General features: G+C 45.0%; 3 protein-coding genes and 1 pseudogene across 8 annotated transcripts; 1 reads left to right on the top strand and 3 right to left on the bottom strand.

The window, feature by feature from the left end:
- LOC114910420 (pecanex-like protein 3) overlaps positions 1-19,760 on the bottom strand; it is a 46,576-nt pseudogene extending 26,816 nt beyond the window's left edge.
- A 2,709-nt stretch (positions 19,761-22,469) lies between these two features.
- On the top strand, positions 22,470-41,231 carry LOC108934141 (mitogen-activated protein kinase kinase kinase 11-like). The gene is made up of 10 exons (XM_029250931.1): positions 22,470-24,397; positions 31,114-31,294; positions 31,791-31,939; positions 32,364-32,539; positions 34,140-34,380; positions 35,393-35,506; positions 36,863-37,034; positions 37,210-37,316; positions 37,777-38,346; positions 39,701-41,231. Exons 1-10 carry the CDS (start codon positions 23,650-23,652, stop codon positions 40,330-40,332), a joined length of 3,090 nt encoding a protein of 1,029 aa, XP_029106764.1. The 5' UTR covers positions 22,470-23,649; the 3' UTR covers positions 40,333-41,231.
- A 22,764-nt stretch (positions 41,232-63,995) lies between these two features.
- Positions 63,996-364,590, bottom strand: LOC108934388 (neurexin-2-like). 6 transcript variants are annotated; one of them, XM_029251051.1, is made up of 19 exons: positions 364,569-364,590; positions 364,257-364,300; positions 352,905-353,206; positions 326,036-326,197; positions 321,726-322,164; positions 320,056-320,439; positions 317,403-317,606; positions 314,813-314,839; positions 302,918-303,037; positions 302,079-302,460; positions 300,813-301,003; positions 290,830-291,003; positions 289,335-289,454; positions 137,602-137,783; positions 99,504-99,675; positions 88,776-88,865; positions 78,561-78,883; positions 73,053-73,131; positions 63,996-64,952 (listed from the first exon to the last, which is right to left on the bottom strand). In XM_029251051.1, exons 3-19 carry the CDS (start codon positions 353,076-353,078, stop codon positions 64,060-64,062), a joined length of 4,116 nt encoding a protein of 1,371 aa, XP_029106884.1. In that variant the 5' UTR covers positions 353,079-353,206; positions 364,257-364,300; positions 364,569-364,590; the 3' UTR covers positions 63,996-64,059. The 6 variants fall into 6 exon arrangements, with proteins under 6 accessions (XP_029106884.1, XP_029106889.1, XP_029106885.1 ...); XM_029251056.1 differs by lacking the exons at positions 88,776-88,865; positions 364,257-364,300; positions 364,569-364,590 and having other exon boundaries at positions 63,996-64,367; positions 352,905-353,145; XM_029251052.1 differs by lacking the exons at positions 289,335-289,454; positions 290,830-291,003; positions 300,813-301,003; ... (8 more) ...; positions 364,257-364,300; positions 364,569-364,590 and adding an exon at positions 220,944-222,095.
- Positions 364,591-432,625: 68,035 nt separating this feature from the next.
- Positions 432,626-524,318, bottom strand: LOC108934142 (neurexin-2-like). Its single transcript, XM_029251120.1, has 6 exons — positions 524,247-524,318; positions 506,394-507,711; positions 465,629-465,649; positions 433,616-433,645; positions 433,318-433,359; positions 432,626-432,654 (listed from the first exon to the last, which is right to left on the bottom strand). Exons 2-6 carry the CDS (start codon positions 507,106-507,108, stop codon positions 432,626-432,628), a joined length of 837 nt encoding a protein of 278 aa, XP_029106953.1. The 5' UTR covers positions 507,109-507,711; positions 524,247-524,318.
- Between the last annotated feature and the right edge of the window lie 22,948 nt (positions 524,319-547,266).

Genomic DNA, 547,266 nt, shown 5'->3' with positions numbered 1-547,266 from the left:
GCGATGTGAAGTGATCCTGCAAGAGGCAGTGGTTTGATATTCTCAGTGAATTACTCACCCACATTGCTGTTGGACTTCCAGAGCCCCTCTATATTGCTAACTTAACAGAAATGTCACTGTCTATTGAGGTTTTAAAAAAAAAAAAACCACTGGGTGGGGGAGGGACTAGACAGTCACTTAGCACAGATAAACACACTATTTCACTTCACACTTAACTCTGCTTTCAAGTTGAGGGCTCAGCAGATGAAACATGACTGATGTTTTCCCCAAACTTACCTGGTGCAGCTTTAGAGACATACGGACACCAGGGCCACAACCCTGTTGAGGAGCTCCATGTCTGCAAACACCCACTCGTCTCTCGGCGACGTGATGCGGAAGTCACCCTTGAACAGAGCGTGCAAGCCATAGAGAAAGGGCTCCAGGCTTGACAGACAGACAGAGCGAGGATCCATCAGATACTCCAGCTTAACATTCTTCACGTGGTTCAGTATTCAATTTATCAGTAAATACACAAACTCATACAGTGACAGCACTGCTCGCATTTTATCCCTTTAATGAACACTGTGGTAACTGAGGATGTACAGTAGCTTTCTGGTCCTCACCTTGCTGACATACTGTGGGAGGCTGTCCCCAGAGCCCTGCGTCCCAGAATGCACAACCCAAAACACAGGCTCACAAGCGAAGAATCTCTCTCACAGTCCACAGGCTGGAAGATACACACACTGGTCAGCAGAAACCCTACATTCCACTATTCTGACACACATCCCTTATGGTCTTTCAGTATAGAACCCTCATACACTACTGAAGCCTTTACCCCCCCAACAGTAAGGCTCCAATTCATATTCAAAGAAGAATTTTACCCTTTCTATATAACACATCCAAACAGATTTCATACCTTTAACTAGTTAATGAACTCCACCCCAATGGGAACTTTAACCACTTCTGTTCAAATGCATGATGTACTGTATGTCCACTGAATTTCCACTGAACATTGTGTCTGGAGGGCAGTTTCCAGGATTTTTCTCAGCTCTCATTACAACATTAATACCTTTGAAAGTGTGTTAGATGGGTTCCATCAAGAAAGTAAAGGAAATCTGGTCTTTTTCTACCTCTTAATAAAGTTTACATTCATTTATCAGACACTTCTCCAATGAACACTATTTAGTGTTATCACCAAGCACCTTATTCACCAAGGTGACTTACAATGGTGGATACACTACTTGCAACGAGTCACTCATCCATACACCAGTGAAACACACTATCATTCACACTCAGTATGAGTGATTCTATAGTTACACTGATGTGGAGCAGCGGAAACTGACCGCTTGCCGACGACTGTTGCAGTACTGGATCCAGTCCAGATAAACTGAGCAAAAGGCAGTGGGGGTGATGCCAGCTGCCCGATGGTCATAGTCCTCATCAATGTTGAGGTTGAAGGTGGGGTCACTATCCACATAGGTTGGGGCTTGGCAGGGACGGAGCGCATCCTGCACTGTTTCATTAGCCAGCCACTCCTCCAGCTTTGGTGAGCGACTCACATAGTAGATTATGCTCTGCAGCAAACGGTTAAGGGGAGGATGTAAACATGATAAAACAACAGTTTACATGCCAGCGCATACTTGGTGTTAATCTGAAGGAGTACACTGCTGCTCTCCTGTACCTTTACATAATAGGTGATGAGGATCTTTCGCAGGTCAAAGACCTGAAGCATAGAGGCAGCGTTGTTGTCACTGATGCTGTAGCCCTCCAGCACATACTTGGTTGCAGCCACCTCCCAGGCCAACCAGCGCTGTCCAAAGGCAGCATTGAAGGATAGCATATGAGGCAGATGCCCCGGCTCACAGCAGCAGCAACCCTCATCTTCCTCCACACCCTCCGTGATAGCTTCCACCTCCCGCTGCTGGCAGTATGTTCCTAAGGGGAGGTAGGAGAGGGAAAGTAAATTAACATGCTGCAGGCTTTTAATTCATTTAAACCTTGATTCCCTAATAAGTGGAACTGCCTGTAAAAACACAGATTCAAAAGTTCAAACATGAAAATCTGAAATAACTGCATCCCTCTGCAGTGCCTGTCCCAGAGGCCTTACCCCTGAATTCTAGGCCCCGCAGCTGAAAGGTGACCAAGCCGTTGCCAATCTCAATGATGTGCACCAGAGCATTGAGGTAGTCAGAGGCCAGGATGAAGCAGTCGCCTGTGCTGTAGTTACCCCAGCGGCCGAGGAGCAGGTCCCCACACAGGCTGTGTTGAAGGGACCGGGTGAGATGTTCATAAAAAATGGAGTTCAAGTTGTTGTCATCCGCACCTGGTAAACACAGAAAGAAATTATGTACTCGCCAGGAGGTATGCAGTAAAGGGCAAGGGGCACAGTTAAGACATCAGTAAATTAATAAAATTAATACATTTAGAGAAATTGCTTAACAGTTGGGACAGGTAAAAACTAATATTTGTTTGTGCTTGCCCAGTGGGGATCTGGTGTTCTAGGCGGGTTTGAGTAGGGATGCCGTGTCTGCTGAAGACTGAATGTGAATGACTTTCCAACATACGAGCAGAAGGACATTTCCAGCAGTGCATTGCTAGGAGAAGTGGAAAGTGTACTGTGCTTGTGTACACCAGGTGGTGTTAAGTCCAGACACACTGCCGGGGAGCAGATCTGCAGCCCAAACAGTGAGTTTACTACAGCTGGAGTACATTTATGTTTTATGCCTTGTAGCTACCACCAGCCACACTACAGCTGCAAGATTTCAGACAAGGCACCCCTGTGCACACACTGATCTCTGGAGACTTTTCAGCAGTGGACTTATTCAGCTGAGCTGTCAGTGTTGCTTTTTGCTTACTTGCATGCTGTTTATACACATTTACCTGTTCCAGGCTTTTCTATCACTACTTGTATGTGAGCTACTATAACCTTGTGCAAATTCCTTCAGTGTCAAAGTTTTTATTAATTTATTTGAACCTTCCTGTCGTATCTCACAAATCTTAACACCACCATATTCTTTAAATCTGCTACCTGCTTTAGAACTGGACCCCCACACTATGTCCCCAGCGCACTAATTAATATCTTAAGAGTTTTTAATGGAATTATGTTACATTACAGTGGGAAGGTTGTATCTGTGAAGTCTGACCTGGATTGCGATCCAGCTGCGTAGCCAGTCGAGTGTTTGAGTGATCCACTCGTTTAGTGCTGCAAAGGTTAAAAGATGCTTCAGTTATCAGTGCACCTCTGCTTGGTGTAGACAATTACTGGTGTAGACACTTAACAGGGGGTGTTTTTTAATATATATTAAAAAAAAAAAATAAATAAATGAGCACCGGTCCAGGCTTTCACCGTCTTCAAACACAAGCTTGAAATTTGACAGCCCGGATTCTAAGAGGGCTGCTTTCTCTGCCTGACAATAGTGGTGAAACTTACTTGTAGTCACGCTCCCAGAACTTGACAGGTCGTGTGTAGGAGGTTACAAACACTGCGCTGCCCAGCACGGGGTTGAGGGGTGTGGAGAAGAGGGCAGAGAATAAAGCCTGAATAAAGAGCATAGCAGAGTCTGAAGTGACACATGGAGTTAAGGAACCATGAGGCAAATCTGAGACTGACCGCACCTGCATATGAACTGTGTGATGTGATGACACAAACAGGCTGGTTTAAGGTTGATATAAGCAGGAAGAGAAGGGCATTGTTAACAGTTAAATAAAAGTTAATTACAACTCTCCTCAGCAGTTCATTGCAAATGTATGGGACAGCTGTAAGACAAGGATACGAGGCACGGCGAACGGTTGTGCGAAGGCATGAAATGCCGATCCCCAGGTGATCTGCCAAGGTGCAATGTAGGTCAGCACAAAGCGCAATTTGTACAGGAGGTCCCACAGCTGAAAACACATCACAAACAGAAGTCAGTACACCCACAAAAGAAAAGGTTCATCCTCATGCTTCAAGGAAATCTGTAAACCTTCCATAATACTGAAGGTTTTCTTGCCCCATGACAATAACCTCATGGAAGATATTTGTTCCATTTAATCTGATACCAAACCCCATGAAGACCAGAACTGAAAGTAAATCCCCAGGAAGCCAAAGTGACAGCTGAAAAAAAGAAAGTGTCACTAATAGACTCTCTACCGCTGCACTGAAATCCAAGAAGAACATCAGTTATCATGCCCTCAGAGGGGAGGTTTTTACTCCTGGTGCTAACAGGCTATAGCATGTGCAGGTTTACAGTTGACCTGAACACTTTTACTCAAATTATTTGAACTTTTCTGCTCTAGTAATCATCATCAGTGTGCACAAAGGCCTGTATTATAGTGACTGTGGTAACTGTTTGGATGACTTGAGGGTGTCAGACCTTGCTGAAGAGGATGGACATGAAGTAGTAGTCCAGCAAGAAGGTCTCGGAGAAAGCCGGGTAGTCAAAGTGGAAGAAGAGTACGGTGAAACACAGTGTGACGTACTGCTGGGATGGTGTGCAGAAAGATGAGCGAAGTAGCTTCATCCCTGCCAGTGATATGAACAGAGCATGGCAGCTGCAAAGAGGGCAAGAAGCACAAAAAAAGTCAAGGCCTAAGACTCAGGTGCAACACTGGTTTCCTTCTGCTTCGAGAGAAGGCTAAGACTCCATTGACTAATACAAGTTTTACTAGTTTTACTCCATTTTCATATGTCAGCACAAATCTTTAAATACAGGATTTTACATTTGACCTGTCACATCAACGCCTCAGGCTGAGGTACCAGGACAACTAGACTGTCCACATTCCTTGGCGTGACAAATGGTAACTGCCTTTTTGGTGCTTACTATACGCCAAGCTTGTCGGGTTTGGAGCTGACTGCCTGGGCCTCCGTGGTCAGGGAGTTGAGCACAACTGCAGGATAGATGAAATACTTCTCCACGCATTGTAGCCAGGCATACAGTTTCTCAAACCACATCAGCTGGGCTGCATCTGCCAACAGAAGAAAAAGTACACACTTAAGCATTTAGCTTACGCTTCTATCCAAACCAGCTTCCAGTTTTAGCCATTTGTTACCAATGCCCCACAAACTCCTCTCGGGCCACCTGTGTTCACACTGTCATCCAGATTTATGTCTTTTGACCCAAATGTCAACCTGGAAGAGGAAGTACTCACCACGGACCTCAAACTGGCTATACTCGCGTGATCGCAGAATGGGATGGGCCAAGCAAAACCAAGGCAGTTGCTTGCGGAGCTGAGGAAGCAGGTAGTGGGTGAGGAAGCCGATAACTCCAGCTACCACGTAGAGGACAAAACTGAGAGCAGGCTGGAGGGGAGGGGGGCAGGACCAAAAAGCACCAGAACATCACTTGTGTGGTAAAACAAAAGTCAAGAATTCAATCTCACTGCTATGTCTGGGTCAGAAACATATGCTGCAAAGAAAGAAGAGTGAATTTTCAATCATGCTAAATAAAATGTTACTGTTAACTGTTAAAACCATAATGCATTGAAAAGAAAATGGTAAAATATTGATTATGGGAAAGTACTAGAACAGTGCTTGAATACACCATTTTTGTGACCCCCCCCCCCCATTTAATTAAAAACTGACTTTTGCAGCTGTGATTCTCTGGGCACACTAAACTCAAAATGCAGTTTCAAACCAAGGTTATAGAATATGCCTCAAAAGTTCACTTTTACAATTTTGAAGTTCTACAGAAAAAATTAAATTTGTAGTTTTAAAATTTTATAAAGTGTCAGAAGTGATACAGGATTCTGGATGCTCTCCTCCATACCTGCAGTGCTATGAACACTGTGCTGGCACTAAATGGCAAATGTGATGATGGCCATGAGAGGAACATGACCAGATCCGAATGAAGGGTTTCCTTCTGCCAGTGTGGAAAGAGAAGAGAAATGACTAACAGAACTCCACATGGGTTATAGTTCAATTAGAGGTTTGAGAACAGCTGAAGCAATACCACAGAGTTTCGTAGTTTTTCAGGCAGCGGGTCCTTTATCTTCCAGTGGGGGCTCCTCTGGGTTTCGACTTTCTAGCTCTGGGAAGAATCTCGAGCGAACAAGCGACCTGCAAAGATTCAAAATTCAACAGTGAATACGAATAATCACAGCTTTCTTAAACAATCTTAGTTTACGAAATCGTGCTCTGCCTTTACTTGCAATAAACAGCAATACACTTCTGAGATGCAAGGCAGACTGACCAAAGGACAGTGGGGTCGCTGCTCTGGCGACTCAGGTGGTTAGGACAAGGCAAGGAGCAGTCCGCAGAACACAGAGAACAGAACTGGCACGTGGAGCTCGTCCCAGGGGGCCTAAGTTCAGTCAGCAACGTGAGGTGTGACATGTGGGGTGAGGGATGGAGAGGAGGTGAACAGAGGAAGGGAGGAAAAGGAACCCACAATGGACAAAAAAGAAAAAGGTAAAAGAGGAGGAAGAGGTAGTTGTCGTAGAAAAAGAGAAAACAATATCCAATGAAAAAATGACTTTAAAAACAGCAACATGCAAACCAACCCAATGAGAATAACCAAACTACTCCCACACTGAGGAAAAACCCTTCCCACTACTCACACTGATAGCACCCAGACAGAATCCATAGAGCAGTGCAGCCAGAAAGACACTGCGTGTCAGGCTGTAGACGGATGACAGAGGACTGGTGGTGGCTGTAGACAGAGAAATGCACTCAGTGTTGAATATTGACAAATGAATTATATTCATCACTGTCCTCCTGGTCATGTTGACATGCATTACAAGCTTTTTACCTGTTCCTCCAAGATATGCATGTCCACTGCTCCAGCAGACACATCAGAAAAGTGTTCACCTGAGGTAGGAGCCCAAAGAGGAATATGACAGGGAAGCAGAGGATGAACACTGCAACACAGGACAAAGTGGAATGAGAAAAGGTGAGACAATCCCACTGTAACACACCGACACATTAACTTAGCCATCTACAGTACTTTGCACAGAAATTAAATCAAATTTGGAGGGGGATGATGCATTAATTCAATTCTGGAATCAAATCTCAGAGGCTAACCTATGAGAACATCCCTTGCGCAGAGAAGAAAGGGTGCCGAGAAGAAGGTTATGCTGTATAGGGTGAAGGGCTGCAGGCGAATGGATTTGCCCCCCAGGTCAAAGAGCCAGATGAGCACACAGCAGAAACAGAAGTAAACTGGACGGCTGTAAACAATAATCCAGTTGTGCCCCTGATTGAACAGCAAAAAAACAAGCGGTCACAAAGTGATCACAAATGAGTCCACAATGCCTCCTGACACACCAATACTTGCACAGTCAACGCCGTCAATTAAGGTGTGCAGTTTTTACTGTCTGGGACTTTACGCACAAGATCGAACATGAGCAAAATCAAATTAATGCTCCAGCTGACTAGCCTTCTGTGCAACACACACTGCTTGTTTCCAACAACAGGATTAGCAAACATAATAGCCAGTGGCCTGCAATCAGCTGTGTTCAAAAGACTCCAGATCAGTCTGTTACACACTCTATAAAATGATGTGTGATTAGATGCTACTTTCCCCAGAGGTGCTCAGACTCACTCTAGCAGAAAACATACTTTTGGAACAATTTTGCTTTGCTTTTTTTTTCCAACTTACATGCATAGGGGAGGCAGCATCAGGCTGTACACTCTGTAAGAGAGCACAAAACAGGTCAACTTACAGATGACGACAGGTTTCAAAACAAAAGCAAACACTTTGAAGTCATGCTACAGCCACATTTTTTTTTTTTAAGTAAAGAATCTTTGGCAACTCAAAACTGGACAAACTATCACTGCCTTCTGTGCACATTAGCTCACAACCCACCTTCAGTAAGGAATACTGGCAGCTGGCGATGACCAAACAGAACTGGAAGACCCAAATGTCCCTGAAGAAACCCTGAAGCAGTAGCAGAAAACCCAAGAAAGCTACCAGGCTGGCCAGCAGCACTGCAAACACATTCTCCACCACGCGTCGGTTTCTGAGGGACAGGCAAAACAGTAGATTCTTTAATGAGTCACTCATGATTATTAACCACCTGCAGTTGCTCTGCTGCTCCCCCCTTGGTTGGTATGGCCCTAATTCACAGTTACATATGACTGTGAATGGATGGAATTTGTCTAAGGTTCACTTCATGTTAAAGTACACTTAGCAGGTGTTACAGAAAGGAGACTGAACCAGCCAGATACAGGTAACATCACTGAGATAGAGGACTATTGTGTCCGTATAGATGCTTCAATAAAATGCTAAATGCATCACTTTGTAAACTGTGCCACTGCACAACATAACTAATCATCTTTTCCACAGGACAACTGAACTTCATAGCAAGTCACCTCTGCAGCCTTTTAATATATTCGGGATCCTTTTAGAGAAGTAATAATGGAATTTGCACAAAGCTAAAGAAAAGTGCACTGAAGGTTCTAAAGGGCAAGTAAATAAAACCAATAAAAATACACAGTGGGATATTTAATAGAACTTGTAAATAACTTTTTCTGGTGTTCATGTCCCATGAGCCACAGCAGGCTCTCTCCAATCCCCTAGGCTCACCTGTCTAATAAGGCAAGGAGGGCCAGGCGGTCATAGCGCACGCGAAGCCATTTTCCTGGCAGCACCCAGAAACGGTAGTACTGCTTGGGCTTTGCCTTCTCCTCAATCATCAGTGTGTTCTCCTGAGACTCGTGAAGGGATTCGTGGTCCAGGTCAAACTAGAGGAAGAAACATATCATCCAGGATGAGATACATAGTGGGGAGAAGCACTGTTTTTCCCTTGCACAAATGATGATTGCCATACACACTGGAGATCCAGCAGTGCAATCAAAAATTAAGCTTCTTCACCTCTGGTATCTCCAGCGGTACCCTGCGCACCTGCATCCCCTGCAGGACAACAGGTCTGGGCTGCAGCATGGACAGTACTGGCGCCCCTTCCTGGACCTCTGTGGAGGTGAAGCTGGAGGACTGGGACTGTCTCTCCCGCTCTCTATGGGACACACAAGCAGATGAGGTAAGGAAAGTGAATGCTTAATGCTGGAAAGATACTGAAGATGTCCATTACACAAAACAGCTCTTCAGCAAGACTACAAGAAAACAAGTTCTGGGAAGAGAACTCTAAACTTACTGTACAGGATCTTCATAGCCTCCTCCTGCTGGTCCAAAAGTGTAAGATCTCTTCACTCCTACAACACATGCCCATAACACTGCTGGCAGGATGATCATGACCATACAGCTGAATTTTTTTGCAATTCTTTCTAAAATTTCAAACAATTATTACAAGAGCTGGGAAATAAAAACAATATGGAGGGCTTAGCTTTGATCAATGAACCCTGGCCATAGTCTTGATTACTGACTATCCTTCACACTTACCACTCTCATCATAAAAGTAGTGCACTGCCCCCTCTGAGGTGTCATCAAAAGTGGATGCTTCATGCACACCTCCCCGGGGCAGGAGGAGGGATGAGGCAAACTGCAGGGCTGAGGGCAGGGTGAGAGCACGTGAGTGGGAGGAGGTCCGCACGCGCTGGAGATCCTGTAGGCTGAAGAGATTGGAGAAGCACAGTCCATTAAAAAAAAAAAAAAAAAGGGGGGGGGGGCAGCAGAGCAACATTTGTTACAACTGACAGCGAAATGAGCACCAGACTGACTGTAAAGGTGAGAGCATTCAGTTCAGACACGAGACCCACCTAGGGGGAGATCCCATGGCAGAGGGAGGCGGTGTGGGGTTACTCCCTGCATTGTGCCTCCGGCGGATGGCTTGTGTCCTCTTCACGCTGCTCACAGAGTCCCTCTTACTACCCTCCTCAGAGGCCAAGGCTGGGATGAAAGGCAAAAGCAGACTGAGATAGGGCCCGTGTATATACTGGTTTTTGTCTTTACTAGTCTAATTTGTCCATCATTAGGTTATCCATAGCAAACGTCTACATAAATTGTTTCCAAAAACATATCTGCTATGGACTGTGATTGTTATTTATAAAGATAAGAACAAAAAGATAGTTGTTGACTTTAAGAGAGCACGGAACAACCACTCTCCACTGAACATCGACGGCTCCTCCACGGAGATCATCAAGAGCACCAAATTCACCCGGCGGAGAACCTCTTCTGGTCTTTCAACACCAGCTCCATAGCCAAGAAAGCCCAGCAGCATCTCTACCTTCTGTGAAGGTTGAGGAAAGCCCATCTCCCACCCCCCAACCTCACCACATTCTACAAAGGGACTATTGAAAGCATCCTGAGCAGCTGCATCACTGCCTGGTTTGGAAATTGAACCACTTTGGATTGCAAGACCCTGCAGTGGATAGTGAGGACAGCTGAGAAGATCATCAGGGTCTCTCTTCCCTCCATCACAGACATTTACATCACACGCTACATCTGTAAAGCCACCAGCATTACGGATGACCCCATACACCCCCTCATACAAACTCTTCACCCTCCTGCCGTCTGGCAAAAGGAACCAAAGCATTTGGGCCCTCGTTGCCAGACTGCGTAACAGTTTCTTCCCCCAAGTCATCAGACTTGTCAATACCCAGGGACTGGAGTGACACCAACCCACACAAACCTATGCTCAACTGAACACCATTCCACTATACTGTACTGACCAACTGTATTTTTGCCAATTAGTATATTTATAGTACTTATTATACTGTAATATCTTTTTATATAGGATTGTTTTGTTAATTACTGTACTGTCTTGTGCTGTTTGCACAAGTCTTGCACATGTGCACTTTATGTAAACCTATGTAGGTAGCTTTATGTTTTATGTAGCATCGTGGTCCTGGAGGAACGTCGTTTCATTTCACTGTATACTGTACCAGCTGTATATGGTTGAAATGACAATAAAGCCACTTGACTTGAAAAAAAGAATAGAATAAACTGAGAACTAGCCCTCTATGGACAGAGTCTGACACCAGTGATGCAAATAAAAAAATGTAGATGATCTTGCTCCAATCATTAACGCAACACCATCGGCCCCCCCCCCAAAAAAAAAAAAAAAAAAAAAGACCCAGAAATAAGTTCACCTTGCATAGACAAGATTTTTACACTAAAAAATTAACACGAGTAGAGGAGATATACACTTCACCCCCTTTTGTGCATCCACTTCAATCTGTCAATGTCACTAAAATTCCCGCAAAAACAAATCCACTTTTGCTTTGTTTGACAAGTCTAAAAGTTTAAAATTTTAGCTATACAGTCCTTAAGTAAGCAATAAACAACTTCACATCACATATAAAAGGACTGTTTAAGGCACCAGCTCTTGGCCTTGGTCCAATCCCTGATATTGGTAGTTTTTTGTCAGACCTGACTTTGTAATTTTCATGTTTGACTGAGCTCTTCACTGAATTAATGGAATGATTCATTATACGCTATAAGCATTTGTTAAGGAATTCCTTCAGTTTGTATAAACTCTACATCTTTTCTGTCCAATATTGAAAAGCAAATAAGTGTATATATTTATGTTGCATAAAAGATAGGTACTATTTGAGATTTCCGTTAAGGAATTACTACAATTCTTACACTTCTTTTTAGCAGTTACATTTGGAAAAAACAATACTTCAAGCCTAATGCTAATTTATTCTGTTTGAAGTTTCACAAATTAAGATTTTAAGACAAAGGAACCTGCAGCAGTGTTCTAATAATATTGTAATTGTTTAGGAAAAAACCTAAGTTCAGGCTTAAAGTTTAACATAATTGAAAAGTTAGCAAATCTTCATCTAACATATTCAGCCTCACTGTATTTTAATCATGCCATTTTTTTCAACAAAGTTTAAAGAAAAACACTGAGCACACTGGGTACCACCATGACCAGGGCTGAGAAATACAGGAGCAAAAAAATCCATGAAATTAAGATTCCAAGAGAAGCACATTAAAATAAAAAAAAAGAAAAATTTTAACATTTTAAAATCCTGAAGTGGACTCTCACCTCCTCCTACAGCTCCCTCCTCCACCAACTCTCCCGCCCGCCAGCCCGTCTGATTACCAGCCCAGGAGCCTCCCAGAGACTCGAGATGATGATGATGATGATGGGTACCAGGCAAATTTTCTGCATGTATTGTCCTTGCTTCCAGGTCTGACTTGGAGACAGTAAGAGGACGCGGAGCAGGGATGGCAGATGGTGGCAGAGGCAGGGGAACAGAAGACAGTTCTCCGGGACTGGTGTGATTCCCCCCAGCCCCATCCATACTGAGGACTCTGGCGTGTGTCTTAGCGCTTGCTGTGCTTGCTGACCTCTGGGCCCCTCTGCAGTGGGAGGGACCTGCAGTATCAGGCTCTCCCCCTTCCTTTGGACTGGGCAACTGACTGCACAAAGGAGGCAAGGGTTGAATGCCAGCATTGGTTGAGTCAGGGGAGTAACAGGAGGTGGAAGAGCTCGAGTCGTCATCATCTGAGCTGTAGTGGTGCTGGGAACCTAGGCTGGAGCCAGCACTCATGTCACTGCCTTCGCTACCTTCATCCTCATCGCTGGAGTCCTCAAACAGGCTCTCGCTGTATGCCTTGGCACCTAGTCGGCTACGGACTGGGATGTAGTCTCTATGCTGCCCGTGATTGTGGTGACGCCGGTATGAGCCGGAGTCGAAGCTGCTACTGCCAGCACCCCCTCGCTTCCGGGGGGTTTTCCGCCGGCTGGGCCTGTTTCCAATGCTGCCCCCAACACCTGCCCGCAGTAGCTTCAGGTCTTTGGGCCGCACCACTTGCTGTGACTGTAGCGATGGCTGGTCGGACAGCAGGAAGGGTCGGGGGGTAACAGGCAAAGCAGGCTCTGAACAACCAAGGCCAAGTGCTAGCCCTGTCGGCACAGAGCTAGCTTGCCGGGGTGGGGGCAGGGGGGGGAGAGAGACCCCACGGTCCAGGTCACAGGCTTCAGAATGCCCACTGCTTGAGGGGGAGGAGTCCTGGAGGGCCAGGGGCTGTGCCATTTCTGTGTCCTGGGGTAGGCAGGGTAAGTCCTCCCCTTCCACGAGTGTCCGGTCGAGGCCCTGCCCCAGCGATGGCTCTTTGGAGGGGGATCGCAGCAGCTCACTGTCAGAGAGGTCATCTGTGTCACTGCCTTCTGGCAGCCCCAAGCATTCTGAGGTTCCTGCAGTACCTGAACCTGGATTGGGGGCTGAGCTGGCCACCGTGGAGGCCACTCCTAATGGGGCAGAGCGGCTCAAGCTCAATGAGGGGCTTTCCAACTGAGTGGAGTCTGTCTTCTCACTGCGGTAGCTGCTCACTGTGCTCAGGGTCTCCCTGTCAGTGGTAGCACCCCCACCACTGAAGCAACTGTCCGTAGAGCCGGCAGCAATAGCCCGTGGTGGGTGATCTGTGCCAGGTGCAAAGGCGCCAGGGTCAAGGCCAAGCCCCAAGAGGTTCTCACTTAGTTCCTCACTCAAGCTGCTCTTGATGAGGGGGCTGAGAGGTGCATCACCCAGGCTCTCTGACTCCCCTGAAGGAGCAAGAGGTGAATAGTCCCCCATCACTTCTTCCTCAGGGCTCCTCTTGGACAGTTGGTTGGTTGTTTCCTGTTCAACATCCTCCACTGCATGCTCCTTGTCTTCTCCTTCACCCTGGCTAGAAGGTGATGGGGGGATGGACGGGCATACCCCTGGTCCTGTGGCCCCAAACCCTCCTGTCATCATGGTGCCAGCCCCCATCAGGCTAGGGAAGTCCCCAGCCAGAGCAGCAGCCAAGCAGGACTGGACCACACTGCTGCCCCCTGTGGACAAGAAGAGAATGTCAATTAAAAATGTGTTGAAAATAATGTCAGCGGGGGCACTTTTTTTGGGACACTGCCTCTCCAGCGCCTGGTCTTGAATTTGTTGCCACAGCAACACTTACGGATGGTGTCTTGGGAGCAGTGCCGGAGAATGTCTCTGTCTGCTGATGTCAAAATCACATTGTGGCTGCCCTGCTCTCTCATCACCTCCTTGATGTCTGAAAAAAATGCAATCATCTTTCTGAGTTGGAAGCTGCTTTTGTGTAAAAATAGCCCGTGGCAAATAAAGCTACACTGAAGCACATACAAGACATGCCAGGTGATTTATCCGATATCAATTCAAAATCATACCTCTTGTGTTATTACTTTAATAAGGTTGGCAGTAACAGAACATAGTTGACCTATATTTTGCAATTTAATCTCAAAAACAGTGACGACAATGTAAGAGTGTAGCACAGGACACACCAGAATAGAAAAGGCAGGCTAAATATTTACCTTTGGAGCCTCCTGTGTCATCAAGTTGAGGCAAAAACTCCTAAAAACAAAATGAAAAACCAATATAACTCTTTAAAATGTTACCTAGAGTAAAAGTGAGTGAGTAGGATGCCATGCAGAAAGATCTGAAAATAAAGTCAGTTCTGAAACATCCTCTAGCATTTGCATTACAGTACTTATGTAACCAACTGTACTCATATCTATAAAAACAATTTATAGTGTTAGAAGTGCACTACTGGTGAGAGGACCACTATTACAAAGATGAAGTCACTAAAGCCATGCCTCAAATGTGTGCAGGCAATAGATGTGCCTCCAACTGTGGCACAGCTAAAGTGGACATTAAAAAGCCTGCTTTTGGGTATAGCTCATTCATAAAGGCTGAGTTAACTGGCTCAGGGAGCAATTCATACCAAGTATATGGAATGTCAATTCAACTGATTTTTTTATAGAGCGCTCTTCTAACACAGTGACACATAGCGCTTGAACACAGGCATAAGGCAAAGAAATAAATACATTAGAACAAAGAAACAAAAAAGAGACAGCTGAATACAGACTAGCATAACAGAAATGCTTTTATGAAGCTATCCATACTGGCCACGGAGGAAAGGAACAAAAAACTCCCAACTGAAAGTCAAGGGAGGAGGAAAAAAAAAAAAAAAAAAAAAAAGACCTCCGCAGGTCCAATTGCCAGAGGCTGCCCACCCATCCTGGGCATTCTAGATTAAATAAGAATTCTAAGCCAGTTTACAAGTAATAATGACATTGTTGCTGTATGGTAGCTTGATCTCCCAGTTCAGCAACGGAAATCACCGAAGCTTTATTCCAAACATTTCATTCAGACATGGACAGCAAAAAGGTAGAGAATATCATGATCGACTGACTTTCACCAGCACATTGTGATTAATTTCATTTTCATTACATTTAGCAGTCGCTCCTACCCAAACTGACATACAAGTCGGGGGGGCGGGGTGTCACTTCAGAACTGATGATTAGATCATGTGGCCCAGCACAAAGCATATGTCCCACAGAGAACAAAGTACTACAGGACCATTTGATGCATTTGTTTTGGAGACGGTGGTCGACCCTTACAGACACTTGGTTCAGACCAAACAGGGAGTGCTGGGAACTGCAGCGGACAGGGGGGGTCGAGTTGACTTTCCGGAAAACCGTCATCTCCACACCTCCACTGCTGTCCCTGAAAGATGAGCATTAATACTACAACCTGTACTTGTCTGATTGACAGGTGATGCTGTACTGATAAGGAAAGCAAAGGATGGTTGAAAAACTTAGATCCTGACCTACTGGCTCCAGTGTTTAAGTACAGAAAAGAAGCATTAATATCATTCATTCTTAACTTTCCATACTTCTGATTTTTATTAAACCAGTGCAACCAAAACAACTGTATGATAACAAAATGTAACTGCAAGCAGTGGATATTAACCATGCAAAGAAGATAAAAGCTGGGAAAGAGGGGTTGCAGAGGTCCAAAATGATGCTTTGGTGTTTGTTACCAATGTCAGTGAGACAACTGTATATGAGTGCCTGGTAGCATGCTTTACCTGTGCTGGTTTCGCTCATGTGCCCCAGAGCCATCGTCCACCTCTTCCACCCTCAGAGCATCAGTGGTGAAGGAGGCCTGCCTCTTCTCCACTATTTCCCCCAAGTCAAACATGGCATGCAGCCGGAAGTTCACCACTTTGATGGCTGTGAAGAAGGCAGCCACAACTATGCAATAGACCACTGCCACAACTATACTGGATGGCAGTGCCTGTTTTTTTTGGGGAGAAAGAGGTAGGAAAAGAATTTTAGTTGAAGGTACACACTCTTCAGGAATGTTAAACAATGGCTGTTCATACCTGGAGACCCTACCTAATTCACTGCATAGAAAATATGCCCAATGGTTAAGCAAAAGGACTAATGAAGACCACAGTTAAGAACTGCTATATGAATAAGTTTGATAACTCTCAAACTACTATCTTAGCATAAACTCTCAGATTTACTGTGAGACAATGGCAAAGTTAAAACAAGGAGACTATACAACTACTATATCAGAAAAACAAGTACAGGTGAAAGAATCGAAGCCTAATGAATAACAACCTGAAACAAGGATGTCTTAGATTTAGCCATCTATTTTGTGCTGTCCAATAATGTCTGTACTAAATTAAACCCTCTTTAAAAACAAAAATAAACTTTCATTGGCACTGAACTTAAACTTGAAATCCACTCATTCAGTTGAATCAATTCACAGCACATAAGATAGTGTTGTAAATTACAGAGCATGTCCATCAAATATACAGGCAAAATCCAATTCCTCTACTGCATGTTACCAAAACATGGATAAGCTGTATAGAAAATATATGGAAAGGTTATATGATTCTACTGACTGAACACCACACTTATCAAAAACATATCAAGAATTTCAGCCACTATGGTAATACCACACTAAAACAGGAGAAAATAATTAAATCACTTTCACATTTCACAGTACTGTACTGCAATTTTCACAAAAATATCAAAGAAAAAGATGCCATCACAATGAAATTTGAAACACTGCATTATTTTTGAAAAGTAAGTAAAAGCACGTGCCACACTATTGCTGGCACACATTTAGAAATATTTCAAATGATGTATTTACTTCACAGCAGGGAAAAATACACCACTACTTAACCTGGAGAAATAAAAGGCAATTAGAGTCTTGGAGTGTGATGTGGAAATCAAAAAATAAAGTTACAAGATGTATATTTCCATACCCTTGTTTGGCGTTGGTTTACGCTTAAGACAGATGCAAAATCTATAAAATTAAAAGTAATTACAGTCACATGTGCCTCTAAATGTAGGTACAGTTAGTGATTCTGGGATAACATTTAAGTGCTACTGTTCCAACTAGCTTCAAGATTGCTTGATAGTCCTTTTTCTTCCCAATTTACACACACACACACACACACACACACACAACTAGGAAAAAGGTGTATTTGGCACTTTTCTGTGCATACCTTGCTCAAAAATGTTTACATTTCTAACTTTTTAAATGGTAAAGCTGATATATTTGCATTGTTATGAAGAGCCTTATTTCAGGAACTTATCGTTTACCACCTATTATTAAACTGCAAAACTAACACAAACATCAAAACATAAGATCACTCAGTGAGTCACTGTTTCAGAAAGGGGGGAGAAAAAAAAAAAAAAAAAGGCTATTTGAAAGTGTTTTGCCAAACTCACCATGTACAGGAGGAACGGGAACACCAGCAGGAATATCCAGAGGTAGAGGTGAAAGCAGTTCGAAAAGGTGCTCTGATGGGGGTCTACGTACCACCCCCCAGTGAGCGAAGCCCACACACCCTGCCGCAGTATCTGAAGTGCCTGAGAGCCCATGATCTTTCTGACTCTGTCCGGAGGGTTGCGGCAGCTCACCAGTGGATGCAGGCAGCGGGCCGGTCGCGGGTGCAGAGTTCAGGGCCCCCCGTGCCCCCCGTAGCCCGTGCGCCCTATGGCTTCTGGGGCTCCATTCAGTGGGCGACAGCAGCCTCTGCCAAGGACAACAACGAACGACGCTCTACCACTTGGGCCTCGTTAAGCTCCTACTAGGAGGAGAAAGCTTGCAGCATGTCCCTTTCCGGAAATATGACGCTTTGCCTGCCAATTCTTGCAAAAAAAAAAAAAATATATATATATATATATATATTTCGAGCAATAATAATTTGGCACACTGGTGGTGACTAAATGAGAAAACAAAAACATTCATCGGGAGGAGGAGGACAGTCACAAACTGTTAGATTTCTTCAGCTTCCCAGCACTTCAAGTTAACAAATGTCAATGAAGTAGAGAGAAGAAAGAAAGAAAGAAAGAAAAAGCGAGCGCTGAGTGAGAAAATCCTTCCCCGAGAAGCGGCTACTCTGACTCTGGCTCGCGCCGCTGTCTGCCATGATGATGTTGACGAGGACCGAACGGCGGACAAACAAACAAGCTAAGCAGCTGAATTCTTTAACGTTTGGATCACAATATATAAAATAAATAAAAAGCAAGGCTTCGATGATGGCTTTTAAAAAATATAGTTTATTGCTTGCGATGTTGTCGTTTAACCATTGCACGTCCTAACGGAAAATAATGAGTAAAACACTAAGTAAGCGCTGTCGCTATCGGACTCTCCAGTTCTGGCCGCCAGTGAGTGTGTGAACCGTTACCGTTCGGCGTTCACTCTTTTTTGTGTCCCCCTTGCGACCGGTTTCACTCTAATCCAGTTTCGATGAGTTTGCGTCTTTTTGCCCTGAGAAAATCCGAGAAATACAAACTGCCGTATGTCTAACGGGACAAAAGGTAAACCTTGCTGCTCTCGTTCTTCGAAACCAGGCAGGCTTGTTAGCTACGACACTCGTCCGGTTTAGCAGGTAAGTGTGACAAGAAGACGTCGCCGAACGACATTTTTTTCACCTGACTGACGAACTTCGTCAAGCAACAACACACTTTGCGACTATTTTCGTCGTGTTTCCTTCGTTACCCCGACCGGGAAATTCTCGTCAGAAGCGTTTCCTGGCTGTCAGCTCGGAATCAATCGGATTAGATCCACAAGACTCGTCGTTCGCTTCTTCTTGGCCCCCGCCGGGCTTTCTGGTTAAACAGATCAGATATACTCGACATCGATCAATTATACCAGCCGCACTGGCCAGTTCTAGTGGGAACGACTGATACTCACTTCTTGAGTATGCGGGAAGTCGGGAAGGACAAGGAGGAGCCCCCGTCGCTGAGGGGATCATTCATTGAGCCGGCCGGGGGCTACATGGACCTGTGTCTCGCGCGTGTAGTAGAAAACTACCTGCGGCTCGCGCGGCTAACACGCGCTAACAGGACGCGGGCTGGGGGTTCGAGCCATCGACCGCGCAGCAGCCCCGCTATATTCCGGTCCCGTCCCGGATACACGCCTGTCGACGCTTGGCAAAAGCGACCCGCTAACAGTAACCAGCTACTAACTAACGGGGGGAGAACACAGCGCAGCCCGGGAGCTTCGACAGACCAGCGGCGCCAGCCCAGAATCCGGTTTTACGCTGCTGGCTTCCTCCAGCACGCCGACTAGCTACTACTAGTATCTACTAGGCCACAGGCAGACATACCCTACATCGGCCGGCTAGTAGTTGGAGCTCACTTTTGCTTGGCTGCGCTGCTCTTCTAGCGCCGACCATAGCCACTTCTTCCCCTTCCGTCGCTGGGCTCACAAGACCCGTTTTCCCCCCAGTCTCTCCGGATCCACGAGCGACAGCTACTAGCTCTTAATCATTGTGCTCTCTCTCTCTCTCGTCTTCTTCCAGGCTGAAAGCGGAGATGGGGACGTCCGTGTTTTCGGCTCCGTTCGGCGAGAGACGTGGAAGAGAAATAATTCAAAATCGTCATTGCCCTTTAGCCAACGAACTCTACTGAAAACATGTTTGTTTTAACTCCTGTTAAAAAAAAAAATACAGTTTCCCTTCACCCTGCAAACTCCCCCTGTCGAATTCGCCCATTCACACAGGTAGCAAACGCCTACCTACAGGAAGAGGGCTCCGTTCCACACTGTGATTGGACGGAGCACCCGTCAGTCAACGCGTTGACCCACATGATTGGGTCCAATAAGAACAAACTGTGAGCTGACCCTAAATTTTGTTTCACAAAATATTGGAACGTCATGACGTTCCCAGTCGGCACTAATGGTAAAAAGCGCCTATTGCTTAACTCTAATACCGGATTTATCGCGTGTTTTTCCATCATCCGACTAGCAAGTGAACGAAATACAAGCGATGATTTTTTTTTTTCCTGTACTGTGCTGCTCTTATGTGTTACAAATTATCAATATTGGCTTTGGTTAAGTTACACGATCGTACTTCACTCAACAAACTTTACCAGTGAATCATGACATTTGTATTATTTTCCCTAATTTTAATGGGTAAAAAACGTGGCATACACACAGTTACATAAATTTTGTAGGCTACAACACGTGTATTTTACACTAATTTCATCGTATATTTATAACATTGACGATTTAATAATTACCGCGTATTCAAAGTAAAATTCAGTATCGAATAAACCAGTCGGAAAAAAGTAAATCTTCAATGCCAAACGTATAATTAAGATTTAAAGTACGTGTTATGGATTTAAAACTTAAACGCAAGCTTGTTTTTCTCAAGATTGTAGAATTATCATCAAATCAATATATCTAATTGTTAAGCCACATGCATTTTAATAACATTAACTGCCATTTTTGTGCAGAATAATATCCTAAGAGACATCAGCAGAGTGATTAAGGAAAGTATTCCACTTTTCGACAGTATATAACATGCTTCATGTATGCAAATAGGTAACCAAATTTATTTTTACGTATTAAAATGTGGGGGCGCGGGGGATGCAGTGGCGCAGTGGGTTGTACCACAGTCCTGCTCTCCGGTGGGTCTGGGGTTCGAGTCCCGCTTGGGGTGCCTTGCGACGGACTGGCGTCCCGTCCCGGGTGTGTCCCCTCCCCCTCCGGCCTTACGCCCTGAGTTGCCGGGTTAGGCTCCGGTTCCCCGTGACCCCGTATGGGACAAGCGGTTCTGAAAATGTGTGTGTGTGTGTGTGTGTATTAAAAATGTATTAAGGGCTACGATACATAATACTTTAAGATTTTTCAAGTTACTGATGCTGACACATCTGTTCAAAAATGCATGCATACTTTATGCTATTTCACAGCAGTACCCCTCCAAGCCATTTTTCTAAAATGTGTTTACATTGAAAATGATTCCATACTCCTTGATTTCCTCAGGAACCATATAGTCTGAGGAAAAATGCTTGACTGGTTCACATTGCCCCAGTCTGATGGCTCTGTCCATGTGTTGACAGGATACCCGGTGCCCCAGTGGTGCCCATCAAGGATCGATGGGTCCTCTTCGCAGTATACAGCTGCTCCATAGGGCCTCTGATGTCCTTTGACTTATATGAAGATCACATTACAAATCTAATATTCTTTTCCGTCATATAACTCTGATGTTCCTAATGGAATATTTGAGCTTTTTGTACCTGTCAGTGTCTGGCTAGATGCTCTCATAAGTTCATAAGCTGAAACTAAACATTTCAAAGACCTGTTCTTTCACCTGCTGTCAACCTTCCCCCTGTCTGCAGCTGTTGTCAATGTCACCACCACCCTCTCCCAAACTATTGAAAAGTGTGGTTTTACTCCTGACCTCTCTGCCAATATCGTTTGTGGGGCTCTCCTGTCACTACCATTTATGTAACATTCCTTCACAGTACCAGACCATTCGGTGCCACCGCTGGCACTGAACGAATAGTCCTGGCTCTGGCCATTGCCAGTGTGGAAACTGCATCTCCCTGGTGGTTGGGATTGCTGCGTCAGCTAAAGGATCACTCCTCTTCAAGCAGTGCTTGGGATTCTCTGCCATCGATTCTACGGGAATCACACCTCTGCATCGGATCATGCATTAGCACCTGCCCAGCTTAATTCTGCGGGTGCCCGTTGTTTCCAGTGTGCAGCCTCCTGTGCTACTTTTCATGTTGCGATGCCCCATTCCATTCCCTTGTTACACACCAATACTTCTTCTGTTCTCAACACCTCAAGTGGTAGAATGTGGTGCCACTGAACTGTCTTGTCACTGGTGCTCCTTGCTGTCAAGATCCACCTTTAAGAGACCAATTGATATAACCTTCTAAAATGACCCTTATTGGCTATACTTGAAATTATTCATTTAGTGTTAATCATTGTGAACTTGTTTGAATACTGTTTATGCACTATAATCTTTATAATGCTTTTTGAACCAATGTAGACACTTTTTTGCTGATGACCACAGTTCTGAGATGACAGTAATAGAGTGCTTGTGTAACTTCTTTACTGTAACACAAAAACTGTAAGTTGCCTTAAACAAAAGCATCAGATCGAAAAGTACCAATGAAATCACTGTACTTAAATTAGCCATGTCACTAATATGCCTCAAATGTCTTAGGACATGTTCAGTGTTGGAAAGTATCACATAAAATGTGCGAGATGGACATTGATATTTTAAGACAAAAGGACAGTTAAAATACACAGCAAGAACAGACGACTACTGAAAGTGAAAGAAAGAGGACAAACTGAACGGAAAAAATAAGCAAAAATAACATTCCGATCATGTAAAAAAAAAACGAAAACTACTAAAATGTAGTGAGGGCAGAATGAGAACAACACAGCCACTTCTAATTCAAAGCGTCTACATTAAATGTTTCATTAATTACACGGAGAAAATGATCGAACAGAAAGCGAGAGAGAGAGAGAGAGTGAGTGAGTGAGTGAGTGAGGGAGAGAGAGAGAGAGAGAGCGAGAGAGAGGGTGGTGTCATCTGATTCTTTTCCTGTTGGGGGAAAAAAAAGCTACGAAACGCCACCCTCGGTGACTGTAAACGGATACGTGGAGTGCCTGGACATGCCGAAGGAGGGAAGAGAGGAGAGAGACGTGAATTAACAGGCAATTTGCATGTTTGTAAAAACAAGAGGACAAATCAAAAGCCTCCCGAGGAAGAAGAAGAGCTCGTCACATCAAAGGGAAAGTAACTTTTGGAAAGTCTGTTTTGCGGCTGCTGGAGGAACCACTTGACTGAGAAACTTTGCGTGGCTCTTCCTGTCTGAGATTCGGCCGCAATAAAGTTGTGTGGCCCGAGCGGCGCCGGAGCGAATCGGAGCGGAGCGGAGCCGAGCCGAGCCGAGCCGAACCCGGCTATGGCCCGTGGGACGCGCCGTGGCCGCGCGGGACTCTGCGACGTTCGTCGCGCGAGCGTCGCCCGCTTGTTCGTGGCGCCGAATGACCGATTTGCGAGCTAAAAGTGTTCCTACACGGAGGCTGAATGCCTCTTTCCTGCCATTCTTCTCCACCTCTCTTGCGTTTCCTGCTCTGGTCACCAGCCACGGCTTCGAAAGGAACCGAGCAAACCGCATAATAACGTGATCGTGAGCCTGAGCGGCTGTAACGCGTACACAACACATGATCATGATGATTTTTAAACGGGAATCGCTGTACTCGGGACACCTTAACTTAACTTAAGTTAACCTTTACTTGGAGCGGGACTGCAAGCCGCCTCGTCTACTGACCGACCTGTGATACTTGACTGTGAAATGTTAGTTCGCTCGTTTGTTTGTTTTTCTTCTTGTGCCCCCCTGACCCTCCGTTCCGCGCTTTTGTCGCTTAATGCGAAATGCTTCGCGTCATTATTTCCACATGGACTAGTCGTTCTCGCTCGCGGACTTCGCGGGAGCGTCGCGCGCTCACAGTGACCGCTGTCGCATCGCACGAAGACGAGCGGGCGCGTGCCGCCGCGGCGCGAATGTAACGAAGGGAACGCGCGCGCGCGCGCTCTCAGGTTGGACGCGCGACACGCGTTTGCTCGGCGTTTTGCGGCGCCGGCGGTGGCTCGACGCGTCCCGGCGGGAGCCTTTTCCGAGTTTCACGGATTGACCCCATGAGCGCGACGCACGCGAGCGAAAGGGAAATATGCGCTTCCGAGTCCTCCGTCTTCTCACGCGTACACGTCGATCCGCATGAATTGAAGGCCGAGAATGGAGCCGCTCAAGAATATCTTCTCTCTGTCCAGCTGGAAAGGTGTGGAACAGTCACGCACGGGGAACTTCACGAACCCCCTGTGGACCGCTTTGTTCGACTACGAAGCGGCCGGGAAGGACGAGCTGACCCTGCGGAAGGGCGACCTGGTGGAGGTGCTGTCCCTGGACTCGGAGGTGTCCGGGGACGAGGGGTGGTGGGCCGGCAAGGTCAATAACAAAGTGGGCATCTTCCCTTCGAACTACGTCTCCTTGAAACCGAGCCGCTACGGGACCCTGCAGGACCGCGCCGTGGTCGGGCAGCTCGGTCCGGCGGCGGCGAAAGACCACGAGCCGCAGGAGGTGGACTTCGCCGAGCTGAGCTTGGAGGAGGTCATAGGAGTGGGTGGCTTCGGCAAGGTCTACCGTGGCAACTGGAGGGGGGAGCTGGTGGCCGTGAAGGCGGCCCGCCGGGACCCGGACGAGGACATCAGCGTGACGGGCCAAAACGTGCGCCAGGAGGCCCGGCTCTTCGCCATGCTCACCCATCCCAACATCATCACCCTCAAAGGGGTGTGCTTGCAGGAGCCCAACATGTGTCTCATTATGGAGTACGCTTCAGGCGGGCCCCTGAGCCGGGCCCTGGCCGGGCGGCGCATCCCTCCGCACGTTCTGGTGAACTGGGCGGTGCAGATCGCCCGGGGGATGCTGTACCTCCACAGCGGGGCCATAGTGCCTGTGATCCACCGGGACCTCAAGTCCAACAACAGTAAGGCCCCTCGCGTCACATATCATCTCGCCTCGTTCGTGCGTGCTCCGCTATCGTCCTTCGTGTGGCCGGCACATGCGTCGAGGGTAGCTTGTTGTGTCATATCGAGTAGTCAACTTTACCGCGCTTTATGCATTTTGCACAGCGGGGTGTTCTTACCATGTAAGTTCAGGGTAAGTGCCTCCGTCAAGGATATTATGGCAGGATTGTCATGTGGGCCCAGGGCCTTCAGGTTACAAGGCGGCGTTCCTATCCAGGACTGGGACGCTAGCTGCTCTCCCAGAAGAATTAATTCATTCTCCCTAGGGCCTAGACAACTTATTCTCAGACATATTTCAGAAAAGTCACATTGTGAAAGTACTCTTACTACACGCTACTCAGGTTCATCAAAGTGTACAAACCGTGAAACTCAAGTGTTCATAATCCACTGCTTAATGCTAGAGGTACCTTATAACTGAACTTCCACAATTCTATAATAAACCAAAATAAAAGAAACACACACACATTTTCGGAAGAAACAGTACCTGTTAATTATTAATGTCATGATCAGTGAACATCATATGAAGTGGAGCGATGAACTTAGAAATCATTATATGAATAAGTGTCTGAAAATTTTGGAGCTCTTAAGCAGCATCGTGCTGACATTTATCGGTTATGGTGGTTGGTTCATGTTAAGTCTTGCTAATAATAGATGCCGTCGAATGAAATGAAGAGAATTTGCAGCTTTCGTACATCAAATTGTCACGAATCGTCCTTTTCCCAAAGATACATCGTGAACTGGATGCATTAGGTCTCGAGTTCTCTGTGACCGTCGGCGCTGGCGTTTCAGTAACATGCAAAGGAAAAGCGAAACATTTGGCTATATCTCTGTAGTACACTTTAACATTGAAAGCCCTCTTTACGCATATCTGTGGTAACTGATATAATGTCAGTGGTTGGAGATGCTCACCAGGAGCCAGCATGAGAAAAGTTACTCTGGTCAAAAAGGTCTGTGTCAGTAAACAGCAGTGGGTAAAGAAGTTAAGATTAGAAACTGTGGTTTTGACTAGAGATCAAGAGCATGCTCTTCATATAATTAACCTTCAATCTATTTTAAATTGTACTTGGACTCTGGAAATACTAAATACAACCCAGAAGGTCAAAATTAAATGATACACTAAATAATCTTAGGAATGTTTAGATAAAATTATGGGTCTGGTCAGTAATGTTACGGGGGATAAAATGCCCCAAATTTGCGCCTGTGCCAGTTTTTCGGGCTTGTATCCAGCACTATCACTGAAACAAAGGGTGATTGTTGTGCTCTTTTGGTTGGGTCTGAACAGGATAGATTCTCAGGGACCAAATATACATTCTCAGGGAGGTCAGATGTCTTGTTCCTTAGTATATTGGAAGTCATGTTTCAGGGTGACCTTTTATTCCGCAAGGCCACCTCAAAATTTGATGATTTTTTTTTTCTGGAAAACACTGGGTTTACCTCTGGAAAAGTTGAAGAACATAGTTCTTTTCTGCTCAGCTAGATGGTATCGCTCTTTCTTCATCTTGTTTTTGAGCAGTATCCTTCTTTGTAGACCTGTTGCAACTTGCCCCCGTTCAGCTGCTATTTCAGCGATAACCTGTTTTTTAAAATGCGTCTTTGTTTGTAACGTGGTATACTTCATAAGAAAACATATGGAGGCTTCCGGAATGTCCCTCCATAACGAGGTCTTACTGAAAGGTTGCGAAGTAGACTAAGCCACTAACCTTTTTCATCGCAAAGAGGCCGCCATTAATTGAATGTGACAAACAGCTCCAACATTTCAGACTTGAAAGCAACTGCATTTGTATTATTTCAAGCATAACTGTAATGGCAAATGTAAGTAAACACATTTGTTTAGTCTTTTGCCACAAAGATTGAAGAGCTACAGCATTGTAATTTATATTTGTTATATTTTACTTAACCTTCGGTCAGGTAATACGATCAGTATTTTTAGATTAATATCTCAGAAATGCTCATGTGAAAGGGAACGTATTCCGTTTGGCAAAACGTGCTCCAGCAACATCTCGATGAGTACGTCTCGTCGGATCTTTAGTTTGACACGACTGAAAAGTTGAGTCCTCGCACAGCGTGATTTCAGATGTGATTGATTAAATGAACAGCTCAATCAAGGCTTGAGCTTCGTTCATACAAAACCCAATATATGTGATTGGGAACCTCAGCTTTTAAATATCCCTGTATCCAGGTAATGAATGTGTTTAGCGTGTTTACCTGAGCACAATGAACGATTTTCAAAAGAAAAGTAGTCATATAATTAAGGTGTCAGGGAAGGATTCAACTCTTGTTCGTGCTTAATGATGGAAAGAAGGTCGACTTTGTTGATTAAGACTGCCAATACAGTGATGGCAACGTGTTATAAAAGCTTCTGTTCAAAAAGCCCAGTCAGTTGGCTTCCCAGTTCCCAAAGAACACTTAATAGAAATGAACATTAAAATTCTGCCTCAAGCTTCTTTATGTAAATTGCAGCAGCAGAACATGACTGATGTTAAAGGAAATAAAAGTGTGGCTTTTTTGTGGCAGTACAGATTCAGTAGATTCTTATTTGCATGTTAAGTTATGGAGAAATGGTTTCCAAATAAAGACGATCCTCAAGACGTTGAAATACGTATTTTGGCATGTCGTCCGGGTCAATATAAATGGGTTGAACGATGCTTCCTGCTACTGGAAGCCCTTATGCAATTATTTGCCTCTCATCGCATGTTTCCAGGTAACACGATCATTGTTTGTGGCCTTTTCGCTTTAGGTGTCGGTCATCACAGGGAAGCCTGTCGTGATGCTCGCTGCAGCCCTTCGGCCGTCAGACGGTACCGGCTTCCTGTCCGATTTGCTAGTCGGGTCACAAATAGCCGATCGATTTAGGTAGCGGCACCGAGACGGAATAGTGTCCCGTGCTCGCCCTCCGAACTGCTGCTGCAGCACTTTCTGTTGTAGTTATGTAAATAACTGTATTTGCAATTCCGAAGAGGGATTAAATGCCGACTTACGCAGAATACGAAACGGAGAACCTTGTTAGGTCACGATCGATTGGATACTCTGTTTGAGAACGTCTGAGTTTTGCCCTGGTAAAAACATCAACGAATGAAGCGCTGCTCTTATGGGACGACGGCGGTCTGTTAGCTTTATTAATAGTTATGCGTTTGTCTCCCGACGTCGTGAGCGTTCGTGTATGTTGAGAGCGCGGCTCGCCGCCGTTATCGCGACGCCTGCGAAGTGTGTAGTTTTTCCGGGTTCTTTTGGAAAAGTCTGTAGGACTTGTGCGCTTCTGGCGGTTTGGCCGACATGGCGATGACTAAATGTATTTGCTGATTACGAGCATAAACCGCGCGTGCTATATTTTGGTTGCTGCCTTTGCTTTCCATTTCTTTCGTATTCTGTAGAAAGGATTCAATTATTTGTACTTTGCCCCTTGACGAAAGATTGAAATTACATTGACTTTTTTCTTTGTGACAAATGTCTGTTTTTTTGTCGTCAACGGTGTACGGCGGTCTCGCCGGGATTTGTTGCAGCAGAAGACATGATATCGTATTCTAAGATGACATCCTTGCTCTTGAACCCAAGTGTCGTGTCAGTTCTCACCGAATTGGGTTTCCTTGCTCTATTTGGTGTTCGCCGCAGCGCACTCCTTACCGCTGTGAAGCCGTAGCTGCTTACGAGTGCGGTAGACTTGAAGTGACCTGTATCGGGCGGTTGTTACGGTACCGTTACGGTAGCGAGAAGGTTTGCAAAGCACGAGTTTGCGTATAACGTTGAGCTCGAGCTCTGATATCTGGGCTGTCTGACCCCGTCGCTTCCCCTCCGACTGCAGACGGCCATCCCTCTCTGTTCCTCTTCGTCGGTCTCCTGCTCTTTGTGTCAGCGGAGAGTTTGCCAGACTGCCTGTCGGCTAGCGGTCGGGCCCTCCCGGGACAAAGCTTCCCTTCTTCCCGGGAAAGCCCCCGCCCCGCCGGAATGCTCCCCTCGCCTACGGGCAGAACTAGAGCGATGCGGACAGGAGCGGAGGGAGGGCACGGGAAGAGCAGAAAGACCGCCACGGGTGTAGCGCGCTCCTGAAAGTGTCCCCTTGCGTTGAGGCGCCTCGCGGTTCGGGAGAATCGACCTTTTCGCGCAAATGAAGGCGGCGCCGCCCTCGGTGTCGACAGACTTTGTTTAAGGAAAGCCCTGAATCCCGAGCTTCACGCCGAAACCGAAGAGTAGTTGCGGCCGCTGCTAGCGAAGTCGAGGATGTCTGTGTCGCTTCTGCGTCGTGAAGCCGTGCGTGCGTGCGTGCGTGGGTGCGTGCGTGCGTGCGTGCGTTTTTCTAATGCGTTTCTGTCGTGCTTTAATGTCGCGTGTTCCTCCCAACAAGGAGAGTCGTCCTGTTTGGGAAGAACGGAGGTTTTACCTCCGGCACTCGCTCAATTTCATAACGTACGTGTGCTTTTTGGAACAATGCGATCCGTAGGCTGTTAATGTGCAGCGTCAGTTGTGCGATTGCTGCCTTGGGTCGGCGTGGAATGAAGGCCGATGAGTTCCTTCATAGGTTTGCTGCTCCGGTTGCTTAGTTGAACCTTTGACTCTCCTTTAATTGTTATTTACTGTTGCTTTAGCAATGGAAGAGCACAGCTCGAGAACACCAGAAAGAAGCTGCAGGACACCCTTTCTGTGATTGTGATAGCCCTTCTCTGTCTTTATTCGTGGATTAATTGCTTTGAATTTTATGTGTATTCACAGATTTATAAATGTAGCGGTGTTCATTTTTCCCGCTCTCTTCGTTTGTCTCTGCCTCCCCTCCTTTTTTTAAAAAACAAAAAGTGCATGCAGCGAGTTTTTTTTAAATTTAAGTCTTTCTCACTTCCCCATGTAGCCCTGTAATTAACGTAGACTTTATGGCACTGTAGCATTGCGAGTTCCCTAATATAGAGTTTATAAACGTAAAGATCCTTTGTTCTTAATTTTTGCTTCGGTTTAAAAAAAAAAACAAAAAAAAAAGAAAAACCCCACCTAAGGCCCTGCAACGAAATGGCCGTCATTTAGTTTCCTACTGATTCAGTCTGTTTCCTGCTGTTACCGTTACAGAGTGATTTGCTATTGTTTCACCAGTCGCCCTTTCAAAATCTCCGTTTTTTGCACTGTCTTCAGCATTAGCCCCTTTTATTTGGGACTTCCTGTATTATCGAGGTGTAGCTGATGTTTAAAAAGAGTGAACCGATACCAATCTGTGAAAGACCGAGCTGAAGAGACGCAGTTGCGAGGGTAAGAATCGGACGGGCACGATAAAGACTTTGCTTGCCGGTTTGCAGAAGTGACAGTGCTCGTTTCCTGCCGTTTTTAATTTGTATAGTTAGTTGGCTCTTGGAACCGCCGCAACGCGCCCCGCTCACGCGTCCGCCGCCTCGCCGGTATGCCTACATGGGACGGAGGAGCGCGCGGTGTGGTTTCGCGGGCACCGCTTGCCCTCGTGACGTCGGGTCTCGTGTTGGCTTCGAGCGCTCGGTCACCGCACGGGATGTGAGAAGAGAAGGGGAGGCACGGAGCGAGGAGGAGGGAGAAATCCAAAATTGTGCCCACGAGTCACTTCTCGGGCCGCGTTCGGCGTTTGGCCTCCGGGGTCTCGTTCTTAGACGCTGTTGTTTCAAGGCTTCGTTACCCCAAGTAGGAGACGCCGCTGCACAATTACCGTTTTCTCGTGCGTTCGTTGGTCGTTTAACCTTTAAAGAAAAGCACCCGCTCCTAGGTTTTTGGTTGCCGAGATGGAACCAGATCTGGATGTTCGAGGTCTCCTGAGCCGAGCGACCCGACTAGGCGGAAGGAGGAAAAGTGACAGCCCAAGATTATATTTGACGTGTCTACTTTTGTTTATGGCGCACGCGCAGTACAAAAATGAATCGCGTGATATTGCCATATAAATTATTAGTGTTGTCCTGTTTATTGGTCCACGCAGCTGATACACACAGCAACAACAATAATAATAATAAAAACAACATTGCTAAAGTCCTTTTAAGATCGATACACACACACACACACACACACACACACACACATTTCCCGAACCGCTTGTCACATACGGGGTCGCGGGGAACCGGAGCCTATCCGGCAACGCAGGGCGTAAGGCCGGAGGGGGAGGGGACACACCCGGGACGGGACGCCGGTCCGTCGCAAGGCACCCCAAGCGGGACTCGAACCCCAGACCCACCGGAGAGCAGGACCCGGTCCAACCCGCTGCACCACCGCACCCCTTTAATATCAATAAACCAATGGAATAACGTAACAATTAGGAAATGACAGTAGCGTCCTTGGACAAATACTTTGTAGAAGGACAATTATCATTGTGTTAGAAGAATGTTGAAATGTTCTGTTCCTGGTAAACATGGACGTTTTATTAGCAGTTCAGTTTTTTTATGTATTAATTTTATTTTCGGGAAGTAAAGTGTCTCTTACTTCCCTTCCTTGCACAATTTATGACGATATGGAGCCTTTTTTTCTTCTTTTTCAAATGATGGAGGAAGATTGCGGCCTCAAGGCCGGCCCAGATTGTATTAATTTTTAACAGGATCACTTTTATCTTTTTTTAAAATAATTTTATCCAGCGCAGAATGTCTTTCCAGAGACGTCTTTGTGGTAGAAGCGGTACCCCATGTGCAGAAATGCTCCGTTTCCTCTTTAAGGTCTTGCAAAGTGCTGTTTACTCTCCTTCATTCTTCAGTTCTCCTCGCCCAGCCTATAGAGAATGAGGACATGGAGGGGAAGACCCTCAAAATCACAGACTTTGGACTGGCACGTGAGTGGCATAAGACAACCAAGATGAGCACCGCGGGCACTTATGCCTGGATGGCGCCTGAGGTGATCAAGTCGTCCACCTTCTCCAAGGGCAGTGACGTGTGGAGGTGAGTGGTGAGGGAACATCGATATTGTTGATGACTGGATGATGCCATGAAGCAATAGGAATATATGTTTTGTTTGCTCAGCTCCTCTGGTAAAATTACATTTCTTACACGGCTATTTTGTACAATGCGGGGCAAGAACAGGCACTTGCAGAAGAACCGATTTCTTTCTGCCGAGTTCATGCGCAGAGGTGACGTTTGCCAAATTGACGGCAAATTTAGAAACGTAATACGTCTGCGTAACAATTTAAGCTTGCTTTCTTAGCGAAAATGTGATTACAATCACGCAGCTGCGTTCAACAAAGAAAACAAATAAAACAGTTATTGCAGAGACAGTCTTTCGCCAGAGGCAGAAAAAGTTGGAATAAACTTTTGTGCGTTTTTAAGTCTTGTGTTCTCTGCGCGCATGCCGGAGTTATCCCTGACGTGCAAAGGAACGCGCGCCCTGTCTCGGAGGGCTCCCCGACGCGTGTGTGTGTGTCTGTATACTGTCCTGCAGCTATGGCGTGCTGCTGTGGGAGCTGCTGACTGGGGAGGTTCCCTACAAGGGCATTGATGGTCTGGCTGTGGCCTATGGAGTGGCTGTCAACAAACTCACGCTCCCCATCCCTTCCACCTGCCCCGAGCCTTTTGCACAGCTGATGACAGGTGAGATATAGAGGCACAAGGAGCTGTACGATCGGAAGGATTTATGTGCGTGCGTGCGTGCGTGCGTGCGTGCGCGTTTACCTGATGCCTTCGTTTAAGGAGACGTTCAACGTTAGGATTGTACAGTGGGTATTAACAGGATCTCAGGATGGTGTGCTGGCAGTCCAAGATGAAATAGTGTGCTGCGGCTGACCTAGGATCGGTCCAGGACTGCACGCAATTGTCAGAGTTAAACGGAATGAAACCATTGCAAACTGAGGGCAGTTTAAATGTAATTTAAAAGTTGAACCAAGGCTAAGAGCACAAGGAGATGTGACCAGAAATTTGTGTGCGTAAAGATGGAAACTGGCACGAACGATGCGAGGTGTGTGTGGACGGTCCCCTGGTAAGAGAAGTGCACCGATGGGATGTTTTGGTTGCGCAGAGTGCTGGGACCAGGACCCCCACCACCGGCCCAGCTTCGCCTCCATCCTGTCTCAGCTCACTGCCCTGGAGCAACAGGTCCTGGATGAGATGCCCCAGGAATCCTTCCACTCGCTGCAGGAGGACTGGAAGCTGGAGATCCAGAGCATGTTCGATGAGCTGCGGGCAAAGGAGAAGGTAGGATGGGCAAGGAATGGAACGCGGAAGTACCAGGTGCAGCTGCTGTCTTCGGACTCTAAGGTTGCGGGTTCGAATCTCGTCTCGAGCTGTAGTACCTTTGAGCAGGGAGCTTACTCTAAATCAGAGGTCTTGTGAAAGGGCTGGTGAGTCTGAGTCTGCAGTGAAGCACATTGTCACTTTGCTGACTGGGATGCGTTCACGTTACACGCACCTTTATTCTCATTTTTGAACGTGACAAGCGGTTATTATTAACAGCTATTATTTAGCTAACACCTTTTGTCTAAGGTGTCCTACACAGCCAGATACTGAACTTCCTGCAGTCCTTTACCTGTCAGTACAGCAGCGCAGTGAAACAGTGGCACAGTCATCCATACCCTATGTACCCTCTGGGCGATTTGCACGTGGTTCTTGACTTACGGCAGAGTTACGTTCCCGCATCCCCGTCGTAAGTTGACGTTGTTGAAAGTTGAAAAGCCCCTCGGGAACCATAAGGACGTATAAACAGTGAAAATTCACAAATTTTCTATTGTATAACGGGGTTTTGTCATATTTTTCACTACTTTCACACATTATTCATGCTATGCCGATACGTACGGCAAGGTATTATAATTGTTCGTGCGGCACTATCGTTTTCACTTTCGCTGCTAAATCTACTATCTTTCGCCTTTTCAGCACCACCAGAACACTCACTTTTTGTGTGCTGGCCATTTTAAATCAAAAGTATCTTGAAGGGAACTGCAAACAAAATGTTTTGTAGACAAACTCAGTCAGTGCTACATACCCAAACGCTGGCAGAGACAGAGTCAGTAACAAATATTGATACTATTTATATTTATTTATTTAGCTGATGCTTTTCACCAAAATGAATTATAATGGGCGGGGCGCGGTGGCGCAGTGGGTTGGACCGGGTCCTGCTCTCCAGTGGGTCTGGGGTTCAAGTCCCGCTTGGGGTGCCTCGCGACGGACTGGCGTCCCGTCCCGGGTGTGTCCCCTCCCCCTCCGGCCTTACGCCCTGAGTTGCCGGGTTAGGCTCCGGCTCCCCGCGACCCCGTATGGGATAAGCGGTTCAGAAAATGTGTGTGTGTGTGTGTGTATGTGAATTATAATGTTAAGCTACTTATTCATCCATTTGTACAGCTTGGTAATTTCTTTTTTTTTTTTACTTGAGCATTTCAGGGTAAGTACCTTGCTCAAGGGCACTACAGCAGGAGATAGGATTCGAACCCATGACCACTAAGTTCAGATGTGGCTGCTCTAGCCACAGTGCTACCTGTTCTTACTTAACAGCAGATGCAGTCTTTTTTATTAGATGTTGGGACTCAAAAATAATATAATAAAGTAACTGGATGGCCGTTGTAAGTGCAGGTGGTCATAAGCTGTGTGTGTCGTAACTCAGGCTGCCAGCAGTCACCAGTCTACCTGAAACACGTATCTGCGGAGTATCGGAGTGTATCTGTGAAGATCTTTTTTAAACAATTGGCTTTACAATGACAGTTTTATTTTTTGATCAGTTTTTGGCGGGGCAGAATCCGTCGAAGTCCATCGTTCGCTCTTAAATCTCCAGAAAGGTCAAACCTGCGTGTGTCTGCGTCTCCAGGAGCTGCGGTGCCGCGAGGAGGAGCTCCAGCGGGCCGCTCTGGAGCAGAAGTCCCACGAGGAGTTCCTGCGGCAGCGCGAACAGCAGCTCGCTCAGTGGGAGCAGGATGTGTTTGAGCGTGAGCTCAGCCTACTGATCCTGCACATGAACCAGGAGAAGCCTAACGTGAAGAAGCGCAAGGGCACCTTCAAAAAGCACAAGCTGAAGGGCAAGAACGGCGAGAAGATCAGCATGCCGCAGGGTAGGAGCCGCACCTTTTCGCACGGGAGAAGCTCGTGCTCTTCTCCGAAGCGACTTACACCGCTAAGGTACCTACGATTATTTACCCGTTTATACGGCTGGGTAGTTTTACTGGAGCAATTTAGGGTAAGTACCTCGCTCAAGGGTACTGCGGTTCGAGGTGGGACTCGAACCTGCACCCTTTGGGTCCGAAGGTAACGGCTGTAACCACTGCAATACCAGCTGTCCCCAGCTTACCTGCAACCAAGTGTGTGTTTTATGTCTCTTTGAGAGAGGGAGACTAGAGCCATCTGTGTCATCTTGTGCCGCTGCACGCGAAGCCTGCCGTGTTTGGGACGCCTGCGCCGTGCTGGCTCGGTGCCAGCAGCAGCGTGGCGAGTTTCGGGTGGTTAATGAAAGGGAGATGCAGGCTGCCACGGCAGCAGGCTTCCTGTCCGCAGGCCAGGCTGAGCCGCACTTAGAATAGCTGCCCTTTTTGCGTCACTGCCCTTAACCTTCCCGGGAAAGCTTATGGCCAGGGGCAGCCGTTTGAGGCCTTCTGGAGAATTCCGCAGGCTTAGGAAAACGAGCAGTTTGCTCAATTTACTCGGCTCCCTTTGGCGACGGGGGCCGTTCTCGTTGGCGGAATTTGCCGACGGTAACTGAAGACGTGACGTGTTGTTAGAAAGCATCACCTCTCTTGTCTGCCTGTCCATCTCACTTAAATTCTCCGTTTCGTTGTGCTCTCGGCTTCCATTTCCCTCTTCATATGTCTCATATTTTCTCACTTTCTATTTACTTTCAGTTTTCTTATTTCCCAGCTGAATCTTTATATTGGTTTGATTTTATTTAATCTTGACTTTTTTCTTGATCTCTCTCTCGCGCTCTCTCTCTTTGTATCTCCGTCTTACTTCAATTTCCTTCGACGTCCCGTAACCCCAGCCGTCATCCTACTCTTTTCATTGTTTTCATGTATCGAAAAATATCTGCTCTCTTCTAACAAACGTATATATTTTTTTATTATTGTTCCTCAGATTTCATCCATAAAATCACAGTGCAGGCTTCCCCAGGGCCGGAGAAAAGGAATTTTCCAGACGTGGGCTCGGGATCCTCTCCTTCTTTTGGCCCCCGCTTTCGGGCCATCCAGCGTGAGTCCCTCCCTCCTTATCTTGCATTTCTTATCATGCATGTGTTTTCTGTTTTCTGTGTGTGTGTGTGTTTGTTTTCTCCATTCTTCAGCATTTGTTTATTGTTCTTGCTTAACACACATATTTCAGCAAACTTCGTATTATTAGCCACTAGAGCAGTACTGCTGGATCCTCACTGAGTTCACTTTGACCCCCTTTTTTTGGGTTTCAGGAGCAGGACTCCAGCTGTGAAGAAAGTTTTAAGATTGAAAGTTCATATAATTTGACCTTTACTCTCCGCCCGTTTTCCTTCCCTCCATACAATCCCTACCGCTGCTGATTGCGCTTCGGCACTTCAGTTCACAATGTCTGCGCTGCAGTTTTGAACGTTGGAGAACTTAAAGAAGCTTCCAAATGGGCTTCCTCTTCTAAGTGGGAGGGGGCAGTTGGTAGTGTAGTGTAGTGTAGTGTAGTGTAGTGTAGTGTTTAGAGCTGCTGCCTTTGGACCCAAAGGTTGCAGGTTCGAATCCCCCTCCAACTGCAGTATCCTTGAGCAAGGTACTTACAGTAAGTTGCTCCAGTAAAATTACCCTGCTGTAAAAATGGGTAAGTAATTGTAAGCAGCTTAACTTTGTAAGCCGCTTTGGATAAAAGCGTCGGCTAAGCGAATAAATGTAAGTAGCGGTCACAGATTATTGCGGCATTTTAATTCTACACTTCAGTTTTCCTCCAAATGGGGGCGCTCTTGCTTACGTTATCAAACGCGCCACTGAAAATACTCCTCACTGCTACTACGTGCCCTCAATACATACATTAGTACCGAATTTGAATGAGTTTTCTCTCTTACTCTGCTAAGTGTTTGTGAGATAAATATGTAGATAATCAAAATCAATTAGATTTCTCTTGTAGTAAAGTGATAAAATGTAACACAAAAGTAATTGGATGATTATTAAGGAAAAGTTATTTGTTCGTATCTGTACCGGTGTTGATCAGCTGAGCGGTGCAGAAATGATTACTGCTCCCATTTTAACGGTTAACCTCGGCGGTGAGACGGGGGTAACTGACCTCCTTAAAAAAAAGCGATCAGCAATTTTCACGGGACTCAATTTTTCAGACATTATCGCCTAACTTTCTGGGTTTTGTGAGTTTGGGTTTTTCCCTGGATGGTTACTGTAGTTTACATGTCGCTGCGAACCGGGAGCAATAAATGCTGGCAGAGAAGTGCTGTTTTCACAGGGCGGCCCCTCCCCCGCTAAAAGACATTACCGAATGCGTTTTGAATGCGCGCACGGTGCGCGTTCTTGCTTAGGAGTGTAAAATACAGCGCTAGAAGGACGGCTCGCGTCCCCTTGGTCCGTGACCCGTGTCTCTCCGCAGTGAGTCCCAGCGAGAGCAGCAGGCCTTGGGGTCCGCCCTCCGTGTGGCCGCCGGAACCCGCGGCCCACAAGCAGCCCGGCGAGGAGCACCGTTTGGGGCTGCACTGGAACCAGCAGAGTCCCAAGAGCCCACGCAGACCCAAAGTGCTGCGCCTCAACTCTCAGGACTGCGGGTAACTGCGCGCGCTTCCCTCCTCGGTCTTTAGTGACCCTTCCGTGGGCCGCGCTCTCCGAAGTGCGACCGTAGCGCAGCTGAGAGAGGAAAATAAATTCTTTCCTTTTATGTTCAGGTATGTTTCGCATCGGTTGACTTCTCGTTGCGTTTCTCTCCGTTTTGTCGCGTTTCAGCCTTTCTATGAGGGCGAAGCTCTTGGAGCTGGACAGCAATCAGAATGGAAACTCGAAGAGCGATTTGGAGGAGTACAGACCTCCGACCCCGGAGTCCCATCTAAACGGTAACAGCAGTCACGCGTGCTCTTCTCGACGCCGAACGTTCACTCCTACCGCATTGTTGCCCCTGAGATGCAGATCAGCCGCAAGACGCTTGGAATAAAAATATACCGACTTCGTATCGAGAGGAATGTATTTAGCACTAATCTGCGTTCACGTACAGAGGAGCCACTTTAAGATTCCTGTCATATTAAACCCGAAGCCGTATTCAACAGATTTGGATGTGAGCTGAGCCTCTTGTTTTCCCTGGAAGTTCGAGAGGGGAGATGTTCTCCCGCTCCCCTCTGTTGGTGTCAGTGATGGTAACGGGGTAACAGTTAGTAGTTGTGACTGTGATTCTTTGCATCATTTTACATTTCACATTTATTCATTTAGCAGATGCTCTTCTCCAGGAAGCATCAAAGCTGTAAAATTTAGCTCCTTTCTGAACGCGTGGCTGCCTTCTTTTCGGTGTCTCTCTTGCAGGGTTCTCTCTGAAGGAGACCCCTCGGACTAGTCTACCTCACGGGGACTCGGGAAGCGAGGAGGGGTCCCCGCGCTGGCCCCACCACTCCCCGGCAGGCTCACCTAGACCAGAGCGCAGCTCCCCCGGGGGTCTTCCGAGGAGCACTCACAAGGCCCTGCTGGACGGGGGCGCTTTGCTGGCCTCGGTAGCCCTCGGACGATGCTTGGAAGCACCCCCCAAAGTGCCGCCTCGACCGAGCCTCCATCCTCCGGAGGCTGAGCAGCCGCTCCCAACGGTGTCTTTATTCCGGGACCCGCCCACTGTGGACGACCTCATCACCTTTAGCCAGACAGAGGTTCTCCCCACACCTGCCTGTAACTTGGCCTTGCAACCCGCTATTCCACCTCTGCAGGCCTGGGGCACGCAGGGTCAGGGAGGTCCTGAACCTCAGCAAGAGCAAGCGAAGTTCTCCCCAAAGGACTGGGTTGCTGTGGAGCCCCAGGCCAACGGGGAACATGTGTCCAACCCCTGGAGTCCAGGCGCAGACAGGAGGAGGAAACCGAGTCAGGATCTCCTTTCCGCTCATTTAGGTGAGATCTTCTCCTCAACCTCTCTCGTCAGGTGCAGGTCTGCACTGTTCCTTCCCAAAGCGGGAAGGGATCATTTTTACATGTGGCACTTGTCATCAGTGCCGCGCTAAGGAAACTTCATGATAAACGGAGGCAACCCGCTTACGTTTATCTGGCACTTTTCTCTAAACCGACTTTCTTTTAGTTACGCGTTTGTACAGCTGGGTAATTTTACTGGAGCCATACCTGGTGCCTGGTACATACCTGGCACTTACCTGGTAAGTACCTTCAAGGGTACTACAACCAGAGGTGGGATATTCAAACCTGCAACCTTTGGGTCCAAAGGCAGCAGCTGTAACTACTACACTACCAGCTGCCCCTTCCCAGTTGCAGGTATTCAGCAGTCCGGCGTATTTATTGAACTCAGATACAGGTATAGTGAAAAGTACAGAATGAGCAGATATTCTGTATACAAATCAAAGTATTAGATTTCTGTAGTCTAACAGGATCCCAGGAGCAGGTATGTGACCCTTTTTTTTTTTTTTTTTTTTTTTTTTTTTTTTTTTAAAGCACATGCAAAAAAAAGGATAGGAAATACGGCCGAGAATTTCTTGTTCTTTTAACGACACACGTCTTGAAAATGGTGTAACTGTTCACGCATCGTAACTCCATAAGCATCCCCAGATACAACCTTTATTCAGCCATTACTCTGGCATTGTACTTGCTCATTTGTGTATCTTGTAATATTTAATAAAAAAAAGTAGAGAATAAAAAAAAGAGAAAAATTGGTGTGGGTATCAGGATTTGTTTATTCTGTGTCTTATGCACCTACTCCAACGGTGAACCTCGGTGCAGCAAGCGGTAGGTAACAAACTAGGTTTGCTCGAGACTTTCATGTCTGCAGCTATGTCTCCTTCTCTCAATGTAATGCATAACTTGTACTTTTGCTGAGATGTACGTCGCTTTGGACAAAAGCGTCTGCTAAATGAATTAATGTAAATGAAAAGTAAATGTTTTTGAAAAGCAGAGGGAGGCTTTTCTCTAATTATTCACAAGTCCTTTCGGTGGTCCTGGAAAAATCACTTTAACGTGATTGCAACATCTTCTCACTGTACCGATTGTGTGATTAAATGGCCGGGAAATTTGATTAAATAGATCTGCCGTGTGTAGTAAAAACCAAATTCAGAGCTCTTCACGCTGCTGTTTCTGGGCTCGGGCAGAGCGACGGAACACGACCGCTTTTTCCGTTCTGAAATTTGCTTATTGTCTCGGTGTCTTTTCGAGCACATGAGCTACATCTATCCATGGGAGGTGGTCGTCGTGGCCCAGATTCACATTCGCTTGTGTTTTGCTCTCTCCCCCCATCCTGTCAAAGGTGGCGACCTGCCCATGTGCTCGCAAGACATCCCAGAGAGAGACGGCCGCACATCCCCTGCGCCCCCTCTGCTCCCAAATCCTCGACTCTGGAGCCCCAAGGCACGGCGCCTGGATGTGAACGTTGTTCCGCGTCCGCGCCCGTCCCCCGTCAGGCCTCGCATTGACCCCTGGAGCTTCATCTCAGCTGGCGGTGCGGGACGGGCAAGCGGGCGCGCCGCCGCCGCCGCCACCGCCGAACCGGACGGGCCCTTCCGCAATGCCCCGGGGCGCCAGCCGTCCCCCACGAACCCGTTTGCGAACTGCGAGCCGTTCCCTCCCTCGGACTGCGACCCCTTCGCCCGCCTGGTGGACCCCAGCGGGACCGCGGACCGTGCCTCTGACGACCCCTTCTCCGTCCCCTTCGGCACGTCCCGCTCGGCCCCCGCCTCCGCCAACGCGAGTCCCTCCTTGTCTGCCCTCAGGGTGGCCCCCTTCTCGCCAGCCCTCGACTCCCCTTTCCTTGACCTCGGCTGGACGGGCAGAGGTCCGCTCTTGGACGCCGCCAAAGAGAAGGAGCGTCAGAGGCGGCAGCTGGCTGTAGGCCTGGAGCCCTGGAAGTCTCCGGCGCACCTCAGAAACGAGCGCTTCTGACAACGCCCCACAGCCCCGTCGAGTGCAAAGTGTTCGAGGAAGCGGCAAAGTGGAACGTGGCGCCGATTGTTCGATCCCCAAAACTGGAATGCGTGCACGTTCAGGTCCGCCGCCGTCACGGGCTCTTTGGCCGGAGGCGTCGGGTGCCGGATGCCGGGCGGCAGGGGAATTGGAGTCGGAGAAGGAAATTCGGTTGGAGCCGAGCCCGGCGAAACGGCCGCTTGTAAGAATTGACCCTTACCGTGACGCACGGAGATGGCGGATGTCGGCGTCCGCGCTCCTGCGTGGTTCGGTCCCGACGAGACGGAGCCGGGACTCCGCATCCCTCGGCGTCTTCGAACGCCTTTCTTATTCCGCATTATGAGCTCAAGTGGCTCCCTTCCTTGCGCGAGCAAAAGGACGGCTGGTTAAGCCGATAGTTGACGTTTTACCTGACAAAACACAACTGAAATGTGCAGTGCTGTCAGACTGTGCGAATAGCAGAACTTGGACTAACGATTCGCTGAATATTTTGGGGACACGGAATAAAACACTGGAATCATATTTTGCAGTGGGACCAAGAACGCAATATTAGAGGCCAAATGTTTGCACTTTGAGGGAGTGACACAATTTGCAGAGAGAAGCAATAAGACAAATTGGTGACGGAATACGCGGAAGATCCCGGCAAATAAAATACACATTCCTTTTTAAATTAAGCTGTTTTTAAAGATTATTACTGTTGTTATCCACAGTTTTAGCTCAGGGATGGGCGGTTCTACTCGTATGAAAAAGCAGTACATTTGTTTGTGATACACGCATTTCTGTAGCTTTTATCCCATTTACTTGAACCTGGAGTAAAATACACTTAAAATACACTTGGAGTAAAGTACACTTGCCTGTTTTTTTTCTTTTTTATTTTATTTTATTTTAAATTAATAAACCATACTAACGAACACCCTTCGGAGGAATACATTCAAAGTATATGTGTGGTTAATGATCATCGTCGCCCGAGTGATATTGGTGTGTACTGCTTTTTTGTGAGAGTAGCCTGGGTGGCTCCCGATGTCAGTATTTGGCTTGGAAGTGAAATCACGTTTGCTATGTGAGGTTGTAAAATTAGCTGCTCGTTGCTATAAGGGTGTCGAGCGTCACCTCGGACTCCCGGGATTCCCGGAGCGTTGGGCGCGCCGCGTGTGTGTTGGGGGCCGCCGCGGGCGCACGGCGGTGTCGGTTCCGGCTGAGCTCTGAACTACCGAGCGGAACCTGCGCGCTCGGGTTCGAGCCACTCTGTTAGTGAGCGGTGCTGCTCAAATCGTACGGATCCCCAAGCATTAGTTGCACACGAGTAAATAGTACTTGTGGTGTACAAGTGTAGATTATTACTGAACTCTTACCGGTGCTGCAGTCTTAGTCTGTGCGTCTGGTGCCTTTTCCAACTTTGCAAACTGCACTGGGTTCGATGCTCAGATTAATCCATTAACTGCTGGAGGGGTAAAGAGGAGTAATTACTGATTAGTCAAAACGACCAACTCTACGACTCGTAAGATACGCAAATATTTCTTGAAACTCCCAAGTGCTTAAAGGCTGTTTGACACAACTGAGAACGACAGCAATTCTTCCCTTGTTTTAATGCCTATGTGTATTTTTTTCCAGCTAATTCGACGGTTCGATCAGAGCGAATGGGTCAGTTAAGAGCTCAGCTGAAACAAAAGCCGACGCGCATCGCCAGGAGCAGCCTTCCCAGAATCGAGTGTGACACCCCGGGCGTGCAGTAGCATTCAGAGTGTGACTTTCACCTTGTGCGTAATGAAACGAAAGGATGTGTGTAAAACTGTGAATGGGTGGAGTAAACGGTAAGCTGTGCCGGGTCTCCTCCTCCTCGGGCGTATACAGGGGGAGTCCGTCGATTCATTGATTCCCAAAGTGCGAGTGTGGGACCCCCCCCCCCCCCAGCCATTCCATACGTTTGTTCTCCGTCACCTCCAGACCTTTCGATTGAACCGGTCGCCTGATCGACAGTGTATTGATGATGTGAATACGGGGTGCTGGTTATGAAAAGAAACAAATGTACACGGTGCCTCAGGGTCCCTGGACCACACCATTAACCCATCGTTGGGCTGTACATTTAGCCCCCCCCCCCTCGTGCACCTGTCTCTCCTGGATCAGATCCTCTCGCTTTGTACCAAAGAAATTGTCTGTTCCATTTGACACTGCTGGTTAATGTACTACTGACTGACCACACCTTCCATACAATGGTGCTCTGTATGTCGCCCCCTGGTGTTGTGCAGATGTACTGCAGCCTTGGTATTTATTTATTTATTTATATTGTTTTTTTTTTTTTTTTTTTTTTGCTCTTCTTAATTCCCCCCCCTTCTTCTTGAGAAAGGCCAGCCCAGCCTGGGAGAACTTCCCTCAAAGCTGTTGACCATTAGCGGCTTGAGCGGGTCATGAGTTTTCCCCACATCCGCCGGCCCTCCCAGAGATCGCAGCGAGACTCGTGCCGCAAGGCTATTTCAAACGCTTGGGCGGATGGCGCGGACGTGCCATCATTTCGCTGGCGGCATCTCAGTTTTGCGCTCTTCCGTTTGTGCTGTCAACGCTCACGTGAATTTCGACCCAGAGAAGCGGCTTGCTATGCAGTATTTAGGTTAAAACTTGAATTTCTCACGTGCCACTTGATTTGGGTGCAGGGCTGGGTGCCTAATTTAAATCCCTAATGTTTGCTTGTGCTGCAGTTGTTTTTGGAAAAACATTTTATAAACTAAAGTCTAAATGCAGGGGGAAAAAACTGGATAGTAAAAAAATGTCTTTATTCTCATAGAACAGACCTTCGTGTAATTCTAGAAGCCCACTGGTCTCAGTATAAACAGTCTTGTTTATAAAGTCTTGTTGATCCTGTCTATTCCCAACCAAAGCTGGATTTCTTTTTTTAAATTTGGCACTAGTACAGGATTTATCTTTCTACTCCAGCACAGCAAAGCTTAGATTCAAGGACTCCACAGTGTTGTAACTAAAGAAAAACACGATTGTTTCCTGTATTGTTCTCGCTGGAGAAAATTCAGAGCCGTTTCCCCTTCAGGCCTACAGTATGTACCTGCGATACAGTTCCAGAGTTCCTCGCGGTCGAGTCGCGAAGGCGCTATTTTGGCCCTCGCTACGTGCCTTTTGAATCCGTCTTCGGAACGCTTCGCCTTCCCCTCCTGTACGCTGTTGTGTAACGATGGTCACGAGACCGAAGTGAAACCGAGACCTCCTGAAATAACACAGAGGAACCGAGCGGCGCTCATCTGGTTCTCCGCCACGCTCGCTGGCGTCCCAGCCCCGTTTAACTAGTTGTTGCCCCGGCTTCCGGAGCCATCGGGCGGCCGTAGAGCTTTACGTTAAAGCTCAGAGTAACTTTACCAGCCGCCGCTAGTGCCGCTGCACAGTCGTTCCCGGGTGCTCTGCGCCACATCGCAGCCCCGTTAGTCCTGCGAAGCGGCTTTACGTGTCCGTGGCGTCGCTCCTGACTTCTAGTTCTCTTTGGTCACCGACCAAAAAAAATGCTTTGTCGACAATCGATATGAAAAGCTGCAGCAAAAAAAAAGACATCCCCCCTCCGCCCCCCACTTCTTGAGCTTTTCCTTCTGTAACAGGATACTAACACTGACCCCAGGCATTTTTATGTGTACCTAGTTGTGGATTAATATTTGTGTTTTACACTGGACAGCAGTTTCGAAACCATCAGAAAATAAGTTGTTTGGGACTTGTGATTCTCGCGGCCACAAATCACAGTAAAGCCAGGCTAAATTACCGCTTGCCAACTTTGCACTGACTGTAAAAATGTAAATGAAGGTAACTGAACTAAAGTGATTCATTGTCCTCCATGTAATGCTGAGCTGTGGATGGTATGACTTGTAATGCAATTACATGATTAACTATTAAATAACTGCAGCCTGTACATTTTCTTTGACTGTGACACAAAAGCAGAACAGGTGTAGGCCAGCTCTCAATCAAATCTCATTTTACCGCTGCAGTATTTGTCCAGTTTTTTTTTCTCTCTCTTTAAATTAATGTCCAAGAACACTTTATTCACCATATATCCAACTAATTGGTTGTCAGTTTTCACCCTGAGTGGATTAAATTCATAAATATCCTATAAACCAAGCTGGGCTTCCGGGTCTTTCTTTACGCACATGAACACAAAGCAAAGAGCTCTGCTGGGGGTCTGGAGCGCCGTCACCCTCCAGCAGGTGGCGATGTGGAGCTGCACGTCCTTTGAGTTTCTACAAATCTTCGTTTTGCTCCAAAGCTACGTGCGCGTGGGACTAATGACAAAAACAGCGTGATTGGATTTCTGTTTAAAGAGTTGCGCCAATTCATAGATGCCAGTTAAAGAAGTGAATGTGGCACTTTTGTAGTGCACGCCACATGAGAGCCCTTTAATGGTTTTACTTCACTGCGGAATTTCAAAACCGCACTCGGAGCGTCCTTGTTGTACAATATTAACAAGCAAAATTATCAAAATTATGTGTCTGTACACATGTGCTGTACGGTACCACGGTGGTCATAGTGATGCGGGGCGTAAAGATGTGAAAAGGTACATGTGGGCCGGGGCACCAGCCCCTCTCAGAAGTGCTGTGGTACGAGGAATTGGGAGTTCTGGATTGACACGAACACGGGACAAACCACAAAAACGCGAGCAGAGACACAGCTGGAGTGGCACTAAACCGCAGAACCTTGGAGCAAAGCGCCACTGTGCCGCCCGCGATGAAACAGTCGCTAAACCCGTCGTATTCCTGATAGAATCTCGAAAAAATGTCAAGAGACGCTCTAAACAGACGCTCTTTTGAGATTTTTGTGTTTGGCTTTTTTGCTCTTCCTTTAGACTTCTTTTTTCCTTTTTTTTCTTTTCCCCTAACCCTGCGGTACGACCCAGGTCCGATTGATTGCCGCAGAAACGAGGTTCCGTATCCTCGGCGGCCCTGGATAAGCGCCTCGTCTTTAAACGGCTCAAACAGTAGAACGCGATGCCTGAGAGCCGCCTGGGCAGGAGCAGCGTTCAAGCGTCACCGTGCAGCATAGCAGCAACCTGCTGACAGGTGTGTCACCCCCGCCCCCCCTCCCTCCCCACACCATCAACTCCACGTTGAGACCCCATCAGATCTGGCGGAGCGCTCTGTTCCGGGCAGCTGTCAGAAAAATTGCCTGCGCTGATGCCGGTACTTGAGGCCAGCTTTTAGGAATGAAGAATGGGCCCTTAATGGCTTTAATGAGTCCATTTGTTTCACCTAAGTTCACCCAACTTTGCATTTTTTTTAAATCCTAAATTGCCAAGAGAGAGAACTGCAAGCGCAAAGGGTCCAGTTCTTCAGGAGACATTTCCTTTCACAGCCTGAGGTCTAAAGAGGGGGGAAAACAGGCATCTCTGTATATCAGTACATGACAGCATATGTGCATTATGTAGACGATACAAGTGTGTGTCTGTGTCATGCTGGGGGTGACGAGAACTGAGACGTTGTCCGCGACCCCCCACTCAGCAATTTCGTGAAAGTATTTGCGGTTAGCGGGGGGCGTGGTGGCACGGCGGGTTTGGCCGGGTTCTGCTCTCCGGTGGGTCTGGGGTTCGAGTCCCGCTCGGGGTGCCTTGCGACGGACTGGCGGCCCGTCCCGGACGTGTCCCCGCGCCCCGCTTTGCCGGGTCGCGCTCCGGCTCCCCGCGACCCTGCATGGGACAAGTGGTTTCAGACGGCGTGTGTATTTGTGGTTATTTTAAACATGTAAATAAAACATTTATCAAAACACAGCGAATGAGACTTTTCCAGTTTCCTCCTTCTAGCCTTGTGTTAGTTGTGTAGGTAGCGCCTGTTTTCTGCGAGCGCAGGTCGCCTTAACATCGTCCCCAAGAGAATAATGGAGAAAGAGGAAAACCTCTGAGCCGGTTGCGAAGCTGGCCGTCGACGGGTGACCTCCGGGTGCTCGGCGTGGTGCTGGTCGGGGCAGCGGAGAACCAACGGGTCCGAGGTCGGTCGGGGTTCCTAATACCCGAGCCGTCCTTCCGAAAATCTCGCATGCGAGATGAGACGTTCCGATTTTCCCTCCATCGCGGTCCAAGCGCATTCCTGACCGCAGCGTGCTTTTAAGGCAAAATCGCCGCCGTACCTAGAGCTGCGGTGATGAGAGATGACAGGCCGTTACCGCACTGTCAGCCCCGGTAGCAAACGGGCCCCCTCGCAGAAATCCCTGCTATTAACCGCTGTAGTCATTTGGAGCCGGGGGGGTCGGACGCGGCGCGAAGAAGACGGCCGAACGTTCGCGTGCTGTGACTGGCCACGCCAGAGCCACTTTGGCGCAAGAGGTAAGTGGAAGAAAGAGAAAAGCGGGGGGCTGCTAATAAAACAGCGCGGCTAAAAATACCGCAGCTTTTCTCATAATTATTCATGATTTTCTGTCTGGTGGAAATGCAAAAAGAGACGTTTCTGTATGCGAACGCGCGATGCGCCGCCACCCCGGACGGGCCCTATTCCGTTTTCTTTCTCTGATTACGGATCGTCGGCCGCCGCGCGTTTACAGCCGTTTACCTGCCGCGCGTGTTGCGTGCACTCGCACGCACGCCAAACGAAGGCAGGATCCGTGGCTCCGAGCGGCCGAAACGAGCCGCGACATATTGCGTTCCGCCGACGTCGCGCTTCCGTTGGCCTTCGGGGCCGCGCGTCCCCGTGCCGCCGGTTCACGTTAGACGTCTTTACCGCGTACGCGGAGCCGCGTGGGCTTCGCGGCCTCCTTTCCCGGCCTCCCACCGATGCGTTGCGAGGGCTGCGTTCGCTCGAATTGAAATCCGCAAGCCCCGACGGAGCCGGCGGAGCTCCCGGCCCGAAGGCGACGTGCGAACGCCTCTACCCCCGGCGTTACCCTTCTCCTGCACGGGAGCCAGAGGAGTTGGCCCTGGGCCCCTGCTGCTCGGCTTCCGTCTGCTCCCCCGCTAACGGCGCGGCCTGTTTTTGCCGGAGAGAAGAGGATTCGGGACACGCTCTTCTGGAAAGAGCGTCTCTCTCACCTATTTGTACATGGGAGCCTTGCTTCTTCGTCCTCCATGTTGTCGGTGGAATGTTCACAACATTTACACGCACGCACACACTTGCTGAAGCCACTTCTCCCAGGAGGAGTGGGGGAGAGCCAGAGTCTAACCCAGCAACACAGGGCATGAAGATGGTAGGGGATACACCCAGGAGGGAATGCCAGTCCATCACAAGGCACCCTAAGCAGGACTCAAACCCCAGACCCATCATGCCACCACACCTCCTCTTTGCAACATTCACTGTATGTCTATTCATCTATCTGACACTTTTCTCCCAATCAGCTTACACTGCTAAGCTACTTGCTTATCTATACAGCTGCATAATTTTACTGGAACAGCTTAGGATGAATATCTTGATCAAGGGTACAACAGGGATTTGAACCTATAACCTCCAGAGCCAAAGACAGCAGCACCAACCATTACACTACCAGCTGCCTGGTGGGGCCAGATGACAGTATTATATACATGGAAAAGCCAGTGTGATTTGTGTGCTTTGAAAACAAAAATTCACATCTCAAATGTGTGTTTTCTCTATTAAAATGTGCTTTGTAAAAAAGATGAGCAAATGTCCTTTTACAAACCATTCAAAAGCTTCAGTGATCAAATCCTAAGCTTATAATAACCATAAATTTCATACATCTGATAAGATAAATGTCTTTAGAGAAATACTTTTATTTTTTTAACATCAATTTATATATTTATGCCTTGCTTAAAAAAAGACTAAGAATTATCCAAGGAAAATATAAATGATTAAATGAAACTGCTATAAAAATAAAATTTTCATGGCGACTGGGTCAATGATCTCTTTTATAGAAAAGTACATTTTACAGTTGTTTGCTGTACAACAGACTTTAACCAGATAAAATATCATAGCGGCTTCCCTTCGTTACTGGTTTGTTCATAATGAAAATGTTCATAAAAAGACCTTAATCCAGTTTTTAACTGTTCTCTTGAAGAGGGTCACGGTGATCTGGCACTTATCCTGGAAGCGTTGCGTGCAAGGCTGAGGGGAGGACGCCCTGGACGAGAGACCAGTCCATTGCAGGGCAGTGACACACACACACACACACACAGACGCATGCGCACACACAGGGCAATTTGGAGTCACCAGTTCACCTGAACTGTATGTCTTCAGACTGTGGTGGGAAACCAGAGCACCCAGAGGTAAAGTTCATTGAGAAGCTGCATTTAAATATGCTGTACAAAATAATCAAAAGACTACCCATCCAAGAAGTTCTCATAATTACTGAAATCACTCATAACGCTTCTTTTCTGAGCTGTTTGTAAAGTATCATCTGACATAAAAGTAAATGAAGCGACACAAAATCATTCATAGTGATTTTGCCTTTCAAGAGAATTTAATTTGTTTTATTAATTCAGGAATTCCTTGGCATTTTCAAATTTTCGCGGTTTCTTTACAACTTTTTTTGCCTTAGGGATCATTATTATTTGTATGTTATAGAGAGAACTGAGATTTGTGAGAGATGCTTACGAGCTGTAATGATACGCGACAGCTGAAGAACATGCGCTGTGCGGGAGGGAGTCGACTCACCTTGTGGGTTTTCCACGTCATCGAGGCAATTTTTTTCATTGAAATTTCTCTCGTTCTCAAATACGAGCGGACCGATTACGCGAGTCGTGGGGTTTGAGCTGCATCTGCTCATAATGCAGACTTCTCAAACCGGGAGAACCCCCTTCGTTACATGAAGGAGGCCGTACATCGTGACACGCTCACGCTTTGCCGGTCGTTACCTGCAGCTGCCGGAACACGTTCAGGTTAGCTGGGCTTCCGCTAAAAATCCTTCAAACTCTGTTTCGCGGAATGGTGTTCACATCATAGGCAAAGGATGCGGCGCGTGATGACATATCGGACGAGGATTTTGCGGTGCACCGTAGCTTGTCGGAAACGGTCGAGCGTGAAAAACAAGCCTCGCGTACTTTTTCCGGAAATGCGCCGTAGTTCCGAAGCCGGCGGCCCTTCGATCGGCGGGACCGGGAGCTCCAGCCGGGCTGCTTCAGACGCACGTTTGGAGCGATGGATGATGGAAGTTCTTGGCCGTAATGCGAACCACTGGCAAAATATGGGGAGGGTCCAACCTTTTTTAAACAACAGCTGTGGTGGAAAAGATATAATACGGTATGACGCTCACGTTTCTGGAGGGGAGCCAAACTACCACATTAATTTGTTTGCAGATTAAATAATGGAGATAAACAAAAATGCGCACCCCCCCACTTCCCTTAACATGACAAGGTCACGCTCCTCGGAAAAGCACTTGCCAGAGGCCTCCTTTCGCGTTAATATTGCGGCGCAGACATTCGCTCAGCCGTGCGGCCGAGTTTGGACCAACTCGTGGAACGGAAGAGCAGGTTCGCTAAATTCGGTGCCGCGAAGCAGGCTGCTGATCCCTCTCAAGGGAGGTCAAGGAATAACTTTGTTTTTCCCCTCTCACTGACACAGTGCTTTTTATTTTCCATCCCTTCTGGTAATGCAACTGTAGGACATTTCGAAGGGCCTCTTGATGAAAATGCTGTATGAATAAAATCTGGCATCTGGTGGACAAATCTTCATTGTGTTAGAAACGTCCAAATTTTGCATCTATTGAGGAAATTTCTGAATTTTTACAGACTAGTTACATCTCAACACCAAGGGTAAGGTCACCGCTGCGTTTTCCATCACTGTTACGAACTCGTCCCCAACGGCATTTAATCTTCACTATAACGGCACGGAGAATAGGCTCTTGAGCATTTATTTAACTAGCTTATCTTTCAAATGGATCAAGTACAAATTATTAGCTGAAAATTTCACATGACACTTTGATTGCTTCATCTGCGTTTTACAACAGTTGCGTGAAAAAAACGGACCGTCTTCATTTACCGCGTGTACATAGTTCATCGTTACTGAGCTAAACTACACGATTGTCTGCTAACGGTAAGACGACAGCGATAGAAAATCCAAATGAAAGTCCACTTTGACGGATTAATTTGCTCACCGACAGGAGTATTTTATACAGGATGAGGTACGTGGGCGCGTGTTCCCTAACACTTTTTTCAATCTATGCATTTAGCTTTTATTCTCTGTTTTTTCATTTAAATGCCATGGTTTATTGTATCAAAACAAATCGCTATGTTTTGATTGCGTTGTGAATCAGGTTTATTTGGCTGAATTCCGCAGCAGTTCCACAGGCTCCTGCAAAGAATTAAAATAGTTCAAAAAACATGCAGTGAGCAGTATGAAAAAGTATTAAAGGTTCTCAATGAAAGTGCAAGTAAAGTCATAGCCTGTTTTTTTTTTTTTTTAAATTAAATAAATCTTTACCTCGCTCTTCTGTGTCAAGTAGCTGACTCACTTACACACCCAGACAATTTTTTACCAGAGTAACTTCGAGGGAAGAAGCTTGCTGAAACTCAAGGCTTCTAGAGCAGGAGCTGAGATTTGAACCGACATCCTTCCGGCAGCTCTGACCACTATGCTGCTCGTGAACTCCGAGGGCTTTGCGTCCTCTCTTTCTTAGGGTTTACATCTTCCACAGTCCCGGGATGAGTCGAGTCAGTCCTTGTGAAGCTGGGAGCTCCGGCGGAATGGAAAGATACTGCATGGAAATGTCCCTTTTGACATTGCCTGGCTTCAAAAAACCCCGTACATTGAATTTTTGTTTCTATGCCCAGTTACGTGACTGCATTTGAATGTTTTATTTTGTGCAAAGCACTCAACCCCGTCCGTCCCCTCGTCGGAACTCTGCGTGGATGAGACGCGGCGCCGATACGGTCGACCGTGTTCCCGGTTTGTGGTCCCTCTTCGGGTTTCTGCTTTGCTGAGATACAGCACTGATACAGCTGAGTGGGCCCTGGGAATGGCCTCCCCCCCCCGTCGCCTTGGCACTGCCCACGTCCCGCAGCACGGCTCGTGTGGATCCACCGGGTTGCCAAGCCATTGTTGTCCGTGATACAGGGAGGAGGCGACAGAGGAGGAGGAGAAGTAGGACGAGCTTTTGAGAAGTGGGCATGACCTTTGGTGCAGCACAGGTGGCCCTCGTAGATAATCTGGGAGGGGGGCACATTTATGCAGATTTATGTTCACGGTCGGCTCACTCGCGGAGCGGCCTGCCAAATTCCCAGGCGAGAGCGAAGAGCGTCGCCGCCTTTGAGGTGCTGCCGCTTGGCTCTTCCAGGCGCGGCAGGGCGGCCGGATTACAACCCTCCGCTTTCATTCCTGCCTCTGCCGTTTCCCCTTCCGCACACCTGCGCCGCTCGAGGGAATCGGCCACGTACGCGGGAGCGAAAGTGAACGTAAAACCGTTTCTCAGGACGCAACTCGAGGCGGGAGAGCGAGGAGCGATAAAGGGGGTACAGGTACGGCAACGAAATCCTGATTTGCGCAAAAAAGAGGACAATTGGAAACAGTGACGAAGGATTCAAGTCCGAAACGTTCTTGTAGGACTCCGTCTAGTTCACGTGCGTCTGCACATAAGGCGCCGATAGAACGTTCCACAACGAGAGCAGTTGTGCAGCTTAAGCACGATCTTCTCTTTCCGGCCTCCCCGACTCCCCCGCGTGACCAAAGCCATATGAGGAGAGGCGACGGCTGTGAATACTCTTAATACGTGAATGAGCGCTAATAAATACTGCTAATACTGGTCACCAGTGGCAGCTGAGGCCCCGAGCCACGTATGCACCCGATGAGCGGTACGTCGGGCCCACGGCTCGGGTGCTCCGGTTTGGTCGGAGACGCAATGCGAAGCGGGATACCGGCGTTCCGACCCACCCCTCCGCTCCCCGGGGCTTCCCAGCCAGTGAGCGTATTTGTATTTGCGTCTGCAGGAATACCTGAGGTGTCTCACGGAAGCTCTAATGATACATCTCATAGCAAACATCTTGAGCTGGAGGAGATGTAAACCCACAGCGCCCGGCTCTTTGGCTGTTGACATGTTTACCGTGTTCAGTTTGGGAATAAAGTTCTCTTGAAAAATATCAATCCATCTGGTTTTCTTCATTTTTGTTTTCCTTTCTTCATTTTTTGAAAAAACGATATAGAGGAAATCGTGATCTAAGGCCCGTTTCCGTCACAATGCCAGCTGGACGTGATGCGTCGAATGTATTAACAACATGATTGCAAGAATCGAGAAATTACAGCATTTCCTTTTCTCCCCTCCATCTCTTATCTCTCCCCCCAATGGGATTTGAACAATTTGTCATTTTAGAAAAAAGAAAAGGAAACGGCTCTAAAGCTGCGTGTATGAAATTCATGAATAAAGATCCTCTCTTCATGAATAGACCTCATTCTGCTTCCCTCTCAGCATTAATTTGTCTCAAGAAAAGCTGCCCTTGCACGTCACTGGTGCCATATTTTGTTTGGCCTCCTTCACACACCCTGGTTAACATGCAGGAGTGTTTTTCTGCTCTCATATCAGCCCATTGAACACCGTCGTCATTCATTTTGCTCCCGGAGTGCAAAATCGTGATGCTGCTCACCAAATGGCGCTTTCCGAGCGCCTCCAAAATGCTTATCTGCATCGCGGAGCCACGTTGACCGAAAACGCTTCTCTTATTTCTCAATCCGGGACGTGTTTTCCTGCAGATTTTCTCTCTTTCGCTGTCACATTCTTTAGAGTGAAACGTATTTTTAAATTTATTCATCTGACACTTTCCTCCAAAGTGACTTACAACGAATACTATGTAGTGTTACTATCAGCCCACACACCTTATTCACCGCGGTGACTTACACTGCTAGATACACTACTTACACTGGGTCACTCATCCGTACATCAGCGGAACACACACACACTCTCTCTGTCACTCATATACTATGGGTGAACCTGAACAGCATGTCTTTGGAGTGTGGGAGGAAACCAGAGCACCCGGAGGAAACCCACACAGATACGGGGAGAACCTGCAAACTCCGCACAGACTGAGCGGGGATCGAACCCACGCCCTCCCACACCACTCAGGGGCTAGGAGACAGCGGCGCTACTCGCCGTGCCACCGCTGAGTTTAAAAATGGAGTGAAAAAATATTGCAGGGCAAAAAGGTCTTTTCACAATTTCAGGATTCTTGGGTTAACGTTCCTTAAGAAGCTCTTTGGAACTGATCATGAGGGTTAACGGTACCCATTTTTCATGCCTCTGGTGGTGGGAGCTCCTCATTTTGGCTTTGCCGCGTTGTGCTGTTGCGTCGGGACTCGGTGGAGCCAAGTGTCCGGAAGGCCCCCCGCACGTGCGTGACAGCAGCGGGCAGCCCTGGCCCTCACGGGCCGCAGGCTTCGCCACTTTGCATTCCGGCTGAGCCTCTAATCGCCCCCCCAATGGGGTTTTAATTGACTTCGGGCCCAATTCAAACAATGTTCAACAGAATGCGTTCGCCGAGAACTCGAATGTTTTTCACTCAAATTAAGCCAAATTAGTGTTAATAGGAGAATAACTGTAATCTAAATGTGAAAGATAAATAAAGACATTTCTAAATGTTTTTTACTTTCACCTCCAAAATGAATAATGACGTTAATCATTTCAGTTACCCGACTATTATGTTTCATAGCCGTGGCGCAATTAAGTATTAATGGGCTGATAAAGCCAAATAAAATGAAATATTATTTTTACAATGTTCTCTGTAAATTTCTCAGAAAGGTCATATTTTGTTTCCAGCGATGCACCCGCGCCTTTTGTTTAAAAAAATTCATTGTCGTTTAGCCTAAGTGCAAAATGCCGGCATCCATTCGGACACGATCCGAAGCGTTAAAATGGTGTTGGATCGCAGCTCCAATCAAGCCAGGGCGAGTAATGAAGAACTTACGGCCGCTGCCCGCCCACGTTACACAAGCACGGCGCTCTGTAGGACTGTCCATTTGGCTCCAGCGCAGGGAAAGAGTCTGAACGCCGGTTGCCATGACAACAAGAGGAGGAGGAGGAGGAGAGGAGGAGGAATTTTGGTGCAAGACGAAACAATGTATATTGTCCTGGGCTTGTAGAGATTCTTCCCTCGCCTCCCCCCGTTTCCCCGTCATCTCGATATCGTTTCTCCTCTGGGGCTATTCCCCTTCGAACCCCCTCCCCCCCCCCGCAGCCCACGCACCTGCACAGCCATTACTCTCACGAAACCCCTGACAAGTCGAGTGACTGCAGCGCGGGAGATGCGCTATTAAAATGTTCTATTTAAATGAAGATGCGCGCCCGTCCTTCTCCTTCAGCAGCCTCATACTCGGGTTCACATTGTGAAGGATTTGGGGGGGGGGGGGGGGGGGGTGGGCGAACGACGGCGGGGACGAGACGAGAGAGCTTTCCTCGATTTTGCAGACTCGCCCGTACCGCGGTCACGGCTGCTTCCTGGAACAACGGTACCCGGTGCCCGGTGCCCACGCTGCGAGGGGAATGAAGGCGGCATCGGCCCGGGCGAAAGGCGCGCGGCTCAAAATGGCTGTTTATGTCTAATTAAGATGTCCGCTGACGTGGTGACGAGGGGCGGGATGGGGGTGGGGGGGGTCTTGTGTAGCGACAAGCGACGCGCACACACCTACAGGCCGACGCCAGGGCTGGGGAAGGAGGCGGGCCGCTGCAGCCCGGCTTTGATTTACGCTTCCGCTGCAGCAGGCGGGGAGGGATGTCAGTCTCTTGTTGCAGAAACACCAGGCGCGTCGGCCAATTAGTGCAGCGAGCGGTCGCCTCGCACCGCAGGAACGCGCACGCGCGCACGCGCGCCCGCACACACGCACCTGCTTACGCCCTTTACAGAGTCGGCTCCTTCAAAAACATTTTTACATAATTCTGTAAGATGTACATCCCTTCAGAGAGGAAAAGAAAAGAGAAAAGGCGTCAGTACATGAATTAATTATTACTGCCTGGTGGAAATGAAACGGGGGCGTTTGTGATGAATGGAGATGTAAGTCGGGTGTAACAATGGTAACCGAGGCCTTATCTCTTGCTGAGCGGGAATCTCGCGCAAATTTTACTGGAATATTTTGCTCACGCTTTGACGTACGAAAAGTCGTCTGCGACCGTGCGTCACGTAAACCTCACGTGTGACTTTTTCAGATGCCGTAGCTCTCGGGACGACCATCTGGAGTGACTACCTGGAGGGGAACCCTCACGGCGCAACGGCTGCTTGGGTCCTCAGCGACACATTGTGAAACTCATCGTTTTTTTCCATAAATTCTGAAGACTCATCTCCTGATTAGCACTAAAACAACTAGAAAAAGGATTAAACGCAGAAGTTACCAGGAAGCGCTTTATAACTGTAATAATATGTAAAAACTGAACTTATGACTCCGTTTAAGCTGCCGTAGCTGTGGGGCGCGGAGCCTCACGTCGGGCTGTTGGGTCGGGTCTATCAGCAGCACGCGCTAAAACCTTGTCAAAGTGGCATCAGATGGCGAAACCTCCATCGGAGGCAATTAAATATCTAGTGAGAGCAGTCGGGAAAAGTGGATTTAAAGGAGAGTTTTCCCACCATTGGTGTGGCCAAGGAATTCTTTCACATATTTCTACTTTCCCCGGGAGAGGATGATATGATTCAAACCTTATTTCTTTCCGACTGTGCACTTTAACTCATACGTTTTTGCGCCACTTTTCCTTCCTTGCGTCTCACCTGAAACCACGCGCGCGAAAGCGTCCTCTTCCATCCCCAAGATGATCTCCAGCCAAAGACACCGGTACTGGAGGTGCAGATTCTCCCTGGAACGGAGGACAAAAGGAGAGGCGTCTCGTTCCAGAATTTGAATTTCACTCCGCTCGAAGCATTGCGTTGTGGGAGCCGGTGCTCCGGTGTCTGCTGAAGCGCTCAGATGCGTACAAGGAGTGTGCGAGCAGGTGATGCTGTGGGATGTGGAAGTAATGAAGTGACGTTCGCAGCGCTGGAGCTCTTTTGGAGAGGGTCGCTGCAGGGACCCTCTGGGTGGCTCTGTGCTCTTTGAGGTCTGAAGCCAGAACGCCACCTCCTCCCGCTGCGGGGACATTCCTGGCGCTCCCCGCCCGCGAAGACTCATGTTTTTCTCGGGCAACGCTGAGGAGGGTCCCTGATAGGAAGAGCAAACTCGGCCGGGATGAACACAAGGCTACTTTGCGAGAGGCTGCGCATCTATTTTCAATAAGTGTCAACGTTTGATTGCGAGTCACACGCAAACCAACATGTAGTGAAACCACGGGAGGGCTTACCATATACAAAGCACAGATGATGAAACCGGCGTGTAATAAGGGAAAGAGGCCGGGCTGTCCGGAGAACGAGTACTCGTGGATTCGTTGAAGGAAAGCAGATAACGTGTCTCTCACACGCAGGTCAGATCACAGCTCATAAAAACAGTGTATCATCACCAAAGCAACACGAATAAAAGCTCTAAGAGGTGTTTACTCTGCACCGCATCGTCTCTCATCCACCGGATGGCAAAGGAGCCAGTGGAGGTGAAGAATTATTGTGAAGCATCATGAAGTCGCAAGCAGGATTGAGCCAAAATTACAAATGACATCAGCACTCGGAAAACCAAGAGAGAGCTCATATAAGGCAAACCACACAAACAAATCTGTTTCGGCTATTTCGGCATGTCCAGGATATTGATATTTTTAAACGGAAAGCCGAGTTTGCTCTTGTAACCGCTGGTAGTATTTTTTCAATTTCATGCCGTGCAAAAACCGAGTGTAAAGCTCCTGACGTGGAAGGCAGCATCAATAAACGCGAACGATAAATGTGTTCGCTGGCGTTTGAATGAAACACACTTTGAGATCAACTAGGAATGATAATTTTATGCTCTCAGAGTTATTGTTAATGATAAGTCATAGCAAGGGTGGTGTAGAGGTTCGAGTTGCTACCTTGGAGTGGAAAAAACTGAGCTTGGATCCCTCCTCCTGCCGGTACACCTCTCAGGCAAGGTACTCAAACTGAAGCGATACAGTAAAAATTACCCAGCTGTGTAATGGGTAAATAATTGTAGGCACCTCAGTGCTCAACCCTAATATCATTGGGTGCCTTTGAGAGAAATATGAGCAAAATAATAACAAATATTATTGAAATGGCAGCGTTCTGAACGAAGTTAAAAAGTTTAAGAAAAGTGAAAGTAAATTCAATGATAAATCGCTCATTATACAGTATATTTGTAGATTTCAAATGCTGTCGGTACCTGACAAATACTGTCGCAACTATCAAGCAATCCGCTTTTCACCAACACGAACTTTTCTGAGTACAATTTACAAACTGGTTTGCCAATCCAAATTTCCTGCCAAAGCGTTGCATAGTGCTCTGACACATCATGAATTGTAAGTGCTGCCTTAAATTTTTCAGAAGAGTGGAGGCTGCATGAAAGACACGAAGAGGACGTGAACAAGCTCTAAGTGTTCCTGTGCTCCTAAATCTACCAGCTTTGCACCCTCGGTGAAGTGCTGCCTCTCCGACACCATAAAATACCGCTGGCTCCAAGTTGACAAGTACAGTCATCCTTAATTCACAAGCTCTCTTTATCCAAAATTTTGGTATAAGGGCTTGTGGTACCCAGGCTTCAATTTACAAAACAAAAAGAAAAAAATCAGTAAAACAGCATTTTTCCAAAGCAGGTCTTGGGTGAGTAAAGGCAAAATGCTGTCATGTGCAGTAGCTGGTGTGTCTGCATCCAGATCTCTCCATCTGTCGGTGTGTTGGGAATGTGAGGATGTTGAGAGGGGGCATAGCGGAGAGTGCATGAAACTCCGCAAGCGTGTCTGTCAGCCATATCGAGCGCGTTGTTTAATCGAACTATTGCGAAGCCAGCGGAGCAATTTGCAGGAACAGTTTACCCGAGAGATTTCTGGGTATATATGCACTGATATGCACTGATATGCACTGGTGACAGTGTGCAGTTTTAGAAGGTTGTTCGCAATACATGTGATGTGCTCAGTGGATCCCTACCGGGATTATTGCTCCTTTTGTGCAGAACTGATCAATGAAAAAGAGAAGTGGGAATTACCCTGAAGCACACCCACACTGTCTGAAACCACTTGTCCTAAGTGGGGTTGCGGTGAGTCGGAGCCTAACCCGGCAACACAGGGCGCAAGGCTGGAGGGGGAAGGGATGCACCCAGGAGAGGATGTCGGTCCATCGCAAGGCACCCCAAGTGGGACTCGAACCAAAGACCCACCAGAGAGTGGACCGGGCTGGGCCAAACCCCCCGTGCCACCGTGCCACCATGCCCGCTACCCTGGAGCAAGAACTCAGAAAACTACTCTGGTTTTTCCAAGCACAGTCTGGAAGCAGAACAGCCAAGGTGAGAAGTGTGATGAGTTTGTGTTGTTTTCTGAGGTGTACGTCATTTTGGAGAAAAGTTTGCACCAAATAAACAAATGTAAATAGAAATGTAAGTTTTCTATTGCGCTCATATCATGGATTGATAGTTATATGGGTATTTTACAATGTTCTAGTGATACACACACACACATTTTCAGAACCGCTTGTCCCATACGGGGTCACGGGGAACCGGAGCCTACCCGGCAACACAGGGCGTAAGGCCGGAGGGGGAGGGGACACACCCAGGACGGGACGCCAGTCCGTCGCAAGGCACCCCAAGCGGGACTCGAACCCCAGACCCACCGGACAGCAGGACCGTGGTCCAACCCACTGCGCCACCGCACCCCGTACTGTTCTAGTGATATTTGGGAAATTTTTTTGTGATTTTTTATTTTTTTTTTTTTAAAATGTGCCAGGAAGACATTATCATTTCTCCCATTTAAAATAGTCGTGAAGAGTAGCTTTGGGTGTCCAAACTGATACATTTCTTAAATCAAGGAAAGCAATAAAACTTATTTTGTTCTTGAAATTTCTTTGCATTTCTTACAACTATGCTTTCATTTCTTATTATTATGTTTGTATCGTGAATTAGTGAGTTTTTTGTGACGTGAAAGAAGGGACCGAGGAACCGCAGGTGAGCACCAGCACCCTAGTGTCACTTTGGACACGGTCCTTTATTAGGCTTTCCTGTCTACTGCATGTCGTAAATACTCCCGCCTGGGGACTCAAGTGCGTGCGCTACGCTTCCCGGCTCGTCAGAGGGAGAGGCCGTCAGCTCCCTTGGTCTCCTCAAGGTGCTAAGTGAGAGGGAGAGAGGGACAGTCCATGTGCTGAAAGACCCCTGCTGTTGCCTCCCATCCCGCTGAGCTCTCCAGCGTGTTGACATTTTCATTTATTAATCTCGCAGATGCTTTCATCCAAAGCAGCGGACAACACAGAGCGAACAAAAAGTAAACTCCAGCAACACACGGAGAGTTATAGACGCAGATGCAATTGCTGAAGCACGCTCGCTGAGCGCGGCACCATCGTTCCTGCATCGTTTTTGCACAAGTGGCTCCATACAGAATTGATGAAGAGCCCCAAGCCTGCTTTTGTGTCACTTCCAAATCAACAAAGCAACTCTTAGTCTCAATTAAATTTGTAAGCTGGGACCCACGGTAAATTAACGTGCACTTCATATTATTACGGTCTATTATCCGTCCAAAAATGCATAACTGGTATTTAATTTGTTTGAAAATAATCATCCAATCAATGATGTTCCATAATAGCTGCAGAAACGGGTTCTGTTTGCAGAATCTGGAAAGGTAATGTGTTCAGTGTTTTTGTAACTGAATAAAGGGATCCGGAGGACACCCTTGTGCCTTACACATTCGCGCGCACGCACGCACGCACGCGCGCACACACACACACACACACACACACACACACACACAAATAAAACACATCTGGAACTTGATTAGATGGAACCAAAAGTACCCCAGAGGGGTAACTGCGCAAAACATGGTGTTTTTTCCAACTTGCTCGAGAAGACATGCCTCAACCAGGTGCTCCGTCGACACCTGCGGGACCCCCCCCGGTGCTCGGAAACCTTCATTTATCCCCGGCTCCAAGTTCCAAGGTCCGAGAAGCGTCTCTGCTGTATTCATTAACCTGCCGCTCCAGCGTTGTCGCACCTGAGGGCAGAAAGAACGGCGCGACCTGGGGACCGGGGCTGCGACGCAGAGCGGAGATTATTTTTCCCTGAGGTGGGACGACGGAGTCGCAAGAGGGAAAACTAAGAGTCACGCGCAAGAAAAACAAAAAGCGAAAAACAAGAGGAGACCGGGAGAGTTCGGAGACAGCGCCCCAGAAAAACACGTCAAGCTTTTTCGACTTGACTTGTAGGGTGGGAATCGGGAAGGCGGCGTGAGCAGAACGCCCTGGGCCCACCGGGCTCCCCCGTCACCCACCGCGCACATGACAACCTGTGCCGGAAGCTCCCTGATTTCCTGTCGATGGTTTTAGAAGATGATTGTCGCCTTTTTCCAAACGCTCCCGAAACAAACTTCTCGGCCGCTGCGGGCAGCATCGCTCCAAACGACGCTCACATTTCCTTTCCCTGCTTTACCTGGATGTGTTTTGCTGGACTTAAGGACAGGAGAAGTGAGCCACACACATTCCCCACCGGTCGCTCTCAGTCGCTCTCAGTCGGCTCACAGTCAGATCTCCACGTCCGGTCAAAACCGCGGTTAATCTCAGGATCGCTGCGGAACTCCAGGTAGCGACGTCACGGAGGACTAACACTGACAGTCAGGCAAACTGAAACCTTCCCTTCATTCCTCATGTTATAGCTGTTGTCTCCTTGTTCATTCGCACGCTTTATTTTTTATGTTTCTCCAGCTGTCAGTATCATAAATCCAATAAATCTTGAACTGAGCTGCTCTAAAGGCTCTAAATTAATTTCATGACAGTTAGATATAAAAATAAATAAAAAAAGAACGATAAAGCCTGAACTCTGGACTGACATGCAGATTAGAACTTCGTTCGTTCCCTCGGACGAAAACGGCGAAACCCTTATTAGATTTTCTGTGTGATAGATTATTAGATTTTTAAAAGCAAATTACTTCTGCACCTCACACCAGGTGGAACCGCCCATTGCGTTTAGGCGAATTTTCAACTAATTTTCATCTTCACGTTGCCAAAGTTTGATATTATAAGACAAAATACATACAGATAAAAAGCATAAGCAAACATATGACTTATCATTTATTTTGCTCGCAGATGTTGATGAATTTTCAGTCAAGACTTATAAGTACTTCAATGAATGAAGTCATCAACTAAAGGAGATTAATATTTCATATCACAGTGTGTCTACAAAGCAGATTAACATCCCGTGTGTAAAAATTTAACAGCGAGGCCCTTTTCCTTATTCCCATCGCTTTCATCTAAACTATCAAAAATCAGTCCCAGCATCGTACAATGAAAATGTAAAAACGACCTTAAATAAAATAAAAAGCGTCACGAGTCAGTTAGAGCTATTCTCTAAAGTTTTGCCGAGAACGAGCCTGAACCGAAGGAAAAGACGGATACAGCGAAAGACACACAATATAATTGCTTATAGACAAATCACACAACACGGGTATAAGAAGTATATAACCAATTGTATTTTCCCTCTGTTAATGTACACATAATTAGATTAATCGCACTGTAACACTTTACAATAACATTTAGTAAGAACAGGGGGTATACTGAGAGCAGCCTATCTTTGCACAGTCTGTTAAAATATATAAAAATAAATTAAATAATAAAATGTAAGGATAATCGTTTAACAAAGTGAATGAGTGCAGCTACCCTCTTGATATAGAGCCATGTTTGCTTTGTGTACAAATGAAATAATTATAAAACCTGACGGAACCAAAAAGGAACAGAACGTGAAACCGTCCCTGCCTGCTGGGGTGGACTGTTGCTCGAACAATCGGTTACGTCCCCCGTGGAAATGTATCGTAAATAATGTGGCACATCATGATGGAGATGGTTGTGGGAGCTCAGGTCTCGCAGGGAGAGTTCTTTCTCACGCTGTCATGGACAAAACCACTGAATATGTTTTCAACCCATACCACGTCGTTTAATTAAGAAAAAGAAAATAGAAATCGCAGCTTGCCAGACTTTCTTTTTTTCTCAAACAGGAATGATAACAGGGAAAACACGTTATTCTCAGTAATGGTAAGATTCAAATATCTAGACATTTCACAAACTTTTTCCACGTTTTTTTTTTTTTCTTCTCATGGAACAGTTTTTTTTCTTCTTTTTATGGAATCAAGAAAATTTAGAATACTAGAGTTTTGTTTGATCTCAACAGAAACATGGTCAATTCTTCTCTTCAGCAAAAGTTTTCAGCGTTTTTTTTCTTTTCTCCTTTGCTTTTCGACTCTGGAGAAGGAAGAGGGAAGCAGGTTTCCTCGCACAACGCTCGAACGTCTCCCCCACGTCGAGACGCGAAGAGCGGAATTCTCCAGACGTGACTTTCACCTTGCGGAAAAAAAAAAATCCTTTGTTTTCAGTTCCCGTGCTTTAATCTCAGTCCGCAGGCTAAGCCATAAACGGCTGCTCGGCCCTCGCCGCACGCGCGGGGAGAAGAACGTCCGTCCTCATACGTGTTTCCCGGTGTGCTTGCGCTCAAGCATTTCTCAGTTCTGCTTCTGGTAGCTCTCAGTAAAGTTCATTGGTATGTCGATATATATGTATACAGAGCAAAGTTTTTTGCAACGGTACATTTTCTTTTTTGTGTTCTGTAATTTCTGAAGTACAGGATTTTTCAACATCCGTCCCCTCCAGGACTCGGTGGCAGGTTGATATCGTGGAGCCCCAACACATATTACACAAATTGGCCCAGAACAGAAATCCTCCCGGGTTTTGGCCCCAGGGTTTGGCGGCTGAATGAAGCTCTTCGATTTGTTGACACAATGTAAGTTATTTATCACACTTTTCGCTTAGCACTGAAACGGCCTTTTGTTTTTAGTAAATGAATACGACATGCTCGAAAGACAGCTGAATAATGTTGCAATAGCACCTTAGCACCATGGATGAGGAGAGACAGAGAGAGGAGGGCTGTGAGAGATGAGGAGAGATGCGGACGGGCGAGGGAGGGTGGGGGTGGGGGGGGCGCGGGCGGCGCGGGAAGCGGGGGGCAGCGGACCACCGGAATGTCAGGACGTGCCCTGCAAACCTTCCTCGGAACGTCGCTTTGCGCCCGCCCTCCTGCGGGGGCAGCTTGGCCTGCGGCGATGCCCCCGCCGCCGTTGCCCAGCCGAGCCGTCTCGTCGTCGTCGTCCCCGGCGAACTTCCACGCCGTCCCTACTCGCTAGCGCCTGTACAAAAAGTCATACTTCTCGATCGGTGGCGGTTACCGGTCCTGGCTCAGCTGAGCTCAGCCCCTAACTCCTGCTGCCGTCCCTTCAAAGATTAAGCAGTACAGTATTTACAGAAAACAAGGATGACTCGTCGGCCATCTTCGCTATGTTACAACAGTAATGGGCTGCATTACTGAGTCAGTGATGAAAAAACCGTAACTTAAAGAAAAACCCACTGAAGAATATGAAAAAAGAAGATCGGATGAAATGACTTTTCTTGACCCAAACGGAAGAAACGATGAAAGCATTTACTTTTACGTTGTGGACTCCTCGCGCTCTTATCCCAGCAATATCAACCTTGGGGAGAAGAGGAAGGCCGAGAGGAGCGTTTGGCCAAAGTGCAGAGTTTAGACTGATGGTGTGTGTGGAATACTGAGGGAGGATGCGTTGGGAGTAGATCCAGTCTAAAACCCTGGTACATGCTCCTCTCCTCTCCTCTCCTCTCCTCTCCTCTCTCCCTCCTCTCCTCCTCCTCCTCCTCCTCCCCCTCTCTCTCTCTCTCTCTCTTTCTCTCCCTCTCTCTCTCTCTGTGTCTTTCTCTCTCTGTCTCTCTCTCTCTCCCTGGGGCCGCTCTCAGACGTAGTACTCCTTGTCTTTGTTCTTCTTGTTCTTGGTGGCAGTCTTGGCGGCCCCTGGTTGCTTCTCCTTGACCACGGCACCGTTGCTTTGTGCGGCTGAGTTGCTGATGTAGTTGCGGCTCTGGTCCACCTGGTAGGAGCCCTCGTCACGGTTGCGGTACTTGTACATGGCGTAGAGGAGGATGAGGATGCAGAGGGCGGCGGCTGCCACGATGCCCACCACCATGCCCGTGGTGCTGCTGGACTCCCGAATGACCTCCACGGCGCCGGGCGGGCCTCTCTCTCCCGAGGCTGTGGGGTTGGCTGTGGGCACATTGCGAAAATTGGGAGGGTGGGTTATTCCCGGGCCGTGCCGGTGCCGCCCGCCGTGGTCCGGCTCGTAGGACGGGGGTGCCGGGGGTAGCAGGACCTGGTCCCGGGTGTTCATTTTGCCTGCGGGTATGTGGCTGCCGCCACCGGGTTTGGGGCGGGGCAGCTGGGCAGGATTTGCGGTAGGGGTGGTGGAGGAGGAGGGCGGGGGGCGGTTTGAGTTTGGGGGCCTGGAGAAGTGGCGGTCGCGGGGATTTTGGACGCCGCCCTCCGCCGCTGGGGGAGGCGGCAGGACCGTCCTGTCGGTGACGAGGGGGGAGTTTTTATAATAATCCTCGTCATCGGACTCGGTCATCTCCCCCGAGCCGTAGGCCGACACCTCAATAGGGTCCTCACAGTCCTCCTGGTCCATGGGGCAGGGGGTGCGGGCATTGGCCAGGGTCAGGGACTCTTTGGTGGTATCGAGCAGGGTGAGGAAGGGGCGGTAGGTGGGGGGCGGGGGGATGACGGGGTAACGGGTGGCGATAGACGGGTGGTCTAGAGAGTCCACTGTAATTATGGGCAACACTAATTCTCCTCCTAGGATAAGAAAGAGAGAAGGCAGGAGAAAAAGCATCAGTACGGATCTGAAAGGCTCCTGCCGCACAGTCAGATGATCAACATTCAAAGTAAAACAACAACAACAGCACAAGAATAACCTTCATTAGAACAGCACTAAGACTTAGCAAGAGGTTAGTTATATAGTTAGATTTTATTTAGTTGTTAGTCCTCTATTTAAAAAGTTCAACTGACTGCTCTCAATTCATAAATATACACAAATCTTTCTAAGTATATGAATATAGAAAAAAGATACAAAAAATCAGTAGCTGCTAACTGCTCTCAACATCTTTCTTGAGCTCATCTAGCTGAATAGCTAAAATCACTAAAGTACATCAGTATTACACTAAAAATGTCACAAGAAAACTAAACAACAGTTAAAATACCTAAGCAAGAACTGCTCTCTCTGATTCTGCCCTTGCTCCCTGTCTCAATGCTTTGGCTTCTTTGTTGTCTCTTGTTTAAATAAGATAGCAAACCACAGAGTTCAGGTCACTTACATCAACAAATTGGCCGCATGATTTTAGCATGAAAAAAAAAATTACAAAAAGAAAGCTGTGTAAGATTGTTCTGGTAGAAACACAACTTTTCCCCCTTTCCACTCTTTCACTGACTCCTGAGATGTGCGTTTTAAAATGATGTTTTAAAAAGAGGCGCATGGTGTCATGGCGTACAGCCCTTTGCAAATCAGACCATCTCGTGTCCGTGACCATAGATAGAGCAGGTCACCAAAGAGGAGAGCTGTTCCTCATGTCTACTTTTGCCTTCTAGTCCTGCTCCCAGCCCTCCCCACCGCCCCGCCCCTAATTTTTACAATATTTACAGTGCAAAGGAAGGTACCTTACATAGTTTTGCTTTTCGCTGACGTCACCCTCTGCAGTGAGAGCCCTGTGATTTAGACCTGGTTACGCAGTGAAATGGTACCAATAATAAAGGAGGTTTAACTTGTCAACATTACCCTGATTGTGCGATTTTGACGTACCGCAGTGCTTCAGTTATTGGGGTAGACAATAGCACAAGAATATCAACATTGTTGTTTAAAATACATAGAAACATATGCAGCAGCACTTTGCTTCAATGCACATAATGATAAATATGGTTAGATGCAGGTTACAGGCAGATAGATGCATTAAAACTGAACAAGTCTAAGAAAATAACGTATTTCTGTGAATCACCTTTGAAAAGTACAGTAATGGATGCAACGGTACACACATGACACGCCCCACAGACTAAATGCACAACAATTTACGAGTGAACTGAGGTTACACGGGGCAATTTAAGCTCATAAAAACTTTTACTGGATCTATAATTAAGGTATCAGCAATGAAACAACCCCTTTATGCACTAAGAAAATATTAGTCTTATTCTAAAGAGTGTTATTTCGCTAATCTCAGGTTTTCCCGTACAGCGCTTCACTAAAAACATTTCAGTTTATCTGAGAGAAATGGAGGATTAATTTTTAATTAAAGCTTTTTCCCTTGTTTTGACAAAATAACTGACAAATTCATCCTGTAGGAGCAAAGAATGAATTTGTGCTGATTTCAAGACCTGGAAACATTTTGTAGGGGAGAGGAGGATTTAAAAGAGAGGCCCTGTGTGGGATTCAGAGGTTTAGTGAAGTAACACTACGGTTGGGGTCTGAAAGGGGTTATGGGGGGGTCGGGGGGTGGGGGGGGGGGGTGACTGACACTTTGACTAGGGATTGGCATACAGGCTTCCTCCCTTCCCAACCTAGAGCCCCCACTGTGAGTGTTTAACACTTGAATATGGTGTCAGCGTTGGCCAGCGACTTTTTTTTTTTTTTTTTGGGGGGGGGGTGGTTATCATAAGCTTGCATTTCTTACAAGCTTTAACAAGAAATCCCAGACACAAAGCAAAAGAAACATTGAAAAACTCCATTATTTACAAAACAGTGTTACTGCAGCCATAGAAAAAGCAGAAGTCATAGACAAGAAACGGAAAAAGGAAGAAACGGTGTCGTCATAGAAACGTTGCGTTTACGGTCAAAACCCCCTGTCGTTCAGAGCGTCAACAGCGTTTGTGTGTGAAGGAAGAGTACCGTACTTCCTTAGGGCAGAGGGGACAAATGCGGTGCGTGCAGCGAAACAAGACGTTAAACATCAACAGGTGGAGAGGCACAGCGCACACACACACAGCGCACACACACACAGTGCACACACACACAGCACACACACACACAGCACACACACACAGCGCACACACACACACTGCCTTGTTATACACTGCTTTGTTATAAGTCAACTTTTTCTGTGCTATTAAGGCTGATATTTCCCTTTTCTCCTTTAATAAGCTGTTCATTTAAATAAATGAATGCTTCAGTAAGTGTATGTGAATGCATAAACAGACAAATGACAGGACAAACAAATAAATAAATGACTGATCAAGTGACTGAACGAGCGAGACACTGACTGCAAACAAGTCGAGTTGCTTCTAAATAAATTCACAGTGATGAATTTATGAACCATCTCCTGCCAGCCAGTTTACTTTTTCCCCCGCTGGCCAAATTGTCACGAAATAAACAGACAGGCACAGACATTACGGTGACAGGTTGTGGCCTTTCCCAATGGGCATGCGCACGCGCACACGCACGCACACACACACACGCACACACACACACACACACACACACACACACACACACACACACACACACACACACTCACGCACTCACACGCGCACAAACACACCCATAACGGACACACATACACACAGATGGAGAACGAAACTGACAGCCAGCACCGGCTGCTTCAGCACTTGCGAAACGCAGCGTGGGTTCGAGCGCTGAGTAGGTACAATGTCACCTGAGTGAGAAGCAGGGATATGGACAAGTAGGCCTTAGGAAAGCTTGTCCCTCAAGCGTACTCAACCTTCACACACAACACACAGGTAGCCGCACGGCTGCGCTTGCAGCGCCAGAGGAGCAACCCCATCCCCAGGGCGTCGCGTCAGTGCGGACCATTTCTGACTCGTGTGGAACTTGCATTTAGTGAGAAAAGATCACATGTATGAATGAGTAACCATTTTCTTTGAAACCTTTTGGGTTGTCTTTAATTTTCATCTCAGACCTTTCCTTCATGCAGCTGTGATTGATAACAACGCTCAAGACTCAATAACAACACTCATTTGTCCCCATAGCGAGAAGTATTCGACCGACACTTTTGCTTTATGAGCACTTTGGATATAATATCTCAAATGGGAGAAGCACGGTAAGAGCTGCCAAGAACTGTGCACATGAAGGATTCGACAATACAGGACTATTAGTCAGGCAAAATCTATTTGCTCCTCCACGGTCCTCGTGACAAAGCTGCATTACCCAACGGAAACCGAGAACCCTACTTCCTGTTAAGGCACCATCGCTCTGAATTCAACTGTCAACCCCGTACTCTTCAGTCTTGGAGAAAAGCATTGAATTTATTCAATTTCAGCACAAGTTGGTAGACACCAGGAAACTGGACTGTTGACTGGATGGTTGCAGCCGTGATCCCCTTAGGGTTGGGTTAGGGTTACGGTTAGGGTTACGGTTGGGTTAGGGTTGGGTTACGGTTACAGAACTTGTTCTTGTACCACTGAAGGGGAAACAGGGACCTTCCACCGGAACTGTAGCTCAGGAAGAAAACCCTCGTGGGTTTATATTTAGAGCACAGACCGTTACAAATTAGAAATGCAGAGAGTTTTCCGCAGATTTTATACTTCCACAATAGAGGTAAATTGTAGACTCTTGTCTTTGCACAGTATTGATGATCAGAAGCAGATATGTGAGAACAAAAAAAACTTTGATGGAACAGAAATATAATTAAGTTGCAGATACTCCTGAGAAAATAACTTCATAGATATTGAGGAATAATGAATATTGCGTTATGTTTTTTTGAATTAATGACCAGTAACAACAGAGAACACCTCAGCGGTGGTTATTGTTTTGTTTGTTGTTAAATGACTTATTCAGAACTAATCATAAACACACACACACACACACAGAGCAGCTACAGCCAATCCTGCCTTAGGTACCACGTAAAACCCATTCAATGAACATAAATCATTTAACAACTCTGCCAAAGGAACGAGATTAACTTTTCTGTTCCACATCTGCGGCACAGAATCGTGTGGTTCACAGCCTGGGCTTCAGTGTCGTTTAACAACTGCTCTGCGACTGATCTCCATGACAGCGGACACCTCACATCTCACGTGCCGCTAGACATCCTGACAGACCTGTTGTGACAAACTTTTTGCCGGAATCCGTGAATCTTGGACAATCGAGTGTCTCTACCTACAGCTCTCCGAAATGCTGCTTTGTTTACTCTGAGCTGTACGTCGTTTTGGAGAAAACCATCTGCCGAACGAATAAACGTAAATGTAAACAAATTAAATGTAACACTTCAGCCTGCACTAATATTTCATGCGGTATCTAAAGTTAGGAGGGGTCGGATTTAACGAAAATTGCCGGGTGGTTTGTTGTTGGCTCTGCAACTCCATGCGAAGGGTATTTGCTCAGTAAATAAGGGTAATTCGGAATGCATTAAAAATGCAAGGGGTTAGAATCTCACGGAGTGTTGCCCTAAGGCATGTGCAGTTTTGCATCAGATGTGTATAATTTTCATATGATTCTGCTGAATTATTGGGTGTGACTTTCCAGATGAGATTCTTGGCTAATTCTCCAATGGACCTTAACAGATACGGATACACAGTTGAAGTAAATGGGATCTTAAGTTTCCTGCCGCATTTGGACTCGAAAATGTCCGGTAAGAGAAAAGCTCATCGTCATGAACCCCCCAATCTCAACTTTCCCGAATCCTTGTTGTCAGCGTTAGTTAATTGCTACCACCTGATTGTGGTTTTCCAGGCAAGCCTGTGCCAGGTGTGTGGGTGCGGAGGCTGTGGGCGCTGCGGAGGTAGGAGGGGTTGCGGCAATGGCTGTGTGTATGGCACTGTTCTTTAATGCTTCCTAAAAGGTCAAAAACAACCAAAAAAAAAAAAAAAAAACCATTCTGATCCATTTCAACAATTACCTTTGTGTTCTGTCTTTGACTGGCTAGGAATTAAGTGCAAAAAATCTCCCAAAACCCTAACCCTAAATTTCAATAATAAACAAACTTGATTTGCATTCATTTCAACAGAAAGGGAGTTTACTCCACTTCTGCAACGCTCAAAACACCTGTCAGATGTATCCAAGCAAAAACAAAACACATTAGTTGATTACAGGCTACCATAGAGAGACAAGAAAACAGTGACGCTAAAAAGTAATTTGAGCCAGAAAATTGATTTATAAAAAAAAGGTACAGTAAGAGTGAGATGTGTGATTTTTGTGTCATTGCCTCCTTCTCCTGTCTTTGCCGTGAACAGATGTTTCCTGCTCAGCTAATATAGGGGAAAAGAGTGTATGCTTGACAAAGTATACACAATTAATGTTCGCACCATAAGCAGCTCAAAGACGATGTAAAGGTTTTTAAATATTTGGACTTTTCAGCTGACACGGTGCACTTCACTTAAGTGCAATCGTTTTTCGCCCTTCAAACGCCTTGCAGACATATTACATTCTGGATGACGGCAGAATCTGTAATCCGGGCCATATAAACAGCACTTGAAATATACAAATTTAATCCCTTTTTTCCTGACTGCAATTTTACCTTGCACTGATGGATGCTTTATTCCAAGGATGGGAAATAGGTGTATGCGTTTAATTTGTAATCGCTTTCGGTGTGGAGAAAGGAACGCTTTTTATTCAACACAATTGTCTTAGCCGGTGTGCATTCAAACACATATATAATAGTTCGTATCACAGTTCTCTCAGAAAACTCATTTCATTGGCCAGAAACAATGAGTGTGCAAAGGGCACTTCTCATACATTCATGATGAAATCTTTTGCAAGTGGAGATAGCCTTGTTCTGTTCAGAAGGTTTTCTTTTCATCTAAAAAGCTGTACGTCGGAGCCTCGCGCTCCTGATAGGGTCCACTTAATTTCCCTTTACTGTTCTAATCAAATTACAGCTGAAAGGAGAAAAAGATATAAGGAGATATTATTTCATATTGCAGTAGATTTTTAACAATAACAACAGGCTGCTGCGGCATAATGCATGGAGTTTTATGACCTACGTTTGGAGTTTACGTTTCTTCGGAAGATGGAAGAAGGCCTTTGGCGCTGAAGGCAATTTGGGTTCTCTTGGCTTTAGATTTTATTGAACTGCTTAATCACTGCCTGTTCAACTGTAAATACATTTGTACGCTGCTAGACATTTAAACGCAGGGCGTTTCGCTGCATCAGTCGCGACCCAACTGGGACTTGACACAACAACCATCCTGTCACGAGGCCAGTTTCCCTCTCAGTATGAGTTCAGTCCTGATGTATCACCTTTTTCATTTGGCTGGAATAACTGTTTACTCCTCGGTATAAAAGGGTTCAGAGGGGCTCATTGGTCCAAACACATAAAAAAGATATGTGTTAAAACAAACCTTCTGTATTTTCATCTCTTTTTAAAACATTTTATTTATTTATTGAACTATACTTCACAACATTAAGGTTTCGGGCTCCTATCCACGATGCCAGCAATGTGCAGGAGCAGGTTATGGCTCCCCAGCAAAATTCAGTAGCGATATGTCACGTGGTTTTGGGGTCTGCAGGGTAAACGTCGACTCCTCCGACTGTCGGTGGAAGGGGAAGATAATGATAATTCTGTGATTTGGCCAGGGAACATAAATAAAGTTGGCTCAGGGTTATGGGACTAATGTTTGATGGTATCTTTGGCACTCTAGTAAAGGCAGCTCATTAAAAAGCTGCAGGGTGTGTCTAATGATGTAATCTGGGCAACCTGGCAGGGTCAAGGATTAATTGGCCTCAAGGCAGTCGTGAAACGCTCCATATTCATGAACTTTTAGAGGGATCTCAGAAATTCCGCACGTTCACTTAGGTGTCTGCCCCGGTCCCTGGAAGAGACGCCATATCCACTGTGAGATGATGAGGCCTCAGAGCTGCAATGCTGCTGTTTGGGACCATCTCGCTTCATGAATCATTGTCTGCAAAATAATCTTATTTGCAAGTCAGATGCAGCAGTGATAGATGTGCTGCAGGGTTTTAAAAAACCCCTATGAATAGAGGTTTGCAACCAGAGCGTGACACACCTGTTTGACCATTCAGCAACAGTCACTTCGATGACATAGACATGGAATCTGGACCAGAAGGTTGCTAGTTTGAAACCCCCGTAGGGAAAGCTGTTCTGTTCCTGACAAAGAAACTTACGCACTTCATTAAACGTTACACTATTAAAAATGTACGTCATTTGCTCTCATTAAGCGTGCGGTCCTAGACGTGCTGCACTTACATATTCAGCGTGCGACAGAAAACACAGTCGTTCTGCTGCTGATTGCCGCTGCGTCCCGTTTCGCTGCACGTGTGTTCATTGCCTCATATTACCTTTTCAATACGAGAAAACCGACTGCACTCGGACCGATACAGGATCGCATTGTAACGTAACTGCAGCGTCGCACCGTTGCACCGTTGGCACTTTTCGTTTTTTAATGACTAATTACCAGGTTGTTAGAACAACGTACACGCTGTCAGTTCGAGACCCCTTCTTGTTGTTAGACACATACGACGCGCTCTGTATGGCTATACCTTTTGAATTTAATTCTTTATTTGTCAGGTCCTCTTTTGTGCTCATTCTTGGCAGCTCTTCAACAGAAAGGGACTTTAACGTTTAACGAAATGTGGAGGGAAAGAGCGGAGCCCATTTCGCCTTTCGGGAAGTGACGTCAGCTGTGAGCCATATGCGGCTCCAGTCTCGCAAGGCCACTTCTGTCGAGCTGGAGGCTGTGGAGAAAATGTCTTCCTCACACAACGCCAAGCCAGATCTAGCAAGGCAGCACAGGCCAGCGGAAAGCGCCAACCAGTTTGTTCACTGCTGGGTGTGCGGGATGCGGACCATTCGAGCTACGCTGCGTCTGTGCGTCAGGGGATGTTGTCACCAATCACAGCGGCGTGTGGGACGGGTCAGGGTACAGGGGGGGACGAATTGTTGTTGTTGTTGTTTGTCGCCGTGGAAACGCTGCACAGAACCGCCAGAATGGACTCACCGGTTCCTGGCTCACACTCCTCTAGGTCTTCATCATCGCTGGGGCATTCTGCCGATGCCACGAGAATGTCATCTGTATTCTGAAAGCGGAACATGGATAGAGTGAGAAAGAGATGCGCAATTAAACATCAGCGATGTGCCAAGAACAACGGCAGGGCAAGGTGAGAAGAACCCAGCGACTTCATGGAAATGTTGACGCGCAAATAGTCGCCGCGGCTTCAAACCGCAGTTTCACGTCAATCTGATCGACGGCTCTGCAGGCACCCAAACCAAGGGCAGGGGTTTACAGCCCCTTTACCCCTTGTCAACACCCAAGTCCCATTGCGCTGCTTAGCAGGTCACCACGTCACCACCGGAAGGAGGTTCGTCGCGAAAAACCGGAGTCTGGTTCCACTTGTTTGCTCTGTAGAATTGTCAGACTTGCAGAGAGAATTTCACTTGGTTTGTTCCACAAAAGTTTGAGCTGATAAAAGGACTCCACTTCATCTGCATGCGCTCCATTAAGCACCATTCTGCTGATTTTTGCTGAACTCTGCTCCCTGGCCTAAAGTTAATATTCTGGACTCATAAGGCAGACTCATAGAAAATTCAGCTTGATCATGACAGGCAATTGATTTGAGCGCATCGGTTTGTACCCTGCATCTACATATGCTGTTTCAAATTACATTAATTTAACCAAAAAGCAGCAAGGAAGGATTTACTTATTTATCAAGAAGCACAAAAAAAAAAAAAAAAAAAATCCTGTGCCGCACAGAGAAAAAAATCTGATCAAATAAACGGTGCATCTTTCTGTTTATGCGAAAATATATTAATTGATGTCAAACATAATAAAAATTCTGCGAGTAAATACTAAGAGTGAAGAAAAATTAACAGTTTCTCTTAATTGGTGTTAAACGTAGCACTTTATCCTTGCAGACAGTGATTTTGAAAATGTAGTGCAAAATCATTCATCAGATCAAGAGAAATATAATCCTCAATTTAAGAGGCAGACGCAGCCCATAGATCTTTGTTGTAAACGTGTGGGTTTTATCTCAGACGCCATGCCCTCCGCAAAAGGTTTACAGCCAGGTGGAAAAGCATCCAATAAAGTGTATTGCCGAAACGTCGATGTCCTTTTCGGAAGGGCTGTGATTAATCGCCAGTAATCTCTGTCCAGGGATGACTGTCGACCGGTTTTCCGGAAAATAACTTCAGTCTTGTAAGAGTGCGCAAAAACGTAAGGGAAGCGTTATAAAATGCCAATACAGTAAGGTCAGCCCATTTATAAGTTTGCCAGGGAAGGGTTTGCAGAGATGAAAAAACGATCTCTTGTGCGTGCCATAGAAACAGGCGGAGTGTGTCATCTGTATAAACTTCTTAATGTGTTCGGATGAAAGATGCTACAATAGGTTGTCATAGAAACGTGCTTCGGAGGTGGTATAAGCACACATAAGCATGCCTTCACATACTGCAGCCTATCCTCCTGGCAGAGGCCAGACTGTTTGTAGGGGAACATCACCGATCAGTCCATGTAATTACCGTAGTTTGATTATGGCGTTCTGATTAAACAGAGAATAAAAGACTGAGCTATAATGAAAACTTCATCAGCGCATTACTCAATTACTGAGTCGTCTCCTTCTGCAGGATTGGGAGACTAAAAATACGTTTTCATCCATGACCTATTTCTTCGTGGCTCTGACATGATTCATCACTGAAACACAGTACACTACCACGCTGCACCGTTTACTCGCTCGGCTCGACTGCATCCGTAACGCAATTACTGCGTTTACTTTCAAACATAATTTTAGAGTAGTTTTCGCACACAGTCGGTTAACGTCCTGGGAATAATGGCTTGCGTTGCTTAACTCAACTTGGGCAAGTATATTTAAAGTACATTTTAAATACACCGTGACTAATGCATGCATAATGTGAAGGGCTGTCAGACACAAATAACGCCTTTCATGAAAGGCACCGAGAACGCTGCCATCTTACATAAAAAATGCTATCAATATCCCGGTCTCCGCGGAGGGCTCTCCGTCGATCAAGTACCATCCTGTGACATCTACGGCGGTTTAGACGCAGTTTGTGCCGCCACAAGACAACAGCGAGTTGAAATGCGCCTTGTCTGCCGTGCGTCTGAGTGCAGCAAAAGGCCACGGTGTGTGTTTTGTTCTCAGTATTTCAGTGTTCCAGGAAGGCTCATAATGAAGCTCTGCTTCGAAAAAAAAAAAAAAAAAAAAAGAAATACAAGTGTCACGAGGAAAGATAAAGGTTGCTGTGTTTCTCACTGCTTGCGACACCGTAGATCCAACACCTCCAACGCAGTGTTTCCTCCACATCGTTCCCATATGAGTTGTTGCTGAACTTTCAAGTAAAGACCTGAAATTACACTGTTGTCATGCATAAGGGAGACATGTTGATGGCAAAAAGGATATTAAAGTCATCAGTTAATATTTTTCCTCTCCCCTTCACCACATTTTTCCTTTACTCTATTTTTGCAACGAGTCCACGGCTTTAGAAAGCATCCGATTCCCTGGCGGTTTTAATTATATGGATCTTTTCACCATATAATTAAAAGTTTTATTGAGCATACTCATAATTTTAATTACTGGATTAAATTGTAAGAGAACAAGAAAACAAATGATGAGTTCTGAGTACTTTTTCTGTTCGAAATACCGTGCAGAGGTTTTTGATTTGAACTGAAGCCCGGGACCCAATTTAGGTGACTTGTCAGGGCACCTCTGCAGTCTATGTGTGTGAGGTTACCTGGATGTCAAGTGAGATTTGTTCGAGTGTCACTGCCTGATTGGCTCCGGCACCCTCCCCCCAACCCCAGCCCCAGCCCCAGCCCCATTCCCGTGCCATCGCTGTCCTGCCGCTGACCCCCGGGACCGATCACAACTCCAAGCTTGGATCAAATCTGCACACACAGTCCATCAGTGTAATGCAGGCAGGCTCACCCACCCGTGAAAATTGTACTCAGTCAATCCGAGGAAGATGGAAAACAAACACGGAGCTCGAGGGAACTGAAAAAGCAGACATTTCTTAGCATGGATGGAAGGGATGGACAGAGGCCGATTCTGCAGCTTCCGTCACAAGGTGGGCGGATTCCAAAGGGCGTATGAGCCAGGGTTTGGGTTCAACCTCATTACTGAAACGCTCACGTAATTGCCTCCTTAACAGTGCATCTCGATCACATTTGCTGTGGATTCCCGCCAAATTTTATTGTACGGAAACATTTACTTTTACATTTACGTATTTAGCAGACACTTTTCTCCAAAGCGACTTCCAACGAACTCTACGTAGCGTTATCAAAACGACGTTACGGCAACGGTAGAGCGATGACGTCGATCGGTTTTCGGCGTTTCACGTGAGCCTGGCAGGTGAGAATGGGACGCAAAGCAACCCTCCCACTGGGTCGATTCCTAAGTCATTGCTGCACCCCGGGACTGCGGCTCAGAGCACACCTGTCACACTCGTCCATCTTTCCTCTTTCAAAGACATTGCGTGACAGTGTTTGCCGCTGCTGATGTTGAAACGCCGACAGACGTCCCGGCTGCAGGATGAGAAGTAAGCCCTTGTTAACCCCCGCCGGTCACCGCTCTCGCGTCTTTCCACAGCACCGTGTGACACGCCGGACCGGACGACACCCTCTCGTGACCCTTACTCGCTTTCCCACGTAACGAGATGCAACATCTCTCCCCACTTCTCCGCGCTCGGCGCTAAAAGCGCGCTGACGGTGCTCGGTGCAGTGCCTGGAACACACTCGGGGACTGATGCTTTCCTCATAGAATTCAATTTCCTGAGATGCCTTATCGGATCCGTTCCTTTTTTTTTTCTTTTTGGCCGTAATACTGTCTTCCCGGCGTCGTTATCGTTTGTATTGCTTCCAGAGCGGCTCAGCGCCACGAGCGCGTACAGCGACACGCGGACAGGGCCCGTCCAGATAACTGCGGTGCAGACTCCGAGCGGCGGGGCCGTGCGCATATCAGGCCTGTAAAACGTCTCATCCCACAGCCGTGCTCGCAGGGCATCAGAGGGGCTCTGACCGCCGAGAACGCCTGGGCGACTTCTTCGCCACCGAGACCGCCGTGTCATATTGTACAGGGCAGATAAGGTGCGGCTCCGCGAAAGGATTCCGATGGCCGGAGAAGCCTGTCGCTTGCTGAGTTGAAACACGGTGCCCTGAGATTTTGCCTCTTTGGTCTTGACATGGTATAAACAACAAAGCGCAGACATTTAATTAGTCAGGTTTAATTTGTATTTAGAGACTGTTCACAGCTGAGTTGCCCCAGCTCTTTATCTATGTGTTCCTATTGCAGAGCATTTAGTTTAAAAGACTAATTAGCCCTTGTTATTGAGTGAAAGACACGGTTTTAAAATGTGGCGAGAAAGAAGGGACGAGAAAGCTCCTGTCGGACGGCTGCCGCCTGCCTTGGACCGAGCGGTCCTCGCGATTCCTGCCGCGTTCGAGAGGTCAATTAACCGCGGTGGAGGCGCCACGTAGCTCCCCTTCCCGTCGCCGCACGCGCTCATTTTTCCACGGGCTGCTCTTTCAAACGATAACATAGCCGGCGGTGCCGTCCGCATCGCATTCTATTTTACGCTCGTGTCCCGCCGGCTCCGGCATATTGCACCGAACTCGCTTCTGCTCCTCGGTTGCATCACTCTCGCTTTCCTACGTGCGATTCGCGGGTTAGGACTCTCCACCTTGCCTAACGCGACATTACTTCCGTGCGCTCGACTCCAAATATTCCCACATTCGTTTAAAGTGTGACTCGCAAAAATAAGTTTGCTGCGGGGAAACGCGTGCCGGCGTGTCACGGAACGAGTGTCCGCAGAAAACGAACGCAGACCTTCCTGGTGATGTCTCCTAATAGGCTGTTTTCATGGAGAACCCAAAGCCTTTCATTAGCAGCGACTATGAACCTGAATGCAATTACGTGACATCAGCAGCTTTGATTATGAGCAGCTGCTCAGTATGACAATCCTTTGCACACACTCATTAATTGTTCTAATTGCATTCCTTCAAGGGCCGTGTGCGACAAAGTGGTATCCAGGGCTGGCCAATAAATCACGTTTTCTCAGTGCTAAGCGCAGCAGCACACAGACAGTGGCGAGACCTATGGCAATAACGACGCTCACAAAGAATCCTTGCCAGAGTAAAAGCTGCAGTTTAGCTCTAACCCATTTGCCTGTCAAACCCTTCCGCCATCAGAGCGAAAACTTGATCTAAACCCTCCATCTCCCGGCCCGTGAGTCGCCTGGCCTGCCGTGCCTGCCGTGCCTGCCAGCCATGTAATAATCTAACGCCGTCATTCCCGCTCTCGGTCTGTCCTCCCCTCTCGCTGTCGTTCTCGCCAGCTACACTCCTCTTATTAAACTTTCGCTCTTCCGCGGGTTCCGCGAAATTCTCCTTCCGCGTCGGTCTGCCGTCCGCCGCCCAGCGGTCCTCGTCGCGGTCACGGCTGTAGGAGAAGTTCACAGCACTTGAGTGATTCCTGTCGTGACACAAAGTGTCCCCTCTCACCTGAGTAACACTGTCTCTCATGGTGGGTGAGCGCTGTTTGCGGGTGGTGGTCGTGGCCATGGTAGTGGTGGTCTCCATGATGGTGGTGGACATATCTGCCAGAGGGGTGGCGGAGGTGGTTTCGGTAGTCAGCACAGATGGCGCATCCCCCACCAACCGCAGGTTCCCCTCTGACTGCACATTGGGGTCTCCCTCGGCTGCGAGCTTCAGCACTTGCAGGCCATTATAGTAGAGGCCCGAGATCTGGCCTTGGAAAGGCCGACCTCTGTCTTTGCCCCCAATCTTTATTGAAGCCTGGCTGTTGAAGATGGTTAACTGTCGCCCTGTGATGGAAGAAGGGGTAGGGAGAAAAGTACAGGGTAAGAAAAACAGGAATGGGAAGAGAGAAAGTGAAAGACAGAGTGACGTCAAATGCGTCAATCCGTGTATGCCTTTTTTTTTTTTTTTTTTTTTTTTTTTGAACGCATTGCACAGAAAATAACAAAAAGGGCACTTTTTATGTTTATTTACAGTTCCTGGTAACACCCAAGCAGCTCGACTCTAACGTTATATGAACAGCCCCTACAAAACGTCTCCCGCTGCCTTGACAAACCAGCGTCCAAAGTCTCGCACTGATTTGAGCAGTTGTACATTTTCTGGGTTGGAGAATTCACCTAACTTTCTAGATGACAAAACAGATCACGAGCACCCAGCAAGACAGGCTGAGAGACTAGACCGGTGGAAATGGTAAACCAAGCTGAAAGAGTAAATCGAAATGGCTGTCAAGTGCATGGAACGTGCTCATGGGAAATGTCTCATTCACAGCGGCTCCTCTGATTTTTCCTCTTCACAGAGGACTTTAAAAGACCCATACATAGCTAATGTGATACCAGGATCTGTAAGACTCTCCACCCACTGATGTCAGTCCTCCTCCATGGTATCCCATTCGTGACCCTCTCTGTTAGCTTTCAGGTTGTGTGCCAGGGACAGCCAGACTGAGACATTCCTTGCGGTTCACCTTGCCGACCCCTTCCTGTTCAATGCCTTTCATACAGAGATGAAGAGCTAAGGCAGAACGTCACTGTGGAGTACTCGGTATTGTCTGCATGAAGCGATGAGTTAATTACACGAGACCTCCAGAGATCTGTCTGTGGATTGCGAATTAAGATGTGGAAAGATGTTAAAGACAGTACTGGACAGGTGTCATGAAACCACATTTGGTTTCGTAAGAAGTCAGTTTGTTTGTTTCCCACTTAACATGAAATGCTGCTCCGGATAAATGTTTTCGGTCCTCGGTTTTTTTTCTCAGCCGAGAAATCACTTACGTGGATCTATTATTCTCTTAATCAGGCAGCGTACGTTTTCCCAAGATCTCAAGGTTACTATATTGGAAAAACGCATAGCTGGACTAAGATTGCCTAATTATGCAAATCATTACTTTCATTTAAGGTTGAGAGGTTATAATTACAAACCCAGACGGAACGAAGACTGGAAAATGCTCACTGGTCCATACTGTAGGTTCAGGGGGGATATTTGGGGTTCGTTTTTCTTCAAGTCCCTGGCACAGGCCCTGTGGCAGCTCTGAAGTCCTACTTGGACCACAGAGGACCTGCAACAACCTCAAGCTCCAGAGAGGGGCGCTGCGGGACGGAACCAGGGGGACGTGATGGACATCAGCCGGCAGGCGTGGCTCATCAAAAGTGTCCCTTTCTCGGGTCCTCACGTTGCCACCACACGCAAACACAAACACACCCACATAGGGTGCACGCAAACAGCGTGCCGCCATTGTCAGTCTTCGCTCATGTGGTCTCGAGTTCCATCAAAAGTGGCAGTCCAATTGCCTGAGGTTCTCCCCCATATTTAATCTAAGCCGGCATTACTGCGAGAAGCTGTCTGAAGTGTCAGCAACTGCGGAGCCTCACATTTTCTCACTAGTGTCCCTTAAGAGCAGACGGTGCTGAAACTCAGTCGCGGTGGTGGCGCGGTCCTCTCGGAGGAATTTACCGACTCCCGCGGTCTACCTGCGCTAGGCGTTCCGGCTAGACGACAAGCCTCAGCCGAGCGTGAACATGGAGGAATTTTCTGGATTCGGCTGAGATTGATGAGGCTGCTGGTGGGTGGGTCAAGTAAACTGAAGTGGCAAGAAGAAAACTCCTATCAGAGCTCATGTCGGTAATTAACTTCGTCTCGGCCACACAAGCCCCTGTGAAAGGAATTATCTTTCGGCGCGTGTTCGCTCCCCCCCAGTGTGTACACGCCTCAGTAAAATACTGCAGTCAGTGGCACCATAATGTAAGTCCTAAAATCTCATCCTCTAAGCTCTGGAAAAGCATGACACTTGGGTGTAAGGACCTGCCAAGGAGACTGAAGACAAAAGAATTACAACTGGATGGGGACGGGAGCCGCGGAGACGTTGTAAAGGCGAACAAGTGAGTGAGGGAGGGGGAGAGACGAGCGAGGGACCGAATGGGGGGGCGGGTAGGCTACGTCTGGTGCTGTAAGGAGGACATTGTGGAGGGACGTCGCTGCATCGGGAGTCTGATGGACTAACAGCAGCGAATGCTTCGGGGGCCCCCTCTTTTGCGATGCCTGCCTTGCTTTGACATGAGAGCAACTCCTCCGACGCCCTGCTGGGACGAGGCTTGTCGCACAGGAAGGATGTGGGAGTGACAGTAAGACGTCCCTGTGCTGTGGGGCTCAGGGTTTCTTTTCCCTGCCTGCATTTACAGGGCCTTGGCACACCGGGCCAGGCTTTGTGTGTGGGGGTGGGGGTTCCACAGCCCACCACCACGTGGAGCCCTGCTTAGGCGTGACCCTTCGTTCTCGTTGCCGCCAGAAGTAAGACGGAAGAAGAAAAGATATAAGAAACAAAGTGATCCTGACTGAGAGTTAATGCCTTTGTCTCTCGTACAGTAATGGAGCAAAGGGACCAATGTTTCAAGCGCTAATGTCCAGCGAACACTGAAGTGCTGTTGTTTCCCAAGAGGTAATCGATGCCTTTGGGCAGAAGAAGAGGACTCCCCTTTACTTTGGCACCAACGGGACGAGCCCGTTGGTTCAGTGTTTCAGGAGCAGGAGAACGGTGAGCTGTGGAGGCCAAACGCTTTGAAATAAAGCAAAAGCTTCTCGAACGCTTCTCTCCTCCTGAGGTTCGGAGATGGAGCAAAACTCACAGCTCAGTCGGTACTATCAGCGTTCCCCGCTTTTTTGCGGCACTAATATAACGGCAGCCGCTGCGAGGAACCATTCGGAGAAACGGAACATCCTTGGGAAAGAAAGGGCTCCCTGGTGGACGAAGAGCTTTGATCTCGAAAGCACTAGGAGATTGCATTTGGATGCGTTTGTGTGCGGGCGACCCGCGGTCCTGGTTGGCGCGAACAAGAAGCGCGACCGAGGAGAGCCGCCTCCGCCACGATGGGTGCAGGTGCGAGAGAGGAGGCGGCAGGGACAGAGCGCTGAGAGGGCGTCGAGGGAGGAAGCAGGCGAGAAGCGTGGATGGTCGAGGAAGAGACCAGAGGGAGGACTGCATTTACTAGAGCGTGTAGGGAAAGTTTCGCGTCATCGAAACGGAGAGCGATGCGCAAAAACAAAAACGAAAAACAACAACAACAACAAAAAAACATAATTCCTGCACTCACTCTCAAAACTAATTTGTTTGTTTAGTTTTAAATGTGGCTCTGCTGTCATACTTCTAAACGGTTAACACACCAAAATCATTTTTCTGACCTAACACGTGCGTTATTGCTTTAAATTTTATTTTTAAAGCGGTAATGCAGTGCTGTACCTGTTGTTCTCTAAGCAATTTCTGAGCTGTCAAGCTTTGTTAAGATTATTATGTGAACACATCGTTTATGCTGATAAAGCAATGTGATTTTGTATTCACCGAAGAGAAATAGCCCCTGGCACAAAGACAGCTCCCCCCCCCCCCCCCAAATGATCAGCTAGCATTTATTTTGTTCATTACAATTGGTCCTGGTACTATTAGTCAACACCCGCTTAAATAACATGCAATTACATTATTTTCTACCACTTATATCATTAATGGTATATAATTACACCAGTGTTTGTTGGTGGTAATGCAATACATTGAGATTAAAATATCGAGTCAGAGATGAAGAGAGGCAGATAAAATAAATAATAGCAGCAGTGAAGCACCGAAGATGAAGTGGCAAGGATAAGGTCGACTTTGTGATACCGCAGAGGACACACTGGACTCATTATGAGCCAAGTTACTGCTCCTCAAGGACTAACACACGTGTCTTGGCGGCAGCTTAAGCTCAAGGACCAGTGTAGACATTCTTTTGTGACTGGAGGAGATGCTTTATTTCTAAGGGTCTTTGAGAGGCCCTCTTGAAAACACCCCAAAAAGCCAGTGAGACTCAGCAGAACAAAGTGTTATCTTGTGCTTTATAATGACGAGACAATGTTGGGACAAAAAACGGGCGCGTTCCAGGCACCCGGCTTTGCACCCCAGAGTTTTACAGAGTTCACCACTGCCGTAAAGGGGGCTTTTCGTGAAAGGCAGCGCTCTGATCCCAGAGCACAATCACAGTGATTTATTTCTTTTAGACAATGATCTGTGTATAGAGTGAAATGTGGGAAAAACATGGTGGTAAACACTCAAAACAGCTGATCCACTCAAACTGCTGTCGGACAGCAAGCAGATTCTGCTGCTCAACGCCTTAGTGAACGTGCAAAAGCCAGAAACGGTTGGATTTCAGCCCCTATTTTTGTCCTGACGAGCAAGTAGACTGGCAAAAGTGATTAGCCAAGTGGTTCACTGTTATCGCCATTGTGCAAAGTACTTTTTGGTAATTATGTAAGTGTTCTCCTTTGCACAGAAGTAGGTCTTCCCTTCCTTTGCGTTTTTTTTTTTTTCCCCTTTCTTCAAATTTAGGAACGGCTTCGCTATTGATGGTCTCTCTCTCTCTCTCTCTCGCTCGTCTTGGACTTATCTTCCTTCACAGAACAGAAATGTATATTTGCTTCGACGAGATGGAAGCAGTCAGACAAACGCGGCGTGATTTAACTTGAGGAGATGAAGTTTGGAAGCCAGGCAACCGCGGGGCCTTTGACAAAAGGACACAATGGAATCCGACACACACGTGCCGCCTCCTGGAGCTGCGGGGAGCAGGAAGAGGCAGGAGAGCAGAATGCGTGGTACAAACCAGGAAGACTTCGCTGCCCTTGATTCGGGGAAAAGACCGGACCATTAAAACACCAGGCCGTTCTGCACCTCCCTCCGTCCCCAGCCCTCGTGCCCTCGCACCCACGCCGTCGGCGCGTCGACGGCTCTGCAGTGTGTTCCGCTTCCTCCTGTGCATTAATGCTCATTTCTTTCACTTGACGACATGGCTCATTCTTCAGAGACACTATAATGTACGAGGGAGTGTGGCAAATAAATCTCATTGGCTCAGCACTAAACGACTAGCGGTAAAAAAGGCTGGAGTAGGGGAAACAAAAACTCGAAAGAAGGAAATCAATTTTAGCTGCTTATTTGTAATCAACCAGGTGTTTTTTTTTCTGGGAGAATTGTGAATATTGAGTTTTTAAGGCCTGCTTCTGCTTAAAAAGGATTTAAGAAGTGTAGCTGGTGAAGACGTAAGGAGAACAAAAGGATGAGAACTTTAGACAGGTGTGTGTGGCAAAAGCCAAGAACAGAGGAGAGGGAAGAAGAAGAGAGAGGGGCGTTGTGTGGACCGACGGCGAGCTCTTTGAGGCTTTGTCTTGGATTCTGCTGGTGGTCTGAGTTTGCGTTTCGCCCATTTTTAAACACGTATCGTACTAAGTCTTATTTATCGTTTCCGTGTGGACGACACGCTCTGAAACTAAGCCTGTGAAGTGGCTTCTAAAGAAGCTTTAGTGATGTAAATGACTGAGGCTGTAAGCTTTGGTTTAAGCTTTTCATAGAGCAACGAAATGTTGCGCCAACAACAAAGGGAGTATTTCTCTGTCTAGTAAATCGGCCAGGGACCGTTTCCTCAATTACTCACCCTGGCCCATTTGGGACAGTTGGCGTTTAGGGGAAGGACCCAGGAAAGTGCAAACACATCCATCCACGTAGGTTCATTCACACAGACATTCAGAGTTTCATTTAAACCCGAAATACGAACCAAGAAACCACTGTTGAAACAGTAAACGTTAAAGGGACCATGTGCTCTTAATTTATTTCTTTCCCAATTTGCATCATTACATAGAAAGATTATGTCGAATGAGAAGGGACCATATTAAGGTGCAATTTAGATGCAATAACTGTATTTAAAATGAGTGCGTAGCTTATTTTTCAGTCAAGAAAACTTTTTAACCCTCTGAGTTTTTATATTTGCTTGGTGAACTGGTGGGGGGGGAGGTGGGAGGTTCTTCTCACTCCGCTTTTCGCAAAAGGTTAAAATTCATTTACAGCTAACTATTTATTGATGTATTTATTCAATCTAATTATCATCACGTCTTCACAAAGTAGGCAGCATTTGGAGTTTTATCCCAATTGGCGTTATGCCTGTTGAGGATTTTTAAAATCAGTGTGAGGTTAGAGGGCTCTTTCTCTGAGCTGATTGAGGGCAGAAGCTGAGGTTCTTTCTGAGAACATGCCAGAATTAACCTAAAATACTACATCACAGCAAGAAAACCTTTGGGAGAAGCAGGCGCTTAAGGCCGGGGAAGCAACAGCCTGGAACCTGGAACCTGGAACCCAACCTAACCTAACGTGTCCTGGTTCAAGTCCCAGGGAGGTTGCTGCTGTAGTACCCTTGAGCAAAGTGACTGGATTAAAGCGCTGCTTCGACAGCTAATTAACATTCAGCTACTGAAAATGTAGAGGGCTGTGAAAAGAGAATATTTGTGGGGCAACGTGACCTGAAGTGATGAGTTTTTACATTTATCCAGTTAGCTGACATGTTTCTCCAGCGCAGCAGACAAAGTTACGTTCAGTGTACGTACTCTGTTAAAGAGTGGTACAGGAGTGGGTGGGATTTCAACCTACAACCTTCTGAGCTGAAGGCGATGGCTGAAACCACAACAGTACCAGCTGCCCCTTTTAACGGCTTGCAGAAGCACTGAAGTGGCACAGCTGTCCTTCGACTTAGTCACGCGTGTTGCTAGAAATGAAGCTTAATATTGGCTGTTTGTTCCCTATGGTTTACGCGGAAACACAGGTTTCCTTATGAGTTCGAACATGTGCCAGAAACACTAGGACTAGAATTTCGTGGCTATGACTGGAATTTGGGAGATCCTTCTCAAAACGAAGAAATTTTCCAAAAAGCAACTTATGATATGAGCTGTCAATCTGCTTACAATGATTTACCCACTTATACAGCTGGGTAATTTTTATCGTATCAATTAGGAGCAAATACTTCGCTCAAGGGCACGACAGCAGGAGGTGGGAGTACGTGTAAGGAGGCAGCTGTAAACACCACGGTGCCTGCTGTCCGTTTTTGCACCGTGGTGCAGAAATAAACAGCTGACTCCGCTTCCCTGGGCCGTGATGTGCGTGAGGAACAAGTGTGCCGCTAAATGAACTACCAGCACTGAATAGGACCAGGCGTGAACTCTACTCAGCCCAGATCCCTCAGCCTTTAGACGCTCAGCAGTGTGCAAACACAGAGCGAGGCTTTCAGCGCGAGGAACACAAGGTTATCAGCCCGACCGGCACACGTGACCGACTCGTTGAAAAGGCATTTTACGGTGCTATTGTCAGGGTTTCCACAATTATGCGATTCCAGCGCATGCTCCGTAGGTCCAGGCCGGGTTTCCGCAGCACTGCCGAAAGGTTATTGGAGCAGCGCACAATGGGGTTGTACGATCTAGGTGTCAGTGAGTCACCTCAGCTGTACCGCAAGGTGCCGGAACACGGAGGGGTCGCCCACATGTGTGCTGTGTGCTCACGATGAATCCTAATTACTTCGCGCTTCTCCCGGGGCGTGCGAAACGCACGATCTTCAGTTAGGCGCTGAAGGCGGAGGACCGGCCTTTGTTATCGACAGCTCGGCCTTCCGTTAAAAAAGGGCCGCGTACGGAAGAACCCCAGCTCCGCCCCCTGTCTGCACACCTGAACTCGTACGAATGGCTTTATGATTTCCAAGGCCTCCAGAATACAGGTTTGGTTTTGCTGTTAGGTGGTTAAATTCTGATGGCTAAATCACTGATTTCTCCCTGTTTATACATGTTTAGCTTTAACCCTTTGAGTAGAAAAAAGTCCACTCCCCTTCCAACATGATTTACTTCCTTTGCCCCTTCAGTTTTACAAGTCTTTACGAGTCGCTTGCTTAATTTGCCCCGCATATAATTTGGGTATCGCTTTCAAAACACGATGTACCGTCTGAATTATAATACGTGCGTATCAATCATAAGAGTTCCAGTTTGTACACCATGATTGATTACACTCCACAAAAGCTGTCATCTTTGAATATAACTATGAACAGTTTGCATTCTGCCATAATCTCCTTTTCTCTCCCATGGTAGTGTTATGTATGACCAATATTGTTACGAGTCCCCCTCACGCCCATCAGCCGCGTCTTGAGTGATAGGCACACTTTCCCCAAGGCTTTCAACGCAGCAAGGATACATGGCGCACGGTATATTTTTTATTTATGTTCTACATGAGAGACCACTTCATGGCTGGAGGAAAAAGGGTCTGGTCTTGCTGTATCCCATTTATGTTTACTTTTAAAGGAAAAACAGTCTGCGGAGAAGCATTCTTGTTCACCCATCAGTGAATGCCGAAAATTAAATTGGCATCAATGCCATATATACGCGCTGTTGTATTTTATATATTTTCCCAGGTTTCCGAAATGCATTCTGACTAGTTCAAAAAAATTTGCATTCATTAAAATATTCCTTCATGGGGTTTTTTGCCTCTTAGGGTTTGTATTTGAATTACAAGCAAAATACTTACTCCGAAAGGGAAAACCGGTTGACATTTCTAAGATTTTTTTTTTTCTTTTTGAACGGAGCTGAACTGAGGAAAAGGAGAAACAGGAGGAAGGGAGGCGTTAAACTGGAAAATGAGAATCCCGCTAAATTGAGAATCAACCACCTTCAGCAGCCCAAACACACACGGAGACAAGTGGCCTATATGTTTAATACTCAAAGGGTTAAAGAAGATGAGTTGTTATCTGTCTTACTCATGTTTTAAAAGACCTTGACTGACGGCGCCAATATAATGGGTAAGCTTACGTCCTCAAACACAAGAGGATCAGTCCCTTTAACTTTTAAAGGTTGTCCATACGTCATAATTATTTTGTTGTCATAATAATCATTGGTTCAGCCATTTTATTTCTCTTTTTTAATAAATTAAGTATATTTATAGGGATCCACAAGAGGAAAGTACAAAGGACACAGTGAGGAAAGCAGGATGAACCCAATCAGTGTGGTACAGTTGTTCAGATGGAGGTGGTTAACAGGTTACACGGGGGGTTATGTTTGGGTTATTTGAGGTTTAAGCTCTGAAGAGGCGCAGCACCTGTGTTAGGTATGTCAAAGGCTGTCTCCCATCTTTCTGCCACGCGGCGAGACCTCCAGAAAAGAGGCACTTCCACGAGACCGGAGCCGGTCCGTACGTTGCGCTCCCTGAAGCCAGCTGTTAAAAAGAGGCCGCAGCTGGTGGAGCTGGTGGAGCTGGCGCTAATGCGAAGGGACGCCACCATCTGTTTGTGTTTCCCGTGGCCAATTTCACTGCCCTGCTTCTCATGTACAGCATGTGTTTCGTCTAATATCACACGTCCCAATACCACCGTCAAATAGGTTGTAAATAGCTGATTATCCCGCTGTATGATCGAAAAAATGTTGCGCAACACAGTCGGGTGTAGGAGTCCCTCAACGCGTGGGAACGAGGTGGACACTGAGTCTCCTCCGTGTTGGGAGGCGTGTCCACGATGGACTCGTTTCAAAGTGCGGCACGCGAGTCCTCCTCCGTATCTTCGTCGAGCTAAATTTGAACATGTCATGTGAGCCACAGATCAGGGATCAGACCTCTTGCCAAGGCAAAAGGCACGTAACCCTGCGCTTTTGACAATGTTCCTTAATCACGCTTGACTTTCGGAGTGCAGCGGAGGCCTGGGCTCGGCAAATTTAGGAAACACACACACAACAGTTCGGCTAGGCAGATGAACTCATGGGAACGGCTAAGGGCCACAAGGTTTGCTTATCGCTTTCCTGCAGGGCACTGCACCTCTTACAGAGACTTGGTAACTTAATTAACTGGTTAAATAACTGATTAATTAATTAATTGATTTTAATTACCTTTGTCGAGTAGCCACTCGTCAACTACCCGACCAAGTCTGTATGGGATTCTTTGTCTAGCAATAGCCAGGCGTTCATTATCAAAGCTCCCTTTAAAGAATTTGGAAAAACAGATTCAAGAGGTTAATATCTGGAAGTTCAAAGGTTACAAGGTTAAAGAAACTGCAACATGTCAAAGTTTAGCAGGTTAGGAACTTTAAATCAGCTTTAGTTTAAAAGAGAATTCTATTTTTTTCATTTATTGCCTTTATGCTGAAATGGATTTAAATGGTTAGAAAGTTAACAGCAGACTAGTTACCATATTATTTAGATGTTTTTTTATAAGGCGAGTTAAAATATTTAGAAGAATTTAAAAATGGCATGTTTACTACATAAAACGATGGTTTGTTGTAATTAAAAATGCAAATTATTTCAGAGAAGCTGACAAAACAGTAACAGTAATACAATACATAGCATTTAAATCCAAAGAAAACATTTTCCATGAAAACCAATAAACAGCATTATTAAGAAATATTACAGTAGAAAACCAGGGCACTGATTTGTAAAGCCTATATCTGAGAAGTGTAATTCTTGCACAAAATACATATTTTCACAATGAAAAAGTCAGGAAGACATTTTCTTGTTTCAAAGCCGCGAAACCTGCACGTTTCAAGGAAAACGTCGATGACCTTCAAGAATAACGGAGAAAAGAGCTCTGTTTTCCCACACCAAACCTGACAATGTTTGTTTATCCATCACCCGGACGAAAGGGACAAAAGGCCAGTTGACAACAGACGCGCCCTGTGAACGCCAGCCCAAGAGCGCAGTGTTCAGCAGCACCGCTGTCGGATGCTCAGCTGACAGTTTCCACACAATAGAGCCAACAGGGATCCCGTCGATGTCATGAAGGTGCCCTGTGACACGGCCCATTACTACGGTCCCTTATTTACCGGTGCGCACGGAGGGCGAAAATAACACGAGGCCATTGTGCCGCCCATGACAGATACTCTCCGCTCATTGTCATTCTTGCCGCGGCAGCCCGCACTGCCGAATCTGTCCAGGTTTATGCTGTAATAGATATCCCTTGAGGGTGCAGGGCATGTCTGCGCTGTTCAACAGCTCCAATGTGCCCCAGTCGCTGCTTTGAGGGAGGCGAACTGTGGATAAAAGCTTACCCAGGAATGCACCTGGTCACTATGAAAAACAGGTGGAGTCCCCATGGCTGCAAGTGGTTGCTGGGGTGGGAGGGATTTTGTGGGCGTGCGTGCGTGCGTGTGTGTGTGTGCGTGTGCGTGTGCGTGTGGCGCATTTGTGAGAGAAATGAGGAAAGAGGAAGACAGGGAGAGGGATGCGCTTGCGCTGTGCTGCTCAAATAAAGCACGCTGAAGGGAGCTGAACTGAACTGGGAGAACAAGACACTGAGAGCGAGAGTTTGGCATCTCCCGATCCACAATTAGGGAGGCTGAAGAGCTACACTTTGCGTGATCGATGTCCACTCGCGTAGCCACAACCGTGGTGGTGCTGCGGAGGAGGGAGGAGCATGTGCTCCCAGTCCCACAGGACCAATCCTGCGAGCAAAAAGCAAGAACCTTTGCAGTCTCACACAGCACAACAAGATTTTGTCCTGAAATACTACAGTTTCCATAAAATCAATTAATGTACTCGTCTGAAATAAAAATTCCAAATATAACCTGTATCTCAAAACACACTCGGAGAATTTCATACCTCCAAATGCTTCCTTCATCTGTAAAGATTGGAATATCAACATCTACCCTCTAGGGTACAGAAGGAAGTCTTGAAATATCATAACAGAAGGCAATATACTGTGGAGTAAACACCTTAACCGAATCATATTCAGAGCATTAAATCTATCTCCGCAGATAATTATGCCTTAATTTTTCTTGCCTGGCACCCAAGAAAGTGATGATTGGGCATAAATTTGTGCATCATTTCCCCCGGGGGGCCCACAGGTGTGCACCTCTTTGGGAGGGAGGTGCGGACGTGGCCAGCGACAGGCTGCTGGAGGATGATGCTGTGACATGCGCTCATTGCATTAGAGGTAAAAGCACAAACACAGCAGCATTACAGCTAAAACACACACACGCACACAGACAGACCCCTAGGTCCAAACCCTATTAATGCAACAAGATCAAAAAATATAGCTGCACTTAACTAATATGGGTGACTCACTGCTTCCGCGTCCGGTGCGACACAACGGCGGCAGTAACCTCGCTGTCTATCGCAAGGGAAAAGATCTGCAGGAATACAGGAGCAGCCAGTCCATCCTGGACCTCTGCTTTTACAGCCTCCTCAGCACGGGCACCTGAACACGCACGACCGCATGCCGATAGCGACGGGAAGAGCTGGACGATCATCTAAGGCGACTCGGAGAGACGACTTCTATAGATGTGTCACAAACGGGGTCCGGCTAGAGGGTTCGGGGTGTCCACTTCTTAACACAAGACTCGTGAGTCACACAGGAACCCGGAGGCACCGAGGTGGTGCGGCACGGAGCTGCTAACGCTCTGATCCAGCTGACCGGAGGTGTCGGTCCGGCAGGATTATTATAAGAATTACACAAGAATAACCGTTGCGGCGGACGGAGCTTGGGAGGAGGGCGAGGAGGAGGAGGGAGGGGCTGGGGCACCCCCCCACCCCCATCCTTCTCCAAAGGCTCAGGAAAAACAATTTTCTAGGCTGTGCCACAGCTCCCGCGCAGCAGTACGTCCTCTTCGCTTTTTTTTTTCTTCGCGTTTTTGTGGCAAGAAAGACTCCTCGATAGCCTATTTCCTCTCCAGAGGCCCTCCTTTGTGAGACTCCTTCCCGCATGAGTGGGATTTACTTTGCTACATAACACCCCCGCAGAAAAATCCCTGTTAAGGCACTTATGTAGATGCGAGGAGCAGATGTTTTGAGCTTCGTACTGTGAATCATGTAATCCAGACAGAGCCCGCTGCCAAACTAAAGGACAGTCCCCTCGTATTGTCAGACAAAAAGCGACGCATTATGTGACAATAATCAGATGCACCGGAAAAATCTAAAATCGCAACAATGCAAGCAATTTTTCAACAAATTACTGCTGGCAGCTCATTAAAAGATTTCAAATGCATCAATCCATTAGCCATACTGAAAGAAAGTGAAATGTAGCACATATGCTGGTTAGCGTCAACTACACTAGCAGTCTGGAAACACGATATGAAGAACGAGAAAAACGTGCTCGATACAGCTGAATAATTGAACAATAACCGAACAATATATTCCAATATATTCCGTTTGACTAGAAACATAAAGAATTTCCACTTAGAAACTCCATTAAAGCCCTCATATTTTTAATTAGTCCAAGCTTTTCCAAACACCATCTGGAACTGAGCTGCGACTTTCCTTCAACTCTACGGTTTATTAAAAGTGGAACCCACCACGAAAACTTCCTAATGTAATAAAAAAATGATGACATAAGGCAAAAAGCCCAAACCGAAAAACAAACAAACAAACAAACAAAAAGCGCAAAGCGGCGAGATAATTTATCCCTGCTGTTGTTCTACATTCTCCGAGGGAACAACTCCGTAGCTCTTCGTGCACGAGACACGAAGTTGCGCATCCTTGGCGACTTTCTTCGTCCCGATGAGCTCGGCGCTCCGGTGAGGACTCTGCTCCAGCGGAAGTGACCAACCTCCTGGGGCCATTCGTTGCTCTCATGGGCTCGTATCAGAATAATAAGCTGTAACCAAGCAACAACCTGTGGGTGCTTACCAGAGCGTCAAAGTCACTTTATGCATTTCCCTTGCTTTCCTTTGCGCAAGGACAGAGCCGTGTATAAATTTCTCCCTAAGGGAGTGCTTTTCTCCCCATCTACACATCCGATCGGGTCTCCGTCCAGCCAGAAAGCAGCACACCTATTCAAACGAGGGGGCTGGCAGTGCAGGTGTTACACGCTGTCTAGTTCGTATGTGTGCATGAGTGTGCTTGCATGTGGAGGGGGCCAGGTGGGAGAAGCCTGACGGTACTTCGGCGCAGGGAACATTTCCGGTTGGGGGAAATAATGCCATGATTAATTTTCGGTTGGCTCCCTGCACTGTGCATTTTCCCCTGTGACCCATTTGAGGAGACAAACAGATGTTCACAGTGGAACCAAACTCGGCCTAAACAAGTGGGCGCTTTCACTGCAGCTAAAGAGCTTTGTGGGGGGAACCATCACGTGTGCGAAGGCTAGATTTCCCAGCGCGCTCGGCACTCTCTCGCCCAGCGTCTGTCTCCAGTTCACATATCTTCCTCCATTGTGTCACGCGCTTGTGTCCATTTCCTCCCCCTCTTCAGACAAAGGCAAACGAAGAACAGCGCAGGGAAAATTTTCATCACGACACACCTGAAACAGTGCGCCAAGCCAGGTGCTCTGGAATACTAAGCTGGAACTGTTTATTCTCAATATAATGCCACACACACACGCTGGCTGAAGCCGCTCGTCCCGAGTTGGGTCGTGGCGAGCCGGAGCCTAACCTGGCAGCGCAGGGCGCGGGGCTGGGGGGGAGGGAACGCGCCTAGGACGGGACGCCGGTCCGTCACAAGGCACCCCAAGTGGGACTCGAACCCCAGACCCACCGGAGAGCGGGACCCGGCCAAACCCGCTGCGCCACCGTACCCCCCCCCTTCCATATAATGCTCTTTATATAAAATTTATCAAAACAGATATTCTATCTATTTATCTATCGGTCTAAATGGACTTTGAATTTTAATACTTTGGAAGTTGAGATTATGCAGGTTAGAAAACCTGCACATGTGATGCTGTGTGCAAAACTACCCGCCTGCCTGTCCTATGCTGCCTGACCGTTGCTGTGTGTAGTAGCCGTACAGATCTGATATAGATCCAATCGGTGCAAAAACTACGTGTGAAATGCTCGGTTTTTCTTTATTGGTAACACTAGCTGGTTTAGGAGCGGTGGAGGGGCGACACGGTGGTGCAGCAGGTAGCAGTGCTGCCCCATCGCTGATAAGGTCTGGGTTCGAATGTGGATTTAAATCTGTCTCAGTCAGTGTGGAGATTTTTCTCCCTGTTTGTGCAAAGACGTGTTTCAGGCAAACTGTGACTCTGAATTGTCCATAATGTAAATATATGTATATATACGGAATGTACAGTATCTCCAGCTCATGTATCATGCACCGTAACTTCATGAACATCCCCAGATAAGCCTTTATACAGTCGCTACTCTGGCATTGTGTGTGAATGTTTGTGTATCTTATTATAAAAAAAAAAAAAAATTGATAGGAGGTTATCAGGATTCATCTGTCCTGCGTTTTATGCACCTACTGGAGCGATGAGCATCGGTGCATCAAGTGGAAGGTAACAAACTAGGTTTACTTAGATTCACATGTCTGCAGCCATGTCTCTTTCTCTCAATGTAATGCATAAATTGTACTTTTGCTGAGATGTATGTCGCTTTGGACAAAAGCGTCTGCTAAATGAATAACTGTAAATGTAATGTAAATGTAATATATGTGTGTGTGAGAAAGAGGGATTGCTAGAGTCAGCTGGCCATTTATTTCTTTCCTACTGGTCTTAGAAGGTTTGTTTCCTCTCCTTCCTCACCTTCCATCTCATACTTGTTTTTAACCGTGTGCCGTTGTTGATATTACTCGTGCTACGTGTCGCACGCCTCTCGGTGCTTTTTCCATTACTCTTGTGTAACGCGCACTATGGCAACCTGTTTGTGTACAAAAATAAACCGAACTGAAATGAATTGAAATAAATATGCCGAAGAACCACCGCAGCCACCTCAAAGTTCTTCAGATCTACGAAACCCTGGAAATCAATTCTCTTTCCATATAGAAAACTTTCTTTCTTTCTTTTAGCACAGAAATGAAGGACACTGGAAATTCTGGTGTCTGGGAATAGAAAAGAACGAGAAAGTGAGGGAGGCTACAGTACGGCGTGTGCGGGAATGAAGCCGAGAGCCAAACATAAACAGAAATGACTCGGGTCGGAGCTCTCCGAGGTCCTGAACGGTGCAAATACCGCAGCGTATGCCGACCGCGCACATTTTGCAATGGACAATGAGAGGCTCTGTTTAAATGGAGCCCAGTATCAGGCCTGCTCTCAAATCTACCATGAGGAAGGAACAGAAGAGGAGGGGAGCCTGCAAATACCGGGGGAGTGGGGGGGGGGGGGGGGGGGTGCGTGGAACGTTTCTGACTACCTACAGCATTAAAAAAATGGGACAGTCAGACAGTCAGAAATATTCTAAAGACAATGAACGAGTGATGACATTACAAATGTCAACGCACACAGTAAGAGCTGTCTGAATTGTGCCGGTCTCCCAGCTAACCACGTGCCGAAAGGTTTTGAGCGCCTTGCAGACAGCAACCTTAGGCATTTGTTTTTTTAGCACTGTAGAAAGAAGAGAATACTAATGAGACTGTGTGTGTTTGTATGTGCGAGATGTGTGTGTGTGAGATGTGCGGTAGAGAGAGAGGCAAGAGGGAGGAGGAGTGGAAGCCGCTGCAGGGGAAAAGAGAAAGATAAGCTGAAAGAAGGATTGTTTACTTCCGGAACCCGTGGAGTACAACAGAGGGAATGCAATGCTGTCTTGCGCTGTGTCCAATATATGACATTTTTCTTAAGGTCTCAGAGCAGGAAAAAAGCACAGCTTTAATTAAATTATAGCTGCTGTAGGAGAACTCCTGGTTAAGGTTTATATACACACACACACACACACACACACACATTTTCAGAACCGCTCGTCCCATACGGGATCGCGGGGAACCGGAGCCTACCCGGCAACGCAGGGCGTAAGGCCGGAGGAGGAGGGGACGCACCCGGGACGGGACGCCAGTCCGTCGCAAGGCACCCCGAGCGGGACTCGAATCCCAGACCCACTGGAGAGCAGGACCCGGTCCAACCCACCGCGCCACCACACCCCCCTGGTTAAGGTTTACAATTAGCACAAAAAGGCAACATGCGTATTTCACTCAACAAGGACATCCAGCAGTACATTCCCATATGGGTGCACCTTCCTTATTCCCCAACATTTAAACCAGTTAAACGGCCTGTGTTTCTATTAGCGAGGGCATAAAGGACCACGGAGGACCAAACCTGGTCCTAACACTCTTAAGTGCTCAGTGTGGTTCCATTCTAGCGCTTAATTTCCTTCTTGTGAGTGTGGAAGAGCTCAGAGGTCTTCAGCAGGACAAAAATACACTGTGAGATAGTAATCCCCATCTGAGAAAGGCCTCTATGAAATCTCCTGCCACAGCAATACGGGTTCTATAAAAATTTTAATCTCTGACAGTCTTGAGCCAAACTGTCCTGCGCTCCAAATCCTTTCCACTTCTCCTGTCCTCTGCTATCTCCACCATCACATGCTGAGAGCTTCTGACACAAACAGGTGCCATGGGGATATATGTGACCTCATAAGGACAGTTACGTTTGACTTTAAATGTTGTTTTTTCCTCTCGTTTTCCACATTTTTGTTGAAATTCCCATGATTTTTCATTTGCACAGCACATAAATTTTAGCTGGCACACTCTTTATCCACCGCAATGCACCTTTCCAGTGCACCAGTTGTAGTCCATCTCCAAGACTGAACATTTTTTGCTTTAGGAGGAACCTTCTCAAGCATGCAACATTTCTGACCCTCCTGGCTCTTGAACCAGGGTCCTCTTGGTAGCACGTAGGTCCAGCACCACCGCATACTTTGTGCTTGGACTCAGCAGCCATTTGAAAGGTCTCCTGCAGCGTGTGTTTGAATCCATCAGCAGAGCTGGATACTGAAGTGACCCCCTGCTTGCTTTAGCATCTCATCTGGGCCTCCCCTGTCCGTCCCTGGTGCTGTCACCCTCCCTTTCACGTCACCTGCTGGATGTCGATAAGGGACCCCATTAGTCTGCTCTGGGAGCCCGACTCTGAGGTGCTTGTTATTGATCATGGGCTGGAACAATTCCCCCTCGCTCCCGCTCCGCTGAGACTGCTGCAAGCTTTACCTCATCGTATCTGAGGGCAAATATTTCAATTTTAAGGGAGGTGTCTGAGTCTGAGGCTACCGCTGTGGCTTCGTAACTGTTCTCCGTCACGGGCCGTTAAGCAAGTGGAGTTGGGGAGCAGTGGAAATGTGGGTACGGGGGAGGGGGAGTATGCTGCGTCAGCCACAGCCTGCTATGGTGCTGGAAAGCCTTTGGCTGCTTCCCTGGGTGGTGCAGCTCCAAGCTTCACAAGTGCATCTCCTTCCTTGTTTTTCAAACTGTCATAACAAGCACACAAGCTACTAAATCAGAGTCTCTGTCATGACAAGCCATTGCAGGGAAATGTAGTTTTTTCCACCTGGAGCATTGCCCAAGTGTTTTCTGCTCTCTTTTCCATCGCCTTCCTTTCCCTTAAAAGCACCCTCCATAGCCTCTGCAAACAGGAATCGTTGCCAAACGCCCACCTCCGAGATCCCATTAGAGCGCTTCTGTCATCATCTCAGACAAAGGCACCTCTAAAAGGAACCTACCAGAAATATCAGCTATGCACCATACATACAGATGAACAATTCCATCCGAAAATTCAAGTGACTCCCCACACGTTAGCAGCCACACAGCACCGTTTTTAAAAAAAATTTCGACGACTGCCATATTAGAGATTTAATATTTCGAGTTGCAGCTGCAGTCTTTTGTGGCCACTGACCACACATTAAGCACTACTCTATACCTCCATTTCTGTGGTTTTGACAAACACTTCCCAGCCGGACCCTTCCTATTCCGATGGAAGTCGGTAAATTGGCACAGCGCAGAGGGATGTTTCCGTAATGCAACAAAGAGCCCAAGGTGTGGGAGGCACAGCTTGACAAATAGCATTAAAAAGAGCTGCGGCGATGACTGTGACAAGTCCTGCAGCAGAGAGTAAGTGTATCTGGATGCTAGTAATGAGTTACACAGTGGTGTCACACTCATATGATGCAGAGTGTGGGAAGGACGAGGGAGGGGGATACTGGAGGTGAGCAATGTGGCTTCCAACATGTGATTACTTCCAGTAGGAAGATTAACACCACAGCGGATATAAACCGTGATCCCGCTGCCATTTTGAGACCGAATCCACGGCGCACGCTCCCGGAGGAGAGCGAGGGAGGGGGCTCCTGCTCCTCAGCAAACAGAGCGGGATGCAAATAACCATGACAGGGTTTCCTTCGCATTTCCTCCCAGCCACCGCTTGCAAAACACTTTTAAAAAATCAAATTCACAAGTCAGCCTGTAACTGGATGAGTCCCAAACAAGCCAGCTCTGGAGCGAATGATCAAATACTACTAATACAATTAAATTCAGACACGTTTGGTGTGATAAAACAGAAAGGAAAACAGAGAGAAATAAAAGGTTGTGGTGTAGGCATTAGAAACAGAGAAAATGTCTTCCTCTAAGCAGCAAAGGTGGGAGTACATACAGTCCCCAGGTACATGGTGGAGAACGAGAGTTTTCTCTGATTTCATCAGCAAAACTTGAGGTTGCAAAGTCGTGGACCGTCAACGGAGAAGTCAGCAGTGCAAAAATAGCACACGAAGGTGTTGGAGCAAAGTGAGCAAACTGGGGATCGACCCATCGTCTCCGAGATCCAACGTGACTGTTTCTCAGTCGCCGTTTATAGGAAATTTGAGTCACGAAATGACATTACGGATGAAGTGCCTTTGAACCGAGTCCTAATGAAAAGATGGGCTTCATCAGCTGAGCAGTAAATCGGGGATATAGAAAGTTGCCGCGTATAAGGGGTTGAGGAGTTGGGTGGCGTGCAAAGGGCAAGGTAAGAGTGAACCATAGCTAATGTGTAGGCAAGAGGTGAGCGGCACCGAAAATTACCGTTGACAAAAGACCCCTGTACACCCCTGTGGAAATGACGGTATGCGCTGAGGTTTGTGCTCGAGACTTTTCCCTTGGGATTTGCAAAGGTTTATTCGCGCTTGTGGGGGATGGACTCCTGCGGGTACGTACCGAGGTGGGGGTGTCGCCAGGTACCGGCGGCTCACGACGTACCCCCCGCTAGCCACAGCCGCAATCTTCCCACACTGCGCTGGATGCTGGGCCCGCTCTCCCCGCTTAAACGTTGAGTCATGGGGGCTTGCAAGCAGCGGGAGCTATTTTTTACCAGCGAGCAGGAAGCGAGAGCAAACGTTGTCTGGTCTGCAGACTCCTACATGGCAGTGCGATTCTGGGAAGATCTCATTCTGAGCTCCATCAAACACCCCCCACCAGCTAGCAGCCCCCCCCACCCCTCCTGCCTCCAGACAAGCCGCCTGGCCCGATTAGCGGAGAAATTCAAATCCATCTACTGCAAGATTTATTCGCCGACGTGGCTGGGGGAAATGTGTCAATTTAAGATATTAGATTGTTTATGCAAAGTTTATCAGGGTCCTCCATGTGCAAACTCTCAAAATGCTCGAATGCTTTGGAAGTAAACATGGGGCTGGCTGCACGGAAACGTAAATCAATTTTCTCCGTGGCATGCAGCAAGTGCTCGACTCGGGACTGACTTGCATGCCAATACATCCCGAAACCGGACATAAGTTTGTGGTTCTTTGATGATTCATAAACCAGCCGGATTCTCTCAGATATTGGTCTCCTCATGTTTCGGTGATGTTCCTGCTTGACTGCTGATAGGGATCCAGAGCTATTTATTCTCTCTCTCTCCACATGTACAGTCTGGGAACTGATAATGTCTCAATGCCCCCCCCCGCCCCCCCGCCCCGTCCCGACACCTTTCACCGCATCTCCCAGCGGGTGCCCTTCTGCTCCTACCTGATGGGTATCGCTCGATGACGGGCTGGTTGTCCACCTGGAGGGTGGCGTTGCCACCGCTTCGTGTGAAGCGCACCACGTGGTACTTGCCATCGCTCACCGTGACGGCGTGCTCGTCGATGGTAATGTCGTCCGTCCCCACGTTGAAGATCACGCCGATCTTCCCCCGCTCCTGCGACGCAAAGAGGGAGGGAGAGAGGATGGGGCTGAGACAAAAGGATGGAGAAGGAGGCAGAACGAGACACAGGGTGGTGGGGGAATGATGCCAGCTGTGGGCGGAAGAGGCATCGGTATGCAATATCAGCGGCGCGTTCAATTAGAGGCCAAAAAGCAGCACCCATGTTCCACTACAAATAAGGCTATAAATGGAGCACTTTGCCCCATTTTGCATTCGTCTCCCTACTTCTTCGACCCCCCCCCACTAAGCCATAACGTGAATTAGTGTTGACAGAATCCTGCTGGCTCTGGTTTATTACGTACTCCCCCCCCATCCTCTCCCTTGTCCTTTTTCTTTGGAAAGGTCGAAGCCATTTGCAGAGGCTGCCTCTTGGTGGAAACGTGCGGAAACGCGGGGAGAGAGAAGGCGAGGCGAGGGCCGGCGGGTCACGGCCCTCCGCTCCCCAGCATCTGTGAATGGCAGGGTCGCGAGCAGCGTTAATCTGGTGGCCCGCGGCAGGCCGCCAGGGCACGCGGTCGCATGGCTCACATCCGCCCGCCACCACCTCCGGCCCTCCCTGTTCCACCCAGACGGATAACATGCCTGCAGGACCACACTTTAAACTTAAACCCCCGAAAGCCAGCCGTCGTCAAACAAGGACCTTTGCTCCGTTACTTCATGACACAAACAGGTTAGCTGTAAGATTTAAAATCCTTGTTGTTAAAAGCAAAAAGCCGGTAGTGTAATGGTCAAGGAAACCGATTTACAACCAAAGGGACACAAGGCACTTGAGCTAAATTGCTTCCATAAAAGCTCCTGTTGTAGAAATGGCCAAACTGTAAACCTGTAAGCAATGTAAGGTGCCTAGAACAAAAGTGTCTGCTAAGCAGTATTCCAACATAAGCCAGGCTTAAAATAGAGCCCTCACTTCAGCATTTCTGATGGAAAAAGGAAAGTTGCAAATAGGCACAGCGCTGGAGATGCCCTTCCTGTTTCCTTTATGACCTGTCAACCTGCTGATAACTCTGCTGCACGGGATTCCTTGTGCAACGCAGGCATTTTCCCCCCTCTGAACTTCATTTAATTTTCTATCACAATAATTTCCTTTGTAACATAGATACACACGCCATTACGGTAATACGTGCAGGCAATTTGGAGATATTTACAGAAAGATTAGCATTAGTGTTCCACAACATTAGGGCTCTTTCTCTGTGCAGGGGAAATGTATTGACCCCATTAAACAAAGGAGCCTTCGGGATCTCTGCTTTTTAAAGATGATTCCTATGCGGCAGTAATGACATTTTAATGGCTGTACCCTTGGGCTGAATCTCCCTGAGAAACGAAGGCCTTTATCTCTATGGGGCGATCGGGAGAGGGGTGGCCACCGAAGGGAGAAACAATGCCATCCCATAAGATGACTTTGGATCACAATAACCCAGACAGGGTGCTCAAAAAAGAACCCAGAGTGTCAATACCTAACTCTAAAGTTGTAAGTTTGGCGCCATTCATTTGAAATAACTCAGATTGGACCCTTGGTCTCAGAAAGTCTTCATTGTTGGGTAAAGGTGCAGCAAGACATCTGGGTGCGCGTACATCTGTGAAGCCCTTGTGTCCCTTAGTTTTACCACGAAATCATTACTTAATGAGAAGCAGTATTTCCCATGTGACACAATAGGTGTGTGACGACGACCAGTTCCAAATGTTGCTTCGGAGGAAATCGTGTGTGTGGTAGAAACAAGGAAATAGTGCAGGTGCAAAAATAAGTGAAGTGAATAAGTTTAAACATTCTATGCAAGAATAATGACCATCCCTATAAACTTCACATACCTTGCAGCAGCACTGTACAAGGTGCAAGATTTTATGAAACTTGTGTTGTCGTAATGATACGAAAACGGTTGCAGAACAAGATCTCGGGTGGCGTGACAAGAAAGTCAAGGGAGTTCAGACTTTGACATGAGGTTCTGATATGTTTCGAGATCCACATTTAAAGCGATACTCCACCATAAGATATAGATGTATCATGTTGTAAAGATTCTTAATCTTCTCTGTCTCTGTGGTGTAACTAAATCCCAACATGAAAAAGTACAAATGTTTCTGAACGGCTTTTTCTCAGCGTTCCTGAAAAGCAGCAGGGAGACTGGACAGTTCCGTCGATAATGCCGTCCGACCGGCTGCCCAGCCACCTCCGCGCGCTGCGGCGCGCCTGTCGTCAGTCCGGTGCTGGCAACGGTAAGAGCGCGCCGTTGACGGCCAAACCGTTGTCAGCATTAATGAAGACCATAAGAAGGCGGACAGTGCCTCTGGAAGGACAATAACTTAGTGAGGTGTAAAGACAAGATGCTGAAAACAAGGGAAAACATTCTCCTAAAAGAGAGCTTCAGACTTGTCCTTTCAGTGCGAATGCGCTGTCATTTTGTTGTGTGTGTGTGTGTGTGTGTGTGCGTGTGTGTGCGACCGCGCACCCTAAACGTGGACACATTTTGGCCTCTGCCAAGACATTGTGAACGAACGTCCAGCTGTTTCACAGACGTTTCGGCAAACGGCAATCTCAGACGGAATGGACACCCGGTTATTTTCGGAATGTCTTGTCTTTGGCAACGGAAGACGGAGCGTGCGAATGCACCTGGACCACTGCGGCGGGGCCCGTTATTCCACCCGTGACCGACAAAGCTCTCGCTCCGACTGCAAGTCTTGCCTTCCTGCTCTTTGGTCCCACCCGTTCTTCCCTCATCAGATTGGGTGGAAGGGCAGTGATAATATTTACCGCCCACTCTCCGCTCTCCATGCTCCATTGCTTTGCCAATGGACCGTACTGTCTATGTGCTTTACCTTTTAAAAATATAATAATTGTCAGCCGGCAACTTACTGGCAAGACTTTAACAAGCTTATCCGGCAGAGGCTGGAGGAGGCTGGGGAAGGGGTGGAGGACAGCGGCGGTAATTTCTTATTTCTTTTCTTTTTTATGACACGCTGTCTATAGGGAGGGGCTATAAATCCTATATCCTTTTCATGCTGACACACGAACACATAATGCCTTCCCCTCACGGTGGCTTTTAAAAGATAGTGATGGTTCTGTTTGTGCGCCTTCCCATGGACTCATAGCCGCACTGAAGTAACGCATTTATTTATTTGACACCGCATTTATTTCATGACAAAAGCCTTTGTTGAACTCCTCGGGGGGGAAGGGGGAGGAGGGGCAGGGGTGGAAATACGTGTGGTGGGTTTTAGGGACTGACTTGTGTTAATGCTTTTGCCTGAATTTTTTATGTTTGGTTATATTTTCATGACCAAGTGGTACGAAAGTATAATCCAGGGTAGCGTGTCAGAATTTAAAGACACCGATGTGACGTTCAGAGGCAGGCAATATCGTCGAAGTAAAGAAAAAATAACACGCAAATGGAAAAACAAACAAAGGAACGCAGTCGGATTTGGAAAGTTTCCGTAACACCCTGGACTTTGTGTGTCATGCAGTCCCTGTGGTTCCCAACACCAGTCTTTGGCACTCTGCGGCGAGGAGCCTACGGCGAACACTTGAAGAGTCCTGGTAGTCAGGAGGATTTGCATGTGACTTGGAGAGCGCTTGTCAGAAGCATTTCCGCTTGGAGAAATGATTTATACTTTTGCGCTTTGCCACAATCTCCTCGAGTCACCTTGAAAAGTCGTCCCTGGCTTGAAACAATTCCGTTACGCCGTGATCTCTTCACCAGTACCCGTGCCTCTACGGCGCAGAAATCCAATTAATTAGCAGTTTTGGGTTAGATTACGTTTACATTTACATTTATTCGTTTGGCGGACGCTTTTCTCCAAAGCGACGTACACCTCGTAGAAAATACAATTTGTGCATTACTGCAGGAATTTAGATTACAGGAATTTAGGAATTTAGATGATAACTGACAACTGCAATTTTGTTCATTATCATGAGCCGCTGGGTTATTATCGACTCCGACTGATGTTTCTACACGTTGGGGCCACACCTTCGTTGTTTTCGCTCATGTTTGCCCTCTTACTGGTTTCCATGGCCAGCGATGCTGTGTCTACCCTCCTTTCCCTGCAGTGCCAATGTTGGCTGCATATGATAATTTGTGTGTGAACCTGAACAGACCTTTAAACTCTGTGGACCTCTTAATTGTGCGCCGGACAGCCGAGAGCAAGACGGCCGAATGTGTGCTGGCGCGTATCGCCGAAACCCGGCTGAACACGAGGGAAGCCGTTGAGAGGAATCAAATGACTCATCTCACCACGTGCCTAACGGCCGCTCTTCGGGGCAAAGGGAACCGCCTGACTGGCGACTGTCTCTGCTGCCGATATGAAGAAGGGAGCATTGCTGCGCGGAAGTGAGCAAGGCACTCCGCTCGCGAAATGAGGAGCACAGGTTCAAAGTGCAAGCGAGATGCAGCTTTTCATACCCTTTTGCAGAGCACTTCACCTGTATTTCCATTTTATGCAAGGGCAGGAATTTGAAGTGTTAGTGCAAAAAAGCCAAGCTCCGTAAATATATACTTGGTCCATGAAAGCTCTGTGCTGCAGAAGACTGATGCATTATGTAGAGTGGCTCCAGCGGAGGTTTCCGGCAGCGATATTTGGGGACAGATGAAGACCTGTTTGGTTCTAGCTATAAAGGAGCTTATATTTAGTTAGGCTGACGGTGGGAGGTGGAGGGTCAGAGGAGATCGTGGGGAGGAGACGATAGGGAGCACACATTAAAGAAGGGGGAAGAAGGTCGCGAACACGCTCAGCTAAGCACATCACTGTTGAGTTCAACCGCCCAGAACGAGAAGGAGCTCCACTCCCAAGCTGTGGACACACTCTCCTACGTAGTCGGAACGGAATCGGAACACTGTGGCCGTCTCACCAGAACACGCGAGAGAGGGGAGCGGGCAGCGGGGGCGGTCCTGTAGCCTCACGTACCCCCATGCACCCATCGGCACTTGAGGCTGGAGCTTAGAGACTTTGAGAGGGATCACAGAATGGTGCGGAAAGGTCCCGATCTCAGTCTCACTGGTATCTCACGGCTCAAGTGATAATTGTACACTGATCTCCTGCGTCCCCAAGAGGCTTCTTTGCCGGTACCAAGGCTGGTGTGAGATGCCAGAGGCCCGGCGCAGATCCCCAGCGAAGACCTGTGGGCTATCGCTCTAATTCTTCCTGACCTTCCCATCACACGAGGGACCAAAGTCCTCTGAACGCTGACGCACTCTGCTGCTGTCCAAAGCGATTAATCGGCAGTAATCTGAAAGCAGAAGATGCTTTTCCACATGCATGTGTTCTGCTTCACGATATTCTGATGTGCGACTTATTTTACTTAACGGCAACGTATAGGAAATTGGTAAAGCTTAAAATGTATGAAGTATTCAATTTTCAGCGAATGCTTCAGGCATTTCTAGCAAGATTCCATTATTCTGTTTGGCACGTCGACGGATTTAGTCTGATTGGATGTTGTCCGATTGATACTACAAGGCCATTAATCTTTTTATCTAATAATCTTTTTTGTCTAATGTGTGGAAAATACTCTACAAAGTGGGAAAAGCTACGCGCTATGATTAATATGCTTATTCCACCAGCCTTTATTCATTCATTTAATTTCTTCAATTCCACTTCCATCTCCTCTCTTCGCTGATTCGACAGCTTCCGACGCCACCTGCCCCTTCATCTGTGTTTAATCATCTGGAGCGTGGAGATGTTACTGTAAAGTTTGCCTGCGTGCAGGACACACCATCGCATTTTAAAAACGTTCAGCAGCTGATGTGAGGGCTGCATGCAGCGCAACATTTGCTCCGCGTTGATGGTACAAATGTATCCGAATGGCGAGGGATCTTTCCCTGAACCTCTCTGCGGCGTTAGAGCTCCGCCGCTGCAGTGGGAGATCACCTGATCGCATCTGAACTTGGGATGCGAAAGCACGTTCGAGTGCGCGTCAGACTGCGACTGGAGATGCGTGCAGCGGTTCGAACGCAACCTTGCTCACACAGAGCGTGCGCGCACACAAACGCATACCTCGCGCACACTGTACACGCACCCGCTACTCAGAAAGGGACAGAAAAGCCTCCCCATCTCCAGTAATTCCACCCTCGTAGACTACTAATGGTAGAATACACTGCTTTACACCACCACACACCGCAAATGTCTTCCTCCTTGTCTTACCTCCTCACTAAATTATGACACCGATTCACGCATAGTACTTTTTGACCCTCGCTCCTTCCGTGCGCAACTCAGCCTCTTGCCTTCTGTGCTGCTTCCTCTTTGCACCTTCTACTTCTCCGCTGCCGCCCACATCAGCCTTGCTTTGCCCAAAGTGCTCAGGCTGTCTTGCCAGATTGTCTGGAAAAATGGGAGATTGTCATTCCAGCGGCTGAGTGGCGCCATTCACCGGGACGTCTTCCCCCCGCGTTTCCGAAACAGCCGACGTCTCAAACGGTGCCTTTCAGAAACCGGCCTCCCTTCGCCGCCCTTTGCACGTCACGCATCATCCCGTCGTGCCCTCAAGTTCAGGCCGGGGTCAAGTGCAACACCCCTCTCCAAAACATTTCTGACTTCCCCGCCATGGCAGCACGTGAAGGATGTGCGAAGAAAGATGTTTATACTTTTAAAACAAAGTAGACTCTGGAGATGAGTATAATGCATGCTTAAGGGTCAAACCGATGATGGAAATGCAGTAAAGAGGTATTTCTGTTGCTACCGCAGTGCACGGACTCTTCAAAAAACTCACAAATGATGATCTGTACCAAAACCGGACAGAGATGCGCCACCCAACAGCTGTCCCTGCTGGCAGGTGAACGGCGGGTGTCACGCCGCAAGCTGCAGCACGGTCACGCAGACTTGTGGGGTTGAGAGCTGACAACGCAGCTCCAGCTGCTCCACACAACCCCTCTCCAGCCACCGCTGCTCCGCCCTGCCTGAACGAGCCACATTTGCAAAATCACCAGCATCCCTAACGGAGCAGAAATCCTTGAAGCGTTCCCCCAACGCCAAGGAGTGCAGACGGGTCCCTAGCTGCTTGTCCCTTGTCCTTTGCTCGGGTGTCAATGACCCCCTCCTTGCTTTGCAAACAGGGAGCGTTGCTGGGGCAGCTGTGCTTTCTGCCCACCGCTGGCTTGCGAGAGCAGCTGGCGTCCTGGACTGGTGTTATGTGCAGGGGCAATGTCAAACGCGGGGGGGATGCGATCTCCCGGCCTGACTAGTCTCCTCCACCCTAGAGCTTGGCCTGCAGTGGCTTAAAATAGCACAGCCTCTCAACCGTGATGCCATGAAAAGGAATTTAATGCCCTGAGTACTGGAGTCCCAGGGTCTAGAGAATGTCCGTACGGTAAACCTTCACGGCCCCGTAGGCTCCGGATGATCTCACCAAAGCCTTGCCCTTCAAACCACACAGCTCTTACACGGAAACGTCTGAAGGATACATTAAATGGCTCCCTGTTAAACGGAATCGCCTTATAATCGGCAGAGCGGTAACACGCGAGACCGCACACGCTAGGCAGTGTCATCGAATGGCGTTGTCACACGTTACGGAAAGTGACGCTTCTCGCTCGTGGTGATCTATCCGTCAACATGGCTGACAGCACAATGACACAGCACTCATGCTACTCTGCAGCAGGAGCACGCGAGGAGTGGGTGGGGAGCTCTGGGTATGGAAAGGCTCTTTGGAGCTCAGTAATTTTGTTCTTAAGTTCAGTAAACATATCCCACGGAGCCTGCTCTGGGCACCACTCGTACCTGGCTGCGGTAACGGCTTTCTCGGGAAAACACGCCTGCAGACGGAGCCTCCGTCATTGGCAGCGCCTGTAATTTATCACTTGGTGCCTCCTGTTATTTACGTGAGCGACCGAGTGTTATCATGCTCTATTTTCCGCACGGTGAAAAGAGTATTTGCCTTGTGTGTGCGGGCGGGCGTGCGGCGAGAGTCGAGCTTTGGGCTGCACCGCTGTAGTGGCCCGTGTCGGTGTCTTCTGGACCTCTACATCCAACGGCGAGTGGGGGGGGAGGGCAGATTGCTGAGCGACAGACCTGCTGCGATCCGCGTTCAGCCACCGGTCTCTCGACCGGCTCATTCATAAGGACCTTTTCACTTTCGCTCGCGGGCTCTTTATTCTCCAGCTCCTCGCTGCGGAGGACGTCTCCAGCTTTCAGCCCAAAGGTGAAGACAACACATTGCCGGACCCGCACTCACACAAACACACACGCACACACGCCGGGACTCATATACTGAGCTCCTCCGTTTGCTCCATTATGCTCTTTACTCGAACTCCTCCGACTATGAAAGAACCGCAGAGGCAGATAATGAAAACTCAAATGGGCCATCTTTATTTAAATTAGAAAAGAGAGGGAAAATAATGCCAGAAGTGAGAGCCACACATTTTAATTCCATCAAAAGTTGATATCTGTGAGGCTGTGTGCAGATAATTTGAGATGCATTTGGCCCTGAATCAGAATGAAGAAAGCAGACTTTTAGAAGAACCTCAGCCATGGAAGGCACAGCAGATCCCACTGCTGGTTCATCTTCCTGGTTATTTCTAAACACTGTCACCCTATCACCTCACCACACCATCCCTCAAACTTGTGTACACACCAGGGAACTCCCACATATCTCACCCTGCCCTCTGCTTCTGCATACAGCCGAGTGCGTAGGTGGTAAACTTCCTGTGTGTGCGCGTTACTCCGGCTTTACAACGTGTGTGTCTCCACGGGTGCACAGCTCAATTATAAAAAAAAAAAAAAAGCGTGACAGTAGGTGAGGTGAACTTTCTGGGAAATGCGTGTGTGCGTGATTAAATCTCTCGGAATGTGTGTTCAGGCCTGTTCGCGTGTGTGTTTTATAGATGAGGCTGCCCCTATGAAAACAAATCAGACAGGTTATCAGGCAATCAGGTGGAGAGGACGGCCTCAGAGACAGAACTCATCACTTCGGCCAAATTACCGTCTTCGGCAGAGATACGAAGGGAGGGAAGGAGGGAGGAGGGCTGGTTGGAAGGGCAGAGGAGCGGCATTGTTAACCCGAGAATATACCCGTTATTCTCCCGTCCCTGCCAAACCTCTGACATAGATCAATACATCATCCTCAGGATTTACAGTGCAATCGTATTCAAACGCCACCTGTCTAAGAGACCGATCTCAATGTACGGGGTTAGAAAAAGGCTCTGCGCCTCGCTGACATTGGCTAATGACCCACTGGAGAGGCGGGGCGGGCTTTCGGACACGCTGCGACCAGGACCGCCGGCTCTCATGATCTCAGACGTAAACCCGGAGGAACGCTTAGGGTCCACCGCCGAACGCACTGAGAAACGAGCCACTCCTACATCCGGCACACAGAGAGCTGCTGCCTCCATCAGGTCACCGAAGCCTTTCCCTCCTACATCTCCAGTCACCTCCAACACAATGCGAGAGGCTTCCGCAACATCGCTGCTTTGCTCTTGGCCTGAGGACTAAGCGGCGGCGAGTTCTTACCGTTCGACAGGGTTGCGATCAACCAGCCGTCCTCTGTATCGACCGAAACCCAGCAGGTTCCTAATAACCTCCAAGCACAAGATACTCGGCTTCTTTCGCTCATGCTTGTACCCAAACCGACTGACATGACGTATCCTTAAAAAGACAACAATCATAGCGGGTTGCTCAAGCACGGTGCTGCCTGGTGCTCCTCAGCAGTTTGTCTCTTGCCTTCGTCCCACAAGAGGACTAAGCGACTGGTATTGCTGCTGCTCTTGCACTTTCACACTCTCTCTGAGTCAGGTATGCATAATGGATAAAATGGGAAACAACGGAGAGTTTGAGAGTCGCAGAGATGCCGCTCGCGACGGACGGGTATGGGTAACGGATGGGTCCGCGCTCTCACGGCTTCGCCTCCCGCGTCGGTCCAGGGCGAGGGCGGCAGGGTGGCACCCCGATCGGCGACATGCCTTTCAAACGAAGAAAGCATTAGCTGGGGTCTCCGTCCCTCTCTCCCCATACACGCTAAACGCTCTGTACTTTCAAATAACAGAGATGCAATTTTTCACGTTTCCCTGTGCGGTTCTGGGCAATCGTGCCACGGCTAATCGGCTTCTGTCGCCAGCGCGGGAAACATAAAAGTAAAAGCGCTCTTGAGATATTCCTAGAGAAGGGTTTCAGTGGGCATTCACGCCACAGGACATAAAGGAGGTGCTGGACGACAGCCACTCCAGCGCCTCTGTGATGAGCAACCATCTCAAAGTGCCAACTGGCAGTCTCAGTCCCGAAAACAAAGAGCTCACGCTGTTCAAGTGGTAGGAGACGGACCGCGCTGTGGGTGAAATACAGACAGAACAGAAGCATTTTCATTAGCGCAAACAATTATGGAAAAAAGAAAAAGTAGTCATTTACGAGCGATGTGTAGAAGTGCTCCTGCTTTTCCTTAATAAGGAAAATTCTGTTATTTTGGCCTAGATCTCACACTTTCACAAAAACAAAGTTTAATTGAGAACATTTTCTCTTCTTTAATGGCCTAGATGTAAATGTGCACATTTGCAAAAAGTACCGAGGCTGTGAAGTTGTGCACTGTAGCAAGTGGCAAAGCGGTGAAGGAAACAGACCTTGCTGTAGTAGCCTTGAGCAAAGCACATAACCTGAGCTGCTTCAGCGAAATCCAGCGGTACACATGGGCATAGCTTCAGGTCGCTTTGAATAACTGCATCGATCGAACAACAGAATAGTAACAAAATAATGACTGCAGCGTACAATTTTATCAACGCACAACGGTCTGCGTACCGGGAGCAGACAGATCTACTCGACGAAAGACTGATCCCGCACCAGAAGCTGAGTCCTGTAGCTGATCCAAGCTTGTACACGTCATGAATAACAAACTATGGCCTATAAATATTGTGTATACAGCTAAAGTAGACTTTCCATTGAAGAGAATATAGTAAATTATACAAGCAGCATAGTACTACCATTTTTTTTTAAATCATTTTTTACTATATGGATCCTCACTGTCCCATATTTTGTGAATGCTTCGTGAAATATATGCCTCTTGGCGATGATAAAAGTGCTGTTGTATTCCGCTCTATGAAATTTGTGTACAGAGCTACGTCTCTCCATATGCTGTATACAGCGGGACTTTGAGAGGTTTGTTTCTCAAGTCTGATGGGAAACATGAGATTTGGGTCTGTTTTTTCTGCACAAAAAATTACGTTGGTGGAGGTGTTGTGTGGCCTGTGAGATACCATAACTTCACTTCGGTAAAAATGAGATTAAGACTTGAAGAAATGCGATGGGGAAAACGACATGCGGACAGCAGCCCAGTCCGTGTTCTTGAAATGGAGACCGTCTCCTGCCTGCAACGGATCTGAATGGAATGAAAGCAGCAGCCCAAAACGGGCGGCTCTCGCAGCACGTGGGAGGGCCCGACTGTCTCCGAGGCCTTCGTCGAGGGTACACTCACCATCAGGAGGAGCACAAGAGTTTTCAATTGGGTAATATCTGTTCACTTAATACACCATAATTACTGCTGGAGAACACTTTCTCGTATAAAGTGGATTTTCCCGGCCCGTTTCTATTGCCATGCGTTGAAGTGCTTCTTTCAACAAATATCTCCTCTACTGCTATACCTTCTCCAGACAAGTGCTCCATAGTGGTGTCAGACATCCGCTGGAAATTATAACATGCGCTGAGCTCCTTCCTATTTACAAGTATGACCCTTAAACATCACACCAACTACAATCGAGGGAGTGAAGCCACCCTGAAGGAACACAAGAACCTGGTCTACCAGAGAATATCTTATGGAATTTAGGCACAAATTTTGATAGATGCTTAATGACCACAGACTAGCGCTTAGGCCTTCTTTTTATCGATCCTTTAAAGAGCAGTCTGAGTGTTCATTTTAAATGTAAATGTGGTTTAAAGGACAAATGATGCAGGTGTCCCACAAGTGGTAAGCTTGCCGCCAATACAGACTACTTGAGCAAAATCGCAAACGCTGAGGGGCATAAAAAATGCAACAGCAGCCATTAGCTGGACTTTTCACAGTACTTTACCCAGATATATGTTGTCAGCCAACACCCCTGATGATAAACAACGGTGTTGGGAAGGGCAGAAAAGACCTTGATTAGAGAACAAGGCAGCAGCTGACTACAACTACAGCTCACACTCTTTGAGAGTGTGGTCAGATGGGACATAGCTCCTGACTTTACATTTAGCTGACACTTTCCGCCGAAGCAGCTTACAGTGTTAGGCTACTTACCTGTTTACACAGCTGGGTAAAGTTACCAAAGCAATGTAGGGTAAGTACTTTGATAAAGGGTACTACAGCTAGAGGTAGGATTTCAACCTGGGCTCTTGGGGGTCCAATGGCAGCTGCTCTACCCACTACACTACATCTGCCCTTTGCTAGACAGCCCACTTGTTGGCTAAGGGTAAAAAAAAATACGACTGTTGAGTGACTTGGATTGTGCAGAATTTGCACACACCTCATAATGAAACCCCGTCACAGCAGAAAGCAAGCTTTCTATTTTGAAAGATAATTCTCTTTGAACAATCTTCCAAGAAATCAATCTCAATCTGTGAAAGAGATTGTGTTTTTAAAATGGAACAGGGCATAGTTTAAAAGGAAACATTTAGGCTGGAGCCCTCTTCCTTGCTGGTCACCTGGCAGAGGCAAAAGATTGGCGATACGCCTGAATTATGCAGCATCGTGATCAAAAGTAACATCTTGAACCTTGCGAAGATAGAGACTTGTACTTTTTTCCAGTGGGTGGGACTCTTAGAGTAGACATGACTGCATAGCAAAGCCGAATCCTCGATGGGCTGAGAAAGACCAGGATGATTACAACCCTACAGTGAACATTGTCTTCCGTACGTCTAAATAATTACGATAAATCATACCTCCTTGTGCTGCACTATTAAGGCGTTCTCAGCTGCAACTTGTCTTCATTGCATCACTGTCCCAATACAAGAAACCTCTTCCACAAAATCTTTAAGCAGATATCAAAAAATTTGAGTCTGAGTAACTATTACGGGGTACGTCTAATGCGAAGCTGAACCATTTCCACCTCCAGGCAAAGATTAATCAAATATGTTTTTTCTTAAGTAAATAAGACATCTCAACTTGAGGAGACGTGTGGTACAGGATGTTACTGCTGAGCTATACATAGACCAGCTGTGGTTCAAAAGGTACATTAATAAAAAATAAAATAAAATATAAAAAAAAAACAGCAAGAAAACGAAATCCCAGTGGAGCCCAAATCTTTGGCACAGTCTGCATGAGCACAAGAGGAAGCTGAGGAATGAATAAATCGACCTGGTATAATAACCACAAATCCGGGACAGACAACGATCTGCTGCACTGGGATTAATATTTCATTGCAGACTCTCCTCCTCTGTAAATGCAGCAGACCTGTAAATGCAGTGCACCACACTTCTACGGTACCGAATGGGAACAAAATAAATCATATAACGACAACTATGGTTTTAGGAAAAAAAAACAAGAGGAATGTGTTTATAAAGTTTTATAGTGCCTCTGAGAGATTTTCTGTCATTTACTGCTGGGTTCGTTTTCTCGAAAGGCCAGCCAGAGCGGCGTGGTTTGGTCCTTCAACCCAGCGGATTATGGGCTGTGATTCTTTCTGCAGAGGTCACTCCCATGAGACATGGACAGCGCATCAAGGACTCTGTCAACATTTTGTCATTTTCCCATCCTTCCAGTGGAAGAAAACCTCTCGCCGCGTTCGATGTGAGGGAACTGGAGGAATTGAACAAACCATGACAGGCGAACTGACGAGGTTAGCTGGGTTATCTCAGAGCTCGCAGCAGCTCAGCCACACGGCGTTCGGCACCTATAGTTTCCGTTCTCCCCCAACCAAACTGAGCCTCACAATTTTTGGCTGTTCGTCCTGTGACTGGACATTACATTTATGGCCTGTGGCGTTGTGTCCCTGCTCTGTACACCTTGGCACTGACAGCCCATACAGGACCTTTGCTGGCCCCTCATCGGAAGTACAGCTTCCACGTTGCAGAAAGGAAACCCCCGTCAAGCTGCCTAACGGCCACATTCTCTCTCTCTTTCTCTCCTCTTTGGTCTTACATATAGAAGACGCGAACCATCCCACACATGGGAACATCTGAGAACGACCTCTTCCCCCACAAACCTACCTCCCTCCTCCCTGCTGCCCATTACTGAAGCAGGGGAAGTGAATGGCAGCTGCAGAGGTCACCGCATGCGCCTCAAAGAGAAAACTGGAGAAAATCCAGCTAATGAGAGGAAAAAGGTGGCCTGCGCTTTTATCATGAAGTGATCCCATCCCGCTGCCCTAAATCTGGCAAGTTTCATCACAGTATCAGTAAAACATGTGTTCAATCAGAAAGAAAAAAGACGGCTTTCTAAACAGCAAAATTGTGAAAAAGTTTTGTGGTCTAAATATGAAAAGCCTTTGAAGACTTGTTCACACATCCACAGAATGATACAGAGATGAAGTGTTAATACGATGGCAGGACATCATCAACACTTGATTAAAAAAAAAAGAAAAACAATAACAATAATTTGTGAAGATGCACATGTAAGCGCTGCATGATACTAAGACAAATATATCTTGCTGCCAATTCCCCTTGGTGTTTTCAGTTTGTGTAGGAGCACTTTTGGAATATGCAGCCTATACTTCAAGCCCAACATTTTGCACATAATCAAAGATCTTGGAAGAAGCGAAAAGCATATGATTCAGAACGTATGAGTAACAAGAAATCGTCTGTAAATGGAAAAATACACTGATGAACTTCAAGACTGTTGGTTATCATCCAGAAGGTCCAAGAGAGACAGCTGGTCATGTAGTGGGTACAACTGTTGCTTTTAAATCCAAAAGTTGCGGGTTTAAGTCTCACCTCCAAATGCAGTACCCTTGAGTAAGGTAGTTACCATGAAGTGCTCCAGGAAAACTACTTGCTGTATAAATGAGTAAATAACCGTTCATAGCTTGACACTACTAGTCACCCTGGAGAAAAGTATCAGCTAAATGAACAAACTCAAGAAAAAAACGAGACTTCCTTATAAATTCAGAAGCATAGAATCTGTCTAACAAGTATTTTGGGCAAGATAAGCATTACTGACGTGCAACAAAAAGACTAAATCAGTAATTAAAACATAAAGGGATGAGGACCCAGCCTGAGCTGGCAGGAGATCCAGCGGGTGGGTGGCTTTTGGAGGATTTCACACAATCAGCTGGGCTGAATCTGAAGGAAGAACAGCTGAGCTGTGCGTCAGGGTTCACGTGACACACAACACCCACCTACCGTGGTGTACGGCAAACGACTCTCAGGGATATCAAAATGAGTCCAAGTATTTCAGCGTTCGATGGAGCATGTTTCAGAGAAAAGCGGTTCACCTTGAACACAAAGCACCTCATTTCACAAACGTAGCCATGTAGTTTGGTGTAACTCAGGGGAGTATGTTGTGCCATTAGATGCACACACCTTTCCTACTCAGGATACCTGATTTTACAGCTCCATTCTTGAATGTTCTAACTTTTTAAATGAATTAAAAAAGATTCTGGGCTGTTTAATACATTTTCACTGACACTCAGTATCCAGTTTAGCTCTTGGTCAAAGTAGCTGTTTATAACTGTGAGGGATTTGAGATTGGAGCTGAGTGTTGCCCTAGTTTTTGGGAGTACAAAAGGAAGGGAAAAGCGTGGGTCTGCGAAAATGTGATAATGAAGAGAGCTAATTTCGAAATGACGAACGAGCCGATGACCCTGCCTCTGAAGCGATTCTGTCCAGAGATTCTCCCCGCCGTGTTTTTAAGTGGACATGTCAAAATTTGTTGCTGAAGGCTCCGGAAGACCTGCTGCTGCGAACCTAGAAGAACGATCATTTTAATTAAGAGCCAGGGTGTGGGCAAACATGCTTTGAGGAAGACACCAAAGGCAGTGAGTGGCTGCCCTTCTCCTTCAGTGCCATCAGGTCCAGGAACCCAGGCAGTCACGTTGCCTCACATGTGCGAGTTGCTCTCAACAGCACAGTGCAGAAGCACACGAGGGAAATCGAGTGTCCTTTTTCTGAACAAGAAAGCCGTTAGCTCCCAGCGGAGGTCCCATGACACATGATCTTGAAAAGCATGCAAATCCACTCATTGTCAGGTGTGTAAGCCTTAAACACAGCACTCCATCCTATCCATACACCCTGTTACATTGACCCACTAGCTGATGCAGTTGTCTGCAGCAACTTATAAGTATTCATCCATTTGTACAGCTGGGCAATTTTTAAGGCAGTGATTTAGAGTACATACTTCACTCAGGGGTACTACAACTGCAGGGAGGAATCAAACCTGTGATCTTAGGGTCCAAAGGCAGCAGCTCTAACCACTACACCATCAGCTGTCTCAGATGGACTTGCTTTCCTTGTTGTCCTCAGTTTGGGACGCTGCTTGTCTAGAGACCCCTGCTGCTGCTGCCGTGACTCACCAGCTGTGGCTAGCTCTGAACTCTGTGATGAACCGCCCTTAGCCCAGGCCTCCTTCTTCACTACCACTTCATTTTCTTTCCTTGGTGAAGTTCCCTCTTTTGTACTGCAGGATCGTCGGGCGCGGTCTCCCCATCGTGCGCTGATTGTGTGGACCCCAGTTGCCGTCTGCTATAGATCTGTGGCCTGATTCTGGGGGAGCGATGGCCGGTTGCCATGGCTGCGACCTTCTGCCGCGTCTCTTTTGACGACCATGTGCAATATTGTTCCTATAAAAGGAACTGCAGAAGCTGCTCACTGCAGGCATTGCCTGAAAATGCCCAGGTACACATTTCTAGGGTTTGTCGCTTTCGAAATTTCCATGTTTTTGCATGTTTGACTACATGGGTTTTAGAAGAGGCATGAGCATGGCCTAATTTTAGACAACTTTCGGCTTGGATGTGGAAAGCAAAGGATTGCTGTCCATTCTAAAGGCACGTGTTCCAGACACACTCTCTGGAACAACTGAGGAATAGTTCAAGTGCTGCGGAGCAAAATACCTCTTCCAACCTGGGGAAGGAACCCAGAGGCATCTTTTTGAAAGACATAATCACATGCGGGTGCTTGCAGGAGGGGGACTCGTCATCCGAGAGCCTTCCCTAGCTACTCATAAGTGCTTCCTGTCTCCCTGAAGACACAGATGTGTGTACGAGTCAGAAAGTCTGCAGGAAGTGGAGAAAAAAATTGAACATGACAATTGGCAATGGAAGAAGAGAAGAGGGAAGAATGGATTTTAAGGATCTAGCTGAAAGCAAGGAGATTACAGAGGAGGGGGAAATGGGTTGGAGAGGTGAAATAGGGTGACCAGAAGGATATGGGTCCCTTGTGTATGCAGAGGAGAATGACATGAGGCTTCAGTAAACGGGCTGGATAGGGTAACGCTGATTTAATTTCCAAAAAGCGATTATGGAGAAAATGGTTGAAATATTAGGTTGCAGAAGGCTATGGATGAAAATACTAATACAAAATGGATTTTTCCCCTATTTGCTAATAACGCTTTCTATTTTTTTTTTCTTTTTTTGCTACGGCATAATACAATTGACATCCACCTTGAAAATGAGAGGCAGAAGACGTGGGTTGCATCTGAAACGAGACGCAAAGCTGAGCTCTGGTCCATTAAAATGAAAACAGGACTAATGCACTTCCACGGAGGGTAATTTGCTGTAAAAACAGACAGTCATGACAGCACAGCATATCCATATCAGTGCTCCACCGGTGTTCGCCATATAAATTCCTCCCGGATTCCTGTATTTTCATTTTAGCATCATGTAAATGTTTCACAAACGAGGACTGCAGCATGCGTGGGGGTGCGGTTGGCTCAAGATTGTGATCCTCACATTATTATTATTATTATTATTATTATTAATAATAATAATTTTAAAAAATATATTATTATTGTTAACTTGCTTATCAACCTCAACTTGCTTATTACCTCTTTACAGCCCTGTTTACAACAGGATATTTCATAAAGCAATGCAGTTAAGCACCATGTTTCACAGAAGGTCTCAGCTGAGCTGCAGAAGTTTTGCATTGCAAAAGAGAAGGCAGACAAGAAGAAAAGCAGCTTCGAGCAGCTTCGATCGAGTCTCGAGTTGTTTCCACCCATCACTGTGACAAAAGGCTGCATCTGTACCGGACGTGTGATCTGCGTCTTACTGTGGGACCTCGGATTGTCTGCTTTGCACCAGGTGACGGGCTGGGACAGTCCCACTACGTGCCCCACCTCCTGTCCCCTGTAGAAGAGCAATGCAAAACAGCCTCCAGATACACTTCAACCTTTCTCACAGGAGGGCAGTGGCCGCCCAGGCTGCCCTGAGGAGAACCCTCGGCAGTTAAAGAACCCCATTTATCTGTTTATAATCCCGAAAGGTGAGATGGAAAGAGCGTGGATGGCTGCCATGAAAGCAAATCAGTAAAAATGAGCAGGGCCCTCGGTGCTGGGGAGGGGAAGCTGCATTGGAGCTGCTTGATAGTCTGGATGGGAGCGTCTAATCGGGCCCCAGGCACATCCCAGGCCCCGCGGTGGAGCATGCCGCAGGAGAGCCGCAGGGAGCCTGGGAGAAGATGCAGTCTGTACTGCCCTATACTGCAGCAAGGGCGCGAATGCCATACCCTTCCTCCAACTCCCCCCACTTGAGAAAATGGCTAAGGGCTGGTAGTTAAAAACATATAGTAATAAAAAAAAGAACCTCTCTGCTGATGCCAATCTCACAATCGCTGTAGATGGGACAATCTGACCTGGTGAACGACCCCTAAAGAGAACATCCTCGATGCCCTTCTCTTTAAAGTCACACACACACGCACGCACAGGCACATACACAGACCCATGTGCTCGTCCACACACACTCACACAGAGAGGAGACAGCGTGAGATTTAGTCACAACACAGAAGAGTGTCAGTGAGGAAAGAAAGGCCTTTTATGCGCTGTGTTGTTCTGCACCCAACAGCCCCCCGATGATTGAGATTGCAATCACGCAACCCATTCCTGCTCTGTGCTCCCTCACACACAAATGGAGATAGATGGAAAATGTATCTCGCAAAATATCTCTCCTGTTGAATTAATTCGCTTTGCTCTCTGCAGGTGACCTAGGTATAATTTGGAGCCAAGAATAAAACCTCACACTTACCCCAGCACCCGAAACAGCACCACCTTTGAAAATATGCAGAGTACGGAGAAAAATGGATAATTCACTTCACACATACTAATACTAATATATAACGCTACAAAAATAACCATCTGCTGTTAATCTTTCTGTCCCTCACAACTCTCACTAGGAGTCTACAAATCTGCGCTGCGCAGAGCTGCAACGGCCAGTGCTACTGTAGTCTTGGTGAATTATGACAGTTGTACTCAACACAAAAGTGTGTTTTTTTTTTGGAAAATAAATGAAAATCACGTAAAAAGACAATTAGCCCCAAGACTGTTGTTTGCATAACTGTTAAAGCCATATTACATGGCCTATTTATGCAGCATATTTATACATGACCTACCTCATCTTCCATTAATAAGCTGTTCCATGCTTTCAGGTTTCCATGCGACAGGTCTATATTTATTTGGTGTCGCATTATGCAACAAACCCCAAATCCTAGAAACTAGTAAGAAATTAAATATCCACAGAAATACAACTGCATTTTTCCCCAAAAGCCAAATCCATTTACAGAGAAAAGCTGTTGAACATTGTAAACTATGCTCGCCGTCCTGCATTGGGCGATACCAAAAACCAAGGCACTAACTCAGCTAAGTGGGACCCTTTTTATGTCTGATTGACATAAACATAAAAGAGAAAAGTTAATAAATAATAAGAAATTTAGTTTAGCAAATGTCTGCTGCACTGGAGGTCAGAATCCCTGAAGACTTGTTCGGAGGGAACATATTCACTCTATTTCAGTATCAGTAACGCACAGGTCTAAAACCAGATTTTATTGGAAAAAAAGAAGATATGGATTATACAAAGCCCCTAGTGTCACATGAATTGATAGGAGAATGTTTTAATGTCTGCCATTATTTGTCTCTTTTTGGCAGATGTGACTATCAGTACGTTCCTTTCATTTTTACCCCTGTTACGCACAACATTTCAAAGAAACGAATATCATATCCCCAGTGGCAGGTCATGCCATGGTGATAAAAAGAGCAACAGGCCATGCTGATCTTCAGGCACGGTGCAAATATTACACCTTGGTGCACTCAGGACTGGACATACTTGCAGGAAATCAAAGGAGCCAAAACTACACGTCCACATTTGACTTCTAAGTCTGACCGTTTGTTGGCAGAACTGCTGTAGTATGAGGACCTTCTAGGCAGCTGGAAGCTGTCAGTAGCACTTCACTGCTGTTCCCTTGCTGGCACTGGGAAATAAAAACTTGCACATTTCCCACGGACAAAGGACAGTGGTTTTTCACTGCATTCTGATGGAATCGTGTTCGGTGTCACTCTGCTTCGGCGTGGGTAAGCAGCTCCAAAAGGCGGCATTGGGAGATGCCGGCTACAACACATCACACTATTCTCCGGGGAGCAACCTGAACATTTCTGTACGCTCGCCTTGTCAGTTTTTCAAAGTTGGAAATGTGGAGCTCTACAGCAGCAGAGCAGCGTTTGCCAACACTCATATTATGTCTGGAACTGCATTTTTAGAGAGGGGAAAAAGGTCAAATGCAAGAATAAAGACGAGTGGTTTTGCCATTTACTTTAGGAACATGGGCATAAACAATGTAGCTCAATGACTCAATTTGAAGAAAACAGTGAAAAGGTCAAGGTCAGTATCCCAAGAAGCACTACATTTACTCTTTTGGCCAACGCGTTTCACGGAAACAACTTACCTGTTCTAAAGCTACCTACAGATATAGTTACCTGTTCATACAGGTGGGTAGTTGAGTCCCTTACTCATGGGTCCTACACTAGCAGGCAGGATTTAAATCTATACGTTTACTTTCAATGAGCATTTTCTTATCCAAACACAGCAACCGCAGCCACTACAGCACCAACTGCCCTAAACTCGTACCGGACCCTTAGACTCAGCAGAGCAAATGTGAAGAGATATTAATTTCTTTGTTTCATGAGAGTATGGCATCAGCAAATCGTTGAGCCTCCATGCTGAAAGTAAGGCATCAGATGTGCAAAGCACTGCAGGCTTTATGAGACCAATACGGATGATGCAGTGGGCTAAAAACCTCTCACTATGTCAAAATCTCATGTGACTCCCAGAAGCCTGGTTCTTACTGAGCACTGTCCCTGGAGGCCTGCTATCAGAATCAGAGCAGGGCCCTGTGACGTGAGAAATAGACTGGGGAGAACCCAATTAACTCAGTAGATAGTGAGTTATCCCCTTTAATCTTGCATTCTGAGTGCTTCTCTGTGTTAAGTCCATATAGCGCACTCTTCATGACCAGCCTCTCAAAGGTGCCCACGCGTGCCTGCGGCTCCTGAAAGAGCAGCAATTGTTCCAGGTCTTTAAAGTCATTTAAAACTTGCAATTTGCAAGGTGCACTGCGACACCCTTCCCTCCGTTCCTTCCCTAATTCTTCTCCTTCCAGCTGCCTCCCAGAACCATCCGCTCGGGGAAAGTAAACCAACACTGGGTATAGGGTGCCACATTCAACATAAACCATAACCGCACAAACCACAACGCATGCGGCTTAATTTCCACTGGGAAAGAAGCTCTCAATCACTGGATAAGGAGATGTGATGAAATGGAAGCATTAGGCACAGCTGGAGAGCTTGTGGTTTGAAACGTCTAGCGATGCTATGTAAACTTCTAGCTTTGTTTCTCGAAAGAATGAACATGTTGTACTAACACATTCTACTACAAGCCACAACAGCTCAACAAGTAGAGAATGAGAAGACACAGAAGAAGTGATGCCGTCTACTAGCAGAATCTGCAATTAAATCAGGGTCAGTATCAGCGTATTAATGTTGTCATTCTAAACCGAATGTTCACAGTGTTCCGACATTGAAACTGTTATAGTTATAGTTGGAATCGTGGCAGCGCCTGTCACAGCTGTTTCATTGCGCTGTGTTTCAGCTCTTGGCGAATATGATGACGTAGTTTAATAACAAAAGGTGGCCAGAAGCATTCCAGGCATTTCCATCACTCAGGCTAAACACATATCCCAGCTCCTGTGGCTGTATTGGCGTATTTCACAAGGCCCCCCAGGACCCAGGGCTGCTTTTTTGCATGCTGCTTATTATGCTTCTGAGGAGAAGTGTGTTAGTTTGCGTGGGTCAAATCGTCAGCAGACAGGCCCAGGGGCGTGCAACCGGAGTGTGGAGATCGGAAGCCTGATCCAGCACGGGGAGCCCATTTCATGCACGCAAGTGCTTAAAAGGTGAGACACCTGCTGAGGGACGAGGAGCGGCATGGTAGTCGTGGTCTCCATGGGGTGACCTGGACTGGGATGACAGGTGGCAATTTGGATGCATTTCTTTAACGCTCAATTAAAGTGTTCAAGTGCACTGCTTGCAAAACAAGGGTAGATCAAGAAGTGGTTTGACTTTCTCTCGCTCTCTGCAAAGGGATGTTCAGAAGTAGATGGTAGGGCGTCGGGTAGTCAGTCGGCTTAATGGCATATTGCAGAGTGCATCTAATTGCAGAGTGAAATGGCACAGCTAAATGAACTCTCAGAGCAAATTTTTTCAAGGTAAGTTCTCAAAAAGCTGTAAAATCTCAGAGCAAGGTTTTTCATGTGGACATTCTGGCAACGGAAGTGGGAGTAATGAAATGAGCGGTGGCCTTCGAGGATATGTCTTTCAGTTGAGAGAGTTGACTTTAAGTAATCCAAGCATGCAGCATCTCATTGAGCCACCAGTACATGAGGTACTTTTCTGAGACCAGTCAACTGCAATAGAATGTAATATAAGTGCTACATCAAATTTGGACTACAGGGGACTGTATTATGGACTGACATCTTTAGAGCTTGTGCCTGGTCTATAACTCTCACACACTGGTTCTCCCGTTGCTGAGCATTTGGGAGTACACTCTGTATATTGGGTTAGGATCGGTAGAAAGCACAGATAAAGCGATAATAAACAGAAACTGCTCTGTAGCAGCTGGTAGTGTAGTGGTTAGAGCTGCTGCCTTTGGACTCACAGGTTCAAATCCCACGCAGGTATTAGTACCCCTGAGCAAGGTACTTACCCTAAATTACTCCACTAAAATTACCCAGCTGTATAAATGGGCAAGTAGCTCAACATTGTTAGCTGTTATGGAGAAAAGCATCAGCCCAATAAATAGAACACTTCCATTCATCAGATATCAAAAACTGCTGGTCCACCTTATAGTTGAGGAGGCCCCTCAATCTATCCTGCAAGTGTGAGGCAGGGTACAACTTGGATGAGATGCAAGTTAATTGCAGTGTAACACTTCTATCATTTTATATTAACCCTTGAACTATATTAATATTAAAACTTATTTAAAATACTTGAACATAACATGTCATCTCTACAATCTCATATTCGGTCCTGATTACCGATGGAGTCGTCCCATAATCACTAGCAATGATCTTCATCTTCAAGCCATTTTCAAATTTCTTTACCATGCACACCATCAATAAAACCTAATAATATGGATTCATCTTAATTGATCTATGGGTAAGGCTCTATAAAAATCATGAATTTAGCAATGATAAATAATTATTTGTGAGACTTTTTAATTTTAATTTTTAAGATACATTAAAATGAAACAAAATAAAGTCACTGAAGATAGGAATACCCCCAACACCTATTCAATAGCGAAAGTTAACCGATTCATGTCATAACCATGTAACATTTGTCACCAGCACTCAGGAACAGCAAACATGACTTGTGAGTCGAATCAAAGAGGTACCACACTCTTATTCAGAGTGTGTTTAACTGCAAACTAATGGCTAGCTGCAGAAATGCAGGCTGATTTTAGTTAGCAACACACATTTCTAGAACAAAGATCTGTGAAGGTCGAAACTAAATCAATAAACTGGAAAGTGTTCATATCTTCAAATATTTGTAACTTGAATCTTTGGAGCACAAATAGCCAGTGTACAAGAAAACTTTCCCTAGTAGTCAGGAAAGGATAGCAGCACTTGTAGGACTGGAAGCACTAGAAACAGAGTCAAGATGGACCTCTTCAGAGAGAGGTCTACTGATGTGTCCTGCAGAGTCAAAGCTGGTTTTATTAAACCCACATTAGATAGCGTTTATTTCTAATCCGGACCCTTTCAGCAGATTTACAAGATGACGTAAGTCGTTGAGATTTTGGTCACGTTCAGAAGCTGAACCCAGACATAATGATTCCATCGAGGTTGCTTTGGCCTGCAGGAAAGTCAAGGAGAATTATGGGAAAAAAATTCTGAAAGGCAGAGCGTAATCCTTGGGGGACAAAAGGACACCTGAAGAGTCTCTGTGTAATGGAGGCAGCGGGAGCAGGGCTGTCTTTTTCGGCCGGCAGCCGAGGTCAAGTGCTCGCTAGGCCAGCTGTGGAGAACACATCTGTAGCTTTCAGAGCAGAGAGCGACCCTCCGGTGTGCAGAAGATGATAGCCGTGGACGAGCATGTCTTTTCTAGGGTTGCAAAGCACTGCTTGGACGGTCCAGAGAGACCGGGAGACGCCCGTGATGGTATATCGGCAGCTTTCCGCGATAACTCATGCCGGGACGGGCGCCTGCCGCAGACAGAGACACGAGGCAAAATTTCCATCATTACGGAAGTTTCTGTCCTCGCAATCACGGCTCTCGAGTGCGAAGCCTTTGACACATGCTACGAGCGGAGAGGAACCGCGAGCAGACATGGAGAAGTGGAGCATGAGAGCAGGGGGAGCTGGAGCGAATGACACAGCTATGTCTGCCCCAGCAGGAAAGATTAAAGCAGCAACGACACCCGAGGTTGTTTCGCTCTACAGTGCTGAAAAGACAGCAGGTGAAATAGATGACATCATCAACAGATACTTATCTGGAGATGCAACCCAACCAAAAGAAATGAGTCTCGCAATGGTTTAAAGGCCAAACTGCGACACAATGCTACTGAAGTATTCATGTTAGAAGCAGCGATACAGATACTGATGTCCTCGGGTTAACAATAAAGTCAATAGAGTAAGTAGGAGTGGCTGTTGCCTGAATCAAGAGCAAGTTATCGGGTAGACTTGGGTACTTCTTTCTGATCTCGTTGGCTACCGAGCAGTTCGGAGCCTGTGGTGCGTGCTTAGCAGACCCAGAATGGAAAGAAAATTGGGATGATGTATTAGGTCTTTGGCGAGAAAGATGTTTTGCAGGCCTCTTGAAAAACTTTCAGTACGAAATGTGTCTTCAAGGCCACGATGCCAGGACTGTATCTGGTGCGCTTTCTTCTGTGTTTTTTGCGTGCGTTAGCAATTCACTGAAGCGCAGCGACACGATCGGCAATGTGACACGGTAGGAATTGTGAAATGGCAGTACGTAGTCTGAGAAAACCCGATACCGTCGATTGCCAAAATGTCGAGCGTTTCATTTGTGCTTCCGTCTGGAGGAAATTTTCAATCGAACTGCCGAAAAAACTTATTTGACGTTCTCCCAGTGCGTAAACCCCAAATCACATGTCGAAATTCTGTCACATGTAAATCAAAGCACAGAGATGCAGGGCAAGAGGGTGCCGTCGTCAGAAAGGCAGTCCAGCGAGGACGTGTTATACTTCATAGGTTCTTGATCACATGCTGATGTATCAGCCTGTGCTTGATGTACAAGTTATTAAAGCAAATTTATGGATTAATTAAATCTACCTTCAACCCCCTTGCATGAAGAGGGATTATGCTTCACCCCAAACACTTGCCAATGGGGAAATAAAAGGGATAGCCTGCCCAAACATAAGTTGTAGAAGTTATAAGCGGGGTGCTTTGTGAATATTACAGCAATGTTTATAAATCCAATTTGTGGCATGTCGGGGAAAATCAATTCCCTTTATCACTTTGAAATTAGCGGATTCCAACAACAGATGGCTCTAAATGACGGCCTCAGGCCTCTCACCTCCAGCTTGGCATCTCTGTTGTTCTAGACTCTCCAACTTTGCATCCACGTGGGTAGATACATTCAGCACTCGGGGGCTGATTTATGCAGGCTGTGGAAAGAAGTCTAGCAAACTGTCATGATTCCATTTTCAGCCTTTCCAGGGATGCCACCGACATGTAAAACGCGGCAGAAATGACAGGTTTAGACGAATAACATTCTACTCGAGGCCCTTCGTAGACCACAGTGCACAAGATCCCTGAACCATGATCTTACCTGAACACCAGTAGCTTGCCAACCTTCTGAATTCACCCCAGCAAACAGTTAGCCTTTGTATTCACCACGAAGATATTGTGAACATGGTCAAAACATTCAACACTGAAAGAAAGCAATAGGAATGTAGAGACCCAATGAACCTAAGCTGCCACTAGTCATAAACCTTTTCTGCTGCAACCGTTACTTCTGCTGAAGCTATTTTTTTCACCCCAAAGAAATCCATGTTAAAGCCTGTAACCTTTGCCTTAAAACTTTTCTCTGCTTTCTTCTCCACGCTAATTCTCCAGCAGTTTTTCTGCCCCCAATGTCTGACTGCAGATGGCTTAGCACAGAGCTCAGAGAAGAAGGCAGCCAACACCTGATCCATCCTCAGCTCCTTGTCTGAAGCACTCTCAAACACTAACAGTGTCCAGAACCTTCAGATTATTTGTCTGACCCTCCAGCAGAATCTATAGGACACCTACATAGCACTTCTCTTAGACCCAGTCACCCTCCTTGTCATCTTACACACGGATTACTGGAATGCCCTGCTGGCTGGCTCCCCATGTGTGCTACACAACCACTCCAATTTATTGGGAATGCAGCTGCTTGGCTGGTCTTCAGCATCTTGATATATAGGCATGTTATTTCACAACTCACATCCCTCCATTGGGAATCAACTGCCCTGGTGCCTGCCTCACATTTAATGGAACAGCCATTTGACATCTGCAGATCCATTATTGGACCTGACGTTCCTTGTCATCCCCCTTGCCTTTCAGCTCTGTGGTTGCATCTTCTGTTAAATCTCTCAGTTTTGTCTCCATCATGACAGAGGAGACAGACTTGTAAGTCACAGGTTACAGAGTCTATTCATGCTGTGTCTCATCAACTGCAACTTTCTCGTCTATTATGACATACACGCATGCTACTTACTTCGTTATGACACATGCAAGAACATTTTTTGTTATTTTAGTGGTGTTTCCTTGCGCTGTAATGGTTTACATGGCTTTGTACTATGTCGTAATTCTGAAATGAATTTTGCACACAGGAACCACAGAAAAGACTACTTTGCACCTCACAAAGAAAAATATCTGTTTACTCTCGACAGTCTATCGCTAATCATTCAGTTATTACAACACCGGGCCATATTAATCCGACAGTTGCATAAATTATTACTTTGTCTTAAAAATGCAAATAAAAACAAAAATGTAATTACATTTTTGGAATTGTCTATTTCTTCTGTTTTTCCCTCTCTTTCTAAACCTTTCTATTTCTTCAGGCAGTGTAGAGGAATAGATAAATCTAGGAACCACCTACAATTATTTCTAATTTTATGTGCACGTTTATGCCTAATTTGTATTTTCCTAAAAGAACAAAACTGTCATTAAAGGCCTTTTTAATATGCATTCTTCAAGAGCAGCATGATTTGACCTGGAGATGTTAACAGTATGGGAATTTAATTTAAACCTACAGAGAAAGGTTAATTATTCAATAGGAGAAATTGCTGGCTCTGTCTCACACGCTGAATTTGCCATTGTGCAGCAGCTACAACTGAGCTTTGTGTCCCCCTCTACAACAATGGTTCTCAAATGGTTGGATCCTGCTAGTTTAGAAACAGGTGTGGCATTAATTACCATGAGAACGATGCAGAGTGCTGCATTTCGACAGTTTCCGTCTCCTTTTAATTATCTCTGATCTATCCTGGGGAAATACATCGCAACAATAACTGATTTCCCTTAGGAGAGATGCTTCAACTGCCATCTGCAAACAGACATCCGGCCCACAACTCGAACGACAAGATGGGACAATGTCCTCAAAGGAGAGCGCTACGTTCACACGCAGCAATGAGACCTGGAAAGCTGTCTGAAAATGTTGGAAGTAGCAGGCCATTGGGTCAACCCAATCTTCCACCCAATCTGCAACCCCATCCTTGACAGATTCCTTCGTTCATGCATTCCTCTCACTCTTCGATCCTGGGCTCAGCTGAAGAGCTTTAGGCTGAGCTGAACTGATGGATTGATCGGGATACAGTCTTCAGATGCAGTTGGAGGTAACAGATTGGACTGAGTTATAAACCTTCAAATTGAGGTCCCATGAGAGAGACTGTTGCTGTTGCTACAGTTGCTTCCATCAAAATAAAGACTGGGTAGCAGGCATTTTTTTCTCCCTAGTTAGCACCTCTCCCAACACAAGCCTTGATCGGCGAAATTGACTACGCAGTGCTAAACAGCTGTGGCTATGGAACGTGAACTGATAAACATGTATCTACAAAGAAAGCAAAAATGCCAGATTTGATGCTTACGATAACATTACGGCTCAGTGGGGTACACAGCGATCAGGCAGGCGCCACTTGTGCAGTTTGATTTTATCACGGCCGTCTCACGTGGGTACCGATGTCTTAAAAGCTACTAATTTTACATTAGATTAGCAAATAGCAAAAAAAGGGCAACTGTTCTCCTGGACACCACAGGACCTTGTCTTGCATGTAATTCTGTGTTTTTATGATGTACAAAGGGTTACTCATCACCAAAGGTTGGTAACGGGAAAAAAAACGTGCAGAATCCAAAAGGAAAAGGCTTATTGGAGGACATGGCCGCGGAGACTAATTTAATCCAAGTATGCATCAAATGGACGTGTGAGCACAGCTAATGGCTTTGGGAAGCACAATAGCTGTTTAATTTGTCATCAGTGTGGTTCTCTTTCTTTCGGCTTGGTGCTCTTACCCTCCTCGTCCTCTTTCTGTGCCGGTTCTCTCCGCACAAGACCCTGGATGTAGCTCTCTTACGCAGCGGCTTGATGTAATACAAAGCTCAAGTGTGTAGCCTAATGTACACAACCTATATGTACACAGCCTCGGGCCAAAGCAAGGATGGAGACTTAGAAACAGCTGGCAGAAGCAAGCCCCCGGTGTTCCGGGAAAGTAAGTTTCTCAAAGTCAAAGGTAGAGTTAGACTGCGAGAAAGGGAGACAATTCTCTCTTTTTCTTCCAGGTTGCAAGTACGTTCGTATACTTCTGGGAAAAAAACATCACTCCCTGAATACCAAACAACATTGCAGTAGACCAGGGAACAAGAAAAAAGCATAATAGCATTTCAACCCATTTAAGGTCTTAAGTTTTATGGTCAGTAAATTACAGCTTAATGAGGATGGCATTGAGGTAGGTGATTAGTTGGGCTCACATCCCGAAAAGTAACCTCGAAGGATTGCGTTTTATTTCCCGCAGTTTCCGTCCTTGGCAATTTTGTCTCTGGCAGACTTTTCTTTACTGCTCTGCCTCTGCTTAATTTTCACTTAACTGGTTAAAAACAGTGCAGGAAAAAAAAGACAAGTTCTCAGCTGCCAGGTAGTGAATTATAGTGTAATGACTGAGCAGCCAATGATAAAGTTTCCGGTAAAGCCAACGACTAGTGGTCCTCTCTGTGGTGCCCTGCACTATTCATCACTGCTCAACTTACAGTACATAAAAACAAACACATTCGCCCTTCATTACTTTTACAGTTCATTGGGCTAAGCAGGTCCTAGCCTTCAGTTAAAATATATTAAATATTTTAAATATATCAATCACGAAGAGTAGTAATTACAGGGCATTTTCAATTTTCAGTGCTTTAATTTGGTTTTCTCTTGTCAAGTGTCGTTCTTTTCCCGTGTCATTATTCTAGACACACTGCTCCTGTAGCTATTTTTTCTTTTCTTCTATGACATAAAATGGAACAAAAAATTTTAATACCTTGATTTAATTATTTCGAATGGGCGTTCATGAGTTGACTACTTATCTATTGTGTCTACATTTAGATTTACTCATTTAGCTGACACTTTTGTCCAAAGTGATTTACAATGTTAAGCTACTTACAAGTATTTACCCATTTATACAGCTGGGTAATTTTACTGGCAAGTATCTCGCTCAAGGCCACTACAGCTGGAGGTGGGATTCAAAGCTGCAACCTTTGGGTCCAAAGGCAGCAGCACTAACCATTACGCTAAAAGCTATCCCATAAATATTACATAAATATTCCTATTTCATTAGCAGGGCTGCTCCTTAATGAAGACCAGTAGAGTTGACAGGCTCTTTCTTGGTTCCAATGTCTGCTTTAAATATTCCCTTTGGTCAATATACTGTCACAGTAGACCACTTTTAATCTGTCATAAAATCAGAAATGTCTTCATTTTGACTAGATTTTCTTGCACTGAGCATTTTCCCTCATTTATTTTCTTGACTGTCCATGTGTCTGTGGTTTGGTACAGCTGTCCACTTTATTTAAGGAAAAAATGTACCTTAAAGAGTACTAGGGATCTTTTCATTCTTTTTCAAGTGTGTTCTTGTTGCTTAATGTCTTGCAAATTAAAATAACTGTAAAATTCCTGCTGAGACAGTGACACAGAAAATATGATGCAAGCTGCGGTCTTTGGCATCGCATTTTTGGAACTCTCGAGTGCTGAGTTTTTGAAAAGATCTGCCAGCAGTCCTTGTTTGATGCCTTCAACTGCATGCATTGGCACAAAAGTCATCTTCGAGTAAAACGGAGGCACAAATGAGTTCTGCTTTCATTTTCTTGCAGAATTAAATAAATATTATATTGCTAAGGACCAGATGGAGTCTTTTCTGGGGGCTAATGGTTTGCCTTACGTACAACACTATGTTATGTGTTTCTGTGTAAATGGCAGTCGTGTTGCACGTACACCCTGCTAATGAATGAAGATAGCTGGGAAATGAGCCTGGCCTCAGAAAGACAAAAACATTAAGTGTGTATACGTTTTTAAAGCCAAAACTCTTTATGTTTCCAAATATGAAATAAAACACTTGAAAGTACTATATAATTAACCCCTTATAGGGTATATCCCGTGAAAGCTTACGTGAGCCGAGGTTTATTCGACAGAACAAAAGTTCTGTGTGCCGTCGGTACGTGTTGCACGAAAAAATGAATGATTTATGTTTTCCAGTACAAAGTGCTTATAGCTCGGCCATGACATTCAGGTGGATGAAGCACGGTATGAAGAGATGCAATGACCACTCCCAGTGCCTGTGGCCTCGGAGACTCTCTACGTGCCACAGGGTGCACCATGTTCTCCCAGCTCTGGGAAGCTCCACAGACCTGTTGTCTCTACGCACTGTACACACTTGTACACACTGCACTACATAAACGCATCAGCCACAGCTGCCTCCCTGGGCCAGCCTTCCCAGTATTCCTCTGTGTTCGTGCAGTGTTTGCACAGGGAACCCCATGATCCTTAATGGACTGGCGAAACGCAGTGCACCATTTAGTCACTGGAAATAAGGCAGAAGAATTTGTAAAACATGCAATAAATGCAAAAATATATCTCAGTCTCCTCTAGATGTTTTCCAGCATACAATATTTGCAGCTAAGACAAGGTGGTCACGTCACTGCATGTGATTGTTGGTGCAGCGCCACCTCCCATCTTGTATTTTACTGCTGTGTGCTGTGTGTTGTGTGTGTGTATTCTGTACAGTGTGATGGATTTGTTTTTGGAATTATTTGTCTAAACCTGTGATTGAGCAAACGCCAGTGGATTTTCGGTAAGATGGTCCCCCACACGCATGTGCTGAAAACTGCCTTTGAGCAGCATGACGTTGTAGAGCCTCCCACCGATGGCGCCGAAAGTCCACGAGTGAATGATTAAAAACGGCCTTCTCCCTCCAAAATAAAACTTGCATGATATCAGGTACAGATCTATATGACATCTCCATAACAGACGCTCAGCAGGTCTTTCAGGGACAGTCTCTGGAGCATCGCCCCTTCAGATAGAGCCGACAAAGGAAGCAGTTCGCACAAGAAAAAGGCTGCTGCTCACTGAGCTATAACCTCAAAACCTCACATCACAGGGTCCTGGCGGATAGCGCTGCCACCTTTCCTTGACTCTAGAGAGAGCTTCTATCGCCATCTAATCTATACGACACAGTGTGAGGGTAACCTTGATCTGTGAGTCCTATTGTTCGGTGATGAGAATGCTCGCCGCCATACCCCTCTCATCCCTGCACCTCCTCCCACTCTTCCCCAGCTCAAATTAATTGCCCAGTCACTGATGACTCATAATAAGGGAAAACAATGAATGCGGAGAGAACCCAAAAGACGAGCCTAGCATCAGTGATTTAGGGTGGCCGCTTGGGTGACGTGGTGGAACAGGGAGTAGTGTTGCTGTTTCACAGCGCTTGGGTGGTGCAAGAGGATGTGGGTTTGATCGCTGCTCAATTGGTGTGGCGTTTGCATGTTCTCCTTGTATGTGTCTGTGTTACTTAGTGTATCCTGTGTTGTAAATCATCTTGGGTGAACAAGGTGTGGGATGGTAACACTACATAGTTTCCATAGGAAGTTGTTTTGGAGAAAAGCATCTGCTTAATGAATAGGGGCAGCTGGGGGCAGCTGGTAGTGGTTAGGGCTGTTAACTTCGGAACCAAAGGTCTGGGGGTCAAGTCTCACCTCCAGCTGTAGTACTCTTGAGCAAGGTGCTTACTCTAAATTGCTCCAGTAAAACTACCCAGCTGTGTAAATTGGCGGATAATTGTAAGTCGGTTTGGAGAAAGCGTCAAATAAATGTAAATAGGTGTAAACGGCCCTGCTGCCAATGGACTCGACACAACAGACATTATATTTCTTGCAGAAGTACCACTGATATGCGTGCTCTCCGCCTCTGTTTGACCTTGCTCTCAGTCCATTTAACACATGGTGGTGGTGGTGTTCCCTCTGTGCTCTTGATGACAGAGGTGCCAATTGCTATTCGGCACAAGGAATGCTGCACAGGAGCCCAAATGTGAGCCTTGGTCAGAATACCTTAACAGAATACTGAAATGTGGTCAATCATTATAAATTCTATTATTAAAATGTATATCTTTCATTGATTACTAGCACTATTTAAGTGGAGTTCCTCTTTAAAAATTGAAATATATAATATATAATACCATCGATCCATTATTTATAACTGCTTGTCCAACGGAAGTTGTGGTGGTTCAGGGCTCATCCTGAAAGCATAGGGCATGGGGCAGGTGTGTATATTTTGATTAATTTCCACAGTACATTTTATTATGAACAAGCTATAATTGCAGTTTATATTGTGGCTGTAAATCTGTAAAGAGACAGAAGTATATTTCAGAGATTTACCAAGGGTATACAGTATACATAAGTCAGTGCAAGGATATTTTTTAAATGCTGCAATAAAAAAATTTGTTATATACACTTATGTTTCTTGTACTGCTATCAAAGTTACCTCCAGAATTTAAAGCATTAACATAAAATATTGAAGTTATGTTTTTCGTTGAAATTAATGCTATTAACTCCCATTTTCCTCAGCACTGTGACACTGAGTCAGCCAATCATTCAGATATGAGCTGTGATCACAGAAAATTATCCCAGAGGTCCACCACTGTCCCCATTCTTTTCAGCAGAATCAGCCCAGTGGTTTAAACCAACTCTGTCATATTTGAGACCCTGTTAGCTACCATTTTTGTGCAAAAGCCAATTTGATTCCATCAACTCCCAGATTATTGCACTGTGGAGCAAAAGTACTCATGTCTATGGTGGGAATGGTGGTTAGTGGTGTTTTAGGGCAAACAAAAAACAGGTACACAAGTCACCTACTAAAACACATCATGAAATCAAAATCCCAGTTTTGTTAAGTGCAGGATGTATCAATCCCAGCTGCAGGATGCATCAATCCCAATTACAGGATGTATCGATCCCAATTACAGGATATATAAATCCCATCCTGTATCACACACACACACACACATTTTCAGAACCGCTTGTCCCATACGGGGTCACGGGGAGCCGGAGCCTACCCGGTAACACAGGGCGTAAGGCCGGAGGGGGAGGGGACACACCCAGGACGGGACGCCAGTCCATCGCAAGGCACCCCAAGCGGGACTCGAACCCCAGACCCACCGGAGAGTAGGACTGCGGCCCAACCCACTGCGCCACCGCACCCCCTCATCCTGTATCAATCGATGCATCAATCCCATTTCACCGAAAGATTCTATTGGAATAATGTTATTGTGTTTTCTTCTACTTTTAAATGTGCATTTCCTGTTTCTATGAACTGAAACCCATTTAATTGGGGCTGCACTGGATAAAGGCGGTGTATTGCAAGGCCTTGGGGTTTAAACCCAGTCAGATCAGAGTGCTAGTTTGACTTCTTGGCAGCTTTCTGTAACTGCTGCTACTAGAATACAATTGTTTGAGAGCTTTTTGCCATACCATAGGATCGTTGAACTTGCATAACCGTTATGTAGTTATTCAAAATATGACCTCTTTATTTTAATTGAGTTCGTTCTATGGTGACCAATTTTGCCTTTTCACTATGAAATTTCCATTTGCCTTTTCAAATCTATATCTCAACAATTATGAGGTAAAATGATTATTTGGCAGGCGGTTTTCTCCAAAGCACCTTGATATTTTGGGTTTGTGTGCTAAACTACTTATGATCATTTACCTATTTTTACACTTGTGCTCAAGTCTATTAGAGCAGGCAGTCAAACCTGGGTCCTTTGACTGCAAGGTGAATGTTTTCCCCAGTATGGCACCTGCTATCAGTACACAACAGAAATAGACTCTGGATGCTTTTAAAGCAGTGTACTGTAACAAGATTAGTAGTTACAGGCTAAAGTAAAAGCATCCAAACCAAATATTGTTAAATAAAACTGAAAATCGATAAGTGACATGGCTCCTTATCCTGTAGAAAGACGGCTGTTGTGCAGTATTGAGAGTAAGAACAATCTGTTAACACTAATCTGGCAATATCCAATGATTATCATCTGTCCAAATGCAGCCTTCCCCCTTCATCCTCACACATTTCAAACATTCCTACATCTCTACAGCCGTCGCTGCGTTGCAGGATGTTTGCACATACCAATTTGAGTATCGGTTGGAGAAGAACACGGACCAACGCTGGACTGGGGAACGGAATGCAGGAAGAGAACGAACACGAGTCGACGTGGCTGGGAGGTTAAACCACGTCGCTGTCCGAGGAAGGTTACTCTTGATCCACAGCACTGCACTGGTAAGAATGCAGAGTGGGAGCAGTTTGATCACATCCCCATCTGTTCATTAGGGCTTATTCTTTCTGTCTATTTTCCGTTTTTACAAAGGAGATGAGACACTGCTTATTCATAATACTCTGCCCTACCCCTCCCCCTCACGTACAGAACTGGCGAGTGTCTGGAGAATAAATTTTGGCTTCTTCTGTATCATTTCTGATGAACCAGGGCCTTTCGACTGGCTGTATGACTCTTTTGTCCATGTTTTCCATGCTTTTTTCCGGAATTTGATTTCAGGATTCGGTGTCTCCTCCTTCTGCGGAGCACCTCGATCGATGGACACTGGGGGTCTACAGCTGGTTCTCCACACTCAGCAGTACTATAACTGTAACACGCTGGAGTGGGGTGAGCTTTCAAAAACATTGATTTTTTTTCTGAAGTCAGCCTGAGGCTTTTTTTCAGGGAAGGAATAAATTTGACTATTAGCGAAGAAGCACGGACTTCTAGTGGAAGAAAATGCTCATGAAGTTATTATTTATGTCTTCATCTTTTTTTAATTACACAGAACAAACAGAATACTGGCAATGTTATTATATAATAATGATATTATACAATATCAATTTATTTTATAAATCAATTTTCCTGGGATAATAGTTGTTTATATACGCGACACACAACTTGAATTATGAATATTTTGTCGGTATTTGTACTCTCCGTTTGAAAGGTTAGTACATCTATGCTCCATGATGGATGCCAGTTTAAAGGAGACGCTTACCAGTCTGTAATGAAAGGCTCGCGGCACAGTCTGCTGTCGTTTGCTTCAATCGATGTGGTGCACAGCAACCCATAAAACAAAAGCCAAAGCAGGCAGTTCTGTCTGGACGAATAAGCACACACAGGCTGTGCAACAGCTGGTAATGACCGCTGGGTTTTGTAAAAGGCACGGCACTGTGCAGGTAATTGGTACGGAAAGGCTTCTGGACAGGTGGCACATAAGACCACTATGCGCCCCCTTGCTTCTTGGGCTGTGAGCAGCTTATCGATCCGTGTGCAAATCCACAAGATCTCACCAAGGCTGCAGGAGCCTGTGTTTCCCCAGCATGTGCAGAGAATGTGGGCAGCCTCTCCCAGAGGCTCTCCTGTCTTGCAGAATCTGCAGCACTGCCCAGTCTCTACGCCTTCCACAAAATGCCTTTTTTTGTCATTGATTTGTTTCAGGATCACCTGCATAAGATCCGTCGCCGGTTCAGCGTGACTCTTGCCTCGTCCCGTGTTGCGTGTGTGCCCACCCAGCCATGTCAGCAGTTGTCCTTCAACTGAGCCCTGCGTAACGCAAGGATGCGTTTGCGCTCTGCCAGCTCCGCGTGATGCTTCACTGCGTGTTTACCCTGTAGAGTTCACTGCCCAAGCCTGGCAGACGTCAGATATCGCTAATCCATCACGGTGCCCCTAACCAGAGGGGCAAAGACCCCTAAGCTCTCAGTGGAGAGGAGCAGAGCTCTGGCACAGAGGAGACCAGGTGGCGACGCCCAGCGCTTCTCACACAAGCGACGGCCTGCAAACCCAAATTAATTACCAGAAAGCCCAGGGAATAATCGACGTGCCGCTGGCTCAGCGTCCGGAGGAGGAAGGCCAAACCCATGGGCAGAATGTGTGCCAGAGACCGTCAGCCACCTGATTGCAGACCATTCATCACCTTCTGTAGCAGATCACCTTCCATCTCATGCTGGGCAGCTGATGGAAGTGGGTTTGGGAGTGATACTTAGCTACCCACTGGGCAAATTCTAAATGAAGTTCAAGGCTACGGAGGGAAGTTAGAGAAGCTTTGGCGATGGAGCCTGACTCGCAGGGCACTCCATGCTCCCACAACCTGATCGTAACTTTACACCTTTCCAGGATAAACATTAGGGAAGCTGTAGTCAAATGTCCACGCGACCTCCACCGCTTGGGTCGGGCAAAGGCTCGGACTGGTGCCAGGTGGACCACTCGACCCCTTACACTTCCTACTCATCTGGCGGCTCATCTTCTGTGCTGTTTTGAAAGGAAGTGGAACCCATTCTTGGAGGCAAGCCTCTGCTAAGGTAATTGAGGAGAGCAACTGCGGCTTTCCCACCAACGGAGAGAGGGAGGTTACGAGGATGGCGGGAAATGAGGGTGATCAATGACCGAACAGGACATAAAACCTGCAAACCCCTACAGAAGCGAGAAGTGTGAGTGGCGGACAGGATGGCAAAGAGGGAATGATGCCAAAGCACATGGGTGCGCTGTGATTGAGTTCCACCTCCAGCAGGGAGGGTAATTACACCTGGCTCAGCTTAATGAGGAAGTGGAGAAAAAAATTCAGGAAATAAAAAAAGAAGCCAGCAGCAGTTTGGCTAAGCAGCTGCTATAAGCCTGTTTTATGGCAGGTGTAGCTCCACGAGCACATAAGGTAAAGAGAGATGTCACCAGTTCAAGACAAATTAATAATTCATTGAAATAATGCCATTAAAATGAATTTGTGCTCGAAGTCTAATTGCAAGTTAAGAGCCAGAGGTCAACAAGTCGTTTGGTGGCCAGATTTAATTTATTTTCTTCCCTGTAGTGTTTTAATTGGCTGAATTACAGCAAAGTGTTATAGTGCTTATTTCTCCGCCTACAATTGTGAAGTTTAATATGCTCAGGTTTACGCGATAATGCACTAAGTGGCTTTTTAATTCATGTTATCTGTCTCGAAACTGCCTCTTCCTTGTGTACCTCTTCCCATCTATAGGCACCCATTTGCTTCCCTCGCACCCCACCCTGTGATGTCCACTCGCGCTGCCGCCCACCCCACCCCGACACCCAGTTCTTACTATGTGCAGTTCTAGGTAGTCTCCCAGTCCAGAGGCACTCTCAACCCGCACCAGGACGGCCTCCCTCAGCTGCGTACTGAAGCCCAGCGCCAGCCGGTCTGCCCGTGTGCTTGGCCGGTCGTTGGGCGGCCAGGTGTAGGTGATGAGGGCTCCTCCCCTGCCGAAGATATACGTGGTCCCAGCTGCCAAGCAGAGAAAAGAGATGGAGAACAGAGACAGGGTGGTGAGTGCACAAAATTCCAGCCCTTTTCCTGCAGAACAACACGAGGTGCACAGAAGCTGATCTCTTGCCTCTCGAGGCCCCTCAGTTGCGAAGGCCTCTCCAGCTGAGCCTGGCTCCGGCTACATGGATTGTTTGCCAGTGCACCACATTGATCCCTGCAAACCTTGCAAGAGCCTCCTATCGAGACACACATGCTGCTTGTTTACCCACTTTGCGCAGCGTGGAGCCGGCACGTCCAAGGGCAGATTCACGCCGGACTGCACGGCTGCACATCGCACCGCGCCGTGCCAGTGCAAACGCATATAAACGATTTAGTTACTGAAACAACATGACACGGGAAGAGCCTGTCATTTTTACCGGGGCCTTCAGGGGCTTCAGCATGCTCTTAGGGCCTCAACCTGCTCAAAAGGCACTGCTGACTGTCGGACCAGGGAAAGGCCTCGCTCAGCTACCTCCTTGTTCCAGCACGCTGCACCAGCCAGCAGTGGAGGCTACACCCTCTCTGAGCAGCTTCGTCCAAGAGGCTGCCTGTAGAGCAGGTGTCTAGGAGACCAGGGCTCTTGGCTTGGTCTTAGTGCCAGGGTAGCAATGACGAAACAGGCAAGATAGACTTTGACTGCAGACAGAGGATCTGAGACCAGGCTGGGACTCCAGAAGCTCTCAACTCGGACAGAAAAACAACGAATCCCCGAGTGCCCCATCATTCCACGATGCTAAAACTCCTTCACACTAAGAACACCGTAAAACAATCTAAAATGTCAGTAACCATCAAATGAGCCCCAGGATGCCCAATGGTACCCATAGATTACATGTTCAGTCTCTTTTGTTGCTTATAGTTCTGTGACACGTGTCTCTAGACATTAGAACCTCGTGCTAGCTTTATTAATGTAGGCAAGGCCCAAAATAATTAAACCAGCATTGAGTAAGAGGGTAATAAGAGTTTCATATGAAGTCTTTCCATCTCCATACAATACCGCAGCTCTACATTGTCCATAAAATAGTCCCGCAAGAAACGCAAGAGGTGCCCGTTGTGTGGGGTCACATGCAAAGGGACTGTTCTGAGCGACTGTGATTATTCCATTTGATTGTTATGCTTTTCCACAGGATCAATCGGGTTTAACTTGTAATATAAAAAAACGCACACCAGGCACGTAATTGCAGCTCTCCCACGTGAATTCCATTGAAGTTTTTGACAATGGCAGAGCTGCAGAGGTCCGAGGCCACGGTAGACCTTCATGGTCAAAACACTGGCAGGAATTGTAATGCACGTCCACCGGGAGCGGAGTCTTAATGAGCGAAGCTGCATTCTGCTCTGCTACCAGCTACCAGCTACCAGCTTCGCCTTCCCACTCAGCATCTCGGAAAATTAATGCATATGTATTTGTCATGGTTTCTCCTGGACCTCCTCATTATCTTCATTCCGAGCATATTTTTTATTCATTTCCCCTTTCTCTAATGAAGGAATTTCCGACCCCCTTATTTTTCATAATAAGAATAAACAACCAAAGGAACATGGACTCTCAGATTGCAATTATTGAAATGAATAGAATTAAACATGGAAGAAAACCGAAAATGGTGCCATGAATCAAAACTTTTAAATTTGATCTTTTCCCAGATGTGGCCTGACCCTTGAACCAGGCACATTAACGTTAGTTGATCTTAATATATTTATAATTGTTAAACGTTGAAAATTTTTTTTCTGCAAATGAATATATGTTCCCAAAAACCAGAGTTGGCGCCCGAGGTTCGGGTCGGCCGGGCACTCGGCCCCGACCACCGCCCAAATCACAACGCACCGGCCCCTTATGGTTTCTCCGGCAGGTGGTGAGCCCACCGAAGAGCGGCTCCACGTTGTGGCTTCGGGCTGAGCCCGGCCAGGCCCCGTGGGCATAGACCTGGCCACCAGGCGCTCGCATGCGAGCCCCCCCCCCAGGCCTGGCTCCAGGGTGGGGCCCCGGTGACCCCATACCGGGCGGGGTAAACGGACGCCTTGATTTTTTTGTCATAAGGGGTTTTTGAACCGCGCTTTGTCTCGTCTGTCATCCAGGACCTGTCTGCCATGGGAGACCCTACCAGGGGCATGTAGCCCCAGACAACATAGCTCCTGGACTCATTCAGGCACTCAAACCCCTCCACCACGATAAGGTGTGGATGAGATCCGCCCCGAGTTTCTCAAGTCTCTGGATGTTGTGGGGCTGTCTTGGCTGACACGCCTCTGCAGCATCGCGTGGAGTTCGGGAACGGTGCCTCTGGACTGGCAGACCGGGGTGGTGGTCCCTCTTTTTAAGAAGGGGGACCGGAGATTGTGTTCCAACTACAGGGGGATCACACTCCTTAGCCTCCCTGGGAAAGTCTATGCCAGGGTACTGGAAAGGAGAATCCGACCGATAGTCGAACCTCGGATTCAGGAGGAGCAATGCGGTTTTCGCCCTGGCCGTGGAACACTGGACCAGCTCTATACCCTCACTAGGGTGTTGGAGGGTTCGTGGGAGTTTGCCCAACCAGTCCAGATGTGTTTTGTGGACCTGGAGAAGGCATTCGACCGTGTCCCTCGTGGCATCCTGTGGGGGGTGCTTCGGGATTATGGGGTTCGGGGCTCGTTGCTACGGGCTGTTCGTTCCCTGTATGACCGGAGCAGGAGCTTGGTTCGCATTGCCGGCAGTAAGTCAGACCTGTTCCCGGTGCATGTTGGACTCCGCCAGGGCTGCCCTTTGTCACCGATTCTGTTCATTATTTTTATGGACAGAATTTCTAGGCGCAGTCAGGGAACGGAGGGTGTCTGTTTTGGTGGCCGCGAGATCTCGTCTCTGCTTTTTGCGGACGATGCGGTCCTGTTGGCTTCATCAAGTCAAGACTTGCAGCGTGCACTGGGGAGGTTTGCAGCCGAGTGCGAAGCGGCGGGGATGAGAATCAGCACCTCCAAATCCGAGGCCATGGTTCTCAGTCGGAAAAAGGTGGATTGCTCCCTCCGGGTTAGGGGGGAGTTGCTCCCTCAAGTGGAGGAGTTTAAGTATCTTGGGGTCTTGTTCACGAGTGAGGGAAAAATGGAGCGGCAGGTCGACAGACGGATCGGTGCGGCGTCTGCAGTAATGCGGTCATTGTACCGGTCTGTTGTGGTGAAGAGGGAGCTGAGTCGTAAGGCGAAGCTCTCAATTTACCGGTCGATCTACGTTCCTACCCTCACCTATGGTCATGAACTCTGGATCATGACCGAAAGAATGAGATCGCGGATACAAGCGGCAGAAATGAGTTTCCTCCGCAGAGTGGCTGGGCGCACCCTTAGGGATAGGGTGAGGAGCTCAGTCACCCGGGAGGAGCTCGGAGTAGAGCCGCTGCTCCTCCGCATCGAGAGGAGCCAGTTGAGGTGGCTCGGGCATCTGTTCCGGATGCCTCCTGGACGCCTCCCTGGGGAGGTGCTCCAGGCTTGTCCCACTGGGAGGAGGCCTCGGGGCAGACCCAGGACACGTTGGAGAGACTATGTCTCCCGGCTGGCCTGGGAACGCCTTGGGGTTCCCCCAGAGGAACTGGAGGAGGTGTGCGGGGAGAGGGAGGTCTGGAGTACTCTGCTCGGACTGCTGCCCCCGCGACCCGGCCCCGGATAAAAGCGGAGGAAGATGGATGGATGGATGGATGAATATATGTTTCTGAAGACATATTCAGGGGGAATAGCCAGGCTTAGGAGACAACACTGAACACAAATAGCAGCCAAAATTATAAACATAGGCCACAGGCAGCTCATCATCAAATGCATTATTTGCCACATTGACAGAAACATATACATGATATATTTAGCCTACACTCAATATTGCAAAAATGGTTTCATGTTATTGTACAGTAAAGTACAGTATTATGCAACATATCTATAGCTCTATAGCAAATACTGTATGAACTGCTGTGTGTGTATACCTGCATATATAAGCAACATATACAGCAAAAATAGTGCTCCCTACATATTCTGTATGTGATAAATATAGTTTTCTGTATAATCTGATATAAATAAGCATTTGATGCAGAAAAAGTGCCTTCCTCTCACTGGCAAAATGATTAATGAACACAGAAATACTATACTGAGCACCTTTTTCAAGAAACAACATGATAAGTTTGGCGCTTTGTATCACAGGCCACTATAGAGACTCAACTATGTTCAGCTCTTGGAACTTAGTGTTCAAATGTTAAGAGTCATGAACCGAGTCGCAATAAGACAGGCAACCATGTAAATATCCAGTAGCGGTGTCCACTACTAGCCACTTGTCTTCCTTGAGGAGAAATATCTAAGAATTACCCGATCAAGCAGCTTTTTGGTTTGTTTAAAAAGCATCATTTGCAAAGGGGGGGGGGGGGGGGGGGGGGGGGGGGGGGGGTTAAGGGTTCCATAGTGATCCTTCAAAATTCTATTCTGCAGTTTCCTTCACTGCGGGTGTGAGGTCGCAGTGGGTTTGGCTGGGTTCTGCTCTCTGGTGGGTTTGGGGTTCGAGTCCCGCTTGGGGTGCCCTGTGACAGACTGGTGTCCTGTCCTGGGTGTGTCCCCTCCCTCTCGAGCCTTGCGCCCTGTATTGCCGGGTTAGGCTCCAGCTTGCCTTGGGACCAGCAGCTTCAGCCTCTGTGTGTGTGTGACTTTCCTTCACAGGTATGAATATTTAGCTGTTTGAAGTACTCCTGTGACATGCAGCACAGAAGGTTTTCGGTGTTTGTCATGGCTTGGATTTGCCTTTGCCAGGCTTCTCAGGTCGACGGTGGCAGGCAATTCCGCTTCAAATCACAAACAGGAGCGCTATATACACCTTTAAACAAAGTGGCTGTCAGGAGATTGCTGAGGAAGAAAAACAGCTTCTGAGCTCAACCATCAAGAGCAGAATATGTCTTGTAACTTCATGATTTCACAACTGTTTTGTTTTGTTTTTCATTTGTCCTGAAAAGAGATCATTTTCTCTGTTACGGTTCTTTTTTCCTTTTCCCTGCGATCCCCAGAACAGGAACGTGAGATCGACTCCAGGTGCTTCACGGCACCTGAAGCCTACAACACGGAAAGACAAAAGAGGTGGTAGGGATCCAATTAGATTATCTGGCAAGCCATTCCTCGGAGGTGCTTTAGGTGACAGAACAGTGAGCACCTGCCACCGAAACCTGTTAACCTGTTGCTAACGCGGGCGCCTGCCAAGCCGCGCTCTGCAACGTCATGCCACCTGTTCGCACCTCCCCTCCCGGTCCTGTCGGAGTGACGGCGGGGTGGGCTGGTGGGCCTGGGGAGGCACCCTGCCGTGGAGCTGAGACACATAAGTAGGATAGAACAGGATAGGAGAACACTTTATTAACCCCTGCAGGAGGGAAATTGATGCGTGCAGCAGCTCAACACGACACATAGCAAGGTGCACAGTTATACCAGCAAAACAATCAATAAGAAATAGTAAGGAGAAAAATTACAAAGTAAACAGCAAGTCAACGGTTGTACTAGATGAAGTAAATTAAAACAGTGAAACGATTCATGGTGCTCAATGCGCGACCCTGCTCCATCGCGTTGAGGAGCCAACAGGCCCTTGAGTGGCATTACGGAGGCCGATGCTGGTTGGTAAGCAGGACCCCAAAAGCGACTCTCTGTGCAGCGTAACCGAACTGGCGATCGCTTCATTGAGGGCACGTGAGCCCTTGTCCCTAATGGACTCTAACGTCCGCCTCACTGTGGCCTCTGTCACTGTCTCCGCTGAGTCGGGGGTCAGACCCGTGACAGAACCTGCTTTCTTCATGAGCTCCTTCACTCCGTGGGTCTCCTCGGAAAAAGCTGGTTGTTGATGTGGACCCTCAGGTACTTGTAGGACCGAGGAACATGGGGACGAACCGAGACGGTTCGGCGAGGCAGGGGGAGCTGTAGAGACACTGCTGGCCGGCAGTAACAAAGGCAGAGTGGTGCACGCAAGGTGACGATAGACCATGGTGCCAGCAGCTTCAACAGAAGCACAGGTTTTATATAAATTACCAAGTGTATTGAGCTCAGGCTTTGCAAGCAACAAACTCAGGTTTCTAATCAAGCCAATTGTTCTCTGCATTGCAAACTCTGTGGGGAGGATGGATCAATAATTTAAACCTGCTTTGTTAAAAAAAAAAAAAAAAAAAATCGATATCAAGTTTAAAAAATTAGGGCATTTTTTTGTTTTTAATAAGACAATCAACTCCACCGGGCATAATAAAAACAGTTGATGAGTTTAACTTGATTGTTTTGCATTTTTTGCGACTATGTTGTGTATTTATTTTTATTCATTAACTGGAAATGGAAAAAACTACTACTGAATATATATTTTTTCTTTTTAATTCATTAAACAAGCAACTGAGCTGAGAAAACACAATGAATGGTTCTTTAGAGCCACAGATGTAAAGCACACTTTTGTTTGTAGATGCACCGTATTTTTCACAAGTTGTTAAATGAAAAATATCTGCCTACTGAACTTATTTCAAATGGTGAGAAGCCAATGATACAACAATATAAAGATTTTTTCCTTTTAGGAAGAATCCCGATTTTTCCACTTTACACTAAATGAATGAATAAAGCATAATCTAACTGCAGTTCACGTCATTCATCATTAAAGGTAAATACACAGTGAAGTATGTCACAGCAAGATCCACAATCTTGAAAGAAAAATATCCGTCTCATTTTTTTTGCAGTTACTGAGAAAAAGCTGAACATTAAATGAACTAAAGCGAAGCTCTCGACAAAGGAATTTTCTTCCTGCAAGTCAACAGTGCTGTGAAAGAGGCTGGTTTGGCAGCGAAAGGGGTACTGTACCGTAGTACGCTCACGCAGTAATGCGATGGGTAGCTTATTTAACAATGTCTCACTCAGACTTAACCCTAACAAGCAGATCACTTAGCCCTGTGCTTTATGGGGGGGGGGGTCATTGAGATTCCTTTCATAACCCTAACAGTAACATGGATTCATGTCATCATCATTTCTGCTGCACATAATTCTGTTTGGGGGGGGTGCGGTGGCGCAGTGGGTTGGACCGGGTCCTGCTCTTCAGTGGGTATGCGGTTCGAGTCCCGCTTGGGGTGCCTTGCGACGGACTGGCGTCCCGTCCTGGGTGTGTCCCCTCCCCCTCCAGCCTTACGCCCTGTGTTACCGGGTAGGCTCCGGTTCCCCGCGACCCCGTATGGGACAAGCGGTTCTGAAAATGATTGATTTATTGATTGATGATAATTCTGTTTGACGTTTCAGTGCTACTGAAATTACAATTACATTTATCTATGACGTCAACTGAAGATGGAGCACCTTACAGAGCACTTTTACCTGCCAGTTGTAAATTCTTAAAATGCTGTATTATGCACATTTTGAATAGATTTTCAAATCTTTTCATTAAAAAGGTGGCACGGTGGCACAGCGCCTGGGTGGTGTGAGAGAACGAGGGTTCAATCCCCGCTCAGTCTGTGTAGATAGGAGAACACTCAGTTTCCCCGTGTCTGCGTGGGTTTCCTCTGGGTGCTCTGGTTTCCTCCCACAGTCCAAAGACATGCTGTTCAGGTTCCCCCATGGTGTGTGAGTGACAGAGAGAGTGTGTGTGTGTTCCACTGATGTATGGATGAGTGACCCAGTGTAAGTAGTGTATCTAGCAGTGTAAGTCACCGCGGTGAATAAGGTGTGTGGGCTGATAACACTACATAGTATCCATGATTGTGTCGCTTGGGAGAAAAGCGTCTGCTAAGTGAATAAATGTAAATGTAAAAAATGCACAGGTTTAACAGAGCTGATGTTGACACACAAAAATACTGTTTTGTATCATAAATTTCTATTTTTGCTCTGTGGTAGTAGAGGCAAAAGAATAACTAATAAACTAAAAAAAAGAATAAACTAAAAAGGTAACACGACAACATGACCCACGATCTGGGAAATGATTTGGAAGATGCAATGAAAAAGTTTGAAAGTGTTTTTTCTACTTTTTAATTACATACAGTATGAAACTGAGGAGAGCAATTGTTTGCACTACAAACCACAATTTACAGCGAGAGAGACGTGAGACAAAATTGTGGGTTTTTCGGTGAAAATAAGGAGGCGGCAAGAAAAATCGCAGTATAATCCTAACAGCACACAGAGTAACTATGAAGATAGAGGACACAGAAATAACATGTCTAAAAAAGATGAAAACCACTGAAATGGCAAAAGAGATGAAAAACATATTCTGAGCAGTTTTGTCACATTTGGCACAATGCTTCCAACTAAATGCTATATTATTTTTGTTTATTTACTGCAGAATCTCACAAGGATGTTGCAAGCACGTATGATTACAACATATCGACACACAAAAAAATTAACAAGGTGTCATGTGTTATGAATAAATTTGCATTTCATTTCATGCAATCTTTGGAGAAAACTCTATCTTTCAAAAATATGTTTTGGTAGAACGAATTATTAAAATTTCTCATATCAGCATTGAAACCTCTTGCAATGTCTCCATTTGGCCAAAAAGCAGAGATTCCAGTTCAGTGGCGGGGCAGATAAATCACCAGACCTAAGTATAAAACGGTAAGTACTCCAAAAAGTATTCTTATTCCAGCGCACTGTTCGAAAGGTACTCTCCTAAACCCGTCTGACATTCACTGATATGGCAGGGAGAATATGTTTTTATTCTTCCAGATTTCAACACGCTTGATAACTCTTTATTATTACAGACGATGGAAAAAATGGAACTGTTGCTGGACATGGCTGGAGGATTGGAAAGACAGACTTAATCGCATATGAAAAAGGTGCAGGGAACTGTCTGGCTGCTGTGGATAAAAGAGACCATTGAGCAGGAAGGACTGAATTTTTTGTCATCATGGAGTCTTGTGTGTTACTGTGTTACATGTTTACACAGCCACAGTAATGTGACAAAACTATATAAATGCAGAAACGAAGCCGTCAAAAAGATGACAACTTTGAAATGTTGCAGCATTTCGGTGAGATAACCAGCAGGGCGAAATGAAAATTCTCAAGGCAGGGTTGGGTGATGGTGTCCAAAAGTAAAGTTAGTTTATTTCCTATAATCCACCTGCCTGTCGGAATAAAAGGGACCACAGTTGGGGAACGATGAGAAAACTCAAAAAGGGGCTCTTTGGACATTCTAGTCTGCAGATTTATTCCTGAATGGGTTGGTGAAATAGGCTTTGTGTAAGCTGTTCTTGAGGCTGTTGGTGTTTCCAAGAACCCGTCCACTTTCTCACACACACGCTCACACACATTGACTGAAACAGTTTGTCCCAAGCAGGGCCGCGGCAAGCCGGAGCCTAACTTGGCAACACAGGGCGTAAGGCTGGAGGGGGAGGGGACACACCCGGGAGGGGACGCCAGTCCATCACAAGGCACCCCAAGTGGGACTCGAACCCCAGACTCACCAGAGAACAGGACCCAGCCAAACCCGCTGCACCGCCACACCCCTTCTGTTCAGTTTTACACAGTCTGTCATTCAGGGCTCAGGAAGTTCTGAATGTTACCTCCTGCTATAGTGTGTTTAAGGCTGTTTAAGCCCCACTGGACCTGCCAAACTCATGGAGAACATTGTTTTAATTGTTTAACTCACATAACATGGTACGTCCGCAATGAATTTCCATTTTACATGTAGCGCACCGAACGTTTTGTGCTTCCAATTTGGGAATTTACGTTTATTTATTCTGCAGACACTTTTCTCCAAAGCAACTTCCAATGAACTCTATGTAGTGTTATGAGCCCACACACCTTATTCACCGCGGTGACTTACACTGCTAGATACACTACTTCTACTGGGTCACTCATCCATACATCAGTGGAACACACACTCACTCTCTCCGTCACTCACACACTATGGGGGAATCTGAACAGCATGTCTTTGGAGTGTGGGAGGAAACCAGAGCACCCGGAGGAAACCCACACGGATACAGGGAGAACCTGCAAACTCCGCACAGACTGAGCGGGGATCGAACCCACATCCTCTCGCACCACCCAGCTGCTGTGAGGCAGCAGCGCTACTCGCTGTGCCTCCACCACGATTTTTGAGCGAAAAGCTTCAACTGGAAAAACTGTGCTAGCGTTTCTATTTCCTATTAATTACAAGAGAAGTTGGGCTCAACCCTTGACATCCGCTGTCCTCAGCTGAGCTACTTCGATAAAGCGTACACAATGCCCATTATTATGTGCAGGTGTGTGTGTGTGTGTTTAATGTGACCGTTTGCCAAGAACTGAGAGAAAACAGCGATCCCTGCATGTTAACATCCACGAACGCACATCCCCAGGACCGGATGCATTAAAGTCACGGAAGGAGGGGAGGGCCTCGCTGCGCACGGACGAAACAAAAGCGTGACAGGCAAATCTGCAGGCGCGTCGATGGTAAGAGCAGCCTGCGATACCGTCGCCACTTACTCTGTCACGTCACTCTGAACAAGAATGCTGGGAAATAATGACTGTTCCCCACAGGCATGTGAATCCTTGTCAAACCATGAAATCTCATGAAATACAGTATTGTCTGCATTATTGTCACTGGCAAAACAAATGATCTGACCAGAGAAAATGAAACAAAAAAGGATACAACACAAAAGGAGAACACACTGTTCTTTACCACACTAGAGAACCATTGTATAGAGGCATCACTAATTCCATGAGACTGTGTTGTCAAAGCTGTATCCTTTTAACCTTGGTCCATTATCCTCCGTACTTACCCTGTGCATCTGTCCAGAACTGCAACCCGCCCCCCCCCCCCCCAACCCCAGCATGTACTTAAATATGATACCGGTTATGTAATGCTCCCTTAATGTTGGCGACATGGCTAATAAGGTCTCAGGTAGCAGAGCCAGAAAATCCAGAGCGACTGTCACAGCAGGAATGTGAGAAACACAAACAAAGACACACAAAGATGTGAGCGTGAAAGGGATGAGTCCTCCCCTTCTGGGCAGCACCCTCGTGCCATTGTGAGTACCCCACCGGTAGGGCAGAGGCTCGGTGCAGCTAATGTGATTCAATATATTACACTTTGTGTGCCTTACGAGAGCTCGCAGCTGCAAAAAAGCCCTAAAGAATATTACACAGCTACCTAGAGAGTCTACGATTAACGTTTTCCAACACAGTGCCGTGTGTGATGTACTGCTGCTACCTCCTTGTCACGAAATTTCTCATTGCTCTTCGAGAGGAATGGTATTAGCGCGATGGGGAATTACAATTGCTTAGTAGCGTCTCACGTTGGATGAGAACCAATGGCATTTGCATGCTGCGTCTGAAGGAAAAAATGAGGGAAGGCAGGAAGAGAAAGGATGGACAGGCAGTAAACACTGGCTTCCCAGAGCACAAACTGTGGAAATTGATCGTAATTCAGCGGAAAAAATCATTGTCAGTCTATGTCATCGCACGCGTTGCAGAATATTTCGGAGACTGTATGTCGCATCGGATGTTGCAGAATATTCCAGGGACCGTTTCTGTCACCGGTTCTGAATCCATCCGTAACAAAACATCTGCGCATGTGCTGCTACAGCGCAATGTGAAAATTCACACCCGGAAACAGAAGCCTTGTGGCCATGCTGAACGTCTCTCCGCACGCTCCCGTGGAACCGAGCACCGCTTGGTATCTGGCGCGGCTTCTTGGGTTCTTGCTTCTCGCAAGACCTGCAGCGATACATGGGTTCTTACCACGCCGCTCTTCCCGCCGCTCTTCCCATTCTTTACACAGATGGGTTAGGGTTAGGTACCTAACCCAAAGTTTACACTACCTGCTGGTGCTCAAAGTCCCATCAACCGGTTAACCTATACTTTAGCACTTCAAACTGCGACAGAGTAACAAAAAGCCGGAAATGTTCGGCTTATAGTACAGTCGGTGAACCAGCTTTTTATGTTGGCAGCATAAAGCTTTACGGAGTGGTAAAGTAAGGCCTAGATAGCACTAAAATAAAAGTTACTGCTAGCTATGTGTTGCTCCGACACAGTCGAGCAAGCAGTGAAACGTTTTACTGGAATTGATTCTGTATAAGAAAAATGGATACACTTGTACCTCCTGTTGCAAACAGCTGACTTATGAATTTTCCGCTACTGATACTTACAAGTTCATTTATCTAATTTTAGGAGCATTTTCTTCACAGTTTTATTTTCTTTATTTTTTTCTGTCGCATTGAAGAAACTGCCATCATTTGGTGCTGTGGGGGGTGGGGCGGCGAGCTTCGTCAACCGATTTCGCTCGGTCTATCTGTTATTTATTATTGCTTTATCCGAGACTTTTAAAGAAACTTCCGAGTGAATAAACAGATGCGCATGTCTACTATTACATGTTTTTACTGCAAAATGAGCGCAAAAATGTTGAAGTGTTTAATCATTTTATTGCGTCCTCAATAGCAAATGAGACGTGCAGCGGAAACAAGACACTGTCTTGTGTGTGTAAAGCAGAACACACTGATCAGGAGGCTGTGGAGATGATGTGTTTTAATTTTCTGCCACTTTAAAGTAGTCAACTTTAACGTTACTTCATGTTAATAAAAGTTAGTCAGATAAATTGGTGCCCTTTCTGCAGCGTTCCCTGCATCATACCGGTTTTCTTCCAGGATACAGGAACACTGAGTTCCTGTTTTTTTGAGGTGTCCATGAAAACTGAAAATGTAAATGAAAATCTTACAGCTTCTAAAACGCTTCAAGGCATTTGAACTTTATGTGATATCTTTACGAAAACTAACCTATGAATAAATTGTGGGATTAAACTGCATTATTAATATTTTATGAATTTTGACCTAGCGGGTGAATTTATGAACAATCTGAGTTACGAACAGACCTACCTGTGTTCCTAAGTTGATTCGTAAATGCAAGCGTGCTGGATTTTGGAAATACTTTAATCTGTATATATGCATAATGTTTTGTTGGAAAATTATTTTAGCACATGCGTGTATTAGTGCACATGCACGTGAATGCACGCGCTCATAAGTCGTTGATATGTTTATATGTACTGTACATACACGCACGTGTGTAATTTTACACACTTTTCAAAAAAAATTCCCACTTTGTTGTCTCAAGTCATATTCCAGGCACATTCTGGGAGGCTCATAATTCTCATACCTTTGACAGGAAATTACTCGTCCGTTTCACACTATCACTCAGGCTAATTACGAACACAGCCAAACAGACGTTATCAAAGGACAGAGTTACGGTTTAACAAAACGAGACAGACACAGGCCTGTGTATACAGGGTAAGATTGTGAGCAAACAACACCATTCATTTCCTGAATGTGTCCTGTGCTCAGAGAGACGCTGTTTAATGTGCAGGACAATTGCGGTGTTAATGAGGCTGTTTGTCACAGAATTCTTTCGAAAATCACGTCAAATATGGCGCGCAAGAAAAGCCGCCGACCGTGACAAATCGCTGAGGTGAAAACAGTCCGCTGGTACAAAGGTGCAAAGGAAAAGGACAAAAACGTGCCTAGTAGGATAATGCTTACATTTAACTGAAATCTTTTGCACATGTATTCAAAGAAACTTTTCATCTCTTCATCTCCATCTTCATCTATACGTCAAAATGATAACATGTTCTATTTGGTTCTGTGTAATTTTTCAAGCTTTCCTCCCGTTTCTCATATTGTAATTACCACTGTTGAACTGATGTCTGTGTCCAAGGCGACTTGTCAGGATTCTTCCAATACATGAATGTTTTCGGAGTACAGAGTAACCACTGCATGATAAAAGTCTGGGAGGAAGTACAATATTACAGTTATTACAGTATGAACCTATGAACCAGACACCATTTTATTTTTATTGTTTGCAAGCAATATTGACTTAATTTTATGTTTCTGTTTCTTACTAGTCATGTATAAACGCAATAATAACAATAATGTACCACGTATATTAACTACAATGAGCAATAATAATGGGAACAAAAAACATAAACAAAAATTTTGTCAGCTACAGTTAATCGTAGCTGCACGTGATATATGAAACGTAGCCTCCCCGTGTGTCCCATAAAATACAGTTGCCTCTTCTGGTAATAACATATAATTGAAAACACTTTTCAAAACGGCCTGCCTCAGGATGGCAAAAGGCTGTAGCTTAGCAACATGGGGGGGCTGAGTATTCATCAAAGGCAGCCTTTTAACTCGAAGTGGCATGGTGGCACAGCGAGTAGCGCTGCTGTCTCACAGCGCCTGGGTGCTGTGAGAGAACATGGGTTTCATCCCCGCTCAGTCTGTGTGGAGTTTGCATGTTCTCCCCGTGTTTGCGTCGGTTTCCTCCAGGTGCTCTGGTTTCCTCCCACAATCCAAAGACATGCCGTTCAGATTCCCCCATAGCGTGTGAGTGACAGAGAGAGTGTGTGTGTGTTCCACTGGTGTGTGGATGAGTGACCCATTGTAAGTAGGGTATCTAGCAGTGTAAGTCACCGCGGTGAATAAAATGTGTGGACTCATAACACTACGTAGAGTTCACTGGAAGTCGCCTTGGAGAAAAGCGTCTGCTAAATAAACGAATGTAAATGAAGCAGTTGATGAGATTTTCTTTGAGTGCCTTGGAGGGTGATCATGAAATACCTACCGGATAAAGAGATCGTAACTAACGGACCCGAGATAAAATAGTGCCATGCAAGAAACGGATATCTTAAAAACAATTACTTGACCCATTTTTACACAATGCATGACGCAATATGTGCAGGATGATAGACTCTAAGACTCTTGCTGGATGTTTCTCACTGCTGGCATGAAGGTGGTGGAGACATAATGATCATCATCCTCCCTGTGGATATTACTCGATGGTCACAAGAGGACGAATGCTTCATTTCAAGTGTAAAGCTTGACTTTAATTGCGTTGATGCCAAAGCACAGAACCAAACCCAGTTTGCGAACACTTTGCGTCTCCCCACCGTGTGGATGCTTCCGACTAATATCTCGCCTGCGTGTGCGTTTCATCAGGTTCGGTACCTGCACCGGGGCGTGCATCGGCATGTGGATTAGCACTGGAAATCTAACTGGCATTGTTCCATAGGCTTTGTGAAGCAGCTCAGGCCTACTAATGAGCTAATGAGGGCCACGGCGGAAAGGGATCTTCCCTTTTCTCGCTCTCTCACCCTCTCCCTATCGCTCATGCTCATGGGATTCCAGCTGCAACAGAAGGGATGGCGCAGTGCCGGCAGGAATGTCTCGGGCTAGCAGGGATCTGCGTTCTGCCTAATGAGACGCCCACGCGATCAGATTTCTACTCCCTCCAAAACTCCCCCGTAAGCCAGAGAGACACAGCATAAAGAGAAGATATTCCAGAAGGGAGATAACACCGAGAGCCGCGTGAAACAGCCAGCAGCTCTGCTCTGCTGCTCTTCCAAGTTGCACACTATATTTCCCATTTATTACAGTAATAGCACAGCGGTGCTGGAGGTGAGTCCCTGCGCATCTCAGGTAGAAGGGGCTCCTATGGTACAGCAGCTGCTAAACACACAAGTGGCGGACCACCTCCCGTGATGCGTACGAGAACATGTGAACACGCAAAAAAGGAATCAGAAAGTCTCCACTGCCTGTTTTAGCTACATGACGGAAAATGTTAAGTGCTTGGATACATTATGAAGACGAATAATATTATAAATCACAAAAAAAAAAAAAAAAAGAATGCATCAATGCACATAGATAGGAAGATTATTTATGCTAAAAGATCTTCATTCCAGTGAATGGAGAAAGTAGTTTGGAAAGTTAACCGTGAGTGGAAAGTTTTGTAAAGCGGCCTCTTACATGGGGGTCAAGAACATTCTCGGAATTGCAGTCATCTACCCTATGAATGGCTCACGCTGAGATGCTGGTTCTTTTACCCATGAGAAATGTCACGGAACTGTTGATTGTGTAGATGATGCGGTGATAATCACATGGATAAAGCATAAACGCTTTGCTATGCGGGCTGCAACGAGGATGTGCCAACAACAGCTATCGCTTAAAGAAAAAATACCTCCGGTATTGAATAATGGCTTTCATTATCACACGATTTTTTGCACCACGTTTGCTTTAGTACATGCACAATTCTGTAACTGTAGCTGCTCCAGCTTGAATAACTGGCTATCAAAATATTTTTCTTTTTCTGAAAAATGAAATGCACGCTTCTATTTGGAAGAACGAGAACGATACACACATATTTGCCGAAGCGGAAAAATTGCGGTGACTTACTGAGTTCCTTAAGACGACACTGCAAATGACTTAAACGTTAACTACCGCTCAACCTCTGAAAGTCCAGTGCCGAAACACGCAACGTCCAAATGTCAAAGCCGGGAAAATGGCTCTTTTTTCATATGCAAACTGCCACGATTCTGTCCTTGTTTGTTTAGAGAGGCTGCTTTCAGTGGGCAACAGAGTGTCACGCAGGGCTTGACATACAGGCTCGGAAAATAGCATTTATTTCGGTATGTCACCACGTAACAAACTCAGAAAGATGTCTGGTAAAAATATGCATTACAGAGGCATCGACGAAAGACAAATTATTTCGGTTACCAGTCTTATTTGTAAAAAATACAAAAATATGATAAAATGACTAGCTATTTAATTTTCTTGTCTTTCATGTCTTTGGAAAGATTTGGGCCAATTGCTTCAAGGACAGAAAGTACTTAAAATTGCCCCCTAAATTTATTAAAGTCTTTAAAACAAAAGGCCTTTAAAATCAGGGCTACCAGCCATTCCAGTGAAGAGAATATTTATAATCTTATGCATAATTCCCAGATAGTACCGCATTCGCCGCACAAGCGTATTGTACGCATGTATCGGTTTGCAAAGAATAAAAAAAAACTAATCAACTGAAAGATTAATTGCTTCACTCATTAGCTCAAGAGCTGCCTGCATGAAGAAAAGGCGACATAAAATATTAGTGCATTATACACAGCAATGCATCCAAGGATAAATGATAGTGTTGGAATTGTAAAAAGTTCGAGAGCGCAGTTATAACTCAACTTTACAGAGGGTTTAGCCTCAAGTTGCAGGGTGACCTAGTTTTGTTGGCGGAATGACAGGCAGCTTTGATAAACATATTGGAAGTGCGCTTCGCTCTCAAACGGCGCACTCTGAGAAGGAGCCCGAATGGCGCCACGAAGATCAGCGCTGCACGCAGATCCTCCTGCTCGGGACTCCACGCAACGTGCGTCTCTCTGCTCTTACTCGTTAGCGTCCTTCAATTAAGAGCTTCAACACGTGCGACGAGCGCCGTCCTTTTGCCCGAGAAGAACAAGGGAAGGAAGAAACGAAATGTCCACGTGGACACCGTCGTCGTGCCTGCTCGCGTCGACGTACCTGTGCTCCCCGCGCGTTGCGCACGAGACGAACGTTTAGGACACGGCTCTGACACGTTGCAATGAGCAATAAGGAATTTGGCCTGCAAATGATCACAGGCATTACTTTTAAGGGGACAAAATGCACAAAACGACATTAAGCTAAGCCAACAAAATCATCATATCTGCAGTCTCCACCACAGAAGGTGATTTTCCATAAAAATCTCATTATGTGCCTGATGAACAGGAAATGCTTTAACTTCACACAAAGCATTTGTTTGTTTTACACATTTGGCTGAAGGGTTTTAAATGTTTAAACACATTTGGTGTGAGTGAGAGATGCTGATGACCGGGGCCACACACACACACACACACACACACACACGCACGGAGCAGAGGGCCACGCTTCTCTGAGATGCTCCTGGGTGCGAGTTGAGATCAGTGTTGCTTCTGCTGCCCTATTTTCCGTCTGCAGGAAGAGCAGCAGCCATTTTGGGATCGACGCTGAGAGCCTCACTGCTCAGCGCTCCTTCCAGAAAACTGTACTCGAGACCCGAGGTGGGAACGTAAACACGTGCGGGCAGAAGACAGAGCGTGTGTGTGTGTGTGTGTGTGTGTGTGTGTGTGTGTGAAATACATTGCAGCTCATCACTTCATTTTGCAGGGTGCAGAAAAATTCATTTTTATATTTTCTCAGAAAAATCTAACTCAAATTAAATATAAGACATAAAAATATATATAAGGAATTATATATTTCTCTGTTTTACATTTTTAATACTTTAGACCAGGGGCTCTTAACCTGGAGCCTGTGAACCCCTTGAAGGTACATGTGTGGGCTTTATTTGGTGCCTGATGTATGGCCATACTTTGAAAATAATGTTCAAAAAATAAAGCATTTGAATAGAAAATTTGAAGACAAAATACAGTGTAACAGATTCAATGTTACTAGTGGATTTTATTGTAATCAATAACTTTAAACATTTGTTTCATAATAAACCAGAAATAATTATTTCTTGCAATATTGTTACTATATGCTATGTTAAATTTAGTAGATGCTTTTCTCCAAAGCAACTTAGAAGGTTAGGCTCCTTACAATGATCCGTCCATTAAAATAGCTGAGTAATTTTTGCTGGAGCAATTCAGGGTAAGTACCTTGCTCAAGGCTGCTGCAACAGCAGGTGGGATTGAAACCAACAACCTTACAATCCAAAGGCAGCAGCTCTAACCACTATTTGAGCTGCTTACACATTGTTACAACTACTTACTGTTATTGCAGTGACGAAATGTTATGTTGTTGTAATCAATTTTCAGCAATATTTTCACAAAATTCATTGTGTTTATTTTACTGTCTGGGGTCATAATGGGCTCTGTGACCTACGAAGTTAAGATTTTTTTAATGGGCAATTTTTTGAACTCATAAGCTCAGATCATTGGCCAATGAAGTTCACGGTAATTCTGTGAATTTGGCATGATCGCAAACTTCATTAGGCAACGACTTTCAACAAATGTTTGTTTCCTGAAATATGAATAATGTTTTTTATCATATCTGCTAGAACACGCAACAATCGAGCAGCGAGATCATTGTGAAGAGGTGAGGACAATCGAGCGGAAATCCACAAAACTGAGGAAAGAACCGGAACATTAAACCGTCGCAACCGCATAGCGGCAAAGAAGCTTACGTTTATGGCAAAGCAAAACTAAGGTCACCTCCATGTAAAGAGAGAAGTTATAATACTGTGAAAGTACATTCTCGTATAACTGTACTGCCAGTGAGACAAGATAAAATTATCAATTAAGGGCTTCATTCCAATGCAGGTACCATAACTTGGATGTAAATCTTCCAGAGCAAGGAGGCAAGAACAACGCCATTAACACTAAAGGTTCATTTAGCGGCTCGTACTGCCCTCCGAAGAACGGGGAACATGACCGTGCCTAACCGCAGAAATTATCGCTGCGTGACGGAATACCTGTAACTGGATTCCACAGATGCCAACCTAATGTTCCATCCCTTATGGATGTTCCATTAGGAGCTACAAGGAACCTGTCTCAGCCTCCCACGTCAGGCACGTCCACGGAAAATGGGATCAGTGGGAGGGAGGATGAGAGGAGAGAGACAGAGGTTTGGAGAGAATGCCAGGTGTCGGCTGGATAACCTTCTACTTACAATAACTATCAGCTGCCTGTCAAAACAAAATTACCCCCCTTCAGAAGCACGGGGGCGTTCAGTACTGGTCAGCTTCACTGCTAATAGACAGTAATGATTTGAGGAAAGGGAGAATATAGCTTGGGGCATACAGAAGATGAAGGGTGTTTAGCAGAGGGTATTTAATGCAATAAAAAATATATAAGAAAGACAAGACCAGGGCTGCAAGCAAGAGATTCCGTGTTTCGTGCAATTGATTTTTTTTTTTTCTTCTCTTCTTCAGACTGGCTGTTCTTTATCTGTCTAGAGGATGTGCTGTGATGTTGTGTTTCTTTATTGCTTTTTTTTTAAGCGAGAACCAGACAGGAGAGATGATCAGAGGAGACATAATTTGAATTCATTTCAGTGATCGTATCGCTGTGTGTCTATATTTGTTTCTGGACCGGAGCAGAAAGTGGGGATGAAATACTATATTTCAGTAATGTAAAAAAGAAAAAATTCAATGGGTATCATTGCATTTTATGTGTTTCCATTCGCTGTAGTTTGGAAAACACTAGCTATACAATTTCCATGCTCTTACTTTGAAGGACAAAGGCCAGTGTTTTGTTTTCTCGAAGTTCACTGGCTTTGGAAAAACGTGTTCGGATTTGTTTCGCAGACAAGCCTCAGTCTCCCAGTATACGTTGGAGGGAGGCAGACACGCTGAAATACGTGTCACTAGTAGCGTTCCCAACAATTAACAAATGGAAAAGCAGAATAATGACACTAAAAGCAAAAATGCATATGATCTCTGTTGAGAGTGTTACAAGAAACCGGAGAAAGTGTTTCTGTCAAATTCCATGCAGCTACAGCGTGTGCTTTATTACTGTAGTGACCTTGCAGTATTAGTGCTACATATGGGTCAATAATGTCGTGCCAAGTACACTAATTACTTTGCGAAAAACATTAATATTCTACATCTTTTCTTCATTAGGAATATTACAGTTATCTGCTCAGAATAAAAAAAAAAAAAACTATAAAAATGTGTTGAACAAAAATAGTTGGTAATGCCACCGAAGCAGTCTCACATCTTCTGAAATCACGTATCAGTGCATGTTTTCTTGAACAGGCAGAGGCATTGAAAGCACGCAAAATAACAGCTTTCTAACAAGGAGACAAAGGAACAAAAAGGGGGAAAAAATCAAAGGAATAATGTCTGGCTTTTGTGATCCTTCACAGGGAGCGAGAGCGAGAGAGATAGAGAGAAACGGGTGGAATAAATGGTGGGTATCAAAGAGGTGATGAACACAACGGTGACAGCTGTGTGTCCTGGGAAGGTGGTGATGGGGTAAATGGGGGGCTGCTTAGAGGATGCCGGTACACAAGACGCCCCGACCACTGTGCAGCACCGGTGACAATAATGCAAGTGGGTCACAGTGCCTTGGAACCCCGGCACCTTGTGCTGGCCCACCTGGGGAACGGCGGCACTTGGCGGGGCTCTCATTTGAGCACGACGTCGAGGATGACGGCGACGGTTGACAGACAGCAGCTATAGCAAGCTGAGTTTATTCACCGGAGAAGTGCGTGAGAGTAAGAGGCAGACACAGAGCAGGAGAGAGGGGCGTCGAGAACAGAAAGAGCACGTGAAAGGTGTCGATCCATGGAAAGAACGCCGTTTCTGACAACCGTGTTGCTAGGGCTGCCATTTTATCAACGGGAGGGCTTGTGCGATCACATTAGAGCTTTTTTTCAGTAAATTTAAACAGCTCTATAATGAAGGCGAAGGTTGCTTGGTCACTGTATGCATGACAATGACTGAGAAAGGCAGGACACCTGAGCTTTGCTGGGTTTCATTCATCCCCAATGTTGTTTTAAACGTCAGCCCATTTATCTTTATGGCACAGTTCTTTTAAATTGCCCATCCATCGTTCTACGTGTCGTAACACTTACCACCTCCGTGAATCTAACTAAACAGTTAGTAGTGATGAGAACTAAAAGCACACTTAGTAAGTGTTTAGTCACACGAGCAGAAATGGGTTTTTAGTTCATGGTGAACATAAACACAATTTAAATAAACCAAGCAGAGGGATTAATTCCAGCATTGTCATAACATGTCATAACAACCGTTCAAAACAGTCAAATTGTCAGAGAGTGTGTTTGTTGAGTATGCTGCAGCAGCCAGGATTATGATTTGAAGAGCTTTTAAGTCAACATTTTAGTGTAGACGCACATCATCTTGACATTAAGTCCATTGTTATGCACCCAACCCCAAATCTGGAAGAGCACTAAAAAAGTATATTCCCTAATTTTAAAAATGCTGTCATTTAGAATGTGCAATTGTGTTTGCTTGTGTGTGTGCACGTCCAACGAGACCATTCGCTTAGTGGGCTTTCAAGTTTAGCTAATGGCTAATACTGCTCAAGGCCCCGGTTTAAACTGCAGCTTAAGCGACGCTCTTTCGAAAGCCCTTATTTTGCTGCAGGCCTGTTAACAGCTCAGACTGAGAGACAGAGCCAAGCTTCCCCAAAGAGGGCGCAGATTCGGACCGACGCCACAGAGTGGAGATGTTTGAGCTGGCAGCCCTCAATCCTCGACACCCTTTAACAGGCTCGCAAAGCCACCTCTCTCTGTCTGCTCAGAAAAATAAAAAAAAAAAAAGACGCGGGGCCTCGCATTTCCTAACGTCAGCTAACAACGTGCCGATGAATACCGTACGGGGAAGGTCAGCGACGAGGCGGCAGCAGCGGCGACGATCGGGATCACGGAACGGCCCTTTGGAAACGACGGCCGCCATCTTACTCCGTTCCAAGCCCTGCTCTGCAAGACTCATCTCATGCGATCAACTCCACCCAGCGTTGATTCACACGTTAGGCCTCAATGAGCATGTTCTGAACCCGAATCAGAAGCGGAGTGTGTGAGCACTTCCAATTATGGTGTACATGTGCATGCCTTTATTTAAGACCGCATGCTGTCTCGGTAATGACAGGGGCACAAGTGCAGTGACTCCGTCTGAGTCTTTCTTCCCGTGAGCTACGTGCGGATGCGCTGGCATTGAGGAACGAGCTGAACAAGTGCACCATCTGGAACCTGCCATTCAGCACCGCTGCTACCTGTCTTAGCACTGAGAGGCCAAGTGTTCTAAACGAAAAGGTTTCTGAAGTCGTCCTGGAAATTATGGACGTTAAGTACTGAAAAAAGGCACACGACCTCCCGTATGAGTCAACCTTTCAGGCAGCGGGACAAAAAAAAAATTGTTCCAAGGAGGAACCCGAGTGAAGGAACATTATTTCAGCCGTTACATGACTACAAGGACTATATGGACAAAGGAGGACTGTATTATTGAGTGTTACATGCCAACTTGTGTTAGATGAAGAGGGAAAAAAGTTCTTACCTTTGTGTGTGAATTCAAGTCATCAGTTTGCATGGCATTGGAAAAGAAATAAAGAAAAAAGGACACTGATCAGGTTTAGCTCAGCTCACAAAACAACGGGTAGGCTACTTCATGAATGTAAACATTTTCTGTTCATTGATGGAATTTTCTACATCATTTTCTGTTCTCTAAAAATTCCTTAATAACAAAACTTCAGAAAATTTTTTAAGTGAAAATTCAATTTAAAAATAATTATAACATGTAACCAGCTTCCTGTAAGTGCTGACATTTAGGATATTGTTTCTCAACTCACTGCAAGGCAAAAGAGTCAGAATGGCGGCCATTTTGGCCTTTTTAGAGCTCTTACTTGGAACCAAAACAGTTCTCTGCGTGTATTAGTCAGTTGAAAGTATGCTATTTATTCATTTTGCCACGAGCACAGGGCAACTTCGAACACAAAGTGCTCTACTTTAGCTGCGCAGATGAGTCAGTCCTGCCGCTACGTAATGCTAATGGAGTGAAGCTAAAATCAGCTGCAGCTGATGAAGCACCACGTCAGGTGAAGAGCTTCTCTGTATCCTGTCGAGACCCTGACTGTGCTGGAGAAGATCTGGAACATGAAGAAGACCGAGACGCTCCTGACAGATAAATAAATGGGCCGAGTCCAGCGCTACACTACCGCCTCGCTGCGTACAAACCCCGTTACGGGTCAACGGAAAACGTGTGACACAACAACACAGTGACACGTGTTCTTAACAAAACTCATTTGCCATTGCTTTCGGCAGAATAAAAAGTGTGTAAAATATAGAATACAACGTCACATCATAGATGCATCAACTTCAACATTACAAGGGAAATGGAGCAGGTCTTTCGTGCGATATGGAATGTGTTGTTGTATTAATTAACTGATTAATTAATGAACTAATTTACTTACTTATATAAATTGTCTGAATTAGAATCAGGCTAAATGGTCCGTCCGTAAGTCAGATCTCATTTTCTTAGATGGACCTTTTTACTAAACTGCTTTGCTTATTGCTCATTTTTACATTTGTCTGAAGCAATATCCCTCCTACATTTAGATTTGAACCTTCATCTTTTAGGTCACAAGTACATGTCTGTAACTGCACGAAGATCACACAGAGCTCGAAGGGAGCGAAAGAGGTTGATGCGAAGTAATGAACGGAGGAACCGCGTACGGCGCTGCACGGACACGTCGGACGAACCCGTGAGGGTGGCTGCAGGGCGCCTACAGTGAGTTCAATGTCGGTGAAATGAGTGTGGAAGAGGAAACACTTTGGCAAATCAAACCTGTGAGGAAGAGACTCGAGGGATGCAAGAAGCCAGACACACAGACAGAACACGAGTTTTGACAGCAGGGGGGGGGGAAAAAAACTTCACAGCGATGACATATCTGATACTCATTTCTTGGAACAACAAGAAGAAAGAAGAAACAAATAAAAGGTCAAATAGTATATAGCTGCAGCTGACAAAAGACTGATGCAATAATAGGATGAAAAATAGAAACCTTGAACGTACATTAGTAGAGTTTCATTTTGCATTTGCATTTCTCAATTGCGACTGCGCTGCTTATGTGCTAATGCAGAGCGCCATATATAGACATGTACCCAAGCCAGAACATTTCAATATAAAGCTTGCCAAGTAGTTGAAAATGTTGTGTCTTTTCTGCTGAAGTCATGGTTTGCAATTTTTCTTCTGTTCTTAAATGGGTCAGCCAATGGGTGCGAGAGCGAGAGAAGCCAGCAGAGAAGGAGAACTGCAGCCCCCCCCCCCCCGCCAAAATCTCAGTGCACAGTGTCTCACAAAAACAGGAATCCACCCAAACTTATCCCAGATCACTTTGTGTTTTTTTCAGACACTTTAATTTCCTCTATGAATTTGCTGAGATGTCTGGTCTAAAAAAGTGGTTGAGGTGTGTCGAGTTCAGCTCCAATGCACGACTTTGACTTGGACTTAAATGCCCCTCCTGCACCCTCCCTGTCCAGCACACTGCCCATCCATGTGGAAATTCACTCTGAAATTCACTGAAAATCCGCTATAGGGCACCAGGTGGCTTAGTACTTAGAGTCACTGTCTGACACTCAAAGGACTTCGATCCAATCGCACTGAATGTTGCAGTACTGCCATGTTGAACACAAGGAACGGAGTCGTCGGACCCAGCTGCTGGTGTTGACTGAGGCACTGAGACCAAAAGGGGCAGGCAGAGGAGAAGTCAGAAACAGGCAGCGGTCACCAATGTGCCGATGTAGTACCAGGGGAAATCCGGAGTCGAGGTCCGAGAAACAAAGCCGAAGGTCAAAAGGCCAGGAAAGCAGGTCTGAAAGGTACAGGGGAGGAACAGGGAGATGAGGAACAAGGAGGCGAAGAGCGGGAGCAACCGGGAAACAAGGAGACGAGAAACAAGGTGAGTAATCACTAAGGGTGCCGTGGCTCAAATGAGGTTCGGCGAACCGGTGTGTCCGAGCAGCTCTTTTATGCCTCGTCTCGCTCGCCCCGTCCGAGGTCATGGGTGTGACAAGTACCTGTACTTACCCTGAACTGTTCCAGTAGAAATGACCTCCTTAAGAAAGCATACGTACATGGCCCCATGTATGAAGTAGCTTAATATTGTGAGTAGCTTTGGAGAAAAGCATAAGGTAAATAAATAAATGTAAATGTGAGTCCTTGAACTCCTCCCCTCAGAAATGCTGTCCGTCTCTTTACTCAAAGCTCAGATGGACAATGGCACTGAAGAAAAGGAAATTTTCTGGCAGTCGGGGGCTCTGCAGGTTGCTTGGTGCCAATGTTAGTCACCCAACGAGGTGGGATGACCGCAGGGTGTCCAGCGTGTAGGAGGGCGGTGAATGAACTGGTGTGGTTGGCGCCCATAGCCCTTCGTTGTGTCACCTAGCCTGGCAGCCGAGGCCGGCCTGTGCACTCACTCAGCTGTGTTTAAGTACTAATAAGCACCCCCCAGCTCACCACCCCCCACCAGTTAAAGGTGACTCAACAGCAGCACGGTGTCTGGGTCACTGCAGACCAAGCTTACCACCCGATGAAATAATGCCTTTGGACGCCCTTATTTTCCTCTGGGAGATGAACTCACCCGTGGGTGTCAGGGGGCTTTAGCTTTAAATTAAACTTCCCAGTAATTTCCTGCCTTTTTTTCCTATAATTTCCGCTGGGTGCAAAGGCAGCTGCGGCCGGCGAGAGAAGACAGCCACAGCCACAGCAGGCTGCCAGAGGCCAGTCCTTTGGCACTTTACTCATGTAAACAGTGACACCTCTCCAACAGGTGAGCTAAAGGAGTTGTCCCTTTCACCTGTATTTGTACTCTTTGGGCTCTTCGTCCAATGTCTTGACCTCAGACACATAGTGCCATGTCCTGCCAGGCCCAAAAACTGGTTCGGAAATGGTGCTGCCAGTCCCGTCTCATTTGTCAACTATGCATCTCACAGCAGAGGCAGCATGACACCGTAGGACAGTCCGATAATTTGAAATGAAAAAAAAAGAAAAAAGCCGTTGAGCAGCGGCAAACCCAAACCCGATTATAGTCCCTGAACGGGTCACTAAGCCATCCTAACGTTCCCATCACATGCTGCTCATGCTTGACAGTCCTCATGACAGTCCCCATCTATTGTCTCTTTCTTTGCTCTATTATTCATCCTTTCCCATCCATGCCTTTCCTTTCCTTTCCAAAGAGCAGAAATTGCTGGAATTATCCATCCTTCCTATGTCTTGGATGGCTTGCACCAGGCCCATAGGCTGCGGTGCTTCAACTTACACTTCCACACCCACAGTGCACTGCGATAATCACCCATGTGGAGGAACATGGTAAAGTGCTGTGGGCCTCTGGGTGAAAAAGACAATTTGCAGCAGCCAGATTAATTTTGTTGTTCTTACCCATTGTGTTGGACAAGTCAGGCCAGCGATAACAATGATAATGAGATGCTCATTCTCATTGTTTTCAGCTGACAATTTTCTGTGTATTTAGAAGGCTGTAGATATATTTGCCCCTTTCATATGAGTTTCGAAAAGCCATTGAAGACCAAAAGATCAAAGACCAAAATATATATTATATATGTTATATATAGTATATAACAATCGATCTATATAGAAATAACAATGCCTGAACATGTTCATATATCACCTTAAAGCACATGGCTTTTGTTCATTTCACCTCAAAGCGCCAAGAACTACTGAATAATTGTTTTGAAGACTTTCAGCTGCTCATCAAAAGCCAAAAGCAAAAGTTTTTTTACAGAAAAGTATGTGGAGGTCTTTTACTTTATAAGTTTAGATAGGTAGATAGATAGATACTTTATTGATCCCCAGGGGGAAATTCAGTATTTACAGATACAGTAAACAGATACTGAATTAACAGATACTGGTTAAACAAACATTAAACAGTTGAACAGAAACATTCACTGAGATGAAGAGCATAAGCACAGCCATACCATAGCCCCCAAAAAATCCAAAATATAAACTTTGGTGACACAATTGGTTACATACAACTGCTGAAGTATAGACACTGTGCGGTACTCTACACCTGCCTATACAGCACTACCCGACAAGCACGGTTACCACTCTTCCATCAGCACTCGTCTGCTGTTTTCCAGCAACATTTGTCAGTAAGGCTTCATGCAGAAGGTAGTGCCTCTCTCCCTACTCGATTGCTCCTCGGGGGGGTTTTCTTCCAAACAAAATTATAAAATGTTGGTGACAACAAGGAATTATTTCCAACCATTATAACACTTTTTTTCCCCTGCTTTGCTTCTAACAACATCAGGGTGACATATCGTTCCTGCACTATTTCTGGAGAGCCTCCGAAGGCGAAGTCACAGAAAGGTACAACAGCAGCACGGCCCCAGGGACTGTGAATGCAGTCCTGCAGCCACCATTCAGCACCTCCACGCTGCACATAATTTAATAATGAGGTTGTGCACGTGCTTCTTTGTCAGAGATCCCCAGCAGGCCTGCAAACATTCCCATGTTCCTCTGGACTAGGGGCAGACAAAATAAGCAGTAGAATGAAAGTAAATACCTTCTCCCCCACCATTCTATTTTCTTTCACCTCACTGACTTTTGATTGCAGAACAACTATACTAAAGTTCACACACCTTGGAAATGACATCAACTTGCTCGCGTCCTACAGTTTCTCTGGGGTTCATTTCAAATTTGCTCCAGAAAACTCTTGAGAACTGTTCCGATAGCTCAACCTTTCTTCATTTTCAAAGATCACTGGTAATAGGTTTTCTGTTCTCAAAAAACAAGGCAGCCTTCCGCTGACATACTGGGCACTGCATTGCCCCCCCACCACAATATGAGAGAAATCAATGGCTTTGTGAGGAATCTGATGAATATTATTTGCATAAGCTGTATCTTGGCCTTCGTACTGCATCATTGGCATTGTCACAAGGGCTTTAATAGCAGTTTTCTGCTAATATTCCTCATACATTGAAACACAGCTGAACTTGGTCTCTGATGGGGTTATGATGGGGTGATGTAACATGACATATATATATATATATATATATATATATATATATATATATATATACACACACAATGTATACATACTGTATTTAGCTAAGGTTCCTGTCTGCTGTAGTCAAATATTGTCCGTAACTCCCTCTACTCTTCATGCTGGGTTGTTTATAGCTGCACAGCCGCAAGGGGGGCTGCTAATTGGCTTTTTCTCTCCTCTAACATTGCACCCCACCAAACTAATCACACGTATCCAGCCTAATTGGCCTCATATGGGCACGAGGGTATACATACTAGGATCCTGATGTGCCACCATAATCAATCACACGTAGTTAAGTTCCCGCCAAAGGACAGTTGGAACTCTTGAAGGAAGACATCACAAACAGACATTAGGCTACTTTTATTTCAAATAAGGGTAAACGTTGTTGTGAGTCTGATGGGGGGTGTAACACAGTGGCTGCAGTACTCTCTTGTACCAGGTTGCTCCAGAGAACAAGAATGCTGACATCTCCAGCTGTTTCATAATAATTCATCAGGAGATGAATTATTTTGGAACCCTATCTGGACAGTTGATTTTTCAGCACATGACAAATACACACACACACACACACACACACACACACACACACACACACACACACACATTTTCAGAACCACTTGTCCCATACGGGGTCACGGGGAACCGGAGCCTAACCCGGCAACTCAGGTTGTAAGGCTGGAGGGGGAGGGGACACACCCAGGTCGGGACGGCAGTCCGTCACAAGGCACCCCAAGCGGGACTCGAACCCCAGACCCACCGGAGAGTAGGACTGCGGCCCAACCCACTGCGCCACCGCACTCCCCCACATGACAAATAGCTATTGTGATTTTCCTTAAGGTCTAAAAATAATGAAAGGGGCACAATCATTGGAGGAAGTGATGAACTTTCAGGGAGGCAGTGACTAAAAGTTACTGGTTTACACTTGAAGGACCTAGGTTCAAATCCCACTAGCCGCTTTAGTTCCCTTTGAGCAATATATTTGCACTAAAAACTGCTCAGCTGCATGGAAGATGCTTTGGTGAACAGTGTCAGATAATAAATGTAATGTAGCCACTTTTTCAATTTGATGACACTGAGAACTTTGTAACGATTGCAGCTAATTTATGAAAGCGGTAGCTGGTTGCAGGCTGATTTACATAGTTTTCGTCTCAGCTGGAGCCTTCACTCTCAAGTCTCCTGACGTTTTTCTCCCCGTCGCTCTCTCAGAATGCAGCTTCCCTCTTTGATTTTCTCCATGCTGAGGGTGAAGGTGATGGCAAGCGCTTGTGGTTGCCTGTTAAATAATCACCATGAGTAACATAGAAGACAAGTGACCTAAAGACTTGCTGTCAATACCTTGTGTGGACACCACGCAGAGCAAGGAAAACAACATGAGTAACACTGGAGGAAGGAGGGCAAAAAGACAAGATGAGGGGTTTGGGATAGGATACAATTCACCTCGACACCAAGCAAGAAACATACACTGTAAGGGCACTGAAAGATGCTAAGCAGAATCTTGTTACAGCTACCATCCTTCTTTTATTGAGCGGTTCATGCAGAGAAACCCCAAGGCCAATCTTGATACACGTGGCTACAAAATTGTAGTCTTCCAGTTATACTAAGAAACATTTACGAGCACGATAAAAATGTTACCTCTTATAGACTCATGTATGGACTTTGTGTAAAAATCAATAAGACAAGCAGTGGCAGCAGAGATTAACCAGAACATCAAACTATAAACGTAATGTCAGCTTGTGATTGGGTTTTAAGGTACCTTTGGGACAAGTGTGCTTTCCTAAAAGATGAGTTTTACTCAATCAGCTATATACAATATGATTTATGTAACCTTTTAGCAAAACGATCTTACTAAGTAATTTAGGGAAATAGCCACTTTCGACTACATCAGAGTAGAAATTCATACACATAATTAACAGCTACATTTTCATTTATTCATTTAGCTGACACTTTTCTCTAAAGTGACTTATAATGTTAACAATATAAACCCCGAAGTTATTCAGCCTTTTAACAAGATAATTGTAATTTCAAAATAACTTGTGGTTTCATATGCATGTCTCCAAACTGCAATTTTACCCTATATCCTATATATGTGTTAAGAAGAGACTACTTTCTATTACTGCAATTATGTTAACAGAAATTACTGTAGGTAGTTTCACAGTTTTGTTACATTATTGCAGGGCTTCCCGTTGACAGGTTTTAATTAGAATAATTAGCTGTGTATAAACTTTCTACATTTTAATTTTTATTGACGTTTTAGAACGTCAACTTTAATACTTTTAATAATCCATCATTTTTCAATTTTTTACTTTTCACGTCAATCTCAGTGCACTAGAAAACAAGTGCAGATAATTTGTTCCATGAATATCCTTGTGACTGCTTGTGCCCTCTGCATTGTTATTCCACCCCTGTTCATAGCCTGCAGTCCTGTGTTAGAACACCCTCCCTTAAGTGCCATTTGGTTTTGTTTGCCAATCATCAGATATGAGGCAGATAGAGTTTAAGAGCTGCGCTATTGTCATGTGTGGCTGTCATGGAATTAGGCTGCTCTATGTATGGATGGAGGTTTTGCACATACAGCGCTCCCTGCTGTCAAACTCAGCTGAGCACCATTCAGTCCTCCAACGTTTGCTGATGCAGTTTCCCCCTCTGGAGCATCCCAAACCATGTCTCCGGCCTTCATGAAGACCATCCCAGAGAGCCCTGAGATACAGTGGCTTTTTACATCGCTCCTTTACTCGGTTTGGGAAGTAGCTCAGCTGCACCACAGCCGTGACTTACTGTAAAGCTCATTTGGTCACGTGATGCAATCAGTGAAGCAATTTCATTAAGATGTCATCCTTTTTCTGTCTCTTCCATCTGGCATGACATTCAGAAAAGTTACAGAAAAAAACCAGTTTGTGACAGTTGTTGTGATCTTGCTCTAAATCATCGACAAGTGTTCTGGAAGTCTTTGGGGCATATAACTTGCTTTCATTAGTATATATTTCATCCATCTGTCTTGTTACTGCTGCCAGTGGTGTGACATGCATATCGGCACAAATTCTCGAGACAAAATCAATGAGTACCACCTGTTCCCTTATTGATGGACCAATAATTTTTTTCTTATCAAAGAAAAGCCCCATTCTTCCTAAATTACCAGACTCATGAAATTGATGAGTAGTACCTACATCATCCTATAAACATGCTATTAGGGCTTTGTCTTCTAAATGACATTACATTTAAAACAGGTCATGCATCGATCCAAGGCATGATAAACCCAAGCTGCAATATAAACCTCTGTGGTGATTTTGCTAGGCAACGGATTTGCTTTGCCTGACTATCTGAAGGAAGTCGTTTCTGAGGAGCATGACAACGCGAAACAAAAGGCAGAAGAAAAGATGGAAAGCATAGCGATCGAGACAAGATTTTCCATCTGATCAGCAGCACTGCTACACAGACCAGGTAATGTGTGAAACAGGTCGCCAATCATCTAATGATGGCCCTTCATTGTTGTCTGATACTTTCGTGAATTTTGGGGTGGAGCTGTACAGGTCCTTTGAGCAATTCTGCACGAAAGTCACACTGATGCCCAATAACAAAGTGAAAGCTTGATCATAAGCGTACCACTGCTATCACTGGAATATACATTTACATGTACATGTATTCATTTAGGAGACACTTTTCTCCAGAGTGACGTACATCTCATAGAAAATACAATGAGTTCATTACATAAGCAGGAAGAGACACTTAGATGCAGACGTGTGATTCTTAAGTGAAGTTCATTTCTTTCCACCATGTGAACCAACGTTCATCACACGAGTAGCTGCATAAAACTTTCAGAGTATCAACAATTTCTTATCATCTTCCTATTCTTTTTTTTTGAGATACATATAAACATTTATGTTACATTACAGTATATAGACTCAGAATACAACTGAAAAGCACATCATCATCATCATCATCTCAACTGCAGAATGGAGTAAGTACTCAAAAAGTGTTTAATTTCATCGGATCAAAACACATAAGTAAGGAAGTACTATACATATACAAATATACAGTATATATACGTATTTAGCTATTGGGACAGCGGGTGGCATAATAGTTAGAGCTACTGCCTTTGGACGTAAAAGTCGCCGCTTTAATCCCCACCTCCGGTTGTAGTAGCCCTGAGCAAGGTATTTACCCTAAAATTGCTCTAGTAAAAATTACCCAGCTGTGTAAATGGGTAAATAACTGCAAGTAGCTTAACATTGTAAGTCACTCTGGAGAGAAGCATCAGCTAAATGAATAAATGTAAGTATGCAGCATGTTTGCTGCTGAACACGGTCATTGCCATTTAGTGATAAGACACAGAGCCAAAATCAAGATCATATATGCAAATTAAGCAGAGCAAAAAATTACTCAGGACAGGATTCTCTGGTTTTCCCATAAGTGACAGCTTTCAACCCCTCTGACAAAACAATCATACGAGGTGGTGTTGTCAAGCAATGAATTTAAATGAGCTACGAAAGCATGGAGAGACCCAGGCTGCCCCCCCCCAAACCCCCGAGAATTTCTGGATTCCACACGATATGCTAATTTAGACACAGCTGGGAAGGTGTGAAGACGCCACAGGACAAAGTTGCTCCACAGCTGGTGGTTCGAAGAACAAAGGTGGTTTCTTTCAGCGAAACGGTGGTGCGCTTTGTAGCCGAACGAAGAGTTTGTAGCCGCTGTTTGGGCACAAGAGCCAGAGTGCGTCGAGTGCGAACGCGGGATGATAAAGGACACGGCCCTCCTGTGCAAAGCTGGGTGCCCCCCACCCCCCGTGCTCTTTAGTTGCAGGCCAAATGGGGAGATGCTCATCGATAATGAACCTGAATCGAAGCCACAAGCTCACTCAGCTGTGCACTTCATTCACGTTAACCACACGCTGCCCATGGGCCGAGCACCGCAGGGAGGAGCCCAGGGGCTGATGGGAATGTGCGGCTCTGTTTATAATGAGACACAGTGAGAGATGAGGGTACGATGCGCTGGTGAGGAGCCGCTGAGCAATGGCGGGGGGGGGGGGGGCTAGCTTTATCCTGCTCCTCCCAGGACCTGCAGTGTGGTGTGGGGTTACAGAGGTGTCGTATCTCTTGTCAGACGCTGTGGCCTTCCGTAAACTAGCCTTGTTTACAGGTGCGAAAAGAAAAAGTTCCCGGGTGTTACGACCCCAAGGTGTCTGTCTACGGCTGTACGGTACAGGGGTGTAACTCAAAGCGGGATGTAATGCTGGGCTCGTGCCTCGTGCGAGGTGTATTTACGAATATTAAGGAATATTGGATTTAAGGAATATTGTAATCAGTTACACTAATTGCTGTCACAGTAAATGTCGCACGTGGAAACCCTGTTTAGGCTCCCCTGTCATTCGCGCTGACTGACTGTCTTTCTTTTTTCAGTCAAGAAATGTTACTGCAGCACTTGCTGGATTAAGAGTGCACAAAATTGCATAGGAAAGAAAAAGAGAACGTGCGTTTTATTACACACACGCGCACTTGTAAGTGTGTCATCCTGCGAAATGATTAAGGCACCAGGAAACTTGCTAATTAAGTGCAGTTATTGGTGGATAATGAGCTTCTAAAGTTCACAGTATCAGTGGATTCCTCGCTCTTATCACACATGTGTGGAGGACGGTAATGAAGTTGCTATTTGCAATTAGCGTCTCTCATTTAGCATTATGATGAAGTACATCCTTTAAAAAAAATGGAGGCTCTGGCAGCTTCCCCTAGTGAAGTGGCCTCCTGTATCCACTGGAGTACAAATGGCACGGTCACAGAAAAACTGACACTTGGCCGACATGGCACAGGGACTGGGACATTTGCCTGGGGGGTGCGACAGGATGTGGGTTTGATCCCCGCTCAGTCTGTGTGGAGTTTGCATGTTCTCCCTGTGTCTGAGTGGGTTTCCTCTGGGTGCTCTTGTTTCCTCCCACACTTCAAAGACATGCTGCTCAGGTTCCCCCATAGTGTGTGAGTGACAGAGAGAGTGTGTGTGTTCCACTGATGTATGGATGAGTGACCCAGTGTAAGTAGTGTATCTAGCAGTGTAAGTTACCCTGGTGAATAAGGTGTGTGGGCTGATAACACTACATAGAGTTCGCTGGAAGTCGCTTTGGAGAAAAGGGTCCGATAAATAAATAAATGTAAAATGCTGAACCGTTGTTGGTTGGCTTAATGAGCAATGGTCTGAAATGAACAGTCATGTCGATGGCCCCCCGTCCTATTTTGATTGGTCCACGCTTGTCCAATCACTGAGCAATGAGGTACTTTGGATGCATATCCCCTTAACATGAGGGTATTTATCAAGTGAAGACACTGATAAAAATGCCATTTAAAGTGGTGCCTTGCAAATCCTCATGCATATAAGCATGCATAAGAAGAGACTAATTAACTAAATATGTCGTGCCAGTGCCCTCAGATGCACTGAAAATTGAACAGGCTTATACTAGATGTTTCTGCACTCATCTGCTTTTTTTTGGCAAGCAAATCCCAAATGTACATGTGCAGTATATGGGTGTGTGTGCGTGTGTTTTTGTGTGAACATGCTTAAGTTGTGTCTCATTTTCCTGCCTGGTCCCCTGCCGGTCACTCCGTAAGCACGTTAATCCCTTAACATCTTTGATCACTGGAATTTATAATGAACCTTTTGTGTGTTAATGTTGCATTTGATGTAATTTGCTCGACTGCAGGGGAGCGTTGTCTTTAAAGAAATCTATAATGTTAATTTTCTAACCCTCTCACTCGGTTGCATTACATTTCCTTTGGTAGTCTTTATACGACTTCGTCATCTCTACTGGTAACTCAGAAACGAGAAAAGAGAAGTTAAAGTAGAAGACGACACGTCCATCATAAAACCGGAAGACCAAAGTACATACGTTGTGTTGGTGAGAAAGCAACTGCAGTTGTCTGGATAATAAACTGCATCAAAATTAATCAAAATATTGGGTTAACTGGCACGTGTGACACTGTGACACAGTCAGATTAGAAAGATTTTACTGCAATTAACCATAATTGCATCGAACATAGAAACACCCGTAATTATAGAATATAGTTACAGGGAATAAAGAATTCACAAAATAATCTGTTCAACCTTCCAGGAGGTATTTTATATAGAAATTGTGTGTGTGTGTGTGTGTGTGTGTATAATGACCTGCTTCTGTTCCTGGCAAAGCTGCAATCTCTTTTTTCCACCAAAGGTTTCCTATTTCAGAGATCTGGCATTACAAGCCTCACTTTGCACCAAGCTGAAGATGAAATAGGGTCTCAAAAAGGTGGGCGTCTCAATGGAGCTGCGGAGGCGGTCTCCAGGAGCTAAATGTCAATAAATCCCAGTCTGTCAGCAGCAGCACTTGGTTAATTTCTTCACCTCTTAATTATGTCGCCCCATCTAGCAGGCGGGTCGGTGTTCTCCATACTTGCTGACTTTTCATTTTTTTTCTCAGCTATTGGCACTTGGATTGATGTTGCTGAGTGATGTGACAGAAAATATTCTGCTGTTTTCCCATCATCTATCCCTGCTGCCATCTCACACACACACACACACGACACCATCATCATCCTGCTGGTGTCCCTGCGTCATGCACACACTTCAACAAAATCATGCGTCGCATTCTAGGTGGTTCTACCGCCTCGGTGCTCGTCCATCTCTGCATGAGAGCGCCGCTCTGACACATTCTCAGGGCAAACACCTCCCCTCATTGTCCCTTTAAAGATACCCTCGCTACTATACACACTGCAGACACTTCATTACCACACACTGATGCATGAGCAGTGACAAGAGTTGCTTGAGAAAATTAAATAAATAAATTAATTAGAACTTGGATGCAATTTGAAACGATCTCCACGGATAAAAGCAGCGCCGAGACCTCTGACTCCCGAATGCCGTGCGTCTCCGCAGAACACATTTGTTTACTGCGTGACTTTGCACGTTGGGAATATGTGAGGCTTTCGCAGTTTTTAAGCATGAATCACGCGTGCGTCATGTCCCTCTATTTCTATGAAACATACCTTCTTGTTTTTTGGTGAAACAGACGCCAAGGCACGACAGAATCGCCTTTCACAACGTGTTACCGCTCCTCTGTGGATTTTTTTTGGACACAAAGACATTTCTTGATCCCTGAAGGATCTTTGTCAGAGACTCAGAATTAACCTCGCACCCCTAAATCATCTCATTCCTCCTGTCCTTTGTGTCCGTTTTAGCAGGGCACACAACACTCGTCCTGAAAACTAGATCTTCTGTTCCTCCATTTTAAAATGTCTTCCAAAATGTCTGCTCCCCCCCCCCCCCACCATAGTATTTTGACTGGAAATCTTGGAGGCTTTTCTGGAAATAGGTCAGCTTTAACAGGCACTACTCCACAAGCTCTGCAAAAGCTCAGACATGGGGTGGGCCAGAGGAAAAAAGATAAAGGAAAGATTCCTTCCGCAGTGTGTGTGTGTGTGTGTGTGTGTGTGTGTGTGTGTGTGTATATGTATTTTATTCTCCATCTGCCTCAATTCCTGTTCTTTCTATTCCTAGCTACCGTTTGCGTGTGGTACCCAAAAACATCTGTGCACATTAAAGCCTTGCAACGGTAATGCTGCCCCTTCTGTTCGATGCCTAGCGCTCCACTCTAGGGATCTAACGGGAGGGCTGTGGCCAGTGCTAACAGACGTGGCGATGCGTGTCCTGCCACTGCCAGCAGAAATTAATTACCAAGCATGTCCGTCTGGCCGGAACAAAACGCTCCCAGTCCTTCATGGTCATAAGGAGACGGAGCGAGTGGTTGTACATTCTCCTCGAAGGGTCAATTGCTGCTCATTGCTGATAAATCATGGGGGTGGATTAGAATACGGGGAGTGAGAGACTCTCTGAGGCAAGAAATGTTCTTCCAGCTCAGTAGCTCTTCAGGAAAGGGACAGTCGTTGGAAGGTTGACGGCTGGGGGACTAGTACTTGCAGCGCATATTTCCGCCATTCATGCTGATGTCAATCTCGGAATCATAACCCTTGTGAACTGGTCCTTCACCTCAACAAGTGACTCTCTTGCTGCTGAACTCTTAACTCTCCATTTTGAGTCCTTTACAACGAGGAAAGTCAGGTGAGTTGGATAAGGAAGAAAACGTGTCGTTCGTTGACCTAGAACAAGACTAAACTGGGATGTGTCCTTATGACTCGAGCCTATGCCACTCAAGGCTTGTGGTGAAGACCTTTCATCTCTAACTGAAATCGGCCCTCTCTCCACGTAGTTAAGGCTCAAGACACATCTGATGGCATATCCTACACCGAAGGCTACTCAACAGTGAGCCAGTGTGTTGAACGCCCTCCGGTTACAGCCGTCTTACTGAGGTCTGTAACAATGACAGCTTAATATTGGGCATCAGATGTCAGCCGTGAGACTTGAATTTGCTTTTGTGTGACATTTTACTGGTGCGACATTTCGGAAGCATCTGTTTAGCGGTGCAAATGTGGTCAACTGCTGCTCTCGACAACGTGCTGTGGTGAGCGTCAACCTGAGAGAAGAACAGAACAGAAGCTACCGACAGAACAGAAGCTGCCGACTGTGGCCGATCATTTTAAATTGTAACGCTACTGTATGTAAGTAGGGTACTGTATGTGTTTGCAAAGAGAATGTTTGAATTCTAAACAACATTTTGGGAAATTTATAATGCGTGGGTTTCAGGTTGCAGCATTTACTGTTTTCTGAAAAAAAAATATGGGGCTTTTATGCTGGTTGTTCATGCACTTGCGCGTGTTCGTGTGTGAGAGAGACTTCAAGAGGCACGAGTTAATGCATCTTGCCAGAAAAAAATCTTAAAAAGAAAACAGCTTTGACCTTCATTATAGACTGAGGTCAAGCAGAGCAGTTTTTCACATTACTGACTTTTTCAGCTTGACATGTCGAGAATGGCCAGATGCCTTACATTTCCCCTTCATGAACATTTATGTTTCTTTGTAGAACCAAACAGCACAAACAGTCTTCCATATGGCACTCTTAGGTTCATCTCTCTAAGTATCGTACAATATTGTCAGACAACAGAATTGGATTAAAGGGGACAAAAATTAACTGGCATTTAAGTGATATTTTTTACCATCATATCCTCTCCTCAGATGCTATGTGTTACAAATACCTCAGTGCTGTTTCACTGTATCAGAATCAGGGCTGCTTTAAATCTGAGACTATACTCCTTCTTTAGAGGGATGCCGAGGCCAAGAGGGGAAGGACTGACAGCAGATGCAACTAGCTGTTAATGCCTGGTGACTGCCCTTCAGTAATTGCTGATTTTAAATAGACTGGATTTCCATATGTCCCAGTCCTGCCACAGGTAAACTGACATCGGAGCAAAGAAAGAAAAAAAAACACAAATACAGAGAGTGACTGAGAGAGAGAGGGAGACAGAGACAGACAGTGACAGAAGCAAATCTGTAAGCTGTCATTTGATGGAAATACACAGTGAGGGAGTGAATGAGGACGAGCCTCCCAGTGGATGGAGATGCCATTCAACAGTATGAGGCCACGAATATTTACGAGTCCTTTTATTATGTGATTTTCGCTGATCAGAATAAACTGCTCGAATTTCTGGCTCAATTATTACAATGTTTATTCATGAAATATCACATATTGCTGAGTTACAGGGCTTGTTAAATTACTGGCAGGACTCCTGGGTTCTACCGCCGTTGTGGCATTCGGAAGTTGCGCTGCACATAAACTTATACAGTGGGCCACTGGTGTGTCAATTAAAAAATGTGAATATAGCTTCTGCATTTGTTTTACATTTCTTCTAAGTTTATGATAAAATTGCATACCTTCATCAAATTGTTTTTTTTTAACAGTTTTATTGCTGGATAAGAGTTGCATTTGGGAGAAACAATATTAACAGTTATTACAGAACCACTTATATTGCCCGTACAAGTGTTTGCAGAACATAGTCCACAGCTGTGCTGACATTTCGACGTTGAACGTCTCTGCATGTAACAGCATACATTGTTTCATCAGTCTATGTATTTATTAACAAAAGAAACCTGATTGCAGTCAATATGAGGAAAACTTAAGCTGTATTATTTATGTATCATCCATTGTATGGTACTTGTGCTACTGTACTGAAATCGTGCCATTTAGCTGATCCATTGCATTCGTCTAGCAAACATTCAGAAAACCCTCCTACAGAGTAACTGATACCTCCCTTACCTTTATTCAATTAATAAAGATAAGATCCTTGAGGCATTTTAATTAAAATACAAAGGAACTTCTTAATTAAAAGAACACTAATACACCGGAGCTTAACGCTTTTAAATTCATACCGAGGTACAGTGAACAGCCCTGGGGCTTCACAACTTCCACCTGGAATTCATATACAGAAAAAAAAAAAAAAAAATCACTGAAGGAGTTCTGAGACATTCTGATCTCTGAAGCTCAAAGATTTTGAGTCCACTGCCCTCCAGAAATTATGGTATCAGCAATGCATATATTTGCACATTCTGCTTCTTGTGTTTGTAAACTGTTAGAAAGTGTCTTCAAGCGGTGGTGGAAACTGAGCTTCAATAGTGCCAGTTGGTGTTTGAAAACACACAAAGAAAAATATGTTAACGACATCATTTTGGAAAGTGTTTTCCTATACATTCTGAAAACTATAAATACAAACAGAAATTGCTCTTTAAAACACTGAAAAATCACAAATGTTCCATCTTTGTGAGCTTTTTTCTACCAAAGATCTTACTTTGCCAAATACCATGTGCTGCCGAGCACCCATGTTCTTTTACAGTGTATAGTACATGCAAAGACTGCAGTGAGGACTGTTTCTCCCTCATTTGCCTGCATTGCTTCAGAGATATTTCACAATCTGGTCTGTTTACTTCACTTGTGTGTGTGACTATTGTCAGTCCTTCACTAAGAAAGTCTATAGACATTCTACAGCAAAGACTCTTGCTATAATGACCTCTTTTGCTGCAATTGCCAACACCTCTGATGCTGGTGAGAGTGAACTCTAAACACTTAACACTGTGGCTTGGGATGCTTTGCACTCCTCCACTCCCCTAATTAATCTTGATGGATATCCACTAATCTCTAAGCAAATTGAAAATTTGATCAGACAGCAGTAGCTTGCTGTGAGAAACACACAATGAGAGATTTCAATGAATGGATGACAATGAATTTGGGATGATATCTTGAACGCAAAGAATCATTCATAATGAGTGCTGGAAGCACTCAGTCAGATGCCAGTATTGTTTGTCAAAGTGAACTAAGAGGAGAAGCACCTGCCTAGAGAAAACTCTGGCAAAGGGCGGGATTGGTCCTCTGCTCAACCAAAAGGTCTTCCCAACGGCTCAAATGTGCAAAAGTGCGATTACTGACAAGGTCGTGAGTTTAAGTCAATTCAAGCCCGAAATGATGGCAAATTACAAAGTCTTCGTGATGGCGATAAGGTTATATCCGAGAGCCCTGTTGGTTTAAGTCAATTCCAGCCTTAACCAACTGCAAATTACAAACTTCTGCACTAGTGGTGTGTTATATCTGAGAACCCCAAGAGGCAGAAAAATAAAACAAATCAATAAGAGTCCAGAAGGCAGAGGCTTTAATTTAGGGCCAGCCAGTGTCTAGAAGTAAGGTCTGATCCAATGGTCTCTGACGGCCAAGCTTCTCTCTAGATCATTATCCTTTTGTGCTCCAAGTCAACATGGAGAGGAGTCGCTATGTTTAAGCGCAAGGTAGTGGGCTGAGGGTATTAGGGGCTAGGAGAGGCTACCTCTGGAACTTTAATTGAAAATAAGCTTAACGGGCCGCTAGTGCCCTTGGATATTATTGATGGCAACGAGGTGGCAAGTTTCACACTTCAAAGGCAGCTCACGGAGCGCAGTTTTGTGCTCTGCCGATTAATGACTTCCACTTCATCTGGTCCGAGCGTAACCAAGGAGACTCCGGGACAGTCCAAAGTGGACCCTAAACTCACATCTCACACCGCCTTGCTCAGTATCAACCTTCTAATTGAGATGAGCTTATTTACTGTCAAGGCAAACACAGGGGGTAAAGTGTGCCAGCTGTTGGGGAGGAACGAAAGGAGCCACACCTGCTGTTTTCTTAGCTCTACGGTTCTCTGAACAATTCCACAGCACTCTGTAGCAGGCAAATCCCTGCAAGGTCGATGCGAGACAGCAACGTGTCTCAAAACAGACATTATTTGACTCTTTGCTCAGCTCGGAGGTGTTTTGTAAGAGTCAGCATCCACCATTTTGTGGTAATTTTTTAAACGGAAAACCTTGCACACACCTACAGCAAGAATTTCTCCTGGAGCCTCCAGCGAAATCACTGTACAGTGAGGAACACAGATCCTCGGAAATCCTTGACTCACAGCAGCCGCTTCATTTTCTCCTTTTGCCATTCTAAAAATCAAGTCAAATGCATTTCAAAACTCCACAAGTTTTGAACGACACAAGTTTTTAGTGTATCTGTCTAGTCTTTCAGCTTGAATGGAGATTGTTATGAAACAGTAAAAATACTTTTGCCTCGGGGCAACGAACGTAGTTCCATTATAGCGGGACTGGAAACGGTAGAATGCACACAGCTGTACCATTAAACACTGGAACACTTTGAGTTGTAACAAGGTAGGCACAAACAACCAGGTCACTGAAACTGTTTTAGGAGTATTTCTTTTCAATAAATACCTCTTTCTGTAGGGAGAAAAAATACTGCCTTCAGGTGGACTTGTGACTATAGACACAGTTATTAATGAAATGTCATCTGAAGAGCGAAAAACTACTAAAATGTGAACCCTATTCCAGTGAGGTTAAACAGAACATAAACAATTGCTCATCCCCTGATTAAGTAAAAATAAATATAGGCTGTTTAATCAGAAGTGTGTTTTTATAAAAGTGCATTAACACTGAATTCGGCCAACTATGTGTGCGGAATGAGAGAAACGTTGCCTTGATGCAGCTAGAACTTGAACTGACCACGGTAACAATGGATGCACAATATTTCCAGTCAAAGCATCGTTTCTTTCCCTGTTGTTCATACTGCGCTCAATATGTTTAATGATGTATCTCCCAGCTGTGGCTGCGACTAAATCACAAGACAACAGAGGTCACCATGCGAACGGCAATTAATTCCTATCCCAACGGCACACCACAACGAGAAGTAATGACCGGAGCTGAGCCTTTATTCCCATGAAGACACTTTCAAAACTGACCAGGTATCTCGGAGGGAAAGAGGCCAGATTTGTCAATGGAAAACCATCCCGAACAGCTAGCACTTTGATGTGTGTTGTTACTGGATGGTGTCAGGTTGACAATACCTGTTTCCCTCTCCTACTCCAGGCACCTTTAGCCCTGGAGGAGCTAATTAAATGCAGGGTTCAATCACCATGCAGAAAGATGGATATAATACGGCTTTACGAATTCTGAAAAGAATCAGACAATGAATCTCACAGCAAAAATTGCAGGATGCCACTCAAATTTGAACTCTTTCAAGAAGTTCTCCTGAGCATCAAAGGAAGGAATAGACCAAAAATATAAATTTTATTTGACTAACCAGGGCCCTTACTACCACGCATGAAATCTGAGTAGGACCAGCTGTTGATTTAGTGTACCTACTGAACTTGAAGTGAGAGACGTGCTGAAGGCAGAATGAGAACAACAAGGCTGGAAAACTTAATTTTCATTGCTGACAATTATTTTCCTGGTCATCAGCTGGGCAAGGCAAATCATGAGGTGTCCTAGATTCAAGATGAACACAAATTAAAGCAAGAAATCCTCTTAATGCAGATACTCAGGTAAAGAAAGTACTGCCAGAGGCAGGAGTGAAACGTGTAAAAAAAAAAAAAAAAGGTGGTGTTCCTCCTCCCAGTTCCCTCCCCTCCGAAACAAGAGATCCCCTGTCAAGTCCTATAACACCATGAATAAGGTTCACTTTTCACTCAATCATTTCATTGAAGGTGTGACACAGCTAGAAGAGTTCATAAAAAAGGTAAGAACTCATATTTTCCCATCGACCTATGGACCACAACTAAACAAATGCGAATTATTTAAAAAGACAGCTGGATGTGAGAGCATTTGAAGTCCAAGGACATCTGTGATAATTATAAATATGGCTGCCCTTCAGCAGTAACCATGCAAAGTCATAATCATAGTCATCATAATTCGTTCTGTATATCATTTTACACTGAAAAGGTCTAAAATTACAAACATGCCAAGCAACGAAAAAAATTACTGAGCAAAAATGTACTGCTCTGTCAATAAGGAGAAATGTACGATAGATTTGAAAATCCAGACGTATTTCATGCTTTGTTTTCCGTGACAAGTCATGGTCATTAGCTAAGGAGATATATGTTTTCATATCAGAATGAATGTCCTCAACATTAACAGAAATGATCATTTGATTTAGAGGAAGAACAATACTTTGTAGGACAAAATAATCAGAAAATTTGTTTCTCAGAGGCTTAGAAGACAAGACTTCATGGTAAATGCTTGTGTTGGATTTATTTAGATCAGAACCTTTGCATGGTTAGCTGTCCATTGCCTAATACAAAATCCATTTCTGTTTTTAATATTTGAAAACCTACTTCAGATATATTTTATCACTTCCTTGGTTTCTGTCTGCTGCACTCACTGGAAGCACTCCTTGTTGGGGGAAACACACTTCGGAACGATGGCAGGTAAAACAATGTAGACTAGGGGTAAGTACCTTCAAGTCAAAGTCAGTTCCTGGCGACTGCTTTCAGGGTAAGTAGGGGTGCAGATGAATTACCATTGCACTCTTCTACATCACTGGGACTGGAAACACTGGGAGAACATGCAAACTCCGCAGGATTTGAACCTTCTGAAATGTTCAGCACAGCCACTGAAAGGTACTAGTGTCAACTGCTGTTCCACCATGCTACCACCTGTATACAGCACAATGTGGCAGAAGTTAAACTTAAATGTCTCCAACCACAGCAAGAAACATCTACAGGAGAAAAAAATCTGAACTTCATCTAAAGCGTACAATATTTCCTGCCTAATACTCTGTCAGACCCCGAAGCCCAGTGCAATCAACACTTGGTTTCTCCTGTGTTTTATTGAAATTAAATGTATAATTTATAAAACACTGATTACGTTTTGGGAGGCCTGTGGGAAAATCAATTGCAATTTCTAAGGCTAACATTTATCTTTCCCTCTGCCTGGACACAGTAATTACATGTGAAACTCAAGTATTACATGCATGGGGGTCAGATGTCAATAACCCTTCCTCATCAACATCTGACACCCGGGGGGGAGGGGGGGCAGGAGGGGAAGAGTAGGTAGTCAATATTGCATGACGAAAATTAATGAGTTAAAAGAACGATCAATTAGCTTATTTTGCTATTTGTGTGCAAAGCAATTTAGCCATTAGCATCACGGAGCAAGGCAATATATCCCCAGGCATTCTCTGAAATGACTAACGGATAACTCATTTCTCTGTTCAGCCTCAGCCATGAGTCTTGCTCCAGCTACCTAAAATCTCAGCGGTAAAAAATGTTGGGTTTAGCTAAATGTCAGTTAAAAGTGTTTGACCGAGCTGATCGGTGTCCAAGAGGGTGGTCAGTAACGATCAACCTGTTTAAGATGTATGCAATTCCCTTCTCAGTTTAATGCTGAGCAGTTTCAAAGCTGCCTTCCCAGTTTTCCCACCATTTTTCAGCTCAAGAAAGTAGCAGCACAAAATGGCAGAATACGAATGTGGCTGCATTATATCAGCAGGAAAAACCAGACATGGGGGCCCATTTGCTGATAAAAATAAAAACAAAATAGCATCAGAAATGATCGTGTGGGGTTTTCTCTCTTTCGTATCGTCCGTGAAGCGCCCCGGAAATCTCGCGTCTTAAAAAAACACGCAAACTGCAAAAAACGGTTGTGAGAATTTTGACGAAGGGCAAATTAGCTGTCGAGTTTCTCACACAGGGCACATGCATTTTTAAGCAGTGTCATGACGCAAATCCATTGCTAAAGTAAGACACACAGTAAGCTTCGTATGGCAGGCACATAATTTAGTGACAAAGAAACAGATTTCCGACTCCTGGCATGGCTGAAAGGAGTGCATCAATTTAGTGCCACTGCAATATTCATTTTTAAAACACTTTTTGAATATTTGATAAGGGAACGGTGGTGCGTCTGCTGTTGCTGCCATGCTGGGCTCCTGTCTTGGCTTCGGGTTCCAGCCTCAGCTTACTTGCTCATGTTGAACTTTACTTTGGAGCTTCTGTGCTGAGTTTACAAGCTTAAGCGCCACCATCGTGTGCAAGTCAGGCGATGAAGCTTTACCACGTCCCCATCCTTCGTTCTGCTCACCCCATCATGCACTCCAGTTGGAGAACCAGTTGAGGACTATGGCTCTGCAACACAGCAGCTTTGGTGAACATTGCAACACACTGGGAGCTGGTGGGTAATTATTGCTCCATTGTTTTTGTTTATTTAATTATTTACCGGTGGGGTTGCTATGTTTCCTTTTGGCTTCAGGGATTAAACTTGGAAAAGTCACATATAATGGAAGCAACATGAGGACACGCACTCAGAACTGGAAGATTATTGTGTAGAAAGACAATGGTTGCGCACTTATTGAGATAAATGAGGAATAACTTGAAGTTCTGTCCACATGCAGTTCTTGGAATGAACTTTTTTCAAGCATATTTTCTATGGGTCTCACATTTGCTTATGGGGAACTACAATTTAAATATTCACCTTGTTCAGATTTTGGGGGGAAAGAAACTGCAATCAGTGTTAATCAGGAACAGACAGAACTAAGAATATAACAACAACAAAAAAAAGCCTGAAAATATGAGTTATAATCTCCGGAACGTGCTTAAGATCTCCACGTCGGGATTTTTGTGACTCATGCAGGGTAAGACTGTGCAAACAGCAGAACTGGAATAAAATAACTGCACTGAGGCTTGGCGGAATCGTGCCAAAGCTTCTCGTCATGTCTCTGCATAATTACCAATGGCGACAACCGACGTGCTACTGCAAAGTGAAAATGCATTGAAAACACATGAGACCGATCTTGTGTGATACAGAGACAAAACATACAAATTCTGGGGATCAGAGAATCAGAATCCAGACACTGTTTCAACTGATGTGTGTCTACCCTGCGATGGACTGACATCCCAGCCGGGTTGTGCTAATGCCACCTTAGTGCCCAAATGATTCCAGCACAGGACAGGTAGTTAACAAAAGATTTTTTGGACTAAATTATCGAATGACGTTAACTTCCCAAATGGGGGCGCGGTGGTGCAGTGGGTTGGACCGGGTCCTGCTCTCTGGTGGGTCTGGGGTTCGAGTCCCGCTTGGGGTGCCTTGCGACGGACTGGCATCCCGTCCTGGGTGTGTCCCCTCCCCCTCCGGCCTTACGCCCTGAGTTGCCGGGTAGGCTCTGGTTCCCCGCAACCCCGTATGGGACAGGCGGTTCAGAAAATGTGTGTGTGTGTGTGTGTGTGTGTGTGTGTGTGTTAACTTCCCAAACATGGTTGCCCTTGTTACGTAATTTTTGCTACTTACAAAACGTGGAGCATTTATTAACTCCAGTTTTTACTTACAAACAGAAAACATTCTAGCATCACGCCTCTGTCTTTATAATGAGGACCAACGCACAGATTAAAAGGTTGTGCACACACACACACGCACACACACACACACAAAGGCTATTGTGCTCGGCAGTGGGACTAAGATGCAGACCAGTGCACAGCATGCACCCTGATTTCCTACGTACTAATAGCTGTATGTAACTTCTAAAAACTAAACCTGCAAACCACAGCCTCATGTCCCTGCTGATGCATACGATAAAATATGCGTCACCCTCCTGGTTGCATTCGCTCATTCCAAGCTGAACCTTTCCTGACCTGTCTCCATGCAGCGGCGCTGCAGAAACACAGGCCTGATTAATGGCTTCGGAAGGGAACGTTTTTCAATAGTATTTATCTGCTCCGCCGATGGCCCCATCCAGAGTGACACAGAGTGTGCATAATGTTTCTCCGGGCCCATCCATATCAGCTTGAGTGTTGATTTCCCATTGCCTCGCTGCTTCTGTAGATGAGGGGCTTGTCTGGGAAATTGACCAAGGGTGCGAGGGAGGCAGTGCATCATAGATGCCGGCTACACCTGCAGACCTGATGCGTGCTGGCACCTTCTAAACTTAACGCCGCAGACTTGTCTCTGACTGGAATGATTATTTTTGGAGAAGGAGGTAACAGAAATGCAGCAAGTCTTCTGTCTGATCTGTAGACCCTTGTTTGACCACACTATCAACTGTATCGATTTCTAATCTGATGTAAATTGTTGGATTAACTGCAATACACACTTGCGTGAACATCTACTGTCAACCAGAGAAGATTAAGTCAGACTAAGGATCCAATTTAGTAAGTGACAGGTCTACAAAAAGTTTCACTTGTCTGAACAAAAGGTCTAGGTTTACATTTATTTGACACTTGGCTTCAAAGCAATTTATAAGGTTAAGGTATGTACAATATTTCACACCTGGGTAACTATTACTGGTGTAATTGAGGATATTTATCTTACTCAAGGCTTCTACAGCAAGAACTGGAATTCAGACCTGCAACCTCTGAGTCTAAAGGCAACAGCTTTATCCAGTACACTACCTGCAGGCCTCTGACTGGAGCCTACAAAGATGATCTTGACAAACACCTGAAAGACGCTCAGGTGACCCTCACACCTCACAGAGCATCACGGTGTCTTGGTGAGATCTACTGCACCAAAAAGTCAGAAACGTCACCTTTTCTACAGGTGGTCCTTGGTTTACGACGGGATTCCATTCAGACCACTCTGTCATAAGTCAAAAATCCCCTGCAGTTACACAAACTATAAGGATATATGAGCAAATACTATGCATGGATGTTATGTTGTAAAATGGGCTTTGTTACATTTTTACACTAATTTTGCACATCTCTTCACGTTAAAATAATACTAATGTAAAATAATTAATAATATAAATAAGCTCTCCTGCTCTAGTAGAACCCCTGAGAAAGGTGCTTACTGTAATGTGCTCCAGTAAAAATTACTCCACCGTATAAAAGAGTAAATCATTTTAAGTAGCTCAAAACTGTAAGTTGCTCCGGAGAAAAGCGACAGCTGCAGGAACAAATGTAAATTCACACATATATAAACATTTATTATAGCATGTATAAATGATATTTTCTTACTATATCATTTCTAAATATACGTGTTTCGCTTTTTCTTCTCGGCACGACCAACGCTCGCTTTTTCACTTGCTATTAATTTTAAAAAAAAAAAAAAAGTAACTTGAAGGGAATCACAGACAAAAGATTCTGTAAAAATACAACTCCTGCTAGACACCCAAAGACTGAGCGAGACCAAGCAATAACAAATATGGGCGTCTTGCGGCAGCATGGCGAGCCGATGTTATCGTACGGCACACAGAGAGGTTGTTGTTAGATGCTACAACCAAATGTCAGGATTAGGAAAAATATAAGAAAGATTATACTGTTATCGGGATGCTGTCATAAGTCCGGGTGGCCGTGAGTCCCATATGCTGTAACTGAGGGAGCACCGGTACTGGAGGCAGTGCTTCCTGACTGTTCGAGCCTTGCCAAGTAGACCACATGAAGCAATCTGTGAGCAATAATGGAAGTAACAGCGGTCGGCTCTTTCCGCTGCATTTCCGCCCTATTCTAAATGCGTTAGCTTGCAGCTAGACGCACACGTGCACACCCTTCCAACTCTTTCCATCACCACATGGGCCTAATGAGCACATCTGCTGTTTTGTCACTTTTGACAGACAATGTGAAGACATTCAGCCAAACCCACACTGTCCACAGGTTCTACGCAAGGGTTCAGGTGCTCCCGGATAAATGAAACATTAGAACCCCCACACTCCTCAACAAGCCCACAGCTCCGCTCTGCTTTGTCTTTGCAGTGATCGAGGGAAAGAGATGAGTGATCCGCTGTCGCCTCCCGCCAAAGCCCCTCCGGTCCCAAGGCTCTCCCTCCATGAAGCTCCAACGTGATTGGTTGCTCTGTGGGCTCCGAGACGGCACACACCTCCGTCTCCCTCCAATTGCCGCGCAAGCTCGCTGCCGGCCCTGCGTCCCGGTAAGGGCTTGGCACCGCCCCCCAGCCGCCCCCCGCTCGCCCCTCGCTCGCCCCTTCCCCGTGTGCGCACTGCGAAACTGCGCTTCAGTATTCCGCTCAGCTCCTCTCCTCCTCGCAGCTCACCACACGCCTCAAGCAAAGCAGGGAAGCAGCCGAGAGGGGGGCTTCATATTAAATGAGCAAAGGAAAAAAAAATTCTACAACAATTTATTGTATAACCTTGATTAGGGAAATAATTAAACGAATTAGCTTCATTTCAAGGTAGCAACTGGACCGGTCACTAATGTGTCACACTTGTCAGCTAATGGTAAAAAATGAGTAAACGGTACATCTCCTTGGAGGTGGCAGTGATGTCAACAAACAGAGAATGCCAAACTGCACCAATAAAGCCTGTCTTGTTTAGACACCGCTGTCCGAATTTAAGGGCACAGGTGAAGAAACACACGCCGTCTTCGGAACACTTGTCAACGTCAGTATGAAGCACAGTAACTGTTGCCGATGGTGAAGGTGCTGAAGCCTGTGAAAGAGATGAGCGATGAGCAATTCCATATAATGGCTATTTGACTGTGGTTAGTGAGCGAATGAAAATGATGACCATAAGGAGAAGGTGATGAACATGATGGTGGTGATGACCACAAGAGTGAAGATAATGACCATGGGGGAGAAGGTAATGACCAGAAACGTGAGGGCACTGATCAAGAGAGGAGATGATGAGCACGAAGGCTAGAGTCAGAATGACTGGACGACCATTTGCGGAGTCATCCTCATGTGAGCATTCGAGCTAATGGGGAGACTGCGGGGGGGGGGCTGATAACAATAACGATGAAGGAAGACAATACACAGGTGATCACGAAGATAACACTCTGATAACATTGCCTTATCTTGACAGGAGCTGTCCACCGATGCGGCTCTGAAACAAAGTGGGCTGTCACTGCTACAAATATAAATCTTATTTTGCTGGATGCCAGAGGGCTGGAGGTACATGGGAATTTTAATACTGTTCATGTAACGATGGCTTCTTTGGCTCCTGCTCTTGTCAGGACTTCTATCCACTGCAAGATGACTTTAAATATTATGAATTATATACGTGCATAATATTAATGTTGGGGCGGCATCCCGGCCCAGAGGCTCCTGCTGCCACCTTCACTGCTCCAGCACTGTGGAATTTGTATGTTCTCCTGTGTTCAAAAGGCTTTCCTCCCACATTCAAAAGTCATGTAGAGCAGCTGAAATGCTGTCTTCAAATTTTCATTTGTGGTTATAATAACAATTAATTCACTCACTTATTCATCTTCTCTCCAACTGACAAAGTCAAACTATCCGCAACTATTTACCCATTGATACGGCTGGGTAATTTTATTGCGGTAATTTAGGGTAAGTACCTTGCTCAAGGATGCTACAGCTGGAGGTGGGATTTGAACTGAGAACCTTTGGATCCCAAGGCAACAGCGCTAACCACTACGGTACCAATATAATGCAATACAATAACGATTACACTATCAAAAAGAAAAAAAAAAAAAAATAATAAATGCCGTTTCAGTATAAGAAGTTGGGAAGTTCACGCCAAGTCATCATCTCACTAGGTTAAAAGGATTCCTCTGAAGGAAATGTAAGGGCCTTAATCCACAGTTCAAGTTTTTTCAAAAACATATTCAAGACGTTTTGCTCTTGTCCCGGATTTCAAAATCCACTGAATACTCTGCTCTGTAGTTTCCATTGTCCCTCACAGATTGTACTTTGCTTCCTTAAAATGGAGGTTTGCTCTTGTTACGGCAGCTGGTGGAAGATATATCTTCTCCCCTGGCGTTTTCTCCCAGTTTCTTCATCCAGACCCCTTATATTAGCTATGCTTTTGCGGTATCTGTTCTCAGATCAAATGCATTTTAAACGCCTTTGAACAGCTATCTAAGATTTATGCAGGATAAAGTTCCCAGTAAATAAAATGGGAAAAAATGATTTATGACTGCAAACCTGAAAGTGTGGCGAGAATATAACCCCTGGGCAGATTGTGTTACTTCAATACCTTTTGATCACTTTGACATGCTGTTTTTTCATCATTGTTCTTCCCTCTTCTGAATCACCAAACTCATAAATAAACATGCCCCACTCCCCTACAGCAGGAAAATACATTAAGCTATGTTTATGAAACGAATACTCGCACGCTTGGCCGTGTACGAAATGCCGCGTTTGACGGCGATGGGGAGCGCCTGCCGGACCGTTGCGATGGGCTCGGACCGAAGCCTTGGGGTCGCTCTCCGAAGCGCTGGGAACGCCGTTGCGTTTGCGCGGCGTACGGGGGCGCCTTGAGAGCAATTACGGAGAACTCCGAGAACCACAATCAAGTAACGGGACCAAATCCAACCCCGAAGACAGGCTTTGCGGGGAATGAAAAGTCAGCCGAAACGGGAGCAGATAAAACATGAAAGAAAGGGGAGTTGCGGAAACGCGGTGGAAGTGGCCTCCTCGCTCTCATTAAGACATCCAGCTGCAGTTTGGCTTCCCATACATCTCATTTCCTCCAAAGTGTGCTTCCACAGCTCACGCTGGTGCTAATTGGGGAGAGTTCCTGCGATCAGCGTTGCTGAAGCCCTGCGCTTTATTAAATTAAAAGCATAGCTGTTGAAAAAGAAAAAGAAAGCCACCTGAGTCTCACTTCTGAGGATGTCACAGGGTAAAAAAAGGAACTGCAAACAACTGGCTGGGAAAACCATAAGGGAATAAGTAAGGAAATATGATACAAAATATTGATACTGGCTGCACAAACCCTTCAGCATTTTCTAAACATAACCCTTTTCTCTTATTCCGTCGGAAGGGCCTTAACTACTTCCCCATTAAAATTATTCCCCCCACTGTTGCATTAGATACTGCTCCCTATAATTACAATGAAGCACCAAAAATCAAGTCCATGTTTATCAGCATCTGCCAAGAAAACAACCTGCGGATCCAGTATTGTAAGGCATGTTTTTCTACCCTTATGAATGTGTTTCTGGGTCTATATTTTAATACCACCATATTCTAAATTCCAAATTCAACCCCTCAGCATTGTCATCGGGCCATTACCAGATCCTTAGAAAAAAAGTGCGTCAAGGCTGGATTTCCTCAGCTACTATAAACCCCTTCAGCAGCCCGACCAATTTAACTGACCACCTCCTCGATGACCCCTGTCTGCCAGGCAGGCGTTTTCACTCTGTGACTAACGGGTGCAGGTGGGAGATTAATACATAGCTACACTTTGCAATATATATTTCCATAATTCAGCTGAGAAACCTTTCACTCATACTGTCGGTGAAAGCAAAGCGATTACTTGTTTAGTCTGTATGCATGGGACAAAGAAGGACTTTAGAATCACACAATTTCGGAGACAATAAACAGCTGCAGAGAGCAGCCAGACAGTGCAGAGCTCCTCATTAAATCACAATGATCTGGGCCAGCGAGCAGGCTGCGGGACTCGACGCCACAGAACCAGAAAGGCAGCCTTGGTGGCATGAAAACAAGTGAGTGTTCCACATATTTTATTAATGCATGTGATGACCTGGGAAATAGGTGTGGGCGGGATTCATTACACTGAATTACATTATGCTGTTGCTCAGCAGACGCAATTGAGTTGTTTCCAATTCTGTACTGGACCTCCGCAACGACGCACTGCACGCAAAGCAAATTGCCTTATTTACACCAAACAGGTCAGTCCAGGCCCCACTGGAGAGCTAAAACCGAGCGAAAGGCCGGCAAATTTCTCACTGCCGGCGAGCGGCCGGAACCTGGTGGGTCTTTACGTGGCGGCTGCGTGGTTGCCATGTAAGCCACTTCGACCTGGGTCGGTCTTATATCTTATTTATTTATACAGCTTGCTGCTTCACTAAGCAAGTCAGGCTAAGTGCTTTGTTCCGGAGTTCAATGGCAGGGTATTTCACGGTGCCCAGTGCTTTAACCATCTGTTCATAGATGGCGTGCTACCAGCTTTCTTTTTTGGGGGTTTAAAAGTTTAATGGTCAGATGGTCAGAATGAAGGAGACACGGGTTGATGAAGCAAGCCTTCTGATCATAACGACCACTTTTAGGTCAACGTGCTCTCAGTTTACTTCCTCCCGTTGCCTGATCTCGCCGACTACGTGTATGACCAACACGTCAAGATGACGGTTGAATTGAAAGCCTCTTCCGCAGCCAAAACACTTAGATTTCAAACCTGTCTGTTCTATCGGGATATACTGTATCACCATTGCAAATGTGTTAGAAAGTTAAGCAAAAGCTGGAACTTAAAGCACCTGGAATCTTCTTACATTATTTATTTAGCAGACGCTTTTCACCAAAGAGACTTCCAATGAACTCTGCTAGTGTTATCAGCCCACACACCTTATTCACCGCGGTGACATACACTGCTAGATACACTACTTACACTGGGTCACTCATCCATACATTAGTGGAACACACACACTCTCTCTGTCACTCACACGCTATGGGTGAACCTGAACAGCATGTCTTTGGACTGTGGGGGGAAACCACACAGACATGGGGAGAACATGTAAACTCCACACAGACTGAGGGGGGATGAAACCGATGTCCTCTTACACTACCTAGGTGCCGTGAGACAGCAGTGCCACCGTGCCGCCCCTTCTTGAAAGATTCAAGAATTCACTATAATGCATTTACAGCCTGTGACGATAATATAGGGTAGGAGACACAGAATGGGGTCTACAAGTTGTCTATAGGGCGGTGGGAGAAATGAAAAACCTACAGAGCCAACTGAGAACAAGGGGGATGAGACATATTCTGAGAACATGCATGAAGAAGTTGCAGGGGGTGGGGTGAGGGAACATATGAAATAATAATAAGAGTCATGAAATATGCAGCGTTAATGTACAGAGAGCAGGCGAGCGAAAGCATTTCTGCAACAGTGATTGCAGGAGCGGCTGCATTAGCGATGGGTCTTTTGTGCTATTGCTCAACATTCGTCTGCCACTCTTTCCTTTCCCTTGAGTTCTTCTTTTCAGTCAGCAATTTATTTGCATTGCACGACAGTGCTTTAAACCCAGATTACTGTTTTGAAGTAAATATGCTAATGTACAACTGTAGGGGGAAACATATATACACACACATTTTCAGAACCGCCTGTCCCATACGGGGTCGCGGGGAACCGGAGCCTACCCGGTAACACAGGGCGTAAGGCCGGAGGGGGAGGGGACACACCCAGGACGGGACGCCAGTCCGTCGCAAGGCACCCCAAGCAGGACTCGAACCCCAGACCGGAAACATATATAATGCATACATAAATACCATGCTCACATTGCAAGATGTTCCATGTGTCTGGCAGGATCACTGATGTGAACGGTAACTAAATCCTTGTGGTAAAGGTGGATAATTGAATAAGCAAATTTACACAACTCTCCTCTTCATGACACTTTCATGAAGTACAAAACAGGGGATGTGTTGAAGCAGCATGATGTGTTGAAATGATACAACTTTTTTTTTTTTTTTTTACAGGAAAGAGCATCTAAAAGCTGTCGCTATTCATTTCCAAAACTACTCTAAATTAGCAATGCACTCAATTTGGCCCATGAACTTTGGCTTTTGTTCCTCTATAAATCTCTCAGTATCCTCACTCTTACTGTGATTTGCAGGAGTAACAGCTGCTGTGCGGGACTTAGAATAATGATATTTAGGGGTATGGGATGTCCTCCAAACAGGATAACTAAGAAACTGAGAGGTAGGGGAAGAGAGAAGCCTTCTGAGACAACTCAAGACTTGTCATGATGCTTGTAAGAGTCTCACTTGAGGAAATGCAAAAAAATCCAAATACATTCTGATTCTGACTCCAGCCAGGTGCAGATAGGTAGGTCTCCATTTATCCAAGGGAGATACTGTAAACAAGATCTACTGCATCTGTCAACCGCTGCTATCAGAGGAAAGTCGAAGGGATTTTATGTCGCTGTTTTCTTCTGAACCTAAACTCGAGAGACTAAAGCGTGAACAATCGGAAATAAAAGAATCATTCATGGCGGAAATGCTTTCAGATCTGATAGCCGGGGCTATTAACTGATGGGTTTTTTCACAAACTCGTCAATAAAGTGAACGAATTAATGAAACCATAAAACTGGTTAGCGACAATGTGCTCTATCAGTTCTGTTATGAACAAATGTGAGCGACTGTTTCCTTGTCTTCCATTTCCTAGATCAGCTATGAAATTGTTTACAAAAACCCAGAAAGCGAAAAACAGACATTCATACCTGCGACTCAAACTGCGGTGAAAAGTGGTGATGCATAAAATTTATTCAACATAATGAAAGAAATATATTTCTGGTATTTTTTAATTACGGCAATATACCGAAGAAGGAAATGATTTCATTGCACAAAGCAGGTATGGCGTAGACATCGTGATCAGAGTCATTATGCTGACAGTAGTAATTTAGTCCGACCCATTCAAATCACCTTGAGATTAATGTGCTTCAAATTTTTACACGCCCGATTTTCAGCGAACAACACAATAAGTCTTAGTGCTTCATGGTCACCGAGTAACAACCTCCCAGCGTTCAAAATTAGAGCCGCAACATGACGAACTGGAAGGACTGTGTCAATGGCTGGGTATTCATCAGACGCCTTTGTTACAGAGAAGTGGGTTCCATATTTCATAGTTGCCTTTTCATACCTTATTATATTCTCACCAATATAAGATGGAAAGCACATGCACAAGTGGGCAAATTTTTTTTAAACCTGCTTTTTATAACATTTCATTTAAGCAGAAAAAAACTTTTAAGTGTCTCTTGTTCCATGTGCAGTAATACTTGTGCAACAACATTTGTGCTTTGGTTACGAAGTCCAAAAACAAAGACTGTGATTTTAGCCAGAAAAGACACCTTAGCTATTGAAGTGGAGGACATCTCTGGAATTCTCTCTCACGTTCGCAACTCCTGAAGGTGACCACTTGTCCGATTTAAATGCGTTAGCCCATCGCCTCATCCAACAAATCCCCTCAGAGTTGCGGCTCTGCTTTGTGGTCTTAAGCGACTGATGAGTTCTTTTAAAGTCAGTAGATTAGTCTCTTGGAGGAGCACAAACATTGAGACACTGACTTCAAACAATCGCAGCTTCGAAAAGGTCGCAACCCCCTCTTTTTCCAGCGTGACCTTTTCTAGATGGTTAAGCAGGACCACGGAGCACTCGCATCCATGCTGGAGACACGTGTCCTGGAAAGCTGACCCCACATGACTGCTGCATTTTACCTGCTTCCTCTCGCAGTCCTGAGGGGCGTTGCATGGCCATTAGGCTCAGCCATCCGTTCCGATGTCGGTACTTCCGCCCCACAGGAAGCTGCCCGTCGTGCATCACAAACTAACTTCCACCTCAGCAGGGCCGTGTAGAGTGCTCAAAGGATTCAGTAATAAAAATGCACATGGCAATAACGGTCTTTTCTTGATAAGGACTATCGGAAAAATGCACACAAAATACTGACGATCTCACGCAGACATCGGTATGATGAAAAGATCCAGGTTCTGGGGCATGGAGACAGGAAGATGGACACCTGGCAGAAGGAATGAAGCAAGTCCCGAAAGTAGAGCACGCTTTCGGTCCACGTTCGCGGGAGGAAATGATAATATTGGTCGAGGATGCAGGCAGGTGCTGCCTCAGATACAAAACAAAAGTCCAAACATTTGTTGGCTTTCCTTAAAATGCAAAAATAAACCCACCAAGATGACTCAGAGTGGCACATGGATTAAAAATAGGCCGTGTGAGAGATCGAAAATAAAAAAGGGCTGATTTAACTCAATAGGAATATGTGTCTTCCTTACTCACATGCTCCGGGATAAGATTATATCCCCATATGGGATTAAAATATATCCCTCCACCCCGTCCACGAATCCCTATCAAGACTCAGTGAAGCTAATGACAGCAGCTCTTTCACTCCATGACAGTTCCACAAAAAAGTCTCCTGGAAATCTGCGTACCACAGACATCCAGCTTCATCCTTGCAGATTGAGAGCATGGGCCGTCACGCCTACTGCCTGAGCGCCTGGACGCATTTTACTTCTTATACCAATCCAAGCTCATAATCACTTAACTGGATCAATTAATAGATCCTATTAATGCTCATAGCCACGTGTGCAAGGTGTGTGCTGTTTCACTGTTTATGAAAACACCTGGAAAACCTGCGGCAATGTGGCGCTTCAGGAAGAGGGCTGGCTACCGAAACACCTACTGAAGTTATTAAATGTACCAACAGTGTGAGCTAATGATGAGCCGGCCTCCTCTGGTTAGTAATGTTTTTGTTTCCACAACCGAGAGCACCATTAAGAAAACTCATTAAAGATGGCAGATTACTGCTATCCATAATTAGGAAATCGAGCGATTTTGCTGGTAAAGAAAAATCAAGCGCTGATTTGGTTACGTCCTCCGGAGCAGCAACGAGAACTTTCGGGGCGTCAAACAGAGCACGGTTGCTTGGCCTGGCATTTACAACAGACGTGAGTGAGATGTTAAGCAGCCAGGATTGTGAACTGCAGGGAAAACAACAAAATCTATTGCAGACATTATAAGTGCAGTGGACATTTTCACACTGAAGCGAGCCTTTGCCACTCCAAAACGGCAGAAAGACCGAAGCGCTTTTGTTGCTTGCAAAAACACAGATGAAATTCTGCCAACTTCGGCAGCGCAAATTGTTGATCTGCCGAAATACGATGTAACTGACATCCAAAGTCTGGTCATTTTTTTCTTTAAATCCCTCGTGGTTCATGGTTTTGCTCAATTACTAATTAATTAAAATGCTGAATTACAGGCCATTCTTCACATATATTAATCAAATCTATCATAAATCTTATTATATAGCTTGCCACTATTTGTAAATAGTAGCAAGTTATACATATAATAAATGTATGCAGTACCCATTGATAATGTGGCTGTATTTCTGAAGACAGATAATTATCAATTCTATGTCAACAGACTCCGCGTCGCATCCCTCCTTTGTTTCTGGCACCGTGCTGCAGCCAATCGAGCTCCATCATTCCCTCATCACTTTCCCCGTCTTCTTCTCATCACTCTTCTTTGTCACTTTCCATCTGCTCCGTCTCTCTTCTCCAAAGCGCGATCCGACGACCGAGCTAGCTCCAGCCGCACTCCTCGCTTCCCTGTTTTTTCTCCTCATTTCCATTTTGTGTTTGGTCCTGACTGTTGCGACTCAAGTGAATCTCGTTCATTAACGCGATTCCACGTTGACAAGGACACGGGAATCGCAGGCCAACCGCTGACATGAGACCAGCAGCCTGCAAGCTGCTCAGAGAGCTGGCCGTCCGCATCAGACTGGGACTAATCACCTACAAACGGACAATCCAGAATGATTACAGGCATCCCAACCGCCTGTCGAGTTTTTGCCGTCTGTTCAGTGGAAGCGCGGTCAAGGTTATTGCTACCACTCCTACCAGGTGGAGCACCTGTCATGCAGAAACATGTCCGCTTTCTTACGTATTTCTCTCTGATGTATCTTAATTCTGCTCCTGCTGGCACTGGCATTGTCTGAAATGCACCGGTATAGAAGACAAGAGCACAGTCAGCCCACAGCACCTCCGAAGACTCCCAAGCGCTCGACTTCTTACTGGTTAAAAGTCCATCGTTGAACTAAGCAAAAGTGTACCAACAAAACCAAAATAAGAAAACAAAAGCCAAGAGAAAGATGCAATTCCAGGTGTCGTTTAGACCTGTGTTACTTGCTAAAATCTAATCTGTGCTCTGTTTTCCTTCTTTCTTAAATAGAACACAAAGTGGTTAAAAGTCACAAGTGATTCGAGGCTCACCGAATGCTATGAGCACAGCAGGGCTGCTAGTATGTAATTTCTATTATTGTTGTCATCGCAACACTGACGTTGCTAAAACAGCAAGAGAAGTTGATGGGCGATGGCGGAATAGATGCTAAAAATATTTCTTTTTTACATAGAAAAGTGCAGAAATTCAATTAATAAGGGATACAGCTGCCTGGGGAATAAGAGATAAAACTCATTCAGTGAAACTCCCATAATCAGGCTTCCTTGGGTAGAACTAGTAATAGTCTGAAACAATATTAGTTTGTTACGCAGAAGCAATGCCATTGTTATTAATACAGATATGATGAGCACGGTCCACACACCATAGCCCTCACAGGCAAAGCGAAGGAGATTGAAAAGAAAAAGACGAACAGGAGACGGAATGGCCATTTCACTGCAGTATTTTGTCCTCCGTTGCCAAATGGCACAGAAGACACAGCTACATATCTCTGTTGCACATAATATGAATAAATGAACTGTGGCTCAGATATAAGTATGTGGTACAGATGATATAGCAGTTCATAATATGGAGCAATTATTTGGTTTATTTATAGCTGAAGTTCTGGGCACTTGTAAGACATGCGGGTTAATAATAAATTCAGATGTTGTTCGAACATGTTATTTCTAATCATACTTGTGCAACAACGCTGGTGCTTTGTATTCTACATTGTTCCCACGTTGTTAAATGGTTATATTGTGCCACTGGAATAAAAGGGTTTTAGGGTTCTCCACTGAAAATAAGATTAAATATGATTACACTTAAACGCAATTTGCTATTCTGAACTCTGAACTCATCAAAACAATATGTTGTCTAACCAGTCAATGTCATGACTTACTGTTAAATACTAAACATATGTTGCCATATTTAGTTCTAATATAAATAATAGACACTGATACTGTTGTTTTTATGCATTACCATAATTAGATCTCTTTAAAGTTCCCCTTAGACTTGAAGGTTAATAAGTAGACACTTCAGGTAGTCAGGACTTCAATAAAATGTTCTTTTAAGTGGGAATGTGAACCATTTGCTACTTAATTAATTTAACCACTGAGTAATTGCTTAATTTAATTTAAGTGCAGTGACTTAAATGATAGACATTTAATTATTTTATGTCTTTAACTTTCCTCTCATACATATATAGTCTGTTTTTAATGTTCTGAAAATGTAGCAGTAATTAAAGTATTTAACTACTTTAACTTTCTGTTTCCATTTCTCATTTTGCGGTATGAGTGAGTGACTGACTTGACTGAACACTATTGTGCAAAGCACTGTAATAAAACAACTTCTAAATAAATAATCAAAACTAATTAAATGACGCAGCAGTGTTTTGAAGTACCTACATGACAAGGAATTTTATATCTCACCATAGCTAAATAAAATATTGCAACAAATTTACAACAATGCAAAATTAATATATCATGCAGCTGCCGTGTCACACTGAGGTTATAATAATGCAGTTCAAAACATTCCAGGAACGAATTTTACGAATCAACAAAAAATTTCAATATAATCTCAGTTATGCACTAAGCTCTGATATTGTTAAAATTTCATTCTTGAATCAATGCTTTATATTTTGTTATTTTACGACACGTTACATCTGGCATACAAAAGCAAAGAAGAAAACTGTTTTTATTTTAAAGATTTTTTTGAAGCAAGCGACTAATACCCACTTCAAGGTCACCCCGCACATTTATCTCTAAGAGCTGTTAGGTTTGCGGCAGTTCCAATCTAGTCCCTTCAAGCTACTTTGTTAACTATATTACATTATGGATACTCAAAAAGTACAGAAAACACAGAAAACTGAAAATTATGGAATTGTGTCAGAGTCTGATTTATGTGAAATACACGCCTTGCTTTATGAGCAGCTGCTGAGTTTTGATTTTAATAACAGCTTTATATTGTATTTTCAACCAAATATAGGAAAAATTACAGAGCTTTTGGGTAATGATGTTAAAAATGATTTTGCAAAGCGCACACGACAAATCGCAATTTTAACTCTTGTAGCACATCAACATTTTTTCGCGTGATTTTCCCCAGACAAACGAGTTACACCTTTAAATATGTCTTTATACAGTATATGAACACTTATAGAAGGTCATGCACACGTAACCATCCCCGGCAGGTTTATTCAGTTTTTTTTTTCTGCTTCCTGAAAGCTCACGTTTTAGTGCGGTAGCGATATATTGCTTCCTGACAGTATTAAATTAGTGCTCACACTGGCATTTGTCTTTTTTCTCCTTTGTAGATACATATGCTGTACACACCTAAGGAGAAGAAATGCAACAGAAACAAATATTTGGGCCCCTGGAATCTACCTAAGAAAGTCGGTTAGTCTCATGCTTGTTCAGGCTTATTAAAACAAAACGGAACTAACTGTGCAGCTATAATGATGGCGTTTATTCAGACCCCCTCTTCGTGAGCTCTCGGTAAATACCTGGGGAGGTGATTCTGCACACAGACGGGAGTGTTGGCACAGCGCTGACACCAGCGGCACAGCGGAGACCCTCCACCGGCCCCGATCCGGAGTCGCCAGCCAGCTCAACGGAGGTGGAAACACGGATACGGAGACGGTTTGCAGCCGTTGCCAAACAGGTGGTCATTTTACAGATGTTCTTGGATTAGAAGAGCACAAAAGGAAGCCAAGTGCGCTTGGGAAAAAAATCCCCCGGCAATAAAAGGAAAGACACATAAAGTAAGGTTTATGGGTTTATCTACGTCACAGATGGTTTGTGTCTCCGTGCCGAGTTTTTTGTCAGATTCCACAAACGCCGTGCCGCCTCCTTTCAATATCCCCTGCAATTTTTTTTTTTTTCCTGCGACGCATCCGGCAAGCAGAGCGGTTCACTGTTTCGTTCTGACCCCCAGTTAAAAAAAGAGGTTGCTTTGCATAACAGAAACACAGAGGCACTGCAAAGCACTGCCAAGCTGGGAGAGCTTTAATTTGTGGTGTGACAGTCCAGATACATCTTGCCCAGGATACTTAAAAAAAAAAAAAAAAAAAAAAACAATTTATAGAGGATCATCTGCATTCTTCTGGTGGTCTCCTTGATGAATATCTCGCTCAGTCCCCCCACTTTTTGTCAAGCTCTGCCTCGGGTTGCCACTGACGGCAGGATTCCATTGATCCTGGAAGAGTACGTGCCGTGTGCGCTTCTCAACGTGTTTGCTACGGCAGGACAAAGAGACTCAAGGGCCATGAGAACGAGGACAGAAAGGCTCATTTGCACAGCGCGATGTGTCGCGATCTAACGGCACTAGTCCTGCCCAGGGTGACCGCTGGGAAGGAGGTAGAGCAGGTCATGTAGAGCACATGCATCCATGAGACTTAGCGCAGGTGTAGCCGTTACTAAAGCACTGTTTTGTTTCCATGGCAGCGCAACGGAGAGTCGAGAGCAGGACGCGCACATGCACGCACACACACAGGGGTCTGCAGATCGCAAAGCCATTTCTCCTGTCTCCATCACTTCCATACGGCTGTGAATTACACTTTTCTCTCCCTTTTAAAAATCCTGAACCTTAACATCTTGAGTACAGTGCATCATCTAAATTGTCTTTTTATCACTTGGAAACTGCTCGATTTATCCAGTGGCCGTGACAAGCAGTCGAAAAAGCAGCCTTGTTTTGACTGTGCTTTCGTAAATAATGCCGACCGTTGCTCTTAATGCTTCCTTTTGCAACCTTGCTGGCACGAGGCCAATAGCGCACACCCACAGATCTAAGTGAAAAATATTCAGTTAGCATTTTGGTTCCGGCTAAGTGGCCGGCGCACGGACCGTTCGTACTTTTAGTAGCCTTGGCGTAAGTAGAAAGCCTTCGGAAAATAGGGATGAAGGCCTAGGTGGCTAATGCTAGGAACTCGGGGCTATTTTCCTGGACATCCTTGTTGACTCTGCTCCCAGCGATCCATCTCTCAGACAGAATGGTTCCGCTGCGCCAGTGATAAATGGAAAAAGTCCGGATGGGGCCTTGAAAGATGGGCGCAGTGTGCTGACAGCAACAATGGTGTAACATAAAGTGGTCCCACACCTCTGACACGCTGCAGTCAAGTTAACACGCCCATTGCAGAGGGACTCCTCAAAAATGAGCTATATCCTGCATAATATGGATATTCATCCCGTGTACTACATATATTCCAAGAGCCATTTCACTGAGCAATTTTATTTACATAAATGGGAAACTTTGGTTTCAATGGCGAATGAGACGCATGCGCCGGTATCCCAAACGGGAGCGGCGGTGGTGTTTGGTGTCACGGCCGGTAGAGTGCCGGGAGGGCCGGCGGGCCGTTCCCCGGGCGGTGTGCTGGAGGTCTGGGTCGGCGAAGCCCACGGGCATCATGGGTACACATTAAGAAGCTCTAAAGAGCAATGCGGACAAGCGCCGGAGCGCTGTGACTCCCCACTTGCCGAGCTGCGCCCCTTAATGAGCGGAGAGGTTCGGCGCTCGGAACGTCGCTCCGCCAAATCCATCGCGTCGCTCCGCCAAATCCACTCCAGATGGAGTGTCACACCACGGATCTTTCAGAAGTGGGAGCGCGAGAGCGACAGGACGTGGAGGTTCACTTCTTGTATCACGCCCCTGCGTTCCTCTGCACCGGAGCTTACTTGGTACGGACAGAGTGCGGCGAAAATCTTCAAAAGTCCTTCAGCTACAAACTGGATCTGTCCCCCTCTACTTTCTTGTCAAACCACAACTTAAATTGACTTTTTTGATAAAGTTATGGAACGTGTGCTGGTCACTCTTACATACATGGCAAAGAAATACATTTCGTTATTATGTTCTAAGGGGGGCGTGGTGGCACAGCGGGTTTGGCCGGGTCCTGCTGTCCGGTGGATCTGGGGTTCGAGTCCTGCTTGGGGTACCTTGCGATGGACTGGTATCCCGTGCTGGGTGTGTCCCCTCCCCCTCCGGCCTTGCGCCCCGTGTTGCCGGGTTAGGCTCCGGTTTGCCGCAACCCCAGTCGGGACAAGCAGTTTCAGCCTCTGTGCGTGTGTGTTATGTTCTAGAGTTGAAGATCCCTCTGCAAATATGAGGATGAACAAAATGTTCTTTTTTCAGAAAAATGAACATTTAGTCTGCATGAGAATTTAAAGGAAGTCTGGAACGTGTGGACACCCTTTTGGAACTAATTAGATAGTGTCACATGATCATACCTTTGAAATACTGGAACCTTCTGACCTTCTGCCCTCGTTTTATGTATGTGGCAATAACTGAAACTTTGTGCTCTACTGTCTCTGTCTTTCTGTTGCTGTGACTCAGTGCTGTTCAAAAAAACTAGAAAAAACATGACATGAAAAATGTCCACCTCACTGAAAACTGATCGTTTCATTATGTTGCGTTCTCATCCCTGAGGATAACCGTCTCGAATGACACAAAACCAATAAAGTAAAAAAAGTAAGACAGATGCCGGTAACTCTTTCAGTAACTATGTATGCATTATGTATGCATCTGTTCCCTCTCTCACTCACTCGCTCATCAGCAACCGCTTGCCAAGTTAGATTTCGGGGTGGTCCGCAGCCTATCCCTAGGATGCAGGGCTGAGGGAGGATACACCCCGGAAGGTGCGGCAGCCCAATGCAGTAAGAATCCATTGAAATAATGACATGTTTTTTTAGCGAAGTGATCACTTTTGGTTCCACAGAACACTCTGATGAAACTGGGGCAGAAAGACTCCAGACGTAGAAAGATTTTATCTCATCGTTTCGATTTCTCAAACTTCTTACTGTCTCCGGGAGAGATTACGTAAGAGTCGATACGGAGGAAGCTGGCAGAACACGGTCATTTCTCATGCGCTGCATCTGACTTTGGCAACGCTCTTTTTAAGGGTCACACATCTTCATGAAACTCAGCCCATTTCGGTCATACCGAGTGGCAGGAAACGATCTTGGAAGTGTTGCACGTCTTCACAAAGTGTGCCGAGGCCGGCACGGTGCACCGCTTCCTACCGGTTACAATCTTTTGCATCGCCGAAGGCTCCGACGCCACTTTCAGCCCTCAAAGTCACCTTTCCAGATATACCCTGCTATACCGCAGCCCCCCGTCCCACACCCATCCTTCACGTTGCATAACATGATCAATTTCCCCTGTTTCGCTTCCCAAATGCCATGCAAATTGCACTTTGGAGAGGAGGCTTGAACAAAATCAGACAATTTAAGCTGTTCTACACAGATCCTTAATGTGCATGGCAACACCCCCCTCTTCATCTCCCCCACAGTCGCCCCACTCCTGCTTGCCTTTGTCTCTCCTGCTTCCTGTCTTTCTTGCAGCCTGGACTGGCCTTCCCTTCCTGCAGCCACTCATGCAAAGGTAAGGAGTACTGGTGTTGGTACGGTCTTTTCACCCGCCTCCATTTCTGACTGACCAGCGAATGCTGTGAGGACCAAAAGTGTGCATGCGCACACGCACACTTTCAGAACCGCTTGTCCTATACGGGGTCGCAGGGAACCGGAGCCTACCCGGCAACACAGGGCGTAAGGGACACACCCAGGACAGGACACCAGTCCATCACAAGGCATCCCAAGCAGGACTCGAACCCCAGACCCACCAGAGAGCAGGACTGTGGTCCAACCCAATGCGCCACCGCACCCCCAACCAAAAGTGCACTACACCCCAATCTAACAAAGAGAACAGGCAGCTCCGTCTGTGTGTTTGTTCACGTTGTGGGAGGGAGGTATGCCACAAAAAGGAGCTCATCTCTGGACAAAGCCTACTGACTGTAATAAGCTAAGCGCTGCCACAAGCTCATCTCTATGTAAACCATGACCTCATGATAGGTCATCAACAATTAATGCTCATAATTAGAAGAAAACCTCAATTGGAGTAATTCGTCTGCTCTATAATTGTGACCTTACCCCATTTCTTTGGTAATTATTAAAATTTTCGCTTTGTGTAGAACATCTTCCCAGGAGGTGAATATGTCTATGAATATTATCATGTAGTAGAGACTCCACGAAAAAACACAGGTCCACCCAGATGGTACCACAGTGGTTAGCACTTGTTGCCTTGGGATCTGAAGGTAGCGATTTGAATCTCATCTACTACTTTAGTGTCCTTAAGCAAGGTATTTGCCCTCAGTTTCTCCAGTAATATTACCTAGCTATATAAAGAGGTAGATAGTTGCAAGTTGCTCAATGTTGCAAGTCCTTTTGGAGAAAAGCGTCAGGTAAACGAATGAAAGATACACTAATTATGTGTGTTGGTTAACTAGGTGCTGCATCCATCGGTAAAATAAAATTTCAGTGGTCCTTTTGTACGTTGCTTTCTCTACAGATATTAAAAAATGTTCTACATATGCATAGTTTGATCATTTCACGTAGCTACATTATGAGGAAAGGCAGTGGCACGCAGTGCAGTCAGTGATGTTCGATGATGAACGGCGAACTGTCAGAGCGATCACTGTGCTATGAGAAGCCAACATGCAGCTCCCTGTAAAGTCATTCATGCCAAATGAAGGCCCTCGGTTCACACGCTACCATGGCGACGTGATCGCAATCCAGTCATCAATAGAGTGCCTGTTGATTAACGTTCAGGAGAGAAGAGTTTCACCTCCACTCCTCCCCAACGGTAGATCAAAATAACGGCATCTTGAAAGTCGGGTGGGGGGGGGGGGCAGTAGTTTTCCATCCTCGGTGTATCTCAAAAAAAAAAAAAAAACCCGTCTGTGGCATGAAGGATAGAGGGAGATGGGGTGATGGCGATGGCGGGGTGGCGGGGGGCGACTAATGTTGCGTGACATTCTCTTCATTCCGCCGAGGTAAAGGTCACCCTTCTTCTGGCCAAGGAGCCGGCGGAGAGAAGGAAGACACCATTATTGTCTCGCTGCCTCTTTCCTGTGCCGGCTGCAGATCTATGAAAAGCCCTGGTGAGATCGCCCTACGTCTCCCCGCTTTCATCCTCATAAGAGTCTATTTAGGCCACACATGGACACTGGTACGCAGCAGGATGAGCTACGGCTGCCCGCACATACACCTGCCCCGACAACTCGCCCACCACCAAACTACCCCATCGGAGATGTCCGCAGAGCGAAGGCCTTGCAACGGTTTCCCCGCAGAATGAGATCGAAGATGAGAGTCAACCAGGAAACGTGCCCTGAGTGCCTAATTTCTCATTCACTTCTCGTGACTGTTTAATCATAATTGCTGCCTGGCTATCGCATGTTGCAATACGATTGCAAGCAAAATTAAACAGCGTAATGAATTGGACAGTTGGAGAGCAGTGAAATCAGAGCTTTATTTGCGACGTGTATAATTGGGAGGGAAAAATTATAAGCACACATCACATTTTAATAGAGCATTTGAATGACAAAGGGTGGCCACAATAAAATGAAACTGTAAACTGCACTTAAGAAACAATTTGAATACGGCAAATGACTCAGCGTCTCCATCTCCTCTTGAGGAGCCTTGCCGACCTACGGATAATTATGGAAACACTCAACATAATTTTACAATAATTACGAAAAACCAGGCTCAAAGCAACAAACTTGGGAAGGCGAGATGAAATGGGAAGTGCCATGGAGAACAATGGGTTGCTGTAGAGGCAATAGCACCGAGAGGCTCGCAGTAAGGCTGCACCCTGCAGTACTTATCACCATTAAATCTAATAGGAGAATGCCGAAAAAAAAAAAAAGAGTACGATTTTGGAAAAAGCAATGGCTTGATTGCACCTCGAGTGTCTCTTAAATCACTCCTGGAACATCGGATGATCTGATCACATTGTATTAGGGAGAAATCTAAATGAGCTCCAGTACTATTTTGGAAGAGCGGATATGGAAAATGCGGTACGCACCCCTTGGAAGGACGATGGTTCCGAGTATCGCTTAGATGTATTCGCTGACGTCTGACTTAGAGCGGAGCGAGCGGAACATGGGCGGCACAGCCTGCTCGTCGAGCGCTCGGGCAGCTGTGACCTTTGCTACCCTGGTACAGCACCTAGACTTTACTGGCAAATTAACTAGGCGACCCTGACAACTCATGCATATTCATGTCCATTAACATTTATGTAGTACACATTTACGAGATGCATCTTCTCCGCGGTAACTGCAAGTACAATGCAAGAGCCAAAGATTTCTCAAAAACATCACGTATTCCGAACGATTCGGGAAGATAGATTTTTGTGCGCTTTCGAGCCTGTGAAAAGGCACTAGAAATTGTAGAAAAATAATAATAAATGGATAAATCAAAAAAGAACGAGCTACGTGCTGCAGGGGCAATAAAAAAATACGCTCCGCCCTCCCTGGGAGATGTAAAAAGCAATGCAGCGACAACGGGTCATAAATAAGGTGGCACCGCGGTAAAGGCGACGTGAAGTAGGATAAGGGGTCCGCCGCTGAGGCCCGGCGCTCAAGACGGACGGCTCTGTGTCACACGTGTCACACGTCACCCTTTTCAAGGAAGAACCTGTTGTGCCACAAGATGCCGGAAATATCTTCACGTAGACTGGAACCTCGCTATTCGTTACTGCCGTCAGGTATTTTTATTTCATCTTGAATTACAAAAGCGCTGCTCTCTGACTCAAAATTCCCATCTGACTCATGTAATACACCTGCGCTACGGTTTGGGTCTAAGGAACGAGGCCAGATATGCACGCAAACATGTCTCTCAGACGCCAGTGAAACACTGGACTGTATAAAACACACACACACACAGGCTACATATACGTGTTAGATATGCCCGTTATGTGCGTGCTATTAAATGTAAATATAAGTTAAATAAGTGATTTGCGTGTGTTACATACGTGTGTGTTCTGCTGTCCCACTTCCCACATTGTTTCCTTCACGTTTTTTCCGCACCGAAATCAATATGTCGTTATCGGTCCTCGTCGCTAATTAGAAAGGCGGATGTCAAAGGTGCTTCACTACACCGTGTTACGAAATTCATGAGAACCAAGTGTCTGGTGCATTTCATACAGAGACAGAGGCAGAGAGAGGGCATTTTATAAAGAGGCCTGGCTGCAGACGTGTGACTCTTAAGTAAACCTAGTTTGCTACCTTCCACCTGAAGCGGAAGCAAACTAGGTTTACTTAAGAGTCACACGTCTGCAGCCGTGTCTCTTTCTCTTAATTTAATGCATGCATTGTATTTTCGCTGAGATGTACGTCGCTCTGGAGAAAAGCGTCTCCTAAATGAATAAATGTAAATGTAATGTACGGGTGTGCAGGGATGGAGAAAACCATGCAAGGCCATATGTTTCAAAAGTGAGACACGCTGCGATGGGAATCCGACACAACCCGAATGGAGAAGGAAAAGGGAGAAAGGAAAAAAAAAAATGAAAAAACGAGTGCCGTACGCAGCTGAAGTGTTTGCCATATGCACAAGGGAGAGATAAGTGCCATTGTCTCAGTGCTTCACAGGTCCAGCCCTTGTGCTGTTATCATAAAGGGAAAATGACAAACCTGCACCCAAAACACCGGAGTGGTAGAGGCACTAGATTTCTACCGCGGTACTTCTTAGTGTGACGAGTCGCTCCTCCTTTACCACTGCTGTGATTATTGCTTGTACTGCTTGTGTACATATTTATCCGCCACTGCGGTTACACCTCAGAGGCGACGGCTTAGAAACAGCTTTATTACCAGCCTAAACAGAATGTGAATTAGAATATTTTATTGTCCATAAAATTTACATTACATGGAAATTTGTCTTTAGTCCACTGGCTTTAAGATAAAAACCACACAAGACAAACACATAAAAATTGTCAAATGAACGGTCTTGCCTGTCATAATTAATGCCCTGGAGAAGTGTTTTAAAAGGGGTAAAACAGTGCTTTGTGGCGACATTATGGGATAAATTTAAATGAAATCAAAGACACACGGAGCATAACTGCAATCTGATGAGAGTGTTAGTTATAAGAACGAAAGAAAAGGCAGAACTTTCAAATGTCAGAAATATTTGTTAGAGCAAAATATGCTCTTCTTTTTACTAATAAAAATTTTTCTTCTACTAATAACCATAAAAACAGGATCATTACACTTATCTTTAACTGCACAATAAATAAATGACGAGGCTGAAACCTTAGTTTCTATTCAAATTAGTGTTCAGAAGGAATGACCCCTCTTGCATTTCATTTTCCAGCATGTTCAAAATCACAATTTTGAAGACACCCTTCAGTGAGTACGGGACATACGACGTTATGATAATGTTACATTTTATTTTCCGGGACGGGATTTTTGGCCATTTTAACCTTCTTCGACGACGCTGAAAAACACGTCCGGCCTGAAAAATAAAACGTCTTTCGGTGAACTTCCAAGTGCTCCCCCACCATTGCTCCAAAATGGTACATACAAGAGGGGTGTGAACACCCAAGCCCTTCGCTCCTTATTCTACCGCAAGTTGAGCGCATCTTTTGTTTTTTTTTCCGACAAGACGCTTAACGTTAGCCGTTGAACAAAGCAAGTCGCGCAAACGGTCAAGTGGAAGTAACAAGGCAGCAGCGTTTGCGGTTGAGTAACCATGGTGGATATGTGTTCGGACACTGCGCCGTGACCGCGCCGCGCTGGATGGTACTGGCTGCTCCTCTCTCTGCGCGGGTCTCCAGGTCCCTTCGCTTCGCTTCTCTTTTTCCACCTGAAGGTTTGACATGCTGAGCGCCGATGACAGAGCAGGCAGCCCAGTTCGGTCCGTTCCCCGGTCCTACCTCTGTTTACTGAATGATGCATTGCAGGGCTTGTTTGCACTCCCAGTATGAGGGGACGAGCACTGACTCAAAATAAGCTAAAAGGCCACATCTCTCTCTCTCTCTCTCTCTCGCTCTCTCTCTCTCTCTCTCCCTCTCTCTCCCCCTTTGTCGCTCTTTCTCTCTGTCTCACTCAACTTGGATCAGATCTCAGGCCGGATTTTTATCTTTCCCTTCCGCTCGCCTCCTCTCCTCAGCCATCTCCATCAGTACCGCTGTCTTCCTCTTGTTATCTGCATCCATTGCTTCTCCAGCCTCGCATTGAAGACAGATTTTTAAAAAAATAAAAAAAGCCACCCCACTGTGGGACTGCGCTTGCAAGAGCCTGAGAGCCAAGCAGAAAGACTTGCTTTATTTATTCATCCGCTGATATATTTACCTCCTGCTCCTAAGCACTTACGGGCACTGTTCCAGCTGTGTTTATAAGGCAACTAGGACCCTTTGATGTATCTTTCACACGCACATCATGAGGAGATATGGAAGCATGTGCATCTGTCTGTGTGTGTGTGTGTGTGTGTGTGTGTGTGTGTGTGTGTATGTGTGTGTGTGTGCGTGTGTGAGAGAGAGAGAGAGAGAGAGAGAGAGAGAGAGGAACTGCGAGAGGTGAGTTTTCTCCGACTCGAGAGGATATTCTGTGAGCCGGGCTATTCTTAACTCCATTAAAGCGAGATATAAGAGAAAAAAGGCAGTAATATGTAATAGTTGCTGATGTAGTGCAACTTCTTCCCCTAGAGGAGACTCAGTTCTTGTTCTACTCCAGACTTTACTTGGCCTTTTCTTCTTTGAGGGGAGGTAAACGTGAAACACAGTGCGAAAGCACCTGCCTCGTCTGCAGAATCTAAATCAATAAATTATGGAAATGAACAATAAGCAGCCATAGATCTTACCGAGAGACCTGGAGGAACTCAAAGCAACCGTGCCAAGAATAAATCACTGTCCCTCAAAAAAGCAGCTGGTTTAGCTGCTGACAGAATCATTTTATACCTTCCACCGAATCTTCCCCGGAAATAAAAATGACTAGAAATGGTAAAAACGCATTTCCAGCTCCGCAATAAAGTGCTAAACTACACCAGTTACTAATTAAAAAAGAGATGTTACATTTCAGACTTTTTGCTTATGCTCACTTTTTCACTGACAACAATCCATTTGCAGCTCACATGGGTAGAACTGGGTGCAATGTTGATGTAGCTCCTCTACAGTTCCCTGTGCTCCCATTTTAAGGTCAATAAAGCATCCGACTTGGCACAGCGGTATGTTTTATATTTCCACAAAGGGCGTTAACTGTCTGATTAGTTGACAAAAACGGTAAACAGACATCAACCGCCGTTAAACGGTATCTGTGTTTGTAATTATTGTACTAATTATTATTACATATAAAAAGACCATTGTCCAATATGAAAAATATCCAAAAAAACTTGGAATTGATTGCGAAAAATTCTGAACAGTATTGATACAGATGCCAAGAGTCTTAATTATTGAGTCACACTGAGAATAAATAAAATCATTTTCATTGGATTGTATTTCAGGGGGCGCGGTGGTGCAGTGGGTTGGACTGGGTCCTGCTCTCCGGTGGGTCTAGGGTTCGAGTCCCGCTTGGGGTCCCTTGCGACGGACTGGCGTCCCGTCCTGGGTGTGTCCCCTCCCCCTCCAGCCTTACGCCCTGTGTTGCCAGGTTAGGCTCTGGCTCCCCACGACCCCATATGGGACAAGTGGTTCAGAAAATGTGTGTGTGTGTGTGTGTGTGTGTGTGTGTGTGTGTGTGTGTGTGTGTGTGTGTGTGTGTGTGTGTTGTATTTCCACACTGGGGGGTGTGGTGGTGCAGCAGGTTTGGCAGGGTCCTGCTCTCTGGTGGGTTTGGGGTTTGAGTCCTGCTTGGGGTTCCCTGTGATGGACTGGTGTCCTGTCCTGGGTGTGTCCCCTCCCCCTCCAGCCTTATGCCCTGTGTTGCCAGGTTAGGCTCCGGTTCACTGCAACGCCACTTGTCCCAAGTGGTGTGTGTGTGTGTTTCCACACTGCTACCCTCGACGCGTGTCCAGGAAGACCGGAGTGCAGTGGGACGTAGCGAATTTCATACAGTCACTTCCACTCACCGCAAGAGGCAGGGAATGTTCAGCGGCCACCGCTATGTTGGCATGAGTTTCCTCTCTGTGGCTTCGATGGAGACGGCTCCCATGCATCTCCTGCTATGGCGTTACACCTCTTGCTTCTGGGAGAGGTTCCCCTACCTTCTCCACAACCTCAAGTGCTCATGGAAAAACACTGTGATAGCAAAAGGGGTGGGGAACAATCTGCTCTGTTTCCAAGCTTAGTCGCCTGGAGAGGACCATTCTTTTCAAAGTTTCAAGCATGCCTAATAAAAGCCATTTGGTTTATTAATGGCAAGAGGTCCCGACAGACCCTGAGCTGCAGTGCTTCTAATATCTTCTGAACGAGTAAATTAAGGCGCTTACATCACAGGGCTCTCTGAAGATTCAGACTTGATTGTTCATGCATCTACAGAGTCAGGTGGGGATCAAGAAGCCCCCACAACATCCCTCCCCTCACTGATCGAGTGGATGACAGTTTCTCCATCCCTAAGATATTGTACTCCCCATTCCCTGGAGCTCGCTGTTGCCGACAAAGCTTTTATACCGACATGTTGGTCAAATAAACGTCCAATGAGCTTATGGATCGTTGGTTGTGGTATTAAACACCGGTTTGATCTGGAAAGGCAACTTGTTGGGCTCTCTTTTTTAAACTCTACGTCAGTGGTTGGTTTACTCCGATGGACACCAAATTTTTAAGCTTGTGATTGTTTTTCCACTTTTGCTTGGTTAGTTACATGTCACATCACATTACAGGAGTATGTTTGTTTGCAGTCTCACAAATCCACTTCTACCCTGTGGTGTCCAGCACACAGATGTGATTTAATTTCCCTTCACACACCACACCCAGAAACCCCCTCCCACTGCTTTGTTTCCATGACGCGAACATCTCAGCAGTGGCTTGAAACGTTGAAATATTGCCATGAGACCAATCCCTTCCTCAAACACTGCGACGCTCTTTGGGGTACATTTACACACAGATACACTGCTGTTTTGCCGCACAAAAATGTAAATATTGAAAAAAATTCCGATTTTCCTACCTCTAAACTCGGCTAAAAACACATCGCCTACAATACCCATAAAACTAACTTCACGTTAGGTATTATCATATATCACCATATTTTCAGGAACTCAAAGTCAATAAAAACGGAGCCTTTGATTTAAACTGGTACATTTTTACACTGCACTGTGAATCACTGAGCAGCTGCCCTTATCGGGAGTGACTTAGAGAGCCATTAAAGCACATTAAGTCCATTCTAGTCCCCGAATTGTTATCAGCAATTGCCTTATAACATTACACACTGAGAGCTATGCTACTTCAGGAGCATAATGAAAAACAAAAAAAAAAAAAAGCAGTGAGTCATTTCAGTGATCCTCAGTACGCTGTGACATGATACATGGCGTTTTTTGTGTCTCTACAAGTAGATTTATTTATACGTCATTAGATGCGACGTAATAACAAAATATAGAGCATTTCTGGCAAAAGTGAGGATCGGAAAAAGTGCTTGAGAGGAATTCAAACTGAACTTTCCATGCCATATGTCAATAATGAAAAATTTTGTTCTTTTCACATTCACTTAACTTTATCAGATAATGACTGAAACATTCAAACAAACTTCTTGCATTAACTGAATATTTTATTTCTATATATATATAGAAAATAAACTATGCTTCTCAGAATAAATATATACATACATTATTTAAATATATGTGTGTGTGTGTGTGTGTGTGTGTGTGTGTGCGTGCGTGTGCGTGTGCGTGTGCGTGTATATGTGCTGTCAACCTCCTGTTCTTTGGTTCGTGAAGTTCACTCAGTTGTCCTATGATGTCATAACTGAGTGGCACTTTGCCACTTCACTCTCAGCTCCGACACGTTTGTGAATTTTGTTGCACATATTCATCAGTGGTTTATCACTTCAGGGAAAGAAGCCTCTCTGCAGAATGACTTTCTGAACCTCGGATGAGTCTTGTGGTAGAAACAAATCACTCTTAAGAGGATGACAAATTATGTGTGTATATATAGAGGGAGAGCTATACGTACACCATCAGCGTGCTGTGTGTGGCTGGACACAATGGGCTGACTCATTGCTTCAGTCTTGACAAAACACTGCGCAAAGTCCCAGCACTCTGGCCCTGAATGCCAATCAAAATCGTCTGGGCAGCGCATTTCTCCGCGTTTCGCTGTAACCCTTGCGTTCGGTCTTTAAGCATGTCTTTCTCATATATCATATTGAAAATGTTAATGCTAATCCAATAGGCCTCATGGAGATCACACTACAATCTCTATATCTGTGTTGTTTGCACCCAGGACTCCAGATTGCAGAAACTGACTACTGACTTCACCGAAAGGGCATTTAATTGCATAAATGTCTCTTTTTCATTAAGAACCCTAAATGATAAGTACAGAGACAGAATCGCACCCTGGACCTCACATATCTGAATGGGTGCTTTGTGACTGCATCTCAAAGCCACGACAGCGAAGATATCTGTGTTAAATCAGCGATCTCTATCGGTCTGATCTCAAGTAGGATCTTCGATGAAACTGGAATTAACTTATGCTGTAATAAAGTAGGGATGCTACATTAAACATCACATCTCTAAAAGTCTCCGAACCAAAATCTAATAAAAAATATTAGCTAATCAATGAAATAAAATCAATGAAATATATTTCCATCTCAACTTGAACACTTAACCTTAAAACTTAAATGGCTACTTTAATAAAATGTGCAGCAGCATAGAGGAACAAACGCCGTCTGAAAGTAACAGACCAGAAAGGAGATAAGCGTTAAAATCCTGAACAATGGCTACCTAAATGCAGGCACATATGACACGACACTTTGTTGAACCAGATAAGGCACATTTTAGTCACAGCTCCAGAAGTATCAGACTCTTTGTGAAATTGGTAGTGTGAGCACACAAACAGCTCTTAAACATTCTTGGGGGTTCTTTTAAAAAATCGATTCCCTTTAAGCAGGATAGAGCGTACAACTGATTATTGCAAGGCCATCTGATTAAAAAAAAAAAAGTGTTTGTGCAAGTTTTAACGTTATAAACAGCAGCAAAGGATCCGGAGAGAGAACTTTACTATGACACTACCCTGTCTGTACTGGTAATCCTTCGGAATTTGAAGTTTTTCATAGAAGTACCATGGTATCGGTCTGGAAAAATACACTGCCCTCTAGGTTTTTGTCAGGGTCTCTGACTCTCAACACAGAGCGAAGTCCTTACATGGTCCCAACCTCCCTAACTACCCCAGGGAACACGTCCCCAGAGCACACGAGGTGTAAGTGGAGGTGTCTGCTCTGCCGAACAACAAGGGAGTATAATAAGGCAGTCGGATGAGAAAACAGTTAAGAAGCGAGAAAGACGGCTTTCCACTGCTAGCGGAGGGGCAACTGCATCATGAACAGAAGCACTCTCACCGATTATGTGGCGCTCGAAAGCCTGTAAGCGCCCAAAAAAGTGAAACGTCTAATTTGATTAGCCACATACAACATAAAAATGAGTCAAAACCCTGTTCCCGTGAACCCCACAATTTTCTTTTCTTTTTTTTTTTGCAGAGTGCCTTGTCACCAAGTCCTGTGGACAGCCTCCTGTTCCAGAGAACCTCTGCGAGGACCAGAGTGGAGAGACGGCGATGCCCGCGGCATGCCGCCTCTGGGGCCGCGGTACCGCAGGACTCCGGCAGTCTCCACACACTTGAGCTCCCCGCTCTCCATCAGGCAGCCCACAGGCATTCAACCCCCCAGTCTCAAAACCAATGCAGTTCCTTAGGATTCTGAGAGACAGCTAGTCCTACAAGGGTTGCCTTGTACCTGCTAAATATTCCAAGTTAATGCTTAACCCAATTTTTCAGTCATACGTCAATCCTTTAAGAGAAGGAACAGAATGACGTGTTGAGCAATGAAAGCTTTAAAGAAAAAATTAGAAGATGGAAATTTAAAGGATTACGTCACGGTATGTTTAAGAGAAGGTAACTTCATGCACATGAGACAGTATGACAAAGGACACGCTTTGGAGGTTTTCAGCCGCAGGGTTGACCCAACAAATTTCCAAACTAGAAACATAATGAAAGCCCCTCAACATCAGTATCTATCGCCGTCAACTGGTGTCGAGTGAATAAGAACTAGAGCTAAACAATTGTGACTGTGGTCCTGGGAGTCTCCAAGGCGCCAAAGGTACCGTCTCTTTTGGGTCCTGCACGTAGCAGCCGTAGCCTATGAGTCACTAGCTGGGCCAGACGGCTGGGTGCCGCGTAAGACTCTCAGCTGTGTTTGCGCTCGACGGATGCATAAACCCGTTAATCGCTCGCCTCACACCACACTGAGCCTGTAATGCACAGATAATTTCCCTGGACTGAGTCACAAAGTCATTGTTGATTCTATTGATTGGCTGTTGCCACTGTCATAAAGAGTATGAGAACCCCACCAAAAAGGAACCGATTTATAGTACGTTTTGCCCACGTCTAACCCGTAATTTTATAAGCTCGCCTGTAAAGCCGAATAATGCCGTTCACATGACTGGAGCAGCTCATCGGTTCATTACGGAGTATCAGTGACTGTGTGAGCTATGTTCATTTCTGCTGGGAAGGACATGTCCTGTAGATCAGGTAGCGCAAATGTGCTGCGAGCTTGGGAGAAGTAGCCCTGTCGTGGCTACAAGGCTGGCTTCTTTAATACCCCAAAGAATGTTGTCATAACAACAAAATGAGCTGGAGGCAAAAAGGTCTAGGGCTGGTAATTGACATGCACAGGGTATGCTTGGATAAACAAACATGACCATCCATGCACTAATAGGGCAGTCGGACAACATCATCCCAATTGTGCCTACAAGGCAGGGACCGCCGGTCGCCGAGCTAGCAGAGGCCGCACCGCGGGACCATTAGGAGACGGAAAAGGGACACCCTGAAAAGCCAGGGGACGATGTATTTCACCAGAGACCTTTCAGATGTGGCAGGGCTCACAGGCCAACAGACCAAGGCAGGTTCGTTAAGAGACCACCGTTTGACTTGGTTCAAGGACACCTGGTGGATGGTTGCCATGGGTACAGCTTATAGAGAGACAAGCAGAGGGATGTGCTGCATCTTGATCACTGTGGCGGTATCAGGTTACAGCCAGGCCAGTTCTTCACAGATATGAAAGGGCAGAAGACAGTAACCAGCATCAATGAGCTCAAAATGTTGCCTTGTGTTTGAAAATGTTTCTGTGTCCGGTATCCACTGCATGTTGTTACTTCTTTTGCTTCTGCCACCTGTGCAGCAATAGTTCCTATGACCACATAAATAATCAATAAGGATCCTGTATGGTCAGAATAGGTGGCCAAAGAACGATTTTTCTACGCACTTTTAACAGAAAAAAAATGAATAGCTGGATTGTGATATGGAATTAGCTGGACTGGCATTTTTTCCCTTCAATATGGAAAAAGGCTGAATTACCAACCTAAGCAAACGTGGGATCGTTAGCAGCAGCGAAGCCTTCATGCCCCGCACACACTGTGTGTTATCACACCATCGGTGTCAGACACATCTGGGACATAGACCATCCGGAGCGGGTCGAACTGTGATCCTGGCTGAGAGTGAGGTGTTGACCTGGCATTGCTGCCCCCAGGGAGGCCTCCTTGGGGAGCCTGATGATCAGATCGCAGCGCTGACAGCCCTCGGCCCCCAGATCCCGTCTAATGGAGAGGGCAAGCGCGGCTTCGCGATTGGAAAATGGGTCCCGATGAGACATCGAGGCACTGCGGCAAAATGGCTTCTGAACATGGGCTCCCTGCATTAAATCGGCAGGACAGGAACTGTGGCGTGGGGAAGGCTGCTTGCGTCGGACCTAGGCATATGCATTAAATATCCATCTTCCCCGTGCAGATCTCAGCTTCCTTGCTTCACTACGTCACGCACGCGAACTCAGCTCTGCAAACGTCTCACTCCGTGCGCACGTGTGCCATACTACACGTATGGTTGCCTGGATGGACGATCAAATTTAGTTTGGGTTTCTAGATCGGTTCACACATCCTGCCCGTCAAATGTTTTATCTCACAGCTGCAGCTTCTCCCACCCTGTATCTCTGGAGAATATCCTGCTTGGTGGCTGTGCAGTAAAAGGACCATCGCCTGCAGTGGTCGTGAGCTAATGGCAGTATTACATTACTTGTGCCGTAGTCATGTTGCATGTAAAAACATAATCTTGAAAAAAAAACACATCACGGATCTCTTCTCTGCCAATCACAGCTAAAGACCCAGTTATTCTAACGAAGTATTAACGTTATGATCGGAAAGTTATGGAATTTCTTGGAGGTTAGACAGAATGGTGACAAAACACACCTAATTTGTACATTTTCACGATGTCATACATTAAAAAGATTTTGTTTTTTTTTTTTTTTTTTTAAAAAAAGACTTTTATTGTGACGGGAAGTTTTTCGAGGGCAACCGAAAACAGCTGTTCAAGAGCCCCAAGCAGAGAGCGTATTTACGAAAATGAACTGTGTGAAAAATCAAAGAACTGCCGTCCTGCTCCTAGTGTGTCTGGTGCTGAAAAGCTCTTTAGAAATGAATAAAGTGAAATCCCTTTAACCACATTGAGCAGCCTCTGTAGATGAGGATTATACCGTAAAGCAAACACTCCTTGTTGCCTTCAATATTTATGTGGTGGCAGAACAGTACCATAGGCGACTGCAGTGATTTCTCACCATGTGGGTGTGGGCGGACGAACACATGTAAACAAGGAAACCATACTTATGCTTTATACCGAAGGCCTACGTATAAATGATTTATCGGTTTTCATCCGCAGAAAATGGAGTCTTATCAAATGATCCTCTTCTCTATCGAGAGGCATTAATTAGCGGCAGGAAGTTGCAAGATGAAGCGGACCATCCCAAAGTACACCCTCAACTGCAAAAACGCACCTGTATGAGATCACCTGACTGCCCTTCTCCGTTTGTTTTAATAGTTCTCGCCAAAGTTACATCGTCCTCTTCCATTTATTTTAATGACTCTCAACAGCCTAATTTTCCAATCACTTATAATCTTGTATCAAGGTTCACGGAACCAGTGAAATGAATCAGAGACAATTTTACACCTGAAATAAGAAGGATAATTGGTTTGTGGAAATGCCATTTTATGAACAATCTATGCTGTGGACAATTGTTTATCGGAACTGGTACTGGAAACCCACGAGCGTGCTTTCTTCTGGACCATGTTTAATTAGGACTAACTGAGGCGATAACCGAAAACCGTCGTCGTTCGCTCACGATTTGACAGTTATCTAAGACGAGCATCTTGTAGATGAAATATATTTCTGGTTTATTGCGAGAGCTACGTCCGCAAGTTACACTTTTACATGCAGTCCCTTTAAACAAACTACTTAGTGCTCCAGTTAATTAAGATTCATTTGCTGTTAAATTAATAGATTGTGCGTCTGCAAGAGTTAAGCAACCAAGGAAGCAATTCATCTCTGTTTTTCCTTTTTTTCAAAGTCGAAGGAACAATTACCTTTATCTTGTCATTTGCACAAAAGCATTTTCAATATGATATTTTTCACAGAGGGCTTGTTTCAGATTAGTTGTGTCAGATACAAGTCACTGTGTAATAAACACTTTAACCAAACATAATAAATGAGTAGCTCAGAAAAAAGACCTGAGACAGTATGAATGGAGATATGACATTTAGAATGTATGTTTCGCCTCCAAATGGTTAAATACGTGTATTTGCATTTGTGAGAAACTCAACGGTAGATTAAGGCTTTTCGTTTCGGCTTTCAGCTGGTGTCAACAACAGGTATCTGGACAGGCAAACAAAGAGCAATACTCCTGATTTGTGTGGAACCACATATAACTGAGCTAAAGAGACAATCAGTGCGAATTCCACTGTTTTATTTTCAGGCACCGTATCCAATTACACTGACTGACAATAAAGGGTGAGGCAATTAAGTACATATATTGCAACAGAAAAACATGAAGCCATTGCTAAGAACTCAAAGTAGAGTATTTCTACACAACTTTTACAGTAGTGCTCTACTAATATCCCAAAAGACAGCTCCAAGATTTGTTTACCCAGGAAATTTTTTAATTACAAGGCCCTTGCAGTCATGCTCATGGCAGACTAGGTAGCGTGTCACTGCTCATTGTCAAAGACTGTACCTCTCAGAACTCCTTTCGCTTGCACTGAGGTGGTTTGAAAGTCAAACGCTTGATGTTCAAAGCAGTTCCTTTTCTGGAAGAGACCGTGACATGTAAAAATAATTTCACTAACAACTGGAGACTGTGTCCACGCCCGAGTTTTATGTCAGTAAAAAATGTATAATGTAGGTACATGCAGTAACAAGCCGTCCGACAGTGTAACAGGTAGTGAGTAATCCAATAGTAATCCAAGAGTAATCCCTTTTTCACTGCCTAACAACGCCCGGAGCCAGAGAGCTGTAATTCCCAATCACGCTCTTATCCCTGGCCTGCTTTATCAAGGTGCTGCCCCAGGCCCGTCACCAGGAGCTGGGCATGGCCCCGTCTCATCGCTCCATTCATCTTCCCTCCACGGACATCCCATATTCCACGCCTGCTCCAAAGGAACACCAAGACTGCCATCGTTCCAAAGCTGTCCAGGCAGTCAGCTCTCACACTTAATTCGTCCTGTCTGAGGTAAAAAACAGTGTTGTCCTGATGGTGCCTTCATGCCGAGAACAACGGCTTCGCATTGACATCAGAATGGATTATTATTATAGGGATGATGCTGCAATCTTCCAGTTCCAACAACTTCTTTTTTCAGATTGCTTTTAGTAACAAACACAACTTCCACCACAGCTACATATATTTGTATACGACAAGGTCCAATGTATGTAGAGTCCATAGAGTTTTGAGAGTGTAAAGAAGAAGGGCAGCAGGGGCAAGCAAAAGATCAATAAGATAGCTACCAGGTTGCATCAATAATACACTCCTGTACACTCCAGCAGAAATGCAGTCTCAAGAGGAAAACAAAATGTCTCAGTGCCACTTTATTCGTGCATTATTGCCATTTTTATGTGAAAAAAAGAGCGCAGCTTTAATTAATAGAAATCTTCTAAGATGCTGAAAACTTGCTAACCATGTTACTGTGTAAGTCGGTGCAGCATCATGGGGGTGAAAAAAAAACTAAATGTCAGGCTCTTACAAGAGCTTGATATTTTGGAGTTTCTAGACCAAGGTACTGGTGCACAGCGTAATTAAACAATGACTCAATTACATATCGAAAGTCTATAGTTAATTATACACACGCTTGTAGTCAAAGGGAGCGGACGGGGAATGGGCTCTGCCACCAGAAGGTTGGGAGGGACACTCGCTGAGGAGCAGAAGGCACCAGAGCTCCACTGCTTTAGTAAACACCAGGCGGTTTAAATGGGTCACGCTTGGAAATGAGAGCCGTGTGCAGTGTGTCGACCTGCGCATCAAACAGGAGAGCAACACGGTGCGCAACGCCCAAATGTACAGGGGCCCCTTCAGTACGAGACCGGGACCCGAGTGCTAGGTGACGGGAGTGAGTGTGTGGTCAATGCAGCGCCGAACAATGGGGAGGTGCAAGAAGATGAGAATAACATTGATGCAGCGATCCCAAGACAGTTGGGTGCAAGGACGTCAGTGTGTACAGGCATTCTGATGTAAAACACAGGACACTGCTGCTCCTTCCTACACTGAAACAGAAACAACATTTGAACGAAAACATGAACCTTGAGGATAAGCAGATGCCGGCAGGGGTCAGACGCTGTCCAACGAAAGGGGTTTTGCCTGATGCAGCAACGAACACGCGAGCGAGCAGGTAGAGGGGGAGGTGAAGGGGAGCTGTTCCTGACAAATACATCAAAGGGCTCAACGTGAACCACGGCTCTCGTGCTGCGGGTGACATGTAACACACGGGCGATGCCAGGGGTGAAGAAAGAATGGGGGACCCCAACGATCAGCGAAAGCCGTGGGCCTCGGAGGCAATGGGAACCATCGCCGCACCAAGAAAAGGAACAGGCAGCTAGCTTGTTTCAGCAGCAGTATCAACCCCCCTCCCCCTGGTCTTGGTTGCAGTAAATTATCTTCAACGAATTAATAAACCAGCAGAAAGGCAACGTGAACAAAAAAAAAAAAAAAAAAAATCCAAATTGCACTGATGGAAATAAAGCCAGAAACCACACAGCCTTGCCTGTAGTCCTTGTGATGCCAGGTATCAAGTATCAATAAATAAAACATCACCGCTCGTGGCAGCCAAGCTGGAGTGACCGCAATAGCTTTAGAAGGCAAAGGTAACGGGACTGAGAACAGGTCCAGTGACAGGGCCGCGAGCTTTTTGTAAGGTGAGAAAAGACAGGGAGAACAGGGAAGGACAAAAGGTGGGATGTACCTACCGTGACCGCCACGTGTAAGAAAGGGCATCCTGTTGATGGCAATGGGCACAGTGCCATGCTTATTGTGGAAGTGGTGGACATGGTGCGTGGTGCTGAGGCTGGAGGAGACACGAGCGGCACTAGCCACGCCGGGCAGAGCCAGCAGGGCCATCGACAGGGCCAGCCGCCACCAGCAGGCCAGGCCTGCCCGGTTGACAAGGCAAGGGGGCAGGACGGCAGAGCGCGCGCCGGCCGGAGGCCCACCAGCCACCATCATGGCCGGTGGGGAGCAAGAGGGCCGATGGGGAAGCCCTTGTTTCACATGGCAGGAAGACGACATTTCAGCAAGTCTCTGTACCCATAATCCTCAGATTCCTTTGGATTGGTGATGATATTCTTTTAAGCTCAAGTTTTAAATAAATAAATTTTAAAAAATCCTCCTTTGAAGATGACAACCACAAAAATCCCAAACAGGCAGACCAAATAAAAATCCTTAAAAAAGGGAGGGAAAAAGAAAAAGAAAAAAAGAAAAAAAAAAAACACAAAATCCTCAGTATTTGGGTGCCCTATGGAGAAATCCTGAAGGGAGTTTGATGTGGACACGCTATTATTTCGGGAAGTTTTGAGCTGGAATTCTGCAGATGAAATGCTCGAGAGTTCCTCCCGGGAAAAGGAAAGGAAAGAATCTAGAGGGTCGGAAGACAAAAACGGGCAGACATCGGTTTGTCCGCCAAATGGCAGAAAAAAAGGAGAAATGAATAATTAATAAGAAGATATGACGGTGGAAAAATGAACGCAAGTTGATGAACAGGAGAGAAGGCGGACGAAGCGCAACGCGGGAACTGTCCCAGGTCCTGACGGCGGCGGAGGCTCGCGGCGGAGGCTCGCGGCGGAGGGCGTCTAAAGGCTGCCGCTCGCTACACGGACTCTCTCTCCGAAGGCAATGGCACCGCAGGCTGCGGGGGGACAGATGAGGAGCATCTCAGCGGGGGGACGGAGCAATGAGCCCCGGACGGCGAGCAGACGGCCTCGACGAAGGTCTCGTAGAGGCGCTTCTGCGGGCTGCTCTTTATCCGAGACGAGAGCAGCGTGAAGAGCGACGTCTGCAGCAGCTCAGCCGGAGGAGGAAGAAACCCAGAAAATAAAAAATAAAAAAAAATAAAAAAAAAATTAAAAAAAAGCCCCAAAAAAAAAAAAAAAAAAAAGAAAAAGATCCAGCGGCTCGGCTCTCGCAGACAGGTGCACTGATTTCCTCTCCTCGGCTGGAGATCCGGAGAAGCGCGAAGGAAAAGGGAGGAAACGGCGGCGGCGGCGGCGGCGGCGGACTGTGGCGGCGGACTGTGTCTCCCCCAGCCGGGCTTCTCACTTGTTCGCGATGCTTGTTAGCATCCTGTTCCCGGTGCTGCTCTCCTTCTTCTCCTCTTCCTCCTTCGCCTCCTCCTCCTCCTCCTCCTCCTCCTTTAAACAGGTTGGCTCCCTGAGCCGCTCAGCTCGTGCGGAGAGGCGGTGACACGTCGCCCGGAGCCGCCGCGCGGATCGCTGACCTGTTTGTCCGCGCGACCGTCACTAAATTCATGCTAATTTCACGAGAAGAAGCCGAACAGCGAGGCGTTCCTCCTTAAATCCTCGACGCGCTTTTGTGAAACACGACCACGCACTGAGAACGGAGAGCGGTGTGTGTGTGTGTGTGTGTGTGTGTGTGTGTGTGTGTGCTGGGGGGGGGGGGCGGGGGGTGCGGAAAAAAAAAAAAACAACAACACGGGCAAAAGGAACGAGCTCAGTCTCGTGCACGTATTTCTGCTCTTTTGAACGAACAACCAGACACTGTGATAGATGGCGGGGGGGAGGGGGGGCAGGGAAGAGGGCGGGCATTTGAGCGGTTGCTTGTGTGAACACACACACACACACACACGAGAGGGTGAACCGGAAAGGAAGGCATAGGGAACGAGTACGCGTCGAAAGACGCGGGGGCGTCGTGTGTGTGTGTGTGTGTGTGTGTGTGTTGGGGGGGTGGTGGGGCTGGCGCTCCGTGTCACTCGCTGCGTGTGTGTGAGTGTGTGTGAAAGGTGGCGCTGCTCGGAGGCGCAGGTACTCGGTGTGCGCCGTCCCTCCTGGGAGCTCCTCCGCCCGGCAGCGCAGCCCGTCCTGCTACGAGCGCACGCGCACGCACACACACACACACACACACACACACACACACACACACACACACACACACACACACACACACACACACACACCCGTGCGCGACGCCGCAATGGTTGGTCCCTGATTGCGCTGAATAATTTACTCGCAGCCAGATTAATGACGGACCTTTTCTCTCTCTCATTTGTATAGTTACACATTTGCTTTAGCCTGTTCCATCATTCGCTCCCTGCTTCCCTGCTTCTTCCTCCTTTACCTCCTTCTCCTGTGCAGCCGCACATTGTGCTGCACCCCCATCCATCCCCACCCCCGTCTCATCTGAAATGTGCCGCTCAATTTGGTGAGCCTGCTATTTATAGTCACTTCTGCTATTTAATTTCTTGTCTATTTATTTGTGTGTTTCCTGTGAGGTCTGCGGGTGTGAGGAGGAAACCGAGCGGAGCTGACAGGGCAGAAGCGTCCCGCTAGCATGGAGGGCGAGAGAACGGGAGGGGGGCGGTGAGAACGAAGGAAAAGGGGTGCCGGTAAAAAGGGAGGGTGAGATAGAGAGGGGGAGCGCGAGGGAGAGACGGAGAGAGATGACGCAAGATATCAGATAAATCACGCCTGATAGAGATCTCAGTGGGGACCGGCTCGCCGGTCGGGAGAATGGGCTTGAAAAATGGGCGAGGAGAAAAAGCCAGCACTACCTTTCATAGTGACAGGAGGAGAGACCCGGGCCATTTCTCAGATGAGGAGAGAGGGCGAGCGAGAGCCCCAACGCGGTGGGCTTAGCGAGCGTTGCTGAGTCACAGGACCGCGGCTTCTGCAGGCGATGCCACGAATTCGATGTGAGGACCGCCCGAAGGCGAGATCCCGAAACGGCAGGTGGCACAACGTGGACACGACATTGACTGGGAACCCCTGTTGGGCTGCTGGAAAGATGACCCGCGGTTGTACGGAAACAACCGAAAACCTCCAGCCGGAGCGGACAATTAGGCCCGAACCGGACTTCCTGGGGGCCACCGGGGGCCCCGGGCCCGAACCAAGGTACTTGCAAAGAGCACGGCTCAGGCAAACAGCCGCGCAGCCGGAGGCTTCAGACGCAGCCGCCTGGAGGGGCTGGGAAAGATCTTCACACATTTCGGAAACGTAAAGCAAACAACGCGGAAAAGGGTCCGCCTCAAGTCAAGCAGAACAGAGCCCTGACTGACAAAATAACAAAACATATAGAGAACTTGTGGAATTTGGGAGGAATAACACTTAACGCACGGGGAAAGTACAGAGTGCGTAAAGCAAAAAGAAAGAAAATAGTCCTGCTGGTTCTCCTCGACGTAGTGCGTGTCTGTGATTAATCGCAAAACAGCATAAAATTTAAACTGTGCCGATATCAGCGCCCGGTGCACATGTCCCTGAGGTGGAAGCAAGGACCAAGTTGACATTAATGTATTCCTCCCTCCCGGTGTTTTTTTGTAAGCGCTGTTATGGAGAATGGGAGAGGGATTACTCCTCGCTATTCAGGATCAAGGCTTCTTTTTGCATTAATGCTAGTTTTCGCCCGCTAATCTGCGCTTGTATTGCCGAAACATCTTAGGAGCAAATCAAGAGAGTTACTTCAACAGAGAGAAAAAAGGAAATTTTAATATCAGCGATGCCCGAAATGGACTCAGAGAATGGAGCTCAGTATCATATGTTTAGATTTGAAAATTCTCCTGGGAGGGAAGGCAATGAAGGAGGCGGAAAGGCGGCGGGTGGGGGGAGGGCGATCTAGGTTCGGAACCATAGAGGAACTGCAGAATTTTCTTATCCACTGATCCGCTGGCTATTATCTATGTGTAAAAACTCTATCGCTCTCTAATCGCACCCTTCAATTGATGAGCAAAACGCAATTTTTTACAAAGTGGCAACTTGGTTTTAGAATCGTCTGCAGGCCCCAGAGATGCTGGCTTTTTCAACTGAGGACTGTTTGATGAACAAATCGGGTATAATCTACACGCTTGCTGGCTATAAGAAACTATCGTAATTCGCGTCCATCGGAGATAGCTTAAATAAACAAGGAATTAACATATCTGAAAGTAATCAAAACCTTTAGAAATATCCAGAGATCTAACAATATAATGACAGCTGTTTCTTTAATTTGTTCAACATATGTCGTGAAAATCCAGTGTAAAAGATGGGTTAGCGGTTCCAAGCATCCTTTTTTCTTTGGACACTATATTAAACTGAGTACATTCATAAAAGACATGAAGCGGTGACTGTGACACATACGAATTTGCGCCGAACACACTGATGGCACCCGAAAGAAATTTCACATTGATTTCGATAAAAGCAAATGTGTAGTTAGGAGACATCCCTCACAGGAGTTCTCTTAAAAGAAAATCTTTTTTTCCCCCTTTTCTCTCTGGGAAAGAAACTGAAAGGAGAGAGCAGTGAAATGGGGAGGAAACGAGGATGTGCTGCGGCCCATATTGTACCCTGTCACACCGGTGTTGTGTCAGGAAAGCTGTTTAATTCTCATGGTCATGCGACAGCCTCCTCTAAGGAAAAGTCTTACTCAACCACACCACTCGCTCTGCTCCCATCCTCAGCTGTGGACTGAACTCTCTCACGTTCACATCCGCAGAAAATATTGAAAAAATTTGTTTGGTTTTCCAACTGGCCACAACACGGTTACTGCTGTAATTATTTGATAACTACACAGTATTATTCTTGGACACACAGAGTAGTACTTATTCTTGCCGACCATAGCGCTCCTACTCTTACATGGGCTGGAATCTTATACTAACCCGTTCGGCCCGGGCTTCAGAGGTTTACCTCTGTGAGAAGGTATAAGACAACTGCGCCAAAAAAAAAAAAAAACACTAAGAAAGATTGTCAGCCTTTCTTCCATTCAGGCTGTTGGGAATGCATGAAACCAACTGTTTTACTATGATCCTTGACAAGAAATGGCTCACCGAAAGATGGTAATATGGTCTGTCTCATCAAAATTTGGCTTCACTCCTATACGTCCAGTACTCTTTTTTATTATTTATTCATTTGTTTGACACTTTTCTCTCAAGTGACTTGCAGTGTAAACCCACTTCATTCATTTAGATATCTGGATAATTTTAAGCACAGTAATTCAGTGTAAGCACCTTAGTCAAACAAGCTACAGTGTGTGGGAGGATATTTTACCTTGCTTGTATTCTCCTATTTGCATTTATTTATTTAGCTGACACTTTTCTCCAAACAATGTCTGTCTGAAAGCATCTATCTCAAGAGGGGATTGCAGTGAAGCAGTGCCTAATCTGGCAGCAGAGGGCACAAGGCTGGAGGGGGAGGGGAAACACCCAGGATGGGATGCCAGTCCATTCACAATGCACCCCAAGCAGGACTTAAACCACACACACACACACACACACACACACACACACACACACACACACACACACACACACACACACACACACACAGCAGGCCCAAGCCAAACCCACTGTGCCACTGCACCCCCCTTGATTTATAATGTTAAGGTTACAATTATTTACCCATTAAGAGTACAGACAACAATGCTACTGGAGCAATTTCAGGATAAGCCCCTTGATCAAAGGTACTACAACCAGAGGTGGGGATCAAACTTGCAACCTTGGATCCAAAGGCAGCAGCACTAACCACGATGCTACCACCTCTGCGTACACCAACAGATACTAATCTTTTATGTAAGGTCACACTCAGTGTTCACAGTCACATTTGCATGGTAACCAAACAAAGCAGTTGTGAACCAAGTCTCCGTCTACGTGGTCCTCACCTCCAAAGACCGAGGACACATTAACACAAATAAGAGAATATAACAAGGCAGATCGGGGATTCTAACGTGGGTTGATTGCAAGGCGACGGCATAAACCACCGTGCTACATGCTGCCCCAGTCATTTTCATGTTTGCCAAAAGAGACGTTAGCATTTGTGACAGTCTGTTGTGGTCTATCAGCTGTACAGTTCCGCTGAGACGTTCGAAATAAGCTCTCAACCCAGTGCCCCTCTTGGATCGGGAGTGACAGTGTCTGTCCGTGAGTCTGGCTTGCTTTCCATCCACCTTTGGATCCAGCTGTCTGCAAAACGCCCCCCCCCCCCCCCTGTCCTTCCCCCAGCAGACTGTGCAGACGGAGGCCTTTATTTGTATGTAGATTTCAATCATTTGCAATTGTCATTAGCCATTAAATCCGGGCCACTAGTGAATGAAACACGCTGGGTATGGATGCTCTGCTTGTTTTAGTTTTGAAACAGGGCTGTGGGCAGTACTGGGTGTTGAGTCCATTCACTTAAGAAAGGAACCGAGCAACACGTAACGGCCCATTGTTTCTCCCCCTGTGTTAAACAGCTGAAGGACCCAATGAAAGATCAAAGCGCTCAAATATTCGCTGCAACACAGGGTATGAGCATTTTTTCCAACAGCTTAGGTAAGAGTAAGCAGCACGAAAGGTGTGACAGAGCTTACTGGGAAAATCACCCGGGAAGTGCGGTGGCTGATGGTTATTCATTAAATCCAAATTGATTCACTAACCGTAACACTGGAAGACTAAACGGCCATAATACAAAAAAATAAAAATAAATGAAAACTGAACCACAGCCAGTGGAACAAATCTGAAAAAAAAAGATCCTGAAAAGTGTAAGTGCATTGATGAGTGTCGGAAAGACTGGCCTTTTAGAGATGCAGCACAGTACTGTAAGTCTCACACTCGCACACACACACACACACAGTGGCTGAAAGCGTTTAGTACTGTAAGTCCCCCTCTTTAAATTGCAACGCACAGCCTTACGAAACACAGAGTCACGTGCCGGACACCCACTGAAACGTTACATAATGAGAATGTTCCCACGGAACACATATCCACCCTGTGTGTCTTATTTACGCAGATGATTTACACAGTCTTATTATAGGAAAGTGGTGGTGCGCAGGAACCCGCATACACAAGGATTTAGGAACTAAAATTAGAGCGAGACTTGCAAGTTGAAATCTCTCACAAGACTGAGCCTTTAAGCAACACGGCATCCCAGCGATGCCTTGCTGGTTCACACCAGAGACCACAACGCAAACTACGGGCAACCAGTACGATTAGCACACAGATGACTACAGAAGAGTACAAGCAGTTACTGTATGTTATGAATATAATTTATTCATTGTTCTCACCCCAACCTCCTTATTCACATTTGTCAGGTATTTGCAATTTGTGAAATTCACAAGAACATCACGTTATTTTCATTAAAATGTGGCAAAGTATCAAAATACAGATCCTGCGTTGTTTCCCTGTCTCTCGGTACGTAAAAAATAACGTACATTTTCGAGAAAGGCCTTTGCCAAAAATCAGGACTAAATGGTGCATGGGCTACACCACGAAACTTTCGCTCTCTATTTTGCCGTTTATCGTTAATTACGAGGCTGACGTACTACTTTAGCCAGAATGTTGCGGATAGCCTGCAGTTTTACATCCGTGCCCACGTACTGTACACTTTCTGTCCTTGGATTAATTTCCTATTCAGTGGCCCTGCTTTCTGTGCTACACATGTAATTAACCTTGTGCAATGTGCTGCGCTGTTTAATGTTAAGGGAAAGGAAGACTATGATGGCTGTGCTGTACACTAAGATAGATAATACCGGTGGATCAAATGTGCTGGAGAGGAGAGGGACAGATTTTTATTTTTGGACTGTGAATGAGTCACAGATTTGGCACCAATGCGAGAAAATGTCTAAGGATATTTAGTTAGAGCACAAAAGTATGTCAATATTGACATTCAACAAAATCACCGCAGATTCTGTTGCTTCTTTTTTAAATCAACACAGTGATTTGGCGTTGATACGCACGTATTTCCTGTTAGATAATGATACGGAGTAGACAAAATAAAGTGCGTATTATTATAAGCTATGCAATAATGAAGCTTTCCTCCATGCAGGAAAGAAATATCGCAATAAAAATAAGCACGCTGACAATCACGTGCCATCATGTGTGAATGTGTGTGCTGATCATGTAAAAAACGCACATTTTAGACGTTGCATCTACGCAGCTGTGGTTTACCTTACAGTTGAGTGCTGGCGGTTCAGTGTTACATTAAGACCACAGCAGAGCAGCAAAATGAGAAGGAGAAAGCATGTATAACGGCCATAATGCTGTGACTTACAGTGACAACAGGCAGTGCTGTTGCTTGGCTTAGGGAGTCTGTCCTTGTGTATAATGGTTTCATATTTCAACAAACGCCCTGCGAAAAACCAGTGAAAATTGTAAAGCTTCGAAAAGCTTTCAAACACTGTTTAAAGATAAACATTTTATCTTGCACTCCTTCTGGATTTCATTTTGCTCATAATCCTCTTTTCTCTTACTTTTAGTGCAGCATTGAAGAACTGGACACTACTTGGGTATTTATTTATTAACCCTCAACATGCTTCGCCCTCTATTTTCAGCTTGATGCACCGCGACGGCGAGGAAAAAAAAAAGAAAAAACAAGTTCACAGTGTCAGTCTGCAATGAATATACATAGGGCATCTCCAGGAAACAATCGTGATCCGAAAGCGCCGACTTAAATGTGAAATGTCAAGTTAACAGAGTGCAGTTTCTCCCGCAGATGTGTCAGCCTTTGTTACATGAACACGCAAAGGCATATTGAATGAGAAAGCATTTCTGCGGTTACGACCGGGCTGCTCTGAAGTATAGAAGGAGGTGAACGTGTGTGTTCGCTGCCGCCAGCGGAAGTTTTCCGCCAGTCCGGACTGTTCCGAGGTTCTCCAAACAGGCTGTACACAAGCGGCGCAGGGAATTCACACGGCGCACGCCGGTTTTGTCGGAGGTTCAAACAAACACGTTGTTTTTATCTCAAAAAGGTTCTTGCGCCGTTTCACAGGCGGACCTGCGAGATGATTTCGTCTCCGTGCGGATTGGCCTTTTCCTCGCCGAGTGGCCTTGCGTTCAAAGAGGAGATGACGGCGTGTGCTTAAGCGAAAGCTTTAAAGAGGGCGCTACTGAAAACACCATTGACTTTCGGTGCTGGGGATATACATACACACACACACACACACGCACGGGGGTGACCTTGGACAGGTTTGGCTAAGACGTTCCTCGTCCCCCACCACCCCCTTCCTTCCGCCTGACGGGATTTCTGAGAAATGTCGCTGCAGGTCAGGTGAGACTTAACAATGACAAAAGATATCGTTGGATAAGAAAGGGGCTCCCCAGGAACCCTCTTCAAAGTATTGTACCGTGTTTCTCTGCACACGGAGCTGCAAGGCTGCAGTTACACAACATCCAAGAGGCCGGAACGGGCTTCAGCGAGGCTTTCAGACTCTCCGCATCTCGGAGCTTTTCATACGCTTATACCCTTAGAGTGAACAAAGCACAAAAAGCAGTCTCTCACCTAGGAAATTACAGTGTCTCCAGCAAGTACATTTTGTTTATGACTCGTGTTTTGTAAACTAACCATAAGAGTAAGCACTGTATTTGAAAAAGCCATCGGAAAGGATTTTCTGATTGCTCGTTTGCAAGCTAATGCAAAAAATCTCTCTTCCTAAAGGCTCCCCGTGTAGTCGTTTCCGCTAGACTTGCGCTGGAGACACCGGTGGAGTGAGGGATGACCGTTAGGGCACAATTACCGGCGATGCCCATTTCTTCCCCACCTAATGGCCTATAGCAGAAATATCAGTTTGATTTAATTAAGCCGACGGCTTCATCAAGGACAGCGGCACCTCGCGGACCTGTCAGCGAGAGGGAGGATGGGAACGGGGAGGTGGGAAAGGGCACGCACGCCTTCCATTTCCATCAGCGATTTTCGCTGCCCTTTTCATCATCGCGCCGGCGTGGTGCGAAGCCCGGTGCCTGGGAGCCGGGAGGAGGCAAAGCAGAGGACAAGAAAAGCCATGCTGCGTTCCAGAAGGCCCACCGGGGAGGCCCGGGGAGGAAAAAGCTGATTCGACCAGACACGGCCGACGGCGTGGCTTCAACGCGGAAGGAGGGCTGAGCTCCGCATTGTCCACGTGCAGAAGCACCACCACTCGTCTCCGTGCGTCACAGGCTCCGCAAAGAGGCAATGCCGAGCACTGAAGTCTTGAGCTTTGCTTCGAGACCATAAGCGCCGTCTTATGAAAGGCCCTGCAGCGTCACATTTGCCAAAATATGTCCCATATATTTCACGCATGCAGCACTTTGAAATGCTCACTGGTGATAGTGCAGTAGAGTTATTACCGGTATCAGGACATCGAGACACTTCCTTTTAAGCGTATGCCAAAAACACAGTGCGCAGCCAGTGCTGAATAATAACTAAAACCTGTTCTACATGAATCCGACTGCAGACGACCTGAGCTACGCTCCCTGCAAGGATTAGTGGCGGGAGGCGTCTTTTACGAGAAAGCTTTCTCAACGCGAGTGTAACCGATGGATGATGTACCTCCTTAATTAAGTTTCTGGAGCGCAGTGTCGATTGACATAGCCAGTAGACCTGGCACTGTCTTTAGTTTCAACATTTGCTTAACATTTTTAATATAAGGAGAGAAATTGCATGCTTTTCACTTAACGGGAGGGAAGGGCGAGGGGGGAGTCTGGCTTGTAGAAATAAGAATTACATTGATTTTCCTGCTACTTTCTTTCTGATGAAAAGTGCAGTTTTGACAGAAATTAAAACAAAGAAGAAATGTGACATATCTCCCAACACAGACGGGAAATTGAACGATCTGACATTTGCAGGGCTTTTAAGCGGGTTCAAAATATCATGTTAAAACTCATTATGCTGTAAGGCCCCTAAACGTGTGGATCGATTTCCCTACATGCACTTTGGCTGATCTCTGTCACTCTTGCGACTCGGCTCTTGTCCCCTCCTTATTGCTCGGAGCACACGCTTGGTGCGCACAGACACATGGCGAGATTCCGCTGCGTGCTCAAGCAGCGATGCCCAGGGCTCGTGCTACTGACATCGGGCCAGACCAAGAAAGAGACCAGCAAGCTCTGCAGCATGGCAGCGCTTACTCAAGCATCCACCGGTGCCCGCATTTTACTGGGCACCGTGCGGCACTGCGGCATTCCGGGTTGCCAAGCGCTCCAACGGAAGCCTGTTTAATGAAACAGTTGTTGCGCTGGCACATGGTTTGTGTTTCACCTTCTGTGGAGGTGTAGTACTTTGCGTCTGTAAAGGATGGGAAAAAGGAGCGTAGAGGCAAGGCTTAAGGAAGGGCCTACTTTCAGTGCGGAGAATGAATGCACTGGAAAGGAAGGAGAAGAAGGAGAAGAAGAGGAAGGAAGAGGAGCAAATGTAAGGTCAACTTGACCCAGCACTGCAGCCCACAGAGCCAGCATGTTGTGGAACCCTGGTGGGTGGTCAGTGTCACAACGGGAACATCGTCGTCACGCTCGGATTACCCGGCTCCTTGATCAAATCACTGGTTAATGCACCACGGCTTATTCACGCACCCGCTAGGACCTGCATGAGTTTAATTATTCATGAGATGGAGGAGGGTAATTGACCCAAGTTAACGTCATATGATTTAGTGATTATGCATCAGGAGGTGATTTCGCACAACTTCCTGTTTCTTGGTGCAAAAGCATAAAAATCGATCGCGCCAAAGGATTCCGATAGCAAAGAGCAGCGTGTCTACACAAGGGGAACATGGAAATCAGCACCGCCGAGCCATGCGGCAGAACGGGGCGGGAGATAGCTGATGACCAAGTGGACTGTGTTAATACTTTTTCTAAATGGCTTGATGACACATGGCCAACATATTGGGCGTGGGCAGCCATTAGTGCTTCCTGCCACCGACTGATGTGAAACCATAAACGTTGAGCTCCACAATGCCCGAGTTCTGTTTCACACTATTTAACACCGCCAACATGGTGGCGAGACACTTCGTTGAAGCAGGAGTGTGGCTGATGCTGGCTGGGGAATCAGCCAACCTGCTTCCATGTGGCAGCTTTCATGTGGAGCTAAAAATACGGCTTAACTGGGAATAACTCACATGACCCTCGTGTGACCAAAGATAGGTTCCGACGTGGAACGGCCAGAATTAGATTTTTTTTTAATTAAGATGCTCCTGCACCAAACTGTTGTGGGGATTCCAAATAGCTGAGCATACAGAGCCTGAGATATGCGGTCTACTTTTCAGCGGGAGACGAGCGACGGTCCGTCGGGGGATGCGAAGTGGCATGGATTGCCCCGACTAGCCGATGACAACATCCGGGATTAAGTTTAATATCTATTACGGTTGTATTTGAACGCTTCCGCATAGCATTGCAATGCATCGGTGGCTCAGCAATATTATGTATTAAATTAAAGCCATGGGTGTCCTCGTCTCCACCTTGCTAAATCCCTTGCTGGATTGTAAGAAGACTGTTACATGACCTGCCTTCTGATCACTCACCACTGAGAAATATTCCCACGGAAAGGTGAAGAAGAAACAATCACAAAGAATAACCTTTTTGTCGCAGTAATTTATTTGCATAGAGTAAATTTTTCACCCAATGCCTCCATCCTTCAGACACGTGTAATACGACCCTCATATTGCCTGTGAATACGAGCAGGTTTCACGTATCTCACCTTTTGTGTGCAGTTTTTTTTTTTTTAGATTCAGCAGGTTGGAATTCGTACTTGAAACTGGTGTTGCGTGGTGACAGCAAAGCGCTGGGAACTTTCATAGAAATGACGTACAACTCCCGCGGGAGGGTGGAACAGTCTTACTGAGCTCACTGTAATATAGTTTTTTTCATCCTTTCAGTCTATTATTTTCTTTCATTTTTATGTTCATGGTGCATAAGTTTGAATAATTTCATTCTGTATGCCTGGCTGGTTTCTCATATTTTTTTCCCTATGCATTGGTTCCCTACGGTGATTTTGCTTCTACATTCGAAAGACCAGTGTTTAAGACCACATACCTTCTCTCCACAATCCTCCCATTCTGTCCTCCTCCTTTTTCATGTTTTCTGTAAAAGTGCTCTAAAGCTGCACCCTGTACGTTCTGCAAGCAAGCAAGCGAATAAACACACAAACACTGTTGTGTGCATCATTACTGTCGGAAAGGTAACAGGTAATTCTTGGTTTAGAAAAGAAACTCCACACTTAAATGCCATCGGTAGAAGCCAGCTGGCCGCAGGCTAATAATGGGCACTTTTGTATTGTCATGCATATGGAAGATGGCACAATAAAGAATATTAAAAAGCTTGAAAAATGTTATCTCTGTATATGTTGCAATAATAAGAATAATAATAATCTGGATGTGAGGAATCTTGATTGTGATCATACATCAGTCACAATATAGTTACCCCTGGTTTCCATCCAGTGCCTTTACTTATTTAGTCCATCACACATAATACCTTAGTCAAAGGTCCACTTGTCACCAGTAACTCATCAAGCCACCAGGATCTTCCCTCTTCACGTGATCTCATTTTTAATTGCGGGAACAATGGTCGCAAAACATCTGAAGGAGCGTTATATTAGCCCTTTACTTCAAGATACCATAAACTGAAGGGCCTGCTCACGCATCGCAGGTAACATCTTTGAATCCATGGCCTCGATTCAGTTGAGGAAATCCCTGAGGAAAAGTCAAGGGGTCGTGCTGAAGGCAATCCTATGGTGCTGAACGACCTTGCACCAGGAAGCAGAATCTCTGCTCAAAAGGTAGCCCGAGCTCTCCTATCAAATGTAAATCCTAGAAATCCGTAGCGTTAGAACACCACGTTCCGTTCTCTTCGTCATTATCATGAGGGACACACAATTCAGGGAGCGGCGCTTTGGTTTATTGTCCGACAGCACAAGAGAAAGCCTGCAGCCACACCTCTGCAGACCCTCTTCTGCGATGATGCTCACCCTCCCTCTCTAGACATCCCCCCCATGTCCGCCCTCCCTCCCTCCCTCTCTCCCTCCCTCCTCTCCTGCAGCCCCCCCCGAGCAGCGCCGGGCGCGTTCCGCTCAGACGGCTGCCAGACCGTTTAGCCGAGGGGAAGGTGGGCTGGTACCATGCCATGGCCGCGCCTCTTTCTCTTTTCTGGATGGTCTCCATCTACTACAAGGGCAGGCTGCTGTTGGTCTGTCCCTCTGTTCGTGCTGGGTGGCCATCACCTCACATGGCCAGGGGATGCTCGCTGATGCGGTTCACTGGTCCACAAGGACTGCTTTGCTATGGCCAAACCTCGGGGGAGTGCCGCGAATCGACAGAGCTGGGTGCACAGCTTTCTTTCTCGGCCGCAGCCCAGATCCCAGTCCCAGACACAATCAGCCCCCTACACACGGGCTCGATGGCAAAAATAGACTGTCTGGTTAGCTGGGGAGGAATTATAATCATCTGAACAATCCTCCCTCTTCAAAGTGCTGAAGAAAATGCGCTAAAACACAACACGAACCGGGGAATTTCCTGCTATTAACGAAGAAATGAGAGCCCTGAACAAGAGCAGCTAAGGAGTACGGCACCACTCTCCAATTGCTACAGAATCCCAAAGTTCTCAACGATTAATGCTCCGAGTTTCAGCCATTCCCTTTGTTCCAGTGTGCAACACTGATGTTCTTCTAGGCCACCTAAAAAGAGCAAAGTTACATTTATTCTGGACAGAACAAAAGGTGTTCCAGTGTCTCCATATGAACAGGCAAGTCCTTCATCTTGCTTTTTCTCACTTCTATTAATTACATTTATCAGACACTTCTCTCCAAAGCAATTTAGAATTACTTACCAATTGGTACAGCAGGGTAATTTTTTTACTGGAGCAATTTAGGGTAAGTACCTTGTTCAATGGTACTTCAGCTGGAGGTGGGGATTGAACCTGCCAACTTCAGATCTAAAGACAGCAGCTCAAACTACTATGCTACCAGCTGTCCCCATTAATTGTTTTTCTTTTCCGAATTGGGGCTGAGGAGGCAAGTAGACACCGAGCACAAGGCCTGCCGCTACATACCGGCGATGCTATATTGCCACGACTGCCGCTCAACTCCCTCAGGCAGTGACACACATTTGGATATCTGTTTCTCCCATAATACTTGTATACCTTGCAGTCATTAAAAATGAAAGAGCAGCGTAATGCCTGAAATAAACACGTTCTCACTTTAGGTTAGAGCAGGCAAGCTCGCTTTTACACATAAACCATGGTTTTGAAGTGCGAGCTGCCATGAAACGGTAGAAAGGGAGAAGTAAAATAAGACCCCTTTGCCGTTGTTGTGCAGACGTCTCCCCCCAAACACTCCCAGCAGCGGGATAATGCAGCATCAGCAGTCTTCAGGCCTCCCTTTTCTTATAACGGTGCCCAAAGCCTGATCCGCTCCCCCCTATGGCTTTCATTACAGCCTGGTACAGCCTTACCATGTTCTGGAGAGGCTTTTTTCCAGACTCGGAGCCCCAGTAGCCGTACGTCTTCTGTGCTAACACCGAAAAGCACCATGATTACCCGTCACCAGTTTGCTGAGAATCGACTTCTGTGTCACGCATTTCCATGGCCAAGTGACCGCAAAGAGACTCCGCAGAGACTCACACAAACCCCCATTTGTGTGTCTTGGAAGACGAAAGACCACTTTTTTTTTTTTTTTTGCGTGTGTCAACTGACCCTCGACATCTCAAAAACTCGTGATGGTGAGCTGCGGAAGGGCGAGATGTCACCAAGGAAGTGTAGGATGAGAACTAAAGCGATATCCAGCAGGAACCTTCCAGCAGAGCCCTAACACCTACACAGGCAAACCTTGCAACGTCATGCAGACAAATAATAAACATGTAGAATTGAGGGTAACTTAAGTGGAAATAATTCCCTAGCAACCTGCAAAGTTTGTTGCTTTTCACAGTTTGCACTTTTGGGTTCCTCTTGCTTTTGGGTTATCTTGTCATCCACGGCTTCTACATCTAAGTGTCGAGCAAATACCGGGTAGGTTTAGTTTACATCTGGGGAAAGAAGCTTGGGCATAAGCAGGTATGGGAATGGTTAGTGACAGACATGAAATTACCCTTGCAAGGAAATTCCACGTTCTGTGGGGAATATTCCAGTGTTTTTATGCAACCTTGCAAAAACTCAAAAATAAATAACTAATAAATAATTCATTATACATACTGCATGAATATACAAAAGTGAGCATCTTGTACTTGCTGGGAGTATATCTTTTTTGACAAGGATGATGTAAGGGTGGGAAAAAGTGGGAAAACAATATTGTTACCACACAAAGTTGGAGGTGCTTCCAGGTTGTCTGAGGTCACTCTATAGAGCTAATTTATTCCATCTGAACTCAGTCTTACGGCTTCTGTGTTTTTTTCTTTTTTAAACCGTTATCTATACACTCCTTACTGCCTCGATCAAATATTATGCGTGTCCTCAAGTCCACATTAGAAATGTTTTCTCTGTTGCAGAGGGAAACATTTTCTTTTTTATACTCTGTCACCCTTAACCATGTACGGTACCTTGTAAATATGGCCATAAACCTTGAAATATATAGCTCCAGGATCTCGAGGACTTTCTCCAAGAATTCATTGTCAATTGAAACCGTTTTTTACTCTTTACAAGAGCAGTCTGCATTCACAACTTATATTACTGGATTTATTATTTTTTCCCATTTTATGGACAGTGGCGGCAAGGGACAAAGAGATGGCATCGCTGCTCTGCAAAGGCATCTGCTAAACAAATAAATATAAATGTAAATGTACAGAGGGTTTGCCAGTGAATACTGAGGTGATGGATGGAAGGAGGGGTGGAGGATGGCAGATGGATGGTGGAGGGACGCATTTGCAAGAAACCTACACAACCCGAAGAGAGTCTGACAAACACTGCAGCCAATCAGTCTTTTCCATTCTAAATGAAGTAGGTTGAGGTTCTACGCTGTAGCGGTATGGGAGAAGAAAGTGTTGGGTCTCTCCCAACTACTTCGACATCGGCGCTTCTCCGAGAAATATCAATTTGTGAAGGACGAGACACAAAATGACTGGAAAATAAGAATGGCAAGTGAACAATAACCTGACATTGTTCCACTGGAAATTGTGTTTCGCACTAAACATTGCACAGGCCGAAGGTGGCGAGGACGCCTCCAGTAGTGGTGCTGTCTCACTTCGATTAATTCTTTTTTGGACAACGCTATAACTACTTCTTCGGGATGTAAAATCAAACTGGATACAAAAAGGCTGTATAGCAGAAACCAAGTCCTTAAAACACGGCTATGTTTAAACAAAGTGTTTCAGCCTCAGAGACCTTCAGGATTAAGCTCTGGGAACAGGTGGGTCATCTGAGGATTGCAACTAAACTCACAAAAAACAGCTATATACTATATTCCTTTTCGCTCATATAACGAGTACAAAAATATTTCCTCTTTGCTCCAATCCACTGTTCATTGTACGAAGAGCTCATTATCCGGAATCTCAGGATGTTTATATATATAATGACTTGAAAAATAATAATGATGATAATTATGAATGCTATAGATCTTGTTCTTAGTACAGATTTCAGTGTGCAGGCTGACTATACATGAGCTGGTTGGAAGTCTTGTCTCTGAATCTGAGTTCATCACCTTGTAGCATGTAAACTACAGACAGCCCAAAAACATGTGATAAAGAACATAATACAGAAAGCGATGAAGACAACGCGAACGGCATCAACTTTAATAACCTCAGGTTGTTGCTTCAAAACTGAAACACGTGCAGTTTATGAAGAGAAGACAAAATTCAGCCATTTCATGCAAAATTTGTATAATTTTTCACTACATCAAATTGCAGTACAACCAGTAACAAATGCGTTCATACCAAACGTATTTCTTATGAAGAATACAAAGCGTTCCAAACAGACTCTGAATTCCCTCAATTTCTCACACTAAACACCATTTTTTATATCTTGCAATCACCTTGGAATGCTAAATAGTGAAATTACACAAGCTGCCTGGGGCACATGACGTCCCGAGATTGTTTACATGTTGGGGGTGAGAAAATAAATTACGGTGAACAAGGGTGGTGTCCACAGATTGATAGTAATACGCGCCACCTCGCTTACTGTGGCGGCCCTCATTCCAGAGCCACCAGCACATTAAGTCACTTCGCCGGGCGCCTCGCAAAAAATCCAATCCATTTTCAATTCAATATGGCACACTTCTTCACAGCCACAGCAGGCCGGGGGGAATGACATTCGACCGGCGTTCGATGTTTGGGTAAATGATGAGAGGACGGGAGAGGTAAAAAGGCGAATTATGAAATGATAAAAAAAATGATGGCTGTCGTTACTGTGTGTCCTGCCGGCATCATTAGTCAGGTAGCCATTTGCGTTCTGATTTATCATTGTCACGGCGCCGTTGGCGAGCCGTCACCAGCAAAACCCTCCGTTTGACAACTGCTCATTGAGTGTGAGCTGGTTCCATGCACAAAATGACTCGTGTCCATATGGTCAGGGAATGGGTTTTATTTTTTCATCAGGTTTAGGGCGAAAAACTCACCGCTAATGTGACCTGTTTTGATTGTGAAAAGTGTGAACGATTGTTAGTGTGATTGGGTTGTACAGTCCAGCTGTCATCCTAAAACATGTGTCATCTTCCGTTGCCCGTAATTTCCACATGTAGATTTGAAGGACGAACTTCATAACTAAAGTAATCTCACAGTTAAGTAACTCGCAAAGCAACATACAGGTTCTTTCCAGTATATTTTAAAGAATGTTTAAACTGATATTTTATAAAATTAAACAAAAAATTGAAAAGGCAGAATCTAGAATCCATATATGAAACAATATATCTAAAAAACAAAGTGTGCTTTAACTGAATTTGTTTCAATGCCGTATTCTGGAATCCAAAACAGGCAGATAAACCAATTCAAATTTCATTAAATTTTCCCTCCTGTTTTATACCAAACGTTACTGCAATGCATAAAGAATGAAGGAGAGGGTACGCCCTGGGTGGGATGCCAGTCCTTCACCGGGAAATCACACAAACACAGCATCTGACTCTCTGTGGGCAGTTCAGAATCACCGATTCAACAGAAACATGTATTCGGACTGTGGGAGGAAACCAGAGCGTCCGGAGCAACCCCACGGAAATGTGGCGAGAACAAGCAAACGCCACACAGAGCGATCCAGACTCGGACTCCTGTCCGACTGCAGGTACCATGAGGCACAAGCGCTATCCGACGTGCCGCTGCACGGCAAAATTTATTTTCTGTAGCATTGTCACATTTCATCAGTCTAACTCGATAGTATCGGGCCGGCTGCTCGTAATGAGATTCATAGCGAGGTCCTGCACCAGCGATTCGTTACACAGATACAGTACGACTGGAGCAGGACCAAAGGATAATGGCAGATGTGGGCAGTTGGAGTAGAGGGCAGTTAAGTTCCAAATCCATTTTGTATAACTGATGCACCACATGATGTTGGTCAGCGATTACTGAGACGCAGGACTGAGAGGCAGAGATGTGATTCGCCCCAAATATAACGACAGATTAGTAAAACACTATTTATCGTTTCTGCAAACAGCGCCAAATAGTGATGACTCTGCTGCCCTGAGACCGGTGCAAATAGCAGTAGCTAAGAAGCCGAGTCTTTCGTGTTTAGCCTCAAACTTGCTCTCGAGAGATCTGGAGTACTGGAGGCTGGACTTCGTAGGGATTGCTACCTAGCTATGTGCCTAGAAATACTACGGTAAATTTAAATAACTGGAACTGCCTCTCCAAAGCAGCGGGGAACGATCCGTGGCGCACGCTCCCACGCCTCGCGCCCTGCGTTTTCCTCGACCACCTCCGGAGCACCTGAATCATGTAAGCAATTGCTGCAAAAGAGAGGGAAAATGAAAGTGCCCTTCTCACGCTTTCAAAGACAGTATTACATTTCTATTTTTCTTTCACTCTGATAATCTCCGTGCCTACTGTACGGCACCAGGTCATCACGCAGCCGCTCAGTGTTCCGACTTCACCGGCCGAAACATTTTTCTGCCTCGACTCCGACATATTAGTCTTTCCGAAGGCTCGGTAGCCAAATACGGAACGAATGCAGTGCCCTGGAGATTTAAACCAGTGTACGGGTTACACTAATACTGCATTCAAATGTACTCTTATCTGAAAATGGTAATATCCTGTAAAACTCCATCCCATGTAGTGAAGATATGCCATCAGACAGTACATCACTAATCCATAAATGATCCAGAGAGCACAAAGGCAATAAAAAGGGGACCCATTTCCAAGTGACACGGAAACTGCTGGCCTGTGATAAACCTAAGTAGTCTCTGGGCCCCTCTGATTATCCAGCCTATCTAGAACCAGCTGGAGAACTGTTCATCATTTCTTGCGACATTGTCCTTCTCTTGCACTTTCAGGGCAGCCATTTCCAACTGTAATTCTCCTCTTTGTTCTCCTAAATCCCGTAATTTTGTCTTTGATCGGAGATTCTTAGTCCATTCAACTTTATTCATTGAGCAAATGTTGCTTTGCAAGAAGCTCATCTCTGATCATTAAGAATGACTCCAACAGCTGACTTTTATTTAACTAATTAATTAGAGTACTGTAATAATTTTCACATTGAGATTAATAATTAACTGGCACACAATTAATAATTAATCGTCTTAATCAGAGGAATATTATTTTATCATTTGCATGTGGTCCATTTGGAATTGCTCATTTCTGGTGATGAGAGCTGTGGGGCTCCTCAGAGATTTTTCTCACATTTATCAAAAAAAGACTGCTCTGCATTTTGAGAAAAATTCCAAAATCACAATAAAAACGGGACAATATTCAAAGTGACAAAAAATTATGATAAATACAAATTACTGATAAGGAATCAGAAATAAACTCTGTGTGTGTGTGTGTGTGTGTGTGTGTGTGTGTGTGTACATACACAGCCCTATATAATTTTTAATTTGCAGGATCTGTCAAAACGTTACAAACAGGCAAACAGAAGAAGGGTGAAAGCCAAGGAACCCACACCTGACCAACACAGAAACATTGCGCTAGAAAGACATGTATGTTTCCTCAAACTTGTTCACCAAAAAAGTTTCCAACAAGTGTACTCAGTATTTTGACCACTACTGATAAATACTGAGAAACAAATATTTTTTTTTTTAAAAAAAATCAATCAATTACGTTAAATGAAACAAAAAAGACAACTTTTTACTATACTAAACAACAATCCACAACAATCTGAATTATCTGAAAAAAATATTCACAACAAAATTAAGGGGAGGCATAACAGCCCAACTAAAAGGAATACCGTTTCGACTCATTAAAATGAGTACTCTGTGGAGGCCATCCATGAAGTAATCCTTCGAGGAAACTCAACACCTTGCTGACCAGTCGCAAACGGATCATTAAATAGTAAGAACCCTGCTGCATAGGTTGTGAGCAGGCGAATCGGTGCTCTGCGCTGGGGAACCTGAGCACCCCGAGAGAGGTCAGAAACACTGCTGATATCACGAAAGACGACAAATCCGGTGCCTGCATGTTGCTAATCCCATCAACACATGGCGGCGTTCATGCAAGCAACCTCAGCGATCGTAGGCATTTCAGTCAATCGGAGTGTGTGTAGCGCCGTGTACAGCGAAGAGGGTGGGAAACGCCGCAAAATGACAAGTCAAAGTTAAGTGGTGATAATGCGGGAGCCGTGCTGGGCGGCAACATCCAAGATGATGGAGAAAACATGCATTCAAAAACTTTCACTGATTGCAACTGCAGTGTCCTTCAAATAAGCTCACTCTTCATGCTTTATGAAGTCTAATTGCATTCTTGAATTTCTGCATTTCAAAAATCGTTATCAAGAGAATGTATGTTAAGGGGTGGTAAAGGGCTACTGGGTAATTTAAGATTTTCGGTATCGTCAACATCAACTTTTCTCATTAAAAATAATTATCTTGTCGAAGGAAGATATGAATTGTACAGGAATAAAGTTTGAAGAAAACACAGCGGTGGAACGTGAAAGAAGAGGCGTGAAGAAATGTAGACAACGCTGAGGAGACTTGATGTGTTTGTCGGGCAAAGTTCACACAAAGTACATAAGTTTTGCCAGGCTGAGTTTTCAATACTAGGCAGTCCAAAGACGTTAACGTGCTTTTTAAAAGTATATTTTTTTACTTTGACATTTGTGGAGAGTAACCCATGATGCACTTTAAGATGTTATAAAAACGACATTTGACATTCAGCTCCGGTACTTCACTCTACTGTGAAATTGACTTGACTCTCCATGTCACTTAATTACGAAATAATCCATCAAACCCTGATCCCCTCGGCTCTCAGCGGGCTGGACGGGACCGCGAAGGCGGGCCGACCGACCCCTGGCACCAGGGGCCAAGAAGCTGCCCTGCTCGCAGTCCATAATGCCATCGACACATGACACAGCTGTGCAGCAGAAGATAAAAACGTCGTTTGTACCAGGGCTCCTGGACACACGCTGTCCCGCAACATCGTCTTCCAACTCGACTTCAAGACCTTGCGTTGGACAACCCATAATTCTACCTCCTCGATGCCACGTTTCAGTAGTTCAGGTGTGTTACTGTAATGAACGCTGGAGGAAGGCCTTCAAGGAGGGTTTGGTACCCGGATTGTAGCAACCAAGTAGCAGCAGCATTCGGCGTCATGACGTCCATCTGTCTGTCAATGAGTGCGTGTGGACACCTGTACGAAGAGCAAATAGTTTACCTACTGCGTCATTGACTTGTTTTACGGGTATGTCGTTCCTGAAAGTGTGTTTTGTAACCGAGACCGTGATCTGCATGCGTTTGTCTGCGTATTTTTGTGTGTGCGTGCGTGTGTGTGTGTGTAAGAGAGAGAGAGTGTGAGCATTTATTTATATAGCTGCTGGGAATGACAGTGTGTATCTGTGGGTTTTAACTGAGTACATGGTCTTCTGCCATTGTGAATGAGAATACACAACTGCATGAGTGCAAGTGTGTGTGTGTGTGTGTGTTTGTTCACAGTTATTTGAGATGTGTGTAACTAGTGCTTGTTTCTGCCTTTTAGTCTTGAAACAGCTTCAGTGCAATTATTGTATGAGCCCAGTTACTATGACAATCTTGTCCTTTCTCTCCTGTCACCTTGTCATAGATATAATGGTTGAGGAGATGCTATTTTTGTGTTGATGAAAATGCATGTAAAGAATCAGGGAACTTGCTTCTTTGAATTTTAGACAGAAGATACATTTTTAACAAACTACCTATAGAACATGCTGGATTGGACTATGTGAAAAGATAATTCACTGGCAAGTTTATTATTACTTTCAAACAGGAAGGAAAAATGTTTCATTATCATGAAAAAGCAACGCATTTGCACCATTTTTCTTACATAATTAGGCATAATGGAGTCTAAAATAAACAAAATTGTCTATAGTTTGCAAAAACAGTCCAGCGGCAGTGGGAAAATTGGGTCTGAAACGTAAAAATGTAACATATCGGTTCACCAGACCAGCGTAAATACTGCAGACGTGGGTTCGAATCACGATCAGGCTGCATGTTTGCGCTGGTTTCCGCCACCTATTTCCCAGGTGACACAGGGAATATTAACTGACTGTAGTGTGTGTGTGTGTGTGTGTGTGTGTGTGTGTTACAGCATTGTACATCACCTTGGCTAAAGGTCTCAGCTAAATGCTCCCTAGTGATCCGGCACTTTTGGAGGGTCAGTCACATACAGCACTTTAACATGTTTTTAAGCAGACTGTTGCCCCCGGCGGGGGGGGGGGGGGGCAGCCAGTGCAGGTCGGTCTGATTTGTGTGCCAACTGACCGAGTCGCCACACAAGTTCACTTTCTCAACATCAATGTCACTCTGGAGTTTTCCTTTTCCTTTTCCTTTGCTCCATCCGCTTCATCAACACTTAATCGTCACTCTGTCAAGTTAGAAAATATCCATGACAACTGCATTCTATAAAACTTATTGATGCACCTAAACTGATACAGTTTAAATCTCACAGGTTTACATTGAATGTGTTTGTCAGTCAATTATCATTTGCTGAATCTGTAAGAACAAACTGTAACTGCAATCATGTGGATTGGAGAAAAGCATCTGCCGAACGAACAAATGTGAACATTACATCCGCTGTGTAAACGTTGACATGTGTTGTAAACGATGACATGTAGGTGAGGTGTCACGCAAATGTGGAAGTGTGTAAATGCTGTCGTCTAATTTCGGAGGTGTTTTCTTGCTGTGTAGGAAGTGAGCTTGTGAGCGAAAGGGACATGAAGCCCACACACACACACAAACACACAGAGCTCATCTCCTTGTTCTCCTGCCAAATTGTACACTAATGCACAAGTAGTGCATCTTTCAGATAGTGATCGTTGTGTGTTTCCAGAGAAGGTACAACATGCTTTAATACTATTACACACTGCATACACCCACAGGACTGAGGTATTAGGCCCAATCAACAGCGCTCAAAGAATGGCAAAAAAAAAAAACAAGGAAAAAGAGAATTGAAAAAAAGCATAAATAAAGGGGATTATTTTGAAATGTTCTGAAATTCAGTTCTCAAAGTCTACATAAGAATGTCTTTGAATAGGTTTCTCTTTCAGTGCTGACAAATAATTTGCCAAGTTCACAAGTGCTGAACACACACACACACAGACACAATGTATCAACAAACGCATATTCTCTTTACCGAAACTCGGTTTCTGTACGTTGCAAAAACACGGTATTGAGTCATTTAAAGGACATCAGCAGATCTTGAGCACGTTCAGTGTTACTCAGCAAAGAGTTTTGCAGTGGAAACATAACCTGTGCGAGGAACAGTATGCAAAGAGCATAAAAAAATCACCAGTTTAAGTTCTTAACATTTGAGATATAATTAAAATATTGTGAGCCACAATGTACCTTTTTGTGACACTCCTTCAAAAATATTGCACCTGTGGACTGTCACCAAGTGTCTTTGACAAAATTCATAGGTTATGATAAAAGTTAGAGGATCCAAGGAGCAGCAGCTCGGATTTGTTCGTGTTTATGTTATTTTGCGTGCTCTAGCATGTCTTTATGAACGCTCAACATATTTGTGGATGTGCAACAGTTTGGGGTGTGAAGAGAGTAGAGAAAACAGACAGCAGGGGCCAAGAGAGCCGAGCCAAGCTGAAACCCATGGAAAACTTCCTGGAAAGTGTTGGAAACGCTTTGGAAAGCTGAGTAAGCTCGAGCGGTAGGTGCCAGAAGGGTCCGCATCATCTGACTCAAATGGTCCACGGCTGATTGAAAGAACACTGCAGGCCGACTGCAGAGCGGCACGTACCATATATACCAGCATATAGCATAGTGCACAGAAACCCTTGCGGTCACCTGTGGTGACTTAACAGGAGTTTTTGGGTGGAACCAAATCGGACATACAACTCAAGGTGACATCAGCAGATCCTTAATGACAACATAAATCACGGCAGTGGGTCTGTTATGCTGAGAAACCTGAATTTTCGGAGAGCAGCGGGTACCACGATCCTGGTTTGGGTGGGGTCGGGTGGGGTCATGAGTACAATAAACATACCGCAGCGCTGTGGCTGGGGGCCAACAATGAATGACAGCTCTTCTGGGGGTGACGGGACATTGCCGGCCGTGTACCCTCAACTACCCTGAACCCGACATTTGGGAGCTGCGGAGAAGATACGGCAGACGTGTGGTGCCGTGAGCATGTTCATCACAGTCAAAGACGAGCTCGGCCACGAGCCGGAATAAAAGAGCGAGGTGCTTGGCGGCCGCACCGCGAACATCTCTGTTTAATCTTTGTTCTCTTCCGGAGACAAGCAACAGTCACAGACGTGTTACAGGCATTTACTGTTAACTCAAAGCAATGAGGCAACGCTGGAGTTTCCTGAAATGTGGAAAAAAGCCTCTTCCGTTGCCTTTATTTTAGGGCACGTTGACAGCTCCGCAAACACTTTGCTGTCAAACTGCATTTCCAATCCGATCTGTCTTTATCATTTGCAGTCACACTTACACCTCGACCACATGCCAGAAAATGAGTGCTAGGAGACTGAGAAAATGCAAATAACCAGCAACCTGGCTTGCATTTTCTACGAAGAAGAAGAAGAAGAAGAAGAAGAAGAAGAAGAAGAAGAAGTGAACAGATCATAAAAATGAAATACACTCAAGTGCCAGGTCACAATGGCAAAGCCACACAGAAATATACTGTATATGTGCACCCAACATGACACCCACCTCCTGCAAAGTTCAGCCCTTCCTGGGAATTGAAGCTCCAGGTTACACATTTACATTTATTCAGCTTTTCTCCAGAGAGACTTACAGTGTTAAGCTACTTACAATGACTCACCCATTTACACAGCTGGGTGGGTTTTACTGGAGCAATTTAGGGCGAGGACCTCACTATAAGGGTTACTGCAGGAGGAGACTGGATTCAGACTTGAGTCCATTGAATGTGACACAGGGTCCCGAGCACTATGTTACCTGCTGGCCTCATGCATCTTTCATTTGAGTTATTAACCTTCCTAAGAGTAAGTACTCAGTCTTTACTCACTAGAGGACTGGCTAAGACCTGAAAATGTTTCTTAAAGTGTTTTTTCTACACTAAAAGTATGATAAACAGGATGAGAAAGATAAACTAAATGTGTTCTGTGCCCCAGCTGAAGATGTAAAAACACAGATTGTACTGCACCTTGTTCTTTTTATGTTACCTTTGAAGGTTGTCGGTGGAAAAGAAACGGAAATAAACGCCAGAAATGTGGAAAAAGCAAATACATGTCAAGGCGTTACCAAGAAGGTATATGGAGCGAGAAAAGCTATTTATGTTTTAAGTAAAGTGACAAAAAAAAAAAAAAAAAAGAAATGAAATCCTAGCAATACTTTATGGCTGGAAGCAAATTTTCACAGGGGTTTTGAAGTTTAAGGCTTAGAAATAGCTTTGAATTTGCTCTTAGATTCACATCTGTCTTTGTACATTCAGCTGATACTTTTCTGCAAAGTGTTTTACAATTGCTCTCACTTTACTCTTTACTTTACTCTTGCTACACTCTTCTAAACTTGTTGAAACTGTGAACGTGTCCACATGTCCACCACCTGATCTTGACTCATCTTTGGGCACTGGACACTCATGTAGCCTCTCATGCTGTAACAACCCCAGATGTTTCGCACATTCAATTTTCCTGTGTGATACAATAACAGAGTCGCTGGAAGGATTTATCATCCTAAACTGTGGCCCACTTTCAGTGGCCTGTACCTCATTATTCGGTTATGAGCCCATTTAGAGACAAGGTGGGCTGTTAAAGTGATTTAGCAGGTTAGCCCAAGCAGAGCCAAAAGAAAGCAGGAACCACTTTGCTCCACTGGGGAGTGGGGGGTGGGGGCTGCTGGTGTGAAGTCACATAACCAGTGAAAAAACACAAATGAAGAAAATAATGAATCAATAAATACAGATTAACAAACAACAGGCAAACGGCTCGTTGTGAACGACAGTCCCACTGGGGGAAATGATGGGAGAAGCAGCAGCTATGAAAACAGCAAGCATCTATGGAGCATCTTGAACAGGAAGGTCCAGCGATGCAGCAAAGCGGAGACACGGAATGGCTGGACGTCAGAAGAAAGACGTAAAATAAAAGGGATTGGAAATTGTTAATAAAAAGGGGTAAATTGAGTATTTTTTTGTTATGGGGTTTTTGTTATGGGGTGTGATTTTTTGGGTGGCACAGCAAGTAGTGCTACTGTCTCACAGCGCCTGGGTGGTGTGAGAGGACGTGGGTTCGATCCCCACTCAGTTTGTGTGGAGTTTGCATGTTCTGCCCATGTCTGTGTGGGTTTCCTCCAGGTGCTCTGGTTTCCTCCTACAGTCCGAAGACATGCTGTTCAGGTTCAACCATAGTGTGTGTGTGTGTGTGTGTGTGTGTGTGTTCCACCAATGTACGGATGAGTGACCCAGTGTAAGTAGCAGTGTAAGTGACCGCAGTGAATAAGGTGTGTGGGCTCATAACACTACATAGAGTTCATTGGAAGTCGCTTTGGAGAAAAGCGTCTGATACATAAAATAAATGTAAATTTTGTTACTCATTCAAAACAACCTTTTCGATCGGCATGTGAAGAAAAAAGAAAGTTGAGAGCGAAAGTCAGAAAATCACAGCATGTTCAAACCAAACAGTGGGATTTCAGATAATTTTTCTATCATCTCAATTGTGAGACGACGACGATTCCTTGGAGCTTAAAGAGCTTCGACAGGTCAGGGCTCTGACCCCAGCGCTCCGATCGACGTAGCCATGTCGCCGCTGTTGCCAAACAATCGAGCCGGAAACACGAAACAACACGTGTGCAACAACAGGTCTGCAAAAGTGCCGGAGTTTGGATAATGAGGCAGTGGAAACGTGAGCATGAACGTGGTTGCTGGAGTGTCGGAATGGACCTTTTTTCCATCAGGATTCTTCGGAGTTTCAATAATGAAACACAATAAAGCCTAAAAAGTTGTTTCATTCCAGTTCTCAGCAGATGTGAGAGACGCGCCTCTGTACGTTTCTCCCGTGTCTTCTCACAGCCCCCAAAACTGCCTTATCTCCTCGTAGCAGACAAACACCTTCCAAGGTCTCCTTCACCCAATCCAAACTGAGTGCAATTTACTAGTAGCAGTGGTGCTCTCTTCCAGAACCTTCTACAGCAGGCCATGTCACAGGCACACAGTAACAAGCAGGTAATATGCAACGAGGTGAAAAGATTAACCCCATGGTAAATTATGAAGAATACTCAAATAACAGTTAAAAGTAAATCATAATGATCATGATGGAATAATCAAAGGTAAACAATAATGTAATAAAAGGTAAATGGCAATTAAATACACACACGTTGGCTGAAACCACACATCCCCAGTGGGGCTGCGGCGAACCGGAGCCTAACCTGGCAACACAGGGCGTAAGGCTGGAGGGTGAGGGGACACACCCCGGACAGGACGCCAGTCCATTGCAAGGCACCGCAAGTGGGACTTGAACCCCAGACCCACCGGAGAGCAAGACCCAGCCAAACCTACCGCACCACCACATCCCTCCTAGTAACTCAACAGTATAATGAAAGTGTAAAAAGTACACTATTTTTACTACAGTGGGAGGAAAAAATGTGCGTACGAAGATATATAATTAAAGTGTGCATGTTAGTACATGTGGTACCAGTGAGCTCTGATAGAGAAAACGCAATATAAAGGTGGCGTCTCACACAAACGGGACAAATTACCTGCAAACTACCAAAGGGGCCGTATTTGCGGGTCGGGTTCAGATTCTAAACGAGTAAAAGATGCTGCTCTGAGTGCAGGGAAGCAGCTCCTGCCTTCAAAGAGCTGAGCTGCTGTTTTCTGCAGCTCTTCCCGCAGCACCGTGACGATGCCCCGCGCGAGGCAGCGGGCTGGCCCGTCCTCGGGGTCTCGGTGACAGCGAGAGCGGGACGGGCCCCGTCGTCGGCTCGGCCCCCCGTGGGCTGCGGACGCGCAACGTTCCGAGGGCCCTCGAACGCAGCCGGGCGGAACGACGTCCGTGACGGAGCGAGACGGACCGAGATAGGCCCCTGACAGATACAAATGCATACATCCAGCAGATGAATTATTAAATGGACATTAGAGAGCGAAGGCAAGGTGCACTAGAGCAGCACAAAAAGAAGACGGGGAAAGAAAGAAGAGGGGCACAGAGAAAATAAAATGAGAACGCCAAATCCTTCCCTTCTCCAATTGTTTCGTTATCGATGGCCGGAGGCAACTATTGTTCAAGATAACTTTTCTCCTAAAGTTTGACACAAGAAAAAAACACGGACGGACGGACGGACGGACGGACGGACGGAGGGACACACACACACGGACACACAAAAGTGCCATACTGTCTATTTTCTGAGGTTGTCACAATTACCACAGTGAGCTGGACAAATGGTTAAAATGTGGACACTTGGTGCACTTTGCTTTCTTAACTACCATCGAATATTTAACTTCATTTTCATATTGAACTTCAACTTCGGAGGGCAGCTGGTAGCGTAGTGGTTACAGCTGCTACCTCGGACCCAGAGGCTGCAGGTTCCAATCCTGCTCCCAGGGGTAGTACTCTTGAGTAAGATATTTACCCTGAACTACTGCGCTGAAATGACCAACCTGGGTAAATAGTTGTAAGTTGCTTTAGAGAAAAATGTCAATTTCAACACAATCTATATGAGGCAGAACAACTGGAAACAAAAGTCCTTCCTGCCTCAAGAAGGATCCTGTTACATGTGGGGAGCACATGTCATCTCTGATACTCTCTGTTGTGTTTATTTCCCAACCCTTCAAGAGAGAACTGACAAAAAATACAAATTCCAATAAATGTGGACAATCCACCAGCAATCAAACCTGTTGCTTTGCCACATGCTGCTCGGTCGCTGTGCGGCACCTCCCTGGACACACACGCTGCTCCCCCACCCAGTAAACTCCTACCAGGGTAACCCTGCTATGGCAGCGTGATCTCGAGAGATGTACCCTGTGCCACATCGGCGGGACTGGAACGGACGTCGGGAAATGTGTTCACCGAAAGCCTCCCTCCACCCGGCTGCGTGTTGCATACTTGTCGCCATGATCCTACACGCATAGAGGTGTTTTACTTCACCCAACACCCAAACACACGTACGAAAGAAGCCCTCGGCATCAATAACTGAGCTCCGTACCTCGCTCCAGATACCACGCAGTGAACGACTAAGGAAACCAACGGGTCGTAGTTTCCATATAGCGAAGCAATGACATCCGCGAATGGAAATGCCAAGAGTTCGTGGTTGGAAAATGGACTTGTAACCAAGATTTAATCCTCTAAAATAAAGGGGAAGCAAATCCAAGCTCTGCCACCAGACCTTTCAGAACAACACAAATCCTTCGACAGAAAAACTGCGACTGTACCTTTGAGAATGAGGACTGGTTAAGCAGTTTAAGCAGATGCTATTTAATGAGGAAGGAAAGTTGCCAAATAAAGGGCATTTACACATAAAGCATAAAAACAACAAATTTACTGACTATCACAAACTCATCCTTATATTGTATTAAAACAATTGCTCCCAGTTCAGCGAGTTACTGCAAAGGCACGCTCAGGAACCATAATTACAAAGAAAAAGAAGCAAAAGAAAAGGTACTATTGAGGCCTTCGACATTATTCTTCAACTCGCTACGTGTCTCCGAGGTTCAGTTTCTTCATCAAGTTCCTGCAGTTTAAATGCTGCACTGACAGACGCGAAGAAACTTCTCGCCAACAAACTAAATGGTTTTCCTCCATTTTTCTGCTGCATCGAATCAAACTGTGTTTTGGATCACAGATGATACTTTACGTTACTGTTATGCCAATTTCATATACAGACGCTCCCCGACTTACGATGGTTCGACTTTACGATGTTGCGAAAGCGATACGCATTCAGCGGAAACTGTACTCCGAATTTTGACTTTTTCCCAGGTAAGCGATATGCGGTACGATACTCTCTCGTGATGCTGGGCAGCTGCAGCGATCCGCATCTCCCAGTCTGCCACACGGTCGCTGTACAGAGACCCCCCGTATCTACGTTGTGTTTTGTGCATCCATCATGTTACAGAAACACCCATTTTTGTCTCCTGCTACTGGTGAGAAGAAGAAGAGGAGGGCAGATACTCTTGAGAAGACACTCAAGATAATTACCCAGCATGAAGGCGACGGGCCCGTCACGGCCGTCGCACGTGAACTTGGACTTTCGCAATCGACCATCTCGACCATCTTAAAGGATTAGAAGCGATGATGTTCGGTAGGTTAAGTGAATTAAATGCATTTTTGACTTACGATGAGTTTCACGGAACGTAACCCCATCGTAAGTCGGGGATCACCTGCACTCTTATCCATAGCAACTTAACCTTCTGCCTTTTAGAGAGCCATACAGCTTACCGGAGTAATTCTGGTTAAATACCTTGACTGTGGTACTTCCAGCAAGGAGGCTCCTGGGAATTGAATTAGAAACTTTCAGGGTTCCAGCCCACATACTACACTCCAAGCTTCCTCTGTAGAACCCAGATTCACCACGGAGGTAGGAGGTCGAGGTCTCAAGACCTCTTGCGTCTAATTAATGTTCCCAGGAAGTAAAGTGTGGTTCAGAAGTGCTGCATTCAGTTCCATTGTGAAATTAACATTTAATCACTGCACCACAAGAATGAATTAATTCCTCTGGAGTCAAATCAATAACATCCTTTTTTTTTTTTTAAAGAAAAAAAGTGTGAATTTAATCTCATTTGGTCACTGAATTGAACTCAGAGACTCTGGTCTCTGCCTTAAAATTGGATTAAAATTACCCCGATTTTTACATTAAGTGGACTTGGATGAGGTGAACGTGACACTGGGGTTCAGATTGCCTAAGGCTGTCATGTGAAGGGTCTCAGTGTTCTCTCGAGAGTGTACCACAGATGGGTGTCCTAGTACAATCACCCACCCCACCCCACCCCACCCCACTGACTAAAGTGGCACATTCCAGCCCCCTGTTGGGGTGTTTTCCTCAATTACTGCCCTGCTGTGATGCTCTATACTGCTGCACATTTTTGCATAACAGTTTAATGATTAATAAAAAAACATTTTTTACAAATCATTTTGCTTTTTTCTTTGTGCTTAAGGCAAGACACACTGAGTCATCTTTACCTGCAAAGGCCACTCATTATAAACTCCACTTTTAGGGAATTCCTTTTAAATTCCCTTTAAATCAGTTACTCCCCACGGCTGATTGTCTCCAAACAGCACCGGATTCCTCCGTTCCCCACGCGCACGACTCGAAAGTGTCGGCGACCTGCTAAATGAAGATAAATGGGTGTTTGGTGTGCCGCTGTTGGAGACCACAAGGTCCTGGACTCCTACATCTCCACTGAATGAGGAGGGTGGTGAAGATCTGTGTTCCTTCAATAGTAACTGATGCTGAAGGGAACTGAACCAAGTGACTGGGTCGCTATTAGCCTGTCCTGGAAGCCTACAGGTAAAGGTATAAAGACAGTGAGATTCAATCATGGTGTGTCACCTCAAATAACAGGCGACAGCCCTCACTCGAAGCACACCTGCTCACCAACCAGTCACATGTGTTCCTCCTCTAGAAACACACACACACACACACACTCTCAGAACCGCTTGTCCCATACGGGGTCGCAGGGAACCGGAGCCTACCCAGCAGCACAGGGCGTAAGGGGGACACACCCAGGATGGGATGCCAGTCCGTCGCAAGGCGTCACAAGGCACCCCAAGCGGGACTCAAACCCAAGACCCCCCGAGGAGCAGGACTGCAGTCCAACCCACTGCGCCACCGCAACCCCTCCTCTAGAAACTCTACAGTAAAAACATGGTAGAGATGGAAGTCATTACTCTTACAGTGTTGCTGTGGTCTTTGCCCATCATAGCTGTTCCTTTACCCCCCTGCAAACACTGGTGTGAGAATATAATCATGTTATTGTCAACATGAGCGTAACTCTCTACCTTATTTTATTACATTTACTCACTGGGGGTGGCACAGCAAGTAGCGCTGCCGTCTCACAGCACCTGGGTGGTGCGAGAGGATGTGGATTTGATCCCCGCTCAGTGTGTGTGGAGTTTGTATGTTCTACCCGTGTCTGCGTGTGTTTCCTCTGAGTGCTCTGGTTTCCCCCCACAGTCCAAAGACATGCTGTTCAGGTTCCTCTATAGTGTGTGAATGACAGAGAGAGAGTGTGTGTGTTCCACTGATGTATGGATTAGTGACCCAGCGTAAGTAGTCTATCTAGCAGTGTATGTCACCGCGGTGAATAAGGTGTGTGGGCTGGTAACACTACATAGAGTTCATTGGAAGTTACTTTGGACAAAAGCATCTGCTAAAAAAATGTAGCTAATACTTTTCTCCAAAGTGACTTATCATGCAGCATTGTGCTACTTTTGGGCATGAATTTACCCCTTAATACAGCTGGGCAATTTTACCAGAGAAATTTTGAGTAAGTATTTTATTCAAGTGTCCTATAGCAGCAGGTGAAACTCAAACCTGTGACCTTTGGGTCTAAAAGCAGCAGCACTGACCACTATGCTACCAACTGCCTCACTAAAAAGAATTTCTTATTAAAGAGAATTTCTGAAGTTTCCCAGCAGAAATAAATGTGTCGATACTGGATGGGAAATCATACTCACTATACTATAGAACGCTGGAAAACATGTTAGTCTCTGCTTGCCTCACGTGAATATTTCCTCCTGGAAATTACTCTTATTATCATTATTATTATCCATCCATCCATTGTCAATAGCTGCTTGTGCCATTATTATTGTTGTTGTTGTTGCTGTTCTTGTTGCCTGATACCTTTGTCCAAGGGCACGCGGACTGGTAGAACGCAACGTCACAATTTCTGCAGAGGCACACGAGTGATTCCAAATGCATCGGGAAACAGTCACCAGACAACAGCGTGGGACGAAGCACAACTGCGCCGTTAACCCGAGATCAACCCGTTAACAGGAGTCTGCGACTCCGGCGTCGGATCCTTTCTTAACAACCATCAGGGTTTCACCTGAGCCGGGTCACACTATACTTTCTGGGCTTGACTGTTAATCAGTTTCAATTTTCAGGTATAAACTTGTCCTTTCAGCACAGAAGCACAAAGCTAAAAATATCAGTCGCCCAAAAAGCGGCGCTTTTCAAATATGTTTTCGAAATGATCTTCCTGACGTAGGACATTACCGCCGGGTGATTTAAAGAGAGCAACTCGAGCGTAACCTTCAGCGGGACAGACGTGTTTCTTTTCCCGAGCAGACTGAGGAAAGGACGTACGGGACAGAGCGCAATCCGGCACACGGCTCCGACATTCATCCCGTCAGATATGAACCGCAATTCTATTTATGTTCCCTTAACTATTCTTCAGCTGTCACTCCTTTTGCTCCTTGACGACGGAGCCTGAACAAACCGTCCCAGACACGGGCCATATTTCTCGACCACACTCAGCCAGGAGGGGAGGCGGTGTGTGGCTGGGGGGGGGGAGAGGACGCTGACAGGGGGATATCAGCGGTCGCCCGGTGTTTTCTGTTGCCGCTGAGTTTAATTCCGGCTGTCAGCGGTGTGATTATTGGCCCGAGCTCGGCGGTGAGCATCCGCGGCGTTCCGACGAGGCCCCCGCAAGGGCGACCCCCGCAGACCCCCGGGGAGCGTCGACACAGAGCTCCGTCTCCTTCCATCGAGCCGCCGCGGAGAGGGAGGGAGGGAGGGAGGGAGAGCGGCTCCCATTCCAAGGCAGACTCGGCAAAAGGCCCTGCTTAGCAACGGCACGGCAGAGAGAAGCCGTGGAAAATGAACTAATGAGCCTGTCCTGGCAGGGCTGCTGGTGTGGGGGCTCGTTCATGTTCCCAAAAAATGAGGCATGTGTAAGAGCTGTCGGGGGCTGTCGTGAAAAAAAAGAATGAAATAGCACAGAGTGATTAATTAGGAGAAACGGTGCTTTCGAAGGCACCTTCGTGCCGTTCTGTTGTAAAATTATTTAATGGGGGCCAAACTTGACGGAAGAGCTTTGGGGAAGAGGTCATGAGAGCAGCGCGAAATCGTCTCGGAGGCGTCGCAAAAGAGGAAACTTCTCCTTTGCAGCCCTGAGTGACCGTTACATCTCCGCACTACGGCGCTGTCTATATGGTTAAGCACGGTGTCTTAGGGGAAATTTAAACCTGCACCGACACACACACACACACACACACACGCACACCCACACAAATAGGCGCATCACATTCAACTCTGAAAGAAACATATTTATAGATTTCAGTGAGTAGAAGACAAACTGGCCATGTCAATGCAATTTTCCAATGTCACTTTTTCAATTTACCATCCTTTTTGCCCCTTGTACCATTTTGAAAATAGATGTGACCGTTGCCAATTCTGTCACTGTGTCTATTTCCGAATAGGTGCCCCGAATATACGCAGAGGAAGGGATCTGGATGATTTCTGGCAGTCCTGCCAAAAAAAAAACCTTGCTTTGAGATAAAACACTTTTCATAAATAACATCACACAACAATGTGTGACATGATATTATTGTTATTGTGCTGTAATGTACTGTGATTAGTCTGATACTGAAAGACAAATCAGATAATAACAACAATAATAATAATAATAATAATAATAATAATAATAATAACCCATAAGAGGCCCTGGAACCAGAGTGCAGAAAGGTCCATTACTATGAGCTGCGGTCGTGGCTTTGTGCTGAATGGTCCTGGCAAGGTATTGCATAAAAAAGACAGAATGATCTAAAAAGTGCACGATAGCCTTGTCAAACCTCCTTACACCGTATATATACACCTCCTTTCATATCTATTATGTGGATTCGGCGGGAGCAGAGAAAAAGAGGGAATAAACTACACAATCATAACGGCGCAATACTTCCCGTCTATTGATAATATGCTGAGAATGAATTTCTCAGTGGAGACGAGCCAGAGCCCTGCCTTGATGCAGACAAGCTCTTTAAAGTCACACCAATGAATCACCAGCTCGGGGACGAGGACAGCAGACACTGATACCAAAATAAAAGTGCTACGATTCCAATTATAAATCCATCTCTATTTCGCAGCAGTTCCTGCGTCCCATTCTTCAACTCCAATGGCGATGGAAATCCATTAGGGCAAATTCCGACTTACACGGTGTACGGGACCCATAGGCGAGGGGCCGGTGAGGACTCACTTAACGTGCTTCTTTCATCTCGTGTGCCTGTGAGCTCGCTGAGCCTCTCGGAGCCTCGAGAGAGTCACAAATTACCATTATCCTCAATACAGGTAATGCGCTTCATTCGAAAGGAGTGAGTGTTTGGGAGAGAAAACTTTTCCCTTTGCTGAGAACGGGAGAGGAAAGACAAGTGGGAAAGGATCAGGCAAATGTTTTGTTTGAACTCAACTGTCTGCTTCAGAGGAAGGCGATGCTCCTAAGGCTCAGTTGACACCATCTAAGCCTGTAAGGTGAGAGCTTATTACGCTCCCAAGCAAGGAGATGAGAGACCACGATAATCCCAACAAATGGATAATAAGGACCCTTGTTCAGTCAGCAGGCGAGCGGAGGGGCGGAGGGGCAGAGGGAGGGAGCGATGGAGGGAGGGATGGGCGGGGAGAGAGAGAGAGAGAGAGGGAGGCGAGAGTGAGCGGGCGAGCGAGCGAGCAACGCAACACACCTGGAATCCAGCCCATGATAGGAAGATTTGCAAGGCGGAAGGATAAAGCGCAACAAACACGCACACGGTATATTATGCCGCTTCTACACCTTCTCCCTCTTCACATAATTTGAGTCGTTGCGCTCACCCACTAGGGTTTGGTCCCTTTGTTTCCACCCCAAATCTACCAGACTTTTCTAGAAGAAAAAAAAAAAAAATCTCAAGGAGATTTCCCTAAGATCCTCTTCACGCAGAGCAGCCTAGAGAAACAGTCATTCCCAACGAACAGGTCAACATCCCTCCCTCCTCCTCCTCCTCCTCCAGAAAGCTCATGTTTCTGCTGCTATGACTGCAAAACAGAAGGGAGGGGAAAGTGCAATTCGCATCTATTTATAACCCAGCGCAAGGGGGTGAGAGCAGTCGCAAGCAATCTTGCCATGAAACAGTAATGGCGACTTATATAAAATAACGTTCACATGGCAGCGCCACCCTTCATAATTAAATTACATACGGGCAAAAGCACGTGCATGGTGAATAAAGGAAGAATATCATTTAAGACGTAAGGCTCGCAAGTTCCATTGCACATAATTAGTAAATATGTGCATTATTGTAGCATTAGTTGTGGTATTGGTGGCCCAGCGAGTAGCGCTGCTGTCTCACAGCACCTGGGGGGTGTGAGAGGACGTGGGCTCGATTCCTGCTCACTCTGTGTGGAGTATGCATGTTCTCCTCGTGTCTGTGTGGGTTTCCTCTGGGTGCTCTGGTTTCCTCCCACAGTCCAAAGACATGCTGTTCAGGTGCACCCGCAGTGTGTGAGCAGCAGAGAGAGCGTGTTCCATTGATGCATGGATGAGCGACCCAGTGTAAGTAGTGTATCTAGCAGTGTAAGTCACCGTGGTGAATAAGGTGTGTGGGCTCATAACACTACATAGAGTTCATTGGAAGTTGCTTGGGGGAAAAGAGTCTTATAAATAAATAGATGTATTAATGCGCTCATTAGCGATTTTGCCCGCAATTGAAGCACCTCCTACCAGCGCTTGGCAGACATGGGCCAGAGGGCTGATTTATATTTCCTTAGGATGAACACTGTTGTCAGAAATCGGTCAATAATGTGTTTAATTTCTGTGCAAACACAATCAGCCGCCACAAAGCGGCCAGCAGATTTCAATTCATCTTTTGTGGTTTTCCTATCAGTCCGCATTAGCCTGCTTTGTTTAGTGGAACAAGAGGCAGCTGGATGCGCAGTTATGAAAAACTGATGCACAGTGACATTTTCTGAAGCATTATTAATTACTGACGGGAAAAAAAAATACAAAAACAACAACCCGCGGGCACACACTACCGACGACTTCGCTGTCCCCAGCAAGTGTGTTTCTCCCCACCACATTGCCTGAGATTCCCACAGCATCGCCCTCCACGAACATTACTGTGAAAGTTTACTGTTTACTGTCTTTCTCGCCATGATGGGGCACAGCGACTTCTCATTTGTAATGGTAATCAAAAAGCAATTATGGACGTTGTGAATAAAAGTCATGGAACAAAGCGAGCCATCAGTCACCTGTTAACAGCTGTAGGTTTGTTTGTTTTACGTTCTCCTGACATCAGCATCTCAGAGGCACCTCGCCTGCAGAAACCAGACGGCACTGCCTACAACAACAACAGAAATAATGATGATGATGATGGTGATGATAAATATTTTCTGGATGGGGGGTAAGTGCTTTTTGACAGATATGTTAAGTCATGTCTCATCTTTCGTAGAATGACATACCGTGGCTGCACTAGAAGAAAACATGACCTTGTTCTTGCATCTTTTATTTTGGCTCTTCGACAGATATTCTATTTATTATTGATCTCAGCGGCCACTGGCTTCCAGCTGCTACTATCCTTGCTTATCTTGTGCAGAGCTGTGCTCCAAATCACTGACATTTATTCTCAAATCTTGCAATATGGCATGAATCCTATATATACGGAGACTGAGTGGCTTTTCCCGGACCCTCTGACCAAGTACTGATTTCCGTCTTATTTAATATGTACGTGTAGTGTGTGAGCATCAAAACTTGTGCAGTGATTAACCATGTTTCTTTCCCTGAATTCAGAACCGCACAGCAAAACGTCCAGTGTGTACTGAGTAATTTGGCACAATACCTTGAGAAATTCATCTTTACTATAAAAAAGTTAAAGAAAAGTATTTTCTATGTTCTAGCTATACTTTTCACGGGTCTATAGAACGGACCAATTGAAATTGCTTCGATTCCTTTGGGAGGCTCCGAACGATAACTCGAGCTACTGCTCTAAGCTTTGACAGAACATTATTGAGCAACGGGAGCAGCTAACGCAGAGATGGATAATCACAACCCGAATGATCTAAAAACAGTAAAAGTAAACAACTTGAAACAAGCAAAGGTTTAAACAAAGACTTGAGCAGGAGGTCCTTAAACAACTCAAAATCAAGCAATTAAACTTCACCAAACTGCTGTATGTCCTCATTCAGGGGATCAACATCCTTGCCCTGACAGCCTGAAATGATCCCCCCCCCCCCCCATCTGTCTCCGAGCCAAAGGCGGAGGACGGACTCCATTGCAGCAGCGCATCCATATGTCGGCATGGTGCAAAAACTGCAGCATGGTGAATTAGGCAGTAATGCACAGTAGGGACTTTAAACAACATTTTCCCAGCATCTACTGCTTCTTGCAATGGGGCCCAAATGAGTGTAAGCCCACGAACAGACATCCATTTGCACCTCCTTTATCACAAGCCCTGAATTTGCCTTCTTCTGGCGGCAGACAGAACATTAGGGAGGGTCCATCTCCCTTTCCTCCCTGCCTTGGGCGCCTGCCAGCAGCCTTATGTGAGCCTGATGGTTCGTTAGACTCCGTTACGACAGATTCAGGTGATAAAGGTTAATGAGTTGTGCATGCATTTCCAAACAAAAAATTGCCTGCAGAAGAGCGCTGGTGCAGCGATCGAGGTTTAAAGCAGTCTGGACAAAAAACAACAGAATCAAGGAGCAAGGAAGAAAAAAGAAATAAATAAATAAAAATAAATAAAAATAAATAAAAAAAAATAAAAAAAAAGAAAGAAGCGAAGAGAAAACAAGAACTGTAAAGTTTGTATGTGGGGTAGTGCTGGGGTAGAATACTAATGCACCCTTCCTGTGTTCTATTTTTAAACATGTAACTAAATTTTAATGGAACACATATAAAGCAAATTCTACAGCCAATTCTAAATTCTAAAGCCAAGCTCTCTTTGCATTCTTTTCAATGAGCTAATTTAATAATCTCTTCATTTAGATTCCACTCCCATTGTCATTATGGTCTTTAACTGTTTCAAAACCCCAATCTATGCAGAGTTTAATGGTCTTTCCTTTGATTTGTATCCTCGTCTTTCATATTCCAGCCTGACCGAAATGTGATGTGGTTACACGCTGAAGTACATTCCAAATGGCAAAAACTTCTACGGTAATATTCCATGAGACTATGCTTAGGGGAGAAAAAAAAAAAAAAAAAATCAGAATTGAGTGTTTTTTCCATCTGTCTTGATTGGTACGCAACGTGAAAACTGTTGCCTTCTGCAGTACAGCAGCAAAACAAGAAAACAATACAGGTCCAGAACTGAAGGACGAGTTGGTTGAGAACCCTTACGCTTCCCTGGATCTCGGTGATAAATAAATCTCATTTATGTGGAGTCACAAAGCACATAACAGCCTCAGTGTTATCTGTCCAGCTGTAGAGCAATATAAAAAGGGTCTCCTGATGCTCAGAACATGAGAAAGTGAGCAGCGAAGGCCAAGCCTTCTGAAAACATCTCAGCTTGATACCCAAAGAAACAAGTGACCTAAACTGCTCCAGGTCAGAGAGGGTCACGCAGACAGACCCGATGGGGATGTTAAACCTTCAGTGAGAACGAGAGAACATTCAAGTTTGAGTCAGCATAAAGATTTCAAATAAATTGTGAGTCATTTCTGCTCTTTTCCAACTGCTCTCTGTGACATTTCTCCACAGTCGTCCAGCTCGGCGTCCCCGGGTCTCCCGGCAATTAACTCTGTACAGTCTGCTGGCCGGTGGCGGTCGGTGGCGGCCGGTGGCGGCCGGTGGCCCTGGGACCTGTGCCTGGTCCCGAGACCTACGGCCACAGCTTTGCGCTCAGGACTGTGTGGCCCGCAGATTTACAACCGTCTGTTTCAAATCGGAGCTCTGTTTCTCCAGGCCATCTCTGACTTCCTTCCTTCATCTACAGTCATTATAACGCTACTGTGCTTTTGGGAAACGCTCCCCAGGACAGTTCGCAAGAGTTCTCCCTCCACCTCCAGCCCTGCGAAAATGAGACGTTCATTGGTCTCTGTGGGGAAATTAATTTCGATAACCGAGACCGGCACATAAAGGCAGCGATACGCTGGCAGAGAAACTCTGGAACTAGACGAGAAGAAATGTTTGCACTTCATTGTGCAACAGACGGCAACTTGCCTGAAGAACCCAAACATCTAAAGTGAATGATGCCTCTCTGAATGAGCAAATGTGGCCCACAGTTAAAACATGGAACTAAAGGCACAGCACTGCTCCCATTCAGAATATGAGGTACAGCTCAACACCGCGGTACGGCAAGGCAAGTGCCATCGAGTCGACGTCAAACCACTATTGTAGTTTTCATGGCGGGGGAGGGTGTGCAAGTGGTTTACTTTCATCTGCTTCCAAGCACGCTCTTGGGTTGGGGATGGAAACCCACACAAACAGCGTGAACATGCAAGCCCAACACGGAGAGAAGTGGATTCGAACCCACGTCCAAAACATCACAGGGACCGTGAAGGAAATAGCATCGCTTGGGCGTGGATTTGGCTAATTTTGGTTTAGTTGGGTTAGTTTTGAAACACCAGGCCAGTATTATTATTATATATTATATATCGTATTAGAATTTGGTTTTTTGGTTTCATTCATGAGGTATGAGGAGAAACGGAGCGATGCGTGCAGGAAGGGAAGGGATGAGGACACACCGCTAAGATCAGACAGCGGAAAGCACAGCACCGGGAAGCAGGAGACACAGCAAAGCCGATTCAAACGGCGCCAGAATCGAATCTCTTTGTTGCCGCAAAATAACGCATGAACATCAAATGAGAAGGGAAGCTCTTCTTCCGAGCGCTACAGCACATCCAAGTTCCATCTATGAAGGGCAGCGTGCAAAGTCCGGTTCAAGGAAGAGAGAAACAAAGTGAATAAAGAGAACGCACTGCAAGGCTTTCTTAGTTCTTCAGTTCTGAGTGCGGGTTTCATTCGATGCTATTCAGTCAAAGCTGATGAAAAACAGCAGCCGTACGAAACGCCAGGCCACTGAGAAAAGAAACCATTACACGGAATGGAGTAAACAACACCGGGGCCTGGAGAAACACACAGGAAATGTTGAATTTACGAGAACGAGGCCGCGGCGGCCTACGAGGCAGAGCCGCCGGGGGAGCGCGGCTCTCCACATTGATAATGTCCCCCCGAATGAATTGTTATGCAGACGCACACCGCAGAGGCAATGAGAAATAAATTTTGCATAGTAGGCTTTGCATGAACCCAACCGTGAGGTTACCGCAGTCACTTTAGCTCGTGTGGTTCAGCCGACGGGATTTGGCTGGCACCGAATCGCGGCTTTGCGGCGACGGAACCACCCGCCTCGCCCTCCCCTAACATACCCGGTATCGGAATGATCCCCTGCTACAGATTTAATTTCTAAATCTCATTAGCGAGACTCCATCCCGCTCTTGAGGCATTAGGCCCTTCACCTCGACAAGCAGCAATCGATAAAAAGCAACAATTTTTATACGGAGGCCCCTTCATTCAGCGCCCAACGTGACCGATGTGCCGCCCGCCTCCATCCTCCGAACCCGCAAAACTTTCTGCTTGTTTCTTTCCCTCCAGCTCCGAGCCAAGTGCTAACTCCTGAATACATATTCCACCAGCAGCCCACATTAGGGAATACCTTGTCTGAGTGATCATTTATAGTGCGGCCCATGCTCCCCGAAGGGAGTGCAGGAGCACGATGCCCGCTGCATCTCGGCCGTGAATTAATTGCAGTCGGCGAGCATCCTCCTGCGGGAGCCCTGGCAGCCTGCGGCTCAACTGCGGCGCATCTGGGGCTGTGCTGGGCAGGGGAGCGAGACCCTGGCATGATGGATGGCTGTGAAGTCACTCGCTGCACAAGTCATGTGCACCGTGGCTGCGTGCCCGGGTCGTCAGGAGAGAAAAAAAAAAAAATGTTAGACCCATATCGGGACAGCGAGGCAGCGCAGCAGCGGCCAGGGAGTTGGATGTGTAAACAAAGGTTGCCGGTTCAAGTCCTAAGAGGAGCTCTGCTGTTCTGCCGCCGAGCATAGTGCTTAACCCAACTTACTTCTGGTGTTAATTGAGAAATTGCTTTCAAAAACTCCAAGTTGTGCTTACACACACACGCTGTAAGTCTGCGGTGCGAGTCTTTAAGTGTCTCTAATAAATCTGCTGAATAAATGTAATTAAAGCAGCCAGTAACTGTTTAGCGTAATAACTCCTTTTTGGGAAGAAGTTCAGTTTAAGCATTAAATACACATCGGTTGTCTCCACAAAAAATGAAAAAAAGACGTGGAAATTTCCTCTGTGAGGTGATAATACCGGTGGCGTTACTCGGCTTCTTACCCGAGGGCCTTCGGAGCAATTAAAACAATTCAGAGCAGCAGACGAAAAATTCGGCAGGCTACGCAAGATCTATGAGAGTTTGTATGGGACTTACGGGGCTGCTCATAATGCCGGGAAAACGCGGTAATTAATTTATCTCCTCCGAGCGTGTCCCCCAAGCCCTCTTCACCTGTCCCCGTTCACAAACCCGTTCTCAAAGTGAGGAGAGAAAGAGAGGAAGCTCAACAGAGCCGTCATCCAAGAAAGAGCTTCTATCTGCCATCGCCCCGGCCGGCACCTATTAGGAGCCCCCTCCTGTCCGCACCTTTATCTGGAGCTCCGCTTCCGGCACATAAAAGACCCCTCAGATATCTATTCTGCTCGCACCTGCAGAAAGTGGGCTGCGCTGAGGGAGATGAAATGGAGGAGGAGAGGCGGGGAGCATCGCACTGGGAAGAAAGAGAGCACCTGGAACAGAACAGGGGCGTGGTTGGGTAGCTGAAGGGATAATGGCAGAATTAGAATACACACACGCGCACACAAGCAGATCATACCGAAACGCTGCCTTGCTACATTTACACGCATATAGCTGTGCTAGAACGCAAGCGTAATGTTGCTTTCACTTGGTTCATTTATTCAATTGCTGTCTGTCTGCTTGGCCAGTGCGCCGTTGTCCATCATTGCAATTACTGCTAGCTTTGTTTCTCTCGGCCGAAGCTTTTATCCCAAGCCGGGGATAATTTCACCCATTTATACATGCGGGCGGTTTACTAGAGCGCTGCGAGTTAAGCGCCGTGCTGATGGCCACCGCTGCAGAGCCCCTCGTGGGACTGGAAGCAATAACCGTTAGGTGACAGCGCTACGTAATCGGCGCCCGTCCCGCACAGTCCCCTGGGCGTCCGCAGCCCGTCTCTTTCTCTTTGCCGTCCCTTTGTTTTCATTCGCAAGCGGCGACCGCTCAGGCCTTCGCCACGCCCTCCCGCACTGCGTGCTGCTTCGCACCTTGCCTTTACTTCGCTCCACCTAAGTGGAGCTACTCCGCACCTGGCCCCACTTTCTGCTAAGCTGGCTGCCTTTACACCCACACAGGCGCGCGAAACGCCCCTGATGTAATGAACGCGCTGCCTCCCCTCGCCCACAGCCCTGCACTAAAGGACTATCCAGTTTCATTATTCTCTTTGTCCAACGCTTTTACACGGAGCAAATGGTCCATGCGGCGAGTTTGTTAAAAGGGAATAGAGAAGAGAGCGCTGGGTGGGTCAGAAAGTGGTCGACTTGTGCCCAGAGTTCAGCTTTAATCACAATTAAATAATGAACACATCGGGCTGAGTCAGGTAAGAGAAGCTGGGCAAGAGGTCGCGTCCAAACGTGAACGCCTGGGAGTAAACTTTGGGTACTTATGAGGTGCTGCTGTGGACTAGAAGGTAGAGCAATTCTATTGTTCAACACACACACACAAATATAAACTTCAAAAATAACAGCGAGCCAACTTTCAAAGTCCTGTCTGACCCGCTACGAAATACTGTAAAAAACGGTGAACAACAACCCTTGGGTGGCAAGGTGACAGCATCGGTGTCTCACACACGGGTCGTGGGATTCGATGTGGGCTTCAATCTGTCAAATTCTGAGTAAAATTTGCATCTTCTCCCTGTTTTCATAAGGTGTTTCTCTGGGTACTCTGGTTTCCTCCCACAGTCCAAAGACATGTGTTCCAGGTGAACTGGTGACTCTAAATTCTTTGGAGTGTGTGACTTTATAAGTGAGCGTTTGTTAACATGGTGCTGCTGTATGAATAGGCGAATGATTGATTGAGGTGAATGATTTATGTTTCGTCGAAGAAAAACATCAGCCAAATAAATAAACGCGGAACAAACAGGTTAATCAAGCAATAAATCACTGCGAGCTTTTAAAACTGTGAAAATTTACTGAAAAACTCCTTTCGGCACAAGGAAAGCTTAAATGAAGAGAGAGCAGAATAATGCGGTCGAATCGAAAGCACTGCTGTCAGCCAGTGCATTGTGTCAGTTACGCAGCATCTCAGAGTGACGAATGCTTTTAATGGCTGCTTGTCTTGTGTGGACTGGGTCATTATTGCCGTTGCCCTCAACTGTGCCGGGCCGCTTGACATTCCACATTCCCTGTGAGCGACAGGGGGAAAAAAAAAAAAAAAAAAAGAAAACTCGCAGAGAGCACTTCTCTTCATATTTTTACTCATGGTACCAAACCGCAGGCATTAACCTATAGATGCTGAGCTTCTACTTGATCGAATTATGTGAAATGACACTTTGGAGGTTTAATATTTAATATTCCAAGGATATGGAACTGCAAGTCACAGATGTTTAAAAAAATGAAAAACTAATTAAGGACACCAGGGTACAAACTTGTAGCTGTGGTTTCATGTATGAATGGAATGGAAATTTACTTTTTGCATGTACACTTATTTACAGAAATTGGGGGAAAAAACAAACACATCAGACAGAATTAGGGGACTGTTTAATAAAAAAAAAAAGGTTCTCCTGGCTTTTTTTAATAGTGCCTTACAGTAAAATCATAATTGCCCCAGACAGCGCTGTTCCGTTGTTCCCTTGTACAGCAGGATGATCTTTTGATCGTTTTCCACGTTTCAGCTGTAACAGGTTCTTATGTGAGTAAGGAGCCCGGAGTGTGTGTTTCTGCCGACCGGGTGACGTGTGAGCGTGAGTGGAAGCGCAGAGCCGGGTGAGGACGCAGCGCGGAAACGTTGTTCGGCAGCCCCCCAGCTCAGTTTGCGCTCTACACCTACAGTTGCTCCCATCACCTCGCTTCTTTAAAAATTCAACACACACAACGGGCCCCAAATACGCTGAGAGCTGGTCAGAAATCCGAGTGTGAAAGAGGTCATTACTGCCTTGCACCTACTTACACTCTTAGTGATCGTCCAGCCAACCATTCGGTGAAAAGCTATTCCAGATAAGAGCTCTGTGGGGCTGGGAAACGCACAGCACGATACAACAAGGAATACCTCCACATGTGGGATATTAATACATTTACGTCTATTACATATGGAAAATACAATGTGTTCATTACATGAGCAGGAAGAGACACTTGGATGCAGACGTGTGACTCTTAAGTGCAGTTCGTTTGTTTCTTTCCACCATATGAACCAATGTTCATCACACGAGTAGCTGTAGAAAACTTTATCAGAATATCAACGATTCCTGATCACCTTTCCTAGTAATACATTTTTTTTTTTTTTGGAGATACATATAAACATTTACGTTACAAGAGTAGCTGTGTAAAGGTTTATCTGGACATCATCTTAAAGTTCTGGTGCATGAACATTTACACCTTACGCGACCTTAAGAGATGATGAGCACAGTGAATCTGGAAGAGGTGAGTTTTCAGACCCTTTTTAAATGTAGACAGAGATTCAGCAGTTCTGAGTGACAGGGGGAGGTCGTTCTCCCACAGCGGAGCCAGAACCGAGAACCTCCGTGCTTTAATAAGCGACGAGAACTGCAGACACAAGGTCACCGGGGCAAATCTAGGCTATTTGGAGCGGAGAATTTCAATTAGGTAGCATTTACTTTAACTACTGAGTAAAACTCGATCTCAACAAGCGTTGCTGCCAAACAGCCTCGAGACCCAGAACACACCCAAGTACGACAATCTGGCTTGTCTCTGCGACAGCATGTGCCTGTCGTCAACAAACTGCGTTCGAGGCGAGTCTGTTATCATTTTGTGTTGCGTTAATTGCAGCGCTTGACTGCAAGGGTCACAGCGGAGGGGTGCGAATGAACGGGGGGTATACAATTTCTCTCGAGTCCCACACGTGTGTGTGCATGTGAGCAGGTGGGGGGGAGGTATTGTTGACGGTGAGCATATAGACAGATGAAGAGAGCTTCTCGGAATCTCATTCTCCTGCCTGCCCCCCCGTCGACACGGCGTCAACCTTGCAAACTGCCTCACGTGAGCCGAAGTGTCAAACAAAAGCTCGGCACACGCACAACTGAAATAAATCCCTCGAAAATATGGGATGCGCGTCATGTAAACACGGACTCTATACCAACAGTGACACATTCTATTCACATTTCTCTACAGTGAGATCAACAACAGTCAAATCAGTGCAAATTCACAATTTCAGGGAAATTAACCTGTTCTGTTTGCCTGTGGCGCTCGCCTTGCGTTCTCCAAAGTCAATTATAGAAAATCAAATCACAAGCTGCTTCATGCTATTTGCACAAGAGAGGAATTCATAATGGGGTTTAAACAGACTGTGTCAGAAGGTCTTTTCTCACGCAAGCAGACAGAAGAGGACCTGGAGGTGGAGGAGGTGGTGGTGGCAGGGGGTGGGGGGGGGGTTATGGGCCTGGAAATGCCCTCTAGTGCTGGGGGGGGTTTACAAAATAAATTAAAAGCCGTGTATCAGACTGTTGAGACTAGATCAAAATGTATTTCTTTTCGACCAGTCAAGCATTATATTTGCATTAGTGAAAAGGTCTCAAACCCGTAAATAAATCTGTAAAACATGAAGGCAAATGGGGCAAAAGAACAAAGAATATCAGCCTTGTTTTGAGAAACAGCTTTATGACTTAGGAGAGAAAACACCGATGACCGGACCTGACGGCAGCTGTAAAAAACAGAGGAATGCTGGGGGTTGGGGGGGCATTCAGCCACAGACTAGGAAATTGTTTTCTGAGTCATTTTTCGTCAATTTCCTTTTTTATTTCTTCTTTTCATGACAGTCGGTAACTGATTTCTGGAACAAATAGCGAGTGAGGAAGAGCCAGGAAGAGACTGGCAGTGTGAAGGAGCAATATGAAAACTTATTAATAATGAAACTAATTATCAAAACAGAGCTCACTGGGTCAGTGTAGCAGAGGAGAACAGGGTAAAGCACGGTGAAAGTGCAGCCAAAAGATGGGAATTACAAACATACCCAGTTGACACTTTCCTCTGAAGTTGCATACCACTGTTTACCCTGTTACACAGCTGGGTTATTTTACCAGACCAGCTAGGAGTACGTATTTCTCTCAAGGGTCCTGACACTGGAGGAGGAATTTGAAGCGGGAACCTTCAGGTTCAAGACAGGAGCACTAACCATTACACTACCTTTTCCATTCTTTCACAGCTCTAACCATTACTACCTATGTGTACCTTTCACATGTTCTCCCCGTGTCTGTGTGGGATCCCTCCGGCTGCTCTGGTTTCCTCCCACAGTCCAAAGACACACTGTTCAGGTTCACCCACAGTGTGTGAGTGACAGAGAGAGTGTGTGTGTGTTCCAGTGATGTATGGATGAGTGACCCAGTGTAAGTAGTGTATCTAGCAGAGTAAGTTACCATGGTGGATAAGGTGTGCGGGCTCATAACACTACATAGAGTTCACTGTAAGTCACGTTGGAGAAAAGTGTCTGCTAAACGAATTAACGTAACCATGTTGGGGGCACAAGGCTGCTGGGATGCCCCCCATGTTCAAAAAACCAAGTGTGTCTCAACATTTCTGTATAATGCAGTTGAACATTGATTACAGCTGTATATTGATTTCAGATGAATATTGATTACTGATACAATATGCTGTACGCCGGCTTGGACAAAAGTATTAGCTGTATGAATTGTAAAATAATAGTAAAATAATAGTAATAATAGTAATAATGTTAGGATGACAATGATAATGGTCCCTCCAGTCAGACCAGTTGTTACACCTCTGGTTCCAGTCCACCAGACAGCAGGACAAGTGCTTTGGCCCACGGCGATGGGGACCTGCACACTGGTGAAAGGGGCTTATAGCTATATTTTTCCCTCCCAACACAAAAGCGCAGGCGTAACCCAATGCAGTCTTAGTAGTTACGATGCCACACCCTCTTCATTCTCCAGAACGTTCCGGAAACCCTCAGCAGTGGCCCGTTCCTTCACCCACCCACATCGAAACCCTCACACGGCCTCCATGGCGCCTTCTCGTGTTTTCATCGCAGAGTTCCGTCACGTGCGCTGAGCACGGATCCGACCGCCCTCCGCAACGCCCCACCTCACCCTCCCCCCGCGGCACAGGGCCACCCTCCCAGCACGCTTCCCTTTACGAGGACACGCTCCTTGTTTAAAATTGCCAGCGCAGGACTCTTTTGGGGTCAGCTCGGCGTGTCAAAGAGGCAGCCTGATAAAAAATACAAAAGTGCGGTAAACTCTCGGCGCGTGAGCGCCGTCCTTCGCCGGCCGGCTCTGCGACGTTTCACAGCCCAGGACTGTCGGACGGGACGTCGGGGAGAGAAGAGCCACGATGTCGACGCGGTATTTTGCCATTACTGAAGATAGGACACTTTCTTCGCTCTTTGTTCTTACGAGTGTTTGTTTCCAAACGTCCTCGGCGCCGAAGCAAAAACCCGACGGTGCCGACTTCCATTTAGCGTGTCTCAAAAACCCCGCGCTCAGCAGCAGGGTATCGCATCGCTTCGAGAACCACATGCTGACATATTGTTTCATTGCACTCCTATCTGTCGGTCGCTTCCTCATTCCGCTTTCCCTCAGAATAAATAACTAAGAGGGGAAAGACTTTCGTTAAACATTCAGCACAGGCCAAATTTCCCACTCGTTCGGCCTGAAAAGAACCACTTGCTTTTTGCCAATAATCTATCCTCTGCTGGATGTGTACAGGTGTACAGATAACAACTGTGGCGCACAAGAGGAAAATGAGTTCCTACTTTTTCAATAAGAACTCTGTACTTGTGTAGAGATTCGCACACGAGCAGACTGATCCCCGACCTCTTCCCGACTCCTTAATAATATATTCACATTCACACTGACACTGAATCTACGTGGCACATCTTACGTAAAGGCACTGCCATGTAGGTGTTTTCGCTGACTGGAGTGGAATAAGAAATGCATCGAAATTTACTTTTACACGTACACGTATTCATTTAAGGGGGGAGTGGTGACGCGGTGGGTTTGGCCGGTGCCCGCTGTGTGGCGGGTCTGGGGTTCGAGTCCCGCTTGGGGTGCCTCGCGATGGACCGGCGTCCCGTCCCGGGTGCGTCCCCTCCCTCTTCGGCCTCGCGTCCCGTGTTGCCGGGTTAGGCCGTGGCTCGCCGCGACCCCGCTTGGGACAAGCGGCTGGTCGGTTGTTGTCGTCACGCCCCCGGGAACAAGCGGCACGGCAACACCCGCGGCTAACTGATGACTCCCGGGATATAAGGAGCTCCGCGATTCATGCAATCGCCCCTGTGGTTTTGCAGTCTCAGCGTTCTTGTCTTGCCCTGCTTCGTTCTCTTGTTCCTGGTTTTCGACCCTCGCCTCTTTTCCTCGACCACGAAGTATCGCCTTGCCTGGATCGTGACGCTTGCGCCTCGCAGACCTTCGCCTCTACCCGACCTTCGAGTTTGTCTTGCCCTACAAACCCCGTCGAACAAATAAACTACCCGCACTTGGGTCCACTACTCACATGTCTGTCTCCAGTCAGCCTGTCGTCATGACGCTTGTATTCATTATTGAGACACTTTTCCTCCAGAGCGACAAACATCTCATAGAAAATACAATGTGTTCATTACTTTAGTAGAAAGACACACTTAGATGCAGATGTGCGATTCTTAAGTGCACTTAATTTGTTTCTTTCCACCACATGAAGCAATGTTCATCACACCAGTAGCTGCATAAAACTTTATCCGAATATCGGTGATTCCCGATCACCTCCCTACCTATTTATTTTTGGAAATACATATGAATGAACAGAGCGGGTCGGGCAACGGACCCATGTTTCCGATTCGTTCGGATGTTAAAAAAGTGGTGCTGGGCTGTGGGGGAGAGGGTACCGCCGTTCCATGAAAAACAAGAGCGTGGAATCGTGAAACGGCGCTATAATTGGGGGTTTTAATAAAGACGTAGCGCTCTCTTCTGACATCACGCTGAGGGAAAGGTAAAGGAGCAGGAGAAACGCGAAGGGTGAGAGTGCCGCGTTACTTTGGAGTGTTTTCGCCTAATAACCACTCAAAACCTTGCAATAAAACAATGCTTTAGACAATGAAGTGGCCCAGCAGCGATGGGGTGCATCAATTCATACAGACCTCTTCTCGCAGCCTCTGAGAGCAAACAGAGAGATGGAGGAATGAGTGCGAGATTATGAACACGCTGCTACGCCATGTAATTGCTTTCAAGATGAAGTACAATACATTTTGGAAGCACTTGCCTCTTGTTACCTTTTGTTTGATTTTCTGCAACATGCGATTCTAGGCTCATCGAATCATTAACGTCTTCCAGACCGATGTATGGCAGCAGCTCAGGTGGGCACATTTACGCTTACTTCCTTTGTTCTGGCTCCGTTGTGGTGGAACAACCTCCCCCTCTCACTCAGAACTGCTGAATCTCTGTCTGCATTTAAAAAGGGTCTTAAAACTCACCTCTTCCAGACTCACTTTGCCCATCATCTCTTAAGTTCATGTAAGGCGTAAATGTTCATGCACTATAACTTTAAGATGATGCCGGACAAGGGGCGCGGTGGCGCAGTGGGTTGGACCGGGTCCTGCTCTCCGGTGGGTCTGGGGTTCGAGTCCCGCTTGGGGTGCCTTGCGGCAGACTGGCGTCCCGTCCTGGGTGTGTCCCCTCCCCCTCCGGCCTTACGCCCTGTGTTGCCGGGTAGGCTCCGGTTCCCCGCGACCCCGTTTGGGACAGGCGGTTCCGAAGATGTGTGTGGGTGTGAGTGATGCCGGATAAACCTTTACACAGCTATTCCTGTAATGTAATGTAAATGTTTATATGTATCTCCAAAAAAACACACTGGGGCCACCATCTTCAAAGAGCGCCGTCAAGTAGGCTTTCTGTACACGTCACAATGTGCTTCACACACAAGTATCTGTGCATTAAAGTTCACGAGTGAAACCGAGTGAAACCATCACGAGAAGCCAAGTGCTCTATTTGCGTTAATACTGACGACCTCTTTGTCGATGACGAACCTGGAGCAATGTGTGTAGAACATGTGGTGTAGTGTACGTGATGCAGATGGCGTGTCAGACGAGTCATCGCTCCGATACCGAAGTAAATCTGAACGTGCCGCGCACCAGTAGCATGTGGGGTCGGTAACAATACAGATGCTCCTCGACTTAACGATGGTTCGACTTACAATTTTTTGACTTTACGATGATGAGCTGGTGATAGATATTCAGTGGAAACCATAGTTTGAATTTTTTACTTTTTCCCGAGCAAGCAATACGTGGCACAATACTTTCTCGTGATGCTAGGCAGCGGCAGTGATCCGCATCTCCCAGTCTGTCACGTGGTCGATATACAGATACCCCCCTGTATCTACGTTGTGTTTTGTGCATCCATCACGTGTACGAAACGCCCATCTGTGTCTCCTGCTACTGGTAGGAAGAAAACGAGGAGGACAGTGACTCTTGAGGAGAAGCTTGGGATCATTGCCCAGCACAAAGGTGGCAAACCCATAATGGCAATCGCACGTGAACTTGGACTTTCGCAATCGACCATCTTAAAGGATAAGAAGCAATTATGTTCGGTAGGTCAGGTGAATTAAATTCAATTTCGACTTACGATATTTTCGACTTACGGTGGGTTTCCCGGAACTTGAACCCAAGTTAAATACCAAAGAGGCAGAAAACAATGAGGTAATTAAAACACCCTACCTCTAGACTTTCACATTTTCTTCATTCTTTTTTTCCTCACTTGCACATCCCAGGAATTTGACGTGCCAAAGACGTTTCCGCCAACGACGCCATGCGAATATCTACGTATGAAATTCCAAAGGTGGACGACGGCCAGAGCTAAACAAACTGCGTGAACAACACGGATAAGGGAGCGCAATATGGAGGAGCCCCATTACAACATCATTACATCATGAGAGAAGGCAGTGCAGAGGCGCAAGAAAAAATTAAGGGTCAGCTGGAAATATTTGAGTCCTATTTTTACAAAAATGCTAAGCAGAATTACTGCAAGTGCTGTTACACTTCAGTGCTACAGCCATTTAATCGGTTTAAAGAGATAACTACTTCTACCCTTGGTAGTTAAGGTTAGGGTTAACTTTATTAGAAATTCAAATTGTGATATTCACTAAAAGCAGAGAAAAGTAATTTAAAGTTCAAAATTAATTTCAAGTTAAAGGCATTTGTCTTCTCTTGATTAATTTGACTGCAGAAATCAAAGCCTTGCAAATGAAGGCATAATAGAGAAGAAACGCATCAAGCTAAGGGGGGAAAATGGGGGGGAAAAATGAATTAAATTACAAGGGTTTGAAAGCCTTAATCAGAATGAAAAGGGCCTATTCTCTTAGTGACAAATTGTTGGTTTTTAACCATACCCAGTCATTACCTCTAGAAAAAGAGCTCAATCTCACTCGGTGGATAAAAAAATGCATGATGCTCTGTATCCCCGGGTTCCAGAGCTGCCCTCAATATCTGACGATATCAAATGTTAACAGGAGGAGACGGGGGAGAAGTAAATAAGCATAATTCATATACAGAGAAGTGCAGCACACTGGGTTTACAGCCCGTGGAGGGAAGCGGTTCATTCGAGATGCTCGTAGGCCGTGCGAGAGCAGCCAGAGCCGCTGATGTTCTGCAGGGCCTCTGTTAGGGCAGCGCCCTGCACACACTGCCATTCTCTTATCCCCCCACCCCCAGGGTAGCTGTCCACGTCCACGGCCGTGTCCGCTGCCAGCAGGTGGTCTGCAACTACCGCATCTACCAGATGTGCCACCTGTAAGAGCCGACTGGAGGGTGGGGTGGAGGAGCGACCTGTCACTGGCCAGGATTCTGCCTTCTTCAGCCTGTATTTTTGTTTGTTTTTTTTTGTTTTTTTTTTTTGTTTCTAACTTGTGAAATTCAGACAGGCAACCTTGATGAAGGGTGCAACAGCTGCAGGCTACGCGGGGGTCCGAATCCAGAGGATAAATAAATCCGCTGATTACGTATGATGTTTTGTAAACCTCGGCGCTGAATTTAAAGCTAAAGGGCAACGCAGCGTTTAAGAATGAAAGGATCTGACAAACAACTCCTCAAAACGGAAATATCTCTTGTCATATAGTGCCTCCTGACCGCTGAATCCCGCGGCATATTTGGCATTTCCAGCCTTTGCCCGACGGAACACAAAAATACCTATTCACGCGTATCTCTGATGAGCTCTTTGTACACATTTCCATTCTCAAGTCATGCCTGCGTTTGAAACCTTTCGAGTGTCTTTTTCAGTTCTTTCATGTGTTAACAAAACAAGATATATGGGGCAAATTTCTCATGTAAGTTACTGAGAAAATTTTTATGCAGAACATAGCAAAAGTGACAGTTACACGTATTCATTTAGGAGACACTTTTCTTCAATGCGACGAACAAACACACCATCTGAAACCAGTTGTCCCATATGGGGTCGCGGGGAGCCGGAGCTTAACCTGGCAACACAGGGCGAAGGGCTGGAGGCGGAGGGACACACCCAGGACGGGACGCCAGTCCGCCGCAAGGTACGCCAAGCGGGACTCGAACCCCAGACCCACCGGAGAGCAGGACCCAGTCCAACCCATTGTGCTACCGTGCCCCCCATAGCAATGTACATCTCGTAGAAAATACAATGTGTTCATTACATTAGCAGGAAGAGAGACTTAGATGGAGATGTGTGATTCTTAAGTGCAGTTTGTTTGTTTCTTTCCACCATATGAACCAACGTTCATCACACGAGTAGCTGTAGAAAACCTCATCAGAATATCGACAATTCCTGATCACCTTCCTACTAATTTTTTTTTTTTGAGATACATATAAACATTTATGTTACATTACAGGAGCAGCTGTGTAAAGGTTTATCCTGCATCATCTTAAAGTTATAGCACATGAACAATGAGCTAAATCAGGGCTTCGACTGCACATTGCAGGTACAATACTGAGTTACATGCTGCCGTCTTCACGCCTCCCTTGCGTCAGGTTACCCCTGAGGGAAAATGATCTGTTAAAACCACACGGGCCTTGGCAAACAGACATTAAAGTGCAGAAATCTGGAGTGCTAAGCTTTTGCATATTTCGCAAGTCACTCAGCATCGAGGCTCAGGACAAACCCATAGAGTGCCATTGTCACACTGGTAGGTACTATCTGGCGCTGTGCTTGTGGGGAGTGTATTTACACCATGCGGTACACTGTGAAAAGGCACTGAGAGGTTGTTCAGAAAAAGAAACCATTTTTCCCAGCAGTGCTGAGTCACTGATTATTGTTTTCGTTCATCAACCAGCAGTGAAGTTTAAGAGCAGGGTGCACTGAGAGTAAGTGGGTCCGCAGCATGACTCGAGGAAACCGTACGATCGAGTCGTGAGTTACAACCAAATTCATAGTTTGCCTTTACATATCATTCATTGAAGGATGTTGAGGACTTCGGAGGACGTTTCGCTGTCGTGGAGTTCGAGCTTTACTGCGTCGTCCAAACCCCCTAGGACTTACATTTCCAAATCGCAGATGACCAAATAGCATTAAAAGGTTGTTTTATCTTGTAATTGGGTTCACAGTTCCCTTATTTATCCTCCTAACCTGGATTTGTATCTGGACTGTCTGACACGTTTAAGAAGTGCAATTGTTTTCAACGACCGAGCCTCTTAGCGAGTTCCTCTTTTCTTACTTTTCTTCTCTTTACACGGAAACAAGTGAGCGGCTCCTTTCCAAGGGTGTATAAATTCAGCCGCGTCCGGAACTTTCCAGGCACGGGTCAAGAACTTGTCAGATCGCCGTATATCCTTCTAACCGCAACTAAGGCCATGTGGTTGCCAGACTCTAGGGGCTGCTTTTCGTGAAATGGAGCAGAGCTCTTTTCTATCATAAAAATTGGACGAGAGGATACGTTATGTGAGTTTTGCTTGGTAGACGCTGCGCAACTTCAAAGTTTAATGTTGGAGGAGCTCTCACCCTAAATGACCATCTTCGCATTTCATGCTTCTTCATCCGTACATGGTGCACACGAGGAACCGCGCCGAGTGGGTATCGCGCATTGCAAGGTTTGACAATTGTGTGCAGTCATACAGGACCCAGAGTTTCCAGCTGATTTACCGCCATGTCATCCGTGAAGTCACAAGATTGCCCTAGACCAACAAGAGAATGCTGAAACTAGTTAGTTATTGCTCAGAGCACACATTGATAGGTAATGGAGCTGGACAATGAACAACTGGCTGTGCTTGATGCTTGATGTGCACTGGTTTGCATGGAAAAGCCAACGATGGGGGTCACGAGCGGATCAGAAAGGCAGCGGCACTTTCTCGCTGACGCTTCCCGCACTTTTGCGGCAGCCTGTAAAAGACGTGCCAAACGGGCTACAATGCTCCTTCCGTCATTCTACTGGTCTTTCCTCCTTCCCCCGAAATAAAAATCAAAACAGACTGGACAAACGTCCTTCTTCCTCATCATTACAGCTACGAGGTGACGGGCCGCTGCCAGCTCCCATCCGTGTAAAAAGTCGCTGATGGCGTCACGTATCACAAGTTCAGTGAAAAGAGCACCGATAATATCAAACATGTTTGAAACGATCAGAGCGTCTGGGCCAGCTCTATGATTTGACCAGAATAACAGCGATCTCACATTAGAGGGCCATCGGTGCTGACACAACCATTCTGTGATTTAAAAAAATTACTCGTTATGGAGAATTAGTCTCCATTGCCTAAATGGGAGCAGAAACTGGAGCGCACACCTGACCTAAGAGGAGCTGGAAGAGATAGATGCTGTCTGATAATTACCCAGGAATGGAAGGCGGTAAAAAGACACTCAAACGGTTGGTTTGGAGCAGCCTGAGGACAGCGGACTGTCAGAACTCCGAGATGAAGAGGATTCAAAGGTGTCATAAATGCCAGTCTGCTCTGCCACGTCCCCCAGAAATGGTGGTGGGGGGGAGGGGGGATCTATAGTGAAAAATAGGGTGCTTGACTGAGGAGGTGGACCTGGCAACAGGGCTGTCATTCATTATAACGCTGTCTATAAGTCTGGAGATGGATGTACACGTTCATAAAAAAAAAAAAAAAACACACAAACACACACACGTCTCAGATTTGTGGACAACCGGCAGTGCTGACAGCCCATGACATTTCACACCTGTTCTCTCACCCGGGGACACTCACGGGTTCCTTAACTGGGCGAGAAGCGGCAAATAACAGTTTGCACTGGAGGCTGTTGCCTGAGAAGGAAACTTCCAGCAAGAAGAAGAGGACCATTTGCATTAACATTCAGATCAGCACACGCTCTTCGAGGAAACAGAAAGAAGGACAGAAGAAGCATATCAAGGTATCAAAAGATGGGCAGCGAAACATCGGCTGCATCTGACACGAAATCCTGAGAGAAAACAGTAGAAGATCCTTCGATACGTTGAAAGCCTACAGTTAAGAAGCAGGCTACACCACTCATTTACCGGTCTATACCAGTGTAAACACTGCGTGGTGATCGGAATCCATGTCCCTTAATAATCAACGGTCTGACGGTGTGTAAATTTTGCCTCTTAACCGCATTGAAAATAACATGTTCTGTAGAGTTACTGGAATTAGGCGTAACAGTAATTATCACAGAAGCTCATTAGATGATAATCACTAGAGCAGGTAATATTTAAAAGAGTTAGAGGCGGTTTTAGTTGCGTTAAAGCTGATTCAAAGCGCTAGACGTGTGATGTCTTAATTCCAGCACTGAAGGCCAAGCTGTAAATAAGCTGTTGTTCCTCACGGGCCGACAGCGCAGATTCGTGAAATCAAATCAAATATATACATATAAAATGTATATATGAGAAGGGCATACGTAGGGGTAGCTGGTAGTGTAGTGGTTACAGTTGCTGCCCTTGGAGCCAAAGGTTGCAAGGTTAAATCTCACCTCCAGCTGCAGAGGCCTTGAGCGAAGAACTTACCGCGAAATGACCCAGCTGAATAAATGGGTAAATAAGTGAAAGTACTTTAACGTTGCAAGTTGCTTTGGAGAAAAGCATCAGCGAAATGACGAAACGTAACGTAAAGTGCATAGCAGCGTAACTCGGCGTGCTTAAAGTTCAGCTGCTGTCAGTTAATCCAAAGAGCTGTTCTCGCGCCACGCCACGCGAAACTCGGCTAATTGGGCGAGCGCAGCAGAAGGAATACCCCACCACGAAGCTCGCATCCCAGCCCCGAACGACCGTGCTCATCAATATTCCGAGAGATTCAAACAAAACTGCGGCTGTGACTCCTGGCGGAAATAGTATTTAAAAGTAGATGGAAAAAGAAAAGGTGAATTAATGTGACGAATGTAGCTGCTGGATGTCTGTTAGCGCTGCTCGGACACTTTCTTTTTTTATTTTACATTTGAAAGATTGATTATATTGATCAGATTTTCCATTTCTGACCAAGCGGAAAATTGCTGTTTGAAGGAACCGTACTGTTCTGCTGAGAGCCTCGCGCGCCGAGCTCCTATAACTCATATCCCTTCCAGTTCCGACTCCTCTCCTCGGCGTGCTCCACAGTCGAGCTTCACGACGTTTATTTCACCAAACTCCGGCTTCTTCTAATTAATTACCACTTCTGCCTGCCTTCATCGCAACTTGAAAGTCGGCACTGGAACGGTGGGAGCAGCAACGTCTATTTCGAGCCGTACGGACACGCGAAAACACATTTCGTACCCCTGTCACGCTTCTCGGAGGGGGTGTACACTGAAGGTTCTTTCTATATATAGCCATTTAATTAATTTATTAAATCCTTTAATTAACTAGCCATAGGCTATCAAGTCTTCCATTGTTCATTTAATGAGCTGCCAGTTTACATCACTTTAGAGAGCCAGTTTGAAGAGTACAGCTATTTCCGAGTAAAGATGTTGTGCCGCATGCAGAAGCCTTGAGCGTTCGGAGATCCATCCCAGCTACGAGCGTGTTCTGTACACAAGGTCACGACCCGCGAGCACCTTTGGACGCAAGGCAGCAAATCCCCGCGAAGCTTTCTCAACACTGCCCTCCCGTACCATGATATACTGCATCTGCACGTATCATGTATAAGTCTTATAAATCAAAGCCATGACATTTGCATAAATAATGCACGCGCCTTCCCCCCGCAGACTGATTTCTTTGCTGTGCTGATCTGCCAAAGAGTGCGGAGAGTCAGGGAGCGTGGTTTATTGAAAGAGCATGTGTGACACGCATCCTGCATGTTACCCAGATATTGCCTCCCGTCTCCCGCTTTTCTCCAGCCTCTGCGGAACTCCGCTCCACGTGCGCCGCTGTTTGTTCCGCCCGCGTCCGACGCCTCGTCCCCCAGCGCTGCCAGCATTCCACGCACGCCATTAAACACCAAGCGGTCAGTAGCACTGAAAATGTATCGGGTGTGACGCGGACCGCTCCGTCTCCGTGTCCCATTGACGTTCCTCGGAGCCTGCGGGGCGGGCTGGAAAAGGCCAGGTTCCAAATGTCAGCGAGTCAGGAGAAACAGGGCGCTGTGTTCGAAAACGGGCGAGAGCACGTAACACGGTACGGGCAGAGTTTTCCGGACTTGCCGCCAGAAGGTAAAACGGAGTGTGCGGAGAGGCCTGCTGGCGCACACGCACATACACACGCACGCACGCACGCACAGCATGGCAGGAGCTGCTGTGTAATTCAGCTTGCAGGTGGAGAGATACGGCTTTGTGTACCAAGCCGTGAAAGAGTCTGATCTTCAATCTGCTACCTTCGTGCACCGAATAGACTGTAAAGAGTAGACTGTCCGTTTTCGCACATTTATCACCTGCTCTTGAACTCTGTCACTGCCCTTTTAAAGCACGCAATTCGCCTTCTGCCAGGCTTCTATCGGAATTGGGCGCAACTCAAAACAGCGACATTTCCGATGATGAAAATTACAAAGAACGGCTGAATGGACATCACTTCCATTTCTCAATCTTTATGAAGAAATAAATAACTACATTTATTTATCAATCAGACACTTTTCCCCAAAGTGACTTCCAATGAACATGTAGTGTTATCCACCCACACACCTTATTCACCACGCCAACTTACACTGCTAGATGCACTGCTTACAAGGGGTCACTCATCCATACATCAGTGGAACACACACACACACACACACTATGGGGGAACCTGAACAGCATGCCTTTGGACTGTAGGAGGAAACCCACACAGACACGACAAGAACATGCAAACTCAACACAGACTGAGCGGGGATCAAACCCTCGCCCTTTCGCACCAGCCAGGCGCCGTGAGACAGCAGCGCTACTCGCTGTGCCGCTGTACTGCCCTCAATAACAATGACACATATTTCAAATTTCTACTCATTAAGCTTCACCACTCAGTTGCTCTTGAGCTATTTTTTTTTTTTCTTTTTACCAAACTGGCCTCACACACACGGCAACGCCGCCCACTAATGTTTTTGGCACATTTTGAAGAGAGTGACGCAGTGATACGCGGGTGTACTCATATGACGCAGTGATTTGCTGGCCTTGTGTGGAGCTGAGCACAGTCATGCATCTGGCAGGCGGCGGTTCGCGCTGACGCCAGAATCCCTGAAGTGGCTCACAGTTTTGACTCAAGTGCATTTTGCGCAAAAGGTGAAGGCAACTTTAACACAAAGGTAAACGCAAATCACGTTCCCCGGGAGCCAACTAATTTCAAATGCAGCTGCCGTTTGGATTTTCCTTCCCTTTCCCTCCACAGGACTTTTGGACCTGCCAACCAGTCAAACGAATTTGTTCCAGCATACCATGAAATGAGGATTACTGTTTTGTATTAATTTGTCGATTGGCAAAAATTAAATCCACTCATTTATGCTTCGTGGACCAGCTATAGAGGTAACAGAACGGTTGTGGCAACGATTTACAAGCTCGAGCCAGAATGCGTTATCACGCTTCCGTGCGCACCAACTCAATGTATAACGCTCGTTTACCAAAACGGTCAGTCCCCGTCACCGCAGAACGGACAGCTTCCTCAGAAGTACAAAGAAGCAGCGAGGAGCGGTGAAAAGAAAATATCCCACAAGCGAATTACCATAACGGTGACAAGGAGAGTATAATTTGCGAAAAAAAGGGGGAAAAAAAAATACTGTCAGCGCGATTTGCTTTGCTATGTCCAAGACAATATGCGACAGCATTTGCGAAACACCTAGTTATTTTGCTTGCCACAAAAGCTGATGTCTCCGTGGTTCCCGGTGTCTCTGCACCCAACTAAACTGTTGACTTTAAGCGGCTTTTCCCTCTCCCCCAGTTCTGGAAAGAAGGGGCCTTTATGCAGAAACAAGCTTTCATCCCCTCTGCCTCTCCAATCATCCCTCAGCGCCTGGGTCTGAGCTGATAGTGACCTCTCAGCCTCCTTTCGTAAACACGCCCGTGAAAAGCAGCCGCGTTCAGAGCCGTACGCGGCGCGAGCCGGAAAATTACGAGACGTTCGGATGGCTGTGTCTCGCTTAATGAAATGGTGTCTAATTGAGTCGAGTGCGGTGCATCTCCCGGGCCTCCCCTCTGAAGGGGTGACTTTGGGGGGCATCTGCGAAAGCAAGATACGGCCTGGAGCAGGAGAGTGGCGCGGGAGCGGGACGCCATGGGTGGATCACGACCGCAGCGAGCCCGCAGGGCGCCTGCCTAAGCCCGATTTTTTCCACTATTTTTCAGCTGGCCTTGGCGTCTGACCGCTTTCCCTCCATCGCACATCAGCTGGGCCCTGAATTTTAGAGGGGTTCACAATGCCAGCTCACTGCTCACAACCAGCCTTATGGCTCTGTGTCCTACCTTCTTAGCTTTAACAAGGGTGGGAGTCTCATTTATCACCATTTATTTGTTAAGGTCACTTCATATTCATATGTAACTATAATGGGTTGGTGTAACTGGAGTTTGTGCTGATTTTGCAGGATGAAAGGCGTGCGGCACGTCTCCCGAGGAAACGCACCGCTGAAGAGCGCGGCCCTTTCTAACGTCGTCGCGACCCCCGAGTCCGCGCTCGACCGCTTCAGCAAATGGGGCCGAGAAGCAGCAACGGTCCGGATGAATAGAGAAAAAATGACTAATAGCCATGATGTACGAAAGGTAGCTCTATGTTCCCATGTATAGAGTAAGAGAGCTTGACTATAATTATACAGAATGGTTGCAACCACTGGCAGCCATGACAACAAACACACGCGCGCACACACACGCGCACACAGGCACAAACTTAAGAGATATAATCCATAACTCTCACTCACCCACTACTTCTCAGTTTTAACCTTCCACATCTCAACTTCAACCCACGTACTGCACGGATATTCAAATGCGCCCGTTAAAAATAGCTCGGACAGCTTACAGCAAGAGGGCCAGTGAAGTAAACCCAAGAGATTCCCAGTGTGCGCTCAGTGCTCTGGTCCAGCGTGACCCAACACGGACTTGAGGATCATATGAGACTTTACTTGTTGGGAAGGAACGCTGTTAATAACATCGAGTCCTTCCCGAAGTTGGAAAGTGACACATCTCCGCAGCGCTGCGCACCTCCCTTCTCGACATGAACTTTGTGTGGTTTAAATGTTTAAATCAAATTATGCCTGGTGACTAAGGCAAGTCTCAGTACAATGGCACCAACCTGCTCTCACGGAGTTTAACGAAGGAGTCCAATTAGGAGTAACTGTCTCAGTTCACTGCGACACCTACAGAAAATATTGAAGCAGATCAGAGCTAAATAGAGCTGCGTCTCTGACAGACGTGGGCATTGTGGTCACGCTTCGATCGGGACGCTTCGATCACCTTTCGCAGGCTGCTCCTCAATCGCTCGCATCCATTAGCAGGAAGGAGCCCCCACATAAAAGCAGAAGGGAATTAAAAAATCAACTGTACTTCTGTCTTTGAAAGAAATGCTCTATTAATCTCACTTCTGACTGTGTAATTGCTACATATAAGGGGGGCAAACAAGCCTGGAAATAGCAGAAGCCGCATCGACACGGCCTCAACTTCCCTATCGCCACCGGCAGCTCTCCCTCCCAATCAATAGCTTCCTCTTTCCAGTCCATTTCTGAACCCTTCATGACGCGAGTGTATCACAGTGTCATAAATAAACTGCGCACGGTTTGTAAGTGAACGGAGAGAGCATATCGGGTTGCATTTGGATCTATATTGTCTGGGGAAATGATAGGAAGGAGCCTTCTGTTCACGGGGGGGACAGTTAATCACATTGTAATTGACAACCATTTCCCAAGCATTGGTTTCAACATGACTTGCCATTTCGCAAAGGCCACCCTGTAGAGGCACTGTGGTCTCTCGCACAAACCTATCCCTTTACATCCATGCACACTGCGTGACTGCATTTGATGGCTTTGTACCGAAACAAAAGCAAAAACCTTTCAACGCATTTTGTCAGCCAATCCAACACCTAAATCGGAGACAAAGTGAAAATCCGCTTCCCTGAGATGTATTATTCAGGTAGGAAATTCAACATGCATGGTCACCTGGAATAAACTACGGACAAAGTGAATTTAATTCACCCAACTGAATAAAATACACTATCTAATAAGTACAGCAAAGCGACAAATTTCTCAAGGTACATTTTTTTTACTTTTTATATCTCACCTTCAGCAGCGGCTGATGAGCAAAAAAAAAAAAAAAAAAAATCTGTAAATCGATCAAATAAAGTGGCACAGATATTAGAGGACATATCAAAGTTAAAAATAAACAGTTTTTTAGTGAACAGGTTCCAGAGTAAGTAATTCAAATTGTATTCAGGAAAGGACCTCCGCAAATGAGATACAGCATCGTTCTCGGGGCCAATCAGTTTGTCAGGGGTGCTTTTATAACGGAGGCAAATCTCAACAATAAATTTTTTACAGAAATGCTGTTACGCAATAACTGGTACGTGTTTGCATATAAAAACCTGCTAGTTATTTTGCTGAATTACGAGGCTCTTTTGAGACTTGACTTCCTGGCCCTTTCCCCAGAGAATACGGCTGAGCAAGTGGTTCTGAAATGTAGAGATATATAGCTGCCCCGCAGGGTACAATGCGACTCGCCGCTCTAAGGACAAAGTGCTATTACAGCGTGGTCCCAGAGACGTGGCGCTCGACAATTATCGGAACCAAAAACAATCACACATCACAGTGAAGCGCACCGAATTCGATGTGGTTGTTGCTATTTCAAGCAGAATTATTCTAAGGATTTAAATGACTCTTTCAAAAGTAAATACCTTTTGACAGTGTAGGACAAAAAAAAAAAAAAAAAAAAAAACTTTAAATGAGCTTAAGCTAATTTTCAAGGTTGCTGTCTGGCTGCAGTGATAGAGTGGAACAAATCATATGGATCGTGAAACCCACAGTAAAAAGGCACTTTTATTAACGGGAACAATATAGCATGAGTGGTAATGGAAGCAAATTTGCCGTTCAGAAAAAGCCATGGTAATTTAGGGTTCTTTCTGAAAAAGTTAATGCAATTATTTCTAACTGTTATGAATGTACAAAAAACTTATCACCTGATTAGTCTGCCTTTGTTTATTTATTAATCAAGCCAAAAAAAATGTATAGGGATAACAGGGAGCTCTGGTGGCCTGCAAATAAGTAACCTTCCCTTAGGATGGAGACACTAGGCAGATCACTTTAGCAGTTCCTTCCCTGTTACCTTCTTGGGCTCACATGGTCAAAATGTAAAGAGTATAGCCTGAGACACACTGGGGCCACCATCTTCAAAGAGCGCCGTCAAGTAGGCTTTCTGTACACGTCACAATGTGCTTCACACACAAGTATCTGTGCATTAAAGTTCACGAGTGAAACCGAGTGAAACCATCACGAGAAGCCAAGTGCTCTATTTGCGTTAATACTGACGACCTCTTTGTCGATGACGAACCTGGAGCAATGTGTGTAGAACATGTGGTGTGGTGTACGTGATGCAGATGGCGTGTCAGACGAGTCATCGCTCCGATACCGAAGTAAATCTGAACGTGCCGCGCACCAGTAGCATGTGGGGTCGGTAACAATACAGATGCTCCTCGACTTAACGATGGTTCGACTTACAATTTTTCGACTTTACGATGGTGAGCTGGTGATAGACATTCAGTAGAAACCATAGTTAAAATTTACATTTTTTCCTGGGCAAGCGATATGCGGTGCGATACTCTCTCATGACGCTGGGCAGCGGGAGCGCTTCGCATATCCCAGTCTGCAATGTGGATGCTATACAGATACCCCCGTATCTACGTTGTGTTTTGTGCTTCTGTCATGTCACAGAAACACCCATCTGTGTCTCCTGTTACTGGTGAGAAGAAGAAGAGGAGTTACTCTTGTTACTCTTGAGGAGAAACTGAAGATAATTGCCCAGCGTGAAGGCGGCGAGCCCGTAATGACCATCGCATGTATGCTAGGCTAAGATGTAGGTTAGGTGTATTAAACACATTTTCAATTTACGATATTTTCGACTCACGACGGGTTTCACGGAACGTAACCCCATCGTAAGTCGAGGACCGTCTGTAAAGCCAAAGACTCCCGAGGACCCCGATATGGCGACGGTGGTCAAGTGTGTCCAGAAACGGACGTGTGTTGTGAGATGTGCTACTGTCATTGGGTTGCTGGGGTTTATAAGCACTGGAGCATTGCGGTAATGGGAAAACCTTTGGGTTCAATCTTGAGATGCATGAAATCACTCGCATTTGCTAACAGAGGAACTGGCACTGACACTGGACTCCAGGAAAGCTCTGCGATCACACGACGGTCAAGTGTATGGAAAGCTCGCCATCGGACACGTAGCGGAGAAAGGGATTCCTTTGGCTTTGGAAAGAGGTAGGGATGTGGGGCTTGGGGTTGCAGCCAAGCGAAAGCCGCGTAAATAATACAAGCACACACAGGAGGGAAGATGTTCTCTACGAGTGCTGGAGGGCGGCAGCACGGGGCGCAGGAAGCACGTCCCATGGCTGACGTTTAGGCTCCAGCGTTGCCAAAAGGAAGCATTAAACCGAGCAACTTGGGGAAGGACCGAATCAGCGGGACGGAAAAAAAGCCGATCTGCGTGCCATTGGCGAACTCCAGTGCCGACAGGCGTTCGCAATACAAAATAGCTTTCTATACTCCATTGGAGAAGCGCAGAGAAGGAAAAAGGTGTTTGCAGCCGGTAATAGCCACTGAAAATGGGTGAGTTGGTGCCGAACACACATTGGATTATTCACTCGAGAGCTGCTCTTGACACCGCGCCGGCTGTTATACCTCCGGTGGAAAAAGTGTTCCCGTGGAAGGAAACGGCCATTTTTCTGGAACTTTGGATACGTGGCTCTTGCTTCGGGACACAGAAGCGTGCAGCTGTACGCCAAAAATCTTTCTTTAGCACAAGCAAGGAGTCGGAGAAGACGGACATTTGCTGGAACGAGCACAAGTCATCTGAGGAAAGGGAAAGTGGTCGAGCAGCAAGAATCCACAGCGATGCAAAGCCGAAGCAGCGAAACTATTACTGGCACCAGAGCAAAGCTTTCAAAGAGTGGAGAAAATGGGGAAAGTGTCACGTACTCTATGTACAACGTGTCGCTTGCACCAGAAGGAGGAAAGGACATTTTATTCCTCTCTGAGACCCAAAGTAAATTGTATATTAGAGCCTTCAAAGAACACGTAAAGCAGACAATTTCGCCTGTCTAATTCGAGAGAAGATTGTAGAGTAGAGAGACTACGGTGTTATTTCCAGTATCGCTTATTGTTGTGTTCCACAGCAACAAACACCATCAACTCTGCAAAGGAAATATTGATTTACCTTTTTCCCCCCATCATACTCAATAATGTTTGAATGAGCATATTTGAATAAAACTCTTGTGAGCTAATTTAGCTAATAAGACTCAATCATTTGCGCATCAAAAGAAGGTTACAGAAGGGATCCGGGCCACGTCATTTTGTTTCTGTTAGATCCCAAATAAGCAGTTAAAAAGAATCAAAGAAGGATGTAGAACAGATAAATTAATCCTGCTTGTCTTTTTTTTTTTATTTGTTTGTTTAGTGAAGTCTACAAATTTATGCAGCCTGTTATGCTGTTTTAGGGTCGCAAACAAAATCCATCTTCATTTAGCTCCTGACCTCCTGGCATGTTAGTCGTGGAGTTTGTAGGAAGGACAAAGGTTTGCCACGGAGGAAGCGCTCTCGCGTCAACGAGACAAACGCACTGCAGCGATTCGACTGAAGGAAAGATGTTTGAGGCTTTTTAAATTACTCGCACGGCGTGAAAGTGCAGTTCAGAGCCCGTTTCCAAACTGCGCCCCGACAAACATGTTGGATTGAAAGGTAGTTTATTTCGAATAAAATATAATTATCAGCACATCTGTGACTTATCAACATGTATCTTTGGCAATTCCTTATTCCCAGAAGGGAAAAAAGCTGAGTGAAAAATGACATTTTGAGACCTTGCACTGAGTACGGAAACCCCCCCACACCGCAAACCCCAAACCCCAAACCCCAAACCCCACCCCCCACCAATAAAACACTGCTGGGGAGCACTTTAAATGCATCTAACTTCCCTCCAACTGGAGGACATATTCAATAAGAAAGGACATCAGGATCGATCTTTGCTCTCTCAGAAGACCATAAAATATGTTGAAATGTTATAAAGTGTAAAGCCGTGGGATTGAGCTTCAAGCGACTGGGAGTCATTAGGCTCAGATGTAGCAGGGGCCATAAGTTGTATTAAGCATTTTCAAAGAGGCTCGACTACTGGAAGGTCCATCTCTAAAGTGCCAGGGAGTAAGCTGCATTTGCAGCGACCAAGAGTAGTGCTGACTGGGGGGGGGGGGGGGGGGTGGTCCCCGGTGGGCGGAATGGGGATGGGAGGGGTTACCCAGCCTCCTCTTCCCTGAGCCCACAGAGACCAGAGAATTATTACAGCAGGTGGTGGTGGCGGTGGTGGAGGGGGGGAGGGGTTACTCACGGTCGCTGCAGAACGAGCCCCCGTAGGACGTCATGGTGCAGTCGCAGGAGAAGCCCTCCCACTGTTGGAGACACACGCCCTGATTGTAGCAGGAGTCCTCCGTACAGGTCGTACTGGGGCCTGGGGAGGGATGTGGCACAGACACACATTACATCATCTGCGCTTTCCAAGGCCATTTGGAGCCTCAAGGGCACCGTGCGATCACTAAAAGGCATCCATTGTGCACCATTTCCCTTTCGAGGATATTGTGTGCTGATGCCTGATGTGAGGTCATATTCATCTACCGCTTCAGGACAGCAAATTTGCTCGCTTTTCTCAGCCTTTGCACGTTTCACGAACATCACGTGAGTCTCAGAGGGTTTCGCTTATCCGGCCTGTGCCCCCCCCCCCCCCCACCACCACCACCGCCGCCCACAAAAAGGCTACGCTTGATCGACGGCCACCTTTCGGGCCGAATCCCGTGTGAGGCTAAAGGTGAGCTACCATCATGCGGGGGAGAAGACACCTTGAAGGAATGTCTAAAGCGGCGTCGGGCCCCCAGACGTATCCTGCTTCAGCCTCACATCCAAAGCAGCGAAAGGCGCAGCGAACAGCTGGGCTCTAAAAAAAGCAAGTGCAGACATCTGGGCACCCGAACCTCAAGGCGGAGGGAAAGAAATGAAACTGACAGCGGACCCTTTTCATGCGCTGCGCCGACGAAGAAGCCTCATCCCCACCCCCGAGCCAACGGCTCCTGTCCCACCTGGGGCTCCTGACCTACCTCTGGCCCCCGGCCCGGGCTCCGCAGCCACTGGGACCGAGGACGGTGGCAGCGAACCTTTGATTCTCCGCCGGAAACTGCCCTCGTGCGACGCTCAAACCAAAGCGCGAACACGAGGGCCTTAGGCTGCGGTCTCGTCCACCGCTTCCCGCGGTCGAAGGGATTCTTCTCCGCACAACTATTTCCGAGCCAGTGCGTTAAGCCACTCGAGGGGGCACCGAGACATAGCGGGACGCACAGGAAAAATTTGCACGAAGCATTTAATTTATTAGCAGGAAGCAGAGGCCTACGAACAGGAACATAATGGAAGTGACTTATTAACAGCAGTCGGCTGGTCCCAGATTGAAAATGTTCACCGAACTGAGGAATAACCGCAGACGACCTGGTTTCTCCACGTGTGAAGTTTCCGCTGCAAAGCAGCTCTATAACCGATCCTCTTAATTCGACTGCAGATCTTTTGCACGACGCAAATTGGAGAAGTGCCGCCCGCCAGTGAGTCGCAATCCCACACGAGACACTTTTGTTCTGTGTGGCTAACTGCGGCTTTTCTTCTCATTTATTAAAGCTGTCTGTGAGGGACTCCCTCCCGCTCGTGTTCCGAAGTGGCTGCGCACGGCGGCGGCGCCCACTCCTTCGCCGGGCGAGAATAAAGTTGGCGGCGGCTGAGGGGGGTGACACTCGGAGTGCGGAGAGCCTTGAGGACGAAAGGAAACCTTTGTGTTGGCGGAAACTCACCGTCACAGCCCCGCTCCACCTGGCCCACCCTGTGGAGGGCGTCCGCGATCAGGTCCGGGAGTCTCCCGTTGAGGTCCACTGAGGCCAGGCAGCCCTGGTAGCCATCCCGGGACGCTATGAGCTTTGGCAGGCTGTTGTACATGCTCTTGGGCACTCCCCCGATGTAGAGCTCTCCTGCAAAGCAAGGCCATCGTCCAGGAGTTAGCACACATTACATTTATTTATTCACCAGACACTTTCGTCCAACGTGATTTCCACTGAACTCTGTGTAGTGTCATCAGTCCACACACCTTGTTCACTGCAGTGACTTACACTGCTAGATTCACTACTTACACTGGGTCACTCATCCATACATCAGTGGAACCTGACCAGCATGTCTTTGGAGTGTGGGAGGAAACCAGAGCACCCTGAGCAAACCCATGCAGACACGGGGGGGGGGGTTATGCAAACTCCACACAGACTGAACGGGGATCAGACCCATGTCCCCTCGCACCACCCAGGTGCTGTGAGACTGAAGTGCTACTCTCTGTGCCACACACACACACACAAGCCCTAGAACTTGGTGAAGGGACAGTTAGCATTGGCTTTGTTCGGATTTCGCTTTGAATGACCTTTGCCTTGCGTTGGAAAAAACACAAGTCCCAGAAGTGGATTAAGACTCAACCACACACACACACACACACACACACACACACACACACATTTTCAGAACCGCGTGTCCCGTACGGGGTCACGGGGAACCGGAGCCTACCCGGCAACACAGGGCGTAAGGCCGGAGGGGGAGGAGACACACCCGGGACGGGACGCCAGTCCGTCGCAAGGCACCCCAAGCAGGACTCGAACCCCAGACCCACCGGAGAGCAGGACTGTGGTCCAACCCACTGCGCCACCGCACCCCCTTAAGACTCAACCATTTTCACTTAAATTAATGTAAACGCATTTTAATGTTAGTGAAAGGAGCATCTTCCTTTAATCCCATTTTCTTCTTCTTTTTTTTTAAATCATAAATGCGTTTTGTACACGTATAAATTCCCCACTTTAAGAGGGAGGGAAGAATGATAAATTCGAACTAAATTCTAAATTAATTTTGCTTTGGAGAGTTAATACGTTCTGGATTCCACGTTTTCTCCCTGATAAAGCTGAGCAGCGCAGCCAGAGAGAAGAGGAATCAATAAGGACCTGAACCAATAGAAGAGAGAACAAACAGGAGCCGGGAATTATGAGCTGGTCATTAGCACATTAGAAAACAACATGTGTCAGGGAAAGATAGGGCGCAAAGGAAACTTTCACTGTTTTAAGCCTTTGAAAGAGACACAAAAGTTGGACTCTCTCTCCTTGGCCTTTTCCCAAGCATAATTTCGACAGGTGGAGAGCTGCCGTGCTCAAACAAAGCCGTTTCCCTAACTACTTATGGGCAGTTACTATTATTATTATTTCTTTCACACACACACACACGAACGCACACACGCACTTGTCCCGAGCCGGAGCCTAACCCGGCAACACGGGGCGCAAGGCTGGAGTGGGAGGGGACACACCCAGGACGGGACGCCAGTTCATTGCAAAGCACCCCAAGCAGGACTCGACCCCCAGAGCCTCCAGAGAGCAGGCACAGGCCAAGCCCGCTGCGCCACTGTGCCGCCGCGCCCCCTCTTATTTTTTTCCCTCCGCCATTAATAGTCAGAGAACATGGAGAGAAAATTCACTTCCTTCACTTCGGCCTTTTAGCACTTGCGCTCTACATGGAACATGGACGGTGTGGGACTTTCTTTCTGTGTGCAAAACACACATTGCTGCACGACTCATTAATTATGCATTTCCGCCAATGTGATTAATAAAGCACCTCGTTGCATAGATGAACGATCGTATATTCTGTTCCAAACATCACATTAAGGATGTGTACTCTCATAGTACTATAACAGCATGAGATATCCCTCAGCAGGAAATGAGGGATTATAGGGAAAAATGCTTCTCTGGTTATGGTTTACCTTGGATTAAATAATGAAGGTGCATTCAGAACAATAATTTCCCTTCCTTTGCAAACTGAGACACCGTCATAATAAGAATAATAACGAGTGTACATCTTAAGTGCGCATGATACATATAATGCTGCCGTTAGAGTTCTCTCGTTGGAATGAAAAGGACCCCACTTTGAATCCCATCTTGTCATGTATTACCCCTCAAGGTACTTACCCTGAATTGATACGGTAAAAACGAGCCATCTGTATGAATGGGTTAATAATAAATAACAGTTTAGTATAATAAAGCTAACGAGGTAGATTGCTTTGGCCAAAGACCACATATAAACGTGCACTTCTGTACTGTGTCTCATAGCAAAAGGTAGGGAAATTTCAAAGAAAATAACTTTTTTTTTTTTTTTTTGCAAAGTCATTCCATTAAATCTAGTTAAAATGTATGTGGCTTCCGATAGTACTAAAATCTAAATATTAAAAAAGGGTTTCTAAGCAGTTCTACCGTTTAAATATATTAGGGAACTTTAGAAAAAAGGCATTCACAAAAGTTATCCCAATTTTAGGCAGGTTAATTTAGCACTTGATGTCTGGAAGAACCAACGCAGCATATAGCACTGGAACGCTGGAGAATTAAAGCATTAAACTATATATATTGAAAACTGCCCTATCAGTAGGCTGGTTTTTTGTGCATAATGTATTCAAATTTTGTTTCATTATTAAAATTTCTACTCATTGTGCAAGTAGTTCACGCAGCGTACTAACCCCAAGAGATGAGGCAAAACACAAACGCATCTTTTGAAGTCACAAAGAACAAAAAGAAAATATTTTGCCGCTGGTAAATACAAATTACTGTATAACATCAAAGTTGCCTTAAGCTAAAATAAGAAATGCTTAGATGAGGATAAATGTAGATTTCATGGTGAACTGAAAAAAATTAAAAAAAAAAATCAGTGAATTTAAAATTCTTACCCCCTTCACTGGAAATATAATACTACCAGACTACACAGGCAATAGGAAATGCAGGGCTTTAAAAAAATCTACATTCAAGTTACGTAAGCAAAATATCAGTTTGAAATTACCAGTGATGAAGGATTCACTTAGCTGTGCATATCGAACAGTAAGGGTGATTTTATTATTCATTATTCCTTATTATTATTAGAGGGTTAGGAGTCTCTGTCTGTGTGTTGTGACCGCATCCACATCCCATCATGCACTGTACATATTGCTCCTTATTTTAGCAGCAATGCAGCATCACCCCTTGGTGCTGAGATTATGAAAAGCTCATCAACCTAATTTGGAAAACTGAAGAAATATCGTCTCTATAGCTGCTAAGAGGCCCACGGTGGCAAAATGTGAAACACCAAGAGCAAATACAAGAAATCCAACGAAACAGCACTGGGAGTTTTCACGCTGATCACGGGACGCACCGCTGAACAGGACTGTCGAGACAAATGAATGCAACTGCTGCCATAAAACGACGTTAATACATATTAATATCAATCTGAATACGCTGTATTTCTTTAACACATGTACTGGGTCATGTTGCATTTTATATGTGTTTATAATGTGAACTGCTTTGGGGGAGCATTTTGCAAAGAGTGTTACACAAAGTAATAATACAATATTATGAGGCGAAGGGAAAAAAAGCTATTGAACTAAAACCCAGTGGCAGTTCATTGAGTTCTGACTATTGAGAGCTGCTGGGTAAATGGGCAACCCTTTAGGCCCAAGGGCTGCAGGTTCGAATCCCACCTGCAGCTGTAGTACCCTTGACAAGGTACTTACGTGTATTCATTTAGCAGATACTTTTCTCCAAAGCGACGTACATCTCAGAGAAAAATGCAGAGTGCATTTCATACCCTACATACTTACCCTGAATTGCTCCAGGAAAATTACCTGGACCTGAGCTGTATAAAAGGGTAAATAATTGTTGAGTAGCTTAACACTGTAAGCTGCTTTGGACAAAAGTGTGAGATGAATGAGGACTGAGAGAACTGTGGTATTTCTGGGACATGGAAGTATTTTTCGGGCGATGGAAGAGCGCAAGCCCAACACACACCACCTGTTTCCCCGCTTACACACCGGGACTGAAAGGAGCGCTGGGAACGTGCGTCGCCCCCGCTCGGCGCTGCCCTAACAGCACACTGGGGGATGAAGAGGACCGCGACCAAGCGGCACGGAAAGCCGCAGGTGCCCATTTTCAGTCCCCCGTCTCGCCAGAGCGCCTGCACTTCCCTGCCTTACTCAGCGGTTGGGTCCATTAGGTAGCAGAACGCTCACGGTGGCCCTAGGAGGCATAGTCCTGCCAATCTGCGTCTTCACGATGTTAAAATCAGCCCTCAGCTTGAGAGAATCACAGTAAAACCTATTTTGGACTTTCAGACTAACTGGATCCTGTGCTGGCAGAGCTTTGTTGGCAGACTGACAAAAAAGAAAAAGAAAAAAAGAGCTACCAGTTCAAAATACCTATTTTTATAGCTATATTTTTATATAGCTCGATTTTTAGCCAAGCACAGTTTTTCTTTCTACATTTTTTTGGCCATTGGATCCAAAAGATTAATTATATATTATCGTGCACTACAATATTATCTCCCTATATGGGTCACAGTGGAATTTTTTGTGCTCTGCTGTGATTCTTGGAAAGACCTGTAAATAGAAAGCTACATTAATTCAATAGAGCCATTACATTGTAGAATATCAAAAGGTCTGAACACACCGTTCACAGCTGAACAAAGACAGTCGCGAATCGCTCCAGTCCTCAGGAGACTTGCGGTAAGATCTGTCTGCTGAAAGCAGCACCTTCTGGCTTTATCAGCGAAGATATGTTTTCTTCTCCTAGAGCCCCTCTCTGAAAATTGTTTCCTCCCCAAAGCCCCGAGCTGGGCAGCGGTGTGACATTACTGTGACATCAGGTGTGTGTCAACGGAACAGCCACCGAGCAACACGATAGCCGAGCTGGGATCGCATCCATTTCTTAATCTCGCAAGCTTCCTGACAGAAACGGTAAGAGGCATCCAAGAACCGGTCGAGAAAAATCAGACGACAAACACAGAGCCTCCCCGGAGAGCCTCGACATCACTTGAGAATGAATTAAGATGTGATTATGCGTGTTGAAAATGCAACAGGCAAAACCAAACCCTTGCAATTTTTGTCTCTTCTTAGCTGTTGGATGTTTTCCCTCCACCTTTAACTGGAATAAACTTTGGAAATTCTGACTGCATGAAAATTTTAATTTATGGAACCGCTGTTAAGAGACAGCATGAGGACCAGACCCGTTGAGTTCCAGATCTGCATCCTGATTGGCTGAAACGTTTCAAGGCTGGATCCAAACCCAGATGCAAAGACAAGATCAACCGTTCCCTCGCAGCAGAGATGGAGCGAGAGCTGTTTTCCACTTTTGGAACAAGAGAGAGTGTTAGTTGGCTTTTCCTGCTTTATGAACATTGTTCCTCCACGGCAGTTGCTTCCTGTCCTCTTCCTTCTGCATAAAGCTTTCAGTGTGAAATAACAGAGCAGACTGAAATTCCTTCTTCTTGAGAATTTGATCCCAAGCCTGCTTGCGTGCACGCACACACGGACACGCACGCACGCACACACACACACACACACACACACACACACACACACACACACACACACACACGCACGCACCCGTTCTGTGTACCACAGCAGACGACAGTGGCAACAAGAGAGGAGCAGCAGAAGCAGTAAGTAACAGCACAACGATCTTAAGTGAGGACAATCGCAGAATGAAAAAGAGGAGAGGAGAGGGATCCAGCATGACCCATCGTTGATTCCGAAAGAGGCGAGCGAGAGTATGGGAAAGGTCGGTGGGGGGGACAGTTTAACTGGAGGCAGAAGGAAATGTGCCCCCAGTAATGACCCAATGGGGGGGGGGGGGGGGGGACGCTGGAAAGCAGGAGGGAGACGCTCCTTCCCTCACTAGATGTGGATGTGAACTAATGTCGGCCCTCTATCTCTCTGTCACCGCCGCTTGTCTCCGTTTCACCCCAATTATTTAGCGAACAAATACAAACAGCGCCGTGCCTAATCTAACACCAACATCCGTCCAGCGTACCGCGACTCAGAGGGTAACTATATCAAGGTTGTTGCTAATGATTCACACAAACACCTGTAATGAAAAAAAATGGGCTGAAAGGCACTGGGACAGCAAACGTTTCCCCTTCCCCCAGCGCCACTTTTTATTTGCTCAACGGAGGAGCGCCAGAGAACGGGCAAGGGACAATAACAGCCAGGACAAAAGGGACGGGGGTGGACGCGGCTCCTAAGGACACCGGCGATTCGGCAGACGAAGGGGCCCTACTGCTGCCGCCGGTACGGAGGGACACCAGTGAAACATGGAGTCGCGCGAGCGGCGGCTCAGCAGCCTCAACGCCAGTAACGCTTCCAGAAGGGAACGGTACGTAAAAAGAGTAGTCGGCCTCAAGCTTTTATGTACCGTTAGGAATTCGGGGCCAAAACGATCTGGTTCAATTACACGTGTTTGACCTCATGTTCGGAGCTATTCTCCACAAGGGGGTGTGGTCTCTTCTTCAATTTGCATATATTTATGCATAATTACAGGTGTTCCCCTGCTGTTCTGTTGTAGACGCTCAGCCAAGGGACACCTTCGGGGACAAAAAAGGCCAGAGATACCGTGTCCCTCTTTCACACCGGAACCACGGGTGAGATTTGATAGATTCAGTTATCGGCCGAGCGGTTTCCGTTCGCTGTCACCCAGAACGAGTCGACCACAAAAGGGTTTTGCTGAAGGGGAAGAAAAAAAAAACGTCTGTCCTTTTCCAGATAACAGCGCTGCTTTGAATCCGTAAAAATGACGATCCTGCTCAGTAAGTCTCCTCTGAATAGTGATGAAGAGAAATAGGCAAGTAATATCCAGGTATCGGTGTCCTTCAGAGGATAGAGCTGTGCTACAGAACGGCACTGCAGGTACGACATGTCGCCCGGTAATTGTTTAATTGTTACGTTTACAGTGACGCCTCAATTCACCGCAATGATGTTTGTATCGGTCATGTGATTAGCAGCTCTGTGAAATTTAATGAAAGAGAACGGAGCCAAATGAACCTGTCAGATTCTCCGCAGAGGGGCTTTCTGTGAGGCACCAGAAAAAGGGACTTTACCACAAGGATCGTACGAATAAAAGAAGCCGCGCTTCACTGTCCGCACAAAATATTAAAGCACGTTATATTTCCATAAACAGGAATTTTTTACAAAATAATTTTCATTAAAACTGTCAAATGGTACTTTTGTTTCAGAATTTTTGTTAAATACTTTTAATTAACTGACGGTGCTTTTGGACACCACAATAGCACCTGTATTACTCCGGTAAGCTCCCAAACATGAGAACCTACACTGGACCAAGTGGTTTGGGGTGATGGATGGATGGATGGATGGATGGATGGATGGATGGATGGATGGATGGATAGATGGATGGATGGATCTTCTCTCCAGATTTAGAGTGATGCAGGGCTGCACTAAGTATTTGATCTCCATGTCCCTGGTCTTGGTAACACCCGCTAGGTTAGTCCCTCAGACTGGCTCTGAATATTTAATAGAAGAAGAAATACATGTCATTGTTTTCAGTTTGGTCGAGAAATCAGTTTTGTCTTTCCACAAAAGATTGCGATCATAATTTACGGCCGCGGGTTCACTCACTAATGTTCGTATGACACTCTTTCCCAGTCTTCAGGCTCTCTTTGATTTTCATCTCTGCTGTCATTAACCAGCTGACTTCCCCGTGTTAAATGTAGGATTCCACTCGTTCTGTTTACTGACATTCTCCTTAGATTTCCCTGAAACTGACAGCCTGGAAGTTATTCATTCAAGCCCTCTAATGCAACCTTTTGAATGCGCTTCCTGGAGCAATTAAAGCATGATGTACCGAATAAAGTATCCCTCCGAAAGGTGGAACCACTTTAACTGCGCACGTGGAAACCACTCATTCTATTGAATTTCATTTTTAAGTTTTACTTCCAGGCCACATAGCAACGACTGGGAGAGAGTTTTTACAGACAGGAACAGCTTTACAGTCTGACAGATGAATGTCATTCACGTCTGTTATTCCCTCTCGTGTAACATCGTCAGAGCATCATCAGTCCCCGCTGTGGTATTTAAGAATTCCTTGGAAGGAGGAGGAAGTGATGTAAGGTTTTCACGGAGACCATCACCTGTCACCTGATGCAGCATCGATACCCAGCGAACACCCAGCAAGGGCATCGACTGCAAGACGCGTTTTTTCGACCACAGATAAACCCAAAAGACTCTGTATCGTCGTACATTTCATGTTTATGTATGCAAACACAGACACTCTCGGGTCTGGAGCTGCTTACCCTGATTTGCAATTGTGAATTGCCTATGAGCAAGTATTAATTTAGAATGGCTCATTAGCCCAAGACTATGATTAAGCTGTTACACTACAAGACCAGGTGTGTGACGCTCGCAGTGATAATTAATGCTTTTATATAACTAGGAATATGATAAACATACTGCATCTAATTGAAAAGTATATAATGGACATGGAGTGGCTGCTATGAGAAACATCCCGAGCTAAAGTAGCTTGAAGCCCCCGATTTTTGTCTCGCAGTCAAGACAAACAACATCATATAATGAAAAAGGATCTGTGGTTCGCTGCAGAGTGTGACGGATGTGACGCGACTCTCATCTGTAGTGCTCTTAGTATGTTTTCATAACTAAACTCCAGTTTTCGGATTTCATAGCAAAGATGCAGACTCACACATTCCCCGATGGAAACGAAACTTAAAAGTCATTGCGGATGCATGCATAATGCCGAATAATACCCAGAAACATTTTAGTTGTTGGCACTTGCGCTGCTCCGCCAACCATGGGGCGCCTTTCATATTCTGGTTTATGTAACCATGGTCAATTCCCTACGCCGAGTCACTCTGAAAATTTCACGTTCCGGATGTTTGTCTGGGGTTCGGAGCCTGAGGGACACAGGCCGAAGGTCGCCCCGCAGTCGTCCCCGGCGAAAGGCAGCGAAACACACCGTCAGGTGACCCGTGCGCGAGAAGAAGCGGTGTTGCGGGAGAGCGACGGGGGCGGTTAGTGACACTCACTTAATTAACCAAGAGGAAATGATACACTTGGCCCTAAGTGCTTCTAAAGCGGAGCTGTTATATCGAGAGGATGCGTTTGAATGAATTTTATAGGAGCAAAAAAAAAAACTTTGCGGCCGGCCCCCGATGACAGCGACGCACATTTTGTTTCCAGTCCAAAGTTCCGCAGACTAACAAACAGCAAATCTGTGGCTTTTGAATCCCTCACAGGGTAATGACTGCTTGTGCGGAGGGAAAAGACTCCTCTTCAGGGGCTCACGAGTGCGTCGGCACCCCGGCGTCTGTGGGCAACCTTTTTCCGTTGGCTTTTCATCTCATTTCGGTCTCTTTTCCTTCCACAGGAAGCATTTCTGCTCGACACAAGTGCTCAGTTTGCACTACCCTCTATTAGCTGAACTTGTGTGGAGCAGAAAAGCAAAATAAAATCTTTGTGAATGTATCTTCTCACCATGAAGACAGGTAAAAAAAATTAAAAAAGACAAACAAAATAGGCAACTAATTCCACACAGCGGACTGAATGAAGCAGTATTGACAGCCACTTAACTGAGATCCAAGCCCCCTTTTTGCTTTTCTCATCAAATCAGCTCAGACTGACTCAGGCTGAAGCAAGAGGCTTTTTACCTTCATTTTTTAGTTGCAACTCATACTGCAGGATGAGCTGAAATGCGGATTTCTAGATTTACATCGTACCGACACAGCTGAACCGGTGAACTGACCAAGAGTTACCTGCCATTCATTTCATTGACCTCGGCCGTGCGTGAAAAATCACGACACGAGAGTGTATCTTTAGAGAGGTTCCCATTAAAGCGTTGGGGCAACGGTAGAATTCGGGGGAAAATTACAAAATGCTCTTCAGTCTTTATCAGACTGCATGGCAGTTGGACCATCATTCCCGCAGGTGAAAGCTGCTGCCTACCTTTGAGGTCCAAGTTGCGGGCTCCGTTGGAGTGCTGGGTGACGGTGCGGGAGTCGATCTTGAGCGTATGCACGTTATTGGCGTCCCGGGAAACCACCACGTTATGCCACTGGTTGTCGTTCAGCTGCTTGTCCGAGTTGCCCTTCATGAGCGAAGGCCCGTTGCCCAAGTCAAAGACGTAGTGGACGTAGCTGCAGAACAAGAGTTCAAAGAGTGGTCATGGAGGAGCGCCAGAGCTTCTAGAGACTCAACAGAAGGCGCCCATGTTGCAGAGATGTGTTACAGTCTTACAGAAAGAAACAATTCATCCGAGGGGTGGAGCCCAACAGGATTCCCAACTGTCTTTACGCCCCCGAGATCTCAGGAGAGGAGCGAAGGTGGGATTGATTTGGAGACAACATTAAATCAGATGGATCGCTATGTGGCTGAAAGAAGAACCTTCTGGAATCGGCCCTTAAGGACCACGAGCTCAGTAACTCAGACACACAGCATGAGCAGCCAGGAAGTTTAGTTTACTTGCCTTTTGAGAAACAACTTTGAGTTTGGAGGTACTTTAAGGTTAATTATGTATTAACAATCACGCAGAGTGCTGACTATGTTTTCGCTGTGTGAGGGTTCAGATTATGCATTTTGAATTGCAGGTTTTAGTGTTACGGAACACTGTTTAATTTATTTTGACTGTAAGAAATTTCTGGATGACAAACACCTGAATCTTAAAATCCCGAGTTCTCCAGGCTCTCATTTTCGGCCTCCCTCTTCTCAAATTATATATGTCGTGCGAATTAAAGAATATTTTGAATTTAATTAAAATCATTTTCTCGCAGATTGCCCGAGGCTGACAGGATCACATTGTTCTTCATTATAGGAAATGATTTCACTGAGTCAGTGAAACAATAACTGTGCAATGCCTATTTATTGATTTTATTTCTGTGTACCATGGTGTTTACTGTATGCTGAAGGAGAACGTCTTTGTCAGTGCGGTAAAAAACAACGATAGGCTACACAACATTTTTTCATAACGGCTTACAAATGTGGTCGTATGTATGTGTGCATGTTCAAATATTTCTGTTCTACGCCATGGTTGCGATACAAAAACTAAGAACGTACTGTATAATTGCATGTAGTTGATGCTTTATGCCTAAGTGACTTGCGTTTGCATTCCTTCATTTAGCTGACAATTAGCACCGAAACTCAGTTAAAGAGGTTCAAGGCTCAGAATTTAAGACCGGCTCCGTTAGGTGCTTTCACGACCTCTCTTGCGCTCACCCTTTGACCAGCTCCACCACGATGAAGTCACTGCCGTCGCCGCTGTTGAAGAGCAACAGGCCATCGGACGTGGTGGTCTTGAACTGGAAGAAGAGGTGCATGGAGGCGTAGGCCTGCAAGGTGGCCAGCGCCAGGTAGCTCGCTTTGTTCCGGAAGGTTACGGGATCGGCAATGATGTGGCGCATGCCGAAGCGGGCGTTGAGCTCGCAGTAAGAGATGTCCCCGTTCTTGCACTGGTCTAGGTAGGGCACACCGTTGAAGGACAGCCCCTGCAGGTGCCCGATGAAGTTGGAGGGAACCACTGAGATGAAGCGCCGCTCTGTCATGATGCCCGTCTCTATGTTGTGGAACTCCAGCTGCGTGTGCGCTCCGGTCATTTGGCCTGCAGGGAAAGAGGGTGTCCGTCAAAGCAGTGAGCGCCACTGTGACACCTGTCCAGGTGAATCTCACAGAGCCAGAGGAGGCCTTTTTTCCCATCGTTCATTGCCAAGGGTCTACAGAAAAAAGAACAGCGGGAGGGGGGCGGTTGAAGACGGAGCCTTTCGACCAGAAGGCACGAGGAGTCCAAGAGGCCCGCAGCCCTGCTGCTGCCTCTTCGAGCGAGTTCCTTAACCCAAAGCGCTCCTCCAAGATACGCAGATGTACGGATATGTAAAACTTTACATTCCTTTGGGTAAAAGCATAAGCAAACGACAGCGGTGCACATGACAGCTACAAAATAAATCAAGCAGCCATGTTGCACTCAGTGTGTCTGAACACAAATCCACTTATTGAGGATTTTCCCTGCGGTTTCCCAGCACAAGAGCCACGTGGGGCAGAGAATCCCGCCATCCTCCCACCTTCTACAGTCACGTTGTCCACCGAGAGCTGCAGGCTCTTCCCACGGCGGACCACCTTCACGGAGTGCCACTCGTTGTCATTGAGCTTCTGTCCTGCGAAGAGCGTCTCCGGTCCTTTGCCTGGGAGACGGAGAGCTCGGTTACCTGCCGGGTACACATTTTTGTCTGGCAGAGGTGTAGTTACGCTGCTCTGCTGGCACCACGGAACGTGCGTCTGCCTGTTCTAGTGCATTCTAACGCTCTCTCGCACACACTCGAACGCACGTTCCGCACAAACAGACACACGTACACAACATATATTTGCACCGCAGTTTTACACCCGCACCATGGTACACGAACGCCCACGCACACAAGCACGTGTCTGGCCACTGTCTCTGACACACTCTCACCTCTCTCACATACACACGCACTCACACACACACACACACACACACACACACGCACAAAACACCCTGGGACATTGTGTTTTATTTCATTAACACCTTCAGGTGCAGCTCTGCAATCTTTCTCAGCTACAGATTCCTCTTAAATGTGTAACTGTGGTCGTATCTGTACTGATACCACCAACAGCTTGCTAACAGATCCCTGCAGACAAAAAAGAGATAGCAGCGGTTTGTTCATCCCCGTGACCTTCAGAGAAACCCACAGACTGAATGAACGTCTCCGCACGGCTTGCGCAATCCAAAATTCGACTCGCAAGAGAGCACGAACCTCCGTCCGACGGCGGAGTCTGTGTTTTTTTCTCGCCCCAAGTCGATACTTAACTCCCCCCGATACACGCGAAAGGACGGCCGTTCGGGTCACCTCCGTGCGGGATGCAGATGAGCGCATGTAAAAGCAATATTTACAATGTCCGCCTGACCTGTCCGCATCCTGCTGGGTAGAGCTTTTCACGGGCTTTGCTGTTATACATGATACATGGTGAGAAACAACTGCTGGGGGTGAGCAAATGCGCTCCTTAATTTTCCTTAACTGCATTGTCAGAGTACGGAAGGATAGCGGGAAAAGGTATAGGAAGAAGCTGCTGTAAACGCAAATGGAGAAAATATATGCACCACCTCCACCTCCACACAGCAGCCCAAGTACTGGAGCCATTTATTTACGCTTTGACTCGAGACACAAGAGCATCCAAAGGTCTCCAGACCGTCTGTCATTGTTGTCGAGATTTAAGCATGAGAGCTGCTGTGCCTGTTCTGCTATTTTCTGCTATTTTTAGGTTTCAAACACGTCTGAGATTTACAGATCAGCAGGGTACTGGAAATAATGTGAGTAACGGGGGATTTTGGAGGAGCCGGTGCACCGGAAACCCCGTCTCGGTGAGCGCTGCTTCTTCTCAACAGCGCTCAGGAGTCCCCGAAAAGACAGGATCCAGCTAAGGAAGAGGCAACCGAGGGCGGCCTGGGGCACGTCGGCGGGGCAACGAGGAACAAGGGCACGGCGTTGGCAGAGGACGGCGCAACCCGGTTCAGGTGTTGCTCGAAAACGAACGTTCTGCACTCGGCTTTCTTCTCACAGGGCTCAGCCTGCTAAATTGAGCTCTGGGGAAATCACGGAGACCGTTTACGGGGGAACAGCGCGCGGAGGAAGGACTCGGGCCCGTTCGGCCTGACGTCGTTTGGCTTGCGATCCTGCCGAGACTCGCCCCGGGACGGAGGATCTCCCGCACAGCTGCGCGAGGGCTGATATCTGCTCAGGAAGAAAGCGGCGGAGGAGTCCCGAGCTCCAGCGTCTCCACATTACCGCGGTGTCACCGTGATAAACACCGCTTCCTCTGTCAAAGGTTTAGAGAAGCTTAAGCGTGTATTTGGGACTCGGGTGTCTGTAAACCCCCCCCGGGACACAAGTACATTTCTGCAGGAACTGACGAAACTTGGACAATGGTATTTGAATCCATTAAATGTCAGGCGGGGGGGATTTTTTCTCTTCACCGCACCCACGTGCCTTTGCTCTTCACCGTCATTTGGTGCTCGTGGGCTCCGTGAGCGCGAGACTTTGCCGACACGACGTGGGACGACAAGCCTGTCGTGTGAAGCCTGTTTTCAGAGAGCGAGTTTCTACAAAAACACACCTTACAAAATATATCATATTGTCATTGTACTTTCACCACGTAATTTGTATTATTTACATTTATTTTTACTCTTAACTGACACTTCCACAGAGACTGACAGTAGTATTACGGTACTTACAGCGGTTTACACATGTACACCTACGATAGAAGATGAATATTTAGCGGCATCCATTGCATGTTTGCAACACATTACATCGTTTATGCGTAAAGGCACAAAAATGCTTAGTCGTCGTCAAAATGCACTTTTCGTAAGTTTGACCGTATTTCGAGCTTTCGCAGCAAAAAACACGGAAATTACATAAACATTTATTCCTTAGTCCCAGCCCGCAATTTCTTTTTAGCATAAAAAATTCAGTTTGCATAAACATTTGTGTCATTTTCATCATGTATTTTAGCTGTCTAAGTAAATATGTCCTAGAGGTGATTAAAGATTCAGGGCACAAATGCACAAACAAAAATATTATCTCAGCTGGAAAGAAATGTCTGTAATTTTAGTCAGATCACATTATTTGGCGTTTGGCTCTTTTAGATATGCTGTTTTGTACTGGCATTAAAAAGGTCCAATTAGGCTCAAACCGCAGGAATAATGAGACGGCAGTGGGGTGAGTTTAGTGTTGATTATAGAATTAGACCAAACAATCTACATTGAAACATTTCTATAAAAACACAGTTGCCATAAAATTTAGATCTAGCATCCAGCCTCCGTTTTTATTACAATTTCTCTTTATAAGCTAATAAATAAATGTAAATGTAACATAATGTAACGTAAGCTATAACGACTCAACACATTTAACCGTACATACTGTCCATATTGTGCATTTGCTCAGATGCAGCCAACAACAATATCTATATATATATATATATATATATATATCTAAGCAGACACACATATCGGTGTGGGTTGCATATATAACATTATATCGTGATTATAGTTTTGGCATGTAATTCATATTATTTACGTTTTTATTTCTTATTTAATTTATATACTGTATATACACACACAGTATGTGTATATATATATACACACAGACACATGCTCACCTAAACAGCACACGAAAGACACGGTAAAACAAGATAATCCTTCATGCAGTGACTAAAGAAGAAACAGAAAAAAGAGGCTGTGTGACTGTGCATTTATCCCTGCAAATGCAGCACGGTCTGAGTGTTCTGGTGCATCTCGTCGGAGGAATCAGCCACCCAGCTGCCTAATTAGAGACTGTTTTCACACGCGGGCCGCCTCTCCTGCCTCTCGGGTCTCTTTCGGCTCGGCTCTGCCGGCCACACGTCGGCGGGAAAAGCGAGACCGCGCCGCAGCTGCGACGGCCGCAAACCGAAATGCGGATGAGCGGATATTCGAGTTGACGGACAAGGAATCGGATACCGAATTGCCGCAGTCCACGTGAAAACACAGGCGAAGCGCCGACCCGCTTGTGTAGCTTGCAATTTGCGTGTAGCGCGTGACTTGGACTCAGTCCTGGGTGGCGCTGATAAGGCCTGCGAGTTTCCTGACAAGTCTTTTGCCTCCATTAAATAAACCTGCCAATCTCCCAGGTTATTTATCCAGGAGCATAAATAGTCAGATTTGATCTCCCGCCGAGATCCTGCGCTCGTTCCGCACGCGTGCGACGGAGCCGACGGAAAAGAGCTGCGCGTTCTCGGCGGGAAGGCCAGCGAGGTGAGGGAGATGAAAAATAGAAAGCGTGGCACCCAAACAGGTCTCCCCGTTCGAAGAAGTGACTCAAGCGCAGAAGGTGTGCGAGAGAAGAGGGAAGCGCTGCGCTGGACTGAAAGGTGGGCCGCGGCTGCTATCCTGCTCTGCGACCCACCTCGGTAGCCGCCACGGGTACCGGAGCCAGGGAGCAGAAACCGTGGTGCGGACCGGGGTCGGAAGGTAGTGGGTTTGCTCCTTGTTAAGCGAACCATGGTATTTAAACAGCACCGTTCGCCGAGTCTTCGCCGAGCTCTCTGTCTCTGTGCGTGTGTGCGTTTGTGTGTGTGCGCGCGCATGCAATTTCACAGAATCTGCTCTGGTTCTGCCCCTCCCTCCACGGGCGAGTCCATTACTGGCACTAACTTCTGGCTCCCAACCAGCCATTTCTGTATTCGCCTTCCCTTCCAGAAAGGAGAGCGGATCTCACTGCTTTCGCTCTCATTTTTTAATTTCCCGCAAACAGTGCCGGCGTGACCTTGACGTTCCTCTGACAGCAGTGGTGTTAAAAATCGCAAACAACACGCAGGTAGGGGTCCCGAAAACATTTTTCGCCGACCGAGTTTATAATGGTGCCGTGGAAGGTGGCGCCGGCAGAGCGGCCGGGACGCGGTTGCCGCATACTCAGCAGTCACACCTCCCCAGCAGGCCACGTGTCCAGGACATTCCACGCTGCGCGCGCCACGGGGCCGGAGGGGCGGGAGGGGCGGCGGACCGGGCCGTTCATTTGACCCGGGACCCATTTTGGACCATCTGCACTTTGCCTGGTGCCAGTGGTGTGTGGAGCCCAATAGCAGCGCAAGGCCGAGCACCCGCCGGCAAGCGCTCTCCGGAGCGGCGCGGCGCGCCTTCATGTTAACGCGCTCGTTGGGCAACGAGACGAACAGATGGGTGTTTTTCAAGGTTTCGACGTGCAAAAGCATCGCGTTCTGGCAGCACTAGTGCACGAGACGGGCACGGCGCAAGATCCAAGCACAGTCCACGGGCCCTGAACCCCCCACTCCCCAACTCAGAGCTCCCACCCTCCCCACCAGTCGTGACTCGCCGGATCTTCCGAACGGAAACGGTCTCGCTCGAGCTCTTTCCGCTCTCTCCTTCCCCGGCCAAGTGCTGCCAGAGGTTAATTGCTCCTCGTTGGAAAACAGCTTTCAGGTGTCATTAGGCTTCTTCTGCCCTGACAGCACAAGTTATAAGAGGCTGGGAGGCAGAAGGGGCTGCAGTAACTAACAGCTCATACGCTGCCGGGGCAGGAAAACGTAAAGGTGGGCACGGATTTCGAGAGCCCGAAACCCCGAGATCAGCATGATTTATCTAGCAACAAATATGCCATGTGGCTGTGAGGAAAGGGATATGAAAAAAACCCGAGGAGCTGCAAGCAGAAACTGGAATATGGGATAATCTAGAATTAGCAGACTCCTTCATGGCAACCATGGCAACAATGTCTTATTAATAGACATGTACACTCATTTCTTGGTAAATGAACAAACTTTAAATGACAAGGAATATCGTGAAAAGTGTCTAAAAATGTTCTCTGAATAATGTTGAAGAGCAAATGGAGTTTCGTGGCATGATGGTGCAGCAGGGAGCACTGCTGCCTCACAGCACCTGGACGATTTTGAACGGAGCTCAGTCCGCATGTCTCCTCCGTGTCCAGGTTTCTTTCCTCCCACGTCTTTCAGGTGAGCTGGTCTCCCTAAACTGCTTTCAGGGACTCCATGCGTCCATGTGCGGCTTCCCTACGATGGACCTGTGTCCCACCCAGGTTCCAGGCTTTACCTGGACTAACTCCACCCCCCCGTGCCTCCGGGATAGGCTCCGAACGACCGTGACCCTGACTCGGAGAAGCAGTTAAAAGCGAGTGAGCAAAGGCATTATTTCTAACTAATTCTATAAATCGTGTGGAGAGCGGCGCCTCGGAGAGACAAACTTTCCGCTTCGCCAGAGACGGTATCTGTTTCCGCGCAAAAGGGGAAACGAACGTGAGACACAAATGAAGATGAGGCCGAGCAAACATTTTTGCCCTTTAATATGCCCGGTTGGCTTAGAGACGACATCTCGACCTTCGCGTCCGGTCTGTGAGGGTCACCTGCGCCAACGCACGAGCAAATCGACGACGTTCGCCGCACATCCGTCAACTCGACTCTCAGCCCTGTGGCTTTTCGAGGTTTGCTCAACTTTCCCAAAAACTCCTAGAGGGCCTGGTATTGGCAGAAAGGGCTTTCGTTTCAGCTCCTTCTGCAGAACGTTGAGCACGTATCCTAAGTGTCAGGGATTTCTTTGAGACGCAATCAATAAACGTCTCGGACTCGAGAAACAAAAACGCATCTTGCTCGTCCAAAAATAAGGAGGTGAATCAGGTCGAGGTCGGCTGTTACAATTTATTTTATAGTACAATGATACACGTCTTCGCTTTTTTTGCGACTTATAATTAAAGAGCCAAGGAAATTGGAGCAGTGATATTATAGCTGTTGGACACGATTACGATCAGGCCGAGTTGATATTACGTTGATATCCTTTTACTTGTCATACGGTATCATATTTACCATCAGGAGCTCTTGGAGAACTTCCTATCTCGATATCTAATTGAGTCACTCTGGGAAAGGTTGCCTCTCAGGCCTAAAACCATAACTGCCGGAGGAAAGTTCCCTCCACGACGAGTAGCTTGCTTTCTTCTTTTATTTCATTATTATTTTTTTGGGGGGGGATGAAAGACTTGCAGCGATAAAAACGATAAACACGAGCAGATAGGCCTATCCGGAGACCCGGCTCCATCTTTTTTGTTCCCCGGCTGCTTCCGAGGGCCCGGCTCCGCAGGAGCGGATGAAGGAGGGTGAAGGTGAAAAGAAAGAGCTGCAAACCGCAGCAAGGGGAACATCCTGTCAGCGGCATCTCGGCTTTCGCCGTGAGCCGCGACTCCGAATATCGGCAGGTAATAGTTTAAGAGCGGTGGCGTCATCGCGGTACCCTGAACGGGGGACACCCTAGCTGGGCTTTCGCCTGATGCAATGTTTCCAACTCGAATTGTTCAAGTTTTTAAAAAAATCCCGTCAAACGAAGGGGCGAAATGACAGGTTACTAGGAAGTAAGAGCCAATAATAATGTGACGCATAACAGCTCGTGTCAGTCGGTAGGAAAAATTGCGGTTGCACCACAAATGTCCAGACGAACGCCTCTGACCCCCTCACCCACCAGCTCTACGGCCCCCGTTCCACAGCATATTGGGGGTCTGCATCAGAAACACACTCATCTGTCGCGAAGCGAGAACAACGTTTCCGTCGTCACCGTTTCGCTGACTGCTGATGCCTCCTCACACATATGGGCTCAAATGTGAGCACAGACCTGCAGCGGAGCAGAATCTTGTCCCGTTCCTCACCTTCCGGAAGCATCTGTTACACACCTGCACTACAGTTTGGCACTTTCCACAATGAGACATCTGTTCCTCTGATGACATCTTCTGTTTGTCAGGAGCATGAAATTTGATCCAAATTATTGCCAAAAATGCTCCTTAATGAAGAAGAGCCGCGAGGCAAGTGGCGAATAGTAAGTACATGAACGTCAGTAAAGAGCCAAAAACTGCTGCTCAGCAACGACAGTTTGTGAAACTATACAAATAGGCTGCTTTATATTCACCCCAAAGGGATTTTCATGTAACTGCCTATATAAGTTATTGACGTTATTGTTTCATTGATACGATTTCTATATTCCATGTTCTCCTAGGGAACGCACTGATAAATTTGGCCATGTTCTGTTGGAGGATGGCCGCTGTGTGGACCTGTCCACTACTGAAAAGTGAAAGCAAATCAAACTAAATATAATAAGCTACAATAAAACTGATTATATTGTAAAGCTGTTTTGAATTCTGCTGCAAGTGCTCCTGTTCGGCGGTACGAGGTGTTAACGGTTTTCTGTCTCTCCTAATATAACTCTGCGTATGGAACAGAAAAGCGTGAGCTAAATTAATAAATGTAAATGTAAATTTATAGCAAAAAAAATCATATGACAATATGACTTGGGTGCTGTTTGTGTTCCTGCAGGTTTCTGCTGGGGTTAAAAGACTGGACACTAATATCATGATATTACACTAGTAATACCCCAATCTACTGGCATTTGGATAGTATTGTAACACACCGCAGATGTATTTGTACAGTACAGAGTGCATGAAATGTGAAACCCACAACACGTATCCTGCAGAAGAAAAGGAGCGAATCAGGATTTGAAGGAGAAACAGGTGCAGAACGAGTGCGACTGGAAGCGTTTGTGCTCCCGAGAAGCTGCCCGAAGGCGGTGGCTTTCGCAGTAAACAGGACACCGTTCCTGTGATCGTGTGGAAGCGCTCAGGCGACACCAGGAGCAGCGGCAGTCAACATCAGTCCGTTGAAGAGACGCCGCTGATGCCATCAAAAGCCGGCGGCGTGAGAAAAAAAGATAGAAAGAGAAAATCCTGTATATATTGCGCACGCTGATTATTGTGTTCCGCATGGACTAATTACTCCACCGATCTTTATTCACCCAACGAGTCATAAAATACGGCCTTTATAACGCGTGAGGCCCAGATACCGATTTCTAGAGGGCCGTTTCACACCGATAGTACGATGTTTACCCCGATCATTCATATAAAAGTGCAGAAGTTCCTCTCGTAGCGGTTCTGAAACAGCAGAGTAACGCAGTCACGTTACATCTACGCTCATCCATCCTCTCCAGAGTGGCTGACAGTTATTTAGCCATTCATATTCATACAGCTGACTCATTTTACTGGAGTAATCGAGAGTACTTGCTCAAGGCTATTACAGCTAGAGGTGGAATTCAAACCTGTGACCTTCGGGCCCAAAGGCACCTGCTCTGACCGCTAGACGACCAGCTGCCCCCTAAAAAGCACCTGAACAGCAGGATGTTCTATCATGTGATCGATGCTCTGCATCCTCCTCACATGGCACAATTTCTTTAGCAGTGACATCAGTCACATAGCGTCCTTCCCAGCATGCTCCTCTCAGGGTTTCGTCCCCAGTGGCTAAAGTGGCTAAAGGACACAGTGGACACTGTCCCAGCTCATGTGGTACGAACACTTCCCCTAGTTGGGGTAATGTGGGGGGGGGGGGTCGCTTTATTCTTGTACTACCCTTAGGAGTTTCCTTTTCCCCTAAGAGTCTGAATATCCTATTGCATGTTGTGGATTGGTTGTGTGCCCTTTGGCGATTTGTCACGTCTTGCTGCGTCTTCCCCCGTTTTATTTTTTTCCACTAGATGTGATTTAAAAAAAAAAAAAGCTCGTTGGGAGAAGAGTTTGAACGGAGCCGAACTGCCGAGCCGAACGCAGGAGTCTTACGCTGCTCGGTATTTCACCAGCAAAGGCTTCAGATTTCACACGCGTACTCATTCATACACCTTCAGGGCAAGGCCTTCCGTCAAGGGTGCGATGGCGGCACCCCCCGCACACACACACGAACACACACCTCAGATCCCGCACTGACGGTATATGAAGAAGTCAACAGTTAGTCAGCACCGAAGACGAGGAGCCCGGCACCGTGCGTGCTGACGCTACCCTGTGCGCGTGCGGACGGGCCGCCGGGGGAGAGCTCTCTACGGACACCACCCTCTCCCTGCGTGTGAGCAGCGGTCGGGGGGGCACGAGGACGTGCTTCAACTTGACAGGAAAGCCCGATGGGTTCGAGGCGAAGACGTGTCCAGCTGTTGGACTAACAGAGGAAGTTGACCCGCACGGGGGGTTTATTACATGGAACGCTGGCGAACGCTGGCGAGATCCAGAAACATGCAGCGCAGCCCGAGATTCAACGCTTTAAGCTGAGTGGCGATACGGGCGGGAGAAGAACACGGCACCGTTGCGCTCATGAGCATGAGCGCGAATGTTCCTTTGCGCCGCGCGGTTCCATCTCTCTCTCTCGGTGCTCCAATTCATACGATGCTTCGCCAAGGATTTACACACAGCGGGAAGACCACTTATGTGGAAAACGGAGCTCAGCCGGACCCCCGCCGCGCTGAGCTGGACGCTGTCCAGGCCAGGAGGGCTTACCGGCAGGTAGGTTCGGAGACTGGACTCGTGTACAAAAGGGTCTTGGGTTTGAGCCCCTGGAAGCAGGGTGGGCTGATGCAGTAATTCAGAGAGGTGCTCTGCTTAACTGGCAGCAACAACAACAACAACAATAATAATAATAATAATGGTGATGATTATGACTACAGTCAAAGTTTGGAATTCTTGACTCTCAGCTAAGAGAACTTCTTCATGTCTCATTACTTTTGAAATGCGGTTAATCTAAACATGACAGGACTGACAAGCTTATTGCTCATCAGATGTTTGATCCATTAGCAGGTGTGTTACTCTTATATCATGTACATTCAGGTTTTCTTAGACCAAAATCAGGGTCAAAGCACTGGGTAATTTGCTCATTAAAAAAAGAAACGTGAATTTTCTTTAACACCTAGAGGTGGTTAAGACTCCACTGGCGCGACTGTACTTGCAGCCTGGGATCGGACTCGTTCTCGGAGCGCAGCGTTTGGGGACAGAGGGAACGGGACCGAAATCTCAGCGCTGACACCAGTGAACTGATGCCCCTTGAGCATCTGATTTATCCGCTCTGCTGCTGGACTGATACCAAAGAGGCGCATCCCCACCTGCACCACAAGGGGCAGCAGAGAGCCTAGTTTTCTTGCTCAATCTGTGAGTAAATTTCGACCTGCAAGCTTGAGCAACTGTTTATAAACATGATGAAAGGGGTCGCACCTACTTTCACCGGGTGGGCTTGGAAACGTGCTGAGCTCTCGACTGTTTATGCAAAGAAGGTACATTTTTCTCCATCGAGAGCCCAACCCCCCCCCCCCCCCCCACGAGAAACTGTGCGATTTGCGTCACAAATCAATACCTGATGTTGTATTTTAAAGAGAACCTCCACATCTGCTCCATAGAAAATGTGTGTTTTCGGAGCATCGGTTTAGCTACCAGGTCCTCAGGAACGTTATTCTATGATGCCATCTGGTGGATATATAATTTATGACAATACAAGGCATACTTTAAAATGGATCATCTAATTATTATTAAATTATAATGCAGTTGAACCTGAAGTCCCAGTGAAATATTGCACTAAAAGTACTAATTTATTTTTTATTTCGTCCTCAGGGTGAAGTCTCCTAAATAATTCACAATCTGTCCAAAAGAAGACTCAGACAGCAGAGACACACACATGCGATACCTTTTCATGCTCGTGCACGCACACGCACACGCACACACACACACACACACACACACACACACACACACACACACACACACACACAGGTCCTATATACTTGTGAAACTACACTTACCTTACAGAGCAGCGCCAATGTTTTTGACATAAAAAATCAAGCATTTCTGACCGCAGTTCTTACCTCCACAATAAGATGCTGGTAAACTGCATTATTAACACAGGTCAGAACTTAGTGTTGTGAGCCTTGAAACTAGACTTTAGAGGAGTAACGGGCCAAATCTGTAGCTGTCATACTGTAGCAAAGAAATATATATGTGGCACTGTGTATGATGAAATCATTTGTTTTTTCACCATTCTTTCCAATGTCTGGTGGTGACACCAGTTCAGGAAAATGCGGTTCTGATCCAGGCCCCAGTACGCAGCAACGCTCTCTCGGCTCAGAGCAGAGGCTGCTGGGCGCTGAAGCCGCGCCGAACCTGGGACTCCAAGGTAAGCGTGGCGCGCCGAAAGTTCGCTCTCCACCGAGCTGAAGAGCCATAGAGCGGTGCGCCAACACACCCTTTGTGCGGTCGTGAAGACGCAAGAGGGGACGTGGGCAGAAGGGGACAAACAGAAGAAGGGAGCGGCAGAACCGAAATAAGGACAAAAGCAATGGAAGAAGAAGGTCAGATAGGACAAGGGGGGGGGGCAAAAATGTGGTGTGAGGCTGAAATGACAGGTCATGTGAAGAACTGAAAAACAGACGGGGGGGAAAATATAGAGCCGTACATATACATGTATACATGTTCATATATATGTTAATGTTGTGAGTTGGGAGCAGTCGTAAGATCGGGGAAGGCGGGGATGGGGGGGGCGGGGGCACAGGTCATAAAAAGACATCCGGCATGTAAAGCGGTTTTGAAAGCATAAGAACGACTTACTGAGATTACAGTCTATCCTGATACAATCTGGTGGAAGAGAGAGCGAGATGGTGAGATCAAACCAAAAGAGAAGCAGGAAGGAGAAGAAAGAGAAAAGAAAACATTTTACATCCTTCAAGGTTCATTCTGCAGACAACCAAGCATTTTGCTGAGCCCACCATCCGGGGACAAGCTGTGAGTCAGAACCACCTTATCCGTACCGCCCGGCCACCCCGAACCCCCGGCCCTCCACCCCCAAAGGGCTCGGAAAGCAAACCGCTCCCAACGTCTTGTGCCGGGGGGGGGGAGGGGCGAAACGGGAGACGGGTCTCGTGGGTCGCGCGTGCTGCAGGCGGCCCGGCTCGCGTCCGGGCTCCTCCTTTTCCGCACCCAGGGCGTGACGACATGGAGTTGGTTCCGCGAACGCACACTGCACGTGCGGGAGCGGTTTGCCTCCTCGGGCGCAACACAAGTGCGCAGGATAAGGTGCTCTGCACACCCCAGCCCAGCGAAGCCCCCGCGCCACAGCAGCGCTTTGCGCCAACAGGTGAAGGCCAACGGGAGAGTGTAATGGGGAACTCATCGGTGTGTGTGTGTGTGTGTGTGTGTGTGTGTGTGTGACTGTGAAAGAGAACAACACACACGCCCTAAAAAGCACCTGCAGGGCATCATATGTACGTTTACATTTATTCTGTATCTGATGACTTACAGTTATTTACCCTTTGGTACAGCTGGGTCATTTTACCGCAGTATTTCTTACCCTGTGCAGCGAGGGCTGTGTTTCGCATCAGCCGAGCACCACGTGGAGCGAAGAGCCCCATCAAGTGGATTTTCCCCCAAATACAGTATGCTGTGTTTTCCTAGAGAACGGAGTTGTGTGCAGCAGCGAGACAAATCTCGCTCCGTCCCCACTGGGTCGTATTGGCGGTTGGGGGTGGGGGGGCGCGGTGAGCTCAGGGTGATGGGGGTCGCACCCCCACGAGCACCCGGCTGTAGCTGAGGTGTGTTCTCAAGCTGTCAACCGCTACAGAATAGTGGACACAAACAGCCAGGGACCGGGCTAACCGCTGCAGGGGGCCTGAGCGAGTGGGGGGGGGGGGGGGGGTTGGTGGTGCTGGACGGTGATGTGCTCATGTACCGTGGCAACCTGACGGTGGACCGAGCTTCTCTGTACGGTTCCTGGAACCAGAAGTCTTAGAGTGTGACGCTAAATGGGCAGGGGGGAGACAGAGAGAGAGAGAGAAAGAGAGAGAGAGAGCCCCCCTCCCCCGGGGCTGGATTCCCCACCATGGACCATGGATGGGGGGTCCAACTCTACAAGCCGACAAGCTGAGTGCTCACATCAAACACGTCTGGCCTGAGGACTGTTTGTGTTTGTGTGTGTGTGTGTGTGAGAGAGAGGGACTCACGAATGACACTATGTCGCTCTTCTCACGTTTGCCAGTGTGCAGCAGGAAGAGTCGGTCAACAAACGGTCCTCAGCAGCTCCGCGACTCCCTGCTGCACCTCCGGAAGGTACACGTGCGGAGGGTTCCGGAAAGAGACTTCGCCAAACGCTCTTTCTGTTCACGTCCTCGCAGACACCCAACGAGGGTGCGGAGGCTCTGAGGTGTGATGTGGAGACGTGTTGCTGGGACGCGGAACACAATACGGCGCATGGGGACGGGGACAGGGACGGGGACAGCTCACAGTGAGCCGGTCTCTCTGGCTGTTTGCTCCAAGGGCCGCAGATATACAGGCCATTGAAGGGATGAAAAGTTCCATCTTCTGAGCCTCGGCCAAGTGAGTAGAGGGAGAGACAGACAGAGAGGGACAGAGATGGACAGAGAGGAAGAGAGAGCGAGATGGACAGAGAGGGAGTGTGTGTTTGAGAGAGACAGAGGAAGACAGAGTTGGACAGAGATGGACACAAAGAGAGAGAAACAGAGCACAAGAGGGACAAAGGAGGTGAGCGAGAAAGAAAGAGAGAGAGAGAAAGAGGATGTGATGGTGAGCAGCTGTGGACCATGGTGGGGGACACACTGATTCCCTGTATATGTGGCCTGCCACATCCACGGGTGCCGAGAGAAACCCCACCCCCTTTCCTCCGGAGCCCCCCCTCTGCACTCCTTCAAAAGATGGAACATAAAGGGAGGGGCTGTCGCCGAACACCCCTGTCGGACAGGACAAAAACGCCGGCGCCGCCGTTACACTTCCGAAGGAACGAGCCCGGGAAGTGTGTGTCGACGTGCTTGGGGTCTCGAACCCCCCCGGACCGGGAGGTCAGCTGGATACGGGGGGTACTGAGCCGTCCAGCGTAAACATGATCACGTGTTCTGGACGATTTTGCATGTTGCGCCACGTCTTTCTGTGTTGGACGTTTGATACGAGACGACCTCTGAACGAACGTGTCCCTTTCCCTCCCCAGGAACTCGGAGCCGTCCGACAGGGTGTCCCCCGGCGAAGCCCCCCCTTTATCTTCATGTCGGTGCGGCGGGTGGGCAGGACAGGGAAAGAGGCTGTTGGGGGGTGGGTTTAATAGGCATCCTGGGGCAGGAATGGCGAGGAGGTGGGGTGGACGTCAGGCCGGCGGGAGGGAAAGCTGTCCCCCCACCCCACGCGGTCACTTTACCTAGGTTGACGGTGAGCTTGACCCTGCCGCCGTCCAGTTCCAGCCGCAGCGTGTCGGCCGACTCCTTCGAGGTGGTGGCCATGAGGAGACCGTAGGCCCTCTGGGACATGAAGCGCATGGACACGTCCTCGGCCTCCGTGTGCATCGTTCCCGGCATGATGATCTTCAGGTACATGCTGCCGTCATAGCTCAGCACCGTGGCCTCTGTGTGCGAGACGTGGGGAGGGGGTTGTGCGGTGAGTCAGTGAAGGCTGCGGATGCTGTGGGTTCGCGTCCCGGGAGCCTTGTGTGAGGTGGCCGATCTGGATTGCTTGTCTGCAAATGTCCAACAGCGTCAATGGGGACATTTAAAAGGTGTCCTGTGACTTTAAATGACGCTGATGTTTATTCATAGAAAATTATGGCTCTTCTCTGCAGCGATGCACTGATTTATATGACACTGTTATCCAAATTTGGATTTTTTGACACTGTTATCAAAAATCAATTATAAAGCCAGATCCACTGAATCAAACCACCTGCTGTTATTTGTCCATTTACACACACAAACACACACACAGTGGATCAGATTCACGAATCCACCCGAAACACAACTCTTTGGACTGTGGGAGGAAACCTATAAGAGCACAGGGACAACATACAATCTGCACACAGATCGAACCCGTGTCAGATTGCACTACCCGCTGTGCCACTGTGCCGCCTCACATTTAACCTGCTTATACACTGCAGGAAAATTCACATTCCAAACACTGACCCCGAAAGGGTACCTTAACTAACTCTCGGTCTTGTTACTCCCCTGCAGGGTCTGTACATTTGTTTGCTGTTATTTATCTTTTGAGTAATAAACTTACACACACACACACACACACAGTCTGAAACTGCATGTCCCAAGCGGGGTCGCGGCAAACCAGAGCATAACCTGCCAACACAGAGCGCGAGGCCGGAGGGGGAAGTGACACACTCAGGACAGGACACCAGTCCGTCGAAAGGCACCCCAAGTGGGACTCGAACCCCACACCCACCAGAGAGCAGGACCCGGCCAAACCCGCTGCTCCGCCGCACCCCCCGTAATAAGCTTAACGCAGCAGAAAATGCAACTAAAAGCAAACAAGAATAAACTAAGACTGTTACAGCACAAAACATTGCAGGCTGATTATCCTTTAAACTTTTATGTATGATCTGGCTGCTAAAAAGTAATTTTATTTATTTTTTTTCTATTTCAGTACTATAGGAGTTAGTAGTGGAAATGAGCTACCATGCAGCACCTGGGGGCAACAGCAGGGGGCAGTACAGGACGCAGAAAGACCTGAACAGACCAGGTCCATCAAAAAAGAGGAAAGCCGCACAAAAGCTTTGACAACTTTGCTGCGTTCCACAAAAAACATGTTTTCATAGTTCAATTAAGGAGTTTTCTTCCTCGAGGCTGACAGCCTTGGTTGCAAAAACATTGTGTGTGTCTGCAGCCGCAGCCACGACAACACATTTCCCCTCATCTGTGGTCTAACCCAAAATATCATTAACTGGAGAATCAATTACCCATTAATTATCATCAAAGTGCATTTCAGCGAGACGACGAGAATGATTAATCCTCTTTTTTCCACCAAGTGTAAAGAATGAAGGTAACCGATTGCGCCATCAACTGTTTCCATGGCGCCCAGACGCCTTTCGCACCTCCGCCACTGCTGAGATGCAGGAGCTTCACACACTTTCCCATTCAAACCCCCCCAGCTGTAGCAAGGTGCCCCCCATTGTTCTGTGAAGCCTAACATTCTCCAAAATATTTGTGTGTCACGTCACTGAGTTCCATTGATATCGATCACATACTATATGGAAATATCATTTTTGGTCCCAATATCTAGCAAACTTATACCACGGTAAACTCTGTTGTCACTGCTCTCCTGCTGTCCGACTCGTATCCAGTATTAAAAATTCATAGTAAACAGCGGCCCCTTCTGCACGTCCTTTACATACAGACGACTCGTGTTCTCTTCGTATGACCGCCTCTCAGTAAATGCAAAAGTGCAAATGAATTGATAGAGAATTTTTCCAGCAAAAACAGGTGCAATTTTTAATCGTAAATATCAGTTTTAAAAAGGGAATAATTACATTTATCTGATGCTTTTCTCCAAAGCAACTTACAAAGTTAAGATACTTACAATTAACAGCTGGACAAGAGATTTGAACCTGCAACCTGTGGGTCTAAAGGCAACCACTCGAACTACTATGATACCAGCTGTTACTTCTAATTACGTCTTTTTTTAAAAAAAATAATAATAATAAAATATATATATATATTTTTTGGTCAGCAGGTGGCATAGTGTTCAGAGCCCTAAACAACCAGAGGACCTTTGTTTGATTCCCACCTCCTGCTGGAGCCAGTAAAAATGACCCAGCTGTAGACAGATGTAAACAGCACAGCAAACAAGCCTGACTTGGTGGAAAAGTGTCCGCTGAGCAAGTAAATAATAACTTTAATGGGTAATATGTGTAAAATGTGGTGAAAAGTGGATACAAAAAGGACCGGGCCGATTCAAAATCACCCCCCCCCCAAAAAAAAGCTTTTATCAAAGCCACTGTTTCTATAACAACCCACTGTTTCTATAACAACCCCCCTCCTCTCCCCTCATCCTTTCCCATCACCCGTGACCGGATGTACCTGTCTGGCAGTTGTAGCCAAGGTAGCCGGTGCCGGTGCAGTCGCAGATGTAGCGGTTCCAGCCCTCGCGGCACTGCCCGCTGTTGGCACAGGGGGCGCTGCTGCACTTGCGCTGGAACTCACGGGTGCAGAAGCTGCTGACGCCCGGCGCGCTCTGCACCTCGGCCAGGCGCCGCACGTCGCGGCTTTTGCCGTCGATGAAGAGGTCGCGTACGCAGCCCACGTAGCCGTAGTTGAGCAACGCCGTCCACACCCCCGGCGGCAGGATGAGGTCCGAGCGCATCTCCGGCAGCCCCCCGAGATACATGTCGCTGTCCAGGTCCAGGATCTCGCTGCCCTCGTTGGAGAAGAAAGGGGTGCTGCGGCTGTTCACCGAGATGGAGCCTGCGGATGGGGGTTCGGGTGGGGGAGGGGAGGGGAGGGGAGGAGGGGAGCAAAGAAGAGTGTCCCTGAACGTGATGGAGGAGACGAGCAGGACAGTGACATCAGCACTATCAGCCCGGCGAGCGAGGGCCCTTCAGAGTTCTTCATCCATCAACGGACGTGACATTAAATCCACCACAGCTGCCATCCCTGCTGCATTAATACAGCGTGGCACCTTGTTTCATCAGCTCTGTGTGTGCGTGTGTGTGTGTGCGTGTGTGTGTGCGCGTGTGTGTGTGCGTGGGTGGGGCAGGCCAAGGAAAGCACGATTGACGGCCCAAAGTCAAACATGTTCCAAGGGCCAAGCGCACTTACACAGCCGCTGCGTGACATCACAGAGATGTAAGTGTGGAAAGAAGCGCATTTGGGAGCAGAAGGGCGACGATAAAAGGCAGCGCAAGAGCGGCGTGTGTTTTCAAGTGGGAAACACACGATATGAATATACAATATACGAATATATGCATAAAGATACGTGAAATGCATTACTGCAGCCACGCTTCTGCTTGCTGAATGTTTACCGCGTGTGTCGGTGGTCTGTATGTGCACGGCGGCCCACCAGCAAACGGGGGGAGGTACCATTCCAACTCCTCGCTTGAGTTCCTCACTTAATTTAAAAAGTCTTCTTAATTGTCAATTAAAAAGTAGTTACGGCGGGGGCCTGCGGTACGCTCACCGGGCTTCTCCATCTCCAGAGGGATGCGGAGCGAGAGCTCTCGCGTGCGGCTGGAGACACAGCGGCCCCCCCTCCGTCACCTTGCCGTCTGACTCTGCGACACGCGCACGCGCACACGGGGAGGGAAAATGAAGAGGAGGGACAGAGTGCAAAGAAGGTGAAGCAGGGAAATGGGTGGGTTGAGGCTCGGCGGGAAAGGGATGAGAAGACGCAGAAGAAAGCGCGCAGGGCAGGAGCGCAGTGGTGACGGCAGCCGTTGGAGATGGAGCCACACAGATACAGACACACACATGCGCGTGCGTGCAAGACACATGCAGGCAAACGGAAATAGATGCGGAGACAAAAACAATAAATGTCGGGGTTTAATGGTTTTTACTGCCTGTTTTTTGGCTGCCGTAATTGCCCCCAGATGAGCCGGGACCCCGGGGTGCTGTGAGTTTCATTTCCGACCAACTGTGCTTGACTCAAATTAAGTGAAAGTCAGACGAAGTAGCGAGTCGATCGCAGCGCGTGCCAAAGACCAGCTGATGTCAGTGTGGAGCTTCCTCCGAGCGCCCGGGTATGGGGGCCTCACCCTTGCGGCCCTCCCTCTGGAAGTCGACGTGACACCACTCGCCATCGTTGACCTTCTTGTTGCTGGCCTTCATCTTGATGCTGCCGGAGCCCATGTCCATGAGCAGGTAGAGGAAGCCATCGAGCAGCTCGATGGCGAAGTAGTCGGCCTTGAGCTGGCGGTCGGGACGCTGCTCCTTGGGGCCCTGCAGGCGGCCGTGGCTGAAGAGCAGCAGGCCGCTGGGCTCCGTGGTGCGGAAGTCGAAGGAGATGGAGCCTGTCTTCTTGGTGTTCCACCTGGGGAGGGCGATGTAGGACTCGGGGGTCTCGAAGGTGACCGGGTCAAGGGCTGCGACGTCCTCGCAGCGGAACACCAGGTCCCCGTGCAGGCTGATCTTGGGGTCTCGCTCGATGGCCAGGCGGGACAGCTCCAGCTTGAAGTCATTGTTCTTGTAGACCACCTACGGAGAGAGGCAGCTTGCTGTGCATCAGTGTTTCCTCACTGCGAGTCTCACACGAACATCACACAAGCACTTGGACCTGAAAACTTCTTTTTATTCTTGTAATCCTGGAAACCTAGGGTGTGAGACAGGGTACGCCCTGAACGGCACACCAGTCCACCACGGGGCAACCACCAAAAAAAAAAAAAAAAAAAAACACACAAAATAAGACATGCATTACTATCATTATGGTGACTGCTGCTGGCAGAAGGTCACGAAAACGATGCGCGACCAACGATAGAACAGGAAGTAACCAATTTACCAATTTCCACAAGGCTCTGAAACAGTCTCAAAAGCACAGTGTGTGTTTATGGGCACATATTTCAAATACCCTACAACAGAGACTCCTAAAAGATCTTAGTGGTATGTGTTTTCGTAATTAATATTCCTTCCTTTAGCTAAAGTTGACCCATTACTGAGTGCAGCACAGAGGGGTGTATCGCTCTCCCTCTCTCTCACACACACACCCTCTGTGCCAGTGCTGTTGCGACCAGACAGTGATCCTCCGAGACACATTTCTTCCCGAGTGCATAAAAAAGCCACAGCCGCTGATACAACGTCACGCCTTTAATTCTCGCAACAGCGATGTTTACTGACACATGCATGCACAAATAAATAAATAAACAGACGAATAAATAAATAAATAAATAAATAAATAAAACGGGGAACGACACATTCCAATAGGGCACGTTACCTGGAACATCTCAAAGGCTGTAAACAGAGCAGGCGGCTCGAGAAGTCGCTTGGCACGTCTATTTAGAAATCGCATCTCTCAGAGTGCAAAAGTGCCTATTTTAAGTGAGCGGGGGTGGTGGAGGTAGGCTAGGGGGAAGGGGGGGTGGATCACGGTAACACGTGCCATTTCCTCCACGTTACAGGCGCAGATAATACGGGATCAGAACCCTTCGCTCAGGCCTTTCAGACAGCCTTAAAGAGTGATTAGCGGTTTAATTATAACCATTAAAGCTCGCCTTGAGATTAGCCTCTCGCGGATGAAGTGCGAACCCGTGATCCGAGGAACGGGGCCTAGGCCCCTCGAGGTGCCCCGGCCCACCTTCTCACACAACGAGCCCCCCGTTAACTGAGCCGTTCTCTCCGCAAGGAGGCAGCTGAGCCGCGCCGCTGCATCGCCGCACGCCGCTCCGCTGTCGATGGCCTCCTCTTACAAGTGAAAAACACACATAGACTTCCCCCATTATCGAGGGCCCCTGAATATAAGTTACGGGTTGCCCATGAAGCCCCGCACTGGTGGGCTGTCTTCTGACATTGTTATGATTTGGTTTAACTCACTCAAAAAACCGTTCATTTTTACCGGCAAAATCACGATTGTGAAGTTGGGTTTCGCTGGAGAAGATGCTCCGCAGGGCAAATGCCTCGTAGGTTAATATAAGGAGTAAGGCTCAGCAAGGCACAGAAACAACACAGCTGGAAATGTAAGTGCAGCCACGATCATGTGCTGCGTAAACGCGACGCTTTGTTCGGCACTCCGAGGGCGGATCCTTCTCAGGAATTGCTGCCTCAGCCGTCGCCGTCGAGCTTCTCTTTTGGCCATCGCCCTGATAGCGACAAGAACGCAAACGCAGCTGCGCGCAACACGCTGTGAATCTTCATCGAACGGGAACATTTGGATGGGAGACAAACACCGAGGCTCTGCGGGCGGCCGGATTTAGACGGATGAGCACAGACGAGCTTTAAAACGCGGTCTTACCAGAGGTGACGGTGGGTTTAATAATGAAGCGGGAAGGAGTAAAACTTGGTGAGAATGTGTGAAAGATGTCGGTGGAGGGTCAGGATGGAGCGACACCGGAGCGACACCGGAGCAACACCGGAGTTACGCCGGCATTGAATTAATTAGAGAAACGCCCGGGAGGGAAGGTGGTTGACGGCAAGCTGAGAAGGAAGTAGAGCGGGAAGTCTGCCGGCTTGTCAGAATGGTACAAAAGGACACCGGAAGGTGATGGAAGTTGGCTGTTGAGGGGTTGTCTATCTGCCTGTGTGATGAGGTCGGGGGTTTGGGTGGACGGGGGGCAGGAAGAGGAAGGAGGTCAGCTAAATGCTAGAGCCGTGGGTGTCCGCCGATGGTCGCTGGCCGAACACGAAACCGGAGCGATCGACAAGGAGTCCGACAAAGCGCCATCGTGGACACCTCAACAGCTATCGAAGGAGTTCTCGGTTCCTCTTCGGCTCACAACGTTTCCGTTGTGCTCTCCGCCTTTTCTGCAGGAGAAACGCCTTTGAGCTGCGGGAGTATTCTTACCCCGAGCAGCGGGTAGTGACCCAGAGCCCCGAGAAAACCGACCGTCCCCTCACGCGACGCAGGACTCATTCAACAAGGAGCATCTGGTGTCCGTGTTTTACGAACACAAGGGTGCTTCTTTTACTTTAAAACAGGGCTTATAACAGTCTTTGAAATGTGACAGAAGCTGTACAGAGATTTTAATCACCAAAAAAAAAAAACTTTTTGAAGAAAAGTTTCAGGCCGTTATTCCGACTAAAACAGGAAAAATCTCTGAAGTTGCGGTAATGGATTTATTTCCCATTTTCCTCTCAACTAACATTATTAAATTATCAAAATGAAATGTTCCAGCTGGGATTTTTAAACATTTGTGGTATAGATTGTCTGAGCCCTAGAGAAAAAGATATTTAAACCTAAGAACCTCTGTCTCCAATTACTGTTTTAAGTATGAATTTATGCTCAGAAACAAAAACCGCATTGTAAAGGACCATTCCCTTGGTGCTTCAGGGAAGCTCACATTATTTGTATAGAAAATAAAATTACATTTTCGTTAACTCACCTTTTGAGACTTGTTATGCACCGGGAAGGCAGGAAAGAATACATACATTAGCTACAAAGAAATGATATCTAATCGTTTCCTATTGAAAATAGGGCAGGTAAATTTGGTCTATCCGTGAATGCAGTCAGGTGTGACTCTGACTTATTCAGGTAGCGTCCAAGTGTGTGGACAAACCACGACACTAAAAATGCCAAATGCGTGGAGCTGAGGCCTTTATGCAGATGGGTAGGAGGACAAGCATTGCGGAGGAGGAGACAGGTGGCGTGTGAAGAAGGTAGACGTGGCGGTCGGGCTGTAGTTGCAGAAGATCATCATCCCGGGCCTAAGAGGACAACGGACAGGACCCTACTCTCCCCCTTTCCTCATCAGCCACAGTTGTCTCAAGGTCTCGGGAACCCCATCCATCGGCCTGCAGTAGTTGCTCAGATCGACCTTTCATTCCCACATCTGCGACTGCGAGCGCGACTGCGGACTCCAGTGTTACTACCTCTTTGAACATCCCATCAGTCCCAGCGGCTTCATTTGTTCTGTCCATCTCATTCGTACGAGACCGAACATCTCCCCGCGACAAATTCCCCGGAATGCCTTATTTTGCACGGAAGTGCTTAACCATCAGTCAAACTTCAGTGAATCAGTTTTTTCGATTCCTGCAAATAACAGGGACGACAGGATGCGGTATTTGCTCCTCTCCTTCGGTAACTGAGCGCCACCTACAGGTTGGCTGCTGTGAACGTGCAAGCGGTACGTTTTACGCCTGAACGCAAACAAGGTTTGTGTATTAACACCGCGTGGTCAGCGGTCGTGTGTGCAGGTCACGCAAGTTAGAAAAAGATTTTCTCGCTGTGCACTGGACACTCGGTACTCTCGACAGAAACACCATCATCTATGGTGACTCTGACAGGATGCAGGCGACATTTTTGAGCGTCGCTCAGAGTGGTGTTAAAGCGACAAGGCTTCTGGGTAAGCTTTGATCCTGGTCTCACGGGGCTGCTGCCCAATCCCTCGGCCCCACGGTCCATCCGGCACCGTGAACTTACGTCCTTCAGGCAGCCCATGAAGTTGTTGCTGACCGGAGATCCGGGCAGGTCTGCCGTGTTAGGGCTGCCCCCGATGTAGAAGAAGTCATCAGAGCCCAACATGGTGTAGTCCTCCTGGGTGTAGCCTGTGGTGGTGAGTATTCCGTCCACTGAAATAGTGACCTGAGAGACAGGGAGCGAGAGAGCGAGACAGATAGATAGAGAAGGTGCAAAAGAGGGAGCGGGAAAGAGAGTGAGGTGAGAGAGAAAGGCAGAGCGAGAAAGAGCCAGGGAGAAAAGCGGAAAGAGAGAAAATGGGAGAAGGTGGATTAAATGGAAGACTTAGGCAGCCGTGGTTTTTGTCCTAGAAGCTACAGTTCCAAATTCCTGCTCCATAACAACTCAGAGGGAAGTCTTTCATGAGTGCAGCTGGAGGGCCCAGCCACTGCAACCTGCTGCGCTGCTCTTCTTCGCCTCTCATCCTGAAAGCAAGACGCGCTATCTAGGCACACACCTTTCCCTGCCTCGGCAGCTGTATTTCTCGACGTGCAAATTCTCCCTGCATTGTAATGCTAATTCCAAACGTCAGATTGTGGCCCGTGCGAAAATATTACCCCTATCTAATCTCCATCTGTGATCGGCAAAGTTGGGGGGAGGGGCGGGGGGGGCATTTTCAAATTAGGCTGAATAAAGTTTCGTCTTTATTAAAAAGTGAATCTCTTCCGCGTCCTTCGTTTGCTCCACGGCCTTTAATCATTAATAGTGGTAATGGCTCACAGGAATCAAAAGAGTCGCAAATAAGGAAGATTCGATTTCCCTTTTCAAGAAAATTATCTATTATGCTCTCAAAGGCATCTGAATTCTGCTGGAGAAGGTTGTCAGTCTCCTCATAATCTTCTGGAAATAAATTAAATGCACATTATTTCATTACTTCTTACTATGTTAAAAAAGGGGATGGGGAGGGGGCAAACTACAACTTCTTTGTGTTTTGAAATTAAATTAAATCATCTGATCTTGGTTTCTTATCAGCCTGCACATAGAGTAACATGTTATTTCATTAGATGTCAGATTAAACAGGGATTGTATTGCACTGCACTTATTCGGATATAGCCGACTGTTAAATGAGGAAACTGGTTATTGACAATCAGATTTCTGGCACACAATTTTATATATTCTGGCATTTTCGCCCTTAACAAATATGCGTCACTGTTAAAAATCTATGCAAGCTAAAGAGAGCTTTCAGCCTCCGTCCTCTCTCCAGTAATTCTGCTGTAGCATAAAAGGAGGGTGAAAACACTCAATATATTACATCCACAAACAAAGAAGTAAGACGATTACCTTGGTGGTAAAAAGCAAATTACTCAAATAGAAATAATTATTCCAAAAAAAACTGCTAATTCGTTATTTCTCATATTATGGTATTATGAACATTATGCATTATGATGCTGACAGGCACTCGCACTCTATTCAAGAGCAGCCTGCAGTCACTGCAGGGCACTCATAGGGGTGATACTAAATGGTACAGCATTAATCTGAAACGCTGCTTTGTTGCACGATAAAACAGACGCAAGAGCAAGTCGGCCCACGGAGCAGCCCGCAGCAGGTTTAGCAGTGCTCGACCGAACCGCAAACGTGTCGTCTCTCCGCCGGGAGATCGCCAAGGGTCCCTGTGAGCTGCACTCTGAAGGAATTTCCCAAGCTGAGCAGTGATGGTTTCGCTCGTCTTTGGTTTTCCGTACTTCCCTCGATACAGGGCAACCCATTTTTATGTCTGCTATCGCTGTGCGTGGGAGGCCTTTGTCGGGGGACCCACGGCTTTGCGGAGAGGGAGGAGCTCCTGCCGACTCCTGAATGCTTTGTGGGCGGGGCTTGTGGTTGCTAGGGGAACGAGTGGTGGGGAGGGGCAACTTGGTGGGAGGTTCCTCGTCACTGTGCTGCCGGTGTTGCTTGGGCATGGTCTGTCTTTCCTGACGAAAGGGGCCAAACTACGAGAGTCGTCACAATGGCAGAGAGAGAGAGAGAAGACTTCTGCTTGACTGAAATATGTCAGCTGTTCCTGTGAGAGTGGAGAGGGTTCCCTCGTTCTCTGCCCACCCCCCACTCCCAAGAGCCCGGAATGGCACTAGGGTCCTGGGCTTCGCATATTTTCGTCCATCTGAGCGAGTTTGAAAATCCAGGTAATTAGCACACATTTGGAGGCAGGCCTTCGCATTGCCATTTCCATTTGAAGCGCTGCCAGACCCTACCCTGGCAGTCGGTCCTCTTGTTAATGCGATCATTAACAAATCATTAATATATGAACTCCAGCCAGCTGCCAGCCACCAACTCGCACGCCTAGGATGGAGACTGGGGTGAGGGAGATGAAGCATTAGGAAAGAATTAGAATTCTGGATGCTCTTCACACCTTTTGTGCACTTTCAACACCAGAAAACATCAGACTGTATGGCTCATTAACACAACCACTTTTGGTACTTCGCCGTGTGCTACGTATCGGTACGGCTGAAGCGGGGAGCTCGAGCACACGCTCGGAGTGCTCAGGCAGGGTCGGGACACACTGGTCCCACACACTCGCAGAGCGTAAAGGTTTCTGAGTCACCTGTCAATTTGCAATTGATTTTCAGTGTGCTAGGAATGTAAGGTGAGGTCAGTTCCTATTCGGACTTAAAGGTGGTAAAAAGGTATTGACCGGGCCAAAATGAATGATTAAGCCGATTTCGAGAAGATGTCGGACCAAAACATCTTGCACCTGCAGAGCACTGAAGTTACCCCGTTTTAACAACTGACTTGTTGTCAGTCCTCCCATGATGCTGCTGGACTCAACAACATCGCAGGAGGAGTCCAGCCTCTTGGGCCTCATACGCTATTATTACCACATGGGTCAGTAATGACCGTGTTTTCTGTTTTCTTGAAAACTATGATCCCCCTTTTTCATTAGATAAAATCGCAAAGTAGAGAAGGGAAATGAATGCAGCTATTATTGCCTGTCTTCAAAATAAATGAGCTCGTCTGAGAGTGAAAGAACAATTCCAGTGCTAATATTACAGGACAGAAAGACGCAGTTGACGTATAGGCTCATGCAATGTTTTCCATAGTAGCCCACCCTGCTCACGCAGAAAACTATAATTAAACTCGTATTAAGTAACCACGGAACGGTATTGTGTTCACTTGTTCCGCAGCCTCCGACAGACTGCGTGTCAGACTCCACTGACTGCCTTCAATCATTACGAAATTACCAGAGTCCTCATTTCTGACACAATCTGGAGTTGACAACTGTGAAACCGCCCGTTTTTTCTGCCTGTTGCAGCCACACACACACACGGAAACAGAAAAATCGTTAACACTTTGACTTACAAATATCTAACAAATAACATATCGCTTTTTGTTTGAGTTTGACAAACTTCTGCTTGTCAAGCTTTCACCTTTAAATTAATGGTAAATTAATATTTTAGAGGCGACAGACAGCGTTGTTTAATGGCATCCAAAGGTCAGTAAGATTTATAGACGAAATTCCATTACGGCTGGATTTTACCACCATGGTATTTCATAAAGTAGTTACATACTGGATATACTTGTTTTGCTTGTTTAACAAAGTCATAAAAATCCAGCATGATCTTATTTAAAACCACCATCATCGTAGTGTGATTAAATCGGGCTCTTACTCAACGTCAGTTTGAGAGTAACATGCTGTGTTTATGGCCAGACTCCTGTCAGAGATAAAAATGATTCCTACAGTTTCAAAAGGATGTTATTTCCATGGGCAGAAGAAAGAAGCAGTAAAATATTGTGATGAAATAAAATTTTAAATTGCATTAGTGCTGTTCTGTCTGCCACACAGCTTGTAATATGATTTCAAAACTATAAAACCATAATGACTTTAACGTATAACGGTGTGACAAAGAAAGACATTATAGGCTGCGAGGCTGTTTTCAGATGCGCTTTATCTTTATTAACATACATAAAATTATGCATGTTAATGGCTGCATATAGGAAAACGAGTGTACCAAAATTATGCGTATGTGTATAAATAAGAATAATACCGTAACACATTCAGTTTTAAAATCAAAAACACTGATTCATTTCAGGCAGACTGTCCATGTCTCGTACACAGGAAGCACAATGCTTAACACTGACCTGTTCGCTGCCTTAGTTAAGTTATGTGGCCTTTTCTGCAGCCTGATGCAAAATACGAAACATTTAGCATCACTACTACACTGTACAACTACTGTTATTTGCACTTATTTCTCAGCAGGAATTAAAGTCGTGCTAAAACACACTAATCACTCAAGTTCACACCTTCTAACATTAAACGCGAACAATTTTTCAATAGCCTCCACTCATATTGTAAGGCGGGTGGTCAAGAAAGCGTATTTTTCACGTCTGCGTTCACCGGTGCTTCCATCCGACGGCTTGGCACAGAGCTGGACTGAAGGTCAGCACTGCCCGCAATGCACTCCACACACAAGCTTCTCAACTTATTTTCAGCAATTTTTTTCACAGTTTGCTGGCACCGTGTGCGTATCTGACTTCGAATGTCGACTTCGGAAATAAATTCATTTCTCGACTTTTTTCTTTTTTCTTAAATAACAGCGCGTCGACCGCTGACATGGCGAGGAAAAAAAGGACCGCCCACCCCTGAATCAACTGTTCAACATACAAATAATATAAAACGCAGCTCCTTTCATCAATTTCCCAGCCACGTAGGCAATTTCAACGTTGCGTTGCATTGCAAAGCACTTTATTACGAGCATCTCGAGCCGTGAAGAAAGAGCGGTATTTTTTAAGTAACTTTCAGGGTGACACGAAGACAGAGGCAACAGTGTAAGAAAAACAACGTGTCACTTGTGTTATAGAGTTTATGTAGGCTGTCACGAGAACAAGTGGTGAAACAACCATTACAAGCGCCCCCCCTCCCACACCGCACACCCTCCACAACCAGCCTGCAGTCAGCTCCGATCTGAATGGATGGGGGACGGCTTCCTTCTTCCCCATGGCAACAGCACAGCTTCCCGTGCCTCTGAAAGGAACATCAATCCCCTGACAGAAGATGCGTCGATAGTACTGACCCACAGGGCAGGTAAATGGACCATCCATCAGAGCCTCCTGGCGGAGAGAGCCTGCGTTTTTTTCCTGATGAGGTGTGCGGGGAGGGGTTGAAGCCACCATGAAAAAGGGGCCTCGACTTTTACGGGAAGGATCGTTCCGTCTACTGGTTCCGTTTCTCAAAAAATAAAGAGAAATTACGGAAACAATGAGGCCTCTGTGACCGCAGGTCACATTTACTTACTTAACTGACCCTTTGACTCAAAGCAACTTACAGTGTCAGGATTCCTGCAATTTTTTTACCCATTTTTACTAGAGCAATTCAGGGTAAGGACCTTGCTCAAGGGTCCGACAGCAAGGTTTTCAAACAGGATTCAAACCTGCAACCTACGAAGCCAGCGGTAGCAGCACCAACCACTATTCTACCCTCCGTTAAGATATGGTCTACGACATGACAGTGTAACAGACCCCCCACGTGGAATTTTTTTCTCTTACAATAATATGTAAATAGCATAGTGATTAAAGGCTGGGATTTCTAACCGATGGGCGCTTGCCAGCTGAGGTCTCAGAAGGGACTCTGCTTTAGTGCCTTAAAAATAATTATTAGAGCTTAAATTCATTGCACTTCTCATGTCCTTAATGTGAAATCATTAATGTGAAATTTCTGAGATGCGTGATGACGGCGCTCCAGAAACCGAGAGCACTAATGCTGCTTTTCCGCGGAGGAGGGACGATAGATCAGAGAAGCCGGGCTGAAATAAGGACAGGAACACTTATCGACGTGTTCGAATCGAACCGCAAGCAGCGACGCCCGTGCGGAGCGCGGGTCGGCGCTCGAGAACCCGAGTTTCTCTTACTTGTTCCGTTGCCAACAGTTGACAAAGGGGAACGCGCCATTATGAACCCGAGGAAACCTATTAAAGCAGTCGGGCAATAATGACGTTCCTCTGCATATGAATGTCGGCGAAAGCCCACTTAGAGCAGCAATTCACATCAAGGCTCCTATTTTCTTTCTCATCTGTTTATTTCATCGAAGAGGCACTTCGCATGCTGCGTGTACCTCTGCGCGGCGTGACGTCTGCGAATCGCACCCCTTCGAGGCCCGCCTTTATCCAGGATCACCTCACACGGCCGACTTCATTCTTTTCAGGAGACTCATAAGTAATAAAGTTTCCCTCGAGTTTTCCACTCCGGTTTGAATTTTGTTCATCGCTGTGTATCACTGCTCACACGAAGAGGCCGCCGAAAGCATAACCGTCTCAGATGCTCAAACTCAGACAGACCACCCCACATAGAGCAGCTGGTAGTGTAGTGGTCACAGGTTCGAATCCCACTTCTAGTTGTATTACCTTTGAGCAAGCTACTCACCTGAAATCATTGTGGTAAAACTGCTCAACTGTATAAATGGGCAAATAATGTCAGCAAAACAACAGTAAATTCAGGGCAAATGAACCTGTGTTTAGTACGGTACGTCGCTGTTGAGAACGCTGTTCAACCCTGACACTCTGACTTCACACACACTCAAAAAAAAATAATTTCAGATGCACTTGTTGAAGTAAAGAGTGTAAGTTCGGAGAGTGTGTTACGCAGCTCGGTCTTCGTTTCCTGCGTTGAGAAAAGGACTTGTCACCGCTGACAGTCCACTGGTCTATACGTTGTTTGACAGCCCAGGAGGACCTATATGTTATGATGGATGAAACACTTGTGACCAACTGCATTGCACTATTAATTTACATCAAATCGCCGTTAAAATGATTAATGAGCTCCGTCTCCCCAGAGTCTTAGTCTAGACTCCCTGGAGTGGGCTGCCATTCCATTAGGGCAGTGGTCACAGCAACTGACAGACTGCAACGTAGTCCAGTAAATTTATATTTATTTAGCAGACACACACACACACACACACACACACACATTTTCAGAACCGCTTGTCCCATATGGGGTCGCGGGGAACCGGAGCCTACCCGGCAACACAGGGCGTAAGGCCGGAGGGGGAGGGGACACACCCAGGACGGGACGCCGGTCCGTCGCAAGGTACCCCAAGCAGGACTCGAACCCCAGACCCACCGGACAGCAGGGCTGTGGTCCAACCCACTGCGCCACCGCACCCCCCTATTTAGCAGACACTTTTCTGCAAAGCAACTTCCAATGAACTCTATGTAGTGTTATCAGCCCACACACCTTATTCACCGTGGTGACTTACACTGCTAGATACACTACTTACACTGGGTCACTCATCCATACATCAGTGGAACACACACGCACTCTCTCTGTCACTCACACACTATGGGGGAATCTGAACAGCATGTCTTTGGACTGTGGGAGGAAACCCATGGAGACATGAAGAAAACATCTAAACTCTACACAGACTGAGTGGGGTTTGAACCCATGTCTTCTTACACCACCCAGATGCTCTGAGAAAGCAGTACTACTCACTGTGTCACTGCTCCACCCTACATTCGTAGTTATTTACCCATTTCTATACTAGGGTTTTTTACGTTATCAGCTAAGAGTACGTGGATTGGTGAAAGTCCAGCAGGTATTACAACAGGGGAAGGACTGGAACCTGGAGGGTTCAGATCGAGACATAGTAACTCTAACCATCACACCACCTATTGGCCAAAACATACCTGAAAGATGAAAAGGGCTGCAAGATTTTGGATACACAGCAAGAAAATACTTGGCACATATGAAATCAAAGGGCCAATTTAGGTTACATGTTCAGTGAAGCTGTGAGCTGTGTTATGACAGTGATAGTGTAAGGAAATACTCTCACTGGCCACACAAATAGATTAGATTAAGGCTGAACGATGGATAAATCTGGCAGTTAGGGTTGATGTTAGTCATCTTTAAAAGCTCACAGGGTTCTTGCATGACAAATCATATAAGCAAAGTATGTCTGGTGTAGTACTTTAAAATAAGGTAATAAATGCAAAACAATGTAGACACATTTGTTATAGTAATTACATGGAGATATATATATATATATATATATATATCATATTATATGTATACAAATTATATATACACATATATTATATGACTGATTGCTTTGTTACTAAAACAATAGTAATACAAAGTGTAATGACATCCCTAAATTGTGTCACACACTTTCATTAATGCCATTCATGTCCTGTTGGAATTATTGTGTTGAACTTAAGTGGACAAGTTTGCAGTTACAGAGAGTAGGCCTTGAGAGTGGGAGAAAACGAAGGGAGGAAGACATGAAAAATAGTCCGAGCCCATCATGGAAAGCATCAAATATACATTACAGCTTCACTGTAATTACCCACCAGTGGTTCTGACATGAACCTATTTTAATTTCATGCCATGCCCCCAGTAAAACACTCCTGTCACATAAATAGCGTCGTGAATACGCATGAGCCAGCAGTACTGAGAGTGAGAACTGATATGTCCCTTTTTTCCATCGATCCTTCGCAGATCCTCACAGCAAGTCGAATCACAGTTGCTCTTGCGACGTGAACCTCACGCTTGTGAAACCTTTGGAATTGCCTGGATTTCTGCATTAATTACTCATAAAATGTGGTCTGATCAAGTGACAATAATAGACCGACATTAATGCGCTTAAACTAATAATACACAAATAAATCTACTTCTTATGAATGTTGGCTACATCATTTAAATATTCACTGTCCAGGCTAGAAAAAGTATGTGAACCTTCGTATTTGTCAGGGGGTAATGCGGTTGTCTTACAGCCCCTGATCTGGGGAATGTGGGTTTGAGACCCACTTTGTTAGAACTTGGTGTTTTCCTGTGTCTTTATGGCTTTAGGAGCAACTCGTAGCGTAGTGGTAAAACCAGTGCCTTTAGACTCAACGGTCACAGTTTTGAATCCTGGACGTCATACCCTAGAGCAAGGCACTTGCCCTAAATTGCTCCAGTGAAATGACCCAACTGTATGAATGGATAAATAATTGTAAGGAGGTTAACGTTACAATTCACTTATTTAGTAGCTGGTAGAACCTCCTTCAGCAGCAGTAAACTCCATCAAACATTTCTTGTAGCTGTTGATCAGACTTAAATTTTAGATCTTTCAAAACTATTTCCTCACAAAACCATTTACGCTCATTCATATTTCTGGTGAAAAATAAGGAACAAGAGAGTCAAGAGTGAACTGCTGTCGTTGCACGTTGGTAACATCAGATCGGAAAAGCTGGGGACATCATTAGAGAAACTTTTTGCAATTCTCCCTCCATAATTTTTGAGAAAAAAAAAAAAAAATCTAATCTTTGAAGAACAGTTTTGTAGTTTCTTGAGTGTGAGTGGTCAAACTACAGCTGAGTAACACGACCAACATTTTTTTCAAAGTCTGATTACAAAAACGGAAAGTAAAATGCTAGTTTACAGCTATTGGAAGATTCTAGAAAGCAACAGATCCTAAAAGGTACTGGAATATTCGGTATTTGGAACACGGTGCCAAAATTTGTCAAAATTTGCTCATTTCAAAAAGGTGGAATATTTTTCAAAAAACTGATATGTAGTACGAACCAATGCCAAGAGTATGTTTAATCTAACAAACCTGAATGGAAAATGAACATAATAAAATTTATTTTAAACTGTGTAATCTACTGGTAACGCGCGACATCTGCTCTCCCTCCGTTTACTTTGTTTACTGTTAACATTCTTATTGTCTGGAATATTTTGACACCTGTTTTCGTTGTTGTTCCTATTTTCACATTGCCTCACAGTTTCAAAACTAAATTTCTCACGTCAACAACATTCCCACGATTATTGTGTTTTTTACACCTCTCAGTCTCATTTACATTTCACACTTGGTGTCAGCCTCTTGGGGCTCGAACGAAATTCCAGACTTGCCCCATTCAATGATTTTCTGTTGGTAGCTGAAGTTTCTCTGAGGTTTATGTTTGCGCACAACAGGTACACAGGTGGTGAGTTATTACATTTAATCCTTCAGCTACTTTTCTCCAAAGCAACTGACACTGTTAAACTATGTGCAACTAGTTACCCTCTATACAGAGAGGCAAATTTAATGGCGTAATCCAGGGTAAGCACGCTGCTCAAGGGTACTAGAGTTGAAGGTAGGACTTGAATCTGTGACCTTTCGGTACAAAGGCTATTACTGTAACCACTACACTACCAGCCATAGAGAGGCGAAGAGCGGAAATTGCCGAAGCCCTGTACCTGAACTAATCCTGCAAGTACTGCATGTTCAACAAAGATCGAAATTCTTGAATACATCACATCACGCAATAAACATCAAAGTTACAAGCGGCACCTGACGAGCACAAACTGCCTTTGACAGCTATGTGATGACATATTACATCTAACATCCATTAAGCTCTGAATCAGCACATCCTGCCAGTTCCAGGCCCCCGGAACAGCCCCGTACGCCTGATCCCTGCACCGCTGTGGAAGTAACCAGTGTTTCTGTAAACAAGTGTTCCGATTGATTATTTTTCTCACAAGTTTGGGCTCATTTCTTCCTGTGGCTGCTTTTATGATCAAATCAATCCTTGTCACACACCCAGTTGCACAGATTAGTGATCTGAGGTCTGTTTCTCAGAATCATAGCACCACTACTATTACCATAGTAATGTTTCTATTGAACTTCGCTCATCACAACACTCTATTGTGTTTGGGGAATGGTCCCCTAATCAGTCAGACATTAGCTTAAGAGTACAAGAGAAGCAGAGGAAACGTTTATCCCGCAATAAAGTATAATAAGAAAGGAAGAAAAGGCCACTGAAGTCGGAGTTTCAATATGCAAAGTCATAGAACTTTGTCGCTGCCTCGGTTTGTTCTACAGAGAAAACACAGTCACCCGAAGTCTGCTGTGGGGTGCGGGACATGGAACAGACAAAGCAGCACAACACTCTGCTCTGCAGCTTTTCCTCTTAGGAAGTCTCGAAAAAGAACGCGGTAATCATGAAAGTAAAAGGCAGGTGGCAGGGGACCCCTCCCATTTGAGTGGAGGAATTGAATGAAGGACAGAGCTGAGCCTTACCTTCCTTGCCAGACACTCACCTGGTGCTTCTCTCGCTCTTTGCAGATGTTGTGACTGTTATAGGAAAATACCTCATTCAAACGGGGCCAAAAATAAAATCACAATCTAGCAAAACAAAAACAAAACAAACAAAAAAAAAAAACCCAAGTGTATAAGAGCTTCACGTGTCACATGTCTAGACTTACCTTCGGTGATTCCGAAGCCACATTCCGCAAGACATGTCACCAGGGTGCACGTCAGTGTGAAAGAAGCTCTGATTTGATGAAATGTTTAGCGGCACATGAAAAGCCCTTTCTGTCACTTATACGGGAGACAAGAAGAGCGTTAACGTCTGATTTGACACCCAAGTCGGCGTCTCAGATCTCGCACACCGCGTGTCACGGAAGAGGAGGCGTGGCCTCCGCATCGGGGGAGGGGGGGTGGTCAAGATATCCTCCAGTAGGTGGCTGGCAGCTCTGGTTGTACCAAGGTGACATCTGTCTAAATGGAAAGCGCAATGCTCAGGCTTTGCCAGGAATCTTTAGATCGTTTGGTTGAATTCTCCATACGCTTTCCCACTTGGTGGGCTTCGTGGGCTTGGGGGGTGGGGGTTGGGGGGCTTCATTTTTCCCTGCTGTCACAGACTTAGCAAGAAGAGCAGTGCTGAGCACAGAGGAGAGAATGTGGGCCTTGAAGGTTTCGCCGGAGGGGCTTTGAGGGGGGCTGTGGGTCGGGGAGGGGGGGGAGGCACCAGAAGGTCAGTCCTGTGCGTACACTGTGTTAAGGACTTGGGTTGGGGGGGTGAATTGAATCGGTTAGTACTTTAGTAAGTAAGGGAGAGTCAGACACAAAAATGGTTGTTAGTACAGTTACAACAGAAGTTTGATTCAAACAGCAGTATTAGTAACAGTTTGTTTTAGTAAAATTTTTAGTAGCTACAGGAGTAAAAATATATAGGTTTCTTATAATGCCTTATCATCTGATTTGCAACCCTGATCAAATTTGACTGAGTATGCAAATTTAATTTTGCAAAACTGTTTCGTTTTTGGATCGGTTCAGTTAGGAAGAAACAAAACTATCCATTCAAGCAACAAAAAAAAAAAAAAAAGAAAAAACAAGTGAGTACAAGCCATGCATGTACAGATTTATGAAAATTCAAATGACATGAGCGCACCGACGAAAATAAATCGTTGTTAAATGCAGAAAAGGCAATTCAAAGAAAATAAAATTTCAACTGGGGAATGATAAAAATAATTTAAAACGGAACAAATAAAAACGGATTATTTCAGCAAGAAAACCAGAAAAAGAAACACATCCGCACACGCACACACACTGATATGGATGAAAGCTCACGCCTCGGAATGCATTGCCCAAACACTTAAATGTGTGAAATGACAGCAATGAAAATGTTAAAGATGCTAGCCATTAAATCATGCAACAGGATGCAAAGACCAAAAAAAAAAAAAAAAACTGGAATAAATTATTAAGTATGAGTCAAACCAATGAGATTACAACAAACGTAATGACTAAAATGAGAGTTTTACGATTTTCCTGGGGGGAGGGGATCCAGGGCTTCATAGTCTCGTGAACGCAGAAGAAACAGACATAGGGGCACAGAACTCGTTGCAGCACCGAATCCCCGCTTGGTTGACCGCTTTCTGTGTCTCTGGTGATCCTCCCTGCTTTTCTAGTGTCCCGCACTCAGTAGGTCCCGCTAATCTCCGTGGGACAGTTTACTTACAGTACCCTACTAGAGTATTTTGGTGTTACTAGCACTATAACTACATAAATATAAATACTATGACTTGTGTTTTGACTGCATTTGCATAGGAATCCCGCAGAGCATCTTTCTCGTTTCCTCACCCGGGAGTCCTGAGCCGCCAACAGCCTCGGAGCAGCACCCCGCCAGCCCCCCCCCCCCGAGTATATGTGCCCTGCGCCCTGTGCCCTCCACCACCGCCTGGCGCCGTCTGCATCTTGTTTCACTGACTCACTTGCTGTCTTCCTGTCGCTTTGGTCTTGGTGTCTCTTCTGCCCAATGGCAGCCCATCGCTCTTGCCCTATGCAGGTGTAAATCCTCCGCTCACAGAGAAAATGAAGCCCCTTTCCCCCTGTTTGCCTTCATTCCCATTTCTTCTTTATTAGTAAGGTGAGGTGTGCAATTTTGTTTCTGTTAGCTGGTATGTTAAAAGTACACAAAAACATAAAAAATAAACAAACCTAAGAATTCCTATATTGTAGAAAGAAATAATATTTAAATTGCTAAAATATTTGCATGTTATATATGGATGTATATATGCTACACATATATACACATATATACCAAAAATTGTAAATAAATAAAAAAAAGGGGGGAAAATATATGCAACTTTAACATGCGGGGATCGGGACTAGGTGTTACACTCAGCGTTAGTGTTAGTGTTGATGGAGGCAGTTGATCGCACACAGTCGAGACGTGCTCCCTGAAAACTCCCAGCATGCCAGCGGTAGCGGATGAGGAGAGGACACGGGCTTTGGCAGTTCCGGAGAAAGGCAGTAAGACGGGACGCGGAAGTACATGTGAGCGCACTGCCGCAGGAGACGAACCTGTCCCTGCATAAAACTGAAAAGGGTGTAAAGCCAAAGACGTAACAGCCAACGGGAAGGCAATTTAAATTAAATAAAAATCACCAATTATGATGTTATATAATTAGAGATTCTGCTATTCTGCATGAGGAATTGATGAAGTATCAACTCCACTGTATTGTATGTATAAACGCTTAGCTGGCATTTTTGCCCGTAACAAGTTTTCTGTGCACTGATCCTCAGCTAATGTCGGCTTACAGCTTTGTGTTTTTTCGCTCAGATACGTGTCGGGATATTGCAACGCGGTACTCTTCTAGTTATTTTAAAGGTTAAAAAAAAAATGTTAGTTAATTGGCATAAATGTAACATATTTCTGTTTCTTATTATGCAATTAAGCTGCATTTACGGTCCTGATGTGTAAAATTCAAATGTAATCCTTTATCTAAAAGACCCCGTGGCGTTTGCTGTGCTGTTGGATAACCATCTTATTCTCAAATGTTAAGTTTTTAATAAACCTTTTTTTTTTTTTTTTCTTTTACTGATGAAGCAGCCCAAAGTTTTCATTTCTTTCATTTCATTTGTTTATGTGAACAATTTGGCTGCTCAGGGAATAGGGAGCTGCCATGTGCTCAGTGAAAAGGACACATTTCCGGATGCTAAAGTATTCAAGAAGTGGAGGGAGAAGTATTATGCTGACACTTATTCTAATGAAGGCATGAAAAGCACATTTACAGTAGAGAATGTGGAGGAACCCACAGGAACAACAGTGCCTGTACCTGGCGGATGGCGGATGGGGTTGGGGGATTGGGGGGGTGTTAGCTGGCATGCGGAACTTAAATAAATTCTTACTGCCTGCCTCTGGAATCTTTTGCGAACGTTTGGTGAGGTGCCCGCTGTGTACGGTCAACTCCAATACATAAAATAAATTAATAAATAAATACATAAATAAATAAAGAGGGATAAATTAACAGGGAAGAGAACTAAAGCTAAAGTGTGCACTTGTTAACTGTGCAATTTCAGGTATTCAAAAAAAAAAAAATCTTCATTTCTTCATATCCATGTAGAGTTTGAAAAAATACAAAGGGCCAAAAAGTAACAAACTTTAAGAATATTTGTACGAAATGTATCATTTGGATACGTGTTTTTTTTTCAGAATGAACTTAAATTTTAATTGGGGTAATCTTGGGTGAAAAATGAGGCAACAATTAAACAAATTAAAACAAGGATATAGAAAAAAGATAATTTATGTATTTCCCCCGTCACTTGTAGACTTTCATTAGGTTGGTAATATTTGGTTATTGTGTTGGTTGTTTTTGCATGTTAAAAAAAAATATAAAGAGAAAGAAAAAATCCAGGGCAAACCAAAGTAGACAATTAGAATGATATCTACCATATAATGCAGTTTGTTTACCATAGCGTGTCCAATGCCTGCGTGCTTCGGGAGAAAACAGGGGAGGAGAAAGGAAAAAAAAAACAATGACAAACTGTGAACTCAATAAAGGACACCTGGGAAAATTAAACCTAGTGCCTATTGCAGAAACAGGTTAGTTGGTGAGTAGGCGATAAGAAACCAATCAATCAATCCTCTTGTATTAGTTAATAATAAAACTTTTATCAAATGATGCAAAGAATCAAAATAAAAAGTGGCAAATACAGAAAAAAGGGGTAGAAAACGAAAGAAAAATTTAAAAAAAATTTAATTTCATATACTTTTATAGTAAATAAAAAATACTGTTCTCTGTTAGTAAGTACTCAAGTTAAGTAGAAAAACAACAGATGATGATTCACATTCCGTGAATGAAAAGGTGTTAGTTTTTTTAAAGTTAAATAAAATAAGAATTAAATAAAATAGGATAATAAAGAAAGAAGAAGAAGGAAAAAAAAAAACTTGAAGATTCTGAAGATTGTTAGTAAAGAGACACAAGAGTTAGCAAATCAATTTCCACACAGAGGGGTTAAGGTTGGGCTGAGGGGGGGTGCTCACAGTGGAGTGGAGGAGGGCAGATGGACAAAGCAGACCGGTGTTGGTTCACAGTGGGAGCCATTAGAACACACTAGTCCTGAACCTGGCAGATGGGGCAGGCTGAGGATAGGAAAGTGATCCGTTTGGAAATGAGGATGGACCAATTGCGATTTCATTCTCTTTCTGTTTTTTTTTTTTTTTTCTTTTTTTTTTTTTTTCTTTTTTGGTTCAAAGATCATGTCTGGGAAGGTGGAGAGTTGAGGGGAAGGGGGTTGGGAGCAGTTTAACTGGTTTATTTCTTTATTGGCTTGTGGGGAAGCCATTTGAAAATACAAACCAACAAAGATCACGACCGATTCTAAGCAAAAATGCACTATAATTCACAACCGTGGCATTGTGAGCAGAGAGAGATCGGGGGACGTACTGCGAAAAGGGACACTGAGAGAGAGAGAGAGAGAGAGAGAGAGAGAGAGAGAGATAGACAGATTAGAGAAAGTACTGGTTGTGCATGCAAAGTTAATGAGCTGTGGACCTGGACTAGTGAGCGCCATCATGTTAACATTGGGTGTCAACTATTTAAATTCTTCAAACCACGCTCTCATACCCCCAGAGAAGCATATGAATAAAAGCAGATTAATGATGCAGACATGACACAAAGGAAGAAGCAGTTTAACTGGGAGGCTAAAAGTACTCTGTCTTCCAGTCTGCAAATTCACTTTTTATTCCTTTGATTTCTGTTCACGTCGCATGGCTTACAATTTCATACCACGTGTGCGCTTTCTTTTTAATTAACCCATTCTAATTATGCAACCCTCTATGAATTAAATGCAGTTTTCCTAAGAAATTCACCTGTTAATAATAACTGTAATAATAATTCTAACAACAACAACTGCGTTTTTGAATGAGCAGTTTTACTCGAAAGAGGTTTGGCAAATAAACACGTAATGGTGGAAAAAAGATCATTCCGGTGATTCGGTTGTTTTCGAATATATGTAAAGGTGAGCTTGTTGAGGGAAGATTTTCCCAAAGTAACACTGTTCTCTCGGTGTTGAAATTGGCATCTTTAAATGAACTTCAGTGTCAGAAGTTTACCCTCTGGCACTAAGAATAGAAAGGCAGAAAATACAAGCGGACTTTTGCCTTTTCAAGGCAAGAATCCAGGCTTTTATTTTTACCACTCGACGTCTGAAAGTACTAAATGAGATCAATTCATAGGTAAAAGGAGTGAATTCACAGTTGCTGGCAGACACAGTAAATTTAGCTGCAAAACATTTAAAATGTGGTTTGTAAAACCAAGAAGTGGGAAAAAAAAAAAAGTGCCGTTAACCAGCTTGTTGTGGACACTTGGGAAAAGAAATTCTTCACACCCTCTGCAAAATTACAGATGTTGCAATTCTTGATGACTGTAAATTAAAAGCAGACATTGAAACGCATAGATGAGTTGGTTGATTACACTGCAATGAGAACAAAAAAATAATAAGCTGCCTGGTATGAATGATGAGTTTAAGGGTAGCTGAAAGAAAGAGTTCAGAATTTGAGGGGTAAGGAAGAGAAGGAGGGTAGGGCACACTAGTCAAACAGCATGGGTTCACCAAAGTAAAAAAACAATAAAAAGGAGGGAAAAAACATTAATAGAAACTAGCTACAGTGTACACCGAAACACGAATTTACTGCTTTCTTGTGAGAAATAAGAAAAATCCCATTAGAACAAAAAAAGTTAATAGTTGGGTAGGAAACGAAGACAGTTAGAGCTTCTTACAAGCACAGGGACATTCGCGATGGAGTCATGTCAAGACGGGGCACTCACAAACACACACCCGTTCACGTCTTGCGTAGTTCATCAGTTCGTTACCCCTTGCTACATGTTACAATGCTTGATCCCATTTAAATAGCTGTGCATTTGTACCGGAGAACTACAGCAAGGGACACTATTTTGATGAAGGGTCTCACAAGAGCGGAGCCTCAAACAGCCACTTTTGTGTTAGGAGTCGATGCTCCGAACCGCTAGAGAAGCTGTAATCGGCCCCTTCTGCGAAGGAACCCAGCTCCGGTGGTCTCTGTAGCTGCGCGTTGGCTCTGGCAGCCAAAGGAAGACCTTCATGAAATAAATGTAAAACAACAGAAACAACAGCCTCAGACACAAGGATTTAATTAACAAAGGGAAACAGCCTTGTTACGTTGTGTCGTGGACAGCAATGTTAACTGTTAAAGTAACGTGTTCATTTTAAGGGGATTTCTGATATTTTAGCGGAAATAGATGCCAATTTTGGGAACACGTTGAAATGTTCGTATTTGAAAGTAATGCTATTGCATCTTCAAGGTCTGAGAGTTTTCCATGGACTGATAATGTTCGTAAGGAGGGGAAACACTGCATTCATCCTCCGAACGCGGTCGTTATATAATAACTGCAAAGAATCGAGTGGCAGCGTCACGTAACTCAACACAATCCATCTTCTCATATTTAAGAAAATAACAAGAGTTACCAGAGTGGCTGAAGTAACACTTGACCCTTCTAGCCCAAAAATATGCCGTGATCCGCATTGATCCATCCGCACAGCACGGTTCGCGCACCAAATTGTCTCATGTCATAAAAGAATGGCAGTAGTTCATCTCTCTCGCGTCTTTTGTGTTGTTATTATATTATTACATAGCATTTTGAGGTTTTTAGTTTTCTTTAAAGTGCAAGAGGAGGTTTATTTCGCGATAACGCGGTACCTTTTATCCTCCGCACTCGCGCGCTGTTGTTTACAGCAAAAGCCGAAATCTCCTTACACGTTTCCCAAAGCTCGTAATAAATGTTTCCATCTGAGGCTGCGGGCAGACTGATAGCAAGTCAAATGCAAGCTGACATTTCAATAGGCGCCTCCTGCCCTTACAGCAGCGAACGCGCGCGGGCCGAGAAAAAGCTGCTCGATCGGGGCCGGGGCCCCCAAAGCCGCGCGTGCAAACGATGTCGCGGATGTCGCGGATGTCGCGCGCGTACGCACGCGGCACATCCTTTAGGACGCTCGCATTCGGGCACAGACCTTCCTCGCGATCGGAACACGAACGCGGATTTCACGGAGTCCCGTCGTCTCGCGCGCGAAGCTCACGTCCGTGCAAGAATTTCAGCGCACGTGAGCCAGTAACAGGAAGCATCTGCTCTCAGATATACTTTCCCCGTTGCCTCAAGTTACATGACTAAATATTTCAAATGAGCTGCTAACAGCGGAGTTACGCTCCTTGTTACGTTCTGGGTCACCTACGTTCATCTGCTGTAAAATAATAACTACATTTTATTGCAGTGTAAATAACGGCAAAACCAATCTCGGAAGTAAGATCACCGATTATAACGAGTAAAGAAACAAGGAGGCGACGGGAAGTGAAATAAATGTCATCCGGCAGCGCTAATTTTTCACGGTCCTTCTGCGGTCGAACGCTGCCTTTTCGTTTTCCAATGCGTGTGTCCGAGTGTGACTCCATCTGTAAATGTAATCGAGGGACCCTAAGCGTGCGCCTCAAGAGTTGCTGAGACACATGGGCAGCGGCAGCGATGTGTGGAACCAAATGGATGGCTTTGTCCTGCAGCGGAAGCGCTTCGGCATTAGACGGATCCCCGCCGCTGTTGCTAGGTGACGTACGAGAGATGCTGATGAGAAAAGAAGCTGTAATTCGGCAGCTCGCTATTCGCTGTCACTTTCTGGCATTTTGGTGGCGGGAGGGATGGTCGGGGGGCGAATCCGGAGCCCTTTACCTCGCCGCAAGTGGAAATCTTTCCACAGGTAAGGGCACATTTGCCGTAATTTCATTACTCTTTCTTACTTCTTCCAGGTAAAGAGCCCCATGAAAAGACTCATCGAAGCTCAGCAGGAAAGAGCGTAGCAAAAAAGCACAGCGATTGGAAGTCGAATGGAACTGGACTGGTGAGAGTAACCTTCCCTCCATTAAGCTGCACATCAACAGTAGCCACAGGTCACTTGCCCTCTGGCTGCACAGGGCTGACATCAGTCTCCGCCGCTCTGCTTTAATTGGCACTGCCTCACACTGTCGTCAGACATTTTACCGCGGTTTCCGTTTTACCTCGGTGCAGATCGGCGGCTGCGGCACGTACCCAATATGCACGGAAATAACAGCGATAAACACCGGAGGAGGCCGGGTCGGCGCTCTTGATCAACGCCGGCCTCGGACAGCCCTGTCCGACCATTACTTTCACGCTCCTGGCACCTTACCGTCTTTTCACTGCATCGGTGGCCTATTGGACCTTCGACAGCTGAAACACCTATTACGCCACTTACCTCAAGTAGGGTATTCATTACGGTGATATAATAGCTATATTTTACTTATTTGTTTAATTAGCATTAGCAAGAGTGAATTACAATAAAATAACAAAATACATTTAACTGAAATTAGAAAAGCTGAAAGAATAAAAGTATTATTTTTATGTTTCTACAAATACTAACTCAATCTTTCTTTTTTAATCTCTTGCTACTGGCACATCTTTTGCTTTTAGATACACGTTAGATTAATTAATTACTCCATTTATTTATGTATTTATTTCTAAATAACAGACAGTATACCATTTGCATCCTCGAATGCTCTCTAAGCGCACGCTCCAGTAACGGCTCCCGACCATGTTCATTAGCGTCCAGACAGGGCAGTGCGAGAAACCAAAGCTTCGTGACCCCGCAAACAGATTTCGTGACACACAACTGTAATTCTGTGGTCACCTTGATTGAGGGACTCCTCTAGGAATTCCAATACCCCTGTGCCTGAGAATTAAGCAGCCATTGATGTTTTGCATAAATAGATCGAAGTTTGATTACGGACCTTCCGCTTGGCTTTCAGGGACCTTTGTTTCGTTGACGTTATCGACGCGTGAAGTCAGTAGGTAACGTCTGGCCCGGCCCCATGTTATTGCTTTGGCATAAATCTCAGTCAGGAGGGCCGTCCTGACCGCTGCACCCCCACGTTCTCTGAAATGCTGCAGGCGCTCCCCGTTTTCTTTCAAATGCTTCCACGAGCAGATGAAAGCGTGGGATCCGAAACTTTACTTGCAAGTTTTAACCTACAACACAAGCCAAATACATTTCATTGCGCTCAAGTAAGGCTGAGCACCACTGTCTGACCAGCTTTAGTTCTCCCACGTGCGGACCTCCGGTACTCCGAATATCTGGGTTACAGCCGCACAGGTGACCGGTATATGCGTGCTCACTTCCGGTTGTTCAGGACCATGGAGAGAGAGAGTTTCCGCCGGACACAAATCTTAACCAGAGTAGCACCCTGGATAGAAGCACGTGTCTCCTCTCCTCGTCTCTCTCCGCTGGCTGCCTGAAGCTGCCCGTATGGAGTTCGGCACTCTGGTTATGGCCCGCAAGACCCCCGATACATGCAAGACCTGATCACCTGCTGCGCTCCAGCAGGAGAACTACACTACTACAGCTCCCCTGGACATCTGGTGGTTCTGTGCACAAGACATCCGAAAACAAAAAACCCAGGAATTCTCAGTTCCGGATCTACTGCGGTGGAATGTGCTCCCTCTCTCACTCAGAACTGCTGAATCCCTCTCAGCCCTCGAGAGCAGTCTCAAAACAACGTGTCTTTCAAACCCACTTCTCGGTTCCATAAACCTTGAGAACTTATTAATCTAAAAATCTCCATATCAATTATGCATACAACTACCCATGTCATGTGTGCTGGCAAAAACAATGGTACTGAACTAACTGACTGTGCTTTGTGAATCTGTCTCCACCCATTTCTTGGTGAAATGCACTTTTGTTTACTTTCAGTTGGTTGTTGCTTCAGAGAAAAGCATCTGTCAAATGAATGAAATCTAAGAGCCACATATGGCAGCACCGTGGACAGCAACACGGATGGAGAACCACGGACAGCGCCGCACAGGCCATCATGCCGTGTCTGTCTTACACCCAACTGAAAATCTCATAGACTGTTTTCATCAAGTGCTTACCAAACTCTTTTGTCTAAAGCAACATAAATATTGGAGGATTGGGCAGTTGAGTTTTCAGTTGAAGCTACCTAGATATCTTCTGGACAGTTGAGCTTAAGCAGCTTGCTCAAGAGGCAGGTCTTAAAAAGTAGATCCCACCTGAAGTACTTTGAAATGTACGAAGTCTAGCTTCTTGGCCGCTACTCCATCGGGTGAACATTTATCTCGCAGTTGATGCCCCTGCTCTCCGAAGTGCAAGCTTCCTATCTCAGAAGTGGGGTCAAAGGCAGCAGACAGGAGCAGGATTACTGTAACCGTGGTTACCTGTCTGTCGTGGAAACACCGTTAGATGGACTGCCAGACTTTATGGTTCTGCTGCTCTTCCTTACAGCCACATGCTCAACTGTCACTCGTTGACTTGACTCCCCACGAAGACGACGACACGCACCGCATAAGACACGTATCTACCTCCCAAAGAACCTTTATTATGAAGAAACATGGAGCATCGCCAACAGATGACTGCGCATACAGCTATAAAAAAGGTCTGTTTTGAATCCTGAAATGAAAGTTTTTTTTTTTTTAAATACTTGGACTCAATAAAAGTTGTTTACTGTTGGCTACTTGTAGAAATGGGAACTATGTTCAAAAAATATGCGACCATTTTCTCACTATTCAAGGTTACCGCAGAGGCTACTGTTGAGTTTGGGTTCTTTTCACACAACATAATATGCAATACGGAGCTTAAAGATTTACTCTGGGCTCCATTCTGCGGATCGTCTTAAACCGCGCCTTACTCTGCCGTCACTCCGACTCTTCTGTAAGTCTTGCGGAACCTTCAGCGCTGCTTCGCGCCGCATTAGTAGTTGTCAATCGCTCAGCCTTTTACAAAAGGTAAGGCTGCTCCGTTGTCAACACCTCCGCCTCCCACGCGCGCACACACACACTCTCACACCGCGACAGAGAGCGACAGTCCCAGTCATTAAAAGTGCTTTTTAGGGGAGCCTGTTCTGCCCCACAACTACGCGCCCCGAATAACTGCATTCTGAGAGAGCAGCTCTGCCAGAAACCGTCCATCACCGGGCTGCCTTTGATAACACGGTGAGCTCAGCCTCCGCGGGGCCCGCGGAGCACGGGACCCCGCGCCGATCGTCTCGACGAGAGGTCACGCAGTTATCCTTGCCTGTCGATCAGCCGAGCACCGGCGGCAGCGAGACGCTCCCGTGACGTGGCGGTTCCGCACCGAAGCCCTCCCCGACCGAAAACCCGCCACTTGGGGGAGCTCGCAGCATTCAGCTGCCGAATCGGTCCCTCCTTCATTTTGTTTAGCGTGATGCTTTTTGTTATGCTCTTTAAAAATGCTTTTAACTAAATTGCAATAGTCTCTTCTGGCGTTTCTGCCATTAGCATGCATATTCATACGATCCTTAAGATTCTTAAGTCAGTTCAAAAGTTTCTCAGCGACCCTGTGATTTTTCGCATATCTATAGCGCTTGTTGCCGCAAAGTGGCGTCGCCCTGGTTGCGTGCGTGCCCGACGCGTTTCATAAGAGAGGTTATCTCAGACAAATACACAAATGCACACCCACACAGGCGCTGCAGACGCAGCAGCCCCAGCAGCCCCACGGTTTCTAAAGCTGCCTCCTATCTGATGTCATGGGCTTTGCCAGGGGCAGATCTGCAGAGTGTGCGTCTGCGTCTGCGATCGCTTTATCGCCTTATCTTCACAGTACTCATGAGCCGCACGACAAAAAACAAGCGGCAACAAGAGCTTGGCCGCACCTAACAAACAAACAATGAGCAAACTTGCGAAAGAAGTTCACCGTGCGGATTAACGCGCGCACGACTGCGCTGCAATTCCGCCGTCGCCGAGAGGCACGGCGACTTCCCTTCTTCTCCTTTTCGGATTCGGATTCGCGTTCGGCTGTGAGTCAGAACGATTACGCGAGCGGCGACTCGCAGGTGCCCGACAGACCGGGGAAGGCACTTTGTCGCGGGTTGTCGAGATACCCTGGCCGACGACTCCGCGTCTCCCTCCGCGCGACGGTGCCGATTCCGCTCTCGCACCGGCGGCCGCCCGTTCGAGCCGCAGGGCTCCGGTCTGCATCCGGGAGGAGCGCCTTCGGGGGCTCGGGAAAAGCCAACTTGAGAGAGCAAGTTCAAAACCGCATCCCGTCTGTCCTCTGCGTGGGTGCGGCGGTGAGAAACGTCTGCTAACACCCGATCTGATCACAAGCTCAAGCCGGTTTCACTGATGAACAAGGCCGGGCCAGATTGCTATCATCTATAACAACTCGTCACCGTGCATGAAAGGCTGAACGAGGGAGAGAAAATCACAGAGCCGTCTCCCAAAGGGACGGCCATTACTCTCCGCGCCGCCGCGGTGGAAAGTTCAATATGGGTCTCCCTGACACGAAGGCCTCTGAATAACATTACTGGCGGAGGTTCATTAAGCCTCCGGGAGTTCGTCCTAAGCCCTCAGAAAGGCCTCAATCTCCCTTCGGCTGCATTACTCCACGCACACAAAGCTACTGAATCCCAGCCCATTACGCCATCATTTAAGACACGGGCAGGAGAGGGCCGCGGCGGACGGTTTTATTACAATATTTATTATCCGTGTCATATCAGCAAGCGCAGCCCCTTCGCCACATCGCATTCGGTAACGGCGGAGGCGCACCCATTCCGACCCACTGTTCTTTCTCTCTGTTCTTCGGCACTATTTCACGAATGAAAGGCAGAGAAGAAAAGGCCCACGGATCACGAGAAGTAAATTCCGGGCCGTTCGTCTGTGGGGTCCGTTTTGCTCCGGGGAGGAGGGGCTCGGTAAATCTGCGCTGGACGCTCCTCTTCGCCTTCGGCCTCCCCGCAGCCGAGGAGGCCGGCACATGACTAATCCGGCCTGTCGGGAGAGCGATGTTCAAAAGGGTAATTATTTCCGTGTTCGGATGTTCGGATGGCCCGTTTCCCGTGCAGTTGTTCCGTGCGCAGCGTTTAAACTGCGAGCGTTTAGCGGCTCCGCTCGGAGCTCGGTGCTCGGAGCCAGCTGTACAGAAGGGCTGCGCTGCGCACAGCAAAGGCTAATGCTGAAGGCCCTTTGGTTAGTCCATGAGATTAGAAGAGGACACTTTACTTTTCCAATTTGATGTCTGATGTCAGCTCTGCCTTTGCAAGACCATAGGCGGAAAAAATGTGTGTTTATTATCAAACTTTAAACGGAACGATATCAGAGGGTGCGATCGCAGCGGATGAGAACGTTACAACTGGATTTTTCTTCGCTTTTCACGATGATGAGACTAGCATTGAAATAAAGACAGTGTCAACACCCTGGAGTTTCGTACTTCTGCCTTTATTTTATTTATTATTTTTTTTTGGGCAGCGGTGCCAGATGATGCAAATTGTATGCTGACATCTATTCCGTTTTGGTTTGTTTTTTAGAGATGGCTTTTAGACGAGCCAAATGGTGTATGCTAGTCAGCCCAGGAGACACATTTCCACTAACAAGGTAACACATTATGCATCTTTTTAGGATTTCTGCATGGGCTTTTATGTAACATTATGAAAATTAGTTGATTTCCAGTCTTTTTGCATTAGTGCATTTGTGTGCATGCTATATGGTTATGTAAAACTGTTCAACAAAACAATTTTTCAGCCACTTTGTGTGGGCTTTCATGTCAAGATTTTAAATGCAGTGTAATTTCAGTCTCTGAAAACCTCTAGATTTTCTTCTTCTTTGTCTCGCTCAGATAAAAATGATCTGATTTAGTGTTTTTGTTCATGGGTAAATAAAAGCCATGATGTGCCGAACTCGGTACAGTATTTACAGTATTTAAAACTCAAAAATCAATATAGAATTTAGTTACAATAATGATTTAGTGGGTACAACAAAGCCAAGGAGATCTCTCACACACACAGTCTGAAGCTGCTTATCCCAAGCAGGGGGTCACGGTGAGCTGGAGCCTAGCCTGGCAACACAGGCCGCAAGGTTGAGGGGACACATCCAGAACGGGACACCGGTCTGCCACAAGGCACCCCAAGCGGGACTTGAACCCCAAGCCCACCGCACCACCCACACACCCACCCAAAGAGATCATTTTTAGCGTTTAAGTTTTGCTATTGTTGACACGGTTTGGACACCTAACTTGGTCGACTGGGTAACGAGTTAAAGGGCATTTATTGCACATACTTCTGCATATTTTCCAGTAAGTGACAAAAACATGAAATTTCATATAGTTTCACATAGTTGCATAAAGTTTACATATACGTAGCATTTGCCTGTGTATATGAGTGTGCGTGTGTGTGTTTAATGAGTTTGTGTGTGTTTCGTCTCCGAATCAGTGCTACAGTAAGATTACCATCCACACACAATGTGACTGCTGTCTACAGAACTGTTTGCACTGGCTGTTGCCCCCAATTTACACTTTGGTTTCAAGCAACAGATTTCAAAAGCTCCCTTTTCCAGAAAGCATTTTTCTGCATCATGAATTCATGGCAGAATTATTTCCACTGGAAACACTTAAAATACAGACAATGTTCTTGAAAGCCCCGATCTGACTGAGTGATGATACTCCTCTTCACAGCACCAGTACACAGCAAGCCCTGCCAAGAGGGTGTGTTTGTGTGTGCCCACCACTTTTCGGATGATTTTCAAATGAGATGGTTCCCAGTAGCTTTAACCAAGCTGACCTCAGAGCAAAAGATATGGAAGTCATAAGAGACCCCGTAATTGGGTGCATTTACTTCATTTGTTACGACTTGTTGTGAAGCTCACTAGTCTCATATTTTCCAAAACCTGCGTTGTTGTCATCATATAAAGCCAGTAATCAATAGTCACGTTGTAGAAGACAGGCTCCGTTAGGAGCACAACGCAAACAGCTTGTTCTTCATTAAGTTACTCACTGAAATTACAATTAAAAGAACCAAAGTGAGAAGACTTTGAGTGTGAGAGAAACTGATCACATCTCACTTCGAAAGCAAATACAGTTTGAACAATTTCAAGCCGCTGGAACAGATTCATGATCAAATTCATCGCAAAAACAAAAAGCTGAAGTATGCAATTTTTTTCCAGGTTAGGAAAAAATAGGTTTTATAGCGTAAAAACATATACTTTGAAACGTTCGGGATATACACACGATATCTTAATGTGTATATGCAGTAACTGTGCAAGAGAGCCGTACTTATCGCCTGTTACATCTCACTGTGAGGTCAGCTCGGGAACCGAAACACACGCACATGACATCATCGATGGGACGGTGCGGGGTGGGGGAGGGGGCAATGGCTGCAAACAAAGGGTTCGAAAAAGGAACATCAACCAGAGCGCCTGTCCTCCAGCCTCGGGCAACCTGCGAAAAGGCTAGATCAAGCAGAGCTGAGCAGGAGGGGACAGTTGAGAGAAGGGGGACAAGGGGATTTAGTCCCTGGCGGGGTGGGGGGAAGAGCAGTACCTGGCGCAGGTTGCGGGTGACGCGTACGTCGTGCCAGGCATTATCGTTGAACTTGCCGTTGACGGGCTCCACCAGTGCCTCGAAGGCACCCGAGCCCAGGTTGATGACCAGCCAGACGGCGCCGCTCTTCAGCGACAGATTCACATAGTCGGCCGACTTGCCGGTATGCAGCATCAGGCCGTTGCGCTGCAGCGTGCGGAAGGAGAGCGTGATCTCGTCTGTGCTGCTCTGGATGGGCGTCAGCGACAGGTCGTAGCAGAAGAACTCGTTGCCTTTGAAGGTGGCCACCGACTCTTCCTTCCCTGAAACGGGTGCGAAACAGCAATTTAAAGCTATTTTATAGGTAACGTACGGCCTGGTCCAACCCTCCCATCTCTGCTGGAGGCTTTATGCTGCAGCTAAAAATCATATCGCTGTCATCATTAAAAACAAAAAAAAAAAATAATAAATAACAAAGTTCATGATGTAGGTCGCAGCTTTACAATTTGTACCTTGAATTATTTAATTTCTGACAGTGAATAATTATGCACACTTTGCTGTCCAAGCCTCCTGCAGCATCCTACAACATTTTTAAATATGTACACTATTCATCTTACATAATTGATTAAAAAACAAAAGCAATTACTCAATGGGCTCCAACACTGAAAGCGGCAGATCGCTTGCAAATGGTGTTTGAAAGCACCAGGTGTTTAGTAAAAATAAATAAATAAATAAAATAAAAATACTAATAAAAATACAGCGTAGACACTTTAAAGTTTTCTCTGATAAAATTCTTCTTTTTTTAAGCACAGGATGTTTTGTGAAGCACTTTTTTTTTTTTTTCTCAAAAGATCTTTGAATATATTCTACATTTTCCCGCTCGCCCTACAGTGAAAGTGGGGCAATCTAGATAGTTTCTATCTTTGCAAATTAGTGACGCAGGAGATTTATATCAAATCTCATTTAACTTCAGGTAGTCCTTTTTCAGGGTCTCAACTGTAGATCCCACCTTGAAAGTATTTAGTTTTGATAGCTGTACACGTGTATCCAAAAATGATAGCGGCAATATGAGCAGCATGCCTCTGGAGATCTCCAGAAAGCTCATATTTGAGCAGATAGGCCGGGAGGCAGACAAGTATCTTCTGTGCTGAGCTGATAGGCACAGCCAGGGCACAGGAAAATCCATTTCATATTGGCGGAGGGCAATAAAAGGACTTCATTTACCCTTCCGACCGTACGATTGGTGGCTCCTCTAAATAAATGGAAAATGTTCTCCTCTCTTCGCCCAGACACGTGAAGCACATACTATTAGCATGCATACATGAAGCAGTCAGGCTGAGAATGACTTTGCCTGCAAATGTGTGTGTCCATGCAACTGCGGGAAAGCTAGAACTGCTTCAATTCTGGATTTCCTGATCAATGCGAGGAAACACATTTTTCACAAAACACAAAGCAAAGCTTCCAGCTACACACGTGCCAGCAGTTATTATTTGAAGCCTGTGGTTCGGGTTAAGCACCTTGTTCACGGGTACTATAGCAACAGCGGGATTCGAACCCAAGACCATCACCTGCAAGCCAACGTCTCAGACCTCTGCCTGCTGCACCAGATATGGCAAATGCAATTCTGTCTAACGCTTAGCTTTATAATGATGTAATTTAATAGAACGGTGTCATTTTCGATGTTCGTTCGGCTTTAAAAAGTGTCTTTGTACAAAACCCTGCCTATCCAGATACCTGTTTCCCGTCCTTTGCGGTGACCACTTCCTCACAGCCCGTTACTTACTTTCCACACTTTTATTTCTGCACTTCCAGTAATAAACAATTTACTTATAAATCACCAACAACTCACCGGACCGGTCGGTATCTGCTTGAGCTGGCTAAGCAAGCACTCTCCTTACCCCACGTTTACCTCGCTCTGCACCCGGTTTTTCCAGGACAGCTCGATACAGTAGAGCCACAGAATTTGAAAGCATGAACAATATCAATTACTTTTTTCAGGCGTTTGTTAAAGAAAATACGTCCAGTACAAATTTATCGTGTATTCAACAGGCTAAATATTCTTAAGTAAGTCATCCTTTCAAGCTTCACTTCACTTCACTCAACCCTCATATAATGGCATCGTGTACAATGAAAAACCTGCTACAATTTGTACGCGCGTTTCATAAAGTAGGCTTATTATTCAGCATTTTTGCAAGTTATGCAGTCGTTTTATTTCCACAACAGCTGGAAAAAAGAAATGATATAAGGACACCGGTTGCTTTTACTCTTGTGTTATTTCAGCCAGTGGCAGGTTTTTAAAAGGAAAATTCAGTGTCCAGTTCAATGCAGCGGCTGTGTGGCCTTCAGGCTACCTTGTACAGTGGTATAAAATAGTTCAATGAGGGAAACAATCATAAAAATTGCAGGCAATAAAAATGACTAATAAAAGCAAGTGAGTTGTCCCTATTGCGTTATTTCAATCAGTATTTATTAGAGAAAACAAGTCATTGTGTGGCCAGGGCACTTGCTGCACAATTTCCAGGCTGTTGTACACAGCAGCACAAGGGCAGCTAGATAAAAACTTTAAAATTGCACTCTTTAAAAATAGGCAAGAGATTTTCAGTGCTTCTAGCAAGCAAAACGGAGCATTTAAAAACGAGATGCATGTCATTCTCCATGCATATGCAGAAAAAGGAGTCTTCAGTAGCAGTGCTCAGAAAGACGAAAACAGAGCGCTCACCGGTGAAGCGCCTCTTCAACCCGACAAGCATTACGCTTAAACCACAAGCTGATCAGGAGTAACTGAAAACATGAGCTTTCTTAAAAATGCAATAAAATATATATTAAAGACTAAAAGATCCTTCCTCCGTTGTTACTATGGGGTTTCCCCAATGGAAAAAAGTGAAATAGTTGCTTCTTCAGTCAGCATTCAAACCACACAAGTGGTTACTGACAAAGAACCAGTGAATGAAAATATTAAAAGCTATATATAATTTTTGTTACAAAATGTTAAAATAAGATTTTGTTCACTGTCGAGCGTTGAAATACCCTTTAATTTGCTATTTTAATTAATTGCATGTGACTCCTTTTGTCTGGAGACCATAAGCAATAACGGTAATTCGGCCCTCTCACAATGGTAATTTGCTTAAATAGCAAAACTGGAATTAACGTTAAACATTTTCACAAAGCTAAACCAACATAACCTTTCTATTGTATTGTACTCCGAAGAACAAAACAAGCCATTTAAAAAGGGATATCTGTTGTGTGGTGTAATGAATTCATTGAACTACACGTAACTATTGCTGTAGCATCATGCATCGGGGCGAAGTGTGCAGCTTAAAGTGCACTTGCTGATAGGCAAATGAAGGGTACAGTAGGGTCACTAACCTTTTATTGACATCTTATTACCTAAAAAGTACGCTGATTTATTCTACATACTGGAGAGAAAAAAAAAAAAAAGGTTTTTAAAAAGCCAGATTCAAAGCCAGCTCTGTGAGGCCTAATGGGGAACACACTGGCTAGAGCAGCACACAATGAAGACAGCATATTATTCTCCACAATTAGACATGCAAGCAATGTTTAGCTCATGCAAATAATCTCCCAGCACAGAACAAGAGATTGAGAGAAATCTCTTGTAAACAGGCTTCTTACAGTCCCTTAGCTGCTGATGCTGTAGGAACAAAAAGCAAACTCAATAGAGTGCCACTGAAATTTTCAGTTATGCATTCATTCCACAGAAAAAAAAACTGCTTGTATGACCTTAAAGCAACAATCTGCAAATGGAAAAACTGGATTTCTCAGTTTGTGTCACAGACTAAAAGTGGCGTCGGGCGCTCACCATGCGGGGCGCAGCTTTATTTCATCACCGTTTTTAAGTGTAAGTTTAATTGGCAGCGAAGAGGTTCATGAAATAGCAAGCGGGGGATTAACAAGACAGGACCAGTCCTGACCCAGCGACACAAAGCTATTTATTTATATAAAATTAATGGTTGAGGGATTAAAGGAGGAATGTTTCAGACATATGTACAATTTCCCATTGATTCCTAAAATGTGTATTACAGTACACAATATTCTAGAATGCCATCAACATATATACACTAACAAAAAGATGAACTCCAGGCAAACCAAACATACACACACACACACACTGCATAAAACTGCATTAATTTCCATGTTTTTCTGCACTGCGTTGCTGATCTTATTTGTTTTTTTTTACGGTTGACGGTCGGAATCACGGTCGATTCCACTCAGCCACGTGCAACCGCAGTTAACATCTCAAAGTTATACAACCCAGAGTCATTCGGAAACACGTCTATTCCGGACGCGAAGTGAAATGCACCACGTATTAATGATGAAAATATTTCAGTACGTACCATTAGAAGAACCTTCTCTAAGGTACAACAGCTCATTTGATTCGAATCAGAAATCGTTAAGTAATAAAATCACCTCCTTATCCAGCAATACTCTGAAAACAACGGAAACACACGGGTTTCTGCCACCGCAATGCTGCTACATTGGCTACAAAAGAGAAGAAAGACACTGGGCTCCACGGCTCAAAGTATCAAAACTCAGCGAAGGAATTCTCACTGAACAGGAATAAAGGGCATTTCCTAAATGTCACTTCTGAAAACCACAGGCATCACATACGCCCAATCTCAAGAGGCAAACAAAAGCTCCCTCCTATCCTCATACCTCTGACAGGCAGGAGAAAACATCTCATTGGAAACGTAAACTAAAGAAAAAAAGGAAAGATCTGCTCATTTCGGATTCAGTGCGAGGAAATGTTTTATATTTCATCGTACACAAAATTGCTATGGATTTGTTTTAATTATAGGAGATATTTTCAGAATGCAGATTGATGTTTTACAGTACATCTATTTTCTACCGTCTGTTATGAAAAGGTGTAAAAAAAAAAAAGAAGTGCAAGACTGAGTAGATTATATGCAGCTCAACCAAATTGCCTCCATTACCTAAGTGAGTAAAGGCCATATACTTACCTACTTACCACGTACTTACACCCACCTTAAAGGTGTCCACAGATGCTATTTACAATTACAAATTTATCTTGGTTAAACAGATACTACGAATGGAAGGAGAACTTGATCTCAGCTCCTACTGCTACACAACCTACTGTCCCTCTTGGTTGGCTGAGCTGCCGGTTTATCAGCTGGTATAATTTTAGCGATATATTCATCCACATAGTTCATTGACGCTGATAAGGTGGAGTGGCACAGTGGCACAGCAGGTAGTGGGTTTCAATCCAGCTCAGCCTGTGTGGATCTTCTATGTTCTCCCTGTGATCTAAAGCATGTCTCTACATTGCCCATAGTGTGTGAACTGGTGTGTGTGTCCCGTGATGATTCTTGGATAGGCTGTGGGCCACCGCAGTCCTAAACTGGACAAGGCGATGAAAACTGAGGGTGGGGGGACAGAAGCGGGCCACGCAGATTTAGCACAAAAAAATAATATTGAAAGCAAAGATTTAAATTAATTCTGTTTTAACAGCGATGGATGTCCTGCTCAGCTCTACACCACTGTGAGCGTGACTTAAGCAAGCGCTCAATGACGGAGGGAGGGAGAGTAAATACGCACGGATCCAGCACAACAGAACTTGTGAACCAAAGTGTGCTGCCGACCGATCAATCAAATCTGTCTCGACCGAGATTGACAATCTTTCAGATTTCCTTTATTAGTTACATTGACCAGTGACGTCGGATTATTGCGGAAGTTTAGCTGAAATATGGGTCGGTTACATCTTTTGTAAAGAATTACATTGTTTTTACTGTTTATCCAGAATTTTCTTTCACGGTCTTGTATGACTGCAATCTAAAAGAGACATTCTAGTATGTACAGCAGTATGAAAAGGGTTCTTGCAAAGAGGTGTGGCAAAAAAAGTCACTCACGGATGTTCATTAATGTGAAGATCTCTTGCAGCCACATTAAAAAGAGCTCAAAGTTTAACACCGTATTCCGAACTAGGTGACAATTTGAATTAACTAATCAGTTAATGAGCTTGCAAACGATAAAATGGCATGAAAAATAATGATCCTACAAATAAATTGTGACTAATCTGCGCACAAAACTTTCACACTAATTTGCTGATTATACACCTTGTACGGTATAATGTCGGTAGAATTATGGCGGCACCGGCAGAATGCTTTTCCCCACACGTCGCACTGTTTTCGCCTTCATCGTGTTTTAAAAGAAACTTTAAAGGATTTTGTACAAAAACTCGAACCTCCACGCTTGTGTTTCACTCTTTAGAAATACACCACACACGAAAAGAAGCGTTGACACTATTTACAGTTTAGTGGGGCAGCGCAGCGGCACAGCAGGTAGCACTGGTGCCCCGGCTCCCGGGTTCCTGGGCTCAGCGCTCATACGCGAGTCGGAATCCAGCTCATCCGTGTGGAATTTGTGTTTCCCCCAGCAGCCTAAAAACATGCGCTTCATTCGCTCCTGTCATATAATATATCGTAATATATTGATTTTATGTAGCACCATCTGTCCTGGAGGAACCAGGAACTGGACCTGTTTCATTTTACTGTATACTGTACCAGCTGTATATAGTTGAAATGAGAATAAATTCACTTTGACTTGACTCTGACTTCATGTCAACTGGTGATTCCAAATAGTCTTTAACATGAGCATGTTACATTGCTCTGATATGAAAGGGAGTGGAATGACTGGAGGGACTTCAGTGCAGTGAATCCCAAATTGAATAAAGGTGCCACATAAATATTGGTTATTAATTGTACATCATCTTGGAAAAAAGTGTCTGGTCAACTAATAAACACAAATGTAGAACACATATTTGCATTAAACAAATCCGCATGAAATATTTTTAATACTTAACTGTTATGTTAACATTTACTTATTCAACAGACACTTTTCCCCAAAGCAACTTCCAGTGAACTCTATGTAGTGTTACGAGCCCACACATCTTATTCACTGCGGTGACTTACACTGCTAGATACCCTACTTACAAGGGGTCACTCATCCGTACACCATTGGAATACACACACTCTCTCTCTGTCGCTCACACACTACGGGGGAACCTGAACAGCATGTCTTTGGACTGTGAGAGGAAACCAGAGCACCCAGAGGAAACCCACACAGAAAACTTGCAAACTCCACACAGACTGAGCTGGAATCAAACCCACGTCCTCTCGCACCACCCAGGTGCTGTGAGACAGCAGCGCTACTCGCCGTGGCACCGTGCCACCCAGTGATTAACTGTTGATTAGTGTCCAGTATTTCCATTTAAACCTGTTCCAACCTTTGAGTATAAAATGTTGATTTATGTTACACCGAACTTACCAGCTTATGTGAGAAATCAGAGCGGGCCTCAGAGCTGGGCAGAGCTCCTGTCAGCGCACGCAACACCGACGCACCACAGACACGTCTGGGTGGCCATAGACGAGAAACTCCGTTTAATGTGAAAATTCATGGTGTGAATGTATGTGCGGTGTCTGAACTCTGCCTGAAGTCACTGTATAATGTAGTCCGCGTACAGCAGACGAAACGTACTCTAGAAGGCCCATTAAATGGGTCCCGACAATAAGTACGCAGTGTATTAACGCGTCGAGCAGCAGCGACAAATCACAGCACGCAGCACGGATCTGAGCGCCGATACTCCCCATGCCGTCCCTCGGGCAAATCAGCTACCATGTGGCCCATGTTTTAACTTGATAAACAGCTGTAAATGAAGCTCGGAGGAGAATTATTTAAAGGAGAAAGTGTTTTTTTCCATGCGACAATTTAACGAAACACGGAGTAAAGGTAGCTCCTGAATGAGGTGGAACTGGGGGCACTGCTGGCGATGAAAAAGTAACCCTTTCCAGCAGACAAGAAGAGCAAACGGAGCGCGAGACTGATATTATTTTGTCAAGGCTCCGACGGCGAACACGATCCTTTGATCCGCACTTCACATGGATTCTCTTCCCCTTTAAACGAAATAGAACGGCTTTCTTGAAGAGAGGTGGCGCCCGTCCAAGTGAATCATTAGCGCATTTGCAGTGTGAAGAAAAAAAAAAAAAAATTTAAATCATTTGAGCTATTTTTGACTGCATCCCAGCTAAGAAGCTTAAAATCGAGTGCTTAGCTCTCGCACTTTTTTTCCACATCCATCTTTTACACACACAAATCGCAGGGGATCCAAGTTCATCATCGATTATGCGATTGACACAGAGCAGACGACTGTTGCACTGGGAGCTCTGTGTGCCGTCACTACCTGCCTGATGTCTGAGACGCGAGGGCACGTCTGACTTTTTACGAGGGAATAGCTGTGCATTACGCATGAATATTTACTCGTTTTGACATGAGTTTGACGTTGACTTTCCGAGCTGTGGGTACCGTACTGTAGCTCTTGGACACTGCTGCTGCTGCGATGGACTCACATCACTAAAAGGCTTCAAGGTCTTTGCATCGATAGAAATCCTTTCCTTTCCTCTCCTTTCCTCTCCTTTTCTTTCCGTACCTCAATTTTCCACATGAAATCCACCCCCCTTGTGTAATTGTGTGGTGTTCAATAACAACCCCTCGTCCGCATTTACACCGAATACATGTTTCTCCTGGACTCTCCTCCTTCAGGGTCAGAAATGAGTTATTTCGTTGAAGTCACGAGTTCTGCACGGCCCCGTTGTTTCCCTCCCTCTCGTTTATGTTACTTGAGCGTTGCTGAGGTTTGTTAAAGCTGCCCATCGCATTATTAGGGAACTTTGTGCCAATAAGTCCCGGAAAGGTGGACGAGGCAGACGAAACGAGGGTGCGCCATTAGGCCGCTGCTGTCTGGCACCATCGCCGCATCAGTGCAAGAGTCCCGAGTCCCGAGTCCCGCCAAGACCTCGTGTCGGAGAATTACGGGAATCCATTTTCACAGCTTGGCCCTTCCCAAAACGGCCATTTGAACGACCTCCAAATATTGTAGCTCGCAGCCAGCCTTCTCAGGAGATATGCCGAGGGCGGAAGGTTCAAGGTGTGCATTAGTGAGGAGTCCGTAATGCGGCCTTATTTTACGCAGATTTACACAGCTGTGTAATGCGGTAAATGCAGGGTACCTTCGGTCACTTCAGCTGACAGGTTATCCGGGGCGCAGAATTTCTTAAGATTTATTCATTTTACGCTGTTCAGTCCTGACGCAGCTTGCCGAAATGCCAGAGCGTCCTTACCGTTGTCACCAGGACATCCCACTTTCCGGAACAGGGCTGCATTTAACGCGCCTATTGATTGTCCATAAAGTTTACTGTGCACAGTGGTGAACGGGACTTGTTAAAAACTTTCAACTCTTCGCTAAAAGGAGTAAAGAGTCAAATAGAAACAGCTCTGTCTCTAGTGTGATTCATCTCCTTTTAATTTCAATGTGCAACCAGAGCATCATAAATCCTCCAGTTTCGCATTTTCGTTTATTTTCCTTTTTAACTTCTCGGTGTCAGAAATATATTGTTGGTTTGTGTGTAAAAACAACCATTAAAAATAACTACTGGAATGTGGTCTTATTTACCACTAAAATTATACAAACTGACAATCATTTTAAGACAGAATTTGTCTCAAAATGTACGTATATTTATTTGTTTTCTCGCGTTCTTTTTCTTTTTCTTTTGCACACTTGTTCTGCGGAGCAAATGCTTTTACTGCCAGTTGCCAAGGAAACGGCAGATTTAAACACTGTGTGATAAGTCCTGCCCGCCTCTGCCTCTTGAGGGTGTGGCGAAGTCCACACTCCATCCATCTCTCCCCTCTTTTCCTGCAAATCCTTCCAGACATGCTGACAGGTGACCATTACTGTCACGCCAGAGCGTGTGTCTGAAATGCTGGAACGAATGTGTCGTAAACACGGCGGCTCAAAGGGGAAAAAATGCCCGTTATTTATGAATTTAATTACGCTCCTTTTTTCCCGAATGTTTTCAAGATTCTCGATGCATTAATGTCCCTAATGCTTCATCTTCAGGAAAGCACTGACATGTTTAACAGACACCTCGACCTTGGAGGAAGGGAAGCAAGTGAAATCAAACGCAACCATCTAGTTGTTGAGCATGTAATGGTTTTTCCGAAACGCTTCAATCACTGCAGAACAACAGCACGTTCGGACAGGACATTTAGCCATATGTCTTCACTCTCACACTGTCAGTCTCTCATGGAGAGGAGATGACACCTGACCCAGGCATTAATCTTTGTCCACTCTACAGGACACGATTGTCATGTGTATCTCCCCACGTTTAGATGTGACTGGGCCATACAAAGTAGGGGCAGGGTCATTTGGCCTGTCCTTCACCCCCAGGTAGACCTCACCATGGTCAAAGGTACATTATAAGGTAATAAGCCAACAGGTAGAGCTATTTATAATTATTAAAGCTAAAGTTAAACAAAATTATACTGTCATGTATTCTCAAGAAAACCAAAAAAATCTCCAAAAAAAATTACTGGGAAGGTGATCAAGAATCGTCGATATTGTGACAAAGTTTTATGCAGCTACTGGTGTGATGAAAGAAACAAACTAACTGGACTTAAGAATCACATGTCTGCATCCAAGTGTCTCTTCCTACTTATATAATGAACACATTGTATTTTCTATGAGATGTTTGTCGCTTCGGAGAAAAGTGTCTCCTAAATGAATATATGTACATGTAAAACTGTTAGAAACCATTATTTGCCTTCAAATATTTTTCACCCTTATTCTCCAACAATGAGGGGGTGTCATCTGAGCTCTCAGAAGTTCTGGATGCTACCATACTGAATCTTAATGCACCTTAGAGAGGACTGTGATTTCTTGTGGCTTTAAATGATACTCTATCTTCGGGGGGTCCTCTGAATTCGAGAAACTATTCCAAAAATAGTAGAACTTTCCCAATCTGATGCAAATTGAGTTTTGCTGATTATTTCTTGACAAAAGTATGGAAAGTCTTAAAGATGTATGTCTGGAAGGATCTGGACACACAGCACACGGACACACGGGTGATACTTTCCAGCGTTTCATATGATAAATTTGAGTGTGGTAATTGAGAGTAGGTAAAATAAAATAAAATATCTATGTATGTATCGCTCTATATATTGAGGGATGGATTGCGGATGGATGGACGGATGGACGGACGGACAAAAGTAAGAAAGAACGTGCTCCGTGAAGGACATTAGCAGCGTATACATGGTGGAAGAGGCCAGGGCTCTTTTTAATGAGCACCACCTCTGACCCTCTGTCACAGCTCGGCTCGACAAACAGCATTTTCTCTTGTCATCATGCGGTAGCAGATATCGCCGAGCTGCCAAGAGGTCCTTGTGCCATACCCTCTATTATACACAGTTCAGTCTCAACTGCATTCATGTTCAACGCAGCAGGAAAAAGGCAACGTGACAAAAAAGAGGATCCAATCTTTGAAATAATTCTGTATTTCTACTCACTTGTTTTGCGAAGCAACACTGTTATCGATGCTATAGGGGAAAGGCTTCCAAGGGGAAGGTTACTTGTTTCACTTTCACATTAGAGGAAAGTGTGACATTCAGCAAAAAAGAAAAAAAAAAGGTGCGTTTAGCGTTGCTACAATGCGGCAAGTGGCGAATGGGAACTCAACCAGTGTGTAGCCTGGATTTGCCGAAAATCCTTCAGCTCCCTCTTACTATTTTCAGGTTAAACAGATTTCCAGCTCATGCGCTAAAGGTTGCAGCTCCAGGGGAATGTTAAGAATACTGGTTTTCTGAACTCATAATCCCTACCTGCAGCTCCGAGTCCACCGCCACACTGAACTCCTACAGCAATCTGACTATTAACCTGCTGGAGCGGAAACCGAAATTGATATCGCATTCAAAACAGTTTTTTTTCCTTCCTTTTCTTTTTTGTTAATCTTAATAAGTCCGTCTCACACCAACAGCGAGAATGGAAGAGGAATGGAGGGTAAATACACTGATATCTGGCTTCAAGCTATTCCCTAATATCATTTCTATTCTTCTAAACTTACACGAAAAAGGCGGGCAATTAAGTTTGTTGGTGTTTGGTTGAATAGCTGCGTATTATGCAAAGCGCAGTATCACTGACCCAGAAAATGCACTGACAGGATAGCGCACAGAAAGTTTATTAAATGAATTTGCAGAGTGTACTGACTAAGAGCGAATTATTTCGCAGCAGGCGCCGAGCAGAGCTATAACTTACAGCAGCCGTGTAAGGAACGGTGAACAAAAACATAAACCTTATGCTTCAAAGGGCTGTGACACCTAAAAGTACACATTTAACAAGTTAATGGAGCAAAACAGGGGTGGAGGGGGAAAAAATAATTTCAGTTATTGACACCACTAATTCAATAGTTTTGCCTGTTTGTTCAATAACTAAAAACACATTTCAATTTCACTCCTGAATGCACAAAACCATCCCGAGATGATGGAAACAACCTCATCCAGGAAATAAGGAGACTACGTCTGCTTATCTTGGTAAGCCACATACGGCAGGTTAAAAAACAAGACATGCGGTAAAAGGCTTTTCGGATGTTCGAGGTAATCTGCGATCATGTACCGGTGCAGAGAGGCGCTTTTGCCGTTCAGCGGCGGTACGGCAAGAACGGGAGGGAAGGGGAGAGAAAAGAGAAAAATCACACCGAGAACAATCGTGTTTTGAAATTAGACTGATAAGAAAGAGGTGCACCTTCACAAATGTAAACAAACATAAAAAATGTACAAACACTTACAAACATATCTGTTTTCCCACAGGAAAAAAAAGGAAAATACCATATTTTATTGAAGAGATGTAGCTGCTGCTAAATAAATAAAGAATAATGAAATGCTGCGTGCTCTATATTTGGCACGTGTATTAATGTCTGTTATAATTCTCCACTGCTGGGAAGTTGGGTTTTGCCTTCTGGCTTTCTTTCTCGTGCTTCTTTTTAATTGTGTGCCATCATTACTAATGCTACTTGCTGCACGCCTCGGTATTTTTTGACCATAGTATGTTGAGGGCAAACTAAATATTTTAATTCATATAACATGCTGCTATACTGACATATAGGGTGGCACAGCGAGTAGCGCTGCTGTCTCACAGCGCCTGGGCGGTGCGAGAGTATGCGGGTTCGATCCTTGCTCAGTTTGTGTGGAGTTCGCACGTTCTCCCCGAGTCTGTGCGGGTTTCCTGCGGGTGCTCTGGTTTCCTCCCACACTCCAAAGACATGCTGTTCAGGTTCACCCATAGTGCGTGAGTGGCAGAGAGAGTGTGTGTGTGTGTGTGTGTTCCACTGATGTATGGATGAGTGACCCAGTGTAAGTAGTGTATATAGCAGTGTAACTCACCGCGGTGAATAAGGTGTGTGGACTGATAACGCTACACAGAGTTCATTGGAAGTCGCTCTGCAGAAAAGGGTCTGCTAAATAAATCGAGGTAATGATACTGAAAAGGTCTTATTTATTTTTTTGATTATGAAATGAGCCGACTCATAATTTAATCTGACTACTGAGTTGAGTGTTTCAGGTTCAGATTATGTTCAACGTATTAATAAAAAAAAAAGCGCCACACTGAAGGTCAGAGAACAAAGGTGTTCCTTCCAAAGGAGGAAATGAGCCCATGAAAAGACTAATTCATAAAATTTATTATCCTGCATTAGACCTGGAAAGTGCAGACATGTGCAGTTTACCGGCTTTCAGTTTTATGTCTTTCACATTCCTTAATATGTGTATGAATTGATGTTCCTGGAGTAATTGAGGTTAAACATTTCAAAGAAGGGTCCACTGCTGATGAATTACCTCCTGTCCAGCTCAATGGCCCTCACACGCGGAGTGTGAACTTTACACCATGTACTTCATGCCATTTGATATTGGCCCTTAAAGGCCGTCCGTGGTGCTGCGTGCGAAGCCTACACGACACGTCAAAAGCACGGTACCGTGGTAAGTGCCGTCCCTCCGACGCGTGCCACTTTTCGGATCTTGCAAACTCCATACGTGACTCTAAGCGGCCGACTCCCACCCAAAGCGCCGGCTCCTCCTGGAGGTACCCCTATGCTCCCTGTTGCACTCTAATCCGCCTCCCGGCTCCCCCGCGAAGGAAACCATTATCTGTTCGGAGCTTGAAAGTGACTTTCCCAGCCTCTCTCCACAGGCGGGGCCGACGCAGGGAGCCTGATCTCCGGCGACAGCTCCGCACCGCAGGCGGCTGCATAATTAAGGAAGCCCTGCAAACCGCTCGCTGTCTCCCCGGCCTGCGTTCCGCGTGCCGTTTCCCCCCTCCCCTCCAGCTCGTTCCTTCATGAGCGGTCGCACCCACCCCATCTCCTGCTGCTCCTCCATTTCAACGTCTTCCAGCGCGATCGGCCTCTCCCAGGGAAATGTGATTGCGTAGCTTGTTTCCGTGCACGCCGTGCGTACGCTCTCTCTCCTTCTTCTAGGGCAAGCGTCGAATAATCAGCGACGTGCCCACGGAACGCAGAGGCTCCGTCACATCGCGCGGACTAGCCGGAGTTACGATATGCAAATGGCGCCCAAATAAGTCGCAGCCGATTTGAAGCGGTCGTACGAGACACCGCGCAAGCGATCGGATGTTTCTGCGAGCCTCAAGAGAGAAGATGGACCAGTGCGCTTGGCAGTTTCTGTCACGAGGACACATATACGGACAATAAATGTAGGAACGAGTATCTCTGGGTTTAAATACGCCACTCAGAAAGTCTCCCGGGAATTTAACATGCCCACTTTTACTTATGACACAATTAATACTACGTTTCAGGGATCCTCAGTCATTCTGTGTAAAATACTCAAAGGCACATAGAGTCATTTTCAGATATTTGGATTAAGTGCCACACATCAGATATGAGCTTCTGTTAAAAGTTCTGGGAAAGTGACAAAAATCAGCGAAGGCACAAAGCGAATTCGAAAAGGTTTTGTTAGTTTAATCTCAGCTAAATCATTCATTTCCAGCACCTGTTCACCAGAGCGCTTCGCCTCCATCGAACACTTTACAGTGTTTTATAACGTTATTCGGAGAACAGCGTAAAAATTGCCGCTGCCGATTTTGCCGAGTTGCACTGGGATGCGCTGTTGTCCTCAAGGGCCGAACGAAGAATTTTAATTGTTTCCAGTCCCGAAGGTGCGTCCAAAAAACAAGGAACATAATGTATCTGACAACATCGTGCAGTATTTGTGACTCATCTGCCCCGCAGTACTGGCTGCACAAGGGCAGAAGTCTGCGCCACTGTGACATGTTTGGGCGTGGGGGGGGGGGCGGGGGTGGTTGGGGGTTCAATTTACGTAATTCCTGAAAAAAAAATATCGCAAACAAATGGCAAGTATTCGTATCAAATTGGAATAGTTAATAGGTAAGGCACTCGGGCCACACACTCCAAACACTCCTCCTGACCAGGAGGGCAGCACGGTGGCACGGCAAGTAATAATTCATATAACATTCTGATATACTGACATATAGGGTGGCACAGAGAGTAGCACTGCTGTCTCACAGCGCCGGGGTGGTGCGAAAGGACGTGGGTTTGACCCCCATTCAGTCTGTGTGGAGTTTACATGTTCCCCCAGTGTCTGCATGGGTTTCTTCCGGGTGCTCTGGTTTCCTCCCACACTCCAAAGACATGCTGTTCAGGTTTACCCACAGTGTGTGAGCGACAGAGAGAGTGTGTGTTCCACTGATGTATGGATGAGTGACCCAGTGTAAGTAGTGTATCTAGCAGTGTAAGTCACCACGGTGAATAAGTTGTGTGGGCTGATAACACTACATAGAGTTTATTGCATGTCGCTTTGGAGAAAAGTGTATAATAAATAAACAAATGTGAACCAGCCATCCAGCGTTAGTTACACCAACATTTTTCAAGTTTTACCTACAGTGACAATTGCTGTTACCGTGTTGGGTCCCCTGAATACAATTTACACTCAAGAATGCAGATGAGCTGCAGAACTCGGTTTCAAATGCCACAGATTTTCCACTTAAAATCGTTTCCATACAACAAAGCTGCTAATTGTATTGGTTTCCTGCAGGAAATGTGCGCAATTCTATGCATGTCCATGTGTCCATGGAGCTGTTCGCAACTGTTGTGTCTGGAGAACGAAGATACCAGGGTCCGTGCGGTTCAGCCGTGCCAGGGGCCGCGTCTCCGCTACTGGTTCGAGTTAAAATAACAGCGTCTCGCAGGGCAATTAAAGCGCCGTCGGGGTTCTTTCACGGTCACGAACCTCTCGATGGCATCTAAAGCAGATCGTCACATGACCTCTACAATGACTTTCGCAAACGGGCAATCAAACGAGTCTCATCACTGACAGAAGGTCACACGCATAAGAACGTAGCTGCTGAGAAGACGGATGTCCTTAGCGGGGACACGTACTACGGCGAACCCACCTGCCGCAGAAAAATGTAGACATCGAAGGGAACGAGGACGTCGTCGCCAACAAACTCTGCTTTCGCTGACCCGCCCCTGTCAGACGGACTTCTGAGGCCTCTAGAGAAAGCCGCTTACTCTTTTACGCAGCTGGGTATTTTTACCGTGTCCATTCGGCGTAAGGACTGACAGCCCTGTAACCGCTACGCCACCTGTTGCCTCGAGAGCGGATATACCGGAGCTGCGCTGGCTGCTTAGCGAGGCGGCGGCTCTCCTTGCCCGCTGTGCCCGTTTGGGCCTCCCAGCATTCCACTGGAAATTAATGAGCACGATTCCCCGTTTGACCGCAAAGAAGAGCGCCCCCCAAAGGGGAGTCATGAGCTCCTGCTTTCGTTTTCCCTTCTCTTCCCTCCACCGCATTACCTCCCTGTTCTTGCTGTTTTTGTCACCCTTTACAGAGCAGGCATTTTTCTCCTCTCTTTGCTCGTGAAATATCTAAATTTGATTAAATTTTGGCCCTGCAGCTGAACCCGCTTGATTTGCATATTAAGATGGTTGTTCCAAATCAACTGTTCTTTTGCAGTTGCTGTTTTAATACAAGGACTAAGTGTATGATTTACAGAGGCAAAGCCTGGGATTAAACATCTTCAAACTGTGGCGTGTCATGATCCTGTGCTCCACAGAGGCGAAAAGTTCAGATCTGAACGCGTTTTAATATGTGTCAGAATTAAGAACTGCGAGCAATCTGTGCCTGCCGAAAACTGTCATCAGTTCTTTTCACGTGCGTTTCTATCACCCTTTTATTTCTGAAACCAGAAAGTGAGATAACATACGTAAGATACAGTACATAACACTCATTCTTCATGTGAGCTCATCAGATGATCAGCTTGGAGGAAAAAATCACAGAATAAGTCAGGACTGAATATTTTGACACGAGATGGTTTCTTGCAAAAGGTAAGTTTAAACAAGAGCCATGTTTCTTATTTTAGCCTTGAACACACAGATAACGGTAATTAATGATTTAAGTCATTTAAAGTGTGGCTAAAAGAAAAGGGAAATGATGAAATGGTCAGTTTATTCCCTTTTCTCCCCATACAAAGAACTGTGACGCAGCAGTAAGAGATATTGTTGGAAAAGCAAATGAAACACGTTGAGTGTCTAAACTGTGAAATAATGAAAGGGTATTATTGCCTTTCATGTAATACAATAAATATACGGCATAAATAATTTATTTAAATAGACTAATAATTACATTTAGGGTTATCTTTCCTGGCAGCTGTGCAAAGAAAAAAAAATCTCGGCTTCTTCTTGAGCTAATGCTGATACTGTGCTGTGTTTGGCATAAAATGGCTTCAAATTATAATAGTTCTATAATATAACATGAAAACAAATATATAAATAACATTTAATAATCAAAAGCAGAAGGTTTGAAGAGGTCAGAAAATCTCCACAGTACCATGGGAGAAAAGAGATAAATAAAATAAAATGTGTGGAGTTTGCATGTTCTCCCCGTGTCTGCGTGGGTTCCCTGCGGGTGCTCTGGTTTCCTCCCACACTCCAAAGACATGCTGTTCAGGTTCCCCCAAAGTGTGTGAGTGACAGAGAGAGTGTGTGTGTTCCACTGATATATGGATGAGCGACCCAGTGTAAGTAGTGTATCTAGCAGGGTAAGTCACCGTGGTGAGTAAGGTGTGTGAGCTGATCACACTGCATAGAGTTCGTTGGAAGTCGCTTTGGAGAAAAGCGTCCCATAAATAAATAAATGCAAATGGAAAATAAAATAACCTGCAACTAAGCTGGAGAGTCAGCGCTGCTCTGTAAAAGAGCATAAAAGTTGAGAAGATGGGAGCATGTCGGGGACACGGGAGCACTCTCCGGACTCTATTTATTACAGGACTATTTATTCATTTGATCGCTACAATCCTGTGACACAGCCGTCCGGCTGCCCAAATGCAGCCCGCAGTAAAGGCTGCCCTATTTCAGCATTTGATGTGCAGCAGATCTGACGTTGCTCTCCGGAGCACAGAGGCAGTGAAATAAATAAATTAGCAAATAAAGCAACCGGGCCCTCTCGCTTTCTGTAAATGTGAACTCGCATCACTGCTGTGCCATTTCTTTGGATGAGTGAGCTGATCTCACCGCTGCCGACGAGTGTTGTCCATCTACACTTCGGCGCCAAGGAGGAGGTGCGGAGGACAACCGCACGACATCACGGCAAGACGGTGGCCGTGCTCAAATACGCGATGGCGAAACGAAGATGATGTCTTCGAGCATTAGTGGGAATGCGATGAAAAGTCTGTAGAGTGTTACGGCGCATGTACTCTGCTACAAGGATGTGAGAAAGCGAATAATTACAATGAGAAAGAAGCACGTATTGGAATGAAGAAAACGAGACCTGACGATTGTCCTCGAAGTGAATGAAACAATGAAGAGAAATGTGTTGCGCTGCCTCCTCTGGAGCGAACAAAAGTGTTGCTGAAAGAAACACCTGGAAGCGCCGGTAAAGCAGCCCAATCATCCGGTAAAATTAGGGTACACTAACTTGTGTGATAACTGTAAATAGACATCAGTCAGTCATCAATCTGTTACCGTACGGGGTGGTGGCACGAGTACGGCGGTGGCGGCCAAAGGTCCGAAATGGTCTTTCAGAGCTTCTCCGCAGTGTGCGTGTGCGTGTGCGTGTGCGTGTGTGCCCTCATGTCAGAAGTCACTTAACAGGCATTTCCTGTTTTCCGCAGCGCACGGCTTGCAGCCCCCCCCAGAAGCTGTTTGTCATAAACCCAGACAATTACGGCTCATTTCCTGCCTTCTATTTTTCCAACAGAGATAAAAAAAAAAGTTGGAAACAATAAAGTTTCATCATGGAAAAAAAAGAAAAAATCAATACATTTTAAGTTCCATTATCTGACTTTTTTTAAGCTCCGAGTTAACGAAGCACCGCACCGCGGGCTACTCGTCGGAGGACCGAGACCGGCGCAGCCAAGATTCCCAGGGCCTGACGGCAAGGTGCAGGGAGATGCACATCCAACGGGACCCGGGTAAGAGAACCAAGAGACTCGGGCGAACGCTGAGGTGGGTAAAGGCGATGGCGTCGTACACCGAGCGATGATCTCAATTATTGAGGTGTGCAACGGGTGTCTCTGTTCCCGCCATGTTCACATGTGATCTGCTGCCCTACCAGTTCAGAGCAAAAAAAAAAAACAAACAAGACTCTTCTGATATTAGCCGAATAAAATAGTGCCCTAGCAATTGATATTCTGCATCTGCGGCCAAGCCATAAATATGTTTATTTTGCTGTAGAGCTCTCTGGGTATCATTAAAAGCATTTCACGAAATTGTCAAATCTTATTTGAACTCAGATAGATTATTGCTCCTACCGCAGATGTATCGCAGCTGCGTGAATTCAGACGGATGGAAAAACCAATTAGAGAATTAGTATTAGCGGAGTGGTAATAATAATTCCGGGGTGGGGGTGGAGATTTACTTCCCTCCTTTTAATGTCAAAAACACAGAACAGAAATCAATGCGTCTGGGCTGTGAGAGGAGAGCAATCTGCTGGTGCCGAATCAATAGATAATGCCATCATTTCTGGCCATTTTCACTCACGGAATATCAAGCTGTGATTCTTACGCTCACTACATAAAGAAGAGTCGACTTTAAAGGAGCGGATAGAAACACTGCCGTCCGCGTATTTAGTTATGATTGTGGCAACTGTCACGCTGGGAAGACAAAACGAAAACGCTGATGTAATGAAACGAAATGACCACGGTTTTCTACGCTGTGGCCGGTCCGCAATCCTTGGTGCGCTTGTCACGGGCCCCCTGCGCACCTCAGTGTTTTTCCGCATTTATTATCTTTTCGCAAGAATTAAAAGTTCACAAAAAATATTACTTTTAAGCAGTGACTATGTATGTATGCGTAACTGTGTGTAGATGTGTGTAGGTGGGGACAGCTGGTAGTGTGTTAGTGTGAGCTGCTGCACTTAGGGCCAAAGATGGCAGGTTTGAGCCCCACCTCCAGCCGTGGTACCTTTGAGTACGGTACTTACCTTAAATTGCTCCAGCAAATTACCCAGCTGTGTAATTGGGTAAATAACCATAAGCAGCTGAACGCTGTAAGCTACTTTGGAGAAAAGGGTCAGATAAATAAAAGTGTGTGTGTGTGTGTGGGTGTGTGGGGCGCTACCATGCGATTGACTGGTGTCCCATGTACCCAACCTCTGTGCTACTGGGATAAGTGGTTATTGATAGCGAGTGAACAAGTGAAAAACTTTAAATATGAATTTTAAAGTTAATAAATGTTATGTAGCTAACTTGAAGGCATCTTTTTGAATCACAAACCTCAGAGGCTCTACATCTATAACAATCAGTTGTCCCACATTTTGTGCAGAAACTACCGAGCACCACACATTTAGCTGACACTTTTCTCCAAAGCGACTCACAATATTAAAATTACACTTATTTACTGATTTATATAGCTGGGTAATTTCACCAGAGCAATTTAGGGTAAGCACCTTACTCGAGAGTACTACAGTGAGAACGGGGGTAAAAACCCATAACCTTTGCCTCCAAAGGCAGTCACTCTAACCACTGCGCTACAGGCTGTCCGCTGTTACACACAACAATAACATGACAGGCAGCAGTGTAGATATATGTGCTAAGCACTAATATAATAATTTAACAGTAATCAGTACAGTATGGCAAAATGACCATTTTGAGCTGAGACTCAGAAAAATCTCAGCTGGTAACGTAGTGGTTAGAGCCGCTGCCTTTGGATCTAAAGGCTGCAGACTTGATCCCCACCTCCAGCTGTAGTACCCTCGAGCAAGGCATTTACCCCAAATTGCTCCAGTAAAATGAGCCAGCTGTACAAATGGTAAATAATCGTAAAAACGTTAACGTTGTAAGTCGCTTCGGAGAAAAACGTAAGATGATCCGACTTTACTCTGCACTTCCCTTGTTTGGTTACTGAGCTGCTTCCTTTATTTCGTAATCTCGTACGGCATGAATGGAGACCACATTTCATTACTGCACATTACACGTTCATCTCTATTCCGCAACCTTCTACACAAGCCTCGTGTTCTGTAGAGGCTCAAATAAACAGTCTCGAGACCCTGGACACAGGAGGCCAGCAGGGGCATAAACTTGTAGTCAAATTATTTACAGTGGCTGGAGGAGCTTGACAAAGTAATTAAAATGACAAACTCCATTCCAGCACAGAGCTTCACACAACAGAGCGAGAGAGAGAGAGAGAGAGAGAGAGAAAGAGAGGGAGAGCGAGAACAAGCAGGCAGCTCATCAGATGGACACTCGGTGAGGATGGACTGATCGAGCCACCTGCGCGTACTCACTGTGCGATGCTGTGACTGCCACGTACCCTAATGCCCAATGCCCCGCTACTTCAGGGATGCACAGCATCTGCACAGCAGCAGCCTTTTACTGCTGTGCACTGTTACATAAGTGCTGTACACTCACTCACTCACTCACTCACTCACTCATAAATCTCACCGCCTCCTCACAGCTAAACACACACACTGCAACAACTGGCACGTTATTACATTTATGAGGTAACGCCCGCTGACCTCAGACAAGCCGGCCTGGCCCACTAAATCTTACAGGTTTATTTCACTCCTTTTCCCAGCAGCTACTCCGTCCATCCAAATGCCCCGAGGCGACGCCCCATCTGCCCCCGCCCGGCGACTGCTGCGGGGGGTAACAACTCCTCCTGTGGCCGCCTCCTCGGGCAGCGTTTCGCCGGCATCTCTCGGCACGGTGTGCCGCCACTATCTGCTCAAGCCACTTTGAGTTTATGTGTCTCGTGACTGTGGGCTCCACCCATCGCAACCGTTTCAGCACCACGGAAAGCGACACTTTTAGCGTCACAGAAAACACCAGATCCAGCGCTGAAGGCCACCGATCCGCAGGATCTCCAGAACCTCGGGAAGTGGCAAGATCACAAGCGGCTCCTTAGAAAGCTACATTAGGCATAAGTAAAGTTTGAAAAGAACACTCCCCTCGAGGGACACCCAAATTACGCCAACCTAAAAGTGGGATAGTCAGCTTTTTTCCACTCGAAAAAGCTCATTTACATTTGGTATAATAAAGACTGGCACAGATAGTGTGAAACCATTCCTCAGCCCTCGTTATCATTATCATTGCATTCATAATCATTATCGTTACACATTATACATTACTATGAAGGTGTAAAGCAGTGTAAAGTTGAAAGAAGCGCTTTAAATGGCCCCTGAGTGAAAAACGTACCTGTCTTCTTGCTCTTATTTTCTTCCTGTTCTACTTAATCGTGTTCTCTTACCTTCAGTATTGCTAAAAACACATTAGGAGGCCATAATCTCCAGAACCAAAGATTGCTCCACTGCACTTGAGCAAGGTCCAAATGTGGGAGTGCATTAATAATGTGGCGAGACTTGAAGGCATCACAACCACATTTTTCAAGAATGTAACCTTACTTAAAAGTGCTGGATGAAAGACATGCGGCGTTCACTTTCGAGCGAGGAAGCACGGGACGAGCGCTGAGAAGGAAGGCTGGGGGTGTCTTTATATTCAGCGGGACTCTGTTTTAAGGCTCCTTTAAATGACCTGCAATAGAGTTTCTTCACTCGGTGATGCTGTTTCAACAAGCAAAGAAAATGAGTGTTCAGACATGTCTATTGGGGCAGATGCAGAAGAGGAAGTAAGCACCGAGTCTGTGTACGTGCCACTGTGACCCCCTCGCACCCCTTCCACCCCTTCCACCTCAGCGCAATCCATCAGGGATTGGCGGGTGTGACAGAGGTGGAGAGCAATAACACTCCACCGTTCTACAGGGAGTGATGCGGAGGGGTCAGAGTTTGGCATTTACTGCCTCCATTTACCATTCCACGCTTTCAGTTTGCCAAGAACCTGCGAGATAAATGCATGCAAACCGAAAAGAGAATTGGAGCACACCGTGTGTGTGTGCGCGTGTGTGTGTGTGTGTGTGTGCGTGCGCTCATATTTATAATGTTCTTTACAGAACTGAAGAGATTCCTTAGCTCGCCAGCACAAAGTTTCGGCATAAACTACGGAGCTGGCCGGCTTTAAATAAGAGACCACGACACCAGTGTAATTCCCCAGCGGGAGACTACAAATGACCTGTAGAAAGGATATATGTAAGTGAAGACTTTGGTATTGATCAGAGCTCCAGCAAAAGGGATCACGTTAAACCGCGGCCAGCTTCATCGCTATTCGTGAACTGCGCACCTGCAAGGCTGGACAAACTACAGGAAAAGAAGTGCCGCCGGGCGGGGGTTGAGCACCATACGCAAGGAACGCACATGACTCGCATGTCAAATATGTGCATCTCTTCCCGGCAGACCCTTCCCGTCCGTGGGCAGCCTTCGTTCCCGCTGAGCTCCGATGAGGACGTTCGGCGAGGTGCCCTTAGTGAAGCTCTGTCTCCCTCAAGCTTTGAGGAATTCCTTTTGGGTCAGCGGTGCCAGATTCCTGCTGAGCCCTTCCAGAACCTTCTTGTCTCTATGCCACCTCTTTGGTCAACCAAGCTGCCTTTTAACTTCCCCAGTAAATGCACATTGCCTTCAAATTGTATAAATGGCACGGTGGCACAGCGAGTAGTGCTGCTGTCTCACAGCGCCTGGGTGGTGCAAGAAAATGTGGTTCAATCCTGCTCGGTCTGTGTGGAGTTTGCATGTTCTCCCTGTTTCTGCGTGGGTTTCCTCTGGGTGCTCTGGTTTCTTCCCACAGTCCAAAGACATGCTGTTCAGGTTCCCCCATAGTGTGTGAGTGTGTTTCACCGATTCACGGATGAGTAACCCCTTGTAAGCAGTGTACCTAGCAATGTAGTCACCTTGGTGAATAAGGTGTGTGGGCTGATAACACTACATAGAGTTCATTGGAAGTTGCTTTGGACAAAAGCATCTGCTAAATAAATAAACGGAAATATACAACTCCACACAGTTATAAAGTGTAGTACCAGACCCCCACATCCAAGTAAAAAAATGAAACGCTTTTGTAACCACAAACTTGAGCAACATTAAAGCATCATTAAATTTGCTTTCACACCTTCTCCCGGCCCTGTTTGCCTGCATGAAAGCAGGTAGAATTAAAATTAAAATGTGCCTCTGACTGACTAAAGCGCCACACCAGGGAGAGGGGCGCTTGTCTTAAAGGGTGAGGAAAAGGTGCAAATTGCGCAGCCGAGCTGGGAAAGCCTTTCCTGAGCAGAAAGACATTGTTAGCACTTATATTTGTGAGAAATAAAGCAGCAAAGCGTTTGTCACAGTGCAGGCGAGAGCCAAGAGCAGGATCCTGGAGCAAACAGGTAGCGTATTAACGGAGGGATATCCGAAGCTTCGTTCACCCGGACGGCGCGGTAAGATTACGCGCGGCTCCGGCTGCGTGCGACGTGCCTGAGGGCTCGGGGAGCCCGGGCAGAGAGACTCGCAGGCAGGCGGCGCGCTCAGGAATGAAGGGCTTTTGTAACTGCCCTGGGATTCTGTATCTGAAGAAGGCATCAAAAGCCTGCGCGCAACAGAAGATAAACACTAGAGCCGGACTCCGAGCGCTTCTGACGAGAGGCCTCCGAAGACTCCCGACGAGCCGGGTGGTCCTTCGCGCCCGTGGAGAAACAACAGAAGGTGCAAAACAAAGACGAGGAAGCTCCGGGTGTAGCGGGTCAGCGAGGGGATCTGTGTGCGCCGCCGCGGAAAGGTGTTCCTCTTTGGTTCGGCGCGATCCCGCAGCGATCCCGCACAACGTCAACAAAACGACGGGACTTCAGCAAAGACTCCGGTGTTTCATAACAGCCTGACACACAGAAGGTCAGTCTCCCAAGAAATATTACCACACTGTCACATGCAGAGGGCCGCACAAATACGAGGACGCACATACACGCACTAAATCTTGACAGCCTTTGGCAATATGTAAACTCGCATCAGCAGCCCTGCAAAAAAAAAAAAAAAAAAAAACCTTAACAGCACTGGACAGGGACTATTGAACATGTGTGCAAAGTGTGTACGTGACAGGCGTGTAAAATATTCTTATCTCCTTCTTGCAGACCCCTACCAATTGCCAGACTGCACTCCCACGCATTGCACACATATATAAATACATACATAGAGCATATAGATACATACACATAACTGGGGGGGGGGGGGGGGGGGTTGCTGAATCAGTTGAAATCCATGTTGCCCATTTGCCCTTGCAGCATCTGCGCTCTGAACTTTACTTGTTTAAACTTTCATTTAAAGTTTCTGTTCCATAGAATCGGGAAAATAGATATTGACAAGCCTGAATGGCAGAGATCAATACGCTACGTGTAACAAAGCACCCGATTAGTCTACCGCAAAGCACTCGCTCAAGGAGAGAAGCCGAGTTGCTTTTATTAGACACGTGCTCCCCTAACAACTTCATTAATTGTAACAAGCAATAATGGCAGTAATAGCTGGAAAAGAACGACATGTTCCTACATCCGGATGAAGGAAGAAAAAAAAAAAATCAAAGCTAATAACACCAGATGTAAAGTCTGATGAATGAAGTTGGAAATAACAGACGGCTCAAAATTAGGAGTACATTTTATTTTGGACAGCGCTAAGTACATGTAAATGTGTGATAATTCATTCTGACCTGGCAGAGAATAATCTTCCTGCAAAGCAGCACTAAATAATAGAGCAGTAATTAAAATGCAATGCTTACACTACAATATTTAGTTTTAATAATGCTGGAACTGATAAATGGGCAGTGCTTTATAATACATATAGCACAACGAGAATTAAGGGTCAACAAACATCTTTCTTGTTACACTGACAGGAATCCCAGCCTAAGTTTATCCCAGCTCAGCATGAAGTGTGGGGCACAAGTGTGCCTCCACGGTGAGCTCAAATCGGAGGAAACGTGCTTACAAAATCCAGAGTTGAGGCCCACCCTGGCCAGCAGCGGAAACTATATTCTGTTCCGGACGACGGTTTGTGGTACATCTAAGGAGGACTGGGACTCGATAACTGGGCCACGAAGGTTTCTCATCCCTAGTCGTAAACGGTGAGCCTCATCCTGAGCAACATAAACGCACACGGTATAAACAACTATTTTATTCCCATACCATCCCATCGGGAAAGGCCCTGGACTGGCAAATACACGCAGCGCAGCGGTTAATAAGAATGACACAGCAAAGAACCCTTCCATCTATGCGGAGCCAAGGGCTGTGTGTCTGCTTCCGCTTATTAATATGTAAGGTTCCTCCAACGAGTGAATTTTCAAGCCTCTCCCCCCCCCACTAATCAAGGCACCTTTGCTGCTGGGAAAACAGCCCGGATGAACACTCATCACCACACACTCTAATTGCAATATATTAGCTTCCCAGCGGAAGCCTCTGGGAAGAGGCCGACTAGGTATGCCCTCTTAAAGAATCCAAAATATAACGTTTTAATTAAAAAAATATTGTTCCATTTATTTTTCCATTTCATTTCCATTAATGCAGTGTCCTCCTTATTATCACACATTGGATAATTGTGTGCTCCATTTTATTGTGTGCAGCTGCTGCTGCTTTAAAATGCATTGTTTTCTAAGGCCAGTAATTGGATTCCATTTAAAACCATAATGCAGTTAAATCATAGACCCCTGCCTACTTTTCTCCTTATTGGATAAGTGAATAATGCACTCGGTGTTGCACGTGCATCTGTATTTTTGCTGGACGGTGGGAAAATACTGGTAACGGAGGAAAGGGACACGCAAGCCTGCAGTACCGGAACTCTAGGAGGCCTTAACGTGGCTGAGCCCGAAGGAGGGATGGAGTTAACCAGGTAATTGCCGACAGCAAAGAGAATGGATTATGCAGAACCGCGGTACATCCGGCTACGCGGGACCACTAATACCTTTTTATCGGTGCATTTCATATAGGCACCTGCATGAGGGAACAGCTCTTTTTCAAATCCTGCTTCAGACATAACCCATGTGGCATGTGACTGCTGACCCACATGGTGCAAGGGCAGCTTATGCCAGCATGTAGGTTCAGTAGACTCAGCTCAGGTGCTGGAAAGAGCTGAGCTGCTGCACCAGCAAATGTAACCTACGGAACCCGATTAATTGACGCCTTTCCTCGGAGGACATGAGCCGTAAGAAAGGGATGCACGGTGGCTGCGGGCTGAGAGGTGCGACCTTTGTTGGGCGCAGATTACCAGAAGCTTATAGTGACATATTTTTGGGGGGTGGGTACAGAGCAATACATATTGTCTTATTATTGACTGACACCTTTGTCAAAGCTGACTTGCAATACTTGTCAATCAATGCTATTTGCATACTGAACATCTAACAATGATTTAAGCATTCAGGCACCTGGCATGTTTCTAGTGGAGGAGTTGGGGACTGATGCTTTGCCCAGGGCTACGGCAGCAGGAGCAGTGATTCAAACCCCGGTCCTGTAAAAGGATGGTAACAGCTTTTACAACTATGCACGCCGTTGCCCCTGTACCTGTGGTGCCTGTACCTGTAACTAAAGTGGGATGGCAGAGGAAGATTTCTGCAGGTGCTTCTGCCGTCCAGGGGAACATCTCCGCCGCAGATGCTTCGGAGATTGAACCGTCTAGTCGCAGCGCAAACACAGATTTCACCACCGAGACAACGCCAACCTCTATTGACCAGTTCGACCCAGACAGCAGTATATTATATATATAACGTTACGTGGCCGAACACATAACAATGCGGCCAGTTTATAGGCAAGCCTTGCCTGGATGTCGTATGAATGATGGGAAGAGAAATCAAGCCGACTGCTATAAATATTCCACAGAGTATACAGTATGTCACTGCCAGGAGGACTGTAAATGGCCTACATGGAAAACGCCACCGAAAGAGAATAAAAATGACCCAAAGAGTCCTTTGATCTGGACGAAACAGATTCCGAATTTTTGTGTTTGTTTTTTTATGTTTTTATGGTCAAAAATGACTTTGCAGTGACCCTCGGTCGGAACCTTATTATCCACGGATGCACCAGCAACATTTATACGTCGTACCCAGATACACCAAGAAACAATCAAGGCTGTAGAAAAATAACTGTTTGTTATTATTTGCATTGTGTTTAAAATCCAGAAATATATAAAAGCTCCAGCCTCCTAATGGAACAGACTACACTACTCCTCCGCCAGCCAGAAATGAGCGTCATTAGAGAAGCATGTGAACCTTTTAATGCCCGGACGGGCGCTTGTGTGCCAGGCTGGGAACGGCCAGGGAACCTCTACAGGCTCCATCTGGTTGGTGAAAATATGGCGAAGGACAACTTGTTAAGCAATTTCCCATTCCTTTTTCCGCTTGGCAGAGAGCAGCCTATGCAGCTCGTCTATAGCGCTCCACTCCTTTCGCTGCCAAAATATGGCCTGTGCGTTATAGTTCTTAAGTACACCCCCAGCCCCGCAAGCTGCTGAGAATTACCAAGGTTTTGTCACTAAAGTGCCAGCTAAGCTTCTGCGGCCTTGAGAGCTCATAACAATGGGCCTGTGGGACAGTGTGCCTTGTGGCCGAAGTTTTTTTTTTTTTTTTTTTTTTTTATTTTCTGAGTTATGAGACAATTAGAATTTCTGAGTAACAGGTTCATCGAGATGAGCTCCATATTACTCAGGCCCGTCAAGCGCTCACAGAAGGTCCGCACCACTGTGTTTATTACTGCAAAGCTGTGTAGCTGGAGTAGTCTGCATTTATTCTACTATTTGCTCCATTTAATATTCACATTTATTCATTTAGCAGATGCTTTTCTCCAAAGCAATTTATAATTTTAAGCTACCTACAATTATTTACCCTATTTATACAGCTGGGTAATTTTTACTGGAGCAATTTACGGTTAGTACCTGACTGAAGGTATGACAACTGGAGGCGGCATTCAAACCTACAACCCCTGGGTGCAAAGGTAGCAGCTCTAACACCACACCAACAGCTGCTCCTATTACATTTACATTTATGTGTTTGACTCTTCTGTAAAGCTACTGTGACAAATGTACTCAATCCTGGGGCACAAAGACACTGACTCTGGATTTCTGGAGTCATTAGTTTTTATTGTGGAACTCTTAGGCTGGGTGAGGTGTTGGGGAGAAGGGAATCAGAACCAGTCACTCTCTGTCTCTCACTCCAGGGTAAATCCTTTCTGATGCTCAGGAAGCACCTTAAATAGGGGAGTCATGGTAACTAGGTGTTTGTTAGCAGTAAGTAGGGGTACGTGGTAGGATGGAATGGTAAGTGTATGCTGGTGTATGCGTGTGTCATGATCCATTTATGGAAAAGGTAATATATTATGCTCCATCCCATACATGTATTTATCAGACACTTTTCACCAAATCAACTTCCAATGAACTCTATGTAGTGTTATGAGCCCACACACCTTATTCACCGCGGTGACTTACACTGCTAGATACACTACTTACACTGGGTCACTCATCCATACATCAGTGGAACACACTGTCTCTGTCACTCACTCACACATTATGGGGGAACCTGGAAAGCATGTCTTTGGACTGTGAGAGGAAACCAGAGCATCCAGAGGAAACCCACACAGAAAACTTGCAAACTCCACACAAACTGAGCAGGGATCAAACCCACATCCTCTTACACCACCTAGGCGCTGTGAGACAGCAGTGCTATTCGCTGTGCCACCGTGTCGCCTAAAAATGAGCCCAAAATGAGCGTATTTGTGGGTATTGGGGCACATGCTTGGCCTTCCTGTGTGACACACACTTCTAGCTCAGAACATACAAAACTGAGGACACAAACACACAATAATAATAAAAAGAAGAAGAATACACACACACACACACACACACACACACACACACACACACACTTTCTGAACCACTTGTCCCAAACGGGGTTGCGGGGAACCGGGGCCCAACCCGGCAACACAGGGCACAAGGCCGGAGAGGGAGGGGACACACCCAGGACGGGACGCCAGTCCGTCGCAAGGCACCCCAAGCGGGACTCAAACCCCAGACCCACTGGAGAACAGGACCCGGTCCAACCCACTGCGCCACCGCACCCCCAAGCACAATAATAATAATATTATTAGTTTGTTCAGGCCATATTGCTAACATGCACAACTTGTACTGCCCGAATTCACCCGTAAGTCTGCAGCACCGCAAATAATTTGTCTCCCTCGTTTCAGCTGTTCAGGAGGTGCGGTTGCTACAATTTTTTTTTTTTTTTTTTACAGGAATTCCACTGGGCTTTTGCTGCGGTGTTGTCTTGTCGGCCACAAAAATAATAAAGTGCTTTAATGTGGCCTTTAAAAAAGAACGAAAGCGTTCTTCTGTTTCCACGAGCTGTATATATAAATCATTTCTCAAATTATTAATAATTTGAAAGGCAGTTTGGTTAAAATCAGCAACATGTCTGATCCAATTTCCTCCTTTTTTTTCCCATTTTCCCCACAGCTCAGGTGAAGAGACGCCCGATTGTGGTTCCCGTCTTTTGCAGCAACATTTCTGCGGAAGGCCTTGTTGCCTGCTGTAATATGTTTGGTCTGCGGAGTCCACTGCCTCGCATGGCGGTCACAATTGCATTTCCATGGAGACGGGCCTAATTTGAACGTGGAGAAAGGCTGACTGGAATTGCAGATGACAGGAGCCGAGGGAGGAGGGGCAGCTGCGAGCCCACGAAGGGGAGGAACAGCGGCCAACAGAGGAAATTAAAGCTCTTCGCACAAGTCACCCAAGTACAGAGTAATTTTTTAAATTTTTTTTTCGGTTTATTCCATCTTCTCTCACTCTGCCACTCTCATCTGCGGCTCTCATTCCTCGTTTTCCTGTTGCTTCTTCTTTAGAAGAGCGTGACGCACAGCCAGCACCAACAGCGCTCTACAAACCGCACAGGTACGACAAGAGCTGCGGAGGAATCCGCGTTCACCGCGTTTTCACACCGCGTGCCGTGCGGGGCGATCAAAACACGCAGTCTTGTTTTCCGCAGGCGAGCCTGCGACTCCGTGTTGAAACGTATAATATTCCGGCGGGAAATTATGTGAAATTTGACATTTCCATCGTTAAAGCAATCAAAGTGGGCAAAGGTGAAGAAAAGAAATGCAGACCAGTTTCTAACAGCTACGTACGATTTCTTCGAGCTTCGCGATCGATCCCTGTACGTCCGCTGGGATGTTAAATTGACGAGCAAAACCTGCCAGAAGAATAAGGCAGATAAGTGCACTAAGTTTGAGGAAATTACAGATAGTGGGCAGTGCAGTGATGTGATGCTGCCTGCAGAAGCAGGTAATATTGACAGTGAGATCCTGTGGGGAACCTTGCAGCGAGGAAGGAGAGTGTGTCCAATACACATGAGCGGATGTACACTTTCTACACACCTCTCACGCCTTGGCGTGATTCTTACACTCCTGCTCAGTCACTGTACATGTTTATCGGAATTACTGGCAGCCCATTTTTATACTTGTTAATTACTCACATCTCTTACCAAAGCAGCATATTAACAGGCTATCACATATTCTTCCAATTAACATTATATGGCAGGGGGAATAGATATATATATATATATTCCTCCTGTGTTAATAAATGTTAATATATTATATATAATATATAATAATTTAAAATAATAATTATAATAAATAATACAAAAAATTATACATATATATATGTATATAGAGTCTGTCACCAGAGCTGTATAAATGGATCATTTAAACGCATACATACAGCGCATGACTGCAGAAAATGTGCCTTTCTTTCTCATAAATGATTATTAAACAATGTATATAACTTCAATCATATTTATTGATAGTTTAAAAAGACATTATTTTGAAGAAGAGTGATCTGGTTTTTACATGCCTAATTTTAGCAGATAAAAAGCCATATTGAAATATTTATTTGACCATCATTAAGCCCTGTGATAAAGTATACACACACACACACACACACACACACACACACACATTTTCAGAACCGCTTGTCCCAGACGGGGTCGCGGGGAACCGGAGCCTACCCGGCAACACAGGGCGTAAGGGCAGAGAGGGAGGGGACACACCCAGGACGGGACGCCAGTCCATCACAAGGCACCCCAAGCGGGACTCGAACCTCAGACCCACCGGAGAGCAGGACTGTGGTCCAACCCACTGCGCCTGTGATAAAGTATTTACCGTTAAAATATTTGACTCAATAATCGATATGAATAAATAAGAGAGAGCGAAAGAAAAACTCTGGAATGAAGATCGCTGACTATCGATGCCAACCCTTAGTTTGTTATTTTACAATATTGGACTTAATTTGAACTGCTTCTGTTTTCCTGCATGTGATACGACCTCATTAGTTTGACGGCTAATCAATTCGCAGAAGAACGTCTGTCATTTTCTCCCCCAATTAATGTCACAAACTTGTATTTTTTCCTCTTTTATTTTATTTATTTATTATTTTTTCCGATCTTCAGGGGTGCATCGACCGACTCTCGATGCCGCCGCGAACCCTGGTAACGGACAGGCCGGCCGCTCGGCCGCTACGAAGCCACAGTCGCTCCCGTCCCTTCCTCCTCTCTTCGGGGGCCTCTCTTTTTCACTTCGCCGTACACCTGCCCTTCCATCCTCCGTCTTACTTTATCTGTCTCGCTCTGATAGTAGCATCTCTCGGAGGCCAAGGGGACCGACACCCAGCTGCCTTTACGGGCGTCCCACGGAGTCTGCATCTGCGACAATGTTTGCCGAGCCTCTCCCTGGACAGTAGGAACAAGCCAACTGTCATAAGCAGCAAACACAGAACTGACACCATGTCATAAATATTGTACAGGACGATGATCCACCGGGCGTCTGCAGCGCTGCCCAGGTCGAAGGCTCCGCGATACGGCGTCCCGGCGATGCGCCGCTCCGGAAAAGCAGCCTGGAAAGTAGTCGTCCCCGAGGACACGGTTAACGGCGCTAACGAAGCACAACGCCGTGCCGTCGGCCACTTTACCAGTCCTTCTTGACACGTGCAAACAAACAAAGCGCACACGCAGCGCAGCCGACGCCGTAGCCGCTCCCGCTCGGTCGTAACCCTTGTATATGCGATTCGTCACAGTGGAAGGCAACGGCGGCGTTAACAAAGATCAGGCTCCGTTGCCGAGTCGCAACGAGAATATGAACGGAGAGACGGCAGCTCGTCGCGCACTTTCCCGCTCCGATCCCTCGTAACGACGGCTGCGCGGTCTCCTCCAGGCTGCCACGTTCTCCTGAAAAATGCCGTTGAGCAGCGAGACGGGCAACCGGAGGCTGTAGGACAGGCGCAGCTGCTTAATGGACCCGCAGTTCTTGGCGCGACGCAATGGATGGTACGAAGACAGGACTCCCAGCTGCCGAGCAGTTGCCCCAGGTCTTGGCAGCTGCTTAGTTCCCATTTACAAGGCACTGTAGGTGCTACATACTGCGGATTGTACACCCCATTTGTAATTACAATGGCAATATATAATTACCTACGACTATAATGGACCTATTGCGTTGCCCCCTGTCGTCTCGATTGGTTTTCGGTTAAGTGCCGAAACACCAAAGGACATCATTTTGAAATTCTATAATCGCTGCATGTTGCACTTCGAGATGATCGTATGAGACAAAGTGAAACCCTCCATTAGGAAGAACCCATTCTTGGTAGGATATGCTTTTTTAATCAAGCTTAATCGTTCCTCAAACTGTCAGTGAAATGTAGCATTTGGTTTGTTCGCCTCCGACAAGACAAACCGTGTAAAGACCACATCGCTGGACAAGTAATGTTTCACGTTGCGAAAGTAAAATTTACACCGTCTGGTCAACGGAGTAATTCGACCGACATGACGACTACGGTATTTTTAAGGTATCGTTTTCTGTAACCTTAGGTTGATATAATGCTGTGACAATAATTTGGTCATTAACGCGGTATCCAGGTAAGAGTGGGGCTCCAAACCTGCCGGTGTAATAATTTCCTCAGGTGGCCCCTATATTAATAAAGCGCTATTGCTGGGAACATGCGCTCAACTAGACCTGAAAGGACCGATGACGGTGCTGACCTTGCTCTTGTCAGACAGTAGCACTCAGGCAAGATTCTGGAGTCAGGTACCACAGAGATCCCAGTGGGGCAGATGTACCGGTGCAACGTTTCACATTTCCTCCTCATTAATAATCATTGGAAATTATCTAATTAGGTATCCAGCCGAGCCATCCTTAGTGAGCCTGGAAGTCCTCTAATCGGTTATCTGTGTGATCACCATGGCAACAATCCCCCATCCCTTTGAAAATAACTTTTCTCGCACATATCCTGTCACAATCACCATTTTCCACCACTCTAATTCTGCTCATTACTGCTACATTAGATATTGATATAATGAAGTAGGTTCTCATACATTTTTAATAACGAATAACTAACTATGCGATTTCTCAAAGTCCCCCGAACCCCCTTTCTTTACTTTGATGCACACGCCGCTGCTTTAGTCTCCTCAATTAAAATTTTAACCCACAAATGTCAAAGCAACAATGTTGCGCATCATCAGCGCTGCACTTAGCCGAAACCCCGCACCTGCGGAAGCTCTGTCTGCTAACCTCCAAGTGCCAGCAGAAATAATTTGTGGGCCAATTATTTCTGTGTCCACTAACATGCCTCGTGTCTAATTAGCAGTGTTTTAGCGGCGACACGGAATATCTCATTCGACATATTAATTAATATCCCAGGGTTCGACATTCCCAGCGCTGGTTACTAAAAACTTTAAGAATGTACATTCCCAAGTATTGTCCTAAGCAACAAGTTGCTCGCAGTACTGATGTCCCGCTTAAACACCCACACGTTACAGTGGAGTCGTTACACAAAACTATAACCGCTAGCTATATTTACATTTATGAGACACTTTTGTCCAAAGCAACTTCCAATGAACTCTATGTAGTGTCATCAGCCCACACACCTTATTCACCGCGGTGACTTACACTGCTAGATACACTACTCACAATGGGTCACTCATCCATACATCAGTGGAACACACACACACACACACACACACACACACACTCTCTGTCACTCACACACACAGTATAGAGGAACCTGAACAGCATGTCTTTGGAGTGTGGGAGGAAACCAGAGCACCCAGAGGAAACCCATGCAGACACAGGGAGAACATGCAGACTCCACGCAGACTGAGTGGGGGTCAATCCCACATCCTCTCAACCACCCAGGCGCTGTGAGACAGCAGCGCTACTCGTCATGCCACCGTGCCGCCCATAAATGACTTATTAAAAGGTGAAAACTGGTGGGTGGGGGCACATACATAAAAGAGCAACATAAACACCAATTTATGTTAAATATTAATATGCATCGAAAGATCCCAGGTCAAAACTTCATGGATGGGACCTCCCTGCTCCCTAGAACACTGAAAAACACACACCTACAAACATAATTTATATTTACCAGAGAAAACTTAAAAAAAAAAAAAAAAAAAAAGTTTACCTTCGAATCAAGCATAAATCTGCGAGTCGTACTGGCAACCAAGGAAGTCCATTGCATTAACTTTGAGCAGGGTAGGCGTTAATTATTCAGTGCATATGCTGAGTGGGCAGAACTGAGTGCTAGTTGTGTCATCAGGGGGTAATCTAAGAAATATGTGAACAAAAAGTGTTTGTCATGCATCAGAAAGATATTTTTTATGTAACAGTAACACAATTTGTTTTGTATTAGAATTTTTATTTTATTAAAAGAAAAAACACTGGATGTCACTGTAGCTCTAACCTGTTACGCCTTCTGACGTCGACTCGTCTGACTGCGGCAGCAGGTTTGGACCAATGGAGCCTTACAGTAGGACGTGGTTGGTTCTTTGGACAGACTGCTGTCATCACGACCGAACTACGCGTTCAGCGCGTCGCCGTCGATGTGTGTCCGTTCCCTCCGCTTCCGAGCAAAAACGCAACAGCTGCCATCCAGCTCAGCCTGTGCCAACCGAATTAGCCTTTGTACATTTCTCAACAAATCACTCCGTCGATAAGGTGTCCTTTCTGCGACGCCCCGGGAGCGTTCGTACTGGAGCAGAAACGAACGTAACTTGGAGGGAGGAACTTTTGGGAACGCACAGATTGGAATGAAAACGGTGACATGACCAACACACGCCAACCACACAGAGAACAATTCCGCCGCTCCGGTGAAACGGATCACAATTAATGAGTGTCCTTTTTTTTTTTAAAAAAAAACTTCAATTTTAATTTGAATAAAAAGTATCTACTGTATCACCAGACTGGTGCACAAAGAGTTCTTAAAAACAAGGGAGGAGATGTAAAGAATGGGACTCGTAATCTAAGCCTGATAAATTAATTATTTACAAATTTGGCCTGTTGCCTGTTCACTGTTTTCAATACTCATCTTTGGCTTCCGTCACACTCTCATTGGAGCAATTTTCCCCAAAGTGTGTCTCTCCTCTCGCTGATCATCCCGTGTGTATCTGCGAAGCTCTTTTCATTCGTTCCTCAGCCCAGGCGCAGCTTTCGTTATTTTCTCATACAGACATTTTACTGCAATCTTTTATTTTGTATGCATGTCTGGATTTGCGCAGTAACATTTTAGGAGAGCACTAAAACGAGAACGCAAAGTTCTACACAAGCCCTTCATAGCTCCTTTCTCAAGCTATGTGCTGCGTCTTCCAATACATAAACATTCATAAATTATTTCAACAACTGCAGGTACCTGATGCATATTGTGTGAGAAACGCTGCCTTTACTTTAGAGGCACTCCAGCGTTAGATATCCATAAAGAACACGTAGCTCAGCACATTTTCATAATATACAGGGACTTGTATCTATAGTCTGATCCATTTTACTATAATTCCAACTCTTTGAGTATAAGGGGTTTTCATATTTGGAAGTTTTCTGCCATTTGTACTGTGGTAAACAGCAAATGACAAAGGGTAACAATTTGGAAGGTAAGTATAATATTTCACCATCAGCTTTGTCCTATACAGATGTGCAGCCGACGCCGTCGTCGATACCGGGATCAACTGAAGGAAACGGTGGCTTCGGGAATATATATGCACTTCTGATAGTCATCCAAGATTTCTTACCGCCCAGAAATTATAGCTGTTATTTTATTGCGTTTGTCAGCACGGACAGGAAGCTCTTTTGATGCAGCTGCAAAAGCCACGATTACTGACAATGAAATTTACAGCCTTGTGAATTAGCTTTGCTCTATAACGTCCATTTGATAAGCACAAAGCATCTGAAAGATTGTTCCAATTGTATGAACAAAGCCAAAAAGCACCCAATTCTTCCTGACACAGTATTCAGCTGAAACAGGTCCCGCTTTCTTACCATCATTGTGCGCTCTGTATTTTCTACTCATAAGCATTCAAAAGTTTTGGATTGGCTTTGGGTTTCAGATGACTTTAATTTAAGTTCCACTTGCATTGTAAATTCTACTGATGTTTTATAAACAATCTATAATATAACCTTGAATTACTGGAAACTGCATTTTCTCTCTTTTTTTTTTTTTTTTTCTTTCAAGCGCTGGAGAAATAATGCCAAGCAGCAAACCTGTATCAAAGATAAACCTATAATACCAAAAATCATTTCATTCTGCCTGTGTGAAGATAAAAGGGAGAAAACAACAGCTATTGTGGATGTAATTGACAAAGATGCAAGTCCTACTCAATCAAAAGGCACTTTCCCAATCCGACAGCGAGAGCCACGCTGAGATTGCATCATAGATCAATGTTTACCTTTACCAAACACACAAAAATACTCTAACAAATATTATTATTATTTATTATTATTACTAATAGCAGCATATAGTGTAGTAGAGCCATAGGCTTCCAATCAAAGAACACAGGTTTGAATCCCTGCCCCTGCTGCAGGACCCTTGATCAAAGTACTTACCCTGTATGACTCCAGTAAAAATTACCCAGCTGCATGAATGGGAAATTGTAAGCAGGTCGGCATACAAACAAAGCATTGTAAGTCAGCTGAGACACCTCTAACGGTGTCCGTTAAATAGACAAAGGTAATGCATTAATAATAATTGATGTGCTTTCTGAGTTGCTCTGATATGGTGTTGTTTTGTATCCCCTGAACGACAGACCGACTGCTTGGCAAGTTTGGATTTTCGCTCTTTTAAGGGAGGAAGACAGAAGGAGCCTCCAACACCGTCACCTGCCTGCACCTCCTGAATGAGTCTGACAAGGAGCAAAACTGTTTATTAACCTCCCATTGATGGTGGTGAAGTCTCTAAAATGAGCCTTTAACACTTCCGCCAGCCCTTCTCACAATGTCCTCTCTGCTGCCCCAAACACGCCTCCACCTGCGCTTCCACCTCGTCCAATACTAGTCTCTATAGCAGGTTCATTTTGTGGTTTTAGCCAGTGAAGAAAGAAATAAAGTTCACAGCTGGTACTTTCACGGCAGGTGTTGGACACAGATGCTCCAAGTACATCGTGTCATGTCCATGTCTGAAATGGGCTTGACAGCAGCTCCAGATAGGAAACTGGACATCTCAAGAGTCGGCCACGTCTTGGAGAACATTAAAAACGGATGTGTGCACTAAAACAGAAAAGTGTATAAGAACTTTTTTTGTTTTTAGTTGTAGCAGTTTTAACAAATAAGCTGTGATCTCTAAGTGTCAACCTGACATCAGCGTAACGTCTCAAGAACGGCGAGGCTCATAGCTCAGTAGGGCCGAGGTAGGTTTGCCGTGTCTGAAATGGTTGTGTCATGGATGTTCTGCTGTGGGAGCAACAGCCACATTCCTCTAAGCCTCACAGAAATCCTGTCTGAATAGGAAGTGAAAAGGCACCGCGTGCGATGGCTGGCCGTAAGCAAATACAGTGTTTCACACATACACGTGTTGTCTGACCCACCTGTCCCATACGGGGTCGCAGGGGGAGCTGGAGCCTAACCAAGCAACACAGGGCATGAGACTAGAGGGGGAGGGGACATCCCCAGGACAGGACACCAGTCCATCGCAAGGCACCCCAAGTGGGACTTGAACCCCAGACCCACCAGAGAGCAGGGCCCGGTCCAACCCACTGCGCCACCAAGCCCCCCTAAGCTATTTCAGTTACATTTATTTATTAATCACACGCTTTTCTCCAAAGCAACTTCCAATGAACTTTATGTAGTGTTACCAGCCCACACACCTTATTCACCGTGGTGACTTACACTGCTAGATACACTACTTACACTGGGTCACTCATTCATACATCAGTGGAACACACACACACACAAACACACACACTCTCTCTGTCACTCACACACTATGGGGGAACCTGAACAGCATGTCTTTGGAGTGTGGGAGGAAACCAGAGCACCCGGAGGAAACCCAAACAGACACGGGGAGAACATGCGAACCCAAAACAGACTGAGCAGGGATCAAACCCACATTTTCTCACACCACCCAGGCGCTGTGAGACAACAGCACTACTCACTGTGCCGCCCAATTAAATGTGAACATAAACAACAAAGTCTGTCCCATGCTTATTATCCCAGACCTATTTTTCCTCCTTGTATTGGTAGCGTGTCCTCATACAGGAAACAGACATATATTCCTCAGTAGAGAAAAAGCTTTGGAATCTTATTGTTGACAGACAGGGGGGATTGTGGCGTTGTACGGTATTTTTTGTGCTGGTAACTAACAGTAATCAAAGCAAAAAGAAAAGAAACGTGCAAAGTAGGAGCATTTCCTCAAATCAGTAACAGAATGTTTTCGTTGCAAAAACAGTGAAAAGGGAGAATTTTTGCCCCAGGTGGAGGAGTTCAAGTATCTTGGGGTCCTGTTCACAAGTGAGGGAAGAAGGGAGCGTGAGATCGGCCGCAGACTGGGAGCAGCGGCAGCAGTAATGCGGTCGCTGTACCGGACTGTAGCGGTGAAGTGGGAGCTGAGCCATAAAGCGAAGCTTTCCATTTACCGGTCGGTCTACGTTCCTACCCTTACCTTTGGTCATGAACTCTGGGTGATGACCGAAAGAATAAGATCGCGGATACAAGCGGCCAAAATGAGTTTTCTCCGCAGGGAGATGGGACTCGCTCTCCGTGACAGGGTGAGGAGTTCGGACATCCGGGAGGAGCTCAAAGTAGAGCCGCTACTCCTTCACATTGAGAGGAGCCAGTTGAGGTGGTTCGGGCATCTGATAAATGCTCCCTGGGCACCTCCCTTTGGAGGTATACCAGGCACGGCCAACTGGGGCGAGGCCCCGAGGTCGACCCAGGACCCGCTGGAGGGATTATATCTCACAGTTGGCCTGGGAACGGCTGGGGATCCCCCAGGTTGAGCTGGAGGAAGTTGCGGGGGACAGGGGCGGCTGGGCCTCTCTGCTCTCCTTGCTGCCACCGCGACCCTTTTAGGACAAGCGGGACAGAAGATGGATGGACGGACGGACGGACGGACGGAGGGATGGACGAAGGGACGGACCAACAGACTGGTTCAGTTACACCGAGATACATTTCTACTCCCACTATCAGCCGTCACACGATTACGTCTAGCAAAGGCTCCAAATCAGAGACAAAAAGTTTGTTCTGATGCCAAATGAGCATCTTTTACTCCGAATCAGAAACAGGTCATGAAACTACGGCCTTCTGTATCATATTTGTCCCATACGGTTTTTCTGGTCTTTGTAAAATTGCGTAGCATTATTGGCAAGGTAGCCCATGAACCATATAGAGCCTCACGTTTGGTTTCTCAGGACCTGGACAACGATGCTGGGAACAGAGATCATTGCGCACAGCTCAGCTCAAGCAACATCCATTTCAATCTCTTAACTATGAACTTTGTACACACTACAAACTACATAGTCCACCTTAAACCATTCTCCCTTTTAGCCCTTCTGCCTCGAACCCTCTCACTTCTGATGTTACTCTATTACAGGCCTGAACGCCATCACTTAGACATCTAAGTGGACTGGTGTTTTTGAACAGTGTGGTTTTCATGGCTCAATGCAACTTTGAAACCTTAACCACACACCGCATATGTCTCTTACTTTCATAGCTGAGGCAGATGATGTGCCACCGTCCTTGTTTGCAGTATCAAAACATCCAAATTTAATTAAAACATGGTTTACTATTCATTAGTCCTCTCAAGCTGAAGATGAAAACATATCTTCCCCAGCTGTGAATCTGAGGTTATGGCTGGATTTCGAAATGAAATGGGTTCGACCGCGACATGCCGCCGGGGGAACCGCGCCGGAGGGTGCGGAACACCAGAGGCTGGGGAGATAAGAGCTGGGTTTCGAGCGTTGCTGGGCCTTTGCATAGAAAGAGACCATTTCGATAAGACCCAAATCCCAGCCATATGTCCTGCGTTAATTACCAGCCTATAGCGTTACAGCGTACACGAGGAATTCCAGCTCCCCGCGTGTCGCAGTTCGATTCGCTCGAGCACAATTTTAACTCTTGCGCGAGGCGCTTCGAAAACACCGAAGGTCAGCAAATAGCCGTCGCTTAAGAGGATTTGCAGCCGGTATAATGTTACAGGCAGGACACGACTTAGAACAGCTTTGTATGAACGACTCTTGCTGCGCTCATGTGGTGCTGGGAAGGCTGCTGATGGGTACCATCCTTTGCGAAGTGGGACATGACGTAAGGGCTAACGATCTGACCTGCTCGAAGTGCGACGCTCCACGCCTACTGCTCGGCCGTTGCGCTTTACCACGTGATCGCGGGAGCTTTCACGGAAGACGAGGCAAAGAGAAGAAACAGACACCCCTCCGCACAGCTCCACCATACTCATACGTTGAACGTGTCCACCGAAGTGTACTACACACCAGAGCTGATCGTTGCAGTCCTAGAGGGCTAGGTCCAGTAAGTTCTCCAGCTCATTATATACACTCCTAGGAACTCAGAAAGCAGTCCCAAAGTTCACTGTAAAGAGAGTAAGTGGAATTAAGCTTAACTGGACAGTTCACATCCTACTGCCATCAAGGGCCTCCTGGACCCGATCCTTGAAGACCGCAACGAAACGACACTGCTGCCCTGCCAAGTGGCAGAAGAGCAAAGAGGGCATGACGCCAAGCTTTTTCCCCACCGAAGACAGTGAACTGGGTGGATAAAAAAGTTTTCCTGATCAAGCAGAAGCACGCAGAAATGTTTCGAGGGCCAAAGAAACGGTGCTGTGAAAGTTCAACACAAAAGGCTGTCAGGAGAAATGCAGTCACCTTCTCATCTGCTCCTGCCTTTGAGGTGAAGTCACCTCCGACGCGTCACTCCGAGTTCCTCAGGTGAGCAGCCATGCATGCCGCCTGGCGATCAGCTGTTTTCTCGAGCTGAGTGTCGAGCCCATTATGCCCCGGAGACAAGCGGCGCACCTGCGACTCCGTTACCAGGTTTGCGATTCTCGAGAACGATCTCCAAAGAGCGGCCTTTGTGATGTGTCATGTGTGAGCCACATCGCTTCTTCCCACCTTGTCTGGCATGCCTCTGAATCCAGGCTGGCCCAGCGCACACTTCATCAACACCTTTAGACGTCGCCGGAAATAATGACAAATTACGTCCGATCTCGCCGAGGACGGGGGGTCTTTAGGACAATGGCTGCTGTGAGGTCATTAAAATGCAACTTGGCTCTTAAGGCAGCACTGTGAGCTGGAGCAGCAATTAGGCCAGTAATGGGAAGGCCCTTTTGGGTTTCTGCTTCGACTGCAACAGCACCACTCTTGGTAATGACCACCACCAAAGAGGCATCAGAACTGCAGAGAAACTGAAGAGAAATGAGAAGATCACAGAGCAGGTAAAACGTAATTCTCCCGGCAAATAAAAAACTGCGCACGACCGACGGGTCGCAGGACGATCACGGTGTATTTAACAGGAGCATTAAAATATTGGAGACTTCTATTAATTTTACTACGACGGCACGCGGTAGCTTGAGACTCCTGTGCGTTAAGGACGCAACGGATCTCGTGTGCGGATGTGTGCGATGGGCCGGGCTGCATATCCATCACTCGTGTGCCAATTACTGTCAAATATGGCCTGATAAATCCTGAGGCGAGGGCTGCGGTTTTCGACGGTCTCCGCTCTCCGGAAAATGGAAATAATGAAAGGTTATTGGGAATGATAACGCCTTTGAATGGCGCGGCCTTATCAACTAATGCTGTCCTTCATGGTTCACTGCTTGATTACATCAATTGTTAAGCTCCGTCCCTGACATAATAATTATTATTTGATCTAAATCAATTTTGAAGTTAATAATAACTAAATTGCGAAATTAGCTCACAGGTAAATACGAACTAAAGTACCTTGGCAGTGAACTGATTAAAATGAAAGTATTTATTAATTTACTTAAAAAAAAATTGAAAATACAAAACAAAGGAAATAAATGACAAATCCATAGACGAATGGGGACTCTAATTAAATACACAAGCTAATTAAACAAAAAAAAGACAAGACACAAAGAATAATACCATCAAGTGGCAACCACGCTGCTTGCCAAATGGATTTAAAACCAATAACATGAAGATCCAAATCAAAGGATGAGTGATCAGAAGAACTCTGGAAACTCAAATGCAAAAAAAGGGGAGAAAAAAAAAAAAAACTTTAGAATTCAAAGCAAACAATAAGGAAAGTTTTTTTGGGGGGGGGAAAACAAAGATAAGGACATCTCAAAGAAAAAAAATGAAAAATCAAACTTTGAAAGGAGCTAAAAAAAAAAAACTCAAACAGTTGTTGAATGTTTTGAATCACGTTCTGCTTGGCAGTAGCGGGGGGACATCCATCTGTCCGAGATGGGCCAACACACCTACGGCGACACACAAGCAGATCGTTGGAAGGACATTCTGTGGCGAATGGCCTGACCTTGCACAACAAAAGCGGCCGTCTGGCCTCTTCCAGAGCCTCTTTTCTATCCCTCCCATTCAGCACGGGCTTCAGGATAACAGCGGTACCAGGAGGACCTAATCGCCTCTCCAGCCCCCGTTTCCTTGGCAACTTAAAAGCCCGTCCATAATTGCAGGGTGAAGGTCAAGCTTTTTGCAGATCTGAGAGAAAAAAAAAAAGGCCGAATGTTTTCGAAGTCTTTATTTATTAAAGTCAGAAGGTTTTATTTATTCATTTCTCAAGCTTTTCAACAGCATTTCTTTCAACGTATCGTCTGCAAAATAATACAAGTTGGCATTAATCTTCGTGTCACGTAACGCATTCTTGCCACGTTATCAACGTCCGAGACTCACGCGGTATTAATGTGTTTTGACAACGAAACGACGAATGAATTACGACGCAGCACCTTTCGGTGCTTTACGAACCAACGAACGCACTTATTCGCCCAATGATAAAAACGACATGCTAGCTTTAAATCGTACCAAACAAGACCTCTCACAGAGGCCAACGACAGCCGCCTCACAAGATCTACGAGCGGGAATATATCTTCTTTTTGCACGCCGGAGGTCTCCGCCCTGCCCCCTGGCCCGGACGAGAGCAGCGAGCCGTGGGGCCGCCCCTGCCAAGCGCCGGGCCTGTCGGTCCTCGGAGGACAGCTGGCGTACGGAGGCCACCCGGGCAGCGCGACCCACGTCTGATTTATTAATCCATCTGCTCTCCCCCTCACCCGGGCGGCGGCATAAAAACAGCTCCGGGGGCCAGTGTGGCAAGATGCACCTGATTTATCCACACCTTAGGACCCCACCTCAGTGCTGCTATCAGGCTCTGGCCTCCATTTTTTATCGCTGTCAGCCTTGTGTCATCCTCTGCCACAGGGCGTGGGGGGTGGGGGCGGCGCTGATGGTGGCGCGCATTCAGGAGCAGAGGTAAGATTTCAGCTCTTTCCCCCAACGTCCTTTCCCCAATAAGATCTCCGACAGCTTGCTCCGGGCCCCCCCAGGTAGGTCGGTGATGCAGTAAGTTGCGACTTCGCCGAGAGCGATGCTAATTATATGGGTGGAGAGGGTTACGTAACATTAATGAGCGCATCGTAAGGATCCAGAAATGAGTAAGGGCTCGTTTTCAGAGACGGCCGTGTCGGATCAAGACAGGTCCGCGCGCCGGATCGGGCGTTTGCGTGGATCGGGGCTCGTCTGTTAATACAAAACCGGAAAGTAACGCGCTCACCTGGCCCCGCCTCCCTCTCGAGCAACATGCAGAAAGTGCAGACATTTACATTTACATTTATTTATCAGACGCTTTTCTCCAAAGCGACTTCCAACAAACTCTATGTAGCGTTATCAGCCCACACACCTTATTTACCGTGGTGACTTACACTGCTAGGTACACTACTTACACTGAGTCACTCATCCATACATCAGTGGAACACACACACATACACATTCTCTCTGTCGCTCACACACGTTATAAAATGCAGATGATAAAACTTACATGCTAGTGCTTGAAGAATATTACGCCAGAAGTGTGTTGCATGACACAGCGCATAATGAGAGTGCTAATCCAGACAGTGCTCCAGACACTGGTGATTGACATTTATGAACAAATATGACACTGGGTATTAGAATGATATTTCCGAACACCGACTCTAAATGATATTAAGTCTTTTTTCCTGTACATCCTTCACCAGCCAGAGGGTGACAGACAGTGTGTGAGACCCTGTTATCGAGGTACTGGAGCTGATCCCTGCAGCTGCGCTCAGAGTTTGGGTTGAGCCCAGTTCCCCCTCCTCCTTTTGCCTCCTTTTCCCTCCCGGACACCCAGGATGGGAGAGGACAACGGAGGAAGTCGCACCCGCTTGCAACAACGCATCACTGGCAGCTGACGTCGTTCCCCCCGCCGACCCCCCGGGGAGATGCTGGAGAAAGCGAGCAACAGACAGGCGGTAACGGCTGTGCCGAGACGCTCGACCTACCGCTCATCCACCGTGGCTGGACTTGCACGGGACCGTGGGAGTCCAGCAAGGGACGTGGCTGAGAAGACGATGACCCAGAGAGCCCCGCGTCACCCCCTGGCCAATTTTTTTGTGCCAAAGGTGATGAAGGGATTTCAGAGGTGGTGCCGTAGAGCGGCCGACTAGATAAGGGCTCATCCGAGGCTGTCTGAGGAATGTGCAGTAGTCAGTCGCCCGATCAGGCGTGGGGCTCGAACCTGTAACTGAGGCATGACATGCGAGGGCAATGTGTCACACGGCCTTCCGTGGCCACCGTTGCACTTCTTCACACCTTTCCAAAGGGTTGTTCCAAGGCCACGGCGATGCATAGAATTTGCCAGTGAGCTGAGGATGACGATACTAGTAATCAGAGTTTTTATGCTACTTAGTACATATTATTAAATTGCATAATTCAATGAATTTCTGACTGGTTTCATTATTTCTTGTATTTATTTTATTTTATTTTTTTTACAGAATTTAATTGCTAACAGCTTTTGCAAGAGTAAATAAGATTGCTTTTGAAGTTAGGGTTAGCCTAACTATTCAAAATGGAAACATCTATGTTGTGTAATATATTCCTGAGCACTAAATTCTCATTTAAAAAAAAAAAAAAATCTTCCAGTGGAACCATACAGCCTCCCAGCACTGATTTGCCTTCTTTCTTAACATTCTGTTGTATAATATTAAAACATGAGTGACAAATAACTGTGCCATTGCGAAGGCTAGGTAATTTAAATAAATGACCACACTGGTTCATCATTTACCTGGGGCCCTGATGGCTATGCAATTTGCATGAAAGTAAATGCAGGTGGTTCTATTCAGTCCAAAGTTCTATACGGCTAAATTTCACTGAACCTTGAAAAAAGTCTCTAGCGCAGCAGGGTCCATCTTCGTAATACGAAAAATTTATTATATCAATACTGGCTTAATGGAGATGGATGGCAGCTTGCAGACATGACAGTAGAAATGAAACTCCGCCTATGGCTAAACAATCTCGAACCATCAGTCAGGTCATTTGCAAATTAGCACTGCCTCCAGAGTTGTTCCCTTGTACCACTCAGATGTTAAATTATTGTCTATTTACTTTTCAAAACATAGAGGGGTGCGAATATGTCTTATTGCAGGTGTGATTTGTGACAAGAAGAAGAAGAACTAAAAAGATGTTTCGAAAGAAAGATACATGGCCAGCCCTCCCAGCTTATCAGAAAAGCAAAAGGTGGGGGGGTATTTTTGTGATCCAGAGTTATATGAATTACTTCATCAACTGAATACTGTGTTCGGGGGAGACACACACACACACACACACACACACACACACACACACTCAGAAGGAGAAAACCGACACAGCTGACAGGCTGATTAATTACTGTCATCGCATTTATTGGATTTCAAATCGATCAGCAATAGTGGAGGCGGTTTGTGCGGAATGACAATGAAAGCAAATGCGTTGCAGGGAAGGGGCGTCGAGATGCGATGCAGGCGTCTAGACCCAGAACACCCCTCCCCTCCCCTCCCCTCACTAACACAACTGCGACTGCAGTGCGACGATGGCGATGCAGCACTCGCCCCGGGAGAAGGGGGCAGTCGTGCCAAGGTTCGCTGGGCGCCCCCGACGGAACCCTGGACCGACCCCCGCCCCCTCGCACACACCCACCTACGCTCCCTCTCCTCTCATCCTCCCCGCCAGCCGACCGCTGCCGACGCAGCCGAGCGGCCCGGAGCCGCTGCAGCACGCAGCCTGCTGACAAAGAGGAACCTGCAGCCAGCTGGCGCACGGGGTCACGTGGGACACGAGCGTGCGGGGGGGCTGAGATCTGCATCCGTGCTCTGCGGCGACCTGCGCCGGCCGGCCGGGCCGCCTCTCGGACCGAAGGGCCGGCACGCGTGCCGGGTGACGACGCGGGGTTACGGATCGGGCCAAATGCGGCCCTCCAACAGGAGCCTAAATGTATACCCGGGGGCTGGAAACTGGCTGCCATCAACAGCTGTTTCTCCTCCTTCCCCTAAATGGCATCGGATGGAAAGCGCGGTCTGGGACGGCCTGGCTCAACAATATGTGCTCCGACGCAGGAGTCTGACGCGAGCCTGAAATCAAAGGCGACATATTTAACGCGGAGAAGCAACAGAACCCGCGTGACTTGTTCCGTGGATCGGCGGAGTCCCTGTACGTGCGCAGTTCAGCGTAATGCCTACATTTTAATTGGCGCCGTCATTGATGAGTCCTAATAGGTTCCTGTAAAGTCGGTAATTGTTTCATAACGGTCAAACTGGGTAATTAAACATCAGCCCTTGCTTGTCAAAAACAAATTCCAAAGCCACCGTGAAATGTGTGTGTAACAAACACCACACTAATGTTATAAGGACAATTAGAGCCCTAATAGGTTTAAGGGTTTCGAGGAGGCGAGCGGCGGCGGCCGTGCGCCGGGCCGGAGGGTCGACGACAAGGTGAACTCAAGGGTGATTTGGGTTTTCTCGCAAAAGGGTTTTCTTGTCGAGGAGCTGCTTTCCCTCCCGCTCCCTCCACCCCCTCGCTGCCGTTCGCTCGTCTCCCTCCCCACGTGCCGCCCGTCTCTCCCTCTGCCTCTCGCAGACGCGGAGGTTTGTTAAAAGACTGTGACATCGCCGCTGCGTCTCAGCCGTCCGCCGCCGTTTCCCTTTTAGAGGCGTGACTTTGTGTGAGGTGACGGCAGACGCTTCGCGCTCCCACCCCAACCCCCCCCCACCCCGTGACAGCGGAAGCCATTTTAACCCCTGCTGTCCAGCAATGTGGGGAAGCACACGAGTGTTCCAACACGGTGAAAATGCAACAGAGAGAAAGGCATGCATGTACATTATATACACGGTGCTTTGCTCCATTACACGTGTCATCATGTTTTTATGTGAATTAAAACGTCATTATTATATGTATGTATACACATGCATATGTGTGTGTAATAAATAACAATGTCAGTAATGAGTCAGCCTGGCACTTACTTTTATATGGTATCCACAATACATGCATAAGATACAACATTGAAGGATATGCATTAAACATTTAATTTAAATTTTAAAATTCTTTGTTAAAAAATGGCACCCTGCCTCTGTGATTCTTTCTGAAAAGTACAAATAGCTGCACAGTCCTCCTCCCGTCTCCTCCTCGTCTGCAAAAGAAGTCAGTGCTTTTGGGGGTGTTTGTAGGAGGTTGCAGGAATATGCTGGAATAATATAAGAATAATGTGTTGTGTTTGTCTGCCTCCCTCTCTGCCTGAGAGTGTGAGTGAACCTGTGTGTGTTTGCATGTGCACAAATGTGCACCTCTGTGTGTTATTGAGTGTATCGCCCGAGGAATCATCGTCAGTGTACTATGTGGGTTGAATACATAAGAAACGGCGGGAGAGCAGTTGTTCGCTGAGAGAACGAACGATACAAAAAGGGAAGGAAGGAAACGCGGGAGGAAAAATTAACAGGTTCGCCGTCACGGACAGGTGTGCAGTTCTTTCGCAACGAAGTAACTGTCTTGTAATTATATTGGCAGTCGTGCTCATCGATGACAGACAACATTCTCTAAAAATAAGCGCATAAAAATGTGAGATCTGATTCGGCAGGTAATTTGAGCCGCAATGCTCATTTTTGAGCCTTAAGCATAAAAAGGTAGAATTTCTCCCATGTTATTGAACATATTCCTAGATCAATGGTTGTAAGTAATATGGTCTGTCAAAGCTTCAGGTGTCACTGCTTGCCAGTGTGAGCAGCAAAGTGCGACACGACACTCTTAACGTTTAGCGCGCTTCTACGCGTTTCATCGTATGTTGGCTACATTTATTTTGCATTTGTATTCATACATTGTGTCACGTATTTTGCAAAGTTAAAGCTTGACTGCCATGGATAGTTTCTGCTGGATGGTAACACAGGTCTGAAGGGTCTTGGGTCTGACCTGTTTGACAATTTACCCAGATCTTGGGTAACAAATTTGGTTGGGTTTGGGTTGAACCCCAAGACCTCCAACAACATGTCCTAAACCACTGTGTCCAAGTGAAATAATGGTAACTATTGCGAATGGTACAGTATAAATGTGAGCAGGCAGTCATGTACTGGTGTATTTTTAATTCTGGAAATGTACACATGGGTAATAACTAGACCAGAATACAAATATTCCGGAAAACATGCTGTATGTATATATAACAAAATTAGTTTTCCACTCCTACAAGCCATGTAGGGCTGGAGACAAACATGGAATAACACTTCTACAAAGAAAAAAGCAGAGTCATAGAACTTAATTAGGCGACTGTGAGATCTCACCCCGTTTTACCACATTCGTCCCTGCGGCATATGATGCGTTTTGACATTGACAGCAAAGCAAGTTGATTGTTTTTAATCAGTCAATTATAAACAATGCAATGAACAAAAAAACGAACCCACGGATATTTAAAAAAAGTTTGCTGATGAAGCGACTTCGCTTCTCTTACGTATTTATCTTTTGCAAAGCAGTGCATTAGAACAGCTTAATGTCAAATGAAGTCTCCTTAAAGACGGCTGTAACACTAAATTCACACTAAATGAGTGGGGGGGTGAAAGTGCCACTTTTGGATGTCTCTTTCACACACATACACACTCACACATGGAAATTTCTTTTGACTGGGTACCAATGACAGTGACCCACTACAGCAGCCTTGGTCACACCTCACCTCCTCAACTGACACCCCCCCAGCCCCCCCCCCACATTCCTTTTTATTACATGAATCTGAAAGATTGTTTTTGGATATTGTACTGCTGTCTGATCACCTATATTTGTTTAATACAAGATAGATAGATAGATAGATGTGTGTGTGTGGAGAAATCTAAACAAGTTGTACTTCACCGTACAACAAAATGATGAAAAGCTCCAGATACATTGTGCAACAGAGACTGACAGAAATGAACGCTTTGCTGTCCCTCTTTCAGGGCTTCTCCTGGGGACATTTGCTATCGATTCCTCAATTGTTTGATCATTCCTGACATGGTTTAGTTCTGCTCAATCTGTCTGTGTTATAGCTGCACAGTCCTAAGTGCATTTAGTCTGTCCAGCGCTCATTCCGAGTTTCTTTTACACCTTGATACCCAGCATAATGAAATTACACACATGACTGCGTTCCTCCCTTTATTCTTGTTCTTGAAAGCACTCAATGATCCATGTGCAGGAAAGGCACTATGTAAATACCGCACTGACTCAACCTGAGCTTTTCCGAAGTGCCCACGACTCTGTAGGTGTAACCCCGGCATAATGAGGAACAAGAAAATGCTGACTAGCAGCGTATTCTGCATGACACCTCAACTTTACACCAGGACTTCAAATATTTATTATTTGCTACTGGAAATCTTCGGCAGGTTCACAAGGTCTTATTGCATAGTTACTTCCCAGTTTTCAGTTTTTCGAACTTGAACATTTCGATGTTTGGGCTCTGTTTAGAAGTGAGGAACTAACTGAAACACTGCCATTCCCAAACTGATGCTTTGAAAAATTGTCATGACCTGCACAGTTCAGTTTTGTCTGAGAACTGCACAAAAAAATATTTATCCTGATACCTGATATCAAGTTGTTGCAGATCTCGCTAACTCTTCCGATTGTAGATCCTTTAAAATAAATAAATAAGTAAATAAATAGATAGACAAAGAAAAAAAAAATATGGTTGAGACTACTAAGCTGCCAATATCTATTACGAGGTGAAAACACAAGCAGTGACAAACTGAACAGGCCACCAAAAGTTTAGTCCATCAATCAAAACACACAGCAGAGGTTTCTCATTTTCACGCATCTCTGTAATGGTACTTTGGAAGAAAAAAAAAGTATTCCCCTATTTTCTATTTCTCAGAGGAATGCATTATCTCCTCAAGTTGAGCAGATTAATGTAAAATCAAATCCTGGAGGGAATAATTATTTTAATTAGATTTTTAAAGGCAAGTGCTCGGGTGTATTTCGGATTCCGCCGGTTGAGCCCGCGGTGGGCTCCCATACGCCAAATGCCACATTAGTATTCCGACTTTCTGCTGAGCTCAACGTTCAATTCAGAGGGACTCAGCGCCGTTTGATGGTGTGCTTCTCCAGACCCCTCTTCTCCAGGCGAGAGGGCACTTGAGAAGCGATGATGAGAAAAATCCCCCTGTATGCCCCGAACAAAACACACATTTTACCTCCATTACCTATGAGAATTATGCAGCAGCAGACAGCTTAAAAAAGGCTATTTGCAGTAGTGAAGTCATTTAATGTTCTTATTTTGCAGCGTGTTTATTACAAATGGACTTTGGCAATTTTGTTTTATCGTAAATCCTACGGTGAATCTGGGGGTTAGTGCCCTAAAACGGGTAGGTTACGAAGTGGTTAAAGCTGTTGCCTTACCATTCAAGGACCCTGGTTCAAACGCTACCTACTACTGTAGCACCCTTGAACGAGGTACTTAACCTCAGTTGTTCCAGAATAATTATCCATATTGTGTAAATGGGTAAATCACGTATCACATTGTAAGTCGCTTTGGAGAAAAGCATCTGCTCAATAAACAAATTCAAAATGTTAGGATGTCTGCTTATTGATCTTACTTCAAGTGCATAAACACCCCGTCTGCTCTCATACAGAAAATTCAGAAATATTTTCAATACATCTGAAACAGCTGAAGGGGTTAATGTGTAAGGTCGATACTCCACCTCCCCATGGTACACACCAAACAACATCCATCAGGTCCAATAGGCCTTACTAAATTCTTGGGTAACTGCCATGCTCAGGGGAGAGATCTAGTACATCTAGGCTTATATGGACAGCTAGGAGAGCTAAGGTGGAATGAAACAAGATCAAGGAGCTTTTGGATCATTTATAGCAACCTTATTCAGCACTCTGTCATGCCTGCGAGAAGAAGACCCTATAGAAGTAAACTGGGCTCAACTGATTATCTGTATGAAACTCCAAGCAAAAGCTCAACGTCTGAGAAGTTTTGAGAAAAAAAGTGATCATTTCCATCATAATAAGCTGGTCAACAAAGACACCCAAAGGTTCAACCATGAAATTAATGGTCAAAACATGGAAGAGAAGAAACAATCTTCTCCAAACCAAGTACAAAGTTTCTGCTGAGAAGGAGAATTTATAGTTTATAAAAAAACCTTCTTTGGAAGGAACTAGCAATTCAATAGATGAAGAAAGCTAACAAGCACTTAAAGTGAGGAACTGAGAAAACCAAAGAAGAGTCCTGAGTGGTGAACAGCTAGAACGACCTTCCTTCTCCTCAAAAGCAAGAACACAAAAGTCCGGTGTCCGATTACTGACCTCTCCACAATGTACCAGATATTAACCTCTGCAGTGTGGAACGACATATACAAACTTTGTACAATCCAGTGTAAATCATCAAAATGTAAATATCAGAAAAACACATATCAAGAAACAACACAGCAGAGACAGACTCATGAAAGTAGAAGCTACATCTAACAGAGTAATTGTTGGCCTTATCAACTACGTGCAATTTGGCAAAGACCAATTCTCTCGGTTTGTCAGGTCACCTGGTGGAGAAAAAAGCAAAGGATTCTTTCCAAAAAAGAATCAAACCACATGAAAGTGAGGTATCTGACTCAAGAAGTCCATCTGTGGAACAGCACTGAGGACAAAAATGGACTAGCTGAAGGCAAATCACTGCATAGCCAATTCTTCGAAAACCTCGACAGACCAGCAGTTGACAAAGAAGGAACCATCGCATGGTTATGCAGTTCCAGGGTTAAAGCGAAGACAGAAACCTGCATCATCACAGCGGAGGACCAGGCAAAGAACGCCAGGTACCACCAGAAGAATATTCGGAAGCAGCAAGTGGACAGCAAATGTAGAATGCGCAACAAGGAGAAATAGTATGTAAGCCCCATAGTTGCAAGTTGCACTGCTCTAGTCCTGTCTGAGCAGACAGACTGACACAGGCAGTTGGACAGCTGTGTCCACTGGACAACATGCAAACAGAAGTGACTGATAGCCTACATCCTGTGAGTCCAAGATGGTCATCAACATAAGAGATACCACCACCACTGCACTAGTCACAGACTGACATAGTGCTGCACAACAAGAAAGAGAAGAGCTGCCTATTGATCCGTATAACTCTTCAGACAATGCCAATGTCATGTTGAAACAGGCTGGAAACTAAGATAAGTAGAATGTGGAACGTCAGGACCAGGGTGGTACCAGCAGGGGTGACAGCATTAGGAGCTCTGAAGAAAAGTTTCAGTGACAACATGGAGATGCTCCAAGACCAACGTACTGTAGCCAAAGTTCAGAAGATTGAACTAATAGGAATCACACATGTTCTCCGCAAAGTGTTCATAATAATAATTTGTAAGAAAAAGAAATATTTTTACATGAAAACTGTTATTTCATCACTTATGTTATTGACTGGTGCATTTTACAGCACCATCATAAATTAGGCCTGCGCATGTGTGCTTCTCCAACTGAAGCTTACTGCCCCAGTTTAAACTACCTGAATGAGGTAAACTAGGACACAGAAAGGAACTATTTTTGATTGATTGCACACAATAGTGCACAATTAACCTGAGACCATCTTTTTTACAGAATGCTTTGCAAGCTTACCTTGTACTTTTCTAGAGCTCTAAACTGAAGTCTTTTGAAATACATGTACACTTAAACGAGTGAGGACCCACATGTTTAGAATCTACCAGTCTTACGAGGTACGGAACCTAACCCCTTCAAACGCAAGGTACAAGGAGGTTATTTGTATTAATGGTAGTGTGTACTTTTCCAGCCTCATCTAAACTGGTTTACCTGTGATTATACATAGGGAATCGTTGCATTCAGCAGCAGAAAAAAAAAAAAAAAAAATCACATTTTTCTTGGATAAAATTATAAAATGTCACATCAAATATACTCATCTTGCCTAACTCTTCCAATTAGCAGTTAGTATATGTTTTACCTACAGACTTACCTTTATTTAGAGTAAAATGCAATTATATAGCGTAATGTAGTGTATTACTTCAAACAGAAAGTGCATCTTGAGTACGCTGATATTTGAACCAACAGCTGCAAATACATGGCTCCCTGAGGATTTGAGACCTTTGCCTTGTCTTTACCTCTCCCTGTTAAAATTTATTTACAGCGTCCTGTGCCGAGCAGAAACAGAATGCTTTAATGCACCGTAAAATTCTAAATAAACGTTCAATCTGAAACATTTTTGCTTTACCGAAGGAATAAGAGAAACACGAGTTAGCATCAGCAGAACTCTGACTCTGGCTCTCTTGACGCCGGGTCAAGCTGAAAAAGGCAAAGAAACAGGTGACTGAAAGCGGTGTTTACAGCCAAAATCAGTGGTTGTATAAGAAACCAACTGTAGTTATAGAGGTGAGAGCAGCAGTCATACTGGTCCAGAAGGGGGATTATATCTATTTGCATTCTCAACCCAACAATTCCTCTAATTAAACCTCATCTTTCTGACAGATTGACTAGGAAACACAAGGAGGGAGGATTAACATCTTCTTTTGTGTTTGTCTCTCTAGTCATCACTTATTTTCCTGTTTTCTGTTTTTTTAAGTATCACAAATTATGATCATGTGAATTAAATTACAACACACACCAACTAATTCATTAAAACTGCTTATGGAGCTTAAGCATTAAGTATACTTTTTATAGCAATTCTTTTGACTATGAAAGGAATGACAAAAATGCATGCAGTTCTAAATTGCAAGTTAACACCAACTTCCCAAAAACCATGTAACATTCTGCCCGGTTTCTCGTACCAACTCACATTCCCTAAAGCTAATGAGATGAGCTTTTCCCCGTGTACCTGTCCAAATTGTCACCATCATAGTCAGCTCCATGCACAACACTTAATGAATTCAAAATCAATAGCTATCAGAAGCTGAGATGTCCCAGACATTGTCACACAGTGAGGGAATTTTTTTTTTAAACCATCATCACTCAACGAAGTTTCCGAGTGGCCTTTGCGAATACAACATATTTGGTGATGAAGGCAATGAAAAGAGCAACATTGCAACTCATCACTTGAATCTGCCAGTCATCACACATGTTCATTAAAGAGCCTGAATAAGTCTACTGGTAATTCTTTTCTTGTCTCAACAATGAAATCTCGGCAGCTTGCCAAGGTTCCAGCACCAACACAGGACACAATCATGAAGCACATATTCATAATTCACTATCTGCAGAACACCCTTCCCTGCACTTTCACTGCCAAATCAAAAGTGCTCCCTCAGCCTTGACTTGTATTTAGTCCTCTTATCTTGGTGTTAGTCCACAGACGTTGACCGAAATCTGACACCACACATCTCACATTCTCTCTCATATTACCACATTACACTCCAAAATTCTGAAGCCGGGTATTTAGGATTTCTTTATTCGAGCCTTGTGGGGATACTGCTACCGTCAAACCGTCCGCTTTCGCTAAACAGCTCATCTAATCGGGAAGGTTAGAAACCACGGAGCTTCATTTGAGCCCAGAACCTTGGAGCTGAAAGCCAGCTGCACCATCTGCTGAGTCAGCATGGCACATTGAGAATGTTTTAAATATCATGTGTGGTCAAAGATCAGAAAAAAAGGTGTAGATGACAAGAGTGTGTGTGCTACTGGCAAAGTGTGTGTAAATTCTTCCAAGAACACTAACAGTACCCAGGTTCTAAAACAATTTATCTACAAGGACATAACAACCAGGATTAAAAGGATTCAGAATTCAGGAAACCAACAGTAAATGTAATTTATCCAGGCAGCTTTACCAAGGCAGGCTTTTCATGAAGAAGGAAAACAAGGGGGCATCACCCCTTCGTCCAACAGGTTCTTCCAGAGCAATGGATCTAAATAATAGACCTCACACTGTCTGCGGCTTCCATTTCAGTCCTACTCCTAAAAATGTTCATCAGAGCGAGGTTGAGAATGTCAAAGCAGAACATGCATGGCAGTAAAGAGAAGACTTTCTTACCAGATTGTGACGATTCTCCTGCAGGAGGGAAAAGGGAAGAAAAAGAAAGAAAGTGGTTAATGCACAGAAAATTCATTGCAATCACAGATCGCCACAACGGAGTCAGAAAGACACAAAAGGGACAAAGAGAACAACTATGCAGATTAAAATAATGAAGGACAAAATATGCACCTTTCTCCGAAATCACAGCAGTTCTCTGAACCGCTTCTCAAATTACAATATAATGTCTTCAAAACAGGCCGAAAGTGATCAGCTTATTCTGCATAATAATCCAAAGTGAGGTAAAGCTGAATTTTCCCTCTGCCAGACACGCTTTCCTCACTAACCTTTTCACCCCCATTATTTCTTCCAATCCACCAGGTACTTCCAAATGGCACGCTTCAAATCACAAGCAGAAAAATCACACAGAAGACACTTTCCATGCTTAATGCAGCTGAAAGGGTTTTGAAAGCAACAGAAACACTCTGACGACAAGAACAAGTGTTTGTTACACGGCACTTTATTAAAGCAGGGTAATGTCTACACATTTAATTTCACTTATGTTGTTTGTTACTGTATAAAAACGTATTAGCAGAATGTCAGAAATTTAAAACACAGCAAAGCAGGTTAAAAAGCTACTTGCAAAATCAATGTAAAGCACACCAGTCCTTTGAGTCATGCCGTACACTTCGTACCTCCCTGCGCTGAAAATGTTCTTGGGGTTCATTAAAAACTCATTAAAAGTCAGTTGCAAAGGATTGTATTACTTTTTGTTGTTAGAATTCTTTAGGGTGTGTCACTGGGCAGCCAACTCCATCAGCATCTGCAAAGTAGCCTGCATACAGCCCCCAGGGCTACATTCCTGTCCAATAATCTCAGCAGATGAAGATTAATAACCTGCTCCTTTTAAGACCGATTTATATTAAAATTTCTACTTTTTAGCATTCAACAAATCTTGTTGACTTAACTTTAGAGTTATTGCTCATTACAGTCTTTATTGCCACAGTACTGCATTGCAGTGAATCGCATAGACATGAATACATATGACCTGAACATGAGATTATAAAACCTGCAGTTTTAGTGCATAATCTTCATATAGCAGCTAGCGTCCAGGTTTTTTTATTATTATTATTATTATTATTATTATTATGTTGTGCTTAGTCATAAATTGAAAGCAGCTTCCTTGGTGACCTGGTGAAAGGAACTCTTATGATCATGAAGGGAAAAAAGAGATCAGACTGTAATTACTTTCCAGTTCCTCACATGCTGAGCCTCATTTCATGGTATTGATATGTTTAAATGTCATAATTCTGATTATTAGTGTCCTCGTCAGAAAATATTTCAAACAGTATTCGAAATATGTACTTTCAATATATCCAACATTTATACAAAACCGTACCCATAAGTCAACCAAGAAATAACAGATTATTATTATTATTATTATTATGGGGATGCGGTGGTGCAGTGGGTTGGACCGGGTCCTCCTCCCTGGTGGGTCTGGGGTTCGAGTCCTGCTTGGGGTGCCTTGCGGCAGACTGGCGTCCCGTCCTGGGTGTGTCCCCGCCCCCTCCAGCCTTACGCCCTGAGTTGCCGGGTAGGCTCCGGTTCCCTGCGACCCCGTATGGGACAAGCGGTTCGGAAAATGTGTGTGTGTATTATTATTATTATACATTTACTGTGGTATCTATTGTCATCATGTCACATGCACAATGAGAATGCTTCCAATATGCAGCAGATCTTTGTCACTCTGCACTGGAAAACAGGTTATGGATGGATGGAAATGTTACTGTTTTTAATTATATTTTTATCCTTGAGTCTGAAGATATTCACAGAACCTAAATCCTGAGAAAATGGAGAAAACATCTGTATTATTCAGCTGTTCTCACCTGTGACTTAATGGTAAAAGTGACTTTGGAGTTACAAACAAATAAAGCTATGGACAGACTTTGGGTACCAGTCGTGTTTGCAAGATGGAAAGCTACTGTAGTTACCATTTTGGATGTTCTGAGCCAGCAAAATAATAAAAAAATAAAATTTTCCATTAAAAAAAAAGTCACAATATTTGTAGGTCAAGTTGAGTGTGGCATCGCATTAAATGGCTGTTTTACTAATAACGTTCATAAATCTATAAATACGGTTAGAGAAATTACTCAGTCAAAACCACACACTGACTTTATATTTGTTCAATTAAAATCTACGGCTGTGATTTAATAATAAATAAATAAAGCACAGCTTAATTTTAGAAGTCTTTTGCATGACTGCTGAGAGACCCGCTGTATACAAAAATACTGCCAAATGAATCTTTCATCTCACTGATGTGAATCTGGCTTCCAGCTCTGAATTATTTGAGTAAATCTAGTCCAATGAGTCAAATGTTTAATTTTGTGAGTCATATGGACAGGACAATGTTAACATTTGTAGCCGTTACAGTAGTTTGTCATGGCACTCTGCTTCTGCGCAGACCATAGGCTCCAATCTCACCGCAATTAATACACCATTAACACTGAAATGTGCATTAAATTTCTATGGGGTGGGGGGAGGCTGTTGGCACATCTGCTCTAAGTTTTAATAACAAAGTTTAAAGACAATATAGCTGATTCATATGTGGTTAGACTTTAGGACACACAGAAGGACGCACACTTTAAAGTAGTTTATATGTCCCTCTGTTAAAAGCATGCATAGATCAAAACAAAAAGATTTTTCCAGAAAATATGTATTATTTGCTAGTTGCATCATTCCTCTACACTCCCGAAAGTGAAAGGTACGGTATATGGCAAACACATGAATTACACTGAAAACCATGAAAATTTTCCCTTGATTTTTAATCCCAAATCAAAATTATTATACTTACGTTTATTCAGTCCTTGGATAAAACACACAGCCAAAAGCTTTTCACAGATTTTAGTCAAGGAGTAGTCGATAACCGAAGTCAACGCAATCCCATTACGAATGCAATTTATTTAGTGCTGCAGATATTTAGTAGTAGCCGAAACCATGGTAGCGCTTGAGCGAACTTATCAGGTTTTACCAAACTGTAAAAATATATCTGTTTAACTAAAACTGCAATGAACTATTCATACACTGTTCATACAGCAGTGTCTTCTGATGAAACTGAAAAATGTTTCTGACTAATGTATAAGGTAGTCCCCCCAATAATTCTCAGTTTTTGTTTTTGTGTTTTGTTTTTTTTCTTTCATTTAGTTGGATAACATGTTTGGAAAAAAAAACTGAGATACTGCCTAATTTAATTAGAAGTCTTTTGTGAGTTGACTGTTGTTTTAAATGTTCTAGGTCAACAAAACTAAAAAAAGAAATACTACATGCAAAAGGAGCCACCTCATATTAGTTCTACATCAAGGCAATTGTGGCATCACTTTAACTGCTCAATTTACTATTAACCTTCCTTGTACTTCTCTCTCCCTGAAACCATAAAATTTTTACTGGAAAGTACTATTTCAAGTGGAGAGTTTGAACTGTGTGAAATAATGCATTAAAATGCAAGTTATAATTTATGTCCAGTAGGATTTTGGGCTCTTAGCAGAGGCCATGGCAGTGCTAGGAAGCAGCAGCCTAAAGAGTCAATAAGCTGATACTCAACAGTTTTATCTTTTGTCTTTGTTTTACAAAATACAATTTTATAATAATAATAAAAAAAAAAAAAAAAACATTTCACACAGTTTCCCATGCTTGCTTTCGTGTGGCTTTGGGATTCACATGGATTTTAATGTGACCGAGAAGCCATGCGGGCTGCGGACTACAGACCCTGCCACAAAGCTTTCTCTTAGATGCAGCATAGAGTGTGTTCCCACAGTGGGGGGACGGGGGTGCACCAGCAGGAGCCATCGAGATTCAAAGTGCAAGACGTAGATGGGGATCGAAACAAAAATGTTCTCTAAAAGACCTAAAAGCCAAGTTAACTCAGTATTGCGACTGAAAACAACCCCAAGTTATAAAGTGTTTCTGTAGATTAATACGGGAAATATAATAAATATAATAACCAGCAGCACTGTTGACTGTTCTGTCCTTCTCGGTTCAGGGAGTCTCACCCCCCACCCCCTTGGCTGTACAGAATGTGCGCAGAGACAGACCGTGGTAACTGCTGAAGGACACACCTGATCTGCCTGATGGTTTGTGCTGCGATGCGGCAGCCCTGTTGATCGTGATCCCGTTCTGCCCTGAGACGCCTCAAAGGCGTACCGTGCTATAAAGAGGAGGCTCTCTGAGTCGAGTGGGTCTGTCAGGGGGTGGTGCTGGAAGGCTATCCAAGACTCCCCTGGCTCGCTCTCAGCTTCGTCTCAACGGAGGCTCCTCTCTGGCACAGAGGGCCGACCCTCTATGGCGATCCCTCCCATCTTCCTCCACTTCCCTTTTTAGAAACGGCAGCTTTGAAGGCCGGGCAGCGAGGAGACAGCAGCCCCTCAAGGCAGAGAAACGAGCGGAAGAGATGAAACAAGACCCATCGGAGACTTAACTAACTGTTATGCCAGACATACAAACACGTTCCTAACCCAGATTCTTCTTTCTAATAGGATTAACGCTGGCGGAAAAGAAAAAAGAAAAAAGGAGACAGAAAAAGGCAACAGAAATTGCACACTTGGAGGTGCATAAATAGGGATTGGGGTGGGGGGAGCATCGTTTCTGAATGGGACATTAGCAGGATTTGCCAGACTCTGAGGACAAGGCAACACCATGACAACTATTGTACACCCAAAGCCTTTGGAGCGCTGTTCAACCTTGCGCTCGCGTCTCAGAATTGCAATCACGTCTTGCTGCTTCTATCTTTCTCCCGTCTGTCGTTTTCTTGAAACCCAGATGATGACTGACTGAGTTCGAATGCATTAATTATAGGGAATCTTGTTTTACAGCGGGGGGAGCGTACGGATCCAAACAATACTTCTTTATTGTAATTTCTGCTAAAAAAACAGCCTTGGAGATATTTGATGAGTTCTAACTATTTAATTATGTAAATGAATTTTACCCAGTTATTTAACCTTTAGCAGTTACACATGGCAACGTCACAATATCTTCTTGCACACAAAAACGAGTGACAACCGAAACTGAGAAAAACACAAATTAACATTTGTTTTCAATCACTGATCTGATGGTAGTTATAAATGCAATTAACATTCATGGTGAATGACTAACTTATATAAGAAAACATATTAGCCAAAAAAAACATAGAAATCAATAAACACTCAAGTTATTTTGAATGAATATGCTTTACTGAAATTCAATAAAACAAGACTGTTTGCTCCATCCTTGAATTGACTGAAAAGAGGAAGCAAACCAAAGGCCTTAATGCATTTACATAATCGCCCACAATTATCCTTTCACTGTGTTTTTAAGGTTTAAATCGCTTACTGCTTTCTAATTTCTAAACAGAAATGTATTGCATTGTGATTCATAATGAATGAGAGGTGCTGTTAACAGTTGGCTCCGATAAAGGCGAGTCTCCCTCCAGGTGTTGCTGATCAAGGACACGGGAACCGTGTGTATTCACCCAGAAGCGATGGTCCACCCATCGTTTTCAAAGAGCTCCGTCAATTCAAGCAGCTGTTCCAGGACCCCGCGCGACTAGCCGATAAACCACGCTCGCCGCCACGGAGGAACTGTCCGGCTCGGCATATAAGGAGACAAACTCTTGGGTCACGTACAGAGACACTGACAAACACACAAACCCACCCACACACACCCCCACAGACTTTCCTCGACGTTATTGAGGGAATTTCACATTGACTCCTGCTGCGCTTCACTAAATTATTCTGACCCCCATTTCAACCAAACTTTAGAACATATGGCTTACAATAAACTGAAACTTTCTACATTTTTTTTTTTAAATGCAGCAATATATATATAAAAAAATCCCTTATATTGCAATGTGCATTTTCAGGGTTTTGCAATCCTTATGGAGCAACTGTCTTCAAAAATAGCAAAACAAGGCCACACATACACATGCACAAGTTGCTGAGAACAGAAATAACACAATGAAGCTACTGAAATAAAAAAAAAAGAAAAAAACAAATATCCCAAACATAGTTAATCTAGGAGGGAAACCTATGATGATCCATCAACAGCAGCAGAGGACTTACAAAGAGAAAAAATTACAAATAAAGTGGAAAATCACTGACTAAGGCCTTTACTTTCATTTAAACTACTGCGTTACCAGAGCTTGCTAGAATGTTCAGCAACACTTTACCTACAGGTTGCTTTCGTAAGGTACTTAGCAAAGTATAATACAAACAACACCGAGAGATGCATAACAACTAGTAGAGACACATCGAGTGACACTTCAGCTAAAGAACTGTACATAGGATGTTCATAACATCTTCATAAAATAGGCTACACATTACGGCTCGATAAGATACGTGCTGGAAGCATTCGTAAATACTTATGTAAACAAGAGCAAATTGCTGTGAAACGACCCCTTTGAAGGGCATGTGAGCTTTATGCGCAAGAGCTTCATATCACCTTCGTAAGCAATCATGTTTTTCACAACAAGCGCATAAGCATTCGTAAACGATGCATAGCTCACGGTAAAGAGGTTTAATCTCAACAATGCAAACCAATGAAGAATGTGGTGGAGTGAACACAACGGTTACAAACATCTCCAGGTGAGCTTTGAGCCCTCACTCCCTTACTCAGCTGTGTCAAATCCATGCTTAAAAAGAGCAGAGCCAAGGAAAGGGCTCCTGAAAGACTAGGTGTTGAGTTGCTTAGTAACAGGGACAGACATGACGGCACTTGACTAATATGGCATTAAACTCCACTGCAGACCCTCATTAAGGTGAAGCAGCAGCAGGAACCAGAGGATGTGAGCCGAGCTGGAAAAGACAGGCAACGGCATGTGCAAAAATCCTTTGGCTACAGTAAAAGCCACTTAATATACGAACACACAATATGAAAGACATACAGCAGTATTAGAGAGATACTGTTTCTGCTCTGTGCTGCTCCTTTCATTGATGAGGTTGGTTTACGGTTGGTCATCACGCTGTTGTACGGCTTAAGCCGAAGAGATGATGCTGATGTTCCGTCGTCATGTGACCATTGCTGCTGTTATCAGCAAGAAAAATGAAGCAAAACTGACAAGTTCATTAATGTAGTTCGGTATCATTACCTGGACGGTTTCAGCACTTCAGCGACTTTAATTTAGGTTATTTCTGTAGTACAAGACATGTGCAACCAATGTGTCGTGGTCAAAGTTCGACTCACAAGTCCACAGACTTTCACGTGGACAGTCTTCCATTTGTCATCAGAAGTATAAAGTGAATGTCATATTGACAAACGACGGTATTTATGTGCTGTCTGCATCCAACAACAGCTGGATGACAAACTGTAAACTAGGCTTCACTCTTATGTGTCCGCTTGAGGATGTCAGCATTGTTCTGCCTCTGGACAGGCACCAGACAAATTACCATTTGCAGATTATCATTTGCCTGTACGCCATTCCTCAAGTCAGAAATTCGAGCAAAATAACGGGAGTAAATGGCGGTGAGCATTTGCTTGTAGATTTCCCCAGACAGGGCAGATTACAGCACCTGCCTTCAGGTTTAATGAGCACATTTTAGTTAATGACAGTACCCTTTATAATCTGAATTCTCAACTTTCTGGTGGAAAATCCAAAAGTAGCCTACAGCACTAAACATAATAGTGCAAAGAAAGTCAAAAATATTGTCCTTTACCGTGGCACACAGGAGAGCGGCAACATCTACCTCCCGCATTTTTAGCCTCACCTGACTGATAAGACCGTGTATGTGTGGCAGTGCTATTTAAATTGGAGGACAGGAGGTATTGCGCTGTCAAGATGGTGTAGATGTGGCCTGCTGTGCATGTGGTTGCTGTAAGTTCTCATTTTGTTGTGCTTTCTCTTCTTTTGTGTTTTTCCAATTCATCTTACAAAAAAAAAAAAATAAAAAAAAAAAAAAACCTCATGCCTGGTCACTCCACATTATCACCATGCCACATATATCCACTGAAATCACATTTAATTGTTGATATCATTATAATTACACCTCAAAGAGATTAATTTATTTTCATTTAAAAATTAAAAAAAAAAAACAATTCATGCTATATATAAAAACATATTTCTTTTCACTATTTGTTTACATTTTTTACATTAAGATTTTGGTATAGAAATTGTTAACTTTTACAATTTAACTGTTACGATCTTTTACATAGTTGGAGGCAAAATCAACTGTGTGCCTCATTCATAGGTTGTGCGTAAATCAGCAGAAAATGAGCTTATCTTAAACCTGGATAAATATACTCGTTTCAATTTCCTTTGCGGCAAAGGTGGAAGAAATGTGAGGACCTGCCTTAAATTCACAGTGCAATACGTAGGATGTTTCGATCAAGCTTTCATTGCAATGAAGAGTCATCTCTTCCGGACTCACTTCACCCATGATCTCTTAAGTTCATGTAAGGTATAATTGTTCATGATCATGCTTGGATCAATCCTTTACAGAGCTACTCCTGCAATGTAACGTAAATGTTTATACGTATCTCCAAAAAAAAAAAAAATACTATTAGGAAAGTGATTAGGAATTGTTGATATTCTGATATGATATTTATGCAGCTACTCGTGTGATGAACATCAGTGCATGTGGTGAAGGAACCAAACTAACTACACTTAAGAATCACACATCTGCAGCTATGTCTCTTTCGCCTAAGGTGACGTACACATCGTATCTTCTGAGATGTACGTCACGTTGGAGAAAAATGTCTGCTAAATGAATACATGTAAATGTAAGCTTGAACCTACATTGATTTTGGGACCTTAAAATCAAAAGCTTTAAGAGGAATTTCTCCAAAACCTCCTATACGTAGCTATGTGTAGTTAAAAAGAAGAGTGCATGTTGTTTTTAAGTCTGGTTTTGCAGAACATGATGATGCCCATGACCACACAAGGTATTACACACTGGGACTATTGGTCAAGGGAAAGAGGAACCAGGTGTGATTTCTTGTGGGATGCTCTCTGCTACCAGATTCTAGGAAAGGCTGAAAGATAATTTGGTGAATATTCTGAAAACCCACCGTGGCCAGATATGGGGCAGAGGATGCTATTCCTTAGATTTTCATTTATTTATTTAGCAGATGCTTTTCTCCAAAGCAACTTCCAATGAACTCTTTGTTGTGTCAGCCCACACACCTTATTCACAGGGTGATAAAAAGAAAAAAATCTGTGAACGTAACCAAATCCAAACCAATTAAACTGTACATTTTGATGAAAAAAGAGGATTTTAAGCTCTGTACTTTCTATCCCTCTAACTTGACTAATTAGCTGCATCTTATACATATACTGGATATGGTCTGAATGAGAGGCAGCTGGTCTTCCTTACTGAGGAGGAGAATTATCATGGAGCCAAAGTTCCATAGCTGTGCACTACACTGACTCCATGCCCTTATCCTGGTTCACCCTCCCGGTCAGACACTCTCCTATCCGAGCTGAAAATGTGACATTTCAATCATGCACAGACTGTTTGACCATTTTACAAGGAAATAAAGATGGGTGAATTATTACCTTAAAGTTATAAATATGTCCACATACATATAATAAGAAGTGTTTTACTTTTGAGGCTTAAAGAAAATTTTTCTTGCATGCTTAAACATATTACTCAATATCTCTAATTCATTTACAGAGGAAAATACAGACTATCATTGAGAATCATTTCAGAATTTGGTTATTCCTACTTGTGATCTCAAAAACACATGCACCTATCTTTGAGAATACTCCACTGGTTTTCTGAGAGAGTAAAAAAAAAAAAAAAATACAGTAAGTTTACCTACGCAACACTGAGCAGCAGGAACCTGGGACATCATATCAGGAGAAAAAAATCTAGATGCGAGTTGTGTTGTGACAGTTCTTGATCTCATAATGGTCCTCTGATATTTTAAGTGCAAACTGTGACATTTCACTTGTGTTCTTAAGAGTACTGGGAGTACTGGCAAGGTGGAAATTTCATGTGGGTAACATAAATGTGGCTTTTTGATGTGGCTCAAAGATAACCAGCAGCGATGACTGGACTGTGGTGCTTTATAATGGGTTTCTAATGCATTTTGCAGATAGTGGCCATGAACATCCAGATAACAAATATGGAGTCATAACATTGAGTGGTTTTCAAATCCAACATTTGAAATTGTGATGTAGAGCCGTACCGCAGGTGTACAAGGCTGTGCGGTATTGATGCAGCTAATCTGGGTCATCACCCATCAAACATGAACAACACTCAGACATCCAATTCCACCTCCTTTCAAAGGTTTACACAGTGCTGAAAGGAACAGGTGGGAGGGAAGGAAACAAAAAAAAAAAATTCTCTCGGTGATGCTCTGACACGTCAATGCAAAGTTTTGTACCTATGCACTTCAATGATTGATGACTGCTAATGACTCATGGATGTGAGTGACAACCGGGGTTCCTGCTGAATTATTGTTGCTCTCATTTGGCAAAACTGTAAGTGCTGAAACGTTTACCTTCGACGCTCACTTGCTGGACATAATTTACGTTCTTCCCAGTTTCACGGTCATCATATCAGTGAAGGATGGTGCTGATAAAATATTTAGCCGCTACACATTTTACATATTAATGTACAAATACGTATGTGTATTTTCTAGAATGATGCCTGAGAAGATCAAAGACATCCGACTAAAGTCTAAATAGGATGGTCTTTGAAAAAGAAACAGTCCTCCAGATATGATACACTGACCTATTTAAGAAGAAGTCTGTTGAGTTATTTTTAGACAGTTAAGAAGAGCAGGAGCTCACAACATCCCAAAATGAATCTTCACCGTTTTCTCTTTTGTCATGGAAACTGTCTTTCGAGGTCAATACAATAAGTCACATGTACAAAATTGAACCCTAGGGCTACTGATGCGCACTGTTGTGTCACCGAACGCGAATGAAAGCGAAGCGTAGCTCGAACCGACGCGTCACAGCGCTCTCGGTGATGTGACGAGTCCGAACGTATCCGTCACTCGCAATCCTCGGCCTCCCCTTTGCTCACCATCTTCTGAAAGCGCAGCTGACTCTCTTTGCCGCTCTTCTAATCTGGATGAGAGTCAGCTGTGCCAGAGTCACATGAGGGTTGGCAGTCACGAGCAGAGTCGAGGAGGAAGCGGGCGCCTCAAAGCTTTGTGCGTGTCTTGGCCGCGGCCTTCACGCCCTGCCGCACGGGCTGCGGAAAAAAGGACGGCTTTTCGGAACAGCATATGTCCTAACGCTGCTCGTTTAAAAATGCTTTTTTTGTGGAATGAGAAAAGTTTTTGAAGTCTTACTTGACTCATTGACTGCATGAGTTGAACATTTCCTGGATGAGTCAGGGCCACATGAGCGGTTCGGGGCAAAGGGACTAATGAGCACATGGATGAGTGTCTGGGCTCAGAAGTCTGCAAGATGGAGCCAAACAAGCCAAGCATGTATTACAGATCAGCCTCAGTTCCTATGTGGCCAGCGGTGGGAAAGTACTTTATGTGCTCTAACTACTGCAGTCATGACCAAGAACATAATGATTCAGTTAATACAAAAAAGTTACACATTTTATGTCTGTGTTAACTTTTATTATTAATTTTAAACATTACCGTTATTTTTTTTTTTTGCATGTTTTCTTTGTTAGTTGTATAAATTAGCATCTATAAATAAATGTAGAAATTCCACCCACATAAAAATTGCAAGAAAATACACCTTCACTTCTGTAATATGGAAATACACAATGTTTGCTTTATTGTTTCTTTTTCTGTACATTTTCATGAATATTTAGATGAGAGGTGATGTTTGCCTTTCTTCTCCAAAAATGTGACATCCGGGAAGTTACTTTTTATTGCTTTAACTTTCGTAACCAGGGTCAATGTGGTGACAAACGTCAATCAAGAGATATACTGAGAAATATTGCTCTTCCCATAGTTTCTCTTAACTGTAAGCACGATCCTACTGACTTTCAACATGTATTCCAGCTTTTGTAATGAAGTTATATATTTTTGCATTCCCTCCTTTTCCCAGTAATTAACATGGTTTCCCTATTACTTTGTTTGTCAAACATTCCATGAGAAACAGTTTAGATTTACAGGTGATGGATCCTCATTTTACCAAGGTGACACATTGCACTCCAGCTCTGTCTTCCACTTGTGTAATTTGTAATATTTTCCACAAGTTCAGAGAAAAAAAAAAAAAAAAACACTATTAAAAATAGTGTTTTTATGCACTGCTACGTGCAAAAATAGAATCTTAAAGAATATTTTCAGGGACCTCTTTGCATTGCAGATCTTTCATAAAAATAAGATGATCCACCCACTCAGCGCTCTAGGTAATGTAAATAACTGATAGATGCGTTTATCTGTCTTTTCGCATTAAAGTAGTATAATAGTGTTGACACTATGAATTTATAGATGTTCTTATGAATTGTGCCCCCTGACTGAAAGAAATAATTCAAATAATATATATGTTAATTATAGATCACAACTAAATAACTAAGTAAAAGTTAAACCAATCACCAAGCAGAAAACATCTCAAACATATCTAAAGATAAATTTCAGTATTGTTGTACTTTCTTTTTTATCTAAAGCATTGAACTTAACAGGAAATGAAAATGGCTCTGCACTCATCCATCAATTTTGACTAAAAGCTTGTCCAAAACATGGTTTGGAAGTATAGAGCGTGAGGCAGCGTACACCCTGGAGAGGGACACCACGTATCACAGGGCAATCACACATTCATATACACACTGAGGGCAGTTTATAGTCACCACTTCAGGGCACCTGGAGGAAAATCATTTGAACGTGGAAATAGGAAACAAACTCCACGAAGAATGAACTGAATTTGAAACTACATCCTTAAACATAGTCCAGGTACTGCGACGCACTGGTGCTACCTGCTGCGGCAGTGCAATGCACATTATTATTATTATTATTCTTATTATTCTTATTAGCACCAGTACTAATTTTATTGACTCTAATAGAGTATAATTTAGGAAGTTTGGAAAGGATTTTGCTTTCCTCCTGGCACACAGACTTAAAAAGCTGGAATAATTCAAAAATATATGATCAACTTTAAAATTGCCTTACAAATCACCAAAACCTTCATACACGGAACAGTGTGACTTCCGATTTAAATATCGACTGACTTCTCAGCGATCTAATACTGCACAGGTGTATATACGATACAAGGCTAAATGCATGTAAAATGTAACATTTCTGTATTTTACATCCTTCGCAGATCTCACATTAACGCTAATTAGAAAACAATTCAACAATATAATTGACATTCCATTTGTAACTCCCGTGAGCTGCTCTATTGTCTAACCTCCGCTGTCTTTTTACTCTGCTGCCATTAGTTCTGCACTCGATCAGGCTTTCAGCGAGATTTCCGAAAAGGAAAGAAATGGAAGGAGGCCACTCACTTCGCTCCTTTGCTCGGCGTGCTCGGACAAGCCCTAAACGACGAAGGCCTCAGCACTTCTGTTTAAACGAATTGCGCTAATTTCCCTCCATCAGCGATACCCCCGCATACCCTTTAAGGTCACGACAAAAAGACTATCATCTTGCTTAGTTTGCAAATGCCAAGGGTGGGATCACATCAACCCAGGGTAAATGTACAATCAAGAGCTGAAGTGTAAAATCAAACGAGATCCCTCCTACCTGAGGTCGGTGTGTTGGTGTGACCCTGGGTGTAGCGGGATAGTGTGTTTCTGTGTGCGACGTATACAGCAAGATTATCTTTGCATATTACTTTACATATTTATTAATGTATTACATCGCACTGCAGCTACTGAGTGGTTTGATCCCACTTCAGCATTCTAACTCTCAAGTTGTTACACTGGCTTCCAATTATTATCCCAGCAGCAGCAAATTTCATGGACGCATTCATTTCTAAACTTTCTATATAATAAAAAAGGTTTTCAAGGGCACAAAAGCACAAATTTACTGACAATGTGAACTTTTTTTTGGAATCTGGAAAACATTTTGGTCACAAAATGACAAGTGCTTGTACACTTGTAACTCATATTAAGAACATTCGAGTTACAAATATTCACAAATTCATACTTTTCCCAGATGTATTCATTTATTTCTGGCCTTTTTCTAAAATGTCTGTTGTCTGAATCTCCATTTTCTGCGCGTGTGGGGGTATTAGTGCTAGACGGTTCACATTGTCCCACGAATTTTCCTGAAAGATTAAAGTCAGCGTTCCCCCCCACATAGCCATATCCTAAACCTTTACAGATATTATCAAGCAAATTGAGGTATGTTTTTTTATGTTTCTGAACCTGAAACTGACCAAAAGCTGACAAACATGTTTATGTGAGGAAATGGTCACTTCTTGTGGCCAGTGAAATATAGTTGCGATTTTAAGGAGAAACACTTTCTAATGCTTTCCATACATCGCTTTTCCCTCCTCTGCTATTTTGTTCCCCTCTGGCACTTGAAGCACAGAAGGAACAAATCGGTAACGTGGTACTGTGTCCCACAAATAAAGCAAAAAGCCTAAGACAGAAAACATTAAAGATTTTTATTTTTATTCATTTAAAAGTAGTATTGATTTTAATGTTCTTTCATACTAATAGAGGATAATGAAACATATTGTGGTCGTTTACATGTTGTTCCGTGTCCAGAACCTGATGTTTGCATTATAGAAGAACACAGAGAACTTGCACTGCATGAGCTATTGATGAAAACAGAATAAATAAATATCAAAGTGACGTTTTTATTCATCAAATCATTTCTGATGTTTTTAACAGAACCTAATCCACGAGAAAATCGAGGGATGAATCTGTTTTATTAAGCTTTAATTGATTGTCAAATACAGAGCTGCTGGAATTGATATTTTCAGAAAATTCTCTAACTGTAACGGTCCTGAGTTAGGAACAAATTTCTGGCTTTGCATGTGTTGTTAAGTTGAGGTACAAGTTTAACAGTTGAGTATGTGAACTAAGTGTATTCATGCAAAAAATATTAAACCCGCTCAAATAGTAACTGTATACTACAGGTGGTTTTCTAGAAAAGAAACACTTCCTTCTATTTCCACATTTTATTTTAATACAAACTTAATTCAATTAAAACCACAAAATCATTATTGAAATCAATCAATCAATCAATCATAAAACAAGTGTGAAAGTTTATATGAGAAGGGGTGGAGTGAACTTGTATTTTTGAGGCAATAAATTACTCTGGAAAGATTTTAAATACCGAGTTTCTACACTTGAGAAAACACGAATCGAGGTGAAATAGCAATATAAATTGTGCATTTGTAGCTGTACGACATGAATCTGATTCGTAACAAATGAGGGAGCAGGGTTATGGAACCATATGCCGGACCAAAGACGTGCAGTGCCAGACTCACGGGTTGGTTTTTTTCCCTCCTTTTGGAAGGAAGATGGAACTGGAGGAGAGAGCAATAGACAGAAAGCCAGATACAACAGAGATTTTTCCACTATGATATTGGCAAAAGAGTCCCTCATCGTTTCCCCCTGTGGGAAACCGCCGTCAGACTGTTTAGTTTGGGCATTGAGCTTTTTTGTTTGTTTTTTTTTTTTTTTAAAAACTGCGAAGCTGCACTGGTTCCTATCCTCCCACGACTGCCACTGGTCTAGACATATAGACCTTTCACAATGTCACTGCTAACTCATAAAAGTAATAAAAACATGACTTAGTCACATGACATACATTTATGAGTAAAAATAAATTTGATAGATTATTGCTTCTGGGGCCTGGAATTGTTTTATTGGTCTGCCATCATTTTCTATTTATGGTACATGTGCAAAGCACTGCTTTCTTTATGTTTTTTATTTATTGTACTCTTTCATATTAACTGTCACCAAACTGTTTCAAAGTTGGGATTGACTGAAAATTTCTACTGCATATGCAGATATCCTTAATATAGCAATGCTGGACTGGTAATAAAGGACCCAAACTTGTAAACTGAAGGCTGCTGGTTCAATTCCTACGAGGGGCCATCCTGCAGTGTTGTTCCGTAAAATATCCAGCTTTGTTTGAACAACAAAGGGTCTTTAATTTAAACTATCCGATTTCCAACAGAATAACATATCCATATTTGAGATTTTCCTTAGAGTACTGATTAAAATTGATAACAATAATTTTATTAAGACTGAAAATAACAAACATTTTGATGCTGAATTAAAGAGTTTTAAGTGGGTATATGTTTTTGCTAAACGTAACCCTAACAGGTTATAAAGATTAAAAATAGTAATATGCTATATGATATTCCCACAGCGGTTTAACGCTCTTCAGGTTTTATTTCATTTCTTAAAATGTATTTATTGCTGACAGGGGGTGCGGTGGCACGGTGGCGCAGTGGGTTGGCCCTCCTCCTACTCTCTGGTAGGTCTGGGGTTCAAGTCCCATTTGGGGTGTCTTGTGATGGACTGGCATCCTGTCCTGGGTGTGTCCCCTCCAGCCTTATGCCCTGTGTTGCTGGGTTAGGCTCTGGTTCCCCGTGACCCCCACTGGGACAAGCGGTTCAGAAAATGTGTGTGTTTACTGCTTTGACTTTAGCTAAAACTTCTCTCCTGGCCTCCAAACTGCTCAATAAATTTAAAGTACAGGTGGTCCCTGATTTACGATGGGGTTACGTTCCGCAAAACCCATCGGAAGTCAAAAATATCGTAAGTTGAAAATGCATTCGATACAGCTAATACACCCTAACCCTAACCCTCTGCGTGACAAACTGGGAGAGGTGGATCGCCGCCGCTGCCCAGCACCGTGAGAGTGTATCGCACCGCATATCCTTTGCCCGGGAAGAGATCAAAATTCAAAGTACGGTTTCTACTGAATGACCATTGCCGCCTCACCATCGTAAGTCGGGGACCACCAGTATTTATTAAGACCACCTTTCTATTTCAAATCAGTTCTACAGGCAGCTACTTGTGCAATTTGCACCTGCAATAAAGGTTGTGTGGAAGAAAGAGGCTGCGCTGTAAGAATTGCATGTCTGTAACTATAAGTCTTCATCTGTTGTGAAATGAACATTTGCTGCTCACTGCATGGAAGAAAAGCATCTGCTAAATGCATAATGTGCATGTTAATGCGGCGTTCTCGTTATTGTTTGCTAAATGAAAAATGTAAATTATAGCTCAAATGAGGGGAAGAAAATAATTTGGAAATGTAGACTTTGACATGTCTGCTAGTTTTACCAGTTCTTGCATTCAAGGTTAATGCTGCACTTTAGCAAGGAGAGGAACCAAGCTGTCCTTTCCGGACCACCAGGATCCAGTGGAGAGCAGACCCCGTCCGGAAACGCAATCTGTGTGTCACTGTTCCTTCGGTGTCAGATCCTCCTCTTGCACCAAGGTTAACTCTTTTCCTAGTTAAAAGAAAGTAGGAGTGAATAACTAATGTTGACGTCAGAAAGACTTTTGAAGGGCACCGTAATAAAGTTTAGATCGAAATTCTGCAGCGTCCACAATTAAGGTCCAAGTACCATATATATACACACACACACACACACACACACACACACACACACACACACACACGAACGTATTTAATGTCGTCCTACTTTTAGCTAGCAGATTTTTTTCTTATTTTACCTTGCGATATTTCACTAAGAAAATCAAGTGATCATAAGATCAGCTGATTTAATTACAAAACTATTTAATGTACACTTGGAAGTATGGGTGGGGAAAGAAATTCAAGCGTTGAAGAATACATTTAAGAATAAAATGCTGAAAAAAGAAATCTGTGTGCGATCTACCTGATGGCTGCTCTGCACTCAAAGTTGCCTTTCGAGAAGGGCTGCTCACACCTGTCAATTAATATTTAATTTGAGCTTTAAAAGTAAACCGAAGTGTGACTACTTAGTGTGTCCAAAGGTGAGGAAGATCTCATGTCATATTAATGGCGCAGAGCACAGACTTAAAAGCAGATACAAGTCTGTTTAGGCTCAAACCTTAAGGCAATGAAATGGTAAAATAGGGTAAAGGCACTGAATCCATGCCAAGTGGTAGCCACACAACTATTAGTTTATTGCTGGATTAATCATCAAGAAGTTTACAAAATTAAAATGAAATATACCGTATATGTGGGCGGTACAGCGAGTAGTGCTGCTGTCTCACAGCACCTGGGTGGTGCAAGAGGACATGGGTTCGATCCCCGCTCAGCCTGTGTGGAGTTTGTATGTTCTCCCTGTGTCTGTGTGGGTTTCTTCTGGATGCTCTGGTTTCCTCCCACACTCTAAAGACATGCTGTTCAGGTTCACCCATAGTGTGAGTGACAGAGAGAGTGTGTGTTCCACTGATGTATGGATGAGTGGCCCAGTGTAAGTAATGTATCTAGCAGTGTAAGTCACCATGGTGAATAAGGTGTGTGGACTGATAACACTACATAGAGTTCATTGGAAGTCACTTGGGCCAAAGTGTCTACTACATAAATGTAAATATGGAACATGTGTACATATTTCAGTGACTATAGAAATACATTTTTCCATTCTGAAACAGGATTTATTCTTTGCAAAGGAACTGACACTTTCTTTTCAAGGTGATCATGTCCAGTTCCTTCCAGTCTTGTAGGTGCTTTAACATACTGGCCCTTTCACTTTTATACTGACATTCAGTGGATTGTGGCTTTATTTACAATAGATGAAAATGTTATTCTTCGGTCATCTTCCATTTCTTCATGACATGCACACACAATCTAGAATTTCCACAGTAGCCGTAAAGGCACCACCAGTCAGCGGTCCCTGGTGTCTTTAATCATAAGGTTCTACAGAATGACTTTGCATTCATAGTGTGGGCACCAGTGAGCTTGCCTCACCAGCAAAACCGAAGGAACCCACTTTAATTGATGTGGTAACTGAACTAATCTGTAGGATATGCAACCCAGATTTAAGCTTCTGATTTTGCCAATTGTTTTTTTCCACTGGACTTATAAAATTTTAATGTGTACACTAACATTTCCGTTTATTCATTTACTAGACTTTGCTCTAAAGGAAAGTATATCTCAGAGAACAATACCAAAAGTGGATTATCAATAGAAGGAGAGCTTTGGATGCAGACATGTGATTCTTGAGTATAGTCAATTAATCACAAACCAGTGTACATTACATGAGTACCTGCATACAGGCTTTTCAGTTATAAATTATTAAAAGCTATTAAACATGTACACCTTCTATCGGGTACTTCAGAAATCAATATTCATATTTATACTTCTATACAATTAAATATTTATGATGTATATATACTGTATTTGCTAGAATTTACATGAAAACACAAATGCCACAGTTTACCATGTTTTGACTGGTCAATCAGCACAGCAGCAATAAAAATTTTAAATACTGTACACCAAGTGAATGAGTGTTCAGAAGGTAAGAACTTCACGTTTTACGTGGCCCCTGGCACTGAAATGGAGAAATAAGCAAACTAGTAAAGTTAAAAATCATAATTCAAACGCTTGTATTATTATTAGTAGTGTTATTATTAGTGATAGTAGTACTTCTTATATTACTTATAGTAGTGTGCTGCTTTTTATCCAAAGAGATAAAAAGCAATATATTATATTACTTGTACTCAGTTCTGCAGACGAATATTTTACGGGAGCACTTAAGGTGAAGTCCATGTACTTAACCACTGTGTTATCTGCTGCCTACATGAGTACTTTTTCTGGAATTTTCAATTAAAGCATCTCAGAAGGGTAGCCATTCCATTTCCATTTTTTTTTTTTTTTTTTCCCCCCCTTCTTCTTCCCCCAGCCAGACCTCTCAAGCTGATGGTTGCTCTGCGACAAAACTTTATCGGAACATACTCCGAGTTTAACATGACCGTGGTGCACTTTTATTTTTATCTTTCACAACAAGAAGGGAACATGCACACGCACAAAGTACGCATCAAGCTCGGTTTTGGCTAATTTCTAGTCGCTCGTGGCTACGGCACTTCTTACACAGAATATATACTCCATTAGTGTTGTGAAGGGGAGTTCCACATTTGAGCCACAGTTCGTGATCATTATTTCGAGCAATATGGAAAAAGAGCACATGCTACGGTACGGACGAGGTGAGCACGAGCTCCACTGTAAATGGGCTTTCAAGCTCATTAATTGCAGTGATGGGCTAGTTTGCTTACAGTATAGTTTCTGAAGGATCATTTAACACTGATGAAAATGCACTTTTTATGTACACTAAATGTGCATTAAATAGGTCTTCACACAAAATAAAGACTAAAGGCTTTTCAGAAGTCCACAATGTCAGCGATGCCTGTGGCCAAAACGAATCTCCTTCCTCGATGTGACTTTTATGAATGTCTTTGAGAATGCGGAGTGAAGATATCTAGAAACGTTGGCAAGCCACCGCAAAGACCTATTCGGCCTATTTTGCAAGTTTTAATGCCTGGAAAAGGTGTTTGTATCAGAAGTGATGGTTTTCCGCAGTGCATAATAACCCACAATAACGATATTGTTATGCTGCTCTGAGAGGGAGGCTGAGCACCGGTTTGCACCTATTGTACATAATTGTATAAACCACATTGTTTTATGACTGTGGGCCATCTTCCACTAATTAAATTTGAGCTTCCATTGTTGGATTGCATTGTTTAAAACTATCTGCAATTAAACAGCTTAATTGTATTGTTTAATTTGTTGACAGGTGCAATGGGAAATCAGTAGGACCTTCAGACCTTCCGGATTAAGAATGTACAATGATTACAAGTGGCTTAACTCTGACATTTGCGCTGCTCTCATTTCTGCTCCCTGCATATATTTGTATGTTTTAAGCAAATAGAAGGTTTGGAAACCGGAAGACATATTTGAAGGTGACAGTCACGTACAATCAGTTTGAAAATTTACAATCCAATTATGTACTTTAATCTTTATTTTTTAGCATTGTGTTTTTTTTTTTTCCCTTTTTAAAATTTCCTACAAAGTGCAGTTTGTTGCAATTAAACATTAAACCTAAGAGGGAAGAAAAGATTTTTAAAATGCATTAAATAATTAACTCTTGGTGATTAAAAAATTCCCAAGACCGTTATTTAAACTCATTTGAACTTTTTTCAGCAGTTACTCGCAAGTCCATCTGTCACTGACTATTGTGCTCTTGATTTTTGACCTTATAAAATTTATTAGCATCACTCTAATTCCTTCCCTTTATCGCCAAAGCCGCGAAACTCCGTCATTGTCCTGAACAGAAAGCGTGTCTTTTATCTGTGCAGTTCCAGGGTTTTTCAATAGAAATGTCATTTTGCCCTGTTTTAATGGTTATCACAAACCCTTTACAAGGGAAACAGGACACTTCAGTATATTGAATTAAAGAGGGACGGCACCCCAGCATCCTGTTCACACGTTCCTCCAACTCAGAGCTCACACACCAGGGCTGTGACCCAGAACCTGCTGTAGGTACGCATTTAGATAAAATGAACTAACACAGCACTGGAATAGTATATTTGAGATCTGGAACCAAGAAAACATTCAGCTATAAATGGAAAAATGTGTGAAATAATTCAATAAGCAACAGTTATTGAAAAGTAAGGTAGCTTGCAAACTGTTGTCGCTTACAACGTAACTCAGGTTGTATGATTCTCCCTATTGTGTCCATCATCAGTGCCACAATGAGAGCGGAGTCCATCGTGGCACCGAGGGACGCGCATAAATGTCATTGATTCAAGCCGTCTTTCCGTCAGTAGTTCTCTGTATCTGTGTGAGTTTTCTCCTGCGATCGTCCTGCCGTGGTCCTGACAGGAGGTGCACTTCTCTTCAGAGGAGAGGAAAGGTTAAGCAGATGCAGAGCCACCCATGACATGCCCTCGAGCCAAGTGACGGACAACAGATGAATGCAGATGTGAGCAGCTGTAAATTTCCCTTTTCTCCCTGTGGAGAGGCAGGGTGTGACAGACAACGCGAATTATTATAATGTGAACGGAAATTTGGAATTCTAGGAGCGTTCGGCTGTCGGTACAGTGTATTATCTGAAACAATCATTAGACCATGCAATGTAAACTATTTAATTTTAATGACTAATAAAAGGCTGTCCTCTACAAAAAAAAAAAAACATGTTACTTCAGAAACATTGGTGTAGACATTCAGCATTGAAAGAACAGTGTAACCTTGCCTCTGCCTGAAGTGCTAATTAATACTTTTTTTTTTTTTTTCCTCTCTCCTCTCCTTGTGACTCAAGTGATTTTACACCAAGCATCTTTGTGGATTTTGGAAGTGTTATACTGTCACTTACCATATGGTGGAAAATCAATCATTACCCGAACACAAATGCTGCAGTTAAATAAGTGTGGTGCAGGTGATCTAAACATAGAATCGGAAACCTAAAAATATAACGTGTTGTTTTTTGTGTGCGTGTGCACAATACACATTTGGACATTTTACCAGCACATTTTTCAGTCTGTGTTCAGATCTTCAGTTTCACTAGAAATAATAGAATACTTTACAGCATGATAAGATTTCTAACAGTCTCAGCATTAAAGCGATTACTCAACATTAAGTCCTTTACATCTATGTTTCACCGTTAAGTTCGCCGAACTAAATAGTGTAAACTGCTTGCCTGACCCTTATCGCTCCATGTCTTTCTGATTTAACTGGAGTTGCGTGCTGAAATACCTTGTGCCATGAGAAAATGCCCTGTCCCTCCATGTCTTGGTTCGAGTGAACATTCATGCGTGTTTCCACAACATTGTGAACAGTCCCCAAGAGAGACATCGTGTTAGCAGTGCATCCGTCACCAGCAATTCACTCCTGAACCACTGTTCATCAAAGATCTACCTCAATGTTTAACTGAGACTACTTCTCAAGCACACATTCAAATACTCAGTTCAGGCTGAGAGATTAGAAATGTCTTTCTGTCATCTTGGTGATGATCTGACATGATTCGGCAAACAGAAAGCGGATTTTTGTGCACCGATACGCTGGAAATGGCAATGACATCTTTTATTTCGGCGAACGCTAGAGCCCTTACTCCTCGTTGTTCTCGAAAAGTGTCACTGAAACAAAGGCAATTCGGACACATTTTAAGAAGCCAAGTGACCCCACCATTCATTACATTGCATGTGGTGCGTCTCAAATTAACAAGTCTGTTGGGACACTTTTAGTCTCAAACAAGGTGTCACCCAACCTAAGGTCACAAATGGAATTCTGAAGTCTTCCGGGGGTTGCATTAAATCAGGGCTGTTTTCAGCCTCACCAAAACTAATCATCATCACATGTTAGTGTCAACCAGCAGAGCTATCAGTCATAACCATCACTGGATCAGCAGGGGAAAAATAAATTTAAAAAAGGGAAAAAGAGAAGCAGTTGAGTTCTCCATGCCTAACAGGTTGAGCTATATGTCTTCAGTTGACTTATGGCTTTTTTTTTTTTTTTTTATTCAGTCTAAAGGCCCTTGTGCAACAAAAAATCAAAGTCAACATCATGTACTTCATAAACCTTTCTTTTGTCAACCATTTTTTTTTTTTTTAAAAAGCTTTCGCATGCCTTTGTCATCCTAACATCTGCCAGACAACAGAGAGCCAAACAATGAGAATGACATCAGAGTACTGAGTGGAGACTCTGTGCATTCTTTATCCTTGCTGCAGACGACACATTCGAGAACTTTTTGGCAGTGACGGGACCAAACCGAAGCAAGAAGGGAGAGCAGAAAGGCGTACCTTCAGTGTAGGCTTTGGAGGTCTGAGAAGAGGGTCCGGGAGCTGGGCCAGAGGACAGGACAAGGGTGGGACGGACAGTGTGGAGGCACACAAAGCACAACGAGATGGCAGGAAGCAGAACCAAAAGAGAGAAATCGAGGAGAGGGAAGGGAAGGGAGGTAAATGGCGAGAAAGAGAAAGAGAGAGAAAGAAGGGGAAGGGATTTCTTTTCAGAATAAGAAGTGATCAGAGAAGGCTGGGAGGAACTGGGAACTGGGCAAGGGTGCTAAAAAAAAAAAGAAAAGTAATGAACCCATACCTTGGCTGTTTAACATCAGGTGCGCCAGACCTTGAAGGAAAGAACAGAAAAAAAAGAAAGAAAGGAAAAAAGAAGGTCATAAAAGGCACGGGAAGAAAAAAAGCATTGTCACAACGTTGGACTGCAGTTTGTGACAGACATCCTGGGGCAGAGAAAGGATGTCAGAGGTCAAATCAAATCAAAAGAAAGAGAGAACCAAAAACGAACAAACACTTCTTGAGTGGGGTGTGGGGGGAAGGAGGGGTAGAAAAAAAAAGCATTTAATTTTGTGCAACTACCAAAGGCGATTGCTCACACAAATGCTTTTTTTCCTAATGGAACACAGACAAAACTGTTTGGCAGATAGAAGCTTTCGGTTCAACTTTGTTTCTGTCCTTTTTCTGAAATTAATTAAAATTTTGTCTGAACACACAAGGTCTCCAAAATAAATAGGACAGCAGTCAAATAAACACAAATGGAACAAAAAAAATATTAATTTCGGTATTGTGTAAAACCCCCTCGCTAAAAGGATGCAGCTGAGTGTTTGCAGGGCAAAAGTGACTGTAGAGCGAGCATCACATCTCCAGAACTGCAGCGATGAAGTCCAAGAGCAGTCGAAAGGGAGGGCAAAAAAAGAAAAGAAAAAAAAAAAAAGACCACCAGAAAAAACAGGAGAGAAGCAGTCAGTAGCACAGGCAGCCCCCACAAAGTGCACATGAATATCCCATGTAACTCAGAATCAATCTTCCCATCAGTTTGCACATTATAATCATACTGCAGCAGCTGTTCAACATGACTGATGCCGCAAAAAACAGAAGAGAGAACGCATCCGAATCTGTGAAATTCCAATACAAGACGGAGCCGCTTGCATCAGTGAGCTGGCGTTGAGACTCTATCAGCAGCTTTTCAAAATCCAGTAAACAGCGAGTCCCATCAGTTGCCTGGAACCCAGTCCGGCTCACAAAAGGACAGCTCCGTAAGTGGCTCTGAGCGCACCCTCGCCAACAAGGCAACGTCACCAGGAACCCGCACACCGCTGAAAAAGCACACTTCCCAACCAAAGTGCCATTTGAAGGATCGGTGTACTCGCACCCAAAAACCAGCTGTGCAACCGAAGGACCGGTGAAGTAGCAACCAAAAACCTTCCCTCAACAGAAACGCAGGCCGCCCAACCAAAGTGCAACCCGTGCGTAAAGGATCAACGCCGCACGTGAGTGGAAAAGCACGTCCGCAACCACTGCGCTGCCTTCGTCGGATGGATTGTTGGGCTTGCAGTTACCAGAAGAAAACACATGATTGATGGTGTTTCCGTATGAGATCAAACACCGCGCGAAGGTGATTCGTAGTTCTACCTGCGGACACAAGTATGATTGAAATAAAATTTAATAACTAGCGCACAACGCAACATGATAATTGTGTTGCATTTCTCTGAAAACATTCAACAGATTCAAATGTTTGCAGCAAATGCAAGACAGCTTCCTTATATATACAGTATATAGTGTATGTATATATATATATATAGAGATATACAGTATATATACATATATTCATATAAAAACCATACACAGCACACGGAGCAGCACAGTTAGTAGCTCTGCTGTCTCACAGCGCCTGGGTGGTGCGAGAGGACGTGGGTTTGATCCCTGATCAGTCTGTGTGAGGATTAGATGTTCTTCCTGTTTCTGCGTGGGTTTCCTCTGGGTGCTCTGGTTTCTTCCCACAGTCCAAAGACATTCTGTTCAGGTTCCCCCATAGTGTGTGAGTGAGTGAGAGAGAGTGTGTGTTCCACTGATGTATGGATGAGTGACCCAGTGTAAGTAGCAGTGTAAGTGACCACGGTGAATAAGGTGTGTGGGCTGATAACACTACATAGAGTTCATTGGAAGTCATTTTGGACAAAAGTGTCCCATAAATAAATAAATGTATATTCAGTATATAGTGCATAAAGAAAGCTTAATAGAGTATATACATCAGCTTCAAATGATATATTACAAATACAGCAGTGTTTGGAGGTGTGTTTAAAATCGGATGAAAACAGGTGTTGTTCCTAGCAAAGTGCACAAAAATCATTACATTTCAGGACCAGAGATTCCCCCCCCCACCGCCAAAAAAAGGAGTGTTCCCATGCCGTACCGCGACCAGAAACGAAAGGTTTAAATGTGTAAAGGTATGAGTTTAAAAATGTATATACCCCAATATGTGGCACTGCTTGGAAGGTGAAGACCTAGTAGGACAAGCCGGGCAGATTCCGTCTTCACTACACGGGCCTCTCTGGCGCGTTAAAGTAAGGAATTCCACTGTCAGAAGCAGAAGAGCCTTTGGATAGAGCTGTGGTCCATGTCTGAGTTGTGTCACCTGAAAAATCCCCAGGGTGTCTCAGCAGCGTAAGAACCTCCCAGGGATACGACGGGCGCCTGGGGGGAGCCTTCAGCCTGTGCTGAGAGCTGTTCGCCATCCAAAGAGCGTTGGCGCTCTCACATGGCACCATATGAGTCACACTGTGACAAAGTGATACCGGCTGACAGTGGCGTCTATCACAGGTCCGCAAACTTGGTAAATACGAGAAGGCAGAGAGAGTAGCCTTCCAGAAAATTACGTGGGTGCCGAGGGTGCAAAGAAAAAATACGTGTTGCAGTGCTTAAGAGCAGATGGAAGGAGATTTACATTTATTCGTTTAGCTGATGCTTTTCTCCAAAGTGACTTATAGCGTTAAGGTCGCAATTATTCATCCATTCATACAGCTGGGTAATTTTACTGGAACAATTTAGAGTAAGAAAGATGCTCAAGGGTACAACAGAAGTGGGATCGAACCAGCAACCTTTGGGTCAAAAGGCAGTAGCTCTACACACTGTGCTGTGTGGCATGTTTTGATTTATTTATTGATTGATTTATTTACTATTTTGCTATACTCAGGTGGCAGTCACAGAAATATACAAGTGTATCAAGGCAAGCATCACTTTAGAAACAAATGGCAAAAGGAAAACTAACCGAGACAACATTCAATATAACTTCAGAGCGGTACATCGTCTATCAGAACCCGCACAGCATGAGCGAAAAATCGAAAAGAATGGAGAAAAAACTGACAAGGAACAAAAAGGAGGGAACCGAAGCTGCGAGAAATTGACAATTTTGGTCGGCAATGTTGAGCTGTCTATACAAGAGTCCAGTTTTGATCAGAATGTACACTCAGATTGAAAGAGACATCATTTTGATGGCTTGATTGATGTGGCTATTTAGGAATAAGATACACAACGTAACTGCGAGCGAACGGCTTCCAAAAATAAGTCTGACACAGATATCTGACAGGTTCACAAAGGCCTGAACATGAGTTGGAAAGCAAACTCAAACTGACAGATGCAACTTCAACAGGCATCTACATGGGAATTCTGCCCTGTACGGAATCCACCCGGAAACTCGGGGATTAAATGTCTCTGGCTACTGGTCAAATAAAAGCACGAGCTCGTTTTTATCTCGGAGAACAGCGGAGCCATTCGCGCTCACATCTCGTTCTTAAAGTATCGAGAGACGCCTTTAACTATTGCGAAGGCTCCGGAGCTGTCCCGGCCCTCCCCTCGGATCGTCTCTCCCACCGAACGGCTAATTTGTATTTCTTCACTGCTCTTCTACACGTTTAAACTTTTCAACTCGTGAAGATGCTTATTATGACCAAGTGATAGCAAAGAGACAAATTACACCGGGCCAACTTGCAGAAATATGCAATCATTTTCTGATGGATTTTTCTGTTATCTACTATGCAAAGAAACCCATCTGGTGTATTTACTGTAAATATTATACCTGTTTCCTCTGAGCTGTGTCAACCCCACGGTTCATTAGGGATTTTATTACGCTCCGAGTGTGTCCGATGGTGCCAGGGCTCCACCGAAGAAAACATGAGCATTATAACTGTCATATATTTCATATACTGCTAAATTATCCAATAATTCGGCAAGCAATGCACAATAAGATCATTCTAAGCATCTTTTTTTTTTTCCCCTCCAAAGTGCAATAGAGCTTTATCCCAAACCTAAGTGCTAAAACTGACTCACCAACAATATTGACTAATCTTGGTGCAGATCGTTAGTTCCAAGTCATGTGGTTTTAAGGAAAGGCGAGACCTGCAAAATAGCTTAGTATGGCAGCATTGTTCCCCATGCTCATTAGTATGGATCCTGAGAAACTGCAGAAGCACCAGCCTGCTCTCCTTCCTCTTTTGTTCCATCCTCCATAATGCTCCCCATTAGAAAGATAACACGGCAATAAAATGATAATGGTGATGCTACATACCAAATTACTATATTCCCTGCTTTCATTGCCAGTTGAGATTAGAACTGAAGGTTGGACTTGTTCACTATTAAAGAAAAAATGAGATTAGAAGCCCACAAATTACAGAAAAAGTAAAGATTATCATGAGGGAAAGAATGAGAGTTAAAAATATTAGGATGAAGTGGGAAAATGGGGATTAGAAGATGCTCAAAGCAAACAATGAGAAGGAGTACTGTGAAACGTTCAGTTAAGAGGGAGCAGGAAGGGATGTGATGGTAATCTTCGGTTTCACTGTCAGAAGAGCAGCAACACTTTGGAACCCATACCCACATGTTTCAGGTCCAACGCCACAGAGCGCGAGAGTTGCATCCGCATTAAGTTGAGGGAGGAGTGCGGTTCACCGGAAGCACGGAACCAAAGCGGAAAGAAATCGGACGGATCCCAGGGAGAAGCCGGCGGGGTGCGAGCACAGCGCTGCTCGGTGGGACCTGGGACCTAGATGGAAGTTCGTTTTCAAGGTAACCTGGACCACAGAAGCCAAATTCGTGTTTTCAATAAAATAAATAAATTAAGTTTGTTTTAAGCAAATCGTGGTCTATTGCGTCATGTGTTTTCCCGCTGTCATAAATCATTATTTGCTCGAGCCACACAAAGCGTAACCTGACTGGAGACACACTCATAGGCACACATCTAGAAACCCTCTAATTCATCATTATTAATCATTTCTTGTTCATCCTTATTAAACAGTGTCTCGTTTTATTTGCATCGAGCCATCGAAAAGGGTAGGTGATTTTTTTTTTTTTTTTTGGTCCCTTAATTATTGTGTTGCCAATTTTGATCAATGGTCATTTAAGCTGTTGTTTGCAGCTGCAGATTGTTCAGTTAATGCAGAAGTGTGACTGGACCTGACAGACAGGGCCTGGGTGGGATGCGTTTAATTAGCCGGGGCCAACTGAACAATCAATGTAAATGAAGCATCACTCCACCACTGAAGAGCTGTGCACCACCTGCCTCGCTCACTCATGCCCAGTCAGGGTGTGGTTTGCCATGTCATGGTCCTCCAACGGAAAGAGAGCCAGAGAGGAGGGAGGGAGTGAGAAAATGAAAGAGGACGAAAGAACATTTGGGCCACGGCACCAGTGCATAAATAACTTATTTATTCCACACTTTTCTCCAAGGCGCCTCACGGTGTAAATGTACCTACCTACTGTATTATTTACCTGTTTATACAGCTGGGTTCTTTACTGGAGCAATTTAGGGTAAGCATCTTACTCAGGGTTACTACAGCTAGGCATGGGATTCAAGCCTGCAACCTTTGTTCCGAAGGCACTGGGTCTAACCGCCGCACTACCCCCCCACCAGCAAAGAGAGAGGGAAAGTGAGAGAGAAACACGGGGAAATGAGAACGTGAGAATAAGAGAGAGAATGGGACAGAGGGAACTGAAGAAAGGAGAACAACCTGGGGGGGGGGGGGGGGGGGGGGGGCAGTGACAGAGAGAGAGAGCAAGAGAGTGAGCGAGCGAGAGAGAGAGAGAGAGAGCATTTAGGCCACAGTACCAGTTCATAAATCATGTGCATAGCCCACAGCAGCACGCTAACCCTAAACCTCTTTACCACACAGAATATACCACGGGAACTATGGGTAGATTTAAATTCAAGCAGCGTTCCTTATTATTCCCAAATTCCGGAAATGCCACAAAGACGGGACATCTAATCTGAGGTGTGGTGCGTGTAATTTTAATTGGCATTACAGTGCTATGAGTCACATAATGATGTTGTTCCCTGTTGTCTAAGTAGTCTGTTAATGAATAAATTATGACATATAGTTTACTTTCAAAGGCGTCTGTCAAGAAAATGCCAACCGTTAGTAGCGGTGCGCAGGACTTCATAAATATTCCCATTTACACGACGAGTCAGAGCTACATATGAGCTGTACACTGTGGTGTTCCTGCTGGTAGCAGCATCGCATTAAGCAGCGTTGCAGTTTTTACTCACTACCTTCATTGTTTAAATGTGTAACAAAAAAAAAAAACTATTGCGGTACACAACAAATTAACATGAACCAAAACAAGCAGAATGAAAGACCGGAGGAAAAAAACGGACTGATTCTTACAAATTATACATTTCTCAATTATTTTAAGGCAAGGGAACATTAAATTGAAGAAACACCTTTTTTTAAATATAGAATTTTATACCTTGATTTAGATATAAAGCATACATATAGGTCGTCTGGTGGCAAAGTGAATAGCACTGCTGTCTCACAGTGCCTGGGTGGTGTGAGAGGACGTGGGTTTGATCTCCGTTCAGTCTCTGCAGAGTTTGCATGTTCTCTCCATGTCTGTGGGTGTTTCCTCTGCGTGCTCTGGTTTCCTCCCACACTCCAAACACATGCTGTTCAGGTAGACTGGTGTGTGAGTGACAGAAAGAGTGCGAGTTCCACTGAAGTATGGGTGAGTGACCCAGTGTAAGTCACCGCGGTGAATACGGCGTGTGGGCCGATAACGCTACGTAGAGTTCGCTGGAAGTCGCTTTGGAGAAAAGCATCTGATAAATAAATGTAAATCTGGTGATATTTTGGAATTTTTTGCTAACTTGTTTGCCAAGCACTGGAACCACACTGATACTCAGTCAGATACACAGACCAGCAATATCACAGTAAACAAGAGAATCCCCCCCCTTCCCCGCCCCACAAAGCACCAGGGTAAACGACCTTGGGACAGGACTACCTAAATCTACCGGAGAAAGCACTTAGCATATCAGACACGCGATCCCACAGGTTAAGATTCTCCTCCTTGGGCACCTTTGTATTTGTGCTGTTGACAGCTCCATGCATATTTCATCCGCAACATGAAGGAGCCGCTGACAAGACGAGCGAGACTGCGGTGGCTTCCAGCACATGGCAATCATCCGCTCCACTGCCGTGAGGCCAGCGAGCAAGACACATTTCTGCTACCGTGACAACCGCAGCAGTGTGAAATTGTCAAAAAGAAGAAAACCGCGAGACACGGGTACAGTTCTGATCGTATGATTATGGGGGGGAAAAAAAAATAAATTCTGTACTACTAATTTCCAGAGTTCAGAACACTTTTGGGCAATTCCAAATCACGTGGATAGATAAACAGCGCGGAGACATTTACAGAGCAAATTGTTAAATGAGTATTAAGTTGTGATTTTCACAGAGTCTGTGGGGAGTGAATTCTCTGCACAAAATGAGAGAGAAATAACAAGAAAGGATAAAGAAAAAATATTATTCATCCATTTCACTGTGAGGCATAATGAATTTTTGTTATCGGAAATAATTCTCATATTCTTTTTTTTTTTTTTTTTTTAAATTTCTTAAAGGGAAACTTGAATAAATCTAGATTACAGCCTCATTGCAAACCCCACCTGGATGGGAGGCTTGGAAAACGAATGGCTGCGTGGATTAAACTCGGAACATGAGCGCCGCAGGAGCATCTCTGAGGTGTAATACAGGCAGAGAATTTTAAGAGAGATATAAAGAACAAATTAAAAATAATAAAGTTACACAAGTACACAGTAGCAGGGACGTAATTACTGGGAGCAATGAAGTCTGCAGGAAAGAGTCAAACGCTATGATGGACTCGCCTCCGGGCCACGGCGCTTCTGGCTCGACATGATGAGATGGGCCTTTGGTCGGAGACAAAGGGTAACGAGGGGGAGTTTGCTCTTCTGATTGCGGTAAGAAGGTCGTTCCACCATTGAGCGGTGGGCCCACGAAGGCTGGGCGAGAGAGGTGCGGACAAGAGGGGGCTACAATAATGCCGATATCGACGGGCTAAATTATACATCGAGCCGCATCATGGACCTATCGGTGTTGCGCTTCATCTACCTCGGTGGTTTTTCTTGGGTGAAATCACAGCAGGCTTCGGGGAATCTGCGTTTGGTGCCCATGTACCGTAGCGGAACGTGCGGCGAAAGGCGGAGGGAACGCAGTCGACGCCGGGCTGCGCCGCAGCCCATCGTACGAGTGTGATGGTGCCAAGTTTCCCGAAAACACCAATCACCTGTAACAAGCTGACATCTTACTGGTCTTGGTAGCACCCTTGGACTTGTTTTTTTTTTTTGTCTTTTTTATTGACCAATCAGGTGCCATTACAGAGAAGACTTAATTAAAGCCAATTCATAAAGGTTCACCATGGACCAAAGGAAACTCCCCGAAATTGGCTTGGAGATAAATAGGCCAGCTGATGAGTAATTTAGGTAGAAATGGTGCCGGCAGTCCCAGCAGAACACACACACACACAGGTAGCTGCTTCCGCTCAAAGCACCATCTCACACGCTCTCAGCCATCGGCAGGACTCCTTTGGTAAATTACATTTTTGGAAACTTGTCAAGTAGCACAGAATTTGGGTTATTGATGTGTGACAGTAATTTTTTTTTCCAGTTCAAATTTCACCAGAGCATCTCTAGTTTGCCTGTGCCCTGGAGCAAGGCACTAATGGTGCTTAAACTTAAGTCCCCCCCCCCCCCAACCCCCGACTCCCCCATCTCCCTTCACCCAGCTTTGTTGATTTTGCTGGTTTCTGGCCGCCTATCACAAAAATCTCACTCAGCCACATTCAGCTCCGCTCGAAAAGCATGTTCTGTGAGCTCTATTTTGTTCTGGATGTCCACTGACCCCAGAAATATTCTTACAAGTCCAGTCCAAAGTCCTTTGCCCCCAAGATTTGTCAAAGCCACAACTTATATTTGCAGTATGAAGAATGAAAAATGATGCATTTCCGTGTTTCTAAGTTAAAGCAACAACTCTTGGTCTGCCCCATACCTTCTACTTGCAGTTTCAGGTTTGCTGCTATACAAATATCGCTATATATATATATATATATATAGTTTCATTGCTGCACCAGTAGCTAGCAATACCTTTTTACATTATGCTTTAAAAGCGGAGGGAAGCTCAGCTGTTCACTATTTGGAAAATCAGTGACGGCCGGGTTACCGAGTTTGATGCAATCAAATTTAATTTGCCTAGTATGATACAATCAAACTAGGTAAATGAAATGGTAGCAGATCAATAGAGTCATTCAAAAATACGGTTTGCTCTCTACTGGGAGGAAAGCACTTGAGGCACATGTGAGGTACAATTTAATGGATATAGTGCCCTCAACTATCAAAAAAACCCAAGTATTGATCCTTAACGCGATGAAGGTCTCATCACTCTTTGATTGGCTCGGTGAGTCTCAAGGTAAAGAGACTCTCACACCAGAAAGAGCATCCGAGTGACACCCATGGAGACATAAAACACCTTGTGGGACTTGAGACAATTGACCTGTTAACTCCACGATGCAAATGCGTGTTGACGGCACAAACCTGGTGAGCGCCATTCATCGCAAAGCACTCAGCCTTGTGGCGGATTTGTCAGGCAGTTTGCCATGTGTCTACCTCCATATCCCCTGATATAACAGGTTGACCTTGTTGAAAGCACACTTGACCCAGCTTGGCTCGTGTTTTTTCTATCACTGTTACACTCACCACAATGAGAAGTGACACAGTGTTTTGTGTTCCTGACTCCACCGGCATGGCCGAGGATTGACCTGACTGGAATGGCATAAAGAATGAAGCCCTTGTACCCCCAAGAGCTACCGCCTTTGGATCTGAAGGTTGGAGGTTCGGTTCCCCACCTCCGGCTGTAGTACCCTTGAGCAAGGTATTTACCCTAAATTGCACCAGTAAAACTTCCCAGCTGTATAAATGGGTAAATAATTAACAAGAGAAAAAAAAACTTTGTAGGAAGGCTATCAGGATTCATCTGTCCTGTGTTTTATGCACCTACTTGAGCGATGAACATCCTGCGCATCAAGTGGAAAGTAAACTAGGTTTACTTTAGAATCATATGTCCGCAGCCACGTCTTTCTCCAAACGTAATGTACAAGCTGTATTCTTGCTGAGATGTACGTCGCTTTGGACAAAAGCATCTGCTAACTGAATAAATGTAAATAATTAAGCGGCTTAACATTATAAGCTGCTTTGGAGAAAAGCATCAGCTAAATAAATGGAAATGCTGTCATTCTCTAAAGTTTACAATAACGTAAAACACTAGTGCTTTCATTGTGTTCCTTGCTGAGCGTTATTTTAATAGTTTTGACTCTATATATAGAGATTTTAAGTGATGCCTCTGATATCTTGACAAACCCCTTGTTTACAGACAATTACTTACAGTAAAATACAGTGACATGAATAAGAGTGTCTGCAAGAAGCCTGTATGAGAAAAAGGCACCTTACAGTAAACACACTGTATCAGACACTGACATATTAATAAAACAATCTCAACGACCTAAATTTATTTCAAATAGAGTGATTTGAACTGACAGTGATATTCTCCATCAGAAATTAATAAATGTGTGGGGGACTTAGGGGAGTGTGGAGGTGCTCAAATTTCAGTTATCAACCTTTGCTCATCCCTTTTATCTTTGTACTCGTGGACATTTGTCGGGACTCAGCATTCAGAGGTCGTTCGCCTTGCGGTCTAATGACAGCCTTGGGAAAAGCACATCAACACGAGAACCAAGGACCTTCTGGATAAGTGCTGCGGTCAACAGTAATGACTACCTTCGATAGACAATCTGGATGAAGGTTCTTCAGCCGAACCTCCTATTTCATTTCATAATTAGCATTAATCAAGAAATATTCTTACAAGTACAGGCAAAATAAACACGGCACTGTGACAGGATCCTTCCTGCTTCCTTAACCACTTCAAAACAGTGTAATGTGCATCTCCGCCACCTGACATCCCTACATTCTTCATGCTAATAAGGGCAAACGCCCCCCTCCCCTACCCTCCCCTCCCTTTAAAAAGTATGTTATTTGGGCTCAGAAATAACTGGAAACCCTCATGAAAGCCACAGATGAAATGTGACTTCATGGCCCAGCAACTGCAAATGCTCTGCTTCCTCTTGTGTTATGGCATCCCATTCATTTCGCAGGATTCCAATATGACGATCATGTATCATGTTTTGTTAATTACTGAACGCTGCCTTCGAAATCAGTGAAAAATGAAGCAACTGCCCATAATTCTTTCCTCTTCATTATACACAGAGAAGGGTGAAAAATGAACGGAGCTGGTTGTTAAGGAGTTGCGAAGAAAGCGACGGGGCCACTTTGCCAGAATAAAGCGAACACCGGAACAGCTTGGAAAACCAAACAGAGCGGTCCGGGCCATCGATGTTGCACTCATAAGGCATTAATTATATCAGTCACTTCCATGTAACTGTGCAATTTCCGCATGCGGCTTTTCCCAGGGCTACAGGAAGCAATTTGAATTCATCCAATTTTGGCTCAATTCCACATTTCACATTTATGTATGTAAAATATCTACATGCAAAAAAGGGCTCATTTTAAAATGCAACAATCTCAAAAATTAAGTTTCTTAGATTCACATCTGCACCAGTTTTGCAGTCAGCAAATATTACACTAATACAGCTTCTCGTGGAAATTAAAGCTCGCATAACCTTTTCCAAGTAATATGTGTAACAATATTCATTGTATAACCAGTATGAATGTCCACACATCATTCCTGCCCCCAAGTTATATTTAGCATTTGCTGACCTTTTTCGGAGGATAAAAGCCTTAAACCATTTAAAAACAAGATCTCAGCCGCTCTCCATTTAATCATTTATTGGCCGAACGCACACATTTTATTATTTCGTTGCTTCGGAGAGGCTTTTTTGCCCATTTACACAGTGAGGTATTTCGCTGAAGCAATTCGTATTAAGTACCTTTGTGGAGGGTACAGAAACAGAGCCATTTCTGGAACTTAAATCCACAACCTTAGGGATACCGACCCATGACCTTTGACCCCTGTGCTACCAGGAGCCACTGCAGTGACTTGTCCTGATAGAGGGATCCCAAGGAGTTCTGTTTCAATTTCCCAGCATGACGTAACGCACCGAATCACACCGTGACACGCTCGGTGTGTGAACAATCCTCGAGAACGCTGCAAGGAGGCGAGGGGGCGGCCGACCCCGCCGGTACGTCCGAAATGACCCTGTCGCCGCAGCTTGCAACCTCAGCACAGCGGGCTTCCTCGTCTCATTTTATATTCCCCAAGAAGAGTACAGCGGTAATTACCGAAATGAATAAAGAGCTGGGGTAACACAATAAATCGGCCGCATCATGAGAAGCGGGAGAGAAACCGTTGATCACGAGAAAATTAAATGGCAGTCAACCTTGTAAACAGTTATTTCAGCAATGTTTAACACAATGAGGTGCTCTGCTGTGAAATGGCTCTTTACATCTATTGACAATCATATTTTATGTTCAACAACTTTTGAGAGAAAAGATCCTGGAAGGATCTGACAGGGAATGGGCAGGAGATTTTTTATATTATATATGTGCATATATATATATATTATATATATATACACACACACACACACACACACAGTGTATATATCTTTTTTGTGGTCGAAATATAGAATTACTGTACTGAATCACTCCAGCACCGAGCTAAATCGCTTTACTGCTTTCATGAATTATTTCCATTCTTGATGTGGAATGCATCTTCTTTTGGCACTTTTCAAGAGAAATGACGAAACGAAGAAAAATACCAACAGGGAAAAAAGAAAGCTTCCCACAAATATGTATTTTCTTTTCAATCTGCCGCACCTCAACAGATCCATTTTTCTGAAAGCCACTTGACGTTTTGAGGCCTTCTCTAGACATGCGTTTGAAACAGTGCGCCCTCTCTGTGTTGCCATGGCAACGGGCTCCTCCGTTTCCTCCTGCACGATGTCAGCCATATTGGGCCGGCTACAAAACATTACTCTGCCGCTCCCCCCACCCTACACACACACACACACACACACACACACACACACACACACTCTTCTCTTTGCAGCAAGCTATTAAATTCACCACTGAACATTCTCATTACATCACTGTTCTAATGAATCATTCTCCAAGCAAATATCAGGAAGGGTTTGCCTTTGGGACAAGGTTATACAATTTACAAATAAGTACAATAGGAATTTGGTTATGGCATTTTGAAAACATCTTCTCTTTGTGGCATCCCATAGAAAAATGGGAAAAAAAGGTGACCAAGAGACAGAAGACAGTGTGCGCAATTTATAACTGTAAAAATACATTGTACATGTGCCACAATCTATGACAAATACTCTGATCACCTTATTGCGCCACAGCCGTTGCTGAGCAAACCACAGGAAAATGCAGAAACACGCTTTTCATTTCATAATACAGGTGACCAATTCAAAAATACTCTTTTTTTGGAAGGAGAGGGTTCATATCTGCAGACTGCACATAATATTAGCCATATGCTAGGTTTTAAAATCGATGCAAATCCTCTCAAATCAGTATCAATGTAGACGAAAAACGGCTGTGTCACCTTGGCCTGTGTCTGAATTGAAGACACCGAATCCTCGCATTTTTGTACGACAGTAACTAACCTCCTGTGGGTGATGCGTTACAATTTCTATAGAGCTGACACCTTTGCCAGGGGCAACTCATAATGGTGGATAATTTACTAAGATGAACTAATTTATTCAGCAGGGTATTCTTACCGCGTTAATTCCGGGCGAGTTAGGCTGTGCAGCGGGAGTAGGATTCAAACCCAGGACCTTGTAGCCCTGGTGGTTGGAGCCATACTGCAGACGTGGAATCGTACAGATGCCGCCTCTAACGCTTTTTAAACGGAAGATGATTTAGTTGGGAATTAGGCATGTCGAGCGCAACGCTGGACAGAGCAACGGACACCGGATTCAAAGAGCCAGCATTTTTTACTGCCTCCCGATATTTCTTTCGGCTTCCGCAGAACAGCCGTTCTCCGGTAGATCGAAACGGCGCTCTGCTCTTCGGGAACTATCGGTGCTCCCTGACACTTTTCCCCCGGAATTCAGGGCAGATCATTTGAGAGGCTAGGAGAGCGAAGTGAGCAACGCCACCGCTCAGATCATCAGGGAAGCATCTCAATAATGCAGTCAGAGCAGCTGTTCCAAACAAAAGCTGACAGCTCGCATTACGCCACAGCAGCATTATTTAAGTCTCATGTAGGGAATAGAGGTCAAGTAAATCGAAAAGTAATTTGCAATTTAGCTACACTATATACTATTCACACAAAATCACAAAATATAAACTAATAGTCTTTATTCCCTCTTGAAGGAAATAATAAAGGCAGCAGGAAGAGCAGAGCCGCTGCTTTGCTGCTGAAGGACATGGGTTTGATTCCCAGTTTCTGCTGGAAGACCCAAGATCAAGCCTCTTACAATGAACTGTTCGGGGGAAAAAAAAAAAAAATATCCAGCTGCATAGATGGGTAAATAGTATGCAAATGTAATTTTGTTTGCGAGAGTCAGAGAAGTTTAAAGAAAAAAACAGAAGAATAATTGTACTTATACAAGAAACAGCAAATCTATTCTTGCATTAAACATGGTATTAAAGAGTATTTTAAGAAATTCCTCTATTTAAATTTAACAAAATAATCAAGTCATAAAAACAGCAGGTGGTTACAGCTATTACAGTGTACTCAGTGGACATGGGTTTGAGTCCCAAACTTGCCTAATGATAATAATTTTTTCTAATAATGTAATTAAATCCTTGACCACAGTACGTAACTGATACAGAATAAATATCCTGCTGTATAAATACGTAAATCACTAAGTAACCTAATATAAAAGCCTTGCATTGTGACGTAAATGAATAAATAACAAAGGTGATATATTGCATTAAAAGAAAGTTCCCGCAGCCCAGTTGGAACCAGTGTTATATTTTCAAGATGCTACGCTTAACTTTCAGATAACAAGGTACTAGAGAGAGCAACTAAAATGGCTTATGAAAATACATACCCTTGTTTCATAAAGTGATGCAGTACTACAAACAGCAGATATTATTATTATTATTATAATACTTACAATTATTTACTCATTTATACAAAAGGGTAATTTTCAGTGGAGTTACTTAAATCATAAACCAGCTCTAATAGCACTAATAGCCTTACAAGGAAATTAAATGAAGCTTTAAAGAAAAACATCTTTAATATTGCAATCGGACATCTAACGTCACTTATTTCAAATGGTGCTCATTACCTCTATTGGTATATTGTGCATGAGCTTCACAGAGTGAAAAGCATAGTGATCTTGTGACCTCTCTTTACACGATAAAAACTTGTCGACCAAATGATAAGTGTCTTTACCCCCTGTATACCTTATCTCACACCCTGTGCTTCCGGAATAGGCTCTGAACTTCCGCAGTCCAGCACTGGACAAGTAGTTACTGATAAGATGGATGGATGAAAATGTAACAATAAAGACAAGCTACGAATAATTTGTTAGAAATATTAAATATTGTGGTGTTTTGTCATTCAGAAAAATGCCTAATTTTTATTTAAATTGCAGGTTAGATATTTTTGTCCAGGAACTGATTTTTGCTTCCCCTCTTACAAATAATGCTCGTTCATCCGCTTCAAAAACAGGTATTTTCTCAAAGGGGTTGTTTCACGGGAAAAAATAACCGTGTGATGCGAAGAACAGGTGCGTTTTAACAGTGCATTGAAACAGGCACTTTGTTTCACATTTTACCTTAAAGCTCAAAAGTAATGAAAACTCACCTCTTTCTCCCAGTTTGTATGCGGTCAACATTAGACACCAAAAAAAGGCTTCTGTGAGTCACAAGAGCAGGGCGCGTGGTACCTGAAGACTCACCCAAAGGGTTCCACTTCCAGTCAAATTAAATGCAAGGCTGACGTCTGGACGTTAGCTTTAACAAACACAGCTAATCCCAAATTGACTGAAAGGAAAGTTTATTAAATCACTGAAATAATTCCCAGTGTCTGTCTAAAATAAAGATATAGTTACAAATGTAGTTACAAATAGGTCGTTGCTATCGATCCCGTGACCATGGAGAAAAAAAACAGCAATTCTATAAATGCCGATATGGTGTTCTGATGGACGGTATAATATAGAAAAGGAACGAAAATAAAATTGTGCATGATATAATTACCAAAACGTAGCTCTGTTGTGTTGGCGCTTTTTTCATTAGATGTGAACATCTTACTGTTAAGGTTTAATTTCTCCTTACGTTCATAATAAGAGGGGAAAAAGCAACTTTCCAATAAGAGAATCAAGGGATTAAATTAAATCTTAAACTTAAATATCTTAAATAACTCATTATTTAACTTCAATAAACTCATAATAATTAATACAGCCACTTTATAAAATAATTAAAATTGTAACGCAGATAATTTTCCTCACAGGGACTCGAAAACAGAGATTCAGCCACAAGAAAGTAAAGCCAAAAAAGGGACGTATGTTCATTCCAGAATCACTTTATGTCTAATCCTTGAGATGTTTCCAGCTACAGGTTGGTTTTCACATTCTTTTAAATCATTAACGAAACTAAAAATCAATGTATTTTTCCAAAGCCGACACCCAACCTGCAGGGGGCGCTGCGTCACCCAGTGATCCTCGCTCCCCTTCGCTGCTTTTTTCTATGACGTCACTCGGGCTTACAAGAGTTGGGGTTAAATCTGATGCCCCCACTATACGGCGTCCTGTCTGAGCCAGTCGGGTCTAACGTGTCCCCCGCCGCATGTCGCCGGGAGTTGCGTCCCCACCCCCTTCCGCTACGTGGGGCCGACCTGCCGCCCAGCCTCTGCAACTCAGGTTTATATCCTTCCGCCGTGTGACCAAGTGGAGCTACATCGGGGACATTTTTCCTAGAGCCCCTCTAGACTGGCTAATGCAACAGGGACGATGCCTGGACACCCCCCCACCCACCCACCAGCCTACAGCGACTATAACCGGCTTCCCTGGCTGCTACTCCTCCTCCTCCGCCCCCCTCCACGCTCCTTCGTTCTCCTCCGTCTCCTGCTGTGCTCCCGCTTTGCATCCCCTCGCTGAACGTCACCCTCTCTCGACGTGGGCGCCTGCCTCTCCTCCTCCTCCTCCCCCCACTTTGCTCACCTCCTTATTTGTCTTTCTTCTCAAACCATCCATTTCTTCTGCCTTGTTCTCCAGCTCCCTTCAGCACCTCTCCTCTTCCTCACCCTTTCTGCTGTGAGGTTCTTCCTCCCTCCTGTACATGTCAGGCAGCTGAGGGAGAGGATGCTGCTCCTCTTAATTACTAATACTATTAATCAGCACGGTAAGCTCAATTAGAGCCCTTTTCTACCTTCCACCGCTGTCCTCCACCTGACTTCTTCTCGTCCTCTTTCTACTGTCCTCCCGTCTCTCTCTCCTCCTCTTTCTTCTCGCTCTTTTTTGTGCCACTTTGGTATTCTGCCCTGGGGGACTCATACACTCATCGATATATGGTAATGTTATGCATATTAAACTGCTGATAATATGTATAAACATAACTGTGTGTTAATTGTGAATGAGCAATAAAAATGACCCTTCAGTCAGACATCAGTCACCGTTTAAGCGTCTCCGACCCATTTTATTCCCCTCCTCGCTCTGCCCTTCTCGTCCATCTCGCTCTCCTTTCCCTCCTGCTGAAAAACAAAAACGAGCCGAACTTCTCGCCCGTGTCCTTCAGCGCCGTCTCCCCCTCGTCCTCTTTCACTCTCCGACACCATCCCGTCCCTCTTCCTTCCTCCCTCCGAGTGCACCGACGCTCGTCATTGCTCCCGTCACTCTGGCCGATATGAGGAAAGGACGCCGTTCGCGTTAATTACTGCTGGTTCGTAATAAATTACTTTTCACTGCTCGTTTCCATTACCGTGGTGATACCTGTTGAATCCTTTTTCCCTTCTCCAGTCTTTCAGCCGACCTACCCTGCTGCTCTCCTCCTTTCGCTCTTTCGGCTAAATTAATAACCTGGTCTGACAGTCTTATATTCACCATTATAAGTTCAGAAATGCTACATTACCACTCATACGACTGTAAGCTATTTGTCATAAAAATGATTCTTCAGTCAGGCACAGATCATGCGCTGCCACATGATCCACGATGTCCCCTCTTCCCGTGTTTTCCTGAGCCCATCGCAATCTCTGCCCTTTGCTGCGCTCTTTTCAACTTTTTCCTGAGCGCTCTCTGCCATGTCATCGCCTTCTTCTTCACACCTCCATCACCCCCACTGTGCATTTCCCAACCCCCCCCTCGCTACATCTGGCCTACAGACACAGGTGAACTTCTATTGTGTGCAATGTCTTCTGGTGTTTGAGCTCAAGTGAACGGATGCCGATATAGTCCAGGTCAGTGCGACACCAGGAGGAATATATCAGTCACTGTGATGTAATTCAGAGGACTTGTATTTATTTTTATTTATTTTTTTTAGGGGGCGCGGTGACACAGCGGGTTTGGCTAGGTCCTGCACACCGGCGGGTATGGGATGCAAGTCCTGCTTGGGGTGCCTTGCGATGGACTGCCAGGTTTGATCCCCACCTTGGGCTGTAGTACCCTTGAGCAAGGTGCTTACCCTAAAATTACTACAGTAAAAAAAAAGCTGTATAAATGAGTGTATTGTAAGCTTGTAACTGTAAAAGCTGTAACCTGAACATTGTGAGTTGCTTTGGAGAAAAGCATCAACTAAATTTATTATTATTATTATTATTATTATTATTATTATTACTGACCTATAAATATAAACCTTTACTTAAAAGGGTTACATTGTGTTGCATTCCTCCAGGCTAAAGTGCTATTCATAAGCAGATACAAAAATAGCTGAAGCTGAATTTGATGAAGAGGAAGAGACAGGAGTGACTTGTTTGTTGAAGGTCCCTGCTGGAAAAAAGAAAAAGAAAAAAAAACACGACATGTGGATCCATTCCTAAACGGCTCCTCGGTTTGTTCAGTTTAAAGCTTTCACTATTCTGAGCCTCACCATAACTCATACACTGAGTTCGCTGTTCAGAATTTCTAACCATTTTTATAAAGCCACATGAGAGGAAGTCGTCTATTTTCACTTCATAGCTGCCACTTGCTGACTGGTTTATTAGTTACAGCGGAACATCCAGCTGTCAGCTTTGTTTAACGCGAATAAGATACTTGTTGAGATGTAGATTGAGGTTCAGACCGACGCAAAACCCGCTCGTTCCACACAAGTCCATGTTAACTGTAATCATGACGAAAGGCAAGGCCACGGAAAACATGGTACATTTACTTGCAAGAAGGATCAGTCTCCAATACACAATTTGTACAGTAACTAGATGCACAAAAACAAATTGCACAGACCATGTAACACATTCTCAGAATTATCATAACATGATCAATTATTTATTGATCTTTCTTGTAATCTGTGACCCCATCATACAACTACAGCACAAACTTTGAGCCAGGGGTTTTAAAAACCTACACATAGACAACTATACGTTGTTTAAATCAGCATGAAGTGGGAAACTCTGTTGCTTCGACAAACTTTAAAATAATATTTGTCAGATGTTTCTCTCCAAAGCGACTTCCAGTGAACTCTGACTATAATGTTATGAGCCCACACACCTTATTCACCACAGTGGCTTACACTGCTAGATACACTACTTACCAAGAGTCATTCATCCATACATCAGTGGAAAACACACACACACACACACACACACACACACACACACACACACACACAGTCACTCAGACACTATGGGTGAACCTGAAGTGCATGTCTTTGGAGTGTGGGAGGAAACCAGAGCACATGGAGGAAACCCAGGCAGACAAGGGGAGAACATGCAAACTCCACACACAGTAAGCAAAGTTCGAATCCACGTCCTCTCGCACCACCCAGGCACTGTGACAGAGGCACTAGTCGCTGTGGCACCGTGCCGCCTGCATGACCAAACTAAAACCTGAGATGTGAAACCTACTGAACAGGAGAGAAATATTTGCAGCACTGTATTAATCCCTCAAGGCACAAGGGAAAACAAAAGAGGAGACAAAAAGAACTTAATGAATAGGCCATTGTTTTAAGCCGAGCCTCATATTTCCAGAAGAAGATCCCGTATCCTTCCTGAACAGGAAGAGGATCCCAAGCATGGGAATGCCAGTGTCCCTGGCAACCACGCGGCGACGCCTTGAGACTTGTACGCAACGGTGCCAAGAGCAGCCCTCCCATTTCAGGACCTCTGTGGCTAACTGGCGCTTGTCCCTTCTCCCCCAGCAGGCTGTCGCAGACATGGCAGACGAACACGCCGGAACCTGCAGAGGTGGGAAATGCAACAGCCTCTCTCACTGTACCATGGTCCGAGACTGAAAAGTGTGGTTTTGCCAGATTTGGAAATTGTATTGCAGTATATTGAGCTCTGGGATGTAGGTGAGGTCAAAATATAGAAGTGAGATCACATGCTGGTTTAGGAGAAACATGGGAATTGTGATGGAGCAATTAATGTATATTACATTTACATTTATTTTATTTATCAGACACTTTTCTCCAAAGCGACTTCCAGTGAACTCTATGTAGGGTTATCAACCCACACCTTATTCACTGCAGTGACTTACACTGCTAGATACACTACTTACACTGGGTCACTCATCCATACATCAGTGGAACACACACACTCTCTCTCACACAATGGGTGAACCTGAACAGCATGTCTTTGGACTGTGGGAGGAAACCAGAGCACATGCAAACTCCACACAGACTGAGTGGGGATCGAACCCACGTCCTCTCGCACCACCCTGGCGTTGTGAGACAGCGGCGTATATTAAAGGAGCTTAGTGTCATCAGAAGAAAAACTGATACATTTCTGTAAGGACCAGCTACTTTTTCCAGCTCATTTATTTAAACTTTTCTCTCATACTGCATCCTACATTCATTTTTGTACATAACTATATTTTGTATCAGGTACTAGTATAATTTGTTTTTTCCTCATACAATGTCATACAGTTCATCATAGGGATGTTGTCAACTTCTTTCCTATCGTACCGTTCCCTTAATATATTAGCTTCAAAGGAAATACTTTTCAGATGGGAAATGTTGAATACGCTCGATGTACTGAAGAGATAAGTGAAGATACAGTCAAAGAAGGAGCTTAATCTATATGCAGCCATAATGATGTGAATGTGTATTAAAGTGTCCTGGTTTTGTGGCAGTTTTTAAAAAAAAAAAAAAAAATTTACAAACTTCACACAGTACCATAAATTCAGCACAAAATTAAAGTCCAACAACTGCCAGGGCCACAGAGGACAAGGAAAAAATCCTTTCTGTAGTCGAACAACGCTAATAAGACAACATCTATTAATATCTTGGCTACTTTGCATGCAATTTGCTGTTGCGGCACCTGGTGAAAAGGCGGAAAAATCCCTTTTAATTCAAAGCCACCTCAACCTCTCTTTCCTGTGGCCATCCTGTCGTTTCGCTTCATTACACCAGATTCAATGTGCAGTCGCTATATACACCAGTTGCTTATGTATAAACAACGGCTGGACCTTCAGCGGGAGATATGCACAAATTTCAAATTCCAGTCACGTAGGAGAGGATTACTCAGATTTTGTTTATATGCTGCAAAACCCATAAAATCTCTCTGCGGAGCTGCTGTATTATCCATCTTTCTTTCCTTTATGACATGTGCATGTGAAAACTATCCATAAAATTCATGTATGTTTAATATTACTTTTCGCATAGCTGCAGATTTTTCTCGCTCTCAATCTGCTCGTGCGTCTGAGGAATGCTGGGAAGAAATGTGGATTATGTGTCTGAGCACTACATACCTGAACGCGCCAGTGGTGGATGACTGAGTGGGGACAGTTTGCATGATGTTGACCGTAAAGGTGTTAACACTCGTCCGCCGATGCTCTCGTGCACATCCATGGACAAGACGGCATTCTGACAAACACCGCAAATAATTGAGCAAACGTAGGACTGCCGCAGCAAGCATATCCTTCACACCAGACAATGATAATGAAGCAGATCCCATTATCATCGTGATGTCTAAATGTGTTTTTGTACAATATGAGGGCATCTGGCCATGTAGCGTAATCACAGCAGCAGATGCCAATGTTATGGTCTTCACAATGTGTTACTGGATGTCCATATGTGTGTTTGTGTTTTTGTGCGTGTGCACGCTTCTATGTGTATGTGTGCGCGTGTGTGTGTGTGCGCGCGCGCGCGCGCGCACGCTCGCACGCTGTACGTTCATGCAGCCTCAACTCCTACTCTTATCTTGCATTGCCAGGCTGGCTCCGTTCAGGAAAAACATCAAAGAGCCCCCAGCTGTCACTCAGTGTGCCACGCTTCCTCTGCAAATATCACGGTGGCCAGAAACACACCGGCCTGGCCTTGTCTGCATGCCAATAATGGAAAGGGATGCGGAGCCCATAATCTCCTGGCACCAACAGCTCGACGCTGCAAATTCACCTGCTCTCCTCCACTTGAGGAGCCTAGTGGAATTCTCAACAGCTCTTGTGCTTGCATTTGCTTCTTTTTCTCCGGGATACAGATGCCGTTTCAGTCGTCACATATCTGGAGCGTAAGACCGAGAAAATATAAAACATGTCTGCGTTTAAAATGACTTCAGTGAGCCTGTTTCACACTTTACGCAACGACATGCTGATTTGGACCTATGTGAAAAAACTCAAATACTATAACTGACACCGGGCACGAATTAAGAGCTGAAGAACCTTTTTTCAAGTTTGTTGAAAAATGTTAAGCTGCATTGTCATACGTACACTTTGTTAACACTTGTGAATGCAGTCAGAATCCACAAAATGACTTGAAATACTTTACATCATGTAACACAGCTAGTTGCCAGTCATGATCATGAACTATTAGACACTTAGACTGCTCACGTTATACAAAATAATAAAGATGGTTAAACGAATGGCGTGCTCTTTATACAAGTAGACCTTTTTCTCTGTGCAACTTCAAAGGGTGCATTATGTTGGCTCTTGGTTTGCCAAAAAAGTGTGGTGCGTTATGTCAAAGTGTGGGCAAATTACACAGATATTCTTGTGGCAGGAACAAAAACTAGTATATGGCTCCCATATTTTACTTGCGTGCTAGGAGAAAGCATTGTGAATGTTCAGCATGCCTTCGGTCCATTTCAATTTAAAATCACCCCATTTGGGTTGCACTACACTTCGAAGACATTCCAGTGACTAACTGTGGGGGTGGTGGGGTTTGCAGGTTTGACCCATTTACAATTTTAAAAGGTCTGATGGGATGATGGATAAAAATCCTACTTCTTAATTCTGACTCAGAACACTGTGTACAATAGTTCAGCAAGCAGACGATCGAAGCCTTGGTTATAAAGTCTGAACAGAACTGGCTGAATGTCTGGAGCTGACAGCTTCCTTTACACACAGCATTCTCATCTCATTCACTCTTTGGTAAGACAAAGCCGAGGTCTTAGATTAAATCCGGAGCCACAATTGTGATTCCAGGAACTTGTTACAAAATGTTCTATCAGCTGCAAATGTATAAACTTTCACAACGTACAATTCTTTCAGACAAGAAGTGTTATATAAAGAAAACGCATGAGCTGAGAGGAGTTAAAATGCACTTTCTACACTGGGCCATCTGTTTAATTAACTGACGCCGAGATGTAAAGCACAGATTTTAATCAAGTGCCTCAAGGAGAATGAATATTAAAACTGCAAACATATATGACATCAACTCTTGAGAAACAACTACTGCTACAAATTATATGACATTGTATATTAAATTATTAACAGATGAGTAAAGGTATTATATTGTACAATACGTAGAAATGAAATAGTGACGTATGTCCGTGTGAATGTACTGTAAGTGTAAACAGGTAAAAAAGGAACAAAAAAGGCATGGAGAGGACAATCCAGCTGCCTTTAGTATGATGTGACGTGTCCTAAACTATCAAAGCTGATGAAGGCCCTTCCTTATCACACGGTAAATTAATATGACACCCATAACAGATGCATAGGCGTGACTGTATGAGTTGTATGGCTTTAGCATTACAGGACAATAAATGTAATCCAAAATCTCTTCTGTCAGTTTTTCATACATTACATGCTATAACATTCAGACTACTGCATGTTTCATCCTCTGAATAATAGATGTGACACTTATGCATTTCTTTTTACTACAATGCATGCATTATGATGCACATTTTTACAAACTGTAAACACTTATTACGGAAAATGATCAAACAGAAAAGACCTTCCATGTATATATTTTTTGCAATATATTCTACTTCCCTCAAGAGATAGATACATGGTATTAACATATTCCTAAAGAAATTAAACTCTGCTCACTATTTTATAATCAAATTTATAACCAGGCTGGAATTTTTATTCAGCAAGCATAGTGTTTTTCATTGGTATTCCAGTCAAATTAAACCACCTTAATTTTAATAAGCCACAATGAGCATTGATTTGGTCTGTTGCCTCTAATAAGGTCTTTAACAAGGTGTAAAACCCCTTTGGTAACCAGAAGAGAGCACTGATCCTTCTCCAGCAGAGTGCAGGATATTACTGCCATGGCTTGTGAAACATGTACAATATCAGGCCTAGCCTTTTGAAAAATTACCAATGTTATATACAAGAGGGCGTAGGAAAACGGATACATTTTAAATGAACATGCTAAATGCAACAGGGAACTATTAAGTCAAGTCGATCATAAATCACTGCAAAAATGCACGTTTAAAGCTGAAAACATTCATTAACTTACACTGGATTTATAGTACAGGCCCGAGTTTTCAGTACGGCAAACAAGGGTTTGGTTGAAGAAACGTATACTGGAAAATTGCAACGGCATTCTTTTCACCATATTTGCAATTGTGATGATAATCGGTTGTATAATGCTTCTTCTGGTTACTGGGTTACTGTGTAAAAATTAAAAAAATATGTAATGAATATTTTTTAAAAGCCACAGAACAAAATGAATTTTGGCTGTGTTAAGAAAGCAAAATAAAAGTATTTATGGAATTAACAAAGTGGAGCGGGGTGGCAAAGTAGTTTAAAGGTTCATCAACGCGGAGATGGCGAAGTGGAGAACTGAGCCCCGTCAAATAAAGATTCTACACGGTGCCGCATGTTGAGCGAGGGTTAGGGTTAAATTTAGAACAGAACTGACTTGCTTCATTGAAATGACCTGTTAACCAAAGCCAAGGCAAAACACATCTCGTTCCTTTTGCAGCCACAGCTACTCGTTTCAATTTTCCGTCTATGAGCAGTTCTTCCGCTCAGTACGCAACCGGTACCCTCCTACTTCAGGAAGCTGAGCCAAGACATCTGTCACCACAATCCCTGGCAATGCATAGGACAACTGCTCATAAAAGGGGGGGAAACGGAGAAAAGATGACTATATGGCTTTTCCTTGGGTGTCCAACAAATTCTTTAATTTGGCCTCATATACTTTTAGAGCTTGCTCTTAAGTCTATGATGAGCAGTGGCCATTATTTGATGTTCAACTTGATGTTGCTGGGTCTCTTTTCTTCGCCCCTCTTCCGTACAATGCTGTGTGTCACACTGAATCATTTGCATTGACAGCAGGAAGTGCTCTCCTCCAGTGCAGTCCTTGCCAAGCAGATGGTTTCTCTATTCATCCAGGAGGCTTAACTACCACTGGAAGAGCATCACATCTCCGTTGCTTATAGGAAAGACTGGCCCGTACAATACAGCTGTGGCTGAATCATACAGGATCTCTGCGAGATATGTAACCTCGAGGCAGCAGGTGGAGTAGAGGTGAAGGACACAGCCTTGCAACCTGGAGGTTCCCGTCTAAAGTCGCAGGAAGGGCTCCCTTGAGAAAGGCACTTATCTTGAACTGCTCCACTGACTACGTTGAGCTCTATAAATGTATGAAACTAAGTAGCTTCTGACCGAAGCACCAGCTGAGTAAGGAAACCACAAATTACTGGGATGAACCAGGGTAACATTTCTACTTTCATTGTTTCATACAAAACCTTTCCCTCTAACTCCGACGGACATAAACCGCAGCAGTTGGTAAATAGTGACTAACACTTGCTTTTAATATTTCACTCACATACAGTCCCATTTGGAAGTGATGCCACAACTTAAAGCATCACAACCGAGTGTGTATAATCGTGTGAGACTTAAGGAGCAGACTCGAGTATTCCATAAATATTCAAAAACAGCCAGCTCTCACCCAGCTGATGATGCGATGTTCATTCTAAAAGTGATTGCCATCCCTAATGAATATGTATGCAATTTGGAGAGGCACCGTTCAACAAAGTATTTACTGTGAATTAAAACAGGAGCTGCTTATATTTCACTTTATTAAAGTGCAGTGTTTATGCAAACTATATGAGTTTGTGTGTGCTGTAGTTATACCATCGTTCAGTAATCTAAAGGGGGAAAGGCAAGGAATTACTCAAGTGTCAGCAAAGCCTGAACTGCTCCAGCTCATTCTACTGAAGGTAAAGTGTGAAAAATCCTTCAACATGAAATCCATACCATGAAATCCAGAATTCTGTTTCGCATGTTGTGGGGGAACTCTATTTACACACAGAGATGGGAAATTCTTCCATTTTTTTGCAGTTCAAAAGTTTATTTTGGAAAGCTGAATGAATGTGGTCTTCTGAGCAATATCCATCTATCAATCCATTTCTTGGTCAGAAAGGAGAGGGCATAAAGCAGAGTACACCCTGGATGTACTTCCAGCCCATCACAAAGCACTTCCGCACATAATTCGAGTGGAAAACTATCATGTCTATGAGGAGTATGATTTATAAAAACTGCATTGAATTTTATGTTTCTGACTTTATAAAGCTTTATAGATCATACTGTTAATCGTAAACATTTTTAAAGAGTCCTACTAAAACTACAAAATATTTGATTATGCCCAGCTATGATCACAGCAGATTTTGCTGAATTTTTGCTCTTGTTTTTGCCAAAATGATAAAAAGGCAGGTGGTAAAAAGTTAATTTTTGGCCCTGCTACCTGCTGCTTGCAGGGGAAAAACTGCGGCTGCGTAACAAGGGAACTGAATGAATGTATTCAGTCAAACTGCTTTTCAGATAAAGGGGTGTCAGAAACTGCTGCTATTTTTCATTCAGGCAGAGGCACAAATGACATTGGAGCGAGAGCATATGGCTCTGACCGTGAGCCACGGCGGGGCTCTTCAAACCCAATAACACACAGCTCACCACAGCAAAGGTCACCTGTCAGGTCCCACTCGGTGGGAACACCTAGTGCTCTTTACAGATTGGTGTTAGCATGCGGCACGGACCTGGGAGTTTGACAAGTCGTGTGGCCTAACATTTTATGGGGGGGGGGGAAGGTCAGATGACCACTTTCCCAGCTCAAGGACAATCCTGACTAACGGCAAAAACCGACCATATTAACATCCGCTTCTCAGTCAGGCGGGATAACAGCTAATTTTGCAGAATGACATATTGTGATGCTATGACATCATCATCACGGCATGGTGTTATTGTCAAGCAAGGGTTACAGAAATCAAACAAACACCATTAATGTATGTGACAAAAGACATGTAACTGGGTGGAAACTGGATTACAGCAAATTCAGGGTTTTTCCCCCCATCCCTGTTCAATTGCTGCAACCCCATTAAGCCGAGATGTAGATCCACAGCCAATGTTCAAAGTAAGCGCAGCATTGTCTTCTTTCAGCAGCTTTCCAAGCAATCTGAATTATTTAGTGTAACACTGATGATTGGTGCAAAAATAATATTTCCAGTAATCATGACAAAGGGAACGGCTAATGAACAAACATTCACAAAAACTGTTCACCCCAAAAGAGTCAATACACTATGCCTTGTTTGCTCTCATCTGCAGTTGTTTCGTAGCTCACAAAACAACATATTACAGTATATCCATTCTGTGAAAAGTGCATTTGTCATTAACAAATGAGATGCACATGCAAATTCTTCATTTTAAGGAGAGACTGGAATGCAGATATAAAACAGACTGCTAAAATTCTCCACTCTAAATTGAGCAAACAAAGCTCACAAAACAAGCCATGCTGTCTGACATTAAATAAAGCCCTTAAGAGAACTATTTTAAAACAATACCTCATGTTTGCTAACATACAAATTGAATGCTCTAAAAGCATTAATGTAGTCCCAATTAAAGCCAGTTGCTATGGTCAAACTGCTTTATAAAAATGAATAAGGAAATGAGTAATGCATTCCTTATGAATGCTGTATGAATTCTATGTTACTTAGGAGAAGTGTATATATAAGGTATTTGAGTATTCACTTTCTCAGCACCTTTTTTTAACAAGTTATTTATAATGCCTCCACAGCAAAGGTCGTTGACATCAATAATACCGACTCCACCCACATAGCAGCATTTGTTCAACCTCTGCAGTGATGTGAGGTTGGAGAAATGATTACTATCAGAGAGTGACGAAAGATACAGGTAAGAAAATCCCAATAGCTGTCTCAAAATGGAATGGAAAAATTTTCTTCTCTAACTGCAAAAAGATTAAAGGTGACTTTGGCAAACAAACAACATGAACGTTCTAATGTACAAGAAGCTGAACTTAGTCTAATTCAAATATTTTGTATGAGATGTCTAAATAACTTCATTTGGTATTTAATTAAAATTGCTTAAAGGTAGAGCAGGATATAAATCTGGGTTTTCTCACAAGAGATCTAACAATGTCACCAACGTATCTATCAAGCTAAATACCCACTCTAATTAGGTGTGTTTCATATTACCTTAAACAATACATTTTTCAAGATAAATGTCAACTAGGAGTACACCGTAATCTCTCTATAACCTTATGCAGATTTCACTGGCTTTTGCAGAGGAAAGATATGCATATATGTAGTCATAAAATAAGAAGGTACAACCTCTTTCAATTCAATGGTTTTATATATCAGGGCATAAAAAATTGTTTAGTCCTCACCAACTTCTATAATGACAAAATCTAGCTTGAGAACAGAACAGATTCCACTGTCATTTATTCAACAAAAAAAGAAAGTCGTAATACAGAAAGCATGGGGCGAAAAATTAAATACGATCTTGCTGATTCCATAGGAATTAACAAGGTACTTTGTAGCCTGGTGTTGCTACTCAAATACACTAGATCAGTTGATCATCAGGAAGTGCAATCACCTTTGTAAAAGCACTGCTTTTGGCAGTTTGGTGGTCTGGAGCATTCATTCGTGTTTATACGGTGCCAAGGAGAAAATAGGAGAAAACACACCAGAAAGGAACTGAGAGAAGCAATAGCTGTTCATCACGCTGGAAAGGGTTAACGGGCCATTTCCAAACAACTTGAAATCTATCATTTAGGAGTCAGAAGGATTATTTAAAAATGGAGAACATATAAGACAGTTGCCCATCTTCCTAGGAGTGGGTGTCCAAGTAAATTCACCCCAAGGTCAGACTGTACAATAGTCAGAGAAGACACAAGGAACTCACATCTAGGGATCCACAGGCCTCTCGCCATGTTAAATGTTGAAATTCATGACAGTATGATCAGAAAAAGACTGAACAAGCATGGCTTTTATAGAAGGGTAGCCAGGAGAAAGACCCTTCTCTCCAAAAAAGAACATGGCAGGCAGGCTTAGATTTTGCAAAGTTGCATCTCAACAAGCAACAAGATTTCTGGAACAATGTCCTTTGGACAGATGGGACCAAAATGGAGATATTGGTCATTATGCACATCACCATGTTTGGCAAAAACCAAACACAGCATATCACCACAGACACCTCATGCCAGCTGTCAAGCACAGTGGTGGAAGCTTGATGAGTTGGGCTCATTTTGCAGCCATATGTCCTGGGCACCTTGCAGTCATTGAGTTGACCATGAACTCCTCCTTATAGCAAGGTATTCTAGAGACAAATGTGAGGCCATCTGCAAGCTAAAGCCTGGCCAGAATTTGGTGACACGACAACATAATGATCCCAAGTGCAACGGCAAATCTGCAGCTGAGCGGCTGAAAAAGAAAAGAATCAATATGTTGTATATGTATCCAAGTTCAGACTACAGCCTCATTGAGATGCCGTGGCGGGACCAAGAGAGCTGCGCATAAACGAATGCCCTCAAACATCAATGAGCTGACGTAATGTTGTAAAGAATGGGTCAAAGTGTCTCCAAAACAATGTGAGGCTGATGAACTCGTTAAAAAAAAAAAAAAAAAGAAAAAAAAAAGAAAGATTACTTCAAGGTATTGTTGCTAAAAGTGGTTTATATTCTGTTGAATCATGGGGTTTATTTCACGTGTCACTAATGGCTTCTGCATGTTCTTATTTTTGGGAAATAAATAATGACATAATAGAATTGGTTGTCAATATCTTGTTTGTCACCTGAGATAATATTCACTTAATTTTAGGCCCTGATAAGGACCACATTCTATGCTCTGATATAATACAGAACCATGTGACTGAAACAGTGCATTTTCTTTTTCATGTGACTATGTTCTTGCTCATTTGGCAGAAGTACCAAAACTAACATTTATTAACTTTACTGTGTTACTTCAAGATCTAGCATAAGAGGTACCATCAGGTTCCAGCTCCATTTTTCATCTGAGCACATTCAATTTCTGTGCACATTATTGTCCTCTTAAGGCTTTGCTTAACGTGAAAATATACAAGATGTGTAAAATGTGTACTATAGAATAGTTTTTTTTTTTTAATTACTATCATACATTGTTTACAACAGCAATAATAATATTTATAATTACAATCATCATGTCTGCTCATTACTATTAATAACCATTGCAAATCTGAACTTTATCTACTGCTCATTTATGCATAAGGAAAAAATGTTATGTGGACGGATGAGTTAACCCTAAATATATGTCCTTTTGACATTATTAGCTGAGAGACTACAGGGTCCATTACTTACTGAATAATTTCATTTCATTCAAATCTGAAGTTAACGAAAATGTGTACTTTATTTTGAAAAAGGCACAGAGGCTGAATTCACACCTTAGTTTTCTATTGCTTTAAAGTCTGGCAAAATTGTCTGGAAATTAGGTTATTCCATCCATGCATGTTTTTTTTTTTTTTCCTTCTCTCCACAGAGTCCAAAGCAATCCTACAATACTGCCTATGATTTGTAAAGCCTACACATCTAACCAAATGTCACCTGGGATCACCTCTCAACACTGCACCTCTAAAATCAGTCAGCTCTAATTCATCCGTCTTCTTCTGACTGCATCGGTGCACAGAACGTCCTGCATGCCTGGAGACCCCCTGTCCTCTAGTAGGAGCTCCTGTCACAAATGGAAACCATGTTTACCGTTAAACATAATGCAGATTTACTTTGTAACCAAGTTACTTTGGGCAACCAGTCACAGACACCACAGAGAATCTTTAATCGATTTCTGCACAAATCATGGTTATTATTGTGCATTTTTTGTTTATTGACAGACTAGTGGCTTTTCAATCCATTTCATTTACTGGCCACAGCTTGGAATCTCAAACAGTTCACACTGTTGTGCCGAGATAACCCTGCTGCCTGTTCCACAACAAACAAGATGGGCCATATTGCCACCACACAGGGCTTCATAACCCTCCCTGTCAGAGTCCTGACACACTACAATCTTCAAGGTGGTGTTCCACGGCAAGACTGAAGAACTCAAGGTGCAGGATGTTTTCCCGGTACAGTTTTACACAACGGATCTGATAAAGTAACAAACGTTCACGAGCACCAAGAATTACAAACCTTCCCGGTGAGGTACCCAAAAGAACTTAAAACACAAAAGAAAAAAGGAAAATGTGTCTTCATTGATAACAATATTAAGTCCTTGAGAAAGACTATGTTAGTCATAGGCGAAGGGTTTGGTCGTCTTTTTAGATATTACACTAAGCCCCACAGTCATCAGAACCGCAGTCCAAACACACAATTCCCCCACAGGAGGTGAGAGTACATGAAAAGCAGTGGTCAAAGTCATCCACCACTGACTCATCCCACACACTGACAGCCATCATAAGGTGTAAAAAAAAAAAAAAACAACGTTCCTACCTTCCACCGCATACTCTTCCGCTTTGATGAAAAGAGGGAGAAAGAGAGAGAGGGAGGAAAAAAAGTGTTCAATCACAGTCCCATTCATAAAAGTGAATCATCAGTAAAACATCAGAGTACAGCAATTAACACACAATACAAAAGAACATGGATAAAAACGAAAAAAGGGTAAAAAAATTCTTTTCCAAGGGTCTCAGCCTCCACAATAAGTACGGAAGTCAGTATATCATTTTCTACATGGTCCAGTCAATACAAACAGTGAAGTATTTTTACTTTTTATTAAAGACAACACAGATGGCAAGGACTGTCCCACTAAACCCCTCTACTTCAAATGCTCGGGCACCAACTGTAGCCTGAGGATATTATGCTCTGTGGACTTTGGACACACGTCTGATACGGAGGCAGGACCGGACACTGAAACATGATCTTGTTACATTCTGTGCAACAATACAAGTGGAATTAATAAAAAAGAAAGAAAGAAAAAAATTGCAAAAAACAGAAGAAATGCCTACAGATGTTTGAACTCTGCAAACCGAAAAACCGCAGGTGGCAAAGTGGTTGAAGCTGTTGCCTTTAGACTCAGATCGTGGGCTTGAAACCCACCTCCTGCTGCAGTGCCCTTGAGCAATGTACTTTCCCTGAATTGATCCAACTATCCAGCTGTAAGAATGGGTAAATAACCAAGTACACGACAACACTGGAAGTTTCCTTCAAGAAAATTGTCATCTAAACGAATAAATATAAAAACAGTATGGGAGGAGATTTTTACCCAAACTTTTTTATTATTATTTTTTTACATGAATTTAGTTTTTTTTTTTTTTCCTTCTGGTTTTTTGAAAGCTCAACAGGCCCACTTCGAGCAGTATTTACACTGCTTTTAGCATTAAGATTTCATGACGGGAGCAGGCGCCTGCGAAGCCATGGATGCGTCATGGAAGCCCCAGTGCATGTCCTTTATGTGAGCCCACTGGAGCGAGGTCACCCCCTGCTCTGCGCCGCGCACACACACACGCGCATACACACACACACACACACACACACACACACACACACGTCTAATGTTCCTCTCAGGCATTTTCTCTGTGGCTTGGGGAGGGTGAGGGCGGGGATTCAGTGTAACTCAGTACAACCTGTTCAGATTTATTTCCCTCATTTCAATGGACCATAAGGCTACAGGTTGTTTGAGCTGTATATTGAGTGTGTTTATACAACAATGAAATCTGGATTGACATTGCTATATTTCCATTGCTACAGAAACATGCGTCGCTTAACGGGGATACGTTCTGAGAAATACGCTATTAGGCGATTTCGTTGCTGTGCAAACATCATAGAGTACACTTATACAAACCTAGACAGTGTAGCCTTGATCATAGAGTGTACTTATACCCAGCTAGATGGTGTAGCCTCGATCATAGAGTGTATTAATACAAACCTAAATGGTACAGCCTTGATCACAGAGTGTACTTATACCCAGCTAGATGGTGTAGCCTCGATCATAGAGTGTACTTATACATACCTGGATGGTGTAACCTTGATCATGGAGTGTACTTATACAAACCTAAATGGTATAGCCTTGATCATAGAGCGGTGCAGTCAAGAGATGCAGTAAACAAGATTTATGACGCTGATGCTGGTGTAACACAGCATACTGTTTTACAGTAAACTTTTTTATAAGCAGAAAAAGTACACTGTAAAATAAGGATAAAAATACAAACACTTTCTGAACCGCTTGTCCCATTCAGGGTCGCAGGGAGCCAGAGCCTAACCTGGCAACACAGGGTGTAAGGGAACACACCCGGGACAAAACGCCAGTCTGTCGCAAGGCTCCCCAAGCGGGATTCGAACCTCAAACCCCAGACCCACGGGAGAGGAGGACCTGGGCCAACCCACTGCGCCACCCCGCCCCAGGATAAAAATACAGTATAGTAAATACATAAAGCAGTAACACAGGTGTTCATCATCATTATCAAGCATTATGTACTGTACCAACTGTATGTGCTATACTTTTATACGACTGGCAGTAGGTTTCTTTACAGCAGAACCGCTACGAACATGTGAGGAACATTGCACTACGACGTTGCTAGTCGATAATTTTTTTCAGCTCCATTAGAATCTTACGGGACCCCTGTCGTACATGCGGTCAGTTGTTAAGCAAAACGTTGTTAAACCGAGCATCACTGTATTTCCATGCTTTTGTTGCTAGTGAATTGTACAAACTCCTGACTTGTTTTTCACACATCTTTCTTTTCCTCCAGAGCTCGGCCCATTTCAGAGGTGTTATTCCAAGAGCCAGAAGGGCCCTCTCAGCACCAGCGGTCCTCCATTTTCAGCACACAGTGAACATTTGCTATCTTCAAACAAACAGGCCAAAGCCGATTACTGCAGATAGGTGCTTCAGCAGCTCTGTGGGGGGGAGGAGAAGCCGCACATGCTACTCGGTACCGATGTGGAGGCAGCGTCGGTACAAGGACAGAGGCGTCCCTCACCGAAATGTCATAGAGTGGCCCCCGCGCCTTCAGGAGTGGCTGCTCTTGTGCTCTTAGAAACCTTTCGTCTGCTCCGAGAAACGCATTTGTGTCCCACGGGACGGCAGGCCGTTCAGATACCACACAACTCAATCGATATCTTTAAAACGGAGACACCTTTGAGTGAAATTGTTCACTTCTGTACTTCTCAGGTAACACCTGGAGTCACTGCATATTTGAAAAGGAAGAAACCCATTGCTCCTTAAAAATATATGAATGAAAGATGAGAAACAACAGGGAAATCACAAGCAAAAGCAAATTTGTGTTTTTTTCCTTTGGTTCAATCCATAGCTTTTAAGCAAGGCTTTAGAAAATCTAAATTAGAGCTAGAAATTTAGCATAGTGCCTTACTGAGCATTGCTCGTGAATGAAGTTTTCCTGCGAGATAGATTACTATTATTGTAAAAGGGTAAATATGTTCTGAGCCCTGAGAAATTTCAGTTTTTTTATTCAAATACGCCATTGTCACCTGATTATTTCACCTTTAACACTTGGTGCTGGAAATCATAACACAGCCAAAAAAAAGCAACTGAGCTGACTACCTCCTGAGGCTCACATCTTGCCAGTGTTGAGCTCTTTTGTGAAGAGCGATGTAGTGAAACCAATAGTGTGTTGGGCCAACAGACGCAGGTTTGACGGTTAAACAGAAAACGCGTTGTCCCAAATCATTAAATATGGCTAATGAGAGCTATGTAACTATACCGTATAAAGAAAAAATTCTGCTTGATCTAATGTCTCCTCTTTACTGTGGGGAACTTACTTGGCATTTGAACCTGGCAATTGTTTTTGTGAGAATCCTCTGTCCCTCCTTGTTGAACAGGTTGGAATGTGCCACATGATTTGCAAGAAAACAATGACTTAGACGTTAAGACAAACCCATAGGTATCACACGTAACTGAATGAAATAGGTGGGAAAAAATGCAATGCATGAAATAAAACTTTTTAAATCATTTTAAGTCTCTCACCGATGTGAGATTTGGACACCATCCAGTGGCTACTGAAGAGCTGACACGAAGGAGGATGCAGTTTTGTATCACGCATCTCGAGATGCTCTTTCAGCATCATACTCCCTAACCCACGAGACCCAACAAGGGTTCTTGAGAGCACTGCTTGTGTCTAGGTAGTAGTACCTTGATCCCACGGTTTACCCACAGCCATCTAGATGCCCAGTTCTACATTCTAGTAAACTGAGGTGTCAAACTGGGGTATGGATGTAATTTTAACTAGAATGTTAACGTTTTAAAAGTTGTATGTCTTACAGTGCCACCTTTCTAGAATGGCGGGGGGTTGAATTTCCTTAGACCATAAATCTGTACATAAATGGAATAGTTTAGCCCATCATGTTGCAAGCAACTGTAACAGCATAAAAGTACAATATAAATTGTGATTTTAAAAAAATCAGTTCTTTAAAAATATCCCAAACACCAAAGCTACAGCAGAACTAAATGACATGAGGGAGAAAGTGATTTTCTTCTTACAAAAAATAAAAAAATTGACTGTTTTATTATTCAAAGATTCAATACCTGCAAACATTAATACGGGTGCTCAAGCAGAAATACTCTCAACATATTATGGAGTAAAACAGGAGATTACTTGTCAATTATGTACTTATTTTAATAAAAACAATGCTGGATGCAATATGCCAGAATGAACATGTCTGTTTAAGTAAATGCGTTTCTTGGCAGAAAGCAGCACACAGCAGCACAAACCGCGAAGCTGCCCTGGTAATATGGCACCGCAGTGAGCGCACTACAAACCCTGTGAAAGTGATATAATGTTTATAAGCTCCCTTGTCACTGAAACAATTAAAAAGTAACATGGAAGTTCCATCTGTTTACAGCTGATAACACTGTCAACTTTATCAGCAATGCATTATGGCAAAGGCGCTGGATTTGTTCGATTTGCTGTCTGCTCCCTAAGGGACCAGGTTCCATCCAGTGTGGCTGGTACCAGATGGGGCCGAACTACCGGTAGCCAAAGCAAATATATACCTACATTCACATTAACTGACTGAGCAAAGGTATCTCGGTGAGCCAATAAATCTCGGTTAGTCACCCGGAGCACCTTGGCGTTCGAAATTATTCGTGTGAGCAATGAAAGAAAACACATTTGCGTGCATGTAACCTTCACGCAAAACATCCAGTTCTGGAAATATGAGGAATGTAACAAAAGAATGGAAGAAGGCAACCAAAAATTGTCCTTTTCGGATTGTATAACTTGCGGAAAAGACAGCGATTGGACAGTTCAAAACAGAAACTAAGATCACTAATTGATGGAAGTGTCACGCCCACAACCTAGTGCCCGACGACCGCAATGCTGTGAACCAGGGAGACCGAGTATAAAGAGGTTGCCCCGGTGCTCTTGTTCGCGGAACCTCAATCTGAGAAGACGCAGCTCCAGCGTTAGCTTCGTCACTCAACATCCCTGATCCTCCCCAGTCCCGTCCCAATGCCCTTGTTTCCCATGTTCTGGCTTTTTCGACCCTTGGCTCCGTTTAACCGACCAGGTCTCTTGTCTTGCCCCACTAACGACGTTTGCAAATCAGCCGAACCTCGCCTGTCCCTGACCATCTCTTTGCCCGCTCCTTCTCGGATCTGCATTAAAAGCACCAGCAATTGGGTCGATCTCTTCCATCTCATCCGTCTCCCGTCTTTCACCACGACAGAAAGCCCGCGAGGAGAACAGATAACATTTGTTACCATTGGGTTAGAAATGCTAGGAGTGGGTTCAGGCTTCTCTGTGGCCTATATGCATCTCAATGATTTCAAGGACAATGAGAGACAACTGGATGTGCCTTTAATGCAGCGCCCAACATGCTACCCTAATAGTACGAAAAAGGATGTGGTGTACATGGCCCTTTCCCGACACGCTACAAATCTAATTGTCTCTTTGTAGGAAGCAGTGTCCCTTTTTTACCTTGTTTATTTGGGTCATGCGCTATTACTTCAGCGCAGCTCTCAGCGCTCAGCACAGCTCTCAACTGTAATATATAATTCTTTACTTTGGTAACCAAGGCACCTGCGGATGCCCAGGCAAGCAGAATTCCCCAGCAGTTCATTTCGAAAGCGACATGTGGCCACAATTGATAAATGTGCTGCTTCAGACTGGAGCTTGAGGAGAGACCAAAACAAAGCAAGCTCATGTACAGATGCTCTGCTAGACTCACATTCTTACCTCAAGTATCACATAAAAAAAAGAAAAAAAAAATTGAAGTAATGCCTATTAATTCATCCATCCTTTATCCATAACTGCTTGTTCTAATGGAAGGTGGCTGTATTCTGGAACCTCTTGCAGAAGCATAAGGCTTGAAGTAGGGAAAACCCTGAATGGGACACCAGTCCATTGCAATGTAATCACACAAACACACACACACACAGGCAATTTAGAGTTACCACTTGACCTGAAAAATGTCTTTGGACTGCGGAAGGAAACAAGAGTACCCAGAGGAAACCCACGCAAACTCCATATAAATAGAATCCAGTTCGAACCCACAGCTGACCCGCAGCGCCCACAAGTTGCGAGTCGCCAGCGCTACCCCCTTAGCCATTATGCTGCCCATATCCCTTCGTGATATATTATTTGTGATTTATGTTGGGCCTTGAATTACAACTGAAGTACATGAATGGAGCGACGGATTAAACTCCTGAAATCGTAACATCCCATCATCCAGTGATTCCAAACAGTTGGGAGAACGCTGCTCCGAACACGAGGCATTTCAGCAGCTAAGTTACAACCTTTAGTTACATCGCAAGTGCTGGTCACACCAAAGGGAGCGAACAGATGGACAGACAGAAGTACCCAGAAAAGATACTGACACATTTCCAAGATCTACAGCTTGTTCTGAGCGGTGATCGTGCTGCTACAACAAACATTCAGACAAACTGTTGACGTTTAAGAATCTCCTTTCCAAACTTTGACAGAACGTGTCCCAAGGGGAAGAAACATCAAGGAAGGGAGTGCTGTACGAACGTAAAACATTGAGAAAACAATTGTGTGTCACACCAATGGGCTTAAATGTGTCATTTCATTGTGGACAGAAAACCGATCAAATTCACTCGCAATTAAAACTACGAGTAAATACTGAAAGGGCCATAATCATCTACACCAAGCAATAATGCCTGTAGCACTTAGAAAATTTATAAGACGGCCCTTTTTGGAAGCGGGGAAGTGATCAACCTAAAAAATGTATAACTACATTTGTCATAACGGGACAAATGTAGTTAACAGCCCTATTTGAATGGCCAGAGTTACGCATTTTAGAACACGGGGAAACAGAAAAGTTGTGAAAGAGCAGAACCATGTTTTATCCCTCTGGGTGCAGGAGTTACAATTGAGCTTGATTGCCTTTTGGCAGAAAGCATCCTATCGCAAATTTATGGATACCACCGTTTCTGCTGCCACTTAACAAGTGCGATCGATGAGGATTTGCTGAGATTTCAGCGTTCACAGCCCTGTGCTGCATGTAGACTGGTGTTGTAGACATTAACATATGTCATTTTTTCCCTTTAAGAACACAACCGTACTGCCTGTTCAAGTGGACATTAAACAAACATCTCCGACTCGAAGGACCATAAGCGTTCTGCGTTTCCCACAAGGGTCCAGACAACTGCAAAGCTCTTCTGTCTTCAGAACTGAGAATGAATATCAGCTCCAACCACTAAAGAACCATAAACCAAATTCTATGGGGAATTGATGCAATGCAAAGTGCACTTAATTAGAGGAGCTTAACGCGAGAAACTTGAGATTGCACATTTCGGTTTATGAGAAAATGCTGAAACATTGTGGGCTGCAAGCCGGATACCGAAATGAGCATGAAACTGATTGCAGGCAGCTGCACAAAATGGGGCTAAAAATCAAGACAGCGGCTCAAGCACCAAACTAGAGAAATAAAGCAGAGGCTGAAGCCTCAATCTAAGTTCTTAGGCAAATAGAGCCAATGATTTCCATACATGTTAACCAATTAATTTCAAGAAATTCTATTCTCGAGGTGAATTATTCATAGTTAACTCCTGATGCTGTTTTTTGGATTCCATAAATTTATAGCATGTCGATTATATAAGGACATAGTTAGCTACATTCAATCAGTTACATGCTCTGATGGGTCTGTGACATCAGAGTTAAGAAAAGAAAAAAAACTGTTGGTTTCAATCTAAAGCTTACACATTCTATAGCAATGCAAGACTGAACTGGTAGGATTTTGGGACCAATGGACCATGCAAGGTTTTCAGGAAGATCTCCCATGGACCCCAGTGTAGTGGGGTCTCTTGTTAGAGCCTGGCTTTCCATCCCATATCAGTCACTGTTCCCAGTTTCTAAAGATATGATTGTGATGGGAAGGGTCAATGTGATACAAATGTTTGGTCTCAATCTGCTCATGCTAAAGTCCACAGAGAAAACATGAGTCGAAGAAAAATGTTGAAACGTCTTGCTTTAATGCAGAAATTCGGACCGCTAAAGTTCATAAACAGGTTTAACGAGGAAGCAGATGTATGTGACAATTTATTAGTTCAACAGCAGCAACATGTTCAAAGTGCTATTGCAAAAATAAAGTCTAAAGTGCTTGCCCTTGGGGGATGTGGTGGTATGGTGTGTTTGCCCAGGGCCTACTCCGTGGTGGGTCTAGGGTTCAAGTCCTACTTGAGGTGCCTTGTGGTGTACTAGCATCCCCCTAGGGTGTGTCCCTTGCGCCCCCGTGTTGCCCGGCTAGGCTCCCACTCGCAGTGAAAAGTCAACCAAGACTTAATAAAAGCGAAGAGCTTGTAAGACTGCAGCCAATACATATCCAAAAATTTCAATATTTGGCTGACTGATTAAGACGCTTTTAAACAGAGGGCTAAAAATTAAAGATCCGTCTGTTTTCCCCTAGTAACACTTAAAGCTTTCCATTTTCAAACCTCTACACTCCACAGACACCAATGAGAGCATCAATTAAGCAAGACATGTGGAGCTTTGTAAATTGACAGTTTAAAGGAAATATTCTTGCAGTCTTAATTATATTTTGGAAAGGAAATAAAACGAAAAATGTCTAGAATGTGTTCCCAATCAATATCTAAGTGAAATTGTCATATTTTAATAAACAAGCTCAATGTGGAGCATTTACAGAATTTTTTAAAATGGATAATCCTGTAATGTCTGCCTGATCAAACTGAATAAATTCTATACAACCGGGAACAACTCAACAATCGAACAATGTAGACGTTCTCTTCTAACTTTAGGGTTGTTCTAATAGTTTTAAACCTTTAGTTTTATTAATTTATCAGCTAAACATATTAGCGCTAAATACATGTCTACTGTATATCTCTGAAACATTAAACAGTGCTAGAGCATTCCCAACTGACCAGAATATATGCAAATACTGTCCTTGTGACAATATACTGTAAAGTGAACTCGGACAAAAATCAATAAAGCGTATTAACACAGCTTAATACTTTGATTTATTCTATTGCATAAACACAGTTTGTACTAGTTTTACACAATACAATTAATCTTCTCAATTCGCCCTTTCGTTTCTCTATGTTTCAAAGAAATGCGAAAGACCCTCACTGCCTGGGGGTCCAAGTCTAATGGTTTCAGATGACAAAACTGTTTCCAAAACAAAAGTTATGTTTATGGAATGGTTTAATATGCATATAAAGGTTCACTGGCACATGACGTATGTTTCTTTGTCCAGTTTATATTTAAATTCATTTTCTTTGTGCATTTTCTAAAATTCCTGTCTCTCACACAACAAAAATGAGCCATGTTAACTTGCAATCAAGTTATGTAGGGTTATTTTTATTTCAATTATAGCTCATAAAGATAATCAAATTGTTAAAATGAAAAAGTTGAGGATTTTCATACTCTATAGCTATCTCTGAGATATTTACAGAAGTGTACTGCAAAATAAATCGTGGGATATCTGTTTTATACGGTTTTTCTTCATTGTGTAGGAGATAAAACTGAAAGTACCCTGTAGCTGGCAAACACCGGACACATTTATATGATCAACTCCTAAAAAATATTAAATGGAAGCTTGTGGAAAAGATAGTTGTACCTGGAATCATTTTAAATGGGTTTTAATTGTAATGTAGTTTTGAAGTTAAACGTGTTACATTGAAATACAGCTGACCCTTGAACAATGCAGGGCTTAGGGGCACCGACCTCATGCGCAGTCAAAAATTGACATATAATTTTTGACTCCCCAGAAACTTAACTGCTAATAGCCTACTGTTGACTGGAAGCCTAACCAATAACATAAACAGATTAACAAATATTTTGTATGTTATATATTATATACTGTATTCTTACAATGAAGTCAATTAGAGAAAAGAAAATGTTAAGAAAATAAGAGAAAATATATTTACAGTACTGTAAATATTGATACAGTAAGCTTACATTGTCTGTATGTCTGTCAGTAACTACATCAATATTGTCTTATATGATACAAAACACTGTAGATGTTATATGTACTACGTATATATGTTATGGTAGTAAATGATAAAATAGACTAGTATCTACATATATTTTATGCATTCATGACACCTAACTTTCTAAATTTTTTTTTCGAGATTGAGGCTACGCGGTTCTTCTGAGTTTTTTCAAATTGTCGCAAATGTCCAAAAAAATTCCCATAAATTCATTGAAAAAAAAATTAACGTAAAGTGGACCCACGTAGTTCAAACCAGTGTTGTTCAAGGGTCAACTGTATATGCAAAATTTGTGGGGGGATGGGTTGTATCTTCTCACACCATGTTTCTCAGATGGGCTTCAGACACTGCACTGGACAAGTAGTTTTTTTTTGTTAAATTATAGCCTTGTCTTAAATTTACAGAAAGTAACCTCTTGAAAGCGGGGGGTGCGGTGGTGCAGTGGGTTGGACCGGGTCCTGCTCTCTGGTGGGTCTGGGGTTCGAGTCCTGCTTGGGGTGCCTTCCAACGGACTGGTGTCACCTCCCCCTCCAGCCTTACACCCTGTGTTGCTGGGTAGGCTCCGGTTCCCCGCGACCCTGTATGGGACAATTGGTTCAGAAAGTGTGTGTGCGTGTGTGTGTGTAAGTAACCTCTTGAAAAGTGGACAGATGTACATTATTCAGCTTTCACTTACTGGGACATGGCAAATGCAATATAATTGTGTTTGTAAGGTAAGTACCAGGGGGTGTGGTGGCACAGTGGGTTGGACTTGGTCCTGCTGTGTGGTAGGTCTGGGGTTTGAATCCCTCTTGGGGTGCCTTGTGATGGACTGGTGTCCTGTCCTGGGTGTGTCCCTCCAGCCTTATGCCCTGTGTTGCTGGGTTAGGCTCTGGGTCACTGGGACCCTATATAGGACAAGCAATTTAGACGGGGTGTGTGTGTGTGTGAGAGAGTTAAATACCCAGTGTAAATACACTTTTTGCTCTGAATTGTTTCCAAAACTCTGCCCTACCAAAACATTATGAAAGTAAGGTATACTTCAGTTAGCTAGTGGTACACAACTCCTACAGCATTCTTGGAAATCTTTTGGTGCATATTCTCCAATACCCACTGAACTAAAAATGTTCTTAAGACAGAGGATTATGCCCCTGAGCCTTGAAGTTAGTACCTTAAGCTTGGAAGGATCAGTTGCTATTCTGTGATCTATTATGCCTCACTTTGGTCAAAAGTTCAACAAAACCAGCATCTGACCCATAGAAGGTAGATTCCGTGTTTGGGGGGGGGGGGGTGACCTAGGGTGTTCATTAACAATTCTTCAAGTTTCACTTTCAGAATTATAGTCTTGAAACAAACACTTTGACTCCACTCCTGCCTCTTGCATTACCATCACAAGTGTACCCAGAGGCATTTCCTTCAAGAATTATTAAATGGGCAGACTTCTTTCTCTGTAATATTCATCTTTCACAGAAAAGCTACATCTAAGAAGAGTGAATCATTTTCTTGTGGAAAGAAAATTTAATTCATGTTACAACTTATGGACATGTTCTGTTTTGAGGGGCTCAAGTAGGATACAGTCTGCATGTCCAAATGTATCCCTGCCTGCATTCTGCTGCATGGTGATGAACAGTAATAGACACTTTCAAAACCTGGAACTCAAATTTTGTACCACGGTGATTCTTACAATATCGAAATATAACGTGCAATTTTCTAAGCCTTGCTGCACACGACATAAGCAGAGGCTAAAGTTTATGTAGTGGATTACATGCTGTCCTTCATATGATGCGTCACTTTCCGGATGTTAAGGGTGGCCTCCAGGATGCCAATACTCCTGGTCATAGGAGTCACGCTTCCAGACAAGATGATCTAAGGTGTACAAGAAATGAAGATATCTGCTGTAACCCATCAATGTCCACATTGCAACACAGGCGAAGACTAAATTAGAAAGCAAAGTTAGGTTTTAGGATCAGTGGGAGAATCTCGAAAAAAGACTTTGTAATTCCATACTGCTGGACACAAGAATTAGATTAGATTACGGCTGTTTCACATGCATTAAGCAGAACTCAGCAGTCAACAGGAGGTTGTGCAGATGATGCATATTTCATATCCAGTCATTTTAAAGTTCACCTTAACAGTGCTTTATGTAAATAAGATATAAAGTAAACTAGACTGCATGTATCCAGCAATCCTTCATGACACCTAGTGTTTCCAGTACAGAGGAAGAGATCCTGCAGGGTATGAGTGGTTGATGAAAACTGAATAAATGAAAGTCTTAAATTTTCAGTTCATTTCAGCTTTATCTGATGTTTCTAATGGTGCCTAACCCATGCATAAATCAAAGGATTAAGCTGTATTAAGCTTTTATTGACTGACGTAGGGGGTAGACTTTCAAACCATTTCCGCTGACTTCCGTTGTCAGTTGCGTTTGTGAGCGGAAGTGTAGGTGTATTCATTCATTGAAATGTAGTATATAAATAGCCTTCACTCCTCAAGTCAGCACATGCACACTGTCAAGGTTTTTTTTTTTTTTCCCATTTTTATTTGCACTGCTCTTCATGACCCTTCATTTCTGAGAATAGTTCACACAGCTTTTCATTCACGTTTGCTACTACTGACACACAAGATTCAACAATCTTTACAGACTGTCACAAAAAAATCTTTATTTCCAGGAACAAACTGACAGGGAATTAATACGAAGATCTGAGTGTGTACCACTGTAATTCTATTTAATTTTAATGTGTTGAACATCTTTTTTAAAAAAATATTAAGCATCATTGTGATGATTGTGGTGAACTTTGGGGTGGCTTGGAACAAATGTGAATTTTTTGCCAAAAGAGTCAAGTAATTCCATTATCTTTTTTGTTCAACATCTGGTCAGTTTTCAGGAATGAATTAGGACCAGTTAATGGTATTTAGGGGAAAAACTTTTTTGGGAGGGGGGCACTCAGGACCAGGCTTTAGATTTTCCAGTTTCAATTTTGCATGAAATAGATTACAACTGGTGTGAGTTAATAGTCACAATGCTTGCAGACTCATCCAGAGAACTACTGTAGATCCCTTTTCTCATGAAAATGTCCTTTATGCTACTGAACCTTCTGTCACTGAACAGCTTATCTACTTGCCTTGCAAAGCCACTTAAGTCTTCCTACAAGCCAAGGATCTCTATTTTCCCTTGAACCATCTTTCAAGGCAGCTTTTACAGCAGCATATTGTGAGCTTCATTTCCAAACCGCAATTCTCCATCATCTCGGAGATGAGCCATGAGTATGAGGACTGACTCATGTTCAGATTTATTGCTGTTTTGTCCTGTTGCAAGAATCTCCTTAAGGCCCCGTGGAGGTTTAGTCCAGACTCCACCTTCTGGCAAGTTTCTATAAATCCCTGGTTCTGCACAGGAAGATGCCTAACCACGTTCTACAGTAACTCAAGTGCAGAAGCAAGCATCCAGAAAGATGGCTCTTGCACAGCTGCTCCATAAGAAAAATGACTGAGGAAGATGAGATCCCTTGCAGGCTCTCAATAGCTCATTGTCTCATGGTAGGCACTGGGTTTAGCCAGTCTTTCATCCTGGCGATTCAGCTCATCAGTATGTGAAGGACACGGTTTCTACCTATTATTTCTTTACAAACCCTCCCCAAGTTATTTTCTAGCTGACCTCATGCTACTTCCATTGTTTATTTAATGAGATATCTAAGGACAGGGGCCTGTCATGGGGCATCCTGGGGAATTTTAATGTTCCCTGCAATATACCAAAACAATAAATGGTTCTTTAATATGATTAAAATGACAAATTTCGCTTTATGAATACGACTATCAAGTTTTCACTTATTCTATTATGCAGGTTCAACAGCAGCCATCATTTTAATAAGTCAATGTCAACAAAATAGTTTCAGAACTCTGATAAGTATAAGGGGGTGCAGTGGCACTGCAGGCTTGGCCAGGTTTCGAGTCCTGCTTGGGGTGCCTTGCAATGGACTGGCATACCGCCCTGGGTGTGTCCCCCTCCCCCTCCAGCCTTGCGCCCTGTATTGCCGAGTTAGGCTCCGGTTTGCTGCGATCCCACTCGGGACAAGCGATCTCAGCCAGTGTGTGTGTCATCAGTATATACAGTACTGTTTGATTTTGAACTGGTATTTTAGTTCTTGGAAAACTTGTTTTTATGCAGTTGCATGGGTAACTGAATTGTGCCCTTTACTTGTTCCAGAGGCAGCAGGAATTGTAGCCATTAAAGAAAAAGACCTGAACCCTAAAGGTTACCAGTTCAAACCTAAGTCACTCCTAGTGCTGCAGTACCCTTGAGCAAGGTACTTAACCTGAATTTCTCCAGTAAAAATACCCAGCTGTGTAAGTGGGTCAGATACTGTAAGCTGCACTGGATAACAGTGTCACCTAAGCAAGGAAGTAACTTATTTGTAGTCATGTCACAAATGAATCAAATAATTATGAAGGATCTCCCTGTAACGGTTGTTCAGAATCTACAGTCAATAAGAATCTTAAGAAATAAGAAAAAACAATTTTAAGGAGGGTTCCGTACAGTACCAGGCTGACTGGAGCCCCAAGAAGCAAGGACAACCCTTCATTATAATCTAACGGGAGCTATAGGAAGGCGTCGAAGGGTTAATAGCCCGGGAAATGGAAGCCATCTTGGCTGCTGTCGATTCGTGTGACACTGGCGTGGGCTTCGAAGCCGTCGGGCTGCAGGGTGATTCACTGTTCCCCAGCGCGCCTCTGACCTCTGCTATGCCTTGATGATGAGCGGCTAGGGATGGAGGAGTGTGAGTTTAGAGGGCTGTGTCAGGCTGTTACCGTATCACTGCCTTGTTACTGCATCACCCCAACAGTATGGTAAATCTGACCAAAACAAGTAAAATGTTGAACAAATTCACTGAGGGCAGAAACGTTAATCTGGTGGACAAATGAAAAGGGAGCGGTACAAATGGCAATAAGACAGTCAGCGACTTGAAGGGCTGATTGGTTCAGAATGTCCAAACAACTCAAGGATAAGTGCTTAAAAACTGATATTTTTTGAAAGTGACATTAAAATGTCGAGCCAAAGTCAGTGACAGAATGACATGAAGAGATTTTATCACAGCCTTCAGAATGATCTGGACTGGAAAACCAGAGAAAAGCTGTCAATACTTTTAAAGAACTGTCTGAAACATGTCAAAATATTTGAGCCAACGCTACAATATGGTACAAATGAATGTGGGTTTCATTCAAAAAACTACCGTTTCAAAAGTGAAAACAGAAATGCTCTTGAACAGGAAGACCGCAGATGCCCACTTCCTCTTCCCTCCTCCAAATAACCATGGTTACACAGTGCCATGCGCATACATGAAGCGGAAACTCGCCGTCAACCTTTTCCTTGTGCTCCGCATCTCAAGAGACAACGGGAAACACTCAGGTGTGTTAGCTGACATCTTTAATCTCTTGGACATCTTTACATCCTTGATTTCCCTGTCAAGATGTTACAATGGAATTTCGCATTCCAACACATGATTTCTAACTTGTACAAGTGTTAAATGTGTGTTTACATGTCTGAATAAAAGAATGCCATTGTGCTTTGTACTTCATCTCAAAGATGTCTGCTTGCAATATGACATTCCAATGTACAAAGAGAATCACTCCATTAAAGAACCTGCATGCAGTTATTTGAACGTTGCATCGCAGCTAGAGTAGCAACTCATCTAGTTTCGTATTCCACTCCAACCCAAAGTTGTCCAATTTAATTACATTTCTTTCTCTAAGTGGATGTAGGTGGCTTGATGCTCCAGGTACTCGGTGTGGATTTGAGTGTGAGAGAAGGTTTTCTTTTTTCCCTAGGTTTCTAGACCCAAAAAATGTGCAAGGCTAGGGCACTTTTTAAAATGCATCCACTGAAGGTCAGACATTAATTAGCATATTATCCAATGGCAAATGTGAAAGTCATATGTGCTTACATGCATGCCCTTGGCTGTGTGGCTGTCTACTACGAAATGAAAAAACCTTACATTTGGAAAAAAAGGAGCTGAATCAGAAGAGATGTGTAGAAGAAATTAAAAAAAAAGTTTAAGAGAACCTTGACAGCTCTTTAGTTCACCTGTCTGGAAAACAGGATGTGAAACCAACCAATAGAATTTAATGCAGCTGAATGTGATATATAATATACCTTATGTAATGTATACACATGTCTATAAACTGCACACATTAAGAACATACAGTATGTAGGCATGCATACAGCTCATTTTTGTCTTGACTGCAATATAAACAAATACATTTGTACAACAGTACAATTTCTATCAATAATTTATAGTGTTTTCTGGAAGTATATTTTATTTCTTTGGTACTTTTGACATATTTCATTTTAGCAGTGTATGAGAAATCTGTAATGGGTATTAGGATCCACAGCATGTCGAAACAGGCTTCTGTTATGCTGGCGGTCCAGTTAAGTAGCGGAAAGGAAGGGACGAAGGGAAAGGAGGCTGACAGCTATTCAATGATGGGTTATACGAGCATCGAAGCCAAGAACCCACTGGGGAACAGTAACCTTATCTCGGCACAAAGAGAAAGGGCTGCTGGAGGAGTCGCAAGGAAAATGGGGGGGAAGAAGGGTGGTTCAGGAGCTTATCTCTGCACCAGGAAGAAGAAAAGACAGAATTGGATGGGGTAAGACAAAGGGACAGGAAAAGGTCAACAGAAAATGACTTTCTGCACTCAAATGAAAGGTGGCCAGGTAAACAAAGAATATCTGAAACCTCATTCGAACCAAAAAATAGAATTTTTTTTAAAAAAATGTGTGGAATATTAAAATTTTTGATATGTCTTTACAGAAAAAACTAATACAAGCGCAAGGCATTTTTCGAAATTTCACAAAAATAGTAGGGGAAAACCTGAGGAGGCTATTCTAAACAGGGAGTATATTTGTAGAAAGCATTAAATGTGATTATCATTAGCGTAGCTCTTAACACTTATAGAACTGTCACAAATTATAGTGCAAGAAATGCATTTAATCTTCAGATTTAATTTTCATTAGCCTTTTAGCTGTTTTAGATGGGATCTCTAGCCATAATTGGTGATTTATAAGAATTATTAAAACTTCCTATGCACAATTTGTTCTATTCAGTACACCTCCAAAATTTTTTGAAAAAATATATACATATAATATTTACACTGGAATAGAGATTAAGTAGGGGGAAAAAAATTAAGAAAATTTCTTCCCACAGCTTTTTCTTAATCAGAAAACGAAACAGTGACCTCTCCCAAACTATCATCCTCTCCTGAATTAGCTCAGTCTGTTCCAACAGATTGCAGCTGAAAATGTCTGAGTGGAACCCAAATTCAGCTGGGAGAAGCAGCTCTAAACTAAGTGGATTGTATTCATATCTTGAAGATGCTTTGCAATTAATTGGCTATTCGCCATATTGCGCATGGAAAATACATGGAGGCAGTTCTATTTATGAAGGTCCAGCTAATTACCGAGCCTCGGAGCTCAGAGCTGCTGCTTCCTGGCTGATCTGAAAATGACCGAGCGGATAAAGATAAACATGTCCCTGCTGCAAGCTTCGACCGCAGAAAAAGGCTTAATGGCCACTAGGACACGTGTTTCCTGAGAAATGGAAGATCACACCGTTGAATAGAAAGAAAACAATGCCGCTTTAAAACTGGTCCAAATTTTGTTCTCAAAATGCAAAACTGGGGGGAGAAATGCTTATTGCATACTTTACTCGAAACACTGCAACACGGTGCTTGAAAAAGATGAAGTCACCCTTTCTGCTACTATTCCAGGAAACGTTGCTGTCCTTTAGTCACAGCGCTGTTGCCAGCGCCTGTCCTGTTTCGTTTTGACTGAACAGACCGGGTTCCAAAGCGAAACGCACACGTGCTGCAAGGGTACCAAAGACAACACTGATCAGCAGCACGTGGGGTTTCATTAAACAGAATGCAAGACAGATGGTTGCTGGCATTCATGTCACCTGGAGAAAGGGGATATGAGCTGAGATAAAGCCTCCGATAACTGTGCCCAAAGTCCTTAACATCATCTGACAGCGTGGGGCAACATTCATACCAGCTGCATAATGGATAGCCTCAGTGCACGGCATGACCGCTCTTAACTACAAAGGCATTAAGTGAAAAAAATTAATGCACATTCAGAAAAATTAGTATGACTTTCTCAGTGGCATAGGAGGCAAGTTAGCAGATGTTCATATGCTCATCAGCATACATGAAGATCCCTACAGCATGAAAGAGACCTACCCAAAACAGACCTGAAGGTCCGGTTCTCGTAGAGGCTACAAACCGAACACTTTCTCTGACTTTCCTTCCTATCTGACAGCTGCACTTTATTATTTACACACATTTCTCATGGGTAGAACACAGATTGGTTTTCTGTCTCAAGGAAGCCGGGTTCATTATAATTCAAATATGGTAGCACCAGTCTTTGGACCAGCTTTTCCTCCCTCATTTACAGGGTGGTGGAAGCTGTGCTGAAAATTCACAGAACTCTTACACACAAAGAACACTGGGAAAAAAAGGCTACAATTTTGTTTCCTTTCTAGCACTACATAATTGGCTCACAAAAAAAGGGAAAGACTGGCTGCATAGCATTTTACATTTAATCTTCCAGGGCTTGATAAAACCTGCAGCAGAACTACTGTCTCTCGCACATTGATAAAGCATGAGATGTAGAAGAGCATATGAAACTTGGCTGGCTGGAAGATAGAAGGTATTGTCCCCTCAGCTGATTCCCATAATGTTCACGTTCAGTACAGAGGTTCTCCTCATGTCAGCAGGAAAGGGGAGACAGGTGTTTGAAATTCCACATAAACTCTCCAGGCTTTCGCTGAAACACATTGCGATAATAATCCATCAAGCTTCCGGGACTGAGATAAATAGATCTAGAGCAGAGAGGCAAATCCAAGTTAGAGAAACAAAGAAAATTAGGAAAGTATGAGAAAAGTGGGGAAAAGGTGACGGCCCATCAGAATGATGAACGTACAAAGGCAATCATTGCGATGATTGACAAGGATAAGCGGGAAGAGGAAAACAAATGTGGAACGAGGGTTTGTCAAAGCTGGAGACAGTAAGACTTCCAATCAGTCTGTTTTGTTGGAAATCTCAGCCCTGCATTCCAGCCTCTGCTAAACTTTAGCTCTGAGCCCTCAAATGGTCTGTGCCAATTTAACCCTACAGCCCCCCACCACCTCTTCTCAAGGCCCATGTTACTTCAGTACTGACAGACATCAAACATAAGTTGACAGACTACAAGAACTCATGAAGACAATACATATATCAGACACTTTTCTCCAAAGCAACTTTCAACAAACTCTATGCAGTGTTATCAGCCCACACACCTTATTCACTGCAGTGACTTACACTGCTAGATACACTACTTACACTGGATCACTCATCCATAGATCAGTGGAACACTGTCACTCACAGACTATGGGTGAACCTTAACAACAGGAAGGAAACCCACATAGACACAGGGAGAATATGCAAACACCACACAGCCTGAGGGGGGATCGAACCCACATCCTCCCACCCCCCAGGTGCTGTGAGACAGCAGCGCTACTCACTGTGCCACCATGCTGCCCTATAATATCTGGGATTCGATTGAATTAGGGTTGCTGGAACAGGATACACCTTAAACCGAGGTGAAATTAAAATGGATTTTAAAATGAAAAGACAAAGCCACAGCCAAGTTTTGATTCAGCGAAAGCCCTTACGATTGGATTATGCCTTGAGAATTATTCAGATACTATCATGCAACTGACATAACTACTTGGAAATTACATACCGAGACCATTTGCTATCATAATAATCTGGTAAATATTAAGGAATAGAATAGGAAAAAAGCTCAGGAAACTACTCATGTGAACAAAGACATTTTATTTGAATAATGCAAAGAAAAATGGGTAAAGGATTTAAAGATCTCAGTGCAGAAATTAATCTCTCACTAACCTTGTGCAGCATCCATAGATGTGATTAAATGCAGGCGCATGTTTGCAGCAAAAAACCAAGAGCCACCAATGGGATTATAACTGAAGGGATCAAGTGAAGATATTCAAATATGAATTTGTTGGACTTCTGGGCCCATCACCATGAGGTCAGAGACCAGGCAAGAGTTAAAGTGGAAAAACCTGATTCTCAGAAAGGCATTTTCTTGAGACAAATCACAAAATATACAGAATATTTGTGTGTCATGGGACTCGATGGGTTCGGGTGTGTTTTACATTTTTGGAAACCTTAAGCGAGAAGCGGCAGAAGCAAATATGTGTTTATTTTTGTTTAATATTTATGCATGCATTCCAGGTTTTTCATTTCCAACAGTAGCTCATTACTTTCACAACTGTCTCCAGTACAGTTTGTTCATACAATGTCTGGCTCATCAACAATGCAGTCCAGGTTGTCTGTGTAAATTATAATAAACCCATTCTGTGGCAGAGGATTACATTAACATATAATTCAGGGTTTTGTTTAGTATTTCAGCATTTATAATTATGAATTAACTAGTTCAACATCTAATTCAAAGCATTTTTCTATGGTGACATCACTTACAATGCTGAAGTTTAATTTCCCAAAATGTAGACAACAATATACACAAGCAAGACACTGTTTATAGCATTTAGGTGGTGAACAAATTAAAAACTATTGAAAAATTACTCATTAACCACTATATGCACTGTAATGAGTACATACTGACTTTTTGTCAAATACACAAAACGTGACAAGCTACCTGTATCTAATTAAAATTTAAAATTGTTTGTTTTGCTTAATCGTGAAGTACAGAAATATGCACATCCCCTTGAGGTAGTCAGAACTCAGCAAAAATATTTGGTTATGAGATCAAGTAGTGATACTTATTCACACTTCAACTTGAATTAGTTCATCTGGCTAAACAATGTAAAAGATGTATAAAGGTTCATTATATAGATTCCTTTTCCAGGGACACCATATCGCTGCTCTCAGAAATTGCTTTGAAAATGATTCATGGATTTTCTTTAGACTAATACATTTCATTTCCTTTATTGAACATTTCTGTCTAAGTTAGAGAATAGAGCATAATCACAAATTCCCTCAAATACACATTGACAGGATTTAGATACTGTAATACTCTGTGTTTAAGGATTATGCCATGTTCCCAAATTCTTTTTGCTTACATAAAACAGGAGATAAACAATTCTGACTGAAAAATCTCAGCTTTCCAAATAGGGCAAAACTGTGTACCTCAGCAGTGACTGCAGTTTGCTTGTAAACAACAAATCTGTTTACTGATGGAAAAGTCGTCAGTTTTGCCAGTTTAACCCCAGTTCAAATATATATCAAATATGCAAAGTAACCTATGAAGTTTGATCTAGATTGTTTAGTTGAAAAGCAAATAAAATTGTAGTAAACCGCATTAAATGCGTTTTTGGCGGCCTTTACAAATTTTAAAGCCGCACAACAAAGCTTCACTTGCTCATCTCCATTTTTGACCTGCAGCATTAAGTTTTTGCCAAACATTGAAGAAAGTGAGAGCTCAGTCCCTGGAGTGTCTTATCGTTCTCATAGTTGTCAAAAAAAAAGTGAAGATTTGGTTTATTTATTAAAATTAACAGTTTAACGGAGGGCAGAAGAAGTGTTAAGTGTTAAAAGTTAAAGCCGTCACCGTGCGATCTGAAGGTCTCTGGTTTGAATCCCACGCCGGAGATACTAAACTGATATGGTAAGACTACTTGCTGTATAAAAGGACAGGGAAGGTCAAAGAACTGGCATTACTTTGATTCAAATAGGCTTTTTTAATGTTATGAACCACTAGCAGTGTTGACAGCTTACAATTGACCCATTCAAAACATCTGGGTAATTTTTACTGCATCAGTTAAGGAAAAGTACCTTGAGAAATTATAATAGAGTAGAAAGTTAAAAAGCTATTCATAATAATGTTCATAAAGCTAAAATATTGCTTAGAATTCTTTACTTTCAGAGCAGGAACAGAGATTAAACTCAAAGGAAAATAAAGGACAAGGCTGCATATCCATATAGACTTTCCATGTAAGGTGTCATCTCTGTGTCCTTAATGAGACAGCAGAGTAATTTTTACCGGCACAACTGAGGGTAAGTACCGTAATCAAGGGTGTTAAAGCAGCAAAAGATATTTAGACTCAGGCCCTCCAACTGCAAGGCAACAGCTCTAATCCCTGTGCTCTCTGCCCACTGCCTTTAGCATGGCTAGTCCATAAATAACCAGACTTCTGGCTCCAAAGGGCTGTAGTGGTGCAGCAAAGGGAAACAGTACTGAAGTGGTAACAACTACCCAGCTCTACTATAAAATTATGAAAAATGTGCTCACAGAATTCAGGCATTATCTTCAAAATTAAATTATGGTACAGCAGCCTCAGATTTCTCTGAAGCTAGTTTTTATCACAGCAGCTCTATCCATCAAACATAACGTTACAGATTAATGGCAAAACTACAAACGTTGAAAAATTATATTCAGATGAACTTAAAATAAATTCACACATTAACACCACAGTACTCACACCTCACCTTCCAGAATACCACACACAACTATTACACATGTAAATCCATTTTTTTTTTTTTACAAATATAGTTGAGTAAAGATACACGTAGCCTTTAAAATGCTTTTCTCCACAAGCTCAAACTCCACAAACAAAAGTACATGTCACAGACAAAGAGATTTAGATGCATAAACAAGGGCTGTTGAAGCATTGCTTGATGTTACCTGAATGTTGATAGCGATGAGCAGTTCCAAAGGAGAGGGAGCTCATTCCACCTGAGCCAAACCAAAGAATCCATGGACTTTAAATTTTGGACTTATGAAGGGACCTCCAAGGAGCCAAAGGTAGAGAAATGTAACAGTCTTGCTGAGTTATAGGGAGTGCTCAGCTCTTGTATGTATCAGGTATAGGGTTGACTATCTTGTAGGTCATAACCAGTCTTGGCCATGATACAGACAGCCACAGGGGGCCAGTGAAGGAAGACAGAAAGTGGAAAAAAAGGAACTCTTTGGCAAGTCAAACAACTTGTGCTGCAGTATTCTAATAAGCTAGAGGCTTGATGGCAGAGGTCTGAAGACTAAACATTTACATCTACAGGTATCTACAAGATCAGGTTATGGTTTCAATGTGTTGGGAGAAGCAAAAACTTGAGTAGATTGATACTACCAGCCTCTTGACCAATGAAGTGAAAAATTAGCAAATTGTCCAGTTTAACAGATTGTTTCCAACAGGTGGATGAACATGTTGGGAGATGTGGGATCTAATTCTTAGAAAAACTATGGAGGTCAGTCATCCAAGCAAAGGTGTCTCAGAGGCAAATTGTGATGCTAGATACATTTGTGGCAGCTGGGGAGGATGTTAGGTATAAGCATTGCCGTGATAAGGAAAACCATAAGAATTGATGACAGAGCCAAGAAAAGTAGTGGATGAAGAAAGGTAAGGGGCTCAGCACTGAGCATTACAGAACAGAATGGAATAGACGGAAGACTGAGACCCAGACCAAACCCCCTGGGAAGATCTACATAAAACAGATTAGAATCAATCATTTCATTGGCAGTCATTCCATTGAAAGTTGTTCTACAGACTAATGTAAATGTATCAATGGAAAAAAAACACTCAAAAAGTACAATTCTAGAAACTCACTTAAGTAAAACCTCTGGTGTTTTAATAGCATTTTCCCAACTGTATGTCTAACAGAGGCAGAGTTGTGGTTTTCTGATGAGCATTTAATGTGGCATTAAAGAGCAATTGCCAACTTTCCACTCATGTCTGAAGTCAATGAAGCATAATCCAAATATTTCTCCTCAGCATATATCTCCATAAATGCAGATATTGAACCTATAAAGCAATAAGATTGGGATGGGAGATGAGCCTCATTGAAACAGGAAAGGTGACAATTTTGTTTTAGCTTCTGGTTGCTATTGCAGTAGCATCCACTGCGTAACATAAGAAGCAGCTCAACTCGCCATCAAAAATGTAAACACCAAGAACATGAAGCATAAAACTAAATAGAGGTCACAACCAAGTGCAACATAGTTTTGGATTCAAAAAGTACAGCACATAGTTGAAAGCATTAGGAATTAGAAATTGCCTTGAACAGACAGCAACCAACTTCTCAACTTCAGTATGTTGAAAACTAAACATTTCTTGCAGTGTACATAAGAAATGAAGGAAACAAGATCACCAAGATAGGTAGAGTTCTGTTTGGCCATTAACCGAGATTGAACAATGTTACCCCCACTGGGCAAAGGACAATTGTACTAAGGGAACAGTCATGTACAGCTCAGATTATAGATTCTGGGTTCTACAAAAGAAAGCAATTACTGTCACATTGAAGAGTCAAGCCAGATACAAAAAAATAAAAAATGTATACCATTATGATACTGGCTCACCTTTAGTGAACTATGTCAATGCAGTAACTAGTCAGTGATGAGCACATAAAAGCAAAGTCTCAAAGACGAGCTTAAAAAAGAAAAGGAAAAGATGGAAACCAACAATTCTCGCGTGGGTGTTGACATCCGAGAATAAACAGGGCTTTGTTTCTTGGCGCTTTGCCTCTCTACAGAGAAACTCACAGCCAAGGATGCTATTTGTTTTCCCATTTTTTGTTTTGCGTTTTTATTAAACATGGACCACTTTCAAAGACATTTCCTCCTAGGTTTCTTTAGGTTTGCTCAACTTCACCCTTGCTTATTAATTCTTGCACGTGAAGGCAAATATGGATCGTGCGAGAGGAATGAGGGAAAACGTGGGAAATTCCTTCGACCTTGTCCTGTGAGCCAAAGTTACAAACATGCCTTACGCTGCATTTTTGCTACTAGAGGATGCTTTGCACAAGTGACCTGCCAATTTTGTCCACTACAAATAGTGATTTTACAAAAATACAGCCTACTTGTGAAGTGCTCAAAAGGGACAGACCCTTTAAAAGTCTGTAAAATCACTATTTATTTTGGTTATGATTTATTTAATTACGTGCAATATTCTAATGGGCACTACCTAGGCTAAACCTGCAGATTACGAGCATTCCAAATTAAAACGTACCGTTACTGTATTCAGATGACTTCTGTAGTGTGCTTTAAGCAGTAATATTCTATTCAAACACAGTATACAGAGGTGTTGCATAATTTAATGTGAGTATTTTTGGAAAAACGTACATTCGATAATTTAGTTCAGTATTTGGTCTGTTAAGAACGCAGATGGCTCATCTAACAAAAGAGAGTAAATATAACATACCATATTTTATTATCAAATTATGTCCCCATTTCCAAAGCAGCAATGCTGCATAAATATGCAAAAATGTGATACGGTAACAGATCCTAGAAATAACGGGCAGCTAATCATATATACATTGTGTCAAACACAAATCTAGGCCGGCTTACGGAGAGACACAAACAGCCACTGCGCCGCCATCTCATCCTGGTCTCATCACACAACGGTGCCTCTGCCAACAATCTGTTATCAGGCTGAGAGGTGCGGAGCACTTCTATTATACTTCCCGCACTAACAATGTTTATCGTCATTTCATTACCTGATCTTTGTTATTTTAATTACTGAGATGGGACTGCAGCAAATAAAATGTAATGGACTTTTATTGAAATGACTTGCCGTGACCTTTTAATTTATTCATATTGTTTAATTCCTTTTTCAGAGGAGACTCCACGCATTGCCAGATGGGCAGAGCGCAACAAAGCCACCGTCTCTCTGCTCCCGCGAGAGCTGAAGGTGCACAAAAATCCAGAACTCGCCCCTTGTCACATTTTGTGTGGGATTCTGTGCGCATGCAGCACCTCCCTACAGCTCTTCCTGAAGCCGGTGAACCCTAGATGTTGCCCACCATGACTGCGCCTCCACTATGCCCACATTCACATACGTTACTGTAATATTTGAATGGAGGAGAATGACTCCAAGTAGATGCAAGATCATTTTCTTCAGATGTGGTGCCGCTTGATTAGGCATCATGCACCGCTCATTAAATCAATGCCTATTAAAACAGGAAGTTAATTGAAATTTGAGGAGGGCTGTTTATATTTGTTCTCGTTAATAACCGTAACAGCGATAACTTCCTAAAAGTTTGGAAAAAAGCTACAGGTAAGCTGAAGTATTGAGTTTGGAAAAAAAAGTTTGAAAATGAAAAAGAGCAATTTAATAGACCTTTTAGATAGAGATTTACTGTATTCAATCTGGTTGATATCACACACACACACACACTTTCAGAACCGCTTGTCCCATACGGGGTCACGGGGAACCGGAGCCTACCCAGCAACACAGGGCGTAAGACCGGAGGGGGAGGGGACACACCCAGGACGGGACGCCAGTCCGTCGCAGGGCACCCCAAGCAGGACTCGAACCCCAGACCCACCAGAGAGCGGGACCTAGCCAAGCCCGCTGCGCCACCACGCCCCCCTTACAAAATATAACTACATCTTAAATAACATTTTTTTATGTAGTGTTTTCAAACACCAGCTGGCACCATTGCAAGGTTGTTGCCACCCGAATCACTGTTCTGCAATACATTCTTCGTACTGCGCAGCAAGAAAGTTTAAGGAATAAATACATACAGGAATAAATTCTGCAGACATGCAAGTCGTATGATATTAACCGTCAGAAAGAGCCCTGAACTCAAAATACAGAAGTTTATATAACCTTCAGCCTTGATATGACACAAATGACTCAACAGTCCCAAAGGAAACAAACCACCCCCTACGGACGGGTCATCTTAACTCATGTTGCATCAGTTAACCTCTGACTGACCCCAATCAAACTCCTTGACACTTTCAGGAATTAAGAATGTGTTTTTTCCCCTACAATCTGTGGAATTAAGTGAGTTAATGGAGTGAGATAAAACACTCCTCTCCCTCGGCAGCTGCCAGTGCAGTAATTATGAAAAGCACAAATAACAACCTCCCATTAAGAGCAGCTGAAAGGACAACTGGCAAAGTGGGACTGCTAATAAAGTTGCAATAATGGAGGAACTGCCGAGAAGAAAATACATGAGGCAGATAGAAATGGTGGGGGAGAGAAGGGACAAAAAAAGTCCAACTAAAATATATGATCTATGGGAAGCAGGGTAGTGCAGGCAGGTAATGCTGCTTACAGCTCCTGAGCCGTTTTGGGCACAAGTTCAAATATTTCACCATTTGGATTTTTCCCACCATGCCCGTGTGGGGATCTTCCAGGTGCTCCGTTTTCCTCGGTCCAAAGACAAGCATTTGAGACTAACCAATAACCCTACATTGGCTGGAATGTGCAACTCATAATTGTGTTCTGCCCAGGGTTTGCACTGTGCTTCCAGGATGGGCTCCAGACTACTGTGACCTTGACTTGGAAATGAGATGAATGAAGGTGACGCATTCCAGAAGAAATGCAAAGACCACATGTTGGTTCTGGTCTCTGGTCTTTGGGGGGGTAAAACAGACAGTGCCGGTGCAATTGGATGTGGGTTGGATCACAGCCTGTGCAGAGTTTGCATGTTATTCCTGTGTCCTCCCAAGTCCAAAGATGTGTGTTTCAAGTGAACAGGTGAGTCCAAACTGACCAGGGTCTGAGAGAGTCTTCCATCGCTTTGCAGTGTAAGTGGGTGAATGACAGTTGGGCATTTAATGTACTGTATCACTAACTCTCTAAATGTCAAACTTAAGATGTCACGAGGTAGACAAAATCTAATGTGGGTCCTTGTAAAAGCAAAGAAATGCCTCATAAGTCAAAATTGGGGGTATTAAAAAAAGCCTCTCGAAAAATGTAACTAGTTACTTCATTGGACATATCTTGGGGTTTGACTGCATATAATTCTGACACTTTCTGGGTCATAACAAGTAGTTTAACAGATGCTGACAAATCAACATATTTCTACCATTCAGGGCAGTATTTGGCCAAACACAAAAATTTGAAAAATTCTGCTTGCAACACTGATGGCAGACCAGTTCAAGAACTTTAAATGTTAAGCTGTCAAAAATATACATTTAGAAAGGTCACTAAATAAAAATAAATTACAATGAGCACGCTGTACTTTTAGCTGACTCTGCCCATGAACTGGTATATTTGAATCAATGATATGAATCAAGTGCTAAATAAAAAATAAATTTTAAATAACCATGTAACTAAATAAGTATGTTAATTGAAGATGTTATTGGTGTCACTGGTTAATTGGCAACAATGTTCTGTAGTGAATATCTGAAGACTCAAGAAAAGCTCTGGTATCTCGCCTCGGCAGTTTCCGGACAGAGCAGATGATCATGATAGAAAATTTCAGCAGGAAATAAGATCCACGCACAGACAACTGATTTTACATCTGAGCTGTAAAAAAGTAAGATCACAAAATATTTTACCAAGCGGGAAGCAGCTTAGGGGTCGTGCAATTGATCATTTGTCAAGCAAAGCCATTGACTCGGACATCTTCTCTGTGATACAAGTTTGAAATGCTGTGCTGGCTGCTTGAAAACATACATGTAGCCCCCCCCCCCACACACACACACACACACACACACACACACACACACAGTCTTTGCACTTTGACTTGATCTGAGCTGATAAGAGCGGAAACCCGTCATGCATTATTTACTTCTCTGTTGCAAACTCTGCTTTCATCTTCAAAAAAATAAGAAATCATGCTCACACACACAAAATGTCACAGAAAAGGAGCAGGAGCAGCACAGGGATGCGGATCCTTCGGCTGATTTTGAGCCGAGCGTTGCGCTTTACGTGCCGAAAGGGGGCTGCTCATTTCCGCGTCGCCGCCACGATCCCCTCATTCACATTTCATATCTGCTGGAGTGTGTATACTGTCATGCATACATTAAGCAAAGTAATTACAGAGCAACCTTGACTGAAATTATACATTTTTCTATTTAAAGAATTTAATTGTTCAGCCTAAAATGTTTGTTAGTGGGCAAATTAGTTTTTCCCCTCCCTCCCCCTACCGGGCCGCAGCAGCCAACACGAAGCCAATGTGATTTAGAAAAAGAAATATGAAGTACAAAAACTGTTATAATCACAGGGTGCTGGAAACGTCAGCACAGTTATGGCCATGATAAGCTGGGCTCATGCCGCGTGAAATCAACTAACAATGTACCAATCTGCTGCTGCCTACAAGGCAGTGCAATTAAAAGGCTGCAATTACACTGACCTCCAGCACACACTGCATACATGTCCTGCGTGTGTGTACGTGCTCCCACCAGAACGCTTGCGTGTGCTTGAAATCAGTCGAATCCTTTTACATTTTGCTCAAATGCAACCGCCGTCACCTTGCGTCCTCAAGTTGTTATATTTACCTTTACTGCGTGACAATACTCGGCATCCCATACTGATTCTACTGGGTCCTGCTCTTCATTTAATTTAGAAATTTGCACTGTTGCTGTGGAAGGTGGGTTGGAACACTGGCGAAGCGGGACGCTTGACCCGGAACCTTAAGTTATCTTAAATCACAGAGGAAGGGCAGTGCTGCTATTCATCAGCACGATAAAAGTGCATCGGCGGTAGCAAAGGTCAAAGGCAGCATACATCATTTAACATACATCAGGAATATCACTTAAAAATGCAACATGCTATGCTGCAGGGAAGGTGGAACAGACTGCATGCTGGAGTCCTGCATTAGTATAGGCACTTAAATCAGGAAGCAAAATGTCATTAATAATTACGTGAGTAGTAACCTTAAACAGCGAGAGGAGCCGAGCGCCTGTGTAAACTATTTAGTAATAATATAAACAGCTAATTAAGGAATTATCAGCAAATATTTTTTTGAAAAGTGTCATGCAACAGGATGATTGCTAGGTACAGTATCTTAATGGTTTCATTTGAGTTGCTCATGGACATTTATTAATTTAACTGACACTTTTCTCTAAAGCAACTCCATCTACAATTATTGACCCATTTACACAGCTGGGTAATTTTACAGGAACAGTTTAGGGTGAGTACCTTGCTCAAGGGTACTACAACCAGAGATCAAACCTGCGACCTTTAGATCCAAAGGCAGTAGCGCTAACCACCATACTACCAGCCGGACGAGAAAATGTTAAAGTTACAGAACTCCTGTACCACATCCGTACGATTCCAACATTTAGTCATAGCTGTGAGAGATCAGATCTGAAGGAAACACACTCATTCGATCGAAACAGTTCAACTAACTTAGAGGAAACACACACCGCATGCAAACACTCTACTTGTATCCTATTTGGTCATTGCATGAGGTGTAAGGGTTCGCCGGTACGTGGGTTTTACTTACTCATCAGCGCTGTTCAGCTTTTCTGTTGGGCAAAAGACCCAAACACCTTTTTAGGAAGCCTTATATAGTGCCTGTTCCTATGGTGCACATGCTCAGTTGAAGCTGAATGGGAAAATTCATTGTTGACTCGGTCTCTAAATGCTTTGTTTTCATCAATCATTGTATTTTATAGTAATGGTGGATTTTAACATGACGAAAATGATACCGATGCACAAACCTGAAATGTGTTGATGTTTAACTTCTCGCGTGTTATGTGGGTCAATGTTTACTTGGTTCCGATCGGTATTATTGTGATACCCCCCCCCCCCCCCTTTTTTTGGGAAATGGTTCAGTCCTTCCTAAAGACTCAGGGCAGGCTATTCAAAGGGTGTTGTGAATGACACGTGTGAATTATGGTGCACTTTTGTCAATTTTGTGTCTGTTCCCTTTCCACCTCCTCACTTATCTTGACACCTAATAAACGTGTCTGGCACTCAAAAAGTTGTTGAGACTCATCCGAAGTTAACGACAGAATTCGGGAGGAAGCTTGTTCGCCCCTGACCAAGACAAGATGCAAGGTGTGCCAGTGTTCCTTCATTCTGCTTCCTCACCTGTATTTCTCAAAGGTTCCAGCAACTGCTCATACCTGAGGTTCTTTTACAAGTAATGGAGAGAAATGTGACCTTGCTGGTGTAGAAATTATTAAAGCTACACTATATATAAAACTTACATTTGAGTTTTGCTCTCAGCAAACTTTCATTTGTTCATTCCATGCTTTATTTATCTCCTGCACTGTACATTTTAAGCTGCCACAGCAAAGAGTGCTTCATAGTTCACATGACTACGTAGCGGAGTTGAGATCTCCGCTATGGGGCGAACGACCTAATGCCACTGTTTCTGTGTTGGAAAGGCAGGATGAAAACTCTCAGAGCTGCGCTGGGAGGGAAGCCCATGCGTCGTTCGGTACCATGGAGAGCGGCCCTCGGAGGAAACCTGCCCTTGTTTCAGACCCATGGACAGGGCTGTCCTGTAAGGGAACAACACAACTGGGCCCGAGCTGCACCGTAAAAGACACCGCGGAGACAGCCGGGCTTCAGGTTCCGTCAGCTTCAAATGAGGCCCGGACCTCTGTAGCCGCTCATGATGCCCCTGAGCTGCGGCGGCGCTCGGCCGATCGGCCGGGATCTCGAAGAAGCCCGTGAACCGGAGGGAGAGCGGAGGAGAATCCCCCAGAAACCCCGTGGTCACAAGGTCAGTGCATTGTTTGCCTTCGAAGCAGACGCGGCATGTTATCTTGCCGTCGTGCGGAGACTGACAGCCAGACAGAGGCGCCGGTGAACCTTCAAGTTTTCGCTGCAGCCGGGCGACATCCCAGGGCTTGTCTCCATAGGAGGGCATCTCAACAAATGTGTTTCCTGCCTGTGTGAAATATTCTTGCTTTGCGGGAGGGGGGGGGGGGGGGATTCCTGAACACCAGTGAGCTGATAAAATTTTAAAACAGCATACGCCTGGTGCTCTGGTCACCTGCTCACTGCCGCTGCGGCCCAAAGACAATGACTGCACGGTAAAACCAGCAGTTATAAATCAAGCGTTTATACACTGCCCGGATGCTCAAAATGGACTCTTCTCAACGGTACTGTAACTCCCAGAGTTCATTTTACACCCCCGGTTTCATTGTGCACGCTGAGCTCATACCTGGTACATTCTGCTGAGTGCTGCGTAACACATTGGAAAACATTTTAGAAATAAAAAATAGAGCAAGAGTTCTTAAAAGTATGTTTGCTATATTCACAGCATCGCACTGTTGCCAAAAGCTCGTATCAATTCATATTTAATTACACGGGAATGTTGTGTTTAAGCCTTTTCGTATCAGTATACAGTGCGTGTTTATCATGAGAACAGAACAACCTGCTGGTATAAGCAGAAATGACAAAAAAGGGGTTAAAATCTATCCTCTGTTATAAATTTATGCTTTGCTCAAAAAGCCAGCTATGTTGAGTTATGGGGGGGGAATCATTTTTCTCCACAGTTGTTGTTACAGCTTTGTAAACTGACTAACTGAAACTGCATTTTATCAGACACAGCACATAACCTGCGGACATTTGTAAAGCAGGCAAACAAGCAATCAAAATATGTTCCTCTGTGATTTGGAGCCACTTAGTTTACACATGAAATACTGTAAGGAGGGGTAAGTAAATGTTCAGATAGGCAAACATAGAGAAAAGGAGCAGCAATCCAATTCACTGGAGATCAATACGGCAGTAATAAAAAGGCCCAGTTTTGCCGTAATTTATTCCTCGCTATTAAATCCATAGAATACCTCAAATGTATTATTCATGTGTCCTTTTATCTGTCATCCCGAGAGCATCTAGGGTTAATGCAGGGGTTCGGGAGAAAAGGTACATGTGTCTTCTCAATAGCGTGCCCCTAAGAGAAGGTGCAGTAGTCAAGGAGTGTGTGTCACTGTCGCAGCCCTTTGCTAAACGACATCCCTGACTCCCGTACGGTGTAATCCCTTCAACGCTGCTTCACGGTCGATAATCACCCCTAACTGTGACATGAGAGGAACGTTAAGGACACACGACAATGCAGTGATTATACGAACAGTCCGGTCTCATATTGTATATGTATCAACGGCCAAAACGTCATCGGCGGTAAAATCAACGGTTCAGGAACAAAGGAATTATAAAAATGCTTTATGAATAATGTTCTAATACTTTATGCTGAAGAACACTTTAATAGACGTAACTTGCGAAAAGAGGGAGGGCTCCATCAGCCATCAATATATTATGCCTGCAGAGACATCCCTGTGGATATAATCCAACAAACAGAAAGACTGAATTTTGGGGACGATATTCATAAAACGCACGCTGACTCATTTCCAGGCCCAGAAACATCAAAGACATGCTTTTGTTTGACAATTTTTAATCTACGGCGGAGACAACGACCAAGACCCAGAGACAGTGACATGCTTCCTCCTTAACCTATTAATCAATGTGATAAAATCATTTTTTCCCAGAATGCACTGGCTCCTCAAGTTGAAAACAAGGGAGTTATGAATTTTTCAAAGAAAGAAATGGTTTTGTGTTCTTTTTTTTATTTGTATAGCATAGTGGTTTGGGTCGCTGCCTTCTGGATCCAAAGGCTGCAGGTTCAAATCTCACCTACCGCTGTAGTGCCCTTTATCATAGTATTTAGCCTAAATTGTTACACTAAAATTACCCCGCATTGTGAGTTGCTTTGGAGAAAAACGTCAGCTAAACAAATGGATGTATATTCTCGAATTATCTCTTTTCTGAAGTTTCTGTTTGCGGTGACCTGTTGACCCACTGAGCTGATACAGGGCAGTAAAGCACACCCAGCCAGATAGGTGTGTCGCACCCAGATTACTCCACAATTACTCCAGTTCCTTTCTACAGTGTTCACAGCTTGCATCCGGCGTCCATGAGTGACCGCTCAACAACAATATAAAAAATGTCATAGATTATAATTATTAGCTTATAATTAAATTGATCAGCAACAAAGGAAGTTTGTGAAGACAATGTATTTTTATTAACGACCTTTAAAGGCAGCTAATATTCATAAAAGTATCAAAGTCTTACCAAGGCCTTTTAATTGTTTATACTGATACTAAAAGTTTTTACAGCACCTACCTTTAAGTAAATTGAGGGAAATCTGTATAATTGAACGCTTCTTCACATTGGGGTAAAAGTAACATCGGCATTATGAACAAAAGGCGTTACAAACTGTCTATCGGTCTCATCTGAGGAGTCAAAGTAATTAATTATGTTCATCTGCTCATCATCCATTTCCTGCTACAAAAGGTTCTCCAGGAATGATTTTATTAATAATATTTTATTCAAACTGATGCATCCACTTCCAAATGGCTACATGAGAAGGAACGGAAATTTACCTTATTTTACTTAGCCCATGCTTTTATCCAAAGGCCACTGTGTATTTAGTCCTTAGCGGACAACAACTAGGTGAACTGCTGTGCAGAATACATTAAATGACATCATTCAGCCTTCTATACAGCAGAGCAATGTTTGGTCTGCTTCAATAAAAGCAATGTAATGTAGAGAGCAATGTGACATAGAGCTCCAAAACATTGCAGGGTAAAAAATTCATTCTACATTAAGCAGTATATGATTTTTTCTTAAGTTAGACTCAAAAGGTTATAAAAGGTAACTTACAGTTCTGGACACATTGCACTAAACTCTCTACAATCTTTCACCTATCTTTACAGCGGAGCAGCTGAACACACTCACTAGCAAGTACAAAGGACAATCTAGAGTCACCAATTTGCCTGAAACACGTCTTTGGACTGCGGGAGGAAGCCAGAGCACCGAGAAGACACCAGCCCAAGCACAGAGAGAATACACAAGCTCCACACAGACTAAATGGGGATCAAGCCCATGTCCAATTGCGCTGTCCAGGTGCTGTAAGGTGCCAACACAATCCTGTAGTGGGACTGCAGACCATTGTCTAAGAAAGAAAACACCCACTTTTGACAGGCAGGACCACCATGACCAATAGCTCAGTCAAGTTCAAGAGACACTGTCTTAATGGTCACTGAGGTAGTGATTTGACTCTCATTTTCAAAAGCATTTTGTGACTTTTTTTTATCTACTACCCTGTTGTCTGGTAAGTTTCAACTTGAAATCATTGTTCCTTTTCTTTGCTGTAGTGTTTCTCCTTGCTCAGTATATCAGTCAACCAATGTCAACAACCACTAGTCCCGAGTGGGGTCACGGCGAGCCAGAGCCTAACTCAGCAACACAGGGTTCAGGGCTGTAGGGGGAGGGGACACACCCAGGACGGGACGCCAGTCCATCGCAGGGCACCCCAAGCAGGACTTGAACCCTGGACCCACTACACAGCGGGCACCGGATAAACCCGCTGCACCCCTGTACCCTCTGATCAGTATATCATCTCGTGAAATTTCACAACTGAGCCCCTTGCACCATGAAATAAAATTTACATTTTGTGACTGATATACTTTCAATTCGGCCTTCGTCAAGCTCTCAGCTTTCAAACTCTTTTAGCTTTAGAAATTAACACATTAAAAGTGCTACAATGTAGCTGACATATACTGGTAATTGATATTACACAAATTGGTAATTGGTGTAGCAGGCAAAAAAGTGGTTAAGGACATAGATTTCCATGCTGAAGACTGGTTCAAGCTCCTCTACTTCAGTAGTACCCTTAAGTTGGGTGCTTACCATGAATTGCTCTAGTGAAAAGGCCCACCTCTACAAATGGGTCAAACACTATGTTAAAAAGTTGTTAATACTAATAGTAATAATTATTTTTAGATTTATGAACAGGCATTCACTGCTTGGCTGAATAAAGTTATCTGAACAGGTAAATCTACAATGTCAGCAGTTAGCGAGCACACAGAGCCCATCTAATTCCAGACAGATTGGGAGTTCTGCAGGGGAACGTGAGGAAACGATGACAAGGAGATGGAGGTGGTGCTCCATCTGTATTCTCCTTGGGATCGGCAAGGGAGCACGAGGGGCAGCCATCTGCCACAACCAGGTGTACTCGTGTGGGCAGGTTGCTTCCAGATCCGGGACCTCAGGGGCAAGACGATGAGACAATCCTCTCGCTAGAGAACCGCCACCGGCAGAAGACCTGACGGGACACGACGTCTCGTGGAAAACAATCTCCTCCAAAGCCTTTGTCCCACTCCCTCTCTCAGAAAGACTGGTAGCTCTTCCAAAGAACAATGTGGTCACTGACACATCCCATGAGCTTTTTTGTTTCATGTCTCTAAACACAGTGATTAAGTACGAAAAGACAGCGTTGAAGAAGGACTTTTCATTTGCTCATTATGAATCTGCGATAGAAGCTCTTATTTGCAGCTCATATCAGAAGCAAAATGTGACCTATATAAATAAAAAGTAAACAGTAAAGTTGAATAAAAATGTTTAAATAGATATATACCAGTTAATCCCTCATGGTTACAGTTAATTCCTCTTATAAGTTAAACATAAATAGTTTTAATACTTGGAGACATTTTTTATGATAAGATCAGGCTGTACACGGCTACCAAAAGCAAATTATTTTTAAAAAGTCTGCTTTAAGATCAGGGCGAAAAGAGAATGAAATTAGACTAATGATCCCATAAATATTTATTGATTGGGATTAGTAAAGTAATTTCAATATAGATTTTAAACACTCTAATGAACGGCTCCCCCCGCAGTCCCACAATACTTTGCTCCCGATTCCTCCTCCAGAGAACGGCTCTGGTGACATCAAAGACACAACTTCAATTTCGAGAGCAAAGTCTTTTCATGGGACCTTTGGAGATAAAATTTTTTCTTCATAATACAAATGGATATTTAGACAGCAGTGATGTGCATTAACAATAGGTGAACCACTTCCCATTAGATTTTCAGACAAAAAAACACAAAACTAAGTACTCATTATCTCCGACTTCTTTGTCATTATCGAATTTAAATTTAAAATATATAAAAAGGAGTACAATGTATTAATATAATTAAAACCAAGGGAACTTTATGTTTCTTTTGAAAATTTTTACACGGAAAAATTGTACATTTGCAAGATTTCGTCCATTATTCATGAGATTACATATAGCATATATAAATTATAAAAAATATATGTGCATATAAGAAAATGTGTTTGCGTGATGTGTCTTCATTTCAAAATAAAAATTACATTAATAATTGATATAATAGTAGAGTATAGTAGAATATAGTATAAAGCTAAACAACATGTGAAGGTAATTTTAATATTAATTATAGACACATTTTCGGAAGTTATGTTTACATGTAACACAACAAATCCGCTTTGCCTCTATGTAATACGGAAACGCAGCCCTTGAAAACATCTCACGACATCAGCTAAATAATGTCACTGATTTCTACATTTGTTCTGTGTCATTCACAGATGCAGAAAATACCATGAGCACTGTCAGGGCAGTTCCAGCTCAGTAAGTACACACACATTCATTGGAGTTCTGCTCAGTTTGTGTTATGCAGCATCACAGAGCTGCACGGTTGTCACAACCTGGGGGGGCAGCAGATGACGACCACCCAAGTGGAATTATTTACATGGTTTACTGTTAGTGTATCATCAATACATTTTCTCTATCTCACATTACAGAAAGTGTTTGTCATTTTTGTTATCTGCAATATTGCATTAATGCTTCACTCCCCCCACCACCACCACCGCCGAGAGTGGGGGTCCTACACACCTTTCACACAGCTGTGTCTCAGTCAGCTAATGTCTGTAAAAACCTTCATTCGCTAAGTGCTTCAATCGACATTGAGAAATGGTCTATCTTTTCGCTCGTCGTTCTTCATGAAAGCAGCCGGTCTTTGTGCTCAGGATAATCCGGCTCGAGCCAGCGGATGTCATCAATTACAGAGCAGCTACCCATACAGGCAACATGTAATACGCTTTACTGTACTGAACTAGCTATTATCGCCAACCAACACTGGCGACCATAAAAATGAGTGGTTCTCCACCACTGTAATATGTGACTTATCAGAGACGCAAACAAAGTAATTGCAATAAATCAGAAAAAATGGGATTAATTTATTACTTTGTTATTATATAGCTTGCATATTCAACTTGTTTTTAGGCCATGTATATAAAATTAAAGCTTCCCCATGTTTGATTTTTAACAATTTCTTTTCAAATTCCAGTAAAGAAAAAAAAAAAAAAAAACGATTTTTTTTTGGTTTCATCTAACTTTGTGTCTTGAAATCATGTTCTGAACATGGAAGGAAGCAACAAAGGAAGTCCATAGGGATCAGTTAAAAGAAAGACCGGCAGAAATGTTGGCCTTGCAATCAGAGAAGGGTCATGGGTTCAACTGCAAACCGAGACTCTGCTTTGCATTTTCATGTGATGAAATACTCACTCCGCTAAGGAGAGGCAAGAAAGTGTACTCTGCATTTCTGTTTGTCACAACCAATAACATTTGAGAAGTGAATTAAGGGAAACGCACTACATCCTCTCTCTTCATCGTTCTCTTTCCCCCTCTCCGGCGCCCGAAAGGACAAATACTTCCCGCAGTCACACAGCAGCGCCGCATTGGTATTCTGTGCTTGTTTTAGCCGAAAGCTAATCTCGATATGCGCCGAACAACCGCACACGCCGGCCTTCCAATCTGACAGTGGAGTGGTTGGCGAAGGGCGGGAGAGAAGGGCGAAAGAAGATATGAGGACCAGACGAGCAGAAGTGCATACATGGGGGGTGCGGGGGGAGAGGAGTTATGAGGATGGAGCAGTGGGAGACAGGGTGGTCTGAGAAGGCTGGGAGAGGTGCAAGCCATGGAGAGAGAGACAGAGAGAGAGAGAGAGAGAGAGAGAGAGAGAGAGAGAGAGAGAGAGAGAGAGAGAGAGAGAGCTGAGAGACAGAATGCAAAATGGTGTTGAGGTCAATGAAAAGTGCTATGAGAGATCAGGTGGGTGAGCGATGGCGTGAGCGATGGAGTGCTTTGATAGACTCTGCAAGAGGAAGGCCAAACACAGCAGAGAGGTGGAGGCTTATACGTGCGGATGAGGCTCACAACGGAGAAGGCAGCACCACCATTGTGACCGAACGGGATTTAGACACAGTGAAGCATGGGAAGCAAACGAGCAGCCAGAAGTGAACTCCAGTGCGGTTACCACAGAGAAGGCTGGAATGAAGGTGGTGCATTCTGAGGGGAAGATGGAGGGGCACGGAAAAGCAAAGAATGTGGATTTAGGTCGGACGTTGCGGGTGAGAATGGATCGCAATGTGGAGATGTCTTCAAAGAAAACCAAAAAGCAGTCGGGTGAGGGCTCATCACTCGCATCAGCCACAAAAACACAGAAAACGATGCGTAAGGGAGCAAAAGCAACAGCGCTGATTTCATTCAAATCTTGGACAAGAAAAAAACCTTTGCTGAAAAATAAAAAAAGAAAAATCCAGGTATCGTAATTTCGCACAAGAGCCAAATCATTACCTGGTCACTGGCATTTTCTCTCCATTCAAAATTGTTCTCATGTCATTCCAGAAAATGGGTATCTTACTGAAAAAAGCATTAATGCAACAGACAATTCATCGCTTATTCTATAGCGCTGCAGCAATAAGCAATTTTATAAATCATTTAAGTGCTTATGCTACGCACATATGGCTTTTTTTCGCCAAACTGTAGCTGGATATGACAGTTTAGATAAAGCTTTCTCGATTGTCACTGCTGTTACCTTTGGAGCCGCTTTCTCTATTTAAAAGTGATCACATTCACAATGTGTAATCGAAATACAGATGTTCCTCGACTAACGATGGGGTTACGTCCCGATAAATCCATCGTAAGTCGAAAAATCCTAAGTAGAGAAAGAATACAGTACCGCACCTACCGAACATCATAGCCTGGCCTGGCCTAGCCTACCTTAAACGTGTTCAGAACACTTACCATAGCCTTTAGCAGGAGACACACACACGGGTGTTTAGTAGACATGGTGGGATGCGAAAACACAAAATAAAAAAAAGCTTTCAACACAGCATCGGTTGTTTACACTTGTTGGCGTGAACGGTACAGAGACTGCGAGCGCGGCTCAGTGGATGCTGCGGCTCGTTGCCATCGCCCAGCATCGGGAGAGAGTGTCGTATGTCACAGATTGAAATTCAGAACTGGAGGTACGGATTCTACCGAACGCGTATCGCTATCGTACCATCGTAACTTTGAAAAATCGTAAATTGAACGATCGTAAGTAAAGGAGCATCTGTAGTGTTTTTTAGCCAACTAATCAAGAGAACGCCATAAGTCAGACCAAGCCTGAGGAGTTTGAGACCGATTAACCTCCCTGTTTGTGCCGCTGTGCATCATTAATAAAGCTGCGCAGTGATGCAACAAGCTGTTATAATCCAAAAAATCCCAAGTTAAGTAGGCTATATGGACTCTTTGTGCAAGATTTTAAATGTTACATGCATTAAATGCATTAAAATGAGATGTGAGGGTGATGAAAAAAGGATGCATAATGAGTCCTTCTGAACGAAGCATTTTAAGAGACAGCACTGAAAGGCCTTTCCATTGTGCGTTCAAAGCAGTAAAATCCTTCTCTCCGATGAACCTTAGACATTACTGGGAAATTAAAGGCAACTTAAAACAATATAATGGCGGCTACTCCCTGAAACACCACAGTCAAAACTTAGACTTTGCCTCTCTTTCCATTTAATTTATTACCAGGTGGCAACATCGTATGATGTGAATGGCATTTAATAGCCAAGGTACCCAATTCAGGTTTTGCAAACTGCTACTTGGATTTTAGAGTTGCTCGTACTTTAGCTTATTCCTTTTTCTGTGCACCTTGCCAGGTTTGATTCGAAAGAAAAGAAAAGGTTATCTGCTCCAGTACAAAACCAGGTGACAGCCTACAAAATTTCCCCTTCAGCTTTTCCCCCTCTTACTGTTTCTGTAATCTTTCAGAAGAAGCGAGGTAAGGGAGGTTCCATTTCATCCACAAAGTCTTACTTGCACAACAATAGCCTTCTCAAGCTCCTCTACCTCTTCCGTAGGTTAAAAACAGCACGCGCGGGGTACTGCTAAAAATCTCTGACATACCTTCCTAAGATATGTGGGACGCATCGGTTACAGAACGGGAGCTGTAGGCTTGAAGAACCGAAAGCCAGTTTCACATCTTGCACACTTAGCATGCTGGTGTGTCTGAGCTTCCCGCTTACCTTCATTGCAGTATTTGCCCTTGTAGCGGGTGAGGCTGCAGTCGCAGTGCACCTCTCCATGCTGGATGGAGCAGAGCCCCCCGTTGAGGCACGGGTTCTGCTTGGCGCACAGGTACTCCAGATCGCTCTGAATGCCCTGGCTGTTGAGAAGGGTGGGTGGTGTTTCCCCCAGCTTCAGGTTGGCAATGAGGCCTTGGAAGGGCGGCTCATACTTGACAGTGCTGGAAGTGAGGGCAGAGAGGCGGACGTCCGGAGGGATCCCTCCCACAAAGAGGTCGCTCACAACAGCCATCTCACGCCGCTTGGACTTGACCTCAGCCACTTTGGCCTCGCTGTCCACCACCAGCATGGTTTCACGGTAGTTGCGGGTGAGCAGGACCATGTGCCAGCGCTCGTCATTGACGGGCGTCTCCATATGAAGCACAGCGGGCTCGGCGCAGTGGATGGCGAAGCGTAGCTGAAGACGTCCGTCAGCAATCAGGAGCTCCAGGAAGTCACAGTTGCCGCCGTCGTCAAGGTACAGCACCAGGGCCCTGCTAATATTGGTCTTCAGACTGAAGCTGAGCTCCCCTCCTGAGCCTGCCTCCCATCGCCCATATCGTGCCCACTGTCCAGGGGCTCCTCCGAACTCCAGTGCTGTGGCCAACACCAACAGCCCCACCAGGACCAGGACCACCACTGGCTTCCCTGCAGCTGATATGAACTTCCGGGTCATTTTCCAATCCCGTCGTGCTCCTTTTTCTACTCTGTCTGTTTGGTTTCAATCCAACTCTGGTGGCACAAGTAGTTTTTTTTTTTTTTTTTTCCCCGATTTAACTGATTATAATATCTGACCTCATAAGTATGAACCCAACTGGAATAGCAGGAGGAGCTGGCCTTGGAAAATTGTGTGAAATAAATAGCTGCTTGGACTTTTTTTGCTCTATCCTCCTGATTCTCTCCTTAACCTCTCCATTGGGTGGAATAAACTTCAGCGTAGACAGATAGCTCAGGGTCTCAGTTTTTCACTCCTTATAATCCAGATAAGATTCTTGATCCAATTTTATTGATAGTTGCTACAATCCCAGTAAAATTTCTTCTGATTCTATAATAACCGGTGTGTTTCCTTCTGACGAGATAGCAATGTCCTCAGACAAAATACAGAGTGTGTCCTGGCCAACTGCTGTGTGGGAGATGACCAGTAAGGTACATTGTCCAGTGTTTCCTGGTCCTCGGAAGTCACAGGTTAGCCTTAAGCAGTGACCCCTCCACTTTTAAAGAATCAGCCTACGGTAAAGCAGGAACAGGTGTGAAGTCCCCCATGCTCTCTGGTCTGGTTCTGCAAGACAAAAAAGAACAATTAAAGGAATAAAGAAACTGCATTCCTCCTGTCTGTGCTGCAAAACATAACTTCAAACTAAAGGCAAAACCATTTCATGTCCTGTGAGCAAAAGGATGTGGTTCTATGAAACACAATACATGCAGAAGAGCTGTTCTGAGGTTCTGGGACAAGTTCTACACTGTGTCCTGTAAAGTAAAAGCATTATTGTCATGAAGGGGCTTCAGAAGCATCCTTAGCGAAGAGAACCGCTGCCAAGTGAGAGATTCCCTAGTATGAGTGAATCGATGCCTCACTCTCTCATGCAAACCCAGAGGGGGAAGTAAAAATTCAACACATTTTTCATTCCAAGAGTTACGGCTGTTTCAAAACACTGATAATAGTTTTCATGGAATCCTTTTGAAATCCACCCAATAATAAATCTGAATCCATTTTGCCTCATGAATAGCAAAACGAACGGTGTGTGACAAGGCGAGGGGTATTTATGCAAGAGTGTAACAGCAAGTTTCGGTAACAAAAGACAAATGGCATGTTCGCTCAAATCAAAAGTTCTGTACTTTTCCAATGAGAAAAATCTCTGTTATCTTCCCTTTTGCCATCTGTCTTCTATGACTGTGTGTATGAGGTTCAGATTGCAGGCTGACTGTCTGCAAATCACTGGATGCACTGACACACACCAGGACGTCCAAAAAGACCTGTGAATGTCATAACACATTCAGTCAAGTTAATCTGAGGCATGTAGCTCATTTTAGGTAATGTAAACCATCCTGAATATCATTATGAACGGGTTTTTTTATGTTGTATTAGACCTCCAGAATTCCCTAACAACTGAAACAGTTCAATGATTTTCAATAAACAAAATCAATATCGACAACAGAAAAAATAACGTCTGAAACATTTTGGACCCATTGATGCCTCTGAACCTCATTAAGTCTTGATGAAGGGAGGTGTCCACTTGACAACCTCAATGAGATACCCATGTTGGTACCCTTTGCTTGTGTCGGTTGGGGGGGGAAGTTGAGCTTCTTGATCTCGAGTCACGGAGACGCAAGGCGGCAATGTTGGATGTTGTTCTCTGTAGTTTCATGGTGAGGTCGGTTGGACTGGGTCCTTGTCTAGAGCCGTCGTAATATAAACATGGGCTGTAACATCTTGTCCTGTGTGTCTTGAATGTATCAGGGAGTTGGAGAGAGTGTGACTGAGAGCAGAAGCAAGAGAGACATGGAAGTGACAGATGAGGCTACTTTCTCCTTCTCATTTATTTCACAAGGTGATACATTTTCATATCTTGCTAATTTTACACTATAAAAATACCTGACCAACAGTGTTCAGGACGGTTAACATTATCGAAAGTTAGCTACATGCCTCAGACTGAACCCATGTATTTTGACATTTCCAAGACCTTTTGGAGACGGCGGGGTGTATAAACGCACCCAATCATTTAAAAACAGCCGACTCTCAATCTTTACCTGTATGTGCACAGAATGAACTCAGCTTGTAACGATGCTGATCACTGTATTGGTGGCTACAATGGCCCCGCCGTATAACTGGCCACACAAAAGCTGGCTACATAAACCGGTAAGTCGCCTTCATAAAAAATTTATTAAAATGAATAAATGTACATTTATTGCTGAAGCAAAACAGTGGGATTTTGGAGCAGCCTGCTACTGGGTCTATATTTACACTCTTGCTCTTTTCCATCTATTAGCTGAACCAGTTGCAGAATCTGATCTAAGATATTATAGAAAAAGGAGCTGAAAACAATGAGGGGAAAAGAACTGCAGCATGTGGAAAAGGAAAAACCTGCTAGTACTAGGTGCAAAAGCGGACGTTTTATGTGTGTGAATGGTACCGAGTGACTTTTAAAATATCTGAATGTGAAATTGAGCCGCACTTTTATATATGGTGTCATTGTCAAAGTCACCACCTCACTAACAATACAACACAAGAGCAATGGGGTGTTATGGAAATTGGGGGTATCATACAGTACGGGACACTGACTCGGGACAGCTACCATGTCTTTCAGGATTTTTTTTTTCCAGCTGGGATGGAAACCTGATCACAAGATGGTCAAGGATGCATTCTGGAACCTCTCCAAAGAGAGTATACAGACAGCCAGGACTTCTGCTTACTGTGACAAAACAGCAACTAATACAGGAGGCAAAATTGTGCCAGGGGTTTATACAGAGAGAAACGTAGAAGACGTTCCTTTTGATGGCGATGTTATCAAATCTCGTGCAGCACAGCATACAGTCATTTACATTCCTGTAACACTCGTGCTGGATCGGGGCCTTGTCGTGACGGAAGGGCTTGCGTGATCTAGGGATCTCCAGAGCTATATCGTCGGGAGCAGTATGCCCCTGGTAGGGTTTCCCATGGCAACTAGGTCTGGAGTGAAGATCCAGACAGAGACGATCTGAAAAACCCCTATTGCGAACGTGAACAAGACAACATTTAGCCGGTATAGGGTCACCCGGACCTACCCTGGAGCCAGGCCTGGGGGTAGTGTTCCTAGGCGAGCGCCTGGGGCCAGGCAGCCCAAGTAACCCGGCCAGGCTCAGCCCGAAAAAGCAATGTGCGGGGGCTATGTGGGCCCACCACCCATAAGGTGCAACATGGGGGTCAGGTGCAATGCCCTTTCCGTGTGCCACCGCGACCCTAGAAGGACTAAGCAGTCAAGAAAATGGATGGATGGCATTCCTGTAACACCCTGTAACAGCCCATACTTTCACTCCAGTTGGTGGAAAGTGTTTTTTTCTATTTAGTGTGTTGCATTAAGAGGGGGGCGCGGTGGCGCCGTGGGTTTGGCCGGGTCCTGTTCTCTGGTGGGTCTGGGGTTCGAGTCTTGCTTGGGGTGCCTTGTGACGGACTGGCATCCCGTCCTGGGTGCGTCCCCTCCCCCTCCAGCCATGCGCCCTGTGTTGCCGGGTTAGGCTCGGGCTCCCCGCAGCCACGTATGGGACAAGCGGACTCTGCCAATGTGTGTGTGATGTGTTGCACTATTATTATTATAATATTGTGTAGGATAATTAAATTTACTGGAAGTACTCAGTGGCGTGCAGGAGGATAGAACACAGGCCACACTTTGGGAGGAAGTGGTGTGGATAACGAAGGTCCATCGTAAATAGAGAGACCTGGACGTTGGGGCAAAGCAAGGCCGTGTTTGTTGTCATGGTCAGTGCTGTACTGGGTACACTGCTGTTCCCATCAGTACTCATCGGTACTTCTGAAATTAAAACCCTACCTAAGTCCACCTTTTGCTGCCTCAAACCTGGTCCCTACCCAGATCAGGGACACAGAGATGTGTGATGCAGTACGTTCGAACAGTTAAGAAAACATTTACTCATTGTTGTCTTTATGTTTTACTGTACACTCCAAAGTTGCATGACTTTTAAGCAATAATTGTAAGTTTCCCTGGTGTATGATGTCGGCCACTCTTAGCAACTGTTTCCCAGGGGTTTCCAGGCTACAGTATTGATTAGAATTGTTACTGATCAATTGCCTCCAAGGGAAATTTACTGAGACCTCAGTCTTCAGCACTGCATGTTTATATTGTCACAGCGCACAGTGTCACATGTGTACATATTGCGTTGTTGCGTGGCTTGCAAAAAACAATCATGTCACTAGTACACATAATGTTTTTAATGGAGGAAGGTCATTGAAAGAATTCATGGATAACCTTTGTAGTCAAATTCCTTTAACATCCCATGTCTCAGAAAAGAACACGAGAGCCTTTCCCTGGTTTACGCTTTTATCATTGATTGCAACTCACTGGTCAGCCATAGAGTTCACTGCAACTGACCACACTGTATATAGTTTTCACCTTCTGAAGGTCATGTTACTTCATTTAGCAGATGCTTTTGTCCAAAGTAACTTCCAATGAACTCTATGTAGTGTTATCAGCCCACACTCCTTATTCACCAGGGTAACTTACACTGCTAGATACACTACTTACACTGGGTCACTCATCCATACATCAGTGGAACACACACACACACACACACACACACACACACACACACACTCTATGGGGGAATCTAAACAGGATGTCTTTGGAGTATGGGAGGAAACCAGAGCACCTGGATGAAACCCACGCAGAGGACATGCAAACTCCACACAGAGTGAGCGGGGATCGAACCCATGTCCTTTTGCTCCACCCAGGCACTGTGAGACATCAGCACTACTCACTGTATCACCGTGCCACCCGAAGTACTGAGGTGCTAAACAAAGTGCTAAAACATCTCACCTGTTACATATTGTTATTTGTGCAACACCTTGTCAATGAATTTCAAGGAATCATTCTGGAAAAAATGGGTGTTCTAGAAACACTTTTCGGATACAGAGCTGGAGTGAGACCTTCCACCAAGGACTAACGGCACATTCCAGAATGCCCTCCAAGTAGGAAAGGTACAGCCAAGCACGTTCCAAGAAACATGCAAAGCTGCATCTCACCCAGCAAGGCCCAAGCCATAAATCTCATCTCCTAGGAGGAAAAACACTGGTTCATCTGTCAACTCGGAGCTGACGCGGTGTGTTAATTAACCATGATCTCTCATAGAGCCATTTATATTCTTCACTGTGGAGGTGCCAAGATTTTGTAAAAGTGACTCTTTTTAGTGACAAAGAGGAACATTGGGAGACGGCGGGCATCAATGAACCGCCTCCATTGCAAACTGCAAATTGTGACGCTAAATTTTGCAATTCTTTACTCAAATTTAGATACACTTACTTAATGTGTGATTTTATTTTCACTCTGAATGATGCTCTGACAGACCTGTTGTGTTGTGGCTTTACTAAAAATGCAGAACGATCCTGCCAAGGTGCTGGAGTTGAAAAATGTATTGGTTCATGGGACAACAGCACGGAGACGCGGGATTTCTGGAATCATTAGTCTTTATTCTGCAACTCTGAAGCATGGTATCTGGGTGTGTGTTAATGGTGTCTGTGCCAGGTTGGCACGGCTGCCATCATTTACATTTATTCATGATGCTTTTCTCCAAAAGGACGTCCAATGATCAGCTACTTACAAATATTTCCCCATTTATACAGCTGGGTAATTTTACTGGAGGTATTTAGAGGAAGTACCTCGCTCAAGGGTACCACAGAGATTCGAACTAGTGACCTTTAGTTTGAAAGGCAGCAGCAGGTGGGGGCAGCTGGTAGCAGGTATGGATTTTGGCATGTGTCTGATATTCCATTTACAGTAACAGTAATGCATTAGGCTCCCCTTCTCGATGACTGAATATGTATGTGTGTGTGTGTGTGTGTGTGTGTGTGTGTGTGTGTGCATGTGTGTGTGCGCGCTCTCTGTCTTCCCATGTGCCAGCAAAGGGTTTGATGGAAATCTCACACAAGGTTTATTAACTAATATTAAAAATGAGAGGAAAGCAATCAAGTAAAATAGCTCATTACTTATTCTTAATTCTATGTATTAGCCTTTGTAAGTGATTTATAAATGTTTTACTTAAAAAAAAGACAACATTCTGAATGATACTGATTATCCATCTTAACGAATATACATCATCCCTGCAATTCAAAGAAAAATGGCGTAATTAAAGACCAGCCAATCAGCATCGTGCATTTAACAACAATCACAGCATACAAATCCACCATGGTTGCATTACAAAAAAATGGCAATTTTTCATCCGACTGATGTCTCACTGAGAAATACCTTCCAGTGCACAGCATCACTGTGCCATCAAACACGGCGCGGAAAGGCACACAAAGTGGGGTGACTAGGTGGGGAATTGGAAAAGAAAGGTCCCTTCAGAGGGTGAAATCCACACAATCACTCGGGGCACAAATGAGTCCCTCTCCATCATGCCAGTGACAGGATTTGTACAGGGTGTTGCATTTGCCTCCTTCAGGTTCTCATTACTTGAGCAGTGAAACCATTAAGGTCTTACAGAATGACTGAATGGGGCGTTTAAGGTGCGACCAACAATGGAGAAGCAATTGCTATATTAATAGAAAGCACAAAAAATGTACATAACCTGTAGAGTGATTGCGTCTCCAAATCCATCTGTATAGCAGCAAAGGCCCGCTGTGATTTGGGGGCCTTCAAAACACTTTCTAAATCCCAGTCAGTGCCCAAAAAACTGAATTCACACTGGGCCATAATGCATTATGAAGGAGCGAAAAGAGATTTTCCTTCGGATCAAGAAAAACGTCTTCCGTATGACTCTACATGGCTGGGAATCACATGCCGAACACAGTACCGAAGTTTTTAATAAAAGATACGTAGAATAATATTAATAGCCCTGCACCAGCTAACAGATACATTTCATCATTCTCCCTCGATTCTCACGGTCATGAATTCTTTGAATATTTACACTTGAGTGTTTGTGTCTTGGAGTCTTTCACTTTACATTTAATCGCAATGTGCTGAGCAGGATGAGTAAGATTTTTTAATGTCCCGCAAACTGAAAATTACATACGCACATTTTCTTCGCCTTTAGGAGTTAACGCTTTCGATCCGTGGCACCCCGCTGTCATTCATCAAATATTATACCCTAATAAATCATCTGTTGGAAAAATTATGTGTTTTATGTAACCATCTGATAAAACCTGTTTCAATAAGGATGTTGTTCTTTTACCCTTTCGATTCCTGGAGACTGGCTAAAAAAAAAATTCTTCTGGGAAAAAAAAATAGTTCACATAAAACTAAATCAATATGACAGAATGAGAATTCATGGACAATTTGCACAGTTTAGCGCAAACAAGACTTTACAGTTAATCTTTGGAAGTAATATTTATGTTAATGATGGTGACGTGATCCCAAAATGCAGAATTAATTCCAACTTGACAAAAATCAAGTCAACAAAGAATGGCACGGCCCCGTGTGGGTGGGCGAAGGTGACCGAATCAAAGATCGCTGTATTCATGCTCGCATAATCATACCGGATGACGGCTTAATTTATATGCCTCTTTGCATTAATTGCAATAATGGCTCGGCCATTAAGGATAAGGAGTCTCATTCCTTTCAAAGCACTTGGAACTGTACTGGAGTTCTTTCAGGGGCTGGAAAGAGAGCTGGAGGACAGAAGATATTCAGAAAAAAGAGCAACAGCATCAACGTGGAAAGTGCTGTAGCAGGCAGTCGGGACAAATACGAGGCATACAAATATCCCTCATGGAGATGTCAAAGCACTGCAGGTAATAGCAACACACACACACACACACACACACACACACTCACACACACAAAGACTGGCACAAAAGTGCACACACAAGCACGCTGTCACACACAGGGCCTCTTCCGTAAACTTAAATCGACGTCAGCAGCGTGTCAAAAAGCTGCTCGAACACTGAGGAAACACACATTTCGCTGAGATTTCGGAACCATTCCAACAGCTCCACGTTCCAGCTGAGTTATCGCATTCAGGTTGAAAACGGCTCGGGATTTCAGGCAAAACAAGCGACTGCTACACATGTGCCACGAAGTCTTTTTGTCTCCATCGAGTCTCCCCCCCATCGGTGCACAAGACCGAGAACACGTGCAGAACGAACGATTGCCCAGGAAACAGAGTGCGAGGCAATTCCGATAAAATTGTCTGGAGTAAATGACACTCGATTACCATCTTAAATATACTGTCAAAAAGCAATTTGTCTCTCATATGCCCGCAGCCTGAAATTTGCATGTTATTAAGTCAGGATATCATTTACGTCTTCGATTCTTTACCTCCCATCTACCCTGGACATCCCCTTGGTTTACCCACATTGCCACGAGTGTGTACGTTACCTCTGCTTTGCATCAAGACACACAACTGATTGGCGCGTTAATGAAGGCTGCATTCCGTGACCGTTTTTAATCGGCAGCAATCGCTTTGCATACCAAATGCATTCCAGTGCTTGTTTCCCAATAATTAACTACAGAAAAATTAAAATGGTACCTATTCATAATTGGATCAGACTGCTCAAGTGGAAGATGCGCTAATAATAAGGAAAGAAAAAACAGAATAATGTCACTTTTAATTAATGTATAGCACAGAATAACACATTAGGCATATATCCATATGATACTGTTACATAAATGCGCGTCTCCAGTGCCGCTTCACTCTTGCTTTTTACATTCAGGTCATCTTGCTATTAGTGCTGTTTTTTTTTTTTTTTTTAAAATAAGTGTAACTTTAAAGAGTGAAATGTTTAAAATATTGAAACATTACTGATGCCGATAATGGGTTGGACCGCAGTCCTGCTCTCCGGTGGGTCTGGGGTTCAAGTCCCGCTTGGGGTGCCTTGTGGCGGACTGGCGTCCCGTCCTGGGTGTGTCCCCTTCCCCCTCTGGCCTTACGCCCTGTGTTGCCGGGTAGGCTCCGGTTCCCCGTGACCCCGTAAGGGACAAGCGGTTCTGAAAATGTGTGTGTGTGTGTGATGCCGATAATATCAGTTGGTATCGATCATCTCAAAATGTGGACTTGTGTCAAATCTGACACACAGGCAATGAAATGGAAATGTGTATGAAGAGAGAAGTTTGCATTTCCCTCCAAAATGGAAAGCACTTCAGTCCTCTAGAAAGGAAAAAAGAACATCATCATCCGTTGTGTAAAACCTTTAAGGTTGCATGTTTGGGTCAGGTCATCTGATATGCTTTCCCCAGGCTTAATCACTGAAAATGTGCTAATGAATTGTTCAACTGAGCTCCTTTAATCCGTCTTGTAACCAGGTATTAGTTTTACACCCGTCACGTCTCCGAAGAGCTCAAATTCCGTTAGTCCAAGGGAGGCAAAGAGGAATCCTCGCGAGGAAAATCTTCCGTGGATACCAGTCTTCTGTGAAACTAATTGTTTAAAAGAGAGCTCCATCAAGGATCACTGTCAAGAGACAGCCGCCCATCCTTTAATTACCGCTCAGCTTTGACACTGAGGAAGTCTTCACATGCAGAAAAAAAACTCTCATTTATTTAGCAGATGCTTTCGTCCAAAGTGACTTCCGATGAACTCTATATAAGTGTTACCAGCCCACACACCTTATTCACCGCAGTTAATTACACTGCGAGATACATTATTTACATTGGGTCACTCATCCATACATTAGTGGAACACACACACACACACACACAATGGGTGAACCCGAAAAGCATATCTCTGGAGTGTTGGAGGAAACCCAGAGAGACACAGCAAGAACATGTAAACTCCACACAGACTAAGTGAGGATCAAACCCATGTTCTCTCACACCACCCAGGGGGTGGGAGACAGCAGCGCTACTCACTGTGCTGCCGTGCCACACGCTGCCCAAGTTCTGATTTTTTTACAGTACAACATGAAAGCACATACAGATAAGCAAGTATTCATTTTTTGCTGACGTGAACTGTTTTCTTACATCTCTGAGCTGCTTCAACCCCAAGTCAGCCTCATATTTTCACAGTCGATACACACTGGCCATAGGCAGTGGACTCTTTCTTATATTCACGGAGAAAAGGAACTTCAAAGCATCCTCATCATATGAACCAGCGCTGCCAATGCATTGAGACACTTGTCATATTGTTTAACACACGATTAACTGACAGATGAGTCCTTGAGTCTTTCGGAGGAGTCGTACCTACTTACTAGCAACCACCTTTGAACAACATACTAAGGAAAACAGGACAAATAAATATTGAAGACCCCGACAACATGGAGGTTTCTAACTGGTTTAATCTGTCTTGCTTGTTTTCGAAAACCAGCACTGCATGAATTTCAATTTAGATCCAATCATGTGGCAATAGAACGCGGGCTTCGTTTCGTTCCCTGTAATCAGAATTTACCGTGGGCATGCGGCATTTACGCTACCGCAGTCAATCGCTCGCCATGGCAACGCCTCCCTCTGATTGCATGAAACAAAACGCAGAGGTGTCGGCGCAGTGTTGCTCAGAGGTTCACAATGAGGGACCTTTAATAAAGTGAGAATTTTCTGGCATCGGAAAACCTCGCGAGTCAGACGCGCGCTTCCGTCTCGGTGAAAGGCTCCGAATCTTGTGGCTGAGTGGGCCTCGCGTCCTTGGCGTGTGCCTCGACAGCCAGGCCTTACAGAGTCTGCTGTTGTGGGGGCGCGAGTCGCATGTCGGCATGCGCCGGAGACTGAGGCTGAGGCCTACCGAACAGCGGTAAAAGAATGACAGGTAAAAGGGAGCAGCGGTCGCCCATCGCCAGCCTTCAGCACTGCACGGTGGCTGAGTGGGAAGGCTTACGAATTAAACATGTACTACCTCGGTGGGTGTCAAAAGCTTTTCACGTTACCGCACACTCTTGACGGCCATTCTGCCTTGATGGCTGCTCATACTTGATAGTCGGGTTATTCGGCGTACGGCATCGATCTCATTTCGGTTGTTACAAAGGGTTTTCACTGATTCACACTCATCACTTTACTCCCTGACATGGGATCTATGGTGACACAGCGGCGTTTAGAGCAGCCAAATCACAGCAGCTGAGACACGCCGGTGTATCGTGAGCGTTTCGTTCGAGTACCCTCCCCACTTTTTCCAGTCGTTTTTGACGTTGGTACCTCTTCTCAACGGTCCTTACTTTTGACCCTATCGTAAGGTCAACTCAAGATTAAGTATGCAGTAAGTACAAATTTCAAGTCTTAGCCGTTTGGCGGAAGACCAGACGCTTTTAAGGACAACTATCCATGGAGTCACCATGAGTCGACATCGACTCGACGGAACCCAACAACAACAACACACGCACACAGATGAGGACTGTAGAATACATGCATATCATGTATCAGGTATACAGATGTGTCTATAGTACTGCTACAGCTCCTGTGCTGTACATGTACATGATGTATATTCAGTGATCCCCCTTTATCCGTGGATTTGCTTTCCGCGGAGGACCGCGCTCTAAAAATATTAAATGGAAAATTCCAGAAATAAACAATTGATAAGTTTTAAATTCTGTACACTTCTGAGTAGCATGATGAAATGTCGTACCGTTCCACCCAGGACGTGAATCATCCCTTTGTCCAGCGTATCCACGCTGCATCCGCTACCCGCCCGTTATTCATTTAGTTGCGTCTTGGTTATCAGATCAGCTGTCGCGGTATCGCAGTGCTTATATTTTTCCTTTTTTTTTTTTTTTAAAACAGTACATATAGGGTTCGGTACTATCCGTAATTTCAGGCATCCACTGGGGGTCTTGGAACATAGGATGGGGGGGGACTGTATCCCTAATACATGGAGTCAATGCACAGCACCAGCATGTACAGATATCACATACACAAACGCTAATTGTGGACGTTCTTTCGGAATTTGGAACGGTACCGCGTTGCCTCGAGCGGCATCAATGGTCTCCGAGAGCGGAGCGGTCCGGTGTCGACGACTGTGTTGGATGGAGGGGAAAGGGCGCACATGAAATTCTATACCGCAATTAATTTCCCCTTCTCCACAACGACTCATGCTCAGCACGAGATGACTGGATATTATCATCTGCACTGTTACCCCTGCACTATAATCTAGAAGCAAGCGAGGGCCACTGAAAGCAGAGACCCCCTTTAATTATCCTCATATTTAAAGCCAGACTTTAATTAACATATTTACATTCAATCAGGGAGCATGATTCTGCAAGATAATCAGCCCTTTCCGCATCTCCTTTTAATTAGGCAAATCAAATTCAGCGTGATTAAAAAAAGGCAGTTCCCCCCCCCCCCCCCCCCCTCGATCGCCCACCCGCCCACCACAAACCAACCGCATGACACTAAGCGCCATTGAAATGTACTCTTTCTGCTCGCCGATGGAGCTCTGCAAGAATGCGAAAGCAAACTGTGGTTTCCCCGGCCGGAGCTGCTGTACGCAGTCCAAAGCGCAGTCACAGCTTCGCTCCAGCTGCCAGGGAGAACAGACAGAATGAGGGTCTGTTGTGCACACTTGCTTCTCCCACGAGTGTGAACTGGGAAGGCCCAGTTCGCATTTAACCCCTAATCAAAGCTAACTGGTCGAAACAAAGTGGCACCAGCACGGCTCCAACAAATTCAGGCCACGCGCACCAGTCTGTGCTCTAGGAGGTTGTGAAAACTTTTTCTGTTGACTGCGTTGGGGGAAAAAGGAAAAAAAAAGGAACTGCAGCGGCGCAAATTGTCCAGCGGCGCATTTCTTTCTTTTTGTCTCAAGGTCAGTCGATCCAAGGGAGCCTGCTGGGCGGAGATACGTTGGCCTCGCGACAGCTGGAGCCGCGAAAGCAGAGCACAATGAAGAAAAGGGAAAAATCTGCCCACCCACACCTGCCCGCTTGGTGGTACCTCCAATGAAAGGTAAAATGGAGGTTCTCGGTTCTGGCCCCATTGTGGTGGAACGACCTCCCCCTGTCACTCAGAACTGCTGAATCTCTGTCCACATTTAAAAAGGGTCTTAAACTCACCTCTTCCAGACTCACTTTGCCCATCATCTCTTAAGGTCATGTAAGGTGTAAATGTTCATGCACCGTAACTTTAAGATGATGCCAGATAAACCTTTACACAGCTACTTCTGTAATGTAACGTAAAAGTTTATATGTATCTCAAAAAAAAATGATCAGGAATCCTCGATATTGTGGTAAAGTTTTATGCAGCTACTCGAGTGATGATCGTTGGTTCATATGGTGGAAGGAAACAAATTAAGTGCGCTTAAGAATCACACGTCTGCATCTAAGTGTCTCTTCCTGCTCATGTAACGAACACACTATTCTCTATGAGATGTTCGTCGCTTTGGAGAAAAGTTTCTGATAAATGAATACATGTACATGTAAAAGCGAAACGGGGGGGGGGGGGAGGGCAGTGCCGAATGCCAGTCCAAATGAAGGCGCCGACTTCTCCTCACACAGATGGGAGAACACAAGCAGCAGCAGCTGAGACGCAGAGGCAGAGCGAGAGATGCATTACGAGGGGTGTGCGGCGCTGGGGCAACTGACAAGGGGATAATGGGAGAGATCTTTCATGGGAAAAAAGAGTCACTTACATTCAATTCAATTTTTAAAAGTGGGCTCTGCACAAGGCAGGAGCACAAAAGGATTCATTATTGGAATATCTGCGATGAAAGCCGGGCAACTCAGGGCCTTTGAATGGGGGATCTGAAAGCCAACAGAATTCAATAATTCCCGGACCGCTCGCAGGAATGCTAATGTTTTATTAAGGACGCCAGAGAACGCGGATTAATAATGGTCACCGTGCACAGCGGCTCTAAGTGTTGTCCTGATAATTTCGAAAAAAATCAACACAATCTAATTAACATTGGTATCAAAGGCACAACTGGCTGCTGTATTGATCCTCCTGGGGTATTAATTGATCCAGCTGGAATGCAAATGTGGCGCAAGCGCTGCTGAAAAACACGGACATTAATGCGGAAGGTGGCTGTTCGCGCACAAGGCACCGCAGCTTCCCAGAACAGGCCGGAAACGTTCATTTATTCCGGGCAAGAAAGGTGGAATCGACAACGTGCGGGGTTACCCGCGATGCCTTTCTGCATCCTAACAGAGACCATCAGCGTTTTCGTAATCCGACCCAGCGTCCTTAACTCGGGTCAAACGCTCTTGCCGAAATCCCACGCGCGTGCGGTCTTCGCGTACGTTTGTGACATTGCGCTTGCATGCACCCGCGTGTGTGACTATTTGCGCGGGAGCTCTTTTCACATTTATTTATGACTTTCTGGGGGCTGCGACCCCGACGAGGACAAGTTGTCAACCGAAGCGAGCGAGTGACGTTCCGAGGCCTGGGAAGATCTGTGTCTCGGTCGACCTTGGTCGGGTGGCACAGCGGTAACGTGCACCAGGGTGCTCAGAGCATTGCACCTTTAACCCCTGCAGCCCGCTCGTGAGGGCAGGCGTGAGGGCAGGCGGGTGGGCGCTGCGGCTCCGACACTCTGGCATAAGCGGCGGCTGCGCGGTGGGTGAGCGGTGGGCCAGATTAAAAATGTACACTCCCGCCGGAGCTGCTGTAGCGGCGAGCGTCCTCATTCGTCACCTGTCACCTCCGGACACCCAAGGGAGCGCACTGCGGGTCAGAGCGGAGTGAGGAGGATGAGAGGAGAGGAGGGGGCCACGGTCGACCAGCGGTCGAACGCAGTGCCTGCACTGCTGTATAGCTGTGCGACTTTGACCCAGCGCACAACCGCTGCTTGTGCAGATACATTCGTATATTTGCTCACAGCCAGAGTTTCCTGTCTTGCTCTTTCCAGGCGCTGGAGCTACAGATTACATTTCGATACCTGTTTGTACCGTAGTAGTTTACACTTATTGCGAATTCCTCGTATAAAATACCCAGCTCTGTAAAAGAGTCGCACACACTTTCGCTCCGCTGCCCTCCTACTGCTGCGCATTTCTGTTCTTGTGCAGTGGCGTATTCTGGGTCTAATTGGCTCGTGAGTTAAATCATGAGATTGTCTCGTTACTGTTATTACAATTATTGTTGAAGCTTTTGTACCCATGCAGAAAATATTGCGCAACATGAAATTGCACGTAAATCAAAGTCAGTCACAGCAGGGCAGCAGGTAGCAGGGCGCTTAAGCAGACATCCAGAGTCCCTGGTGCAGTTCTGTCATAATAACTTTGGGAAAATGACTTTTTACAATTTCTTACAGTTATTTTTCACCTGATCTAAACTGCTAAGTGACTCTGGATAAAGGCGCACAAGAACAAAATAATAACAGTAGGAACAGCAACGTTTAAAAAATGTTATTAGCTATTAGTCACATGGGAGAGCGAAGGATTGTTTATCGTTTGCTCCCTACAACCGAACACACTCAACGTGAGGAAGCAGCTCAAAGTCTTGCAGAACAGTGCGGTGCAGGTCGGCGACGGCTCGGCCTCCTTTATTAAATTACAGGAAATTGCTCCTAAGCCTTTCGAAGCTGCCGAGACGATTGCCCTGGACATGTTCTTTTGACTAAGAGTTGAAAACTCGAAGGAGGTATTTATTTCTCGCCACTAACTGTGTTATCGCGACACCCTGTTTAACACTCAGTCATACACTAATCCTAATTGTCGAACCCGTGCGTTAATCCATGAGTGACCGGCGTTTCATAGCGCTGGTGTCGCGGGCTCCTCCCGGGAAGGAGCAGAACGTGTCTTTCGGGCGCTTCCGCCAACTCCTCTGTCCTTGCCTCACCTTGCAAGGCAAAGCAGCATGAGAGCGGAGAGCCGCCGGCGGATCGGGAGGAAATACACGGGGATCAGCAAAGGGATGAGTTATAGATGGACGCCTCCAGAAGGCGTAAGGATGTTGCCACCCTGGGAGAAAACAGTCTCCATTGCCGCTTAATAAGGGATCTTACAACGGTAACAGTTGTGTAAACAAAATTATACAGTATGCATAGACCAAAATTTTTCTTAAAATTAGGTTTTTTTTAAAAAAAAAGGGCAGTACATACAAACTTATAGCTTGGAGTTTTCTAACGAAATTCTTCGCAAAAACATAAATATTCTTTGTGAATGTGGATCCAAATTCTACGTTACATTCATCACAGGATACTGCGTATTTCACACGGTGCACATGGCTGTGTGTCTGTGAAGGCAAAAATATTTCATGGAGCAAATTAGAGAGAAATTCATAATTGCAGTTTATTTAAAAAAAACAAAAAAAAAAGCAGCGTTGGGCTACTTAAACCACAGGAAACTCGCAAGATTTTTACATTCTGTAGTTCTGTGCAGCAGGAAAATGCCCCAAAATCAACTTCACATTTCCTTCCATGAGAGAAAAACTGTTAAGGGCCTGAAACCCAAGGGCAATATTACTTTCTCTTGACAAACTAATTTTAGCAAGTCAAATCCACAAGTGATTTTTTCATGTAGATAAATACCAAATTTAGCGGGAAAGAAACAGAATTTCACAAGAAACACTCAAATAAAAGACTCAAGACAACTGACATGTTTTGAGCTCTACTGTGCAAAATACACACACACACACACATTTTCAGAACCGCTTGTCCCATACGGGGTCACGGGGAACCGGAGCCTACCCGGTAACACAGGGCGGAAGGCCGGAGGGGGAGGGGACACACCCAGGACGGGACGCCAGTCCGTCGCAAGGCACCCCAAGCGGGACTCGAACCCCAGACCCACCGGAGAGTAGGACTGCGGTCCAACCCACTGCGCCACTGCACCCCCCTGTGCAAAATAAAGGGAGGCAAAATTAGAGAGACACAGAGTGGACAGACAGTGAGCGGACAGGCACAGAGGACAGTGTTTTCTAGGAAAGTGTTGCTGACTGAACGGAAAACCGTTCTCAGCAAGTCCATCGCGCCGCTCTAGAAATCCGCTCCACTCTGTCCCTACAACAGATGCCAGGACTGAGACGCAGGGACTACATTAGAATATATATTAATCACTTGTGCCCAAAAGTGTGCTTCCAGCCACTGGTGTCTGCAGAGGCCAATTGAGGGGTTGCCACGCGCCCTGAACGTCCTGTTGATGCACATTCTCATTTCCCCCCAGATGCACAATATGCCCCCCGTCCCCACGGCCGGGACGCACTTGCGCGCGTTAAAACAGAAGGTCTGAAAACGGACGGATAGGGCCCAGTGAGGTCGCGAGAGTCCGGTAACTCCAGCGCGGTCGCGGCGCACCCGTTTGTCGCGCAGAAAATCACTGACCTGTCTGGAGCGTCGAAGCTGCCCTCCTTTTTGGCTGAGGCTGTCGGTTAAATTCTCCCCCCGAGGGGGAGGGGACAAGGGGCCAGCGGCTGCATCTCCCGGTAAACGAGGAAACGGCTCTGACGTCAACGGACAGGGACACGCAAACGGAGACGGACCCGCCGCTCTGTATTCGCAACATGCCTCGGCACTCTTAAGTGCTCTGTGCCTTTCTCAGCGGTGCATGATGGGCGTTGCTGAAAGCCTGCTGTAGGACACTATTGATTAGTGGCACACGGTAAATAATTGCACAGAAGGAAAACAAATCATCGGTCCGGCTCTTGCTGGCAATCGTTATTCATATATACTGTATAAAATAATATATCAATTATATAAATACACACACACATACTGTATATATATATATATATATATATATATTTTGCCAACCTTGTTAAATTGAAAATATGGGAAAAACTGGACAGAGCGGTCTGTATAGCTGCCAATCGATTGCCCTACTGTTTTCTAGGAAGTTGCGAGCAGTTTGTTGTTATAAATGACTACCAATTAAACCAAAATACTAGAGAGTGAAAAGCGGAAATGAGTGTGAAATGGGTATTGCGCCAAATAATTTTCACCCTCTTAAAGTGCAGCACTCAAGGCACCTTGGAAGTCATTTGCCAATCAGTTCACGTGTATAATGGCTTCAAAGTCATTTGCCAGTTCATTCATGCACACGATAACTTGGAACTCAGCTGCCGATACATTTATACACACGAAATAAGCTGGAAACCTCTGGCTCACAAATACAATTGCTGTACAGGCAATACGGCAAAAAGAAGTTCTGCAAGGATGGACACAAGGACCTAGAAGAAATGCACATTGGCAGCTGAGGAACAGCGGTGCGTTTGCAACGTGGCTCCCGTTTGTTTTCCTTGCGAGAGCAGGAATAACAGATCGACTCCAACCGGGCTCCACGCAAGAGGCCTTAAGTGCAGCTCCAGCATGGAGGATAGACATGTACCGGTATGATGAAGAGTAGCAGTAAAATAATCATTCCCACAGCAGAGCTTCAAATGTTGCATTTAGTTCATTGCTGCACATGTCATAAGTTCACTTAGCGCTGCCTAATATGTACCTCGATGCACAAGTGCTTTGTTCAAATCATGCAGTGGGAATAAAGCACTTCTCGGCAGTCCTCGGGTTACGAACGTCCGACTTACGTACAGCCCGTAGTTACGAACCACCCCTCGCCGTAAAGTCTATTATATTAAAAATTTGAGTTACATAGAATGATTCGGAATAACAAACGGCGATACTTTGCACCGAGCATCAAAACATTGCGCGTCTACAGCGGTTCGTCGGCTCATGACCACGAAGAAGGACAGACTTCCTCCTTTTCAGTCGGACCACGTTGCTGTTAACAGTGTCTCGTGTGTTATTGTACTTGGCTTTAATCTTTCTGTTTTTACCCTCGTAACCATGGTACCAAAGCGTAAATGTGACGCAAGTGATGGTGATGCATCCAGGAAAAGGAAAACGATCACAACCGAAACTAAAGTGGAAATAACAGAGCAACTGGAAAAAGGTGAAACGCCAACAAACATTGGAAAAGCAAACATTAAAGTGTCTTTAATGTTTTTTAGACCCCTCCCCACACACACACAAACACACACACACATTCTCTCTCCTCCTCCTCTTTTTCTATTATAAATACCGCAGTAACATTATTATTATTATTATTATTATTATTATTATTATTATTATTATTATTATTGTTATATTAAAGATGTTTTAGTGTATCTGGAAGTGCTTCTTTAATGTTGTTTATGCATACAAAGGTACTCGATATACTATATACTAAGACAAACATTTGACTAAGTGGCGTTGGACACGAACCGTACCGAACCGTTCCGACTTGCGTAGAAATTCGACTTAAAGACAGAGCGAGGAACGGAACTCGTTCGTAATCCGGCGACTGCGTGTAACCGCGTTTTAGGAGACGCACTCATCCGCACGCATCTGTGGACAATTTTCATACACAGTAGAATTTCAAGGATCGCCAGTGTCGGACACTTCGGAGCACGTGGCAGCGACTGGAACCTCCTGCAGCATCAATTTCAGCGGAAATAAACTGACAGGCTGACATTTTGCTGAATTTTTATATTTCGCACATGCAGCGGAGCCCGGAGAAAGAGCTCCGCAGTCCACATGCAGGCAGTCAGGTTGGGATATCCAAGTCCTACAGTTCATGGAGTTGAGTGTGAGGGAGACACACTCATGGGTGCACAAAGAAATACTCCCTCTTTTTCCCCTTCGAACACACACACACACAAAAGCAGAATTTATTCATACGGTATATCACAGCAGCAGCGATAAAGCCTACGGAGATAGCGCAGGCTTACACGCAGAGTCAGAGACAGTGACAATAAGTAATGGCATTTTATTCTGAAGAGCTGCAGCTTATGGGGTGCTGAATAGGGAGGCTGTGTGTGATTAATGATGTTGTAGCATGCAGGAGGGGAAAGAAAAGAGTACATCGCTGAGTTTGTTTAAAATGTGACACAAGGCAGGTAAAGAGGCTCTGGGGTTGAAGGTCGTCGGGATAATGTCCACCAGCCATGCCCACCTGAATCACTGTTGGACAATACTGTCCTTTCTTCAGTTTATATATATATTTTTTTCAATTTAAAGAAGAGAAAACATCATTGTGCCGCAAGTCGGGGTTTTAACTGACAAATACAACTGAAAAACGCAAGCGGCAGAGACATTATATCACACAAAAGAGCGTTCCTCAAAAGATAATGGAGAAAAATGTTATTATTCTTACAGAGTCAGTGGACTTAATGTATTCTAATTGAAGTGGAGACAACCTAAGCGGAAAGCGAGTGAAGTGAAAAGCACTGCTCCTGCCATATTTACAGCGTCAGTGTGTGGAGGATGGCGCTGCTGGTCCATTAACACTTTTTTTTTTTTCCCTCAGATAAAACAAGGTGGACTTCCAGAGCACATCATGTAGTCAGTGAAAACAGTAAAACTGACATTTAGAAAAGGAGAGTGGTGCTTTCAGATAAATTATAAAAAGGAATCTGCATATTTTCAGCAATCGTGGTGAGTTCATTGATTAGCAAAAGTGACAAATGGCATCCCAGTCAAGCCAAAATTGTGATGTATAACATTACACACACACACACACACACATTTTCAGAACCGCTTGTCCCTTACGGGGTCACGGGGAACCGGAGCCTACCCGGCAACACAGGGCGTAAGGCCAGAGGGGGAAGGGGACACACCCAGGACGGGACGCCAGTCCGCCGCAAGGCACCCCAAGCGGGACTTGAACCCCAGACCCACCGGAGAGCAGGACTGCGGTCCAACCCACTGCGCCACCGCACCCCCATTGTATAACATTAATTTTTTCTATTTCATTTTCTTTTGCATCATGATAGATTTTGGAGATTTTTCTGTTTCATTGATTTAATTGGTACCCTTTGCGTTGAGGTTACGTTCTCCGGAAGGAAAATAACGGCCAACAACGCTGTTGACAGGCTCCTCAAAACTTCATTTCATACAATGCATGTCAATAAGAAAGGCCACATCAGATCACATGGCAGATCCCAGCTGCCCTTGAAGGTTAATAAGCTAGGACAAGCGGGTGAGGGCCTCTTACAAAATATACAGATGGATTACTGGAAGATTTTTGAATAATCCGCTCCACTGTTGGAGAAGGCACAAGAGCCACTATTGAGACGCAACCATTCAGAGCCCCGATTCTGCTCGTACGGGAAGCTATAGAGGACTGGCTTAGTTGATGGCACGACACAATGGGCCACTTGCAAAGACGTTTACACGTCTTCTTTGTTTTCTGGGGCGTTGAGCAGAATTCGGGACAAATCTTATTTCCACCATTCCTGCATCTATAAGGAGTGAAACTAAATGCAAAATGAATTCGGCTGCATTTTCTTCACGGTAGACAAATAAAAGCCACTTATAAATGGTCATGGTCAGCTTTCCGTCATGAGGTATGTTCATCGGCAAGGATTCTTCAAACATTTCTTTGGCTTGTTTTTCCCATGTAGAGAGGGATGCTCAGTAAATGATCTTCAATCAGGTGAGCGAGACCTTAATTTCAAGGAAAAGCTTCCTGAAGATCTATTATACTACTTCAGTCCTGCTTTCAATCTAAATGGCCTGGAAAGAGTAAGCAGAAAAGCACAAATGCTACTTTTGTTTATTGTTATTGTGTGACTTCTCCACCATCAGATTCCGAGTATTGCTATTTATTCATTACTATGGTATATTTTGGAATGAATAACTTTTTCTCGGTCTAATAAAAACAAGCACATGCCGACACTATTGCAGCTACATCTATTTATTTGCCTGACCCTTTTCTCCAAAGCAACTCACCATTATTTACCCATTTATACAGGTGGGTAATTTTACTGGAGCAATTCGGGCTAAGTACCTTGCTCAAGGGTACTACAGCCAGAAGTGGGGATCAAACCTGCAGCCTTTGGAGCCAAAGGCCGTGACTCAAGCCACTACGATTCCAGCTGCCCAGCTAGTGTGGCTTTGGGAAAAGAATGACGCTCGAAAGCTGTCCATTATCAGACATTCATTGGAACACCAGTACACAGCGAAAGGTATCAGCATATCAGCAAGTCCACCAGAAAAGATTGTTTTTGGCCAAAAATCCCCTTCTCTCCAGGACTTGCACCTCGAGTCAGCCTCTTATTTACGACACGGGAGATCATCCTTTTCTCGTACACCGCAGACCCCCCTAGAGTTGCGCACTTACGTACATTTCTCAACCTTCTCTATTCCAAAACAGCTACTGAAAGTCAATGACTTTTCCCACTCCGAGGGGGCGGCCGTCCGTAGCTGGGGTTGCAGCAGTATGTTACAGCAAAGTCTTCAGAAATGTCCACCAAAGAGGGACTTTTCTCAGCAACGCTATTCAAAAGCTGTCAGCTGTGTATGTGCATCACTTTCATTAGCTGTATCTAATAACGGAGAGAAAGCGAGACTCGGTAGTATGTGACACCTACTATATATAATCCTTCTTCTGAGAAGAGAGCAATTCTACAGAAGCTCGAGGGACTGCACCGTGGTACTGCTCTAAAGGTGAGAATGCCATACCTTGGCAATTTCTGGAAGCAAGGCTGCATTTTCACAAACATTCCCCAGAGGAAACGGAAGGACAGGTCAATGGTTTACCAATATGGCCCGAGGAATATGTGTCGGCTATCGCTCGGCAACATACGACACGGTGACGGCAGGTCTGCTGCATCTGGGCGGGATCATATATGTAAGGGATGCAGACAAGCACAAAAACACATACCTACCAAAGGAAATCGTTGGAGGGAACACGGAATTGTGTGTGTGGGCTTTTCTCTCAGCCTTCCCTTACTTGCTTTGTAATGGGTTTATGCAGCACAATTTTTCATTCCCCTCTCCCACAGGCATGGAAAGGTTCAACATACAGCAAACTCTGGCAACATGAAATGTACTTGGACCTACTATTATTATTATTATTATTATTATTATTATTATTCCAGCTAATTCTTTCCTGAGGCTCTTTTCAAAAGCAAATTATAGTCTGACCCATTTATAAAGCTGTATATTTTTACTGCGGCAGTTCGTGGTAAGTACCTTACTCAAGGGTACTACAGCAGTAAAGGGGGATGAAGTTTGAACTGGCACCCATCAGGTTTCAAGTCCAGGCTCTTAACCGCTATGCTTCCTGCTGCTAGAATCACATGACCAGAGTAAGCACAGCGATTGTAACGCAGGGAGCAAAACTGTCATCTTGAAATTGTTTGAGAATGTTCTGTTCTGTCCCGTTAAAAACAAATTCAGTGACAGCAAAAAGCGTAACAGTAAAAGAATACTTTCTATTTTATTTCTAATTTTTATTACTAGCAACAGCAACAACACTGGGTTACAGTCACATAAAATCAGCAACAGCAAGGTACTTTGCATGCTTTCACATATATAACCCAAGAACAAATCGCAATATTTCTAAATCTAAACCACTAAACCACTTCCATTCCCTCCCATGCCAGGGAAGCCATGTGAGCGGTCACTACGAGGTCACTATGAGGTCACGATGAGGTCACGATGAGGTCACTATGCATCAGCTTGAACATAATGGCTCATCATATAGATTCAATGTTAATTTTTTTCCTGTACAAGAAATTTCATCCTTTGGATCATCTATATATTGTTTTACAGAGGAAATTTGTGCAATGGACACAACGAAAGATTTTGCTATTGAGTTAATACAGCTAAACGAAGTAAAGATAACACAGGTCCTACTGAGTTTGAAATGCATCGAGGTGTAACCCCAGTAAGAGTTGGTGATATTAACAAAACAAGAACTCATGACTAGGTGCCACAAACAGCAGAGAGAGACACAGAAAGTCACATAGAAAGGGACGGTAACAAAAATCCAAAATCCAGACACAAGCTATAAAGAAAAGTTCCATCCCCCCCGTGAGTCACCACTATATTTACAGGTGTCTGGTGAGGGTCGCACCTCCTATCTCATAAGCAGGGACAGCTGGTAGAGCAGTGGTTAGAGCTGCTGTCCTTGGGTCTAAAGGTTGTAGGTTTGAATCTCAGTTCCAGTTGTAATACCCTTGAGTAAGGTACTTACCCTAATTTGCTCCAGTAGAATTACCCAGCTGTACAAATGGGTCCTTAATTGTGACCTTAACATTTTCAGTTGCTTTGGAGAAAAGCATCAGTTACATAAATAAATGTAAATCGATAATCCTGCACGCATCTTCCCTCCAGGAACTACCACACTTAAAAAAAAAAGAGTACGCCATCCCTCCCAAAGAAGTGAAAATAACAATAATAAATAGTAAAGTAGAAAAAAGAAAACAGTAACAGGAGGGAAGGAAACTCTGCATTTGTGTGAATCAGCCCGAGCTCTTGAGAGGCCAGAAACGCGGTGATGGACACCAGGCAGTCAAAACAGATGGTTCCTCCCTTTGCGTCTTCATCTCAGTTAAGCAGGGAAAGCAAAAGCACCAAAAGGTCTTGCGATCTTTGAATGATCGTATGATTTCAGAGAATTTGTGTCTTTTCCACGTTATTTCACCTGGCAGATGAGGTTGGAATCAGAGACTGGAATCTTTCGCTTGGTACAAGTCTGTTTTTTCACCCCAGCGCAGATATGAATCCTGCTTGCGATTCCACCCAATACTCTAAAGCAGAAATCGACTCTTCGGTCCAGGAAACATGATTTTCAAAGCTGTTCATCCGATCAGTTAAATCGGTAAGTGAGAGTTTCTTCAGCTCAGCGCAGACAACAGGCATCTCCAGCTTTGCAAAGTGTACAAATGTACATGTATTCATTCAGCAGATGCTCTTCTCCAAAGCGACGAACATCTCATAGAAAATACTATGTGTTCGTTACATGAGCAGGAAGAGACACTTAGATGCAGACGTGTGATTCTTAAGTTCAGTTAGTTTGTTTCTTTCCACCATATGAACCAACATTCATCACACCAGTAGCTGCATAAAACTTTATCTGAATATCCACAATTTCCGATCGCCTTCCTACTATTTTTTTTTAACACATACAAACATTTACATTTATTCATTTAGCAAACGCTTTTGTCCAAAGCGACGTACATCTCAGCGAAAGTACAATTTATGCTTTACATTGAGAGAAGGAGACATAGCTGCAGACATGAAAGTCTCAAGCAAACCTAGTTCGTACCCTGCCACTTGCTGCAACGAGATTCATCGTTCAAGTAGGTGCATAAGACACAGGATAGACAAATCCCGATACCCTCCCACCATTTTTTTTTAAATATTATAAAATACACAAATAAGCAAGTAAGCATTTACGTTACATTACAGGAGTAGCTGTGTAAAGGGTTATCTGGGCATCATCATAAAGTTATGGTGCACGAACATTCACACCTTACATGAACTTAAGAGATGATGGGTGAAGTGAGTCTGGAAGAGGTGAGTTTTCAGACCCTTTTTAAATGTGGACAGAGATCCAGCAGTTCTGAGTGACAGGGGGAGGTCGTTGCACCACAACGGAGCCAAGGCCGAGAACCTCCGTGTTTCACCTTTGGTGCGTGGGACCACCAAGAGGGCAGAAGTATAAGAGCACAGCAGTCTGGTTGAGGTGTAGCAGATGATCAAGTCTTGTATATAGTTTTAGTTTACATTTAGTTTCCACATCATGTATTTGGTCAGTTGTTTCATACATTTTGCATGGCTGACTTGTCCAGATATCGTTTGGCAGGTATCTCTCTCACCTCCCTTTCATCAATACAATCCTACCAAATCTTTGTCTGAACGTGAACTAGTACAGCTGGCAAAGAACGGGTAGCCTGAGCCTTGACCTCTTCAGATAGTTCACAAGTATCTGTAACGATGTTCTCTGACCGCATGGTCTGCGTTGGTCTTTTCACGGCGGCCTTTGTTTTTGTTCTCTTCCCTTTCTAGGAGTGTGTCGAGAAAATAATAATCCTTATCATTCCTTGACCAAGACATGTCGAGTTATGTACATTTACATTTATTTATTTATCAGACGCTTTCCTCCAAAGCGACTTCCAACGAACTCTATGTAGAGTTATCAGCCCACACACCTTATTCACCGTGGTGACTTACACTGCTAGATACACTACTTATACTGGGTCACTCATCCTTACATCAGTGGAACACACACACTCTCTCTGTCACTCACACACTATGGGTGAACCTGAACAGCATGTCTTTGGACTGTGGGAGGAAACCAGAGCACCCTGAAGAAACCCAGGCAAACACGGGGAGAACATTCAAGCTCCACACAGACTGTGTGGGAATCAAAGCCACAACCTCTTGCACCACAGCAGCACTATTTGCTGTGCCACCCTGTAACATGTAGTAACTTAAAACCCCATATAGGAAAAGAAAAAATCAAAGTACGGGTGCCTGGATTTCTGCCAGAATGCATGTGTCCATCCTACAAATGGGCTTATGACCAACCTAGAAATGCCTTTTTTTTGAAAATGTGCTGTTTATGTGAAAAAGAAATTACTAATTCATTTTACAATTATCCTTTGCAAGCAGCTGTCAATATTTCACCTTATCCTTTTATATTCTTCCCACTGTACATAAAACAGTCTCAGATTTGACCCAGGGCCCCATGAGTTCTGCAAGACAGTAATTTAGAGAAGCAATTTGTTATGTTCTAAGGCAAATAAATGTCTCTTTGAATAAATTGCCTGGACCTTGTCCAACAAGGTGGAATATGCCAGTAATATTGGGTTATGTCTCCCATTTTGTTTCATTTTGTTTTTTTATGTGTCCTGGCATTTAGTGCACTCTTATTGCAGATTTCTGCTGAACGTTAGTGTCGGGATACTCTGTGCAATCTTGATTACTCTGAAAACGTATGGAAATCAGCGTAAGAAAAGTGATCAAATAAAGCTAAGAACTAATTATCATTTTAAGAGATGTAGCTTATTCCTTAAAACACTGAAATACATTAATACACTGAAAAGGTAACCTTTCCATGTGCAAGAACCACAACGTTGCCCATATCTGTGTGTGTATGTTCAGAGGTGTGTAAATGTTCATGCTCTGTAACTTTAAGATGATAGCGGATAAACCTTTACACAGTTACTGCTGTAATGTAAATGTTTATAGGTATCTCAGAAAAAAAAAAATATATATATATCTAGGAAGGTGATCAGGAATCATCGATATTCGGATAAAGTTTTCTACAGCTACTCGTGTGATGAACATCGGTTCATATGGTGGAAAGAAAAATTAACTGCACTTAAGAAGCACACGTCGGCATCCAAGTATCTTTTCCTGCTCATGTAATGAACACATTGTATCTTCTATGAGATGTTCGTCACTCTGGACAAAAGTGTGTGATAAATGAATAAATATAAATGCAAATGTAAACTGAAAAAGTATATTAGGCTGGTAAGCCGGTGAAACACGGTCAATCAAGGAGACTTAGACGGTACCACTCAGAGTGTGAATTATTCTTCCACTCTTCCCACACATGTGCTCCTTCGTGTTGTGACGGAATTAGATGGCGAGACACAAAAATGCTGTGATCCGCAAGGGCCTTCAAGACATATAACCGAAATCCAATCTCTCTCTGCTTCACTGAAGGGCCGAGATACTCAGCGAGCGTCTCTCACCGTACACCCTGCCTGCGCAAAGAAGCGCCTCGCATGCTGCGTACCGCATCTATCACGCACACATCTGAGATCATACATTTTCAGCTATGAGCGTAACTGTCAAGTGAACTTCAGCGCGTACTGAGTGCGATCCTGCATTAACCACATTTGTGAAGGACTGAGAAGCAGGGGGCAAACGTAGGAATAAAACCCAGACCAGAGATGCACGCAGAAACGGTCCAACTTGTCGCGCTTCCGAGGAGGAGTCGATGCGTCTCTGGGGCATCCGTGTCATCTCGGACTCGCGCCACGGCCCACAGCCGCGTCCGCCCTCGGACCCGGGCGACGCGAAGGGCGCTGCCGGCACAGGCGATCCGCCCGGGGGCCACCGCTCCAAGGGAGGGGCGGCGGGGCTGACACCGGCCAAAGGGAGGGGCAGAGGGGCGTAAAAGCGTGCAGCTTCATCCCTGCCGCTCCAATCAGTTCCAGTGACGAGCCCACGCCAGAATGTCCGACGGACGCTCCCGTAGACGGCGCCGGGCCGCGGCGCGCTGCGCCTGGGCCCCTGCGCCCCCGCGTACTCCCGCTCTCTGACCGCGAGGCCCACCGCAACCCGCACGGCGCCACGCAACGCGCTCAGGTTTATCAAACGCTCACAGCTTCCCCTCCCGCCCGCCCACTGTTCCCCACTTAGCTTCACATCCGCAGCGCGCGACGCCGCATCTTTTCGCCCCTGCGCTCGCCTCTGTCATAATCTTCCTTTGTTATGGATTTAATAGGGCGGCCGTGGACTGATTTTTAAATACCAGTCTGAGACAAAGGCATAAAAAACCCTTTTGTGCAAAGAGGAGAGGATGTTATTTTCTGATTTGTGCCAGTGCAATGGTAACCAAGACAGAAACAAGAGCTTCAAAAAAAGGGGGAAAAAAAATCCTTGTAGATTTAAATGCCTATAATTATGGTTGCATGGCACCGACTGCTCTGGATCTAATATCACAAACTACAGGAGGACAGGATATTGCGCTGACATAAAACCATTCTCAGTGCGCATCCAATAATAACGCTGACTGAAATTTTCCACGACTGCAGACCGTAATAAGTGTTTCCTCAGTAATATCCCCCACAGCACTGTGATTTCTACCTTAATTTCCTCTGACCAATAATAAACTCTCAGCTGTTATGTGTTCACAGATACGAAATTAAATAATGTCAGGAGGCTGTATCAGTGAATACAGACATTGAGAAGTAATGTTTCCAGCATGACCTTGTACTGGTTCATTTCACATTATGGCATTCGTATTTACGAATATCTATTTAGCAGACATTTCTCTCAAAAGCAACTTCCAACAAGCTCTATGTAGTGTTATCGGCCCACACGCCCTGGTGACTTACACTGCTAGATACACTACTTACCATGGGTTACTTACCCATACATCAGTGGAACACACACACTATGGGGGAACCGGAACAGCATGTCTTTGGACTGTGGGAGGAAACCAGAGCACCCACAGGAAACCCACACAGACACAGGGAGAACATGTAAACTCCATGCAGACCAATCAGGGATGAAAATCTTCTCACACCACACAGCCACTGTGTGACAGCAGCACTACTCGCTCTGCCAACACGCCACACAAGTGTGAGCTTTCTTTTCACGTCATCTTTAAACCTTGTGCTTTTGGAGATCCCTACAGTTTAAAAATAGGGATCATTGATCAACTGAATTTCCCAGCTTTTAAAATGCAGTGTGCTTTGTTGAAATATGAAGGGCATAGTTTTACATAATATTGATCGTTCTTACCATTTTACTACATTTAGCTGTGGGTGGTGCAGCAGGTGGGTCCAGTTTTGGGTTAAAAGAAAAAAATCTACCTCTGTCTGCATGGAGTTTGCATGTTCATCTCATGTTCACGTGGTTTTCTTCCGGATGCTCTGGTTTCCTCCCACACTACAAGATGTGTTTCGAGCGGGATGGTGTCTCTAAACTCCTCATTCTGAGTCTCCATGTGAGACTGCCCTGAAATGACTGCTGCGCCGTTCAGGACGCGCCCTGTCTCCATCCTCTGGAGATAGGCTCCCGACCACTGCTACCCTGCCCTAGAGGGTAACTGTTTACTGGTAATGGATGGTTGTACGGATTTTTCGGTCTCCAGCTTTGTCGATGCTGCAGATACGATGGAGCCAAAGCACTGTGACACCGTGAGCGAATTAGTACAAGGTTACTCAGCTCCTAGAACGTATCGGGATGTTAAATGAGCCCAGTCTTGTGCAAACATCCCCATGGCAATCACCCAGCGCCAGAGATCTCTCCTCAGCAACGTCACTTGTCCTCCAAAGTAGCAAACAATAAAACTGCTGACATGCCTCTGTGCCGGAAAGCCAAGTTATATTTAATTCATGTGTAACTAGTACAATCAGCTGAAATTGGACAATACGACGTGGTTACAGTAAGCAAATATGAAAAGTCAAAAATAAATGTCACGCATCGCCGGAAAAGCAGCAGTTCAAGGTTTCTGCTGTTCATAATATATGCATGTGTTTGATTTATTTAAAATAAATAACAGTACTTGAAGTGAGCTGAAGGGAGATGTTAAAAACAATAGAGCTGTAAAAGCTGCAATAAGGTTCACACTTAGCTCTGTCACAGCATGTTGCAGCAATTACGGAAACACGGAGAAGTATTACAGATGAGACGAGACCATTAGGCCGTTTGCTCCTTTGGATATTTTATAACTCTGCGCTGGCAGGGCTGCATCTAGTGCCAGCGCCGATGAATCTCAAGAGATGCCTCCATTACGCTACTCAGAAACATGCTGCAACCCCCCCGCACCCCACCCCACCACCTACTGTACAAAGAAACATTTAGATCACAACAAAAAGAAACAAGTCCCTTAACCAGCGCCCATCTGTTGCTGTTCATTCATGAATCAGCGCTAACACGCGCAGTCAACCAGGTTTCACCGTGTTTTTACCCCTCAGGATTTAGCATTGTTGGATCATATGTTCCTCCAGGTAACGCATTCCTGGAAAAAACTTTGTAAGGTGAATTCTTATAACTCAAAGGTGTTTACCACTGGTTTTCATTGCCATTCTATCATCACGATGCATGTCTGAGCCACAGAACTCACACCCATTTCTGCTAAACTCTCTCCGAAGCCTGTTAAATGGGCACAATGATCTTAATAGTAAACATCAGTAATCGTATCGCAACATACAGGGCAGCGTCCCTTCACTCACTGCTACTGTACATCACACCGCACAGCTGTGTACCTGCGCTCTTTCTGCTCTTTCACACCTATTGCGTGCTCTACGCCTACGAAAGTGTGTTTTCTCCAGGTGTTTTCTCCAATTTCCTCCCGCGGTCCAAACACACGATTTTCAGTTGAACTGGCAACTCTAAATTGCCCATCGCGTGTGTGTGTGTGTGTGTGTGTGTGTGTGTGTGTGTGTGTGTGTGTGTGTTGCATTGCTCTGTTGCTGACACTGCATGTGAAGCCAAAACCCAAGTCTAACCCTGTCACTACATAAACACTACTGGATATGATAAATAAACTTGTGCATACACAAACATTAGTTAAACATAAAGTGATTAACAATTTTATGAAAAATGTTAGTAATTCCTTATTTTCTTTTAAAAAAAAAAAAAGGTTGTAAAAATAGCACCGTGAAAAGAGTAAGAGTACATGCATACAAAGGGCCCCCTGACTAAATAACCCCCACCTCTTCCTGTGTTCACGCCGAGTTCCTCCAGGTTCTCTGGCACAAAATTTGCACCCCGTTTGTTTCTCAAAACATTAAAAGTCCAAAAAAAGCAGAGCAAAATACTTGATTTACCATTACTTGGAGTTTTATCTGCAGACTTCATTCTGCTTGTAAATTACTGTGCTACATTTTTATTCCTGTGAGAGAAAAACAGGTGCAAATTTTGCACGGGTGCAAAGGCTGGGTAAATCAGGCCCGATGTATTTAATAATTTAGAACTCAATTAAGGCAAAAGTTATGGCTCCCCGGAGTAAAGGAATGTCGGCGAACAGTTGCATATTTTAATTTAAACACGACCATAAAACTTTAGGCCATATTGCATGCGGAAAGCCACAAGCCTGACCCACATGCACACAAACTATGACGTGACACGAAAGTTGCTATTAAGCACTGCTGAGCGAACGCATCTTCGCAAGGCTTCCTCCATCAACTCGTGGCTCCGCTCGTAAGGGCTCTTCTCCGAAACAGTTTAAGCCAAGCGTGTGCTGAAACGTAAGAACGTTTGTTCGTAGGAGAACCATAATTAACTGGTTTATCAAAATAACCAGTTACAAAAGTGTGCACCGTTTAAATAAACGTAGCTTCGAAACACGCAATCGTTGAGTGATGCCGCTTCCTCCATTACCGTTGACAACGGTGCATGAATATTTAACTAACAGCATGAAAATAGAGCAGCAAATGGGATGAAGCTATATGGCGAATTCATCCAGAATGTTCTGTAAGTGGTTATGAAGGCTATTATGCACTTTCTTCAAGTGGCTACATCTCATCTCTATCCGTTTTTATTACGGCCGTCTGCCATACGGCCAGTTAAGGCGAGCGGTTCGAAACCTTCGCGTTTTCCACTGAGCTCTGAGGCTCGTTGCCTTAAAAGTATCAATGCAGAAGTTTGCTGTCAATTTCAGTTCTTTTAGACGATGAAATTTTCGCGCCAACGTATTGTAACGACCCGCGTTACTGGTATTTAGAGGGGAAAATGTTTTGTGTAAATAAGTTGCATTATGGGGGATAATGTGATGTGAGCGCGTGTAACCACCGGGGGCACTTAAGGGGAAAATGATGGGGTGACCGTGTTTCTCAGTGTGTGGAGAAAAGAGAGCCTGGGGTTACTAAGCAGGCTGGGAAGGCTGGCTGTAAATGCAGATCCTGGAGGAAATGGGGTTCTTGGACAGAGAGCATTATTCCCCTAGTGCTGTTGTTCTAATAAATTATTCCTTATGAATGCTGCCTCTTTGTTTTTCTTCACCCCGTCCAAACTCATAGCACCGTGGGCCACGGTATAGAAAGCAGCAAAATGTGGACATGGAACCCACCTATACGAGTGCGGTATTTTAATGACCGCTATACTAAAGCGGGTACTTCGCTCTGCGTGCGTTACGGCGTTTCCGCAAAGGCCCACGTAAAGTTTTGCGTCAGAAAACGAGTTAATTTCTCACGAACTCATAGTGCGTTCATTTTCTTCGTCTCCTCTCGTTCCCCTCAAGCAAGCCTGTTCCAACCCACCGGGAACCAAGCTGTAAACAAAAGCTTTTATCTCCTGCTCTTGCTCGCACCAGACGGTGCGACAGATTGCTGAAATCGTTGCACTCGTGACTGCAGAACAGTCCCTACGGTTCCCGCGCGGCACCACCGCTGCCCAGCCGGCCACCGCTAATATTAACGGCATTAAGGACCAAAACGAGCCCCGCGCTTTTGTTCGCACTCATGCCACCGACTCGAGTATAACAGCGTAATGCACCACTGTAAATGATCTTCGGCGAGTCCGTGCAGGGCTTCGTAAATTTCGTGAGCCGACGGTTCGTAATCCGAGCGGTTTCCCGCAATGCTGCTCTTCGTACGTCAGACGTAAACGGATGACGGTCGCGAAGGAAAGGTGCGGCTCTGAGATACGAAAGCAGCTCTCATCATATATGCCGCAGCTCCGTCACACCGTTCACACGTGTGGAATAAATAAGTTGTTATGCAAATGGAAGGAAGCCAACCGTTCTGGCAAAACAAAACTATGCATTAATCATAGTGCGGATATGCTTGACTAGCTACCTGTATAATACTGACACGCGGGGAGTAGCCCGCTTCACGAGGCACCGTCACTCACGTTAGTCGGCCAACGGTACCGAACGTGAAAGAATACAGGACTGTCCGAGAGGAATAAATCTTTCCCTTCGTCTCCACTTCAGCTGCACCTCCAGAGTTACATTAAACACAAGAAGTAGCACTACAGCTTTTAAATGTTTTAGAACATTAACAAAAAAATATTACGAACCGTTATTAATGTCAATGTTATGGTACAGTATGAAAGTATTGCTATTGCTCACAGTTTCGCTCACGTACAACGGAATGAACAAATTAAATTAAATGTTCTACAATATTTTTGAGGACGCTAACTCTAGTCAGGTTTTCTCCGTAATCGCAGGGGCGATGAACACGTGACCCTGTTGTATCTACGTAATGTCACAGTTAGGGGTTCGAGTCCTGCTTGGGATGCCCTGCGACGGGTTAGGCTCCGATTTGCTGTGGGACAATTGGTTTCCGTCAGTGTGTGTGCATTTTCAGATTAAATATGTTAAATCAGTTCCATAAAGCATGAATACAAGAACATTTACAAGGTTTTTTTAATAGCAGAATGACTGGCTTATATTACGAGTGAAATGACAAGCCCCTTACTGCTACTTCCATTATAGTTGCTGAGCAGACATGTTTATCCGAAACGGAGTCTCATAGCTCACAATTTCACCCATTTATATAACAGGACATTTTCCTGGATGTTCCAGCAGCTCCCGTTAAGTACCTTGCTGAATCATACAGCAGCGAGATCCTCCTGGGCCTTACACCAGCAACCTTTTGGCTCCACCCCAATTCCCTACCCACAATGCAACCCGCAGCTACCCCTTAATGACAGTCCAGTCGACAGATCAAATTGTCCAAAGTGCACATACATGTGTGGAAGAAAGTGATCTCTACCTCTGACTTTAACAGCCCGAGGGAGGGGTTGGGGGGGGGGGGGGCATGCCATCTGAGACCATCTCACCCCAGCAAGAGTTCCACTTAAGCGGTGCAGAAAAAGCAAGTTATTGCACCGCGGTGAAGCGGCATGGAGAAGCAAGCTGCTGAACTGCACTCGGGCAGCATGGAGAGCAAAATTATCGCAGCGCAGCCGAGCATCAGCGAAGAACAACTGGTATCAACTAACTCCAGCCGTGATGAAACCGATTTAATGCACTCGTCACTGGGTTTCATTTCTTCCCTTCTTCTTACTGAAAAGGACAGAAAATCTACTGGCAGTATGCAAACAGAACACAGGTAAAAGTGACTATGACAAACCAAGCAGTTGCGCCACTCGTGGTAAATGGCCTCAAGATAAAGATGTAAAGGCGTGCGCCTCAACGACGATAACTTCCAAGAAACCATATACAGTTGATCCTTGAACAACGCGGAGGTTAGGGACGCCGACCCCCCGGCGCAAGTCAAAAATCCGCGTATAACTTTTGACTCCCCAGAACCTTAACTACTAACAGCTTATTGATGAGCGGAAGCCTTACCGGTAATGCAAACAGTCGATTGACACATATTTTGTATATGTATTATATACTGTATTCTTACAATGAAGTAAGCAAGAGAAAAGAAAATGTTATTAAGAAAATCATAAGGAAGAGAAAATACATTCACAGTACTTTACTGTATTTATCGATACCGTAATTTTACATCGTATGTTTACAAGATGAATCGTCCCTCTGTCTATCAGTACCTACATCAATATTGTCTTATATCATACAAAACACAGTAGATGTTATATGTATTACATGCATATTTTATGGTAGTAAACGATAAAATAGACTAGTATCTACACATATTTTATGCATTTATGAGACACCTAACTTTTTCTAAATTGTTTCAATATTTCTAGGCTACGCGGTTCGTCTGCGAGTTTTTTTCAAATTGTCGCAAATCTCCAAAAAATTTTCCAGTGTATTTATTGAAAAAAATCCACGTATCAGTGGACCTGCGTAGTTCAAACCCGTGTTGTTCAAGGGTCAACTGTACTCTCAATTTTAGGAATTTGCCTCCGCTTGTTAGTGAGATGGCATCTCAGGAGTATAAATCAGAGAGTTTGTGTTGGAAAAGCCACGTGTGAGATTGACCATATGGGCCAATTTTATTGGTACTGTTACCAAAGAAAGGTGAATTACCTGGGTAAAACTGTACAGCAGAAACTTTATCACGGTAATGAATATTGTCCTAATATACAGTAGACTGCCAGTGGCATTCAGAAATTGAATAAAAACATTGCGGCCAGCAGGTAATGTACTTGGGGGGGGCATGGTGTCGCGGCAGGTTCAGCCAGTGCCCGCTGCATGGCAAGTTTGGGGTTCGAGCCCTGCTTTGGGTGCCTTGCAATGGACCGTGTCCCCTCCCCCTTCGGACCTGCGCCCTGTGCTTCCGGGATAGTCTCCGGCTCACCGCGAACCCGCTCGGGACACGTGGTTGTCAACGATGGATGGAGGTACTGTACTGGTTATTGATACCGCCGTGCAGTCTGAAGGTTATTTGTTTGAATTTCGCTCCTGCTATAGTACCCTGATCGAGGAATTTACCATGAACTGACACTGAAGGGAGACACTGCTGTAAAAATGGGAATGTCAATGTAAAGTTTATTATCTAAGACTACAAGTCACTGCGGACAAAGGTTTCAGCAAAATAAAAGTTAATAGCAATACAAGATTTATAATGATTATTGAGATTGATATTGGCGATACTGGTGTGCGGTGGTTCCCCGCAGCCTGATGAACAGTGAACAGAACCTGTGCAGAAAGTCGCACCCTTCGCAAAGCAGGACCTACATTTTCCAGGGCAGAGCCTGTTCCATATGCAATTAGAGAAGCTACAGATGAACAAGTAGACAAGCTGGTACAGCGGGGCATTTCTTGAGAGCCAATTCAAATTCAGGGAAGGCGACACCGGCTTTATGGATGCTAGAAAGCGATCTGTGTGCATATGTGGTGATCACAAGGTCACGAGGAACCCAGAAGCAGATTTCCTTCCAAGATATCGTTTGATAAGGCATGCAAATAACACTCCCTCCCCACCGAAGACAAACTGCACTGATACCTCTACCCTATGCTGCCGATCAGGACTACGAACACTTATTTTGGTGCGCATGTACATGTACATATATTCATTCAGCTGATGCTTTCCCACAAAGTGACTCATAATGTAAAAGCACCTACAATTATTGACCTGTTTATACAGCTGGGTAATTTTACGGTACGATTTAGGGTAAGTACCTTGCTCAAGGGTAGTACAGTTGGAGGTGGGATTCAAACCTGTGACCTTCAGATCTAAAGGCAGCAGCCCCAGCTGGACAACATGTAGGTGTGAAACTAGACAATTTCTCACACACCCTCAATGTTAAGAGCGTCCTACTCAATGAGTGTGTAAGACAAACCGCACAGAGCAGAAGGACTATTTCCACCACATGAAAATATGCTGCTGAGAACTTTCCGGCGAGAGGAAAAGACCTGGCGTACCTGGAAGAGTACTACAGAACCAGGTAAAGGTGAGGTGTGAACAGGTGGATCAGATTTAACGTAAGGGAATGAAGTGTGAACAACTCTGAACCGCAACTAGTCCAGAACCCAGATTTAGCGGCTCAGGTGGACCCTACAGAAGTTCATCTAGAAGCGTAACGCTGGGTAAATGTCACCTTTTGGGTACAGATGGCCTGAAAGCCTGCAGACAGCTTGGTCTCTCAAGAAGCTCAGATACCGTTGTGTCTCATGTGTGACAATGTGTTGTTTACTCCATGAGTAAAGCTGTGTCGGAGGAGAAAACACGTGCGTGAGACTCAGTTCAGAGTCACTAGGCAGGTTCGGAAGGAGAAAATTCAGAGCGAGACGCACCATTTGGACTGGGGGGGAATCCTGCCACTCCGTTTGTCATCAAAGATGTCTGTAAGTCACTTGGAGAAATGTGTCGACAAAACGAATAAGCACAAGTCTCCCGTTCTGCAATCTAAATCGAGAAATCCTGCGGAATATAAATCTTCACCCGTTTACCATTCGCAGTCTCTGCTGCTCTTTCTTTCTCCTTTTCCCCGTCTCGAAGAGACAAGGCAATATTAATGAATAAACATACCACTAAATGAATTATCATGCTCTAAAAATAAAACAATTTGTTATACATCGTTATAACTTTCCACTTTGCTAATATCTTGCATTTTGCCGACTGTTTTTGTTATTATTTTGGGTTTGTGACATCGCACAATGAAATCACAAAATAATATCATAATTGGTTTCGTATATTTATTTTATAACACCGAAGATTAATTTGAAATGCTGCTGGCTTAATATTACATTATCGTTGTGACATCTTATCACGAGCTGCAGAGAGCCAAGGGTAATATCCTCATCTACACTGTGTCCTGCAAAAACAGTAAACAAAACAAAGCGTAGAAAATGGAACGAACGACACTAAGGAGATGGCAGAAAGAAATTAGTTTATCACCTCGGGATTAGTCGCTGCGCAGATAAGGAGGGAGCAGAGCGAAAGGTTCAGCTCACTGCGTACTCATGACACGGCCTCTTGTCCTGAGAGCTCTAAGCTTATTAGAACATAAAGGGGCAGCAATAATAAAAGGAACAAGGTTTGACTCTTGTAATCACATAAGCGGGATGTTAAAGTTTTGACTTGTAACCATTTCGGAACAGGGGATGTTTCACGGAGACGCCCTCCGAGGGATTTTCACACCGCTCTTCATGACGCCGGCCCTACCGTTCCATCTCGGCAAGAGAAACGTCGTTCTTTCAGGGGGGCTCATCTCACATTCGTTTCTCGTTGTTTTAGGGAATTTACCGTACACGCAAAATTCAAAGCTTTTTGCCGAGTTTGATTTCAGTTTCTTTTCATTTTCCTCTTGTTGTCGTCCTCTGCTGCTGAACGCCAGGAAACTGAAAAACAGAATGGCACGGAATGACACCACCACTCCATCCCATCCCATCCCATCCCATTCCATGCAACTGCACTCCATTAAATTCCATCCTATCCCATTCTATTACATTCCCTTCCTTCCTATCCCATCCCATTCCATTCCGTCCAAACCCATGCTATTCCACTCCTTTCCTTTCCATTCCATTCCGTCCCATCCCATCGCATTCCACTCCCTTCCATTCCATTCCATTCCTTTCCTTTCCATTCCATCCTATCCCATTCCATTCCATTCCATCCCATTCCACTCATTCCACTCTCTTCCATCTCATCCCATCCCATCCCATCCCATCTCCTTCCATTCCACTCCCTTCCATTCCATTCAATTAAATTCTACTCCATCCCATCCCATCCACTCCCTTCCGATCACCATTCCAATGGCAGAGCAGGACCCATTTTCAAGGTCACATGCGTGTTAGACTGCGTCATCCCTTTCAGCACAGGTCAGAGCAGGGGGGTTAAAGCTAAACCAAGCGAACCTGCTTCATTGACTGTGAATGTTAATGCCCTTAAAACAGGTAATTGGTGGCGAATGGAGAGCCAGGCTATTTTTAACTCGGTTCTCCTTCACACTTGTCCTCAACAACACCCTCCCCATAGCACCTCCCCGTCCCCACCTCACGCTCAGCAACACCTTGCCAGTGACTCGCACCATAATGAGAAAAATTCATCAACATACTTGCGGGAGTCTCACCGCGCTCCTGCAGACTCCCCTCGGCCCCGCCCCGCGCTCGGGCACGGGGAACGCAGCCCGGAGGCGTGAAGGCAGCCAGAAGGGCTCGTGAAAAAGTGCCCCCCTGCTTGTGTTCAACAGGACGTGGATGGCGGCAGTGTGGGGTGGCCACGTGGGGGTTGGGGTGGGTCAGCAGGAGCGGGAAGGACAGATGCAAAGCAGCACGTAGCTCATTGCTGTCACTTTTCTCTGTGGTTGTGAAAAGTCATTTAAAACGTTTGATTCCGCACTGGCTGGAAAAAATGAATCTTAAAAACTGACCCCCGACAGGCATTTCAGAATCTTACAATTGAGGCACTGTGGCAGAACAGCTGCTCCCATTTTATTGATACTTTCCCGAAAAATTTGGGAAAAAACAATGGGCGAGCACACGGTAGTTTACCGAAACCACTTGTTTACATTTATTTATTCATCAGACGTTTTTCTCCGAAGCGACTTCAAACGAACTCTATGTGGTGTTACTATCAGCCCACACACCCTATTCACCGTGGTGACTTACACTGCAAGATACACTACTTACACTGGGTCAGTCATCCATGCATCCGTGAAACACACACACTCACTCTCTCTGTCACTCACACACTATGGGGGAACCTGAACGGCATGTCTTTGGACTGTGGGAGGAAACCAGAGCACCCAGAGGAAACATGTTGACTCCACGTCCTCTCGCACCACCCAGACGCTACTCGCTGTAGCACCATGCCACCCGTTGCTAGGTTGCACAACGAGGATGTTTCAGCAGAATTCATTCATCAGCGATGATGATTTTGATACATTCTGTTCTTCATTATCAATAACTGGTTGGTGGTCCAGAGCCTGTCTCGGAGCCACAGGGAGAGGCCGGTACATTCTGGATGGACGCAAGTCCATCCCAAGCATATGCATCTATTGTTTAATTTTAAGTATTATATCAATCTAAAAGAAGTGATTATGCTTTTCTCTCAGAATTACTCCTATTTTATGGTTCACCAACAAAATCTTTCTTTTTTTTCATAGATACTTTCTAAGGTCTTTGCTTCTTCCCAAACTTGAATCTACTAGATTTTTTTTTTTTTTAACAATATTTTTCTTATTGCTGTCTAAGCCAATGATCAAGGCGAGCAAACAAACTAGTTCACTGAGCCTGACTGTCTCATGTGGCAGTACCTTGGTGGAGCGTTGAAGTGTCTTCCCACAGACATACTTCATGACTTTTGCTCGAAAACTGGTATATTGTAGCTTCCCTAAAAATCACCTATTAAGAGAGTAAAGGAAAATCCCACTAGAAGCCCAGTAGCACATTTTTCACCCTTGACTGAACACTGAACGTTGGACGTTGGACACCGGACATTGAACATTGGACATTGGACATTGAACTCTGGACAGTCCACACTGTATCAACCATCTTCTGGGACCAATATGAAAACGATGGCAAGTC

The sequence above is a fragment of the Scleropages formosus genome, chromosome 4 (assembly GCF_900964775.1).
Source record: "Scleropages formosus chromosome 4, fSclFor1.1, whole genome shotgun sequence".
NCBI classification, from domain to species: Eukaryota; Metazoa; Chordata; class Actinopteri; order Osteoglossiformes; family Osteoglossidae; genus Scleropages; species Scleropages formosus.
This window is presented reverse-complemented; position numbering and strand designations above follow the sequence as displayed.

Bases quoted from the DNA above. Each gene is read 5' to 3' on its own strand.
- LOC108934388 (XM_029251051.1), bottom strand. From the start codon at position 353,078: ATGCTGCATACCGGCAAGTCGGCCGACTATGTGAATCTGTCGCTGAAG. The intron at 326,198-352,904 runs GTACTGCTCTTC...CCTGTCTCTCAG, and splicing joins TCACCCGCAACCTGCGCCAG to GTCACTATTTCAGTGGACGG. The intron at 137,784-289,334 runs GTGAGTAACCCC...TCTGCTTGGCAG, and splicing joins GGGCTCGTTCTGCAGCGACC to CTGGGACCACGTATATCTTC.
- LOC108934141 (XM_029250931.1), top strand. From the start codon at position 23,650: ATGGAGCCGCTCAAGAATATCTTCTCTCTGTCCAGCTGGAAAGGTGTG. The intron at 32,540-34,139 runs GTAGGATGGGCA...CTGCGTCTCCAG, and splicing joins AGCTGCGGGCAAAGGAGAAG to GAGCTGCGGTGCCGCGAGGA. The intron at 37,317-37,776 runs GTAACAGCAGTC...TCTCTCTTGCAG, and splicing joins CCCGGAGTCCCATCTAAACG to GGTTCTCTCTGAAGGAGACC.
- LOC108934142 (XM_029251120.1), bottom strand. From the start codon at position 507,108: ATGACCCGGAAGTTCATATCAGCTGCAGGGAAGCCAGTGGTGGTCCTG. The intron at 465,650-506,393 runs GTAAGCGGGAAG...TTTTCATCAAAG, and splicing joins GGGCAAATACTGCAATGAAG to CGGAAGAGTATGCGGTGGAA. The intron at 433,646-465,628 runs GTAGGAACGTTG...CTTTCCTTCAAG, and splicing joins GGAAGAGTATGCGGTGGAAG to GTCTGGCGCACCTGATGTTA.